Below are 488,848 nucleotides of genomic sequence, written 5' to 3'. Positions count from 1 at the left end.
ATCACTGCAGGTTCTGGTCATGTGGATTAGAGTTTCAGTAGATGAGGTTTGAAAGAGATCAGCTTTCTTGGAATCCTAAAGCAGTGGAATTAGGAACTTCAGCTTGCACTACGGGATCGCTGCTTCTGAGCATCAACTCAGCAGCTGAGGGGGGAGTGACTGCTTGCTGCCTTCAGTTGTCCTGCTCTCTTGTGGGGGAAAAAAAAACAAAAGGGCTTCAGTCTTACAGATGTCATTTGGTGTTTGTAAGTAGTTGTTTTAAGTGTTTTTCAAAGTGTGTCAGAATTTTGGTGTCCTTTAAAAAGTTATTGTATAATGCATAATGCTTTGTCACCAAAAAAGAAAAACCTCTTTTTTTTTTGCCAGTGAAACACTACATGTCCTACTTGAACTCCACTGGGGACGCTGGTTTGGGATTTTACTGAACCACTGAGCACATGGGATCTTTTAAGATCCTTTCCCTTAGAAGGGCAATGTGTGAGCTAAGGACTGTTTTTTTTTCTTACTCTCCAATGTAAATATATTAGCATTTTAAATCACTTCAACATTATTTGAGCATTCACTTTATATTTTTACACATAACATGCACACAGCCGTAGCACTTAGATTAAAAGAGACTTTCTGAGCACTCCCTCACTTGAAGGATGTTCGGGAGCCTCCTCTCTGTGTATGTATATATACATATATACAACTCTGAATCACTCACACTCACTCTAAAACTATGCAGGGCTAGGGAGCCTTTACAAGCTACCATATAAATGAATTACATGCACTTTTTAAGTAAATAGGTTTCTATTGGATGTCAGCAGCTCTGATTTTTCCCGAAACTGTAGTTTCTCTTACAATCTCTTCCTACTTTACCCTGTGGATATACACTCAGGAATAATCTGACATTTTAAAAAATCCTAACAGCAGATAGTCTCAAAGATGGGAACATGTCAGTTGATCTGTCTACACCGGCAAACCGCTGCCGCTCGCTCTGCTGCCTGGCTAGTTAGCTGCTGCCCATGCATCCGTTGATGTCGGCCACGCTGCACACCAAGCCCTGGGTCTCCCAGAGTCGGCACCAGGCTGCTACGAGGTTGGCCGCATATCATCGCCTCTAAGGCTCCTTTTTTTTTCTTTTTTTTTTTTAAAGATGAAAAACTTACGGACTCTGTTCTCATTTTTAGGAAGTTTCACCTTTTGTAATAAGATGACAGTGTCTTTTGAAACTAATCTCGGTCTGTCTCTCCTCAGAAACAAAAAATATTCATTCCATCACATTCCTTAAGGTGTATTTATGTACATGTGTTGACATGAATTCTTTTGATACAGTTTTAAATTTCTCTTTGAATTCAGACTGTGCTGTGCTGGTATTGCAATTAAGAGTGAATAGATATAGTTGGTGGGGAAGTCTTTCTGATCTCTGACCTGTTTTTTTTTTGTTGTTTTTTTTGTTTTGTTTTTTAAGACATAAGAGCTATTGATGCCCCACATGGCATATTTCTGAAAATTTACTAAGTATTCTTTCATGTCCCCAAAATATAAAAGAAGTGACCCACTGTCTGTAGTTTTGTTTAACTTATGAAGTTTGTCTTTAATAATTTGGCAGCATACCTGGCTGAACTGTGTATAGAGAGAAACGTGCTGTGGGACTGTGGACTGCTGTGACTTGCGGAAGGTGAACAGACGTGGGTTTTGTGTGAGGGTAGGGTTAATGGACTTTTAATGTGTCTCGTGAAGTGTGGTCAGTAGGGTAGGTTGAATAGCTATGTGCCTCTGGCTTTTGACCCCATCTCTTCAATCTTTTTTAATGCTTCGTAAGCATTAAAACCTTTCAGTGCTGTACTAAGATAAATGTGAAGTCTGAGTAAGATTGCTCTGAGAAATTAACGTGTATAGTATGAAACTTAGGCCGTACGACCTAGTGTTTTACTCAGTGTAGAAACTTCCTGAGAACCAAATCTCAACACACCAGATCTCCTCTTGAGGCCGTGGACAATCAGGCCGTTAGACAATCGCCACTTTTGGTGCCCGCCATGTTGAGGTTGGCGAATGCCGGTTAGATCCTGGAGCAGAAGCAGAGGATCCACGTTACTTCAAGATGCTGTTGGTCTTGTTCTTATATTTTTGTTTTAATTCTGTGATCTTGATTAATAATTTCAGTTCCAAGTCATAGGTATGACTCCTAAGGGGAAAGGATGGCAAGAAAGGCAAAACTTACTCCTGAAAAAATAATCATTTGAATTGTCCACGTACCATGCATAACCTTTCTCAGTGCCCCTGTAGCTTTTTCTAGGCAAATCCCTAGACCTAAGCTCTCCTGACATTTCGGTAACCAGGTAGATTTTAAGGATTTTAAATGACTTCTTTTTATTTGAGTTTTTTTTTGTTATTGTTGAACTCTCTGTGAAACTTAACCTAATTCTTGTTTATGCTTCCTTAAAAAAAAAAAAATCTGTTCTTCACTGGGTTTTCTTTGGATTTGTTCTTCAAACTTGAGTAGCAGTGGACAGTGCTTGTCCATTGATGGAGGGAAAACAGCCCATGCAACCTCCGCAGGGGCCACAGAGCTGACCCCTCCCTGTGTGTCGGTCTCTAGAAGTCTCAGTAACGACTTGGCAAAATATGTATTTTCATGTTTAAATCTTGCCTTTTAGGGAAAATAAGTTTCATGACACACTTGTAAGATACTTGTTTTGTCTTAGGACTGAACTCAAAGGGAAATGTTTGACTTTTTATTTTTAATTATTTGGTTGACCTTTAACTTACTGTTGAAAGTTACTATTAAAGCAGCAATGATGGGTGCTACTCCCCGTTCTGCAGTGGTTTACTTTGTCTACTAAGGAGTTTACTTTCAAACCTCATTACAGATAACCTTACTAAAAGAGTGACCGTCACACACTAAAGGGTATCGTGCTATTTTTCCATTAACACTATTGTATAAACAATGTTCTATGAAATGTTAAGTTGTCTCTTTGTCCTATTGATTGCAATAGCTATTATGTAATTGTATTGGCAAGTCTTTCGATTTTTTTTTTCCCCTCTAGAAAACCCTCAGACCATGAATCAATCTTCCATATTCTGAATATTATAATGCTGTGGCCATTTCTGTAGAAAGATGACTCGCAAGTGTGTATCTTGAAAATAACCTCTTGTGTTTGCGTGTTTACGTGGGTTCTGTCTTAAGAGCTGAGAGGAGCTCTGGAAGCTTCATGGTGTACCTGCACGTGACTGTGTGGGTGGGTCCCACGGGCAGGTGGGACGGAACCTTGCTCTTAGGTGGGGCGGCTGAGAGAGAGATTCCCGAACTCCACTTGCTGTTTATGCACCACGTCTGCACTTGAGAGAGGTGGTGTCTTCTATAACACTGCATTTCTTGTGGTTGTGCTGTTACTGGTATAAAGTCAAGTGCCTTCAATGCTAAAGGCTCAGAAATTTTTCTTAAAACTGATTTCATGTCCTATGCAAGTGTTTTCTACAACCTGCATAACCAGTACTTTGTAAAACTTGTTTACGCTTCGACTGTACATAGTGTTTTTTAAAGAAATACATAGTATTTTTATTTAGGTACCTCCGAACTTGAACTCGTCTGTGGGAAGCATTGTAAAACGATCGACCCATTTCTCTTTTGAGTACCATTACGGTTGTACAGAGGTTTTCACTGGTTCTATTTTTCTACTGTTACTGACAAGCATGTAACACTGACTTTATCCTACATATAGTTGGCGTTTCAAATAAATGGCTTGGATAGAACCCGCTGAGTTGGATACAGTCTGTTTTAGCAGGTAGCACACAGTCCTCAGTTACAGAAGTGATTTTGTCCCCACCACTAGGGTAGAAAGTGGGAGGTTTTCTAGACGGACTTCTTCTCTGTCTCTTGGCCTTCAGGTATTCAGAGACTTGTTAAGTATTAACGAATTTCTTGGAAATAACCACCTTCTCATTTGATTCAAGTTCAAAATTTCCTGTGATGTCATTGGGAGCATTCCTGAGAGATTTCATTTTACATTTTGAACAGAAGTAACTTGCACAGGGGCCTCCAGAGGAATTTCAGCATTCAAAACACATGAACCCAACACCTGGAATGAGTCAGCACCTGGAAAGGCTGTGGTGAGAGACACAGATATACCCGAAGATTCACAGGCCTCCAAGTGTCAGACACCTGGCTTAGATTCAAACTCCGAGCATTAATTAGTATTTTTCAGTTTGAAAGGGAAATGATGTCATGATCTAGAGCCTAGTTTTTTGGAGAAAAAAAAAAATGTAAAATAGCTTTCCAATTTGCATTTTGTTAAATCACTACTTAAAACTTTTATTCATCTCACTAATAAGTTCCATCCTAGCATTTCACCCTTTGTTCCTCACTATGGCAATTCTCACAATGTTTTATTACCATCTTAGGTTTAACTGTGGGGTATCAAGATAAAGCCTAAAGTTTCTGGAGGTGAGCTTCTTCAAATTCTAAAACAGGAAATCAAATAAGTCCGCTTTCACTTCTGTTCTTGTGATTCCCCTGGAAAAGTGAGTCCAGGCCAGCTTCCGTAGCCACTTTTAGCCTTAACCTCTGTTCAGTGCAGTAAGTGTTGAGTCCACTTTTCCCAGGGCACTGTGGAGCAGCGGACAGCAGACAGGATACCTAATCTCAGAAGCCTTCAAGTAGCTAGAGAGACAGCCAGAGAAGTACATAGTGACTGAGGGGAAAGCTGGCTTACCACAGGCCAGGAATGAAAGGGAGGAGAAACACTGGATTCAGTGAAAAGCACTTGACTATTTTTTTCCTGTAATCAATGATTTAGGTATTGATTATGATTTATTTAATCCTCTGTGAATCACATACTATTGTTAGTGCCTAGGAGAAGAGGGCAAGAGAGGATGAGATGGTTGAATAGTATCACCGACTCAATGGACATGAATTTGAGCAAACTCTAGGAGATAGTGAAGGACAGGGAAGCCTGGTGTGCTGCAGTCCATGGGGTCGCAGAGAGGCGGACACGACTTGGCGACTGAACAACACAAATGAGAAAATCAAAGCACAGAGATACTGAATGGTTTATCCAAGGTCACACAGCTAGTTAGTTGACAGAGCCTGAGTTCAAACCCCAGGCATTCTGGCTCCAGAGCCCAAGTTCTCAACCACGGTGGTGTACTGCACACCAGAAAGCATGGTGCCCAGGTAAAAGGGCCACAGTGTGCAGTGGGTGGAGATAGTGCGTGGCATTTGTGTCTTCAAACATTCACCCAGTGAGCATCTTCTACCTGCCAGGCTCTGCTAGGCCCTGAGGACAGTCCTAGTCCCAGCCATGAGAATGCTAGAGTCTCGAGGAAAAAAGACGCAGGATTACAGAGGTAAGGCTGGAGTTCTGACTGGTGCCAGGACTGGGAAGCCTTCCAGGTGGAATCAAAGTGCAGGTGAAGGAAGAGTCCTGGGGCGAGGAGGAGCCGGTTTCCAGCAGTTTCCAGGGCTGAGCACTGGGGAAGCTAGGGTTGGCAGAGAGATGGGTTGGCCCATCTTGCCAGCCCTTCCAGGACAGGCTGAGGATTTTGAAATTGATCCTCAAAGCAACAGGAAGTGCTGCAGAGTTTTCAACAGGGACATAAATATAAGCGGATTTACACAGCACATCACAGGACTGAGGAGCAGGTGTGGATCAGGAAACGAGGCAGGAGGCTGGTGCAACCTCCAGGGGAGAGCTTGGATAGCCAACAGAGCAGAGAGGAGTTTGGTTAGGGAGTAGTATCTCCAGGACTTGGGAGTTGCTTAGGCATGGGGAGAGAGTGGGAGGAGTCAGGTCGAGGGGGAAAACCATGAGCTTAATGTTGATCGTGTTCACTTGGTGATTCCATGTGAGCCGGGAACTCAGAAGCAAGGGCCAAGCTGGAGGTGCCAGTGGGAGTTGTCCACATACATGCACGCATGCACGTGTGCCAAGTCACTTCAGTCTCTGTGACCCTATAGACCGTAGTCACATATTGGGAGGCAGTGAAAGCCTCGGGAGTAGATGGGGTGATGTAGGGAGACGGCTTAAATGAGAAGAAGACCAAGAATGAACTTTGAAGAACTCCTACCTTTACAGGTCAGCAAGGAGTTGCTGACCAAGGGCTGCCTACCAGGTAGAGAAAAAAACCAGTGTGGTTCTCAGAAGGGCATGAGGGACTGTTCACAACGGGTGAAATATGATCTTCGGAATGAATGAAGTGAAAAGCCAAATACAAAACAGGGCATATGGACACCCCCAGTTGTGGAGAAGATGAGAAAAAGGAGCTACATGATAAATTTTATATTCATAGAAACGTCTGCAAAAACCTATGAGAACATTTGCAAGAGCTAGCCTCTGCAGAGATGCACTGTAATAAGTGGGGGGAACTTAATTGTCTACTTTCTGTACTGGTTGAATTTTTAAATTGCCTGCCTGTGTTTTTTCAAGTTAAAAGTTAAGAGATGAAGGATCAATTCCACCCCTCTCCCAAAGTTAACTCGGTGGCTGTTGCTCAGAGATGTTTGGAAAATCAGGCTCAAAAGATGATTGGGGTCAGCACCATGGAGAAGGTGAGTGAGCTTGGCAAGAACAGTTTGGTGGCAGGATAGAGAAGCCAGGTGGGGTGGGTGGGAGTCCACGTGGGATACGTGGAGATGGCCTTGGGGAGGAGCTGGGGCAGAGATGGGTGCAGAGAGGACAGAGGCTGTGGCAGTGGTGAGGTGTCAGGGGCCACAGCCAACCCACACGTGTCCGTCATGAGAGGCAGTCACACTCAGATGCAGCCCAACGAGGGTCTATCCCTCATGGAAGAGGAGGAGGCCAGCTCAGCATCGTGTGTGTCCTTAAAAGACTCTTAGTTCTGGGACTTTCCTGGTGGTCCAGTGGTTAGGATTCTGCAGTCTCACTGCCAAAGGCTGGGGTTCAAGCCCTGGTCAGGGAACTAATCCCACAAGCTGCATAGCCAAAAAAAAAAAAAAAAAAGCCCTCTTAGTTTCTAATCAAAGCTGCCTTCTCCAAGTATCAGCAATCATTCAGAAGTAGCAAAAGTTCATTTTCGAATCCCCTAGAGAATCCTGTGAAAGTCCCTGTCCTTAGTTACCAGAACCTGCCATCCCCCACGTAACAGGACCAAAGCAGATGAGTTGAGACCTTTGGTCATTTCTAGTACTGGTCTAGTACTGATGCTGAAGCTTAAGCTCCAATACTTTGGCTACCTGATTCGAACAGCCAGCTCATTGGAAAAGACGGTAATGCTGGGAAAGATTGAGGTCAAGAGAAGAGGGCGGCAGAGGATGAGATGGTTGGATAGCTTCACCAACTCACTGGACATGAACTTGGGCAAACTCCGGGAGATAGTGAGGGACAGGGAGTCCTAGCGTGCTGTAGTCAATGGGGTTGCAAAGCGTCAGACACGACTTAACGACTGAACAACAAGTATTGGTCATCTTTCCTAATACCAGGAACATGAGAATTCCCCAGAAGGCACCGTCCTGCTCCCTAGACCCTCCCAGACCCTTGTCTCCACGTTTGCTCACCTGTCCGGGTTTGAGGGATGCTCCCTGCAAAGAAAGGATGGCAGTGACTTTGTGGGTCTGCTCTCCATCCCCCACTAAGCCTGCATGAGATGTCCCAGCTCCAAATGCAGCTTACACTTGACAGGGAGAACAACACTGGCGTCAGGGGCCTCACCTCGGTCTTCGCCTCGATGACTCACTGATGTGTCCCTCATCTGCACAACTCTGGCCCCTTTTTATTTGGCCTCTAAAACCCCCGGAGCTCACCATGCTGAACAGCCCAGAGGCGGCCCTGAGGCTTTGTGTCGGCAGCAGGGTGAAGACATCCTCCTCTGAGGTCTGCCCCGGGGTGAGCCTCACGTCTTGCAGAGCCTCGGATTTGGGGGCATCACTTGTCTGTAACCTTGGGTGGACATCTGCAGCCACAAAGTGCGCTAATCCAAGCATGCTTGTGACCACCGCTGGCTGGTGGGAGAGTGAGGAAGCCAAGGCCAGAAATCCCGAGGGAGGAAGGGCTCATGTTCCAGAGAGGGGGTTGTCTGGTGGGGACCATCACCAGGGTGCCACCTCATCCACCTCAGCCTGTGAGGGTTTTTTTTGTTTGTTTGTTTGGGTTTTTTTGCTACTAATCCCTGTGGGATGTTCCCTGACCAGGGCTTGAACCCCATCCACCACTGCCCTGCAGGCCTGTGTCCTCATCCTTAAATGGGGCAACAGTAGTTCACTGAGCTCTGTGTGGGCTTCTCACATTTTGCCTCTTAATCCTTGAGTCACGCTGCATTGTCTTCCCGTTCTGGGGTGAAGAAGCTCCTCAATACCCCTGGCAGGCCTGCTCTGAGGGTCTGTGGGCAGCTCTTGCCTTTTGCACTCTCCTGCTGATATCCCTCACCTTAAACATCCTCCATTTCTGGAACCTTCCATCAGATGAACCAAATACCTCGCTACCCTCTGTGACTGAACTGCAACCATTTGTTCTTATTTCTCCACATCTGGACAGATCCACCCACCTTCTGGTCAGTCCAGGTGTGGGGCACCCTGAGAGGCCCAAGTGCCCTGACTTCCCCCCACTGCCCAGGGGTTTGCCAGTACTGTGCTCTTTGTAGCGCTGGGGTCAGCTGTCCCCCTGGACCTGCTGTTTCCCCTCTCCCGAGTCACTTGCCCAGACCCCTGGACTCCTCCCATGATCCACCCCTGGATTCCCACGGCCATCCCCTAACCTCGTCCCCTGCCCTTCCTCTGCAACGGCCTCCTCACTCCTGCCATCTCCTCCTCACCGGCCTTTTCCTCAGCTGAGGCCCAGCCCTCCTCCCACCAGCCCTGCGGGCCTCTCCTGGGAACACTTCCCACACCTAAGGGTCAGGGTGAGCGGTGTGTGGCCGCCCTCCTGTAGGGTACCCTGGTTTCCCTGCAGCTCCCCCATTTGCCTGTCCCACCCTCAGCCTTGTGACTGTCACCCCGCCCCTCCTGTCACACTGTGGGGCCTCAGCTCAGCCTCACTGTTGGCCTCTCCACGCAGGCCTGGCCATCAGCCTGGGGAGCAGCCGGGACTACCCCCAGCCGCCTGCTCCACCACGTCGCCCTTGTTCCCAAAAAGGCTCCACCTTTGAAACCCTAACTCACTTCCTGCTCTCAGGCCACTGCGTCCCAGATGCCCGCCCCCCCACCTCCCGCTTTCTCTGGACCTCTGACCTCTTTACTCCCCTCTCTCCTGAACAGCCCAGCCTCCCTAGGCATCGGCCTCCTCGACCTGCTCACCTTACCACCAATTTTCTGGCCATTCAACCCATAAATAATAGACATGTCCATCTCCTGGATCTGGAGCCAGCTCTGGGGGACAGCTGAAGACAGTCTTACAGCCACAGTCCTCACTGTCCCCATGCTCCCAGCCACTTTCCACCCTTGCCTCCTCTCACGGGGGCTGCCCTCCGGCTTGCTGCTCAACCTCAGGGGCAAAATAGGCTGCCCGCAGGTCCCTCATTCTCTCTCCTCTGTGACACTTCCAGTGAGCGGAGGCACCTCTTTCTCCCTCTAGGGTCACCATCCGTCCCTAGCCTCTTGCTTGGGCACGCTGCACTGGGGTTGTGTTTCTTGGAAGGCGTAGGAACCCCTCTCTGGAGTGGTTTAGACACTGGAGGACAATCCAGTCCTGTCGTGTAGTGAATTTACCAAAAGAAAACCCAGAAGAGTCAGGGTCCTTCCTACCCCAGGGCCAACCACAATATACCACGATTTAGGTAAAAGCTGTCAGCATCTTCCACCATTTCTGCCCCGAGATTCTTAACTGTTTCCAGTGCCCCCAAGTGAAGGAGGCTGGACTGTGGAGTGAAATGAGCCGGGAGTCGCCACTGATGAGATGCGGATCCCCATCTTCTCATCGCCTCAGTTTCCACATCTGTAATATGGGGACAGGCAATCCTACTCTGTGGGCCACTGTGGGTAGGAGAAGGAGATCACGTGCACAAGCGCATGCAGCCGGTGGCTGTGCCCCAACAGCGGGGCAGGCGGCCCCACGTTCCAGCCCTTTAACCATAAGTCAGAAGGACGGACCCTGACCTCGAAAAATTTACCGTTTAGTGGGGAGAACAGATACCAAGCAAATAAACCCACAAATATATCATTACTGACTGGGGTGCGTGCTGTTACAAATTAAACAACGATTTGAATATTAGCCACACTGCGGGGTCTCTCCATTTATAATAAAGAGGTCACGGAAGGGAGGGAAGGCCGGGCAGGAAAGAGAGAGCCCGGGGCCTCCGTCACGGCAGCTAGGTGACCTGCTGATGTACCAAGAACAGAACCCGGGGGATGAAATCCGTGGTTGACTCTGCAGCTTTGCGAAGAAACTGGTGGGGAAGGTGCGTCTGTCATTCTTATCAGGGTCTCTGTCCTCAGCTGCCACCCCTTTTTATTCACAGCTCCAGGCCTGCCAACTGGGGTGGGCTTTCCTGATGGGGTGGAGAGCCCCATCCCCCTGCAAGTGGGGTGCTGAGATCCCAACGTGGTCACCCCCGGCTGTGCGCCTCCGCTGGCCTCTTGCCCCTGGAATGGCCTGAGTGGCACCTGCAGCCCCGAGGATGTAAGGACAGCCGGCACACAGGCTCATCCCTCCAGACCCCAGCCGCCTTCCTTACTCCACAAGCGCTGCTCGGGGTGGAAGGAGACAAAGAGGCGGGTCAGTTGTTGTGACTGCTGATTTTCTGTGTCAACTTGACTGGGCTGTGGGGTGCCCAGATGTCTGGCTAAACATTATTCTGGTGCATCCAGGGGAGCATTTAGCATCTGTACCTGTAGACTGATGCCCCTGATGTGGATGCCCCTCCCAGAGTGGTGGCATCATTCAATCCATTGGAAGGCCTGAATAGAACAAAAATGTGGAGAGAGGATTTACTCTCTGCCTGTTTGAACTCAGACACTGGCCTCCTCCAGGACTGGGACACTTACATCATCAGCTCCCCAGGTTCTCAGACCTTCAGGCTTGGACTGGAACCACCCCCACTGGCTTTTCCTGGGTCTCCAGCTTACAGACGCAGCTTGCAGATCACAATCACATGAGTCAATTCCTTCTTTTATAGACCTAGGTAGACAGAGGTAGGTGTGAGTATCTCCTGTTGGTTCTGTTACTCTGGAAAACCTAATACAGTTGTGTTGGGGTGTGTGTTAGGCACTCAGTCCTGTCTCTCTGATGCCCCATGGACTGTAGCCCACCAGACTCCTCTGTCCACGGAATTCTCCAGGCCAGAATACAGGAATGGGCTGCCATTCCCCTCTCCAGGGGAACTTCCCAACCCAGGGATCGAACCCAGGTCTCTCGCGTTGCAGGTGGATTCTTTAGCAGCTGAATCACCAGGGGAAACTCAATAGTTGTAGAACATTTCACTTTGGCTCGTTACAGTTCAGCCGCATCCAGAAGCCTGAGGCAGAGAGGCAAGAGAGGGAAGCCAGAAGGTGGGGATGTGAGTGAGAAAAAGCAAGTAGCATGAGGCATCGGCCCCACACAGGAGGAAGGATGGCTGAAGAGAAACCCAGGTGGGAGTCTCCAGGTGGGGGGAGTTGAGACAAAGCTGAGCAGGGGCTGCAGACCACCAGGAACAACCTAGGAATCCCTGGGAGAAGACCAGAACAAAACATTGGATGGGAGGCTGATGGAAAATTCCAGAAGTGTCCAGACTTTTTCCACAGGAAAAGGCACCAGCCCTGGGAGAGTAAGGGACAGGTGCCATGTGTGGTAGGGAGTGCTCTGTCATGGGCAGTGCTCAGGAGAAGATGCTAGAGAACCGCAGAGGTGTTCTTTGCTGCAGCAGAGCCCATAAGCTGCACACTGCAAGCTTCAGACAGTGGCTGAAGTGCCTGAATCACACCAAAGGCCTGGATTCTGTCTCCTCTGCCCTCCAGGGTGTTGGCTTCCTCCTGAGTCTGGCCCCCGGTGCTCACAGGATTTATGCCGGCAGCCAAGAGAGAAGAAAGGCTGAGTGCCCTCATGTCACCTGGTGCTGCCCCAAGAGCTTGGAGGCCCGGAGGCCCGGGGGCTGAGACCAGTACGGGACTCTGTGAGGATCACCTGTGAGACGGGACCCTGTCCCGAGAGGTGAGGCTGGGTGGCTTCTCGGGTCCCTTCATCCAAAGGGTCCTGTGACCCTAAGTATGGATCACTCGCCTAGTGCCCAGTGGTCCAAGACACAAGTGAGGCACTAGTCTGGCTGTATCCTGGATGCCCGCTTAGGCCAAGGCTTGCGTCTGGTAGCTGCTTCAAGGTGGACGGACTGGGAGGTAGCCTCACTGGCTCCTGGGGACTCTGCTGGGTTGATTTCCATGTTCCCTGTGCTTCCCACGTTCGCAGCACACACTCGCCTTCTATGGGAGCTGAACTAGCTCCCTGCCAAGGTCCAGTTATCACTTGGATTGTTGCTCTTTCAATTTTCTTCTACTGCACTAGGGTCCTTTCAGGGAGCTGGGAGATGCGCTGTTTTCCTGGCATGGATGGTTCTATAACCCTGAGTGTTCACCGATGAGAGCAGTTCCAAGGCTATGGAGAGCACTTTATTCACCTGCGCCTATCACAGGTGATGACTGCAACTGTGAATCATTTCCAAGGAAGCAAGAGCTGTGGGAAGGCCACAGACGGGCCTCTTCACGGGCTTCTCGGTTTGTCCTCACATTTACTTTTGAAGTAATAGCTACCATGGAGGTGGACCGCACCTCTCCCCCGGCCTGTGGGCTCCTGGCTCTCTCCCCTGTATAGGGCAAGACCTGAGCACATTGCGATTCACCACAACGCTCACCCATCTCTTCTCTGTTCACCTAGGAAATTATGGACCCTCTCTCCTCGGAGGTGTTGTAAAGTGGGGTGTGTGTATGTGTGTTCCTCAGAGGTGTTGTAAAGCCAAGTTTGTGTGTGTGTGTTCCTCGGAGGTGTTGTAAAGTCAGGGGTGTGTGTGTGTTCCTCAGAGGTGTTGCAAAGCTGTGCATGTGTGCACACTCCTCAGGTGTTGTAAAGCTGGGTGTGTATATGTGTGTGCACCCGTGTGTGAAGGAGCTCTGCTGGCAAGACCTGAGATCTGGGGGGTGTGTGTGTGTCCTGGGATCAGGCCACATCGTACTGGGGAGACTGGAGCCAGCCCCTCCACTGAAGCAGGCCCCAGAGTGGATGGAGCTGCCGCAGTGGACTCACATGGTTCCTGCATCTGCAAATGGAGGCCGTATACATTTAAATGTGACGAGAAGCCATCTGAAAAGCCACTATTTTGAATTGATTTATTTAAATTTTTACAGAAACCTGATTAGAGTTAAGTATGTAATTGTAAGTCCAGTAACAACTCTACAAAAACGCACATACAATGCCAGAACTCCTTGAAAGTAATATCGTATTCTCATTTTGCATAAAACATGCATTAATATCAACTGCCACATGTTGGCCAAAATCAGTCTCTACAAGAAGAGACGGTCCAATACAGTCAATAAGAAAACTAGTTGTGAACAACAGGTTTAAAAAAAAAAAAAGAGGTTTTCTGGTTAACGTGAGAGGAACAGTACCTTTCCTAAAACAAGCCCTTCAGCACTCGGGGTTTGCTTGCGCTGCACAGGGATGCTGAGACTTGGTCCTGACCTGTCATAAGAAGGAAGGAACTTTCTGGTGGTTAAATCATATGCCTGAGATGATAGAGCCTTTCAGGCCATAATGGTATACAACTAGTATCACCTTGCAGAGAGGGGTTCAAAAATCCTCAGGCTTGGAACAGAGAGCTCCCAAGCTGAGGGTGGCGGCCCTCTCGGAGATGCCCGGAGCTCTGGCCCTGGCCACTTCAGCCTTCCACAAGGCCAGCTCAGAGCACACACGCCTCTCCTGTGGCCACGAGATCTTCCCGCTCCACACATCACTCTTCCTGGGGATCTGGAATTAGGAGGTCTGAGGCAGAAAAACATGAACTGTACTATTTCTTGAAGGCCTTTGCCTTCTGTAGGCCGAGTTCACCATACTGAGGGATCGGTGGGTACTTATGACTGCTGGACACACAAAAAATATTAATATACACTTGTGGCCCCAAAGCCTCAAATGCTTATAGTCACACACCTCAAAGTGTGTTGTCTACCATCAGGAAAGACCATGCTCCTCCAGAGGGAGAGAGCAGCTGAGGGCTCTTGTTTATTGAAAGGTGTTTTCCACACAGACTGAGGGGCTTTAAAGACACGTCAAACCAACTGAAAGGACATCCCCTCAAATACGGGCTTTTGTACAATACCCCGTGAGGTTCTTCAAAAGATCTCACACTTATTAGGGACTCAGCTGCGGACTGACATTAGGGACTATTCTTTACTTAAAGCTCATTATCTGCGCGGCCTGGGGCCTTGTCTGGGATCTCCTCCAGTCTGCCTCTCCCAAAACAGGGCACTCACTGGCCCAGCTCCTTACAAGCAGGCTAAGCCAGTATGTTTTTTCTTCAGCACAGATTTAAGGGGGAAATAATTTACTGGGCTTCTAGTAACATTTTCTTAACAGAACAATATCAAAATAGGTCTATTCTTAATATATGCTTATGAATATCCCTGATAATATAAAGAAACTCGGAGGACTTCGTAAACCACCAAGATTTCACAGGGTAGTACCCGGTCTATTTTCTAGGCAGCAGAGAGGGACTAGTCTTGATATAATGGCAGATTTTCTCCAGGAAGCCCTGTGAGCACTACAGTACTGAAATTCTAATATTCTAGTGTCAGTAGATTTGTGAATGACATTTCCACTTTAAATTTATTAGTAAAATTTGTAACAAAGGTAGGCTTCCTCAATCCTGCCATCAGCCAACCTCCTTGCCTGTGACACACATCTAGACCAAAAAGCTGCAGTCCTGGCTAACTCTGGAGGGTCAGCCTAGATGAAGCAAGCTCTGAGGTCCCTTCTAGGCCATGACCAAACTTCAGGAAACAGGGACAAGGGAGGGAAGCAGACCAGGCTTGAGGAAGCTTTGACCCAAGGCACCACGATCCGAGGGGTGAGGGGGCCTGTGGAGCTGACAGGAGGGCTTCTGCAACGCTCCTCAAAGCAGGTCCTGGAAGACAGAGGCTGTGGCAGAGTAGACACACTTGGGAGTTAAAAGAACAAATCATTAGGGGGATAAAAAAAGATAAGTTTACTTTTTCAAAACCAAATCAAACTTCTTGAAAGTTCTGAACAAATAACCCTGGCTAGACCGGGGTGGGGTAGGGGAGCTCAAGTCTGTGGAATGAGTTGCATTTAGCTGAGTCAGAAAGAAGAATGCTGGTTGTGAAATCAGCATAAACATTGTGGCTACTGTCGTTAAGGAGAGTGAAGGAAGCTCAAGGCTGGAGGAGGCGGCCTCTTTTATTCCTGGAACAGGAAGTGGGTCTTCCCCCGCCTGGATAGAAGGCGCCGCACTCCTCTCTAGCTGCAATAATACTGCATCCCGTCCACTCTTCTTCTCTTTTTTGACTGAAATTCTTCAAAGAACTGCTGGATGTCCTCTCTCTTAACCACCTGTGGATAGAAAGCAAAGATTAGGAAAGGCAGCCACATTACAGAAGAGCCGTCAGTCACAGTCAAGTCCAACAACATCGGTGATGAGGGTTATTCCAGTGCCTAGTTATCCTCTCTCTGCTGCACAGATGCCCTCATCCAGGCTCAGACTGGCTGGGTCAGGGTCTCATAGTAAGCACATAGCACACTGGTGCCGAGTGTGGGGTCCACCGCCACCTTTGGGTTCCTCATTGAAATGAGACAAAAGGGGGACTTCCATGTGGTCCGGTAGGTTAGGGATCTGTCTTGCAGCGCAGGGGATGTGGGTTCAATCCCTGGCCAAGGAACTAAGACTCCACATACTGTCCAGCACTAGGCCCGAACACCACAGCTAGAGAGCTTGTGCACAGCAAGGAAAGATCCTGCATAATGCAACTGAGACCCAATGCAGCCAAATACATAAATTTTTTTTTTTTAAACGGAGAGATGAAAGCAGTACCCATCTAACAGGACCATTTGAAGAGCAGATGAGATGTAATGCCTGTGAAAGCCCTGCCTGGCGCAGAGTAGGCTCTCTATGAATACTGTCAGCTGAAAAGAGAAGTGACAGAACCAGCATGAACACTGAGGCCCCAAGGTCTCCTTGAGGACACTGTGCTCCCTCGAGACACGGCTATCCTGGGAATGTCCCTCAGTTCTGCACAAGCACCCCAGCAAACAAAGATGGCTTTTTTGACACTTGTGCTCTCTCCTCTATACTGAAGAAAAAAAAAAAAGGAGGAATCCAAAATTAAAGACATTTGCTATATAAACAGAAAAATAATTGGCAAAAACTATGGAAGCAGTACTTTCAAGTCAATGGAATATCCATGTTATACAATAACAATGAGAAATTTATCTTGAATTTTATTGGAAAAAGGATTAGAACATCACACAAAAGTGTTTATGATTATCAGCAAAATAGAACATTAAAACTAAGGAAATAAGGGGGAATATGGATTAAAAAAGTAAACCGGGATGACCCAGAAGGAGTTCCTGCTTACTCCAAGAGGGAGTTTGTGCCACAATTGACAGGTTTGTTGCTGTGGGTCTTGCTTTTTATTACTTATTGACCAGGATCCTAGTTCCTCGACTGACCAGGGATGGACCAGGGATGGACCCGTGTCTGCTGCTTTCAGACTGCTGGACGCCAGGGAAGCCCTGATGAGATGTGTAATTACAAAGGCAGCACACTGTTACCAACAAGATTTTTAATTTTGTAACATTCTTATTATCATGAGGAAATAAAGGTGGAGTATGGAGAGGAAAAGAGAAAAAGCAAGCACTGGAATGCAGGGACCAAGGAGGAGAAAGAGAAGGAAAAGAGAATACAAATACTTGTGTGTAAAGTGAAAACTTCCTTCTCCTCTCCCCAGGAGTGAGAGTACAAACATCCCCAAGAGGCAAAGCCAACCTGAATAACTCACTGGGGTAAGATACTGACTAATCCTTGAAAGAAGTTCACATTTTGTCAGTATTCTACCAGACTGGTAGCTGACGCTGGCCTCACAGGCACTGAGAATAAGCTGGAGGTCAACCAGTGGGAATGAGAAGCCCTCACAGACTCAGGATGGAGACGGCCAACACACACTGAGGTTACCGCGGCTCAGAGTGCTGAGCTGCTGGGCTTGGCAATGTCCACTTATAAACGCTAACAGGTAGGATGCTAGGGAGTTCCGACGTGAAGCCTCTGTCCCTCGCTTGGATCACAGATATTAAACACTGAAAGGCAAGGCAAGGCAACCATTTCTCTGGCAAGGATACAGTAAGAGGAGACTTAAGAGCCCACAAACTATAGAGTGTGTCATTTTTAGTTTCCAGACCTCCTCAAATGGTCACAGCCAACAGAAACAGTAGAAATGCTAAAGAATATGTTTATTAAGTCACTAAGTTGTGTCCAACTCTTCTGCGACACCATGGACTGTGTACCGCCAGGCTCCTCTGTCCATGGGATTCTCCAGGCAAGAATACTGGAGTGGGTTGCCATTTCCTTCTCCAGAGGATCTTCCTGACCCAAGGATCGAACCTACATCTCCTATATTGGCAGGCCAGTTCTTTATTGCTGAGCCACTGGAGAAGCCCTAAAAATACTTGGGTCCAGTAATAAAATCATTTTATTGGTTTGTCTCAGAAAATGTGTAGTTTCTAAGTTTCTTTTTTAAGTCAGACACAAACATTAAATAAAGGGCAGGCCATTATTTGACAACATCTAGACCTTATTATGAAAAAGAAAAAGAAAAAAAAGCAAACAAACAAAAAACAGACCATATTATGGACAAACGCAACCAAAGCAGACAAGCTTTATGACAACTTAAGGTGTTTGTAAAGATCTAGTTAGTAATATTGAAAACAAACAATAAAGAATTTTTCTGTCTTTCAAATCATCACATAGGATTTAAAAATTACCTCAGACTCATTAAGAATGGCTCCAGTGATAACAAAGATCCATATGTTGAAGACACGTGTGAATACTCTGGATAAAGTTGTTTCAAATGTGAAAAACAAAAGACACCACACCTACTTTTTTCTTGTGTGTAATTTTAAGTGTGTGTGAAACAAAATCAATAATGAGCACAGCAACCACACACTACACAGAAGGAGAAGCACAAGTGCACGCTCCGACACTGCTGACTGACACAGCTGGGAGACCTGGAACGGCCACTAACAGTGCAGAGCTTAAAACAGTTACACCCGTGGACGCTTGCAGTGCCGGCGAGAGAAGGCGGAGGCCACATTAAGCAGAGGACAGCCTCTGCAACAGAAATGAGAATAACTGACAGTTAAGAGCTGCTGGGAAACAAAAGGACATAAACAGTGACAACGAGGAACATTCTCTAAAAATGAGCAAACCATTTCAGAAGGCTCTTTACCCTCAGACTCCACAATTCATTCTGCCACAAGACAGCAGTGCCAGCTATCCAGGCAGCTACAAGTCCTTCCCACAGTGATGAGAAAGCGCTCGGCCTGCAAAGACTTCTCCCAAGAAAGCAAGTCTCAGGGCGTGTCCTAAGTGTCTGTCAGATCCAGGTCTGACTTCGTTAGTCTGTCTGGCGGTAGCAGAGCAGAACATTTACTGTCCAGAAGGACAGCTGGAGGCCATGAAGAGAAAAGTTAAGTTTTATTTTATATCTCCCTTTCGAAGATAGAAAAGTATTTTAGAAAAAAATTCCATCATAAACACATATGAGTAGTAAAGAGCTAGGAAGTATTTGAAAATTCATCTGGAGAACTATTTTACAAGATTAGACACTGTAGGGACTCCCCTACTGGTCCAGTGGTTAGGAATTCACCTTCCAGTGCAGGGTATGTGGGTTTGATCCCTGGTCAAGGAACTAGATCCACATGCCCAGGTGGGCATCTAAGCCCACGTGCTGAAACTAGACAAAAGTACAACTCAGACTGACAGAACCAAATCAATAAATAAATGAATTTTAAAAAAAAAGATTACACATTATAGAGTTAGTGTCACTCTTAAAAGTTGTTAGACTGTCCTAACCAGCAAGACAAATATTTTAGCCCCCAATTATCAAGTTGTTTTATTCTAAACTATAGAACCCCAAATCACAGAAAAGAGGTCTGGCTTAAATTTTTTTCCTGACTGGTCATTTTTGCTTCCTCCTCCAAGAAATCCTGCTGGATGATCAGGACTGGGAGAATCAGTATGGCCAATCCAATGGCCCCTCCTAAGCTACCACTGCTCTCTCAAGATCCTGGGTGACTATTCCATCCCTCATCTGGAGGCTTGGGCAGGACTCCTAATGCGGCTAGTCTGGTGGTGTTTCGCTACTATTCATCTCCCTTCCCTCTACCTGTACTACACTCTCAGTCACCTTTTTCATCAGAGAAAATGAAATATGGAAAATAGTATGAAGGCCCCTCAAAAAAAGAAACAGAACCACCATGTGATCCAGTTAATTACTTCTAGGTATATATCCAGGACAGTAAAGAATCTGCCTGCAATGCGGAAGACCTGGGTTTAACACCTGGGTTGGGAAGATGCCCTGGAGGAGGGCATGGCAACCCTCTCCAGTATTCTTGCCTGGAGAATCCCCAGGGACAAAGGAGCCTGGCCAGCTACAGTCCATGGGGTCTCAAAGAGTTGGACACGACTGAGCAACTCAGCACAGCACAGCACACAGGTATATATACAAAGAAAACAAAAACACTAATTCAAAAAGATACATGTACCCCAATGTTCAGAGCAGCATTACTTATAATAACCAAGATATGGAAGCAACTTAAGTGTCCATCAAGAGATGAATGGCTAAAAAAGATATTGTATGTATATACACACAAACACACACACCAAGGGAATATAGCTAATATTTTATAATGATTTTAAAAGGAGCAACCCTAACCTATAAAAATATTGAATTATTATGCTGTACACTTGAAAGTAACATAAAACTGTAAATCAACTGCACTTCAAAAAAAAAGAAACTTTATTCAAAACATACAGGGCTATGATTAAAATTCGTTAACTCTACTTACTGTGCCTTCATCAGCAAATCTCTTGAGATAGTCTTTAAGTTCAGTCTTCAAGTCATTGTATTCTAAATCAAAACAACAAAGCAAAGGACACAGACTTCAGACAATCCATTTGCATTTAGGAACAAAAGATTCCCTGACCATTAATATTTGAGTATTTTAATAGTTTATCTATTTTTTTTCAAGTGAAATCTGCATAGAAATTTGTTCTCAATTTCTCCCCAATTCCCTCACTTTGACATCTGGGAACCCTTTTTCATTAAATAAACCCGCGAGGAACAGATACTCCCACTCCCAAAAAGACTGTTGTTTAGTCGCTACGGCTTATCCAACCCTTTGCAACCCCATGAACTACAGCATGGCAGGCTTCCCTGTCCTTCACTATCTTCTGAAGCTTGATCAAACTCATGTCCATTGAGTCAGTGATGCCATCCAACCATCTCATCCTCTGTTGCCCCCTCTCCTCTTGCCCTCTTTTCCAATGAGTTGGCTCTTTGCATCAGCTGGCCAAAGTACTGGAGCTTCAGCTTCAGCATCAGTCCTCCCAATGAATATTCAGGGTTGATATCCTTTAGGATTGACTAGTTGATCTCCTCACAGTCCAAGGGATTCTCAAGTCTTCTCCAGCACCATGATTCGAAAGCATCAATTCTTTGGCACTCAGCCTGCTTTATGGTCTAACTCTCACATTCATACATGACTACTGGAAAAACCATAGCTTTGACTATATGGGCCTTTGTCAGCAAAGTAAAGTCTCCACTTTGAAATATGCTGTCTAGATTTGTCATAGCTTTTCTGCCAAGGAGCAAGCGTCTTTTAATTCTGTGGCCACAGACACTGTCTGCAGTGATTCTGGAGCCCAAGAAAATAAAATCTGTTGCTACAGCTGAGAATTTTTTAAAAGGTTTCCCATCTGTAATTCTAGTGCTAAAGTATCTTGGACTTGTCAAACATTAAGTTTTAAAATTCATCTCACTTAACAATTTGTATTATATACATGGAAACTTGAGGGTTATATCCCTCAAGTTATATACTCTATCCCCAAAAAGCTTTTAGTCTAATAAAGGCAAAAGGAAATTAATCAAATAGTTACATGCGCAAGACAGAAATAACCACTGTCAGAAAAGGGGTACAAAAGTGGTGGCATCCGAGTAAAAACCGTCTAGGACAGAAATCACAAAAATAAGTTGGGCATGCTGGGGGAAAAAATGTAAAAGCCTGCAATTAAGGGTTTGGGAATATTTTCCCTTCTAGTGGGTTTCCTGTGAACCACTGAAGCATCTCAACAACTGTCAAAAAGATGGCATGTAATGTTCAATGAAAATTGTTTCAATGAATGGAAAAAGAAATTGATTTCTTCTTATTCTATACTTACACATCTACCCTTAATCAAAACAGCATGTTATGGTTTCTCAAGCATGCAATTATTCTAGCATTTAACCCTGACTCAATGGAAATGGTAGCTAAATACTCAGCAATGTTACAATCAAGCAAGTATAAGTGAGGCTTACTATACAATTCCAAATTTAAACCATTTTTAGTTGTTCTCCTTCTATATAATTTTTTAATGGTGAAGGAAACTTCATGAACTTTATGAATTTTCACAAACAATATTTACCACAAATAAGTTCCACTTGCTGGACTCTGTTCATGCTATTAAGGGTGTCCATTAGAGGGTCTCTCCTGTCAGTTGCCTGGTCAACCTTGCCTTTGTTTTCATAAGCCAGAACTGTGTCATACTCATCTGTCAGGAACAGGACATCTAGATCGCCATACATTTTCTTTAAAAAATAAAACCAGTTTCCCCATTAGAACTGTATGTCATTCTCAGAAAGTCGATCTCATGAGAATCACCAAAAATTTGTTCAAGTTTTCTAATATCCAGAAAAACCCCAGCCTTTCAGCAGAGCTGCTTGAAGGATTTATTCTTTCTGCCCAAATTTCTCTTAGAAATCTCCCAACTTCCAGTGGATACTGCACGATCTAAGAGATTTTTATTTAAAAATCAACTTACTGTAACTTTCAAGAAATTTGTGTTTCCAAGTAATTCTATGATATAGAAAAGCTATTTTCCACTGAAATGAAGATAAGTAAATAAGAAGTACTGCATCATTCTTAACTGCTTCCATAAACATTCAGACTGCAAACACTAATTCATAAATTTGCTTAACATTAAAAAAAAAACTTACGTTCCCTATACTCTAATATCAATTTCATAAATAAACTTTCCAGGTGTTCTTATTTTAGGCATCTGTCCACAAAACACTTAATGTTGAACATGATCTGGTACTTACCATACAGTCTTTGCAGGTACACAACTTGCTACGCCAGTTCAGGGGCCAATAGGTGGCAGTGTCTTTCTTTATAAACTGCTTAACTTTAAGCTCCTGAAGTTTGCAGCCAGACTGTGATTCTGTGTTGAGACGCTGATTCTGAAATGCTTTCTGAAATTAAGTTTTGAAGTGTGTATTTTAAACTATCATCGTTTTCAAAGTTTAGATTTTGTAAAAGGATTTCTTTTAGGCAAAAGGTACAACTGAAATCCAAAGCTACATAGCTTACAGAATTAATTTTGCTTAAGTTTTATTTTACAGCTCAGATTTCATTTTGTTACCTGGAGATCAGATTCAGAACTAGAGCTGGTACATGGTTCGTTTGTCTGCTCTGCTTTAACTTCCTTCACAATAGCCTTTCCATGTTCTGGAACATCCTCTTCAAGGGCATTGTCTTGATGAGCTCCATTTTCAGTTTTGATAACTTCTTGATCACCTACTCCATCAACATTCAGCACCAACCCATCATCTTCAGTAGTTACTTTGGTTACTGTAGGTTCAATGAAAACACACATACACACACATATCCACACCAGTGAGACAATGAAATCACTTAGTTTGATTAAAAAATACTTCAGAATCTGGAAAAGGAGAGAGTTAACCTTAATCTCTGGAATAATGAGAAAGGAAATAACACTTTTTTATGCCTGCCTATTCTAAAGTGTCAAATAACAGAAAATTTAAAAATATCCATCACTGGTGGGAAGGGTGGGTTCAAGAGGGAAGGGATATATGCGGCTCAATGGTGGAGAATCTGTCTGCCAATGCACGAGATGCAGGAGATGCAGATTCAATTCCTGGGTCAGGAAGATCCCCTGGAGGAGGAACTGGCAACCCACTTCAATATTCTTGCCTGGAAAAGCCCATGAACAAAGCCTGGCAGGCTATAGTCTGTGGGGTCACATGACTGAGCAACTGAGTACGCATGCATGTGCAACAGACACTGTAGAGCCTCTCAGAGCTGATTCACTTCACTGTGCAGCAGAAATTAACAGAACATTGTCAAGTAATTACACTTTAGTAAAAAACAAAATGTGAACCAAGAACAGAAAAAAAAAAACCATCTGGAAAAAAGAGCTAAAAAAAAATATATCCATCACTACCTTAAATATTTTATATGTAAATGAGAAAGGAAAATACTATAGATGTTAAAGACCCAGGGACACCAAAGAAGCAAGAGGCAATAGGAAGAGATTTAGCTGCAAACACAGGAGAAGGGTAGTTTTGCAAAAACAACAGCTTTTCTTTAGGCGAGGAGGAAATTAGAAAGGACGCTTGCAGAGACAGAAATGACAGAGAGCAGAGAAATGACAAGGGAACTCACACTGGAGGATGGCTTTTCAGTTTATTAGGAAATGAGGCCATCTGCTGACAGGGAAGGAAATGAAGAAGGGGCAGAGGGGAAGGGTTAAGAAAATCCAGTGAATGAGAAAAAGATTCAGGTCCAGCCGAAAGTGAGACGTAATTGAAAAGGATATGAACAGGTTGATTTGTGCTGATGTATGGTAGAAACCAACACGGTAATTATAAAGTAATTATCCTTCAATTAAAGATAAATAAATTTTTTTAAAAACACACATACAAAGCATATGAACAGAAAGAGGACACACCAAGTACAAGAACTTGGAGACAAAACAAAAACACAGGATGCTGCTCGAGGTTTGTATGGTGAAGTGTTCGCTAAAGGTGAGAAGGGCAAGAAATTATGAGGCCAGAACAGATACAATGAATTACTACCATTTAAAAAATAAACACATATAACATTAAGAGTAAAATAAAGTATTTCAGTACTTTGGCCACCTCATGTGAAGAGTTGACTCACTGGAAAAGACTCTGATGCTGGCAGGGATTGGGGGCAGGAGAAGGGGATGACCGAGGATGAGATAGCTGGATGGCATCACTGACTCGATGGACCTGAGTCTGGGTGAACTCCGGGAGTTGGTGATGGACAGGGAGGCCTGGCGTGCTGCAATTCATGGGGTCGCAAAGAGTCGGACACAACTGAGCAACTGAACTGAACTGAAAATATTTCATACTTAAGAACATTCATTACTAATTAGTGGTTTGGGGTCAATTTCTTAAGTATAGTAAAAGCATTAGATGACAAACTGTCACCACCTCCTCCTCAACCAATAGCATGTTTTATATTTAAGAACAACTTGTTTGGGTTCTGTTATCTTCCAAAATCCCCTTAAAAACTTCTTTCTCCATTTTCTCCAATTCTGGTCTCATCCATAATCTGCATCATGCCATTTAAGTACAAATTGGTTCTTGGCAGTCTCCCAATCTATCTATAAGCACCTTGTGGAGAAGGAACAGATCTTGTACTTTTTTCTACACCATAGAGTCTCTTAAAAATGGAACTCTGTCCAATGTTATGTGGCAGCCTGGATGGGAGGAGAGTTTGGGGAAGAATGGACACATGTATATGTATGGCTGAGTCCCTTTGCTGTTTACCTGAAACTACCACAGCATTGTTTGTTAGCCATTCCCCTCATAAAATAAAGGAAAAGTACACAGTGAAAAACATCGTAGCTAAAACTTAGATACTGAACAAATTGTACTGATTTGTATTGTGGCCCAGGTTGGAGGCATGCCAACTCCACAGAGACTCTTACCTGCCAGCTGTGCAGCATAAGCCCACAAGAAAGAACAGCGCTTCATACAAGCCTGGCACACCATCTCTTGGAAATCCCCACTCTCAGGAGGAATGGCGCCAAGATGCTGTGAACACAGAAAACCAAGTTATTTTCCTTATGATCACCAAGTTGTCCAAAAAGTTCATTATTTTATAAAATATTGCAACAGTACATTGATCATATCTGTAGTATTTTTTATAAGAGCAGTGATAATGTGAAATATAATTTAATTCCAAAAGACAAGATCTTTTTGGGACTTCCCTGGTGACCCAGTGGCTAAGACTCTGTGTTTCCAATGCCAAGGGCTTCAGTTCAGTCCCTGGTTAGGAAACTAGATTCCATATGCCACAACTAAGATCAGACTCAGCCAAATAAATAAATATTAAAAAAAAAAAGACAAGATCTTTTCTTTTTTGTAAAGACAACGGGTTTAAAAGGTCAAAGCTCTCCTTACCCTTCCATGGAACCAATCTTCACAGACTATACACTGGATCATCTCATCTGGAATCTAACATAGAAAAGCAATTTGTTTGTTAATGGTTACAGTGAATTCATGGGGTTCTCAAGACAAGAACACAGCCATTCCCTTCTCCAGGGAAGCCTGGTGTACTGAAGTCCATGGGGTTGCAAAGAGTCAGACATGACTTAGCAACTGAACTGACTGACAATGAACTCTGGAATTTCAAAGTAAATCTGGCACACATTAGAATCAGATATTAAATAATTCTCTACCAATTCTGTAAGGCCACTGCTGCTGCTGCTAAGTCACTTCAGTCGTGTCCAACTCTGTGCGACCCCACAGACGGCAGCCCACCAGGCTCCACCATCCCTGGGATTCTCCAGGCAAGAACACTGGAGTGGGTCACTAACCACATGCAAAAAATCAAGGAGACAGGGAGAAACAGCAATTCAAAGGGTCAAAGAAGTTCTTTCCCCATGAACTGGGGCTATAAAAGGATTACACTGAGATAAGCACTTTGTGAGTAATTATCAACACTTTCATATCAGTTACTTACTATCTGATTCCCACAAAACTTTATGAATAAGTAATATATTTTCATTTCACACATAAACCCAGGCCCAGGGAGGTAATGTGAATTGTAGCAAGTTGCACAGTGAATTACAGAATTTTGTCTTTGTCAAAAGAAAAGGAAACTAGAAATTGAAGCACACATTCACTCACTTATATGTGCACAGAAAAAGGTCTAAAAATATATACACCAAAAGTGTTAACAGTGGTTACGTCTGGGAGGTAAGAAGGTACAGGAATGAGGAAGAACAACAATTCTTTTAAAATTTTGCATACACCTCTAATTGAAGTTTTTAAGCGAATCCAGTTTGTGCACCCTATTTTCTTTCCTTGCAGGAATGCGAGAAGTTGAAGGTCATTTTCTGGAAAGTATTCAGAGAAAAGGACCAAACAGGCAGGAAAAGAGAGGGGAGAAGGAAAAAAGTTCTGGCCTTGATAAAGTCCTGTCCAGAATTTCTCATGATGTAAGAAAGAGAAAAATAGTTGGGCTCTGTACTACTTGTAGCTTCAGGTCAGAGTCATAAGAAGGGATAAATCTAGAATACTTTCACAATCCCCAAATCCCTGCTGAACAGCTAAAGAGCCAAATATGACAAGAGGCTGGGAAGTGAAGGCTGGAGATGACACAGTCCTGGTGCTGACCTCCAAATCTCTTACCTCATCTTCAGGATCAGGGTAAGGTCTCTTGCAAATGCAGTACAATCCAAAAAAGTTGTCATTGTACTTATTGCCAGAATTTATTTTTGCTTTGTCCTGAAAGATATTAATTTCAATATAAAACATGGCCTAACTTTATAATTTCATGCATCATGGAATTTATGCATTCAATAAATTTGTGCACTAAATATCTGTACCCCCTCCCTCCCCTGGAAGCTAGTCTTCAAAGTACAAAGGAAAAAATTTATTACTTTATAAGTAATACTTTCTCCAGGATACAAGGGAAAAATAAAATTTATTTTCTATACCTTCTTTGTACCAATTGGGGGAGAATGAATCATAAATATTAACTATCAACCTATGGAAGCTGACACTCGTCTAGAATTTCAAAATATTTCTTAATGCCCAGCTATGATAGTCAAAGCCCCCAAATTACTAGGAGGTGAAAAGTAGGCAAAGAAGTTGTCTAAAAATAATCTTTGAAGGAGGGAAAGAGCATGACAACTTAAGCAATTAGGACTGAATACTGTAAAGTGACCTCCCTGGTGGCTCAGACGGTAAAGCATCTGCTTACAATGCAGGAGACCCAGGTTCGATCCCTGTGTGGGTAAGATCCTCTGGAGAAGGAAATGGCATCCCACTCCAGTATTCTTGCCTGGAAAATCCCATGGACGGAGGAGCCTACAGTCCATGGGGTCTGTACAGGCTACAGTCCATGGGGTCACAAAGAGTCGGATATGACTGAGCGACTTCACACACTGTAAAGTCCCTTATTTTCTGTTTCATTTTTGGTATTTCACTTAAGTTATTGTAGAAGATAGTCTTTATTATCCAAAAAGCAGTGAAAAACTTTTGCAAAAGCCCATGCTCATTATTGCCCAGTTTTATTTATTGTTTTAAAAGTCATACCCTTTTCTTTAAAAAGCCTTAGAGCATGAGCACAATCAACACAACTGAACCTGAATCACTTTAGAACACTACCCCCAAAACCTTTCATATTAATTACAATCTATAGGTAGGCTCTGAACAGGTTGCTTAGCTTTCCAACAAATAAAAAACTGGGCTACAGTCTAACATTGATTTGCCCATTGGCAAAGAAGAAGCATAGAACTTCCTTTTTGAAAATTCTTGGTTTTATCCCCTAGGACAAATACAAATCTTAGCTACTTTTCATGCATTTATCGTTTACTGTGGTTACTTACAGGAAACAATTTGCATTCCAAATTTTTAAACTTGCTGTTTCCACAATCACAACGAAAATTTCTGAAAGAAAGGAGGAAGAGCCAATTTTAATTTTTCTTCTAAATGTAAGGACTACTCTTTACATTCATATCATAGCCTCTTCCCTTTCAATTAGCTTCTAGGATCTAAAAATTGGACTTGGTTGTTGTTCATGTATCCAATCCGCAATTTTCCCAAGCATATTACAATAAAAGATTTAATAATTCTATAAATTAACATGTGTGTGCTGTGTGCCCAGTCATGTCTGACTCTTTGCGATCCCACGGACCGTAGCCCACCAGGCTCCCCTGTCCATGGAATTCTCCGGGTAAGAATACTGGAGTGGATTGCCATTTCCTTCTCCAAGAAATTAACATGCATAAAGACAAATATCTGTATCTCACACACACACAGTGGAAGGATAGCAGGAGTAGTCTGAGTTTGCCTCATAATTATATTTTAAAAGTTCCCCTGGAAGAACTGTTCTTTCCGATTACATTATCTAAAACAACTGCATTAAATTTTACCAGGGCACAACTACTCTGAATGCAAAAACATGATTAAGAAAAAAAGTGCAACTGGAAAAGAATCTAAACATTTGAAAAGCATCCAGCATCAATCTCTGACCAGTTTACCTTTTCGTGTACAGCTCAAATAGTTTATGACTTCCATGACATTCGTAACTGCAAGCCAGGCAAATTCCTGCCGGTTCTTCTCCCTCTGGAGTGCAGGTACTGCAGGCATACAGTGCTTGTCTCTTTACTGAACCCTAAAGACAGCCCCAAAATGGAAAAAGACCGGAATCTGATGAAACACTGGCAGAGCGACCTAATGCCCACACTATGATCTGAGAAATAACTGAAATCAGATGATCTGTGGTCAAGATCTTCCTGTAAAAGCCACTGAGACTAATAAAAAAGCATATACAATAGAATACCAAAACACTGTTGCAGGTTTCATACACGTTTCATATAACTTTTTCTCAAAGTGACAGAAGTTAACATTTTTAGTCAGCTGTGAATAAACCGGTCTGCTTAACTATTTTAACACATGAAAATACAGGAGAATGTGTGTAAGCTTATGTAAGGAATAATCATACTTTAATTTTGGAAAATGCTTGTGATTCCACCAAAGAGAAAACCAGTGCATTAAAAATGAATCCCTTTGATTTTAAGATGTATGCTGACATATTTAGAGTTGAAGTGTCATGGTCTGAAATTTATTTTCAACTGGTTCAGGAAACAAAAACAAAGTATATTACAGTGAAGAAGTAAAAGATAAAACAAATGTGGTAAAATATTAAAAAGTGAATATATGTGAAGGTACACAGGTGTTCATAATATTATTTTTTCATTTTAACTGTAGACTTTAAACATTTCAAAATAAAAAGTTGAGAGAAAAGCAAATCCTGATAATGGCTGCCATCTTCTGAGAAGAAGGGAGTCCCAGGAAAGCTTCTGTGATGCTGGTAATGTTCTATTTCTTGATCTGTGTGGTATGTACCTGCAGGTGTTTTCAGTTTTGCTTTCCCAAGACTTATACATGGTTTCTTCACTTTTCCACATATTTTACAACAATACAAAAAAATTTTTTAAGGAAGTCTGTTTTAAAAATCTAACTACCTTTCAAAAATAACTTACAGGCTTTTTTAAAAAAGGCAAACAGAGAAAAAGTTGTTCCAGTGGCGACCAAAGGTTTTAAAATATCAGCCAACATTAAATACCTCTGAAGCCAGGTGTATTAAAAAAAAAAAAAATCTAACCACTTTGCAGTGTAAACTCAACTGGTCATTGATGACAACTGGTATTGTGATCTCAAGCCACACCACGTAAAGACCCCATGTCTCTCTCCCCATCCTGCAATGTTCCACTCCACCTGCCTGGAAGATAACCTTCTTCCTATCAAGTACCATCTCTCATCAGTTTTCTTCTACCCACCTTTCTCCATTTTTGAACCTAGAAACATAGAATGAGTCACCAAACACTACGTCACAGCCCCTCCAGTCCTTGTTCCCACCATCTTCCGAATGCCATCTCTCCTCCCCTCCTTTCCTTTGCCAGTGCCACCAGCTGTTCGGGTTCCGGTCTATCCCCCTGGGGGGCCAACGGCAGAGAGACGTGGTACTTGCTTCCTCTCGCCAAAAAAAAACAGCTAGCACTTGTCAAACTAAACTGCAGAGGAACCAGCTGTCCAGGAGTCCAGCCTACGCGGAGAGATTTTCAAACCCAGAGCTCTCTCCTTTCATTCTTTGACTCTTCCGTTTAGTACCCAGCAAATACTCTGAGGATGGGAAAAGTATGGACAAAGATACTCAGGATGTGAAAGGTCACGGGGTTGGTTTGGTGAAAAGCGGCCGGGGCACAGAGAAGAGACGAGGAAGGAAGGAAAGAGCAGCTGCTCCGGGGCCAAAACCGGAGAAACGTCGGGGGCCTGACAGAGGAAAATCGAGAAAGGAGGGGCGTCCTGCTGGCCACAGGTTAGAAGGGGCTCAGAAGACTAAGTGTAAAAGGGCACCTGGGCCTGGGATGGGGAAGCCTACGACCATCAGCTGCGCTGGACCACCACAGGGTGCCGGCCGCGGCCGGCGGGAAGAGAGAGGGTAAGGCGGGTGGGGAAAGGGAGGTTCAGCGGAGGCGAGGGCCGAGCCGCGCGCCCACCTGCGAGTAGGAGCACTTCTCCGAGTCACTGCCGCCCAGGACGGCGCAAGCCTCATTCTCCAGCTCCTCGTCCTCCTCAAGTACATCGACCAACGATACCACGGGCTCCAACTCCGACTGTCGCCCAGCTGGCTCCTCAGCTCCGGCCATCCTCAACTGTCACCCGGACCGCAGATCGGCCCCGGCGGAGGCGGGAAAAGCGTCCGCGAGGGGCGGGGCCGGAGGAGGCGGGGCCTCGGTGCCAGACACCAATCCCAAAGACAGGGAGCGAAGGAAGGGGGAGGAGCGACTTCCGACAAACGGAAGTCAAGCCTCTCCCTTCTCCGCGCCTGCGCCCGCGACGGGCTGGTTTCCGTTTCCGGTGGCAACTCACTGTGGCGCGCTCCTGAAGCGTAGCGGTCGCTATGGAGCTGTTGGGCGAGTACATCGGACTGGAAGGGCAGCGACAGCAGCTGCGGGTGCCTTGTGAGGCGCCGGGCGTCACCGACCCATTCCAGAGCTTGTTGTCCGGTGTGGCTCAGATGAGGGAGCTGGTGACTGAGCTCTTCGGCTCTCAGGTACAGCCGGAAGCACAGGACCGGGGGACGGCGGCTCCCGACGAGGCCTTGGACGGTGAGCTTTGAGACGGTTCAGGGAGCGACAGGAGGGCGGGCAGGGGCGCCCGGAGAAATTTGGGCTGTACCTGGACTCATTTAGCAGGACTCCTTTTCACGATTCTCTTTTCATTTATGTCACACAAAAAACGTACTGAACGCCTGCGGCCCTGTGCCAGTCACTGGGCTGAACTCTGGAGAAAGAATGACGTGAATGCGACTCAGTTCCTGTTCTTATGGAACTCTGTGGGAGGTTAGACAGACAAACATTCTTATTAAAGAGTAGAAGGAATGACCCTAGGCTTCTCTGTAACTATTGCAAACCTAAAGAACCCAAGAAGGCTTCAGAAAGAGCATGACTTCTAAGCTGGACTTAGAAGGATGGAAAGGAATTTTCCCAGGCGTGAACTTACAAATATGTTTGGAAGACCGCCATCTATTACAGAATAGGAACAGGTTCTGAAGATTGGAATAGATTTCAGATAAACAAGGCTTCACTGTCAGGGACTCCTTTCATTTCCCAGTGTGGTAGGTGCAGTTTGAAAGCAGAAATGGAAATTTTAACTGTATTCTTAAGTCTTGTCTTGAATACCCTGAGCTGAAGAACCTAAGAACTAAATATTGAACTCAGGGCTTACTTCCCCTATTGTTGTTGAGGTTCAGTCGCTCAGTTGTGTCCAACTCTGCAACTCCATGGACTGTAGCACACCAGGCTCCTCTGTCCTTCTCTGTCTCCCAGAGCTTGCTCAAATTCAGGTACATTTAAACTGCAGTGCCATCCAGCCATCTCATCCTTTGTCTCCCCCTTCTCCATCTGCCCTCAATCTTTCCTAGCATCAGTCTTTTCCAGTGAGTCAGCTCTTTGCCTCAGGTGGCCAAATTATTGGAGCTTCAGCTTCAGCATCAGTCCATCCAATGAATATTCAGGGTTGATTTTCTTTTGGATTAACAGATTTCATCTCCTTGCCTTCCAAGGGACCCTCAAGAGTCTTCTCCAGTACCACAGTTCAAAAGCATCAGTTCTTCAGCACTCAGCCTTCTTTATGGACCAACTCTCACATCTGTACATGACTACTGAAAAAACCATAGCTTTGACTATACAGACCTTTGTCGTCAGAGTGATGTCTGTGCTTTTAATACACTGTCTAGGTTTGTCATAGCTTTCCTTCCAAGGATCAAGTGTCTTAATTTCGTGGCTGCAGTCACTGTCTGCCGTGATTTTGGAGCCCAAGAAAATAAAATCTGTCACTGCTTCCACTTTTTCCCCATCTATCTGTCATGAAGTGATGGGACTGGGTGCCATCTTCTTTGTCTTTGAATGTTGAGTTTTAAGCCAGCTTCTTCACTCTCCTCTTTCAGCTTCATCAAGAGGTTCTTTAGTTGCTCTTCACTTTCTGCCATTAAGGTGGTATTATCTGTGTATCTGATGTTATTGATACTTCTCCTGGCACTCTTGATTCCAGCTTGTGCTTCATCCAGCTTGGAATAAGCAGAGTGACAATATACAGCTTTGATGTACTCCTTTCCCAATTTTGAACAAGTTTGTTGTTTCCTGTCTAGTTCTAACTGTTGTTTCTTGACCGCATACGGTTTGGGGATTGGAATAAAAACTGACCTTTTCCAGTCCTCTGGCCACTGCTGAGTTTTCCAAATTTGCTGACATATCAAACAGCATCATCTTTTAAGATTCTAAATAGCTCAGCTGGAGTTCTATCACCTACATTAGGTTTGTTCATAGTCCTAAGGTCCACTTGACTTCAGACTCCAGGATATCCAGCTCTAGGTGAGTGACCACACTATTGTGGTTATCCGTGTCATTAAGACTTCTTGTATAGTTCTTCTGTGTAGTCTTGCCACCTCTTAATTTCTTCTGCTTCTGTTAGGTCCTTACCATTTCTGTCCTTTTATCATGCCTGTCTTTGCATGAAATGTTCCCTTGGTGTCTCCAATTTTCTTGAAGAGATCTGTCTTTCCCATTCTATTATTTTCTGTTTCTTTGCATTGTTCATTAAGAAGGCCTTCTTATCTCTCCTTAATATTCTTTGGAACTCTGCATTCAAAAGGGTATATCTTTCTCTTTCTCCCTTGCTTTTCACCTCTCTTCTTTCCTCAGCTCTTTGTAAAGCCTCCTTGGACAACCACTTTACCTTCTTGCGTTTCTTTTACTTTGGAATGGTTTTGGTCACTGCCTACTGCACAGTGTTACAAACCTCCATCCATAGTTCTTCAGGCACTCTGTCTGCAAATCTAATTCCTTGAATCTATTTGTCACCTCCACTGTATAATCATAAGTGATTTTATTTAGGTCATACTTGAATGGCCTAGTGATTTTCCCCTACTTTCTTCCATTTAAACATGAATTTTATAATAAGGAGTTCATGATATGAGCCACAGTCAGCTCCAGATCATGACTATGTGGAGCTTCTCCATCTTAAGTTGCAAAGAACATAATCAGTCTGATTTCAGTATTGAGCAGATAGTGATGTCCATGTGTAGAGGCGTCTCTTCGGTCATTGGAAAAAGGTGTTTGCTACGACCAGCGTGTTCTCTTGACAATACTCTTAACCTTTGCCCTGCTTCATTTTGTACTCCAAGGCCAAACTTACCTGTTTCTCCAGGTATCTCTTGACTTCCTGCTTTTGCATTCCAGTCCCCTATGATGAAAAGGACATCATTTTTGGTATTAGTTCTAGAAGTTGTAGGTCTTCATACAACCAGTCAACTTTAGCTTCTTCAGCATCAGTGGTTGAGACATCGACTTGGGTTACTGTGATGTTGACTGGTTTGCCTTGGAAACGAACCGAGATCATTCTTTCGTTTTTGAGATTGCACCCAAGTACTGCATTTCAGACTCTTTTGTTGACTATGAGGGCTACTTCATTTCTTTCCAAAGGATTCTTAACCACTGTAGTAGATATAATGGTTGTCTGAATTAAATTCGCCCATTCCTGTCCATCTTAGTTCACTGATTCCTAAGATGTTCATGTTCACTCTTGTCATTTCCTACTTGACTGTGTCCAGTTTACCTTCCAGACATTCTTGGTTTCTATGCAATATTGTTCTTTACAACATCAGACTTTACTTTCACCACCAGACACATCCATGACTGAGCATCATTCCTGCTTTACCCCAGCTGCTTCATTTTTCTGGGGCTATTAGTAATTGCCCTCTGCTCTTCCCCAGTAGCATATTGGACACCTTCCAACCTGGGGGCTCATCTTCTAGCGTCATCTTTTTGCCTTTTCATATTGTCCATGGGGTTCTCTAGACAAGAATACTGGAGTGGATTGGCATTTCCTTCTCCAGTGGACCATGTTTTATCAGAATTCTTCACTATGACGCATCCATCTTGGGTGGCACTGCGCAACATGGCTTGCAGCTTCATTGAATAACGCAAGCCCCTTCACCATGACAAGGCTGTGATCATGAAGGTGTAACTCCTTTGTAGAGGAGCTTAAACTGTACTGTACTTTCCTTTTCTTTCCATCTTGTTTACATCTTGATAGTGCCAGATAATATGATAGAACCAACTCAGAATATTATGTGAATTTCAGACAGTAGATTGTTTTCCATCAGCATGAAGTCCTGGTTCTTGGCTCCAAAAGATCCTCTCTAAACCGTTGAAAATACTGTCATTGGAATAAGGACAGGTACAGATGGAGCCATTTAAAAAATGGCTTGCTGGAAAAATAACTTCTACTTTTTCTGCTAATAATGGGTCATTAATAGCTTCATATATGAGGACATGCTTTTGTATGTTTAATCAAGTCCCCAAGGAGTTTCAGTTTGAATTTCCTTTGTTGAAAATGATAGAGGGACTTCCCTGGCGCTCCACTGGTTAAGACTATATGCTTGCACTGCGGGAAGCACAGGTTTGATCCCTGATTGGGGAACTAACATCCCTCGTGCCCTGTGGTGTAGCCCAGAAAAAAAAAAAATGATGGCGATTAAAATGATGAATTTCATCTTATATGAATCATGTCTCAATTAACAAGTACAAAATTTTTTAAATGTAAATATTACAAAAGTGATAGAATGCAATACTAAAATGACAAATGGTGATCATTTTTTCTGTATAGGAATACTGAGTCATGGTGTTATAAACCTGGTACTAACAGTGTTGTGGGTCAGTTATACTTCAGTTGAAAAAAAAAATCATCATAATGACCAAAAAAGACAATCCAATTGCCAGGCGTGCAGAAAACTTGACCGAATAAGATATACAAATGGCCAGTAAGCACATGAAAAGATGCTGAACATCACTGGCTTTTAGAGAAAGGCAAATCAAAGCCACAATGACATAGCGTGTCATACCCACCAGGAAGGCTATAATTGTAAAGAACAGTAACGTGTTTTGACTAGGATGTGAAGAAATTGGAGCCCTCATACTTTGCTGGTGGAAACGTAAAATGGGGTGCCTTCTTTGGAAAACACTTCAGTAGTTCCTCAGAAAAGTTAAATGTAAAATTATCATTCGACCCAACAGTTCTAGTCCTAAAGTTCTACTCCAGGTTCTCCCAAGACAGCTGGAAACATGTTCCCATAAAAACAAATGCACATGTGTTCATAGCCACATTATTGATAATAGCTAAAAAGTAGAAATAACACAAATATCCATCATCTTATGAGTGGATATGCAAAATGTGTATCCATACGGTAGAATATTCCTCAGCAACAAAAAGGAATGAAGTACTGATAAATGCTATACAATGTAAATGAACTTTGAAAGCATAAGTGAAAGAAGGCAGACACAAAAGGCCATATATTTTGATTCATTTATATGAAATGTCCAGAACAGACAAAACTGAGGGGTAAGAAAATAGACTTTTGTTGTTGTTCAGTCGCTCAGTCATGTCCAACTCTTTGCGACTCCTTGGACCAAAGCACACCAGGCCTCCCTGTCCATCACCAACTCCTGGAGTTTTATCAAACTCATGTCCATTGAGTCAGTGATGCCATCCAACCATCTCATCCTCTGTTGTCCCCTTCTCCTCCTCCACTCAATCTTTCCCAGCATCAGGGTCTTTTCCAGTGAGTCAGCTCTTCACATCAGGTGGCCAGAGTATTGGAGCCTAGCATCAGTCCTTCCAGTGAATATTCAGGGTTGATTTCCTTTAGGATTGACTGGTTTCATATCCTTGCAAGCCAAGGGACTCTCAAGAGTCTTCTCCAACACCACAGTTGAAAAGCATCAATTCTTTGACATTCAGCCTTCTTTATAACTCTTATATCCATACATGACTACTGAAAAAACCATCGCTTTGACTGTATAGACTTTTGTTGTCAAAGTGATGTCTCTGCTTTTTAATATGCTGTCTAGGTTTGTCATAGCTTTCCTTCCAAGGAACAAGCATCTTTTAATTTCATGGCTGAAGTCACCATCTGTAGTGATTTTGGAGCCCAAGAAATTAAAGTCTCACTTTCCATTGTTTCCTCATCTATTTGTCATGGAGTGATGGGACTGGATGCCATGATCTTCATTTTTTGAATGTTGAGTTTTAAGCCAGCTTTTTCACTCTCCTATTTCACTTTCATCAAGAGGCTCTTTAGTTCCTCTTCTCTTTCTGCTATAAGGGTGGTGTCATCTGCATATCTGAGGTCATTGATACTTCTCCTGGCAGTCTTGATTCCAGCTTGTGCTTCATCCAGCCCAGCATTTCTCATGATACACTCTGCATATAAGTTAAATGAGGAAAGTAGATTAGTGGTTGCCATGGGCTAAGGGGAATGGGAAGTGAAAGTGAAAGTCGCTCAGTTGTGTCTGACTCTTTGGGACCACATGGACTATACAGTCCATGGGATTCTCCAAGCCAGAATACTGGAGTGGGTACCCTTTCCCTTCTCCAGGGGATCTTCCCAACCCAGGGATCAAACCCAGGTCTCCCGCAATGCAGGTGGATTCTTTACCAACAGAGCCACAAGGAAATCCCAGGAATACTGGAGTGGGTAGCCTAACCCTTCTTCAGCAGATCTTCCCGACCCAGGAAGGGGAAGTGACTGCTAATTGGTATGAGATTTCTTTCTTGGAAGATGAAATGTATTCTAGAGTTAGTGGTGATGGTTTTATAACCTAGTGACTATCTAAATCAATAATCTGTACACTTTGAAAATGAATTTTATGGTGTATGAATTATATCTCCCACGAAAAATGATAGATGGGAAAGGTTTTAAGCATCATAATTCCTGCAGTCTTTTTAACTGTACATATTGCTGATTTGATATGTGCATTGTTTTATTAATCCCTGAAGTGAAATGGTCTCATTATCAACCATTTTAGCTATCTATATTTCTTTCAACGACTGAACATACTGTCATACAACAAATATTTGTTTTAAAAGGTGATGATGAAGATGATTCAGAAGATGAAAATAACACTGATAACAGAACTAATTCAGATGGACCATCTGCAAAACGGCAAAAACCAGCTTAACTAGCTTTTATGAAATTTAAAAGACTGCTACCGTATTTTATTTTACCACACACTGACATTTAAGGAACTTGTGCTCTAATTTGGAAAGCGTTTGTATTTTGCCCTGGGACAGTTTTGTCAAAGAGGAAACTTTTCTGTGTTCATCAAAGAAAGACATAAATGCATAGAAATGAATCCCTTTTCTTGGGTGAGAAGTCAGTTTCAGATCATGGAAATAGACATTTAATAATGTGTGATATCCAGTAAGTTGGCAACTGAATTCTTACTTTATACTTTTTAAATACCCATTGGATTAAATTGTGTGGTGTCCACATGTTTTAGCTTCTGCTTCTGTTATGGAAATACATGTCAAGGTTTATGGACAATAACATTTCAAGGAACTGACATGAGCGAGTGATGAAAATGAGGTGTTAAATTTAAAAATGGCAGGTGCTTCCTTGGTGGTCAAGTGGCTAAGACTCTGCATTCCCAATGCAGGGGGCCTAGGTTCCTTCCCTGGTCAGGGAACTAGATCCTGCACGCTGCAGCTAGAGTTTGCATGCCACAACTAAAGACCCAGCATGACGAAATGAAGACTGAAGATTCTGCACATGCCACAACTAAGACCTGGTGCGGCCAAATAAATTTATTAGTTAATTTAAATTTAAGAATGGCAATTCCATGTAAGTAGAAGGAAAATGGGAATAGTGAGAAATATTGAAGGGAAGGAGAGCCCTTGAGAGAGACCCAAGAAAATCTTGAATCCACACCTGAACTCAATATACAGACTTCTGGAGATGATACCACTCAACAGATAGATGTTTAACTTGTACCTTAAGAGAGTCAAATTGGGGTGTGCTTTTATGCTGGTGATACGCTGTTTATGTTAACACAGGTATAAGTCTTTAGGTAAGCAACCTGTGTTGACTGTAACTTAAGATATTTCATGTCATTCTGTAGTCAGACTTTGATTTTGCTTAACAAGGAACTATCAGATCCTTTAAATACATATATGTATATATTCCTAAAATGTGTGTGTGTATGTATTCCTTTTCTGCTTGTCAGAGGGACTAAGATATTTTTCATTTACTACACATATAAATATTTCCTGATTTATTTTGATGGCTAAACTACAGGGAATCAAATCAAGTAACAGGTAGATATTGAAACACAAATAGTCACAGAATTTTAGAGTTGGAAGTAATCATATAGATTATATGATTTACTCAGAGATGAACTGAATCTTAGATATTTTCCTTGAGTTACAGAACTTACTGGCAGAGCTGGGTTATACACACAGCCTTTAAAAGATTACCATAGTACTTTCACAATTACATATTCTGAAATCTGTAGCTTACAAAGTACATGGTGTAAAGGAAATTGAATTTACACACCTTTTTATATGTTTATAGTATTGTTTTAGTTGGAATATCAGGCTTCTACCAAGTACTCTTATGTAATAAAAACAATACCAACTAGAAAAAGTTATAAATGGTCAGAAATTACCTTGTTTGTTTAGTTTGTGATATGTCTCTGCTATTGGAACTTTAGGTCAGTTACTGATTTACAATAATCTTTTATCTTTATACATTCCTTAGAAAAACTTGGGACTTCCCTGGTGATCCAGTGGTTAAGACTCCAAGCTCCCAATGCACGGGGCCTGGTTTCAATCCCTGGTCAGGGAACTAGATCGCACACGCTGCAACTAAATATCCCGAGTGCTGCAACTAAGACCCGGCACAGCCAAACTAAAAAAAAAAACCTTAACCTGTGAAATTACAATAGTTCATAGTTTTAAAGTAATACCTGAACTTTGCTTCTGAACATTTTATCTCCTTTGTTTAGTAAATATGTTTATAAAGAAGAAATACCAAGATATTCATGCTTGTGGTCTGGTGTTTAGAGGTCTGGGTTATAAGTCTGATGGATCTTTTTCTGATTCTAATACTGTCTTCATAAGTGAGCCACATGTATGACAAAAAAGGTTTTGAAGGTGTGAGGGACTAGTTTGAAGAACCAGTATAAGAGAAATGCCTTGCTGATTTTCTAATCTGCTGCCTTTAAAAGGTAATAACAATAGCCACAGACATACAGGACACAGTTAATGTCTGAAACAGCTTAAGTAAAAGTAAACAACTTTACTTTCATAAAAGAAAGTCAACCCCACCATCCTACCTAAAAATAAGCTTGATGCTAGACTGAGATAATCTTTTAAAATATGAAACATGGAGTTCTAAATGTGAAATACATGGGCATAGACAAATAGATGTGTGTTCTAAAAGTCAGTGCTTTTGTGTCACATTAAGAAATACTTCAGTAAAGTTCTGTGACCAAGGACAAGAACTTTTACTCTTTTATAATAGGTTGCTGTTGCTTGGCTACAATATTAGTTAGGAAGTTTTGTTTGGTTTTTTTTTTTTTTTTTCCAATTTTATTTATTTATTTATTTTTATTTTTATTTTTTTTTAATTTTAAAATCTTTAATTCTTACATGTGTTCCCAAACATGAACCCCCCTCCCACCTCCCTCCCCATAGTTAGGAAGTTTGAACAAACATTTCCTCCAGCAGAACTTTCTTGGCTTCTGGGATGTTAGGCCTCATACTATGTGTTTCTGTGGAGCCTAGCCCCCTGTATTGACTCCCTCATGTTATAAAGTGTACTTTATTAGAATTATTTCTTCAAGCTGCTCAATTTTTTTAAAACTTTTATTGAGAAGACTTGTATTTTTAAGAAAATAGAATTGATGTTTTCTTCCAAATGGGATAATCGGTTGGAGACATCTGCGGCTCTCAGTTTATTTTGTAGTACTTTTATCTAGATCCTATTTAGCCTATTAAAGTTACACCTATTCCTCTATAATTAATTCATTTTACAAACATAGTGTATCATTTTTTATGATGCAGTAACATACTGCAGTAAGTGATATAACGTATAAGATATGATAACATACTGCAGTAAGGCACATACACAAAACATCCTGAAAACATAGGCTTTTAAACTCACTTTCAACCACTATGTTGTGATAAAATGATTACAAGAAATTCCAGTTTGAACTTACCCTGGTGGGCAACGGAGCACCACCAAGTTAAACCTGTACTAGAGTTTGCAATTATGTAACTATGGTAGTTACAAATAAATTAACATGTTTGGGGAAATTATGATCATTTTGTGATTTCATCTTGCATACTTAAGTATATAGTAAGATAAGCATGTAAAATTATTATAGAAATTGGAGGATATTTGTAAAATAACAAATGAGAAACAAGTTGGTTAGTTTTTGTGATAGAGTTGGGTTCTTTTCTCACTACTTTGAACATAATTTCAAGTAGATTCAAGATTTTTAGTGTATAAAATAATATTTAAAAAAAAAACAAACTCACAAAAGTACTAAAAGAAAATGGACTGAGTTTTTTTTTTAATAGTATCAGAATGAGTAAGGATACCTAAGCAAGACTTTAAGAAATCCAAACACTGTGATAGAAAAGATTAATAAATATATTTATATGGTAATAAACATTTCTGAACAGTCTGTAAATGAGGTTAAAAGACAAAGGTAGGGCAAAGTATTTAGTGTTTTCAACAGAAATGACCCAAGAACTAATATGCCTTTTATAGCTCTCACATGTACCAGTCAGAAAGACATAGAAATTTCACTTCAAATAAATGAAAATTAAAACCACAACGCAGTATCATTTTTTTACTTTTCAGACCGAAAGGTCAAAAGTTTTGATGCAATATTGAGCTGAAAATGGTGTGAAATCTATAAGATGCTGGTGGTGAGAGTGTTAATTGGTATAAGCTCCTTATAAGTCAAGTTGACTGTCAAAATGTAATGATGCATGCTCTTGGGCCCTATCAGCAATTTCACTGATAGAATTTATCCTATGGGTAATAGCATACATATACACAGGTATATTTACAAGATTATTGATTGCAGCATTATTCTTGGTAACAGGATTGGTGGTGGTGGTTTAGTCAATAAGTCATGTCCATCTCTCGCAATGTCATGGACTGTAACCCGCCAGGCTCCTCTGTCCATGGGATTTTCCCAGACAAGAACACTGGAGTGGGTTGCCATTTTCTTCTCCAGAACAGCAGATTATTAACAATCTAAATGTTTATCAGCAGAAGACCCTAGTTAAACTAGAGGCATTTCAGTACAATAATTCTGTGCAGCCATTAAAAAAAGACCATGTGTTGTTAAGGATCCGTCTCCAGGATATGATGCTAAATGAAAACTAGCAAGATACCAGACAGTGTGTAGAATGCTTCTAGTGGAGAGTACTGGCTAGATATACATACAGTATCTCTGAAAGGAGAGTCAGACTGCATCTGGGAAGAGAGAGTTGGGGTTGCGAGTGAGAGGGAGATTTTTCATTGTATCCTCTTGTTCTCTTTGCATTTTTTTTAAAGAATGTGCTGGGCTTCCTGGATGGCTCAGTGCTAAAGAATGTGCCTGCCAACGCAGGAGACATGAGTTCGATCCCTGGTCCGGGAGGATCCCCCATACCTCGGAGCAGTTAATCCCATGTGCCACGAGTATCGAACCTGTGCTCTAGAGCCCGAGAACCGCAACTACTGAAGCCCATGCACCCTAGAGCCCCTGCTTTGCAAAAGAGAAGCCACTGCAGTGAGAAGCCTGAGCACCGCAACCAAAGAGGAGCCCCTGCTTGTGGCAACCAGAGAAAAGCCGGTGCAGCAGTGAAGACCCAGTGCAGCCAAATATTTTAAAGAAAGAAAGAAAGCATGTGCTACATATTTTTCTACAAAAGCAGGGAAAAAATCACGCTTTTAAAAAAATCCAGTTTTTTTATTTTTATTTTTTGGCTGTGCTGGATCTTCACTGCCGCATGGGGTTTCTTTAGTTGCAGTGATGGGGGAGGGAGTACTGTCTAGTGGTGGCACACAGGCTTCTCATTGTGGTGGTTTCTCTTGTTGCAGAGCGTGGCCTCTAGGCTAGGTGGGGTTCAGCAGTTGTGGCTCCCAGTCTTTGTTGCTTCACAGCATGTGGGCTCTTCCCAGATCAGGAATCAAACCTGTGCTTCCTGCATCAGCAGACAGATTCTTTACCACTGAGCCACCAGGGAAGCCCTCCATGTTTGTTTTTTTTTAATTGGAGGCTAATTACTTTACAACATTGTAGTGATTTTTGCCATACATTGACATGAATCAGCCATGGGTGTACATATGTCCCCCATCCTGAACCCCCCTCCCACTTCCCTACCCATTCCATCCCTCAGGGTCATCCCAATACACCGGCCCTGAGTGCCCTGTCTCAGGCATCGAACCTAGACTGGAGATCTGTTTCACGTATGGTAATATACATGTTTCAATGCTATTCTCTCAAATCATCCCACCCTCGCCTTCTCCCACAGAGTCCAAAAGTCTGTTCTTTACATCTGTGTCTCTTGCTGTCTCGCATATAGGGTCATTGTTACCATCTTTCTAAATTCCATATATATGTGTTAATATACTGTATTGGTATTTTTCTTTCTGACTTACTTCACTCTGTATAATAAACTCCAGTTTCATTAGAACTGATTCAAATGCATTCTTTTTAATAGCTGAGTAATATTCCATTGTGTTTATGTATCACAGCTTACTTATTCATTCATCTGCCGATGGACATCTAGGTTGCTTCCATGTAAACAGTGCTGTGATGAACATTGGGGTACACGTGTCTCTCAATTCTGGTTTCCTTGGTGTGTATGCTAGACAGTGGGATTGCTGGGTCGTATGACCCCGTGCTTTTAAAATAAGGGCAGTTCAGCCATGTTAACAGTTAAAACATTGTCGTGTAAATAATTCAGGCCAGAAATTAAGCAATCCAGGCTTAAGAATGTCCACATTTCCCATCTGACTACTGTTATGTCAGAAGGGGAGTAGAATGCAGTTTCTAAAGAGGTTAGCAGAGCTGGGCTAAATATGAGATAGGGTAACTTTAATAAAAGAGGAGGTATTTCTAAAACTGATGGGCCTAGCTGTAACCCCCTATTGTTCAGTCGTGTCTGACTCTTTGCAACCCCGTGGACTGTAGCACGCCAGGCCTCCCTGTCCCTCACCATCTCCTGGAGTTTGCCAGAGTTCATGTCCATTGCATTGGTGCATTCATACAGTCCATTACAACTATATAAAAAGCTGTAGCCCTCTAGCGAGTGCATTATTCTCAAAGTATAAAAAGAATTTCCCAGTGTTAGTGTAACTATTCCAGTTCTCCGGTGACCTTTGGGATCAGAATTGCTCTATTTAAAGACATGGCCCAGGAAACAGTGAATGCTAGACAGTAAGCCTCTATTTATATCTTTTAAAAAGTAGCAGCTCACATTGGAGCAGCACAAGGCTATTAGGTACAGTTTTAAATAGAAATTTACTCATGCCAAAATTCTGCTGGGAATAGAAGTAACTTCTAGAGGCACCATTACTAGTTTAAGTGAGTGCTTTAATTTAGGGCCAAGATACTGCCCCCTGATACCAGAGTTTAAATTTTGGCCTTGAGAAGAAATTATCCCCATGTGCTGAAACCTGAAAGAGCTTAATAACCAAACTTACGTAGAACATGTGACACATTATGCTATGCACTTTGTTTTTGTTTGGAAAGTGGTAGTCCCTCAGTAGTGTCCAACTCTTTGCGACACCATAGACTGTAGCCTGCCAGGCTCCTCTGTCCATGGAATTCTCCAAGCAAGAATACTGGCATGGGAAGCCATTCCTTTCTCCAGGGGATCTTCCCGAGCCAGGGATCGAACCCGGGTCTCCTGCATTGCAGGCAGGTTCTTCACCATCTGAGCCACCAGGGAAACCCATGCACTCAATAAGCTTAATCTTTTTTCTCTTTGGAGAGTGAAGTAGATTGTTTTGTAGCCTAGTGAGAGAGTTGTCAAGTGGCAGTAAATATCATCCATGTAGTAAGTAGTTACTAAGCACCTACTATGTGCCAAGCACTGTTCTGGGCATAGGCTACCTGACATTAACAGACAAATGCCTGCCCTTATGGAATTTAGATTCTGACAAAATGTGTAACATGTCATATGATGGGAAGTGCTCTGGAGAAAAGTGGGGGAGGCGGATGGTTGATTTTAATCAGAGTGGTCAGAGGCAGCCACACTAAGATGACAGTTGAACAGAGGTCTAAAGAACATGATGGAGCTGGTCAGAGCTGAGCATTCAAGCAGAAAGTACACTGAGCCCAGAGGCCTTGAAACATGTTTTTCTGGCTTGTTCTAGAATCAACAAGAAGACCAGTATGGGTGGCATGGAGCAAGGGATGGAGGGGGTAGTAGAAGATGAAGTCAGGGGCCACTTAGAACTTTGTGTGCCACCTTAAGGACTTTGACTTTTATTCTGAGAAGGGAAACTATAGAAGGATTTTTGAGAAGAGTAACATTTTTAAATGATCCCTTACCACGTGTTTAATAGTAGACTTCTAGGGGACTTGAGCAGACTTTGGTGGTTGGAGAGATCAGCAGCTTATCTTTAAATAGGTTAAATTGCAGGTGCCTGGTAAGATACCTTAGTAGGTATCAGGTAAGTGGTTAGCTATTCAAGACTGGAGCTCAGGAAAGAAATTTGGGTTTTAAAGCCACGAGCCTGGATAAGATGACAAGGGAGCAGAAAAGAACGTGGGCACGCCATCTCTTAGAAATTGAGTAGATGCCCTCAAAAGGAACCAGCAAAAGGCATAGGAAAAGCTGGTGAGGCAGAAGACTAATAGGCAAGTATCTAGAATTGGGCTATTTAGCCACATGTGGCTGCTGAGCTAAAATGTAAAATTCAGTCCCTCAGTCACACTAGCCGCATCTCAAGGGCTCATTTCATGTGGCTTCTGGCTGTTGACAGGGACAGGACAGATAGAGGACGTTTCCATGATCACTAAAATTCTATTGAGCAGTACTGTTCCAGAAGCCAACAGAAGAAAATACTTCAAGGACAAGGGGGTGTGTCCTAAAGTAATTTGAGGGGGAGTTCCCTGGTGGTCCAGTGGTTAGGATTCCATGCTTTCAGTGCCAAGGGTGTGGGTTCAGTCTCTGGTTAGGGAACCAAGATTCCCCCAGGGAGTGGCAAGGCCAAAAAAGGAATGTGAAGACAGACTTGATCGCTGGGTTTAGTTACATGTGAATGACGGGCACGCTGTTGACAAGAGAGCGACTTTGATAGAGACAGAAGCCTGACGGAAGTACATTCAGGATAGACTGGACAATAGGAGTCAGAAAATACAGACATCTCGTTCCCCACCGTGAGCTTGGGCTGGCAGCTGTCTGCAGTCTACCTGGCGTGGTCCTGTCTACACTGACATCCCTGCCACTGAGGGTCCTGACATGCCTGGCCTGCTGCTCCCAGTGCTTCGTGCCCAGATCCATTCTGAACCACTACAGGAGCAGCTCAGGACCGGGGATATTGCCACTGGGCTCACCTCCTGCTTCCTGTGTCCTCCTGCCTGGCGCTGGGCCTCACCACACCTGTTTAACATGGTGAACAAACATACAGGTTTGATTATTTTCTGGGTGCTGTCACTTCAGAGCACTTTATCTGATGATTCCACTTCCCCAAAGAAAAGCTTTTTAATTATGAAAGCTTTGTTTGAAGTAGAATCAAATTCTGAGGGAATCACATTTTTCCCTTTAAAACTAGTGTTTTGTTTTGTTTTGTTCTTAATGACTGTATTTCTTTATTTTTGGCTGTGCAGGGTCTTCAGTTGCTGCATGGGCTTTTCTCTAGTTGCGGCAAATGGGCTACTCTCTAGTTGCAGTATGTGGGAGAGTTTACTAGAATTTGAGGTCTTAAGAAAGTCTCCCTCAATAAAATAAGGAATTACTACTTTACAAGACAATAGCAAACTCACAAACCTTTCATTACATCATTTGTAAGACAAAAAGTGATGGAAATAATGTTCTTAAACGATTTCCAAACTCGCACTGCCTCAGGACAAATCAAATATAGCAAGAAACTGTGCAAAGACTTTTCTTAAATTATGTCCTTTTTTCGATAAGCAGCATAGTAGAATGATATAGCTGGAGATCTGACGCCAGATATCCTGGGTTCAAATCCTGGCTCTTCCACTAGTGGTATGACCAACAGCAAGTTATTCATTCTGTGTGCCTCAGGCATCCTCATTTTCCTCTTCTGTAAAGTGGTATTAGTACCAACACATACTTGCATCATAGAACTCTCATGCAGCATGAATCGTATATCTCCGGAATCTGCCTGCAGCCATGCATACTTTCAGTAAGTACTCAAAAGATGCAAGTGATTTGGTTACCTGTCCCTTGCAAAAACATGTATTTCAAACTGTTACTTAATTTGAAGACTCAGTGTATCAGTGTCTTGTAGCAAAAAAACATTTCAGTAACTAGACCTTTGGAAGTAGTAAAGGAGAGAAATGAGACTACTGGAGAAGAATCTGATTGTGCCTCTCCTGAGTTACAAGGACACCTGCTTTATCTTTCAAGTAAAAGCTTCCTATGGAATGCCCAGCCTTCCATTCTGGTCAAACTTTACATAAAGCTGCTTGAAGACTTTGATTTTCAGTAGCTCATACAAATTGAGAAAAACCTTTCTTCAGTTCTTTTCCATTTATTAGCATGGTTAGGCAGACAGTACCCAGTGCTGAAACATGTCATCTGTGAGAAGCCCTACAGCTCAGGGATTAGGAATAAAGGCATCAGATGCCGGGTTAGGCTCTGGCTTTGCTTCTTGGCTATGTGACCTTCAGCAAGTTACAGAACTTCAGCTCACTGTCCTTATCTGTAAAATCTGGCTAATAATAACATCTCATAGGGCTGTTGGAGGACTACATGAGTTGACTCACATTAAAGCTCTTAAAATAGAGCCCAAGAGAAGCACCAAAAAATGTTATGATTCTTATTAAAAATCAGTGTAAAACATTTCTCTGGTATCGATGACATAACTATAAAAATATATCTTGATCTCACCCAGAAAAAAAAGAAAAAAAAAATTCCTAAAATCTAGTTTTCCATTTTTCAGTTATTTGTATTGTTGCCAGACATGAGGTAGTGAGTACAGACGCAAAAGAGGCAGTACAGGGGTCACATCTTCATGCAGTTAACCTATCGCCTGAAGACTACTCTTTAGGCAGAAAAGAAAATCAGAGGGATGGTGACTTGAGAGCATCGCTTAGCACACATCTGACAGGGATTGGAATGTTTTCATTGAACACCTTGTTTCCATTTTCTATGTGTTAGATTGCTCAGCTTTCAAACATTTAGTCTTTTCCCAAGTAGTTTTTTTTTTAATTGCATTAATAATTCTAGCTAATAGCGCCCGCAGCATTACCAAGAGGAAGACATTTTGCTTCTCAAGACACCCATCGCCTCAATAATTTCATACCAATTTCTCACAAGCTGATAGCAAACGAGCATAGTGCCTTAGCTACAATGGGATGAACTGGTGTTTTAGTTTCAAGAATTTTAAAGCAAGCCAAATAATTGTATAAAATTTAAATTTTATGACCATGTTTGGACCTTTTTACATTAAGCACAATGGAAATGTTCATTTTTCCCCAAAGGAAAATTTTCTGAATTATCACTATGTTGCACAGTAAAATAAAAATATGAGTCCAGGTACTTATTCAAGTTTCTAAGGAATGCAAATAACAGATAAAATTTTACTTCCAAAATCTGAAGTCATCCACATGATTTTGTAGTACTGATTCTCAGTCTTTACCTAAAAAGTCATTATTCAGATAGTTAGCCCCCTAGCCACATTCTTTAAAAAGCTTCTGCCCCACCACAACTTCCTGAGATCTGTGAAGAAACTGCAGTCTTGTGATCAGGTTCCATATCATACTGGCAGTTTTGTACTTGTAAGGAAAAAATGATGTCAGATTTTATGTGTCAATCAGTTGTAGTCTGCTGATCTGATTAGAAGCCTTGACAAATGCTTGGTGGCGATTGCATATAACTGCCAAGCATATGGGGATAATACAGTAGCCCACCGTTTTGGGGTCAGCTCTTGTACAAGAGTAAAGGAATAAAAACATCTGTAAGTAAGGTATGAGAAAAACAATTGTCCAGAACCAAAAAGGCAGGGAGAGCAACCGAGTTTTCAAGGAGTGTGTCCACGTGGTTCCTTCAAGGGGCTCCTCTGGGTGCTGTTGAATGTGTTCCAAGGCCAGCCTGTTGTAAGTCTCATTGATTTCAAAAACGTAGTAAAATGCTGCTGCACTTGCTAATAGATAGAGTCCCACTCCGATCCATCCCATCCGCTGACGGAAATTCATCATTCTCCATGCTCTGTGCCTGCCAGTTAGAAACAAGTTAGGGTCTAGTAACGCTGTCATGGTAAGTATTCCAAATGTACTTAACTTTTTTTCCCCCAATGAGCTCTAAAATACCCCATTTGAGGTTTTAAATAACTAAATTTACATCTATTAAGAAATGTAAACAACTTACAGGTCGTTTTATGTAGTAGATATGATAAAGTTTAATTATATATTGAGCAGGCTTTTTTTTGAAGCCCACATATAAATCACTATATCTGACTTAAACAGGTCCAGTACACCGCCCCTTAAACTATAATTAAATTAATTTCCTACGGAACATTTCACTGTTAACAGTTCAAATACTTCCTGATTTAACAGTATTGCTGCAGACATGAACGCTTGGTTCTTCAAGTTAAACCTATGTCGGAGCCCCCAAGTTAAGACAGTAACTCTTAAACACTTACAGTGGTCCCGAAAATCTTCCTGTTCCCACGGCAAGCGTTAAAGAGTCACTCAGTTCTGAATAATCGGGTGGCTTTGGCATTTCAGAGAAAAAGCCACCATAAAAGAAATCCCCCGGGGTCACCGGCTGGGAGAATGGTGAGCACGGCCAGCCTGGAGCAAAGACTAAGTGTGATTAAGCACAGCGTGACTGCAGCCGGTCACGCGGCGGGCTGGCCCCCGTTGCTGCTGCCCGAGCCCCAGCCTGTGGCTGTGGCGGTCGGCCCAGCCTGGAGGCTTCCCCCGACACCTGGGCCTTCCCTGCAGCCGGCCCCGCCCCCTGTCGCGCAGCAGGGACCGCCGGCCGCGACGCGACCAGGGCTGCGCAGGCGGCGCCAGACCCGGGCCTCTCCGCCTTGCAGCGCCGAGAGCCCAGTGCCGGGCAGCGGCCACCGGGCGAGGCTGCAGAGCTGGGCAGGTCCCGGGTCTCACCTCCTGTCCGGGTTGGCCGGCCTGCCCGCCGTCCCGGATGCTGCCACACTCGGGGCTTCCGGCTCGGGCCGGAAGCGCGCATGCCCCGCCCCCGAAAGACCCGGCCCTCCCCGTGACGTCAGGCCGCGGCACCGCCCTCTCCAGCGCTCTCCAATCGGCTCCAGCTGCCTGGCTGGCTAAAGTTGCGGAGGGGCGGGCAGTGGCAAAGACCCCCTTCTGGTGGGCGGCCGTCCGAGCCTGGCCGCTTCAGCCCTCCTCAAAGCTTCGCCCTGGTGCTTCTCTCGTGGCTCTGGTCCCCCAGCTGTTCCGCCCTGCGGAAAGCCCCGCAGCGTCGGGCGGTCAGCTGTTCCCCCGGCGCGCCTCTGGTATCCCCCTTGGGTGTGCATCGAGTGGAGAAGAGGCCGCCCCTCGCGTTCCTCGGGCCTGGCGGTCCGGGAAGCGTCGCGAGCAGGCCCTGGTGCCTCGGCTGCCGGCGATGGACTCACACAGACAGCTAGATCCGAGGCCCCGAGAGGCTCCGGTGACTGCTTGCCGCAGTGGGGCTGGCCGCAGGCGCGGGTGCGCGGGCCTTCTCCGGGCTCGAGTCTCGGGTCATTCATTGACATTTCAAACTGACCTGACTGCCTCGTCCTCGCAGCCCGTCGGAAACTCGGACATTAACCGGACTTAACTCTAGTACCGCGGAGGAATACTGTGAATTGCGGTGGTGTCAATGGTGTGGGAAAAATTGGAATTTAAATCTTGTTTGGGGCACCCTGACGCTGAGGCTCTTAGGAGACTGGTGTAAGGGGATGGATGTGAACTCGTGGAAAGCGCCGTTGGTTGCCGGCATCGCCCAGACCTGTGATGTGGCAGAAATCTGCGAGCTGGTGTAGCCCCCTTAGGGGAGTACCGACTCCTCGGGAGGATGTCCCGGAGGGACGAGATCAGAAATGTAGCCTTAATAGGACTTACTGAGGAGACAAGTCATGCTCTGGTCCCTAAGGAGATACCCGGAGGTAGAGGTGCCTGTAGAGTGCTCATTAAGTCCCCTGACCCAGATAGTGAATTTTTAAGCAAAGCAAATGAACTCTTAGAGGGGGAGGGCGTGACATTGGGTAGGTTTACCAGAGCTCTTGCGTATGGAAACGACCGTTTGATCTAGACTAGGATGTGATTCTAGGACTACGGGCCCCTTTGTTGGCACAGGCAGTCCATAAGGCTCTTCAGCCTGCTCTGCAACACCTGAAATAGAAAAAACAAAGTTTTCTCAGGTAGTGATCCTCCAGAGCCAGAAGAAGTGTTTGAATCCTGGCTGCTTCATACTACTCAAATGATGAGGATATGAAAGATGTAAGATGTCGAAAAAACAAGGCGATTGCTAGAGAGCTTCAGAGACCCAGCATCCGGTATCATTTGACTCTTGCAGATAAACAATCCTTTTATCACAACTCCTAAATGCCTGCAGGCTCTGGGAGTTGCAGGTCAAATACCTGACCGCTTACCAGAAGGAGGGAGAAAATTGCTTAGGTACTAAGGCTGGAGCGTTTACTACAGAAACTGGTAGAGAGAGGAGACTTGGAGTGAGCCCGGAGCAGGTCCTTGCTGAAGCAGTCCACAGAACACCAGCGCAGGCAGGCTTCTTAGAGTTACTGACCCTAATAAAGGATGAAGAGGCAGCTGAAGAGGAGGAGGAGGGTGCCCTCCTCCAGGCAGGACTTGAGGGATATTTCACCTGAATCTTGGGAAATCAGGAAGGGCTATCTGCAGCGAGCAGAACCTGGAGGCAGAACAGTGTATGCTCAGTGATAGACATTAACCTATCTTGTGCTGCCAAGTTACTCATGTTTGTGCAGTTCTTAGTACAATCCTTTGTCATTTCTGTGCCCATGTAATGTCTCCTAAATGTCTCTCTAGTCATTGACTAGAAGGATGTAGTTCAGCACTGGTATTTATCTATTTATATTCACCCATGAATTTGTTTTTTAATCACTCACAGTGTACAGAAGTTTCATCACTATGCACATGTGATACTCTGAGAGGACGTCCGGGCATGGCTCAGGTGCACACGCTGATCAGACCTCGTTCAGATGCCGGCTTGTGTGATAACGGGGGGATCTAAGGCTTTTCCTCGAGGCTTTCCCACGAGGATGTCCCACAGGGCTGTCCCACGTGCCACCGTGGTGTGAGTCGATCCTCGGCGAGAAAGTCTTGGCAGTGCAGGGAAAAAAGGTTCCTCTGGAATGGACTGAGACATCTGGGGGACTCGGATGGTGGCACGACCCTGGAGTTCCTCTCGCCTTTCCTGTTGAGCACGCCTCCTCTTGAGATGCGACCAGAACACCGGGAATTCTTTCCCGACGAAGCAGGGAAAGTATCCCTCATCTCGAGCTTTGAGGCGGAAACGGGGCTCCTCTGGATGTGCCCGGGACCGTCGTGCTTCCTCTCGAGTGGAGACGGGTATGTCGGGGAACTTCTTGAGTTGCCGCTAGGGTGTGAAGGACCCTTTCGAAGTTCCAGAGGTTAGGTGTGATTAGCCTCGAGACGCCTCAGCGGAAACGGGCCTCATCTCGCCTAGAGGGGAGAACCTCCTGGATTTTCTCGAGTTGCGTCAGGTGCTCTCGAGTTACGACGGGGACCTCAGGAAACCGCTCCGGTGGCCTCAGGAAAGGCCAATCCCCTTGCGAGCACGTGACGATGCATCATAGGTAGTTTCTAGGTGTGCGTCTGTCTGTCAGTCGCTCAGTCACGTCCGACTGTTTGCAACCCCATGGACTGTAGCCCACCAGGCTCCTCTGTCCATGGAATTCTCCAGACAAGAACATTCCCTTCTTTCCGATCTAGGGATCAAACCCGGGTTTCCAGTGTTGCAGGCAGATTCTTTACCATCTGAGCCACCAAGGACGTCCAGTTAGGTATGTCTGGCCCTATATTAATCATGAAGATCATGAGCGGTGGTTTTTATTTTCTGTGCGAATAGGAATTTTATTGATTCTATGCCATCAAAACAAGAGGGAGAATTCAACGCTGTGGTTGGTAAGTTCGCAGCTGCCATCTGTAACCCCAGATTTCTCATGTGTGTCATCAAAACATCTAGTTGTGAATGTCATATTAATAGGTTGCATTCAATTATAGTTGAATTCAATTATAGATATGAATTTAGAAAATGAAGAAATGTGAATAAAATGACCTTTTAACCTATTTTGTTTATACCAAGTTTCCAAGAGCAGTTTCACTTGAACAGTGTTTCAAAAGCATGAATCTGAAAGCCACTCAATTTGCACAGTCCTTTGGACACTTAGTCCCTTGGACACTTTCCTCCTGGTGCCCAGGGGTAGGGAGTAGTTTTCGAACTGAGAATGCTAGTGGAACCTTCTCCTGAGGCACAATGGAATTCAATGAGACTGCACAAATGAGTGCAAGTAGCAGGTCAAGGTATCAATGTGTTGAATCTGGAGGGTGAAGGGAAAGACAGGATCATTGCATACCTCTGGGTGGCAGACTAGACTAAATGGTCCATGTACTTCTTCACTTAATCCTTGTAAAAATCCTGCAAAATGGGGAAACAACTAGTTTCAGAATTCTGTCATCTGCCTTACTGCAAGACCTGCGTTGTTCCCACTGCCAAGAAAGAGAAGCAGTCCTAAGGGTGTCTGGACCCAGCCTCACAAGGGAAGTTGGGCAGATTGTTAACAACATTTAATAATTAGTATGTGCAGATGACACCACCTTTATGGCAGAAAATGAAGAGGAACTAAAAAGCCTCTTGAAAGTGAAAGAGGAGAGCGAAAAAGTTGGCTTAAAGCTCAACATTCAGAAAACGAAGATCATGGCATCCGGTCCCATCACTTCATGGGAAATAGATGGGGAAACAGTGGAAACAGTGTCAGAGTTTATTTTGGGGGGCTCCAAAATCACTGCAGATGGTGATTGCAGCCATGAAATTAAAAGACGCTTATTCCTTGGAAGAAAATTATGACCAACCTAGATAGCATATTCAAAAGCAGAGATATTACTTTGCCAACTAAGGTCCATCTAGTCAAGGCTATGGTTTTTCCTGTGGTCATGTATGGATGTGAGAGTTGGACTGTGAAGAAGGCTGAGTGCCGAAGAATTGATGCTTTTGAACTGTGGTGTTGGAGAAGACTCTTGAGAGTCCCTTGGACTGCAAGGAGATCCAACCAGTCCATTCTGAAGGAGATCAACCCTGGGATTTCTTTGGAAGGAATGATGCTGAAGCTGAAACTCCAGTACTTTGGCCACCTCATGCGAAGAGTTGACTCATTGGAAAAAACTCTGATGCTGGGAGGGATTGGGGGTAGGAGGAGAAGGGAACGACCCAGGATGAGATGGCTGGATGGCATCACTGACTCAATGAACGTGAGTCTCAGTGAACTCCGGGAGTTGGTGATGGACAGGGAGGCCTGGCGTGCTGCGATTCATGGAGTCGAAAGAGTCGGACACGACTGAGTGACTGAACTGAACTGAACTGATGGACTACATCTTTTTTTAAAACAAACTGAACAAACATATTTATTTGGCTGTGACTGGTCTTAGTTCAGCATGCAGGCAGCATGCAAAATCTCTAGTTGTGGCACTCAGGATCTTGTTTTTAGTTGTGGCATATGGGATCTAGTTCCCTGACTAGGCATTGAACCCAGGCCCTCAGCAGCAAGAGCACAGAGTCCAAACCATTGACCACCAGGAAAGTCCCTAGACAACATCTTTCTTAAACACTACTGCCAACTGGATGCTGTAATGAGGAGTAAGAACCTGGAAAACCAGTGGGCAGCGGGGAGGGTGGACATGGGTTAGTGATTTGGTCTCAAAATAAGGAAGAATGAAAGCATGAAAGTTGAAAATTGCTGAAAGATCATACTGAAAGTCTTTAATAAAAATACCCCCAAAGAACCAGTTTTGGGATATATACTTTTGGGTTTAGATGCAAAGTCATGTTTCTGTTATGAATAAATATCATGTGTTCATTCTTCATAAATTCACGTGTTCCCCCTACAGAAGGTTAAATACATATCAAACCATCTTGTTGTACTTCCTTAAATGTATGTAATTTTAACTTGTCAAATACAAGTGTGTTTGTCACTTAGTTATGTCCAACTGTTGTGACCCCATGGACTGTAGCCAACCAGACTCCTTCGTCCATGGAATTCTCCAGTCAAAAACACTGAAGAGGGTAGCCATTCCCTTCTTCAAAATATCTTCCCAGTCCAGGGATCAACCCGATTCTTTACTATCCAAGCCACCAAGGAAGCCCAAAAGTGAGGAAAAAGAAGCTAAACAGGAGATGACACATAGACTCTGGATAAAATCAGAGACGTAACTCCGATCTTGTTTATATGCATATAGTCGTTTGTTCACCACCTTAGGAAGCGGTATTAGCTGTGTTTTGCTGACAGACATTGTGAATGTGTGCACACATAGGTGTTAATAAATGTTGCACCCCTCCTGTATGTGAGGCATTGAGATGGAGGGGAGTGATTGTATAATCAAATTGAGGTTATAAGCCCAGCCGTGGAGATCTACCCAGTCAATAATAATAACTGACTTTGAACACTTGTGTGGACTAAGCACTGAACACCACTGAATGCATTTGGTCCTCCAACAATACTGAAAGCAAAGCTTTTTGTTTTCCCAATTTACAGATGAAGGAGAGGCAAAGAGAAGTCAAGTAACTTGCCCAGGGTTTCCTAACTAATAAGTGGCAGTGTCAGGATTTATACTATTTCAAGTCCTTGATCTTAATCAACTGTGTGCTGCTTTGTTAAGTTTTGTGAAAAACATTTCATCACTTCCTCTCTTTTCTGGATGAGAGGATTGAGACTCAAAGATTCAGTGACCAGAGGATGGGGGAGGTACAAAGTCTGACTCCAGAGAGCTTTCCTTAAGGTGTTCTGACATAAACATTGCTGCTGCTGCTGCTGCTGCTGCTGCTGCTGCTAAGTCACTTCAGTCGTGTCCGACTCTGTGCGACCCCATAGATGGCAGCCCACCAGGCTCCCCCGTCCCTGGGATTCTCCAGGCAAGAACACTGGAGTGGGTTGCCATTTCCATCTCCAAGGTGTGAAAGTGAAGTCGCTCAGTTGTGTCCGACTCTTAGCGACCCCATGGACTGCAGCCCACCAGGACTACCTTGCTCGGTCAATGTTAGTATCAGGGATCAGTCACGTTGATGGCACGTGTCTCTGATATGATGTAACGACAAGGGCGCTTCACGTCCTCAGAACCCATAATCCAGTCTAGTCTGAGCAAAACACCAGGTTAATTCACACTGAGGGATGTTCTACAAAAGACCTGACCAACACTCCTCAGAACTATCAAGATCGGGAAAAACAAGAAAAGACTGGGAAACTGTCAAAGACCAGAGGAGAGTAAGGAGGCCTGGCAACTAAAGGTAGTGTGGTATACTCGACAGGCGTTTGGAACAGACAGAGGATCTCAGTGGAAGAGTGAAATCTGAATATGCTCTAGAGTGTAGTGACTAGTAACATATCAAGGTTGGTTTTTGGAGGTGACAAATTACCAGGGTAATGAAAGCTGTTAAAAGGAGAAACTACGTGCGTATACACAGAGTCTCTGAACTGAGAAGGACAAATATTCTGATATTGCTTATATGCAGAATCTTAAAAAGATACAAGTGAACTTATTTACAAAACAGAAGCAGACTCCAGACTTAGAGAACGAATATTATGGTTACCAGAGGGGAAGGGTGGCGGGGAGGGATAGTTCGGGAGTTTGGCTTTGACATAAACACACTGCTATATATAAAATGAATAGCCAACAAGGACCTACTGAATAGCACAAGAGGAAAAAAATATCTATATCTAAAAGACATCAGCAGCTGTTCGGCTGCTCTAGAAATCAAAGAAACGTAAATAAAAATAATGAATGTCTAATCAAGAAACAAAAATTCTCTTTACTATCTTTGTAACTTTTCTGAAAGTATCAAACTATTTTGAAATAAGTTGTTTGTTGAAATATATACATAGGTACTTACATATATACTCAAATAAATAACAGATGACCTGGGAATTAAGTCGCTAGGGAGGGAGTGACTAGAGTGCGGGTCCTACCCCAAAATGGTTATTCATCTACAAACCACCAGGTGGCGGTAAGGACTTAGGTTAGGCCTTGGCCAGACCAAAGGAGGGAATGGGATTATTTCTTACCTAAGTGGCATCATGCCTGCCTCCTTCAAAGGCTGGAAGATTTCTCAAGGCTTTATGTGGAAAAATATGTAAATGCTCAATCTGGAACTGTGACTTCCTCTCTAGGTCCATGACCCTTCTAGAAATATTTTTTTTTAAATTGAAGTATAATACTGGGGCTTCCCTGGTGGCTCAGCAGCAAAGAATCTGCCTGCAATGCAGGAGAGGCGAGTTCTATTCCTGGATTGGGAAGATCCCCTGGAGAAGGAAATGGCAACCCACTCCAGTGTTCTTGCCTGGAGAATTCCATGGTCAGAGGAGCCTAATGGGCATGCAGTTGCAGAAAGAGATGGACAGGACTTAGCAACCAAGCAACAACAGCATAGTTGATTTACAATGTTAATTTCTGCTGTACAGCACAATGATCCAGTGATCTATATATATATATATACATTCTTTTTGTATATTCTTTTCCATATGGTTATCACAGAATTCTTTTCCCTTTGGCCACATCATTTGGCTTGTGGAATCACTCTTTGGAAGAAAAGCTATAATCAACTTAGCATATTAAAAAGCAGAGACATTACTTTGCTGACAAAGGTCCGTCCAATCAAATCTATGTTTCTTCCAGTAGTCATGTATGGATGTGAGAGTTGTACTATGAGGAAAGCTGAGCGTCGAAGAATTGCTGCTTTTGAACTGTGGTGTTGGAGAAGACTCTTGAGAGTCCCTTGGACTGCAAGAAGATCCAACCACTTAGTCCTAAAGGAAATCAGTCCTGAATATTCATTGGAAGGACTGATGTTGAAGCTGAAACTCCAATCCTTTGGCCACCTGATGCAAAGAACAGACTCCTTGGAAAAGACCCTGATGCTGGGAAAGACTGGAGGCAGGAGGAAAAGGGGATAACAGAGGATTAGATGGTTGGATGGCAATACTGACTTGATGGACATGAGTTTGAGCAAGCTTCAGGAGGTAGTGAAGCACACAGGGAAGCCTGGTGTGCTACAGTCCACGGGGTCACAAAGAGTCAGACACGACTGAGTGGCTGAACTGACCAGGAACTGAACCTGGCCAGGGCCACCTTGGTGAAAGGGCCAAGTCTCCTGACCACTGGACCGCCAGGGAATTCTCTGTCACAGCTCACTGAATACAGTTCCCTGTGCCATACAGTAAGACCTTGTTGTTTATAGAATCTCCTACGTAGGCAAAGAGGCCCGGCCATGACAAATGGAACAATCCATATGCACAAGTGAAAAACATCTTCAGTGGGACTTCCTGGTGGGGCAGTGGCTATGACTCTCAACTCCCAATGCAGGGAGCCCAGGTCAGGGAACTAGATCCCACAAGCTACAACTAAAGATACAGCATGCTACAAGGAAAATAAAAAATCCTGCATGCTGCAACTAAGACCTGGCACAAGCCAAATAAATAAATATTAAAAAAAGAAAAACATTCTTAATGATTCCTCTTCATTCCCAGTCAGAGCATTTCACAGATTGGAAAGTAGCTGGTTTCAGAGATCAATTTCTGAAAGTCTCTTAGAGAATGACACTTAGACCAGCAGTACTAATGTTTAGCTGTGATAGGCTCCCCACACACTTCCCTGCCTCTGCTACCTGCAAGCCGCACCCTGCTCTCAGAGGTCTTGGTTGTCTAATGTTCATGGTATGTGTTAGTTGCTCAGTTGTGTCTGGCTCTTTGCAACCCCATGGACTGTGGCCTGCCAGCCTCCTCTGTCCATGGGAATTCTCCAGGCAAGAAGACTGGATTGGGTCACTTGCCCTCCTCCAGGATACCTTCCTGACTCAGGGATCGAACCCATGTCTCCTGCGTTACAGGCAGATTCTTTACCTCTGAGCCACTGGGGAAGCCTAGTATGTTAAATAATTCAGTGTAAAATAGGGTAGTCAGGCTCTTAGTCACCGCCCAGAGAGGTGGTTTGGGAGTTGGAACGCTGGGGTCTAAAGTAGAATATTGCCAGTGAGGCAAGGGCAGCTCAGAGAAGGTGACTGGTTTGCTCAAGAACACACACTAGTTGGTGTGAGAGCCCAAACTTGAGCCCAAATCTGTGCCTATTTCTCGTTTGTTCTATGGCCTGCAGTAAAAGCACTTAATTCCTCCTGAACTTCAGTTTACTTTCCTACAGAAGCTGTGATCCCTTGGTTTAGTTGCTAAATGGTATCTGACTCTTGCAACCCCATGGACCAAAGCCCACCGGGGTCCTCTATCCATGGGCTTTCCCTGACAAGAATACTGGAGTGGGTTGCCATTTCCTTCTCCAGTTATATGATCCCTTATAACTCTAAAACTGTGTGACTCAAAAGACATTCTAATTATCTTTCTTTGAATATCCTTAATGTAAAAGTGACTCTAAATTCTTAATTTAGACTTGAAATGCCTAATATTTGTCACTTACCATGTGTTCTCAAATATTATCAGGGTATCTTGATGAGTGTGCTAACTCACTAACTAGATTCTATGTTTTCCCTGATATCAAGGTGCATTGTAGTCTCATATAGGCCCAACATGGTGTTTTGTACTTTGAAGGTTATAATTAATTTCTTAATTAATCATAGTGCTCTGATGTAATAATACATAATGATAAATTGTAATATATATAATGATATATATAATGCTGTATAATAATTAATATGATGGCATATATAATATCATTTGTTAAACTCTTCCTATGTACCAGTCACAGGGATTCCCTGGGGGCTCAGTAATAAAGAATCCGATGGCCAATGCAGGAGATGCTGGTTCAATCCCTGGGTCAGGAAGATCTCCTGGAAAAGGAAATGGCAACCCACTCCAGAATTCTTGCCTGGGAAATCCCATGGACAGAGGAGCCTGGCGGGCTACATTGCATGGGGTCGCAGAGTCAGACGTGACTTAGCGACTAACAGCAAGAGTAACATCAGTGTGTCAGGCTTTGTGCTAAATGCTTGACATTTGTTACCTCATTTAATTCTGACCACAACCCTTATTGGTATATTTCTATGCTTAATTTCAAAGAAGGAAGCAGACCTTTGGATAGGAAAAATGACTCGCCTGGAGGCAGACAACTGGAAGCTACCAAGATCTGTCTGTTCTAGAGCCAGGATCTTAACCCCTGTGCCAGAGGGCCTCAGAGCATCTTGGCTCTGAATGGAACTAGCACTACTTCAAGAGTGGAGATGAGAACATGAATATAATTACTGGTAAAGCAGGTTCTGACCATATACCCTGAGGCCCTATCCATCACCACTCCCTGCTCCCTCCCTCTAAAATAAATGGTAATGACGCAACCCAGCTTAGGCTGCAGCAGAGACAATAGTTAGCTACCAGCCAGCAGCCATTAGCCCTTCCTCCTCTGCACCTAAATCCAAATTCGTTCTCCTACTTTACAGAACTGTGAGCTTCAGGGGAAACCTAGCTTTTCCCTAGCCCCTGCAGGCAGCGGAGGTGGTAACCCTTGACTTAGTTGAAGATGATTCAGTCCTCTTTACCAAACTGCTCTTTTTAGGCATGGGCAAGTAATGCAATTCTATCCAGTGAAATTTGAGCTGCAGTTTTTAAATCTTCATTTATGTCAGTGTGACTCTGGCCCCTGAGTACTTCAATTCAGATTCCAGCTTCACCATTTTCTAACTCGATGGGTTTGGGCAAGTTTACTAACGCTTTCCTGGACTTCAGGTTCTTCGACTGAAAATGGGAATAATTATGGCACTCACTGAGTCAGTGTCAAGACTCATAATGTTCCGTGCAGGGAACTGTACCTGATGCATAGTAAGGGCTCAGCAAGCAGCTATTGTATTTGTTCTCCTTTGTTGCACAACTAATTGCCCCCAGATTTAGAGGCTGAAAACAGTTGATCAGTGGATGAAGAATCTGGGAGCGACTGGGAGGCTCTGGCTGCCTGACAGAGGTGTTGGTCAGGGCTGTGGCCGTAGCCTGGGAAATCTTCCAGGCTCACCCCTGCGGGCCTCATCACATAGCTGCCTGTGACACAGCAGCTGACGTCCACCATTTCCACAGAAGCAGGCGATTCAAAAGAGACAGCACCCAAGACGGAAGCCACAGTCTTTTTTTTTATCTCCAAAGTGGCACCCTATCACTTCTGTCAAATTCTACTCGTTAGAAGCAAGGTCGTAACTCTAGCCTATTTTCAAGGAGACGAGATGGCACGAAGGTGTGACTTCTAAGAGGTGGGACTACTGGGGGCCATTGCGGAGGCGATGACAGCTCCTGGTTGGTTTCTGTGCTTGTTTTACAGAGTCTACACTTTTGTTACTTCTCCTTTGTACTTTCCCTTTAAATGATACAATTCCTCTATTAGATCCAGGTTTCAAAAAAAAAAAAGATCCTCCATGACAGTGCTTGTCTCCAATTTAACTCTTTCATGTATCAGAGTAATAAACAAATTTGTTCTTTGTCCCTTCTAAAGGCTGCCATGGGTCCTTTTAGGTTTTACAACCAGCGTATGTTCAGCATTTTAGAGCTACAAGCATAATTGCCTCCTCAGTCTCTTTCTACTCCAAGCAGTAAATACCCAGCTGCTTCCCTGTCTCTGATTTCCTTCTGTTCTCACCTTCTTCCCTTTAGGGAGAGGCAATATCCTCCAGGGCCCCTAACACTCCCATCCTCCTGGGAGTAGAGAGGAGACTTTGTCCCGCCAGCTCTGGCTTCCCAGAAACTATTCTTTCAGTATGCAGCGAAAGCACTTTTCTTTTTTGTCACAAGCAACAGGTGGGATCTTGGTTCCCCAACCAGGGATGTAACCCACACCCCTTTGCAACGGAAGCTCAGAGTCTTAACCACTGGACCACCAGGAAAGTCCAAAAAAAGCTTTTAAAATGTGCATTCTTTTGTGGTTAGGGATAAATTGGTAGATTGGGATTGACTTATACACACTACCATATATAAAATAGATAACTAATAACAACCTACTGTATAGCACAGGGAACTCTACTCAGTACTGTGTGATGATGATTATGGGATAAGAATCTAAAAAGGAGTGGAGGACTTTCCTGGCTGCCCAGTGGTTAAGACTCCACGCTTCCGTTGGAGGAGGCACAGGTTGATCCCTGGTCAGGGAACTAAGATCAAGTAACATGCCCAGGGTTGTGGCCAAAAAAAAAAAGAGAGAGAGAGAGAGAGAGAGAGAGAGAAGTAATACTATTTTATAAAAAATAAAATAAGAAAGAGTGGATCTGTGCATATGTATCACTGATTCACTTTTTTGGACACCTGAAACTAACACAACATTGTAAATCAACTTTGCTCCAATAAAAGCTAATTTAAAAAACAGTAAAATGTGCATTCCTTTAATCTAATGTATTCTGTTTATAGAAATGTATCCTAAGATACTAAGAATGGCCACAAAGAATGGTTTTCCATTGCAGTAATTTTTTTTTTACTGCAGTAGGTCTTAGTTGCAGCATGTGGGATCTAGTTCCCTGACCAGGGATCAAACCAGGGCCCCCTGCATTGGGAGCTCGGAGTCCTTAGCCCCTGGACCACCAGGGAAGCCCCCATTGCAATAATTTTTAATCATTGTGAAAAAAATTGGAAACCAAATGCATCAATAAAAAGTGATGTGCATGTGTGTGAGCTCAGACGCTTCAGTCGTTGTCTGATTCCTTGCAACCCCATGGACTGTAGCCTGCCAGGCTCCTCTGTCCACGGGGATTCTCCAGGCAAGAATACCGGAGTGGGTTGCCATGCCCTCCTCCAGGGGATCTTCCAGACCCAGGGATCGAACCCATGTCTCTTATGTCTCCTGCATTGCCAGGTGGGTTCTTTACTATTTGCACCAAGTTGAGTACATTAAGCCATGTGCCAAGGGCTGTAGAATCTGCAGTGATTAAAACACAATTATACTGGGTGAAGCCATATGCAGTTGTTTTTGTAGTTCAAAACTGGTTAAATTTTGGTAATTCATATGGTTTAGCCAAATAGAAGAATATTTTTTGATATACAAATAGATTTACAGCCTACTGAGTGAAATTAAGTTGAGTACCACAGTATTTATGGAACGATCTCATTTTTGTGTTGACAAACACACACAAATATATTTGTAAAGAAAAAATCCGGTAAAGCACACATCAAAATGTTAACAGTAGTTGTCTTTGGGTGGCAGAATTAATTATCCTTGTTCCAAAAATGAAGTTTCTGCTTTTTTCCAATCAATACTTCCTACTGGTGTAATGTTTACAGATTTGTAAATGAGTAAACTAGAACCTCAAAAAAGCATAAGATGCTAAACTCCAAGAGGCCAACCCTACATTCTTATTTTTCATAGTAATGGGTAATGCATTAAGCACAGCAGAAGCTAAACCGCTTTTCCGCAAGGAGCGGATGTGCCAGGCCCAGTCGGCAGGAGCGAGTGTTCCCGTGCAGGGATGGCCGAGCCTCGGATGCTCCAAAGACAGGCTTCTTCTCTAAGTGACTGCTCCCGGTTTGGGAAAGCAGAGAGACAGAAGAAGTGTGCATGTCCCCCAGGACTTCTGTACCGCGTTTGCTCTCTCTTCTTCCAGCCATAGCCCGGGTTTTGCTTGGGGATTCTCTCCGCCATAGCTTAGCCATAGCCTAGGGGTGGATACGTGACCCAGACTTGAACTAACCAGCGAGTCACATTCGTGCAAGGTGAGCACGTGACCCGAGAGAAGCAGCGCAAAGATGAACTCCAGCTCCTCCGCGCCCTCTGCCGGCCTTTCTGTTGAATTTTTCTTTATTTTAAAAATTTAAATTTTAAATTGACATATAGTTGGTGGCGAGTCTTCCCTGGTAGCTCAGTTGGTAAAGAATTCGCCTCCAATGCAGGAGATCCCAGTTTGATTCCTGGGTTGGGCAGATCCCCTGGAGGAAGGCATGGCATGCCTGGAAAATCGCCATGGACAGAGGAACCTGGTGGACTACAGTCCATGGGGGCGCAAAGACGCGACTGAGCAACTAAGCACAGCACACAGCCGTCGGCTCAGTGGCCAAGAACTCGCTTGCCAATGCAAGTTCAAACCCTGGGTTGGGAAGGTCCCCTGGAGAAGGGAATGAATGGCTACCCATTCCATCATTCTTGCCTAGGAAATCCAATGGACAGAGGAGCCTGGCGGGCTGCAGTCCATGCCGTTACAGAAGAATCGGACACTGAGCAAGTAAAACAACAGACAGTCAATTTACAATGCTGTGCCTGTTGAATCTTAAATTCAGTTGTATTGCATTACTTTCTTCTCACTCACCCGTATTTTGTGATTTTTCCACTTTTATTCATTTTCTGTTCTTATTCCATGGCTGTATTACTTTTACTACCATGATCTATTCCTGCCTAATTAATCACGTCAAAACTTAGTGGCTTGAAACAATAAAGATCACGTATTATCTTTCTCGCTTTCCTTGGGTTAGGAACTCAGACAGGGCTGAGCAGTTATGGCTTGTCTCTTTTACATGATGTCTGGGGCCTCGGCAGAAAGACCCTGAGGCTGGGGACCTAGAATCATCTGAAGTCTCATCACGCCCTTGTCTGGCCAATGACACTGAGGTCAGCTCAGGGACCCACGGGCAGGTGGTGGCTGGTATCTGCCAGAACACAGCATTTTGTCTGCCAGGCCTTTCCAGGTGCGCTTCCTCGAAATGGGAATCAGAACCCCAGACAAGACCACATACGACCCTTGGTTGTTATGCCTCTGAAGTCTCTCTCTATATTTTTTAAAACTATTAAAAAAATATTTATTTTAATTGGAAGGTGATTACAATATTGTGCTGGTTTTTGCGATATATCAACATGAAGCCTCTGAATTTTCTTAATTAAAGTACCCCCTCCGTTTTCTCCATGCCATGGCCTTGTTGAATCTCGAATGTTAGAAAAACGCATAAGAAACGCTTTTATATTCCCTAGACTATTTCAGCATGGCTTGTAGAGAGTCTAACAGGTGGCACTAGTCTTTGCTAGAAAGGCTGCAGATGTGACCTGAAGTCTAGTGGAGTCGCCTTAGGTCATCCTCAGATGTCAGACTGCAGCCTTTGACGTTTCATCCCCACAGCAACCCCTGTACTCTGAAATACAGACTTTTGATAGAGACATGTTTTCCTCCCAGACTTTTGAGTAACCCTATCCATGCAAAGTTATCTTTGGATCAAATGAGATCCAGGAGAAGGCAGGAACCCAAAATACTGAATTCTTTGCAGGGGCCATGGTGCCCAGGGGACGCCGTGTGACACTCCCTTAAGCTGACATGTAAAGTGCTTCTAAAGCAAAAAGGCTGCAGAATTCTCTGCTTGAATTATTGTTTCAGAATATTACTGAGGTAAGTATGATAAAAGGGGATTCACCTTTGGTGGGGAGCCTTGTACCTCCTTCCTATATGAGGCTTTGCCCACTGCATTCCCTGAAAGCTCAGTTAGTAAAGAATCCTCCTGCAATGCAGGAGACCCTGGTTTGATTCCTGGGTCAGGAAGATCCACTGGAGAAAGAATAGGCTACCCACTCCAGTATTCTTGGGCTTCCCTTGTGGCTCAGTTGGTAAAGAATCTGCCTGCAATGCAGGAGACCTGAGTTTGATCCCTGGGTTGGGAAGATCGCTAGGTTGGGGTCCCTGGGTTGGGAAGATCCCCTGGAGAAGGGAAAGGCTACCCACTCCAGTATTCTGGCCTGGAGAATTCCATGGACTGTATAGTCCATGGGGTCTCAAACAGTTGGACACGACTGAGCGACTTTCACTTCACTTAGTTTCCTAGGACAGCTGGAACAGTGTCCTAAAACAACAGAAACAGATTCTCTCACAGTCTGGAGGCGAAAAGTCAAAAGCAAGGAGTCTGTACTGCCAGCTCTCTGAAGGCTGCAGAGAAGGATCAGTTGCACGCCATGCGCTCTCTTTTTTTAAAAAAATAATTGCATTTATTTTTATTTTTGGTTGTGCTGGGTCTTCGGTGCTGTGCGGGCTTTCTCTGGTTTCGCAAAGTGAAGGCTGCTCTCTAGCCATGGTGCGTGCGCTTCTCTTGCTGTGGAGCACGGGCTCCAGGGTGCGCGGGCTTCAGTAGTTGCCGTTCTCAGGCCTAGAGCACTGGCTCAGTAGGTGTGGCTTAGTTGGGCTTAGTTGCTCCACAGCTTGTGGGATCTTCCCAGACCAGGAATCAAACCCGTGTCTCCTGTGGATTCTTTACCACTGAGCCACCAGGGAAGCCCCATGCCTCTCTTTAGCTTCTGGTGGTGTCCAGCAATCTTCAGCGGTCCTTGCTTGTAGACACATCACCCAGTCTCTGCCTCTGTCATCACACGGCCTTCTCTCCATATATTTCTCAGTTTTCTTTTCTTAGAAGAACGCCAGTCATTGGATTAGGGCCCACCCTAATCCAGTATGACCTTATTCTAACCAATTACATCTTCTTCTTGTTGTTCAGTCACTAAGTCATGCCCAACTCTTTGCAACCCCATGGACTGCAGCACGCCAGGCTTCCCTGTCCTTCAGTATCTCCCTGAATTTGCTCAAACTCATGTCCATTGAGCTGATGATGCCTTCCAACCATCTCATGCTCTGTCGCCCCCTTTTCCTTTATATCTGCAAAATCACTGTTTCAAGTAAGATCACATTCTGTGGTTCCAGGTGAACAAGAATCCTTGGAAGACCCTATTCAGTTCAGAGCCCTGACCCTGAGTCTGATTAGAATGCAAAAGAAATGGAACCCACCCACTTTTAGAGAGTCTCAGAACACCTGATATGCACTTGTCCAGTCTTCCTGTCAGGCACACATGTGCCTGGGCAGGGCTTTGCCGGTGGACATCCCCACAGAGGATTTTGTATCTGGAGCTGGAGTTCTTTTGTAAAGAATCACAGGAACAGAAATTCTTCTAGCTGGTCATGTGTATTTGTCAGCTTCTATAGGTAACAAATATTGGGCTTCCCAGGTGGCTCAGTGGTAAAGCATCCACCTGCCAATGCAGGAGATGCAGATTTGATCCCTGGGTCAGGAAGATCCCCTGGAGGAGGAAATGGCAGCCCACTCCAGTATTCTTGCCTGGGAAATTCCATGGACAGAGGAGCCTGGTGGGCTAGAGTCCATGGGATCAAAAAGAGTTGAACATGACTGAGCGGGTGAGCAAGCACAAAGGCACGGGTAACAAGTACCTGTGCTTAGTCCCTCAGTCGTGTCTGACCTTTTGTGACCCCGTGGACTGTAGCCCACCACCTCCTCTGTCCATGGGGAGCCTCTAGGCAAGAATACTGGAGTGGGTTGCCATGCCCTCCTCCATGGGTAGGGGATCTTCCCAACCCAGGGATCGAACCCAGGTCTCCTGCATTGCAGGCAGATTCTTTACTGTCTGAGCCACCAGGAAAGCCTCAACAAGTACCACCCCCACCCAATTAATCTCAGTGGTTTCCAACAACCCCAAACATGGGTTTCTCATTCATGGTTCTGTGGCTGGACTGTTGGTAGACTGTGCCTTGGCTGGTTTCTCCCAGGAGCCCACGGGCTGGGCTCCAAGATGCTTGCTGGGATCAGGAGTACTCCATGTTTTTCCAGAGCTTGGGCTGGAGGAACAGCAGCTCCCTGGAGTAAGCTCTTCTCTACAAGAAGGCAGGAGCTCAAGAGCAGGGCAGACACACTGCTCAGAAGGGCACACAGTCAACTTTCCCAAATTCCATGCGTCAGTGCAGGTCGCACAACCAAGCCCCAAGTCAGCAGGGCAGGCAGGCATAGGGTGGAAGAGGGGTGAAGGAATTCTTCCTGGAAAAGAACAGAATTGGACTTCCCTGGCGGTACAGTGGATGAGAATCCACCTGCCAATGCAGGGGACAGGGGTTCAATTCCTGGTCTGGGAAGATTCCACGTGCTGCAGAGTGATTAAGCCTGTGTACCACAACTGAGGAGAGCTTCTCTGCTGGCTCAAACAGTAAAGAGTCTGCCTGCAATGCAGGAGACCAGGTTTCATCCCTGAGTAGGGAGGACACCCTGGAGAAGAGAATGGCAACCCACTCCAGTATTTTTGCCTGGAAAATCCCATGGACAGAGGAGCCTGGCGGGCTACAGTCCATGGGGTCGCAAAGAGTCAGACACGACTGAGCGACTCACACTTTGCTTTCACCACAACTACTGAGGCTGTGTGCTGCAGCTACGTAGCCTGCATGCTGAGCTTCTAAAATTCATGTGCCTGAAGCCTGTGGTCCATAACAATGAGAAGCCTGCGCACTGCCACCAAAGAGTAGCCCCCAGCTCTCTGCAACTAGAGACAGTCTGCATGAAGCAGTGAAGACCCAGCACAACCAAGAAAAGAAAATAACAGAATCTACCACACCAGGGCAACAACATAAGATGCTAGATGGCAGCAGTGTCCTTTCTGGTCTGGTTCTGGGCTGTGATCCTGCCAGTATTTCTGGACCAACTTCTAATTTTGGTTCTCAAGCCAGTTCTGTGAGCCTCTGGTCGGTTCCTCTTCACTTTCAATCAGTGGCGTCTGTGGCTTGTGGCTCAGGGTACTGGATGAAAATCCAGTTAACTCCTCCCTGGCCTTAAACATGGCTTGGTGGTCACCAGCCTAGTGTTCCTCAGTCCCAAGCCCACTCATCTGCCCACTCTGGGGATGGAACTCTGAAAACCAAATTGCAGACCTTGCCAGCTGATTTTCTGCTGGGTCCAGCCCATCTAGAGAAAGGTTGGCAGGGAGGAAGAGAGGAGGGATATCTTTCCTACTGCTTGAAGCCCTTGTCCGAGTTGTCTTGGAACTGCGGTTTGTCCCAGCCTCCAGATTTCTCCAACATCTCCGAGCCTGCTCCCTTGTGTCCTGTGCTGTGTTCCAGAAGTGGTGGGGCAGTGCCCCCTCCTGGGGGGTGTTTTCTGATGCAGTTTATTGGTGCTTAGATCATCGCTAATCATTGCTCCACGTTGCAAGCCTCCACTCAAGTTTGTCATGTCCCAACTAAGTACAGCCCTGGACCTTCTTCCAAGCCCTGCCTCTGGGTGGCCAGGCATGCCCTTGGGGCCTCCAGCGTCCTGGAGCATTTCAAGGAGGCATCAGCAGTGCGTAGTCATCAGGGACAGAACGCAGTCCTGTGGCATTGCTGGGCGTTGTCCCTGCCGGGACCCTGATCAGTCCTGCGTGCAGACCACAGAGGCGTCTGTATCCAGAATCTCCCAGGAGAAGCTGGTGAGGTTCCAGCAAGGCCCCCGGGGATTCAACAGGGCTTCACACGCATCCCTTCCCACTTAATCCCTTCGCACAAAAGCCCTAGTCTCTCTCCCTTTCCTGATAGAGCCTTGATGGGCCAATAAAACTGGACAGTAAATCATTATCCACTGAAAAACTAGTTTCCCTTGCCCTGGGGGCTGGAAGGACTCATTCTTCATCTACTACTGGAAAGGGAAGGGAAATATTCAGAAATATTTGCCCCGAGGGAATGTGCTTGGGGTAGGGGTGGGGGGAGACTCCCTTCCTAGACTGTGTTGAATCCTTCCAAAGCAGGGAAGAAAAACAAAACTGTTAAATTTTCCTATTTAGAAAGTTCATATGCTGCCCCAGCTTTTAAACGAAAATAAACTTAAAAATACAAACAAAAAATCATGAACTTCAAATTAACATTAAATCAACATGATGGATGATGCTTTACCAACACTAGATTACTGTGAGTCACTGGTGTGTGGTTTACTGGGAGAAAGCTGTTTTTTCAACTTGACTTTTTTTTTGGATAATGGGCCATTATTTGAGTCACTGACATTTTCACTGTCGATTTTTTTTTTTTTTGCTTTGAATAATAAACTCCTTTTTAACCACCTATCTATTATTTTAATGAGTCAATCAATTTAATTGTGCACTCTGCCAAATATAATCAGAAAATATTTTTTAAAGTATTTAACGAAATTCTTTTATTGTGTTTACTACATTTAACTGCTAATGCATATTGTTGCAAGTTGGGTGGGAAGAAGATGAGAGCTGCAAAGTCCATCATCTTGTAAGACCGCACAATTCTCTTGCCATCTTTCTCTCTTTGAACTCTGGTGAAGCATTTGTCTTCAATGATATAGCACACTGATTCATCTGCCATGAACATGACCTTAATCCAAATGGAAAAGCAGGTTTAATATGGTGAAGCAGCAGTTGGTTCTGGTGTGGCCATCTAGGTGATCCAAAAGTGAAAACAGAACATTCAAAACTTTTGGTAGAACTCATAAACCCCCAGGAATATGCCTGTGGACCCCAAGCTGAGAAGCACCACCCAGAATTCCACAGGGGAAAGAAAAGAGGGATTGCTCAGTGGCTATGTGCATGAGCCTGGGAGATTCTCTCTGCTGACCAGCAGAAACAGGTTGGGAAGCGCCCAGTAGGTGGAAGGATGTGGGGGTGAGTTTCCAGCCACACGTGCAGACGCCTCTATACATCTGAGGAGGAGGCAGCCTCCTCCAGAAAGCCTGCTGCAATCCTGGCCAGAGTAACATTCCTTGTGGAAGTAAGCAACGTAAGATACATGATTGCCTTTCCACTGTCCTTCCTCGAAACTCAAGCTGTAAATTTCCCCAAGAAGGCTGAAATGAGTATGGTCTGAAAAAAAAAGAAGGAAAATGAACAGTAAATAATAAAGACTGCTTTGACTCTCCATGACCAATACTTTCCAGAATGACAGGCAAACACATATGTCAGATTTTCTGGTTCAGCTCCGGTCCGTTCTTCCTTCTATGAAGTGTCCTCCCAGGAATTCCCCGACGGTCCAGCGGTTATGACTCTGTGCATTCACTGCCAAGTTCCTCTGGTTGAGGAGCTAAGATCCCATAAGTCGTGCAGCCAAAAAAAAAAAGTTGAAAAATACTTCTCCTTGATTAGAAAAGTCAGATTCATCATAAAAAATCTGGAAAACACAATAAAGTGGATAGGAATCAAACATTTCCACAGCTCAGAGATAATCATCACCAACTTAAAAAAGTTCTTTTTACTTGAAGTACAGTTGATTTACAATATTAGTTTCTGGTGTACAGTCAAGTGATTCAGTTATGCACATGTATATCTTCTTTTTTTGGATTCTTTTCCATTACAGTTTATTACAAGATATTGAATATATTTCCCTGTACTATACAGTAGATCCTGTTCATCTATTTTACATATAGTAGTTTGTATCTGCTAATCCCAAACTCCTAATTCATCCCTCCCCTGCCCTTTTCCCCTTTGGTAACTATAAGTTTGTTTTCTATGTCTGTGAGTCTGTTTCTATTTATCAAATAAGTTCAGTTGTATAATTTTTAGAATTCACATACAAGAGTGATGTCATATGATATTTGTCTTTCTCTGTGTGACTTGCCTCAGGTCCATTCATGGTGCGGTAAATGGTATTATTTCTTTTTTTTTAATGGCTGAGTAATAGTCCATTATAGGGCTTCCCAGGTGGCTCAGTGGTAAAGAATCCACCTGCCAAAGCAGGAGACACAGATCCGATCCCTGATTGGGAAGATCCCCTGGAGAAGGGAATGGCTACCCACTCCAGTATTCTTGTCTGGAGAATCTCATGGACAGAAGAGCCTGGCGGGCTATAGTTCATGGGGTCGCAAAGAATCGGACACAACTGAGCATGCTTGCAGGCATGTATATATATATATATATAATATATATCTCACATTTTCTTTTCATCTGTTCAGTTGTCAGTGGACATGTAGGTTGCTACCATTTCCATGTCTTGGCTATTGTAAATAGTACTGCAATGAACACCAGGGTGCATGTATCTTTTAAAATTAAAGTTTTCTCCAGATATGGGCCCAGGAGTGGGATTGCTGGGTAATTTGGTAACTCGAATTTTAGTTTTCTGAGGAATCTCAATACTGTTTTCCACAGTGAAGGTGAAGTTGCTCAGACGTGTCCGACTCCTTGTGACCCCGTGGACTGTAACCAACTAGGCTTCTCCGTCCATGGGATTCTCCAGGCAAGAATATTGGAGTGGATTGCCACTTCCTTCTCCAGGGGATCTTCCCAACTCAGGGATCGAACCTGGGTCTCCCGCATTGGAGGCAGAAGCTTTAACCTCTGAGCCACCAGGGTGGGGCGTTTTCCACAGTGGCTGTACCCAATTACCTTCCCACCAACGTTATAAGAGGGTTCCCTTTTCTCCACACCCTCTCCAGCCTTTATTACTTATAGACTTTTTGATGATGGTCATTCTGACTGTTTGGAGGTGATACTACATTGCAGTTTTGATTTGCATTTCTCTAATAATTAGTGAATGTTGAGCATCTTTTCATGTGCCTGTTGGATGCCTTCTTCAGAGAAATGTCTACTTAAGTCTTCTGCCCATTTTTCCATTGGGTTGTTTGCTTTGTTGTTACTGAGCTGTTTGTATATTTTGGAAAATAGGCCTTTGTCAGTCGCATCATTTGCAAATATTTTTTTCCCGTGTATAAGTTGTCTTTTCATTTTATTTATTGTTTCCTTTGTTGTGCAAAAGCTTATATGTTGAGTTAGATTCCACTTGTTTATTTATTTCTTATTGACTTGGGAGACTGACCTAAGAGAACATTGCTATGACTTACCTCAGAAAGTATTTTGCCTATGTTTTCTTCTAGGAGTTTCCTGGTCTTATCTTTAAGTCTTTAAGCCATTTTGAATTTTTGTGTGTGTGTATGGTGTGAGGGAGTGTTCTAACTTTACTGATTTATGTGTGGGATGTCCAGCTTTCCCAATACTGCTTGCTAAAGTCACTGTCTCTCCTACATTGTATATCCTTGCCTCCTTTGTTGACGATTAATTGACCATATGTGTGTGGATACACTAACTTTCCAAAGTATGTTCCTCCACTCCTTTGTGGTATGAATTTCCTTTCCTAGAATATAGTTATAAATCACACCATGAGTACCATTCGATAGAACGTCCTCCTACCCCCACCAAGCACTATTATGACATAAGCGTTTCTCCCATGATTCACTAGGAAAGCACTCACATTTGAAAATAGATTTTGGAGATTCTATCTTTGTCAGTTCATTACGTAAATGCCAAAAAATGTTTTCATTGAGAAATAATCATAATCGCACAAGAAGTTGAAAAACAGCACAGAGCGTCCCATGTACTCTTCATTAACTTCCTCTAAAGTTGATATCTTATGTAACTACCAGAGGATATCAGGAAATATATTGACATTGGTACAAATCTACAGAACGTATTCAGATTTAACCAGTTTTTTTCATGTGCATGTTATTACTTCAATTTTATTTGACAGAGAAAACCAAGACTCAGACTGGTTTAATATCTTCCCGAGCTGCCCTGCTCCTGAAGCTGGCCTATAAACCTAGGTCTGTCCGATTGGAAGTCTGCATATTTCTCACTTATTCTGAGGAGTAGAGGGAGCATCATGAGACAGATAATTTTTAGCAGCTGAGGCACTGAAAACTTAAACAGCATCTCAGAATTGGTCTTAGTAACAAGGAGATCCAGGCTTGGTTCTGCCACTAACTGTAAGATATTGGCTTCAGGGTTCTGGTCGTGAGCTGTTGTAAGATAGATACGATGCCCACAGAAGGACAAGTGTATCTCACACACACACAAGCACACTCACACACACACAGTTATTTTAATCCCTAAACATCGTAGCCCTCCTAAAAATGTTCTGGATGGAAAATTTTTTTTTTGTTTGTTTAATCTAATTTCCATTATTTAATGGATGGTAAAAAAAAAGAATGCTGCAAACATTAATAATTTTATAAATGATTTCATCTTTCTTTTTTTAAATTTTATTTTATTATTTTTTTTATTTTTTATTTTTATTTTTTTTTAGTTTTTTATTTTTTTAATTTTAAAATCTTTAATTCTTACATGCGTTCCCAAACATGAACCCCCCTCCCACCTCCCTCCCCATAACATCTCTGTGGGTCATCCCCATGCACCAGCCCCAAGCATGCTGTATCCTGCGTCAGATATAGACTGGCGATTCAATTCTTACATGATAGTATACATGTTAGAAGGCCATTCTCCCAAATCATCCCACCCTCTCCCTCTCCCTCTGAGTCCAAAAGTCCGTTATACACATCTGTGTCTTTTTTCCTGTCTTGCATACAGGGTCGTCATTGCCATCTTTCTAAATTCCATATATATGTGTTAGTATACTGTATTGGTGTTTTTCTTTCTGGCTTACTTCACTCTGTATAATCGGCTCCAGTTTCATCCATCTCATGGATGGAAAAATTTTAATAGAAACTCCTGAGTCTGGAGTTAAGAGGTTTAAGTAAATTGATTATAGTACGGTTACATTTGATGTGAATTCGGATTGTGGAAATCTGAAATAATGGAAGAATATGAATAAAGCCTGATTCTATGTCCCATAGTAGAAATACAGAATCTCACCCAATTAAAATATTAGTATTAGCCAAGAATCCCTTCATTTCAAAATGGATGGGACTGGAGATTGTACACCATTCATGACTTGGCCACAGGGTGGCGCCACTTCAACGGGTAAGCAAACGCATGGTCTGGGTTACCAGCGTAGAGACCACCGCGGTGTGTGCGGGTGTAGTGTATTGGGACTTTGGGTTCAAGTGGTCTTAAAAGGGCTGAAGCTGAACAATACATTGATGTTGTAATCACTTTTGTGGAAAGGTTAGCTGAGATAGATTGCTATGAAGAAGGCCAGTCACTGTGTGTGTGCGTGCGTGCTAAATCGCTTCAGTCGTGTCCGACTCTCTGCGTCCCCACGGACTCTAGCCGGCCAGGCTCCTCTGTCGATGGGATTCTCCAGGCAAGGATACTGGAGTGGGTAGCCGTTCCCTTCTCCGAGGGATCTTCCCGACCCAGAAACTGAACCCGCGTCTCTGTCTCCTGAATTGGCAGGCAGGTACCGCTAGTGCCACCTGGGAAGCCCCAGTTTATGGGCCAGCGTTCTGCTCAATAATAGAAACGGTGCGGAGAGCAAAGGTCCAATGAGAGCACAAGGCTACAATGGTCGTAAAATTTGTTTTCTGAGAACCATGCCCCCAACTTTAGAATGACTTATGTGGGGAAATAATTCTTCGAGTGCTGAGTGTTAAGTGATGTGAGTCTTTAGCAACCCATCATTCTTAGGAAATGTGATAGATCAGATTCTAATACCTAAGTGTGGATCAGCTCAGCTAGAAGGGAAGTTCTGACCTAGGAGTCTGTCCCAGAAAACCTAATTCCCTTCAAGATACAAGAGAAGAAGCAAGGAATTCCAGTGGTTGGGACTCTATGCTTCTACTGCAGGGGCCATGGGTTTGATTCCTGGTCAGGGAACTAAGATCTTGAAAGCCACATAACCAGAAGAAAAACAAAAAGCCTAAAGACCACACGAGGAGAAACAGGTTTTCACTCCATTTTGCGGTTATCCCCCTTCCCTCTGCCTGGTTCTGATTCCCACCCACCCATTCACCTCCATGACCGATCTTCTGTCAGTGTCCTTTCCCTTACCTCAATAATGAGGAAACAGGCTCAGAGAGGTTAAGTAATTTCCTGAAGATCTCACAGCTGGCAATCAGTAGAGTTGGAATTGAACCTAAGTAAGCTGAGCACCAAGAATTGATGCTTTTGAACTGTGGTGTTGGAGAAGACTCTTGAGAGTCCCTTGGACTGCTAGGAGATCCAACCAGTCCATTCTAAAGATCAGTCCTGGGTGTTCTTTGGAAGGAGTGATGCTAAAGCTGAAACCCCAGTATTTTGGCCACCTCATGCGAAGAGTTGACTCATTGGAAAAGACTCTGATGCTGGGAGGGATTGGGGGCAGGAGGAGAAGGGGACAATAGAGGATGAGATGGCTGGATGGCATCACTGACTCGACGGACGTGAGTCTGAATGAACTCTAGGAGCTGGTGATAGACAGGGAGGCCTGGCGTGCTGCGATTCATGGGGTTGCAAAGAGTCGGACATGACTGAGTGACTGAACTGAACTGAACAGGTGATGCCACAGCCTTTGTTCCTGTACCACATGGTGCCTCTACGCTGTGTTTGTGCGGTTACCTCCACCAGCAAAAATTCAGCAGGAATAAACAGGTTGTCTGTCTGTGATGGAGGTGGAGGGAAAGTATTTCTCAGTGAGATATCATTGCTCTTTCGTAATCTACTTCAATGTGCCAAGCGTCCTTGGACGGAATGATTTTGACGACAGTTTAGGCGGAAGCGGTCACTCCTCTTCTCCAGACGTAATGCCACCATCTGTAGTTATCATAGCAATGGTATGTCTGTCAGCAAACCTCTCAGTCACTTGTGAGATTTTATTTTAGTTAAGTCAGCAGCCTTTTAGTTTCCTGGAGTCAAGGAGAGGTTGATGTAGGCGGGGCAGAAGGGGTAGAAGATTGTGACACAGCAGCAAGGGCTGAAACTGCAAATGCTTCCCCACTCTTTGGGAAATTGTAATGTTATTTTTTTCCATCCATTCACCAAACACAGATGAGGAAAGAGAAAGCATGCGACCCTGGATAATTTACTCATTGCCTGATCACGGGCCAACACGTGCCTTATAAAAACATCATCATTCTGAAACTGGGGTGGCTGTGTTCCTGATTGAACTGAAAGTAGAAATGCAATTGATTCTCCTAAGTATGATCATAGGGGGATGTACATAACACATTTTTCTTCTCAAAATGCTTTTACATCTGTTATCTTAATTTATCTCTGCACAACATCCTTGCCTTGAACACACTTATTATAGCACTTATCACCCTGTAGTTAATGTTTAGTGTTTATGTCCATCTATCTTGCTGGTTTATGACCTTCTTCAGGGCAGAGACCCTGCCGGATTTATGCATCTAAATAGCTCGAGCACTTGGCAAAGTATTAGTTAGGGCTTGTGCGTGCTCAGTCGCATCCGACTCTTTGTGACCCCATACACTGTAGCACGCCAGGCTCCTTTGTCCATGGAATTTTCCAGGCAAGAATACTGGAGTGAGTTGCCATTTCCTACTCCAGTGAATCTTCCCAACCCAGAGATCGAGAACCTGCATCTCCTGCATTGGCAGGCGCATTCTTTACCACTGAGCCATCTGGGAAGCCCTAGTTAGGGCTTGTTTCATTGCAAAAGATAGAAACACACTGGATGCAATTTAAGTTAAAGGGGGGCTTTGTTTCAAGACGCCCCAGGGTAGGTGGACAAACACTGCTTGGCCTAACAGGAATCAGGCTCTTTGGCTATTCCTCATCTCTTGCCTCAGTGACACCTCCTCTTTGAAGAAGTACCTTTCACTCCTTCCTGGTTCCTTGGCTGAGAAGCTGGCTGCCAGCATCTCCAGAGTGGTGGTGTAACTTGTCCAGTCCTGAACCAAGAGCCTTACCACCCTGTCCCAATCTCACCCGTCTCCAGAAGTCAAGACTCTCTGCCAAGGTCCAGCCTTGGCGACATATTCACTTCTAGCCCAATCAACCGCAGCCAGAGGGGTGTGGTCCAATCTAGGAAGGAGATGGTTGGCATGGTAAGGTGCCTGGTAGTGGCAGGAAGGAACAAGGCACAGTTTCCTGAAAAAAAAAAAGAAACAGTCGGGGGCCTCATCTCGGTATACACTCGATGCTCTATAAATGCTTACCGATCCGCCTGGCTCTAAACGTGGCGGAACGCTGGGCTTCTAGTTCCTCAAGCCTGCGGAGCTCTTTCTGGATGCCGGGCTTCCGGATGGCTCTTTCTCACCGCCATCCTGGTGGCCTGGCTAACTCCAGCTCCTGCTCTGGATCTAGATTCGGGTTCGCCGCTTCTTCATTAGATGGTCTTTCCTGACCCCGCCCAGAGTATCCTGCTCTATTTCTTTAGAACACTCAACACCTTGCAGTGACTTGTTTAATTCCTGCCCTCCCCCCAACCCCCAAGATTGTAAGTCCCAGTGTTCCCAGAGGTCCCAATAGCTCCTGGCCCAATGGACAACCCCGCAACTTGGAAGTGGGGGCAGCAGGGGCATTCATGCCCTGTTGTTAAGCAAACCTCTGACCCATGGGAGGTGGGAGAAGTGAATACATTCTTGCCCTTTTACCTTCCATGGACCATCCTGAGATGAAATGTGTGTAGCTTTTGAGAGGATGGCCCTGGAAGATTAAGTACCCTCACGTTGACAGTGTATCCTCCTTACCCACCTCTCCTGTGAAGGGACAAGGATTTCCACTCTCTGGAATTTCACTCCCTTTTGAACTAGTAGCCAAAGCCTTCCCCTCAGGCTCTGCTTTCTGGGGAACTCAGACTACGTGGCTAGCTCTAGCTGCCATACATGCAAAAATTAAGTGTAGTGGCCTTTGGTTAGCACAGTGCTTAAATAAAGTTTCAGAAATCCCATCGGTTCCATCCCTAGGCCCTGCTTTTCTCCATTTTAGTTGTTGTTTTTTTCCTTTTGGCCACGCAGCACGGATCTTAGTTCCCCTACAAAGGGATGGATCCTGTGCCCCCAGCAGCGGGAGCTCAGTGTCCTACTGGACTGCCAGGGAACTCCTTAGTTTTCTGTTTATTCAAGATTTCTCTGAATGGAGGCAAGGTTGCCACCTGCAGCTCCTGCTTGTTCTCATGCGTCAGAGTGCTTCTCTTACCTCCTGGCTTCAGGCTGAGACCAGAGTTGACCGTCATGGTCTGGGATGGGCCCAGGTAGGGTCACGAGTTTTCCTCTGACCCAATCACTATGGTGGGTAAGGACCAAGATCCTTCTCTGGGTATCCTCTCCTTTTAAGTTTCCGGAGCAGTGATAACGTGGCAGAAGGGGCAAGATAAGTTCTGTAAAATACCTTATGGGCTGTGGCAGTGGAGAACGAAGCACCACAGATGCGGATGGCAAGGAGTCTATGACCCACTCCCTCTCCCTCATCCGGTACACACCCAGGGGAGGAGGAGAAGAGACCTGGGTGATCAGGTCCCCAAGCAGTCAGGATGGGAGGCCAGAGCTGGGGTGGACAGGTTCACTTCTACAGCGGGCTCTCCCCAGGGCAGCCTCTGCTGTCGGGGCCCTTGAATATAGCTCAGGCCCCTGCCTCCAGCCATAAGGTCCAAGCTGGCACTGGTGGTCTGTATTCTCTACAGCAGCATCAGGGCCTGTCTGCCCTAAAACTCTCAGATTGGAGGCTTCCCAGGGACCCAGACATGCCTCCACGAAGGGCTGAGTTCACGCAGGGTTGTGGACCCCAGGTAGAAGCAGTCTGGAGGCTCCTCATTTACTACAAGCTTTCAGCCAGGTAAACCCTCCCCTTCCCCTTGGGGAGACACCATCCTGGAGAAGTCTCCTTCTAGAGGTCAGCCAGGACTTTCCAGACACCAGGCCAGAGGCTCCTTCTGGGCTGTCTGCTCAGTCATGGGGTCATCACCCTCCATCATGAGAGCCTTCTGGGCCTCAGTGCCGCATCTCTATTCACTCTTATTCCCACTGTGAATACAGTAGACACTGGGGCCCTGTGGAGTTGGTTCTCAGCCCCTGGTGCCTGCTGAGAAGTGTCAACACTCATAGAGCGCTTACCACCCCAGGAACCATCTAATAACTTCATGATTATGGATTCATTTCACCCTTATGGGAAGACCCTGAGAACAAAGTATGTTGACCGTGACTGGAAACCAATTTGAAAAAAGAGATCAGCAAAAGACATTTTGGTGACCTTTAGGCCAATATGAACTGAGGATTAGATGATGTAAAGAATTATTGTTACTTTTGTGAGATATGATAATAATGTTGTGATTCCTGTAGGAGAAAAAAAGTCATTTTTTGGCATAACAAATCACTTAGAGGTAAAATTTGATGATGTCTATGCTTTACTTTAAAAATTCAATTAGATGACAATTAAGTGAAACAAATATGACAAAATATTAAAGACTGTTAAATCTGGGATAGTGATTCAGTTCAGTTCAGTTCAGTTCAGCCACTCAGTCGTGTCCGACTCTTGGCGACCCCATGAATCGCAGCATGCCAGGCCTCCCTGTCCATCACCATCTCCCGGAGTTCACTCAGACTCACACCCATCGAGTCCGTGATGCCATCCAGCCATCTCATCCTCTGTCGTCCCCTTCTCCTCCTGCCCCCAATCCCTCCCAGCATCAGAGTCTTTTCCAATGAGTCAACTCTTGGCATGAGGTGGCCAACGTACTAGAGTTTCAGCTTTAGCATCATTCCTTCCAAAGAAATCCCAGGGCTGATCTCCTTCAGAATGGACTGGTTGGATCTCCTTGCAGTCCAAGGGACTCTCAAGAGTCTTCTCCAACACCACAGTTCAAAAGCATCAATTCTTCGGCGCTCAGCCTTCTTCACAGTCCAACTCTCGCATGCATACATGAGCACAGGAAAAACCAGAGCCTATAGTGGTATATGGGTGTTTACTATACTTATCTCCACTTCTCTGTACATTTGAACATTTTATAATAAAAACACATGGGGGTACTTCCCTAATGGCCCAGTGGTTAAGAATCTGCCTTCCAATGCAGGGGATGTGGGTTGGATCCCTGGTCAGGGAACTAAGATCCCACATGCCGAAGGCGGGGCACGTGAATCAGCAAACCAGAGTTAAAGATCCTGTTTGCTGCAACTAAAACCTGACGTAGACAAATAAATAAGTATTAAAACATTTTTTAAAATAGGAGGTAATTAGTAATCTCATTTTACAGATGAGAAAGCTGAGGCATGGAGGGGTCAGTAGAGAGTGGCTGATCTGGAATTAAGCCCCACCTCACACACCCTGTTTCTCAACACAATGATGCATGCTCATGTTTGATAAATATTTGTTACAACAGTGGTCTTTAGGGTTTGGGCTGTTCCACCTCAGATGTGTTCCTGGAATGCGTGTTCTACCTTGGGTCCCAGGTCACACATCCAGAGCTTTCCAAGTGGCCTCTGGACTGACTAGGCTCCTACCGAACTCCTAGTCTCCTAACCGTTTTCCACAGGGCAGCCAGAGGGACTTTTCTGGACTGTAGCCTGCTAGGCTCCTTTGTCCACGGAATTTTCCAGGCGAGAACACTGGAGTGGGTAGCTATGCCCTTCTCCACGGGGTCTTCCCGACCTAGGGATTGAACCTAGGTCTCCTGCATTGCCGGTAGATTACTGTCTGAGCCACCAGGGAAGTCCCCCAATTTTTTGTTTTTTATTATAAAATGTTCAAAGGTACAGAAAAGTAGAGATAAGAGTACAATGAGCACCTATATATCCATACTTCTCTGGATATACAATATCTATATATCCATACTTCCATGGATATGCATACTTCTCTGGATATAGAATAATGCACACAATTTAAAATTCAAATAATGGCAAGAAAAAAATTTACAGAAAATGCAGTAAAAAATGATTCCCCCTGGGAATTCCTTCATAGTTTAGTGGTTAGGACTCGGCACTTTTACTACAGGGAATCCAGGTTCAGTCCCTGGTGGGGGAATTAATATCCCACGAGCCACACGGCACGGCCAAAAAAAAAAAGGTGATTCTCCCTGCCATTCAGCCACTGGGTTCCTGCATGGAGGCCAGCACTCTACCTAGTATCCTTTCAGAGCCGGTCGAAGTGTACAATCGAAGCAAATAGGAGCAGTGGAGGAAAGGCAAGGCCTTCCTCTGCTCCACCCCCTACCCTACCTTCCTCTAACCAGGGGAGCTCTGTTTTCTCTTCTTTATAGCTTGGCCTGTTCTATAAGATTTTATTTGAAGAAGGGGTTCCTAGTGCTAAAATAAGGTTGGAAGTCACTGGCTAAACTGACACAGCAGCCCTTCCCCTGCCTGGTCCTCCTTTACAGCCAGTGGGCCCCCTTCCCACCAACTCACGTTCAGCCGCACCGAGGGACTCTCCCCCATTCATGCCCTGTGCTTTCGTCTCTACCGCTTTGCACATGGCATTGCCGGAATGACTTTGTCTCTGCTTGGTGAGTTCATCCTTTAAGATCCAGCTCAAATATCACCTCCTGCATTAGTCGTCTGTCACCTCAGTCATGCTCGACTCTGTGCAACCCCATGGACTGTAGCCCTCCAGGCTCCTCTGTTCATGAGATTCTCCAGGCAAGAGTAGTGCAGTGGGTTGCCATGCCCTCCTCCAGGGCACCTTCCTGACCCAGGGATGGAACACGCCTCTCTTATGTCTCCTGCATTGGCAGGTGGAGTCTTTACCAACTGAGCCACCGGGGAAGTCCGGTCATCTATCACATTGTAACGAATCACTCTAAAACTCTGTAGCTTAAAACAATAAGTATTTATTATCTCCCCTCCATTTGTGAGGGTCAGATCTGAGAGTTGGGTGATTCTGGCTCAGGGTCTCCCATGAGGTGGTAGTCAAGCTGTTGACAGGGCTCTGGTCTCCGCTGAGGGCCTGACTGCCTGCCACACTTGCCTGGCTGTCGGCAGACAGCCATGGGTCCTGGGTCCTTTCCTTAGGGCTGCTCACAGCCTGCCAGCTGGCTTCCTCTCGAGCGAGCGATCCAAGAGAGCAAGAGAGAGGGGACCCAGCATGGAAGCCACGATCTTCCATAACCCGTGCTCAGAAGTTTCCTATCATCACCTCCACTTTATTCTATCGGTCTCACAGACCAACCCCAAGGCCGTGTGGGAGGGAGCTACAGGGGGTGTGGATATCAGGAACGAGGCTCACTGGGGCCTTCTCGGAGGCCGCCTCAGCTTTCCCATGTGGTCCTCGGGCGATTGGCACTTTGAATAGCCTTCTGTGAAGCTTGTGTTGTGGATGGTGGCGCTAGTGGTAAAGAACCCGTCTGCTAATCCAGAACATGTGAGGGACGCGGGTTTGATCCCTGGCTCTAGAAGATCCCCTAGAGGAGGCCATGGCAACCCGCTCCACTATTTTTTGCCTGGAGAATCCTGTGGACAGAGAAGCCTGGAGGGCTCCAGTCCATGGGGTCACAAAGAGTTGGACACGACTGAGGTGACTTAACACGCACACAGCAGTCTCACTCCCAGATGGCAAACTCTTGGGGGACAGTTACTAAACCATATTTATCTTCCCCTTCCTTTTTAGGCCCACATATTCTCTAACATAGAGTACACATTCAAAAAATGTCAACTTAATCCTGAAGGCATGCATAGATGAATAAATGAATGACTTAGTAACTCTCTGGACGGTTAATTCAAAAGGCTAGAGGAGACGGCATGAACATGTGATTAATTTCCCCCATTTTCTGCCACAAGATACCTAAGATGTTGGTTGCTTAGAGCTTGCTTTCTTTTCTCTGGTTACTTCTCCTTCCCCAACACCTTATGGTTACAGCATCAGAGGGCTTGCTCAACATCTTGCTGTAACAATGGTTCGCCTCTCATAACAGCTGATTGGATCAGGGCCAAGCACCTGACCCAAGATAGGCCAATGGGCTCCAAGGAACTTGAAATGGGACTAAGAGAGGCCAAGCTTCAGTCTGGCTGCTTCCTTGCCAAAAGGGTTCTGGAAATCTGGAAACTGTTGGCAGTAGCAGTTCTTTGATCCGTGGACTGGGGAGCAGAGAAAGCCAGTCTGCCCCAATAGGAGAGTGAGAAGGAAGAGAGAGGGGAAGGGTAGCCGAGTTTGCAAGAGCCCACAGTTCCTGCTTCCTGTCCAATCTGAACCTGGCTGCAGCTCCAGCTTGATCCCCATGAGACACACGTATATATTTTAAAAATTTGTATACACTTTCAAAGGTTACTTTCTATTTGCAGGTATTACAAGATATTGACTGTAGTTCCCGTGTTACAAATACATCCTTAAGCCTATCTTACACCCAATACTCTCCCATCCCTAGATTGCTCTCCTCCACTTGTATTCTTATAATAAATGGGGCTCAAGCAATGCTGTGCTAGAGCTGGTTCACACTGGCTCCTGAAAGCTAATTGTACATCTTTCTCCATGGGAGCCCCTGGGGAGCTTGACATAGACCATAGCCACAATAGTCACACCATAGAAATCAGAAGATGCTACAAATAGTATCCCGCAGTAATAAAAACTGGTTATTAAATATTAACAAGCACATCACTGGGTTTAAGATAATTCCAGGGGGCTTCTGTAAGGTATAGCCCAAACAGTCTTTCTGACTAAAGCCTCTGCTGGACAAGCTCCTACTCAGACTCTGTGGCCCAATGCATCTCCCGTGCGAAGCCTCTTCTGGTGTTTGTGGCAAGCTGGTTCTCCGTGTATTCCCAGAGCCTAGGAGACACTGTGAGACTATCCAGAACTCTGAGGGCTACGTGACACAGGCCAGGCATGAGACAGACACCCCACCTAGGCAATAATCGCCTATTGCCCTTGGAGTGAAGTCCAGGCTCCCCAGCAAGGCCGACTGTTCCTCTAAGCCGTGGCCCTTGCCCTCCACGCATTTCATTCCTGCCCACTCCATCCCCACCCCTTCACCGCGCCCTGGCCTCCTCAGCTTTCTCAACCTCTAGCATAGAGTCTCTTGGAGAAGGAAATGGCAATCCACTCCAGTGTTCTTGCCTGGAGAATCCCAGGGACAGGGGAACCTGGTGGGCTGTCTTCTCTGGGGTCGCACAGAGTCGGACACGACTGAACAGAGTCGGACACGACTGAAGCGACTCAGCAGCAGCAGCAGCAGCAGCAGCAGCGTAGAGTCTCTACCCCATGAGCTGTCAGCCAGTTGGAGAATACGATAAAGATCACAGACCTTCGCTTTGAAGGAAGCACGCATACAGACACAAAGATTTGCCTATAATTTCAGGGCTTCATGGACCAAACAGCCTCTTTCCCTTTTAGAAAAATTCTATGTGGTTGGTTATTTATTTTTGGCTGTGTTGGGTCTTCGTTGCTGCACAGATTTTTTTCTGCTTTTGGACAGCAAGGGCCACTCTCTAGCTGTGGTGTTCAGGCTTTTCTTGTTGCAGAGCACAGACTCTAAGGTGCAAAGCTTCAGTAGTTGCAGCCCTTAAACTCTAGAGCGCAGGCTCAGTAGTTGCGGCGCATGGGCTTACGTGCTCTGTGCAATGTGGGGTCATCCCAGATCCAAGGATCGAACCCATGTCTCCTGCACTGGCAGGCAGTTTCTTTACCACTGAGCCCCTAGGAAAGCCCCTTTCCTCTGAAGCCTTTCCTGACTCCTACACCCCATGTGCTCCACTTTATCCCAAACATAGCTCTATGTCAGCACCTTCAGCGCTCTTAAACTAACATTTATGTTTAAAAAAAATATTTACTTCTTTGCCTGTGCTGTGTCTTATCTGTGGCACACAGGATCTTTATCTTTATTGCAGTATGAGAACTCTTACTTGTGGCTTGTGGGATCTAGTTCCCTGGGCAGGGATCGAACCCCGGCCCCCCGCATCAGGAGTCCTGAGTCTTAACCACTGGGCAAACCACCAGGGAGGTCCCACTTATATTTAACTTGGAGTCTTGTGCTTCACTGGCTGCTCCTCGGGGAAGCATCTGTCCCCGTTTTATTTAGAGTACATGAGTGACCGGGGGATGCCTGAGGTGTGCCCTGACACCGAGTTCTAATCACGAGATCAGGGTGTCGCTACGGACACAGCCCCCTGCCTAAGCACAATCGTGTGTCTTTTGAGGCTGGCATCAACACTGTTAAAGGGAGAAGATGCCAACCAGAGTCAGGCCAAGGCACCCGTGGAGGGTGGAATCCAGGTGTCTCTATGGCTGGTGTATTCCCAGCAACCAGGGCTCTGGGGGCGTGCCTTGGGCAAAGGAAGGGCGCCTCAAGTGTGGTCCCACGGGGAGAGCCTGAACTCTGGGTCTCAGAGATCTGCGTTCAGTTTCTAGCTCTGTCACTCATGGCTTTTTGCCATGAGCAGGTCACTTTGTCTCTCTGAGCCTGTTTTCTCACCTGTAAAACCCTATTTGACTGAGTCACTGCTGAGATGAAAAGAGATGGTCTGTAGGTTGTGCCTGGGACACAGGAGTTGGTCAATAAAAGTTAGTGTCCTCCTTTCCTGTATTTCTGTCACGTTGGTCATATGTAATAGAAATCAACTCTTAACTAAAGCCAAATGAGGAATTTATTTGTAATTGTGGCAGAGACTGCTTCAGTTCAGTTCAGTTCAGTTCAGTTCAGTCACTCAGTCGTGTCCGACTCTTGGCGACCCCATGAATCGCAGCATGCCAGGCCTCCCTGTCCATCACCATCTCCCGGAGTTCACTCAGACTCACACCCATCGAGTCAGTGATGCCATCCAGCCATCTCATCCTCTGTCGTCCCCTTCTCCTCCTGCCCCCAATCCCTCCCAGCATCAGAGTCTTTTCCAATGAGTCAACTCTTGGCATGAGGTGGCCAAAGTACTGGAGTTTCAGCTTTAGCATCATTCCTTCCAAAGAAATCCCAGGGCTGATCTCCTTCAGAATGGACTGGTTGGATCTCCTTGCAGTCCAGGAGACTGCTTACTGCCCCCCCGATTTCTATTATCCCTTTCTCACATGGTAAAGTAATTTTTAGCTAGGAACATAGTTGCTTGGCTGAATACTGCATTTTATCCCCCAACCTCCCTTGCAGATTGGCGTGACCCGGTGACAGTACTCTCTAGAGAATGCGATGTGACCAGAAGTGATTTGTACAATTTCTAGGTCATGTCCTTAAAGGGGAGACACATGCTCACCTCTTTCCTCATTTCTTCTGTCCTTCAGGGATGTGCTGGCAGGAGGCGGAGCAGCCGTACTGACCTACGAGGTGGCAGCTGAGTGCTGAGGATGCAGAGAAAAAAGACAGAAAGAGCCTGGGTTGCTAATGAGTTATTGGAGGGAGGCAATGCACCAGCTCAGACTTTTAAGGGCAAGAGAATTAAACTGTTATTTGTTCAGCCATCGTCAATCTTTGGATTTTGTTATAGCAGCCAAACCTATACTCTATCTAATACTCCGTGCTTTAGACTGTATACCCCTAAAATTTGTATGTTAAATGCTAACTCCAGTATGGTAGCATTTGGTGGCGGGGGGGCTTTGGGAGGTGATTGGCATGAGGACAGAGCTTTCATGAATGGGCTTAGCGTCCTTATAAAACAGCCCTCAGAGAGCTCCCTGGCCCCTTCCATCACGTGAGAACACAGTGAGAAGACAGAAAGTAGGTTCTTGCTAGAGACAGAATTGGCCAGAAACTTGATCTTGGACTTCCCAACCTCCAAAACTGTGAGACAGAAACGTCTGTTGTTTGCAGGACACTCACGCTATGGTAATTTTGTCTTAGCAGCCAAATAGACTAAGATACTCAGTATACCATAAGGAACTCATGGTATCCAAAAAAGAACCAAACAAATGTTTACCTGGTTTTGACTTTGACTATTGTCAGTTTGACGGTTGTCTTTGTGACAGTTGTCTTTGCGACTACTCAGTTGACTCTTGTGTTACTTTGATACATACACATTGTTTTGTTTGTTTTTAGTATATCCTAACATTTGGCACAAGATAGTCCAGGCTCTTCTTGTAATTTCCATGCCTTAGCCTTGGACTTCTTCATTTGAACAATGAGTTTCAGTGGTTTAGTGCAGAATGGTGATTAGAAACCATGACCTGGGTGTTCTGTATGCTTATTGATACCAAGCTGACACTGCTTCTTGGCTTTCTGGCAGACCAAACTAGGCAATATACATGTATATGTGTGTGTGTAGGCATGTATAGGTTAATACACACATCTAATGCCAACTCTTCCATCTATACATCCTTTTAAAAACCATGAATTTATACCAGCATTTCTAAATCCAATTCAACACTCAGCATTTAGTCTTTCCTTCTTTTATTTTCTTTTTAAATATGGAATGCTTCCTGAACTGTCATATCATCCTTGCACAGGGGCCATGCTAATTTTCCCTCTATTGTCGCAATTTTAGTGTATGTGCTGCTGAAGTGAGCACGCCCTCTTTTCCAATAGGACATTACTCTCGCCTCTGGTGGTGAGCAGCTGGATCCCATTATCTTCACTCTGTTTCCGTGTTTGCTTGCTCCCCTGTTCGTACCAATTCCTTGACCACTAGAACTCCCCGGCCCTGCTATGTTCTCAGCTTGGCCGAGGGAAATGGGGATACACCAGATGCACATCTTAAAATATTATCCATCCCTTTGCTTTCCTCCCCCCACCCCCCTCCCCATCAAATAGCCTCCTTGTAACAATTTGGGCTCCGTTTAGCTTGCTTATAGGTACTTATTTCCCAGGTGGCACTAGTGGTAAAGAACCCACCTGCCAACGCAGGAGACATAAGATACTCGGATTCGATCCCTGGAGGAAGATCCCCTGGAGGAGGAAATGGGAACCCACTCCAGCATTCTTGCCTGGGGAATCCCATGGACAGGGAGTCTGGCAAGCTATAGTCCATGGGGTCACAAAGAGTCTGACACGGCTGAAACAATTTAGCTCACACACACACACACACACACACGCACACACATAGGTACAGAAGAAAGTAATCTCTAGGCCACAGGGAAGCTTGAGATTGGATTTGCCTTCTGCATGAAGAAAGAAGGTGCTCATCAAAAGGATTGGACTGCAGGACGCCTTTGAAGGAGGACACTGGAAGCACAAAGCCTGGAAGCTTCTCTAGCCTGAGCCCTACTGGGCAGACGGGCGCTCAGGTAGCTGCTCTTCAAGAGCATCCAGCTATCCTCAAGTACCATCACCACCACGCAAACAGCATCCCTGCCAGTATCATGCTGGCAGCTTTGTGTGTGTTATTTCTTTTCAGTCCTCACAGTAATATTAGGGGGAGGCACCATAATGGTCCGTATTTTACAGATGAGGATAAGTCTTGGAAAAGCGAGGGAACCTGCCCAAGGTCACGTGACAAGCATCAGGGTCATTACTTGAGCCCTTGAAGTCCAGCTCCGCCAGCACCACTGTCCTGCCCTGAGCCCTTGACCTCGCACTTCAGTCTTCTCTTGGCCTCCACCTGTCGTTCTGACGCTGCCCATGCTCTGGCTAGTTCTAGCTTTGTCCAGGAAATTGAGTCCTGGGTGCACCAAAGCTGTCAGTGCCAAGCTTTAAAAAAAAAATACCACTGTGTGATATTTAACAAGTGCTTCCCCAAATATGTAACATACATGTGTGTGTGTGCTAAGTTGCTTTCATTGTGTCTGATTCTTTGTGACCCCATGGACTGTAGCCTGCCAGGCCCCTCTGTCCATGGGGTTCTCCAGGCAAGAATACAGGAGTGGGTTGCCATGCCCACCTCCAAGGATCTTCCTGCATCAGTAGGTGGTTCTTTACCACTAGCACTACCTGGGAAGCCCGATGTAACCTGCCTGTGTAAGTCATAAAGCAGTAATAAAAGAATCCCCATGCCCCAAACCTACTGCCAACTTAAACATACACTAACAAATGCTTTTTAATTAGGCTTAATCTTTTATATTTTTAGAGAGCCTTTGTGTTTTCAAAATGCAAAAGCTTTTTAAATTTAATCTCCTCACTGCAAAGCTGCATATCCCCTGTGGATTAGCTGGCTCCCTCCCTCTGTCATCTTTTCTCTGAGGGGTGAGTCCTTGGCTGCTGTGTGTTTTTCAATCACATTTCAGACAACAAGTCCTATGGGTCTTGTCCAACTTTACTTTCAGATACATCACAAATCTGGCCACCTCTAGCCTCCTTCCCTAATCCAAGCCATGGGCAAGGCTGGATCCTGGCAGTAGCCTCTTAGCTACTGTCCATCAGGTAACCACAGTGAGCTTTAAAAAAAAAAAAAACGGAATCAGATTATGTCTCTTTCCTGCTTGGTCCTGGCCCCTGGGACATGTTTGCCTGCCGACTCAATCCTGAGTCCTTGCACTGACCTAGAGATAGGGTCAGAGCCACGGTCTTTACCAAGGCTCACAAGGCTTACTTCCACGGGTTCCCCTTCACCCCCCACCCCCAACTCTGATATCTGCACACATGACACCCTGTCCCTTCTGCCTGGAATGCTTTTCCCCAGGTATGATCACAGCTCCTTCCTTCCTCCTATAGGGCCGCTGCTCACTGGCATCTTTGCTTCCTTTGATCACTTCTTTTTTTGGCCGAACGGCATGTGGGATCTTAGTTCCCCGACCAGGGATTGAACCTGCACCCCCTGCACTGGAAGGGCAGAGTCTTAACCACTGGACCGCCAGGAAGCCCCGCCTTTCATCACATTTTATAAGCATAAGATAAATTCACAGAAAATAAAACCTACCTAAGCACATACTTAAAAAAAATTAATAGGATGTACTATAACATAAAGGGGAAATAAAAGAAAATGAATGTTTAATCATTTAATATGTATTTTAACAAGTAGATCTTCTGGCAGCTCTCTGCACTTATACCTAGAGTTCTTATAAATGTGACAACCACAAAGATGCAGTGTGTTGACTCAAATTCCACAGAGATGTGATTTCTTAAAACAGCGAACAATTCTTGGTGGAGTCCCAAGCAAGACAAAATGTAACCTTCTCTCTGTGTATTAGATACATAGTTCTTGAATTCCTGAAGATGCAGTGAGTGATAAATCTGTGTACAAAATACTTTCTGCTTATTTATAAAACCATTTTAGGTTCTAGGCTCATATAATTATAAGCAGAGTTTTCAGCTACATAGATGTCTGCTGGGACATTCCAGGGTTGCACAAAGGAAGCTGGTTTTCAATCTCTCATTCTTACATTTGTCGTGTGCACTGCAGGATGTCTGGCATGCCTGTTTGTTCTTCAGTTGCTAAGTCGTGTCTGACCCTGTGAACCCACTGACTGCAGCACTCCAGGCTTCCCTGTCTGTCACTAACTCCCAGAGTTTGGTCAGATTCATATCCATTGAGTCAGCGATGCCATCCAACCATCTCATCCTCTGTCCACCCCCGGCTCCTGTCCTCAATCTTTCCCTGCATCATGGTCTTTTCCAAGGAGTCCGTTCTTCACATCAGGTGGCCAAAGTATTGGAGCTTCAGCTTCAGCATCAGTCCTTCCAATGAATATTCAGGGTTGATTTCCTTTAGAACTCAATGGTTTGATCTCCTTGCTATTGAAGGGATTCTCAAGCGTCTTCTCCAACATCACAGCTTGAAAGTATCAATTCTTTGGCACTCAGCCTTCTTTATGGTCCAGCTCTCACATCTGTACATGACCACTGGAAAAACCATAGCTTTGACTCTATAGAACTTTGTGGGCAAACTGATGTCTCTGCTTTCTAATACACTGTCTAGGTCTGTCATGCCTTTCCTTCCAAGGATCAAGTGTCTTAATTTTATGGCTGCAGTCGTCACCATGATTTTGGAGTCCAAGCAAAGAAAATATGTCGTTGCTTCCACTTTTCCTCCATTTGCCATGAAGTGATGGGGCTGGATGTTATGACCTTAGTTTTTTTTAATATTAATTATATGTATTTATTTCAATTTTTGGATGTTCTGGGTCTTTGTTGCCAGGAGGGCTTCTCTCTAGTTGTGGCGAGTGGGGCGGCTACTTTCTAGCTGCGGTGCATGGGCTTCTCACTGCGGCGGCTTCTCCTGTCACAGAGCATGGGCTCTGTAGAGTGTGCGGCTGCAGTAGCTGTGGATTTCAGCTCTAGAGCACAGGCTCAGTAGTTGTGGTTCACGGGCTTTGTTGCTCTGAGACCTGTGGGATCTTCCTGGGTCAGGGATTGAACCTGTGTCTCCTGCATTGGCTGGTGAATTCTTTACTGCTGAGCCACCAGGGAAGCCCGATCTGTTTTTTTTTTTTAATGTTGAGTTTCAAGCCAACTTTTTCCACTCTCCTAGTTCACCCTCATCAAGAGGCTCTTCAGTTCCTCTTCACTTTCTGCCATTAGAGTGGTATCATCTGCATATCTGAGGTTGTTGATATTTCTCCCGGCAATCTTGATTCCAGCTTGTGCTTCATCCAGCCGGCATTTCACATGATGTACTCTGCATGTAAATTAAGTAAGCAGGGTGACAATATACAGCCTTGACATACTCTTTTCCCAATCTGAACCAGTCCATTGTTCCATGTCCGGTTCTAACTGTTGCTTCCTGACCTGCATGCAGGTTTCTCAGGAGACAGGTAAGGTGGTCTGATAGTCCCATCTCTTTAAGGATTTTCCACAGTTTGTTATGATCCACATAGTCAAATGTTTTAGTGTAGTCAATGAGGCAGAAGTACATGTTTTCTGGAACTCCCTTGCTCTCTGCATGATCCAGTGAATGTTGGTGCGCCTGCACTGGCCAGCTAAACACCTGGTGTGCAAGCTGCCCGCTCCCCGGTTACTGTGACTGGCAGAAAAAGCCCGGAAAATTGTCAAAATGTCCACTAGGTGGCGCTATAATCCAGGGTGAGACCCATAGGTGGGCCCCCGCCCCCCGCCCCACCATTTTGATTTTTCCTTTCCTCAAGCACCACCCCGTTATCTTGAACAGTGGTCTCTGTTTTTCGTCTGTGTCTGAGAGTAGGATAGGAGCTGCGGGAGGGCAGGGCTTGTGTTTTTCGACGCTGCATCCCCAATGCCCAGAGCAGCGGCTGGCACGTGGAGGACACTCAGAGAGGGAGTGGGTACATGAGCGCTGCCCCAGAGCACTCTAATTTCCATCCCCGGAATTCGACATTAAAGTGGGTGCAGAATCGGCTCAGGAGAGAGGCTGGGCAAGCTGTCACACATCCACCAAGCGCAAGGCCTGGGTTTTGAAAAGCAGGCGCTCTCTGTCCACACGCAGAACTGCCAGGCTGTGCTGGTCACTCGCTGAGCTGCGTCCGACTCTTTGCGACCTCATGGACTGCAGCGCCAGGCTCCGCTGTCCTTCACCATCTCCCGGAGCTTGCTCAGCTTCACGTCCATTGAATCAGTGATGGTATCTAACCATCTCATCTTCTGCTGCCCGCTTCTCCTCTTGCCCTCCTCCGGCTGTGTACCCCTCCTGATAGACTCTGGGCAGGGCTGCGTGTGTGACAGCAGAAAGGAGTCTCGCTTAGGAGCCAGAGATCCAGGTTCAAGGTGTTGTTTGGCCACCCACTTGCTGTGTGACATTGAGCAGGCCACTTGGCCTCAGCCGCTTTATCTATCAAAGGAAGTGGTGGAACCAGTCAAAAAAGCTAATTTGATGCCAGACCAGGTAAACAGACATATTATTGTCTGTCTCAAGGCAAGAGATTTCGACTCTGCCTTGAGGCAGCCAGGAGGACCCAGGTGGGCCTGGGAGAGCCTGGAGCAAATTCTAAGAACATCCAGCCAGGGTGTGATGACCATCCACTCCTCTCCGAAGGGCAGTCAGAGCACAGAGTCCTGTTGGGTGTCCCAGGGGTGCCTGGTACTCCTCACCAAGGGTCGGGAACTGGAGGGGAGGCTGATGTCCACACTGCAGTAGTCAGGAGAGAGGGACTCCTCATGGTGACCTCTGTCTTAGGTTAAAGATGAAAACTTCTACAGAGGGAGTCAGAGGGAGTCTTAGGCTGGGTACTAAAGACAGAAGGGCTTTCTGGAAGTTGGGGTGTGGATGTAGCATGAAAGACTCTTTGTGACCCCATGGACTATATAGGAGTCGTGGACTAGACAGAATTCTCCAGGCCAGAATACTGGAGTGGGTAGCCTTTCCCTTCTCCAGGGGATCTTCCCAACCCAGGAATTGAACCAGGGTCTCCTGCATTGCAGGCAGATTGTTTACCAACTGAACTCTCAGGGAAGCCCAGATGGAACTTGGGCACTGTGAATGAGCAGAAGTCAGCAGGAGAGGGGTCCACAGAGCTTCTGGCAGATTTTTTGAGTATTTTCATACCAACATGTTGAAGAGACGGTCCCTGACTTGTCTTTAAGCTTGGACACCCCCCTCCCGTGGCCCCTGACTGTCTGCTCTTAAGGCAAAACTGCTCCTGTCTCTTCTTTTCTCTTGCCACCGGGCCTTGAAAATCCACGAGAGGCTTTCCTCAAGGACAGCGTGGAAGAAGCTGCTCTGATCTAGCCCATCAGCCCTTCTGGGGCCAGGCCTGCCTGGATATTTCTGGCTCTCCCAAAAGAAAACAAGCTCTTGCCCAATAATGTAAGCAGGCAAAAATCTTTACCCAACAAAACAAACAAACCCAGTTCCTCTAGGCCATGCCCAGCCTTCCTAATATGGCATCCGGGATAGGACCCTTGGCATCTGATCAACATGGATAGTCCCACTCCCAGGAGAGAAAAAAAGGAACTAACCCCAGGTGCCAGATAAAAGCCACATTCACACTGGGTTGGCTTCCAAGGTTGGATGGGCTCTTCACGGGTAGGGTTCAACATACCTGGATGAGATACAGGAGGCTGAGTTAAATTTGAATCTCAACTACAGATACTGTTTTAAAAGTATGGACTGCCCTGGTGGTACAGATCATGAGGATTCACCTGCCAGTGCAGGGGACACAGGTTTGATCCGTGGTCTGGGAAGATCCCACATGCTGCAGAACTGTTTAGCCCGTGTACCGCGCCTACTGGGCCCAGCTACTAAAGCCTGCAAGCCTAGAGCCTGTGTTCCGCAACAAGAGAAGCCATCACAATGAGCAGCCATCACGCCACCATGAAGAGTAGCCCCGTCCGCCCCGCCTAGAGAAAGCCCACACGCAGCAATGAAGACCCAGCGCCACCGAGAGTAAAATAATAATAATAAATAAAGGATAAGTACATCTCACAGGCCATTTGGGACATACTTATACCAAACACTTATCCATTGTTTATCAGAGATTCAAATTTAATTGGCTTCCAGTATTTTTATTTGCCGGATCCGGCAACATTTTGGGGCTGCATGTAAATACAGTGAAGAAGAAAACTGGGGTCTGACTGGTGTCTTAAAAAACAAACAAAACACCAAAAACATTTTGTATTGGGATATAGCCAATTAACAATGTTGTGATCGTTTCAGGTAAACAGCAAAGGGACTCAGCCACACATACACACGCTCAGTCGTGTGTGACTCTTTGGTACCCCATGGGCTACACAGTCCATGGAATTCTCCAGGCCAGAACACCGGAGCCTTTCCCTTCTCCAGGGAATCTTCCCAACCCAGGGATCAAATCCAGGTCTCCCACATTGCAGGCAGATTCTTTAGCAGCTGAGCCACAAGGGAAGCCCATACATGTATCCATTCTCCCCCAAACTCTCTCCTATCCAGGCTGGCACACAACATTGAGCAGAGTTCATACAATAGGTTTTTGTTGGTTATCCATTTAAAATGTAGCAGTGTGTCCATGATCTTCCCAAAGTCCTTAACTATCTCTTCCTGCCAGCAGCCATGAGTTTGTAAGTCTGAGCCTCTTTCTGTTCTGTAAGTCAGTTCATTTGTAATGGAAGCAGCCCCTGTCAAAGGAGGACTTCGTGCAGGTGACTCTGAGAGTTAGTACCTGATGTCATGTACATATGAACACTCAGCCTCTTTGCACTAAAAATAGCTTTCACCATTTTAAAACCTACCCTGGAAGTTTGAAGTCAGTTTCAGCCTTTGGGAAATATGTTTGACTTTTGTTACAGAAGGAGTTTGAACCCGTCATTGCCCTCTGAGGAGTCATTTCCAAGGACGAAATCATAAGTAGGCTGTAGGGACCCAGCACTATCTATAATAATTGTAACATGTTCATAGCAGTGCTGTACATAAGAGAATTGCCGAATCCTCCCAGAAAGATTGAAAACCAGAGAATAACTCAGGTTCAATACCCGGGGGCCAGTTATGTGAGTTTCTATGTGCCTAATTCTAGACAATTAGGCAGTCATCAAAACCAATGCTTATTAAAGCTGTTACAACACAGAGGGTGCTTAAAATTTGATGATGAGAGGGGCCAAAACAGAACACGAAATTAAAATAAAAGCTTGTTACTTGTCGAGAGAAAAGACACTGGAAGGAGATAAGGCTAATTTATTAGGATTGTTTTATAGGATTTATAGGATTGCTAATTTGTTAGTGATTGTCAGGTAATTTTTTCTTCCATAGTTTCTTTTTCCTAAAGGCCCTTTAAAGAGTGTATTCATTTTATCTCATTAAAAAAGACCCTGATGCTGGGGAAGGCAGGAGGAGAAGGGGATGACAGAGGATGAGATTGTTGAATGGCATCACCGACCCAGTGGACCTGAATTTGAGCAATGTCCGGGAGATGGTGAAGGACAGGGAAGCCTGGCGTGCTGCAGTCCACAGGGTCACTAAGAGTCGGATAAGACTGAGCGGCTGAACAGCAACAACAGTTCATTTTATCATTAAAACAAAACAAAACTGAAAAGTCCTCCAGGATCCTCCCTGTCTTCCCAGATAGACAGGAAGAATCCAGAATCTACCCAAGGTTATCTCACAAAGGTCTACGCTGTGATTCTCTCGTCTTTCCTCCCTACCTTCCAGTGAATCAGGAGTACTTAAGAAATGCCTCTCGGGCACAGCCTTGCAAACAGAGTAGTTGGAATATTGAGCTGAGAACACCTAAAGTCTGCCCTTGAGGGGCTTAACAGCCACACTGTTATGCAGCACCTGCTAATTAACCCCTAGATTTGCCTCCTCCAGAATGCCTGCCAGGATACCCTCTTCCTATACTCTCTCAGGGCTCTACGTCCTCACCTGATTTCCCAGGTGAAGATCATGAGCTTCTTAAGGTCAAATGCTGTGTCTCTTTCTGCTGACTCCCTACTGCTGCTGCTGCTGCCGCTGCTAAGTCGCTTCAGTCGTGTCCCACTCTGTGTGACCCCATAAGACGGCAGCCCACCAGGCTCCCCTGTAATTGGCCTCAAGATAGGTGTGAGTAGGGCTTCCCAGGTGGCGCTAGTGGTAAAGAACCTGCCTGAGATGTGAGTTCGATCCCTGGGCCAGGAAGATCCCCTGGAGGAGGGCATGGCAATCCACTCCAGTATTTTTGCCTGGAGAATCCCTTGGACACAGGAGCCTGGTTGGCTATGGTCCACAGAGTCGCAAAGAGCTGGACACAACTGAAGCAACTTAGCAGCAGCGTATGTGTGCTAAATGAATGTTTCCTGTATCCTACAAATGCATGGAGATGACTTGGAGCGTACTTCACCTTCTTTGGTTTGTCATTTTAATTTTCTTAGCTGCTTGCCTCTTCCAGGCCTGGTCTAGCCTCCAGTTGCTACCTATCCAAATATGAGAAAGGTTAAGACTTCCTTTTGTTGTAAATGTGTTTATGGCCTCACACATCTGAACACTCAGTGCCTTTTCATTCATTTGCTTGAATGGATCCACCAGAAACCTCAATTAGTTTATTGTTATATGACTCTATAAAAGCAACTTTATACATGCTCAAATTTACCAATTTTGGGGATAAAAACAGTGCTTGTTTAAGTATAAAAAAGAAAAGTGGAGAATTTATAAACTGTGTAACTGTTTAGAGCAGGGGTCAGCAAACCTTTTCTGGAAAAGGCCAGATGTAAACATTTTTGGCTTTGCTGGCCATGCGGTCTCTGTCACAATCACTCAGCTCCATTGTTGCAAGAAGGCAGGCACGGACAAGACAGAGAAGAGTGGGTGTGCCGAGAAACCTTGGTGTGTGCTCGCCGAGATCTGAATTCCGCGTCATTTTCACATGTCATGAGTTCTTCTTTGGATTTCTCCCTCCCCTGCCCCCTACCAAACATTTAAAAATGAAAGAACCATTCTCAGCTCATGGGCTGTACGAAGACCAGTGGCGGGTTTACTGCATGGGCCTTGAGTTCAGCTCCAGCCTCATCAGTCACTTACGCTTATCTTTTTTTTTTTTTCCTCTTCTTAAGTTATTTATTTTTAATTGAAGGATAATTACAATATTGTATTGGTTTCTGCCATACATCAACATGGATCAGTCATAGGTATACATATGTTTCCTCCCTCTCACCTTCCACCCTGACCTTTAAAAAATATATATTTTATTTGGTTGCATCTGGTCTTCACTGTGGCATGCAAACTCTTAGTTGAGGCATGTGGGATATAGTTCCCTGATCAGGAATTGAACCTGGGCCCCCTGTACTGGGAGCTCAGAGTCTTAACCAGTGGACCACCAGGGAAGTCCCTACACTGACCTCAGGGCAATCTCTTAAACTTTCCACTGCTCACCTTCCTTGGGTGTAAAATGGGAGAAAATAAATGTGAACCTAGCCTAGGGCTGTGATGAGGATGGACTGTGATTCCGCCTGCGCACTGTAGGAGCCTATAAGCACGGGCTTGGTAGCTATTGTTCTTTTAAACTGTGAAGAATACCTGATTTAAACTGTTAACTGTACCTGATTATAAAGAATGATGATAATACTGTGATTCATGTCCTTCCCATATTTTGATATAGTGCTAAGTCCCCACATGCATCCAAATATTTGGAAGAATACCCTTTCTCTGTCTCTCTCTCTTTCTCTCCCTGCCTCTCAGGAAGACTCTTATTTCTGGCGTTTCTTTATGTTGGTCTTAGAGGCAGATGATTTTAAAAGTATATTCTTCATTTCAGGACTTCCCTGGTGGTCCAGTGGTTAAGAATCCGCCTTGCAATGCAGAGGATGTAGGTTCGATCCCTTGTCAGAGAACTAAGATCCCGTGTGCCGTGGGGCAGCTAAGCCCATGAGCCCCAGAACCACAACTCGAGAACCCGTGCACCACAAAAGATCCTGCGTGATGAAACGAAGATCCTATGTGCAGCAACTAAGATCGATGCACCCAAGCACATACATCAATTAATACTTAAAAAATAAAAGTATACTCTCCGTGTCATCGCATAGTATCACCCACGTTAGGTGCCACTCTTTTTTCTTTTGGTCTCACTCTCTCTCCATGTTCCTCTCTCCCTCATCAAGAATTCTGATCCATTGGTCTGGGGTGGGGAACAGACAGAGGTATTTGTTTTTAAAAGCTCCTCAGTGATTCTAAGTGCAGTCAGGGACCCACTGGTCTGCATTTTATTACAGTTTCTAACGTCTTGCTCCTCTCAGTGGCCTGGGGGCCAGCATCAGGGGCTAGACCTGCAGGGTCTCAGGCACCACCCTGGGCCCCCTGAACCAGAACACGCACTTGAACAAGATTCCAGGGGATTGTCAGCTCAGTTATTAATAAGTTAAGAAGCACACAGCTCTTGTGTCGTGCGTGCATGCCTCCCTTTAAGTAACGGATGTATACTTAGAAGTGGTGTCTAAGGCTCGATGCTGTAGACGGATTTGTGTTCTAGATCCGAGGTGGGGCTGGGAAAACGTCAACTGCTGAGGCACATGGGTTTTGTGCTTGTTTATTTTTTTCCTTTTTAAATCTTGGTTTCTCGTAAAGCGAAGTCCGTTTGTCGTCCTCTGTCTGGCAGAGTGCAGGGGGCGGGACTGTGCCAGGAAAAGCAATTTAGGACCCAAGAGGCCACCAGGGGCCTCTTTCCCCATGACCCCAGAGGGTGGACGTCACCGGGGCTCATGGGGCTGTCAGGGGTGGGCTGTGGGTGGCATTTCTTAATATAGTTAGTCAATAGCTGTGTTTTCTAAGTGCCACAGAGGACTAAAAGAATGTCACTTAAATGTCTGGCATGGAGGTTACTGATGACTTTGAGAGGGACATTTCCCAGGCCTTAGAAGGAGACCAGATGTCACAGAAGGGGCCATCATGGAGACAGATCCCTGTGTTCAGGCCTGGTCACTGCTTTTTCACCACTTTGGCTCTGGGCATGAGTATAATCGTGTGAGCAGAGAGCTGGCATCACCCAAGGAGACTTTGACCTTGCAGTCCTTGGAACTTGGCCTTTCTCCGGTCAAAGGAAGAGCTGAACGCTGCTGGCTTTCTTCTCTTTCCTCGGTTTATTGGCCTGTACGAAGGGCACGTTGCTGCAGCCAGCCGTGTTGCAAAACTCGATAGTATAGCCTTGTTTTTCTGGGCATTTCCTTCCTTCTTCCCACCTGAGGTCTTGAGAAGAGGCTTCCTGTCCTAGACCTCCCTGCCTCTTCCCAGGGAAACAGGGAATGGGGGGAGAGCACAGCGGAGGCGGCAGGTCGCACTCTGCCCTTACCCTGTGACCTTCGGCTAAGCATTTCGCCCATCCGAGTCCTCATTCAATATGAAAATGGGGAGAACACATCCCTTTTTGTAGGTGGCTATAGAAGTCTGTGAAGCAATGTATTGAAGAGTTTCTTTGGGGACTTCCCTGGTGGCTAAGAATCTGCCTTGCAATGCAGGGGATGAGGGTTTGACCCCTGGTTAGGGAACTAAGATCCTACATGCCGCGGAGCAACTAATGAGCTAGCAAGCCACAACTTGCCGGGCTCTGCAATGCAAGATCCCACATGCCGCAAGAAACTAAGACTTGTTGCAGCCAAATAAATATATAATTTTTTTTTGAAAGTTCTTTGAAAACCAGGCTCACGGTTTCAGTAGCTGTGCGTAGTCCAAATGATCATCTCTTGGATTGAATCATCTCTTTCCAACAAGACCTGCGATGTCAGCTTAAATCTCTTCCATGCCACTTTTCTTTTTCTGGGAATGACGGCTGACTTTAGAGTCTGATCAGTTCTGCAGTCTTCAAGGAAATCAACTCAGGCAAGATTACTTACTGGTGTTAAAACTATTAGGAAGTCCATCAGCAAGGGAATGGACAGCACAACTGTGGCATATTCATCTGCTGAAATAAGACAATCATGGGGAAAAACCCTGATACCCATAACAATGTGCGTGCATCTCACAGACAATGCTGAGCGAAAGAGCTCATACTATAAGGTGCTGATAATACGAAGTACGTCAAGATTGCCGGGAGAAGTATCAATAACCTCGGACAGAAGATATGCAGATGAAAAAAAAAAAGATATGCAGACGACACCACCCTTAGGGCAGAAAGTGAATAAGAACTAAAGAGCCTCTTGATGAAAGTGAAAGAGGAGAGTGAAAAAGGTGGCTTAAAGCTCAACATTCAGAAAACGAAGATCATGGCATCTGGTCCCATCGCTTCATGGCAAATAGATGGGGAAACAGTGGAAACAGTGGCTGACTTTATTTTTCTGGGCTCCAAAATCACTGCAGATGGTGATTGCAGCCGTGAAATTAAAAGACACTTACTCCTTGGAAGGAAAGTTTATGATCAACCTAGACGGCATATTAAAAAGCAGAGATATTACTTTGCAACAAAGGTCCATCTAGTCAATGCTATGGTTTTTCCAGTGGTCATGTATGGATGTGAGAGTTGGATAAAGAAAGCTGAGTGCAGAAGAATTGATGCTTTTGAACTGTGGTATTGGAGAAGACTCTTGAGAGTCCCTTGGACAGCAAGGAGATCCAACCAGTCCATTCTAAAGGAGATCAGTCCTGGGTGTTCATTGGAAGGACTGATGCTGAAGGTGAAACTCCAATCCTTTGGCCACCTTGTGCGAAGAGCTGACTCATTGGAAAAGACCCTGATGCTGGGAAAGATTGAGGGCAGGAGGAGAAGGGGACGACAGAGGATGAGATGTTTGGATGGCATCACCGACTCAATGGACATGGGTTTCGGTGGACTCCGGGAGTTGGTGAGGGACATGGAGGCCTGGCGTGCTGTGGTTCATGGGGTCGCAAAGAGTCGGACATGACCGAGTGACTGAACTGATACGAAGTACAGAAGGGACAAAACTTACCTGTGTGAAGAAAGTCAGAAGGGTTTTCCTTTGCTTGGGGGCTATTATCTGAGAGGGGCATGAATGGGAGCCTGCTGGGGAACTAGGAACGTCCTCAGTCTTCATTTGAGTTGTGATTATGTGAGTGGAAACATACATCAATGTCTTAGCACAGCAGGAACGTCATGCATTTTCTGATAAACATAACACTCTCTATTATGTAATTTAGTTGAAAGCTTTTAACGAGTCTTATCAAGACTTTAGATCTAACTTCTGGTTTCTGAGAAGTGTAGGGACAGATGGACGAGCTAAATGGTCCCTCGAGGAAGCAACTGGACAATTCCAGAAGGCTGGCCCTTCTGCAGGACAATCAGTGCAGTATCTTTCTCGAGGGTAGTTAGTTGAGGTCAGAAGAGCTCAAAAAACATCACGACCAATGGCCTTGGTCTGGATCCTGGTTTGGACAAACCAGTTGTAAAGGAAACTTTCAGAGGCGCATGCTGTGTGCTGGGTTTAGTTGTTCAGTCGTGTCCGACTCTTTGCGATCTCATGGATTGTAGCCCGTCAGTTTCCTCTGTCCATGGGGATTCTCCAGGCAAGAATAGTGGAGTGGGTTGCCATGACCTCCTCCAGGGGGTCTTCCCAACCCAGGGATTGAACCCAGGTCTCCTGGCTTGCAAGTGGATTCTTTACCGTCTGAGCCACCTAGGAAGCCTGCTTTACAGTATACAATTAATTAAAATATCAATATCTGTTGAAATTTTTTCTAAAAGAAAAATCTGTTAATTTTTTGATAGAGATTACAGTTTACCTTCTATGGAAATTGTAACAATTCAGCTCATATGCATAGAGGCACATCAGAGGCTCAGTCATGTCCAACTCTTTGTGACCTCATGAACATGCCAGGCCTCCCTGTCCATCACCAACTCCCGGAGTCCACCCAAACCCATGTCCACTGAGTCGGTGATGCCATCCAACCATCTCATCCTCTGTCGTCCCCTTCTCTTCCTGCCCTCAATCTTTCCCAGCATCAGGGTCTTTTCCAATGAGTCAGCTCTTCACCTCAGGTGGCCAAAGGATTGGAGTTTCAGCTTCAGCATCAGTCCTTCCAATGAACACCCAGGACTGATCTCCTTTAGAATGGACTGGTTGGATCTCCTTGCAGTCCAAGAGACACTCAAGAGTCTTCTCCAACACCACAGTTCAAAAACATCAATTCTTTGGTGCTCAGCTTTCTTTATAGTCCAACTCTCACATCCATACATGACTACTGGAAAAACCATAGCCTTATGGCACCCCACTCCAGCACTCTTGCCTGGAAAATCCCATGGACGGAGGAGCCTGGTAGGCTGTAGTCCATGGGGTCGCTAAGAGTCAAACACGACTGAGCTACTTCACTTTCACTTTTCACTTTCATGCATTGGAGAAGGAAATGGCAACCCACTCCAGTGCTCTTGCCTGGAGAATCCCAGGGATGGGGGAGCCTGGTGGGCTGCCGTCTGTGGGGTCGCACAGAGTCGGACACGACTGAAGTGACTTAGTAGTGACTAGATGGACCTTTGTTGGCAAAGTAATGTCTCTGCTTCTTAATATGCTGTCTAGATATGGATCAAGTTTTTGATGTCCTTAAGGAATTTTTTTTCCTGGTTTTGTTTTTCATGTTTTAAAGTATGATAATGCTAATTTGGTTCTATTGGAAAATGTTATTTTCAAAAGATTTTTGTTTTGTTCAGTCACTTAGTCATGTGACTCTTTACCACCCCATGGGACTGTAGCACACCAGGCTTCCCTGTCCTTCACTATGTCTTGGAGTTTGCTCCAACTCATGTTCATTGAGTCATTGATGCCATCCAAGCATCTTATCCTATGTAATCCCCTTCTCCTCCTGCTCTCAATCTTTCCCAGGATCAGATCTTTTCCAATGAGCAGGATGTTCACATCAGGTGGCCAAAGTATTGGGGCTTCAGCTTCAGTCCTTCCAATGAATATTCAGGGTTGATTTCCTTTAGGATGGACTGGTTTGATTTCCTTGCTGTCCAAGGGACTCTTAAGAATCTTCTCCAGCACCATAGTTCTAAAGATGTTTACTGGCAAAAAATTAGGATTCATTTTCAGGTTGGTGAAGGCAAGTCAACCTATAGGACCGCCTTGGAAATTTCCCTTTCTGTAAATAAACCTTTCAACAAGGAAATGGACGTTTACTGGACTTCTGTTTACGCCAGCACTTTATGCATTTTCTCATTTCATAATAGCCATGTGTTTTTCCTTTTTATAATTAGGTTTAGTGGAAAAGTAATATAAATTATTAAAAAAGCAACATAAATTTGATGAAAAATATTTTAATCACTTAACAAATAGGCAATGAAACATGATTCCCCTCCCTGCAGGAAACTCTTCTTCCCAGTTCCTCTTCCAAAAGGCAGCAACTATTATTGGTTTCTTGTGTATCTTTTCAGAAACGAAGCTTTCTTTGTTCACACAAATATCTCTCTGAATTGTGGTTCCTATATCAGTGATATATTATACTTGGGTTCTTTGACTCAATATACCTGAGACTCTTACATATTTGCTCTTATGAAGGCCACTGATGGTCTCCCTGTGGTCAGATCCAACGCCACCTGTCAGTCCCTCCCTTACCCCACGACTTCCAGGGCTGGTACTCTCCTGGGTTTCCTCCTACCTCCTCACCTCTTTTGCTGGCTCCTTCACGCCTCCCTGACCTCCGAACATCATACTACTGGCCGCATCCTTGAACTTTTCTCTGCCTACACTCACACCCTGGATGATCTCATCCGGGCTTGATATCACCCCTATACTGACAACTCCCGATTTTATATCTCTAGCCCGAGTCATGCCCTGAACCCCAGGTTTCTTATCAGATTGCCTGCTTGAATCACCATCAGATGTTTGACCAATGACTCAAATGGAAACTGTCCAAAATGGAACTCCTGACCTAAGCCCCTACCTCGTCACCTCCTGCCATCTTCCCCATTTCAACTCCATTTTTTTTCCAGTTGTTCAGACCCCAAACCTCAGACATCCATGAGCTCTTTCTTGCTCTCAAATCTCATATCCCACCTAATAGAAAATCCCATTGACTCTTCCTTCAAACAATATCTGACCAATTCTCACCATCTTCACTGCTACCTGGGTCTGAGCCACCATCAGTCATTACCTAGATTATTGCAATAGAACCCTAACTGGTCCTTCTGTCCTCTAGCCTTGCCCCCCTGCCCAGTCTCTCCTCCATACAGCAGCAGAATAGTCCTGGTTAAGCAAATGAGATCCTGTATTCCTCCGAGGAATCCTGTCTCTCTTACAGTGAAAGGCGACGTCTTTGCAGTAGTCCAGGAGCCCCATGTGATCTCTTGGTGGACTTGCCACCTGTTCCTCCTCGCTGCTGCTTCTGCTCCAGCCTGCCTCGCCTCCTGACTGCCCCTTGTCAACACCTTGTCTTAGACTATTTGCCGTTCCTCTGCTTGCGAGCTCTTACCTCAGATATTTGCATGGATTTACTTGCTCACCTTTGTCACATTTTTGCTAAATGTGACCTTCCAGTGGGATTTACTGACTAATGGATTAAGATGGTGATCTGCCATTTCCCATCTTTCTTGCATGCTTTATTATTAATTTTTTGTAGCATGCATCACTTACTAACATAGTAGGTCATTTATAAGAATATAAGCTCCACAAGGACAGGCGGGAGTCGGGGGGAGGCATCCATCTGCCTCCCACTCTTGCCCTGTTTTCATCATTGCAGTATCCCTAATGCCTAGAATAGTTCCCCACACATAGTAGATGCTTAATGAATATTTACTGATTGAATGATGGAACAGATATCATTCTATTTGATTGCTTAAATGGCCACAAGAGTCCACTATATGGATGATGTAATGACAGCACAGTGGTGGCTAATACTCACAAGGCATGTCTGATAAGGTCCTTTATGAATTCAGACTCATTTATACTTCTCACCAACCTTGTGAGCTAGGTTTGATAATCACTTCCACTTGATAGATGATGAAACTGAGGTTTAGACAGTTTTATCGTCTCTTCCCCCAGTCCCACATGATGGGATAATACGTGATGATGCCATTCTGGCTGTCTTGAATAGCACATTTAATTTCTGTGCCAGACTGTTGCAGAATGGGTTTACTTAACCAGTTTCCTACAAATGGACACCATCTTTTGGTTCTCAGAGAGGCAAGCAAAGCTCAGAGAGGTTAAGAAGCTTGCACAAGGTCATACAGCTAGAATTTAAGTCCATCAGTTGAATCCTGGGTTGGAACTCTCAATCACTACACTGTCTCACCTCCCAAAGTCACCCTCTCCCTGAGGAAAAGGATTGGGGTTAGGAGGGCAGTCCTACAGCATATTCAATAGCAAAGATATCACTTTGTCGACAAAAGTCTGTATAGTCAAAGTTATGTTTTTTCTAGGAGTCATGTACGGTTGTGAGAGATGGACCATTAAGAAGGCTGGGCGCTAGAGAGTTGATGCTTTCGAACTGTGGTTCGAAGACTCTTGAGAGTCCCTTGGACAGCAAGGAGATTCAACCAGTTAATTCTAAAGGAAATCGACCCTGAATATTCATTGGAAGGACTGAAGCTGAAACTCCAATACTTTGGCCACCTGATGTGAAGAGCTGACTCACTGGAAGAGACCCTGATGCTGGGAAAGATTGAGGGCAAGAGGAGAAGGGGGCAACAGAGGATGAGATGGTTGGATGGCATCACTGACTCAGTGGACATCAGTTGGAGCAAACTCAGGGAGATAGTGAAGGACAGGGGAGCCTGGCGTGCTGCCATCCATGCGGTCTCAAAGAGTCGGATGTAATGGAACGACTGAACAGCAACAAGGGCGGTGGCCAGCTTCTGCCTCTTGGCAGTCTTCTCCCCAAGGCAGTCTCCTGCAGTTCCTCTCCCAGCTCTGAAGTCCTCTCCCTGATGGCCCTAGGCCATGAACACACATTTAATCTCTCTTATTGGCTTGTCTGCCTCCCAAAGGGAAAGTAGATGATTCTAGGCCTCCATTCTGGAGTGGGACACCTCAGAGAGGTCAGGGACCCTCTGGAGGGCCTTACCTGACGTTCATCTAGTCACTTTTATTGAGCACATCTGCGTAGGGCACTGCTGGAGGCACTTTGGCTTCCTTTAGAATCCAGAAAGCACCAGCCAGTATTACCTACTGCTGTGTTACGGGAACAATGGTGAGCAGAGAAAAACACAGTCCCTGCCCTCAAGGGGCTCACATTAGTCAAGCACTCCACTCAAAGGGCTGAAAAGGCGATGGCACCCCACTCCAGTACTCTTGCCTGGAAAATCCCATGGACGGAGGAGCCTGGTAGGCTGCAATCCATGGGGTCACTCGGAGTCGGACACAACTGAACACCTTCACTTTCACTTTTCACTTTCATGCATTGGAGAAGGAAATGGCAACCCACTCCACTGTTTTGCCTGGAGAATCCCAGGGACGGGGGAGCCTGGTGGGCAGCCGTCTATGGGGTCGCACAGAGTCGGACATGACTGAAGCGACTTAGCAGCAGCAGCAGCAGCAGCAGCCACTCAAAGGGGCAGCTGGATGGCTGAGATGCTAGGAAGGGACACCTGCGCTGAAAGCTGCTGGGTGAGTTAATAAGCAAAGAGAGGGAAGAACACTGCAGAAAAAATGACTGCATGTCTAAAGGCTCCAGGGACTGCAGGGACCACAAGAGGCCAGGGTGGGAGGGGAAGGGTGAGAGGAAGGCGGTGGGAGATGAGGGTGGGAGGTCTTGACCATCTCAAGGAGTTGTGATTTTATCCCAAGCACAGTGGGAAGTCAGCTGGATGGGTTAGGGGGAGGGCAGTTAGGAGCCTGATTGGACTGATCAAATCTGACTTGCAGTCTGAAGTCTCTCCTGGCTGAGGTGCAGTGAACAGACTGGCCGAACTGAGGGGACAGACACGTGGGCAAGGGTTTGGGGGAAGGGTTGACGGGCTCCATGGCACTGAAAGAAAGGAGCAAGGAGTGAATCTGAGGAATATTTGGTCTGAGGTCTTGCCCCTCCCTTGGGTCAGCCATACTCAAAGTCTGGTTGATTGAGCAGAGGTGGGGACAGCAGAAAGGCCCGCTGCCTTGGTCAAGGTGGGACAGCTCTGAAGGATGGTTCCAACCCTGGAGCTCCCTGGGGGATGACCAAGATCTTAAAACAGAGGTATAAATGCATAATTTCCCATTCTCGTGGAGAGGAGGTTTGAGGCCAGGATCTGCCCAGGGTTCCAGAGACGTGTGTGTCGGTGGGTCCCTGCTCTTACCAACGCATGGGAGGATCTTGATTTTCCCTGGGCAGGGGTCCTGGCCCTCAAAACACATTCCTCTCCTCTCACATCCCTCTCATCTCAAGAATGGTGGTGGGCCATGGGCGTGAGGGAACTCTTGACCTTGGAATGCTGGTTCAGGATTTTCCACTTATCTGCTCTGTGACCTTGGCCAAATCCCTTTCCTTCTCTGGGTCCATTGCTTCATTGATAAGACAGGAAGTTGGAGTAATCAGTGACTCAGACTTTGAGGGTTTGTTGAAAGCTACGGTCATGATGCATGTGATTTCTGGCAGCTTCAGGGGTTCCTGAAGTCCTGGGGTGGGGCAAGGAGGGGACTTAATTGGACCTCAAGTTAAGAATCCTTACATATACACACTACTATATATAACACAATCAAAAAGGACCTACTGTATAACACAGAGAATTCTCCTCAATATTCTGTAATAACCTATATAGGGAAAGAATCTGAAAAAAGAAAAAAAGATATATTAATAGTATAACCGAATCACTTTGCTGTACACCTGAAACTAACACAAAACTGTAAATCAATTATACGCTAATATAAAATAAAAATTAAATTAAAAAAAGAATCCTTGCATGAAGCAGCCGAAGAGTCACAGATCAAAGGGTCAAGGTGTGGTACAGACCCACATACACAAACATTGCTCAGTCACAAGGAAGAATCCTACCATTTGTGACAACACAGGTGAAGAGTTGACTCTGGCTTAGAGGGTAAAGCATCTTCCTGCAATGCAGGAGACTCGGGTTAGACCCCTGAGTCGGGAAGATCCCCTGGCGAAGGAAATGGCAACCCACTCCAGTATTCTTGCCTGGAAAATCCCATGGACGGAGGAGCCTGGTAGGCTACAGTCCATGGGGCCGCAAAGGGTCGGACACAACTGAGAGACTTCACTTTAACTTTAAAGGTTATTATGTAAGTGAAATAAGTCAGAGAAAGGCAAATACCATATGATTTTACTTATATGCTGAATCTAAAACACAAATGAACAAAACTAGAAACAGACTCAGAGATAGAACAAACTGTGGTTGTGGGGCGGGGGTGAGGGGCAGGAATGGGCAAAATAGGTGAGGGAGATTAAGAGGGACAAACTTCTAGCTATAAAATAAATAAGTAACAGGGCTGTAATGAACAGCACAGGGAATACAGTCAATAATACAGCTGATAATATTGTAATCACTTTGTGTGGTGACAGATGGTAACTGGAGTTATTGTGGTGATCATTTCATAATGCATGGAGTCATTATGTTGTACACCTGAAGCTAATATAATACCGCAAGTCAATTATACTTCAATTAAAAAAAAACAAGAGTTCTTGATGAGACAGTAACAAGCTCCATTTCTGATGACCTGCTGGGAGGACCAGTCTAATACCCTGTCCTGATCCTCCCCACAATCTTTTAAGGCAAGCATTACATTTTCAACCCGGAGATCAGAGGCAAAACTTAAGTGACTTGTCCAAGCTGGGAGGAACTGAACTAGGACCCCCCCCGAGCCAGGTCTTTCTGAAGCCAGAGACTGTTCTTCCCAATATAGTGAGCAGCATTGTCCCTTCTGTCCCCACTCTGCGCAGACCCTCTCATAACACCACACACTCTAGGCCTCAGAGCCGCTACTCTTCTGAGGTGCTTTGAGGAGGCAGGGCTTACCTCCTAAGGTAACAGGGAGGACCTGAGGCCCAGAGAGGCTAAGTGGCCTGCAAGGTCACCCAGCCAGGGTGTTAGGGGAGGGGAGATGGGTGAAGGGTGGAGCTAGCTGAGAGTGGAGACAGAAGACCTCTGTGCTTCCTCCTGGAATCTGGTGTGGACAAGCTTCACCTAGTTGCAGCTGGGAAGGCCTGCAGGAAGAGGGATGGGGAAGCTGTAATTAGGGGAAGAAGGTAGGCCCTTAGGGCTGGGCCTTAGAGAATAGGCTCCAGTCTGGTCACCCCTAACAACTTGGTTCTTCCAGTTCTCCCTTCAAGCCACCCCCAATTCTCAGGCCTGTCAACCTCATCCTTATTTTCCAAGGTCAGCTTAAATGTCTTCCCTGAAAATTGGAGACCCTTTCCACCCCACCCCACCGCATTCATTTTTCCTGCGGTGGCCTGGGGAGTGATGCCCACTTTGCCCAAACTCTTTGAAGGTAGGATGCTCCCCTTGGGCCCTACAGGGGAACCAAGGGTGCTAGCTCCCCTGATGCTTGAGCTGCTGTTTCTCCCCTCCTTGCCTCTCCATTGGAGGGAACCCAGAGTGTGTCTAGTGGTTAACCTCCTTAAGCCTGAGAAGGCCCCTGGGTGTTTATGTCCCCAACCCCAGGGGCCCCCATCCTGGGCCTGGGTCTGTCTCCTCCGGGGAAGAGAGATGATCTCATCGAGTGTCTGCATCTGCCGCGCCAACCCCCGCCCGCCCCCCGCTTTGCTCGCGCCCTCTGCTGCAGTTGGGGCTGAATACTGCTCAGGGTACTGAGATGCTTTTGATGAATGAAATTCAAGTGGCTCGATCACTCCGAAAGGACAGGCAGAGAGTGCCCACACCGCGACTCCTCTCGTCCCTTTAAAAAGTAAAAGCACTTGGCAAGGATCGCCCGAAATCCAGCCCTGCTCCCTCCGTCCCCCAATCTTCACCGCTGAGCCTTTCACACAAACACGCACCAAAGAACCAGACCCGGGGGGAAAGGCGCGGCGCCTTTAAGAGGCGGCGGGCAGTGCTGCCCCCTGGCGGCCGACGCGCTCGCGCTTCCTCCGCCCCGGCGGGGTCCAGCGGGCCGGCTGGCCGGGTCAGCGCGGCGGTGGCGACGGCGGCGTGCCGAGCGCCGGGGCGAGGACCGGGACAAGGAGGAAGTGGCGGCGGCGGCGGCGGGTGAGGACGGCGAGGGGCGCGGGCGGCCGCGTGCGCCCTGCCGGGGTCCGAGCGCGTCGGGAAGGGCACGCGCTCGGCTCGGATCGGCCGAACGCGCCGCCGGGGGCTCGGACGCGAGGGCCTCCCGCGATCGTGAGCCCGAGGGAGGGCCGGGAGGAGGGACTTGGGGGCGGCGCGCAGCCCGAGCGCTGGGGCCGATCGTCGGTGGCCGCCGCTGGAGGGCGTGCGGCTCGGCTCCGAGCGCCGCGAGGGCGGTGCCGGCGAGGGAGGGCCTGCCTCCTCTCCTCCCCGGCCCGGCCCGGCGCTCGCGAACTTGCGCGCCCGGAGCCCAGCAGGCGGCGGGGGCGTGGGCGGCGGCGGCGCGGGCGGCCCCCGGCACGGTGGCAGCCAGTGGAATGCCGCGCTGAGCGCCGCTCCCTCCGCCCGGGCGCCCGCCCCGCCCCGGCCCGCCCCTCCCGGCAGGACTGCGCGCCCGGAGCCCCGTTCCGCGTCCCCGCCGCCGGGAGGAGGTGCCCGCACGCTCGCGGCGCGCGCCGGGCCGCCAGACTCGGCCTGTGGGCGATTTCCTCCGGACCCGAGCTCCCCGCCCGAAGAGGAAGATGCAGACCTTTCTGAAAGGGAAGAGAGTTGGCTACTGGCTGAGCGAGAAGAAAATAAAGAAGCTGAATTTCCAGGCCTTCGCCGAGCTGTGCAGGTAAGGAGGGACGGGGCTCCGGCCCCCCCACCCCCCGGGGACCCCCGGCCTGAGCCCCAGGTTCAGCCTCGGGGGGCGGGGGGCTGTTTCCGGAGGTTAGAGCGAAACGGGAAGAAACGGTGCGTGGGGACCCTGAGTCCGAGTAGCCAGGTGGCTGTGGTGGCCGCTGGCTGTGTTCGAGGGAAGCGGTGGGCAGTACGAGCGGTGTGGCACGGACCAGGGCTCTCAGGTGCACAGGGACCCCGGGTGGGGGAGACCCCTGGCTCCCCCGGGCGTGATGGGAGCGCTGCTGAAGGTGGCAGAGGGACCAGGGAAATGGGGGGAATCCGCGCTGTCTGCCTGTGGCTGGAGGTTACTTTTGGACTGGAGTGGCCCTCTTCTTTCGTCCCCCTTCTCTTCGTGGAGGAGGGCACCCATGTTTGTGTGTTTGCGGACCACCTACTAGGTGCCCCGCCGGCGCAGCTCTCTTTGCAAGAATCTGTCATTGCATGTCACTGGATTAAGCCTCTTTGAAGCGAGTAGCAATACTTGGCGTGTAGGTGATTTGCTGTCTCATTAGAGCCTCGCACCAGCCTTGAGAATTGGTTGGGTTGGTGATTCTGGGCCACGTGTCTGAGAGGGGGGAATCCATCCGCAGAGAGGTCGGGTACCTGACCCGGGGTCCCACAGCCAGGGAGTGGCTGGTGCAGAACGTAAACGCTTGTGTAGAATGGCCTTCTTCCCTCGAGGTCCCCACCCCCCACCCCATGCAGTTCCTTAGTGGTGGAGACTCCAGGTGTTTTAATAAGATGGGATCACATTCTTAGTCCATTACAGATGCATCCAGTCTTGGGTCGGCTTTGCCTCACCTTGTTCTCCTATGGTGGCTTTGCCTCTGAGAAGCCCCTAGTTAAATCGGGTTCTCAGTGAAAGCCTAAGAGAATCTGGCTTCCCAAGCCTTTTGCAAACTCCAGGTGGAAAACCTTTTGTTATGCCGTGTCTCCACTTGGCAGATTTGATTCTCAAAAATGGGCCCCCCTTGCATTTTTGTCCCTTTTGGGTCACCAAACATAATGATGAATTGAACAATTGAGTTTCCTTATCTCCTGGCATACGGAGCAAGTGGCTGGTCTGAGCTGGCCTGTGCAGGCTGGCACAGCACCTCTGTGCCCCTCTCATGCCTGTCCCCAGGGCCTGCTGCTCTTTGGCCTGTTCCAGCCCTGCAGGTGCTCTGCTCCCCGCAGCCAGAGGGGCACACCTTGTCTAAAACAGCTCCTGGTTGCGCATCCCTCGGTCTGGGTATGGAGTTGGCTGCCTTCTCTCCTGCTGGCTTCCCTGGGAGAAAGCACGCTTTTCATTTTCAGGAGGGCATGCCAAATGACCGGGGAATTCACAAGGAAACGGGGAGGAACTTGCAGCCAGAGCCTTGGAAGTGTGAGGACTTTTGCAGCATTAGAAAGGGGCGCTTGAACACACACATGTGGACGATGTGCCCTAGACACTGAAGACATGTGCAGAAACCCCTTTGACGTGTTCTTGAAACATGGTTTGGTGGTAGGTGCCAGAGCTCCCCCTGCAGTCATCTGAGACTTGGGAAATCCCCACTGATACCTTGCACCCTTTTTCCTGAGGTCTTTCTCTATTTGTGTCGACCTGTGCCTGCAGCTGAAGCACGAGGCTTGTCATCTGGTTGGTATGTTTTGCTTGGTAATTAGGAGACTCTCGCAACACAGTTCCAACCGAGACTGAGACTCGTGGCTGGGTCCTCAGGCTGGACTTGCAGACTGCCTTTCCCTCCCCAGAGACCCTCCTGCCCTTAAACACTGGGGGGTTCAGGGCAAGCTGTGATGTCAGCCGTTCTGGGGAAGCTCCAGCCTGGAGTGTTCATTTCTCTGAAAGAGTGATTGCGTTGAAAGTCTAGTTGCCTTCTTCTGGCCAAAATATTGACTTCAAAGAGAGGAAGGGAAATATCTGGGTCATTCGAGAACCTCAGGAAACCCACTTTGTGTTTTCATCAGGGGAGCTTTAGCTATTTTGTCGCTTAAGCTTAGGAAGGAATGGAAAACACCGAAAAGAATTTTTCTGTTTCTTCTCTCCTTTATTATGGATACTTTCAGGGTGGCGCCCCCTGGTGGCCGTGTTTCTGTACTGGGTGCAAAGTACTCCCACCTAGAGTGGCCAGAGTCCTTTGCCCGCTGGTGGGTGTGATGTGAATGCTGGTGCAGTTTCAGTGGCCGAGAGGGGCTGTGGATGGACGTTGTCACGTGGGGTTCCCATTTGGATGGGTGATGAATCAACCTCGAGTTCCATAGTGAAAAAGTCCAGAGATGTTTGAAAATGGCTTGAGGCCCTGCTGCGAATGTTTGGGGCATTATCAGCGCTGGAGAGGATGACTTGAACGCAGCAGGATGAGCTGTTTAGCCAAATGTCAGGCCTTGTAAAAAAAAAAAAAGAAAATCTTAGGACCGGAAGGGAGATCTTGTCTGCCCAGCCCCTTTGTTTCACAGGCACTAGATGGGCAGGCTCCATACTTCTGTTCCTTTTGTTCAGCTGCTAGAATGGGTGGACCCCCTCATCATCGTCACGGGGGTGCTGCCGTTTTGTCTCGGAGATTCTTCCTTGCGGTCCTGAGCTGTGGCCTCAGCAAGCATCCTATCTGCTCTCCAAGGAGCATCGCCCCCTGCAGGTGTTTGTGGACCGTGGACCGTTGGAGCAGGTTCCACCAGGACACCTTAGCAGGAGGGAGGGCCGCCCCTTCACAGCCTGGTCCTGCCTTGTTGGTTAATAAGTTCTTTGCCCACATTAGGCCAGGGCTCTGGGAGCCTCCAGGAGGAGGGAGCTGAGAGTTTCCTGTTAACAGCAACTTGGCCTCTAGGGTAGCCCATACCTTCAGGGCCTACATTCCTTTATTTTAATTTCTTTTAATTTTAAAAATTCTATACTTTTTGACTGCGCAGCAAGACATGTGGGATGTCAGTTGCCAGACTGGGGATCGAACCTGCGCCCCCTGCAGTGGAAGCACTGTGTCTTAAGGAACGTCCCTCTGGCTCCTTGACAGATGGGCCTTGACTTGGCTTGTTTCTTGCGGGATTGTTCGTTCCCGACATTTGCCTGTGAGTCTCCCCCTCTCCACAGGGATGGCTCTGCTTGTGTCCCCTCGGCCTCCCGCCTGCCGGCCCCTTCCCCTCACCCTGGAGCAGCCTCAAGGCTTCCTCACACGCAGAAGCGACTTTAGAGGGGAAGCCAAGAAGTAAAGCTGTTAGTTGAAAATGTCGGGTGATTTTTTTTTTTTTAATGCTCTCAGTTCTCCACGGTGGCCCATGCGGACGTGCTGGCTGACCTGGTTCGCTGTGTCCACGTTTTCTGTGTCAGCCCTCCAGCGCCTCGTCTCACCGTTCCTCTTTCCTGCAGCTGAACTTGTGGTACAGGCTGTGGTGGAAAGACGCACGACGTCACGAAGCATTTTGGTGTAAAATGTGTCCTCTGTCCATCTTTACCGTCACGTCAGCTGACCTGAACGCTTTCCTTCCTGGAACCTCATCTCACATCATCCTCCCAGCAGCCCAGGGTGGCAGAATGGGGAAACTGAGGCTCAGGCCATATGAAGGACTTGGATTCAAAGTGAAGGGCTTCCCTGAGCCCAGACCTCAGGCCTTTACACCTGAGGATGTGGCTGCCTTGTTTATTAATAAGTTCTTTGCCCAGGTTAGGCCGGGGGTTCTGGGAGGCTGCAGGAGGAGGGAGCTGGGAGTTTGTTGTTGACAAGAACCTGGCCTCTCGGGTGGCCCATACCCTCAGGGCCTATATACCTTTATTTTTAATTTTTTTAATGTTTAAAATTTTTTGATTTCTGGCCATGCCACGAAGCATGTGGGATGTTAGTTCCCTAACCAGGGATCAAACCTACGCCCCCTGTGGTGGAAGCGCTGTGTCTTATCCATTAGACTGCCAGGGAAGTCCCCATTCCTTTCTTTAAATGAAGGACTCTAGGTTCGTTCTTTTTGCTGGGAGGATTTAGTGTGGTTCTGTACTGGGATTCTTTGGGGAGATTCATAGTGGGGAGGAAGGAGAATCGTTTCCAGGGTTAAGTGATGCTGGTCTGTGAGTGGGTTTTTTTTTTTCTCCCGTTTCTCTTAATTATTGGATCTGGCACCACTTTGAGGGCATGGGGGTGGGAGGAGGTACTGACTTAAGTATCCTTTGCAGCTGCACACTGGGACTGTCCATACTTAGCCTTTCAAATAAACACGTTCCACCAGCCTGCTGCGGGGGTGAACTGGGCTTCCTGTGGGAGAAGGTGGACCGCCAGGACCGCTGCTGTCTGTTGGTGAGCCTGCCCGGGTGCCAGGCCTGCCTCGACGGCGGGCCACCAATGTGACCTGGGCTCGTGCCTCGGTGTCCTCATTTGTAAAGTGAGGCAGATGACAGTATTCGCTTAGGGTTTCTGGGGGACCCAGACTGTGCCTGGAACTCTGTGGGTGGTGGTTGCTGCTGTTACTTTTTAGTTGGTCCTTGGGGAGTGGGTGAGTGAGTGGGCGTCTGCCCGCAAATGTCTGTCTATTCCTGGATCTTGGGCATTTGCAGATTGAGTGTTCCTGGGTGGGGCAGTTTTAGAGCAACCCTGAAGTCTGGGAGGGAGGCTGACTGCTCATCCTGCCTGGGTGTGGGTCTGGGGCAAAGCTGGGGGTGCGGGGTGGGGGAGCCTACCCTACCTGCTGCCCTGCCAGCATCTCCCTACACTCCCAGCCCTTGGGGATCTTACAGCCCCTTGGAAGACGGGGCTTCTGTGTTCACCTGTTTTATGGATGTGGAGCCTGAAGAAATTATGTTAACGCAAGATGATACTTTTGTTTTTTCAAGTTTGGAGATTCAAGAGGAGTTTGTACTGGGTTTCCTGAAAATGCCAAGAGTCTCCATGCCAATCATGCTACTGTTATTATTAGCTCACATTTATTGTTTTATCTTTTTGAATATTTAATACATGCCTATGTTACAACCTAGAGGACTCAAAATACATAGTGAAAAGGACTCAAAATACACAATGAAAAGTCAGTCCATTTCCTTGTTCTTGAGTTCCAGTCACTCAGGGACACGCGCTGTTGGCAGTCTCTCTCTCTCGAGGTGTTTTTTTTTTTTTAACTTAAAAAAAAATTGAATGATTCTTGAAATTCTGTGGTACTTTACAGTTTTCCAGAGTTTCACACATGTGATTTTGTATGTGTGTGACAGTCGCTAGGTCATGTCTGACTCTTGCGACCCCATGGACTGTAGCCAGCCAGGCTCCTCTGTCCATGGGGTTCTCCAGGCAAGAATACCGGAGTGGGTTGCCGTGCCCTCCTCCAGGGGATCTTCCCGACCCAGGGCTAGAACCTGGGTCTTCCGCATTACAGGCAGATTCTTTACCGTCTGAGCCATCAGGGAAGCCCCACATGATTTTGTATAATAATATAATAACCTTTTTAAAAAATCCCCTATTCCTATGTTGCCCTCCCCCCCTCAACCCCAAGGGTTTTGTGCAAAACACAGGGCCTGCATGTATGGATCTCGCCCACACGTACTGTTCTGTTCTTGGCTCCTTTCATGAATCGCTGTGTCTTAGAGAAACTGCCCGTCACTGCTTCTCTGGGGACACTTCTGTATCACTTACCTCCTTTCTTTAGGGCTGTGGGTTCCAGGTGTTAAAACAATGGACCCTATTTCTTGCCCTGTGTTTGGCGTCTGCTGGTGTAGATGGTAGGCAGGGCGTGCTCCACCCCCTGGTCTGGGTGCTCATTGTCAGATAAGTGAGGGGGTACAGGCGTTTGACTCTTTCGGGGTAGGTTTGAAACCACTCACCAGGACAGGGTGCTGCTCACCAGTGAGAGCTAGTGGAAGGGCCTGTCACCCACTCCCTCCCCGGCACAGTGCGTGGACATTTTTGATCTCAGCCACACACATGGGTGAGAAATGATACTGTTGGTTTGCGTTTCTCTTATGACGGGAGGACTGAGTTCCCGTCAGCGGGGGTGGCCGTGCTTGCTCGTGCAGAGCTCTGCTCACTTGTGCATCAGGCTGGGGCCTCCCTCCCAACTCCTGGGCCCTCCTGCCTCCACTCCACGGGTTATTTCTCCTGGAGGTTTCGCAGGCTTGGGGCATTCAGCAAAGGCCCATGTAGTGAAGTGGCGCATGAGAGTTGGCTGTTAAAGAGGGTTTGTTCCTCGTTGTGTTTTGAGTTCAGTTGGTAAGCTGGCTTTTTGTGGGAATATTCTGGTACCTTTTTTAGAAAGCCAGATTCATTTAGAAAGCACGTGGTCATCCAGGAGCTGAGCACCTACTCCTTGCCTGGCAGAGCCACCGTGTGGGTCTCAAACACCATCCCTCTGGGTGCGGGAATCCGGTCCACGCAGCTGTTCCTGCTCTGCTGGCCGGCCTGGGTGTGTGCGGCCTTGCTGGGAGGGGAGCCCAGGCAGGGCGGGGCGGCTGGTCCCAGGTCCCACTGTAGGATATGGCGGGCGGGGGCCGGGGGTCGTCTCACTCCTAGTCCAGAGCCCTCTCCCCACCGCCTGCTTTCAAACAACGCTTCCTCCAGAGCTGTGAATGAGGCCATTCCCACTGGGCTGTTTGAATTTCCCCTGCTGCTTTGTCTTGCCGGCTCCCAGCGGCCCTGAGAAGGCAGCTGCCCCTGAGGCCCAGGGCCTCTCCCTCCAGCCGGGCCCACCCATCGGGGTGGCGGGGCGGAGGATCGTGACAGCCCCTGGGGGTGCCTTGCACCTCCACCGCCCATCCTGAGGGCTCTGGGGTGGATCTGACGCTGGCTGTGGGGATTTGAGAACCACTCCCGTGAAGGACCCTCCCACCCCACAACTCCTGCCCCTTCCCTCCCAGGCCCATGAGTGTGGGGTGCCCACCCTGTTAACCAGGCTTGGAGGTCCCCGCTGGCAGAACCCGCGGGGTCCACTCTGCACAGCCACCAGCTGTCCCGGGGGAGCAGCGGGACACACAGGCCAAAGTCCTCCCAAGGACAGCTTCTGAGAGATGCTTGGTTTTCTTCTCCCTTCACTTAGGATCTCCAACCCTTAGTGCCTCCTGACCGGCCTCATTATTTCTCTCCGCTCCTTGTCCCTCTCCTCCTTTGGCAGGTGGATTCCATAAAGGTCGAGACTTGGGCAGTTCTGTTCCCTGGTGAAGCCCCCCAATGCTTGCTTGTACCAGTGCGCACAGTAGGGGCTCAGAGAGGGCGTCTGTTAGTGGATGAGGGAACCAACCGGCGGGTTTTGAACCCTTTTCCAGGCCGCTGTGACTCAGCCAGAGTTGCTTGTGACTCTGGAGTGCCCTGGGCCAGGAAGGAAACCCCAGGGTGAAGGTGGTGGGTCCCAGGTCAGGTCATCAGCTTTATTCCTTCATTTTTTTTCCCCTTTAATTTATCTTTTAATTGGAGAGTAATTGCTTTACAGAATTTTGTTTTCTGTCAAACCTCAAATGAATCAGTCATAGGTATACATACATCTCCTCCCTTTTGAACCTCCCTCCCATCTCCCGCCCCATCCCACCCCTCTAGGTTGATACAGAACTCCTGTTTGAGTTTCCTGAGCCATACAGCAAATTCCCGTTGGCTATCTATTTTACATATGGTACTCCTTCATTAAAAAAAAAATAGTTTTATTTATTTACTTGGCTGTGCTGGGTCTTCTTTGCGGCATGGGCTTTCCTCTAGTTGTAGCGAGTGGGTCTCCCCTCTATTTACGGGGTGCAGGAGGCCTCTTATTGCGTGGCGTTTCCTGTTGTGGAGCGTGGGCTCTAGGCCGCGAGGGCTTCCATACTTGCTGCCCGCAGGCTCAGGAGTTCAGGCTTTAGAGCACAGGCTCAACAGTTGTGGTGCACGTGCACGGGCTTAGCTGTTTTGCGGCGTGTGAGATCTTCCTGGATCAGGGACCAAATCCGTCTCGCATTGGCAGGTGGATTCTTTACCACTGAGCCACCAGGCACACCTTATTCCCTCATTCTTTCATTCACTCAGCAAGTCCTGAGCCTCCACCCTGGCCCGCCCTGTGCTAGCGCTGGTCCCTGCCCTCCTGTGCCTAGAGGCTTGGTAAGGAGATGAAGGGAAACCAGCACAGACACATTTGAAGTGCTGCAGGGTGGAGCTAGAGCCAGGAAGCCTGCAGATGGGGGAGCCACGGCAGGAGCCGCTGCAGCCACTTCAGCCCTGTGTGGCCAGAGAAGGCCTCTCTGAGGAGGTGACGTTTAGTAAGAGCGAGTGCCCATTCCTCTGGGAGGTAAAGAGCTACAGGGCGGGTGGGGTCTGCTGCCTGGAGGTCACTTGCCTGGCCTGCCTCTGCTGTGGCCCTGGGTGCCCTGAGGACCAAGGGCAGCCATCTAGGTAAGGGCAGGTCTGTCGTGGTCAGAGGAGGCAGCAGTGTTTCCTCCAGTGGCCTTGTTCCCTGACAGTGTCAAAAGGGACCAGGTGGGTGGCCCTAGGACCTTCCTCCACCTGAGGCTGTGCTCTGGGGGCTGGACAGGAGGACAGATGCTCCCCTCTGGCCTGGTTCAGTCCAGCCTTTGTGTTTGGGAATGAGCTCTCCTGGGCCTTGAGGGTGGGCTAGGGTGAGGGATCATGGGGAAGGAACCCTTGGGGGTAGGCCCTAGGCCAGCCGAGCTTTCCTGAGGATCAGCTTAGGCCTTGGGTCCCCAGGGAGCAGGGGAAAGGATGCTTGTTCTCTTTTACACTCGTTTACCTTCCTCTAGGGGTTTCCCTGATGGCTCAGGGGGTAAAGAATCTCCCTGCAGTGCAGGAGACGTAAGAGACATGGGTTCGATCCCAGAGTCAGGAAGATCCCCTGGAGGAGGGCATGGCAACTCACTCCAGTATTCCTGCCTGGAGAATTCCATGGACAGAGGAGCCCAGGGGGCTACAGTCCATAGGGTCACATGGAGTCGGACGCAGAACTGAGGGACTGATCACAGCACCTTCCTCCAGGCCAGTGTTTGCTGACCTTGCCCAACAGAAGAAGCACTTGGGGCACCAGTGAAGAGCATATCCTTGAGTCCACCCGTCCCCTGCTTAAGAGCCTCCAGGGAAAGGGCCTCTTAACAAGTGCCCTGACGATTCTTCTGGGAAACAGACACTGTCACTTCCCGAAGGGTGTTACTAGGCCTCACCCCAGAGCCATCAGGCATGTTTGGCGCTGAGTTAAACAGGCCAGAGCAGCCTCTTTACTGTGGGGCTTCTCTGGGAAAGGGGCCTCCAAGAGGGCGTCTGGGATGTAAAGGTTCTTGGGCTGGTTTGTCCTTAGAACCGCTGTGTGGGACTCATGTTCCCTGGAGCCCACCTGGGTAGCTCTGGTGTGGCACCTGCCATTCACTGCCTTGTCTGATCCTCATCACGTGGGAGGAGGAACGGGGTGGTGGCACCAGGCTGCCTGCCAGCGACCCTACCTGCTGATTGCTACCTTGTGGGCAGTGTTCTCTCCCCCCGATGCTGGGAAAGATTGAGGGCAGGAGGAGAAGGGGACCACAGGGGATGAGATGGTTGGATGGCATCATCGACTCAATGGACATGAGTTTGAGCAAGCTCTGGGAGTTGGTGATGGACAGGGAAGCCTGGCGAGCTGCAGTGCATGGGATCACAAAGAGTTGGACGCGACTGAGCAACTGAACAACAACAGCTCTCCCCTTTTAAAAATGTCTTGCCTCCGGCGCCTGTTTTGCACTGAAATTCCTTAGAGGTGGATCCTGGGGCTGGGGAGGAGCTGCTATGGTCTTTGCTCAGGAGACATTCCTGGGGACTGGCTCCGCCAGGTGCGTGCAGATTATCAAGCAGGGGGCCGGGAGCAGAGGCGGGTTGGGGGGTGGCGCAGCCCCTGGTCTGCAGAGCCCCTTGCTCTACAGTGTTGTCTGCAAACCCACTGGCTCCTCATCAGCCTTCTGCCTGCTCGGGTCTTGGAGCCTGAGACATGAAACCAGAACTGGGGGCTCATCCAGGATGCCCCGATGCTGCAGAAGGGCTGTGTTCAATGCCTCCTGCTCCCTCCAGTGACTCACACCCAATTTCCGAGCAGAGGTGAAGCCTGCCACAGGCCGGGCACTGTTGAAGATGGGGAATCTCCTCTCCAAGACGGGTAGTGTGTCTCCATACGCTGGATGAGAACACGGGGGCATAGGGAAAGGCGAGATGACTTGCCCGATCACCCGGCTGTGAGTGGCAGGGCTGGGACTCAGCCTCGGGGCCCACTGACTCCTGAAACCATGCTGTTTCCACCCTGCCAGTTGGCATTCATCTCATCCGGGTATCACTGGCTTGAAACCCAGTTTCAGAAGAAAATCGAGGCGTTCTTTTCTGAGCATCCTCTGAGTGTAGTGCTTGGGCCCTAGGCGTGGTGGGTGGTGAGATGACTGTACAGTCAGAGCAACAAGACTTGCCCAGTTGGCTGTGGATGACTGGCGAGTCATTCCACCTCCCTGAGCCTCTGTGCTTCCCTCTGTAAAGGGGGGCATTAGTACACCGACCTCCAGGGCTACTGAGCATGGCGTGCTTCATACGTGCTGGGACGCGCCCTCCCCACTGGCACCCAACCAGGCCAGGGTCTGGGGCCTCTGACACATGTCTGGCCAGAGCCCCCAGCCCAGGGCAGACAAGGTAGCCCCCTGCCCCCTCCTCCCTCCTTTTCTGATGTGGGGGTCCTCCAGCACCCGTGACCAGAACACAGCCTCTCAGCTGTCTGCTTCCTGGGAGGGGCTGGGAGTGGTAGGTGGGTGCTGAGTGGAGGCCACTATGGGAGTTTTGCTTTCATTTCTACCTCAAACCCTTATCTATCCAACAGTCGAGGGCCGGGGTGTGGAAAACCCTCGGGCCCCTCCCTGGGGCACCCGTCCCAGTGTAGGTTGCTGGGTGTCCCCTTCCCAGAGGGTGAGTCTGGGTTGCCCTGGGTGTCTTCTCTTTGCAGAGCACCCCATTCATTCCTTTGTGCAGTCACACGGTATGTATTTATTGAGTGCCTGCTGAATGCTGGACACTCTTGGGCGCTAGGATCCATGCAGCAGTGAGCTCCCCAGGGCAGCCTGGGGCTGCGGAAGGCTCTTCCTTGCTGTGCGCCGGGCTGGGTCTGAGGGAGGGAAGTGTGGGAAGGAGGGGCGTGCAGGTTGTGTGGGGCTCTCTTCCGTTCTCCCAGAGGGGATCGGGGACCCTTGGCGAGAATGGGGGCATGTTGGCACGTGTCGGGGTATTTGTGAGTCCCCAGAGGCTGTTGCATTGGCTCTCATCCTCCCGGGGCCCTGGGCATCTTTCTGAGGACCATTCAGTGCTGTGGGCCTCTTGGGTTCTCTCTGGATGGAGTTTCCTCTTTGCACCCCAGCCCGGGTTATGAAGGCCCAGAAAGATGCAGAGTGAGCCCTGAGTTTTAGACCCAGTAGATGGGGCAGCTTGGATTTGAACCTTGCCTTGCTGACACTGAAGCATATTTTCTTTAAGATTTTATCCTGAAAGTCCTAGCACTCAAGCCCATTTCAAGGGCTCCTTGAACAGAAAAAGAATGCTGGCCATTTCATCAGAGATCTTTTCCTGCCTCCGCGTAGGCAGGTCTGGGCAGGGACACCAGGACCCTATCAGGAAAGAGTTCTGCTTCTTTCGAAATCAGCCCGCAAGCCCCCCACCCTCACCTTGACCTGCACGCAGGCATGTTGCGGCCTGTGCTCACGAGATTGTGGGTGCTCAGACCTTTGCTGCCTGACCCTCTGGGCATCAGAGCCCCTGCTGGTGAGAAATGTACTTATTTTTCTTATTTCTTTGGAGGTGCTGCTGTGGCTGCCCTGGTGGGGAGGGGACAGTGGGCTCCTTTGCGTGAGGCTGTGGACATCATGGCATTGTTTCCAGTGTTATGAGAATAGCTAAACTCTCGGAATAACAGTAGCTCCCCATCCTGGAGCTCCAGTCACCAGCCTAATCCTGTGCTTTAAGGCTGTCATTCCACGTGTGGAAACAATCTCAGAGAGTAACTGACCTTCCCAGCATTTTATAGCTGGTCCCTCCTAGGGGTGTGAGTTGAACAGTACTTCCTGTGAATCCAGAGCCCAGACTCTTGACCATTAGAGTTTATTTTCTTTGTAAGTACAGGCAGAGGATGAGACAACGGCTTTCCTTTTGTCTGAGTTCTTTTCTAATGACCTGTCCTTAGCACCCCTCAGTTTTTAACTTTTCTCCTTTTCATTTTCAGTTTCATTTGGATGCATGGCTTGCTGGGAATCAGGAAATTTAGGTGTTGGCTCGGGTGATGTTCACTCAGGCTGGGCCTCAACTGAAACACCTTTCAGCAGCACTGTCATCTGTCTGTGGATGTTGAGTTTGGGTCTCCCAGTATGTGATGTGCTCTGTCCAGACAGTGTCTCTCAGATTCCCAGGATCCCCCCATTCCTGCCTCTCAAACTCCTTCCTTGAAATGCTCTGAGCTCATGTGGATGAGGCCCCATGGCCTTGTTATTCTCATCTCTCAGATTTGCTCAAACTCATGTCCATTGAGTCAATGATGCCATCCAACCAGCTCATCCTCTGTCACCCCCTTCTCCTCCTGCCCTCAATCTTTCCCAGCATCAGAGTCTTTTCCAATGAGTTGGCTCTTTGCATCAGGTGGCCAAAGTATTGGAGCTTCAGCTTCAGCATCAACCCTTCCAATGAGTATTCAGGATTGATTTTCTTTAGGATTGACTGGTTTGATCTCCTTGCTGTCCAAGGGACTCTGCAGAGTCTTCTCCAACATCACAATTTGAAAGCATCAGTTCTTAGGTGCTCAGCCTTCTTTATGGCCCACCTCTCACATCCATTGCTTATGATGTTGACTCTGGCTTGGAGGGTAAAGCATCTGCCTGCAATGCAGGAGACCCGGGTTCAACCCCTGGGTCAGGAAGATCCCCTGGAGAAGGAAATGGTAACCTACTCCAGTATTCTTGCCTGGAAAATCCCATGGATGGAGGAGCCTGGTAGGCTACAGTCCATGGGGCCGCAAAGTGTCGGACACGACTGAGCGACTTCACTTCTCACATCCGTACATGACTACTGGAAAAACCATAGCTTTGACTAGACGGACCTTTGTCAGCAAATTGACTTATACTTCTGTTTAAGTTGCCATGTGTGTCCCTTTCTGGGGTCGCCTTGGGGAACCTTGGTGCTCTTTTTTCACTGAAACTCAAGGGTTTCAGAAGCACCTTGGAAAGATCCCCAAAGCCCTGGAAGGCTCTTGGGAACATTCTTGTTGGAGCCAATCCTTGGCTTCAGAAGTGGGAAATGCTTGTGAAGGAGCTTCAAGAACTTGGAGGCAGAGGTCCTGTCTCTGTGACTTTGGGCCAAGCCACTTAACCTCTCGGAGCCTTTCATTTCTATACCCGAAATGGGAATTTTAGTACCAGCTTGCAGCAGAATAACAGATTGGGTGAGCTGAGGCAGCTTGAGTCCTTTTTAGCAGAGCCTGGCCCCTGGTGGGCAAATGGTAAATACTGTTATTCGTGTTAGAGTCAGCCATTGAAAGTTGATGGACCTTATGTTTGAGCCTATATGTGAGCAGCCCTCATATCTGGGAAGAAGATGGGCAAGCCGAGTTCCAGAAGCCTCTTAGGTGGGGCCGTGCTAGATTGCTTATGATGTCCCAGGGACAGTGTGTGTCTTGGTTAGTGATGGGATGTGAATGCTGACACAAACTTTTACTGCCTGGGTGGCCCCTCCCTGGTTTCATAAAGGAAATCAACCCTGACTATTCATTGGAAGAACTGATGCTGAAGCTGAAGCACCAACACTTTGGCCACCTGATGCGAAGAGCTGACTCGTTGGAAAAGACCCTGATGCTGGGAAAGATTGAGGGCAGGAGGAGAAGGGGGTGACAGAGGATGAGCTGGTTGGATGGCATCATTGACTCAAGGGACATGAGTTTGAGCAAACTCTGGAAGATAGTGGAGGACAGGTTAGCCTGGTGCGCTGCAGTCCATGGGGTCGAAAAGAGTCGGACATGGCTTAGTGATTTAACAAACAACAGTTGGGCCTTGATTTCCTCCTTGATAGGAGTCAGCCTGATGCCTGTGCATAGGAGGGGCTCAGCACACAAGCTTCTCCTTTCTTGTTTGGGCCAGAGACCATCCCTGACAGAAGCAGGGAGGGCTGCTTTTCGCTCCCTGAGCTGTAGTCAGGCCATCTGTGTCGCCCGGTGATGGAGAGAAACCCCTCCCTTGCTGCTGAGGTGCAGTGGTTCACCATCGTAGAGCAGCAGTCTCCCCGCCCCTCGGAGCCAGAAGGGGCCCTTGCAGGTGAGGATTTGCAGCTCAGAGCGCCAGGCCATGCAGGTTCGAGCACACAGGGGGTCAGCCCAGCGTGCTGGGCCCTTCACGAACTGGCTTCCTTTGGCCCCCAGGGAAGTGCAGATCGAATGCGAGGCCAGAGTGTGTTCTGTTCTGTTCTGGGTCTTGGTTGGCAGATCTCTCCTTGACCAGGATGAATTCTTTTGTCCACAGGTCCAGGTAGTTGGTGTCCCCCTGCTGCCATCCCGGGGGTCTTTCCTCCAACCTTACCAGGAATGCCAAAGGGGCGAGCTCTTTGAGATGCTCCACTGGGAAGGGTAGGGGGGTGGCCAGGTGAGACACAGATGGTTCTGAGGGGAGGGGGAAGGATGGGGACTCCCCGGGGGTGAGCCTGGAGGACTGGCCAGGTGCCTGCACGTCTGTCTGCTTTGGTGGAGGACACCACAGGGCACTCTTCTTTCTCCATCAGCCGACGGACGTGGAGAGTTATTGGGGTGAATTAATGATCTGAGCAGAAAAGCAGCTCTCTGACTGATTCCTACGAGTCGCAGCAGTGTCTGGGTTTCAGTAAAAACCTCAGGGCCGACCAGGTTCAGTCATAAAGCGGCTCCTGTAAGTGTTAGCACCGTGCAGAGGCGGCCTCAGGTCCAGGTGGATCCAGGGGCTCTCATGGCGTCCGCAGGACCTGGTCTCTCTCCTCCCCAGTCTCCCTCGTGTGGCTTCGTTCTGAGGCCCAAGTGATGCAAGATGAGCCCTCACAGCTGACCTTTATTCTGAGTGCCGAGGTCCTCTGTGGTATCACCTTTGATCTACATTACACCCCTTGGGGGTGTGGGCTTGGAGTGCCCCTGTTGCCTAATAGAAGGAGTGGAGGCCCCGAGGGGTTAAGGAAGTAGCTCAGGGTCACAGCTAGTGGCTGGTGGGGCTGGGGTGCGAACCTGGGCTGGGGGCTTCGGGGCCTCCCCTCCACCTCAGAAGGGTCAGCCTGGGCCACACCCTCATCCCACAACCAGTTGTGGGGGCCGGGGAGTGCCCGGTTCCTGACCCCATGGTCGGCGTGTGGGCAGGGTGGACCCCACATAGGAAGCTGGGTACTTCCTTGAAGACAGCAGGCTGGCCACTGGGCAACCAGTGGAGGTGGAGGTGCTCCCTGGTTCTGGGCTCCAGGGCGGCTGGTGGGAGGGTAGGGGCTTTCTGCCTGCCCGAGAGTTTGCACTCAGACTCCAGGGTCAGGGCGCTGTTCCCAAGAGCGGGGTGACGAGTATCCCTGCAAGTGGGCCCCTGGCTTCCGCTTTCCCTTCAAATAAACCTGAGCCTGATTTATCTCCACGGTCGGTTGGACCCAGGCAGATTCTGAGGGCCCTGGGCCCAGGGTCACACTGGGTCGTCCTGGAGGAAGGGCTTATGTAACCCTTCCTTGAGGGATGGAGTTCAGGGTGTGGGGCAGAGCTGCCTGGAGTCCAGGGCGAGGGCTGGTGTCTTCCCTGTTCCAACCGTCCCCATTGGGAGGAACTGTGGGGTTTTGACACCGAGTATTTGGGGTGAAACAGTCTTGTGTTATGTAAACATGTTGTTACCCTCTTGCCGTTTGGCCCTGTCCCACACTCACCGGGGAGCATTGAGCTGTCTTTCACCCGGGGAGCCTGCAGGACTTCGCCCCTGTGATTTAGTGGGTGGGTGGGGGGTCAGTCCTCCTGCTGAGGGGCGCCTCAGTGCAGGACAGGGCCCCCTGCCGGGCCCATCACGTCCCAGCAGGCCTGGCGGGAGGAGTTCCACCGGGAAGGAGAGGGGTTGACTGGTGACTGGTTGGTGGTCCCACACCCAGGCCCTTCAGTCCCGAGGGCCCCCAGTGAAGGGGCTGGGCCAGAGACTGGGAGAAGGCTCAGGTTCTGGGGGAGGGGGTCTGGTGAGGGTCTGGTTTTGGTTCCACATGGTTCCTTTCTGGAAGGACCAGCAGCCACCCTGCTCAGAGCCCTTGTCCTGCCCCCAGGCCCTCTTCTTGGCTGTTGCGAATTCTTGTGGGCCGGTGGTTCTTTCTCGGGGCGTAGCCTTTGATGGCGGGTAGATAGTGGTGATGCGGGTGGGAACACAGGGGAAAGAGGGCTGTCCCGGGCCCTCCCCTTTGCCCTGGCCACTGTGGGCTGCAGGCCTGGCCTGACTTTTGTCAGCAGGGCTTTCCGAGACTGTGCAAGGAGGGAGCAGGGTCAGGAAGCTCAGATCTCATTCATTTTCACTGTGAGCTGTTTGGCCTTCACCAGAGTCCCCTTCTGCGGGCCCCCAGCTCAGAGGCCCTGGCGAGCGAATTTGTGACCCGAAGCGTCTGGTTTAGCTGGCGGGACTACCAGCCCGAGCTGACAGCTCGGCAGGTTTGTTACATGAGGCAGCGAGGAGGGGTCATTTCAGTTTATCAGCTGATAAAAACAGCACTTGAAAACAAGCTAAGCTCAAGAAGGTCGGTCGTCTGCATGAAATTCCGCAGTCTCTCTTGGGCAGGTTCGCATCTGATTTGTGAATACCACTAAAACACTCTTATTACGAAGGAATAACGAACCTGATCAAAATTTAAACCACAGCAGGGAGCGTGCTGTGGAAAGCCAGTCTCCCTTAGGTCTTACCCCAGGCCCTTGAGGCAGCCATGTTGCCTTGTTCTTGCCTGTCCTCTGAGACGTGTGTTATGTCTATACAAGCCTATGTTTATGCATGCACACACACACGCACAGCCCTCTTTTTTGTTTCTGAAACAGAGATGATCCATTATCCATGCTTTCCTACGCTTAATGTGACTGGAGGGGGGGAGGGGAGGAGAGCGATGGTAGAGCTGAAGGATCGTCAGCAGTAGGAGACGGAGGGCAAGCCGCAGCTTCACTCACACCTGACGCTGATGGCACACGCTTGCATCTTAGAAGATCTGCAACTTGAAAGTTCATATGTAGGGGACTTACTGTACCCTCACGTTGGGGGTTAGGGCTTTGACATGAATTTTGTCGGGAACACAAGCACTGAGCCAGTAGCACCCCTCCTGGCAGGGGTTGTACAGGGGCACATCCACCTGAGGCTGGGGTCCTGCCCCGTCTGCATATATGTGGCCCCTAGTGCAGATGCTACTGGGGAAGGGTGCTGACAGGTGTGCTGGGCCAAGCCCACCAGCTGGCTTCTGAGCCCAGTCCCAGTGCCCCGGGCATGACTGACCTGGGCAGGTGACGGACCTCCCTTTCCTCACCTGTAAAATGGGTGAGCATCTAATTGGGCAGTTTAGGGGATCAGAGGCAGTGACAGCTGACTTGATGGAGGTGGTCTTTGACACATAATGGGGGGTCTTATTATAAATAATCTCTTCTCCAAATAATTTTTTTTTCTGCTGGTAGATAAATAGCTGGAAATCATCTTTGACTTCAAAATTGGTCAAAGAAAGGGATATCTGGTGTGGTTCCTTAAACTGGGAAGGACCTCTCTTGGATGATAAACTCCCGGCCCAGCACTCTTGCTGGGGGCACGTTGAGAGCAGGTGAGGGTCCTGTCGACGGTCTGGCTGAGTCTGGGTTTCCTCCTGTGTCTTTCTGCGGAGCCCTCCCATGTGCTTCTGGGAAGGGGCCCCCACCAGCCAGCCCCTCACTCATGCTGAGCCCCAGCTGAAGGAAACGAAAGCATGTCATCTTTTTTCTTGGGATTTTTGGTCCTCTGTAAAGACCGTGTAACATCATGAAAGCAAAATTGGAAGAGACAGATCATTCCTCTACTCCTAACCTAACCACCTCTAGTTCCTTTTTGTATCTAAAGTTGCAGAGTTTAGAACACTGTATGGGTAGCATTTTGCTTTTTGCTTTCCGCAGGCAGCCTTATAGCTAAACAAATTCCATGTTGCTACAGTCTTTAGAGGGATCTTTAACAAAATTTTGTGAACTTTTATTATGACCATTTCCAACATGTGTAAAAGAATAATAAAATGACCCCCCCATACCAAGTATTAACCATAAGTTATGACTTCTCGTTTTATTTATTATTATTTAGGAGAAAAATCTCAGACATATTTCTTATGTAAATAATTCAGTATGATCTTTAAAAGCTAAGGACTTACATAATCCATATGATAATATATTTATAGTTTTGTTTTCCTTTTCGTACATCAAATATCTTAAAAGATGATAAAAGTGTCAGCTCACCACCATCCACTCTACCCCACCCGTGCTGGAAAAAAAGACAGGGACTTAAAACATAATCCCGGTGATGCCATCACACCTGAAAGTAAAGTACGATAGAGGATGATCCTTTTTCATTGCTTCGTGATAGCTCTGTTGGGCGTCTATGCTGTGATATATTGAGCTGTAATCTTATGATTGACTATTTAGATTATTTCCAGTTTTCTTGCTGATGTAGATAATGCTGCGATGGATATCATTGTGAATATAATTGCCTTCCTACTTCGTATGTGTAGTTAAGATTTTTATCAATTCCATTATGTGTAAGAGTCTTATCAGTTATCATTGAATAACAGACCGTCCCCAGAGTAACCCTTGTGTGTCTGCGGTCAGCAGCCGGTCAGTCAGGGTCTCTGCTCCTGGAGCTTGACCACTGGTCAGCCAGGGCGGTGGGGGTGACCTGGCCACGTGTGTCTGATCCCCTAGCAGGCTGCCTGGGTGCGCTCTGGTGGGCAGGGGTCGAGGACAGTGGGCGCTTCTGAGGCCCCAGAGGCATGGTCTCTCCACCATGGTCTGTTGACCAAAACAAGGCTCAAGGCTCAAGGCCCACCCAGGTTCAAGGGGTGAGAAAGTGAACTTCACCTCTTTTTTTTTTTTTTGAGGCTGTCGCATAAACCTGTTTCTGTGAAATGGTTGCTTCTTAACTTTCGTTGGAGGTTGTGCAGACCTTTGAGGTCCTGATGGAAGGTGTAGAGCCTATTCTGAAGAAACCACTCTGCACTATGCGCTAATATACATCCACCAAAATTCAGAGAAGGCCACAGGTGCTCCGAAGCAGAGGTCCTATGGATCCCAGGTGAGAGCTCCTTGTTCCACACCTGTGGCCTAGGTTTTCAGGAGAGATGGCATGTGAGCATCCTTTAGAACATGGTTTCTACAAGCTAATCCTCCAGGGGAGCAATTCCGAGGTCACATGAATTTGGGGAGCAGTGAATTCCTGGAGATTTAAAATACACAAGAGTGTATGAAAAATCCTAAGATGTCTTGCCAGAAAGAAACCTTTTGTCTTTGTTTGACTTAACACTTTGCACTCGACATCAGAGAAGACATTTTAGGAGACACAACGTGGTCCAGTATCCACTCTGTGACTTATTAGCTGTGTGACCTTTGACAGAGAGCTTCATGGTGTGTGTGACCCTTGGTTTTCCAATCTGTGAAATGGGGACAGAGATGTGAATGCCACTCCATTGGCCTGGTCAGCGCAGCAGAATCCTTGCAAAGGATGTAGATACCGGGAGGGGTCATGGACTGGGAACCTTTGTGCAGATGAGGGTATGATCTGGCCTTAGTGTCAACCAGGAAGGCTGTGGACCCTTGTTTAGGATCCAGGAGGTCCAAGCTGTGCTGTGCTAGGCGAGGTGAGGGGTGGCAGCTAGCTTGGGGGCCCTCAGGGTGCTCAGTCTGGAGTAGACTCTCTGAGAAATGAAAGTCTATCCTTCATTCATCCTTTACAAGTGCCCACTTTATGCCCAGCTCAAGCCAGGCATTCTGAGGCCTGGTCCTCTGGGAACACAACGTCCGTATAAGGAGGGGAGGCTGGTGTGACTTGCTGACCTGGGGAGCCCTGCAGGCAGGACTGCAGGGTGTGGGTGGGGGGCGTCTGGGCCCCTTTCGGAGACCTGGCCTCCCACCTGATGAGCTTCTTGTCTCAGCTGGAAGAAAACAAGGTTTGAACCTTGGTCAAAACAAGGTTCTTGAACGTTCCACCTGGGAGCGCCCTTGGGATGTCCCAAGGGGAAACTGGAGTGAATCAGGCTGAGGCTCTTGCTACCCCACCCCGCCCGTGCACTACTGGGGTCGGTCACTTCCGGAGTGCTTCCAGGCCACTTGTCTATTGTCGGCCTGCTTCTGTGTATCTTCACCAGGACAGCTCCCGTGGTCCCCCCGCCCCGCCCCCAAGTCAAGAGTGTGTTCGCAAACATGCTGGGCCTCGTGGGAGACCACAAGTGTGCGAATCTGTCTGTGGCCAGGGTGGACAGGACCCTGTTCTTTGAGCTCTGGTGTATGGGGGGAGGTCTGTGTGGGTAACAGACATATCAACCAGTGAGTTAAAGGGGTCAGTCCGGGGGTGAACAGGAAACGAAGTGAGAGCAGTGATGTGAAGGGGTGCAGGGACTGTCCCCAGAGAGGTCAGAGAGGGCCTTTCTAAAAGAGAGACTTCTCCTATGACGTGACTGATCAGAGACGAGTTATAATAGCTGCAGAGAGGCCGGAGCATCACAGGCCGGGGGAGAATCAAGTACAAAGGCCCTGGGATGCCTCAGGGCAATGGGGAGGAGGGCTGGCCAGAGCTAAGTTTGTGACGGGTGAGGGAGGGAACGATAGGGAGGGAACGATAGGGAGGGAACGATAGGGAGGGAACGATAGGGAGGGAGGCGGGGGCCACATTCTTCAGGGCTGCCCAGGCCATGCATGGGGTGCAGTTTGACTTTTGTTTATGTGAGAGGGAAGGCACCCATCAAATCACCCCTTTAAAAGCTTCGGCAAGTGTTCCGAGCTCTAGGCCAAGGTGTTGAGGCTGTGCACGTCAACTTGAGGATGTTAAATGTCAGCTGCAAAGCATCGCTTGCAGCGGCCCTGGGGCTGTGCTCCGTCCTCAAGTGGGTGATGGCCTGCGTGTGTGACTGTGTCCTGCAGCAGGCTGTCCTTCTGGCTGGTTGGTCACAGGGACCCGTCTGTGTGGTTGGGGGCAGCCTGGGCTCCTCTCCCTCCAACTGAATAACAAAATATCCAGAGTTGGCTTTGGGAAGGAGGGACCTCGATTTCAAGCTGCTTCTCGCCCTGTCCAGCTCTGTGATTTGGGGCAAGTTGTTGAGCTTCTCCGAGCCTCAGTTGTTGGATAAACAGAGCACTTTTTAAGCTTCAAGACTGGTGTATCAGTTGAAGTAATGGGTATAAAGCCCCGTCGTTCATTGCCGGGCACATTTATTTATTTATAAATATCAGCAATACCCCATCACAGGTCCTTAACAAATGGGAGGTAGATGGTGTTATTATTGTGGGGGTAGGGTTAACAGGTGGTGCTGTGGGTCTGGGTCAGAGCCCATACTCAGAGCTGGGAGCACCGGAGCTCAGTTGGGTGGGGGAGATGGGAGCGTTGAAGGGTTAGACTAGTCACGTTCAAGTTTGGAACGGTGGTGGTGGGGGGAGGGGGGCAGCTTTCTCCATCTTGGAAGACCCGGAAGGCTTGACCCTGCAGATGACCTTTGAGGGTCGGGGCAAGCTCAGTGGACAGATGAGTGAGCTGGCACGTGGGAAGGTGTGATGCTGTAAGATCAAGGGTTCTCACACAGGGGCTCTGGATGTGTTGGGCTGGGGACAGAGAGGGCTGCAGGGAGCCCCTGGAAGCCGGGCTGAGCATCTGGAGAGCGCTGAGATGGGGTACAGGGGAGGGAGCACCCTGATTCTCCTCTCTCTGAGTGGCAGGTATGTATGGCAGTATAGGTGTACAGGTTGGAACCTGGCGGTGCCCCCTTACACGAGGAGCCTGGCTGCCCCTCTGGGAGGTCACTGCACATCTCTGAGCTTCACTCGGGGTTGGTAAGAGCCCCCCACTTGCAGGGCCAGCAGGGGGATGAGAGGTTCATGGATGGTACTTAGCACACGGCAGGCTCTTGATGATGAAACATGGCTTTTAAATGGAGTCCTTGAAGCTGAGCCTGTCTGACAGCCTCTTGTTGGTTTAGGGGAGGGGTGGTGCGCGGGGTGGAGGGACATCCCTCTCAGCCTCCTGAGCTGTGGGCACGGAGCTGATACAGCTCTGCTACTTGTTTCCTTTCTTCCTTGTTCTCAAGCGGCTACAGGGCAGCTCCCTTCCTCTGTCTGCCTCAGTCCCTTGCCTAGCAGCCCCCCACCCCCTACCCCCACCCCACCAGCCAGTGGAGAGAGAAGGGACCCCCCCCCCCCCCCCCCAGGCCCTCAGACCTGAAACAAGGAGGCCCTCGCTGAGGTTAAGTGGCCTCTGCTCTAATGTGAGAGCTGGGTGACCCCCAGAGCCACCCCTGGAGGGATGGAGGAAGGTCGTGGATGCTGGAGGGGGCGTCCTAGGAACCCAGTGCAGTCCAGTCCGTCTGGACCTTGGAATTTGGGGTGGGCTTGAGTTCAGACCAAGTGGCTCAGGACCCGGTGAGCCCCGCTGTGGTGGTTTGGGCTTGTCCTGAGGACTGTGAGAGCCCTAGTAGGCGTGTGAGCTGGGCAGGTGGAGGCCAGCTCGCCTGGAGGACATGCAGGGAAGTATCTTTTTTTTTTTTTTATCTTCAGAGAATATAAATGTACTGAAACAGCCAGTATAGTCACAATTCAAATCAAGAGGCAAGCGAAAAGGTCTGGTCCTAGCCGTGCCCTTTCAGCCCTATCTTTTCTCTTGGAATTGTTACTAGTTTTTGTTTCCAGGATATTTCAGCAAATGCAAGCAAACACGTTGCATACCTATATCCATATTTACATTTGTGTACTTGAACTGCAAGGAGATCAAACCAGTCAATCCTAAAGGAAATCAACCCTGAGTATTCATCGGAAGGACTGATGCTGAAGCTGAAGCTCCAATATGTTGGCCACCTGATGTGAAGAGCCGACTATGAAAAGACCCGGGGAGAGATTGAGGGCCAAAGGAGAAGAGGGTGGCAGAGGATGAGATGGTTGGATGGCATTACCGACTCAGTGGACATGAGCTTGAGCAAACTCTGGGAGATAGTGAAGGACAGGAAAGCCTGGTGTGCTGTAGTCCATGGGGTTGCAAAGAGTTGGACGCGACTTAGCAACTGAAATTTGCTATACATATTTATTTATTTGAAAGTCTTGTTGTTTTGACCCAACCCATGTCTAGGCAGATCCAGATCCTTGTTCTCAGATTTCTGTAGCTCGGGGTTCCTCGGCCTTGGCATGGTTGACATTTCGGGCTGGATCCTTCTGCTAGGGGCTTCCCTTCTGATCCCCTTCTGTTAGGGGCTGTCCAGTGCTTCATGGGAGGTAGCGGTGTTCTTGGCCTCCACCCACTGGGTGCCACCCCCTCCCCCCTTGTGACAACCAAGGATGTTTCCAGGCGTGAGCACATGTCCCCAGGGGCAAAATCGCTTCCAGTGAGAAGCACTGTTCGGCTGGCTTTGTGGCCCCCCAGCCACCAGGTGTGGGTCTGGCCTGCCCTGGTGGCCCCTCTGGGGGCTCCCTGTCCTCACACACACACAGTCGAGGCCCACGTGGCAGTGTGCTTGTGGGCACTTCACGTGGCTGGTTCTCTGGCCTAGGGGCCATGGCTCTCCTGTTCCCTTGATGGAGACCCTGAACCTGTCCTTTTATGCTTCTGAAGACCTCGATTTTCTCATCTTTGAAATGGGGCTGACACAGCCTTTCCCTTCCTTGGGTGCCGGTGCAGACTGGGGAGGCCAGAGTGTGATGCCCCTGCCCCCCTGCGCCAGGCTCATCCTGGGTGAGACCTCCATGTGACCTCAAGTCCCTCTCAGTTCCGGGCCTAGGTTCTCATGTATAAAATGGGAGGACCATCAGAGGCAGAGGGCCCAGGGCTAGAAGGCACTGCCTGAGGGGAGAGGGGAATAGTGGGGGTCAGCTTCGGTTGGAGCCTGCAGTGTTTTAAAACCCTGAGTCCCCGAGAGGGTCATGGGCTGAGGATGGGGAGGGCCGGGCTGCAGGCTGAGGCCACAGTGCACACAGGCCTGGCAACTATTGCAGGAGGGGCACACCGAGAAGCTCGGAGTGGCCCCTTCTCCACCATAGCCTCCCAAGCCCAGCTAAGCCCCCAGGGGGCAAGAGTGTGGAGTTCGGACCCAGGCCAGCTGGGTTTGCATCCCTGCTCCTCTCCCACTAGCCGAATGGCTCGTGGGGCATTTCTGAGGTCAGGTTCCACGTCTGTAGAGCCAGCAGTGCTGTTCTGAGGCTTCATGGGAGGTGGATACCTGTTGACTGGCTGCCTGGTCATCATTCAGTCCCCAGCACGCTATGGGTTACACTCCATCATCATGCCCGATTTACAGGTGGGGAAACTGAGGCACAGAGTACAGCTCCTGGCTGTAGGAGGCGTGCAAAGACTGAAGCCGTCCAGGTTATTATGAACTGGCTCTTCCTGGGATTTGAGTCTGAACATCAAAGACGAAAGACAGAGAAAGATGAAAGGAAAGATGTGTCTCTGGCTTTCTTGGGAAAGGCCCTGAGCCAGCTGCGGAGGGGAGCCAGGCTGGTTCTGGGCTGGGTTTCCTGGGCTGGTGCTTCCCCTGGGCAGCTGCAGGCCCTTCTCGGGGAGCTGCCTGGCCCTGGTGCCCTGGTTGGCTTCGTTATTTTTTGCCTGCAGGGGCCTGCATGATCTGTGCCGGCGATAAAACATTCCTCGGTTGATGCTGTAATCACACTGTAAGGGACACTTGAAATTGCGTTCGCATTTGGGAAGCTAATTTTAAAGAGCGTTTTTCCTTCATAATTATATGCAATCAGCCAGCCAGTGTTGATGGGGGTTCTCTTTTTCCCTCAGCCAAGAGACCATCTGCATTTCTCTTCCTGCCCCTCCTTCTATCATGCAACCGCCTGCCTCCCTGGGAGGGGGACCCCCAGCCCTTGGCTGCCTGGAGACCCAAGTGAAACCTTTCTTTGGTGACTGATGGAAGAGAAGTGGAGGGTGCTGTGGGCTCTGGGTTGGGTAGCTGGATGGGTGGGAGTGTTTGCTTCCAAGATTGAGGCCCAGGTTGTTGGAGAAGGTGAGAGAATATGATGCTTTGGTTTGGGTGTTGTAGGAGCTAGAATTCTTGTGGGTGCAAATGACAGGAAAACCCAGTTGCGACTAGCTTAAGCAAAGTGAAAATTTCTTGGACCAGGGGAACAAATGGCACAGAAACAGGCCCTCCGGGCCCCAGACGTGCCTCCTGCCCTTCTCGCTCCTCAGTGATGATCGCCTCCATGATGTCTGCTGAGTTCTTTAGCTGCTCTAAATTCCTTCCTACCTCAGGGCCTTTGCATATGCTATTCCTGCTGCCTCACAGGCTTCCTACCCACCACGTCTGGCTGCTCCTCGGCGTTTTGACCTCCGCATAGTCCCCCCTTCTCTGTCAGTCCCTCGAGCCTTCCTTTCAGAACGCGTCACACCTTGTTGTACTTTATTCTGTGGTTTGCTTGTTCAGCCGCTCCTCTGTGCTGGTGCGCCTTGAAGACAGGAGCCATTTCTGTTGTCCTCACTGTGATGTGTCCATCATGCTAGGGGCTCAAGAAACAGGCATGAAATAAACGAACGAGTAAAAGGCCGCCTTGGATGGAAAGAGGGTTCTTGAGAAAGCAAGCCATCAGGAGGAATTTAGTTTAAGAAAAATATTGGCCAAGAAAAGGCTTCGTCTCCCTACCTCCTGCAGCTTAGACCCATTCTTCTCCATCCTGAGTTCTTACCCTGCAAATTAAGGTCATCCCTGGAGAATTGTCCAGCAGGTTAACATCCTGAGTCAGGGAAGTGGGCCGCCCGCCCCAGCTCAAGCCACCCTGCCAGGGTTGGCACAAGGTGGGTTGTTAGCATGGACTTTAGTTTCAGGGGCACCCAGGTCAGGAGAAGACACTGTTTCCTGGCCCTTGCAGTCGGGGTTTGACTCCTCAGCACCTCTGCTGCCTTCCTCGTGGGCTGCCCTCGGAGAGGGGCCGTGCGAGGCAAGAGGCTTCGGCTGCTGTGGATGGTGGGCAAGGGGTGGGGTGTTCACACGAGGAGGCTGACAGCGAGGGCAGGTTGAGGGGAGGGCACGGAGCCAGCTGTGCTAGGAGCAGATGGGGTGGGTGAGGAGTGGGCACCTGCTGCAGAGGTCTTGAATGCTGGGGGGCAGGGATGAGTCACAGCCTAGATGTAGAGGGTCACAGGCCAGACCCCTGGGGGTGGGCAGGGTCGGTGGGTCCGCGGCGGCCCTCAGGACCGAGGCCTGTGTCTGGGGTGGGGAGGCTGCCCTTTGCTGACCCAGAAGCCTTCTTCCCCTACGGCCGGATGGGCTTCCTCTTTTCAGAGTTTCTCACTTCTGCCCGGGGCCCAGCTCCCCTTAGCCTCAGATTGGCCACTGCCGTGACATTCTGCGTGGGGCTGACTGAGGGATTTCTTGGGCTGTTTGGGGCCTGTTGCTATGGTTGCCAGCTGCAGGGCCTGGCTGGGTGGGAGACCGGGCAGGAAGGAGGTGTGATGCATGCCTGCCGTCTGGGAGGAGGCTCTGGGGCTTCAGCTTTTGGTGCTGGGGTCCGCTAAGGCCCCAGGCTCATCTTCTCCTCCCTGGGAGGCCCAGAGGACCAATTGCTTCTTTTCACTGGGGGTTAGAAATGCTTAAAGATGGGGAAGACCTCCTGAGATGTTAGCCCGTCCCCTCCCGCATGTACCCGTCTCCCTTCCGTGGCTCTGGCATCCAGCCTCGGCTTGAATCCCTCCCACCCCTGGGCAGTCACCACCTACCTACCTGTCTGGACAGCTTTCCTTGGGAGGCTGGCTGCCCCTTCAGCAGCTGAGCCTAAACTGGCTCCCTCCTGCTCGGGAAGTGTGGCTTTGAGCTGACCTTGTGGTCAGAAGGAGGCGTCAGCCCCTTGGAGAGGGGAATGCAGGCCTCCCCTTGCTCCTGGGGCCTCGGGAGACCCAGGCATGTCCAGTCCCCAGTGCGCAGAGGTCTCGGGATGCCTGCAGCTACCCAGGAAGCCCCTTCTGGGCTGTTGACCCACGGGCCTCTCAGGGGAGATGGCACCCCCTCCTCCAGCCTCTTGGGGGTCAGGGGTCTGAGGAGGGAGTATAGCCCAGACTTGGGGCAGTGGCTGGGTGGTGGTGGGGGGCACAGGTGAGAGGCAGGTCCGTCCAGAACAATTCCTCCCCCTGGAAATCCCAGAAGCTTCACCCCCGACAGACCTGGCTGGACTCCACCCTCACAGGTCACTGGACGGGTATGGTCTTTGCTGACAGACCAGGCTTGAGACTGTGGTTCCGCTGTGGCTGATTTCCTATGGGTCTTTGGATGAGTTCCTTTTCTTTTTAACACATAATGTATTTTTTTTTTCATCTCTATAGTTGACAAATAAAATTGTAATATATTTTTTAAAAAGGTGATATGACCTGAAAAAAAACAAAACAAAACCCAGAGTAGAAATTGTGATGTATCTGAAGTCTCTGGTGTGGTGACTCGGCGTGTGTGCACGCTGGAAGGATGGACCGGGTCTGCCCCTCACATGTTTAATTGCTCCTCCTCTTCCTTTGCTGGGTGAGAGCAGCTAAGTTCAGCTATATGAGGTTTCAGTCATATAGCGGTTGTCAACTGCCGTCACCGCATTATTCATTAGATCCTCAGACCGTTTTCTTTGAACTGACACTTTGTCTCCACCAACCTCGCCCATTTGCCTCATCCTGCCAGCCCCTGGCAACCATTATTCTATTCTCTGTTTCTTTGAGTTTGATTCCCGCCTCCCCACCCCCCCGCCCCCCTCCCCCCCGGCAAGATTCCACTTAAAAGTGATACTCTGCACTATTTGTCTCTCTGTCTGACTTTTTTCACTTAGCATGATGTTTTGGGTGAGTTTCTTGACCTCTTTCAATGTCCGCACTTGCAGAAACAGGACGGTCACAGCCCCTCGTGCAGCTTTGAAAGTTCTGCTCAGTGGCCGTCATTGGGCATCTCTTAGGCCCCTCCTGGCCCCCACCTCTTCCCCTGCCTCTCCCCCCACTCTCCCCCTTTTCCCCTGAGTGGGGAGTGAGGGGCTCAGGAATTACTCGTGTTGCCAGTCCTTTGTTTGGGTTGTATCCAACCCCTTGGAGCCTTCCCTGAAATTTGAGGGTCTCAGAGGCCCCAGATGAAGCCCCTACCTGTTTCTAGAGTTGGGTGCTCAGGGCATCTGAAGGGGCCAAGGGGCAGGGCCTGGTACCCCCGGGGCCTGTAAATGGGTGCTGGGGAGGCCCCTGCTGGCCCCAGTGTGCCTAGGTGCTAGGCTCTGGTCCCAGCTTCTGTCTGCCGAGTCTTTTCTTGGCAGCTTGAAGCTGTGGCCTTCAGTGGAGCCAGGTGGCCTCGGCGTTGGGGGTAGGAAAGCCTCGGTGATTTGAGCACCTCTCTTAGGCCTAGAGGTGGACCCCAGGGTCAGGAATGTCATCCCTTCCCCCAGTTTATACAGCTAAGACTTCCAGGCCTGGGGCTTGAGGTCTCTAACACCCAGGGCCTGGGCCTTCTTCCCATCAAGAACCCTGTATCGATGTTTGGTTATACCCAGTGCCCCTTTAGAGTCCCATGGGCAGTGTAGGGGCTTAGCTCCAGTTTCCCTTGTGACTGTCGAGGCCCCCAGTGAACCTCTGGACAAATGTCAATTTGCCACAGCCCACACATGGACACTTTGAGGGGGTGTCTGGGATGCAGGGGATGGCAGAGCTGCAAGAGCTTTGATGTTGGGATAATGTCTGGACAGAATAATGTCTGGCTACCCTCAGGTGTCCTCAGAACCTGTGAATATGGTCCCTTATGTTGCAGAGGGACTTTGAGATGGGAGAGAATCCTGGATTACCTGGGAGGGCCCGGTGTAATCTCATGGGTCCTTATAAGAGGAGGGTCAGAGGGAGATGTGACAGTGGAAGCAGAGATTGGAATGATGTGGCCACAAGCCAAGGAATGCAGACAGCCTCTAGAACTGGAAACCGCAAAGGCGTGATTTCTCCCCAAGCTTCAGGAAGGAACATGGCTCAGCTGCTGACCCATTTTAGACGCCTGATCTCCAGAGCTGCAAGAGAACACACTTGGGTTGTTCTCAGCTCTACTTTGTTGTAATTTGTTACAGCAGTAATGGGAAATGAGTGCAGTGTTCCAATGCACTGCCTTTTCCGGAATCTCCTGCTGGGAGGGACTGGGTCAAGGTCAGAGCCAGGCTTTGGCTCCTACCCTTAGTCACAGACCCATGGATAAGGTTGGTATTTGACTCCCAGGGCCTGCTTTCCCACTCCCCATCCTGCAAGTAGATAGGGGTTGGGAAAATATTTGATTCAGGTGCTGTGGTTTAAGTTTTCAGTGATTGGGGGTGGGGCCAACCTCACCGTTGCTTTGATGTGATAGCAGCCTTGGTGCTTGAGGCAGAGGGGCCCAGGGAACCCCAGTGTCCAGAGGCCCTGGGGTTGCCCTAGCTGGTGCTGGTTCTTTGCAGCCGCCCTCCTGGCTGCGCCTGGAGCTCAGCCCAAGCGGCAGTCTTCAGAAACCTTCCCCTGTCACTGCCATCTCCCAGAGGCTTGCTCTGTTCAAGGGCCCTGTGGCTCCCAGCATCTCTAGGCAGGGCTTGTGGCTTGCGGGGAGGGGGGGCCCCTCTGTTCCCAGGCCAGCCCAGAGCTGGGTGGAGAAGGTCAGCAAATGTTTAATGACAGGGAACTCTGCACCCCTGTGCTTGGAGGCTCAGGACAGCACAGGGCACAGATACCTCCCCGTCCTCCCCCCTACCCCCAACCCTCCCCCCACCTCCAGCCAGAGAAGGTGGCTCAAAGAACCCTTCTCTTGGTCTTGGATTCCAGCCCTCAGGCCTGGAGGGAGCTTTCAGTGGTAAGGGAATGCTAGCAGCAGGATCTGGGTAGATGGAGATACTTAATCTGCTGTGGAATGCAGCTTTTAAAAGAGTGTCGGCATCCCAGAAGCAGGTCTGGCTCAAGCTTGTGCAGTTATTTTGAGCGTGTGTGGTACCTTGAGGAGAGTTGCTGAAAACAATCCAGACCTTGGGCAGGCTTCTCCCTCCCAAAGTGAGTCCAAAGGACAGAAATATGACGCAGGGATTCTTGCCTCCCTTCCTGCTGGAGCTTACCTTGATCACTGGGCTGATGTTAAAATGACTTTGCATTCTTGGAAATAAGAAACTGCTCAGCGGAGAACCGACTGAGTCATTATTAGCCCCACGGCAAGTGACTGCCGGCCCAGAGCTGGGGGTGGCGGAAGGCGCTGGAACCAACCCTTCCTGATGCCCCTGTGGGTCTCCTGTTCCTGGTAACACCCTCCTGCCTGCAATTTAGGGCCCCTCCCTGATTATGAGAAGGAAAAATTATAGCACCTGCGTGCAAGGGGGTAGTCAAAGATCTGAAAAGAATTTCAAGTAGAGGATTTTTACACTGAAAAGTGAAGGTGTGTCAAGCGCCATTAAGGGAATTTCAACATTTGTTTTCAGATGAAAAGTCAGGGCTGTTTCCAATCTGAAGCAAAGACCGTTTGGAGGCAGCGGGGCACATTCTTGGGTTGTCTCCGCCCCTGCCTCAATTTCCCGACCCTGCAAATTGAGGAGTGGGCGTTTAGAGCGTCTTGGCTCCATACTGTCATGTGTCTCTGTAGCTAAGCCCTTTGGGCCCGGGTGGTTCTGCTTTCTTCCTGGAGGTGCGGGAAAGTGAGTTACTAACCCTGCCTCTCGCCCATCTCCTGGGTTCACGAGGAAAAGCCACTTCTGGGGATCCCGTGGGCTTGTTCTAGGTCTGAAGGAGCAATGTGACTCATGCCTCTGTGAGGACCCTCTGGCCCGCCTGCCTCCTCCAGGTGGGGCACCTCATATTGGGGAAGGGCTTCAGTTACCCTAGTAGGTGACTGTCCAGTCTTGAGAACGGTTTTACACTCCCCCTTACCACTCCCCGCCCCCCACCCCCACTGCCCCCCAAGTAAAAAGACGTATGCTAGCTTTCAGTTCATCTGATTCTTTCTTGGAGCTATCCAAACAATTCCAGTGTTTGTCCTGGCTGTAAAATTCTCTTCGTATGTTGCCTTTGTATTGGGCCATTTCAGTTTCTGGCACTGCTAAGAGAAGGGAAATCCAAATCATGAAACCATCGGTGAGTGAACCAGGTGAGTGAACCAGGCTGCAGCCGCGGAAGCAGACAGGCAGGGGTGCTCAGGGATGGAGTGGAGCCTGGTACCCTCATTCGGGAAGTACTTGCCAGTGCCTGCTGGGCATGTCGGGGAGGGGTCAGTGGTGGGCAGGAGCGGGTGGAATAAAGCACAGACTCAGATTTCAGGGGCTCATGGCCCCAGACTGAGCACAGAGTGGCCTTAAGTGTCCATGGCCTTGTGGCCAAAAGGCCATCATTTCTGCCCAGGGAAGGGGCCAGGAACAGCCTCTCAGCATGTATGATGTTTGAGCTTCCCCTGATGGACGAGCAGGAGTTTGCCTAAGGATGGGAGTTTCACAGCGGGACCAGCTTGTGTAGACTCAGAGTTAGGTCAGGCCTGGGTGTTTTTACAGCACAGGGTCTCTCTTGGGAGAGTTTGATGAAAGGAGGGGCTTGCGCTACTCTCCCAACCCTTGTGTATGGGACCTCCAAATACCTGTGCTAGGGATCTGGGGTGCAGATAGAGGACACAAGCCCTATTTCCTCAAGGAGCGTTTGTCTGTCGGGATAGGCCTGGTTAGGCTGCAGTAACAAGCCTCTGGAGAGGTTGGCGACAGCAGGTTTATTTATAACTCATTCAGAGTCCACTCTGGGCCCCGGTGACTCTCCAGGGCTGGGGGCCTCCCTGGGGTGTGGCCTCCTTGGGGGCGCTCAGCGCTGGTCCTCTGCATCTCGGCATCTCTCATATTCTCAGCACCATGGCCAGATGGTTCTTCGTTTCAGGGGCTGTTCTGTACATTGTAGGGCCTCTGCCTTCTACATGCCAGGCGTACTTGCCCCAGGTGTGACAATCAAAAATGCCTTCAGGTGTTGCTAAATGTCCCCTGGAGGGCAAAATTGCCCTGGTTGAGAACTACTCCTAAGCTGAAAGTCTTCTTAATAAAAAGTCTTTAAAAAAGTTTTTTTTTTTTTTTCCCCCTGGTTCCCAGACTCTCTTCACAGCCACCCAGCCAGGTTTCTCTCCAAGAGTGCATCTGGGATGGCTTTGGGGGCCATCTGTGCCTCCATGCTCCCAGTTTCTGAGCAATAGAAGGATAGGCTGGAGAGCCAACCACCAGCCGTCAAATGGTTCTATTTGGGAGTGACATGGGTCACTTCGGTGCACATTTCCTTGGCCAAAGCAAGCCATGTAGCTGTGCCTAGCCTGGTGAGTGTGTGTGTGTGTCCAAGGGAGTGAGTGCCCAGGAGAACTGTCATACTGGTGGACACCATTAATATCCACCTTACTAGCTGTTAGCCTAGTAGGGGTCAGCGGCCCAGAGCCAGGCAGCCTCCATGTCAGTGCACCGTGCTGGGGCGTGGGGGCTCCGAGGAGGGTGGGAGCCCAGGAGGGACCCTCAGGAGCTGACCTGGGCCGTGGGTTAGGTGGTGATGCTGGCGTGGCATTTGGGGCCGTGGGACCAGAGTGTGCCTCCATGCACAGGTGAGAGAGGAGGCCCGGCCGCCCATTGGGGGAGCCCCGAGTCCTCAGGAGACATTTCGAGGACCCTGCCTCCTGCTGGCCAGGGAGAGATGGGGGTGTGGGGGGTTTGCCTGCCGGCCTCGTAGTGCTAAAGGGCGTGTTATTCGGGGATCCTGAAATCTGGTAATTACCGAGCTGGCTGGGGTGCGAGTGATGCCTGGCTTTGCACTTACATAATTACACACTTCCCATCTCCAAGTGGTTTTTAGCTCTTTCTCCATGCCCACTGGGGGTGGTGGGGGAAGCCCCTGTTTCCGGGTTAATCCCCTCTGCTGTGAGATCGCTGCCGGGCGGCCTGGCCAGCCTCCCTCCGCAGCGGGGTTCTCCAGCCTCCGCCATGCCTTGGGGGGAGGCCGGTGGCTGTGGCCGTGCCCGTTGTGAGAAAGTGTTTCTTGATGAACCTGAGGGCCCCCCTGTTTGGCAAACTTCGCTCTTCTCCTGCCGCTGCTCTGTTCTCTCGGAGCTTCTGCAATTCTCCTAGCTATCACAGGACTTTTCTTTCCTTGTTGGGCAGAGGACACCTCTGATGGGGTGTCATCCCCTCTCCCTTGCTGATTTTTCTCCCTTGCTTGTGCTTCTCTTGCCTGCAGCCCTGGGTCTTATACCTGCCCTGGAAAGGTCTGGAAGGATTTGAAATTCCCCAAGGGTATGCTCTCCTTGGATGTCTGGGAACGGAGGTCCCTTTTGCAAAGCAGATTCTCCCTTCATTGGATAGCCAGCTTTTGGGAAAGCAAGTTTATGAGTGGTGAGGTAGGCCTCTGTCCAAAACTTATGAATCTAGTATTTACCAAGGAAATGACAGTTTTAGAGCTGGGATTTTCTTGAGGTACAGGTTTTAGGTAAAATTCTTTTATTATTTTTTATTGTTACTTTTTCCTATAATTTTAGAAGTATTCATAGTATCTATGCTCCTTGTCGAAAACTTAGAAACTACCAGAAAATAAAAAGAAGCACACATTACTTTACCGCTGTGTGTGTGCACGCTAAGTCACTTCAGTCGTGTCTGACTTTTTGCGACCCTATGGACAGTAGTCCACCAGACTTCTCTGTCTGTGGGATTCTCCAAACAAGAATACTGGAGTGGGTTGCCATCCCCTCCTCCAGGGGATCTTTCCCACCCAGGGATCACACCCGTGTTTCTTACATTTCCTGCTTTGGCAGGCTGGTTCTTTATAGCTAGCACCACCTTAACGTTGCAGTTCCCTCCATATCTGTTTCTCAGATATCCAAGTAGTTAAGTGGGCTTAGATGTCCAGTTAACTGGATGCTCTGATGCCTGACAGGCCCTGGAGAGGGTGACATGGCAGCTCCCCTTTGAGCAGCACTGGGAAGCTTTTCTAGATAAATCCTGAGCTCCTCTATTCCGCTTCATCAACTGGTTGATTGACCTGTGTCTACATCAGGCATCTTTATGCCAGACCTTGGAATGCTGGCAACTGTTTTGTTTTTTCATTGAAAACGTGCAGTTCTCTAGTTTGGGGGCAAGCCTTAGAGGCGCATGGCACAAAACTCAAGCAGCATGAGGCTGCACAGTGAGAAGGAGGTCTCCTTCCCCTCACCTCTCAGACACCTTTGTCCTTGCTCTTGACCAGAGGCCGGGCCACAGCTGTTTTCTGGTTGTTCTTTCAGATTCGTTCTGCATGGACGCAAGCATGCCAAGATGTTGTTCTGAACCCAAGTAACCGTGTGCGGCCCACAGGGTTTGCATCTTGCTTTCTGATAGCAGTATCTTGGAGAGAATGCAGGCCTTCTGGGGCCCGGAGCACTTCCTCGTTCTTTTAAACTGCTGCGTGGTACTCCTTTGACCGCTTGCTATTTGATAGCGGCCCCTCTTGGGGGGTTTAGCTGCTGCGAGCTTTTGCTCTCTCGGGCAGTGTGGCAGTTAACATTTGCAGCCCCAAATGCTTTGCTTGTCCAAGAGTGTCTGTGGGGCGAGGCCATGGGGTTTTCAGGAGAAGCAGTTTCCTCAGTTGGCGGCAGCCTTGCTTTGTCTTCCCTTCTCTCACTCCTGTCTCCCTCCCTCCTGCCCCGCCTCCTCCCGCTTCTCCTTTGGTGTCACAATTTAATTTCTGAATTTTCTGGTTAGGACCAGATATCAGGAGCCTGCTGCTTGGGAAACGGGGCTATTGATACCTTTGTGCTGCAGAAATTCCAGGTGCAGAAGTCTGAACCCCGGCAGGCTTAGACCTTGTTCTCCCAAGTGTGAGGCGTGCTACCACCGTAGGGACGTGGTTTTCCGCACGCCTCCTTAGGCCCCCCTGTTACACTGAGGCCCTGGGGCATGGAGACGAGACTTGCCCCCCTTGGTGCCTCTGAACCAGCTGTGCCGTGACCACGCGGTGTGGGGAGACCGGCTGCTCTCCGGAGGGTGCTGGGTCTCAGCTTGCTGGTCAGAGTAATGGGCGATCACTGTGGAAGGCGCTGAGAGTGCTCAGTGGGCCTTCCCTCCTCACACCGTGAGCGTGTCTGGTGTACGTGTAGCTGGGTGCATGTGGAAAGGGGAGCCGAGCCCCCTCTTTCTGCCAGAAGCGCCGTTTATCCTGTTTCTGACACTTTAAGCTGCAGAGAAACTGCGCCGGCTCCTGGGAGCTCGGCCCCGCTTGAGGCTTTCAGTCTGTCCTCAAGACCACTTTTTTTGTTGTGGTTTGTTTCTTTTAATTTATGTGTTCCATCCGTTTTCAAAATTGGAGTCCTGTTTGTTTCTTAGGACGGGGGAGGAGGGTGGGAACCGTCTGGGCTGTGTGATGTGGACAGATTGGAAGTGACCGTAGCAGCTGGCTTCCTAAGGACGTGAGAGCCGCATGCCGGGGTAATCTGGATGTGGAGAGAGTCCCCTCAGAGGGAGAAGCCAGGCCGGGCCGGCGCCTGAAGAGACCCCATCCACCTGGCGCAGGTTATGTGCACAGGAGCCCGTCTCCTTCAGGCTGTCCGTCTGTCTGTCTGGAGTCTCGTCACCTGAGGCTTCTTTCTCCCTCAGCTGTTGGAGGTTTCCATCCAGGCTGGGGGCAGGGGCTGAGCTAGGCGAGGAGACTCAGAGCCTAACCTGGCCAGTCACAGTCACGTGGCAAGTGACGGTGGCAAGTTACTGTTCCCGGTGCTTCCGGGGGGCCAGGACTGTCGGGGATAGAGGCGGGGATGCTGGGACTCAGAAAGGAACGGTGCAGGTTGCAAGCCGATGCCTGGAGGCGGCGCAGGTTCCGCGTGACACCATCCATCCCCCTCCCGCGGTGTCCAGCCCGACCCCTTGTGAAATCAGAGAGACAGATGGACTTCGGCTGCAGTTCCTTCCAGGACTGCAGAGCAGCTGGCAGTGGGGACCCTGAAAGCATCAGCCGCTGTGGTTTTCAGCTGGGGTTGCTCGGGGCCCCGGGCTGTGGGAGGTGCTGTGGGTGGAGGGGTGGGCGGCACGCGTGTCCCGCCGTGTGACTCGGTCACGCCTCTGCTGCATCTTACCATCTCACGTGGGGGCCTCCTCGTGCACTGCTGCTTGGTGCCTGGTGCTTGGAAGATGCTGGGCAATGCTTGTGGGAGCCGTTAAATGACAGATTCCAGGATTGGCAGGTGTCCCCTCCGCTGTGCTGTGTGAGGTGATGGGTCTGCTCACCGTGGCCCAGAGGTTTCCCCAGGGCTTTGTGCCTCCCTCAGGCAGTGAGCCCCCTGGCGACCCGAGCCATGGCTGTTTCATTTGTGTTGTCCCCTGCAGGCCAGGCTGGGCACAGGAACCGACCTCATGTGCTAAAGTTCAGGGGGCGTCTGGATGCCGGGCAGGTGCAGTTAGTGAACTTGACCCCAACCCTGCTCCAAGGAGGCAATGTGGGCAAGGGAACCGCAGATCCTGACCTTACCTGGTCACAGCCTCCTCTGAGCATCAGGGGGGTGTGCGGTGGCGGGGGTGGGCCCAGCCTCTCTTCTCAGGAAAGTGCACACAGGCCTGGCTGTTGTGGTGTCTGAGGTCCATGTGGGCTCCTCCCCCTCCAGGTGACAACCCATTGCTGCTCCATAACCACAGACAGGGAGGGAAGGGTGCCCCAAGTTCACCCTGCACGCATGGGCGGGGAGAGGGGATTGCGAGTCAGGGAAGGCTTCCCGGGATGGTATCTGTCGGAACTGAGCCCGAAGGGCTGGGATGGAGAGTGAGGCCTGAGGCTTAGAGATGCCAGCCGATCCTGTGTGCCCCGAACTGCTTGCAGTAAGGAATGTGGGTGGGCGAGTGAGCAGGGAGCCTTTGTGTGCTTCTGTGGGGATCCGGACCCCAACCCTGGCTCTGTGGGCTGGGGTGAGTCAGGGCACGCAGTCCTGGATTGTGAGGGAGACGTCAGGGGCAGGGGGACAAGGTCCAGGCCTGGGAGGATACTGGTGAGGGCCGTGGTGGTTGAACCAGGGTCAGAGGGTGGGCGGGGTGTCAGGGGGCTGAGATGGCCAGCGGTAGATTAGCAGCCGGGCAGGACTGGAGGGCCTGGGGGCCTGGTCCTTGTGGGAGGGTGGGTGGGATGGAGTGGGATGGGCTGAGGCAGACCTGGGGGTGCCCAGGTGGGAGTGGGGTTGGGTGGTTGGCTTAAGCCCATCGGTGGGCGGAGGGTCTTCTTCTGGTGGTTCAGGCTGGAGCTGTGCCCATGAGGCCCAGGCTCCGGGATTGGAGTGGGGGACGGCTGGCTGTGGGCCAGATGGGCAGACGCCAGCCAGCCTCCTCTGGGCACCCAGCCCTCTCTCTCAGCCAGAAGGTGGCTCCGAGGACTGGCTGGGGGTTCATAAGCGTCCCCCTTGAGAGCGAGGTCATCCTGGGAGGTGTGGCCGCCGCCCTGCCTCCAGCTGGCTGTGGTGGAGGTGCTGGAAGGGTACTTACTCCCTGCCGGAGTAACCTGTGTTTTCTTTGATTTTCTCCACAGGAAGCGAGGCATAGAAGTCGTGCAGGTGAGTACAGACCGTGCCCTCGCCGCTGTGCAGGTGGAAGGGCCTGTAGCACTTGCCTTTCCCACTCTCGGAGGAGTCTGGGCGCTTGGCCTCTCTCCACCTGCTCTTGTTTTAACTTCTCTTTCTGTGGAATCAACGTGATTGCTGCCCAGGGTGGACAGGAGTTGGGGCTGGCTGTCTGGAGGGGTTGAGGAATTGCTGTGCTTTGTTGGTGGGGGAGCAGTGGGACCGTAGGTCGGGGTGGGCAGCGTGAGGGGGCATAGCCCCACGTCCTGGTCCTGGGTGCTGTTGTGGCCCGTCTGTGCCATCCTCAGGGGAACTCCAGCCCCTGGGTGTCTGCCTCAGCTGCTAGCCCTCTGGGGATGAGCCTTCTCCTACCTGGACCATTCTTGTATCATGACCCAAGAGGTGTCATCTCCATAGACCTTTCTTCTCCCCTCCCCAGGGTGCGTCCCCTCCCCCTTGTCAGTCCTCCTCTGCTCTCAGTGGCCGCATCTGATCTTCGAGATGTTCCCCTGGCCCCTGGGGCATGGACTGAGCCAGCAGGGGCTCCTGACCCCCCGTGTCGCCTCACTCTGGGTTGGACTTGGGTCATGAGCTCACTGGGGCGTCCCTGATGGCTCTGCGGTGAAGAACCTGCCTGCAATGCAGGATTTGCAGGACATGCTGGTTCGATTCTTGGGTCAGGAAGATCTTCTGGAGGAGGAAATGGCAACCCACTGCAGTATTCTTGCCTGGAGAACCCCATGGACAGAGGAGCCTGGCGGGCTACAATCCCTGGCATTGCAAAGAGTTGGACATGACTGAGCACACACACGTACACACACGTGAGATGAGCTCATTAGCTGGAGAAGGAACGATGGTTGGAGAGAGAAGCTCTCCTGGGGTGTGGAGCTTGCCCGGTGGGCCCCAAATGGATGACAAGCTCGGACAGCAGCAGTGATGCCAGGAGGCTGGGTCTGTCTGAGAGTGGGGAGGGGTAGGGACATGCCAGGGGTGCCCGCTGGCCAGCTCCGTTTGTCCTGACAGTTATGACTCGTGGTGGAATGAGAAGGGGGCCATTTCTCTCTGAGGGGACATGAAGATGCCCTCAGACCCTTCATGAGGGGCAGGCTGTGATGTTTGCACCAGAGGTTCTGCCTGGCACCTAACAGGTACTTGGTGAGTCCTGAGGGTATCCTGGTTGGGCTTCCTGTCCCTGCCCAGGGTGAGTCTGCCTGTGTGTGCAGCTTGGCTGGCGGCCCTTCTTCCACCTGGGGCTGCAGAGAGGGGAACCCAGACTAGGGCTTCATCAGGGCTGATGGGAGCCTGCACACCCACTAGAATATCTGAGGAAGGCTTTTATACAGGCTGCTGAGAAGTTCTCAGAATCCACCTTGTTAACTTCAGCCCGCATCCCCCTCCCCACACCTGGCAGGTTCAGGGGGTGGTGCCCACAAGCCGCTCTGCCCCTGGGACCCACAGGGTGTGGGTGGTGGGTGGGGTGGGGCTGGGCACCTCTGTCTGGCCGCTGTGGTGGCCGGCTGCTGAATTCTTCCTCCTGGCCTCCCTCTTCATAGCTTGTGGGTTGAACTTGTCACCCCAAGGCTGAGGTTTGTTTTGGAAGAGGAGGTAGTTTCTGAAAGCTTCTCAGCAGCTGTGTGTTTTTCATCCTGCCTCATCTTGGCTCTGCTGTTCCATGGTCTGCGCCGAACGCTTCTGTGGACCTCAGTTTCTCCACCTATCGAAAGGGAGAGGTCCAAAGGATACTCAAAAGTAATGCTTTCAGTGCCATTTTTGATTGATTAGTAGTGTCTGCTGGAGGATTTTAAAGCCTGTGAATGGCTGAGGACAGGGGTGGATTGGTAATGCCTGCCTGGGGTCCAGCAGTGGGCAGAGCAGGTGCAGCTATATTCATGTCCTTCTGGAGCCTGGTGTCTCCTGCTCCAGGACACTTTGGCTTAATTTCTTCTCTTAGTCCTCTTTGATGGTTTCCTTGGAAGCCCCCGATCCTTTGTAGATGCTGCGTACTCACCACCAAAGCCTAGACCCGTAGTTGAAGCTATAGCTGGAGGTCACCGTGAAGGGCCAGGTACTTCCTGGAGGTTAGCTACAGCCTCCATCAGGGTCCACGCGGAAATTTCTCTCGGGAGCCGTTTTTAGAGGCAGTGAATTCATGTGCTCATGAACAGTCGCTGCTTAAAAGGTGAAAAAGTAGGCTCTGTCCCCAGTCCCTGATCCCTGTTCATACCAGATCCCAGACTATAACCCAGTGCAATGCCACCTCTCCCATGGGAAGGGACAGGAGGGGGCCAGGCGGAGGGAGCCCCTGGAGCTTCAGGATGTGAGGGCCAACCCAGGGGTCAGTGTGTTTGCTTTGCATGGCTTCCCGGGAAGACCAAGACCTTTAATCCACTTAGTCTCTGGGTGGAACGGGAAACTAGAGCCATTGTTTTAGAATGTACCAGGCAGAAGAAGAGTTGTGAAATCTTTCTTGATGGGTCTGCTGTTCATTTGGGCAATGACTTGGGGGGAGGAAGTGGCAGCTGGGGACCAGCATGAAGGCAGGCTGGACGCTTTCCACGCCAGCATCTAAAAATAAAACCCACCACGACGCCTCTCTGTTCACCTCCTCCTGGCATCCCTGCATGTTTGGAGAACTTGAAATTTCAGGATACAGAGTAAAAACTCTTTGAAGAAATTGGAAACCAAGCCACTTGGTTTTTTTTTTTTTTTTTTTCAAAATCAGCCAAGCCTCTGTGCAGCAGACCCCAGGCTGGTGAGCCCCTGGATGCTGGCAATGGGCGTTTGCCAGTCACTGGGTGGCAGTGATTGAAGAGGAAGGAGCAGAGTGAGCATGCCACAGCTGCCACTCAGTATTTCCTGCGTCAAGTGCTCTGAAGGGCATGGTTCCACTTTGTGCAGCCACCCAGTGAGGTGAATGGTGTTTTCATGTCCATTTTAGAGATTAGGAAACTGAGGCTCAGAATTTTCCCCTCAAGGAACTGGATTGGTTAAGTTTGTGGAGTTGAATTTGAGTGCGGTTGATTTGTCTGTAAAGCCCATGGTTTTTCTGGATTTTCTGCAGGTCTCTCCTGCATGTTTATAGATTGCTCTGCTTACTACATGCTTTCATACCTGTTGTTACCTGGGCTTTGGCTCCTGTTAATATTTTTTTAAAAAAAGGATGTTGGGACCTAGGTTCAGGAACCAAGACTGTAAAATGAGACCTGCAGTGTGTCCTGGTCACAAGAGTTGTTCTTCCTGCTGTTGAACAGCAGTAGTAACACTATGAGTGCTAACATTTATTGGGCACCACTGTCTACCAGGAAGTGATGCCATTTGCTAGAAGGAAGCATTTGTGTGTGACCTCTCCAAGGCAGGGGTGGGAACACACTGATGATAGTTAGCTTTGCAGACCCTCGGCCTTCTCATCTGTTTGTTCCCACAGCTGATCTCATGGCTTTTGGTTCTTCCACATTCCAGCCAACACTTTGTATCCTCTGTCTTTTCAATTTTAGACATTTTAGTACTTGCACTTCGGTATGACCTTGTGATTTCCATTTTCATCTCCCTCAAAATTAATGACACTCAATACTTCTTCATGTCCTTCTTGTCCATCCGTGTATATCTTCTGTGAAGTGTCTATTCAAATCTTTTGCCCACTTAAAAGTTGGGTTTTTTTAAAAAATGAAATTTTAGGAACTTTCTATGTTCTAGGTACAAGTCCTTAGATGCAGAAAAAACGTTTGACCAAGTCCGGCGTCTATTCAGCATAAAATCCTAAGCAGTCTAGTGGAAGGAAACTTCCCTAGTCTGATAAAGGGCATTGTGCAAAAATTCTACAGCTCATACCATATGTAATGGTGAAAAAATAAACTTTTTTCCCTGGGTCAGGAATGGTGAAAAAACATCCCCCCCCCCGCTGCCCCCCCGGGTTGGGAAGATCCCCTGGAGAAGGAAATGGCATTCTTGCCTGGAGAATGCCATGGACAGAGGAGCCTGGCAGGGTATAGTCCATGGGATCACAGAGTCGGACACGACTGAGCGGCTGATACTTTCACTCCTTATATCCAATATTATATTGCAGGTCCTAACTAGTGCAGCAAGGACAAGAAGAGAAACAAATGGCATCCAGATTGAAAAAAAAAAAATTGAGTTTTGATAATAAATTACTGTAATTCTTGCCATATAATTCTGAAGGAATTCAGAGAATTTGCTATGGTAAATCTCTTTCCATCTATTTATTTGACTGGGTGGTTTCAGCACTATAAAATTTGAGAAATGGAGATAGAATTGATAATAAACTCTGCTTTATTCTGGCAGTAGGTAATAGTCATCTGTGGGTTTGTGAAATAATTTAAAAGCATTACCATTCATCTCTTCTAAGATTTATTTCTAATAAAGTTTAATTTTTATGATTATTACCTATATAGATTTATATTTCTGCTGGATTGATCAATTATGTGCTAATAGTAGTTGTACTAATAATTCAGTCCAGAAGAAAAATTTTGACACTTAGAGCTTTATGGTTACATGAAATTTAAAAATTGACATTTATATACATTTTTCTTTTTTGTCTCATAGTATGTTAGACTAATCAGTGAAAAAGGCCTTCAAACATGAAATACACTGAAAGTAGAAATGTCTCAGGGATGTGGTTGGAAATTGGAGTTTGAGGAGGCAGAAGGAGCCTTGCTATCTTTCCAAGTGTTTAAGAAGCGTCCAATTCTGTAATTTTAAGATGGATGACGGTGGATCTTGAATTGCTATGGTATTTAGAATTCCACTGGGTCCATTTGAAAGAGACACAGTAACAGTTTTATTTTGAAATGTTAATATTTACAATATGTTGGAAATTACATCCTCTACAAGTATTTAAACTTATGATGAGAAATTTAGATGTCAGCTTGAAAATGTACAAATAGATACAGAGTTTTAAACATTTATTTTGGGGGGTTTGGATTGAAGGCCCATGCTTTAGAGTGTTACCCCATTTGCTTCCCAGAACCAGGCCCTGAGGTGGACACAGCCCCAGAGAGCGGGGTCAGCAGCCCGACTCTCAGGCCATCAGCAGCCCTGCCCCACTTGGACCCTGGGGTCCGGGCCTCCGCTGAGACTCAGAAAGGCCTTGGCAGTGGGCTCGTCTGCAGGGTAACTGGCCTCCCCTGACTGGGTCTGTTAGGCCAAGAGATGCTTGATAATAATGATCGCCTGCCGTTACCTGCTCAGGAAGCCTGAGAAGCCCCAGGTGAGCCCGAGTCCAGCAGGGCTGGGAGGACTGGGAGTCCCGCCCTGTGATCAGTGCTGGGACTCGGCTAGAGCACAGTGGGGAGAGTGGGTCAAGAGCCCGGCCACCCCGTGTCCTCAGGGGGTGCCTGTCGTGATGGTGATGGTTGCAGATCCCTATTTGTCTCAGTTTCCCCCTCTGTACTGTTGTAATGAGGGTGCTGGATACACAGACCCCATTGACTTCTCCATTTCAGGTGTTGACAGGTGGCCTCACTGAGCCAATGAACGTGAAGTGAAGTGAAAGTCGCTCAGTCGTGTCCGACTCTTTGCGACCCCTTGGACTATACAGTCCATGGAATTCTCCAGGCCAGAACACTGGAGTGGGTAGCCTTTCCCTTCTCCAGGGGATCTTCCCAGCCCAGGGATTGAACCCAGGTCTCCTGCATTGCCGGTGAATTCTTTACCAGCTGAGACACAGGGGAAGCCCCAGTGAGCGTGAGGGTCCCTCATAGCCGGCAAATGCTGGATGGGAAGACTGCCCCTCTCCCCCACCCCTTGCAATAGGATTCAGCAAACCTTTCCCTGCTGGGTCCTAGGCTGTAGGTGCTGGGGACTCGCATGGGCCCAGGCCACATCCCTTCAGCTCTCTGAAGCCTATTGTTGGCATTCAGACCCAAAGAGGGTAGGGATCGTGGGCACGGATTGTGGGCACAGGCATGGAGGAGGGTCCTTACCCCACTTTTGTAAATCAGGAAGGCTTCCTGGAGGAAGGCAGGGTGAGCCTGGCTAGTGGTGATGAACCTCGTCCACCTGACAGAGCCTGGCTGAGAGGTAGGGTTAAGCTCACAGCCCCTTCTGCTCCCAAAACTTCTAGGTGTTGAGTGACCTAGGGCTGAGCGCAGCACGTTTTCACGGCCTTTCCACTCACTGAGCCTTTGTCGGGAGAAAACATGCCGCGACACTTGAGTCATCTGTGGCCTGGGGCTAAAACGTCAGCCTTGCAAGACGCCCTTCCAGGGAACATTTTTCACTCTGACCTGATCCACGGGGAAGGCTTGGGAGGGAAGCTGGTGAGTTTTCCGTCCCTGGACTCCATCTCCCTTTTCAAGGGCAACCTTGAATTTAGTGGAAGAAGTTCCGGTGGGAATATCGTGCCTATGTGGTCCCACCCGCCTTCAGCCTCAGCATCCTCAGGAAAATGTATTTTGCATCCCACCGTCTGCCCCACCAGGTTCCGAGCGCTGTCTTTCACCAGTTATTTTCAAAGTGCAGGGGGGAGCAGGAGATGGGTGTTAGCAGGAGAGGGGTTGGAGTCTTATTTTAAAATGCAAATGAGCAAGCTGTAAGTGTGAGAAGTACAGTTGCTGATTGTAGATTCATGGTCCTCCTTCCAAATTCCTTGAGAATTCAGACATTACGAAACCCCCCGTCTCTGGAGCAGCCGTTCTTTCTCAAGCAGGTTGAGGAAGTAAATATGTTTTCCCAGCTTGCAGGAGTGAAGGGCGGGCGGCAGGTTCTTCCTGGAGGTTTCTCCAGAGTTGTTGCTGCCTGAGATGTTGGAGCTCTTTGTGTGTTCCTTTCCCTTTTTCTGCACAAACCATTCAGGGCAGGAGGTTGGGCGGCAGAAGAAGCAGCAGAAAGGAAAGACTAAGAGAGATCGATGCCAAGATCAGGCCATGTGCCCAGGGCACATGGAGGACTGGGCGCTGGGCATCTGAAGTTGAAGGGGTACCGTGACAGTGGCCCCAAGCTCACGGGCAAGCCTGGAGGGTGGGAGGACTTGTCTGTGCCTTCGTGGGGGCCTGCGAGGACACGGGGCGGGGGGCTGTGGGCATGGAAAGAGGGGAGTGGGCAGGGGCTGGGGGAGGCCTTATAGGGAAGTTGATGCTTCTGGATACAGGATAAACCAGGCGCAGGTGTGGGTGGGGAGGTGAGGTATTTGAATGTCATTCTGGGCAGGGAGCACAACCTGTACAAGGAGCCTGGGGCTGAGAGAGGGGCTCGTTTGTCTGGCGGTGGAGTGGTTTGGAAGCACTGAGGCCTTGGCCACAAAGGAGTTGGCAAGCAGTTAAGTCAGAGAGGGGTGGTAGGGCCAGAGGAAGGCCAGGTGAGCTGTTCGTGGGCCGCTGGGTCAGGGAGCATCAGAGGGCTTCTCCATGGGAGAGGTGATGGGGGAGGGTCCCGCTGGGAGGACATATGGTGGAGGGGGGCAGTTAGACATGGCCAGACTGGAGCAGAAGAGCTGGGTCTTCTGGTCAGAGGCTGGGGCCAGGCCTTATCGGGGGTGCTGGGGTCCAGCCAGAACGGACGCAGTAGTGGATGGCAGGGGAGACAGATGGCAGGGTGTGGGGCCTGGGTAGGTGTGTGCGGGGGTGCCGGAGAGTGAGGGGTCAGTCCTTAGACTGGGGGGCGGGGGTGTGGGCGGTACAGGAGGCGGAGCCATGGGGAGGGGTTGCTGGTTCAGACAGTTGTGCTCAATGCAGGCGGCTCAGGTCAGCAGCGCCTCTCCCACGGAGAGCTGGGAGGGGTCACATGGCTGGGAGAGTGGTGAGCTTGCCTCCAAGGATTAGAGTTGTGGAATTCTCCATTCAGCTTAAAAAAAAAAAGTATGTTATTTAGTTAATAGTTTCACATGATTTATGATTCACATGATGCAAAAATTGTTTTAAAAAGCATGGAGTTAAAAGTGTCCAGTGATTAATCCCTAGCTGGGTTCCCTTCGCCACCCACACTCTCTCCAGGGTGGCCCAGCTGGCTGACCTTGGCACCTCCTGGTTTTATTTCCTGGTGATTGGGGCCCAGGTAGGGTTGGACACCTGTGAACATCCTTGCTTCCAGCTGCTCCCTCTCCTGGACCCTCTGGAGCCCCTGTAAGGGGCGTGGGGAATATCGGTTGCCTTGGTGTTTCTTGGAGTCCTGACATCCCGGGAGAGCCCAGGGCACCCAGCTGGCCAGCTCCTCATGGGCAGGGACTTCCTGAAGGCCACCTGAGTGTGACCTCGACCTCTGACAGCAGACCCCAGCACCTCTGGGGAGAGTGGCCATAGGGCTGGGAAGTTGGTTCTGCATAGCCATGTTTTCACATGGCTGTTTGGGTCCATTGTTGGGATATATGTGGTGCTGGAGAGGACTCTTGAGAGTCCCTTGGGCAGCAAGGAGATCAAACCAGTCAGTCCTAAAGGAAATCAACCCTGAATATTCATTGGAAGGACTGATGCTGAAGCTGAAGCTCCAGTACTCTGACCACCTGATGCGAAGAGCCAACTCATTGGAAAAGACCCTGATGCTGGGAAAGATTGAAGGTGGGAGAAGGGGATGACAGAGGATGAGACGGTTGGATGGCATCACTGACTCAATGGACATGAGTTTGAGTAAACTTCGGGAGTTGGTGAGGGACAGGGAGGCCTGGCTTGCTACAGTCCATGGGGTTGCAAAGAGTTGTACATGACCTAGCAACTGAACAGACTGCAATTGTTCTTGGCTGAACACAGCCTTCCGTGGAGCCAAGAGGTCTGGGTCTGAGTTGCCATAAATCTGTTTTCTGACTGTGTGTGATCTCAATTTCCTCATCTTTGGAATGGGATGACCCTTAGCACACAGGACCTAAGATGCCTAATAGAAGCTCAAGGATTATGGGCTTATTTTCCCTCATCCTTGAGGGAATGGTGTGGTCTATGTGTGTGTGTGGTAGGGATATGGCTACAGGTGAAGCTGTGCTCTTAGAAAAATATGTTGTCTTGTGCTAAAGGATGGGATTTTTGTCCCCTCGCCTAAGTTAACACTTTTGGGTTTTTAAGTTTTGTGGATTTTTAACTTAATTCCTTTTTAAAAGATAGATTTTGTTGTTAAAAATTTGAGACACAGATATTTGTATCATTTTCAAAACACTGAAAATTATTTTTATTCTCATTTTACTTAACATACATTTAATGAATGAAGTTAGACACATTTATCTGTAAGCATAATTATCAAAAGTGTTTTTTTAAAATATATAATCATGATACATGGGCCTGGGGAAGCATGTGTTGGGGTCTGAGCATGTCAGATGTTTTTAGTAGCCATGAAACAGAGACCACATTTTGGAGGGCCGCGTGGGAAAATGTTCACAAGTCGATGTAAGTGCTGTCAACGTCTGCTGAATGGTTTCAGTTCTGCCAGTTTTATTTTTATTCTTGAGCTTTTCAGTCTTGCTGTTACAAATAGAAACCATCTCCAGCATCAGAGCAGTCCTGTGTGGCTTCAGAGGGCTGTGAACCTCAGTTCTGGGGTGTTCTTTCCTGGCCTTTGACTCGTTGAGTCAACTTGCGTAAGTCCTTTAAATAGAAAGCACTCCAGTCAGGGAAGCTGGGCTTTGGGGGAGCCAGCCCCTCCACACTGCTCCACAAGTCGGGGTCCTGTTGGCTGGCTTTCTGATTTCTCTGGCCACTTTGGGGATGTAACAAGCACATAAAAGCAAAGAGATGCAAGGAGCAACATGGGGAAATAGGAAGGGGTTAAAAGGGTTAGAGAGAGCCAGAAGCTAAGATTCCGCTTTGAAAGTAGCCACCTGTATCTAGGTTGTTCTGGAGTGAAGTTGTCTATAGAGTGTTACTCAAAAGGGTGATCCACCAGCCATCGGCCATCGCCCGGGATTGGGTTAGAATGCTAGCCTGGAGCTGCTGAACCCGAAGCAGCACCCCTCATTGAGCGGAATGCACATTATAGTTGCAGAAGCTCCAGTGCAAACAAGTGGCGCCCGTTTGAGTTGGGGAGGAGGCGCCTGCTGGGGCTGAGACTCTGTGAGATGGTGAGTTGACGTGAAGGTCCCGGGCGCACAACTGGCTCTGGGAGGAGTGGAGACGGGCGTTGTCTTCTGCTCAGTTTCACAGACCACAGAGCATCCTTGCATCTCAGAAGCTGGCATCTCCCTCTCCAGCCCCCTCCCCAATCTCATGCTTCTGTTTATGGGGTTAGACCCGTCCCCTGCTCCCCAGCAGACCTCCTTCCCCCAAGCTGGAGCTGCCTGTGGACCTGTCTTCCTGGGCCAGACCCTGCCGTCTCTGAGAAGGGCAGCACCAGGCCCTATGTGTGCTCTGGGTTTGCTGCACTGAGCTGAGAACTTGCTATTAGGGAAGCTCACGTGAGCTAGCAGAGTAGGGAGGGGAGTATAGGGCATCTCTGTGGACCTGTCGCTCAGCTTGGTGTCCATGACCTCCTGGCCAGTGTCACTTCCTGAAGACCTTGTTCCCACTGGATGGTCTGAAGCCAGGCTCATCATTCTGTCAACTCATCCGTGAATGTGTCTCTGCAAAGTAAGGACCCAGCCCTTATTCCTAACCTCTGGGCGGGCCATTCAGGGGTGGGTTGGGGTGCTGCCAGGTGATGGGTCTGGTCCCTGTACTGTGGCAGTTCCCTGGCCTCTGGGAGGCAAGTGGGGGCAGCGCTATCTTCCTCTGACCTCTGGGCCGAGGTTGACTGTTAGAAATCTGAGACGTGGGTTTTCCCTGGTGGTCCAGTGGTTAAGATTTTGCCTTCTAATGCAGGGGGTGCGGGTTCAGTCCCTGGTTGGGGAGCTTAGATTCCACATGCCTCGTGGCCCCCCAGAAAACAAAACAAAACAGAAGCAGTATTTTAACACGTTCAATAAAGACTTTAAAAATGGTCCACATTAAAAAAAAAATCTTAAAGTCTGGGATGTGTATGAATTGATTGGGTCCCAGGAATTGTTCAAATTGGTGCCTCCCTAGGAGTGTTCATTATAAGGGAGTGAGAAAGTGAAAAGAAAGTGAAAGTCGCTCAGTCGTGTCCAGCTGTTTGCAACCTTATGGGGACTATAGCCTGCCAGACTCCTCTGTCTGTGGAGTTTCCCAGGCAAGAATACTGGAGTGGATTGCCATTTCCTTCTCCAGAGCATTTTCCCAAACCAGGGATTGAACCCATGTCTCCTGCATTGCAGGCGGATTCTTTACTGTCTGAGCCACCAGGGTGGGGGAGTTGTTCAAAGCAATGTGGACATAGCGTCACTGTGTTCCGGGAAGTTCTCTCAGCGCTTACGTTAACTAATTTAATCCCTACAACAATCCAGAGAAGGACTGTTATTAGCACTATTATTAGCTTTACTTGATGGATAAACTTTATTTTTTTTGGTTTGTGTTCTGATTTTGGCTGTGCCATGTAGCTTGCAGGATCTTAGTTGCATGACCAGGGATTGAACCTTGGCCATGGCAGTGAAAGCGCAGAATCCTAACCACCGGACCACCAGCAAATTCCCAACGGATCAACTTTTATTCTCTATACTTTACAGCTGAGGAAACCGAGTCCAGGAGAGCTCGCCCTGGCCTCGCAGCTGGCATGAGGCAGAGCTGAGCCCAGCTTACTGGCGCCCTGGTCCCTCTCTTAACCTCCACACCCCGCTGCTGGTTGTGGATCTTTTCTGAAACCACTGCTTCCTTGCAGCTCCTTTGCCCTGGTGTCTTGCTCTCTTCTGCTCTGATGCCCACATGCTCTTTCTCAGACAAGTCACATCTCGTCACAGTGTGGCTGCAGTGCCCAGGCTACAGGGGAAGACCCTTCCTTGGAGGGGTCCATGGAGCCCTTGGCAGTTGGTTCCTACTCCAGGATTCCAAACTGGGCCACAACCCTCAGGTCCATCCCGGCGCACCCTGTGCAGACCCTTAGCCTGCTCCTCTGTGTACCCTGTCCCGGCAGCCTGCCTTACCCCTCCTCCTGTTCAGTCTCTTGTAGACAGTCTTTCATCTGTGTGACCAAGCTCACAGCTACTAGGTCCTCAAAGCCTTCATGGACCACCCTACCAGGCCTAGAGAGTCTCTCCCTCATCTCTGCCCACCTCTGCCCTGTGGTCCCAACCTCGTAGGCACAGAAGCTCCCATTTCATGGCGTAATTACATATCTGGCAGCTTTTCCTTTTCTCCAGAGGCTCCTTAATGCCGTGGACCATGTCTTCTGGGGGCTGTGCCAGCCTGGCACGCAGTCTGGCTTGCAGACACTACGTATCAAGGAATCTTTGGAAGCCAGTGGAAAATAATTCAGTAACATAGAAATATGTGAGATAGAAAAATTCCCTATCATCTTATTCTCCAGAAACAAGCACTGCTAACTATTCCATTTTTTTTTCCTCCCTCCATATGCCTATACTAACTTGTTCAGTCTTCAAGTCGTGTCTGACTCTCTGCGACCCCGTGGACAGCAGCGTAGCAGGCCTCCCCGTCCCCTATTATCTCCTGGAGTTTGCCCCCCACCTCCTTTTTTTCTCTTTTTGTTCTCTAACGCCTAATTAAAAATCTTCTAATGCATTTGAAATTGGGATGTGAACATTTAATGTGCCTTTGAGTGGAGGAAGTAGTGTAATAACATATTTGTACACTGTGGAGTTCTCTTCACCTGGGCTTGATAGTGTATGAAGGCTGAGGCCAGGTGAGAGGGCTTGGTTTTTTTTTTTTTTTCTCTTTTTCCAGTAAGGCTGCTGTATCACGTGGCACCACTTTGAAAGGTCAGAAAGTATACGTAAGCCAGAGAATTCGCCCTTACACTCATGAAGCGCTAGTTTTTACTGGTTTGCCATTTTAACAATCCCCAGAAAGACAAAGCTGGGCTTCTCTCATTGCTTCCGTAGCCTGGGGGTGTTCCTGCCGATTAGTGCTCTGTCTGCATCACACAGCTTAGTAAGACCGGATTAAGTCAAGGCTGAGGAATGGAGGAGGATCCATGTTGACAGTCAAGTCCACTGCTGTGAGGGTACACCGGCGCGGTTCTGAGGTTCCTGGTAGTGAGAGCAGGCAAGGAAATGAGATTGGCTGCCACGGAGGAGGGGGACTCTGAGTCCCTGGGAGGGGAGTAGAAAGCCGTGCAGAGGACTGACCCTTCCTTCCTAAAATGTTGAAGAACCTTCTCAAATAGGAAATTTTTCTCTTGCCCTGGACAGAAAGGGGAATTAAAGAGAAGCAGAAGTTTGGTGTCCTAAGTACATCCTCCATGAGTCCCTGGTGCAGGGTCATTGTCCTTTTTGGGGGGGCTCTCCTGGACCCCACTTCCCCACTCCCTCTGCCTGGCCAGTGCCCATTCTCCAGCACCCTGTCCATCTGCAGCTTCATTCTGGACCCATCAGGATTGGCATTCAGCTGCCAGTAGCAGGTTGAAAATAACAGTGGCTTAAAATATATTTATTTCAATCTTTTTGGCACCAGGGACCGGTTTCGTGGAAGACAATTTTTCCACAGACTGGGGGGAGGGGGGGGCGGATGGTTTGGGGGTGATTCAAGCACATTCTATTTATTGTGCACTCTTTTACTAATCTGATGCTGCCACTGATCTGTCAGGAAGTACTGGTCCATGGCCCAGAGGTTGGGGACCCCGGGCTAAAATGGAATATTGGATACAATCCTATGGAAAAATCCTAACAAACTCTTTTGGCCAACTCAGTACCATGTTTATTTCTCTCTGTGTCAAAGAAGCTGGATGTAGGGACCTAGGGCTGGTGTGGGGGCTCCATAACATTGCCCGGATCCCGTTTCCCTTTGTGCCACACCGTCCTCTGCTCTGACTTTTAGGCTCCAGATCACCTCCTTGCTGAAAACGGCTGCTGGGGCTTCTGCCATTTCGTTTACATTCCAGGCTGTGGGAAAGTGGTCAGGGAGTAGGGCACGCCGCCTCGTACCTGAGTCTGTTTTCCCTCGGTGACCTCCCCAGAAGTCCTACGTTACACTGCTGCCTGTATCGCCTGGGTCAGGAGTGTTCTAACAGGCACTCGATCCTGGCGGCCTTTTTGCTGGGCACGCTGTCACCTCGCATGAACTCGGAGAAGAGAGTGGGCCTGGATGTTGGGCTGCAGCTAGTTCTGCCAGCTTGCTCAGGCTCTGGAATTAGTTACCCTCAAACTGGACAAGTTACCCTCAAAGAGACATTGACCAAAAGGCAATACAGTAAGTCCCCTACATACGAATGAGTTCCATTCCAAGAGAGTCCAATACAGTTAACCTAGGTACCCAACTAACAGAATCGGCTATATAGTACCGTACTGGAACAGGCTGATAATTCTTTTTGCACAAATAATACATAGAAAAAACAAAAGTAAAGAAAACACTGTTAATCTTACAGTACACTAGTACAGTACAACAGCTGGCATACAGGGGCTGGCATCGAGTGAGCAGGCAAGAAGAGGTACTGGCAGGAGGAGGGAGAGGAGGTGGGAGACGGTGGAGGTGAAGCGTCGTCAACAATAGGAGCTGAGGGCCAGCTGCGGTTTCACTCACGTCTGACATTGATGGAACGCACACTTGTATCTCTGAAAGTTCGCAACTTGAAGGTTCATACGTAGGGGGCTTACTGTAGTACTGGAACCAGCCTCAGGGAGTTGTTGTAAGACTGAGCTAGTGCCACCAGCGAACAGCGCAGAGCCTGGTACGCAGCCGTCCTCGGAAGCAGCTGTTCGTTATTATTTACTAGAACTGTCATCCTCGTTGTCCTTGGGGCCCATGGAAATTAATACGAGTCTGAATGTTGTGAAGGTGAGCGATTGGATTGGTAGATGAGCCAGAATAGAAGGATCTCTCTTGTTTGATTTGTTATCACAAGTAAAGAAAGAGACAGAAGCCAGAAATATCTACAGTGTAAGTTCCATTTGTCTGGTTTGCTTAGAACAGGGCTGATGGGGATGTTTTTCCTGCTGGGGTCCTGTGGGGTCTCTGCTCGGGGTGCTGTCCTGGACACGGCAGCCCAAGGTGTCTTCTTGGTGCTGGGATGGGGTGTCCTCTGAGGTTGGAGCTGAGTTTGCCCTGGCTGGGAGCAGGCTGACTTACTTCCTCTCTCTAGATCTCCTTGCATTCAGCCATCGTCGGGTGAAGGCATCACCTCTGACTCCAACCCCACCAGCTTCCCCAATCCTGCGTGCTAGCTTCCCACTGGCTAGGGGAAGCCCCAGGAGGCACGCACACTGCTGAGATTTCATGGCTGTCCCAAAGGTTGTCAACCCATAGCTACAGCTTGGCTCCCTTTCAGCCACCCCAACCTCGAGAAGGCCCCTGGGAACCCCGTGGTCCCTGCGCCTCTCTCCCAAGGTCTCTGATGGTCCTGTATGAGTGACAGGCAGGGGCCGCCCTTCCAGGGACCCAGTGGGTCTGGCTTTCCCGTCCCCTTCCCCGCAGGCCGGTTTTCCAGACCGACGAGCTGCCTGAGTCTTGCTCTCTTTGAACGTTCTCAAGTGCCCTCAGAGCATACCCTATAAGGAGATTCCAGCTCACGCTGTGGCCCGGGAACTTGGCGTGGAGCGGGGCTCACTCACCACTTCCATGGAAGCCCCTTGGGAGGCGCTCAGCGGTCCAGTGGGAGTGGGAGGGTGGTGGCGTGGCCTTCATCAGGTGTCCCGGGGGGATCATTTAGGGCCACCAGCCTGGGCACTTGGGCAGCAATCAACCAGGGAGATTGCTCCGGAGCTCTGAGATGCTCATAGAATGATTCCCACAGTGCCCCGATGTCTCTGCGCTGGGCCTCTGTGAACCAGCCCGGGCTGCCGCAGCGATAGTCTGGGCCTTGCCTGCGTTCCCACTTGCCTGGCAAGAGCACCGAGGTTTAAGCGGGCGGCGGGTCTTTACCCTATGCTGCCCAGAGGGTGGGCCGCAGAGCTGGGACTGGATTCTAGGGAGCGCAGTGGCAAAGCCAGCACCTGCTCTGTTCCCCCTTGCCTCCCCCTGGACTGAGAACTCAGTGACGGGCCCCACCCCCTGCTCCGACCAGCTCCTCCCCTCTGTAGCTGTGCAGCCCTAGGCAAGTGGCAAAACCTCTCTGAGGCTCAGCTGCCAGATGATGAATGTGATGAGACCAGAGTAGGTAGGAAGGCCTTGCTGCAGGAGAGCCGTGAGCACCCTGAGGCCAGGTCGGGCGCTGGTAAGGACCTTCCCACAGCTCACCGGTTTTCTTGCTCCTGAGATTACTTGAGGGGTCTTTTGAAGCCCATCCCTTTGTCCGATGGGGCAGAAATTGGCCTGGACTCGGAGTCTCTCTCATCCCCGGGGGGTGGGTCTGCTGGGTCCCTGAGTGGGTAGGGTGTGGATTTCCTGGCATGGAAGTGGCCCTTGGCTCACTGCGTGCTCCCTGCCCCGGGCAGTATTTTTGCTGCAGGCCCTGCCAAGTGGAAATACGTTATTTACAGTGTTTTGACAGGAGCTCCAGAAGGCTGGATGAGAAAGGATGCCTCTGGGACTGAGCTAATGGCCTGGGAGTGTGGCCTGAGGGGAAGGGAGCCTGGCACAAGAGGAGGGGGAGATGCGTGATGGGGGTGAGGGCACCCATTCCTTGAACTTGATAAATGTGAGGTCCAGCCCTCCTCTAAGCCCAGGGCTTAATAAGATTATGTTTGAGTGAATATCCCAGGCTGCCTGTTCCCGGCCCCCACTGCAGTAAGGACAGGGGTGTCCCCAGGCCACCTCTGGGGCTCTGCTTTCTTCCTTTGCTGTCTGAGGTCTCAGTGCTATCATTTGTCTGATGAGGACGAGGACCCCTGATAGGGAGAAGATGAAACACGCCGAGGTGTGATGAGGCCATGCCGGTCTGTCCACAGCCCCGTCTAGGAACCTTCTATAACTAAGCCGTTCTGGACCTGTTTGCTGCCTCAAAGAACACGAGTCTGCCGTGGGACCTGGGCCACCTGCCAGGGCAGCACCTCCATCCCACGTGAGTCTCTGATCCTCCAGAAGTGGCTTGAAAATGTCTTTCAAAACGGTCCGGGGCAAAAAAAAAGAAGAATGGTCCAGAAGAGCCTCCTTTGTGGCTGGTAGAAGCAAAATGTATTTACCCGTGGCCCAGAGATAACCGGCAATCACCTTCCTGAACATCCTTTGAGTTTTTTTTTTCTCCCCGTGTAGAAATGGAATGTGTTTATACACTTTAAATAAAATTGTTTTCTGTTGACGTTTCCCCTTTTGTTAAACGTTCTGCTTAGGCTTGCTTTCTTGATGGCTGCATAATATTCTGTCTGTCAGCGAAGTTTCTGAGTTCTCCTGGTGGATGCTGGCCATGGTTCTTGTTTGTCACTATTGTAAATAGTGCTGTGGTGAACATCTGGTTCTGATATTGTTGGGGCAAGTCGGTGATTATTTCTTTGGGCTATATGAAAAATAAATCTTATTTGTTGTTTTTTTTACAGCTTATGAAAAGTAGTGTGTATGCCTGGGGGAGGAAAAAAAAGCCAAACATCCTCGGGAATTGCAGAAAGGGACTGTGTTTGGAGTGTGTCCTTCTGGATTTTTGGTTGCACTTAGGTTCTGCTTCTCTCTCATGCATCTCCTCTCTCCCCTCCTTTCATTTCTCACCCATCCATGCCTGGAGCAACCCCCCACCCCTGCCCTCCACAGCTGGAGGTTGGGGTGGGGCTGCAGCCCTGCTCACAGGCAGTTTGCCCTGTGCATGTTCCTGATCTGGGGAAACACACAGAGAGCGGGGACCAGTGCAGAGGCATTGGCCTCTGGGTGGGTGCCCTCCAGCACCGCCGGCTGCAGGCGGCTTCCCTGGGCCTGTCCGTCTACACCAGGGTCCTCCTGCCGCCTCCGCTGCCCCTCTTGTTCGCAGGCGCTCTGCTCCTCTTTGCGTGTGCTTGCAGTTCTCTATCCAAGGGGAGGTTCAGACCACTTCTGAGAGCAGAGCTCCTGTCTCCCTAACCTCACCCCGCTCAGAGGCGGCGAGGATCCTGGTCAAGGGCACAGCCTTATCCTCACATGTGCTGGTGGCCCCTTTAGCCGCAAGGCTGTGTGTGAGATATTTGGCCTCTGACTCCAGACTTCTCATGTGGAATGGGGTTTTCATGGCGCCTACCTCGGAGGTTGAGAAGATTCATTGAGCTGGAATCAGAGCATCTGCTGCACAGCCCGGCACTGAGTCTGTGTTTAGAAATCTGTGGCTGATGGCCGTGTGTCAGGATTCACCCCTGTCCTTTGGCGGCCAGCGTGTTTTTGGGGAACTGAGGACTGGAAAGTTAGTTCCTGAACAAGAATATCAAACACCCACATGCATGTCAGGTTCACTTCAGGGTGGGCGAGTTGAGTGCAGCCCTGAGGCAAACCCTGCAGTGCTTCCCTGGTGGAAGGGGTCCAGCCTGGACTTTTCCGGTGTGGATATGGGTCAGTGTCCTAGGGAATCCTGGCTATGTGACTTTGAACCAGTTCCTTCTCATCGCTGAGCCTGGATCCCTGTCCTTCTTGGGCATTTACACTTTTATCTTGGTAGTTCTGTGACGTGGGATCGATTTACCCTTCTCCCCGTTTTGCAGATGAGGAAACTGGAGGCTCAGTTATGTCACTTGCTTAAGGACATATCTAAGGTCACAGAGCTCGCAAGTATCACCCACTGGGGTCTCTGAACCCAGATCGACCTGAACTTCATGGGCCTGGATTGCTGTAACCACACTCCCCACCCTCCCCAGTGCCCACTGGACCTCCCTGGTTTCCCTTTAAAAACCTGTTGTGCCTTTCCTGAATTTTCCGAGGGTGCTATGAACCCAGCCCCAGTGTCTTGCAAGGGTTTTTGCAGCAAAGCAGTCCCCCTGCTCCTGAGCTTGGTCCACCGTGCCCCATGCTGCTGCTCGCCGATTCTAGCCTGTCACCCCTTCCTGCTGAGAAGGCCCGCGCCTGCCCACCCTGCGTGGTGGTTCTGAGCTCATCTCTCCCACCCACGTTTGTTCCTGTTGTTCTAATCCTATAATGTTCGGTGACTTGGAGAGTCTGACCAGGTGGCACCCACGGGCATCCTCGCCTCGTGTGATGCCTGAAGTCAGGGTGGCTGGCACCAGAGGCCCCAGGCCTGGGCAGCGGGGACCCTGGGCCCATTCCCCCCAGGAGGCTGGGCTGGCTTAAGTTCCTCCTCTACTGAATGGGCTGCTGGCCCTGATGGGATCTCACTCTCCCTTCTGTGAATCTCTGACTCTTCAGAAAGCAGGGGGTGGAAAACCTTGCAGTCATCCTCTCCATTTCTGTCTCCTCACTTCTCAGCCTTTCATCTCGAAGTCAGCCTGCCGAGGTTGCCGCGCCTGCCTTGCAGAGGCGGAGAGTTGAGCCCTCCTGGGTGGTGCACGAGTGTGTGAATGAGAATGTGTTGATCTGTTTGAAGCAGGCGCCTTTGATGCTCTTTAAATAGGGCAGCTTTCTCAAGAATTCAGCCAGCTCCCCACATCAGGCCTCACTTGGGTGCAGCTGCTGTTGTGTGTAGCAAATGCACTTGCGGCTGCTTCTGTGTGTGCAGTGCTCTGGAGTCAGCTGCCCCAGGTTCCCAGCCTCTCTGACTGTGGCCAGCTGGGTGACCTTTGGGCAAGTCACTGTGCTTCAGGCTCTGTGCCGACAGCAAGGCTCATCATCGTGATGGTGTCGGTCAGACTCACCCCTTTGGGAGGATCAGGTGCTATATAAACTGTAAAGCACCCTGTGAGGTGAGCGGACGTGCGGATGCACTTTTTCCAACAGCATCCAGCTTCGGAGGCTCAGGAAGCACTCCTGGCAAAGCCCGATTTTCAGCCTCGTGGCATCATGCTCAAAAAATGCTCGCACATGGTTTATTCAACTTTAAGAGGGGGCACATTCTGAAATGGGTTGTTTATTGTCCAACTTGAATTTTTAATTTCTCATAAACTCCCCACAAATTGCTGTAGTATGTCTATATTTATTGAATCTGTCAGAGTTGTTTATGGCTCTGAGGCCAGGGCTCCCGTGTTTGTGGGCCGTTGCCCTGACGACACCAGGGTCTGAAGCTCCGGAGGGGAGGCCCTGCCCCCAAGGTGGCGTGGAAGGTTCTGGAAGGGTGGGCGGTGTGAAGTGGAGCCATGGCTGCTGCACTTGGGTCAGGCGAGGTAGTCAAGACTGCGGGTTCCATGCCAACTTTACCTGCCCACCGCTGGCCACCCCTTCCCCTAGGGGTGTGCTTCTCCAGCCTCTTAGCTGTGCCCCCTGGTCCTTGCTGCTCTGAGTGGGTCTGGGGACGGGCAGCGCCTACCCTGGCGGGGCACCTGAGGGGAACAAATGCACACGCTCCCCAGACCTGCCGGGTTGCCGTCTACAGGGCAGCAAGGCAGCAGGGGCCCCCTCACCTGTGCCCACCACAGTGTCATTGCATGACCTCCTTGGGGCACCCCCGGGGTTCCAGTCCTTAGGACAGAGCCCAGAGGCCTTAGCTTGGCAGTTCTTTGCCTCTACCACCACCCTAGCCTGAGATCTTTCCAACTCTATCTCCCCCACTCCCCTGTGCCCTGCTGCATCTCTCCCCCCGTACCCACCCCAACACCCCTGTCCCTGGCTCTGCACACGCCCATCTCCACTTGCCATGCCTACCCAGCCTTCTCTCTCTGGGGAATTACAGGCATCTTGGAACTGACAGCTCCTGAGACATCGCCTCCTTGAAGCCCACTCTGCTTTCCCCAGACTGGGTCAGGTCCAGCTTCTCCGGACCCATTGTGATCCAAAGGGCAGAGCTGCCCCAGCCCCAAGGGCTGCTTGACCTGCTTGCTCGGCTCTCTCCCCTCATTCTGGGTGCTCTGACTGCGCCTTCTCCCGGGGGCTGGGCCTGCAGCCAGCACTCAGGAATGCCCTGCAGTCAGCCGCCTTCACACGGCCGAGATGTGAGGCTGGACTTCTCCCAGGAGCCTGGATGCTCTGTCCTGAGGAAGGGCCATGGCATATCTTGAGTTTCTGAGGGCTCTTGGCCTTCAGTTGAGGCCTGATTGACATCTGGGGCTGAGGACTGGGTGAGAACAGAAGGGTACCTGCAGGAGGAAAGACAGAGGGACAGCTGACAGATGTCCCGATGCCCACGTGCAGATGGGAACTCAGGGGATGGCCTGTGTGCGTTCATTTGAGGATCTGCTTTCATTGAGTATCACTCAGCAGTGAACAGTCCCTGCCCTCTTGGAGCATCCACGTCCAGAAGGCTAAGAGACTGGAAACAGATAAAACGTATGAAGTGGGTGAGATGGCGCAGAGCGACAGGGAGAGAGAGAAAGCAGGGTAAGGGGCTGGGGATTGGTGTAGGATTTTGGAGCATGGCTTGCTTAAAGCTAAGCATGTGCCTGCCCTTTGACTCCCCCAGTTCCAGCCCAGATATCTCCCCAAGAGGAAGGACCACTGTGCCCATCAAAGGACAGGCATAGGCTGTTCAAAGCAGCAGCAGTCATAGCAGCCTCAAAGTGGAAGCAGCCTCAGTGTCTATGCAGTGGAGAGTGGGCATCACGGTCACGTGGTGGAATCCTGTGCAGTGATGACAAGGAACCAAAGGCCACCATGTGCAGAACACAGGGTCCCATGGATGTGCAGCTCGGACCCGGTAGAGCACTGCTGGTAAATTCCTGAACCGGCAACACTCCTGGGGGTGGGAGGGGAGGTGTGGTAGGCAGACTAGTGACCTCTGGGGACAGGGACCGGTTGGGGACCTAATGGGGCTGCTGGGATCTTGCAAATGTTCTCTTCTCAGCCTTGACCTTGGTCATCCTTCTGTGAATATTCCCCAGGCTGCTCACTGTGATAATGCTTTTTTCCTTATCATATATTATCCTTCAGTAAAAGGCTTATAAAAGCTTATAAAACATAAAAGGCAAAAAACAAATGATGGGAGACAGAGGCTGTGCTATTTTCTGTAACATGCACCCTTGGGTTCTCTCTAGAATGTTGGTGAAGGAGCAGGGACATGGGTGTCCCTGTGGGGGTTCCCTTGGGAGAAGGGGCTCCTCTCACCACAGTCATTGTCTCCCAAAGTCCACAGTTCACACTGGGGTCCTCTCTTGATGTGGCGCATTTGGTGGGTTTTGACAAAGGTATAGTGACATACAGGGTTCCCAGGTGGCTCAGTGGGAAAGAATCCTCCGGCCAGTGCAGGATATACAGGAGACTTGGGTTTGATCCCTGGGTTGGGAAGATCCCCTGGAGTAGGAAATGGCAACCCCACTCCAGTATTTTTGCCTGGGAGATACCATGGACAGAGGAGCCTGGCGGGCTACGGGCCATGGGGTCACAGCAAGAGCTGGACACGAGTGAAGCGACTAAACAGCAATATCAACACAGTGGCGTGTATCCACCCTTACGGTGTTGCCAGAGTATCAGATGCTATATGCTGTCACGTCGCTTCACTGCCCTAAGAACGTCCTCTCTAGAACGTTGGTGAAGGAGCAGGGACGTGGGCATCCCGCCGGGATTCCCTTGGGAGAAGGGGCTCCTCTCACCACAGGTATTTATTTTAAAGTATTTAAGGAAAAAAAAATTCACACGGATACTGATGAGGCAGCGTTAATTAAATCAAGATCTCGGGCTGGGTCCTGTATGTTTATGGTTCAGTTGCTCCGTTGTGTCCGACTCTTCGCAGGCCCGTGAACTGCAGCACGCCAGGCTTCCCTGTCCTTCAGTGTCTCCTGGAGGTGATTCGGAAAGGCAGCCAGGTTGAGGCTTGAGGCTGGCTGTGATTCTCAAACTTGAATGTTGCCAGAATCCCCAAGAGGGTGTCTTCCACATACAGCCGGCCACAGTCCAGAGTCTCTGAACCAGCAGGTCTGAGGGGCTGAGAATTTGCGTCTCTGATAAGCTTCCTGGTGATGCTGATGCTGCTGGTCTGAGGATCCCCATCTGGGAACCGCTGGTTTTAAGCAGTGGTGGCAAAGGATGTGATGAGGCCTCAGAAGCTCCGAGTCCTTTGGGGGCATCTGTGCCCAAGGCCCTTTCCTAGACTGTGTGTCTGCTGCCAGAGTGGGAGACTCTGGGCATTTGCTCTGTGCCTGAGCTCACTTGCTCCTGCCATCAGCCCCATGGAGATCCTGGGTTTGGGAGGAACGTGGTGATGCAGGCAGGCATTATGTTGAGTGCGGGGTGGGCCAGGGGAAGGGGTGGGTTGCTCGGTTACTTCCAGCTCTCTGGACTACTCTCAGGCAAGCCCTGGGGGTTTCTTTTTGTACTTCCACCAGGATAGATGGGACCCCCACCCAGAGTAAGGATACCCCAGATCAAGCCTCCCTGGGTGGGGGTGTCAGCCAGCATCTGACACCAAGGCATAGACTTTGTACAGAGTCCAGGATCCCAGGATCCTGGTGGGAGAAGCAAGCTGCCATAAATCTGCTTGGCATCTGTAATAAAAGACCTTCAGGAGAAACTCAGTCTGCTCTGCTTGGCCTTCTAGAAGCCCAGCAATAAAATCAATGTAAATATAACTAACATTTGGGAGTGGTTTATAAAGCACTTGAAAAATATCCCTCATGTAAACCCCAAGTCAGTCTTACAAGCCGTGGAGGTGATTAATTACGCTGTCAGATGTGGAGACTTCAGACTCACAGAGCTGCTACCTGGCAGAGCTGGGGCCTGAACCCGTGGTGCTTTCTGCTCTCTCAGCCCTCCCCCACCTCCACATGAACCTCCAGGCAAAGAGGAAGGCTCCTGCCCAGCAAGCTCCAGTGACCGAAAGGGTAAACTGAAGATACTAGTGGTCTCAGGAGAGGAGTGCACTAGAATTTCTCGTAACAGGCTTATTCCTGACAGTCCTCACTCAAAAGGTATAGAAACCACCACCCCACATGTGCGACAATGGCAGAGACTGGCAGGTTACTCAGCTCTCAGATGGAAAGCTCTCAGATGGAAATTTTCCATTTCCCACGCTGAGGAATTCTGAGGCCCAGGGTGGTTTCCAAGCTCGTTGGATTAGGGCTGGCAAGCAGGGATACAGCCCAGCAGTTTGAGTAGAACCCTCGAGAACCTTGAAGGAGCACCTACTTTTTTGAGGGCGGTGTTTCTGACCCCCATACTCAACAGGCTCCCTGTAGTCCTAGATGCAACTCTTTTATCTGTTTTTTATTTGAGGGGGCTTTTCTTTCAAGCAAGACATCGCAGGTCAGGGAAGGTTTGAAAACCACGGGTACAGGGAGCAGGGTGGGGGAGTTTGGAGGTTAGGGTGCAGCAGAGCCAGGGCGCTGGAACCGGCAGCCCTCTCCCCCAGGCCTCAGGCTTTCAGATACTGTGTGTGCAGAGTGCTGTTGAGTGGTGAGGTGGAGCGGCACAGCCAGGACAGTGAGGCCTGGGGCATGGAGTCTGGCCATTGTTGGCTTGATCCATCCATCCAGCATTCATTCATCTGTGTCCTGGGCCAGCGGGCACTGTGCCGGGCACTGGGATGTAGTTGACAGTCCTCGGGGAGCTTCCTTTCAGTGGGAAGACAGAACCTGGCTTTGGGAGACCCTGAATCTCTTTCAGCACCTCTCGGCACCATTGTCCAAGAGCCGAGCGTTTTAATCTTCTGTGCAGGTACTTTCGCAGGTCTTGTGTCTGCTGACAGGTCACCATCACTTAACTTCATCCAAGACCATGGTGACACCACCTACTGGACGCTGCTGGTCATGGTGGCTCTGCAGCAGGGTCTGCTGTGGAGTCTATCCCCACCTAACCCCATCTTCCAAAAATTACACTTGCCAAACCTCTCCAGGACTTTGATTTGCCATCTTTCTGAATGGGAGAGGGAATAAAAGGTGGAAGTGTTATCCATACGAGGAGGGGCACGGGAGCCAAGTAGGACCTCGCACTATGAATGGAGTGAAAGCTTTCAGAGACCAGCTGCAGGAGATGCCCCCCGGAGACCCCGACTCCTGGTGTCAGCCTTTGGTTCTCCTGTGGTGGACCTGGCTGCAGGGGCCACTTGGGAATCTTGGAGAACTGTCTGGAATGAGTGGTGCTCATGAGCGCAGGGCTCCGTGTGCAGGACAGGGACCTGGTGGATTACAGGGCAAGCTGCCATGGAAGGACGTGCCACCCCACTGCACAGACATGGCCCAGATAGAGGGGGCCATACCCTGTGTGCCCGAGGCTTTTGGAAGACAAGGAGTTTACAAACGCCAGTTCAGTTTTGATTTTACACGCTGGCAGCAAAGATGGGAAACCTAGCATAACCACTGGGCTTTCTTTAAAATGTGCTTTGTGGGGGCCCCCAGTGCAGCCCAGCCCTCCTCGTATAAACTTGCATAAACTTGCAGATCAGCCAGAGCAGTTTGCTTCTATTTAAGGCAGTGAGAGGCTCTCCTCCAGTTCGGCTGTCTCCCTGGCTTCTGCTTTGCCCCAGGAAGGCTGGTCCTCACATGCTCCTTTGCACCCGGGGGAAGCTGAGTGGGGGTGCACTTGTCTGCCCCCACCCCGAGCAGGCCTAGAATGCCTGGGGAGTATCTCTGTTTGGAGGCACATTTGTTGTATCTCGACTCCCCACCGTCCCTTCCAAACTTGCTTCCTCTCCTGTTTGCTTGGATTGTCACGGAGGCGCTGCCTCCCGTCGCCCACCCAGGCAGCCAGCCCAGGTCCCTCTGTCCCTCCATGTCCTACAGCTTGGCAGTTTTAGGCCCTGTTGATTTCTCCCTTTGCGTGTTTTCTCACCCATCCCCACCTCCATCCTTCACTCGTGGGTCCCCTGTCGCCCCTCAGCCAGCACCGCCGCCCCTCTGACGGGCGTCCATGCCACTTGGCCAAGCCCTTACCTGTGGAGTCATCACTCATCAAGCCCTGCCTGTGTCACACCCCTGGTCTCCTCGTCTTCGGGTGAAAGTCTAGCCCTCAAGAACCGCTTATCACGCTCTTCCCAGTGTTGCCTCTGCCACTCCCCAAGTCACACGCAGCAAACCCTTAACAGCCCCATCTCTGTGCCTGCACACACCTGTTGTGGCCTACCTCGGCACACCTGTTTACATCCTTCAGATGCAAGTCAGGTGTGACTTCTGTGCACCACTCCCCCCCAACACTAGGAGACCATTTACTTCTGGGGATGGCTGCTGGCCTGGCCCAGAATCCCTGGTCTCTCTCTGGACCTTTAGCCGTCTAAGGTTGACCAACACCACCCCCCGCCCCGCCACCACCATACCCCTGAGGTCCTCAAGGGGACTCATCTTAGTACTTAGTGAAGAATGGCATGTGTGGGCATGGGGAGAGGCTTGATGAATGATTCTATTTGCTGATTTTTACCCTAAGGTCACTTAGAAGCCACAGAAGTGGTTTCTTAGGACTTGTGAGGGGCCTGTGGACTCCATTTTTCTTTAGCATCTGGCAAGTTGCCTTCTTGGCACATCTTCACTCTGGCTTCCACGCAGGTGGTGTTGATGATTAACCTAGGTCTGTCATGACAACATAGTTCCCTTTGCCCAAGACTTGCATCCCAAGCTTCTCTTGCAGCTAGAGGCACCCACGTCTTGCAGTTTTGACCAGTAAGATGTAAGGGGGGAAGTATTTTCTGTCTTACAAAATGGCAGCTACTTGACCTTTGTTTCCCTTCTCCTGCCTCCCAGATTTTCTCTGGGAACAGGATACCTAGAGCTGTGGCAGCAATTTTGTGACCATGAGGTAAAAGGCATGAGGACAGATATGTATGTCATAAGAAGCATGGCGGAATAAAAACCTGAAAGGAGCTTGGGTTCTTGCTGACATCAAACTGTTGAAACCCTCTAGAGACCCACCTTCCTCTAAATTTTCTATCTTTAGGATTCAGGCCATTTTAGTCAACATTTCTTAAAATCAAACGTACCTTCACTGTTTATTCTGAACTTGGCTGAACTGTATTTTGTTACCTAAGATCAAGTGCACCTTTGGGATAAGGAATGGCCATTGTTGAAATGTGCCAAGGAGAAGGATACCAGTGCTGTTAGTGTTGAAAATTTGGATGCCTTGGGGGTTGACTGTTGGGACTTGTGTACATTTGGACACATGTTAAAAAAAAAAACAAAGTGTCCTCTGTGTATGATAAAACTTAAAGGCTCTTTAGGTTGTTAAGCAACAGATTTTCTACTTGAAAAGAGACTTAAGAAAATGTGAATGAATATTGGGTTGGCCAAAAAATTTGAGTTTTCTCTTTACGTCTTACAAAAAAACCTGAACAAACTTTTTGACCAACCCAGAGTTTATTAGCATTGGATGTCTCAAAAGATCCAGGTGTGAGGGGGGTTAGGCCATCAAGGACTCAAATTTACGTCATCAGAAGCGTTTCTTCACTTTTCAGGCTCTTTGTGTAGGTTCTTTCAAGGCAGGCTTTGCCAAGACGTGTGAAAAAGATTGCCAGCAACTCCATCCCATAAGCTCAACAACCTCATAGGAAGCAAGTATGACTTTCCTTTTGCCCTGAGTTCTGGCGAAGCTCCCAGGCCTGGCTGCTGTTTGCTGGTTCTGATTAGTTGGAGTTGAGTTACGTACCTATTATGTTCCTTACCTGGGGCTACCATAACAGATTAAAACAGAAATGTATTCTCAGTTCTGGAGACAAGGAGTTGGGAATCCCAACTGTCGGCAGGGCCATCCCTCTGGCCCCTCCTTGCCTCTTGTAGTGGCCCTAGGAGATCCCTGGCTGATGGCAGGATCCCTCCAATCTCTCCCTCCATCTCCATGTGCCCTTCCTGCCCCCGTGGGCCTGCGCCTTCATACGGCATATTTCCTCCTCGTAGAAGAATGCCGTCATGTCGGATTGGGGCCCACCCTAATGACCTCATCTCAACCTGATGATGTCTGTAAAGACCCTGTAACAAATGAGGCCGCATTCACAATATGGGGATTAGGACTCAGCCTGTTTTTTTAGGGGGCACAGTTCAACCTGTCACACATGTTCTTGAATCAGACACTTGCGTCTGGATGAAGTGATGCTGTAAATTGGCCAGGCCTGAGTCCCGCGCCCATCCTGACAGTGAGTTGGGGTCAATCCGCCGGAATTAGGTGGCGTCAAAGTGGGAGAGAGAGGTTCTCCTGGGACTACGTGGAGGGTGGCTCACCAGCCGCCTGCCTCTTCTGAGGACCCAGACTTTTTCCTGGGTATTTTCTTGCCCATTTCAGTACCTGTCTCTGCCCTTCCGTTTTCTGGCCTCAGGGAGGGGGTGGTTAGTTCAGTTGTGGGGAGGTTGGAGAGAGGAGGCAGAGGTGCCGTGCAGAGGCCACAGTGATCTCTCTACTCACCGTTCACCCTGGACTGAGGCTCACAGTGGACATCTCACGGCATCGGGTGGCTGGACACTGGGTGCTCTACACTGCTTGCCTGTCCACGCTTTGAGCTTTTTCCCTGACAGGAGTTACTGACGTGGGGACCTGCCAGCAGTCGGACTTTGATGGCAATGAACCATCCGTTTGCTGCTGTCGTTTGCTTGAGGGTTTGTCAGCTCCCTTGAGAGGCCAAGTCATGGGGCAGAAGGTGGTTGGGATGTTCCGCCCACAGAGAAATGGAAAAGTACCGAACCTCTGACTCTGCCCCTTGCTTTCCAGGTGACCACTCACTTAGAGCTCCTTTGTTTTGTGCTCTTTCCCCCGCTCCCCCCCAGCCTGTCAGGCTTGTCCCTCCCAACCTGGCCCTTCCCCAAAGGTCCCAGAGCTGCAGAGCACCCAGGAGCCTCTGGGCACTAAATCGCGTCCAGCCGTTTCACCACTTCCTGTACGCTGGGCTTATCTCTTTTATGACAGGGACATGGTTCATGGTTTCCTTTTATCGAGGGCACCCAGTGGAGGACACGTGGGGGAGGAAATGTTAGCCAGGAGGACCCAGCGCGGGTCCTGGTGCCCCCGCCCTGGGGCCCTGGGTTAGCATGATTCCTCCTCTACCAAATAGGAAAGGAATGAGCCGTGGTTTTGCTCGAAGATTGTGGCTTTCCTGTGAGCGACTTCCTGTGAGCAAGCCTGTGCGTGACTGGGACCCTGAGCAGAGCTCACAGAGAGGCGTTAGGTTGAGCTTATGGTCAGCCTGGGAGATGAGATCAAGACGACCTGAGAGTTAGGACCGTGAGTTGTGTTCAGACCACACACAGGCAGAAAAGAGCCTGGTGGGGAGTGAGGGTCAGAGAGGCTGTGTGTGCAGGCTGGGACTTGGGGCTGGGTTCAAGGACCAGGAGGGGGTCCCATCCAGCCAGAGTCGGGAGCTGCTGTGGGAGGCAGTGAGGGGGAAGTGTGGACAGGAAGCTGAAGGCAGTGTGGCTCTTTGTTTAGGGACCCTAGGGAGCTGTGGAAGGTTTTTGAATGGGCGAGGGGACCCTGGCAGTTCAGGCCCAAGGTGGACCGGGTTACCCCCAGCCTAGAGACTGGACTCAGAGTTTAGTTCCACAACAGTAAACAGTCTGAATTAGAGAGTTTAATGAACTGTAGTGAAAATATAATTTAATTTTAATTACGGGCTCTTGTTAATCAGTTCCCGGATTCGCCTGTAACCAGGGTCCCTAATTAGCCCTTAAGTGCTGTCATATGTTTCGAGAAGAGGCCCTGTCTCCCTTCCTCTGACCTTTCCCCACCTCATGGTGACTGGTTGAAGAGCCTTGGCCAGCAGGCAGCACAGCTTCTTCAAGCCTTGAGGTCTCTAGCAGTGCTCTTTGGGGTCATTAGAGGAGTTGAATTCAGAGGCTGCACTGAAATCTGCCCCCGCCCCCCCACCCCCAACACACATACCCTGTTTCTTGGCTGGCCCAGGCCCGTAAGGAGCTGTGGGAGGTGGATGCTGGCTGCAAGGACAGAGGAGCCTGAGGGTTTGCCCAGAGATGTGCCAGGCCTCTCCTACTTCTGAAAGGCGAGGCTTAGAGATTTGATCTGATCTTGAAACGCCTTGCGTGCCGAGGCGAGGACCCAGTGCCTGGTGAATCATCGTCATCAGACCTGGGACTTCAGCTGCACTGTCATCTGGGGCTGAAAGGCCAGGTGGCCAGAGCTGTGAACTCAGGGTTCTTTATAGGACAACTTGCAGGGATGGGAGCCTTAACTGTGCCTTCCCCCACCTGCTGGCCTCCATAGCTGGACCAGTTCCAGCCCCAGAGCTCTAGAGCCTGCCCTGGCCATGGTCCTCAGGGCTGGACCCAGCTGGCACAGTGTGAATCTTCTTTCTTCCTCTTTTTTTAAAAAATACTTATTTAATTCTTGGCCATGCTGGGTCTTTGCTGCTGTGCAGGGTTTCTCGAGTTGTGGCAGTCGGGGGCTCCTCTCTGGTTGCCGTGTGCGGGCGTCTCGTTGCCGAGCACGGGCTCTAGGGTGCCCAGGTATCAGTGGTTGCAGCGTGCAGACTTTAGAGCGCAGACTCCATAATTGTGGCGCATGGGCTTAGTGTCCCATGGCTCGTGGGATCGTCCCGAACCAGGGATTAAACCTGTGTCCCCAGCATTGCAAGGTGGATTCTTAGCCACTGAGCCACCAGGGAAGCCCAACCTGCCCCCCCCCACCCCCCCGCCCCCGCTTCCTTCTCAACCAGCCTGTGTGCCTGAGGCAGTCCTTCCAAATGGTGTGAGACCACACCCCTCTTCTCACTCCACAGTGCTGCCTCCCCCAACCCCTGCTTTTCTTCTTCCAGAATCTGCGACACACCCACCATGGAGTGGGGGGATGGGCGGCATCGATTCGATGTCACATGTGTTGAACCCCAGGCCCTGGGTGGCAGCTTTCAGTCCTTTACCTGGAGGCCCCGTGGATCACCCACACCCCGGAGTTTCCACCTGCTGCCGGCTTTATGCTGCAGCTCGGCAGGTGGAAGGGGGAAGGTGGTTAATTAGCCCTGGCCCAGGCTTCAGGCTCAGTGTCATCGGGAGTAATTAACTGCCGGGCCTTTGTCCTCTCTGTGGCCTCTCTGCCTCCGCGTCTCTACAGAGTGGGGTGGGCTGGTGAACTTGGCCTGCAAGCAATACACTTTGCCCACACAGGAATTTTTGCGTTCTTCTCTTAGAATTTGTTGCCAGGATCTAAACCACTTGCCCAACAGACCCCACCGCTCCCTGTTGCCCCACGTGGCCACCTGGTTGGCTGTTTACGTGTCCTCTGTGGGGCATTTCGTCTGTGCTCCTCCATTTGGCCCCAGGCCTGTCTCCACGGAAACTGCCCTGTGGCCTCTGGCTCTGACTTTCTTGGGCGATGGGGCCAAAGAGGGGAGAGGCAGCAGGCTGATCATCCACAAGACGGATTCCAGAATGATGGAAGCAGAGGGCCCTGGGGGAGGGGAGAAGGTTCTCCATGGGCTCAGCACTCTGGGTGGGGATGGTGTCTGCGCGCCGGGCTCTTAGTCACCGACTGTCTCAGGGGCAGAGTTGAGACCACAGGGCTGTAGGCAGGTGTACGTGGGCTCTCGGGGGTAGGGGGCTGTGCAGGGGATGCCCTGGGCCACTCCCTGCAGGATCCTAGGCCGGTGCCAGGCCTGCCCCGCCAGGTCAAGAAGAGATTGTGGTTTGCACGTGGCCCCCTGAGTCTTGATACGCTCCAGGAAGAGGCACCTGATTATAGCACCCCTGGCCTTAGGGCTTAAAGATCTTGGACATCCAGTCTGGTTTTAATCAGGGTACAGATAAGAAGTGGCCTCTCCCAGCCTGGGGTGCATGTTCCCCGCTGGTGTGTCTTGTACTTTGCTCTTCCAAGTGGGTAGGACTGGATGGGTGGGGCTGCTGGCTAGGACCCAGGATGGCTTTTCCCCTGCTTGACAGGGCTGTGGGCAATTGCCTGGTGGTAGCAGCCCCAAAAGGAAGAATGGTCAGTGGGTTGAGCCATGCATGTGTTCAGTGTTTCCTACAGTGACCCCAGGGAGCACATGGGCTTTTGTGACCTCTACCCTGACTTGTGTTGTGCTTTCCCGCTGACCCTCCTTCCTTCCGAAGTCCACCTGGGCTGGGGACTTACCTGGTGGTCCAGTGGCTGAGACTGTGCTTCCAACGCAGGGGACCTAGGTTCAATCCCTGGTCAGGAAACTAGATCCCACATGCCGCAACTAAGATTCCACATGCTGTAGCTAAGACCTCAGGCTGTCAGTTCAGTCGCTGAGTATGTCCAATTCTTTGCGACCCCATGGACTAGAGCACACCAGGCCTCCCTGTCCATCACCAACTCCCGGAGTTTATTCAAACTCATGTCCATTGAGTCGATGATGCCATCCAACCATCTCATCCTCTGTTGTCCTGCCTTCAATCTTTCCCAGCACCAGGGCATTTTCCAAGGAGGTAGTTCTTTGCACCCGGTGGCCAAAGTATTGGAGTTTCAGCTTCAGCATCAGTCCTTCCAATGAATATTCAGGACTGATTTCCTTTAGGATGGACTGGTTGGATCTCCATCATTTAGGATGGACTGGAGATCTCCTTCTCCAACACCACAGTTCAAAAGCGTCAATTCTTGGGTGCTCAGCTTTCTTTATAGTCCAACTCTCACATCCATACAAGGTGCAGTCAAATAAATGAATGTTAAGATAAATAAAATTAAGTCAGTTTAACCCCCAAAGTTCAAATCATTTCCTGGACCTATGGGAAATGCGCTGGGCATTTCTTGGGCAGCCTGCCTTGGAGGGGAGGTGCTTCCCAGCATGGTTGGAGCAGGGGACACCAGTATCTGCTCTCACCCCATCCAGAGAGTGTTCAGCTCGGGGTCTGGGGAGCTGGGTGGAGAGGTGGTGGGTCTGCAGAGCAGGGCCCCCTCCAGAGAAGTTGCTGAGGGCAGAGGAGGAGGTCCTGGAAGAGAAGTGAAAATGCCCCCTTTCCTTTTACCCCCAGCTTTGTGGATGGCAGTGGGGCAGCCCGTCCAGTGATATTGAGGCCACACACCAGCCTGGGCACTGCCGACCTTTTGTTCAGTAGTGCCCCCCGCCCCACCCCCGCAGGAGCTGCACGCGAGAAGATGCCGTAGCCCGCTGATGGGGTTGGACACAGATCAGTGGTAGCCCAGGGAACTTACTATAGAGCTTGGGGAACATCTTCTGGGGCTCAGTTCAGAGAAGAGTTGAGCAAGAAATAGGTCACAGGTACCAGGCATCATAGTTGCCAAACTTCTTATTTTCTGGCAGGACCAAGAAATGAGGCTTTCCACTAATTCCATTTCTTAGGTAGTTGCTTGGAGCTTTGTCTTCCCTTTGTCTTCCAAAAAGTGGTTTTGCAGGTTTAACCATCTATTCCACCCCTCTTTTCCTTTTAGAAAGAGAGTATATGGGATGCCGTTTAATCCTTTTTCTTATGTTTGTTGTTGTGTTGTTGTTTAATCACTAAGTTCTGTCTGACTCTTTGCTACCCTATGGACTGTAGACTGCCGGGCTCCTCTGTTCATGGAATTTTCCATGGAGTGGGTGGCTGTTTCCTTCTCCAGGGAATCTTCCCGATCCAGGGATCATTATTGTACAATTAGAAACAACCAGATGTTCAGTGATAGGGAGTTGGTGAAGTAAATGATGCTTTTATTGGTCTTTAAATGACAGTGACTTAGAAGAACAGGTAATGCCATCGGAAAGCGTTCATTACAGCATGCTTTATTAAAAAGTAGGATCCGAACCTGCTTATGTAGTATGATCCCAGTTTTGGGAAAATAGATCTAAGAATTGGAGGGATGTATACCAAAATAGAATCAGTTACCTCTGAAATCAAGGACAAATTTTCTGATGTGAATAAGTAACTTGGAACTTAAACATCTCTTACAACGAGCAGATATTAATTTGATCAGGAAGTTGCGTTACTTTACAGCCACACCTGGTAACTTTCTAGCCTGTCTGCTTTTTTTCTGTCTTCATGGTGGAACACTCTAGAATCTGAGCTTTTGGCAGGCAGAGGCTCCGCATCCCATTTGAGCTTCATGGGGTGCCAAGTGGCATTACTGTCTTGAACTTTCAGACCACACCCTTCTGAAAGATGTCCGTGTATTGTGTGTGTGTGTGGCCTCGGCACCTGTAGTTGCTGTTCTTGAGTCCCAGACCTGGCTCCCTTGCATGAAGGGACCGAGCCCACAGGTGGCTGCAAAGTTCAGGGTCGTGTGTGTGTGTGTGTGTGTGTGTGTGTGTGTGTGTGTCTGTCTCTCTCTCTCTCTCTCTCTCTCTCTCCCCCCATTCTGGGGCTAGACAGAAGCCTGAGGTGGGCTTTCACCTGCAGCTGCCATTTCGTTCCAACATTGAGACCCAGCCTTTATATTTCTTGAAATATCTTAAAGAATCCTTACTAAATTTTGAATTTTTAAGAGTCAGTATGAGTTTGACCCCCAGCCGTGTTTGAAATAAAGGCAGGCGCCCCCTCCCCGCCCACGCAGGCAGCGGGGGTCTGACCTCTGGGGTAAAGAAGAGCTCTGCATTTGTTTCCCTGTCATTCTTGCCCCGCTGACTGTGCAGGGGACACAGAGGTGCCATTGTCTTGGGACCAGGGGCTTGGCATGGAGGTGTGCTGAGGTTGGGGAAGGCTTTACGGCCCCCAGGGATTGGGACTGACTCAGCGGGACTCTGTCCCAGAGTAGGGAGCTACCCGGGAGCCAGGACCAGACCTCAGGGCCAGCCTTGTCCAAGAACAGCCCTGACAAGTGGGGTCACTGCCCGAGAAAAGGAGCGTGGTTGGGTGGAGGAGGGTGGGGAGAGCGTCGAGTCATCACTAGCCCAAGGGTTTTCCCACTCCCCAGCCATCCCCACTGTGGTCTGGGCCTCACCCCTGGCAGGTACAGCCTTGTTTTCCCTTTGTGGTCGCCTTGCTCCAGTAGCTGCCCATCTCTCCCAGCTCCCCTGGCTCTACTCCGGGGAGATTTTTCTTAGCATGTCCCTGTTCTGAGAGCTGTCCTCCCCCTGCCCCTTGGTGCTGAGATGAGTGGGAGAGAAGGCAGCTCATGTTTTTGGTCGTGATCCCGGACCAGAGAGAATAGGGTCAGTGTTCTCAGGCGTTGGGTCTGAACATGGGGGTGTTGGTGAGGGAGGGGGTAGTACAGAGCTGGACAGGGAGTCCTCCACCACACAGTTGGGGCTGAACCTGAGGGGTCACACCGCTCCCTCTCCAGGTGGTGGGGGCTCAGCAACCTGTGGGGGAGGAGGGGGCCAGTGGTGAACAGAACAAGTTTGGAGGGTCAGATGGGCCTTGGGATGCCCCCCCCACCCCGCCCCCACCCCGCCGAGCATCGTCTCCAAGGAAATCGTGTTTATTAATTGTTGGCAATGTCAGAAGAGCATGTAATCAGCTGCTTAAAGAAGAACCTGAGCTCCATTTCTGTTCTCTCTGTGCCTTTGAGTTTATTTTAAACCTCAGTGAGCCCTTTGCAGGTTTTCTCACTGTGGCCTTGACCACGCGCCCTTTGACCCAGCAGTCCTCTGCACCCCACCTGCGTCCTGGGGTGGGGCTCCCAGCGGGATGGAGACAGTGTCTGTCTTGTGACCCGTCGGCTCCCTGCGGCCCGCCAGGTTGCTGATGGTGAGCTCTTTGGGGAGGGGGCAGATCTCACTGATTTCGTGATTGAGGCTTGGGGAAGGGGTGGCCTCGGTGAACACCCCCTGCCACCCATCTCCATTCTCTCTTAGGAGGCTTCTAGGGACCCAGAGAACCATGAACTGGTCATCAGATGCTCAGGTCAAGGCTGGGAAGGGACAGACACCTGGCACCAAAGGCCTGTTCCCCCCAGATTTTGTCTGGGACACCCAGGCCCACGGTTCAACGCCATGGGCCCCAGACTCGTAGGGACCCCTGGCTGGGCCACGCTCTGGATCCTGGCGTTCAGGTCCCAGATTGACCTGGGTGAAGTCTGGCTCTGCTGTCTTCTAGTACCAAGGAGGGCGAGACGAGTGTGGTGGGGTGCTGGGGGCGCCAGTTACCACTCAACCAGCGATTATCGCTGTCCTGGGTGGCCTCGGTGGTGCCTACTAGACTACTGCTTCCCACTTCTGGTGGCAAGGTCAGGTGTGCCGGTTTCTGCTTCATCCCCTTTTCTGACGGCCCTGCTCTGCAAACCCTGTGTCCAAGGCAGCACCGCCTCAGCCAGCTGCTGACCTCCCATTCCTCCTGGACTCAAGATGCAGGCTTTCCGTAGCCCTGTGCTCTGAGCTGCTGGTTTGGGACTCCTTGGTACACGTGTGCAGGTGTACACCCCCAGGTCTGCCTTCACGGCTCAGCTCACCAGCCACCTCCTCTGAGTGGACTTCCTGAGTGCCCCCTTGAATGACTGCATCTTCCTTGGCGTCCCTGCCACACTCTTGGTCAGTCTGGAAGAGCTGCTGTTCTCGTCCTCCTCACGGCCCCCTGGCGACCACGTCTGCCCCCGAGCGCCCTCCCCGCTGCCCTGGCGTGGGCTCCAAGGCACACACGCCAAGTGCCCGGTTCCTGTGTGTTGATTGAATGATGGTGAAGTGGCCTGAGCAGGTCCCAGGAATCAGTGAGCGGATGAGACGGGGTGATGCTCAGAGGCGAGCAGGGCATTGTCCTGGGAGACCTAAGGCCCAGGGGAGACGGGCGTGTGCTCTCCCCAGACTGCCCTGTAGGCCGCGGGCCCTCAGAGAACCAGCCCCTCAGCACTGCCTGGGCTGGGGTGGGGAGGGAAAGGCCAGCAGAGGAGCTGCCAGGCCTGAGGGGTGAGGGCTTTGCAGGAGGGCGGGGATGTCCAGGCAGAAGGGTGAGGGCCCCGCGGTGAGGGCCCACCTTGCCTGTGTCGGAGCTGTTCAGCCACCTCTGCTGCAGGTGTGACTTGTCCTCTATCCTGGGTAAGCCCACTCCTAACGGCTGTCGCCTCACTTTCTGACTTGACCTTGCTGAGCGGGTCAGCGTGCATCCATTCAAGCAGCACGGACATTTGCCAAGTCCCCCCACCTCACTCAGGTGACCGGGACACACCCGCTTTCTGAGGGGGAAGCGGAGTAGACAGATCCTCCCCACCCAGGACAGTCAGCGCTGTGGCAGAGCCCACCTTTCCAGAGTCCATTCCTGGTGGAAGGTTCTGGAAATGCACACAAATAAATGAGCGGGGTCACAGCCAGGCAGACGGACCAGAGTCACCTTCTGAGGACGCTTGTCGGCTCCCCATGGAAGGAGTTTTCTGGGTCAGGATCGAGGAACTCAGGAGTCTCCTTGCCTTCTAGGACATCCCGCTGCTTCGCCTGTGGGTATTCCAGAGTCTTCCCCCTCCTGCAGTGAGGGAGGGGTGGTTGCCATAGGAACCACTGGATCTCCCTCCTGCATCAGCCAGCCTCTGGGGCAGGATGCTGAGGGAAGGCACTGTGACCAGGTGTTGGATCAGAGGCTTGGGGGGATCCATGGGAAGAATATTAGATAATTTTGGGGGACTCACAACCTTGTTTGGGGGGCTGAGACCCTGACGTCAGAGCCCACTCTTTTCTCCCCACTTCTGGCTTTGGAGAAAGTCTGGGGCCGGCACCCCCTACCCCCTTGCTTGCCGGGATCTGTCCTTTGTGCACATTCCCACCCCATCCTCAATCCCTGGCCACTAGGTCATGGCATAGTCCTGCTTCCTCCCTCCCTGCTCCATCACGGTCCTCGTTCCACACCATTGTCTTTACCCCCATGCTGCCCAGGAGCCCTCCTGTGACACACACACACACACACACACACACACACACACACACACACACACACACACACACACACACCCCTGGTCTTACCCTGTTCTACACACACACACACTCTCTCTCTCCTTCACATTAAAAACCCTCCTTGGCTCGTGAGTCCTTTGAACTGCAAGGAGATCAAACCAGTCAATCCTAAAGAAAATCAGCCCTGACTGCTCATTGGAAGGGCTGATGCTAAAGCTGAAGCTTCAGTACTTTGGCCACCTGATGAGAAAAGCCGACTCATTGGAAAAGACCCTGATATTGGGAAAGATTGAAGGCAGGAGGAGAAGGGGATGACAGAGGATGAGATGTTTGGATGACATCACTGACTCAATGGACATGAGTTTGAGCAAACTCTGGGAGATAGTGAAGGACAGGGAAGCCTGGTGTGCTGCAGTCCATGGGGTCGCCGAGTCAGATATGACTTAGCAACTGAACAACTGGCTCCTGAGGCCCCTGGGGATCTGTGTGACCTCTTTCCAGCTTCTCCTCTGTCCCCAGGCTGTCTGACCTTGGCCCCTCACACACACTGGCCCAGTGTCCCCTGCTCAGGATGGCTTCTGATGTGGCCTCTGCCCTGACAAAGCTCACTCTCTTTCGGGTTACACCTCCCCACCCCCACCTCTCCTGATCTGATCCCTTGCACAGCCCTGCACTCCTGCGCTGTCTACCCCTGTGGTCACTGGGTCCTAATTCCTGGTCCATTTTCTCTCTGCTCTCAGCTTTGGACCTTGTGCCAGGACCCAGAAGGGACCAGGCCCAGAGGAGATGCTGGAGGATGTTTGATGGGCACAGTGGCCCCTGTGTGCTTGTGTGCATGCTCATTCATATCAGACTCTTTGTGACCCCGTGGACTGTAGCCTGCCAGACTCCTCTCTCCATGGGTTTCCCAGGGAAGAATAGTGGAAGAAGAGTGGGTTACCACTTCCTCCTCCAGGGGATCTTCCCAACTTAGGGATCAAACCCGTGTCTCCTGCGTTGGCAGGTGGGTTCTTTACCTCTGTGACACCTGGGAAGCCCAGGCTTCTCTGTGGAAGATTTATAAAGGCTCCTGCTAAGATGAGAAAAAGGAACTGTGCTTTAGGTTTGGCAACCCCGTGAGTAGATACGAGGCTGTTCCTTCCAGTTCCCCTGAGGTGCAGCTGTGCTAACACAGTCTGAGCTCGATGTCACCTCCTCTGGGACCTTCCTGAACCTGGTTGCTACACCCCCAAGTTTCGTGTGGGGGACCCTCGGGTTCCCCCCTCGCATCTAGAACCGCAGGAATCCTGGAGTCCACTTAGTCATCAACCTCTGAGCAGAAGTTGTGATAGTACGTTTGCATTTGCTGATTTAATCTGTAAACCCCGGGGGAAAAACCCACTGGGGATTTCATTCCTCCACCCCACCTCAGAGAGCAGCACCTTTCCATGCTGGCGGGTGTTCCCGTCTCCCCGCTTTCGCTCTGAGTCCCTGGGTGTCTCTGTGTCAAGGCCTCCCGAGCGCCTCTGAGTGGCTGGTACCACAGTGAGATGGAACCACCAGGCCCTTTGTGGAAGGCCTGGGTCCAGACCCTCCCCTGCACAGGAGGGCTGGCTTCGCAGGCTGCGTGAACCGCCCTGTCACCCACCGCTGTCACTCGTTGACCGAAGCTTAAAAACAGTGCTCAGAGCCATGGAGTAACTGCATTGCAGTCTCCCCATCAAGGTCACCACGTGCCCCTCGGGACACTGCTCATCACAGGTGCATCAAGCTGCCCCGCACGCGTGGCCCTTGGGGACTTTGTTCCATTGCACAGAGGGGCTGGGTGGACGTGTTGGTTAGGATGTCCCGTGGTGGTTTGATCAAGTTTCTACATTTCTGTGACCTGCCGTTATTCTCAGAGCTCTCCAAGCCAGTTCAGGAAGGGTTCCAGCGGCAGCATCTCCCTTTGTCCCTCGCCAGAGCACATGAGTGTTTTATGTATACATGTATGTATGTATGTAGTTGCGCCTGGTCTTCGTTGCCACATGTGGGGTCTAGTTCCCTGATCAGGGATCGAACCCTGGGCTCCTGCCTTGGGAGCGCAGTGTCTTAGCCACCAGACTAGCAGGGAAGTCACCACATAAGCATTTAAAAATACCTGAGCCCTGCACCAAAGACTCCAGTTTGACTTGACACAACCCAGCTCCTTTTCAAGCAATTTGGAATACTGAACTTTTCTTTTAAATGGGATGTGTTTAATTTTTTTTAAAAACTCCTTCATTAACATTATATCAAATACTAGTTTAGAAACTGCCTCAAGGAATAGGAATGCTCTCTGGGCTGGAAATAAATGACTGTAGAAAGGGAACTGCTTCAGGGCTTGAAAAATAATCTTTTCAGGCTTTGGGCCATACCTCAATACAAAGTAAAAAGTTAAAAAAAAAAAAAAAACCTTAAAAAAATAAAGACAGGGCCCCTAGGTTACACACAAGGAGAGTGATGGCCTGTGTCACCTGGCCAGTCAGCGCCAGGCTCCTGAGCTGCCCTCTTCAGAGCATCCTGGTTTTGGAAGTTCTTTCTTAAGCCAGCTATTCGGTGAGGCCACAGAAATGACAACTGGGCATATTAAGTGCTTACAACACGTATGAGGCGGGGCACTGACGCCTCATACGTGTTAACGTCCAGAGTGGTATCTTCAGAGAGATCTGAGACCTGACTCCCTGCCCAGCACCCTCCAGGGGCTTCCCCTCCCCCAGGGGACATCTTCCCAATTCCTTCCCGCCCTTGGAGGCTCTGCACAACCTGCCCCACGTCCTTGTCACCCTTCCCCGGGACCCGCTGAACGCAGCCTGTGCTGGGGGCCCCACCTGGCTTTCCCCGTTCCTTCTCCTTGATCGGGTCCCAGCTCAGATGGTGCATCCTCAGGCCTCTCATGAGTTCCCTTGGCTGCCGAAATGAATTCAGGACTGTGCGGCTTATATGATAAACGTATTGTCGCCCAGCTCTGGAGGCTGGAAGTCGAGACCAGAGTGTCAGCGGGGTTGGTTCCTTCCGACACTGTGAGCAAGGGTCTGCCCCAGGCCCCTCTCCTCGCTTCCGTGTGGCTGGTGATCTTCAGCGTCCTAAGCTGGTAGGCGCAGCACCCTGATCTCCGCCTTTATCTTCATGTGACAATCTCCCTCGTGTGTCAGCACCCAGATTTCTCCTTTTTAAAATGATGCCAGTCATGTGGGGTTAGGGGCCCACCTTACTCCTGTATGATGTCCACTTAACGAATTACATCTGCAATGACCCCATCCCCAAATAAGGTCACATTCTACGGTACTGAGGGTTAGGACTTCCATGTGACCTATTTGTGAAAGTGAAAGTCGCTCAGTCATGTCCGATCTTTGCGACCCCCTGGACTATACAGTCCATGAAATTCTCCAGGTCAGAATACTGGAGTGGGAAGCCTTTCCCTTCTCCAGGGGATCTTCCAAACCCAGGGACTGAACCCAGGTCTCCTGCATTGCAGGCAGATTCTTTACCAGCTGAGCCACAAGGGGAGCCCTGTAACCTATTTGGGGGGACAAAATTCAACTCATAATGGGCTTTCTCTGCTGAGTGCCCCCCGCCTCCGCATCATGCTCTCTACACTGATTTTATTCATGTTGCGATGCTTTATTTGTTTATTGTCTGTCTTCCCCCATGAGAATATGAGGTCTTGAGACAGGGACCTTGGCCATCTTGTCCACTGTTGTCTCTTCAGCGCTTGAGCAAGGCCAGGCACAGAGCATCCACTCACAGGAACTGCTGAGTGAGTGGATGAGTGCCCGGCTGGATGCAGGGGTGGGTGGGTGAGAGGAGGAGTGGAGTGAGTGACTGAAAACAGCCTACAAAGCAGGTACTCTCGTCATCCCCACTCCCCACCCCCGCATGCTGAGATATCGAGAAAACAAGCCCAGAATAAAGAACAGTCTTTTGTGTTGGGTTCGTGAAGCAGTGGTGGTTTCTCTTCTATTTAAATCTTAAAAGAGCAGAAGAACAGATTGGTGTTAACACCTTCTAGATGTGTTGAGGGTTTGTCAGATGAGACACACTTCAGCCCATTTGCTTTTGCACTTCCTGCAGTCCTGTCCTGCTCCCTGCAGACGCTCACCCTTGTGGCCTGTGGGGTGCCGTGCTCTCACACCTCCTTCACCTCACTGGCCACGCTTTGGGTATCGACTTCAAGTTTACCATCTAGAAGGGAAGCTGGGGTCCAGGTCAGTTCACGCTTGATCTAAAATTCTCAGTAGGAAGTGCAGGGAGGAAGCTGAGAGCCAACGTGTGTATAGGGTGGGTGGGGAAGGGTCTGGAAGAGGGGTGGTGGCATTCGAATTCAGCTGGCTGGAAGTTCAGGTGGAGTGGCTCGCTTCGTCTCAGCCCAGGCTTTAGCTTTGGGAAGGTCAAGGGAAGTAAACGGGAGCCTCTGTGGGGGGACTGTTGTCTCTGTGCCTCTTTTCCTCATTTACCTCTTGGATTGTTGACGGTCAGTGTCTGGTGACTAGCTTCCCCGTGGTGCTAGCGTTAACCCACCTGCCAGTACAGGAGACACAAGAGACACAGCTTCGATCCTTGGGAAGATCCCCGGGAGAAGGGCATGGCTACCCACTCCAGTATTCTTGCCTGGAGAATCCCATGGACAGAGGAGCCTGGTGGGCTAGAGTCCAGGGGGTTACAAAGAGTTGGACACGACTGAAGGGTCCTAGCAGGCACATGTCTGATGACTCCAATACTATATTCTCCTTGGCTGTAGACAGACACCCTGAGGCAGGGGCCCTCTGGATGCTCACGGGCTGCTGGTGGGGGAGGGGCGTGCAGGACTCAAGCCTGGGAAACCATTGCGGGTGGCTGAGGGGCGGTTCCTCCTCTGCGCTCTTGTGTTGTGGGTGGAGACTGGCCTCTCGAGACCCCCCTGCTAGCCTGGCTGAGAAAGAGGCTGGGCCTCCCCTCTGGAGGGTGCATGTTCTAGCACTATGAACTGCATCACCCTGCTTGTCCCCTGGGCTTGTGATCTTGTCGGCTCTGTGGCCCCAAGGCACCCTTGACTTTTTCACCCTCCCTGGCAGGGTGTGTGCAGCGTGTTCCTGAGGCCACTTGGGACTTTTCAGCGGGGACTTTGATCGGGGCTTACAGTGGGCCATGTGGAACACTGCCTCCCTGAATCCAATGTAGGCATAATACACTTGGGGCCCTTGGGGGTCCCAGCCCCTGCCATGGGGGACAGATGCTAAAAACAGAACGAAGGTGGTGGCTGTGGGGAAAGGAGCACATAAGTTTGGGGTCAGAAATCCCTTGGGCCTGCCCCCCACTGGCGGTGCCCTTGGGCAGCTCACCTTGCCCCCCACTGTCTCCATTTTCTCCCTGCAGATTGGGGATGACATTGACTTGGAGGGGTGGATGTGTAAGTGCTCAAAAAGCCTCGTGTGAATGGGTGGGTAGGTGGACGGGTGGATGGTCTGACTCTTTAGCCTCCGGGAAGAATTTCTGCACAGGCTAGCTGGGCTCTGGAACAGAACGCAGTTCCCGACCTCAGTGAGGGTGCACTGGCCGAGAACTCTCTTTCTGCAACTAACCAGGTGGGTAAGCGTCCTGCCTGGGACCCAGGAAAGAGCAACCTGAGCCTGAAGGGCAGTTACCTTTTGGTGTCAGAGGAAGAGGGTCCAGCCAGACCTGAGACCGATGGGGGTCTGTAGGCTCCGAGAGCGGAGAAGACTCTAGGAAGGGAGGGCTGACACTGCTCTTTGGGACCATGACTGCCCGAGGGCCACTGGTGGGCCTGGCATGGTGCCAAGGCTGTACTAATACCCTCGTCAAGTCCTGGAGGCAGTGACTTTTTTGGCTCTCTGAACCAAAGTTGACTTGCAAATTCCCAGAACTTTGGAGCTGCACACAAGGGACTTTCATCTTCGGGCTGTTGACTCGAGTGCACCCCTCATCTTCTGGGGGAGAAAGGTTATCCACGCTCTGCCTTAACCAGATGATGGTTTATTATGTTCATTATTGGAAACCAACTACTGAGAATTGGGGGCATTGGGTCAGGGAGTTCTGGGGCAGAGGCCGCGGGGGCGACCCGTACCGTGCTTGGCCCAGCCTGCGGTTTTTGGGGATCAGCCCCATGTGATGTTTAGCTCCTGACCCCTCTGAGGGCCACTTGGCACTCCTTCGGGAGGGAGAGTCACTCTTGCCAGGGAAGGACTGCTTGCCCGTCGAGTTTTGGATCCAGTCCCACCAAGAAGTGCAAGACCGGGGCAGCATCCTCCAAGGCCAGGCGCCTTTTTGCAGCCTGTCCCCAAGGCACCAGCTCAGACTTGACTTTCAGGAGAGCGCTGCTCCTGCCTGCTGGGGCCTTTCAGTGTTGGAGATGGCAGTTCTGTTCCATCTTCAGACCTTGGAGAGTCCAGAGAATAAATTGGATTTTCTGCCCACTTGCTTTTCATTGGGGCCATTGAGTCAGGACCTTAGTTGAGACGAAAAACTTTTCATCTAGTGACTTCCAGCTGAAAACATGCCATCGACATGGTGTGAACTGAGGGAGAAAAGGAACAGAAGGAAAGCCCCAGGTGCCCGGGACACCCTTTGGCTTAGCGGGCAGTTGACTTTGGCAGGAGAGAGTGCAGGTTCCCATGCAGCTGTGACGGGATGACCCTGGACAGGCTACTTAACCTGTCTTGTGACCTGGTGTCCTCATGTGCACCTGCTGTGGTCACTGCTTGTTAGCTGGTACGTGAACCAAAGTCAGAACTCTGTGTTACTTACTGTCATTAACAGGGATGGTCCATTTTAATGTGGCAGCAGATGTGCTGAGAGGCCTAATAGGAGCCAGGACAAGTGACCTAGCTCTGCGAAATGCAGATTCTGGTGTGTCTGGTTAACAGTGCCTGTGTGCTGCATGCTAAGTTGCTTCCGTCGTGTCTGACTCTCTGCGACCCCACGGACTGCAGCCTGCCAGGCTCCTCTGTCCATGGGATTCTCCAGGCAAGAATACTGGAGTGGGTTGCCATGCCCTCCTCCAGGAGATCTTCTCGACCCAGGGATCGAACCCAGGTCTTCCACATTGCAGGCAGAGTTTTTACCAGTTGAGCCACCAGGGGAGCAAGCGCCTTGTTAACAGAACTCAGGGGAGATTTCACTGGGCAGTAATAATGTAAAGAGTAAGAATAGAGAAACAATAGCTGAGCTTTTTGAGTGCACAGTTGTAGGAAAAACACACCTCCTGGGATTCACCTTTACTCTCACACTTCTGCACACTCGCCATGTCTGATGGCAGTTGGCTGGGGGCTTTTCCCATACCACATAAACCCGCAACACCAGGCTGGGAGTCCTACAGTTTAACACAGTTCTGACACTTGACCACCTGGAGATGAACATCAGCTCTACAGGTTAAGGACTCCCCATCCCTGCCCCATCAGATGCCAGTTGCAAGTTTAGATTCATATCCGTGCACATGAGCCATCAGCAGTAAATCACAGGTTCCCACAATCCCCTCCTCTAGTTTGATTAATTTGATGCATTGGCTTCTGGAACTTGGGAAAACAGTTTACTTAGTATTTACCAGCTTATTATAAAGGACTATGGGAAAGGGTACAGTTAAACATCCAGGTAGAACAGGTGTATCGGGCAAGAGATGTGGGGAAGGGCTTCTGCACCCTCTGGGCGACCCACTCTCCCAGCTCCTCCTCGTGCTCACCAGCCAGGACGCTCCCTGAACCTGTCCTCATGGGATTTCCTATGAAGGCTTCATCACAAAGGCATGATCTGTCACTAACTCATTTTCCAGCACCCTCCCCACTCAAGGATAGGGAGTGGGGCTGCAAGTTCCAAGCTTCTAATCATGCCTTGATCTTGCTGGTGACCCACCCCAATCCAGCTCACCAAGCATTGTCTCGTTCAAATAAAAGACATCTCCGTCACCCAGGAAGATCCCATTTGAGGACAAGCCCGTGTGGTCACCCTACTTCGGACCCTGCATTTTCAGGCTAGCAGCCATGGTCTGGCATGAGTGCACGGCTCCAGCACCCCCCGCTCTGTGTCAGGCTCTGTCCTGACTAATTATACACATTAACTCAATTCTCACAGCAGCCTGAGGTGGGGACCGGTGAGAGAGACACAGAGGCTAAATAACATGCCAGGCCTCACAGCTTCACAGCCACTCCTAGAGGACCCGGCCACCGAGCATGGTTGTGGAATAGTAACCACACCTGCCTGATGTCCTCACTGGCTTCACTTGCAGCCTTTGCAGTAGAGAGGGCCATTGCAGCCTGTCTGGCTGTTCAGAAAAGCGTAGGTTTTTCTCAGCAGCCCAGGTCTCTGCTAGCATACCTTGCGTATTGCAGCCAGAGAGGATGAGTGGCCCCCAACGTGGGGTGGGGGATGGGAGCCAGTTTTTCTGAGTCCCCAGCCTTCCCAATGCACATGCTTCTTTCACATCTAGCTGGTTGTTGATCACTTCAGGGAAGCACGTGTGGGAGTTTGGAAGCAAAGGGATAGCTGGAAGTATAGCCCAGAGAACCCCCCAGAAAGCTGGAACCCTCTGCCTCTCATCTCATCTTGGCATCCCCCCACCCCCGCCCTCCCCCCATCCATGATCTCTCCTGTGGGGACTGCCTTCGCGTAGGCTCACAGACAACCCCAAACTCTTAGTGGCTTAATGCACTCAAGATTTGCTCATTGTTTATACCACAGCCGAATCCCGGTCCCCTAGGCATTGGAATCTTCTACAGGCTCCTCCGCTTCCAGCCCACAGATGAAGCATGAGAAGGGGAGGCGGTGATGGGCCACCCCCTGCAAGGGGCTAGTCAGCGGTCAGTGCTGTGGGAGAAGCTCTTTCTGCAGAGGCGGTAGCTTAGGGCACCTGAGGCATTTGGAACTGATAGATAAAGGAGAGGGTTTAATGCAGATGGCGCATCCTACATCTTTGCAGCTGCCCCTCCCCTTGGATTAAACCTTCCTTCCCCTGCCCATCTCTGGAGGTCCCATTCTTCCCTCTCCCTTCTGTGGCTTGGTCTGGACACCTCCTCCTCCGGGAGGCCATTTCAACCCCCTTTGCAGGAAAGAGTCACCCTGCTCCGTGGCAGGTCCCTTCTGGGTCTGCGTTGCTCACTCTGTTCTTCGAAGTTGCCAGTGCGCTTAGCAGACATCTGCTGAGCTCTTAGGCTTCCTCGGTGGCACACTGGTAAAGAATCCACCTGCCAGCACAGGAGACCCGGGTTCAATCCCTGGGTCAGGAAGGTCCTCTGGAGGAGGAAATGGCAACCCACTCCATTATTCTTGCCTGGGAAATCCCATGGACAGAGGAGCCTGGCAGGCTACAGTCCATGCCGTCTCAAAGACTTGGACGTAACTTTAGTGACTGAACGACAGCAACAGCCTAGTTCTTGCCTGGGGCCTGGTTCCAGGTCCTGGGGAGGCCAGGCTGCAGCCCTGGTCGTTGGGGAATCTCAGGATCTTGTGGAAGAGACAGAAGGTTAAAGAAACGACTTCATGCCTGGAAGTTACGGTGCTATCTTGGAGGGATGTGCATAGCATTTCAGGGGCACCAGTGAGATGAAGCAGCCACTGATGCTTCCTGTTTGGGACAAGAGGAGTTCAGAAGTCTGGAAAAGGATCAAACTTCTATCCTGGGACTTGGGAGACTAGTAAGAGCTCATGTGTGGACAAGAGGCTACAGGCTGTGTGGGTGGGCACTCCAGGCAGAGGACTCACTGTGGCAGGGGAGCACGGACCCGTGCAGGTCTGGGGCAGCTGGGACTGTGTCCACGGTGAACAGTCCCCCTGAGGCCCTGCGATGAGAGGGCAGGGGGCGTGTGTGCCTGGTGCACAGGAGGGGCCCGGAAGATACTTGTCAAGTTAGTGAGGGATCAAGCTGAAGCGGGAAGTTGTCTAGAGGGCTTAGGTGCCACATCTATAAACGGAATGTTCTAACTCACAGAACAATCCTGGAAGGCGTAGTCCTGACATCCTCATTTTATGAAAGGGGAAACCGAGGCACAAGGCAGCTGAGCCAGGAGGGGCCTCCAGGTGCCCACTGTCGCGTCCTGTCCTCCTTAGCCAGCTGGTGGGCGGGAGGCAAACGCCCAGCTCCCCTTGGATCACGACGGGGTTGCTTGTTCCCAAGGTCGGAGGTGGCTGTGGGCCTCTGGGGTCTGCGGGCCTCTGTCGCATCTCCTCCTGGACCTCCCTCCACCCTCGTCTGCCTTATTGCCTTCATCACCGAGGAAACAGTGGGCCCTTGTTTTCTCCGAATCCCGAGCACTCAGGGCGGCGTGACTTGGAAACGTGGCTCCTGCAGCCACCGCAGGGGGGCCCTTCATCCGGACACCCTGTGACTGGCTGAGGGGGCCCAGTCGGACCCTCTCTGAGGAGGAGGACAGGTCCCCTGGGAGAGTTTCCTTTTCTGTGAGCAGACTGTGGTCAGAAAAACCGAAAGACACACTTGAAGTGAGTTCACTTCCGCCCTGGCCCCCAGTCCCGCCCCATCTGGGAAAGGAAGCTTCTGAGGTGCCTCCCCCCACCCCCCGACCCCGCTGGTCTCAGGATCCCATTCTCTGCAGCACCCACCCCCCCACCCAAGGGCCCCTCTTCTGGGACCCCCTCCCTCTGTGAGGGGTCCCCTCCTTTGTGGCACCCCCAGCCCGCTCTGAGGGTCCCCTCCTCTGCAGGGTCCTAGATTCTCTCCCACGTGTGCCCGGGGCCTGCTGACCAACAGCAGTTTTGGCTCCCCTGGGATCTGAGGGTGCAGCCCTGGAAGATCTTCTCCCCTTTCCCAGCCAGTGGGGAGGGACCGCTGGCTCCTTGGGGTAGACCCCCTCAGGGCTTCCGCGGCTCCTCTGGTCCTGAGGAAGGCTGGTACAGGAGGGCCTTTTGGAGCCACGGACAGCTCTGCTCAGGCCCCAGTGAGGATGGGGAGCGGGGACTGGCCAGGCCTGATGTGTGTCCAGAGCCGCGGCTCTCGTGAAAGGGTTTCACTGGCACAAAAACGCTTGGAAAATACACAAAGGACAGTGGCCAGCTTCCAAAACTCAACTGTTTACCTTCAGCAGAGTGGCCGGGAGCGCAGGGAGCTTGTTTTGCAAACAGCCCACAGTTGTCAGGTCTACAGACCTTGGGTGATGCAGGGCGAGCACGAGCCCGGGGCCTCTCCTGCCCACCTCCTTCCCCAGAGGCACGCGGACCCCAGAGTCCTTCAGGGGCTGGCTTCTGTCCCTTCTTGCTGCACAGGAAACATTCTCTCTGGGATGGGGTTTCTGAGGCCTGGGGCGCCCTGCCCAGCCTGCCACGTGACCCAGGCTCTTCCGCCCGTAGCCGTCTCGGTCTGAAAATGTTGGCCTCTTGCTTTGGTGCCTGTCACAGTGGAGCCGCTGGTTACAGGGCAGATGGGCACTTCTGAGAATGAGCTGTTCCTTGCCCGTGTTCCTACTTGCCACTGGCTGCTCTGCCTTCCTTCCAATCCTGTGTTTTGTCTTTTTCTTTTGTCTTCTTGGGAAGTGGCATTGGATGGAAATTAATAATGAATGTATGGAGAGAACCGGAAAGATCCTTTGCATTTCCTGTTTTTATAGAAGGGGAAACTGAGGCCCTGGGATGCTGCTAGGCTTTGGCACAGGCCCCAGGACATGGGCAGCTTGGCTGCAAGCTAAGCTCATCTGTGTTGCTTTTTGTCCAGGTCCCAGTGGATCATTTCCCAACCATGAGGCCTTACCGAGCCATTTTTTCTCCTCGGCTCTTGGGGTCCTGGTCTGTGAAGGTGTAGCTGTCACGTCTAGTTCCTGGCCCTCCTGTGAGGACAAGTACCGCATCCCTTCCCCTTCTAGGAGTCTTGGGCAGCTGCTCAGCTGGTCTGATTTTTGCTATTCTGTTTTGTACACAGGCTAGAACATCGAGGGATCAGTGTTCTTCAGTATTTTCCTTTTGTGAAGTCCATGAAATGTTTTTTTTTTTTTAAATAGGGAAAATCCCTTAACATCTTTCCTGGCAGACAATAAAAAAGAGGAGTTAAGGCTATCAGCAGGAAAGGCCTGGTGCATTCTGAAGATTTAATGGAAAAAGAGTTTAAATCAGGAGCATGACATGGCATGGGAGGGGTCAAAGGAGCTGGCAGGAGGTGGTGAGGTGCCCCCAAAGTGGTGGGGTGTCACCACCCCAGGCCCAAGGGGATGAGGGGAGGGAAGAGCCTAGAGACAGTGGTGGTCTTGGGAGAGGGGCAGCCTTGCTCAACGGAGATGTTGGGGCCGTGAGGATGGTGGGGACAAGCACCCAGACTCCTGTCCCATCCTCTCTCCCATCTACTGCTGGTGCCTCTAAAGGGCCAGACGTGGCCAGCTGCCAGAGGGCAAGGCACCCAGGCGGTCGTGGCTCTGGGGCACAGTGCGGGCACAGGCCTCGGGCTGGGGGCTGGGTGGCCGGCCCAGCTTCAGTTCTGGCTCTGCTTTCTCCCTGTGAAATCCTTGGCAGGTTCCAGAAGTCTGTGTTTTCCACTGTCATGTGTGGAATTGCCTCTCACTGTGTGGCTGGAAAATAAAAAGAAACAAATGGACATATGTTTTTAGCACCGAGCCTCCCTAGAGCTGTCATCACGATCTCCTCCCTAATGACTTTGAAACAAACAGCCTGGAATCCTGGAGGGAGCCCCACTGGGGGAGTGGGACGGAGGGCAGGGGTGGGGCTGGTGGCCTTCCCTGGCCTCCGCTGAGGCCACTCGAGGGGTCAGCCAGGTCATCGGCTGGCGCTGCCGCCTCTAAGAGCACAGGCCCTGCAGGTGGTGGCGGCCGCGTGCCAGGCGGTAGACATCTGGCGGCCAGGAAGCGTGGTGTCAGAAGGCCCTGGCTGTTGGTAGGTGCTCCCGTCTTGGGGGTCTGGGATGCCGGCTGTCAGCCAGCAGCTCTGGCTCCCCCGGGACCCAATCTTCCAAACCCCATGCTCTTGAAAAAATAAACACGTTCCCCCAGTGGAGCAGGGCAAGCCGGGGACTCGGGGACTCCAGGTGGCCCTGCATCCCTTGCTTTGTCGTCAAAGGCCAGCCCTGATCTCAGTGTGAAGTGCCAGCGGCCAGCCTCACTGAGTGGCGGCTCTTAGATTCACACAGATCACAGCTTTGCCGAGACCGTGGATAGTTTCATGGGGAGAGTGTCTGCTTGGATCATTGAACTTGATCTTGCCGGACCCTGGTGTCCCCACCTGAGAGGCCCTGGGTGGTGGGGCAGCTGCAGGGTGGCCAGTAAGCGCTCTCACAGTGACTCTCGCTTGACCCGTAGGTCCTTAGTCACCCCGACTCCACCTGTGTGTCTTTTGTGTCCTGGGCAGCCTGGCACTTGGGGCCAGAAGCACAAACACGGGGCCTGCCCTGGAGGAGTTCCAGGGCCTCAGCGGGTCCTGTCCCGTCCTGTCCCGCGAGTGCTGGCCCTCCTCACGCTCCATGCCCTGGGGACGTGCAGAGGGGATGGGGTGGACGAGGCAGCGGGCTCACGGGCTCAAGTTGTTCTTTCTCTCTCTGTGTCTCCCTCTCGCAGCTGAACCTGAGCCGGCCGATCGAGGAGCAGGGCCCCCTGGACGTCATCATCCACAAGCTGACTGATGTCATCCTTGAAGCCGATCAGAATGACAGCCAGGCCCTGGAGCTGGTGCACAGGTTCCAGGTGCGTTGGGGAGGGGGTCAGGGTGGTGGTGGGGGGCTGGGAACAGCTCTGTGCCTGTCCGAAGCCGTGGAGCTGTCCTGCTGGGTTACCCGTAGACACGGCTCTGCCGCTGCCAAGACGTGGGCCTGTGGTCGGGCCCTTCCCTCCCGGGGTCTCTGTTTTTGGAGGTGAGATGGGCCTGCTTGTAGCTGCCCCCATCTGCCGTCTACCCTTAGAGATATGATTTACTGATCAGGGTGCTGCCCAGTCCAATCAGGCCCTTGCCTCCTCCATGCACACCTGGCCACAGCTGCAGGTGCTGTGTTGGCATAGAGGTGGGAACCCTCTTGCCACCCTTGAAGAAAAGGTCTCTCCCAGGGTGTTTGAGCTGCAACGGCCACCCTTGGGCCCATGAGTCCTGCCCCAGTGGAGAACCCCCTCTGCGTGCTCATGGCTTTGAACCTGTAGGCACGTCTCTGAGCTCTGACCAAGTCTCCCTGGCTCTTCGCTCCTCCCTTCCCCCTGTTCCCCATTGTCCTGGGCCCTGACCCCACAGTGACCTGCTCGCCGCCTTGAGCGCCACTGCCATCGCCCCCACTGACTTGCCCTGTGTTTTCTCTGTTGTGGACAAGAGCATGATTCATTCCTCAGGAAAGCGGCTTGGGGTCATGAAAAACAAGGTCATGTTATCAGTGAAAAATGCACTTGAGATCCAGGGCCTTCCCAGTGGGAAGGATGCTCAAACCAGCACTTTTCAGAGCGTGATGACTGGAGGGGTGACATCCTGTCCTTCCTTATCAGGACAAAGGGGAATCTCACCACCACACAGCAGCCCTCCTGCTGACAGCATTTTCTTTTGCCCTTGTGTCCCGGGTTGGTGACCTCAGCCACCCTCGCTCCCACCTGGACCGACTGTGTCAGGCTCCCGGGAGCCCCAGGGGCCCGTGTGTGGCCCCACTGGTGTCCCCTCCCTTCCCGCACGCACCTGCAGAGGCGTGCTGTAAAGTGGCGCCCTGCACTGACTTCCGGCCAGCAGCCTGACATGATCCACTCCCCCCGCCTCTCCCAAAGGGCTGGGAGCCGTGGAGGAAGGTGTCTGGGCTCCTCCGAAGCCTCAGTTTTTGTATTTGCACGGTGGTGTCAGTACTGTGTTGGGAGGAGTGAACAACACCATGCCCATGAAAGTGCTTTGCACAGTGCTCGGGGCCCAGTGAGTGCTTGGTTGGAAGGTCAAGGCCAGTGTGAGCATATGACCTTGAGCCTTCATCTCCTCTTCTGTGAAGTGGGGTTGCTGCTAGTTCCTGCTTCTTAGGATGCTATGAGAAGGTTGCTGTGAGCGGAGAGTGTCTGAGTACATAGACGGGTCTGATGTTTGCTGAGTTCTTCCGGCAGCTCCACCACTGTCATTACTTTCTTAGATAAAGGACCGCAGCCCCCAGCCCAGCCCATTGCCCTGGGGGGTTATAGAACGACCAACCCTGGGGGACCTCCCATCCCCTGCTCCCCACAAGCAGACACACAGCCCACAGCCCAGGGCAGGTGGTGGCGAACAGTAAAGGGGAACTGGGTGCCCTGAGTTCCCGTTCTGGTGCGAAGAAGGTGAGCGAGCACGTTGTGGGGGACATGGGGACATGCCGCTTCAAGGGTTTCAGCCAACAGCTGCGTGTCCCGGGGGGGTCTCAGCTGGTCTCGGGAGTCTCTCTCACCCAGGGCACACAGAAGAGCTGCCCTCAGATGCCTGGGGTGACCTCAGGATAACCTTCCAGCCTGGGTATCTCTGGGATAAGTTTTCACTGCCATCTGTGCTTGAGCATGAAGCGGATATCTGATAAGGCCGGGACATTTCCTCTTTTGTGAAGAGAACAATCCTTTGGGGAGAAGGATGACAGGCCATGCTTCGTCCAGGCCCGGAGAGGAGAGGAGATGGGCAGGGGCTGAGTGGAGAGGAGGGCTGAGGGGTGCCAGGTGAGGCCACTCAGCATCATGGGGCCCAGTGCTGTCGGCACTGCCCTGGTCATCCCACCCTGCACGAGATATGAGGTTTAAGTTCAGAGCCAGGCTGTAGACTGACAAACTTGACCTTGACCTTGCCGTTGTTTTCAGACACCTGTTTTAATGCTTATTCTCGAGACATGATGAGGAGGCATGGGGGGAGGGGCCCAGGGCCAGTAGAGGCAAAGGAATGTTCAGACTTCAGCAGCCGGCAAGCAGGGCACTGGGGCTGGGGTTTGCAACCCTGGCCTTTCTGCATTTTGTCATAAGAAAACAGAGAAAGGTGATATGGCTCAGAAGGGGCGCAGCTCTAAGGGCCTCCTCCAAAGGCACAGCTCAGGTCCCTGGGGAAGTGGCCTGGGGCTGCATAGGTCAAGATAGATATGTTTCTGAGATGTTTTTGGACAACTCTAGAGCATTCTGCTTGTGGGATGCTCCTGCTAAGCCTCCAGGGCCCAGGGATTGAAAGGAATTCTCAGAGCTGAGAGGTTATGCTTTTTTTTTTTGGCTGCCCTTGAGGACAGGTTGGGGACTGGGGGTCTGGGGTTTATACAGATCACAGAAGCTGGTTGCCATAGAAACCAGCTCCCAAGCTGCCGCCTGCCTCCTCACCATCCCCCTCCTTTAAAAAAAAATACTGGCCTCAAGAGGGCTTGGCTTGGAGAATCATGGGGATGATTCAGTTGTTTTTCTGTGCCAAGGTTCTTCTGGAGCCAGCAGCCTGGTGCCGCTGAGGCCCTGCCCCGAGATTCAGTTATCAGTGAACCGACCTGGGCAGAGGGCCCTCGGGGGCCGCGTCCACATGGATGAGTGGGGTTAGGGTGGTGTGAAGGTCCTGGTCCCAGCGCTCAGGGGTCTCCTGGCATCCAGAGCGGCTGCCTCAGGGGAGCAGCGAGAACCGACTCACCGCGGCATCCAGGGCCGGCTGTCAGCTGTCGCCTGGGGCATGGTTCTGCTGCCCTCCTGGAATGGATGAAGCATTATGGCGAGCGATCATCTTCCTCAGGGCAGGTGACTCCGGCCAGGTAGAGCTACCTGGGGTTTTCCCTGAACGAGCTTGCGGGGAAGAGGTTTGAGTTTGAACTGTCACCTTTTCTACTCATCTCCACTAGCTGGGAGGACGTTAAGTCCTTCTAATGGCCCCCAGACCGCCAGCGTGGACTCAAGGACCGCTTTCTCCGCAGCGGCACGCTACTACTTGCTGAGCCCATCCACCCTCCAACCCTGCCCTCCCGCCTGGAGGAGAGGTCTGGGCAAGCCAGGAGCTGCCTTTGTAGCCCCCCGAGTGATGAGCTAGGAGACACCCCGACCTGGTCCCCGAAAGCCCTAGCTAGAAGCTATCTCACTGCAGTGATGATAATAAAGACTGCAGGCTCTGTCGTGGCCCGTGGGGGCTGCAGTCTGGCCACGGCCTCCCTCCCCCCTCCCCAGCTTCATCTTGTCCCACCCGTCCCTTCCTTGCTCAAGCTCTGAGCTCTTTTCCACCTCAGTGCCTCTGCACAGGCTGTTCCCTGGGGTGGAATTCGTCCCCACCCCCAGGATCAGGTGCCCTTTCCTGGAGTAAGTCTCTCCGATTAGCCGACTGCAGGCACATTCCCTGAGGCCCTCAGAACTTTGCACTTTCCCGTCCGTCTATTTGGAGGTTTGTAATTCTTTATGGGTTGTTCTGGCCAGTTTCTCCATTTGGGGATCTGCTTCAAGCTCCCCTGGTCTCCCCTTTGCTGCACTCAGCCACGTGTCTGTGAAATTGAAGAGCATCGTGGGTGTGGGCTGCACAGGGCACCCTGGCGGGTCCCTGGAGGGAGAAAGCGGCTCCAGGGGGGCAGCTGGGAGCAGGCCCGAGGAGGGAGGGGGCTTGGGCCGGCTCACCAGGCTCTGTTGGCTGCATGTGGGCATGCCCTTGGACCTGGGGACCTGCACGGTGGCAGAGAAGAGTGGAGAAGAGTGCGTTTCACACCAGGCTGCAGGGCTTAGACTATCCTGCAGACTGGGGGTGGGAGTGATAAGATCAGATTTAAGTGGAAAGAGAAGCCCTGCTTGGGAGGGGAAATTGCTAGTGCAGGATGAGCTCGGGGCAGTAGGGACCCTGCAGTCGTTGGAACCTGGCAGTTTTCTGAGATGGAGAGGGCATGCCATCCGAGGCTTAGCAGTGACACCTCCTCACCCTGGGGCCCCGCCGTCCTCGGCATGCCTTGCTCAGCCATGACTGGCCAGTCTCTGAGCAGCCTAGGCCAGCGCAGCCCGCATGCTCCCAGTCCTGGACAGCCACCAGCTTCTGTCTCTGTCTCAGTTTTCACCCGTCCAGCCCCCTCCCTCCTCATGCCCGCTCCCAGCTGACCCCCAGGGCCTCTTTCTCCCTCCAGGGGTCCCTGCACTCACCCACACCTGCGATGCTCTCTTTCCCTGTTCTGGACTTTGATATTCATGGAATCATATAAGACACCATCTTTGGGAGCTTCCTGGTGGCCCAGTGGTTAGGACTATGCATTTTTCACTGCCTAGAACACCTCAGAGAGGCTCGTCTTGGCTGTTAGTCTCTACCGCAAAGTGACAGGTGCCCGGGACTCTTGACAGTTCAGTGGACACTTGGATCCTCCAGGCCCGTGAGTGCCTGCTGGGATCAGAGGAGTAAGAGCCGCCTGTAGGCCCAGGAGCCGAACACGGCGAGCAACAATACCCAGAGGCCTTTTGAAAAAATAAGAAAGGCGCTGAAACATGTTAACAGGCATGATGCCCTCAAGACGGGTGCCAGGTGTGAGCGTGTGGAAACGTTCACCATCCTTATTGTTAGCACCTGGTGTGTGAGAGCAGGTGTAAGGCCGTCTGCCCAGGTGGAGCCTTTAGAGACCCCTGAGTCACATAGGCTTATTATTATTGCTATTACTATTCCTTTTAAAAATTTTATATTATTTATTTCTTTTAAAGGTATTTTTTAAATGCATCTTTTAAGTTGTTTTTTTTGTTTTTTTATGTGGCCCCTTCTTAAAGTCTGTATTGAATTTGTTACAATACTGCTTCTGTTTTACATTTTGGTGCTTTGGCCGAGAGGCATGTGGTATCTTAGCTCCCCAACCAGGGATCAAACCCGAAACCCCTGCACTGGAAGGCGAAGTCTTAACCACTGGACTGCCAGGGACATCCCTGTTATCATTATTATTATTCCACGGCAGTAGTACTGCTCTAGCAGCCTTATCTGTGACTGTTGGTCCCAGCCAACTTGAGAGCTCTTAACTGTAATTGGAGTCAATGAGACCGTGATTTTGAAAGTGTCCCCAAATGGAAGCTGAGCTCTGTGACAGCAGAGCGAAAGAGTGGACTGATTGTAGCCTTCGAGGCAGGGCCGGGTGGGCTTCAGGGGGACTCCGGGTACTGTGCTAGGCTCCACTCTTCACCAGCTGACCCACCGGGGCCTCGGTTGCCCCCTGGCCGCACCGGGAAGATGCCAGAACGGCAGCAGAATACGTGACCTGAGAACAGGGGTGCAAGCCGAAAGGCCGTTGCTGTGAACAGTGGCGATCACCTCTAAGACCCCAGCTCCGTTCTCCTCTGGCCCCTGTGGCTCTGAAATGATTCACAGCTGTGTTGACTCCAAGCCTGTCACCCTCAGACGTGCACCGAGCCGCCACCAGCACGGGGTTGTGTACTGTGTGTGGTGGGCACCCACTGGAAGTAGCAGAAGCAGCAGATTTTACTGTTGGCGGCCTTCTAGTCTGATGAAGAAGATAGCATCTGAACCGATCAAAGGTTAAGTGAGTTTCTGTCCATTTTGGGGGCAGGACCTGGTAACCTGTGGACCTTCAGGAGGGGGCTCAGCATAGGAACCCTGAGCACCAGTGAAGGGTTTAGGCGGTCACCATAGAAGCCACGGAAGAGGCCACAGTTTCTTGAGCACATCCCAAGGGGCCCTCTCGGCTATGGGCATTGCACATCTTATATCTTGTTTGGTACTTACATCAATCCATGGAAAAATGGAATTACTTCCCCATTTTTCATGTGACAAAGCTGAGGCCCAAGAAAGTTATTAAATCACTTGCTTGCAGTCACTGAGGAAGAAGGTAGCTTATGTTCTTTTCAGAGATGCCTCAGAGGGGCCTTGGCTGCCCACTGACAGACCCCTGGGGGGCTGAGGGCCAGTGATGCCCGGTCACTGTCTGGCTGTGCCAGACTCTGACCCTGCTGGTGCCACCCGATGATGAAATAAATGTTGGCTGGATGGAGGCCAGGGAGGCAGAGCTGGGTGGATCTGGTAGCCCTGACCCCAGGACAGGATTCCTGGGGTGGCTGTGAGGTCAGCCTCCCCGTGACATCTATCCCAGGTCAAGAGGCCCCTCTTCCCGTGGCGGAGGTGGCCACACAATCTGGCCATTGTGCACCCAGGCCAGGCTGCGGCTGTGAATCGCTCTTTCTGCCCCGGGGAGCGTGGTGCCCTTTGGGGCCGTTAACTGTCTGCAGGGCCTTTCTCTGTGGAGAGGGAGGCCGGCCCTCTAGGAAGACGCTCAACTTTATGACCCTGTTACCTGCCCAGAGCAGAGCTGGACTTTGTACGGCAGGGGAAGGGACGCCGCCCCAGGGCCTGAGCTCACTCCGGGAGCTGGCCTCCTTCCCTCTGTGTGTGTAGACAGTTTTTCACAGCACAGGGTTGGCGGTGTGCTGGCTTTTAGAAGGTTTGCTAATAGTACATTTTCCCCAAATGGTAAGGAAAACTTGTGTACAAGTTTTGTGATGTGTACAAGCGTGTACACGCTTTGTATTTGTGTACACGTGATGTGATGTACACATCATTTCAGGGTTCCTTAGCTTGGTCCTGTGGATGTGTTGGGCTCCTGAGTTTTGGGTTTTGGAAATCGAGAACTCCAACCAAGAGGCTTGTAGTCTGGTGGGTTCGTCATTTCAGGACCATCTAGGGCAGGAAGGTCTCTTCCTTGCTCCTCCTGGCCTGTTTGGGGCCATGACCTACTGACTTGCTTCTGTGCAACCCGTGTGGTCTGTGTGCCCACGATTAAGGCCTGTGTGGATTTCTTTCAACTTCGTGTAATAAATCACAAAGCCTCTCACCAGGCAAGAGTAAAGCTGCTGTGGTGGCCACATGCTGGGGCTGCTGACCTCTGTCCTCTGGGGATGGACAGAGTGGGGCAGGAGGACCTTCCCATGCTGGCTCGGGTCCAGGTCCCTGCCTCAGGCCTTGCACACCCGCTGGCTTCCAGTCCCTGTCCTGGCCTGTATCTCTGTCTCTCCATTGATCCGTGAGAGCATTTGTCAAATAACCATAATGTCATTTATTCCACAAGCCTCAATTAAGCACTTACTGTGTGCCAAGAATCTTAAAAGACATCACAGATACAAAAAATAAGACAGATCAGGTGGACACAACCCCTATCTGCACAGGTTTGTATTTGGTGTGTGTGTGGGGGGAGCTTCCCAGGTGCCACTAGTGGTAAAGAACCCCCCTGCCAATGCAGGAGACATAAGAGACGTGGGCTTGATCCCTGGATTAGAAGATTCCCTGAAGAAGGGCATGGCATTCCAGTGTTCTTGCTTGGAGAATCCCATGGACAGAGGAGCTTGGTGGGCTATAGTCTATGACTGAAGCGACTTAGCTCACACGCACACATGTGTGTGTGTGTTTATTGCTATAGGTGAGGCAAGGGTTCATACTAACAAAACATAAGTAAGTGGAGGAAAAGTAATATAGTCTCCAGTCATGATTAAGTTCCGTGCTGTGTGTGTTCAGTTGCTCAGTCGTGTCTGGCTCTTTGTGACCCTGTGGACCGTAGTCTGCCGGGCTCCTCTGTCCATGGGATTCTCCAGGCAAGAGTACTGGAGTGGGTTGCCATGCCCTCCTCCAGCGAACCTTCCTGACCCAGGGATCGAACCTGTGTCTCTTGCATCTCCTGCGTTGGCAGGTGGATTCTTTACCACTGTGCCACCTGGGGAAGCCCGTGGCAAGTTCTCGGAAGAAGAAAAATCAAGGCCTGTCATAACCTGGAGATTCTTACCGCCTCTCTGAGGAGGTGACACTTGAGCCGGGGCCTAGAAGCCTGGTAAGCAGGGAGAGGTTGTGGAGCAGGCCTAGGGGCTGTGTCGCAGGACGGCACGGAGGCCTGTGGGCCTGGAATAGGCTGGTGCAGCCCAGCACAGCGGCGGGCGAGAGTGTGCAGCCCGGGCCTGCGATGGCCACTGCTCAGGAGAGGGCGGAGATGTGCAGCCGGAAGTGAGACAGTGGTCTGCAGCACCCGGGGGCACTGCCAGAGTCACGGCTGGCAGCCACAGCCGTCTCTTTTCTCCTGCATCCAGGGGCTGGGAAGGCAGCTGAGTGCAGGGGTGAGGGGCCTCCCTGGCCTGAGTGGCCCCGGGTCCCAGAGTTCAACGGCACCCTGCAAACTCTGCTGTGATTCCAGGCAACCCCTGTCTCCCCACTGACAGTGGCACGGGCATCCCGAGTCCTGGCTGTAACCTGGCACACCCAGCAGAGCAGGCCAGGGACCCTGCAGGCCTCGGCGAGCCAAGAGTCCGACTCTGGCTGGAGGCTGCAGCCTTGGGTGGGGCGGGCAGAGCCGGCCTGTGGCCTGGTTCCTGGGACGCAGCCCGAGGGCAGGGTCTGCTCCAGCGGCTCACCTGAACAGGTGGGTGGAGAAGGCGTTCAGGGTTAGGACAGGTGCTTCGGGAGTAAGGGGGCCGCTGCTAAGCTGGGGTGACACTGAACTCCTGGGACCAGGCGGCCCCTCTGTGGTGCTCACTGTGCTCAGCTGTGATGCCGCTGGGACCCCCTCCAGTCCCACCAGTGGCCGCTGAGTGGAAATGCCAGCCTGTCCTGGTTGAGAGTCAGCCCCTGAAGAGGTGCCTTCTCCCGGCCGCACCCAGCCCTGCACATCCCCCACTGGTCCCAAAGCTGGTGTGTGGCTGCAGTCTGTGCTTGCTCGAGGGCCTGAGCAGTGCCCTGGCACTGTGACAGGGCATGTGGCGTTGGTCAGGTGCACAGCCCACCTCGCCAGCCTCCCGCAGACGGGAGGTAGAGGACGCCTACAGAAAGGTCCAGGGGCAGAAAGAGGGGTATTGTTCTAGTCCGGAGCTTGGGAAGGAGGGGAGAGGGTGTTTGTTGTCTCAGATGGTAAAGTGTTCCGTTTCCTTCCCGCCCTCTCTTCCTCAGCGTTCAGGGGTTATCCGTTGGTGGGATCACTTTTCTTCGTGGACTTACCATCAGTTCTATGAACAGCAGTGTCCCCACCATAGGGAACATGGTTTTCTCTCTGATGGCTAAGCGAGGCGCGTGACGCTGCCAACCGTCTGGGAAGATGACCCGGGGGGTGGATGGTTGTGGATGGCATCCAGCTTTGGGATGGGATGAGGGCCTGTGATTTGGAGGCCACTGGTGGGCACTTGGCACACCCAATATGTTCAGGCCCATCTCGCCCCATCTAGCAGTCTTCCTCTAACCCCCCACCTGCCTCCCCTCTCCCCGTCTAGAAGGGATTTCCCTCAGCTCTGTCCGTGGCACGGGTCATGTACAGTTCAGCCCGGACTCCTCCAGTGTCTTGCCCTTTCTGAAACCCTTGTTCTGGGGCTCATTCCCCAGCAGGGACAGGTGGGGGTTATGGCTGGCGTTCTGTTGCCAGGAAGCCTCCTGAACACTCCAGTGTTTCTCCCACCTTCTCCCCTTGGGATGGTGAGTGCTACCAGTCTGTCCATGCACAGTGGCTCTGGTGGGTTCCTTAGGTGTGACTTTCCATGTGTCCTCTCTGTCTGGCTCTCCACCATCTGATGTAGCTAGCATGTGCAGCAAATTTAAGGAGTTTTTTCCTCCCCCTGCTACCCAGCCATCCAGTCCCCGTCTGGGGGCTGTGGGGCAGCAACCCAGAGCCTTTTTGGGGAGTTCTGTGTTCAGGAGCAAAGGTGATCATCCCACCCCCTCACAAAGCCACTGTTCTGTGTGGTCTGTTTTGGAAATGATTCTATAGCAGTCCTTCCTTCAGGCTGCCGTATTCTTTTTAACGGCTGCATAGTATTCCACCGAATAGCCTTAAATCCTTTTCTTAACCCATCCTCTACTGCTGGACACTTAGAACATTTCCCATCATGTTTTGGAAATGCTGCAGAGAGTAAATATCCTCGAACATACATCTTTGCGTGCCCATGTGGGGAATTATATGGGGAAAATACCTAGAAATAGAAATGCTGAGTTTATGTCTTAATTTTGGCCATTGCCCAATGCCTCTCCATAGAAGTTGTGCCAGCAGCACTCCCACCAAGCAAGTCCTGGCCCCTGTTCCACCCCTTTGGGAGGTGTTTCTAATCAGTTTCATTTGGCACCAAGTCAGAGAGAATCCAAGCGTGCCGGGACCTAGTACTCACCTCCTCATCCTGTTGTTTTTTTCCTGCTGGGCACTCAGGGTCCTGGGAAGGGCAGTGTGTGAGCCAGGCTCACTCAGCCTGCCTGGGCCTTGAACCTGCTCACCTTGCTCCTGTCTAGCGCTTGTGTACACCCGGCCTTTCTCCTCCGTACTCCCTGTGTGGGAAGGGCCTGGCCACCTGGCCTGAGCTCCCAGGTTTAAATAACAGGTCTGAAGAGCAAAATAGGCCGAGGGGTAAATTGCACCGCATTTTCCTTTCAGTACCTCTGCCAGATCAGACACGATATTGTGCCAAAGGTCAGGCAGCATCTCGGTTCTTCCTGCCCAGCGAAGCCTGGCGCACGTGCCCCCAAGGCCAGTGCTTCGCCTGACATGCTGCCCAGGACGCGTCCCTTCCAAGCTTAGCCGCTTAGCCTTGCACACCGCTGGACAGGTCACCGCCAAGCTCAGGGCTGGCTCGTCACTCCTGGGCCCAGAACCTGTTGCTTTAGGATCAAGTCCAAACCCCGTGGCTGGTCCATCTCCAGCTCTCTCCCTGCTGTCTTCACGTAACCTCCCCTTTGAGAGCTTTGTCCACCCAACCACGTGGGTGGCCTCACCCCATGCCTCTGTTTTTGCTGTCTCCTCTGCTTGGAATGTCTTTTCGTGTGTCCCATGCCTGTGACCCACGGTGTCACCAGCTTCCAGAAACCCTCTTTCCTCCCCTCTTCCCCTCTCCCCGATAGCTGGATTACTCCCCCTACCCACACCCCCACATGGGAACACTGCCCTACTTTATTATCACCAGTCACCCCACATCTCTGTCCACTTATGAGCCCCCAGTGAGAGGGGGTGGGGTGTGGCTGCTCTGTGGCTGAAGACACCACACACACATACCACACCCCCCCCACACACACACCCGACACACCACACACACACACCACACACACACACACCACACACACACCTCCCCCCCCCACACACACCCCACACAGCCCCCACACACACACAGCCCACACACACCACACCACACCCACACACACACACACCCCCCCCCCACACACACACCCCCGACACACCACACACACACACCTCCCCCCCTGCCCAACACACAGGCTGTCACTCTCCCTGGTCTTGTGCTCTCTGGGAGGCCTCAGGCTGGGCGCTCAGACACTCGAGAGCTCTCTGGAATACAAACGAGGTTTCACTAAGACCGAGGTGCCTGCTGGTGGGAAGCCCCGCTCTCCCCGGAAGCCATTCGGGAAGAGTTAGAGAAGCAGCAGTGGGTGCAGGGTGTCGTCTAGATGCCCGGCTAGCTTGAGGGGGGAATGGAGGGGCATCTGGTGATGGCAGAGAAAAGTCTCGGGGTGCGTGTGGGCTCAGCTAAGCTAGCGGGTGGGCATCTGTCCCCCACCTGGAGCCGTCGTCTGTCTGTCGCTCGTGTGCCGTCCCTCTGGCTTTCTTCCCTCTGCTCTGTCCCACCGCCCCGGCAAGGTTGTCCTATACAGTCACCGTGCTGTGCATGGCTCAAGGGCAGCAGGCCCGGGGCCCCTGTGTACCAGTCTGGCTCCATTCAGTACCTGAAGAGCTGTCTTCTTTGTTTATCACATCGTGGAACCAACGAATCCTAGAACTTAAGAGTCAGAACGGATGTTTTAAATGTTATTCTGACTCTTTGGTTTCTAGATGAGAAAACTCAGGTCCAAATAGCTTATGACCTTCAGAAGCATATGTAAAATTAATGGTGATTCTAGGACCTGAACCCAAATTTCTAGACTCTGCCTGTACCTTGACTTTCACAGTGTCTCAGAGTCCTGGTGCTGAGATCAGGACTGTCCCAGTGCTGTGGCTGGCCTGATGGGAGTGCTCTGCCAGTGATTGGAAGGGACAAACCTTGGCCGGCTGTCAGGGACAGTCACACAGGTTGTGCACTGCACGCACAGTAGATTGAAAATGACACTGCGTGACTGGACTTGGTAGTCCATTGTATATTCTCGTATACATATATTCTGGTATATTCTGGATGCTGCCACAACCTTCTCTTGGCTCCTGGGAGCCCACTCTCAAGGCTTAGCTGCAGGAGTCAGACCCAGCCTTGTTCCAGATCCCACTGCCTCTTTAGACCCTCAGCATATGATTGTTGAGCAACTTCGCATGCTAGGGTTTAGCTAGGGCCATGGCTGCCTGGCACGTTGTGTGACATCACAGCACTGGGGCCTAGTGTGGATTCTTCAGGAGTTATGTTTCATACGTGGTTTTCTGTAAGCTCTAATGAACAGGAAGGTATTCGGAGTGGTGTCAGAAGGCTTTGCCTGGGGGGACCTCAGGTCCTGGCCTCGGTTGATGACAGGTGTCAGTGGTTTGCCCAGAGGATTGGTTGGTGGTTCTCCCAGAAAGCTCTGCTCAGCCCGGCTCATGATCTCATCGTCACCTGGAGCCGCCCTCCCAGTGACAGGTCTCACTCTCTGCAGAAGCGCGTGTGTGCCTCTGAAGGGGGTGTTGCTGCTGACACCGCTGTAGTCTTAGACCTTCCTCTGGGGGCCCATTCCCTCAGCCCTGCAGTGCCCATAGCCACCTGCCTGTGCACCCAGAGTGAGTCCTTCCCTCGGTGCCACGCAGCTCCTCCTCACAGAGGCTGCGGTGGACTCTGGCGTCCGACTGTGTCATTTGCCTGCTCTCCGAGGAAGGGTCTGTCTTCAGTTGTGTCAGTTTGTCTGGACCCAGGGTTGGGGACAGATGCAGACTGCCCGGGTCCCTGGGGGCCATTAGAAGCAGGGCGAGCCGGGGTGTATTCCCGGGGTGGTAGGAGGAGCAGGTGAGCCCACAGCCTTTCCTCTTTTTTTTAGCGTTTCCCTGAGCTGACCCCACGTGCAGGTGCCCGGCCTCACGGCGGAACCACCAGGCTAAAGGCCTCAGCTTGGCTTGGGAGAACATGAGAAAGGCTTATTACTTTTTTCCTTTTAACATAAATTTTAAAAGAAAGTTTTCAGATCTGAGAAAATGTGATTTTTTTTTTGCAAGTCACAGAATTAGTTCCTGGCACCAAGAGTCGAAGACCCTGGGGCCCTCGATTCCCAGTAGTTTTCTTTCCACTAAACCATCATGACTTGATGCTTAAGGAAAGGTTCTGCCTCACCTCCTGGTTATCTGTGGGCCCATGTTAAGAGTGCCCAGTCTTTTCTGTTTTATGTAAATAAATAAATAATGGAAAATTCTAAAAAAAAATCTAAAAAAATTAATGAACCTGAGTGACTCGGGCTTGCAGCTAGAACTGAGATGCTTCTTTTTGTTTACCCAGGTTTACCACACCTTGTTTCACTGACTGGGAGAGCTCTAGAGCCAAAGAGCATTCATTCAGATCCTAGCTTGGCTACTTCGTAGCTGGGAGAGCCTGGGCAAAGTACTGAGGGTCTCTGAGCCTCAGTTTCTCTGTCTGTCCAGTGGGGCTGCTCATAGGACCTACTGCATAGGGTTGTTGTGACAAATAAAAGGTCAGTTCCTGCAAGGTGTAGTACATTGCCCTGCACTTGCTGAGTGTTTAGGAAAAGTTAGCTGCTATCACGATTACTGTTGTAACTGTCAATAATAGTAACACATCCTAGCATCCTGCCAGGACCCCCATCATGATATCAAGACCAGAGGAACCAGAAGCTTCCTGGCTTTCACCCACCACTTGGTGTGGAAGGAGCCCGCTAAACGGCCAGGCTTTGTGGCATCAGCTCAACCATCTGGGCTCGGGTCATGCTCTCAGGAAGAGCCAGAAGGAGTGAGATTATGCTGAGTAAGCCCAAGGTCACCTCTGTTCCTGTAAAAACCCCCACAAGTAATTTTTAACAGCCACAAGGAAGTAATTTCAGTTCTTCCTCAGTGTTCGTTTGGTGGCTGTTAACCGAAACGCAGACCTTGACTCCTGGGATCCTGGGAGTCTGCCTAGAGAGTGTGTTCTGTGCGTGGCATGTTGAGTCTCTCTGATGCCGATGCTCATCTGCTTCTGGAACCACGTGATGACCCGGATTCTGAAATCCCCCTGGGGTCAGCACAGAACGTTATTGTCCCTCCCAAGGGGTCACCGCCACTATCGGTTGATAGCTGCCAGGGCCATGGTGGGGCTGTGCATGGTGGAATTGGGTCCCATTTTCCCTTTTTGATCCACTTTACGTGGGAAGTGGAGTCCTAGACAGGGTGAGCACCAGGCAGGCCACAGTGCAGAGCAGGAACTGCAGCCAGAGCCTTGCTGTTGAGTCCAATGCTTGCTTCCCAGCTCACCCACGCCCCCTTAGGAACTGAAGTATATCACACATAGAGAAAAGTGTACATGTTGTGAGCACTTTGATGACTTTTTGCCCCAGAGATAGGCCGTGTACCTAGCATCCCATCAAGCAGAAGAGCAGTGCCACTCCCCTGAGTCTGGTCCAGCCCAGCCCTGCCTGGCTCTGCCCTCTCTGTCCTCAGCCTTGGGCAGTGAGCTCCCTTCCTACTCACGGTGCAGAGCTCCTGTCCTCCCACGTGACATCCTCTTCCCAGGGTGGGGGACAGGGCCGCTGGAGGGAAGGAGGCTGATTACCAAACCAAGAGATGGACTTTCTCCAGCCAACTGGGTGCTGTCAAATCCCTTGTTTCAGGAATGGCTTCCAACCTGGTTCCACCTCCCACCCCCACCCCTGAGCCGGCCACTTTTCCTGGCCAGCAGGAATTTTTCTGAAATTCTCCTAAAAAGCTCCTCTGTCTCTCCCTCCAGGCTGCAGGTTAACGTGCAGAGTGCTTGGTGAGGGAGCGGGCACTTAACTCACCCAGCCCTGCATGTGCTCCCCTGTTAGCATCCACGTGCTGTCCTCTGTCCAGCCTCCGTGGAGGTTGAGAGCACCCCGAGGACAGGGCCTCTGGCTCCTCCCGCTGTGGGGCTTGCCTCAGTGTCTGCTGGATGTGACTGCCCAGGAAATCATCTTTCAAACAGCCAGCCACCTGGAGACCCAGTAGGAGACTGCTCGTTCGTGGGAGGTCTGGGCAACTCCCACCCTCTCCATGCTCCTCCCCCTCGCTGGCCCCAGGCTTTGGTCTGTCTGCTGTTCTAGAACTGCCCAACTCAGCTGTGCACAGATGAGGACCGAGGCTTACGGAAGCCCAGCCTCGCAAGTGGGGAAGGCAGGATTGTACCGAGTCTGGCAGCTTCAGCTCTCTTAACACGTGTAACCTCTTCCCAGCAGTGACCTTTGCTTGACAGAGAAGGAAGCTGAGGCCCAGAGAAGAGCCGGGATGCCCAACTTGCTGTGCGGTGGCCCTTCCTGCATCCCAGCTCCCCCAACCCTCAGAGGTGTAGATTTCCATCTGTCCATCATGTTTTGTGGGTTTTTTTGCCTGTACTTTTCGTATCATATCTTGGAAACCATTGTCTGATCCAAAGTCTCAGAGATTTATACAGATGTATTCTTCAAAGAGATTTATAGTTTTAGCTCTTACCTCATACGATTTTTTATGTAAAGAAATGATACTTGTGAACCACTTTATCCAGTGGCCTGCATGTAGCCAGTCCTGGGCAAAGAGGAGCTGCTAGCATTTCGAATTATGATCAATTATTTTATTGATTATCATCTTTACCCTGTCATCTCTCATTGTGTTTCCCATCTGGGTGGCTGCCTCCCACTCCTTCCTGAAAGTTCGTGTTGCTGTTTGAACTCATTTCTGGCACAGTTAGGGGGATGGGGAGTTGGAGGATTTCATTACTTCCCCCACTCCCCACCATGTCCCCCCAAACTTTTTTTTTCCTTTTTTTCAAGTTGATTTATTTATTTATTTATTTATTTTTCAAATTGATTTATTTTTAATTGGAGGATAATTGCTTTACAGTATTGTGGTGGTTTCTGCCATACCTGAACATGAATCAGCGATGTGTACACATGTCCCCTCCCCCTTGAGCCTCCCTCCCACCTCCCTACCCACCCCTAAACATTTTGTTTTGGAAAATTTAAAAATGCTTGAGAGGCTGTGGCAGTGTCCTCCCCCGTCCATCACTGGCTTCATCGGTGGGCCAGCAGCTTGTGGGCACTCCGCTCTCACCTGTGTCTCACCTACTTCCCTCCCCTACCCCCTGCACCTGGTCATTGTGAAGCAAATCCCAGACATCGTGTTTAATCTGTAAATTGTTTTAGTACACATCTCTAAAATATGAGTCACCACTTTCTCTTTTTTTCATTGAACTAGAGTTTATTTTCAATGTGTTGATTTCTGCTCTACAGCACAATGTAGAGCATATGTGTATGATGTTCAGTTCAGTTCATTTCAGTCGCTCAGTCATGTCCGACTCTTTGCGACCCCATGAATCACAGCACGCCAGGCCTCCCTGTCCATCACCAACTCCCGGAGCTCACTCAGACTCACGTCCATCCAGTCGGTGATGCCATCCAGCCATCTCATCCTCGGTCGTCCCCTTCTCCTCCTGCCCCCAATCCCTCCCAGCATCAGAGTCTTTTCCAGTGAGTCAACTCTTCGCATGAGGTGGCCAAAGTACTGGAGTTTCAGCTCTAGCATCATTCCTTCCAAAGAAATCCCAGGGCTGATCTCCTTCAGAATGGACTTGTTTGGATCTTCTTGCAGTCCAAGGGACTCTCAAGAGTCTTCTCCAACACCACAGTTCAAAAGCATCAATTCTTCGGTGCTCAGCCTTCTTCACAGTCCAACTCTCAGATCCATACAAGATGTTATACATATATATATATATATATATTCTTTTTAAATATTTTTTTCCATTATGGCTCATCACAGGATATTGAATATAGTTCCCTGTGCCCCTGCTGCTAAGTCGCTTCAGTTGTGTCTGATTATTTGCATCCCCATGGACTCTAACCCGCCAGGCTCCTCTGTCCATGGGATTCTCCAGGCAGGAATACTGGAGTGAGTTGCCATTCCCTTCTGCAGGGGACCTTCCTGATTCAGGGAAGCCCCAGTTCCCTGTGCTGCCACTCTCTAAAGAGACCTGGGGCGTTTGGGAGAAGTGGCCCAGAGCCCTGTTACCTCCTGCCCATCCTGGGGGCGGGTACTGGGCGCCTCGCCTGCTGCCCTGTGAGGAGCAGGCAGCTGGGCTCCGTCAGGACCCGAGCTGCCCGTGGAGGGTGGCTGCCGTGGGTGGGGGATCGTGTCGTGTCCCGAGTGTCCATGGGGCCAGCCTGGGCAGCCCAGTTGCTCACCCCCAAGTGCAGAGCTGACCTGGCCCCTCAGTCTGCAGGACGGGGCAGGGCACAGCAGTCTCAGAGGCCTCCAGTCAGGTTGGGCTCTAAGAGTCCCTGTGCCTCAGAGTCATGAGCATCCTTTTTGTTTATATCTACCAACTCTTTTTTTTTTGTTTTTTTTGAATTTTTATTTATTTTGGTTGCACCATGTAGCTTGCAGGGTCTCAGTTCCCCCACCAGGGACTGAACCTTGGCCACGGCAGTGAAAGCACCGTGTCCTAACGATTAGACCCCGGGGAACTCCCCGTATCCCTTTCATATCTGTCATCTCCTTGTTGTCCACGCAGTTTCCTGAGAGAGGTTTTATTCAGAATGTACATTTACCCACAGAAACGGAACATCAGAGATGTAATTCCAGGTTCTTCTTCACGGACATAGAGTGGCAGAGGCGGGATTTGAACTCAGGACTCCCACCTGCATTTTGTCTTCAGAGAAGAGCAAATCCTCGTGTTGCACTTCTGCTCCTTTCCAGGCTGTATATGCGGAGGAAACAGGATCTCCTGTGTTCATCTCAGTCCTCTCATTCGGCTCAGATTCTCTGTGGGGAAAGCTCGACCCCAGCCTGCCTCCTCCCCAGCCCAGCAGAGGGCCAGGTGCCCCTCTCAGCTTCACAGCCCCTTGGGCCTTGGGGGGCTTCTGGCTGGTCTGCACCCCTTTGTCAGTATTATCTAAACCTCCTCCTGGCCCTGCTGACCCCAGGCTGTGTATTTCTGCATTTCTTTTGCCTTGGCTTCTCAAAGCCAGGCTCCCCCTAGTTAATTTCCAGAATCCCTTTCTAGGTGTTCGAGACAGGCCTTCTAACAGAAATGTGTTTACCATTTGCCATGGAGATGGTGTGGGCCTTTATTCCTCCAAGTGGTGATAAAATGATACTGAGCGCTCACCCTTCCAGCAGTTTGTTTGGTAATTCTAAGAGACTTGTGAAAAATGCATGAGGCCCGTGATACAATAGATAAGCTGAAAGCCTTGGAAGAAAATCCGCTTGTGGATAGTGGAGTGATTGGAAAAAACTCCTTCTTTGTCCTGAAAGAGATCGTGTTCAGAAATAATTCTTCTGTTAATCCTGACGCTTTCATCCCGGGTCCAAAGCTTGCTGGCGCCTGCTTGTCAGATCTTTCCCACTTCGGTTTCTTCTAGCGTCTTTGGCTTCGGTTCGCGTCTTAATGAGCCCGAGTTCTCTCTATAGAGGCCACTGCCCTAAATGAACAAAAGTGGGACCAGAACAAGCCTTGTGTTATCTGGCAACTGTGCGGACGAGTCTTCTCGGTACTGCAGTGGGGACATTTGAGGGGAGAGGGGTCGTGGTTTACTGGACCTTGGTGGTTGGGGGAGAAGTGGGCCAGCCTGGCAGGAGCAACGTCTCCGATGCTGCCTCCCCTTTGAAGGAAGGCAGAGAGCCTGTGTGTCCCTGCTGTTACCTGTAGTGTCTCTACCATGTGACTGCCCGTCTTGTTGCAGAACAGCCTCACGTGTGGCCTTGAAGCATGCCGCATAAACACTGCTCCTAGGCTTCTCCAGCTTAGACTCGCAAGTCACAGATGAGGAAATCGAGACGAGAGATGCCAAGTGGCTCGTCCAGGGTGACAGTAGGAGATGACGGAAACCGGGGGCCGGGGTTTCTCAGTCCCTTGCTCTTCCCCCTGTGCCAGGCTGCTCCCTGCAGGTTCGGGGATGGGGAGGTGGGCAGTGGTGGTGGGGGCATCACGAACTTTTAGTTCATAACTCAGAACATGAATACGTCAGCCAGATTGAGTAGGGGAAACCCTCGAAGGCTGTCATTTGTCCATTGTTGTTTGCAGGACAGGATGCTGCTGTGGGTGATGCGAAGTTTGTTGAGTGGATAACCTTTTCTTTTTCTTTAATCCTTAGTGTAGAGTTTAATCTGCTTTAATCGAATCATAAAGTTTGTGTGTATGCCTGTTAAGTCGCTTCAGTCATGTCTGACTCTTTGTGACCCTAGGGAACGTAGCCCTCCAGGCTCCTCTGTCCATGGGATTCTCCAGACAAGAACACTGGAGTGGGTTGCCATGCCCTCCTCTAGGGGATCTTCCCGGCCCAGGGATTGAACCAGTGTCTCTATGTCTCCTTGCGTCGGCAGGCAGGTTCTCTACTGCTAGCGCCTCCTGGGAAGCCCTGATCATAAAGTTCACCATAATCTAATTCCAAGTAATCTCTCAAAGTTTACTTACGTTATTCTCTTAGATTTACCCATCAAACTGTATTTTTAAAAAAAATATTTCAGCATTTCATTTTTATTTTCATAATTAAATTGTACTGGAGTCTATGTAGTTGCTTTACTTGAGTGGATGAACTTAAGGACACTGGTCTGATTGCTATCATGTATGTCAGTCTTGGTGTCTCCCGAATGACAGGCTCTGGTGTCAGTGTAGGCCTAGTTCTGAGGGACACACTCTGGGGAAGGAACCGTGCCGACAGGGAGAGTTGTCTCTGGGGATCTGGCAGCAGAGAGGTACCGGCGCACGGGTGAGGCCACGGCCGTAGGAGAGAGAATGGCCCCTTAGCCTGAGGACAGCCCTGGATAGACCTTCCTGAAGGACACCTCTGAGCTCGTCCCCCTGTTCCCTCTGGGTCCAGACGTGGGCTCTGCCTTTCCAGTGCTGGCCCATCTGTGTGAGCCAGGCAGCGGGCCAGGCTCTCAGAAAGAAGAGGCATGAAGGCAGCTTCTCTTCTGCACTTGGGTCTACAGACGCGTGCTGGAGAGGACCTTCCCAGGGCAAGAACGTATAGGCCCTGTGGACCTCACAGGTGTGAGGATGGAAAGGCGGCCTCCTCAGATGTGCGTACTGGCCACCCCTCGGGAGCAGAGACATTAAAAAAAAAAAAATTCAAAGACACCAATGAGCCCATCACCAGATACTCTGGCACACCAGGCGGGAGCAGATTGCAGAGAGGGAGATATGAATCTCTGGCTTTTGTGTTAAGAGCTCTTAAAAATGATTCCTAGGAACCAAAATAGGTTCACTGGGAAAAAATAAAGAATAATCCCAATGCGCACTCTTTGCTGATAAGGTTTGCTAGAAAAGAAGCATTATGGCTTTTCCCCTGGCCCCTGCTGACCTCACAGAGGGAGCTTGTGGAGTTGGAGGGGAGGGTGAATTAAGCTGGTGTGTTTATTCCCTGGGGATCCCACAACAAAGTACCACAGACCGAGCGGCCTAAAACAACAGAAGGTTATTCTCTCAGGGAAGGAGGCTGGAAGTCTGAAGTCAAGGTGTCTGTGGGGTTGGTTCCTTCTGAAGGGCCTGAGAGGGAGGGTCGTGGTGGCTGTGGCCATCCTTGCCTCGCTGCTGACCTCACTCGTGGTCTCCATCTTCACACAGCCCCCTCCCTCTGTGTCTTTGTGTCCCCATTTTCCTTGACTTGAAGATACCAGTCGATGGATGAGGGTCCCTCTGAATCCAACATGACCTCACGTTAACTCGATTCCCTTGTGGCTCAGCTGGTAAAGAAGCCGCCTGCAATGCAGGAGACCTGGGTTCGATGCCTGGTTTGGGAAGATCCCCTGGAGAAGGGAAAGGCTACCCACTCCAGTATTCTGGTCTGGGAATTCCATGGACTGTATAGTCCATGGGGTCTCAGAGTCGGACGTGACTGAGCGACTTTCACTTTCATTAACTTGATTCCATCTCTGAAGACATTCTCTCCAGACATGGTCACGTTCACAGGGAGCAGGGGTTAGGACTTGAACAGATCTGGGGGTGGGCGTGCACAGTTCAACCCACAGTAACAACAGCTGGTGAATGGCCTTCCTTACACCCAGCCTCCTCTCTGAGCCCATCTCCTGTTATGCCAGTGTCCCCCACTTTTGTCTTTAGCATCATAGTTTTAGGGCCAGAGGGATGGTCTCTTCTACTTTGTCTGCCTGACAAGCTGCTCTCCCCCACTGACTTGGGGCTCCTCGAGTCATAGAGGTGCCCCATGGCAGGGCCATGATCCCTGTGTTTTTTTTTTTTTCCTGGAAACACCTTCCTGTGTCTTTTGTTGAATTCCTGTTACAGATAATGGTTTCTTGTTCCTCGTGTGCCTCAATGTTATTTCCCTGAGAAGACTGTAAAGACTGATAAAGACTGTAGAGACTAATCTTATCACAGTTCTGCTTGCCTGTCAATGGTCTACTGTGAAGCTAGTGGGTATTAATAAGCACTTGTTGAAGTGGGCGCCCGAGGGTGAGGTGGCTGGCCCATGTCACGTGTCTCATCACCTTCTCACAGACCTACAGAATCCTGGCATCCTACTCCCCCTGGCCCTGCCTCAGAAGCCTTATCAGGGCAGGGTCCTGGCTACTCTCAATGAGCATAACCCACCCTGGGAGCAGGTCTGGTTTCCCAGCTGATCAGAACCCAGTGGTTCTCCTTTTCTCAGCTCTGGTTTCTCAGTTTGGGCTCTGTTTTGAGCTTGGCTCCATCGGGCCTGTCTCCTTCAGATCTTAGATGATTGCTCCCAGCTGCCCAGTCTCCCAGCTTCCTCTTGTCCTCCAGGAGGGAGTGTGTCCCAGCATTCCCAACAAGAGCGCTGACCCTACCTCTGATTGGACGGACTCTCGTCACATGTCCTCTCCTGAGACAGCAGCCGCAGGAGGTAGAAAGCGCTGATTGGTCTAATCAAAGTCATGTGATCCCAGTGGGGCTAAGTGGATGGAGCCTGTGTCCTGAGACCAGGTGATGCCTCAGCCAGAAGTTAGGCCTGGTGGGAGGACGGAGAACAGAGGGATAGATGCGGGAGGGCACATGGGACGAAATCTTGCTTATCACCCGTTTCAGCATCAGTCTCCCTTCTCTAACCAGAAAAAGTGTGTTTTCCTTCTAGGAATACATTGATGCCCACCCGGAGACCATTGTCCTGGACCCTCTTCCTGCTATCAGGACCCTGCTTGACCGGTCCAAATCCTATGAGCTCATCCGGAAGATCGAGGCCTACATGAAAGGTACGTACTCGAGTGGCTTGGCCCTGATGGCAGTCGGCCCAGCTCGTGGACATAAGGTGGTCCTTGCATGGGTGAGAGATGGGGTCTGGTTGTTTTAAGCACTTTGACAGAGGAAGCAGTTGTACATTCTGGGGAGGGCCTTTCCTTCTGCCTCCTTCCTCTGACTGGCAGAGTTAGGTAGTGAAAGCCCCAGGGTGCTTTTTGGGAGAGTAGCTCCAGCCACTTCAAGACAGATTTGTTTTGTTGTCTTAAACCCATGTGTGTGATGAAATGTCCAGATAACACAGTGGTTAGAGAGCAGAAGCGTGTGAACAGCTCAGCGGCAGACAGGCAAGGGGAGTTATGTAACCGGGCAAGAGAGACAAATTAGAGGCCTTTAATCAAACGCGTGGAGATATGTCATGTGGCGGCTGGACCTCTCGGGGGTACGTGTTGTTCTCGCAGGCTAGAACCTCCCTCTTAGCTGCGAGAGTGTCTCCTGCCAGCTGCCGGCTCCTGCCCCAGAGGACTCACGCTCCCCGCGTCCCCGGGCAGGGCAGCGCCAGAAATGTCAGACTGCTTTCCCAAGGTGTCTGTTTATGTGAGAAAGGCGTTTCAGAAAGATTCACACTCAGTAAGCTCTTAATTCTCCGCCTGGTCCGCACAGTCCCTGCATAGAGTTCTTAAAAGAAAAAAAATTCTTTTTTTTAAGTGCTTTTCCTGGACCCTGGGGCTGGGTGAGGATTCATCTCTGAGGAGGGAGAGGCAGCCCCCCTTCCTGCTATCTAGGTCCCATGTGTGTGGCCTCAAGGGGCTGCCTTGAACCCTGACCAGGGTGGTGACTTGCCCCCAGGTGTGTGTTGTTCATGTGATGCTGGGTGCCTTGGCTCACAGGACCAGCATGGCAGATAGGAGCAGCGTTTTTTGGGTATGTCCTGAGTGCCCAGCACTGGGCTTAGCCTTCCTCTTACCTTCTCCCTGCTGGTGCTCATCAGGGTGGGCTGGGTCATCCTCCCTGGGTGGCAGAGGAGGTCCTGAGAGGTTCGCTGATGTACCAGCATCACACAGCCTGGAAACCTCCCAGTCAGAATCTAGCCAGGCCTCTCCCCCTCAGGCTTCCCGGCTCCTAACACCTAAGTTTGACTTCCGTGTCTGTAGTCAGAGGGCCCTGGATCTACTAAGCCCCTGGCATGGGTGCAATCGTGGACCCTGGCCAGGGGAATCAATGCCCGCTTGGTTCTCTGCTCTGTGCAGGAGCTAGGTGCTGGACCTGGGCATCCTGGAAGAGGTCTTAAGGCCCCTTGCTCTGGGTGGCTGGCCTTTGCCAGGAAGCACAGGGAATGGGCATGAGCTTGGGCAAACGCCGGGAGATGGTGAGGGACAGGGTGACCTGGCGTTGCTGCAGTCCGTGGGGTCGTGAAGAGTCGGACATGGCTGGGCAACTGAACAACAACACAGAGCGTGGACGTGACTTCCTAGAAGGCCCCAAAGCAGTCAGGCTTCTTCAGCATGCTAGCATCCTTCCATCCTTGGGTCTGGAGTGATCAGTGACCGTGTCAATTTCTGTTCTCGTTGCTTTCTTTCCCTGGGTCCAACCAGTACTACTAGAGGAGAAGGAAGATCCATAGTGATGTCTTGGCCAAACAATGCTAGAAAGGAAATCTGCCTCTTCCTAGGAAGAGTGTACATTGGATGCCAACTATTTGTGAAGGGACAGGAGATGACCGTAAAAGATGAGAAGGCCCAGTTAATGGGCAGAGTTGCAGGTCAGCAGAGGCAACACATCCGTTAGAAGAGTGATGCTTTCTGATGGGATTAGGGAGGGTACCGCTGAGAGGGCTTTTTTAGAGCAAAATGCTCAGACTTTGAGGAGGGGACAGACTAAGGTTGGTTACAAATCTTGCTGCCTTGTGGTCTTGGCCAGGTCACTTGCCCTGACCTTGCCTGTTTTCTGTAAGATGGATAAAAAGTATTTTATCCACAGGGCCCAAGGTCGGAGTACCTGGGATGATGTCTGAAGTGCTCTTAGCTTGGGCCTTAGCCCATGGGGTCACCCAGCAGTAGGGTCCACTCTTCCTGCTCCTGTTACACTGGAAAGGGCTGAGCTGACTGGATTGGCTCTTAAGAGTCTGTCTCTGTTTTTATGAGCAGAGAAACAGGGCTGGGGGTCAAAGTGAGCCTGGATCTAGTGTGTGAGCACGTGAATTTGGGGGTGAGACTGCAGGGCGCACAGGAAGCAGGTCTAACTCTCGGGAGGGCGAGTATTGAGGGGGTGACAGCCTGGGCCTCCCAGACAGGGCAGAGGTGTGAGCAAAGCAGGGAAGGAGCTGAAGTGGGTACTTGTGTCAACTTGTGGACCACTGGTCAGGGGTTGGGGGACTTGGAACACCTCGGGCAGTGGGGGACCCCATTCATGAGCAGCCTTTGAAGGTATGTGAGCTGGTGAGTGAGATGAGGATGCATGTTAGACAGGCAGTGCAGACACGGCCTAGGGATGGATCTTGATGACCATCACCTGTATCCTGTTGTGGAGGGTGACCCCCACAGGTGTGGGGGGCGGGTGACTGGCTTCCAGTGGGGACACAGGACAGACCCCACTCAGCTCAAACACAAGAGAGGTCAGCGCAGGGGTGTCCCGCTAGAGGGCCCAGCAAGAACTTGTTGACCCAAGTCTCAAGACCAGCTTGGTCCTGGGCCAGCAGGAATTGTGTGGGTGGGCCGTGACAGCTGCACCCGAGGTTTTCCTTATCGTGCGCGCCAAGCCGGGCTGGTGTTCTTCCAGGAGGGTAGGCAGCGGCTGGGGCTTCCTGGAGCCTTTTCCTGCCCACCCGGGGCGGTTCACTGCTGGCTCCCACGTCCCGTCCTCCAAGGCGAGGCTGCGTCTGTGAGATGCAGAGCACCTTCTCTGGGAAGTGCATCCCCGGCCGCCCCCACCCTGCTCCAACTATTCCTGGAGGCCCTGCAGTAAAGGGCTGTAATTACCTTCTAAGTTCCTCAATTGCAGCTGTCCAAGTGACACCGCTTTTGTGTTGGGAGAAGGGGCTTGGCAGAGGCTCCGGGGAGTTGTCACCACCCCCCTGTGCCAAGGTGGCTCTCCCTGTCCTCAGAGAGCCTGGATGGCGGCACAGAAGACAGGGCGGTATGAAGGAGGCACTGCAGGGAGGGACCAAGGCCCCCTGCTCTGCAGTGGGGGTGGCCTAGTGGGCTGACACACGTGGGCAGGGTCCCCCGGGGAAAGCGGACAGAGCCCTGGACTGAGGCGGCCATCCCTCTCCATGCAGAGCATCAGCTGTGGGGAGCTCCCAGCCTCACCTGTCTGAGGACCTCGGCATGGTTCACACCATCTCAGTTCCATGCTCCCAGAGTTCATTTCTAATTCAGAGCTTGCCGGGGGAGGCCGGCTCCTTCCTGCCTCTGACCTGTCCGTCCCAAACCCACAGACAGTTGCTGCCACAGTAGCGACCTGGGGGAGGGTGGATTAAATGAGAGGGGCTTCGTTTCTCTCTCATGTAAAAGCCCAAGTTTCCCCAGCTCCTTTGTTCTTCTGGTGTGGCCCCTCCTGGTCCAGGGTGGTGCTGAAACTCTACCAGCCACACCCACAATCTAGACATTAGGATAGAGAGGGACTAAGAAAGAGGAAGCAAAGGGAAACAGCTCTGGGTATCTTTGAAGGGAAAGTTCCGGAAGCTATGGTGATGCTCTGTTTATATCTCAGTGGCCAGAACTGAGTTACCTGCTGAGGTGCAAAGGAACTGGGAACTGTGGTCTTTATTCTGGGCAACCATGTGCCCAGCTAACATACAGCATGAGGTCAGTAGGCTTACAGAGGGACCCACCCCAGGGTTCTTGGGCCACAGGTTTCCCACATGGATGATGCCTTCTGGGTGTGGCTGCACCCACACCCTTTACCAGAGGCACAGATGGCCTTGAATTTGGATCCAGTTCAAGCCAAGGACAGGAGCTTCCTGGAGGTTGAACATTGCCTGCTGCAGGCCTGAGGGGAGGTGGGGAGGCTGAGTCACCAGCCAGGACTGCTAGACTCGCATCTGCAGGCGTTGTCTCTCACGGGCACCTGCTTTGCTGCCCAGGGCTGGGGTTTTGAGGCAGAAGTCCAGAGCCCAAGGCCTGGCCCTACCGCCCCAGGCCACACAATCCCAGGCGAGGCTCTCGCCTCCTAAACTGGCTGGAGCGATGGCTGAGAAAGCTGGGCTGTGACTGATGAGGTGGGTGTGTGTCCTTGGCCCCGGGGGCAGCAGGCGGTGGAGGGTCTCAGACCACCTAGTGGAGGGCGCAGAGGCCCTTCCGAGACAGCTGTGGGTACAAGGCAGCTCCCCCGGCAGCTCCCGCATACGCATACTCTGGGGGGTGACAGATAGCCATCGGATGCTGGGCCTCCCTGGGGAAGGGGGGTGCCCTCTGCAGATCGAGCGTCTCTGCCTGTGGGTTTTGTGGGAATTTAATCAGGACTCATCTTGGAGGCCATTTAGGGGCTAGGTTAAATTGGAATAATCTAGACACCAAGCAAAGAGAAAATAACTTGCTGAAGAGCCTAGAAAAATGATCCCTGCAGAGCAGCTGCCTTGGGTGGGTGTGTGTGGTCAAGCCAGGGGGCTCTCACTCAGGGTTGGAGGCTGGCTGTCCGCCCTTGGGGAGCTGCGCAGGGCTGTTGATGGGAGAGGAGACAGCTAGAGAGGCCTTGGAGTCGAGGCCCAGGCCCCGGGTCTGCCTGCAACCCCTGTGCTGTGTGGCTTGCAGGTCCCTATTCCTCTGGGGCCACTTTGTCAGCGCTCAGGTAGCTGACCCTGACAGCGCTGGGTGCATGCCAGGCACTGTATTAGCTAATTTAATCCTCACGATGACCCCCGTGAGAAGGACACTACGGTTACCCCCCAGAGCGGTGAGGTTACTGGTGTCCCTTGAGTCTAATTGGCTAAGGCCACAGAGCTGCTGCGTGCAGAGCTGGAATCTGAACCCACGGCCTTGGGGTATCGTCTTGACCAGTGGTTCCTGAATCTGGCTCCTGGCCCCTCCGTGGACTGCCTCTCTTCACCTTTATTTGGGTTGAGGACTCTCTGGCCCCGCTCCCGGGCGCCCCCTGGTGTCCAGGCAATGGCATCGTCCAGACAGGGTCCCTGCTTCGGTCATGGAGTCTCTGCCTCCTACAGTTTATTGAGGAAACAAAAGTCCTGTCCTTTTTGAGGTTAGTAACACATGGTAGTGGAAAAGAACAGGGTTTGGCACTGACAAGCCTGGGCTCAAATCTCAGCCCTCTCCGTGTGGCCTGGGCAGTCACTGGGCCTCTCTGAGTCGTCAGCTCATCTGTGATGCGGGGGTTGCCTTCCCTTCAAGTCGTGGGGGTGGTGGTGGCAGCAGGGGGCATGGGGATGGCCTGGTCCTCCCTGCCCGCTGCAGGGGCTGCGGCCCAGAGCTGGCGCACCCCCAGCTCCTCTCCTTGGTCCCACAGGGCGCCCGGGGCTTGGGTGGGAGGCACGTGACAGAGCTGGTGGTTAGTAGGAGGGCCTGGAGTCTTGGAGGACGAAGAGGAGAGCGGTGTAGCCCCTGAGGACCATTGCTTCCGAGTCAGGATCAGCCCTGCTTTTGTGCAGGAGGCTGGAGTTTTGGATGAACCCGCCAGGAAAATGCTTCACACAACACCTCGCGGGTGGGCTTGTGAGGAGCTGACCCCTGAGACAGCTACCTGCCCTGCCCTCCAAGTGTTGGCCTGCCCACCCGGCAGGACCGGGGTCTGGTGCCAGGGAACCTCCAGCTCAGTCCAGGGCTCTTTCTGGGGGAGCCACACCTCCAGTGTTTAGCCCTTTCCACCTCGTGGGTTATGAGTCCCCCTCCTTGTTTTTGTTGTGCTTCTGAGAAGAGGCCTGCCCCACGCAGCACACCCCAGGAATTGCTGGACTGGAAGGCCGCTCTCCCCCAGGCCTGCACAGTAACTAGCCCTGAGTCCCCTTTGTCAGCAGGCAGGGCCCTGATTGTCGGTGACTCTCACACCTGTTGATCCCCCTCCTTTCTTCTCAGAGGCCGCCCATCTTAAATATGGAATCCATCCTTCCAGGCCCTTCTCATACATGTGCAAATACATGTGTGCTTTGAAAAGAAAAAAAAGAAACAGCATCCTATGTGTTCTCATATAACTTGCTTTTTCTCCACTGAATATATGTCTTGGCTTCTTTCCATGTCAGCCCACAAAGATGAAGAGAAGTAGGTCTGATCTGCCCTTTTTGATGGCAACATCATATTTCTGCATGTGAATGGGAAAAAAAAATCATAGTTTATTCAATTATATTTGGATTTTTTCTTCTAACCGACTGAGCTGCAGTCAACACAGATCTCTACAGAGTTCTGTAAAATTAATCCCTAGAAGTGGAATTTCCCAAAGTCTACTGTAAACATCTCTCACCTTGTGGATATTGCTGGATTGTTCTTCAAAACGTTTGAACAAATTTTTTGCCCCATTGTACACGGCTGCTGGAGAAATGAGAACTGTCTGACTTTCATTTACATTTTTTCTGTTATTGACAAGATTGCACATTGCTTCATGGGTCTGTTCGCCCTTTGCGTTTCTTCCAGATATGAATCTTTTCATGTTAAATTGCCCATTTTTCTCTTGGGTTGGTGGTCTTTTTCTTATTCATTGGTTAGAGCCACTTTTGGGATTAAGGATATTGTCTCATTTTTTAATATTTTTTTTATGTGGACCATATATAAAGTCTTTATTGAATTTGTCACAATGTTGCTTCTGTGTTATGTTATGGTTTTTTGGCCAGGAGGTATGTGAGATCTTAACTCCCCAACCAAGGATTGAACCTGCACCTCCTGCATTGGAAGGCGAAGCCTTAACTAGTGGACCACTGGGGAAGTCCCATGTGTCATTGTTTTAAAATATGGACTGTTTCGTTGCTGGCAGCTTCATCTTTGCACTGGGCCAAGCTAACATTTTCTGTTCTGCTTTTAGAATGTGTATGGCCAGAGAGAGCACTTCAAATATTTTTTAAAACGGTTTGAAGTGAAAAAGGCTGCTGCATTTTGGGAGTCAGAACTGAGTGGGGCAGCAAGCCTTTGGGTCCGGAAGGGGCCATAAATCAGTGCAAACAGCTGCCACAGAGTTAATCCGCGTTTCCAGCAGCCGTTTCCATAAGCTGGAACGGGACTCAGGAATGTCCCTGTCTCCGCCAGCCCGTGTCTGGCTTCCTCGATCCTGGCCTCAAGCATACTCGGGGCAAGTAGCACTGTGTCCCCTCAAGATGAAACAGGTCATTAGCTGAGTCAGACGGGAGGGAGACTGCTTGTCCAGCTGACCAGGACCATATCAGACAGGGTCTGTCAGACCTGTGGCCTTTGTTCCCGTCTATCTGCCCAGAAGCCACCCCCTCCAATAATTTCAAGCTGGTTCCCCACAGCAAGCCTGTAGCTGGCGAGCCAAGGATCAGGCTGCTAGCAGGGAGGTGGCAGCCACAGCTGGGCCTAAGGGAGGCCCTTCAGAAGCCTCCAGGGAGCAGGGTAGGGACTGTAGCCACTAATGAAATGCCCCCACCCACTACCTAGTGTCTCCAAATAGCACCATGAAGGTCCCTCTTTGCAAACTCTTAGTGACCAAGCCTATGCGTTTCCTATTGCTGCATGACAGGTCACTACAAGCTGAGTGACTTTCAGTAGCTTCACCCCGGCCTGCCCCCAGCCTGCACTTGCTATCTCACAGTTTGGTAGGTGAGAATTCTACCTGGCATGGTTGGTCTCTGGTCTCAGGAAGTCACAGATGGGAATCAAGGTGTCAGCAGGGCTGAGTTCTCATCCAAACACCCTGAGGAAGAACCTGTGCCCGGGCTTGTGCTTCTTGGCTGTGAGCACCCAGTTCCTTGCGGCTGCAGGACTGAGGTGCAGTGTCCCTGCCGGCTGTCATCAGGGGGCACTCTCTGAGAGAATACAGGCTCCCATGATCCTTCTCATGGTCCCCTCCACCTTCAGGTGGCCTTGGTATGTCCAGCCATCCTGGTGCCTCAGGCAGCCCCAGGCGGGGCCCCCGCACAGCAGTCCTGCTGGGCCCCCTCTCATCCCCTCACCCCCTGTCCTGTGTAAGTGGCAGGGAGACAGTGTGAGCCTGTCTACACCTGGGACGTGCCGCTTCTCTCTGCCTCCCCTCAGAGGGCTCTGGGTAGGGGCACCGTCGGAGCTGGTTCTGGGCCCTGAGGCCCCGGGGTCACTGCCTGGTCTGCGTGACCAGGGACCCAAGTGGACAGAGCCCAGGCCCTTCCTCACACGCACTGTCCTCATGTGACCTTCCAAGGTGTCAGGCCCTTCTTCCCCTCAGACATGCCAGGTGAACTGGACAGTGAGCAGTGCCCAGTCGTGCCTGGGGAAGGCTCTCCCCAGGCTGCCTCGGGACCCAGCTCCCTTGCAGGGCTGGCCGTGAGCCTTGCTCACCCTCCAGCTCTGTCTGAGCCCCTCGGGGCCTGAGCAGTGGACAGGGCCTCTCTCCTCCCTTTTACCAGAGGGGGTACCGCAAGCGGCACCTGAGATAGCCCTCGCTCCAGAGGGACCCTCGACCCCATTGTGGGTTCAGAAGGGATGCCCAGGCTGGACCTCAGTGCCCAAGGAGGAGCAGACCCAACGCAGACTCACAGCAGTCAAGCCTTACGTGGCTCTTCTCCCTGCACGGCCACTCACGGTGACTCAGCTGGTCCTCACATCTTCACCAGCAGCCTGGGGAGTAGGTACCAGTGTTATTCACCACCCCATTCTTGGAGATACGGAAACAGAGGCACAAACAGGCGGCTAGCCCAGGGAGAGATTAGACCTAGGATCGGGACCCAGGCACCCTGCCCCCCACTGTGTATATCCATGACCTGCGAGGGGCTCTGTGGATGAGGGTGGGCCTCTCCTGGGATCCAGCCCAAAGCCCTGGCAGATTTCCATGTGGTTCTCATGAGTCAGGCTCCCCAGTCCCCGCATCCCCAGGGCACGCGGCTGGAACTTTACTGTCTTAAAACGTATTATTTCAGTCTCATCTCACCTGGGGCTATGGATGGGTCTGAAGAGGCGTGATGATGTCACCATCGTCCAGGTATTTCCAGCCTTTTGAAGCCTGACACAAATCCCCACACAGATCCAGGCCCCTGCGCCTCCAGGGGCCCTCGGGCTACAGGCAGAGCTGAGTCACCTTTGGTAAAGGGAATGCAGAGTGAATTGGAGTAGGTGCTAGGGGTCGTGCTGGGTCAGAGCAGGGAATAGTTCCTGAGTGTCGCTGGAGGGAATCAGCAGAGATTGGTTTAGTCGGGGGTGGGAGGGGGGTCATGGGGGTCATCCCAGGAAGCACGCCTCCTGAAGAGAGCAAGGTGAGGATGGAGCCCCGCCTGGGGAGGCATGTAGGGTGCAGTGACTGGACACTGGAGCCCTTCCTGACCAGGCCAGTGGCCGGGACATTATAAGTGGACAGCGGGAGCAGGAGAATCAAGGTCAGGACAGGCCAGTGCCCTCCTGATGCCCAGGCCTGGCTTCACATCAGAGATCTCACTTCTGTCTCCTCTCATCTGTGGGCCTGTCATCCCTGCCCTTCCTGACCGCCTCCTCCTGGCCCGGGCCTGTGGTGCTTTCACACCTCCCGCCTGACTGTCCTGAATTACTGGGCGGCTGCCATCGCCACAGGCCCAAAAGACCATCAGTTGTTTTCAGAGCTGCTGTCAGGCTGAAACTTGGTTCTCCCAGAATGTACAGAGAGCGTCTTTCCCCATCTAGGGTTCAAGAGCACGGGGCTCCTGCCCTCTAACAGCATAACGGCAGGGGGAAGGTGACTTTGGACAGTCTGGCACTGGATGAGTCATGAAGACTGGAATCCGCAGGTTGGCAGGCCAGGCCCAACCCACAAGTCCGGTGGCCACAGTCACCAGGGCTGTGCCAGGCTGACAGCGCCACATGGCGGCCAGTTGAGGAGTTGCAGGCCACTGCCGCCTTTCTTACCCTGTGCTGGTCAGTTGTGCCCCTCCGTGCTCCCCTTCTCCTTTCGTTTCCAGGCTCAGCTCACTTTTATTCCATCTTCAGTTCATCTCACGCATGTGCACTTGTCAGAGAGTTTTTTCTGAGGGCTGCCTTCTCTGAGCAGCACTGGGCTAGAGGTCAGGCCAGGTCCCAACCCCAAGCAATATACCATCTGGTTGCAGAGTCAGAACCCAAACATGTGGGCATTTAGTAGGGTACCAGAGATGAGCAACTGAGCAAGGTAGCGATGCAGGAGAGAGATCATGGTGGAACAGGCGGGACTGTGGGTAGAAGATGCTGGGGCGTCTATTGGGAGGTATCATTGTGATGAGACAGCTTGTTCTCAAGGGGTTGGGCAATGCTGGCTGGGTAGGTTGTTGCCAACTGGTGAGGGAGAGACGAGTCCCAGGGGTTGTGCCAGGGGATGACAGGGAGACCACTCTGCTTGGCTCGGGGTTTGGCTGGGAGTGAACTTGGTTCTGCCTTCTGAGAGGAGGCGGGAAGTGTAATTGCCAGGGCCACTTCAACAGAGCACTACGGACTGGGTGGCTTAAATTAGAGAAGTTAATTTTCTCACAGTTCTGGAGGCTGGAGTCCAAGACCAAGGTGCTGGCAGGGCTGGTTTCCTCCGAGGCCTCTCTCCTTGACTCATAGTCTTCTGTCTGCGTCCTGTCTCCTCTTCTCAAGGACACTAGTCACCTGTGTGACCTCATCTTCACTTAATCCACGTCTTGGAAGGTACTGTCTGCAAATAAGAGGCACGTCCTGAGATCCTGTGAGTCAGGCCTTCAGCATGTGAATTTAGGGGGACACAGTGCTGCCCATGGGCTTCCCAGGTGACTCAGTGGGAAAGAATCCGCGTGCAACACAGGAAATGCGAGTTTGATCCCTGGGTCAGGAAGATCCCCTGGGGGAGGGCATGGCAACCCACTCCAGTATTCTTGCCTGGAGAATCCCATGGACAGAGGAGCCTGGGGGCTACAGTCCCTGGGGTCGCAAGGAGTCAGGCAGACTGAAGTGACTGGGCACGCACACATGCAGTGCAGCCTGTAATACAGGTTTCCGAGACCTGGAAAGGCTTCAAACCTTGACTCACATCTGACTTGGTTGATTATTGAGCCAAGGGCTGCCCCAGTATATAGGTGGGAACTTTAAGAAGACAATCCAGGATCCAGCCGCTGTGCGCAGCGCAGGCTCGGTGGCGGGCTCGGTTGGTGAGGTGAGCAGAACACCGGGACTCTGGCGGTGTGTGGTTAGAGCAGCTGCAGTGGGGAGATGGTTCAGGGGTGAGAGTGCCAAGAAGGCGGTCCCTTGGTTAACAAACCCCAGCAGCTAGGAAGAAACCCCGGCGCTGGGCCACTGATTTTTTTCTGTCTGTCCCAGGGGATCATCCAACCTTGATCCTGGGATGGGTTGTGTTGGGTGATACAGCTGAGGCCGATACTGCTACCCAGACCCTTGGGGTGGGACTGCTCCTCCCAGAGGAAATTGTATTAAGGAACTATTTCATCATTAAAATATCTGTTGTTGTTTAGTTACTAAGTCATGTCCAACTCTTGCAACCCCATGAACTGTAGCCCACCAGGCTCCTCTGTCCATGAGATTTCCTAGGCGAGAATACTGGAGTGGGTTGCCATTGTCTTCTCCAGGGCTTCTTCCCAACCCAGGGATCAAACCCACATCTTCTGCATTGAAAGCATATTCTTTACCACTGAGTCACCAGTAGATACTATTGCTCTTGTCCTCTTTTCAGTGAGGAAGCTGAGGCAGAAGTAGAGTTACTTGGCTGGGGTCACGTGGCTGATATGAGTTAGAGCCAAGATTCAAACCCCAGGCACACAGGGGCCTGGTGAGCCCACTGAGGGGGTGGGGGGAAGGTGATGCTTAGAGGAGGGAGGTGGCCTGACCCAAGGCTTGGAGGACAAGCCAGAGCTTCTGATGCCGAGAGGGGCTAGCTTGCAGGGCTGAGGGCCCCGTGTGTGCAGAGGTTTCAGGGCCTGTGAAATCAGTGTGTTAGGTTTCGTTAGTTGCCCCTCGGATGTGGAATCTTCCAAGACCAGGGATCGAACCGGTGTCCCCTGCATTGGCAGGCGGATTCTCAACAGCTGGACCGCCAGGGAAGTGCAGGAGTTGGCTTCTTTAGTGGGTACAGACTCCACAGTGCTTTTTCCTCTTCCTTGCAACTCCAGCAAGTAGACAGGAGTGATTAATCATGACCGTCAGTCTACTACTGATCAGGAACCCAAAACCCGAAAGGTTGGGTCTTGCCCAGGCTCAGGGGAGAGCTGCTGGAACTTGCATGCAGGTCTCTGGGTTTTTGCTCCCTGGGTAATGCATGGGCCTTGCCCGGGGCTCCCCCCGACCAGCCTGGTTCTCTGTGCCTCGCTCCCTCTGCCACGGGGCCTGCAGGCCCCAGAGTGACGTGTGTGGGGGGTGGGACCACTCACTATGTCACCGGTCACCCTCCCTCATGAAAGTTCTGCCCAAGTTTCTGAAAGCGGGGCTCTGCAGGGCTGGATAAGCATGGTGAAGACCCCTCATAGCTGGTTCCCCAGGAAACTCACCCATGGTCCCTCTGGGGAGCAGCATGGCTCTGTGGCAAGAGCCACAGAAATGCTGATTCCAGGGGGCCCCGGACCCCCAGCTCCTGGGCACATGGCTGCTGAAAATGATTTATCACAAGCCCCAAGCCTTATCATGTGTGAGAGATGTTTAGCCCTGTCTACGGTGGAGGAAAATTGGCACAAACATAAATGTCTGACCTGAGGGGAAACGTCGGCAGTTGGGTTACCAGGAAATGCAGAATCATGGGAAAATAGTGGCAGCAGCGTTCAGTGGAAAACAATTTAAAAGGAAAGTCCAGTCACGGTTACAGCAAAGCCGATAAACAAGGTGCTTCTGCAGGGGAAAGTCCTCCGGAGAAGCCGGTGGCCAGACTGAGCGGGGTCAGCTCTGAGGGCTGTTGTGTTTTCAGATGGAACAAACTGGGGGTGGGCAGGGGCGGGGCGGGCCTCGGGGGGAGCGGGGTGTGGGGGTCCGGCAGTGGCCAAAGGGCCGGATGCCGGCAGGCTGGCCCAGAATGTGGGTCGGCGGTGCCCAGGCACGCCGACCACGGACTCTGCATCTGATCAGATGTGGCCAAGATACCTGAGGAGCCGGCCTTGTGCACAGGGCGCCGTCGAGGGTCAGTCCGTTCACTCAACAAGCCCCTGTTGAGTGCCTACTGTGTGCTTGCGGTGTTCTAGGTGCTGGGCCCACAGGGGTGAAAAAATGCACCGGTCCCTGCCCTCATGGAACCAGCGTTCTAGAGAGGGAGACAGAGCCCTCGAATGTAGTGACTGCTCCCGACACGTGCCAGGCAGGTCCTCCCTGCTGCCCAGGACCACGCAGCCAGCTCCGGGCCCCACGGGCTCTTTCCCTGGCCTGTCTTCAGCTCCTCTCGCCTCAGCACAGCCCTCACTCGTGGGCGTCGTTCTCTGGGGTCCCACCCTTCATGGAAACGTCAGAGGATTCCAGCCTTTGTGTGTCCTCGGGGACTGTCCCTGCCCCTAGGTTTTGTTTCTCTCGAGTATCATCTGGAAGAAATGGACTGAGGCAGAGTCCTGTCACAGCTGTGCCCGGGCCCTGCCAGAGCCCCGCCAAGGCTTCCTTCACAGCCTGGTGTCGGCACCATGCTGGATGCAGCCAGGAAGCCATGGAGTGGGAGACCCGGCACTGTCATCCCCAGAAACTGGACGTGGGCCGCAAGCCACCATTTAGAACCTGCCTGCTCTCCCGTGGGCCGCCCAGCTGGCCTCGCTCAGTGTAGTAAGAGAAATCACCACTGCTGTTATGCGCCAGGCCTCCCAACAACCCTCTGAGGGGGGCCTTGTTCCCATTTTACAGATGAGAAGAGCGAGGCCCAGCATCGTTCAGTCATTCGCCAAAAGTTGCAGCTAGTTTACCCCAGGCTCAAAGCCAGGCTGCAGAGCTGCACCTTCAAAGTGCCGTCTCCGCCTCCCCCGGCGGTCCCCTTGTGACGCCTGTTCGCCACTGCCTTCGCTCCTCTTGCTGGCTCTGTAGCGTCTGCCCCCAGTGGCCTTGGAGAGTGGCCACTCTCCCTGGCAGTGGGCAAGGCCAGGGTGTGCCTCGGACACCTGGGCCCTCACCCTGGGCCTGCCCATAACTTGTGCGTGACCTGAACTCTTCTCTTCCCCTTTCTGGACGTGATGGGACTTGCCATCTCCCAGGACCTCTGACTTCACACTCTGATGAGGGTGGCGGACAGGGAAGAGGGGGGTGTTTCAGGTTCCCAGGGGCTGCTGCTTCAGCTGTTAACCGAATACAACCCACCACCTAACTAAAAAAGGCTTCCTTTCCAACTCCCATCCAGAAATACGATGACAGATAAACAAGTAGCCTTTTTCGGGGAACCAGAAATAGCCTCCTGGGCTCCCAGTGCTGACTGATAGGAAGAGTCTTTATGCTATTTGGGGGAGAAGAGCTGCTGGCATTGTTGGGATTTTCCTGGGGAGTCGGGAGACAGCTGCAGGGACTGCTGCTGTCACCGACCCTCACATGGGACAGGGCCAACGTGTCCCGTGCCACCAAGACGCTGGCTCAACTGCTGCAGGGTTTGGCCCCTTCCTCAGCCCTCCCACTCAGGTGAACTCTGAGTCCACAGGCTACACGGATGTCAACATCCTCCTCTCCAAGGCTGGGTCAGTGTGTGCACCCGGGGAACACCGTGTCCTCAAGCAGGGCCTTTGCAGCGGCCGTTCTGTCTGCCGGGTGTACGCGTGCCCCAGATGCCCAGCCTGCCTGCTCGTCATCCCGTGTCTGGGCTCCGCAAGGCACTTCCTGGGCACACCCCACCTCCACAGGCAGCCCCTCGCGATCCCCAGGTCACCCGCCAGCCCCGTCGGGCTGTCCGTCCTACTCCTCCGTCTGGCTGTGGCCTGGTCCCTGCACCTGGAGCGTGGGCTCCACGAAGCAGCACGCCTCGTGTTCCTGGAGCTGGATCTTGGGCTCCTAGGATGAGACACATTTTTGTTGTTGTCGTTGGTGGCTGGTGGTTGAGAACCAAAATAGGAACAGTCGTAGTTCCTAATTGACTGCGATCGCACAGGTGTCGCGGATGGTTTTAGCTATAAGCCACCAGAAATTGGGTCAAGCTACAGTCATCATGGTCTACAGTCCGTGAGTCAAGTTGGGACAAGCCCTGGGCGTGGAGCAGCTGGCAGCCCAGCAAGGGACACGGGTCCCTTCCAGCCTCTGCCCTGTGGGGCTCAGGACTGCCTTCCCTGAAGCCTGACCCATCGGAGGGTGACCAAGCTTGAACTGTGGGCCTTTCAGGCAGCGTGACCTGGATGGTCTCCAGTCCTGGGCCCACCCTGGAGAGGGCGCGGGGTCAGCAGCTGGTCACGCCTGCTGCTCCGGGTGTGGTCAGCCAGCTTCAAGTTAGGATAAGGGAAGAAGAATGCGGCGCTGTGCATGGCCCCCCTTTCTTGAGGCACTCAGTCCTTTGTCATCTCTGCTGGGCCCTGCTGCCACCTCTGACACCAGAGCCTGAGATTCCGGAAAGGTGCGGGTGTCTGGTCTAATGCTCACTGCAGCCTGTTCATTAGGAATGTCTCGTCTCTGTATTTCATCTGGACCCCAAACATCTCTGGGGGAACGCTGCCCTCGTCCTCCTCTGATTCACCCGGGACTCAGCGGGGTCGGTGATGGGGGACGGGACTCTGCAGGTTTGCTGGAAAACTGAAGGAGACGCTATACCTAAAGCATTTTTTTAGCCCAGTTTCTTGAACAGGTCAAGTGTTTGCACCTGATGGATCTCAGCTGGTGCCGCTGGGGTGTTTTCCTTTTTTTTTTTCAATTGGTATAATTACATACCATAAAATCCACCTTTTTCAAGTGCAGATACAGTTCAGTAATTTTGAATATATTCAGAAAGTTGTGCAACCATCACAACTATCTAATCCCAGAACATTTTCATCACTCCAAAAAGAAATGGACCCGCCTGCAGTCACTCCCCATTCCACCTGCCCCCCAGGCCTTGGCAGCCGCCCGTCTCCTTTCCGTCTCAACGGAGCTGCCTGTTCGGGACATTTCAGATAAATGAAGTCATGTATTCTGTGGCTTTTCTAACTGGCTTCCTTCAACTCAGCATGATGTTTTCAGGGTTCATCTATGTTGTAGCATGCGTGAGAACTTCATTCCTTTTTATGCCTGAATAATATTCCATTGTGTGGCTATATCGCCTTGTGTTTACCAGCTCATCAGTTGATGGACACCTGGGTTGCTGCCACTTTCTGGCTGTTATGAATAACACTGCTGTGAATATTCCCAGACAGGCTTTTGTGTGGACATGTGTTTCCGTCCTCTTGGAAACAGCTAGGTGTGGACTGCTGGTACTATGTTTAACTGTGTGAAGAACTGCCAGAGTGTTTCTCAGAGCAGCTGGGCCATCTCACGTCCCCACCAGCAAGTGTCAGGACACCTGTTACTGTCTGTCTTATTTGGTTGTAGCCAGCCTCGCACGTGTGGTTTTAATCTTCATTTCTCTGATGCCTCATGGTGTTGAGCATTCCTCCTTGTATTTGCTGGCCTTTTGTGTGTCTTTATTTTGAGAACTGTCCATTTTGGGCCCTTGGCCCATTTTTAACTTGGGTTACTGGTCTTCTTTATTGTTTGGTTGTTAACAGTTTTTCATGTATTTTGGATACTAGACTCTTGGCAGATACATGATTTGCAAATATTTTCCTCCGTTCTTTGAGTTGTTTTCTTGATAGTGTCCTTCAAAGCACAGAAGTTTTAAATTTTGACAATGTCAAATATGTCTATTTTTTACTTTGGTTGCTTGTGCTTCTGGTGTCTAAGAAACCATGTCTAATCCAAGGTCATAAAGACCTGCACCTGTGTGTTCTTCCAAGTGTTTTATAGTTTTAGCTGAAATGCTTTTGCTGCATCTATAGATAGGATTGTGTGAGTTTTGTCCTTTTATTCTGTTAATAGGAGCAGGCACTTTTCTGCTAGGGAGGCCGTGGTCAGTAGCCTGAACTTGGGATCCAGCTGCCCAGGGATGAGCCCCCCAACCACACCCCTTACTCACTGTGTGACCCTGGACAGGGAACTTCACCTCTCTGTGCCTCATTTCCCATATCTTTAAAATGGGGGTGACAGCACCTCCTTATGGGGCTCTCATGAAGGTAAATGATTGTTTTGCAGACTACGTGGAACAGTTTTGGCATGTTAACAAGTGGGGTTTCTTGACTGTTGGCCGTTAGCCGTGACATTAGGTGGAAAGCTTTGATGACCTGGGGCGGGGAGGCCATTGAAGGCGAATCTATAATAAAAGCCTAGACAGCGTACTAAAAAGCAGAGACATCACTTCCAGTGGTCATGTATGGATATGAGAGTTGGACCATAAAGGAGGCTGAGCGCCGAAGAATTGATGCTTTTGAACTGTGGTGCTGGAGAAGACCCTTGAGAGTCCCTTGGACGGTAAGGAGATCCAACCAGTCCATCCTAAAGGAAGTCAGCCCCGACTGTTCATTGGAAGGACTGATGCTGAAGCTTCAATTCTTTGGCCACCTGATGCAATGAGCCAATTCATTGGAAAAGATCCTGATGCTGGGAAAGATTGAGGGTAAGAGGAGAAGAGGGCGAGAGAGGATGAGATGGTTAGATGGCCTCCCTGACTCAAGGGACATGAGTTTGAACAAGCTCCGGGAGATGGTGATGGACAGGAAAACCTGGCGTGCTGTAGTCCATGGGGTTGCAAAGAGTTATACATGACTTAGTGACTAAACAACAAATGATAAAAGATTCACCTGCTCCAAAAAATCTGGAAGCTCTTAACAGGACGCCGTCTGTTTGCCTCCAGGGATCTCTGAGCCTTCCCGTGGGAGGGCTGGGGCCAGGATGGGTCCCCTGCCAGACCAGGTGGGTGCTGCCGCAAGCCTGCCTGCTGCCACACCCTTTAGTTTGTTTGGCCTGGAGTCTCACACCCCGTTAGGGCCTGGCTAGAGGATATACAGCAGGGAGCCTTTGCACAGATCACCGCCTCCCTCCGTGCCTGCCAGCCCCTCACCAGTGTTTCCACCCCGGCTCTGACTCTGGGCAGGGGGTGGAGAAACAGGGCCCCATTTAGATAATGGCTTAGAGCTAAGAGCCAGGACACCGCACCCACTCCCTTGATGCTCTGATTTTCCTGGCTTCTCTCTTCCTGACCTGCCATGTGAGCCCAGCTCCTTGTCCTACCCTGGATGTGACTGTCCAGTGACCTCGGGCAAGGACTGCCTCTGTTTCAGCCTGTGTGAGGAATATGAGTGCTCCAAGCAGAGGGCCTGCCTCGCTGTCCACCAGGCCTCCTCCCTTCCCTGGGTCCCCGAGAAACGCTGCCCACCCCAGAATCTGCCATCACTCTGTGCCTGTTTGGACTTTGGACTTTGCTGGTGGGGGACGAGGAGGGAAATGAAAGCACGTTTAATATACCCTGTGTAATTCTTGGCACTTGCTTTTTATGAGATATGTGAAGCTGGATCGTACCTTGGTTTTAATGTTTTAATGTACTGACCTGCTAGCCAGCCAAGTAGCTAGAAGCTGTTGGAGACAAGCTGCTTTGTTGTTTGGCTTCCAAGTTTGTGGGTGTGTGTGTGGGGGTCACCCCCCATCTCACTAATGCTCAGCCTTTCCCGGCCCCTGTGCCCAGAAATACAGGGTGGTCTTAACCTCCTGAGGAGCCGGTGCCCTGACTGGGGACGGAGGTAGACAGAGTAGTAATAACAAGCCAGTGGTGCGATTTAGCAATCCGCAGAGAGATTCAGAATGCATTTTGTTTCCCCATGGATGGTTTTTTCTGCCTTCACTTGGTGCCCCTGGCTCCAGGATCGTCCTGACAGAGCACACCCATCTTCCAGAGGTTATCAGAAAACTGAACACTCCAGGAACCCACCGGGTGGGTGTGCAGAGAAGGCGGGCAGCCCCCTGAGACTGAGGACTTAGGAAAGCAGAGGCAGGGGATCTGGGTGGGGGCTGGGCGGAGCTGGAGTCTGGCAGCCGAGGAGGTCGGGAGTGTGTGCTTGTCCGTGGCCCATCCATGTGACGGCGGTGGCAGAAGCCCCTCTGTTAGGCACGAGAGGCTCTAGGAGAGGGGTCCCTGTGTGACAGCAAGCCCCTCTTTAATCCCTACCCAGCCTCAGCATCTCCTCCGCCCCCGGCCCTCCCATCCCCATAGGATTATTTGCAGACTTCAGACGTGATGTATGCAAAGCCTTCAGCAGTGCGGGCTTTAGGCTAAGAGCTGAAGGGCTGGCGTCATCCTCCGATGATCATTAAGCCAGTACTGTGTATGGAGGGGCGTCTTCACTGCCCCCGGAAAGTGTTCATAGTTGATGGAGTGCAAATTCGAGTCACAAAACAGCATCCTGTTGTCAAGCGCTGTGTGTGTGCGTGCTCACAAGCCCAAGTGCGGACTGAGGAGGTGGAGTTGAGTCAGTCTGGTTTTCACTTTTCTTTGATCTTCAGGCTTTGCTGTTATCACGTGTCGGTCCCATCCTTACCGGAATGCTGTTGACAGTAGTTAATGACTGTGCCCTCGTTTCTGGGGCACGTGTGCGCGTGTGTGTCTGCACACCCACGGGTGACTTCCGGGTGTGGGCTGCTGGATGGGGCGGGCAGGGGTGCTGAGGGGCCCCACGGAGCAGACAGTGCTGACACAGGCTTCTTCTCTGTCCCCAGATGACAGGATCTGCTCGCCGCCCTTCATGGAGCTCACGAGCCTGTGCGGGGATGACACCATGCGACTCCTGGAGGAGAACGGCCTGGCCTTCCCGTTCAGTGAGCACCTGAACTCCTGGGGGTGGAGGGAGGCCTCGACCGCCTGGGGAGGGCACGGCCCCGGTGCCTGGGTGGTAAGGGCCTGGCCTGATGGTGACCATCTAGCACCCCTGAGGGCAGATGCTGGCCCTGGTGGAGTCAGCCTGTCTCCTCAGCTCCCCACGAGCCCCCTCCCTACCCCAGGGGCCGCAGGAGGTTTTGAGAGTTTCTCTCCGTATCTGCCAGGCTGGGCTTTGTAGGGGAGTAACCTTGCTAACTCCTGTTTTTCTCTCCCCCACCAACAGTTTGCAAAACCAGAGTGGCTCATGGCACCAACTCTCACGAGGTGAGTGGAGGAGTTGACGACTTGATAGCCCCGTCCCCCTCCAGCCCCCTGGCTCCCCTGCCCCTGCCTCCCCGCTCCACCCGGCTCCTTTCAGCTCACAGTGTCTCTCTGGGAGCCTGACAGCCCTGCTGCTGGATCCCACCGCACCAGCTGGTGGCTCGGTACCCTGTCTCCACCTGCACCTTGGGCCTCTCCTGCCCCAAGTCTGGGATGGGCGTCCCTGCCCTCTTTGAGCCCATGCGAGCCACACCACCATCTGACCTTCCTCTGGCCCGTCAGTGTCGGTCACTTCCTGCTCTGGACCGGGCACAGGCCTGCCCGCCCCCCAACCCCAAAAAAGATCCCGTCACTGCCCCTAAGTCTGCAGGTCCTGCTGAATCGGGGAAGGGGGTGGGAGGAGGAAGGGGCTCTCGACCTGCTGTGCATGTGATCCCCCCACCCTCACGTTCATTCTTGTACTCACCCAGTGGCCATTCACCTTGGGTGCTGAGGGAAAGATGCCTGAGATGAGAGTCCTGCCCCAGTGGGGAAGACAGGGTCCCAGAGGCAGAGAGTGCCAGCGGGTATGGTGTGGGAGGCCGGGCAGAGGAGGCCTTCTCGGGGCAAGTGGAGCCGGTGGCCAAGCAGGGGCTCGGCTGAGTCTGTCACCGTCTTGGGGAATCACGTCTGGGACGTTGCCTCCAGGGGCACAGCCCAGCCTGGGGACCCCTTTGTGAGGCACGTGGGCGGTAGAGGTTTGACCCTCCTGGAAGACCCTGTGGGAGAGCCTGTCCTGGGCAGCCCCACCATCAGAAATGCTCCCCCATGACCTTATGACGAAACGTGGACAAACCCAGCAGCGGCGTGTAGATTTAGGTCGTGTCTTTGTCCCTGGCGTGTATCTGTGGGGAAACGTCTCTAAACAGAATGTGTGTCCGAGTGGTGTGGTATATGCTGTGACGAAGCCGAGGGGTCCCTTTGCTTGTGGGCAGGAAGGTGGGGGCAGGAAATCCCTGCCTGCGGCCGAGGTCGGCCGTCTCCTGAGGTCTGGAGCCCTCGTGGAGCCTCCCCGTCTGGGCCTGCCTGGGCTCCGTGCCTGGGACTTGCTCCTGGGCCAGACCCGGGGGTGGGGGGACAGGAAGGCTTCAGAGCAGCCAGACCATGGCCCTGGAACCCACAGTCCCCTCCCCAGCACCGGACCCCCAGCCTTCTGCCTGACCCATCACACCACTGGACAATCCCTCTGTTGGTCAGTGCCTTGGGGTGGTTCAGGACAGAAGGGCAACTGCAGTCATTAGTGTGAGTAGACCATTCAAATGCAGAGCAGGTCAGCCTGCTGGGAGGGAACTGCTTCTGCTGTTGACACAACAGCTTTAGAGTCACTCCCACCTGGGACCGGGTCTGGCTGTGTGCACTGCCAGCTATGTGACTTTGGGCAGATGACCCAGCCTCTCTGAGTTTCTGTCCTGCACTTGTAACTGGGGATGTGATGGCTGATGTGAAGGGTAAGGGAGTTACCAGTACTGCTGTGCTGCCCTGGGCTCTGCACCAGGCAATATTTGATGCGTTATAGTTAGCAGCAGCAGCGGCGGCGGCTTCCCAGGTAGCTCAGTAGTAAAGAATCTACCTGCCATGCAGGAGACAGGAGCTCGATCCCTGCTTAGGGAAGATCTCCTGGAGGAGGAAATGGCAGCCCACTCCAGTATTCTTGCCTGAAAAATCCCATGGGCAGAGGAGCCTGGCAGGCTACAGTCCAAAAGAGTCACACGTGACTGAAGTGACTAAAGAGGTGTAGCCAGTTGCCCTGCAGCCTGCTAGGTCTTTGCAGAAGGGGCAGGGGTCTGCTTCCTTCAGGAGAGTCTTGACTCCATGGGGTCAGCTTGACTTAAGGTGTTTCAACCCTCAGTTCAGCTCTCCGGGTCTGGCTCGTAGATGTACACATGTGCCATGGCCCCTTCTCCCCTTTCCCCATCCCTGGGGCTCCCCGGCCCACTGTGTGCTCTTTCTGGGAGGAGGGGGTTCCTCTGCTGGGTGGGCGTCAAGAACAGAGCTCCAAGATTGGGGTCTGGAGTGCTGCAGGCTCCTGGGAGGCTGGCAGCATCCGAGCACTGCCCCCTCTGGTGGGGCGCCCTCCGTGGCATGAGCCCAGAGGGGGCCAGGCTCCATCCCACCTCAGGGGTGCCTGGGGATGTTGAGTGCAGTGAGGACGGAGGACACCTCTGTGCACATGGTTAGCTTTACACTGGAAAGGGGGCTTTCCAATTGGGGTCCTCACCCGGACCCCAGCCTGCTGAGCCCTGCTTCTGATTGCTCAGTCCCTAGCTCAGTCAACCAAAATCAGGACTTTTTGTTTTTAGTTTATGTTCATGATTTGATTTCTTGTTTTGGTGTAAGCGCTTGAGTTTGTTCCACAGTGAAATACCACTCCTCCTTAAAAAAATATATTGAGCCCAAAGCTCAGAGGACCCCCAAAGCTACCCCGTGGTGGCTCCTAATGCTATTTTACAGGGGATACAAATGGAGCTTAAACGGCTTGCACAGCAAGTGCCAGGCACAGGACTTGAGCTCACATCTGGCTCTCCACTCTCATCGGCAGGCTAGGGAGCTATTCACTGTGGTGCGCACGTGCGCGCGCATACACACACACACTTGTTTCACTATGGTATATACACACACATTTGTTTCCCCATGTGGCCTGGATCTCTACCCCTGCCCCACCCAGCTGGGCACCAGGCATGTTGGGGTGGTGCTCTGTGACGGTTTGTTGAGAGGCGACAGCTAGTGTGGGCAGCCAGCTGTTCAGGCCTGTTATCCCCTCCCTGGGCAGTAGCCCTGGGCAGCTGGTGGCTCCTTGCTGTGGCCCCAAGGCCTGGATGAAACATTCATCATGGCCCCAGCACTGGCTGCTGGCTTTGGTGGGCCCTGGGCAGACCCAGCCTCAGCCCAACACAGGGAGGTTTTGTCCAGTCGCCCCTCCCCTCCCCCACCCACCTTGACCTCTGTCCCCTGCCAGATCCTCCTGTTGGAGGCCTTTGTTCCGAGAGGAGTCAGGACCCAGGAGTGGAATGTTCCCATTCCTTAAGCGCTCGTGTGTAACATGTGTGGGGCTGGGGGCTGCTGGACTCCATCCCTTTCTGGGCTCTGTCACTTGCCAGCAGCCTCTAAGTGCCTCAGGGCCTCAGTTTCCTCATCTGTAAAAGGGGCATGATGTCCGTGCCCACCTCGGGGCAGGATGTGAGGATGACACCAGGTGACTCAGGTAAAGTGATCATACCAGGGCCAGGCATGTCATGAGTTCTCAAGAGGCAGCTGTCGTCACTGTACAGGCTTTGAACCCAAGGCCTCCCAACCCCTGATCCCTTGTCCTCCGCTTCTTGCCCGCACCCCCTCAGTGGCCCACCTCCCACCGCCAAAGTCTTTGTAGAGGGATCTCTACAAAGAGGTCCTAAGGGGTGAGTAGTACACAGCCCAGGGGGGCCCGTTCCATGGATACAGTGTGAGTAGTGGGATTGTGCAGTGCACAGCCAGCTCAACTGTACATGGCAGGCCTGACAGTGCAGGATTTACAAACCCCCCACAGCAGGAGTGGATGGATGCCCAGGTGTTCTGCTCGAGGCCCACCCCACTCACTCTGGGTTGAGACTCTTCCTGGGGAGGCCTCGTGCCACCGGGCTGGGATGGCCCTTGGTGGTGATGCTTTGGACAGTGATAAGGCCGAGGAGGCGGTAGACTCTGACCAAGCCCTTGGCCCCCTGTCTCCCCAGATGGCCATCGTGTTCAACCAGGAGGGCCTGAGCGCCATCCAGCCGCCCTGCGTGGTCCAGAATTTCATCAACCACAATGCTGTCCTGTACAAGGTATTTGTGGTTGGTGAGTCCTACACCGTGGTCCAGAGGCCCTCACTGAAGAACTTCTCCGCGGGCACGTCAGGTAAGTGGGCCTCACACTGTCCGGGATGCCTATGCTCAGGGGCGCGGCTGGGACACGGCACCGGCCTCTTGTCCTTCGGCACTGACCCTGGTCGCCCTGGGTTATTTCTGGAGGGAAGAGAGGTGATCTGAAGGTTGGCAGAGTTGTGTCCAGTAGGTGAAGAGGTCTTGGAGCATGAGTGGGAAACCCGTGTCCCAACCAGGTCCGTCGAAGGGGCTCCGTGCACCTCAGCTACCATAAGCTCGGGGAAGAACTTGAGGGCTTTCTGTACCCAGGCCGCTTCCCGGGGCCCCTCATGATAAGGAGGCTCACCAAGAACACGCTGGACTGGGTGACGGGCTCTTCAGGGCAGCCGGGAAGGGAGGGGGCCCGGTGTTTTGAGGGCCAGAGCACTGGCTGCTTTACCGTGTCTCCTTTTTCCAGCTGGGAAACACTGAGTCACCTGCTGCCTCTGCAGCCTCTGAGGTGGACGCGAGCTCTGTTAGGAGTTATGCTGGGGGCATGGGACTTGCCAGCTGTGGGCCCCGGGTGGGTCAGGAGTGGACACGGGTGGGGACCATATTGGTGAGCATATTCTGGACCAGTGAATGATGGCCCCAACTGTCCCTCAGCTGTCACACAGTGGTGGCATTTGCAGGGAGCTGCCCCATCTGAGGGTGTCCTCTCAGGAGGCCAAGGGGCTCCAGGCCCTCAGCTTTTCTTCAGCTGCTCACCAGCTCCAGGTGATCCTTGGCTATCGCAAAAACTGACACGTAAGGATTTGGTGGTATTGGGGCCACTCAAAAGACTGCTCTAGTGGTTCTGGAGGCTTCCTCAAGGCCAGTTCCAGGAACCTTTGGAACAGGGGCAGCGTCTCTGGAATAAGCCTGGTGATCTCCTGGACGGAGGACATGGGTCACCCCTGGTTTGCCCTCAGTCACTGTGCGCTTCTCTCTGCATGGAAAACCCGCCGTCAGCAGACGCGGTCCTGGGCAGCTGAGCAGACAGACGTGTCCGTCTAAAATCCCTCTGCCCGGGACTGCCTGTCACCGTCCGCTCCTCGTGGCTGCAAGCCACTCCTCTTGGACCAAGTCCAGCTGTTCCCATCCTCTCTCAGCCATTCTTCCCGTTAACACAACCCAGAGAGCAGACACTTTGGAAACGTGTGTCTCTCTCCCCTGACCTTCTGAGTGCAGGCAGCTCTCCCTGCTGGGCGGGGCTTTTAGGGTGTCCACATACCAGTCCCTGCTTCCACCCACTGGGGTGATGGAATGATTAGGGGTGGGGGACCAATGTCGGGAAGGGTCTTTCTGTATGTGACTGTATATTAGCAAGAAACATTGTTAGCAGTTGTGGGCAGGATAAGGCCATTTTTTAATCCTCTTTATATTATTTCCTGGTTTTTGAGAATATGTTTAAATCTACAGAAAATGTATTAAGGGAAGAATAAGTTTACCTTATGCAATTGTTTCCCTTTTTTCTTATTTTACCCTAAATCACTCCATCTCTTAAAGAAACATACCACCTGGTTTCCTTCTTTTCCACGCAACAGTTGTCCCCCACTTTCCCCTGGTTGCTAAGGGCTGGCTAGTTTCCGTCTGGGAACCGCCAGTGGCAGGGCGTGAGCTCTGAGTGCTGTCTCAGAACGAGCGCTCCACATCTGTGTCTTCTCGTGGCCATTCTGGGCTGCCAGTTTACCGTAATACGCAGGCTGTGTGCTCAGTCATGTGCGACTCTTTGCGACCCTAGGGACTGTAGCCAGGCTTCTCCGTCCACGAGATTTCCCAGGCAAGAATACTGTAATGGGTTGCCAGGGGATCTTCCCGACCCAGGGATCGAACCTGCATCTCCTGTGACTTCTGCATTGCAGGCTGGTTCTTTACCGCCGAGCCCCTGGGAAAGCCCAAATGCGTTGACCGGAACCGAGCAGATCAGTGGAGAAACACAGGGCTAGCGGAGGAGTGTTTACTATGCTCAGGGAAGCTGAGTGGCTTTCTGTGTGTCCATCCCTCCATCCCCAAAGCTGATTCCGTGGCCACCATCTTCAGGGCATCAGGCCATCCAGCTGGTCTGGGTTTTGTCCTTTTCACACATGTGTCCTCTTAACAGATGAAAAGCACAGTGTACCAGTGGCCCTTTAAGCTGGACCAGCTGAGCAGGGGGCTTTGGGCCTCTGGCTGTTTCCAGCCCTCTCCCATCTCTCTGGTCCCTGCTGTCCTGCATGGCAGGCCCTCCAGGCTCCCCGTCCGCGCAGGGAGGTGGGGGCTTCTCGAGTGGGGTTCTTTTGACCTGCGGTCATTATGAGGATACCACCTCTCCCTCCACAGCTGTGTTCTTTTGGTTTTCAGGTGTCCTTTCGGTTTGCATCTGTTAGCACCTCTGAAGTCAGGTCAGACAGCCAACGTCTCGCAGTTGCCTTGGCTGGAACCGAAGTGATGTTTTTACCGAGAGAGTTGAGGCTGGCCTATGCCAACCCCTGGCCATGTTTCTCTGTGCCGCCTCCCCCCGCCCCCGTCCCCCTCCCCCCAGTACAGTGGGAGAGATATTTCCGTTTCTTTTCCCCTTCAGACACAGCGCCTTTGTTGTCTCCGCTTCCTGGGCCTTTTTTCCCTTAGGGGTATGTACATAAAGGAAGGATACCGATGACCACATAGGGCAGGGGTCACCAGGCTTTTTTGCTGGAAAAGTCCAGAAGAAGTATTTCTAGCTCTGTCATCAGTCATGTTGCCTAAGAGCCCCTGTAGACAACATGTAAGTGAATGGGCGGGGCTGCGTTCCAATAAACCTCTATTTACAGTCGCAGATGGCGGGGCCAGATCTGGTGATCTTTCATCATCGAGAGCCCTGCAGGTGGAGCAGAGGCTGTATTTCCTTGAACCTGCCTCGTGCCCAGCCCTGTGCAGGAGTGAGGATCCAGCAGGGGACTGGGTAGTCAGCCAGGTGTCCCGCTTAGATTCTAGTGGGAGAAACTGCCCAGGGAGGAAGTCGTGAAAGGATGAACTGTGCACAGATGAGGGGCCCCGGAGGAAGCGGGGGGTCCTGGGACACCACTGGATGAGGGGACCACTCGAGTAGGGCAGCCGGGGCTGGAGGTCTGGGAGGAGGTGTGGACCACTGTCTGTGGCGCCGTGACATGCTGCCCGCCCCCCTCCCCCAAGGAGACATGTGAAGATGAAGCTAAGAAGGTGTGGCCGCAGTTCACAGCTGCATTAGAGTCGCAGGGATATTTGGGGGCTAGACATGTGCCCTACTCTTCCTCTTTTGAACCTGTTTTCCTCATCTGTAAATTGGGCACAAAGACACCCATATTCCACTTATTGTCTCCCCTCTCCTGTGGACATTCGTGGTGGTTCTTCACTGGGCTCTATGTGTCGCGGGACTAGCCCAGGAACAGAGAAGGGACGAGCTCCCCACGTCCAGGGTACTCCTGTGATCAAGGTGCAAGGGCCCAGCCAGGTTTATCAGCAGGGGATCTTGAAGCTGCCCAAGAAGCTGGTGCCATGGGATGCTCCAATCCTGCCTGACCTGTCTCGGCTTCCACAATCTTCCTGGATCACCAAATGGCTGGAAGCTGCTCCCTCTCCACCTGGGCCTGCTCAAGCTGCACGTGGGGAGGGTTCTGAGCGAAGGGCAGCTCCCATCACCCTGCTGAACAGTCCTCTGGCTGGAGCCCCCAGTTCAGAGTTAGCCAGGAGGAGAAACAAGTCCCCTTTGAAATGGTCCACTTTGGATCTTGCCCCAAGAAGCTGCCGGGTGACATGGTCTGTCCAGTTCAATGGGCACTGGGTACACCCCTCTGAGCACCCAGTTCTTTCCCTTTCTTGCATAGCTAAGCATCCACGTTGTTCTCTGTGGCTTCCAAGCCTCCCTGAACTGGCTGTGTCCACTTGCTCTGGGTGGCCCTTCTCTCCCCAGGCCTACTCTGCCACTCTGGCCATTGCCCTTGGGTCCCACCTGGTGGGTGGGAGGCGCCCTGAGCTCAGCAGGGCCAGGCTGGGCTACAGGCTGAGAAGGTGGGCAGTGCCTGCAGAGTCTGGAAGGCCCATCCCAGCTGCTTAAGCCCTGCTCTGACCTCTGGCCCATGGGGCTTGCTACCCCCGAAGGCTCAATCTTCTTGTTTGTCGGCGCTCAAGAGTAGAGGTCAGTGTGGCTGCTTGGCGCAAGTCCTGCAGGGTGTTTATTTTCCCCAGGCTCCTCCCCAGGACCGTCTCTCGTGCCCCCCGTCTGGACTGGCTCTGGTCGGAGCGGTAGGAGGACTGTCGGGCACGCCGGGGCGGCAAGGGGCCTGCGTGCCCCGCTAGCGGGAAAGATGCCAGGTACATCTCAGCGCCTGCCTGCTTGGCCTCCGCCCAAATCACTTCCTCATGCATGATTGTTGCGGCGCTGTAACCCTGGAGCTGGCGGTGGGGGCGTTGGCAGCCAGAGCAGGTGCCCCCACAGTTCAGCCCCCGGCACACAGCGGTGCCCAGCGGGGCCGTTCCTGTCCTGGGTCTCAGGGCTGAGCAGTGTGTCCTAGGGGAACGGGAGCCACAACGCCTCACCCAGAAGGACCAAAGCAGAGGCTGCCGGGGCCACGTGGGGGCTTGTGGTCCGTGTCCTTCTCGGGGTGAGGTGGGGTGGGGTCCTAGTGTGATGATGGTCTTTACCAGGGCTCTCAGCCCTGAGGCTCCTGGTTTTGTGATCCGTGCATTTGCACACTTCCACGTGCTAGAGAGCATGTTTCTGACCAACTGGTGTGCCTCTACTCTGCAGGGCATGAATGAACAACCCTACTACTCATCACTCTAATAGTCCTGGGATTGAGATGATTACTCTGCCTCTCCATGGGGCTGAGGGGGCCCCGGGGGCAGTGGGAGCTGGGAGAGATGTGCAGGAAGATGTGGCGGGTACTTCAGGTGGCTGTGCCTGTTTCCAAAGCCAGGCAGAAATTATTCTCTATGCTTTCTTGGATGGATCCTACCAAAGCCCAAGTTCTGATTTCCTATTTTTTTCCCCTAAATAACTGGGAAACGGCAGAACCCTTTGTGTTTTAAACATTCACGTGCCCTGTGGCAGCCTAAACGTGCCTGAAAAGACATTCCATGGGCAGAACCAGGAGGGGTTGGGGATGCTGGATTAAGTGGCATCAGTCGACCTCTTTTCTCTGGGCCTTTGATGTTCGCCTATGCAGCATTTCCCCTTTCTCACTCAGCCCCCCTTTCTGGTGCCACGTCCATAAGATGCGCTGGACACACTCTGGGGAAGGGGCCTAGGTATTGGGGAAAACCAGGTATGATACTGTAAGATGAGAGTGGAGGGGAGGTGGGCTCATCAAGCCATTCGTTGTTATATGGAAAGAAAAATTGAAACAGGAGCCCTGACTCGGCGCGTGTCGCTCCATGGTGTCCTGTCTCTTCAGGGTGGGAGGGGGCCCAGGTGGCTGCTGCTGGACCCTGAGCCCTAAGGCACCACGGCCTGTGGCTGGGGTGGTGCTGCCCCCTGGTGTCAGATGCTGGAATTGCTGTCTCTGCCTCAAGCTTCTAACTCTGGCTGCTTCCCGTCTTTGCGTTTCAGACCGCGAGTCCATCTTCTTCAACAGCCACAACGTGTCGAAGCCAGAGTCCTCATCGGTCCTGACCGCGGTATGTCCCTCCCGCTGAGCCTGGGGGTGGGGTGACGTTGGCTCTCCAGCGGGGCAGGGTGGCAGGACCTTCCCCGCCAGGCCGGGGACCCCGGGGGGCTCCAGAGACCCCCTCTTCCTTGCTTGCTTTGCACCTCCGTAGCAGCAGCCGTCACAGCCGTGCCCGCTCACCCCTCACTCAGGCGGACGGTTGTCTAACTTCTCCCATGTGAGGAAGCCCCCCAGTTGTGAGGAATTTGAAGACCTGCTTTCTAAGCTGCTTTGTCCTGATTTACTAAAAAAAAAGGAGGCAAGAGACAGCAGCGCGTCAGTTTCCCTTTTTTCTTTCCTTGTCCGTATGAGTCCAGTAAGCGCTTGCTGAGCTCCTGCTGTGTACTGCTGCAGCTGCCGGGGTGGCTCACGGTGGGGAGTGGGCTCGGGGCTGCCGTTCTGTCAATGGTGCTGGGCATCAGGCTCCATCCTCTGGCCCGAAACAGCCTTTCAGGGGTGGACAGATGTCCCTGCTTTCCTGAGGGGAGAGCTACGCTCAACCAGGTTAGATAACTTGTCTAAACCCACAGGGCTCCTCATGCAAGGACAGAGATGAGAGCTGACCCCAGATTAGTCTGATTTCAAAGCTGGGTCTTGCAGGAATTCAGGGTTTCTTACCTCCCTGGCACTTGAGAAATCAACACTGTGCCATGCCCTGCTGTTCTTCCGTGTCCCCAGAGCCGGTGGCCTCTGCCGCCACTGCCTCTGAACCGAGCCCTCCGCCTGGTCTCCAGCTCCCGTATGCCACAGCCCTCCGGCCATTCTGGAAGGGTTCACCCGTGTCTCCTCCGCAGCGGACCCCTGCCTCTGGGCCTCATTCCCCTCCGTTCCATGCTAGGGCCTGTGCTTGCCCACGACCCGCTGTCCCCCCGACCCAGGCCACCGGTCCCATTTCTTGTTTGAACCTGGTTCCTTTGAGGAGCCGGCCGTGTACCGAGGGTTAACAGAGCACAGGCACGGCAGGGACCTGGAGTGAGCACCACCCTCCCTCGGGATGTTGATAGACGTAACCCGGGGACAAGCTGTGGTCAGGGACGCTTAGAGAACAACCAGATTCTAAAGAGAACCCCTCGGCGCCTGGCATGCACATTCTAAGACTGAGATAGGTGTTCTGTGCGAAAGAATGTCCTGGTCTCATGAAAGCTCAGAAACCTCAGGGTGGCCTCCCTGCAAGGCTCCCAGACCTTATTCAGCCAGTGACTCTTGGAGGGGGTCAGCATTCCACAGCCTTACGGAGAAGCTGTCCCTGCCGCCCCCCCCACCCCCGCCCCAGCACAGTGTGGCCCTCGTCACCACTGGGCTGTTAACAGAGGCCAGAGGGTCACCGTGAGGGCTGGAAGCAAAGTTGTCTTCCTGGTTTATCACCCGCCTGTGACTGAGCCCGTGTCTCCATCTGCTACGTGGGAAAGGTCAGCCTGGAGACATCGCAAGGCCTTCTCTCCACCTTCCAGCCCTGGTGTCATCTCTCCCTTCCCATCAGCTCGTGACTGCTGTGCAGGGGTCCTCCAGGGCTGGTAACACATAAACGAGGAAAGGGAAACGCAGTTGGCCATCCCCTTTCCATTCGGGATGATGGGCCCTCCTGCACAGACAGGTGCATTCCCAGGTATGGGTGTCCAGATGAGCCTTTAGCATCCTCCCGCCCTGTGGGGTCCCTCCAGTCCCCTTTGTGGCCTCATGCAGGTCCAGGGAGCCCTGCCTCCCTCCCTGGCCGGACGCCCCCAAGGGTGGACGCCGCTCCCACCCGCCTGGCAGGCCCCCACACCAGTATGGGCTACTAGTTGAGAGCAATACTGAATGAGACGGCCTGGAGTCAGAAGCTCCACAGCCTTCCAGCTGTGGCGAGTCAAGTCGTCTTTCTGAGCCTCATTTTCCCCAACTTGCCCCTAGAATGGTCCTGGGACTCAGGGAGTCCCTGGATGAAAGCACCCCACACCATGTCAGGCTCAGTCAGTGTCGCTGACGGGGGTACCCAGGGGTTCACCTCAGCACCTCCGTCACCTCCTCGTTGCAGACAGGCAGAAGGCTGCAAAAGGATGTCTGAGGTCCCTTCGCTGAGCTGAGAACGCGCTTTTATAAACAGCCGGTCACGTGGCTTTTGTGACGGAGCAGCGGCCGCGGGTCCCCTTGCTGCCGGGCCTGCGCCGCAGGCCTGACTCGGGAGCTTTGTGGATCCTCACCACAGTCCCTCGGCGGCAGTGTTTTTAGTATTCCGTTTACCAAGGCAAGAAAGCAGGACCCGGCAGGGCCCATTACAGCTCAGAGCAGGCGGCGGAGACTGGGCGGTGCCAGGCATCCCCAGGACCAGTGGCTGAGCTGCTGAGCCCGCACCGCTGAGCACGAGTGGGAGGCAGGCACGGGGCGACCTCAGCAGGTGCCAAGCGGGCAAGTGCCTGTCACAGTCAGGCTGATGCTGCCCCCTAGAACGTGGCTCCCCAGGGTGGGATGCCGAGGCAGCAGGGCCATGGGCAGGGGAACCTGCAGAGCTGGGACAGATGGCTCTCACGGTAGAGCATCATGGTGCCCAGGGGTGGGCTCCCTGCTCTGTGCATGTCTGGAAGCTCCCCATCGGCCACTTGGCTTCCTGTGCCAGGGGTGAGGGCCACGTGTCCTGTGGGTGCTGCCCAGACTCTGTCCCAGACTGGCTGACCCAGCCTCACTTCTTTTTTTTAAATCCAGGTGAAAGTCATATAATATACAATTGTTTGTGGGTTTTTAAAAAAATATTTATTTACTTGGCTGCACCAGATCTTCACTGCAGCATGTGGGATCTAGTTCCCTGACAAGGGATCGAACCTGGGCCCCCTGAAATTGGGAGCATGGAGTCTTAACCACTGGACTGCCAGGAAGGTTCTCTCTGGTTAGTTATTTTAGCGTGGACAGTTCAACGGTAGTAAGCACATTCACAACGTTGTACAACCACCACCTCTGTCTAGTTCCAGAGACCATTTTCCTTTCAGGCATTTTCATCACCCGAAAGAGAATCCCGTACCCACTGAGCATCCCTCCTCATCCCCCCCTCCTCCCGGCCCCTGACAACCACTAATCTGCTTTTCGTCTCTATGGATTTACCTCTTCTGGACTTTTCCTTTTAAGGGAATCATACAGAAGGTGACCTATTGCATCTGGCTTTTTTCACCTGGCCTAATATTTTCAAGGTTCCTCCACATTGTAGCAAAGGGTGGCAGAACAGTCTGGGTAACCCATTCTGTTTATCCAGTCATCTGTTGATGGACATTCGGGTTGTTGCTGCCTTTTGCCTGTTGTGAATAATGCAGCTGTGAACACTGGCGTACAAGTTACACACCTAGGGTGGAACTGCTGGGCCATGTGATAATTCTCCATTTAAATTTTTGACCCAGCTTCTATTTTTTTATTTCTGGTGGATCAGCCCCTGTGCTTCCCCTTTGGCCCCATCCCAGCAGCCTTAGGACGCTGGTATCTACTGAGTACCACGTATGAGCCCTATTCTGGCTGACCTAGGGCTGACACGCTGCCATCTGTGCCTTAAATGCAGGTGAGGCAGCTCCTGCAGCCAGACCTGTGCTGTCCCCACCGCTTAGACGACCTTGTGACTCCTCCCAGCTGTCTGGGGTGGAGGCCTCGATGGCCCTGATTGGCAGATGGGCAGACTGAGGTGCAGAGAGGCCAAGCACTTCTCTCTAAGACCACAGAGCTAGGAAGTCACAGTCCGGATTCAAATCCAGAGCCATCTGCCTCAGTCCTTCCCAGGGTGATGTGCTGCTTCCTTCCAGGGGCCAAGCTTGAGCCCATGAAGACTTGCCTGTCCCAGGCCAGCTGTGATTAGAGCAGAATGTGAGCAGTGTCACGGTGGGGTCCCGGGGCCAGCCCCCCAGCTCTGCATCGCCAAAGGCTGAGCTCAGACCCAGGAGCTGGGCAGGAGTGGCCGAGTAGACTCTGGAGAAGCTTGCTGAGCATGGGGAGTTAGGGTGGAAACACCAAGGTTAGCAACTTGTCTGGAAGGGGAGAACGAGTCCCACCCAGGAGCCCTGTGTCCAAACCTCTCCCCACCCAGTACCAGCTAGTAAATGAAGGCTGGTCCATGGAACCCACCGCCTCACAGCCTTGAGGTTCTGCCAACAATGGGCCAGTGCAGTGATGCTAACAAAAGCTCCCCCCACTGCCCACATCCTCCCCGACTTTTCCAGCCACTCCCAGCTCTCTTCCACGGATGGTTGCCTCGCACCTTTGCTTCCACTGCGCTCTCACCTGGGTCCATTGGCCCAGCCACTGCAGTCTTCCCTTCTTCAAGGTGCAGCTCTTAGGTGTCCTGAACCACAGAGTCTTCCTGGGGTCATAGCAGACTCTCCCTCTCCTTCCTTCCTGCTAAGAACCTTGTCTTTTACAGGCTCAATACCTGTGTGCTAAGTCACTTCAGTTGTGTCTGACTCTCTGCAACCCCATGGACCGTAGCCCACCAGGCTCCTCTGTCCCTGGGGATTCTCCAGGCAAGAATACTGGAGTTGGTTGCCATGCCCTCCTCCAGGGGATCTTCCCAACCTAGGGATCGAACACGTGTCTCTCATGTCTCCTACACTGGCAGGCGGGTTCTTTACCACTAGTGCCACCTGGGAAGCCCATGGCTTTTACAGGCTAAATCCCTGGGTCCAAATGCAGCCCTAAGCTGTGTGGCCGTGAATCAGCCCTGACCCTGAGCGTCAGCTCCTCTCTGTAAAATGCTGGTAATGATGCCCGTCTCCCCGGTGGGCATGAGGACTAGGGGTCGCAGATGCCATACCTGCCCCAGTGCCTGCCCAGCCAGTGGCAGGACTTGGAAATGGCCATCCTTGGGCTGATTCTAGTGGGTCTGTCCTGCCTCTTGCCTGGAAATAAGACCCAGCCTCGTGGCACTGCAGTGGGGGTCTCTATGGGCTAGTGTCGCGTCTCCCTGCCCGAGGTCTGACTCCTGTCTGTGTGTGTGGTGTATGTGTTGTCAGCTGGACAAGATCGAGGGCGTGTTCGAGCGGCCGAGCGACGAGGTCATCCGGGAGCTGTCGCGGGCCCTGCGGCAGGCGCTGGGCGTGTCTCTCTTCGGGATCGACATCATCATCAACAACCAGACGGGGCAGCATGCCGTCATCGACATCAACGCCTTCCCTGGTGAGCGGCGGGGCCGGGGGCTGCCCTCACTCGCCTGGAGACTGGTGGGTGGGTGGCGGGACAGGATAGCCAGCCTGACCGACCCCATCCCTCACTGTCTGGGGCCTGGGGTCAGAGCAGCGCCCGCTAAGCCTTCACCCACCTGCCAGTGGATTTACAGCGCTCACAGTGGGCCCGCTCCTCAACGCGTGTCCTTTACCTCGCTTCTCCCGACCCGAAGAGTCAGACACGACTGAGCGACTGAACTCTCCTAACCCTTGGCCATCAGCGGTAGCCTTTCTTGGCCAAATCTCAGCTGACCTCTTGGGCCCTTGTAGATTTACTTAAAGAGCTGGGAGGATTCTGGAGGGACTACAAAGCCCAGTTTCCACGAAGGAAGGGAGGGAGAAATTGTCCCAGGTCACACTGCAGGGTGGTGGCAAGGCCTTGCTCCTTCCCCGCCCTGAGCCACCGTGTAGGGGACACACTCAGATCCGGCCGGCTGGGGGGCATGCTGCATGCTGTCTGCTGCAGCCTTGAGGCGGGAAGCACATGCCAGGCCGTCTGGGCCTGCTGGCATGACCAGGCTCTGCCCAGCACCCCTCAGATCCCCACTCAGCGATGGCTCCATAGGAGTCATCATAGAGACCCCTCAGCGGGACCGTTAGCCACAGTGGTGACTGTGGGGCGGGGGGCGGTCCTGGGCTGGGTTCCTTCACAGAGACATGTGCTGAGGCTGGGCGACCCCCTATCCTCACAGCAGGTCAGAGACAGAGTGACACTTGGCAGCCCCAGCCTGGAGCAGCCTGGGCAGTTACTTCTCAGCGGTCGTCCCTGTCTCGAGGCCTCGGCTCTCACCTCTGTCAAGTGCCCGCCCTGGAGGTAGGGCAGCAGCCCTGCTCAGTGGACTGTTAAGAAGGCAGGAAGCCATTCCTGAGTGTGAGAGCCTGGCTTGCCGGAGGGGACTGCTCCCCTGGGGTTTGCAGGGGCCGGGATCCCCCATGTGTGGGGAGCGCTCACGGGCCACCAGACTGGGTGCTTGACATGTGTCCCCTGCATGGAGGGCATGCAGGCCGGGCCCAGCCAGCACCGCAGTTCACAGCCAGGGAAGCCCGGGCTCAGGGCAGGCCCCTGGCTCCCTCAGCCACGCGGTTTATCCGAGGCCCCCTGCATGTCCCAGCTGCTGCAGACACTGGGTGGCGTGCACACGGTGGCTGGGGTCCTGCCTTCAGAGGACAGGGGCTCCTCTGGGAAGCAAGCGTGGGGGCAGGGCTGGCAGGGAGGGAGGGAGCCACGCAAGGGCCTGCAGAGGGGCCCTGTGGCCCAAGGTTTCCTGTGCAGCAGAGAGGTCAGAGGTCAGAGGGGAGCCCAGCACATGGCCATTCACTCCGAGCAAGATGGAGCGGCCATCTGAGGGCTGTGTTTGTGAATAGAAGTTGGGATCCTGTGGGACAGTGGCCTGTTTTTCTGTAGTCACCCTAGGTGCAGCCTGGATGGAGAGGCAGGTTTTTGATGAATGCAGGTGAGAATGAGAGAGCACAAGGGAACTGCGGCTACGTCAGGGGAACAATTATAACAAATTGGAGGATCTAAACCAGGGAGGAGATGGAGGGGATGAAGGCAAAAAGGTCGCCGGGTTAACGGACTCGGGGGGCAGGGTGGGGCAGCACCGGGCTGTTGGGATGGAGGTTCTAGAAGGAGGGACAGAGAAGAACTCACAAACCACTGAGCTGTGGGTCTGTGCCAAGTCCTGAGTCTGCCCACCCCGCCAGGGCCTGTGCGACTCGGGCCAGGCCTCCCGGGTGTTCAGAGGAGGGACAGTGACAGTGAACCGGCATGGACAGGAAGCCATGAGCAAGCACCCCCCCTCCCCCCCCGCACAGCAGGCCAGGCCTGAGTGACAAGGCTGAGCCCCCCAGAGACTATGGAAGGGCGCCTGGCCCACGTGGAGGAAGACTCCGGGGAGGGCGTGCAGCCCAGGGCCCCAGGGGAGGCGGTGTCCAGGAGACAGCTGCCTGGGGCCCGGCTCTCTCCCTGCTCGATTTATGAGCCTGGGTCTGGGGTGCCCACTGGTCCTGGTTGGTTCACCCTGTGCCTCAGACTGTGGGTGTCCTACAGTGCCCCTGCCAGCCAGCCTGCAGGTTGGACAGTCACGTCCGCCTTTGGTGCCCAGCCTGCCTGGGGACCTTTGTCCCCAGCACCTCATCCCATCCTCACAGCCACACAACGTGCAGAGGACTGAGGATCTCCATTTACTGACGTGCATGGAGCCAGGAGGTTGGGTGACACGTCCAAGGTCATGTCCCAGTAGCAGGGCTGGATCTGGGGGCCTGACCTGAGGCTTCGTGCTTTTCTGCTTGAGTTGTGGGTTCAAATCCTGGCTCTGCCCCCTGACGAGACGAGCCTCCTACCCGGGCAGCCTCAGTGTTCGCTCGTGCACAGTGGGAAGAACACTCCCCTCCTCTCAGGGGAGATGATGTGTGCACAGCACTCAGCCCCACAGAGCTCTTCATGCCTCAGCCCACCCTCCCCAGGCTGCATGGGGCCATGGGCCAGGCCTCGTCTGGGGACGGCAGAGCCGTTGCTGAGGGAACAGCTGATGTTCCCTGGCGGCCCATCAGCGGGTCTCAGCACTCCTCCCTGATTGCATCCCGACCCTGGAAACCCAGCAGCACGTCTGCTGATGGCCCCCAAGGGGCTACAGGCTGCCCTGCGGTTCACCCCCACCCCAGGGCCGAGGATGCCCCCAGCGCTAGGGTGGGGGCCCCCGCATCACGCGTGTTCAAGGCACAGCTGGCACCAAAGGGCCTGCAGATCCAGTGCTGAGTGTTTCTATTGCTTGTGTTCAGTCGCTTAGTCGTGTCCAACTCTTTGCGACCCCACGGATTGTAGCACACCAGGCTTCCCTGTCCATCACTAACTCCTGGAGCTTGCTCAAACTCACATCCATCAAGCTAGTGATGCCATCCAACCACCTCATCCTCTGTCACCCCCTTCTCCTCCTGCGTTCAATCTTTCCCAGCATCAGGGTCTTTTCCAGTGAGTTGGCTCTTCGCATCAGGTGGCAAAGTACTGGAGCTTCAGCTTCACCATCAGTCCCTCCAATGAATATCCCCATCTGTAGAATGGGGCCAACCCTCGGGCCCCGCTCCCTGGAACATACCCTTCCCAGGATGCCACGAGGAAGGATTGTGAAGCACGTGGCCAGGGGCAGCACTTAGCCTGGATGGACCCCAGCCGTGGATGCTGTCACCCCATTCGCCCTCCAGTGGACACGTATCCACCTGCTGATGGCTCTTGGGTGTTTGGGGCTGGTCACTTAACTCTGTGCCTCCACTTCCTCATCTGTAAAATGGGGACAGAGGGTTGTGATGATTAAGTGAGAACACATCGAGCAGGGCAAGTATGGTGCATGCCAGCTATCTTGCCCACTCTTGTTTTTACTCTGGGCACCTCCACTTGTCCCTCTCAGCCTCGGGCTCCCTCAAAACCACAGCATTGTTTGCTGAACACACAAGAGCGTGGGCAATGAGGCAGCCCCATCCGACCGGCCCCTGGGCAGCCATTGCTGTACGCGATAGTGCATGTCTGAACCCCCCGCTGCTTGTACCAACAGCCGTGAAGCCCATCCCGGAGGCCGTGCGAGGGAGGGGTCAGTGCCTCTCAGCATCGGGCCTGGTGTCAGTGACGGGGTCACGTCCAGAGGGTGGTCCCTGCGGCCCCTCCCGATGCAGGCACACCGTCCCATTTGGGGACATACTTCCTGTCCCGATCATTGTTCTTGCAGCTGTGTGCCTGGTTCGCATCCCTGCAAATTGATTCGAGCAGGCGTGGTGTGGGGCACCCACCCCTCGTTGAATTTCTTCTGAAGCTGTTTTCAAAAGTCGGCAAAATCCTCGCCCTAGATCTGAAACGTGCTTGGTGGGAGGCTCCGAGGACTGTTTGCTGACAATCACAATCTGTAATTGGGATGGGAAATGCAGGCCCCTGGCAGTTTCTGTTCAGGAGACCCAGGCCCGCTTGTGAGGGAAGCGGCGTCCGTTCGATGGCCTTGTCCGGGCTGCCCAGTCTCTGTCCCTCGGCTTTGCGGGTCAGGACGCGGCACTGGGGGCCTCCTTGCAGGTGCTTGGGGGAGGGGAGGTGGAACGGACTCAGTTCCAGGAGCAGCTGCTGTTGATCAGGTCTCACTCATGTTCCAGCCCCTTCTGGCCCTGCCCACAGGAGCCCCCAAACCCGAATCCTCAGTTTACACACGAGGAAGCTGGGGCCAGGCCACGTGGAGACGAGAGGCGTTTATGATTCGGACCTGGAGGAGTGGGCCTTCGGTCCTGCCCCTGCAGCCACCCCACATCCCCACTCAAGGGCATCAAACCACATGTGCTCCGTCACTCAGTCGTGTCTGACTCTTTTGCAACCCCGTGGACTGTAGCCCACCAGGCTCCTCTGTCCATGGGATTTCCCAGGCAACAGTACCGGAATGGGTTGCCATTTCCTTCTCTAGGGGATCTTCCCAACCCAGGGGTCGAACTCACATGTCTTCTTTTCCTGCTTTGGCAGTCGGATTCTTGACCATGTGCGGCGTCTGGGAAGCCCACCAGACCACGTAGGGAGGGTAATCAAAGGAGAGCCTGAAGCTGTGCCGAGAGGGAGAGGGTGCAGGGCGCTTTCTCATCAGCCTCCTCTCTAGATGCTCATACCCCGGGGGTGCAGCCGGAATTCAAGGGTTGGCCCTTGGGGCCACACACACTTGGGGTCTGGGCTGTGTGTGCTCCACCAGCTCCCCCCAACCCCACCCCGGGTCCCAGGAGCCCCTGAGCGCACCTCCCACCCCCACCCACCTGGCTAAGCCTGCCGTCTGTCTCTCCCATCCGCAGGCTACGAGGGTGTGAGCGAGTTCTTCACCGACCTCCTGAACCACATCGCCAGCGTGCTGCAGGGCCAGAGCGCGGGCGCGGCGGGCACGGGGGACGTGGCCCCGCTAAGGCACAGCAGGCTCCTGGCGGAGCAGGCGGGCGGCCTGGCGGCCGAGCGGACGTGCAGCGCCAGCCCCGGCTGCTGCAGCAGCATGATGGGCCAGGAGCCGCCCTGGACGCCCGAGGCCGACGTGGGTGGTGTGGGCGCCGGCAGCACCGCCAAGCTGCCGCACCAGAGACTCGGCTGTACCGCCGGCGTGTCGCCCAGCTTCCAGCAGCACTGCGTGGCCTCGCTGGCCACTAAGGCCTCCTCCCAGTAGCCTCGGAGCCCGGGACCCAGAGAGACGGCGCAGGCCGCAGAGTGCGGCCACTGGGCGAGCAGCTCCTGATGACGGTGACGCTACTACTAAGGATTCCCAATGATCTGATTCTTCTTCTTCTACTTCTTTTTTTCTTAATTTTTAACCTGATTTTCTGATGTCATGATCTAAATGAGGGGTGGGGGTGGGGATGGAAAGGAACCCCAAGTGGTCCAGCCTCGCGGCAAAGGGACGATCCCTCCTGGTTCCTGCTGTGCAGATGTCTTCACCGAGTTTACACACGCTGTGTTTTCAACACTAGGTCTGAATGTGAGGTGGGGCGTGCGTGTGTGTGGTTGTGTGTGTGTATGTGTGTGTGAGTGCCTGGGTACGCCCACATCTGTCTTTCTCAATGGCTGCTGTGGGCCGGGCCTCGGGGACCCTGGAGCAGGCCGTCCCGGGTCAGGTCATTGGTGGCTGAGCAGAGAGAGTAAACGGTTCCCTGTCTCTTCCCTCCCAGCCCAGCCCGTTTCTCTTACCGATGGCCTCAAGCTCCATCAGGCGTGCAGCCACCCCTCCCAAATGCGTGACCCCGAGGAAGCCAGAGGCCTCAGTTTCCCTTTCCTTAGGGAAGTCCATGCAGCAGGTCTGTGATCCACCTGCTGCCGCTCGTGAGAGGCAGGGAGGAGGATGCTTCTCCGGGAAGGCTACAGCCCCGGGCTGGCTGCCTCTTTCCACGTCCCGCTCCCCGGAGTCCACTGGGCCTGTCAACACATGTCCTGTGCCGCCATGCAAAGGGTCTGCCCTTCCCTGACCAGGGGCTGCCGCTCCCCGGACCTGGGAGGAGGCTGCCCAGCCGAGAGCCTCTGGGCTGATCCTGCCTGTGCCAAGGATTTGTGCTGTGACTTTGGGCAAATCATTCCGAGAGTCGCTGGGCACTCACGACCGAGAAGTCAAGGGCAGGCTCGGCGCCGTACCCCTGCAACGCAGCCTGTCCCTCTGTGAAGCCCACCCAGATGAGCCTCCCCTTGGCATCCAGGCGATCGGGGGGCCCTCTTCCCAGGCCAGACGAGGCTGCCGGTTGCTCCACGCCTGCGCAGAAGGCCTGATCCACACCCCTCCCGTGTTCACTGCCCACCCCAAGCACTGAGCCAGCCAGGTGCGAGCAGGCTGCAGCCCCAGGGGTGAGAAAACGTTACCTGCTTCTCCCGTCTGAGTCTCCCAGCCCCTGATGGCAGCAGACCAACTGACCACCGGCTAATCAGTCCAGTCCCTCAGTCCAGGCGGCCCAAGGGGACCAGTGAGGGGCCTGGTCAGCCCTCTGTCAGTGGGACCACTGGTGGAAAACAGCAGACCCCTGAAGCATGAGCGTGTGTCTTCAGATATCAGGCACTCAGAGGAAGGGGAACAGGCCTCTGGGCCATCCTGCGAGGCCCAGAGAGGGTGCCACGAAAAAAGCTGCTGAGCCTGGGGTTCGGAGGCACTTTCAGGCCTGGTCAGTGGGGATGTGGGGGTTGCCTGCCTCTAGGAGAGGAAGGGCTGGGGTGAGGGGTGCTGCCCTCAGAACTGGCCGGCTTATCCTAGAAACCAAGAGCCCGCCGATAACCGTGTTTACACGACTTGAGTGTTGAACCCCGATTATAATGTCTGTGCGTCGCCTTTCCTCGTCTGGCCCCCGAGCTCCAGGGGAAGCAGGAAAGCGTGGCCGGCCTCTTGCACTGCTTTGTCTCCAAAATAAACTACTGAAATCAAACTGCATTTCACACGTGTTTACAAAACGTTGCTGAACGTTTCTGTCCTCCTGCCGTCTTTTAATAAAACAACTTTACCTTTTGGAATAAAATTCCAGTCCCGATCGCCTTAGGTCAGGTCAGGAGTGCAGGGTGACCCCGTGTGCCTGGTGGGGCCCCTGGTCATGTCATGTCCAGAACTGATGCCTCCCCCACAGGGTCTCACATGTTAGTGTCCAGGGCCCAGATACTGAGGAACTTTTCCAGTGACGTGGCGCTTTCCACCAGCCTCGATGCGGGTGGCCAGCAGGGTGACTACCGCCTTTCCCAGGAGTGGAAACCAAGGATGGGGGTCGGCTTCATAAAGGCCCAGGAGCCGCACAGCAGTGGAGAAGAGACCGGTCCACTCGAGAGCGTGTGCGGGCCTCTCCCCAGCTGGCGAACCCCGTCCAACAAAGAGTAGCTGACTCTGCAGGGGTGAAGGGATCTGCATCAGGGAGCAGAGACTAGGAGAGGGGCTGTGGGCCGCTGACTCTGCAGGGGTGAAGGGATCTGCATCAGGGAGCAGAGACTAGGAGAGGGGCTGTGGGCCGCTGACTCTGCAGGGGTGAAGGGATCTGCATCAGGGAGCAGAGACTAGGAGAGGGGCTGTGGGCCGCTGACTCTGCAGGGGTGAAGGGATCTGCATCAGGGAGCAGAGACTAGGAGAGGGGCTGTGGGCCGCAGTGAGGCCTCACCAAGCGACCCCCCACTCAGTGTCACCGGATGCACACTGACTGGGTCCCAGGACACACGCCATGAAGCTGGCCTCCCCCAAGCCTCAGTGTCCCTGGCCTTGGGGCTTCCTGTCAGGGGAAGACAACCCCCCCCCCCCCCCCCCCCGAGAATGCTCTCTGCCTTTGCAGCCTCTCCTTCGTCACGGCTTGTGCTGCCACCTCTGATCAGTCTCAGAACCTTCAAGGGCCGTGGGGAGGGACTGCTCTGGTGAGCGCACACACCTGCTGGTAAACCAGGGGTGGTGGGACTCTCCTTCCCCAGCTTCTGTTTGCTAGTTGATGGGCTTGTTGGGGCCTTGGCCCTGTGGCATCTCTCTGGGTGTGGTCCATAGCCGGGGTTGCTGAAGGCCCTCTTGACTCAAAGGGCTCCGGGAGCAAGTGCAGGACCACGTTTTGCCTGAGGCCTCGGGTAGGTTCAGAGGGTCGCTTGCAAGGTCTCTACCCTGGGCAGCCTGGAGCAGTGGCCACAGGCCGAGTTCTACTAGCAGGTTATAGTGTAATGTGGTTTGACGCGCTCAAGCCCCAACCGAATGTGGGTGCTGGATGTCTGTCCGTCTTCCCCAAGAGAGCCTGGGGGCAGGAGTTGCCATTGGCATGAAGGTGTCTGAGTTTGCGGAAGGAGGCGGGGTAGCGGGGGTGAATAGGGTTGGGCGAGAGGTCCCGCAGCATCACTTGCAGGAGGCGGACACAGCTGGAGTTCCCGAGGAGTTTGTTCTTCAGTCGCTCAGTCGTGTCCAACTCTGCAATCCCATGGACTGCAGCACGCCAGGCCTCCCTGTTCTTCACCATCTCCCGGAGCTTGCTCAAACTCTCATGTCCATCAAATCAGTGATGCCATCCAACCATCTCATCCTCTGTCGTCCCTTTCTCCTGCTTTCAATCTTTCCCAGCACCAGGGTCTTTTCCAAGGAGTTAGTTCTTTGCATCAGGTGGCCAAAGTATTGGAGCTTTAGCTTCAGCATCAGTCCTTCCAATGAATATTCAGGACTGATCTCCTTTAGGATTGACTGGTTTTATCTTGCAGTCCAAGGGACTCTCAAGAGTCTTCTCCAACACCACAGTTCAAAAGCATCAGTCCTTCGGTGCTCAGCCTTCTTTATGTTCCAACTCTCACATCCATATGTAACTACTGGAAAAACCATAGCTTTGACTATACAGACCTCTGTTGGCAAAGTAATGTCTGCTTTTTAATATGCTGTCTAGGTTTGTCTCCCAAGGAGTTATGTGGGGGCATTGTTTAAGTTAATCTCATCAGTGAGGGAGAAAACAACCTTGAGAAAGGATTCTTTTCTATCCAGAGGACTGCCAAATATGGTTTATGGCAGATTGAAGGATCCTGGCAGGAAGCTGTAGTTTTCAAGCCAGCTGGGAAGAGCAGCTGTTGTCTGCCAGGTGGCCCCTCTGAGACCAAGGGAGACTGTATGTTTTGTCCTTATTTGGGGGCCTGGGCCTTGGCTCAGGGAATCGCATTATCCACAGAGAACCCACTGAATGGCTCCTCTGGTGTCCCTGGGGTTTGCATCTGCCCTCTCTTCTCCTGCTAGAAACTGACCCTTTACCCAGTGGGGCCCCCGATAGCTCCTCTCCCTTCCTGGGCCACAGCTCAAGGGCCCCCATGCTCCAGAGACCCTGAGCAGAGTGTCTTAAAGGAACACACCCCCTGCACGTGGCTTACCACGAGACAGAGGAGTGCATCCAGCCTTGAAGGTTCTGGGCTTCTGCCTCCTGAGGGAGCTTGGCCACGCCCTGGGGGAGCCTGGCCACGCCCTGGGGGAGCCTGGCCACGCCCTCGGGGAGCCTGGCCACGCCTTGTGCTGTAGGCAGTCCTACCCAGGCCAGAGCCTGAGTCTAAGATGCTGCAACAGAGGCCTCCAGACAGGTGGTTCTCCCGTCAGTCATACCTTCTGCAACACAGGCTCGGTGCCCCGCCTCGGAATGGCCCTCCCCCGACACGCAGTTCACTGGAGAGCTGCCTGTTGGCATGGAAGCACCAGGCCCTCTTCCTTCCGGTTCCCACCACCAGGTCCCATCCAGGCCACCTGGGGCCTTTTCCGGAAATGGTCGCATTTTCGCTCTACATCCAGTTGTCCACCATCTGGTGACTTGGAAGGCACTGTCTCCTTCCCACAGCCGAACCCACCTGGGCTTCCGGTGTGGATCCCAGTTCTCTGCAGCAGGCTTTCTTTGGGAAAGCTTCTCCCAAGACACTGGCAGCTCGTTTCAGTGGTAACACCTGTGCTTTCTGACAAACGCTACTTGTTTCGACCCCGTTCATGAGTCATGCTTGTCAGAACCCCAAGCTGGCTTGTACTTCATTTGTGTACATATGTATGTATATAACGTTTATATGAATCTATACATACTGTCTATAAAATCATCACTTCTGTAAAAACCAAGAACCACTGGCTCTTTTGATTCGGCTGCATGTTTGCCCCATGTGATGACGGCACAGGTGGGAAGGGGTATTTCAGGGACAAGGTGTCCCCTGTTCTATTTGTACTGTTCCTGGAGGTGGATGTTGTGACCATTGACTAGTGGAATACATTTAGTGTCGTGTTTGTTATTTCGATAACTGTCAGAGTTGTGGGGGGGGTTATAAACCTGTCTCATTGAAATGTGAATAAACACCTCATGGTACCAGCTCGTTGGAGAGTCCCTCTGTGCTTCACGGACGGGTGTCAACAGCAGTGGGCCCGCTCACCAGGTTAGGAGAGGCCCAGACTTGCCAAGACCCCCTCAAATGACTTGTGTCATCACTGCAGTGGTTTTCTGGTCCAGGCTCTCTAGACCCCTCGAATCCTTGCCATGATCTGGTGAGAAGCTAAAAAGTATTATCCCCATTTTGTAGATGAGGAAACTGAGGCTGCAAGAGCACCAGAAATGCTCATCCAAGCTCTCTAGCTAGGGGGAGATTCCAACTGCAGTCTGATGTCAAAACCCACGTTCTGCAGGCAGTGGATTTCTTGAAGTCAGGGCTTATCCAGGTCATTTCTGTGTGCCCAGGCCTGCCAGGCTCAAGGCAGCGGCTCACAAGTGTTTGATGAATGACTGAACGATTGGCCCTGATATTCAGCTAGTCCACTCCGGTCCAGCAGAATAGCCTGTCTGTTCTGATTCATAATTCTACAGCCCCGTGTTTACATGTTTGGGGCATCACTCTTGCTGAGACTTTGATGACTCAACTCATCCTCTGAGCCTCAGTTTCCTTGTTCTCCAAGCTGAGACCAAGACTACAGTGCTATAGTGAACTGTTAAGTTCAAGAACTTCAAATGCCCCAGAGCCCCGTGCACGTTCAGGTCAGAGGAGATGACAGATTTGTGCCGAGAGGGGGCCTGCAGCTCAGAGGCCTGAGTCAGGAAGTCCAGAGCTGGCTGGGCCTGTGGCCTTGCTGGCGGGTACTAACCTGGGACTGTCAGGATCTACCCAGCACAGAGCAGAGGCTGTTTCCCAAACCAGCCCCGTCCCTGCCTGGCCTGGCTCACGTGTGGCTGGGGAGATGGGGGAAGTGTTATTTAATCCCATATGCACTTTGGGGCAGGTGTCAGCACCCTTACTTCACAGATGAGGAAACTGATGTCCCAAGCAGCAGTGTCTCTTGCTCCCCAATCACCGGGCTGGAAAGTGGCCCAGAGTCACCCCAGGGGGACTGAACCTCCCCTTGTCCTTCTGCCTGAATCCATCCATCCCACCCTACTTGGAGTCAAGATGGGGCAAGTTCAGAGAAACAGGAAAGAGCCCAGAGCAGATTTATTTCCCTTAGATAAATGTCATACACAATATAGTCAGGAGTCCTCAGCTTTCACCTAAAGGTCAGTACTTATTGCAGTTAGGCCCAGTGGTTCTAGGAAACTTTGAGAAGGCTGCCTGTGTTCAGAGACAGGATAATCGTTGAAAGGCAAGGGGTCTGCCCTGCAGCGGGGTGCACTGGGGCAGGGGTCAGGAGCAGGAGGAAAAGAGCGTGGGGGCAATGGGGTGGGCTGGGCTTGGGCAGGCTGGGGGCAGCCTCCCTCCCGGAAGCAGCGCCCAGGGCCGTCTGGCCAGGACCTGCAGGGGGGACAACAGAGCCGGGACCACGGGGTTTCTTGGGGCCCTGGCTAGTGGGGCCAGTCGTCGCCTCAGCCCCGCCGCAGCTCCTCCAGCTGGTTGGACACCTTCTCCAGCTCCGCCTCGATGGCCGACAAGCTCTCCAGCTCCTGGTCCTAGGAGAGAACCCCCAGAGTCACCCGGGCGCTGGAGTGTGGAGCGCACAGTCAGCGTGGTGGCTCCTGGCCCAGTTGTGTGACCTTGGATGGGTGGCTTTGCCTCTCTGAGCCTCATCTATTTCATGGGGACAGTGAAGCCACCCTGCTGCACCGTTCTGAGAAGCTGGCATGCAGGAGTGTGTGCCCTGACCCCATACTTTCCCTGGTGGACTCTTATTCAGGCCCACCTCCTCCTCAATGGCTCTGGGTAGGCATGTGGGAAACCAAGCCTCTGGTGCCTTTCAGAGCTGCTTCAAGTCCCCCAACCCCAGGCTAAGGCTGTGACAGTGGCTTCCAGGGTGAGGCCATGCCTGGGTGTCCTGTCTGCTGCAGGCCTCCCTACCTGAGGGGCAGGGTAGGGATGTGAGCACTGCCTGGACGGGGCCTCCATCCTCTGTCCCCGTCACTGGGTCCCCAAGCTCTGGCTACCAGGGTGGTCCACGGCAGCCGGGGACTCTCTGGGACTGACGCCCACAGGAGCATGCCCTCAGAGTCACAGCAGGAGTCAGCCAGACCCCAGCTTTGACCGAGAGGGGTGGTTTTCCAGGAGTCCCTGCCTGAGGCCCAGTGAGAAGAGACAGATAATGGTTGCCAATGAAATGGGGACCCTAGTGGCTCCCATCTTGGAGTAACCCACCAGGCAGGAGTTCTATGATTCTGGGGTCATTTTTTCTAAGACCTTTGGGCTGAGTTGGAGGGCCCTGCCCTGTCCAGTCCTCAGGACTCGGGTCCCTATTTCTCCTGCCTGTGGTCCAAGGGCCCCTCTGCCCGTGGAGAAGGGAAGCCAGTCAGTCCCTCAGGGCCCCTGGCTCTCCCCAGCTTCTGTGGGTGGGGAAGGCAGTGATGAAAGGTGCCAGCCTTGGGGAGGGCTGGGAGGCAAGCAGCTGCTTCCCGAAGCCCTGTCCCCTCAGCCCCTGGGGACACAGGCAGATGAACTCTCAGCGCCAGCTGCCAAGGAGTCATCTTCTCCCTCTCAGACAGCTGAGACCCAGTCCCAGGCCCAGAGAATGGGTTGGGGACCTGAGGAAAGGGCCGTATTGTCTTCTGGGTAGGCAGAGAAGAGCACTGGGGCCAGGGCTTTGGATACGTCCCAGCCCCCATAAGGCCCTGATGCTCCTCTGAGAACTAAAGCCTGAACCATGGACCACCCCCGCAAGGCATCCCCCAGCTCCAAGGTGGTGTTGCCAGCCTGCCCCAAAGTCCCATCCCATACCCTCCCATGGTAACATGTCTCCACACCCCTCTGAGTTTCCCAAGTAGCCTGGGCATGGCTAGGGTTTCAAAGCTCACGTGCGTTCTGATCATGATAATGAGGTGGGCAGAGAGGACTTCTTACCCCCATTTCACAAATGAGGGAACCGATGAGGCTCAGAGAAGGGGAGCGACCTGCCCAAGGTCACCCAGCTAGGAGGAGGTAGACCCCGGGTCTTCTGGCACACGCCCACGCCTCCCCCACCCGCCACCACCAGACCCTCCCCACTTTGCCACTGGGGTGGGAGGGAGGGACTGAACCTGGGAAGAGAGTGTGGTTGGACTGCCTGGAGGTCAGGAGGACACAGCTGGGCCAATGGTAGGGCCTCCCCAGACACCACCTGTCCCTTAATGCCCCCTCCTGTTCTGCCCTCCCAGCTTGCAAGGCCAGGGGTGCCCCGAGCCTGGATTCCCCCAGGCAGCAAGTGGCCCTCCCAGGTCAGCCCCCGCCAGGTCCTTTCGTTTCCAGACTCTCTCTATTCAAAACTCCAAGCAACATCCATCCATTCTTGTCCTGCTTCCAAACCTGCAGAGGCTCCCTACGCCTTTCGGACAAAGGTCCCTCCCAGGGCCTCTGGGATCTGCTTTACTCGCCAGCCCTTCAGCTTCTGTGTGCTAATCTGAATGTTTTTGTCTCCTGTCTGCCTGTCTGCCAGCTTTCCTGGGTGCCCCCTCCCCGACACGCCCTTTCTCCTTGGCCTTCCCAGTCTCCTGAGCGCCCCCTGTCCAGGCGCCTCTCCAGTCCCGACTCCAAGGGGACAGTGACTCCTCGGTGATGTAGGGCAGCACGTCTGGGTGCAGCTGCCCCACAGCTGGGCCCAGGGCTGGCTCCCACCCCATACCAACCTCTGGCCTGCGGTTGGCACTGCCCTCCTCCTCCTTCTTCTCCTCTGGGTAGCCGCGCACCTGGAGGGGCAGGCCGGCCTCCACGCTGTCCTCCCGGGAGTTTGGCCTCCAGCCTCGCCGCAGCTGCAGCCCGGGGCCCCTGAAGCCGTAGCCCCGGGCCTGGAAGGAGAGCCTCATGGAGCGGTCGGGGTCCTCCTCTTCCTCCTCCCCCTCCAGCCGCTTCTCGGCCGTCAGCTCCTTGGCCAGCTGGTCCATCTTGCTCCATCGCTTGGCGTCCTCCCACTCCTTGGAGAGCTGCTCCTCCTGCTCAGGCTCCCCGCTCTTCCCACCACGGAAGAGGACTTGGGCCCCTGCCATCTCCTCCTCCTCCTGCCGGGAGTGTGCCCACTCCCCCTTCCCCTCACGGGACTTGGCCTCCTCAGCCCCCATCTTCCTGGCTCCATCCACAGCCAGAGCCTCGGGCCAACCTGGAGCAGCTGGTAGACAAGAGCAGGAGAATAAGGGAGTGGCCGCCACCTTTCTGGGTCCCTGCCACTCCCTTAGGTCTCTCTGTGGCCACTGTTGCGACCATAGACCCTGTACACCAGATCCAGCTCAGCCTCTCACAACAGACACCCCTTGGAGGGAAAGGCCACCTCGACACCATGCTTTACAAGACCCTCTAAAGCTCCAAGTCATCTCTTCCTTTAGCCCTCTCATCCCAGAAGACCCAACCCAGGGACGGCCCAGCTGGGGAGGAAGGAAAGACCCTGATCAGGCCCTCAAGAGGAGCCAGGACCTTTTCCTAAGCCCTGGTTGAAGCTAGCAGTGTCCCCAGACCAGCCTGTTCCCTCCCATCATGCTGCCCCTCGGTTCCCAAATCCCACCCACTCACCCTGCAAAGCCCCTCTCCCCTCCTGGGGGTGGAAAGGGGCTATGTGGACTAGTGGGAGGTGCAGGGTTTGGGAACCAGACAAACCTGGGGATGCAATCTCTGCGTGTACTACAAATCAGCTGTGTGGCCATGGGCAGTTTACTTAACCTCTCTGAGCCTTGGTTTCCCATCTGGCAGATGGGAATAATACCTAGCTTTCAGGGTTGTTGAGAAGGCAGAATGAGCACCCATCCCCCTCTCCCCAACGCATCCGCTGAAGTCTCAGACATCATCCACAGCCTCACCCCTCTGTGTCTCCTTGTTGCCGAGGCTTGGGGGTGCTTTAAATGCTGCGGTGGTGGGGCTTTCTTCCTCTGGGACGGCCTTCTCTCCAGCCTCGGCCTCCTCCCCCTTCTCCTCCTCCTCTTCTCTCTCTGTCTGCCTCCCTTGCTTTGCACTCAGGCCCTTCTCCCTGCCGGCTGGACCTTGGGAGGGGCCCTCGCTGTCCTCCTTGGCCTGTGGGCCTGGGTGTTTTGGGCTGGGGAGGCTGGCTAGGGGGTGGGCGTTGGAGGGGGCCTCCTCCTCCTCCTCCTCAGGGGCCTGCTTGTCCTCCTCAACCTTGAACCCCGGCCCAAGCTCTGGGGAGGCCTGAGGCCTGTCTCCGTCCGAGTCTTCATCACTCTTCTCCACCTCTTTAGAATCGTCTCTTTTTTCTGCAGCATCCTTGGAGGACACCTCTTCCATCCCCTCTACAGAAACAACAGAGCAAAGTCAGGCCCCGAGGACCAGGCTGCACATCGGATCTCCCCGGGGCCCAATTTCAGATCTTAGTCACTGTATCCCTAGGCTTCCAGCAACCCCAACCCAAGACACACACGAGAGAATTAGGGTTGCCCTCTCCACGTATGGGTTTGACCTCAGCACAACGGGACTGTGTTTCTCTCTTTGTAATTCTACTTCTCGAAGAAGGATGTGATGACCCCTTGAAAATGACCCAATAAGATAGAGCCCTGAATTTAAAATTAAGACAGCAGTTGAATTGCGGTCTGATCTTGGGCAAGTTAACCTCTCTGTGTAATGGGCACCATTACTGTGACTTCCTTCTCCCTGCAAGCATTCTATCTTGAGCGTCCTGTGAAAGTATTCTATTCCTCAGTATTTGTCAGCTTTCATTAAAAGGTATTTACTTGTACCTGCTTTTAAGACAGCTTTTCATCTAGTAAAAATCCCTCCCATTGCTAGAAATGATTACTGTCAAACAAGTCACTACCAAGTACATTCCACCATTTGACTCCAGGACTCCAGGTGGAAGTCCTTCCATGCCCACTTTACAGAAACTCAAACCAATCCTTAGAAAGGTAGGGTGACTTGTCTGTGCTCACAGATGGCAGAGCTGAGCCTTGAACCCAAACCTCTGAATGCCAAGTACAGGGTACCCTTTGCACTGACATGTGGCTGTCTCCCCAGTGAACGCTACACTATTCCCCCTCCTACAGACCATGGCAGACAACCAGAGTCAGCCAGACACTCGTTTCCATGGAACCAAAATGTGTGAGTCCCTGCCGAGCCTCAAGCAGCCACTAGGGTGAGAGCCCTGGCCCATGTGAGGGCACATTGGCAGGTTTCCCCTCTCAGCCCCAACGGATGACCGCTGAGGTCCCTGCTTCTAAAAACTGGCCCTGTTCACTCACCTTCCACGTGCAGAGAGCAGGGCTGCAAGGATAAGTGTGTGACTGTTTCTAGGCAGAAAGGTGAGTTTAACAGAGCATCACTCTGACCTAAGCCATGATCTCTGTGACCCCTAAAAGCTCTCTGTTCTCAAGAAGGATGATCCAGGACTTTCCTGGTGGTCCAGTGGTTAAGAAACTGCCTACCAGTGCAGGGAACAGGGGTTCAATCCCTGGTCCAAGAAGATCCCACATGCTGTGATGCAACTAAGTCCACGCGCTAAAACTACTGCACACGGCAACCTGAGAGGGGCCGCCACTGACCCCACCTGGAGAAAGCCCGCACGCAGCAACAAAGACCCGACGCGGGCAAAAAAAAAAAATGATCCAGATTCAGCTAGTATTTCCAACCTACTCCTCTGGGATCTTGCTGCCCCTAGGCTATGCCAGGGCACCACTAAATTCCCTGGAGGACAGGCACTGGGGGCAGGGGTCCTGCCTCAGTGGCCACTGGGAAGAGTTGAAGCTGCCCACCTGCCAGGCCTCCTGCCCGAGAGTGCCAGCACCTGGGGTGGGCAGATGGGACCCATCAAGGGCTGCAGAGTGAGACGTTCCATCTCCAGTTATGCCTTGGAAAGGTATTTCAACCTCCCTGGGTCTCAGTTTCCCCATTCGGAAAGAGAAGGAAATAACAGCTTCCTTATGGGACCCAAAGGAGGGGCTTCTGACTGCTCGGGAGCCTCAGTCTATTGTAACTTCTGTTCTCTTCATTCTCCCACCCCTGGTCTCTGGCCAGACGGGTCGGCACTGACCTTTCGGCTCGGCCTGGTCGTTCGGCTTCTCCAGCCCCTCTGAGAGTTCATCCTCATAACTGCTGCGCTGCTTCTGCTGCTGCGTCCGCTCCCTGGCTCCTGGATAAGAAGACGAGAACAGCGTCCCATTTGGTCTGAGCCCCGCACGGCTGGCTGTGAGAATGGAGGCCTCTGTTTCCTCATTCGTAAAACTGGGCATGTCCTGTTCTGGGCCTGCCCAGTGAGAGAATGAGGGGGCAGGAGCTGGTGGGGGTGGTGGGGAAGGCTGGCTGCCCTCTCCCAGCTAGGGCCCATCACAGGACCCCACCACCTCTCCACTTCTCACCTGCGAGGTAAGAACACGCCCTGCCTGCTGCCTCACGGAGTAGTGAAGACTCAGAGTCGAGGGCTCCAGGAGCAGGAGCAGGGAGTGGGGGACCCTTAGGACCTGGCTGGTAGCTAGGTCAGTGGTCCCCAACCTTTTCGGCACCAAGGATTGATTTCATGGAAGACAATGTTCCCATAGATCGGGTCGACGGGAGGATGGTTTGGGGATGATTCAAGCTCAGTAGGGTTCGAGCTTTAAAGAGAATCAAATGTCGCCACTGATCTGACAGGAGGCGGAGCTCGGACGGTAACATGAGCGATGGGGAGCAGCTGTAAATACAGGTGAAGCTTCACTCACTCACCCGCTGCTCACTTCCTGCTGTGCAGCCCAGAGATTAGGGACCTCTGGGCTAAGGGACCCTGTAGCAGGAGGTAACAGTGACTGCTTGCCCCCTAGTGGCGGCTCTTGATTCAGGCAACACCTGTCCTCATGGACCCCCATAAGCCCAGGCAGAACACCTGTCTGCATCAACCCAGGCTGCGCTGCCTCCTCTGACTGTCTCCACCCACCTCTGGTTCTTGACGGTGGCCCCGGCCAGGCCAACTCTGCAGCCAGTGCTGGTTTCCCTATGATGGGAATTTCTGCAGTGGCCAGAGGTGCCTGACATGGTGGCTGTGGACCAGGGATTATGCCCAGATCTGGCCCCTGGCCGAGCAAGCTTCACACCTCCTGGTTAATCCTTTGCCCTGTGACCTTGGGTGACCTGGGCAATCCAAGACTTGGGTGCTCATCTATAAAACAGGGTAGCTGCATCATAAATGCTAGGACAGAGGTGTGCAGAAGGCATTATGAGAATGCAGAAGAGGGAGTGGGTGGATAGGTAGATGGGTGGATGGATGGACAGACATGTAGGCTCTATCTCATCCTCTTTTAACAGAGAACAATAATGTACCTGTATACTGGACACCGTTTATACTGAATACACACACGTGTGTGTATATGTGTAAACAGATGTTTTGGGACACATCTTCCTATCATAGTCTTCATTGATATTACATTTAATTATTTAAATATAATGTCATTCAATAATTAATTTAAAAATTACCATATTGTATCCTAGCAACCACGTGCAGTGGACGTCTCTTCCAGGACAAGTGAGGCAGAGCAACAACGGTGTGCTAACTTGGGGAGGGCCTCAGGGAGCCTTCCAGCTGTGATTATTTTCACTCACCTCTTCCCCCAAATCGCTCTCCATTCATACATGCGGCCCAGTCTGCCCCAGAGGCCTCAGAGTAGGGGCCTTCCCTGAGCCTGTGCAGCCTTGTGCCCCAGCCCACCCCACCCAAGCCAAGCCCTGAAGATGACCCTTTACTTCCTTTGCAGGGAGATACGAGACTCCTGCTCGAGGGCCCATTCTCAGAGAGAGGCACAAGGGTGCCCATGCCCCCACCCCCACGTAAACAGCCAAGTAAACCCCCAAGTAAACAGGAGGTGCAGGGTCAGGACCCATTTCTTCCAATTTTCCAGGAGGCCTTCTGTGCCTCACAGGAACCCAGGAAGGAGCCTGAGGCTGGGCAGAGTAGCTAACTCCATGGGATGACATCAGCCTAACCCTCCACTCCCAGTATCCTATCTGGGCTCTGCTTGAATATCCTCAGTGACAAGGAGCTCACTACCTCACAAAAATCACTCCATTCCCAAGAGCATCAGTGGATTTTTGTTAACCTCTTGGAGAAAGACACACCTCATTCTGAAAGCACACTGAAAGTCTTGGCTGTGTTTTGGGGCAAGCAAGATCCTGCTTCTCCCATCTCCCCTTTGAGTGGAAGCTCACAAGGGGAAAGGGGCCCCTCCTCTCTCCTGGAGACCAATTTCTTTCCCATTAAACAGAATAGAAGTCCTCTCTGTAACCTAGTCTTGAAAGTGCCCTCTCTAACATGGCTGAACTCCAGAGACTACAGGTTTTTAGAAGAGCTGCATCTGGTCTTGGGATGTCCTTAACTTATTGTGTGATCTTGGTCAGGTTACTCAACCTCTCTGGGCCTTGATCTCTTTAAGTGCATGAATGATAGACTGGGCCAAGTGGCACAGAGGACCCAACCTTACCACCCTATAACGAAAAGGTGGTAAGTGAGGATCAGAAACAAGACCTTGCTCAACCTTCCATCATGATTTTTCTGACTCTCGGTTACTGGAATTCACCCAGATTCATGTGCAGTGGTTGGAAAATACCTTGGAGAGCGAGGTCTTGGAGCTCTTTCAGCAAATTCTGATGTCGCAGGATTGAGAGGATCCGTTCATCTGCAATGAAGGGGAGTCGTTACGGGCGGTTTCCAGAAGACAGCCGAGAAAGAGATTGCCATCAATATTTTCAGCTGAGCACAAGGAACTTATTCTGGAAACTCAAAACCCTGGTGGTAGCAGCAAGATTGGGTCTGGAGATAACACTTCTGAAATGACTTCCTTTCCAAGTTTGCTATTGTATCAGGAAGGTCAGCCACTGTCCCTGCACCTAGACTTCTGCCAAAAGATGGCATCTCCTGCAGTGATACAGGAGTGTCTCTAAACACAGCCTGTTTCCCCATCTCCATGCCTTTGCTTGAGCTGTCCACTTCACCCTCTTTTTCATTTTTCTACCTATTGGTTTCCCACTTCTCTCTTAAATCCCAACCCTAATGCTAATGTTGGATCCAGCCAACACTGACTGCCTCCTTGCAAAAGCTTTTCCCTTCTCATGCTCATCCACCCCCAGTATTCCTTTATTCATCACACAGGGCACCTACCAGGTGCCAGTGGTTGTCCTCAACACTGGGGATTTAGCACACAAAATCTTCACCCACAGGGAGCTCACATTCTGGGGGCTTGCTGTTCCCAGCCCTGGTTTCATTCTGCCCAGAATTCTAGTTAACTGTGTTCATATCACTCCCCTCTGCTAGACTGTAAGCTCCAGGCACACAGGGCTGTTAGCGCTTCATCTCTCAGTACCACTCAGAGCTCAGCACAGACCTGGCTGAGGTGGGCACTTGGTCAGTGACTACTGAATTGTTGATTTCCATCAAAAGCCACACACCCATGTCCTTGCCTCCCAGCCCAGCAGGCAGCAGCCCCTCAACCCGAGCCTGGCCCATACCTCCTCGGAGTGTCTCAAAACACTCCTTGCTGACCGGCATGGGGCTGGGCTTGGAGAGTGTGTCAGAGATGACCTCGACGATACACTTCATCACCTGGGAACAGAATGGGGCCAGTTGGGGCTGGTTTGGGTGTGGGGCTCAGCCCCTGGAAGTTCCAAGGCAAATTTCTAAGGAGGACATGAGCATGCTCACTCTTGTTTTCAGGACTCCATGGATGCCTAGCTCAGGGGCACAGCTGTGCTTCCTAAGCTGGACAATAATAGCAGTAATACTAAAAATCCACATACAGTGCTTACCAGGTGCCAGGCACGTCAACCACTTGGCCAGCAGGAGCCCCTCTAAGGTGGGGTGGGTACCCCGCACCCTCTCACCCCAAGTGTTTCTCTACAGATGGGGAAGCTGCTCCTGGGCATTAGAGGTGTAGTCCCACAAAAGTACTTTAGTCTTGCAGATGCCCCAAAGGTCAGCTATTGCCAGGAAGCCTTTCTGGACCACCCAGAGGAGACCACCCACCAACCTTTCCTGGCTCTTTCCTACTGGAAACAAGACTTGGAAAACTGTCTCTAAATATCTATGGGGTTGTCCCAGGCAGGGAGTGACAGCCTCACAGCCTGGCTCCATATTCACTGGCTGAATTCCCTGGCTGAATGTGGGCATACATCTACTACATTCGGGTGCCCATCCCAAGCCAACAGCAGCCATTTCTCTGAAAATCGTGTCCAGGGCCCAGCAAGGTGCTGTGGATAATCAGACATCTGATAAATGGATGATATCTGAAGATGGTGCCAACTGTAGGGTGACATCCTAGCTGTGTGATCTTGGGCAAGTGACTCAACCTCTCTGAGCCTCAATTTCCTCCTCTATAAAATGTGAGTGAGAAGATCTGACTCCCCTCCCAGGGTGATGGGGCACAGATGGGAAAATACTCTGTAACGCATGGAGTGCCACACACAGTCAGGGATGGATTCGAAATTTCCAGCCTGCTTCAGCTGCCTAGAGCTGGGCAGAGGAGCAGGAAGTGTCAGACAAGCATCAGGCAACACAGTGAGGAGTGAGGGGGTGGAAGGCTATGTCTATGGGATGCCAAGGCAACCCGTTCAAGGATCCAGGATAGCGAACTGGCAGACAGGCTCTACGGTAGTCATGGCATCCTAGATAGAACATGCGGGTCTTCACCAGCTGCTCTGGTGTCTCTGACCCAGGCTGCTGAAAACAATATGATGGCCAAAGTGTCTCCCATAAGGAGCCTGGCAAGGAACGGCTTAGAGCCTGCCCCCTTCCTGCAACCACAAACCTTGCACTGGGAATATCAGATAACCACAAGTCCATGAGGACAGATTCTGGGAGAGATGAATTGGGTACGGGTCCCAAGAATGATGGGGAGGTCAGGAAAGGAAGCTCTAGGCTAGGAATAAAAATGCTTATTTACTGAGGACCAACTATGTGTCAGCAATTCGCAGGAGTCCTATTCCTTACCAGGGCTTCCCTGGTGGCTCAGCTGGTAAAGAACCTGCCTGCAGTGCAGGAGACCTGGGTTCGATCCCTGGGTTCGGAAGATCCCCTGGAGAAGGGAAAGGCTACCCACTCCAGTATTCTGGCCTGGAGAATTCCATGGACTGTATAGTCCATGGGGTCGCAAAGAGTCAGACACAACTGAGTGACTTTTCTTCTTTTCATTCCTTACAACTTCCCTCAAAGGAAATGTCATTATAGCAAGAAAAGGGAAAGCTCAGATAATTCAAGGGATTTGTCTCAAGATGACACAGCTACAATGAGTGGCAGTGGATTTTTCAAATTAAGGCCTGTCTGTAACTAGTGAATAGGAAATTTTAAATGAGCACATTGAGGTTGAAATCTCTCTGGTGCTTTGGGTTTCAACTATAGCCTCTCTAAAGAAAATAGTTCCTGAAAAGGCAGGGAGTAGAATTTCTCTAATTCACAAGTGAAGATATCTGTGAACATCAGAAGCTGGAAAAACAGCCCCAACTCAGACTTGAATCAATTTTGGGTATATGCCCAACACAGTGTCTCTTGCTAGCTACAGAAGCCCCCATCAATGTCTTCCAAGTCCTTTCCTGGGTGACCTCCACCAGAAGCCCCAGCTGGCCTGGGTGCAGGAGCCATGATCAAGAATGTTTTCGTTGTGGACCTTTGAGAGAGCCAAGGCTTTAGCAACTGTGGGATGGGGTAGGTGTATTGCTGGCAGAGCCTTGGGGAAGAGCAAAGGGGGAGGCCAGAGCCAGGCAGATGAAGACTGTTCTCGCAGGGCAGTGGACAACCACAACCTCAGAGCAGTCACCCCCACCAGCCTGTGGTGGGCCTACAAGATTTGGAGTGTTCAAGACAGTGGGCCTGGCCCCTGGGCCCAGTGGGTAGGACACAGGTCCCACCAGGTTGCACACCCAACTCACAGGAGGCCAGGGACGGCCCCGCAGCAGGCAAGAGGGGAAATCTAGCAGACTTTGATATCTTCTTTTGCAAGCTGTCCCCAGGCTCAGCAGCTGCAGTGCTGGCTCCTGGATTGATGCCAGACTCCTGCAGCTCCCCAAGAACTGGCTGTGAGGGCTCCACTGGGGTCTTCTGCCCCCCCCATTCCGGGGCATCCCCATCCCCCTTCTTACCTCAGTGTCCCCTTTATTCATGGGGCTGTTCACAGGCAGGGCAATGACTAGGAAGAAAAAGAGAGCGGGGGTCACGCTTCTGCTCTGAAGGGAGAACCCAGTCGTTCCAGACTGGGTTCATCAGGGGCCTGTTCACCCCAACGCTCCTCCCTAAGACCACCCCTACTCAAATGAGATGCGGAGCTGATTTTATTTCCCTTCCCAACTGCTACCCTCATGGGGGTGGCTCCCACAGGCTGCACTGAGAGCCTTAACCCTTCCCTTTGTGAAAGCTATGCTCTGGAGGGGCTGTGGGGGCAGAAGCCAAGAGCTATGAAAACAGGCTAGTGGCTGGGTGGGACTGAAGTAGGATAAGGGAGAGGCAGAGAGACCCCAGAGGTGATGGAAAAGAGGGTGAGGTGAGCGGAAGAGATGGAGGAGGAGGACTGGGAGGGGTAGAAGTCAAGGGCAGACAGACGGTGGGGAGCAGGAGGAAGAAGGGAGAGAAAGGGGAGCCAACAGCGGTCCTCCCGTCTCCCCAGATGACCTTGGCCAACCACAGCGCAGAGCCGGCGCTGGCCCCAAAGCAGCCCAGACTTGGGGTGGGGGCGATAGGGAGCCCTGTCCCGCGGGGTCGAGAGTCGGAGTCAGAGTCAGGTCTGCGGGTTCTGCGCCGAGGCCACTCTGCGGGGTCAGGTGGGAGGCGGGGCGCTGTCCGTGGCGCTGAAAACTCGCCGCGCCGGAGGGAAGGCATGAAGGGGCACGCGGCGCGGCGCGGTGCCTGGACCTCAGGGCCGTCAGGGGCGTCCAGGACCCTCTCCCCCAAGGGCCCGCGCTCGCTCACCTTGCCCCGCGCAGAGCAGAAGCGCCAGGACCGCGGCGGAGCGCATGGCGAAGCCGGGGCGCCGAGCAGCTGGCGGTCTGGGGCCGGCCACGGCGCGCGCTCGGGCGAGGGGCGGCTGGACTGCTCGCTCCGGGCGGGCTGCGGCGACACCGGCGCGGGGATGGGGTTTGGTGGTGCAAGGCCTCCGTGTGCGTCTGTCTGTCGATCCGCCCTCCGCACTGGGCTCGGGCACTGCAGCACTGGGGCATGCTCGCGCCCCGCTTATATACCCTGACCCCGGAAATGACGTCATCGGATCCGCCCCTACCCCTTTCCCCATCTCTCCGGGGGTCTGGCAGCAGCTCGCCCCGCCCCCCCCAACCTCCACCCCCAGCCCCTCACCCCTGTCCCCGTTGCGGGTGGCCCCCATTGCACACAGTTCTTGGGTGAGCCAGCCAGGCAGACATGTGACTTCAGGAGGTGGCACAGGAGATTCAGCTGATGGTCCAACTCTCGACGGCTCCACCGACCTGCTGTGTGTCCGTGGGCAAGTCACTTCCAGTCTCTGGACCTCCTGTTCCTCCAAAGTGCGCTGAGGTCCCCGCCAATTCTAACACGTCACTCCTTGCTTCTGAGGGCCTTTGGAGGGGGGCTCCCTTCCTCCATCTCACTGGCTGGAGGCGTGCTCACCATTCTGGGCTCCCTCAAAAATCTAGGAGGTCCCCTAGAGGTCCCTGACCCCTTGTCTGAATTAGATCTCTCTCTGGCAACCCAGTTTGTACTTTCACAGTTTCTAGTTGTATATGTATTTATTTATTTGAATAATGTTTAGTCTTCATTGCTTTCAAAGTCCTGAGCAGGACCCTTGACACAGAGTAAATCCACTTAATTGGTAACTGTTGAAGGCACTGATTAAAAGTTCATCCCAGGAACAAGTGAAGCCTGGACTCTGGCGGCTGGCGGACAGCACTCATGGGGGGTGCAAGGGCGGAGAAGGGAACAGTTCTTGACACCAAAACAAAATAGGAGCCCTTGTAACTTCTACTCAGGAGACCCAGTGCAACCTCCTAGGGTCACCTTCTTGTGGCTGGTTACCCATTTGTGTGTTTGAGAACAGCTCTTATCTTCTCTTGTGTGTATGTCTGTGTGCCTGCTCAGTTGTGCCCGACTTTTTGTAACCCCATGGACTGTAGCCCACCAGGTTCCTCTTCCATGGGATTCTTCAGGCAAGAATACTGGAGTGGGTTGCCATGCCCTCCTCCAGGGGATCTTCCCGACCTAGGGATTGAACCCGAGTCTCCTGTGTCTCCTGCATTGCAGGCAGATGCTTTACCACTGAGCCACCGCGGAAGCTGCTACCTTTTCTTGAGTGTTCTCAAAACCCGGATGCTTTGTGTGTAAGGCTAGTTTCCTGGTTTAGTTCTCTCTGCCCTGGGGCCCTTATGTTCTGGTCACAAATATTGCTCTCAACCTGAGGGCCACACTGAGAGCCCTTTGCACCTGTCCCCCCCCCCCCCACCCCCCGCCAATATAGAGAAGCTGGTATCTGGCCTTCAGTGTGACATCATTTAAGAGCCCCTTCTTCTTCCTGTAACCCTCCCCTTCCATCTGTTGCTGCTACTTCCCACCACCTGCCCCACGCCTATGCCCACTCCCACCCCAAAGGAGAACCTGGCAGAAACCAGAAGAAACTGAAATGGTCCTGTTCATGCATTTAGTCATCCATTTAACTACTACTTGTTAGTCACCTACTACACGCTTAGAGCCTGGTGAGCTACTGTCCCTGGGGTTGCAAAGACTCTGTGCACACACACATAGAATAGCACACACGTGCTTAGAACACCTTAGAGCAGACTGAGCGACTTCACTTTCACTTTTCACTTTCATGCATTGGAGAAGGAAATGGCAACCCATTCCAGTGTTCTTGCCTGGAGAATCCCATGGACGGAGGAGCCTGGGGGGCTGCAGTCCATGGGGTCGCGCAGAGTCGGACACGACTGAATCGACTTAGCAGCAGCAGCAGCAGCTGTTGTAGTTATGCAAAGTGTGTCAGGTGGGAACAAATGCTATGGACAAAAATGAAGCAGGGAAGTGGGGACTGTGAGCTGAGGGAGGAGTTAGCTTATATTTTAAATAAGGTGGATCTAAGGAGGCCTCACCAAAGAAGTGACATTTCAGCAAAGCCCTGAAGTTGGTGGGGGAAGGGTTTCGTGTTCCAGGGGCAGAGGGCTCCAGGTAGAAGGACCGCAAGTCCAAATGCCCAGAGGGAGGAATCGGAGGGAGACAGAGGGCAAACGGCCTGGAAACCAGAGCTGAACAGTAATGTGGATTCTGTCTCAAAAACTTGGAAATGCACACAAATACAGAACATCACCGGTGCTCCCACAACCCAGGCAGTATTGATCATTTTAAAGTATATGTTCTCTACACTAAATAAGTAAGTGTTAGTCACTCAGTTGTGTCCACCTCTTTGCGATCCCGTGGACTGTAGCCTGCAAGGCTCCTCTGTCTATGGCATTCTCCAGGCAAGAATACTGGAGTGGGTTGCCATTCCCTTCTCAGGGTTCTATACACTACTGTGTATAAAATAGATAACTACTGTGTATAAAATAGATAATAAGAACCTACTGTGTAGCACAGGGACTTCTACTCAGTGCTCTGTGGTGACCTAAATGGGAGGGAAACCTAAAAAAAGAGGGGATATGTGCGTATGTACGACTGAGTCAATTTGTTGTGCAACAGAAACTAATGCAACATTGTAAAGCAACTATACTCCAATACAAATAAATTTTAACAAACTTTTGATCTATGACTGCTGGTGGGAATGTAAATTGGGGCAGCCACTATGGAGAGTTCTTCAAAAAACTAAAACATAGAGTTGCCATATGATCCAGCAACCCGACTCCTAGGCATATACCCAGGCAAAATTATATAATTTGAAAAGATACATACCTCCCAGTGTTCATAGCAGCACTATTTAAAATAGCCGAGACATGGAAATAAATGTCCACTGACAGACGAATGGATAAAGAAGATGTGATATGTTTACATAATGGAAAGTTACTCAGCCATTGAAAATAATAATGCCAAAAATAAACAAAGTGTATGTTCTATAGTCTCTGTTTAGGCTGCTCCATTGGTGAAGGGCAATTCCCAGTGGAAAACGTCGGCTGAACACTCTGAAAGCCTAAGGACCTCAGGCCCTTCAGATATAGGTCATCCTGAACGTGGTGCAGAGGTTTGCGGCATGCAACCTTGTGCAGGAACCTCTGTAGCAGCTGCAATTCTTTTGTATCATTTTATGTAATAGAGCTTCTTGGTCAAAGAAAATGGACATTTTAGGATACTTGATGTGCATTGCCCAAAAGCCATGAAGAAAGTTGAACCACTCTCCAAAAAGTGGGTTTTTCTCTTGGGAAGTTTCAGAGCCCCTGCCACCTTCCTCGGAGCACTAGTTCTCCCAGAGCCTATTTGCCTCCCTGAAGCTGAGCATAACCAACCTGCAAAAATGTCCCAACTAGGCTTTACAAGTGACGATGCCAGTAATTAGCATTTGCACCATTCTTTATAAGCTCTTCAAAACGTTCCATCATTGAGCCCTTACAGTACCCCTAAGCCTAAATTAGAGCAGGACTTTTTTATTCTTCTTTGCAGACATGGAAACTGACCCAGGATATTAGCATGAGCTTCCAGGGTGCTATACGGCCAGTGAATGATAAAGTTGGACCTAGAGCTTGTTTTGCTCAAATGTCCATGTTTGCCCGCACCACCACCATCTCTCATGATTCCTCACATGCTGTTACCACTCCCTGGAATGCCTCCCATTACCATCCCACTCCCTCCCCTATAGCCTGGCAAATGCTTCCATCCTTTTTAGGACCTGAAGTAATTGCTCCCTCCTCTCTGCCTCCACAACACTTGTGTGAGCATTTATCACAGAAGGCTGGCATTTTTTTTGTCTCTCGATCCTTCTATCTAATCACACATTGAACTCCTTGGGGTTTGGTCTGCATACTGCTCATCTTGTGATTTCAGTTTCCGGCACAGTGCTGGGCACATGGTCAACACAATGGGTAATTGAAAGAAGACAAAAACTCACATCCGTTGACCCCATATTTGTCTTCCAGCTGGTCGGTTAAGTGAGGAGAAGCGACTGGAAGGAAAAACCCTAAAATACTATGAAATAAGATGGGGTCTTATTTATCCCTCCCACAACAGCCCCGAAGTGAACAGTTAGGATTTGCGGGGTGGCTCTGTTATCCTCAACATACATTTTGATATCAAGACAGCTGTTCCAGTTGCCATTATTTCTCTGCCATCTCAAAGCAGGCAAAGGGTAGATGGAGGCCAAGCAGCTTCTTTGTAAGGTTCTGATGCAGACCCTGCCTGTATCACTTCTCACAATCCTTTGGCTAGGACTTGGGCACATGGACACACCTAGTTTTCAGGGAGACTTGCCAGCCACAGGTTCTGATTACTAAAGGAAGCTGGGATACTGGAGGACAATTTGCATTCTCTACCAACCAACCCATGGGGGTGATGCCAACAACTCACCACTGCTGAAAATTTAGAACCAGGCACTGTTCTAAGAGTTTTACACAGCAGCCCTACAGATGGAGTTTTAACAACAGAATGGAGCCCAGGGATGGGGGAGCCTGGTGGGAGGCCATCTATGGGGTCGCACAGAGTCGGACACAACTAAAGTGACTTAGCAGCAGCAGCAGGAGGAGCCCAAATACCCTAAGGCATTCCTCATGAATTAGTGTCTCTTGCATACATCTAGAATGATATGAATTATGTACTTCCATTGGGAGGATTGAGAAAATAATCACTCAAATAACTTCGGGGCTGTGGTTCTTAGGAGGAACCCTGTATGGTGCTGGTGATGGGTCCCCTTTAAGGAGCCAGGCACTGGGTTTGATGCTCATCTTTGTTTGGGTTTCCCCAAAAGCAGACCCTAAGACCACAGTCTGAGAATGCATTATTTGGAAATGATTTCATCAATAAGGGAGAAGGAAAGTGAGACAAGGAAAAGAAAAAAAAACAAAGACAATGAAATCGGTATTGATAAGCAAGTTACCGCTGAGTGCAGTAGAGACTCAGTCTAGCTGGGACTTCTTGAGAAACTGTGTAGGGCATACCCCAGGATTTTTCCACTGGGGCGAGGATGCTGGGATATAACCTGTTGATTCCTTTCCCTCACTGAGGGCCTCTCCTGGAGATGCTGACTTCCTATCTGCTCTAAGAAAGGCCCAAGCAAACCACCACTGCCAAAGAATACCTTCAGGCAGAGAAACACTGGAAGCTGTTGGCATATATGGGAACTTACTACAGGTAGCCTCCAAAGTGGCTCAGAGGTGGGACACTGACATCTGTTATAGGGTTTTATGCATGTCGTTTCATTTCATGTTTACAATAAACCTGTGGCTAAGATATCAACATCTCTGGTTCTCATACGCAGAAGCTGAAGCTCAGAGAGATAGAGGAACTCTTCCAAGGTCACACAGCTAGGAAATGGTAGAGTGTGGGGACCAGCCATCTGTCTTGTGCCACCCACCCTCCCTTTGCCATGCCTTATGCCCTTCGGCAGCCTTATATTTAACTGGTCTTCAGCAACCCCCACCCCAAACTACTTCCTCCAGGCTTTCTAAGGCTTCTCAGGTTTGAGAGAGGCGATTGATGTTTTTCCAGTGGATGAAGCGTGGAGAAAGGCTCTTTTTTATTGCTCCAAGTCTATACATGCGATCTCCATAAAAAGCAGGTCATGGCTTTATATCTAAATCTTCGAACAAGTTCTCTAGCCAGCAATCTGATTTCTAATCAGATCACTGCTCCTGAGCGCCTCTTGTCTTGATTTTCTGGAACTGCTTCTGGTTAAAGCAAATATCTCTCATCGGATGCCCATGGTCAAGTCTTCGTCTTTTCCCCTAGACAAATCTTCTCTCTGTGAATCACTCCTGCTGAAATGCAAAGACCTGGGACAGAAAGCCAAGACATGGTTAACTCTCCATCAGTTATGCAGTAAGAGGGAATCAGAGAGGAGGGGGATCTGCTCTGAAGGTGGGCTTAGCAGCCCATCTTAGGCTCTTGTTGGAGCACCAGGGAACCAGTATTTCTCAATCTACCCACTGCTCATGGCTTCCCATGACAGTTTCCCAGATTTGCTGCCAAATTTTGATCCACGCACAGAATGTGTTATGATTATAGCTAAGTATATATACTGCCTTGGTTTTGTATGTTAGATGAAGCAGTGAGCTGAGTGGGTGGCGGGAGCTGTAATATAGCTCACTGATAGCAAGAGGCAGGGGGCAAAGCAAAGTCAGGAACTCTTTACCTTGTGAGCATATGGCGAGCACTGTGGATTAGACTGTTCAATTTCCATTCCAACCCTCTCAGCTAGGGGTTGGGGGGTAGAGGTAGGAAAACTAAAAACTACATTTCCCAGATCCCCTTGCAGCTAAGGACCTGGATGTGACCTGTTCAGTTGTTAAGTCACGTCTGACTGGTTGCAACCCCATGGAGCACGCCAGGCTCCTCTGCACTATCTCCTGGAGTTTGCTCAAACTCATATCCATTGAGTCGGTAATGCTATCTAACCATCTTTTCCTCTGCCATTCCCTTCTCCTTTTGCCTTCAATCTTTCCCAGCATCAGGGTCTTCTCCAATGAGTCAGTCCTTCACAGCAGGTGGCCAAAGTACTAGAGCTTCAGCTTCAGCATCAGTCCTTCCAATGAATATTCAGGGTTGATTTCCTTTAGGATTGCCTAGTTTGATCTCTTTGCTGGCCAAGAGACTCTCAAAAGTCTTCTCCAGCACACAATTTGAAAGCATCAGTTCTTTGGCATTCAGCCTTCTTTATGGTCTGACTCTCACATTCATACGTGACCATAGCTTTGACTATATGGACTTTTGTTGGCAAAGTGATGTCTCTGCTTTTAATACACTGTCTAGGTTTGTCATAGCTTTTCTTCCAATCATCAGGCATCTTTTAATTTCATGACTGTAGTCACTACAGTGATTTTGGAGTCCAAGAAAATAAACTCTGTCACCACTTACATTTTTCCCCCTGCTATTTGCAGTGAAGTGATGGGATTGGATGTCATGATCTTAGTTTCTTGAACGTTGAGTTTTAAGCCAACTTTTTCACTCTCCTCCTTCATCCTCATCAAGCGGCTCTTTAGTTCCTCTTTGCTTTCTGCTGTTAGAATGGTATCATCTGCCTATCTGAGGCTGTTGGTATTTCTCCCAGCAATCTTGATTCTGGCTTGGGATTCATCTAGCCCAGAATTTTGCATGATGTACTCTGCATATAAGCTAAATAACCAGGGTGACAGTATGCAGCCTTGTTGTACTCTTTTTCCAATTTGGAACCAGTCAGTTCTTCCATGTCTGGTTCTAACTGTTGCTTCTTGACCTGCGTGTAGACTTGTCAGGAGACAGGTAAAGTGGTCTGGTACTCCCATCTCTTTAGGAATTTTCCACAGTTTGTTGTGATCCACACAGTCAAAGGTTTTAGTGTAGTCAATGAATCAGAAACAGATGCTTTTCTGGAACTCCCTTGCTTTCTCCATGATCCGTGAATGATGGCAGTTTGATTTCTGGTTCCTCTGCCTTTTATAAACCCATCTTGTACATCTGGAAATTCTCGGTTCAAGTACTGCTGAAGCCTAGCTTGAAGGATTTTGAGGATTACCTTGTGCATGTGAAATGAACGTGATTGTACGATAGTTTGAGCATTCTTTGGCATTGCTCTTCTTTGGGATTGGAATGAAAACTGACCTTTTCCAGTCCTGTGGCCACTGCTGAGTTTTCTAAATTTGCTGGCATATTGACTGTAGCACTTTCACAGCATCATCTCTTAGGATTTTAAATAACTCAGCTGGAATTCTATCACCTCAGCTAGCTTTATTTGTAGTAATGCTTCCTAAAGTCCACTTGACTTCACACTCCAGGATGTTTGGCTCTAGGTAAGTGACCACCATGGTTATCTGGGTCATTAAGACCTTTTTTATATAGTTCTTCTGTGTATTCTTGCCACCTCTTCCTAATCTCTTCTGCTTCTGTTAGGTCCTTACTGTTTCTGTCCTTTACTGTGCCCATCCTTGCATGAAATGTTCCCTTGATTGCTCCAATTTTCTTGAAGAGATCTCTAGTGTTTCTCATTCTATGTAAAATAGATAAATAGCAAGGAACTACTGTATAGCACTAGGAGTTATAGTCAATATCTTTTAATAGCTTATAATGGAAAATAATCTAAAAATAAACAGATATAGATTGATGAATGGTTGAATCACTTTGCTATACACCTGAAGTAACCCAGCATTGTAAATCAACTATGCTTCAATTTTTTTAAATAGTTAAAAAACAATAAAATGTAAATAAGCACATTATACACTAGGTTAGAAAGTAGTGATGCTGGGGAAAATGAAGAAGCAGAGCAGAGTAAGGGGCTTAGGAAAAGCTGGGTGGGAGGGTAGGCCCCATCGAGATGGTCAGGGTAGGCCCCACTGAGATGGTAACTTGATTGAGGACTTCAAGGGAGAGAGCCTTGTGGATATCTGGGAGAACATTCTAGGCAGAATGAATAGCCAGTGCAAAGGCCCTGGGGCAGGAGTACACCTGGTAGGTTTGAGGCAGATCAAAGAGGCCAAGGCGGCTGGAAGGAAGTGAGTGAGGCAGAGAGTAGTCGAGGATGAGAAAGAGTGTTGAGCCAGATCATGCAGGGCCTAGGGAACCTTGGTGAGGATTTTGACTTTTACTTTGGGGAAAGTGGGAGTCCCTGGGAGAAGATGCGCAGCAGAAGGCGGGAGTCGCCCAGAGGCTACCAGGCATTGTGCAGATGTGCCTGCCAAACCTCGCAGGCTCCTGGCAGCCCTAACCCTCCGCTTCATCCCAAGGTGCCTACAGAGATGCTTCTGAACCAGGCATCAGGGAAAGAAGAGAAAGCTGTTGCCACTATCTGCCCCAGGTGCTACGAAATGTCCCCTTTGTTAAACACCAGATCCCAGGGAGTGACCGACTGCTCCTCTGGCTGGGACTCGGGACACGTGCACCTGGGAGTCCCTGCCAGGGGGTCCTTAGGAGCAGCTTCCTGACTGCACCCCAGGGAAAGTGGCAGCTGCTCATCTTATGGGGGGTGCAGGGCATTGGGCAGAGTCAACATACCCTGGGCCCTGCTTACAAAATCATATTTTCCAAGCACACAGCTCCTCCAAGCCCCTTATCGGGCCTCCAGGTAGCAAAGCTCCGTTGCTGGGCAATGGTGTTTTATCTGTGAGGTCTGCACAGGGGCCGGTACAAGGTGATTTCATTAGATCCTCTCCCATCTGTCTCTGCAAACATCTCCAGCGGCCTCTAATTAAGGTTTTGCTTTTCTTCTGTGGCAGATGTTAGTTTTGATCTAATAAAGTGGTTTACAGGCCTCATAGGTGAACGAGGGGTTAGGTGGGCTCCAGCCCAAGAGGGTGGTGGGCAAGGCAAGGGCAGGGCGCCATGGGGGCCAAGCCCTGGGGGCTCAAGGCACACAGAGGAAGTTGAAAAGAAGGACCTTGCCTGGGCCAAACTGAGACCCTAGAGGGCTTCCCCGTAACCCACGTCCTTTCTGCAACCATGCTGCTACAGGGAGCCCCTGTGGCACCTGACTCCAAGCAGGATGTTTTTTTAGGGTGATGCCTCGAGATCGGAGATGCCCAACTTCTCAATTCTATAGGCCCCCACAAGGTTGACCTCTAGGGCTTCTCAGGAAAGAGTCTTCAGGTGATTTGGGGGTGATCCTGGTCCCTAGAGCTCCTGACCAACTTCCAGAAGTTGCTTAGGATGGTCGAAAGGACTATACTTCAGAGTCCTGCCTGGGTTTGAATCCTGGCTCTGCCTGTTTCTCCTGTGTCACGTTGCGAAAGTCACTTAACTTTGCTGAGCTCTTGTTCCTATTCTACAAAATGGCCAAAATAATTTTTGGCATGATTTTTCTGAAACAAACTGAGAGAATTCAGCCACCAACATCTATCAGTGCTACCTGGGTCTGGAGTGTCTTGGGATTGCTGAAAACAAGAGGGAAAGCCCCAGCACAGTTTCTGGGGGCCCCAGGTGGCTGTCATAGCTCTTGGCCTCGGGCTTTATCCTCTGGGGGGGCACTTGGTTCGTGTGGTTCCATTTTGTAGTTGATTGAGTATATGAGCCACGTCCTTCAAGCTTCGGCATCAGCAGGGCTGGGCAGCTCAATGTCTGGAGTGCCTCCATCTTCTCATCTGTAAAATGGGTGTGCTGATGATTGTTCCTACCTCCTGGGGCTCTTGCGAGGCTCACAGAGTTGCTGTATGCTGGGTGTTTTGACACAGGGTCTGCCCGCAAGAAGTGCCAAGTCACTCAGACTGTCATTGTTGTAATTTTGGGAAGTCTTCCATCAGGTGACTGAGTTTCTCAATCTCCCCACAGCTGCATCTAAAGCTCTACAAAGTGGGGGCCCAGAAAAGGAGTGTTGGAAGTGGGGGCACTGGAGACATGAGTGGTGCTGATTCTGCCCTCCAGAGACAGGCAGATGGTGAGCAGATGCCCCAGCATCAGGCCCTGCCGCTCCCCAGGCAGCCCAGCTGGGGACAGGGGGCTCCGGCAGAGGGGCTCCTGGGAGCACCGGCCTGGATAGATGCCCAGGGAGTACCTAGCTGGCTGGGGCCTGCAGGCCACTCGAGCCACTTCTTTGCTGCCCAGTGCTTTTCCAGATTCAAGCAGCAGAGGCTGTTCACTCCCCCAGGCCCTCAGGCTCAGAGACCACAAGCCGACAACACTTCTCCAGTCCTTCTCCAACGAGATTCCACTTCCGTGCTTTTCCCCCTGCGCTCAAAGCTCTGCTCCCCGACCTTCACTCCCTGAGAGGAGGCGCCAAAGACTCTGCTCTGGCAGCCAAGCATACTCTACAGTATGGGGGACGCATGGAAGTGGGGTGATGCGACACCCCCAGGGGAGGGACGATGTATCACTCAAGGAAGAGAGGAACTAAGAATATGACGCTATGCTGAAGTTTCACCTTCCAGAAAAGGAAGGACTTCGCACCCTCAGAAATGTCCCCTCGTATTTCTTTGGCTTCTCTTTTATTATTCTGCTCCCACCCCCTTCTGCCGCACTGCCCTAATACTGCCCTGACGCCTCTCCACCTCCCCTGTGTCACATGCTCCCCTGCGCTGTTGCCAAGAATGCCTTCTGCTCTTGCTTGTTTTTCCCAGACTTTCAGACTCAGATCACCTCCTCTCAACACCTTCCACTCCAGGAAGATCTTTTAGCCCTTACTGTAGGCACCACTATTTTGACCATTATCAGCTACCACATTAGCCAGAGAATTAACTTCATAGGCAAATATATCTCTGCTCAACTGGATTTCAAACCTATGGAAGAGAAAGACATTACTTCAAATCACCCTCAACATTACAGTCATAGGAACATGACCTCTGTGTGTGTGTGTGTGTGTGTGTGTTTATGGAGATGAAAAATAGTTTAACTCGAATACTAGGATGATGGTGGAATTTCTCACAAGGTGGAATATTGGTTGGGGAGAGATGTCTGGGTGGCCTGGGAGCTTTAAGAACCCCATAGATGTCTGGAGTGCCTCCGTCTTCTCATCTCTAAAATGGGTGTGTTGATGATCATTCCTACCTCCTGGGGCTCTTGCGAGTATGCCACCCTGTGAATATGCTTGTCCCGACTCTTCATGTAGAGGCAATTGAATTCAAATGATGCTCTACAAACTCTTTGATTTGTGCTACTGCTGTGGATGAAAGGTGGAGTTTTCTTGAAGTGAAGTTGCTCAGTCATGTCTGACTCTGCAACCCCATGGACTGTAGCCTACCAGGCTCCTCAGTCCACAGAATTTTCCAGGGAAGAGCACTGGAGTGGGTTGCCATTTCTTTCTCCCCAGAGATTGAACCCGGGTCTCCTGTACTGCAGGCAGACGCTTTACCGTCTGAGCTACCAGGAAAGCCCAGAAGTTTTCTTAGAGGAATACATGTAACAAGGGCAGCTTCCTGGCCGCTGTCTATGGTCCTGAAGAGTCAACTCCCTCCAGGGAACCCAGGACACTGGTTAAGGATTTTTGTTTGACACGCCGCAGGGGGTCATACTTTTTAAAGTTTTTTCCCCCAAGCTTGTTCCAACTTGAAATTTTTAGACAACCATGGAATAATTAGAATTTCTGTTTTCTTTCTTAATTGATGTAGTTGGTTTATCTCATGGAGTCTTATTTCTGAATAGTCAGACATTTTCCAGCTCCGAGAAGCTGGATGGTAGGGGATTCACGTGCACACTCCGTCAAGTCCCTGGCAATGATATTTTTGTGGTTAAGGGCCCTCCTTACTTCATGGGACTAGTGCACTCCCACATCTTGCCTCATTTTAAGAGACATTGTCCAAGCGCTTCCTCATAATGACTGGGTGAGGAAGGCCCATCCCCCTGTCTGGGCCTCCATTTTTCCCTCTATAAATGGTTGAAATGATGGAGAGAGGGCTTTGGACTTGATTTTCTGAGCAATCGCTTTCTTTGCTGAAATGGTGGCTCCTGAGTCACTGGCTATGTCTCCCATTCCTCCCAAGCTCTTTAAAATAACCAAGAAAATCTAGGACATTTCCCACATGAAACTCAAGACAGTTTTTTTGTGGGTGGCCTCACTTCCGATTGCTAAGAATAATGGGAGGGTTCAGTCTGTGATAGCTACTGTATCATATTTTTAAAATTTATTTATTTTTAATTAGAGGATAATTGCTTTACAATATTGTGTTGGTTTCTGCCATATGTCAGCACGAATCAGTCATAGATATACATGTGTCCCCTCCTTCTTGAAGCTCCCTCCCACCCCATCCCACCCCTCTAGGTTGTCACAGAGCTCCAGATTGAGGTCCCTGAGTCATATAGCAAATTCCGCCCAGCTAACCAATTTGACATAGGGTGATGAACATGTTTCCATGCTACTCTCTCAATTCATCCCAGCCTTTCCTTCCCTCTCTGTGTCCGCAAGTATGTTTCCTATGGCCCCTTGCATCTTAGAAGGACATTTGAAACCTCCCATTCTTCCACTCTTATTTCCAGGTGACGTTAACAACATCTCAGCTTTCTTTCAAGTGGAATGCCCTTGGTGAGAAGCATTTGGGCTGAAATGTAAACAATGAATTTTGTTCCACACCTGCCAACTCTTCTGGAGAAGATCTGTACCTGGACAGGTTTCAGGGGCAAAAGCCTACTAACTTGGCCTTGAACCAGGAAGCCTCCCTGCTTGGAGAGCATCAGAGGCCTTCAGCTGCTCTCATACCCATGACGAGGGTACTCTGAAGAAGCCACAAGCCCACCACAAACCCAGACTTCTTGGCTCCAGGCCAGGTGGTTCAAGCTACTCCACCACCTCAACCTGGAATCCCAGCAAGAGATATTATTCCTGAGGCATTGAATGCCAATAAATAATAAATGCCCAACTGGACACAGGGCAATGATACTGAGAGGCCAGAGAACTTTATCAAAGATGAGAGCTTGGTCTCAGATGCATTTTTCCGGAATCCCAAGGTACTTGGGAGGTCACCTAACGTCCCCCACAGCCTCTTCACTAGCAGAAGGGAAGGATGAAAGGTGCAAACAGAGAACTCCCGGGGGCTCCACGCCATGCCTCACCTCCCAACTAAGAAAGAGAACTTGGCCTTGGGCAGGGGGCCTGGGAACCCGGGTGTTTCTCTGGGAACATCTTACTGCAGTAAGATGCCACCACATGCCTTCTGGAACACCTAAAATTAAAAAGACTGATTGCGCCAAGTGTTTGTGAAGATGCGGAAGAACTTGAACTCATACACTGCTTTTGGGAATGTAAAATGGTACGACGGCTTTGGAAAACAATTTGTCATTTCTTGAAAAATTAAACAAACATCTACCATATGACTAGCCATTCCACTCCTAGGTATTTACCCAAGAGGAACGAAAGCATCCAACACTCATACATGAATATTCATAGCAGCTCTATTTGTAATCACCCCAAACTGGAAACAACTCAAGTATCTATCAACAGATAAATGAAGAAAAGTGTCGTAGCTGATCCATTAATGGGGTATGACTTAGCAATAAAAAGAAATGAACTGTTGAAATACACAATATGGATGAATCTCAAAATAGAAGCCAGACCCAAAAAAGTACATAGTGTATAATTCCACTTCTATAAAATTCTAGGACATGCAAATGAATCTCTAGTGATAAGAGGCAGATGAGTGGTGGGTTGCCTGGGATGTGGAGGTGGGGAGGGGAAGGAGGGGTCACAAAGGGCTGAGAGGAGATGCGGGGAGGAAATGGATGTGTTCATTATCTTGCTGCAGTGATGGCTTCCTGGGGGTACACACATGTCAAAACTTACCAAATCGTACAGTTTAAATATGCATGTCAATAAAGCTGTTTTAAAGGAAGAAGCTGCCACAAGAATCCGGAACACACTGAGAATACATGGAATACACGAGGTCTTCCAGTTCCAAGGTGGCTTGATTATTGTGTAGGAAAGAGTTATTGTCCCATCTGACCCATGAAAAACCTAGAGCCCAGAGAGGTTAAATGCTGTGCTTGAAGTCACACAGCGAAGCCCGGGGCAGAACCCATGGCACGATGCACACTTCCTCCTCTGGATCCAGCGCTTCTTTGGCAGGGCTCTGGCCATGCTCCCAGGAGTCACCCAGGGCCTGTCAGCACGTCCTGACCCGAGGGACAGGGTGTCCCTGCCACCTGAAGATGTCATCTCCCCTCCCTGACAGTGGTCCCTTGGCTTGTACTCGCAGCCTGGAGACTGGCTTAATTGGCAGAGAGGCCATGGTTACAGCACCTCCCTGGGGAAGTAATAAAGAGTGAGAGGGAGATAAGGGCCAAATGCAATTACCTAATGCTGCTGTTATCTGTGCTGAGAAGACACAGGCCAAGCCAGTGATTCCCACCCCTGTCCCAGTGTCCTGGAGAGGCTGACAGGAACACCACCCCAGGAGAGCACCCCAGGGCAAGAGGTCATAGTTGGGGGGTGGAAGGAGCAGGGGATGAGTCAGGGTGGGGTGGGGAGGGGGTACCAGGCGGGGCCGAGCACACACCTGGCTTCTGTCCGTGTGTTCTCCTCCAGGCCCAGGGGGACCCACACTGCATTTGGAGGCAGAACCAAAGAGGGATCCTGGTTGAGCTGAGCGAGCACCGGCTTTGAGCACGAATGGGCCTGGATGTGAAGCCCGGTGCCAGCAGGGCCTCCGTGACCCCACCTGTGAAATGGGGGTCACGATAACGATAGCAACCTCCTCGGTAAGGGGGGGTCACCCTGCTCCCCCTTCCCTTGCTGTCCTTCTGGTGTGTTCTCTCCACACATTGTGCAAACTAAGACTGGACCGGCTGAGACAGGAGGACTCCCTGCCCCCCCAGACCAGGTGGGAGAGGGAGCAGTTGTGGAGAGCTGGGCAGGGGGAGCCTGCCACACTGGCTGGGTGCTGCTGTGCCCCAGGACTGGGGGGACTGAGTGCTTCACAGGCTTGTCCCAACCCCAGCCCCATCAAGTACTCGCTGTCACACCACCTCATCAACAAGGGAAGGGCACTGGGGCCTAGTGACGTGAAGTCACTGCCAGGGTCACAGACCGTAGAGAGAGGCAGAGACAGGCCCTGAACCCAGGCTGTCCGCCTCCTGAGTTCATGGCCTTGCGGATGAAGCTCCCCCTGGGGTTCCGGGTTTTTCCTTTGCTGAGTCCTGTGCCCGTTGGCTGGGCAGCTTGCTTCAGCCAGGCTTCAGCCTTGGGTTCTCTCTGCTACTCCAGCCATCCTTATGATCCTCACAGGTGCACCACACTCTGCAAAGAATTCTGCCATCACACACACCATAAGTGGTTCCAAATCCCTTGAGAAAGCAGATTTGCTTTCTCCTTCATGGGATCTATAATCAAGTGTCATCACCCCCACCCCTGGTGGAGATGGTCACAGGAGTATGAGAACACTAGTTCTGCTTTGCCAAAAATCAACTTGCTAAGAATCATTTGCCAAATAGCCTATTGGGCAAATTGACCAATTCACTCAAAGCTTGCTTCTTTTAACCACTTATACTACTGACATAATTTGTATTGAATAAAACAATTTTAAAGGGGAGAAAAAAAAAGATATGATTCCCTTCCCAAGGGGACCAATGGCTTTGCACAGCATCCCTGAGAAGCAAGTATCTTCAAGCCTAGTTTATAGATGGTGAAACTGAGTCCCAGAGAAATTAAATAACTTGCTTAAGTTTTACAAAGCTGGGGCATGGCTGAGACAATATTTCCTCCTAGATTTGATGGACTCTAAAGTCCAAGCTCTTCACCACTTTGGAATTGAACTGAAACACAGCCTACCCCAGTTGCAGTAACTGGAATCATTCTAACATCTAATCTAATACAATTCAAGGGGTAGTAATTAATCCCTACCTTTCCCAGCCCCTTCCAGGGCCAGGCTCTGAAATCCTTTGTTCAAGGTTTAGTCCTGTCATTTTCTGAGTTAATCAGGCAACATTCATTCATTCACTTAACACAAATTCATAAGCAGTACTGTGTTCCAGCAACCATGCCAGCACTTAGATTTGGAGTGCCCATGAGTTGTGGTCCTTGCCGTGGAAGAGTTTACTGTTTGGCAAGGAGAGATGAGCAAGGCGGGTAAGGAATGTGCCCCCTTTTGTGGGTTGCAAAGTGCAGAAGCCACACGTGTACCTTGGTGTATTCAGTACAGAGCAAAACCCTCTATTCTGAGCCTCACTATTCAGCAGTTTCCATGGATACCGGATCATAATAAGTAATCAGACCAAATCAGTGTCTATTTCGATCTTTGATGTCATTTGCTGCTAACATTTTATCCACTTGCATTTATTTCAATCATTCATCCAACACAAACCAAATACCTATAAGGCTCTGGACTTGAATGAATGTGTTATTGATCATCATCATAACAACCATCAAAAAACAACTAACATCCATTGAGAATTTATTACATGCCAAACGCTGTTTTATGCACGTCACATGTATTCGTTCATTCATCCCACAACAGCCTTTGGAGGAAGGTACTGTTATTATTCTCTGTACAGGATGAGGAAAAGGAGACAGAGAAAGGATGAGGATTTTGTGTGCTAGGGGTCGTATTGGACAGCTGTGAGTCATCACTGGATCTCTGGCTCATCCAAATATGACCTGATCTGAGAGTTAAGACCCTTCCCCAGGGAAGGTCACCTCCTTCTTTCCCTGGTCCCCGACTCCAGCATCAATCTTTCACAACTTTATGCCTTTTGTATAAGGCTCCACAAACACATTGCCTTGGCTCAGTGGTAAAGAATCTGCCTGCAATGCAGGAGACTTGGGTTCAATCCCTGGGTCGGGAAGATCCCCTGGAGAAGGAATTAGAAACCCACTCCAGTATTCTTGCCTGGAAAACCCCATGGACAGAGGAGCCTGGTGGACTACAATCCATAGGACTGCACAGAATTGGACACGACTGTAGTGATTAAGCAACAGCAACCACAAAAACAAGCATGGGTCCATAGACCTGAGGCCTGCTGCCTGGCTCCAAAGCACAGGATTAAGTGCTCAGGATTGAGGTATGTGGCTCTGGCCTCCCCCCCCCCCCCCCAGCAGCTCCGGGACAGGTGGAGGTCTCTGAGAAACATTCAGGGTGGACCTGTGGCTCCCTTCTCCGCCAACCTTGTCCCACCACACAGCACACCCCTTCGCTCCTACACAGTTGTATGGAAGGTAGGCGCTGAGCTGGGTGAGAGGGTCGTAGGATGTGAGCAGGATGGCATGCCAGGAAAGCCCACTTCTCGAAATCCAGATATGGTGGAAGTGAGAAGACAGAGCTGCCGGGCCTGCGCTGCTGAAATGGGCCTGGGCTCTTTCCATTTCCTCTAGTTTCTCTGGAGCCCTGGGCACAAAGATGTCTTCCCTCCCCCTACCCATCAAATCCAAAGGTCAACTCCCCTTGGAACCTCCCCTGAATCTCCCTCCCTACTGACCTCAGACCTCATCAACTATAAGATCATGGACTCCCATGGGCCCCAAAGACCACCTTGATGGGAAAACCAAGACCAGCCCAAGAATAAGACCTCTTTTGCCCTCCATGGCCCTGACCTTCACTCCGTGGGTCTTTCTGAGACCCCTCGAGTCTTCTGCACTTTTCCAGGAACACGGCCTGGTTGTGTGATCACCATGCCTGCCTAACCTTATCCTGGGGTTGTGTCACCAGTGCAGGGGTCTTCCTGAGATGTCCCCACCTGGAGAGCTGCCTTTGAGCTTGTTCCAGAACCACGGGATCAGAAGAACTTTGGATTCAGAGGAACTTAGGGATGCCTGCTCTGAAGGACAAGACCTGGAACTTGCCTCTGATCTCAAGCACCTCCTCTGTAGAGTGGAAACTGAGCCTAGCTCTGGCAAGGATCAATGGCAACTCCCACTGTTGCTCTCAACTGTGTGCTTCACACACAATCTTCTGATCTGTCCATCTGTCTCGGCGAGTGTGTGGTTAATGGTGGTCTCAAGACTTGAACCTGGAGCATCTGCTCCCAAGGCTGGAGCTCTACTGCCTGGACCACATGGACTGTCCCCATAGAAGGCTCTCAAAGAAGCTGGAGGCTTCAAACACAGGGGCGGTGTCTGCTGACTCCCAGACATGCTAACCACGGGAAGTGCCCTAATAGACCTGTTTCTGGGCCCTTGTGTGTCCTACTCACATCTTCCTGACTCCTGGACAGGCTGTGTCCAAGCCAGCCTGAAACACAGGGCACCTGTGGCTGCCCGCCGTCTTGTCCCTGTGCCCGAGCCAGTTGGCACCACAGTGCTGCTGTTTCTCCTGGTTGTTTTCATGTGGAGGAGTTACCTCCTTCCAAATTGGGAAAGGAGGTTAGAAGAAAATATCTCAGCAGCTGGCCCGAGCTGTGCTCTCCCCCATTGTTTGGACAATGCAAGGCTGTTTGTGTTGGGTTTCCATATGGCTTCATGATAGGCATGGTTTTTCCATCAGCATCTATAGTGGCTGCTATTGGTGCCCTGAACCTTGTCACTGCAGCCCCGATCGGACCTCAGCAGCAGTGCTGTCCCCAGTGAATTGGGGGTTCACTACCCCAGAAACAGCCCTCCCTCTGCAGGGGGGAATAGTGGTCAGTGGGACAAAGCCCCAGCCTCCTCCAACTCAGGACAGTTCCGAGGTGCCCTTTACGCAGGTCCTCAGAGAGTCGCTGGTGGGATGGAGCCCACGCCGATGACTAGCTATCGCACGGACATGTGTTGGAGTCCTTCCTGCCTTGTCTCTTTCTCACTCCCTCACTGTAGCCTCCCAGGCTCACTTATCAAGTAAATTTCCTCTCCCCAAATCCTGTCTCAGGCTCTGCTTTAGGGAGAAGCCAGACTGAGACCAAAATGTGAGCCAGGCTGGCAGAGAGCATGACTAGGAGGAGGGTGAAGACCTGGCTTAGGAGCCAGGAGACCTGAGTTCCAACCTTGTAGCTCTGTTTCACCAGCACTTTGCGCAATAAAAATCAGTGGATTGAACACATAGATGTATGAATGAGTGAGTGAAGGAATGATGGTAGATATTATTCTGCATATTTTTTGTTGATCTGGAAACAGTGGTTGGCAGGTTTAGGGCTCACCAACCATTTCTGGATGTACGCTATCATCCTCCTATGATCCCAGTCTCCTTTCTTGAATTGTGTGACCATGTGACTTTCTTTGGCCAATGAAATGTGAGCAGAGGTGACATTAAGTTTTACTTCTGAATGAAAGCAGTTCAGGGCCAGTCTCCCTATTTTCTTCCCAGCCCCCACCAACCCTGCAGTCGAGTGTTGAGAAGGAAGTGCCCGAAGATTAAAGCAACTTAATTGCTGAGTCGCTTCACAGGGGACAGTGACCCCAGAGTTGCCGAGACTGGCAGTGGATTTTTGTGTATTAGAGAGAAATAAACTTTCGATGTTTTGAGCAGAGATTTGGGGGATGCTTGTTATTGCAGCATAACCTGGCTCATCCTGACAGACACAAACCAAACCCAGAGTGAATTGGTCTGGGAGCCTGAAACCCAGGCATTTATTCTCATCCAGGTAACTCTTGTCCTTGATAGAGTGCTCAACTCACTTCCCTATGTTTAGAAGCAGGGCAGTGTGGCCAGAAGGGAAACCATTCCCATCCTATTCTTTGGGGCCAATCTCAAGTGAGCTCCTTAAAGTTTCTGCCCCTAGTCCACCATCTGGCCTCGAGTTACCCATTTCTCCAAAGAAGAGTTTGGACGAGCTCAGTGGTTCTGAAACTGCACTCTTTTGAGGCCCTGGCTGCACAGAAGTGTCGTGGGTCAGGGCTGGTGGACAGTGGCCATGCTTTGAACAAAGCAGCTCCTCTGGTTTCCGTTTTGCATTTGTGCGCTTTCACATTAGAGAGAATCCACTGAGAGCAGTTTGATAAAGGCAGGCTGGAGGATCTGTGACTTCAAGATGAGGGCATTTGACCTGCAGATACCTGAATTCAACTATTCCACCCAATTCTGTCCGAATATGAAATTCCGGGGCCCGCACCCCTGACTCCCAGTCACCCTCAGATCCTCAGTGAGAACAGTATAATAAGGACACTTCCTGTGGACATGACCTGTGTGTCCAGGGTGTGTGAGCCACCAGACACCTGCGTGGCTCCTGCTATGTCAGCCAAACACAGAGCCTTCCCTTCACCTGTTAGCTTTACCCCCTCTCTGTGGGTGAGGCGCATGGAACTGGGGTGGTCTGGAGATCTGGTCTCTAATCCCAGCTCCATCACCCTCTCACTGTGCAGCTCAGCTTCCTTTTCTGTAAAAGAATAATAACAAAGAGTCAGCACCATGCTAAGCAGGTGATGGGCCATGGTCAAGAGGAGTGGAAAAGAGAAGGTTGAGGGCTTTTGCCTGCAGGAGAAGTCAGAGATGGGGTGAGAACAGGCTTCAGAGCTCCATGAGACTTGAACAGGAAGGTGGGTCAGACATTATTTTTCATCATAGCAATTATCAGCACCAAACAATGTTTTCTATGCGTTTATCTAGACTGTCAGCGCCGTGAGGACAGGTAGGGACCTCGTGTGTTTTGTTCGCTGTCATGTCAAGAACAGAGGTGGTACACAGTAGGTGCTCACTAAATATTTATTGAATGATTAAATTTGGCCCGTGTGGCTTCCAAGGGAGTCCACTGATTTCTCTCTGCCTCTCCCGCTGCCGCTAACTCTGTGTTCCTTCTTCCCCCCTCGAGTCAGCCACTTCCTCTCAGCTGGAGTCCAAGCCCGACTTCCTGTTGCTTGGACTGGCTTAGATGAATCTAATCAGGGCTGATGAGAAGTGCAGGGTTAATTAGCTGGGGAGGCTAAAGGTGGCTGGTTGTTGAGCTGAGCAGAGAAACAGAAGGAAATTATCCCCAGAAAGGGAAGAGTACACCCCACCCCGTGTCACACTCTTCACTCAACACCAGGAGCTGTAAGCTGTTGGCCTTGACAATGTTTATGCTGCACCAACTGGAGGTGGCGGGGAGGGCAGGATCAACTGGACTTCACGTGGCAAATACAAGATAAATTCAAAGTATGATGTGGAGACTAGGCTCTGGATCGGGGAAGCTGTCCTGTTTTGCCCTAGAGGTAAGTGGGATTGAACTGATTCCACAGCTGGGAAGAGGAAACTTCAAATTCAGGGCCATCTTGGGTTGTATTACTAGAATTCTATCATCAAACACAGGGGAAGTGATATTCCTCAGTGGGCCAGGCTGATTAAACTCTCACTTTGCTACCCTCCTGAGAAACCCAGGACACTTCAGCTAGGTCTACACAGACTTAGTGTGTGTGTCAGAGCTGAAAGCTTTTGGAGTTCAACAGACGTGGAGTTTGGATTCTGTCTCCATAAAGTCAAAAACTTTCTGAGCTTCACTTTCTAAATGTAAATAATGTGCGTGATAATACTCACTTCCTATCGCAAAGATTAAGGGAGGTAATGTAAATAGTCTAGCCCAGTGCCTGGCACAGACAGGTGCCCCACAAGTATCAGCTCCGTTCCTCACCCCTCCGTTCTGGGCCAGACTTACTCTCTGCCCATAGCCTACTTGCACTTCTCTCCCTGTCTGTTGCCTAAAGTGGGTAACACCATCTTTTTCCATCATCAGGGCTTCCCCTGGCTGCCAGCCCTACTCTGTCCCTGCCCAGGCCGTCCTACAGCTGCTGAGTAGTGGGGCTAACATCCCGTTTCTGACTCAGGACACTGTGTTCATAACCACTCTAAAAACCAGCCTGTGGTAGATTCAGCAACAGCACCTAGAAGGGAATGATGAACTCTGGGGCATCCAGGAGGACTTCTTGGAGGAGGGGACTCCAGAGCAGAGATCTGAAGAATAAGGGGGAGTGCCATTGACAGATGAGAGTGGGGAATTAAATTTCAGGTGGAGGGACTTCCTTGGTGGTCCAGCGGCTAAGACTCCAAGTTTTCAATTCAGTGGGGCTGGGTTCGATCCCTGGTCAGGGAACTAGATCCCACATGCTGCCACCAAGAGTTTGAATGCCACAACTAAAGATCCCACATGCCGCAACTAAGACCCGATGCAGCCAAATAGATTAAAAATATTTTAAAAATAAATAGAGGCTTTCCTAGTGGCTCAATGGTAAAGAATCCGCCTGCCAATGCAGGAGTGTGCTAAGCTGCTTCAGTCATGTCTGACTCTATGTGATCCAATGGACTGCAGCCCGCCAGGCTCCTCTGTCCATGGGATTCTCCAAGCAAGAATACTGGAGTGGGCTGCCATTCTCTTCTCTGGGGGATCTTCCTGACCCAGGGACCGAACCCACATCTTCTGTGTCTCCTGCATTGGCAGGCGGGTTCTTTACCACTAGCATTACCTGGGAAGCCCTGCCGACGCAGGAGACACGGGTTCAATCCCTGACCTGGGAGGATCCCACATGCCGCGGAGCCGCTAAGCCCATGCATGCCACAACTATTTAAGCCTGTGCTCTCGAGCCCAGAAGTCACAGCTCCTGAAGGCCGAGCACCCTAGAGCCCGTGCTCTACAACAAGAAAAGCCGCCACAATGAGAAGCTCACGTATCACAACTAGACAGTAGCCCCCGCTCGGTGCAACTGGAGAAAAGCCCATAAAGCAAGGAAGACCCAGCACAGCCAAAAATAAATACGTAGATGTCAGGTGGAGTGCATAGCTCTGGCCAAGTGATGAGGCAGAAGTAGGAAGTGGCAGAGTGCTGTGTGGCAGGGAGAGGGGAGAGGCAGGGAGGTACGACTGGCAGCGGGAGACGAGCTGGGAGATGGTTATGGTAATCCGGGATGGAAGAAGTGATGGCTTGGAGCAGGATGGAGGCAGTGGGGCAGAGTGTGGACAGATTGGACGGGGCGGGGATGGAGGGAGAAGGAGGAGGTGGGGAAGAAGTGACGATTCAGACTCAGATGGCCGGGTGGATGGTGCTGCCTTTTGCTGCAATCCAGAAGGCTTGGGGTAAATGAGGGAAGTGTTGGTCATGGCAAGGATAAGGGCCAGTGACCCTGGGGTGGGTGGAGATGTCCAGAGATGCTGGACACAGGAGGTACTGATGCTAAGGGGGAGAGGTGGAGTGAGCCCGGGAGATGGACAGTGGAAGCTTGAGAACATGGAGATTTAAGGAACAGGTGGGAACAGCCCACAGGTATGTTGGAGAAGACCTCCATTCTCCTGACCTTGGAGAGGGGCCTCTGACACCAACGTGCCATCGTTTTCTGAGTCCAGAGGATGCTGACTGGAGATTCTGGTTCCCTGACCATCGGCCCACTCTCCACTCACGCCCTGGCACTTGCGGGAGCCTGGACGTGTGTAAACCCAAATCCCACCATGCCTACGGCTAACTACTCCATTCTTCCAAGTCACGCCATCTGATGATAAGTCCTCACTTACATTTTCTATTTGCATAAACTCATTAGTTAATTTTCTATATTAAAAAATGTATTTATGTATGTGACTGTGTTGGGTCTTAGTAGCAGCACGTGGAATCTTGTGGGATCTAGTTCCCTGGCCAGCGATCAAACCCAGGACCCCTGCACTAGGAACACAGAGTCTTACCCATTGAACTGCCAGGGAAGTCCCAAGTTTCTGTCTTTTGTAACAGAAAGAATTCTCTCTAATACATCTACCAAGGTTAGTGTCTCTTGGGTGCCATTCCTGAATTCTGATGTAAAAACTTTGTTTTAAAGATTTTTCCAGGATGACCCACCCAGACACTTACAGTCCCTGGACTACAGCAGTTTCCCTAAGGAATTCTGTGTTTTTGTTGTTCAGTCGGGAAGTCATGTCCAACTCTCTGCAACCCTATGGACCGTGGCACTCCAGGCTCCTTTGTCTTCCACCATCTCCTGGAGTTTGCTGAAGTTCGTGTCCATTGAGTTGGTGACACTCTCTAACAATCTCATCCTCTGTTGCCAGCATCTCCTTTTGCCTTCTATCTTTCCCAGCATCAGGGTCTTTTCCAATGAGTCAGCTCTTTGCATCAGGTGACCAAAGTATTGGAGATTCAGCTTCAGTATTAGTCCTTCCAAAGAATATTCAGGGTTGATTTTCTTTAGGATTGACTGATTTGTTAGTATTAGTCTTTTATTACTGTGTGACTAATTAGCTCAACATGTAGTGGCTTCAAACAACAATAAACATTTATTGTCTCACAGTGTCTAAGGGTTAGGAATCCCAGAATAGCTCTGGCCCAGGGTCTCTCTTGAGGTTGCAGACAAGATGGCAACCAGGTCAGAAGACTTATCCGAAGACTTGACAGGCGCTTCCAAGGTGGCTCCTTCACACAGATGGAACATTGATGCTGGCTGTTGGGAGGAGGAGCTTCCCAGGTGGCACTAGTGGTAAAGGACCCATCTGCCAATCCAGGAAGCGCAAGAGGTGAAGGTTCAGTCCCTGGGTAGGGGAGATCCCCTGGAGGAGGGCACAGCAACCCACTCCAGTATTCTTGCCTGGAGAATCCCCATGGACAGAGGAGCTCGTTGGGCTACAGTCCATAGAGTTGCAAAGGGTCGGACATGACTGAAGTGACTTACCACACATGCGCACGTGTTGGTGGGAGGCCTCAGTTCCTCACTCCCTAGGTCTCTCACAGAGCTGCTTGAATGTCCTCCTGACATGCAGCTGGCTTCTAATTTTGACCTGGCCTCAGAAGCCATTCACTGGACCTTTTGCAATGTCCTATGGTTCGTACAGGTTGGCTTATTCAGCCTAGGGAGATCTGCACATGCAGGTGAGAATTACTGGGGACTCTTTTGAGGGGTATGTACTTCCCTGATAGCTCAGTTGGTAAAGAATCTGCCTGCAATGCAGGAGACCCGGGTTCAATCCCTGGGTCAGGAAGTACCCTGGAGGAGGAAATGGCAACCCACTCCAGTACTCTTGCCCAGAGAAGTCCACGGACAGAGGAGCCCGGCAGGCTACAGACCATGGGATCGCTAAGAGTTGGACACGACTATGTGACTAACTTTTTATTGAGGGGTACAGAACCAGGCCACCTGGTGGCTGTGACAAGGGCAACTTTCTAGCACCTCTGCTGTTCTGGAGAGAAAGACCGGCCCCACCTTACCCTGCGAGAGTGAATCTCATCCAGTAGGAAGTTGCATCATCTCTCCCACCCCTGCAGGTGGCTGCTCCACCCCCTCCCCTAGAACCACAGCCAGGAGGACCCTGATAATAGCTTCAGGTTCAAGGTTAACACCATGGCAATGGGAGGGAAAGGTGGGGAAGAGACCGTGGCTGGAGCTGGGGACTCCGGGCAGTGTGGGTGGTGGATGGTGGTTTAGTCATTAAGTCATATCCAACTTTTGCGACTCCACGGACTGTAGTGCACCAGGCTCCTCTGTCCGTGGGATTTTCCAGGCAAGAATGCTGGAGAGGGTAGTCTTTTCCTTCTCCAGAAGATCTTCCCAACTCAGAGATCAAACCCATATCTCTGGAGTCTCCTGCATTAACAGGTGGATTCTTTACCATTGAGCCACCGAGGACTCTCTGGGCAGTGTGAGAGGGGGCTTATTACCTAGAAACAGAGACTGAGAGGGGTGGGGGTGGAGGCTACCATTTGCTCTGGCCTCCTCTCTGAGGCCTCCCTCTCACAGGTTGCCTGGCAACCATTGTTCATTTAATCCCCACCGACTGTGAAAATCAAAATCAATTTCCTTCATGACCTGAGTCAGAGAGGCCATATTAACCCCCAAGTTTGAACAGTCCCGTTTTATTGCTCAAAGCTTTATGAGCAAGGATGTACACAGAGCTTTATTTATACGGGAAAAGTGTCACGGGGGGTGACCCTAAATATCTGTCAGCGGGGATGAGATTCAGTCAAGGCGCTTTCCCAACACAGAGTAGTCTTCCCTTGAGAAACAACGCTGCTGGAGATCTAGGTGTGCTGACTAGTTTCACAATGTAACTGAAAAATAACAAGCAGTTCACAGGACAGACTGTATGCTGTGCTGCTGTTATTGTTTCACACACACGAAAAAAGGTGTGTGTGGGCGTCCACATGGGCCTATCAGTGAAAACATTCTGGAAGGATGCGTAGCAAGATGGTAACTGTGACTTTCCGGGGAATAGGACTGTAAAGAATTTAAATTTCTTTTCTATCTTTCTGGATTATTTGATTTAGAAAGTAAAACAAGCACTTTTTGACTTTTTCAAACTGTAAATAAAAAGTGAATCTCATTTCTTTTTGAACGTGGAGAATTCCCACTCTGGGGCTCAGGAACCTTCAAAGGCCCAAGGGGGTTGAGATGCCTTGGTTAGCAAGGGCAGGGCCTGGTCAGGGCAGGCCAGCAGGAGAGGGAAGGAGATGGACGCACCCCACCAGGGTGATGAGACCCTTCCTTGTAATGAGTTCCCCTCTCTGGTCTCCTGGTGGTCCAGGCTGAAGCTGGATGCTGGAGGATGGGAGAGGTCTCTGCAGGGATGGAGGCTAAGCCCAATGCTTTCTGGATTCCAGGAAGAGAGGAAGGTTGAACTGACTCAATGAGAAGGAGCGAAAGGGTGTGGACCCCAGGCTGAGACCAGCAGGACTAGGTCTCGGGGCAGCAGAGGACCCACCTCCTTTGACCACTTGTCCACCTCATCCTCTCTCCAGGCTGGCATCCCCTCAGGTCCTTCTTAGCTTTGCGGTCGACACCCTTCTGGATGGTCTCATTCACACCTGTGCCTTCAACCCCCTCCTGGCCATGTCATCTTCTCCACACCTGAGCCCACCCTCCAGGCTGCCCCCTCTCCTGAAAGCTATGCTTTATCATGTCACTCCCTTGCTCAAGGTCTTTCATGGACTTCCTTGTGTCTGCCAAGAAGGGATGCAGGCCCTTCAAATCTGGCTCCAATCCAAGCCCTCCCCACTTCTATGCCTGGGGTTCCTCTCTGTGTCTACAAAGCTACCTTTCCTTTATCTACATGACAAACTCCTATTTTTTCTTTAAGACTCAGCCCAAAGGTCAACAACCTCCACTGTGAAGCCTTCTAAACACACCAGGGATTCCAAACATTTTGCTTCTGTTATCCTCTGTAACTTACTCTCCTTTGTCATATGTTGCTTTCTCCCTCCATCAGAATACTAGCTCCATCAGGGTAGAGGTTGGGGATTTTTGCTCCCCGCTGCTTCCTTGGTGCCTAGAACATGTCACAGCACATGGTGGTTTCCTTATAAGTGGGTATGAATGAATAAATAATTTTATAAATCCTTACCATTGGTGTTGTTCAATTGCTAAGTCATGTTTGACTCTTTGCAACCCCATGAACTGCAGCACATCAGGCTTCCCTGTCCTTCACTATCTCTGGAGTTTGCTCAAACTTAAGTCCATTGAGTCAGTGATGCCATCCAACCATCTCATTCTCTGTTGTCCCCTTCTCCTCTTGTCTTCTATCTTGCCATGCACTTCTCCTTATTTTTTGAATGCGGAAGCAGAAGCACAGGGAGGTTAATTAATAATCTTGGCCACTTGACCTCAGTATACATTCTAAATACCAGGTATGCCTATTCTGAGCCTCAGTGTTTCCGTCTGTCAAATGGGGAAGATAATAATACAGCTGCCCTGAAGTTGCTACGGGTTGTTTGGGGCTCATATGAAATGATGTTTGTGAGTGAGTGTTCTTTCAAACTGTGTTGACTATTATCATTTTTCTCTTAAGAATTAATGTCACAAGGGAAAGAACTGAAATGAAGACCTCAGGGATCGACTAGTCTAACCCATTATTTTCCAGGGAGAGTTCAGGACTCCTGGTCACTTTTAGGCAGATGTTGAATGACTCCAGACAAAAAAATTAGGGACTGACCTCTCAGATTGGTACCTCCCTGGGAGGGCCAGTTTGCAGGCATCCATCCACCTTTCAGTTCTTTCCTCCTTCCACCCATCCTTTTATTCTTCTTCCTTCCATCCATCCTTCCAGCCAACCATCATGTATCCTTCGATCCATCTACCCATCCATCCTTTCCCTCTCCACCTGTTCATCCTTTCTTCTTACCATCTGTCAAATCCATTAACCTTCCCACTCATCTATTTATCCTCCATCCCTTCATTTATCCATCTATCCACCCAAAGTGAAAAAAGTGAAACTGTTACTTGTTCAGTCATGTCTGGCTCTTTGCAATCCCAGGGACTATAGCCCACTAGGCTCCTCTGTCCATAGAATTCTCCAGACAAGCATACTGGGGTAGCTAGCCATTCCCTTCTCCAGGGGATCTTCCCAACCCAAGGATAGAATCTGAGTCTCCTGCATTGAAGGTGGATTCTTTTGCCATCTGAACCACCAGGGAAGCCGTGAACCCAGTCATCTCCTCAACTATGCATTCTTTCTTACTGTCATCGTTTGACACAGATCACTTCCTGAGGCTCTGCTGTTGAGCTAACACTGGATGGAGATCAACAGACCCTCTACCTTTGGAGCTGCTGAGAGCCTTGAGAAAGAAGTGTAATATGCGAGTGCGGGAAGGCACCCAGCAAGGCTCTTGGTGCACGTACGTGCTTAGAACTTGGAGCTCTCCCTATGATTAAGTCACTTGCTGGAGGTCCCACACTAGTAAGTGGGGGCACTGGCTCCAGAGCTCAACTCTGAGTATTCTTCTTACCCTACCTTGCTGCCTCTTTCCTGAAAGACTTCCCTGAACCCTGTCAGCTCTGGGGAGAACATGCTAACTGGGGGGCCAGGACTTCACACAATGAGATCATCCTCGTGGTGGTCTATGACACCAGAGACCTCTGTCCAGGGGACCAGGTAGGGCCAGGCAAACAGCCTGGGTGCCAGCAGGCAGGAGGCTGCAGGGAGAGGAACAGTTAATTCATTAGTCATGCAGGCAAGCGGAGCATTGCACATTAAGCCCCTTCATCTCAGAGCAATTGCATCCATCAAGGCAAGAGAAAGCAATTTGGTTAAGTGGTGAATTTAATCACACTGCAGCCATTCAGAAACCACTTAACGCCTTTGATGGCAATCGTGCCCTCCTTACCTGGAAAGCACACTTCTTTAAACACATGGCTTTTGTACTCTCAGCTCCTGGTTTGTCAGATTATAAAAACAGAATGTCGGAGCTGAAAGGCAGCTCCAGGAATGTCTTTCTGGTTCTGCCCTTCCAGTTTGAAAGGATGAGAGAGCAGAAACATGATGAACCCTGTGTTTCTCATCTATTCCTCCCAACAGTCGTCAGGGCCCAGGTACACCTTCCTCTCACAGATGCTGAAACTGTCGCCCAGAGAGGTGAACCTCCCTGCCTGAGTTCAAATTCAAGAATGCTTTATTCCTAAGCCTTCACTTCCTGTTCACTGGAGTCATTTCTGTAAAACTGCATCTTCATGTATTATTTTTGCAATCGCAACTTTTTCCATTATACTACTCAAGCTCCTGAGCCTCTTGCATTTTATCTCCTAATCACTCTTTGTAATCTTCTCCCCTCTCCTCCCCCCAGCCACCAAGTTCAGGCCCACATAACTTTGTGCCAAAAGCATTGCCACCCCCACTCGCCCCTATGATCTCCGTCCCCAGTCTTGATATCCTCCACACTTGCGCTGCATGCTCAGCTCTCAGGTTCACAGCATAGCACACCACCCTCATCCTGCCTCTTCCTGGCTCAGAACTTTTCCTCAGCTCCCCGTACCTACAAGATAAGCTCTAAGGATACTGGTACAGGACGCTGCCCTGTCTTCCCTCCCACCATTTCTCAAACAAATCTCATTTTCAAGCCTCAGATTTAGCAAGCCTCTTCCTACCTCAGGGCCTTTGCACATGCTAGTCCCTTCCCCCTCCCCCAGTTCAGCCTTTCTCATCCCCTCCCTCTCTGTTTTCTTTCCCTAACTGACTATGAGGCAGGAGATAGATGGGTTCCAGGTTACAAATTGGCCTCCTGTTTGCATTTCATGGGGCATGAAGCAGTGGCTTCAGGCTGGATACTTAATAACTGTAACATTTCCTGAGAGAAGAGATAGGTAGGCTCCAGTTAAGGCATTTGCAATCAGCCTTCTGCTTGCCTTTCGAAATGGAAGTAACAACAGAAACAGGGTATGTAGCCAGTGTTTGTCTCTTGTAAACACCTTAAGGTAATAGTCATGGTAATTAGTCAAGGTAACAGTTATGGCAAGGACAAAGAGAGGCAAAACCCTGTTTGAGTAAAAGATCAAGAGATCTCTGCTCCCTCTTCTTTTGGAACAAGGGAGACACTACACAGAAAGGCTCCTTGTGGGTCAAAAGTCAAGGAATAATGCCAGGCCATAATGTTGCTGGCCAAAATCTTGGCATTTTCTGCTCACCAAAGCAGAATAGAAAAATAAGGAAACAGAGTTTGGAGGAAATAGAAAGGTGGCTTTAATCCTCAGCTCACGGAGGGGAGAGGATTGTGCCTCAAGAACTGTTTCCCACTTCCATGAGAGGTCTAGGGGCTTATATAAGATGAGAGCTTGCAGTCAGGGCTCAGTGAGAAGGAAGAAAGGGTCTTGCATTCTTTCTTCTGCTTGCATTGTTTCAAAAACAGTCAAAGGCTGGCATCAGATAGTCCAGTAGTTGAGTCTGGCAGTTTGGTAGCCCTGGGGTCTTCTTTCTGTAAAGCAAAAAGAGAAAAACTACAAGGGTTGGTTTGCAAAGAGAGTGCATTAAAGGTGAACACCAGATACAGGCTGTAATTAACATTGAGTCAAACCACAATAGGTGCAAAATGTCACTTGTGCAGAGTTAGGGGGCAGAAAGGCAAACGTAGTTACAAACTACAGATTAGCAACAGTTACAATAAAAGCTGGGAATGATCAGGCCTGCTCACTGTTCTCTTTGCTTTCTTTGTTCTCAGGAAAGGGAAAGAAAAAAAAATTCATTCCTCTTTTTTCCTTTTCACTGTAACACTAATGAGTCTTGCTCCTCCCAGAAGCCTTCACTTCAAGATCCATCTTAGCTGAGGGCCCCAAGGTAGGTCAGGTGTGGGAAAAGAAATCAGCCTACCTTTAGGCCTAAAAGAAAATTGGCCTAAAATAAGCAAAGACCTGGAAGAACTGGCACATAAATGACTTAACCACCCCTTTACTGAGCTCCTCCTCACTAGGGGGGACACCCACAGCCTTTCTCTCCAGGTGTGAGTCTCTGCCTTGCTTCTATCTTACCTAAGAAACCATTTCTCTGTGTGCCCTCCCACTTGTTGCTACACTGTGTCTCTAATAATAAACTTTGTACCTGTATTTGCAATTTCTGCCTCCATGATAAATGCTTTCTTCACTGGGGGCAAAGATCCCTGGAAAAAATCGCTTCTAGCCTCTAGCCCTTGCTGGTCTGGTGGCTAGGATTCCTGGTTCTCATCCAGGATACCCAGGTTCAATTCCTGGGCAGGGAATTAAGATCTCAATTCATGCCACCACTCACTGCTGTCTCGCCGGGATCAGCTGCTTCTCACATCTTATGTCTTGGCTTCAGAATCATCTGCTCACAGGGGCTGTCATAGTTCAGGTTCACAGAGAGCAAGCCCTGAGATGGGACGGCATGGGTGAGCGATTAACCAAGCAATGCTGGAGTGGGGAAAGGAGACTGAATGGAGCTGGGGATACAGGCTGGGCAAAGGGGAGACGCTGAGCAAGTGCGTGATGTCAGGCCTGACCCCTCGGGGGCCCCTGCAGAGTAAATTACAGCTTGGAGTTTCCCTTGACTCCAGGCAAGGGGTCTGGCTTTCTACTCCTACAGTCTCAGGTTGAGTCCCCTGGGGAGGGACATAAACCCCAGGCCCTTTCCATTCCAATAACCCAAGGGCACTTCCTTAAAAAAAGCTTGTGGAAGCCTTGAGAAGCAGTGTCCATGCACAGGGATGGGCCACAGACCAGCAGATGGGATCTGAGGGTATCTGGGCACAGTGTTTGCCCAAGAAGTTGTCCTCAACTCCTATCCAGAATCAGGCCTTCCCCTATTCATAGTCTCAGCCCCTTTGCTTCTTTCTTTCTTCTTTCCTTCCGTCCTTTCTCTCTCTCTTTCTTTCATTTCTTCTTTTTAATAATCATTTGCATTTCTTTCTTTCTTCTTTTTTTTGGCCTTACTACATGGGTTACAGAATCTTAGTCCCTCTAAGGGATGGAACCCAGACCCCCTGCAGTGGAAACACAGAGTCCTAACCACTGCACCACCAGGGAACTGCCTTCACTTGCCTTTTCTTGTCTCATTTCTTTGCCTGTTTGCGGTCTCTCACCCCTTGAAGACTGTGAGGGCCTTGAGGGCAGAGATTCTGTTTATTTTGCTCATAATTCCATCTCCAGCACTCAGCATGTGCATGCGTGCATGTGTGAAGTCACTTCAGTCATGTCCAACTCTTTGCAACCCCATGGACTGTAGCCCACCAGGTTCATCTGTCCATGGGATTCTCCAGGCAAGAATACTGGTGTGGGTTGCCATGCCCTCCTCCAGGGATCTTCCTGACCCAGGGATTGAACCCGCATCTCTTACATCTCCTGCACTGGCAGGTGGGTTCTTTGCCATTAGTGCCAACTGGGAAGCCTCGTTAGTGTTAAAAGGTGGTAATAGAATGAGTGAATGAACGAACGAACACAGGCAATCAGTGATAAAGCTTGTACCCCAATTCAGGACTCCACTCGAGAAAAAGGAAACCTGAGTGGACTCGTGGAGAGGAAAGAAACTGGCAAAGTTATTATTTAAAAAAAAAAAAAAAACTCAAAATGGATTAAAGATCTAAATGTAAGACCAGAAACTATAAAACTCCTAGATGAGAACATAGGCAAAACACTCTCCGACATAAATCACAGCAGGATCCTCTATGATCCACCTCCCAGAATTCTGGAAATAAAAGCAAAAATAAACAATGGGATCTAGTTAAAATTAAAAGCTTCTGCACAACAAAGGAAACTATAAGCAAGGTGAAAAGACAGCCTTCTGAACGGGAGAAAATAATAGCAAATGAAGCAACTGACAAACAACTAATCTCAAAAATATACAAGCAACTTATGCAGCTCAATTCCAGAAAAAATAAACGACCCAATCAAAAAATGGGCCTAAGAACTAAATAGACATTTCTCCAAAGAAGACATACGGATGGCTAACAAACACATGAAAAGATGCTCAACATCACTCATTATCAAATGAGTGCAATTTAAGACCACAATGAGGTACCATTTCACACCAGTCAGAATGGCTGCGATCCAAAATCTGTAAGCAATAAATGCTGGAGAGGGTGCGGAGAAAAGGGAACCCTCTTACACTGTTGGTGGGAATGCAAACTAGTACAGCCACTATGGAGAACAGTGTGGAGAGTCCTTTAAAAACTGGAACTAGAAATAGAACTGCCATACTACCCAGGAATCCCACTGCTGGGCATACACACCAAGGAAAGCAGAATTGAAAGAGACACATGTACCCCAATGTTCATTGCAGCACTGTTTATAATAGCCAGGACATGGAAACAACCTAGATGTCCATCAGCAGATGAATGGATAAGAAAGCTGTGGTACATATACACAATGGAGTATTACTCAGCCATTAAAAAGAATACATTTGAATCAGTTCTAATGAGATGGATGAAACTGGAGCCGATTATGCAGAGTGAAGTAAGCCAGAAAGAAAAACACCAATACAGTATACCAACACATATATATGGAATTTAGAAAGATGGTAATGATAACCCTGTATACGAGACAGCAAAAGAAACACAGATGTATAGAACAGACTTTTGGACTCTGAGGGAGAGGGTGGGATGATTTGGGAGAATGGCACTGAAACATGTATACTAGCATGTAAGAAACGAATCGCCAGTCTATGTTCGATACAGGATACAGGATGCTTGGGGCTGGTGCATGGGGATGATCCAGAGAGATGATATGGGGTGGGAGGTGGGAGGGGGGTTCAGGATTGGGAACTCATGTACACTTGTGGCGGATTCATGTCAATGTATGGCAAAATCAATACAGTATTGTAAAGTAAAATTAAGTAAAAATTAAAATAAAATTAAATAAATAAATAAAAATGCTTTCACTGCAGATGTTCTTATGGATGAATTCTTCCAAACTGTCAAAGAACAAAATCCCAAGGAATATGTACACTTGCTGGAAACATTGAAGAATAGAGAGTTTATTTTACAAGGCCATCTTCCCGACCCAGGGATTGAACCCAGGTCTCCAGCATTGCAGGCAGACACTTTAACCTCTGAGCCACCAGGGAAGTCCTAACATAACCCTAGATGATATCTGAAGTAGACAAAGCAAAATCTATAGACTGGTCAAGAATCTAGAGAAATATATTCACTTTTCCTCCTCCCTTTATAGTAGATTTTTTTAGCTGATCATATTGATGTCTGGGGGGTTTCCCTGGTGCTCAGTGGTAAAGAATCCACCTGCCATGCAGGAAAGCGAGTTTGATCCCTCAGTAGGGAAGATCCCCTGGAGGAGGAAATGGCAACCCACTCCAGTATTCTTGCCTGGGAAATCCCCTGGACAGGGAGTCTGGTGGACTACAGTCCATGGGGTCACAAAATAGTCTGACACAACTTAGCAACTAAACAACAAAAACAACATCAATGTCTGGAATAAATGTCGACATCTCTCAGTAGTTACGATTCAATTATACATTAAAAGAATATTATGAGATAACCAAGTAGGATTTATCTCAAAAATTGAAATCTATAAAGTATATCAGTATTAAATACATACAAGAAAAAGTATACTGTACAATATTTTAGTAGATACCTCAAGTGCATTCAATAAAAATTAGTCTTTATTTTAGAAACTAAAAATTCAAAGTATAAGGAGATTGTCTTAACACAATAAGGAATAAGCAGTTTAATTTACATGCTTGTATCATATTTTATGATGATTGACTAAAGTAATTCTCATTAAAATCAAGATTAAAATGAGGTGGTCTCTATCCCTCTATCAAGTATTATGCTTGCGAATTAACAAAGACCTGAAAAATAATGTCTTATACAAGAAAAGAATTTTTTTTGTCAGGCGAAAGAAGCCTGGAGGTAGGAAATCCAGGGCAACTCCCCTGGGATTAGGGAACAAAATTTCTGCTATATTTTCCGGCATCTTGGTGCTTGCCTTCCAGCCTTAGGTCTGCACGAGCCTCTTATTGCTGCTTTAACAAAATGCCGCAAACTCAGAGGCTTAAATCAACACAAATTTATGACCTTGTCGTTCTGGAGGTCGGAAGTCCTAGCAGGTCTCACTGGGCACAAATCAGTGTGTCAGCAGGGCTACATTCCCTCTGAAGCCTTTATGTGAGAACCCATTTCCTCGCCTCTTCCAGCTTCTAGAGGCATTTGGATCATAGCTGCATCATTCCAACGTGTCATCTTCACACTGCTCTTTCTTGTTCTGACTCTCCTGCCTTCTTTTTTCCTTCATAAGGACCCTGGTGATTATGATTAAATCCATCTTGATAAGCCAGAATAATCTTCCCATCTCAAGATCTTTAACTTAGTCATACCAGCAAAACTCTTTCTGCCATGTAACTAACAAATTCACAAGTTCTAAGGATTAGGACATGGACATCTTTAAAGGTCATTAGTCTGTCTGCCAAGTGGCCCAAGATGGCAGCCAGAGTGCCAGCCATCACATCCACATTTCCAGTCAAGAGCAGATAGAAGGGAGCAGAAGACAGGGACTGTGAAGGAGTTACACACAACACGTATGCTGGCATCTCATTGATCGGAATTTAGACACACAGTCCCATGTAGCTGCAAGGAATGTTGAGAAGCAATGTATTCAGCTAAACGTTAGGGTTCTATAATCAAATTTGAAGGAGAGAATGGAGGTTGGGGTAAGTGATTCAACAGGGTCTACTGCAGTCACCATTATTATCTGACAGTGTTTTGGAGGTTCTGACCAATCCAAAAAACATAAACAGTAATAAGAGGTATAATTCCCAGAAAGGAATAGACACAGTAGCATTATCTGAAGAACATACAATTTAATTATTTAGAAAACCCAAGTTCAGTGAATCTCTGTGGGAATGGGAACTCCTTAGAAGGTTATTGCAGAATCTGTGGAGAATAAATGTCATTTAAGAATACTGAATGAGGGAAATTATTTTTAAAATGTGAGTAGTGAATGAATTGAATGAAACACCAGTAAAGTTCTGTGTCTTTAAATTTTGGCATAATTATTTTAAAGTTAACATGGGAAAATAAATGTAAAAATATGGTTTAATAAGTTGAAAACAAAAATGAGTCTTACCTAGTAAGAAAATGTAAAAGGACAAGACTTAAGACAATGTTGTTCTAGTACAGGAGACCAAGAAGATCAGTGGCCTGTGCAGACATTACTGTAGTAACTCTAATGGGTGGTCTGTAACCATAAGGGACCCAAGGGAGACATTTGAACAGGGTAAAGAAGAAGGGAGTGCGGATTTAGGGCTTTAAAGGGCCATTAAGCTTGGAGTCCTCTTGACCTGGGTTGAAATCCTATCACACTCTAGCTGAGGAAACTGGGATGTTATGCAATTTATCACAGACTTGATTTCCTCATCTGTATAAATCATCTAAACATACCTTATTGTTGGAAGATGACAAAAGCACTTTAAATGTTGAAAAGAAAAAAATGGTTCGTGACAAACGCCAAGTATCTTGAAGTCAGAGTCTGAGTCTGTGAGGTTAAAAGGAGTCTGAGTTCTTGTTATCAGCAGGAAGTGGATTTTCCTGAAATGCAGTCCTTACCCTTTAAACTGCAGTTTAGTTCATTTACATTTATTGAGACTAATGATGGTTTAGATTTATATGTAATCCTTTATTTCCAATGTTCTATTTACCTGACTATTTCATCTTTTTTCTTTCCTTTGTGTCTTTCATTGGATTGATCAAATTTTCTTTTTCTGCTTTGTTCTTCTACCAGTACAAAGTTATGCATCCTATTTCCCTTCCCCAGTGGTTACTCTTAAGGTTTTAACCCACTTGATTTAAATAAAGTCTAAGGTTAGCCAGAATTTATCTTTTATTCCAAATAATAAAAAGACCTTCAAGAGTTTTCCCTCCAATTCTGCCCTATGCGTTGTCTTAAGTGTCTTCATTGATCAATATTTCTATTTTTTAGCTTCCTCAAATGAGTCATTTTTGTGATTGTTGTTTCCTACAGTGAATATTTGTTTAAATGTATCCAGGTTTCTCAACTGATTTGATCAAGATTCCTTCTTATAGCTTTCTCAATCTCTGTATCTCTCATTCTTAAATTAATGCTTGTTTTTCCCCCATCACTTCAAACTATTGTTAAAATAGCATTTCATTATCTTCTAGATTCCGTTGCTATGGTTAACAGTCTGTTGTTCCTTTGTAAGCAATTTGTCTTTTCTCTTTGAGCTTCTAAGCTCTTTTCTTCTGCTTTAGGATGCTGAAGTTTCTCTGCAGTGTTTCTAGTTGTAGGATCATTTATTTTAACCCTGCTCAAGACTCGCGGTGCTTCCTCAACTTAAGGATTTAGAGCTTTCCTCTGTGATGGAAAATTCTCAGCCACTATTTCTTCCATTGGAAGGAAGAAGGGAGGATGACCTCTCCTCCATTGTCATCTTTTTCTAATGGAGAAGATATTCCTGTTGTATAAAGATGAGCATCCTTCCTGCCCCCCAACCACCTTCCCCAGCTACCCGCCTCAAGCAGGGTGAGGTCTCTCCAAGCCCAGCCCCGGTTGATCGGTCAGCAGTACCTGAGAAGCCGGAATCCTGCGGACAGGCTGCTCTGGGTTTACCGGAGACTCCAGAAGCTGGAGTTAAGACCCTTTCTTCCAAGCTGCCTCAAACCTCGCCTGTGGGGTGGTCTCAGAAGGTCCCAGCCCAACAGAGACTGGGGGAAAGCTTCCTCTGGAGGCGTGACAAGGGCCTCCTGAGCCCCGTACCTCCTACGCTAATGAAAACATCAGAACCCACTAGCCGTGACCCCGAGTGAAGCATCGGTCCTGCCACATAGACCGGTTCCTCTCGCTTTATTCGAGTCTGGGCTGGGCTCTCAGGCCTGCTTGCTGTCACTTCTGTTACCCCGACTCATGCCCTCCTCCCCACCCGCAGGAGCCCATGAAGACCCCCGCCCAGGTGCTCCGAGCCTGCCTGGAGACCCCCAGGTTCCTTCAGACACTCGGGGTGGGGCCTCGACGGAGAAGCCCTCCCTCTGCTGCTGAAAGGGCTGGAGTGGGGGGTGCAGGGGGAAGGGGGGACTCAGTGTGGCCTGTGGGGCCACGAGGAGAGCAGGCCCTGAGATAATCCTGCCTTCAGCAGAATGTCAGCGCCACCTCCCAGGGGCCCGTTGGGTCTGCATCACCTCAGGAGGAAGAGGTCGCTCTAAGGGGGAAATACAGCTTCAACCCACAATAAAACTACACCCCCAGCCATGAACGCTCACAGGTTGCGAGCAGGAACAGACTAGCGTTTCCCAGACCCTCAGACCTGAGAGGGAAAACAGGTTCTGAGCCCGTTTCTGTCTTTATAAATTGTAAAGCTGCAGAGCACTTTCTATACATCGGACTCTGTGCTCAGAGCGTTACCTTATTTAATCTTGTGATGCGGGGATCTGCTTATCTGCCTTACAGTACTCCTGGGGCTTCCCTGGCAGCTCAGAGGGTGAAGAATCTGCCTGCAGTGCAGAAGAACTGGGTTCAATCCCTCGGTCGGGAAGATGCCCTGGAGGAGGGCATGGCAACCCACTCCAGTATTCTTGCCTGGAGAATCCCATGGACAGAGGAGCCTAGTGGGCTACATGCCAGGGGCTTGCAAGAGTTTTACAGGACTGACTGATACACAGTCCTCATGAGGAAAGCTCAGAGAGGTCAGGCCACTTGCCCAAGTTCACACAGGGGCTAAGTGGCAGTCAGGATGTAGGACCGTTGGAGGATGAAAAGGAGGTCTTCCACGAGATGACAGAGCAGGACTTGAACTTATCTCGCCTCCTATCCGTGTTCTGTGGGTATTAAGGCTCTGCTTCACGCAACTCAGCCTCGCGCGATCCCCCTGCACAGCAGGGTTTGTTAAATACCAGCTCCCTCTAGTGCACTGAGAAATGACTGAGTCGATTATTAAAGGGGGATGGGGGGAGTGATACACTGGGAGGTTGGGATTAATTTATACATACTGTTGTATATAAAATAGGGGCTAGATAGCTAATGAGAACTTAATGTACAGGGACCTCTACTCAATACTCTGTAATGGCCTATATGGGAAAAGAATATAAAACGATGTATACGTGTGTATAACTGATTCACTTTGCTGTGCAGCAGACTCTAGCACATTGTAAATAAACTGTACTCCAATAAAAATTAAGTTTTTAAAAGAGGAGAGAGAAAAACAGAATAGGAAGAAGGTGGGAGGTGAGAAGGAAGGGGAAAAGGAAAAAGAGGAAAAGAAACTGAAAGGGGAGAAAGCTTTGGAACCTTCTGGAACTGTTTCTAGGAGCTGTGACTTGTGCACAAGAAGACCCGCTGGTGCCCTCTTCGGGTTAGTTAAGGAAGGAGCAATACTCAGAGTCTTGGGAATAAATGTTCCAGTAAACGTTACCAGGAGGCAGCTGGCTCTAACCACCACCGGGACATCTGCAAAGAGGCAGGCTTCCCAGCCGCCGCTCCTGGGCACCGTGCTCAGGGTGTGGCAGCAGCTGCACGGGGGGCTGGGATCACCTCGCACCAGGTCAATCAGCTGTCTTCAGGTCTCAGCCTGGAGGAGCCGGGGTCAAGCTCATCGCTCCCCATCAGAGATGCACCCGGGAGGCCTTCTCACCCAAATAATTCCAGAAAGTCCACACTAGGGAGGAGCAGTGAGGCCAGAGGGGGACCTGTCCCACCCCAAATGGCTTACCCCGAGTGGGGTCTTCACCCCACCGTCCCAACATCTTTAGTCATTTCTAATGCTTTCCAAACCCCCTTTAAGAGAAATTCACATTGACCAAGAGAGGCACCTGAGAGACAGCCTTTCTTTGGAGTGTTAAAAAAAAAAAAACAACCCTCTAACTATCAATTTTCTGGACATATAAGGGAGAGAGGGATGTTCAATGACACTATGAAATGTAATCAGAAAAATCCAAAATGCAAAATCTCAGAGACCTAGTTTCTTGCACAAACAAATGTAAGGGGGGAAGTGAGGATGGGATAACAGAGAGACTTCTAAGAGATGGGTCAACAAAATAGAGACATGAATGTGTAAGCTTCTTTTGGGTCCTGATTTGAACAAACCAACTGTAGAAAAATAACATTTATCACTGACTTGATATATTCCAGGCATTAAGAAGTCATTGTTATTTTTTTAAGTATGATATGATATTAGGATGATGTTGAAAACAAAAGGGCCTTATCTTCTGCAGACAAAAACTGAACTGTTCACAGAGAAAATTATATGCTGTCTTGAATTCAATTGTGTACTAATCCAGGAGGGGACTGTGGGTGAGACCAGAGATGATGACAATTGCCTGGAGATTCATTATCCTATTTCCTTAAAATTTTATGTGTTTAAAATTTCCCTTATTAAAAAAATCATTACATGAAAGAAAGGGGACAATGTGGTTCGGAAGAGTCAGATCATGAATACTGAAGTTTCTTTTTCTTATTGTTTATTTTTTATGACTCCTCAAAAGAGAGATAACTGGTTTAATAAAATCTGTATATAAAGTAGGGCTTCCCAGGTGGCTAGTGATAAAGAACCCACCTGCCGATGCAGGAAACATAAGAAACTAGGATTCGATCCCTGGGTTGGGAAGATCCCCTGGGGGAGGGCATGGCAACTCACTTCAGTATTCTTGCCTGGAGAATCCCACGGACAGAGGAGCCTGGAGGGCTACAGTCCATGGGGTCACAAAGAGTCTAAGACAACTGAAGCAACTTAGCACAGCACACATACCACACACATACTAAGTAACATTTGTAAGTGCTGAGGTACCCTGGAGCGGTGCTGGCAGTGACAGTGGTGCCCTGGCTGATGTCTCAGAGTCCATGAACCTTGGCATTCACGCTCTTCCCAGAAGAGGAAAGGGCTCAGCTGGGTTAAGGGCTTGTCCATCTTGGGCAGGGGCAGCCCCGTGCTGGTCAGGGTCCAGTCTCTGCTGCGCGCCCCGGGGGGCTTTCCACTGCGCACAGTTCTTCCTCCCAGGACAAAGAGCAGCCTGGGTTTCCAGGACCCATTGATCAATAGCAACCCTGGGGGCAGATGAGGCTTAGCAGGTGGCCTCTCGGAAACAGAGCCCAGCCTGGCGGAGGGTCAGATCCCACAGGAAATGTCCAACCCAAACAGGAATCACATTCGTCCTCCCGAGTTTAGAAGGATGGATGGAGTGTCCTTGCTCCGATCAGACAACTGCACTATTTCAAAACCCTGGCCAAAGGCTAACCCAGGGATAGGGCGCTGGGAGGAGCTGGAGGTGGTAGGTCTACCCTTTCTCCAGGCCAGGGGCTGCTTGTGAAAGATCATGTCTGATTCCTAAAGCATTCATTTAAATCCATGAGAGAGAGAGAGAGAGGACACCCCTAGGCATAGCGACACCACCACTCAGTGCATGAAAGGAAAAGGACAAACGAACAACTCACACCAGAAGGGTGCAGCATCACCAGAAATCAAATTCGTGAAAATGACAGCAGGGGCCTAGCTGGACCTGTCATGTTGGCAAAGGTATTCAAAATATATAATGTGTGTTTCCCTGGTGGTCCAGTGGTTAGGAATCTGCCTGCCAGTGTGGGGGACAAGGGCTGGATCCCTGGTCTGGGAAGATCCACTGTGCCTTGGGGCAACTAAGCCCGCGAGCCACAGCACTAAGCTGGCACTCTAGACCCTGTGCTCCACAACAAGAGAAGCCACCTCCATGAGAAGCCCTTGCACCACAACAGAAAGTAGCCCCCGCTTAGAGCAACCAAAAATTATATAAATAAAAGAATAAGTTGCCTGATTTTTTTTTAAACGTATGGTGCTCCAGATAACAGGTGACCAGAGACGTGACGAGTAAACCGAATGTATAATCAATCCTGCATTTGGATCGATCCTGGATGGGAGGGATATTATTAGAATAATTGGTAGATTTTGAATATGGATTATGGATTAGAAATGGCTCAGATGGTAAAGAATCTGCCTGCAATGTGGGAGACCTGGGTTCTGTCTTTGGGTTGGGGAGATCCCCTGGAGGAGGGCATGGCAAGCCACTGCAGTGTTCTTGCCTGGAGAATCCTTATGGACAGAGGAGCTTGGCAGGGTACGGTCCATGGGGTCACAAAGGGCCAAACACGACTGAGTGAAAAAGCACAGCACTGCATTGTATCAAGGGTAAATTACTGATTTTTATCATTGTCCAGTAGGAGGTTTCTCCATGTAAGAGGTTTTTAGGAAACACACAGTGAAATATATGGGGGTAAATGGTCATGATACTCTCAAATTGTTCAGAAAAAAAGGAGAAGATGAACAAATGCGGTAAATCTGGGTAAGGGGGAATTTCTTTGCACCATTCTTTCAATCTGTCTGTAAATTTAAAATTACATCAAAAAGTGAAAAAAAAAAAAAAAAGAGAGAGAGAGACGACTCAGAGTACTTGACGGTGCTCAGTGCTGCAGGAGGGCATTTGTCCAACCAAAGGAGGGGAAGGCAGTTCTGTGTTCTGGAGGAGACTCAGGTAATAAATAATGACGTGACTTTTGCCCCAGCTGGTCCTCTTCTATGTAGTTAGCCTAAAGAAAGAACCGTGGCTGCACACAAAGGTGCGGTGATCAGGTTTTCACTGAAGCACGAAATGTTCAACAATAGATTGGTGAAATTAATGATGGTAACATTCGCAGAATGGAACACTGTATAGCCATTTAGATGATTCTGTGAAACTATATTTAGTCACATGGGAAAGTGTTCATAATTTTCGTAATACATTAACTGGGGGGAAAAAGGTCCCAAGACATCCTGTTCTTGATGATCATTATGCTAAAAACTAGTCAAAGCCAAACCAAACTGAGTGTGCGTGTGCATGTGTGTGTGTGCATGTGTGTGTGTGTGTGTGTGTGGTGTGTGTGGTGTGTGTGGTGTGTGTCTTCATTTAAATCTCCTTGAGGTCAGGAACCAAAGTCTATTTTATTTTTTAAAATTTCTTTTTCCAGCTCATTTTCGGCTGCCTGGGTCTTTCTAGTCGGGGCAAGCAGGGGCTACTCTGTAGTCCTCGTGTTGCAGGGAGGAAACCAATTCTGACTCCGTGTTGGAAACTGTTTCTCTGACTTGCTTTTATTATTATAAGCAGACCCAGTGGCTTGCCTGGGGGACCCTGCCCCTCTGCTTGACTGTAAGCTAAAGTGCCTTTGTTCAGCTCATGGAGAGAGGTTTGTCCCTGCCCACCTGTGAATAGGAGAGATTCACACACCCCTTCTGAAAGCTGGACATTCCCTTGGAGATGTTTCACCAGACTGAAGACCCTTTCACTTTATTCCCCACCACATCTCCCTGTCTATTCTGCCTTTTGACTTTAGTTCCTCATTGCCTCTTTCTCTCTGCTCTATAAAAGAACCTGGCATCCAGACCCCAATAAGATGGTTATTTTGAGGCGCTAGCCTGCCATCTTCTCAGTCTGCCGGCTTCCCGATTAAAGTCTCTTCCTTGGCTTGGCCCCTTGTCTCTCGGATTCATTGGCCTGTAGAAGAGTGAGCTCGCACTTGGTAACAGTGATGTGAGGGCTTCTGTTCTCCGTGGCTTCCCTCATTGGGGAGCACGGGCTGTAGGCTCGAGGGCTTCAGTAGTTGCAGCTTGCAGGCTTAGTTGCCCCCAAGGCAAGTGGGATCCTCCCAGACCAGGGATTGAACCCCAGATCCCCTGGATTGGCAGGTACATTCTTAACCACTAGACCACCAGGGAAGTCCCCCAATTTTATTTGTTATATTGTGTTCCCAGAGCCTAGGACTCTACCTGACAACCAGAACGTGGTAATAAGAGTTTATTTAATGAGTGAGTAAAGAGCCAAATGACATAAAGGAACATAAAAAGTGTCCTTCACAATGTACAGAGCAGAATTTCTGGGTGGTGTGACTCGAGTTAATTTTCTTCTCTCCCGTGTGTCTGTATAGTCTAAATGTTCCACCCAGAACATTGATTCATTTTCTTGTAAATTATTTACAACAATAAATGCAATTACTTAAACAATGGTAAATTATTTAAAAACAATAAACACAGAGCAGGAAAAAAAAAAAAGCAGCCTTAATCTCAGGGCTGTTGGATACAGGATCTTTCTGGAAGAAGGTTCAAGGTGACCTTAAACCTCTGGAAATCACTCCAGCCAATCCTCAGAGTGCATCAGTGCTCCCATGTCCAGTCTCACAGAATCAGGAGTGAGTTGTGCCCTGAAGCAGAGTGTTAGCCTTCTCTGTGGCCCCTGCCTTCTCCCCTGTGGAGCAGGGGAAGGACGTATGTAGCATTCGGCACAGGGCTGGACCCCTCCAAGCACCCCACAGACTGTGGGAGATTTGGCAGGGGCAAGAGCAAAAGATGGTTATTGTCCTGTTTGCAGATGAGGTGTTGGAGGTCTGGAGGCTGGAATTGGAACCTCAGTGAGGGGAGTGGTGGGTTCATGGTCTCTGTCCCTCCACCCCTGGGCCCGATATCCGGGAACACGCCCCCCACCCCGCCAGCTCAGATCAGACACTGTCTGAGCGCTGACCTCCCCAGGGCGGGTGACGCTCGCAAATGTCCCCCATCCCTTGAGTGTCCCTGGAGATAGCAGTGTCCCACCAGGATGACAAATGTCTGCTCTCAAGGCCAGGCTGAGACTAGTTGCCTCTCTGACCCAAGGAGTGATTCATTGCTGACCCTGCTCTCCCAGCACGAGCCTGTCCAGACCCACTGGGAAGACACACAGCCTGCGAGACGGCTGTTGACAAAATCCAGGCTAAAGCAAAGTGAGGATTTTTTTTTTAATGAATAGTTTTTTTTTAAGCAATTTTCAGTTTATAGAAAAATTGAGCAGAAAGTACAGAGAGTTCCTGTTAAGCCCCTGACTCCGGACCCCACAGGCTCCCCTACATACCCCTTGACTTCGTGTGACACGTGAGTTAAAATCAGTGAGTTACTACTCCTAAAGTTCAGAGTTTGCAGCGTTCATGATTTTTTTTAGTTGTGGTAAAATACACAAAACATAGAATTTACTGTTCCTTTTTTAAAAAGTATTTAGTTTGGCCGCACTGCGCAGCATGTGGGATCGCAGTTTCCTGACCAGGAATCGAACATGTGCCCACTGCAGCCTCAGAGGCCTAACCGCTGGACCACCAAGGAAGTCCTGACCCTTCTAACCATTTTCAAGTGTGCAGTTCCATGCCATAAAGGACTTTCACATTCTTGTGCAACCATCCCTACTGTCCATCTCCCCAGCTGAAACTCTTGCACCTGTTCAGCAGCACCTCCCCGCAGAGCTGACTCGTGTTGCGCATTCTGGGGTTTTGGACAAATGTATAATGACATGGAGCCACCATCACAGGGTTATACAGAATCGTTTCCCTGCCCGAAACATATCCTGTGCCCCTCATCTAGTCCTTCTCCCCCACCTTCCTAACCCCTGGCAGCTGCTCTTTTTTTTTTTACTGTCGCCATCATTTTTTGCCCTTTCCAGAAAGTCGTGTAGTTGGAATCATACAAGCAAAAAAGTTGTGACCTTTTCAGACTGGCTCCTTTCACTCAGCATCTGACTTTCAGACTCCTCCTTGTCATCTGAGGGGCTCATGAGGCGTTTCTCATTAGTGATGAATAACATTCCATCGTCTGAGGGTACTGCAGTTTGTTTATCCACAAATGGGGAGTTAGTCATGATAAAAACTTGTATACCAACTTTTGAAAACTGAGGGAAGCCAAGAGAAAAGGAAGAAAAACATTCCCCTGTTACCCCTTATAGGGGTTATGCTGTGCGCCTTCTGCTGTCATTTTCCATGTTTGTGTGTGTGTGTGTGTGTGTGTGTGTGTGAGAGAGAGAGAGAGAGACTGTGGGCGTGCAAGCGTGCTCAGTCACCCAGTCGTGTCCGACTCTGCCGCCTCATGGGCTGTAGCCCGCCAGGCTCCTCCGTCCATGGGCTTCTCCAGGCAAGAATACTGAAGAATACTGGGTTGCTATTTCCTCCTCCAAGGGATCTTCCTGATCCAGGGATCAAACTCTTGCATTGGCAGGCAGATTCTTTCCCACTGCACCACCATCATTTTTGGTTTGACATAGCATGGTACATAACATTTTGATTCCTCTTCTTTTAATTAGTTGTGACTTTCCTTTGTTCATGTTCACAAATTCTCGGTCAGCATTTTTTCTTGTGCATTGTTTTAAAAGTCTGCAGTATTTTTCCATGGATTGGGAATGTCACCATTTCTTAACTATGCCTTCATTTCTCACATTTTCAATTTTATGCTAGTATAAATATAGCCTTCCTTGAACTGTTGACCCTTTAATAATTGTATAGGTCCTCCTCCCACTTGCTAAGAAATGGAGCAGCTAAGTTAGAGAGGGATGTGTGTGTTCAGTTGCTCAGTCGTGTCCGACTTTTTGCGACCCCATGGACTATAGATCTCCGGGCTTCTCTGTCCATGGGATTCTCCAGGGAAGAATGCTGGAGTGGGTTGCCATTCCCTTCTCCAGGGGATCTTCCTGACTCAGGGATTGAACCTGCATCTCTTTTTTCTTCTGCATTGGCGGCAGATACCTTCCCACTAGCACCACCTGGGAAGCCTTAATTTAGAGAGAGTGAATGTTTTAAAGATATCCCAGACACTTCTCTCTTTCTTTTTTAGTGCATTAAAACGTTTTTTCAAAACTAAGTTTTTATTGAAGTATAGTTGATTTACAATGTTGTGTTAGTTTCAAGTGTATGTTAATACAATTTTATTGTGGTAAAATACATGTAAATTTTACCATCTTAACTGTTTTTAATACAGTTCAGTAGTATTAAGTATATTTACATTGTTACGAAATAGATCTCCAGAACTTTTTCATCCTGCAAATCTAATCTGTATCCATTGAACATCAACTCACCATTCCTCTCTCATCTCCCTCCTCCCCCAGCCCTTGGCAACCACCATTCTACTTTCTGTATTTAAGAATTTGATGATTTAAGATACCATATGTAAGCAAAATCATACAGTATTTATCTCTTGTGACTGGCTTGTTTCATTTAAATATACATTCAAGCTGTGGCACGTGTCAGAGTTTCTGTTTTAAGGCTGAATAATATTGCTTGTATTTTTATACCACATTTTGCTTATCCACTCATGCGCTGATGGACATCTGGGTTGCTTCCATTTCTTAGCTATTGTGAATAATACTGCTGGGAACATACAGCAATGAACACACAAACAATATCTGAGTCCCTGCTTTCAATTCTTTTGAATATATGCCTGAAGTGGGGTTGTTGGATCATACAGTCATCTATTTTAGTAGCAATAGGACCATTTTAAATCCTACCAACAGCACACAAAAGGTTCTGATTTCTCTACATCCTTGCCAGTGCTTGGTGTTTTCCTGGGTTGTCTTGTGTTTTGTGGGGTTTTTTGTTTTGTTTTGTTTTTGAGATTTCTTTTTAAGAGCTGGAATCTGGTCAGTCCTCCCAAATTTCGTGTCTTTCTTTTGAACTCTTGCTTCAAGAGATACTTGTCTATCCAGCACATTTTACTAAGAACTCGCTATTTTCCCTTCTCTATCCTTTGGTGCTTTCATGTCTGCAGGCGCAGTCTGCAAATCACTGCGGGTAGTGACCGCAACCATGAAATTAAAAGACACTTGCTCCTTGGAAAAAAGCTGTGACAAACCTAGACAGTATATTAAGAAGCAGAGATGTCACTTTGCTGACAAAGGTCTGTATAGTCAAAGCTATGGTTTCTTCAGTAGTCACGTATGGATGTGAGAGTTGAAGCATAAAGAAGGCTGAGCATCGAAGAATTGATGCTTTCAAACTGTGGTGCTGGAGAAGACTCTTGAGAGTCTCTTGGATAACAAACCTGTCAATCCTAAAGGAAATCAACCCTGAATATTCATTGGAAGGACTGATGCTGATCAAAGCACAAAGACCCAGTGCTTTGGCTACCTGATGTGAAAAGCTGACTCATTAGAAATGACCCTGATGCTGGGAAAGATTGAAGGCAGGAGGAGAAGGTAGCAACAGAGGATGAGATGGTTGGATGACATCTTTGATTCAGTGGACATGAGTTTGAGCAAACTCTGGGAGGTAGTGAAGGACATGGAAGCCTTGTGTGCTGCAGTCCGTGGGGTCACAGAGAGTTGGATACAACTTAGCAATTGAACAATAACCAATCCTTTGATACAGCATGCCCAGTAGAAGTCCATACAGCTTAAAAAAAAAAAGCAGTTAAAAAAATGTAATAGACTATATTTTAGAGCTGCTGCTGCTGCTGCTGAGTTGCTTCAGTTGTGTCCGACTCTGTGCAACCCCATAGACGGCAGCCCACCAGGCTCCCCCATCCCTGGGATTCTCTAGGCAAGAATATTGGAGTGGGTTGCCATTTCTTTCTCCAGTGCATGAAAGTGAAAAGTGAAAGTGAAGTTGCTCAGTCATGTCCGACTCTTCGCGACCCCATGGACTGCAGCCTACTAGGCTCCTCCGTCCATGGGATTTTCCAAGCAAGAGTACTGGAGTGGGGTGCCATTGAGCAGTTCTAGGTTTACAGCAAAACTGCGCCAAAGGGACAGATATTTCCTGTAGTCTACAGTCTCCTCCACCATCAATACCCACACAGAGCGGTATGTTTATTACAGTTGATGAACTTACACCGATACATCATCATCAACCAGAGTCTACAGTACGTTCCATGGTTTGGACATTCCATGGTTTGGACGTGTTTCTAGTGACACCTATCTACCATTATAGTGTCACACAGAGCAGTTTCACTGCCCCAAAGAAAAGTTTTAGTGTTAAAATAAAAGCAAGAATCAAAACAATATATTTATATGCTAACATTTTTTCATATGGGAAGAGAGTATTTGGATTCGCTTATACATGCAAAGCACCACATTGGAAAAGAAATCCCAGGATCAGAATCCTAGGATCAGTAGAGACCAGTGTCACCCTTGGTGTGGATGGGTGGAGACTGGGCAGATAGGGGCTGGGGGAAGAAGGTTTCTGCAGTTGGTCTTTTCACACATTTTAATGTTGTGTGACTGTATTACCTATTCAGAATGTAAATAAATGCAATGTAAATTTTAAACAGTATATAATTTTTTCCACTTTATTGTAACTCAAAGTTCAAAGTTCATATGCATCCCAATCCAGCTGCTACTGTTGACACCCTGAGCTGAAAGCTGCCAGCTGAAGGCAGAGCTGCTCAGGGTTTGAACTGTCTGTGTGGCCTCCATGCACAGACAGCAACTTGGCCACAGCCTCTCCCAGGACTCCTGCCCCTGTCCGGCCCGTTTCCGGCCTGCTATGCCCAGGCGAGGCCCATGCCTCCATCTGCCACCTCAGACAGACAAGCTGCTCACCCTCTTCCTGCCAACTGAACATTCTCTAATTATATGATAAATACTAATTGCCCATGACTAGGATCTTCCACAGTCATAGACATTAACCAAAGTCACGCCTAACGAGCCTCACCGTTAATTATCTGTGCTCACTGCTCCAGGATTTAATTAAGCCTTGGCAGAAAATAGCAGTCCACATAGACTGAGCGAGGAAGCAGAGCTTGTGAAGATGCCCTCTTTTCATCAGGTGGCCTGGCGAAACTGCTCCAAGCCTTCCTATCTCCAAGCCCTGGGGTTTTCCCAGTGAACAGGAGACACTGGAGGATACCCATGGCCTGCTGTATGCCAGGCAGAATCAGATCCAGTCGCCTACACCATCTCATCTAATCTTTGCACTCACTGCGGGGGCTGGGTCTCCATTTTACAGATGAGAAGACAGAGGCTCAGAGAGTCCTAGTGACTCGCTGAGCAAGTGGCAGAGCCAGGTGTGCCTGAGTTGCAGGCCCAGAATTCCCACGACTTGTTCTGGAGGAATGGTCTTAATGATATTATTTTTTACTCTAACCTTGAACTTGTGCTTTTTATTTCTCCAACACATTTCCAAGTACCGTTTTGTCTTAGTCTTATATTAGTTTATTAAGAGAACAGAAGGCTAACCTATCTGAAGCTCAGAAAGATCACGATGGGCACAAAGCCACACACCCAGGCCTCATACTCCCAGGGTCACGGCCAGGAAGATAATGGGGTGGGGGGGTATTAAATGACTGGCCCCCGCATACGACTGCCAGGTTCTCATCCCGGCACATCTTTCTGAGGTTCATTAAACTTCTTGAATCTAAGGCTTGATTTCTGTGGTAGTTAGAATAAGTGCCTCTTGAGAAACCTGTATGCAGGTCAGGAAGTGACAGAACTGGACATGGAACAACATACTGGTTCCAAATAGGAAAAGGAGTACGTCAAGGCTGTATATTGTCGCCCTGCTTATTTAACTTATATGCAGAGTACATCATGAGAAACGCTGGGCTGGCAGAAGCACGAGCTGGAATCAAGATCGCCCGGAGAAATATCAATAACCTCAGATATGCAGATGACACCACCCTTATGGCAGAAAGTGAAGAGGAGCTAAAAAGCCTCTTGATGAAAGTGAAAGAGGAGAGTGAAAAAGTTGGCTTAAAGCTCAACATTCAGAAAACTACGATATGGCATCTGGTCCCATCACTTCATGGGAAATAAATGGGGAAACAGTGGAAACCATGGCTGACTATTTTTCTGGGCTCCAAAATCACTGCAGATAGTGATTGCAGCCATAAAATTAAAGGACGCTTACTCCTTGGAAGGAAAGTTATGACCAACCTAGAGAGCATATTAAAAAGCAGAGACATTACTTTGTTAACAAAGGTCCATCTAGTCAAGGCTATGGTTTTTCCAGTGGTCATGTATGGATGTGAGAGTTGTACTATAAAGAAAGCTGAGTGCCGAGGAATTGATGCTTTTGAACTGTGGTGTTGGAGAAGACTCTTGAGAGTCCCTTGGACTACAAGGAGATCCAACCAGTCCATCCTAAAGGAGATCAGTCCTGGGTGTTCATTGGAAGCACTGATGTTGAAGCTGAAATTCCAATACTTTGGCCACCTGATGCCAAGAGCTGACTCATTTGAAAAGACCCTGATGCTGGGAAAGATTGAGGGCAGGAGGAGAAGGGGATGACAGAGGATGAGATGGTTGGATGGCATCACCAACTCAATGGACATGGGTTTGGGTGGACTCCAGGAGTAGGTGACGGACAGGGAGGCCTGGCGTGCTGTGGTTCATGGGGTCACAAAGAGTCGGACACGACTGAGCGACTGAACTGAACTGAACTGAATGCTAGCTTCCCTGGTGGCTCAGTCAGTCAAGAATCTGCTTGTGATGCAGGAGACCTGGGCTTGACCCCTGGGTGGGGAAGATCCCCCAGAGAAGGAAATGGCAACGCATGCCAGTATTCTTGCCTGGAGAATCTCACGGAGAGATGAGCCTGGTGAGCTACAGTCCATGGGGTTGCAAAGAGTCAGACACAATTTAGCAACTAAACCACCACCAGAACAAGCAATGCTAGCTGCTGTAACAGACAACTTCCAAATCTCAGTGGCCCAATAGGAAAAGAATTCATTTATCATTCACTCAAAGCAAGTGGGTGGTCATCAGGTGGCCTTAGCAGGGGCCCAGGGATCTGGGGTCCTTCCATCCACACGGAAGTTGTTAACCGCTGTTGGACCCTTGAGAGGTCTATGCATAGAATTCAGGGGACCCGTGGACTTAAATGGGGAAAGTTACATCATTATTTATTTTTGAATTAAATTTAGCCTTTTCCTTTAACTATGAAAATAGACAACCAACCACAAATTTATACCTGTGAATTTGTTTCCAACAAAAGTCACAGATATTTTGATATTGTATTAATTGCTGCAGATATCTTGAATTATTGTTCATACTCCTTCACTACTTTGAAACAGTGGTGGGTTGTTTTGGGCTTTTTGCTGTACAGTAAGTCCTTGTTGGTTATCCATTTAAAATACAGCAATGTATACATGTCCGTTCCAAACTCCCTAATTATCCTTTCCCCCCATCCCTCCCCCCCAGAAACTGTAAGTTCATTCTCCAAGTGTGCAAGTCTGTTTCTATTTTGTAAGCAAGTTCATTTACATAATTTCTTTTTAGATTTCACATATAAGGGATGTTATGTGATATTTCTCCTACTCTGTCTGACTTATTTCACTCGGTATGACACTCTCTAAGTCCATCCATGTTGCTGCAAATGGCATGATTTCATTCTTATTAATAGCTGAGTAATATTCCATTGTAAATACGTACCACATCTTTATCCATTCCCCTGTTGATGGACATTTAGGTTGCTTCCATGTCTTGGCTATTGTAAACAGTGCTCCAATGAACGTTAGAATGCGTGTGTCCTTCAGATCATAGTTCTCTCTGGATATATGCCCAGGAGTGGGATTGCAGGGGCATATGATAGCTCTAGTTCTAGCTTTTTAAAGAATCTCCATACTGCTCTCCATAGTGGCTGTACCAGTTTACATTCCCACCAACGGTGTAGGAGGGTTCCCTTCTCTCCATGCCCTCTCCAGCATTTATTGTTTGTGGATATTTTTTTGATGATAGCTATTCTGGCTGGTGTGAGGTGATATCTCATTGTAGTTTTGATTTGGATTTCTGTAACAGTTAGCAATGTTGAACATCTTTTCATGTGCCTATTGGCCATATGTACATCTTCTTTGGAGAAATGTTTATTTGGGTCTTCTGCTCATTTCTTGAGTGGGTTGTCTGTTTTGATGCTGGTAAGTGTCATGAGCTGTTTGTAAATTTTAGAGACTAATCCACTGTCAGTCACATCATTTGCAAATGTTTTTTCCCAATCTGTGGGCTGTCTTTTCATTTTGTTTATTGTTTACTTTGATGTGCAAAAGCTTTTGAGTTTAAGTAGGGCCCATTTGTTTATTTTTGTTTTTATTTCCATTGTTCTGGGAGGTTGACCAAAAAAAGATACTGCTGTGATTTATGCCAGAGGGTGTTCTGCCTATGTTTTCATCTAGGAGTTTTATAGTATCCGGTCTCACATTTAGGTCTTTAATCCACATTTTAAAGGAATGTTGGGCTGCACTGCATAGCATGCAGGATATTAGCTCCCTGACCCAGAATCAAAGCCATGCCCCTTGCTGTGGAATCACAGAGTCTTAACCGCTAGACCACTACAGAAGTTCTGAAACAATGGTGGCATTAAAGGTACACTATGTTGCATGTGATCAAAGCCTTTCTGTCTATAGAGGCTTGGTTGGAAGCAGCTGGCCTATTGCTGGATGACTTCTTGTCCAGTCACTCAGTCGTGTCCAACTCTTTGGGACCCCATGGACTGCAGCACGTCAGGCTTCCCTGTCCTTCACCATCTCCCAGAGCTTGCTCAAACTCATATCCATTGAGTTGATGATGCCACCCAACCATCCTGTCCTCTGTCACCCCCTTCTCCTCCTGCCTTCAATCTTTCCCAGGATCAGGGTCTTTTCGAATGAGTCAGCTCTTCCTATTAAAATGGCCTGATTTTATACAACACATTCAAATAATAAACATGAAAAAATATCCTACCGGATTATATTCAGCCTAACCAGTAATCAATGAATAGAAAACCAATGAGATACCATGCTCTCCATCAGATTTAAAGAACTGCTCTCTCTTTTTTAGATATACATTTTTTTTATGAGGACCATTTTTAAAGTCTCTATTGAATTTGGTAAGATGTTTTATGTTTTGTTTTTTGACTGAGAGGCACATGGGACCTTCACTCCCCAACCAGGGGCCGAACCTGCACCCCCTGCTTTGGAAGGGCAAGCCCTAACCACTGGACCGTCAGGGAAGTCCCCCGCTTTCCTAGTCTAACACTTGCTGCAGGTGAGAGTGCACTAAGAATCTGATCCACTGCTGGCGGGCAGCAAGCTGGCCACTGTCTCTCTGGAGGGCACTTGGGCAATTTGCAAAGCGAATCTGAAAAGTGCCACTCCCTCTAACCCAATGACTCCCCTCTGGGGTATGTCCTCAGTCACTCATTCTTAGTTCAAAAAATGTATTTGTGTCCAAGTTGTTTCATCACAGTGTTATTTTAAATAGTGAAAGATTTTTTCTCTTCAAAGTGTCCAGTATTAATGGAATAGTTAAATGGTAATATAATCATTGCTGGAAATATTATGCGGTTGTTGTTGCTCAGTCACTAAGTTGTGTCTGAATCTTTGCAACCCCATGGACTGCAGTAACCCAGGCTTCCCTGTCCTTCACCATTTCCCAGAGCTTGCTCAAACTCATGTCCATTGAGTTGGTGATGCCATCCAACCATCTCATCCTCTGTCATCCCCTTCTCCATCTGTCTTCCATCTTTTCCAGCATCAGAGTCTTTTCTACAGCGAGTCAGCTCTTCACATCAGGTGGCCAAAGCATTGGAGCTTCAGCTTCAGCATCAGTTCTTCTAGTGAATATTCAGTTGACTTCCTTTAGAATTGACTAGTTTAATCTTTTTGCAGTCTGAGGGACTTTCAAGAGTCTTCTCCAGCATCGCAATTCGAAAGCATTGAATTGGTGCTCAGCCTTCTTTATGGTCCAACTCTCACATCCATACATGACTATTGGAAACACCATAGCTTTGACTATATGGACCTTTGTCAGTAAAGTGATGTCTCTGTTTTTTAATGTGCTGTCTAGGTTTGTCATAGCTGTTCTTCCAAGGAGCAAACATCTTTTAATTTCATGGCTGCAGTCACTGTCCGCAGTGACTTTGGAGCCCAGGAAAATAAAGTTTGTCACTCTTTTCATTTTTTTCCCTATTTGCCATAAAGTGATGGGACCAGATGCCATGATCTTAGCTTTCTGAATGTTGAGGTTTAAGCCAGCCTTTTTACCTTCATCAAGAGGCTGTTTAGTTCCTCTTTGCTTCCTGCCATTAGGGTCAGCAACTTGAAAAATTGTCTCAGAGGTCCTAATGTTGAGATCTTGGTTTCTATCATTCTCCTCAAAAAGGAACGCTTTTTGCAGAAATGACTGATTCCAGGTCAAGGGCAGGGAATGTTCTGTGTTAGACTGGAACATCTTGGCATGCTGCAAAGCAAAGATGTGCTCCAAGATGAAGGGGACAGGTGGAAAGGACACGGGAATTGGCTTGGAGGGGCTCCCACTGGCCAAACCTGGGGTAGTTTAAATATCAACAAGAATGACAATATTGGATTTTAATACCTTTTTAGAAAAAGGAATTCATAAGTATACAATAATAGTATTTTAAAAAGTGTGGGAAAGAAAAAGATCAGCACACAATGGTATGAAAAATGGTGATATATTAATAAAAATTGACATTTTGTAACCACTAATATAATAATTCAGGTAAGGATTGCACATTCTTTTTTGCTTTGTTTTTTCTTTTTGCCGGTGCATTCTATAACTACTGAGAGTTTCTTGGGGAATAAGATCTTTGCATGGTCTAACGTATCACTCCACCAAATACCTATTAACAGCAACAAAAAAGGCAAAATATGCTTTTATGATGGAGAGACCTGCCAGGAAACATTTTAACTAAGTGATCAAACTTAGCATCACTGACATTTGGTGCCTCCTGAACTGATATATTGACCTGACATCATCTGCTTAAGAATTCCTCCCTGAAATGCTAAACCTGAATCCAACTGGGAAGACACATACATCTATGTTGTAGGTCCTTCGACAAGAAAACCATGCCACTCTCTTCAAGATATCAATGCAAGAAGGACCAAAGGAGAGGACAGGACAGGGGGCTGTTCCAGATTAAAGGGATTGGGGGCTGGGGTAATTCTGTGCAAGGTTAGATTGGATCTTGGATTCTGAATCAGGAAAAAATTTTAAACAGCTTACAAAGAACATGTTTCAGACTATTATAAACATGTCAATATGGACTGGATATTAAATAATATCCTTGCACAGTGCTAAATTTATTGGCTGTGTTAATGGCGGTGGTGGTGTAGTCACTAAGTCATGTCTGACTCTTTGGGACCCCATGGACTGCAGCATGCCAGGCTCCTCTGTCCTTCACTATCTCCCAGAGTTTGCTCAAATTCATGTCCATTGTGTTGGTGATGCCATCAAATCATTTCATCCTCTGCTGCCCAATTCTCCTTTTGCCTTCAGTCTTTCCCAGCATCATGGTCTTTTCCAGGGCGTCAGCTCTTGGCATCAAGTGGGTGAACATTTAGATTTTCCTTTTACCAGTTTGAACTGGTACCTGTTGCTTGCAACCAAGGAGTCCTAGCCCTATGCTCTGGAAATGCATAGATGAGGTGTATTTCTTTCCTATCACTGTGTAACAAATTACCACAATTCTAGCACCTTCAGACAATATGCATTTATTATCCCCAAATGTCTGTGGGTCAGGACATTAGCTGGGCTCTGTTCTGGGTCTTACAGGCTATAATCAGGATGTTGGCCAGGCTAATTGGGAGGCTTGACTGGGGAAGAATCTGCTTCCAAGTCTGTGCAAGCTGGGAGCAGGATTCATTTCCTTGCAGTTGTATTATCTAGGACCTGGCTTTTTGCTGGCTGTTAGCTGGGAGGCTGCCATCAGGTCTTAAAGGTTATGTGTGTTACACACTCTCTGTTAACACATGGGCTTCCTCAGTACAGACACCTCATCAAGACAACAAGGAGAATCCAGTCTGCTAAAATGGAATCTCATATAATGTAATGTAATCATGAGGCTGACACACCCAACCATCTTTGCCTTATCATGTAATCAAATCAAGGGATGGACATCCTGTTACATTTGCCATATTCTATTTGTTAGAAGCAGGTCATGGATCCCATCTGTACTCACGAGGAGGGAATTACACAAAGGCATGGACACCAGGAGACAGGAAATCATTGGTCAACTTACGGTCTGTCTGCCAGAAGAGGAATGAGAAGAATCCATTCTAAAACTGCCACACTGAGACTTCCCTGGCGGTCTGGTGGTTGAGACTCTGTGCTGCCCTCACAGGGGGCTTGGGTTCGATCCCTCGCGGACAAACTTAAGATTCTGCATGCCGCGTGCTGTGGCCAAAATAAAATAAAATAAATAAATACAAGTGCCACACCTACCCTTACCCACCCCTAAATCTTCATTTACTGAGTATTTACAATTGAGCAGTAGAAACCATTCCCTCCTAATTTAAGAGGAGTTATCCTTGGGAAGTGGCTGGATGGCAAAGTGCTAAAAGTGTACTAGAGCTTTTTGCTCTGCATATGGTATTGCTCTGAGCTTCCCTGGTGGCTCAGATGGTAAAGAATCTGCCTGCAATGCAGGAGACCTGGGTTCAGTCCCTGGGTCTGGAAGATGCCCTGGAGAAGGGAATGGCCACCCATTCCAGTATTCTTGCCTGGAAAATCTCACAGACAGAATTGTTTAGTGGGCTATAGTCCATGGGGTTGCAAAGAGTTGGACATGACTGAGCAACACACACACACACACACACACACACACACACACACACACACACGGTATTGCTTATAACTTTTATAATGAGCATGTAATAAATATTTTAGAAATATGATTAAAATTGAAAATTGTATATAGGGTGTGAATTCCACTGTAAGCTGTTTTTCCTCCACTTCTGGATCACTCCATGCATACACACATACACAACAACAACAACAAAAAGACTGGAAGGAAACAGGCCCAAATGTGAAGACTTCCTTGTTTACCCTCCTCTTTACACCTTTCTGTATTTTTCACAACAGGAATATTACTCTAATCATCAGATTTATAAAAAAGCAAGTGATTGGAAATGTTTTTTAGGTCCAGTATTCTGACTAAAAATAAAGCAAGCCCGCTAGTTTACCTTCTACAGAAGGGTAATTTCCTGCTGGGGCAGCTGATGGAGCGTCTGCTTCTAGATCTCAACGGAAGAAATCAGATGGCAGCGGGGACACACACCTGCTTCCGCTCATGCACATAAAGAACAATTAACTCTCATCAGAACATCTGGCTTTGGCCCAGGACTAAGCGTTATTTGAAAAACATACGGCAGGTTTTCTCCAGTGACTAAAAGCTACTGGAAGGTTCTAGCCATGATGAGAAATAGGAGCCTGGGTGCCAGACAGATCTGGTGAGTTGACATGTTCAGTAATCAAATAGCCCAAGTTCACGGTGATATGAAAACAAACACAAGACAAGTTTGATCTCATTTTTGTAGCTAATTGCAGGACCGTGATGGGTCTCCTAATCTGTTTGCTTGTCTGTGAATTTAAAATTAATTATGAAGAGCTTCCAATGGACCAAAGACCACACCTGAAGTCAAAACATATAAACAACACACAGACTCCCAAATTTAGGTTTACCAAACTTGCTGTAGCTAAGGAGAAGGTGTCCTCGGGAGTGTCCCAGAAGGGGAGATGAAAGGGGCTTCTTCCATGGTTTGTATTCAATGATTCAAAGGTATGTTAAAGATCAGGGGCCTCCTCTGGGTTTGTATGTGTGTGTGTGTGTGCACACTTAGTTGTGCCCTTCTGTTTGCAATCCCGTGGGCTGTGGCCTGCCAGGTTCCTCTGTCCATGAAGTTTTCCAGGCCAGAACACTGGAGTGGGTCACCCTTTGCTGAATGCTGTCAAGAAGCAGGGGCAACTGGGTGACTGAGTACTTAAGTGATTGTCATCTAAAAGGAGATTTAATGGGGCTTGAGTTGTTACTGGCTGAAACAGCAGCAATTTCTCAGAAAGGAGGAATGCGTGTCAGAGAGTGTGTTGGGGTGTTTGGGAATTTGGGGGCTGACCAGAGTGACTTTGCCAGTGTCTTGTTCTGAGCATTGTTCATGTTTGGCTGGGAACATGGCTGACTGGATGTCAGTAGGGCTGTCTTCCATTTTCTCAGTCCCATCCATCTTTAAAATAAACAGCATCAGATTAAAAAAAAACAACAACCAACGTTTGTATACACTTTCAACTTAGAAAATGCTTTTTTACCTGGGGGAAATTCTTTGTGCTTCTCTTCAGCTTCTCCATTCTTAAAGACGAGGATACTGAGGATCATAAACCTTTAGTGCCTTGCCCAGGACAGCTGATTTAAGCAAACCAGAAAGTAGGAGTGTCCAGCCTTAGGTTTATACTTCTTTGCCACCCATCACTGTTCCTCATTAGTCCTGGTTGTTTGTTCATTCCAGAATGATGGAGTGATGGAAAGTGAAGAGACAGTTCAAGTCAACATCAGTATCATGCTTAGGGAACTACTGTGCTTTTGGGGTTCATAACCAGAGAAGGACACTGCTATAACAAATTACTAGAAACTTAGTGCCTAAAGGCAACACAAATTACTCTCTTATAGTCTTGGAGGTCAGAAGTTTGAAGTGGGTCTCATTGGGTCTAAATCAAGGTCTTGGCAGGGCTTTCTTCCTTAGTAGAGACTCAAGGGAAGAATCTGTTTCCTCACCTTTTCGCTTCTAGAGACTGCCTGCATTCCTTCCTCCATCTTCAAAGCCAGCAATTCAGTCCTTCTGACTTCTGCTTCTGACATGGCATCTCTGACTCTGTTGCTTTCTTCTTCCATCTTTTAAGGATCGTTATGTTTATACTCAGGCACAGCTGGTTAATTTAAGATAATCTCTTTTGTTATAATCCTTAGTCACATCTGCAATGTCCCTTTTGCCATAACATATTTATACGTTTTGGGAATTAAGACATGGACGTACTTTACAGGGGGCCATTAATCTGCCTACTGGAGACACTCAGCCTGGTATTTTCCTGCTGGGGAGGGGAAGGGAGGAACTCTGACTTAATAGAGAAAGAGGCATCTAAACTGACAGCAGGAAAGGCCAGGAACCAAGAAGGGAAGTGTCCTAAGCCTAGAGGAGGTCTGGAGGTGAAGAAAAAGCAGGATACATCAGTACGTCCATTAGTCATCTATTGGTGAGTTATGATGAGGTTAACAACCAATCTCCAAAATCTCAGGGGCTCACAAAAGCCAAGTTGTACCTTTTGTTCAAGCTCTATGTCCACTGTGGACACGTGCCATGTTTTGGCTCTGCTCCATGTCCTCTTCATTCTAGGATCTAGACCAAAGAAGTAGCCCCTGTCTAGAATATGTTGGGCTCATTGTGGAGGAAAAAGTTGGGGGGTAAAACTACAAGCTGATACTTAAAGCTTGGGAATGGCTCACGTCCCTTCCACTCACATTTCACCAACCAAATCAAATCAGGTTATGTGGCCGAGGCTGACATTAGCGGGACAGGAAATTAAATCTTTCCATAGGAAGAGGCAGTGAATAATCAGAACAGCAATTGACTAGGACAGTGTGAGACTGGAGGGTCAGAAAAAAAAAAAGACTGGAGGGTCAGAGAAGATGTGGGGGGTGGCTTGCAGTTCGTGAGGTAGGGAAGGCAGATCATGCATGACTTCAAAATACAGTTTCCTTAGATAGAATGTAGGCTTCACGAGGGCAGGACCTAGGTTGCTTTATCTTTCTAGTCCAGAATGTCCCAACCTTTTTTTTTCATTATTACTCCACACCCCAATAAAATCTTAATGTCACAGATATACTGTTACATACTACATGTATGTTGTTCAGTCGCTAAGTTGTGTCTGACTCTTTGTGACCCCGTGGACTGCAGCACGCCAAGTTTCCCTGTCCTTCACTATCTCCTGGAGTTTGCTCGAACTAATGTGCATTGAGTCAGAGATGCCATCCAACCATCTCATCCTTTGTTGCCCCCTGGAGAAGGGAATAGCAAACCACTCCAGTACTCCTGCCTTGAGAACCCTATGAACAGCAGAAAAGGCAAAAACATATGACACTAGAAGATGAGCCCCCAGGTCAGTTCAGTTCAGTTCCGTTCAGTTGCTCAGTTGTGTCCGACTCTTTGCGACCCCATGAGTCACAGCACGCCAGGCCTCCCTGTCCATCACCATCTCCCGGAGTTCACTCAGACTCACGTCCATCGAGTCAGTGATTTCATCCAGCCATCTCATCCTCTGTCGTCCCCTTCTCCTCCTGCCCCCAATCCCTCCCAGCATCAGAGTCTTTTCCAATGAATCAACTCTTCGCATGAGGTGGCCAAAGTATTGGAGTTTCAGCTTTAGCATCATTCCTTCCAAAGAAATCCCAGGGCTGATCTCCTTCAGAATGGACTGGTTGGATCTCCTTGCAGTCCAAGGGACTCTCAAGAGTCTTCTTCAACACCACAGTTCAAAAGCATCCATTCTTTGGTGCTCAGCCTTCTTCACAGTCCAACTCTCACATCCATACATGAGCACTGGAAAAACGATAGCCTTGACTAGACGGACCTTTGTTGGCAAAGTAATGTCTCTGCTTTTCAACATGCCATCTAGGTTGGTCATAACTTTTCTTCCAAGGAGTAAGCGTCTTTTAATTTCATGGCTGCAGTCACCATCTGCAGTGGGTGTCCAATATTCCCAACGCTACTAGGGAAGAGCAGAGAAATAGCTGCAGAAAGAATGAAGAGGCTGGGTCAAAGCGGAAATGACACTCCGTTGTGGATGTGTCCTGGGGTGAAAGTAAAGTCCAATGCTGTAAAGAACAATATTGCATGGGAACCTGGAATATTAGGTCCATGAATCAAGATAAATTGGATGTGGTCAAGCAGGATATGGCAAGAGTGAACATCAACATTTTAGGAATCAGTGAACTAAGATTAAAAAAAAAACTGCATGTATATCTGAGCTTTGTATATAAAAACAATATTTTTCCCCACCTAAGAATCAATTTTCACCCCCTTGGAGGTGATATCAATCCATGTTGAGTATGCATAGTCTAGCCCCAATTACATTTAATGTTTTAATTAACTAATTATTATGATTATTTTGGCTGTGTGGTGTCTTCATTGCTTTAGTTGCAGCAAGCGGGGCCTACTCTCTAGCAGGGGTGGATGGGCTTCTCTTGTGCAGCACAGGCTCTAGGTGCTTGGCCTTCAGCAGTTGTGGTGCATGGGCTTAGTTGCTCAAAGCAAGTGAGATCCTCCCGAACCAGCGATCGAACCTGTGCCCCCTGCATTGGCAGGTGGATTCTCACCCCCTGTACCACCAGGGAAGTCCAGGTTTTAATTAAATCTTGATTTCAGTTGACTTAAGCTACATTTGTGAATTAAAGCAAATTGCGAGTAGTTGATAGGTCTATGTGCATCAGTCTTATCACTCTGTGTGAACTCAGTTTAACTAGCGCCACCAAGCAAGAAGTTCATCAGCTAAAGGGGAGAGGTCCGATGGAGTAGAGAGGAAACTTGACATTAGGAAAGAACCTAAAGGTATCTACATGTTGCTTCGCAGAACTTTCAAAAATTGAATCTAAATATCTTCTTACTGTCAGAAGTCTTCTTCCCTATAAGCAGCCTTGCCTGTTTTCTGGGCGGGGGAGAGTCATTAAGCATGACTGAATTTCCCCTGATGATTAAAGGTCTTGACTATGAACATCTAGGATTAGCAGTATCCACCGGTCACCTTTTGCTTTTGTATTTTAAACTCATATGGCTTTTCTTTGTGAAAACCCTGACAAGCTGCCCAGTCTAAATCCTCACTTCTAGCAACATACCTGGCTGGTTAGTTTCTGTTCTTGGCTCCAGTTTTGGAAACTAGAGATGTGGCATGAACAGGGCAGATGCTAGTGAAGGCCCATGGAGCTCTAAAGGAGTCATATGTTAGTTTAGTATTTTGCCTAAATGTCAGTGAAGTTCAGTGAGCAACTGAAGGCCAACTCTATGTCAGGTGCTGCTCTAGGCATTAAGGATATAATAGTGGATAAAAAAGATAATATCTTTGGGACTTCCTGGTGGTCCAGTGGTTAGGCTCTGTGCTTTCACCACCAAACACACAGGTTCAGTCTGTGGTTGGAGAGCTAAGATCCCACAAGATGAGTGGTGCGGTCAAAACAATAACATCTTTGTCCTCACAGGATCAGAAATGTCATTTTATGAGTTCTGATAGCATCAGAGTGGTAATACTGGACAGTGAGCTGTGCTAAGGCTGGTTGATCAAAGGATGGGAGACATTTGCCTTCAGACATGAAGGGCTCTGCTCTTGGATTTCACTTTTCTCTTTGTCCTTGAACTAAGATGAGGCATCAGTTATGAATGTGGAGACCAAGGAGTTATGTTGGAGGGTACCAATTCTTTGACTTGGTATTCTCTGTAACTGCTCAGGAAAATCACCCCTTCCTGTTCGGCCTGTCCTCGCCTCAGCAAATTTAGCATTTGCATATGGAGCAACTGTGATCTGCAGATTTCTTTTTTTAACATATTTATTTACTTATTGGGCTGCACTGGGTCTTAGTTGTGGCAGGTGGGATCAATGGTTGTGGCATGTGAACTCTTAGTTGTGGCATGTAGGATCTGGCTCTCTGACCTGGGATGGAACCCAACCCCCTGCATTGGCAGCATGGCGTCCTTGCCTCTGGGCCACTAGGGAAGTCCCTGTAAATCTGCAGATTTCTAAAACATAAGATTTTTAAAGCTTTTCCCTGTTTAAATAAGGTGGTACTTCAGGGACAGAGGGGCTACTGAGGAGAAACGAAATGGGATTTAAAGTCCTTACGTTGGTCTACAGGTCTCTATCCCACACCGACCCCCAACCCTCACATCCCTCACTGTGTTCAGCCACTCCGGCCTCCTGACCCTTCTGTTCCTTGCTTGCACCAAGCACGTTCCTCTTAGAGGGGTTTTGCACTTAAACCGCTCCACTTTGCATGGCCTGTAACCTTCTTCAAGCCCTGCACCAGTGTCATTCCTGTAGGCAGGACTTCCCTCCACCTTTCCCATCTCCCTCTATACCTTTGTCTCATTTTATTTTTAATCACAGCATTTTACTCTGAGTGACAAGTTATGCATACGTTTGTGGTCTTCCCACCCCTCACTCAAAGGTAAGCTCCGTGAGGGCAGGACTTTTGTTCACCACTCTATTCCCAGTTCCTAGAAGGGGCCAGCACAAGGGGCACGTAATCTGACCTATCTTGTAATGGCTTAAAATTATTTTACCACCACTCTTTTTCTTTGAGACATCTTCTACAAATGAGGTTTCTGTATGTAATACCCTTGACAAACAAGTGTTCGTACAAAAAAGAACTTTTCATTTACTTTGAGGTGTTTGTGTTGGAGTCTATGTCTGAAGACAGAACCCATGTTAGAACTGTGGAAGTTCAGAACCATTCAATCCACAGTCTTCTCACTCAGGAAAGAGTTCCTAGGAATATGAGCCCCATAGTGTTCAGAATAACCACTAAGACACTACTCTGTCATTTCTTTCTTCTGACCAATCACAAACTGAAGTGCTTCAGGCCATCACTTCTTTTGGCTTTACCCATTCTGTCCGTCTACTTCCATCCAGACCCAGATGCCCATATGGGCCTTTTCCAATACAGCTGACCTCCTGCAGTAGAGAGCTGGAGCCCAGCGAGGCATACTCACGTAGGTTGGATTTTCTCCTCCAGGGTGAGTTGTATGTTGTTGTTGTTCAGTTGCTAGGTCATTCTGACTCTTTGCAACCCTTTGTGACCCCATGGACTGTAGCATACCAGACATCCCTGTCCTTCATTGTCTCCCAGAGCTTGCTCAAACGCATTCCATTAAGTTGGTGATGACATCCAACCATCTCATCCTCTGCTGCCCCCTTCTCCTTTTGCCTTCAGTCTTTCCCAGAATCAGGGTCTTCAGTGAGCCAGCTCTTTGCATCAGGTGGCCAAAGTACTGGAGCTTCTGCTTCAGCATCAGTCCTTCCAATGGATATTCAGGGTTGATTTCCTTTAGGATGGACTGGTTTGGTCCCTTGCAGTCCAAGGGACTCTCAAGAGCCTTTTTCAGCACCACAATTTGAAAGCATCAATTCTTCAATGCTCAGCTTTTTTTATGGTCTAACTTTTACATTTCCACTGGAAAAATCATAGCTTTGACTATACGTAAGTCTTTCTAAATGAAGGCTAGACTGTCCAGCCCTAGACTTTATTCCCTTATTGGGACTATAAAACTAACCAGGGTAGACCTAGTCCCACACTTTAACGAAACCCATACTTTTCCTTTGGAGTTTTGTTCTGCAGCAAGAGAAATGGTAGGTTTTAGCAAGCACAAAGTCTAGAGAAAGGGAAATTTCCTTATAATAAGAAAATAATCTTATTTTCCAACTGACAGCCATAAATACAAAGCCGTACATTGAGAAGGCAAAAAATTTCAGCTCTCACACAATCCTTTTAAGTAGGTCAAGAAGGTTTTGTGTTATCTGAGGATAAGTGAATGGAAGACTTTTAAAAATCCCCTAGTGTGTTAGTGGTCAAGAATACTGAAACTGAAACTCAATTAAAGATTTAAGCAACTGCAGAAAAATAATCTCGGAAACACTTTGTCAAACTATTTCCAAAGCCAAGAATGTGTAAAAACTCAACGAAAGATTTAGAGCTGCCCCAACAAAAGCCAGGAGGACACGCGGAGACGGGAAGTCTGGCCATGCGAGATGATGAGGCATGTGCCGTTTTCCACTTCAAGTATGTAACCTGGTTTTAATCTTTTTCCAGAAATGTTTCCAAATTAGAAGAGGAAAAAAAAAAACACTTTAAAAGATATTAATAAGTCTACACTGTACTCTGACATCAGACTTGACTTTCTAGCTCAGACTGATAGGCTATGACATCTGAATAAGAACCAGGACATACAGATTTAATAACAAATCTCTACCCCACCCTCCAAAATCTCATATCCACTTTTAGATGACATGGAACTCTTTTTTATTCATGGTTGGGAAAAAAAGCCCGAACACACCTAACATGACCTTTAAAACTTCATTCCGATAAAAAATAAGAAAACATCCACAGCTAGTATACCAAAACCTTTGAAGAATTTATAGGACAATTAAAGTCATAGTATCAATATCATTAAGAATAAAACTGGTCAGGTGTTTGGTTAGGCACTGGCAGGCTACTGCAAAGGCAGTAACATTCCTGATAGGAAGCCCTATACCCGTGCCCAGCCCAGGATCTCCATACACTACTTATGTACAAAGAGAGGCCACCGGTACCTAGCGTGGACAAAATGAGAGTTCAGACATATACACAGGAAGGAAAGCCAAAACAGACATCATACAGGACTTCAGGCAAAGAGAATGTCCCTTTTTAAAGAAAAATTTCATACCGTCTCTGCACTGGAGTATTTTAAAAATGCAATGATGTTAAACCAAATTTGATGGATGTCCCAAGCTAAACCAAGATATAGAATGGAGAAAAGGAAAAGGGGTGGAGGAAGACAATGGATGAGGGGCGGGACTAGGGGGAAGGGATAGCTAGGAAGTTGGGGATCGACATGTACGTACCACTATATTTAAAATGGATAACCAGTAAGGTCCTACTGCAGAGCACAGGGAGTGCTTTGTGCTATGTGGCAGCCTGGATGGGAGGGGAGCTTGGGGGAGAGTGGACCCATGTATATGTCTGGATGTCCCTTTGCTGCCCCCTGAAACTGTCACCACACTGTTGATTGGCCAAAAAAAAAAAAAAGTTTAAAAAGAAACTATTTGCTTTTTAAAAAGAAAAATAAAAGGAAGACAGCACGTGGGGTGGGGATAAGGAGGAAAGAGTGTATAAACCACTAATGCAATTCCAAGTGACACTGGCTCTGATTTCTGGCTCTACTCATGAATGCCCATCTAGAAAGGCCTTGTTTAATGGGGATGAAATACTATTATTTTGAAAAAGAAAAATGCACAGTCAATTTTATTCACATATTTATAAAAAGATTTATACCAATCAGGTCTTTAACATGTAAAAAGTAAATCTACATTTGCAAAGTTAAATATATGAAAATACAAGGCAGACTGAATTATCAAAAAGAAAACATTTTATTTATATCACTAAATACAATTAGTTTCCCTGATTATAATCCATAATGAGTGTCACCTAAAATACAGGAAGCCTGTACAGAGGCATCCAACCCCAGCATCTCTGTGTGTACATATATACACCGTGCCGCTGACCTCAGAAAAAGTAGAGCTGAGCTTGCTAAGTTATTTTTGTTTCAGAAACTCTTACCATTTGAAGGAAATCAGAGGAAAATTTGGGTAGCAGAGTACTTATATAATAACTTAAAAAGTTCAATACTTGTAGTGATAAAATAATGTTGCACACCCCTCTCAGGAATTTTAGGCAAGTGACCCTTCCGCAGACCCCCCAGTCTGGAGAAAGGTTGATCACTGAATCAAGCAGGCTCAGTTCATTTGCCACGTGGTTGGTCATGGTGCATTTCTGGCGTGTAAGTCAACAGAACAATCATGACCCAGAGGTGAAGCAAAGCCTAAAGAAAGAAAAAACCACCTACGGATTAGCCAGTAAATCAACCCTCCCCAAAGGCCCACCGTGCAATGCACGGAGTGCAGAAGCGTGTCTTGTGTGTCGCAGTATTCCTGCCCTTACTGTGTCTGCAACCCTGCAGGCACTCAGAACATGCTTACTGGAGAAACAAGAAAGAAACAAACGCACATTCAAGTGAGCAATAGTGCAATGAAGGGTGATAGACAGCTACGATACCGACAGCATTCTCAGCTGAGGAGCAAAGTCGTGAACACACTTATAACACGCACATGTACACACAACTAACCGATCAGGAGATTAAAATACAGGGCAGATGGCCTGATTAAAAGTGCTAGATATACATGACGTTGGTTAGAAAGGGTCTCTGTTATAACAGAGTTATGGCTGCTATTTTGAGAGGGAGTTTAGCCACGATCTGTGAAGAGGAGATGGGAATAAAGTGTCAGGTTTCAGAGGCTGACTCAGGGTCCAGCATAGGACCTGCTGATCAGTTTTCACTAACTCCCCCACAGTGGTGCTGACGTGAGGAGGTGCCATGACGAAGCGCCTCGCACACCAGATGGGCAACATCGCATCTCATGCTCCAGAGGGCACCTGTGATCCTCGTGATCTCCCCACCCAGATGTGGGCATCTTCTGAGTCCTTTCTGATGTTACTCAGTTTTTTTTCCTTTTGCTCTACTACCCGTGCCTCTCATATTAAGAACTTTTTATTTGAAGGAGTAACTCTTCCCTCTAGTGGACACAAGGGAATTTCTAGCTGTGCTTTGATTTCTTCTCAAGAAAACTGTCCATCTTAATTCAGTTCAACTACTTTTAGACAACCCCACTCCGAACAATTAGTAGGCTCACAGAAGATAAGACATAGCAACCCAAACTATGGTAAGCATCTTATTAGAGATAAGAAATCTAAAAGAATATATACTAACTTTGAGATCCCTTTAGGAAATAAAGCAGAACTTACGGAAATAAGCTTTACTTCAAGACAAAAATGAAGTCAATTGTTTTGCATTGTATTTTTATCATTCGAGGGGCTTAGAAATAAAGGTTAACTATTAAACTGCACTACAGTTTTATTATAGGAAAAGCCTTTGAGCAATTTATTTTTTAGACATAATGAATTATTGACTTTACTTGCATACTTTAAGAAAAAAAGTTGTCAGAGATGAATTCTATACGCTTTCAAAACTGATTGCTAAATATTTAGTTAAAAAGATGAGCAGCTGAAAAAAACAAGTTAAAAATCAAATGCAGCACTGTTTCCTCAAACAAGCTTACTTACCATATATATAATCACAAAAACTCGTGCGATGGGATATCTTCGGAGAAAAATTCCCAGACGGATGCTGAGCAAGGGGTGGGGGTGGAGAGAGAGGAGAGAGTTACACTCAAAACATGTTTCTGTGATAATGTCTCGTGTTTTCTGTTTTTAAAACTTTACTCATTTAAACCGTGTGGGCACCATAAGAGAAAGATTAATTTTGTTTATAGTAGACTGGTAAATGATTACTTGTAACAAGCATATAAAATATCATAGTAGTGAACAAATACTTTTTTCGTTATTTGGCAATTGCTAAACTTTTACCACAAGCTGCTTCTCTTAGTTCTTTTTCGATATTAATATTCTAGATCTATTTATTTTTCATAAAACATTTTAAAATTATTTTTAAATTAATTATTTATCTGACTGTGCTGGGTCTTTGCTGCCTTGCGTGGGCATTTTCTAGTTGTGGCGAGTGGGGGCTACCCTTTGTTGCATTGCGAGGGCTTCTCACTGCAGCGGCTTCTCTTGCTGCGGAGCACAAGGCTGTAAGCACATGGGCTTCAGCAGTTGCACCAAGCGGGCGCAGTACTTGTGGCGCAGGCTTAGCTGCTCTGCCGTATGTGGGATCTTTCTGGTCGAGCCCTTGTCCTCTGCGTTGGCAGATGGACTGCTATGCGCTGTGCCGCCAGGGAAGTGCTAGATCTATTTTGTTTATCACTTCTCTTCAGCTACAGCTGCAGAAAGCAAACTTAGTCCCTTTAGCAATCATTTTTCTTTTAGGAAACAAAGGCAAGTGTGAATACATTAACAGGAAAAAGAGTCTAGTTGGAATTAACCTCTATATAGCTAATCTGGGAGCTTTTGTATGGACAAGGCAATGGCACCCCACTCCAGTGTTCTTGCTTGGAGAACCCCAGGGACGGGGGAGCCTGATGGGCTGCCGTCTATGGGGTTGCACAGAGTCGGACACGACTGAAGCGACTTAGCAGCAGCAGTATACTTGTAAAACGTTCAAAATTACAGAAACCCAGGTAAACACTTCAAGTAAGAGTGGGAAGCATTATGACATTCAGCCCTTACTGCTCATGTCTTTTTGCAACATTTTTTCCCTAAGACAAATACATGTACAAATACACCTTTCTTCTAAGACCTTCTGCTTCTTTCATTATCCTTAGCACAATGCCTTGCATATATATTCTCTAAACATTAATATGTATGTTGAATTACTCAATAGTTGAAATAGATGCACTCAATAATTTGGAGATAGTAACTATGGCATCCAAAGCCCATAGCTTCAGGAATTCAAATCAGTAAATCATCCTCCTTATTTTTAACACCATAGCTCCATTCTGACACAAAAAGGTAAGAAAAGATTGCTCTATTGTGCAACAATTCATTTAAACTATATTAATTACAAAAACTAAAAGGCCAGAGAGTTTAGCAGGTTATTTAGACATGAACTTTCTCAAGGTGATACACATACACTGGCAAAACATTTTCTTTATAAGGTGGATGACTCCTAGTATAAAAAGGTTTTTTTATGAATATATATAACACACATATATATAAATTATGCTATTTATATAGTATATATTAAAATCAGTACTATTCATTTGTAATATATAGCATCTTTTACTCATCATATGATAAAGGAGATAAAATGTTTAAATGGATGTATTCACAGGACAGAGGCTTTCTCAATGAAACTTAATGAATTTTTAAATAGAGTTCACTATAGAAAGGAGAGAAATGGCCAGGGTTAACCACTTCCAATAAAATACAGGCACTGGCAGACCTGTTAAAGAAATTTCATGACACTGAAATATCATGAAAGGAGTAAGGTAATTATCACTTTAATCATCAGCTTGGGAATTCCCCGGTAGCTCAGTGGTTAGGACTCCATGCTTCCACCGCAGGAGGTGTGGGTTCCCTGAAATGGGAACTAATCCCATAAGCCAAGTGGTGTGGAAGTAAATTAAGTAAGTAGGTAAATAAATGAATAACTATATAAGCTCTGCTGGACAGGACTCACTATGAAGCCACTGGAAAATGTTATAAAAATACGGTCCGTTGCTCATTGATACTGGCACGGCTTACCTAAATTGGTCAATTGAACTAGCAGCTTTGCGGACTTTCCCATACATTCCTGCCAGATTAGTTTCTGTGTCATTAAACAGAACAGGAACGTTTCGCAGACGTGTGCCTGTTTAAATAAGAAAATAATTAATGTACAGACACCAAATCAATTTTCTAACAAAATTATAGTTGAATTATATCGGGTTTCCCTGGTGATTCAGATGGCCAAGAATCTGCCTGCAATGCAGGAGACCCAGGTTCTGTCTCTGGTCGGGAAGATCCGCTGGAGGAGGAAGAACCCACTCCAGTATTCTTGCCTGGGAAATCCCATGGACAGAGGAGCCTGGTGGGCTACAGTCCATGGGGTCACAAAGAGTCAGATATGATCAAGCAACTAATACTTTCCCTTTCATACGTTATATTACATGTAGAAGAAGTTCTTAAGGCCAACTTTTAAGCGATATAACCAAAGATGAAAACATTTTTTAAAAAGTTAAAATATTTGAACTTCCATATCCACAAAAGTCAAATTTTAAAAACTAAGAAAATTATTTTCCTATGAAATGATCAAAAATTAGCATTTACCAAGTACTGGCAAGAGGTAGCACTAATGGGCACTTTCTTCCTGGGCCAGCAAAAATGAGGCTGCGCACTCTTTCTACAAAGCTGGTAACTCCCAAATCTGTATCTCCAGCCCGGGCTACTCCCAACTCCAGACTCCTCCAAGTACACGTTCCATCTCCATGTGGATGTCTGGTGGACACCTCTACCTAGCACGCCCCAAACTATCATCCTGACTTCTTGCCCTTGCTGTCAACCTTCTCTTCCTGCAGTTTTCCCCGCCTAAGCACATACTCCATCTTTCCAAACACTTTGACTCCTTCCTCTCAAACTCCACATCTCATCTGCCAGCAGTTCTATCTGCTTCCCTTCAAATAAATCCTGAACTCATGCCTACCATCCCCACTCTGATCTGAGTCACCAACATCTCTCACATGGGTTAACACCACGGCCCCTCCCTGGTCTCCCTGCCTCAGTGCTTTGTTCTCTGCAGTCTATTCTTGGCACAGCAGCCGGAGACATCTTGTTAAAATAGACAGGCCAGCTCAGCCAACCCTCTCCAGACCCTTCTATGGCTTCCTATTTCATTCAGAGGGGAAGTCCTGACACAGCCCTCAACAGCCTCCTCCCGAGGTCTGCCCCGCTCGCTCAGCCTACTCCCGCTGCCCTGCCCCCTGCTCTGGGCCAGTTATGCTGCTGCCTTAGGGCCTTTGCACCTGCTCTTCTTTCTGCCTGGAATATTTTTTTTTGCATCTCTTCATAGTCTACCACCTTACTTCCTTTGAGACTTCAATAAAATGCCACCTTTTCAATGAGGTCTTCCTTTACCGCCCTATTTGAGTTACTACCCCATCCTTACACCTGGCACCTTGTCCATCTTTCCGGTTTAACTTTTGTCTTAGCATGCATCACCATCTCACATAACTTGTTTACTGTATGTCGCCTCCCCTGCAGTCCCCCATGACACCAGAATGTAAGATCTACAGGACAGAGATTTGGGCCTCTTTTGCTGACGACTGTATTTCTGCCACAGCCCCTGATACTGAGTAGGCACTCGGACTGAAGTTTATACTAAAATCTTCAACATTCTTCTTGAATATGTATTTTGAGAATCTATACACTTCTCTACTTAAATTATAGAGCATGGATATACTCATGTGACTGACTATATATTAACTTTAATATTTACAGTTATGGTTTTTTAAAGCAACTTTTACTTTAAGGGTCCAGACAGCCCCTCTCAGGTGAATTCTTTGTCCTTGACAGCCTGTGAAGTGTCCTTGGACCTTCTTCTCCAGGTTCCAAACGAGTGAGTGATATTAATCAGCCTGCTGTCCAGTTCCCTAACGATCATATCAAACAGCATATAGACCAAGAGTCACATCAAGAGAAAAGCAGGTGCTCTGCTGGATAAAACTTATTTTTAAACAAAAATGTCTTTCTGTAACTTTTCAGATCATGTTTGAATTGGCAAGGTTGGAAATTAAAGCAATGAAATATTCCTTGGAGATTCCCCACCCCATGCCCCCCTGTTTTTTACCTTCTCCACTGTCAACTCCAGCCATGTTAATAGAAGACCCGTTACTACTGCTTCCGGCAGCAGAGTTGATCTGCTGCTCGAGGCGCTCCAGCTGGAAGACCAGAGAGTTCTTCTCTGTGCTGAGACTCTCCAGCATGGTCTGCTTCTGGATGAGAGTCTCAGTCAGCTGATGGAGTCGGTTTTCTAACTCAGACTGGCTGCTGTTGCTTAGGGTTTTATTGGTAAGCTGAAAGGCAAGGTGTTCATAAGATTACTGTAGCAAACGAGAGGCACAGAATGCAGAGACCACATTACTGCTTTCCCGCAGGGAATCCATGGCACTCAGCGGTTCCTCAAAACTCTACATTCTTTCACCATCTAAAGAAGTGATTTTCTAACTGTTATTCAGGGGGTCAGGAAATCAATTTGGCAGGTCACAGTCACCACTTACAAAAACAACAATAGAACAGAGTAGTACATAGAGGGCACGGCACATAGGGTATTATTTTGTGAAACTTCTGTTTTGGTTTTATATGTATAAGTGCATGTGAGTGGGAAGCACATGTTATTTTTTATGTTTTGCATTTTCAGCTAAAAAAAAAAGTAACTTTAATGAAAGACCTATTAGTAAGAAGATTTATCATTGGATTTTTCTTAGGAAACCACAATTATAACACTGGCAATTAGCAAAACCACCGATGAGGTTAGAAGATATGAAACTGTAAAGTAATTAATCACTCCTCGGGTGACTGATTACACTATACTTGTATAAGAAGCAAGCTGAAGAACAGAGCAAATGCAGAGTCAAATGGTATTAGATGAAAATTCTGTATCAGGTTGTAAAATAACATATCATGACTCCAAAAATAGGACTCAGGTGAAAATGTGTGTGGGGAGGGGGGAGTCTTAATGTATCCTTAAAAAAAAATATGTTTTACAATGATACCTTTTCCCGAGTTGTGAATACTGTTTCATACCTGATTCCTGAGTTTCTGAATTTCATCTTCTCGATCTTTAATCCTGGTTTGCAATGTGTTCTTTGTTCGATACAGATCTTCTTCTATGTAGCGGAATTCCTACACAGTGAGGCATAAATGAACAAAAGCTAAACCAGTGCTCCCCATGGCATCTCCAGTACCTGGAACAGTGCCCGACACAAAGTAAGCACTCCAGCAATATGTGCTGCCTATATGCTGAACAGACTTCAAGAGATTCGATGAAAAGTTAACCCTTCAGCATGATGTAGCCATCTGTGTGTGATGGACTATCTAAGCACAGGTTTTTATTAGTCATATGTTTCCTTTTTCTTGGGTAGATTATGTAGAGACAGAGCTGCTTGATCATATAAGTGAATGCCTAACTTATCGGAAGAAAACCTGCCAAACTATTTTCTGAATGGTTTTCAAAATACCTGTACCATTTTGCATTCCCACAGGACAATGAGAGAGTTCCAGTTCTCCCACATCCTTTCCAACATTAGGTACTGCTCTCTGTAAGGGTGGCTATTATGGGGGCGTGTAGTACAATCTCACTGTGATTTCAATCTGCATTTCCCTGATGATTTTGAGCAGCTTTTCAGGGGCTTATTATTATTAGGCAGTATTCTGCAACTGTTTTGTTCCATCACTGATGAAACAACGAGAGAGGGGAAAAAAGAAATACCTCCAAATTCACTAACAACTGCACTAAACTAGTTTGTACAATGGACACAATCAGTAAGAGTCAGGTCAGAATTAAAGAGTAAAGCGATGATAGGGAAGAAAGAGCAAATCATTAACTAGGCACCTTCAGAAGCATTACTTAACTGCAGACAAAGCAAAGCAAAGGGAGCTGAATGAAGAAGCACACGGGGTATGGACTCAGCCTGCTCACTGCAGTTTTCTCAGGTTGAGAAAACTGAGGTAAGTGAGAAGAAAAAATGAGGAAGGTTTTTAGGTAGGGGAATCGCAATTTACAAGAAGGTTTGCTGGTTTCTTTTAAGCTCTAGGCTAGCACAAAATTTAAGGTTGAAAGTACTAAAATTACTTTAAGGACTATTTGATCCCAAGCTTAAGTACTTCCCATCCAGAACATCTGATTACTAAATAAACAGCCTAGAGCTACATTCAGTTCCACTTTCCTCTACTTAACTCCCTCATCTTAGAAAAGGGCACTAGGGGTGGAGTGGTAAAACCATCGGTCACAGTAAAATGAAAGTGATCTCACTAACCATCAAGAACATCAAATTCTTGCCTTTTAATATAGACTTAAGTAAATTAAAATGCAATTTCTGGAAGGACCGCTAATCTTATAACTAAATTATCTAAGACAGGCTATGATGTATCCTACAGATTGTTACTCAGTGAATTTTTCTCTTACTACTCAGGAAACAATCACTTTCATAATAAAAACATACACATCTTTAAGAATAGAACCAGTTTCAGAAATGATAAATCCTAATGAAAAAATTCTTAAAAAGAATATAAATAGGCAAAGCTGGAAATGTTTAAGTGATGCACTGAGAAATATACAAACAGCTTTCTCTTTTGTAAAATGAAAAGCATAGTAATTTCATTGTGAAGATTAAATAAGATAATGTATACTAAGTACCTATAATAATAATGTTACTCAGTAAATTATAAATATTAAATATAGATTCTTATTGTGAAAATGTGGCTATAAACATGTTTAGCTCTGCTAATACTGAAACTATCATGTAAGTACATTAAAGTAATATAATTTGGCTTGGAGAGCAGACAACTGCTAATTGAATAATGAAATATAATTTTAAGCATGATTTGTAAAAACAGCTTGTGACAAGCATTTTTTTCTCAAACAGAAAGAGGAGTCTATAATGGCACTAATGTCTTATCTCCATTTCTAGTAAATAAAATTTACTATTGCTTCTAGAAAGTAAAAATGTGATAAAATAGGAAAATCAACTGCTGTCATTAAGTGTTCTAACATACATACTCTGACAAGAAGATACAATAAAATATAGACAGAGCAGTAGAAAGAATTTTGGACTCTGGGACAGGAATCCTGGATTCTGTTCTCTAATTAGCTGAATGATATTAGGCAAATCTCAAAGTCATTCTATGTCTCTAAGTTTCATCTGTTAAAACAAGCAAACAATGAGGAGGGTGGGTTAGTAATAAGGTCGGAGGGACCTCTGAGCTCAAGCTCTAAGAATTTCAGTAAGCTGCTTTACTAGAAATCACCTCATATGACTGCTGGTGAACAGTCTTCCTTGGGAATCCTCAATCAAGAATCCGTACCTGCTTCTGTCGGTCCAATTCTGCCTCTAGTTCTTGTTTAGCTGCTCTCTGCCCAGCTATTTGGTCTTGCAGATCCTGTAATTGTTCTCTTGCTGATTCTGCTTCACTCACCTGCTGAGCCTCCATATCCTAAAAAGATGAACCTTACATGTGAAAGCAATAATGAACTGTTTGGCTCAATATTTACTGAGTGGTCATTATGTGCCGTAAGCGGGGCTCAGCAGGCCCTGGAGGGATAAAGCTGAATGAGACAGACACAGCCTAGAAGGAGCACATAAACTGACCCTTCATTATGTAACACGGCAAACGGTGGGAGAAATGAACAGGACGCTGCGGCAGAAACCATTCGGTTTAATGCGCATGAGCAGACTGCGGCTCACTGGGAGATTTCCCTCTGTTCAAAAGCTAACAAGTTCAAGAGAAATAGAAATATAACATCAAGAAGGACTTCACTGCCTTAGTCCCCTAACACTGTAGATTATAATTAGTTTTTGTATATGTGTGGGTATCAGAAATCAACTCACAGTAAAAATATAACTTTTTCCCTCATATCATGAGATTAGCATATTACTTTCTTCTTTTTCTTTTAGCTCTATTACTATTCTCTGTTTTCACATCTTCCCATATTTCTCTTTCTAACTTCTTCCTTTGGTGTCACTATTCTCACGTCTTCAAATTACAAAACCACCTTCTAGACTGTCTGCAAAATCCACCAGCGGCAAAGAAGCCTGCTTTAGGTCTCTGTCTTTTCCCCCTATGGGGTAAGCCTAAGTCCACTCATATAGCACTACATGAGACAAACACTGGCTTCTCAATTTTGCTTTTTATCTTTTGGTTACACTGTGAATATATGCTCATCTCCACAAACTCTGCACTTCACATATCATTTGGAAATAACTGATAGATTAATGATACTCCCAGATAGTCAAGGTAAAATACTCTTTCACACAACTGTGTGGACGTAGCGGGAAACAGCAATAAGTTAAATTATTTTCCCTTACCATTTTCGGGGTTAGTAGGAAGTAGCCTAATTTTTGTTATCAATTTGACTAAATCAGACGAATTCTCAAGAGGTGGGCAGTGTGGTTAAGGGTACAGAGTCTGGCATGAGACAGACCAGGGTTCTAATCCTGGCTCTGCCACCTTACGAGTCACAGCAAGCTACTTTCCTTCTCCACAGCTAGATTTCTTCAGACTGTAGAATGAGAATCCATCATCTCCTTCAAGGGGTTAAAAGAAGGAAGAAAGGAAAGGATATACGTCGAGTGCTCAGTGCGGTGCTTGGCACTATAAGTGCTCAGCAAATGACAGCTACTACAATTACCAGCCATTCTTCCATTTTGCCAGACCCAATACTGTGGTCCTTATTATCAGTTTCATAAACTTCTTGAGAAAGGGTAGAGATGTGTCAATGTCATCAGTGATGCTGGGGTAGGGACGAGATATTGAAACAAATCATATTTTCCACCTCACCAAAAAGACATGGAGTATATGAAAAATATACATGAAAATATCCAAAAGTTTAGTGTTTATTCAATTTCAAATTCATGGGACTGAAGTCTTTGGGATTCAAAATTATTTATAGAAAAAAATCCTGCAGTTTAAAAGATAATAAGAAAAAAACTCAGAAATAACAGCAGTGACTATTTACTGAGCCTGTTATGTGTCAGGAACAACGTGAGGCCCTTTACACATAGGTTCCCCATAGAACCTTGTTCTCATCTGCAATTTACAGAGGAGAAAACTACGGCTCAGTGAGAGGGGGCAGTGCTGCAATGTAACAGATCTATTAGGTGCCAAAGCCTGGATACAGGATCTGCACCTAGATCGGACAGCCAAGCTTATACCCTAGGCAAGCCAGCCCATTCTTATCACTTCCACACTTTTCACTGTTATTCATGTACATCCTAAAAAATCAATAATTTCCTAAGTTGATGAGAAGGCTCATTATCCCATACTTTTTCTTTCTCATCCTCAGAGACCCCTCCTATGTCAAAGACCCTTGTTTAAGATAAATAAGTGGCCCAATTTTACCTTTAGATTAAATATATTAATTACGCATAAACAGTAAATTATAAGAAAACTATGGAAGATCATCCCTAAGCCCATCCTAATATTAGAAAGCACCCTTGTTTTAGAAGTGAACCCAAATCTACTTTAACTACTAGGATGTTAGAGCCATAAAATAAACATTCTGTCTGGTTCCCTGCATACCTCTAAGCCTAGAAGATGCATGGCACACGGCAAATACTCAGTATTTGTTGAATGAATGAGTCAGGTGACCCATGTTTCTTATCCCTGTAACTGTAAGTCGACCAATGGACAAGAAGCCTGCTGCTTTAGATTCACTTCTAGCAGGTAACTAATATCCCCACAGTTTCACACACTACTAATACCCTTCCCCCCAGATACAGAAGCTGTCACCTCTCAAACTACTAACACCTGGGGGTAAACAGCTGTCTGTGAAGCTGCACTGTGATGATTCTTACCTGTAACTCGGATCTCAGCTGATGTATCTGACCCATCAGTTTCTGTATTTCCTCCCTCTGTGTCTCCTTCTCGTGCCGAAGTTCCTCTAGCTCCACGCTGTTAGCAGTACTGCTATCTAGGCCTTCAAAACCAGATCCTTCCTTTAAGCTGTTAATCAGTTTTTCTTTAGACTGTCATAAAAAAAAAAAAAGAATAAATAAGCAAAGCAGAGATTAGCTTCTACACTGAATATCATCTACCACACACCAATTAAACCACGATGGGAATATTTCAATTATATTCTCCATCAGAAAAAGTCCACAGAATGTTAAATCCATAGGGATAAAAATGAAACAGAGCCTTGCTGTGTAGTGTTCTTGGACTGTAGTCCCCAGGACCATGTCACTGTTGAAAACTTATTAACAAAAGTACTCTCAAACTTTCTCCTCATTCTTTCTTATGCTTTTTTCCCTCCCATTATATTCCATTCAACAAATATTCATGGAGCATCTACAGTGGGTTTCGCACTATGCTAAGTGTTCTGTGTGATAAAATAATGTCTCTCACTCCAGATAGTACCCTTTGCCTTAACAATAAAAGAGAAGTGGCAAATATCCAACAGAAGGCAGTAAGCACAAGCTGCGAGAAGGCTGGATGGAGGGAGATTACTTGCGGAGTTCTGAGCAGGACAAACCACTTCTGGGGTAGAGAAGAGTTTACTCAAAAGACAGCTCTTCTACTGGTCCTGGAAAAAGGCCAAGATTTTAAAAGGTGTACAGAAAACAGAGGACAAAGCATAAAAACCCCAAAGCATGAGAGCCTGAAAGTATTCTGAGATGTGGTCAGATAGCATGTTAGGACCAATTTTGGGGGGCCTTCAGATCACAGGCTAAAATGTTCGAATTTTATTTGGCAGTCTAAAACCAACTGCCAGGAAGTGGATAAGGAAGTGCTATGACCGGAGATGCGTTTGAGGAGGGGACATCTGGGAGTGGTTTAAGGCAGCAGTTCACAAACTATGGTTGATGGGCCAGGTCTGGCCTGTGACCTTTTTTTGTACAGCCCACTAAGCTAAGGATGGTTTTTACATTTTCAAAGGATTATAAAAAAGTAAAGACAAAGAACATGTGACAGAAACCAGATTCAGCCCTCAAAATCTACAATATGTACTATTTCACCCTTTACAGAACAAGTTTGTTGATCCCTAGTATAAGGATGAGTTGGAAGAAGAAATTTGAGGTGGGAAGACTAGTTGAAAAAGTGCTGTAATCTAAGGCCAGTAACAGCAAGGACCATTGGTTCCTTCACCTTAAATATGAACTCTCTTCCATCAAAAATAGTTTCTCCTTTTTATGTGGTAGAATTACAGGCGATGTCTGCAAGCTTTCCTGCATTTTTCAAATTTTTTATAACAAACAGGATTAGATCTGTATCTCCATACCTCCACGTGGCTAATAAGCAGACCTCTTTACGGAGCTTCAGACCTGCATTTCTGATGGCCTTCTTGATACTGTCATCTCAATGCCACATCAGCTTTGCAAACTCACCGTAATTTATCATACTCTTCAACCCTAACCTGCTGTTTTTCCTGTTTTCCCTTTGGCAGTACAGGGGAACACTCAAACCAGAAACCTGGAATCATCCTAGATACCATCTGAGATGTCAACTCTCCCATCACCTCTTCACGGCTGCCACAGTTCTTACACCCAAATCTGATCGTGCTGCTCAAATTCTCTAACACCTCTCACCCCCTACCGTCACCTACAGGATAAAATCAAAACTTCTCTGCTTGGTAGGCAAGGGTTTCCACAATCTGACATCGGCGGTCTTTGAGTCTTCCCTCCTGTCTCTTGATCTCTAATGCTTGTTGCTCTAGCAACAGAGAACTAGGTGTAGCCCCTTAAACATACTGTGTTCCCTTGGGCCCCCTTTACTCTGGCATAGGCTGTTCTATCTGAAATCTCTGCTCGATCACGAGTCCTCCTACTCGTCCTTCAAGTTTCTCTTCATACAGATCTCCAGTGATCTCTGACATCTCCAGGCAGTTGTTAAGGGCTTCTTGCTTCAAGCTCCCACAGTGCTGCATCAATAATTTCATTATTCAATTGCCTCAGTGTCGTCCCACTAAATCAAATGCTCCCTTAAGAAAGGGGACACATCTTTTGAGCTCAGTATCCTCAGCACCTATCATAGTGCAAGTGAACAGTTAAGTGCTCAATTAAGAACCCTTCAAATAAATTAACAAATTACATTTATGAAAAGCAGAGATATTACTTTGCCAACAAAGGTCCATCTAGTCAAGGCTATGGTTTTTCCAGTGGTCATGTATGGATGTGAGAGTTGCACTGTGAAGAAAGCTGAGCGCCAAAGAATTGATGCTTTTGAACTGTGGTGTTGGAGGAGACTCTTGAGAGTCCCTTGGACTGCAAGGAGATCCAGCCAGTCCATCCTAAAGGAGATCAGTCCTGGGCGTTCATTGGAAGGACTGATGCTGAAGCTGAAGCTCCGATACTTTGGCCACCTCATGGGAAGAGTTGACTCATTGGAAAAGACTCTGATGCTGGGAAGGATTGGGGGCAGGAGGAGAAAGGGACGACAGAGGATGAGATGGCTGGATGGCATCACCAACTCGATGGACATGAGTTTTGAGTGAACTCCAGGAGTTGGTGATGGACAGGGAGGCCTGGCGTGCTGCGATTCATGGGGTCGCAAAGAGTCGGACACAACTGAGCGACTGAACTGAACACAGATAATTATATAGAAGAGTTTGAAGGAGACAGATATGATATTTCATAGAGGTAGAAAAAAAAAGCTGTTCCTAGCCAATAGCAAGCAGGGGCTAAAGTCAAAATGACACTATGGTTTCAAGCTTCACTTTCTAGGAAGACAGCAATATTATTTACCAAAACAGGAGAACGAGGGGAAAGCTGATTTGGGGTTTGCGATACCATATCCCAAGTAGAGAAGCACAGCAGGCATTTAGAAACCAGGTAGGAAGTTAGAGTTGGAGCCATGCTGAAGTCACATCAAGTGATAGAAGCAAGAGTATACGACAAAGCAACATAAGGAAGAATAACAGCAAAGTAAGAAAGAATAGCCAAAGAGGACAGAAGAAGAGCACCCAAGAGAAACAGCAGTAAAGAGAAGACAGAGCTGAGGCCGTACAAGTAAAATTACAAGGCGACTTTCGAGACGATAGGAGGGTTCACAGGGTCAACACATTCTACCAAAATCAAAGTGGATGGAAACTAATAGGAGGACAGAAAATATTTAGGTCATTAAAGACTTTGAGAAGACAATTTCAGAAATGTAGTGGGGACAGAAATTACATGAAAGAGTTAAAGTTAATAGTTCTAAAATGGAGGAGAGAGAACACTAATCCTGTCACTCAGTCGTGTCCAACTCTTTGTGACCCCATGGGCTATACAAATACAGTCCATGGAATTCTCCAGGCCAGAATATTGGAATGGGTAGCTGTTCCCTTCTCCAGGGGATCTTCCCAACCCAGGGACTGAATCCAGGTCTCCCATATTGCAGACAGATTCTATACCAGCTGAGCCACCACGGAAGCCCAAGAATACTGGAGCGGGTAGCCTATCCCTTCTCCAGTGGATCATCCCAACCCAGGAATTGAACCAGGGTCTCCTGCAATGTAGGCGGATTCTTTACCAGTTGAGCCAATAGGGAAGCCCTAATTCTGACAAGTTTGGCATTAAAAGGAAGGAGGACAGAGAAATGGACCAAAGTGATCAAAAGGGCCAAAAGCGATGTTTCTTCCACCATAGGTAGTAACTAGGGTTTCAAGATCTGGTCTTTGTTCTCCCACTAAGTAACCACATGATCTTGACCAAGCTGAGCCAGAAGAAGGCAGCAGAGACAAAGACACAGAGGAAGACACAGGACAGACTTGATGGAGAATGGGCTTAAATGAGGCGGAAGGAATCAATGAACAGGCAGAAAAATTACCCAAGGGGGGTAAAAAATGAAAGGACATGTCTTCCCTCTGATATTAAAGGCAAAGGAAAGAGAAGTTGAAAACTACAGTCTTGAATTAATTAAAGGGAAGGTGGAAAGGTGGGAGAGGAGATCTGAGAGTGGGAGGGGGCCTGGGCCAATTGCTCTGAAAAATTCAACAGAATCAACAAGGGAGAATCGAATAACTGTTAAAGACAAACACTGATGTTATCATGGTGACTAAGGTGACAGGTTGAAGACCTGAACTAGGTAGTGGAAGGATGAATATTTTTCTTAAAAGGACAAAAGTGGTGGGAGCAGGAAACATTTCCTCTTTTTTATAATATTTCTAAGAAGAACAAGACACCTGAAGTAAGCCAACGCAGCCAAAAGGAACAAAGCACCCCACAGATCTACAAAGTGCTTCAGGGAGCCTCTCCGTCAACTGGCCTGCCTGAACATTCACACACGTGCGTCTCAGGCTCACCTGGAGTATTCGAGTAGCTTTTTGCTTGTAGTCAGCTAATTCTTGCTTAGAGGAGTCCAAGTTGGACTTCAGCACTTTGACTTGCTGCTGTAGCTCATCCACTCTCTTCTTCTCATCTGAGTGTTTTCTTTCTGCCAGCGTAACTGCTTCTGCCAAATTCTGACGTTCCACTTCCATTTTATTAAGGCGTGCAGCAAACTCATTCTGTGGCAAATTTTTATATCATACTTATTATCATTTTGCTTTGAGAGAGTTTACAACCATCCATTTAGATATCTTATGGGATTTATTAGCTCAGCCCATGAAATAGGGAGGTTAAAAAAATAAAGTTCTTCATTTGTTAGGAAGTGAAGCACTGGAACTCTAAGCTGTGGTTCCCAAACATGGCAACGCATCAAAATCAGTGAGGAAGTCTGTTAAAAACACAACCAAAAAAAAGAAACAGCCAACCAAGGCCTTCCCTGGGCTCAACTGAATTGAAATTTCCAAGACTGGGCTTAGAAATCCTTTTTTTAATTGGTTACCCAGGTGAATCTGATCACTTGAATACCAGGTCTGATCTGATACTAACTGATCAATGAATAAAGGTCTACAGAAAACTAAAAAGCCTATTAGAAAACAAATGGAAGACACAGGTACACAGCTATATCTTCTCTAATATCATGGCTAACATTTTTCCTTTATTTCAAACTGTCTACTAAACTAGTCAACGTAATTTTTTTTTAGCCTAAGAAACTTCAAAAGCACACTCTAAAGAACAAAAGGTCTGTCCCTTACTAGCCTAAATTTAGTTCTGAGAATTATTTATATTTTATCCTTATTTTCAAAAGCTGTGTGTGTGTGTGTGTTAGTTGCTCAGTCATGTCCAGCTCTTTGTAACCCCATGAACTATAGCCTGCCAGGTTCCTCTGTCCATGGGATTCTCCAGGCAAAAATACTGGAGTGGGTTGCCATCTCCTTCTCCAGGGGATCTTCCCAACACAGGGGTCAAACCTTGGTCTTCTGCATTGCAGGCAAATTCTTTACTGTCTGACTCAGAGCTGAAAAATCACTAAACTAGATGCAAAAATTCACTTAAGAGTATAATTCTAAATAAACATGATGTACACTTTTCTCTTACAATAACACAATCAGATTAACTTGGAATCAGAAAAAGCTTAAATAAAAAGAATAAATGAGATGCCTCAAATTAGCTTTTAATCAAATACTGGTAATGCTTGTTGCACAATCAAATTAAATGAAAAGATGTATGCATCTAATGAACACTAAGTGTTTTAAATTTTCAACATATAAAAGTAAATACATTTAGCAAGGATCAAGATAAATATTCAAATACTTAGTTTTTGTCACAGAAACAAAATTTTCTGAAATACACTGTAGAATTTTATTATAGTACATGTGCTATGAATGGTATAAAGTGATTCCTCCTCATTCAAATAATAAAATAGCCATGGGACTTCCCTGGTGGTCCATCGGCTAAGACTCTCCACTCCCAATACAGGGGGCCCAGGTTCGATCCTCAGTCATGGAACTAGATCCCACATGCCACATCTAAAGATCTCACATGTCACAACTCAGACCCAGTGCAGCCAAATAAATAAGTAAATAAAAATATTAAAAAAGAAAACAGAGCCCCGCTGTCCCCATTCTAACCTGCATCTGTTTGTAGCTCTCCTGTTCTCTCTTCAGGGTGGCATCCGCTTCATGCAGTCTCTCCTGAAGAGTTTGCAAAGCTTGATTCTGCAGGCTACTACCCTCACTGTGATCCTGTATTATTCTAAAGGAAAATACATCACTTGAAATAACTTATTTCCACAGTATACAAGCGAAAAGGCAGAATAATTTTTAGAGCATCAGCAAATTAGCACACACAAAAAGATGGTTTTGACTAAAACATTCTTTGAGAAGTCTTTTTCTCTTTTAATGGACTTTAATCTATATTTTTGGGCATCCAAATACAAGCACATGCCACATGTTATTGTATGTCAAAAGATTAATGACACTGCTCCTCAAATATTTTAAAATTCAGAATTTGCTAACAGTGCATCTCAAGATTCAAACACCATTTTTAATCACACACATTCCAGCATTAACCAAAAGCTACATTTTCCCCTCTTGCAAATTTCCAAAGTGAAAATTTCACAAGATGGTATGGTATGACTACCATGTTTATCATTATGTCCACTGATAAATATTCCAGCTCATTTTTTCATTATTAATAGAATTAGCTACCGTGATTTTTCACTCTGTAAGGCTTCCAGTGCTTCTGTGCGAGTATTCAGCAGCTGGTCAGCTTCCTGGAGTCTCACTTTCAATACAGCCAGCTGGGAATCCTTTGCAGCCACCGCTTCAGTCAGGTCATCGACTTGGGCTCGAAGTTCTCGAGTTATTCGATCAGTCTTTGAATGGTCAACATTCCACTTCTCGACTCTTGCTCTTGCTCTGTTTAATTCTATTTTAAAAACAAACAAACAAAGAAACGAAAAGAAAGAAGGAAATGTCTCCATATAAGTAAACATGTCTTTCTCAGACACAAAGATTTTTCCTTTAAATCCCTTTAATACCTATTGCCAAAATTAGGAGCTTACAAATATATTTGAATTTTTTGCTCCAAGAGGGATCTCCATTTTTCAAGGCCAATACTCATATCTTATCTTATAGTTAGTTGGTTGGAAAGGGACATGAAGTTCGCTGCTGTTTTACAAATGTGTTTTTCGTAAAGCATTTGGAAGCCAAACAGTAGACAGTAGAGAGCTCACAAGACTAAAACAGTCAGTGGGTTTTTGGAGTTCTGCTATAGATATGAAAGAATGCAAATCCAAATCAAGGGTGGACAATGTATATCCCAATAGGATCAAAAGAAACAAAAAATCTGAAGATAGACACTGGGAAGGAATCTGTTTCTTTCCAGTACTGTGGCCAAAAAAAAAAGTGCTTTGAATCTAGAAAAATGGTGGTGCAGAAAGAGCAATGCAATATAGATCTCCATACCCTAGGCACCATCTGTAATTGTAAGCCTGGCAGCAAAAAATCACTTTGTTTTAAATACAGAAGCAAACTGTACAGGGTCTCTGGGAAATATTTCTACGCCTAAATTAGTCTGGGAAAGAGTGAAGCTTCTGAAGTCAGTTGAACAAGTCTTAATACATCTTCCTATTCACAGTTTCTAAAGGATGACCAAATAAACCAGTGTTCTGATTCAGGTGAATAACATGCAGCATTTCCAAATCTGAGCTCTCTATTTCCATGAAAATACTATTCTACAAGTCTCATCCAGGATATTTCTAACAGTTTAAATGCAATCAAGTTTTTAGTATATTTTTTGAAATGCTACATTCCTAACCCTGGATAATTTAGAGAAGTCTCTACCTTCTTGAGTTTCCTTGGACCTTTGAAGTAATGAGGCCATTTCTTGATTTAAATTCTGAACTTCATTCCTCAACAACTGGTTCTCCAGGCGAAGGTTAGACAGTTCATGCGATTTGCCATCATCATTAGGCACTGGGTTGGGATCAGTACAGGCAGCATTTGATAATACATTTTCCTTTGAAGAACCTTCGTGGGCCTCATGGCCAGAATCTGAACCATGAGAGGCTGCTGTAAGAAAGCAAATACATCTTTGTAACATTGGAACACTCCTTACATATGCATTCATAGCTTACTGTGGTAGAACATCTTCTGGTTCAAGTTAACTGCTACACTAAAACATCATAAAAAAATCAACTTAAATTCTTAAGAGACTTCCCTGTGATGAAATTTCATTCTCACACATAGAGTCTCTAGATTTCTAAGGACCCTCAATGGATACAATGAATGAATAGTGATAAAGAACTGATAGAAGAATATAGTTCTGGGAAAGGGAAAAGCAGAGATAATTTATGTACTGGGGTTTAGGTAAAAACGGTTTTGGTCTCCTTTTTGTCTATGAATCATTTTTGAAAACAAGGATGAAGTTTCAACACTGAAAAATAATGGAGAGGAATACAAGCAGAGCTGTGGGTTTCAAGGCAGTGAGTAATAACAGGTCAGGACAATCTGTTACACACCAAACTGGAATCTACATTGCCTTACCTAAAGATATACTCCTTAATTCAGATACTCATTGTTTTGGATTTATCTTGTTTCTAATTTGTTACTAAATATGCTGCAAATACACTTTTCACTTGCTCCCCTAAAATTAAGTATGTGCTAAAAAAATGAACCGTATCTAAATGAAAAATTTTCTCAACATCTTTAGTGATCAGGGACATGCAAATTAAAACCACAACAAGAACCAATACACACCTGCTAGAAGGCTAAAATTAAGACAACACAAAATGCTGGTAAAGATACGGACCAACTGGAACTCAGACTGACTGTTGATGGCAGTATAAGCGACAGGCTGGGGAAAACGGGAAGTTTCCCCAGCTTCTTATTAAATTAAACATGTGCCTACCACCTGACCCAGTAACTCCACTCCTGAGTATTTATTGAAGAGAAATAAAAACATTTTCCCACAAAGAGAAGGACAAAAGTGTTCACAGCCACCTTTATTCACAAAAACCAAAAACTGGAAACTACTGCAATGTCCAAAAAAGAGTGGATGAACTGTGGTGTATCCATACTACAGTAAAATGCCACACAATTAAAAAAAATTTAATATATTCAATAACATGAGTGACTCTCACTAACACGTTCAATAAAAGAAGTCAGGTAAGAAAGTATTCACACTGTATGCTCTCACTTTTTGCTGGCAAACATACAAAGTTTCAGAACAGGCAAAAAGTAATCTAAGGTGAAAGAAATGGTAACAGTGGGTGCTTGAGGGACGGGTGGGGAGATTAACTAGAAAAGCACATGAGGCACTCTCTGTAGCAAAGGAAATGTTCTTTATCACAGTAAAGGTGTGAGTTCCATAGGTATAGCTATTTGTATTAATACAATTAAGATTTGCACATCCCAGTATATGTAAAAATGATGAGACAGAGGAAACTTGAATACTGACTAGGTATTAGAGGATACTAAGGAATTATTGGGGCTTCCTGGTAGCTAAGATGATAAAGAATCCACCTGTAATGCAGGAGACCCGGGTTCTATCCCTGGGTCAGGAAGATCCCCTAGAGAAGAGAACGGCAACCCACTCCAGTATTCTTGCCTGGAGTATTTCATGGACAGAGGAGCCTGGTGGGCTACAGTTCATGGGGTTACAAAGAGTCACACATGACTGAACAACTAACACATATACAAGGAATTATTACATTTTTACGGTGATAATGGTGTGAATGTTTTTAAAATTTGTATTTTTAGAGTTAATAAAATATTTATAGAAGAAATGATATGAGATCTGTGATTTACTTCAAAATAATTCTGTGGAGGGTAGAAGTAAAGAAAGACATTGAAAATGAGAGGGTATAAATTAAACCAGAATGACTACAAGCTATTGATTATCATCATGGGATAAACTGTTGTATGGGGGTGGAGGGGAATGATCAATCTCTACTTTGATATACTTGAAATCTCCAAAATAAAGATATTTTTAATGAATAAAAAATGAGAGAGTTTTAAAAGTTACTTTCAATTTTATAAGATTTTAAAAAGATATAACGTATATATCCAAGCCTATAAGATATATCTAAAGCAATATTTAGAAGGACATTTATAGCCTTAAATATTTATATTAAAAATGAAAAAAAGGAATTAATGAGTTATGCACCTATCATAAGAATTAAACAGCAAAATAAACCTAAAGAAAGCAGAAATTAATAATAAAGACCAGAAATTAACAAAACAGAAAAGAAACATACTAGAGAGGCTTGACATGATCAAAAACAATTTTCTGAGAGAAACACTATAAACTACATTGTCAATACATTTTTAAATCTACATGATGTTGAAACACATCAAACTGTACACTTTAAAAATGTGTAATTTATTGTATATCAGTTATACTTCGTTAGCACTGTTTAAAAAAAATAAGCATTTAGCACAGTGCCAGATATTGGTATTCCTCAGGTAGTATTTGTGATCAAGCTTTGATTTCTGCAAGGTTACTATAAATGATTAGTGTCTGTATTAAAATTTCAGCTGTGACCACATTATTTTCCTAAAATTCAATAAATATAATCCTCCCCAAAGTATATGAAATAGACGAATTCTTAGGAAAAAAATGTAACTTACCAAAAACATTTAAAAAGAAATGGAAAATCACTTGAATCAATAATTAAATCTTTCACTAAGAACAGCCCAGACCCTAATGGTTTCACTAGTGAGTTTCAGCACACATTTACTGAAAGGTAAGTTTGGTTTTAGGTTTAAATAAAATAAACCAACTGATCTGTATACCATATCAGTATTAAGGGGAAAGACTGTGATATTGCAATACTTACAGGAAAAACTGCTAAAATTCAACATAAAAACTCAAACTAGAAATACAGAAAGACATCCTTGACCTGATAAAACGTACCTAAGAAAAACCTAACACAGACTGAAACAGTGAAAGCATTCTTTTTAAGACAAGGAACAAGACACACACAGTTGGTTTTCAAGTACTCACCAATGTAATAAGGCAAGAAAAAGATTTTTTAAAAAGATAAAATGGTTAAGCAGAAAAGTCATTATTCACAGATGATATTATCATGTTGCTGAAAATTTAAATGAATGTACAGAAAAATATGAAGCCGAAGAGGTGTCTAGGTTGCTGCGTATGTGTGCATGCATGTGAGCATATTTACATAAACCGATATGTAGCAATCAACAGAAAGTAAAAAATTTTAAAGCATACTATTTATAAGCGTTTTAAAAAATATAAACTACTTAGGAATAAAACTAACAAAAGTATGCAAGACCTTTATGGAAGAAACAAAACCGTAATCAAAGACATCTAAAAAATAATTATACCATGTTAACAACTTAGAAGATTCTACATTGTAAAAATGCTGATTCTCACCAAACTATCTATGTAGAAGCAATGGACTCTCAATAAAAAGACCACAGAATTTTTGTGGAACTTGGCAAGTTCTAAGCTGCATATGGAAGTACAAAAGCCCCAAGAATAGCCTATATCAAGAACTTCTATTCACTGAGACATAGAAAGAGGAAAAACATATGATAAAACTGGAGGAGAAGAAGAAAGAATTGTCATATACCTTCATATATAAAGAGTATCTATGAAGCAATAAAAAAAGACAATGCTTCCACAATATTCTGACCGTATCTCAACTGCTGCATTTACTACACTACACGTAGATTATCGGTGTACAAGTATATCTCATCTAATAAACTATAACCCATTCAATTCTGTACACTGGCTCATTAGGGTCTCAATAAGCATTTGTAAAATTAATCAAAAATAGTTGAGAAGAAATTTAGGACTGCTTGTACTTCAATCTGCCAACAAAGGTCTGTCTAGTCAAGGCTATGGTTTTTTCAGTGGTCATGTATGGATGTGAGAGTTGGACTGTGAAGAAAGCTGAGTGCTGAAGAATTGCTGCTTTTGAACTGTGGTGTTGAAGAAGACTCTTGAGAGTCCCTTGGACTGCAAGGAGATCCAGCCAGTCCATCCTAAAGGAGATCAGTCCTGGGTGTTCATTGGAAGGACTGATGCTGAAGCTGAAGCTCCAATACTTTGGCCACCTCATGCGAAGAGTTGACTCATTGGAAAAGACCCTGATGCTGGGAGGGACTGGGGGCAGGAGAAGGGGACAACAGAGGATAAGATGGCTGGATGGCATCACCGACTCAATGGACATGAGTTTGAGTAAACTCCAGGAGCTGGTGATGGACAGGGAGGCCTGGCGTGCTGCGATTTCATGGGGTTGCAAAGAATTGGACATGACTGAGCAACTGAACTGGAACTGTACTTAAATCAACTGCCAGTGCATGTGTCTGTCTTGAAAGCCCAAAACCCATCTCTTTACCACTTTTTTGTCTTGAAATACAAGAAACACTTTGTTCACTAAGAGCCAAGACTATGTGGTAGTGGTTTAGCTGCTAAGTTGTATCCAACTCTTGAGACCCCACCACTGCAGACTGCCAGACTCCTCTGTCCATAGGATTCTCCAGACAAGAATACTGGAGTGGGTTGCCATTTCCTTCTCCAGGGGATCTTCCCGACCCAGGAATCAAACCCAGATTTCCTGCATTGCAGACAGATTCTTTACCAACTGAGCTACAAGGGAAGCCCAAGACTGTGTAAGAGGCTTTAACATTTAAGAACACAAGAAGCTACCATGAATTATCAGCTCTATAAAGAATCCCAGCAAGAACTTATCATGTTCATTGTTGTTTTAAAATGTCTCCTAGGTATACAAATTAGCCAAATCATCATGTAAATATCATTTTTGCAGGTGAGAAGGTGTACATTTTGAGGTAATTTCATAGCAAACGGAACAACTGAAAACCAGAATTCTAAGTTTTTAGTTCACTACTAGGTCAATGCCTTCAACTCTCCAACTTGGATCAAAGTTCAGTTTCTTATGCTTTACTTTCAGGGAAGGCAGGGGGAAAAACACACCAAAAAACTCACAATCCAAAATGTAAGTGAAGTACAGCCTCCTGTCATTTTTATAATACAAATGACAAAGAGAAATGAATTGGAGACATTTCCAAATCCAAAATTATACGTTTTCTTCCAGATTTCAAAATGTTCTCGGTAAAGTTACCCACAGACAACATTCGAAAGTCCCTACTATAACTGTATATTGACTAATGGTGTTCCATGCTCTCTCCCTTATTCATGCCACACATTTCAGAGAGCCTGCCCTTCTACCAACAGGGAGGTAACAAGTGCCTCCCGTCATCCTCCCAGATGATGACAAATGCCACCAGAACATTTTAGGCTATAACACATCCAGTTTGGTTAATTCTAAAACAAACAGAGGCCTAATTAACTACCGTGGCTTTGGCTCCCAGAAGGATTTTCTTCAACGGCTTTGACGGTGGTTACATTGGTGTTCACAGAACTGACGCTGGATGTCTGAGAACTCTGCAAGACAGGGGTTTTGGCCCTTTCTTTTTTGATTTCCACTTTCCCGGTAGGCTCCTTCTGGGAACTATTAAGAAAATCAAACAGCAGCTCATCATCAGGTTCTGACTTTTTTCTTCGAACAAATTGGGATGAAGGCCTAGGAGCAGATGCATTTTCAACAGGATGGGAGGTCTCCCCCAGAGTCCTAGATCCTACTTTTACATTTGCAGTCCCAGCTAAGATGGTGGCTTTTTGATTTCGAATGTTATCAGCTGCTGAGGAAATGTAAGTAGTTTTAGATCCCGTCTGGTAAGTCAAGTCCGTATTTTGCTGGTGAAGTTCAGAATAGTCAGTATTTTTGCTATAAATAATGTTGCTGGTGTTCTCTTTTCTACTGAGAGCTGTTGCAGCCCCTTGATCAACTCTGTTTAAAAGATCTTCTGCCTTTCCAGCTAGATCAGCAAACCAGGACATGATGGGAGCAGAATAATCCTGTTGGTGAACCTGTAAAAAGGACGTAAAAGGATCAGTGTGGCAGAACACAGAGGCTAAGACCAGCCTCTGGAGTCAAGACAGTCCCGGGTTGGAAAGCCTAACCGGTTTCTTACTACGTAACTTCAAGCAAACTATTTAACCGAAACACTTCACCTAGAAAATGAGGAAAATAAGTGTACTTATACTATTGGATGGTTTTCAGATGAAACAATACACTAAAAAACATTTTGAAAATGCTGAGCACATAGTAGGAGCTCATTTTAGTAGTTGTTGCTACTACAACTACCACTACTACCACCATTCCTATTTCAACTATGTGTAAATCTTGATGTAAAAAAGCCACTGAATGTCAAATAATATGGCAAAATCCCAGGATAACCAAATAAAAATAATTTTCTGAAGTTTGTTGTAAAGCGCTGATTAACACAAAAGCTACTTCAGTGTTAAACTGCAACACTATCATGGATAATTTAGGTGTGCATATACACATTTAAAACACACCTCCAATAGTTTGGATTCTCTGTACCTACCATATGCACATTAGGCTAAGTTCCAAATAAAACAAGATGATAGCAGAGCCATCCATTTTGATACATATACTTGGGTACTTATCCAGTGCCGCAATGAATCAAAATAATGAAATAACTAGCTTCCATGACATAGGACAGTAGTATATATAAAAAAACAACCATCTCTTGAATGTGCACACTGTTTCTTTGGCCTGTGGTGCTGGCATTCTTTCACAATTAACTCTTTCGTTCTTGGTCTTCACCCAAATGTCATGTGTTTCAAAACCAGCTCTTTCTTTCCATCTAAATTAGGTTCTATCATTGTCTGTACACACACCATTCTCTTCCCTGACAGCCCTTCATGTTTTATATGTATTTTCCCCCCTCTTGGGGAAGGAGAGGAAGAGAGTGGGTAGATAAAGGTCCTTCGTGTTTTATATGTATTTTCCCCCTCTCTTGGGGAAGGAGAGGAAGAGAGTGGGTAGATAAAGGTCATGTCTTTTGCTCACCAGTGAATTCTCAGCATACTGTAGGCACCATAAATACTGCTGAATGGAATTAATTTTTGTTAGATGCCCTGCAAACATTATCTTTAGCACACATAATTTTCACAACCACATTCTGTGTTAAGTAGCAGTACCCCCCTTTTTTTCCATAAAAAAAGGTGGGGGGAAGGTTGAGAAAGATCCCAGAGTTTAGACAGCAGCTCAAACAGGCAAATCTAAGTCAGCCAAACCCACTTTTAACCCCTGCCTTCTCAATCTAGCCTACCAGTATCTGAATAACCTCAAGAAGAAACTCACCCCTAAACCTGTTCCTTACAAAATGGGATGATTACATGACCATGTATTTCACAGAGTTTATGTAAATCAAATGAAAATGGAAGTGACATGCTCCCAAACATATAAAACTCCCTACAAAGTATTTATTATTCCCAAGTAAACACTGGTGGTAATTAGGGGGCAAATTATCTCTCCTGATAAGGCGATCAAAACATACTTAATAATTTCTTCCATCTTGCCTCCCACCTTAAAGTTTTAAAGGACTTTCAAACAAAAGCCTGTGCCTTAGGACTGAGTACCCAATTAAAGGTTAAGACGGGCCCTGGGCCTTTCCCCCATGGACAAAAGAAAAACTCTAGCCGACTTCCGAGGTAGAATTCTGAGGTCATTCTGCCCAGTAAATAAACGGCACACACCGAGGTGAAGAAACAGGGCGAGAGGGCGTGGGATGGGGACAGGTCGGCCGACGGCGGGGGCAGGGCCTGCTCGCCGGCCAGGTGTGTCAACGCGGAGGAACGGAGGCTGGGGGTCAGCTGGTCGGTCCCCTTGAGTCTGTTGTCGGGATCTTAGGTAGGCGAGTCCAGACCCCCAACTTTGCTTCCCACCCACTTCGTTGAGCCTCCGGAGGGGGAAGACGGGCCAAACTAGGCTGAGGTCGCGGAGGCAGGAAAGGGGAGGGCACCAAGCCACGTCCGTGGAGATCCAGGGGGGCTCCCTGCCCTCTTCTTGCGCCCCTAGCAGGGCGGCGAGACCAGGATCTCTGCCAAGGGGCTGCCGCCCCCGCCTCTAAGGCCGTTAACGCCCCAAAGGGACCCATCGGGCCGTAGGGCCCCCGCGGCCGCCTCACCTGAGGGCTCTGCAGCGGCTGCACCGCAGCCAGATCACCCTCCCGGGCCGCCCTTCCTCAGCAGCAGGCCGGGAGAGGGCTCAGGTTGAGTAGACCCGGTCCCGGACCTGCCACGGCCCAGCTACTCTTCCGGGAGACGTGGAAGAGCAGTGAGGACCCCAAAACAGAGTGCCTTCCGAGGTGCCTGAGCGGCCAGGAACCTAGAGCAGCCACCTGGAGGCGACTCAGGCGGCAGCGCCGCCAGCTGCGGGGTCCTCGCGCCTGGCCACGCCCTTTCTCCGCCTGTGGCAAGAACGGAAAGGGGCAGGGCTTGCGTGCGTGTGACGTTGCTCGCCTCCCTGGGACCACGGCCCGCACGCGGCCGACACAACATTGGAGACGCGGGGGTGGTCCCTTTTGCGGGCCTCTTAGATGGCGGGGGCGGTCCTCCGCCTTGAAGGAATTAACAGGACCGAGACGCTGATGTCCCTGCTGTCGTTTACTTTTACCGGCCTTCCTCCTCCTGCCTACATTTACGAAAGACAGTGTTGAGCAGGAGGTGGGAGAAAGGAAAATAAGTTTCAGAGCTTTACCAGAGCTGTAAAGACAAGACAATGAGAAGTGACTGGAGGTGGGAGAAGTGCTTTAAATGATGTGGTCAGGGACAGTTTTACTCTGAGGAGGAAACATTTGAGCTGAGACCCAAAAGATAGAAATGGCCAGTAAAGGACTTTTCATACATGTGTATTGTAGTTATCTTATGCAAGCTGTTCACTGAATATTTTAATTAAGTCTAAAATTTTAGTAATTCAACAAATACTCAGCACTTACTTTGTATATAAAGAAAGGAAAAGTGAAATCGCTCAGTCGTACCCGACTCTTTGCCAACCCGTGGACTGTAGCCTATTGGGCTCCTCCGTCCATGGGATTTTCCAGGCAAGAATACTGGAGTGGGTTGCCATTTCCTTGTCTACGGGATATTCTCGACCCAGGGATCGAACCTTGGTCTCCTGCATTGTTGGCAGACGCTTTACCGTCTGAACCACCAGGCAAGTCACGTTGTATATAGGATTTGGCTAATTTGGCCCTAATTGCAAGTCTATAACATAGTCCAAAGGACCCTAGAGGTTAAATAACTTGTCTAAGATCATGTGCCCCGTATTAAGGAGCCCACATTACTACAAAGCCTGTGCCCTTAGACTCAATGTTAATATTATTGTCTCCGAATTAAATATTGGGAGTAATTATAGCTCCTTCTTTTCTTCTTGTCAGGATTAGTCCAGTCCAGTAAACAGAAAATTTTCAGCATCAGGAAATAATAATAATAGCTTGTAATAGTAATTGTGCCCTTATTAAGCTTGTTGTTCATTCACTAAGTTGTGTCTGACTCTTTGCAACCCCATGGACTGCAGCATCCCTGGCTCCTCGGTCCCTCTCTGTCTCCTGGAGTTTGCTGAAATTCATATCTATTGAGTTGGTGATGCTGTCTACCCATCTCATCCTCTGCCACTGCCTTCTCCATTTGTCTTCAGTCTTTCCAGCATCAGGGTCTTTTCCAGTGAGTTCACACTTTGCATCGAGTGGCCACAGTAGTGGAGCTTCAGCATCAGTCTTTCCAATGAATATTCAGGGTTCATTTTCTTTAGGGCTGACTGGTTTGATCTCCTTGCAGTCCAAGGGACTCTCAAGACTCTTCTCCAGCACCACAGTTAGAAAGCATCAGTTTTCAGTGCTCAGTCTTCTTCATGGTCCAACTCTTACATCTGTACATGAAGACTGACAAAACCATAGTTTGACTGTATGGTTGTCAGCAAAGTACTTGGGTTCAATCCCTGAGTTGTCAAGATCCCCTGGAGAAGGAAACGGCAACCCATTCCAGTATATTTATCTGGGAAATCCCATGGAAAGAGGAGCCTGGCAGGCTACAGTTCATGGGATCTCGAAGAGTTGGACGCAACTTAGCAACTAAACAAAAACGTATTTTTGCCTACTCCAGTATTCTTGCTGGGAAAGCCCCATGGACACAGTAATCTAACAGGCTACACACAGTCCATAGGGTTGCAAAGAGCTGGATGTGACTGAGTGACTGAGTATGCACTTGTTAAGTTATTGTGCCCTTATAACACAGTATACTCTGTTAAGCATCAGACATGCTTCACCTCATTTAATTTACACAACTGCCATAAGAAAGGAGTTCTTATTATTCTGTGGTAGGTGACTTCAGCCATGAAATGAAAACAAGCTTGCTCCTTGGAAATAAAGCTATGACAAACTTAGACAGCATATTAAAAAGCAAAGACATTACTTTACTGACAAAGGTCCATCTAGTCAAAGCTACCTGATGCAAAGAGCCAGCTCATTGGAGAAGACCCTGATGCTGGAAAGATGGAAGGAATGAGGAGAAGGGGATGACAGAGGATGAGATGGTTAAATGGCATCACCGACTCGATGGACATGAGTTTGAGCAAGCTCCAGGAGTTGGTGATCGACAAGGAAACCTGGAGTGCTGCAGTCCATGGGGTTGCAAAGAGTGGAACATGACTGAGCGACTGAACTGAACTCAGGTGGCATTGTTGTTCCTAGCTTTTAAGTGAGTGTTAAGGATGTAAAAAATTAAGAAACAAAAGCCTGTTAAGAATGTAAAAAGAGAAACAGAAACCTGAATTAAATAGAGTTGGGAGACCAGAGGGGGAGCTCTCCCAAGCCATGACCTAGCACAGCCCAACGACAAATAGAAAGGTCCCTTTTCTGTCCTGACAACAGCTCAGTGAATGAAAAGGTGTTTGTTTACTATAGCCCTCCAACTTTTCTTTCCTTTTCTATAAAAGTATCCTCCTTCCCTTGGGGACTTGCAAGTGGCTCACCATGGTTGTAGACCGCACATTGTAATTCTCTATGGATCCCAAATAAACCCGTCTTTGCTGGAGAAATACCTGGTAGCGTAGTTTCAGGTCAACAAGGATTATACATCATCACCTGTTGCTATGTGGCTGCAATGCATCCGGTAGGAAGAATGTCCTTTCCAGCCTTAGGAATGTCAGGCTTGATCGTGTGACTTTCTTTGGCCAATAGAATGTGACTAGAAGTATCTTTCACCACATCCAAGTAGTTGTGTAAGGAGCCATTATGTATTTCTACTAGCACTCTTGATCTTTTTCTTCTCTCATGGGTATGCCCTGTCCCAGATGGAGCTGCTCCCTCAGCCTGGGTTCTGGAAGGAAAGACATGTGAAGCCCAATGAGTCACATGAGCAAAAAAAGAAAACTTTGCTTTTAAAGATTTGAAATGGACTGGAGTATCGAAGTGAACCTGAGCCCGCACAGACTTAGAAAACTCCAGTGAACTTAAGGATGGCGGGCACTGGTTTGGTGGCCGGGGAGGTTGTGGTGGATGCGCTGCCGTATTTTGATCAGGGTTATGAAGCGCCTGGTGTTCGCGCAGCGGCTGCGGCTGGTGGAGGAGGAAACTCGCAGATACCGACCTACGAAGAACTATCTAAGCTACCTGACGGCCCCGGATTATTCTGCTTTTAAGACAGATTCAGACATAATGAGAAATGAATTTGAAAGATTGGCTGCTTGACAACCAATTGAATTGCTCAGTATGAAACGATACGAACTTCCAGCCCCTTCCTCTGGTCAGAAAAATGACATCACTGCATGGCAAGAGTGTGTAAACAATTCTATGGTGCAGTTAGAGCATCAGGCAGTTCGAATTGAGAATCTGGAACTAATGTCCCAGCATGGATGCAATGCCTGGAAAGTGTATAATGAAAATCTAGTTCATATGATTGAGCACGCACAGAAAGAGTTTCAGAAGTTAAGGAAACATATTCAAGACTTAAACTGGCAACGAAAGAACATGCAACTCACAGCTGAATCTAAATTAAGAGAAATGGAGTCAACCTGGGTATCCCTGGTCAGTAAGAATTATGAGATTGAAAGGACTGTTGTACAATTAGAAAATGAGCTCTTTCAAATGAAGCAGCAACACGGAGAGGCAAACAAAGAAAACATACGGCAAGACTTCTGAAATAGACTTGGCTCAGTGGGTAGAGAGGAAGGTACGCTGGGCTTTCACAGAAGATCAGGCATCTTAACTATGAGGAACATCAGCATCTTTTGGAAACCATCAGTGGTTATATGTTTAGAAACCATAAAATGTGGTAGTTGTATTCTATTTGTACATTTTAGCAAAATAAAAAACTTAAACATGAAAAAAAAAATAAAGATTTGAAATGGTTTCTTATACAGCCTTACCTAATGAAATCTGATGAATACACACCCCATTTAACAGATGGTGACTCTAAGATTCAGAGCGGTTTAGTAATTTTCCTGAAGTCAGGCAGGGAGTTGGTAGTACATCTGGGATTCAAACCTGTATCAGTGTGACTTCAGAAACAATATTGTTAATCATTGAAGGGATAAGGATGATTCAAATGAAATTCAAGTCAGATCGCCTATATAAAAAAATTGGCAGCGGGCAGGCTACCCCACTGTTTCAAGAATTCCCACCCATACTTCTTAAGAGTCAGCATATACAGACCTACCAACCAGAAGTCACTGGGACTGGGCTACATTAGCTAGAGAAACAGCACAACCAACAGAAAGAGGTTACGACTTTGCCTTGTACAAGACACATGCAAAAAACACTAACCACAGAAGAAAAGACTGCAATTTGGACTTCGTTAAAATTAATAATTTCTTTCCATCCAAAAAAAGCAAAAGCAACAACAACAAAAAACAAGAAAACATTAACAGAATGAAAGGCAAGTCAAAGATTGGTAGAACATGTTTATAATACATGTATCTGACAAAGCATTTCTATTCAGAATATATAAAGCTCTCTGAGAAATTAATAAGAAAGACCAATCAACCCAACCAAAATGGACCAATATCTTAAATAAGTACTTCACAAGAGAAAATATCCAATTGGTCAAAGCACAGGAAAAAGTGGTCAACACTATTTATGAGTCATCAGAGAAATGCAAAATTAAAATCAGAAAGAAATACTGTTTTTTTTTAGCTGAGCATAGACTTTACAGACATATGTTTTAAATAACTAAGTTTCAAACACAGAGGTACATAAAAAAAATAGCTGATAAACTTTTCTTATATTTTTTCACCAAAATGGAATCCTCATAATCATCGAAAATATCCACCATCTTTCCACTAGATTTAAAAATAATACATTTGACATCAAAATATTATGAAAGATGTATAATGTCTTAACAACAAAAGGTTTAGCACTATCTCTTTAAAACTCCAAAATCTGTCCGTGTGTTTGAATTTGATCAATAAGGTTTTTGGAGATATAAATTAAATAAACATTTATTTAATCACTGATTCATTCATGCAGGTGTTTCATTCCCTAGATTCTTTATATTCCTTTTTCCCTGGATGGGAACAGAAGTAAATGACACTAGAGCCATGCAATAAAGAAATACTTTCACACACCCACCATAAGTGCTAAAAAGATGGAAATTACCAAGTACTGGTGAGTTAATGGAATTTCATCACCTCCACTAGCTTTGTTCGTAGAGATGCTTTCCAAGGCCCACTTGACTTCACATTCCAGGATGTCTGGCTCGAGATGAGTGATCACACCATCATGATTATCTGGGTCGTGAAGATCTTTTTGTACAGTTCTTCGGTGTATTCTTGCCACCTCTTCTTAATATCTTCTGCTCTGTTAGGTCCAGACCATTTCTGTCCTTTATCAAGCCCATCTGTGCATGAAATGTTCCCTTGGTATCTCTAATTTTCTTGAAGAGATCTCTAGTCTTTCCTATTCTGTTGTTCTCCTCTATTTCTTTGCATTGATCACTACAGAAGGCTTTCTTATCTCTTCTTGCTATTCTCTGGAACTCTCCATTTAATGCTTATATCTTTCCTTTCCTCCTTTGCTTTTCGCCTCTCTTCTTTTCACAGCCATTTGTAAGGCCTCCCCAGACAGCCATTTTGCCTTTTTGCATTTCTTTTCCATGGGGATGGTCTTCATCCCTGTCTCCTGTACAATGTCACAAACCTCATTCCATAGTTCATCAGGCACTCTATCTATCAGATCTAGGCCCTTAAATCTATTTCTCACTTCCACTGTATAATCATAAGGGATTTGATTTAGGTCATACCTGAATGGTCTAGTGGTTTTCCCTACTGTCTTCAATTTGAGTCTGAATTTGGCAATAAGGAGTTCATTATTTGAGCCACAGTCAGCCCCTGGTCTTGTTTTGTTGACTGTATAGAGCTTCTCCATCTTTGGCTGCAAAGAATATAGTCAATCTGATTTCGCTGTTGACCATCTGGTGATGTCCATGTGTAGAGTCTTCTCTTGTGTTGTTGGAAGAGGGTGTTTGCTATGACCAGTGCATTTTCTTGGCAAAACTCTGTTAGTCTTTGCCCTGCTTCATTCCACATTCCAAGGCCAAATTTGCCTGTTACTCTAGGTGTTTCTTGACTTCCTACTTTTGCATTCCAGTCCCCTATAATGAAAAGGACATCTTTTTTGGGTATTAGTTCTAAAAGGTCTTGTAGGTCTGCATAGAACCGTTCAACTTCAGCTTCTTCAGTGTTACTGGTTGGGGCATAGATTTGGATTACCATGATGTTGAATGGTTTGCCCTGGTAATGAACAGAGATCATTCTGTCGTTTTTGAGATTGCATCCAAGTATTGCATTTTGGACTCTTTTGTTGACCACGATGGCTACTGCATTTCTTCTGACGGATTCCTGCCTGCAGTAGTAGATATAATGGTCCTCTGAGTTAAATTCACCCATTCCAGTCCATTTTAGTTTGCTGATTCTTAGAATGTCGATGTTCACTCTTGCCATCTCTTGTTTGACCACTTCCAATTTGCCTTGATCCATGGCCCTGACATTCCAGGTTCCTATGCAATATTGCTCTTTACAGCCTCGGACCTTGCTTCTATCACCAGTCACATCCACAGCTGGGTATTGTTTTTGCTTTGGTTTCATCCCTTCATTCTTTCTGGAGTTATTTCTCCACTGATCTCCAGTAGCATATTGGGCACCTACTGACCTGGGGAGTTCGTCTTTCAGTATCCTATCATTTTGCCTTTTCATACTGTTCATGGGGTTCTCAAGGCAAGAATACTGAAGTGGTTTGCCATTCCCTTCTCCAGTGGACCACATTCTGTCAGACCTTTCCACCATGACTCAGCCGTCTTGGGTTGCCCCGCAGCCATGGCTTGGTTTCATTGAGTTAGACAAGGCTGTGGTCCTAGTGTGATTAGATTGACTAGTTTTCTGTGAGTATGGTTTCAGTGTGTCTGCCCTCTGTTGCCCTCTTGCAACACCTACCATCTTTCTTGGGTTTCTCTTACCTTGGGCATGGGATATTGCCAGGAGCCAGCTTGAGGAACTCCGCCCATGGCAAAGGTCATGAGGAAGGAGGCTTGGCATACGCAAAGGCATGATCAAGCCTCAGGAAACCCCCTGTTTCCGAGCATCTAACCCCCAAACCAGAGTCTGTTTTATGCTCTCACCTACACCTCTGACTTTACGGGGGGCTCTCCCCCATAACCGTTTCTCTTGGAGAAAGAGTTAACTTGCAGCTCCAAGGCAATAAAAATTCTTGGGCGTGACAAGAGTGTTTCAGCTTAGGGACTCCTCTGAAGGTTATCTAGCCCGCCTGTATAGGTTCGTCAGGCCACATGTGATTGTTTACAGCCTCCCAACCAGAGAGGCATGAGGTGTTTTAGACTTACTAAAGGCAAATTCTTTTGGGGAGTTGGAAATTATTAGTATAGTGGGTTGGTTAGGAATTATATTGGTGAAGGGTTTTTCATTTGTTGTGCCAATAATTGCTGCTAATTCCCTACCCTGGGTGTGACAAGGGTGTTTCAGGTCAAACCTCTCTGCTGACAGACTAGCTTGTGTGACAGGATTATCCATACTCCTGCCACTACATGATTGTTTACTACCTCTCAACCATAAACAGCACAGAGTTTTGGAGTATTTTGAGAGTCTTAATTAGCATAGGGCTTTTTCTTCTTGTTGAGTCAATGATTGCCGCCAGGCCTCCATATCCTTAGGCACCTGGGAATATATTAATCAATGTATTTGGAATATAGAAAAGGAAATATAGTAGTTTTTAAGGTTAGCAATACTAGACCTTTTGAGTTAATGAATTTCTCTTTTGTAATAGATCACTGTACTTTGTTACAAATCACTGAGTCCTTGCTATGTTAAAATGTAACTTTATCACTATCTTAAGACTAAATAGATCTTAAGGGGAACATTGGTGAAAGGATTTTCATTTGTTGGGCTGATGTTTGCTGCTAAATTTCCATATTCCCTGCCCTTATAATGAATATAACTAGCATATAGGAGAAATAAGCATTAACCTTTAAGATTAATCACGTTAACCTTGGGTTAAATAAATTCCTTTCTTGATTGTAACTCACTACACCCTCACCCTATAGGAATGTAACTTTATTTGGAGGGTGGTGCCTGGTTTAAGAAAAAACACCCTTGGAAAAAATAAGTTTTTGGTTATCAGAAAGAAAGAATCATAAAATCCCTAAGACATTTTTATGTGAAGAACATAAAGGTCAGGACTGCTGACCCCCGCGTGACTCTGTATCCATCCCTATATGTAACAAAAGGTATATAAGCAAACCCCAAAATAAAGAAATTGGATCAGTTTCCAGAAAGACTGATTCCCCCATGTCGCTTCTTTCTTGCTCCCATTTCTCTGGCTGAATTCCCATCTAGATTCAGCCTCCTTTTCTCCACTAATTCTCCTATTACACTATCCATTTCTAATCTCTCTCTATATCTGTAATTAAATATGTATTTTTCCAAGGACACTGACGCCGCCTCCACCTTCGAATTCCCTGGATCCACCGGGGCTGGACCCCGGCAGGATATCTCTTCTCAGCTGCTCCAGCAAAGCACAGCCACTGCTCCTTACCTTGGATGAGGGGTATCTCCTTACTGCTGCCCTTCCTGACCTTCAGGAAGGGATAGCTCCTCTAGGCCCTCCTAACCCCCAAAGCCACCACTCCTCGGATTGCTCCTCTCAGCCACTACCCCTGTCCTCAGGCACAAGGTGGCTTCTCCCAGCTGCCCCTGACCTCGGACTGTTCAGTCAGCAAAAACAAGACCAGGAGATGACTGATCATGAACTCCTTATTGCCAATTTCAGACTTATATTGAAGAAAGTAGGGAAAACCACTAGACCATTCAGGTATGACCTAAATCAAATCCCTTACAATTATATCTTAATATAATAAGAAGTGGAAGTGACAAATAGATTCAAGGGATAAGATCTGATAAAGTGCCTGAAGAACTATGGACAGAGGTTCATGACATTGTACAGGAATCAAGACCATCCCCAAGAAAAAGAAATTCAAAAGCAAAATGGCTGTCTGAGGAGGCCTTACAAATAGCTGTGAAAAGAAGAGAAGCAAAAAACAAAGGAGAAAAGAAAAGATATACCTATTTGAATGCAGAGTTCCAAAGACTAGCAAGGAGAGATAAGAAAGCCTTCCTCAGTGATCAATGCAAAGAAATAGTGGAAAACAATAGAATGGGAAAGACTGGAGATCTCTTCAAGAAAATTAGAGATACAAAGGGAACATTTCATCAAAGATGGGCTCAATAAAGGACAGAAATGGTATGGACCTAACAGAAGCAGAAGATATTAAGAAGAGGTGGCAAGAATACACAGAAGAACTATACAAAAAAGTGTTGAGAGCCGCGTTAGGCATTATTGACAAAATGGAGGGACGACCCCAACCCCCTCTCCTCATCTCGCAGGCATGGCCCTGGGATGAAGGAGTTAGGCCTTGTGATTCTGACTTGTTCTTTCCTTTCTTCAGTTGAGTTGGCTGGAAAGAATGTTAAGGTGCTTGAGAGAAGAATGAGAAAGCACAAAGCCTTCTACAGTTGTGCCCAGAAAATAATCTATAAAATAACCATTGACATTTGTTCAAGGATCTTTACAAAAAATGTCCCAGGATGAGCATGTAGGCCACAGCTTGAGGCCATGGGAAGGATTGTTATCTGAGACCTGTTTGTGAGGGAAATATTTATGGCAAAAGAAGATTGCTGAGTTTAGCTCATTAGTTCAGTCGCTCAGTCGTGTCCAACTCTTTGCAACTCCATGAATTACAGCACACCAGGCTTCCCTGTCCATCACCAACTCCCGGAGTTCACACAGACTCACGTCCATTGAGTCAGTGATGCCATCCAGCCATCTCATCCTCTGTCATCCCCTTCTCCTCCTGCCCCCAATCCCTCCCAGCATCACAGTCTTTTCCAATGAGTCAACTCTTCGCATGAGTGGCCAAAGTAGTCTTCAGTATTCTTGCCTTGAGAACCCCATGAACAGTATGAAAAGGCTGAGTTTAGGGTTTAGGAATAATTAAGAATAGCTAAAGCAAAAACAATCCCAGCTGTGGATGTGACTGGTGATAGAAGCAAGGTCCGAGGCTGTAAAGAGCAATATTGCATAGGAACCTGGAATGTCAGGGCCATGGATCAAGGCAAATTGGAAGTGGTCAAACAAGAGATGGCAAGAGTGAACATCGACATTCTAAGAATCAGCAAACTAAAATGGACTGGAATGGGTGAATTTAACTCAGAGGACCATTATATCTACTACTGCAGGCAGGAATCCGTCAGAAGAAATGCAATAGCCATCACGGTCAACAAAAGAGTCCAAAATGCAATACTTGGATGCAATCTCAAAAACGACAGAATGATCTCTGTTCATTACCAGGGCAAACCATTCAACATCATGGTAATCCAAATCTATGCCCCAACCAGTAACACTGAAGAAGCTGAAGTTGAACGGTTCTATGCAGACCTACAAGACCTTTTAGAACTAATACCCAAAAAAGATGTCCTTTTCATTATAGGGGACTGGAATGCAAAAGTAGGAAGTCAAGAAACACCTAGAGTAACAGGCAAATTTGGCCTTGGAATGTGGAATGAAGCAGGGCAAAGACTAACAGAGTTTTGCCAAGAAAATGCACTGGTCATAGCAAACACCCTCTTCCAACAACACAAGAGAAGACTCTACACATGGACATCACCAGATGGTCAACAGCGAAATCAGATTGACTATATTCTTTGCAGCCAAAGATGGAGAAGCTCTATACAGTCAACAAAACAAGACCAGGGGCTGACTGTGGCTCAAATAATGAACTCCTTATTGCCAAATTCAGACTCAAATTGAAGACAGTAGGGAAAACCACTAGACCATTCAGGTATGACCTAAATCAAATCCCTTATGATTATACAGTGGAAGTGAGAAATAGATTTAAGGGCCTAGATCTGATAGATAGAGTGCCTGATGAACTATGGAATGAGGTTTGTGACATTGTACAGGAGACAGGGATGAAGACCATCCCCATGGAAAAGAAATGCAAAAAGGCAAAATGGCTGTCTGGGGAGGCCTTACAAATGGCTGTGAAAAGAAGAGAGGCGAAAAGCAAAGGAGGAAAGGAAAGATATAAGCATTAAATGGAGAGTTCCAGAGAATAGCAAGAAGAGATAAGAAAGCCTTCTGTAGTGATCAATGCAAAGAAATAGAGGAGAACAACAGAATAGGAAAGACTAGAGATCTCTTCAAGAAAATTAGAGATACCAAGGGAACATTTCATGCACAGATGGGCTTGATAAAGGACAGAAATGGTCTGGACCTAACAGAAGCAGAAGATATTAAGAGGTGGCAAGAATATACAGAAGAACTGTACAAAAAGATCTTCATGACCCAGATAATCATGATGGTGTGATCACTCATTTAGAGCCAGACATCCTGGAATGTGAAGTCAAGTGGGCCTTGGAAAGCATCACTACAAACAAAGCTAGTGGAGGTGATGGAATTCCAGTTGAGCTCTTTCAAATCCTGAAAGATGATGCTGTGAAAGTGCTGCACTCAATATGCCAGCAAATTTGGAAAACTCAGCAGTGGCCACAGGACTGGAAAAGGTCAGTTTTCATTCCAATTGCAAAGAAAGGCAATGCAAAAGAATGCTCAAACTACTGCACTATTACACTCATCTCACATGCTAGTAAAGTAATGCTCAAAATTCTCCAAGCCAGGCTTCAGCAATACATGAACCATGAACTTCCTGATGTTCAAGCTGGTTTTAGAAAAGGCAGAGGAACCAGAGATCAAATTGCCAACATCCGCTGGATCATGGAAAAAGCAAGAGAGTTCCAGAAAAACATCTATTTCTGCTTCATTGACTGTGCCAAAGACTTTGACTGTGTGGATCACAATAAACTGTGGAAGATTCTGAGAGAGATGGGTCCAGACCACCTAACCTGCCTCTTGAGAAATCTGTATGCAGGTCAGGAAGCAACAGTTAGAACTGGACATGGAACAACAGACTGGTTCCAAATAGGAAAAGGAGTACGTCAAGGCTGTATATTGTCACCCTGTTTATTTAACTTCTATGCAGAGTACATCATGAGAAACGCTGGGCTGGAAGAAACACAAGCTGAAATCAAGATTGCTGGGAGAAATATCAATAACCTCAGATATGCAGATGACACCACCCTTATGGCAGAAAGTGAAGAGGAACTAAAGAGCCTCTTGATGAAAGTGAAAGAGGAGAGTGAAAAAGTTGGCTTAAACCTCAACATTCAGAAAACGAAGATCATGGCATCCAGTCCCATCACTCCATGGGAAATAGATGGGAAAACAGTGGAAACAGTGTCAGACTTTATTTTGGGGGGCTCCAAAATCACTGTAGATGGTGACTGCAGCCATGAAATTAAAAGACGCTTACTCCTTGGAAGAAAAGTTATGACCAACCTAGATAGCATATTGAAAAGCGGAGACATTACTTTGCCGACTAAGGTCTGTCTAGTCAAGGTTATGGTTTTTCCTGTGGTCATGTATGGATGTGAGAGTTGGACTGTGAAGAAGGCTGAGTGCCGAAGAATTGATGCTTTTTAACTGTGGTGTTGGAGAAGACTCTTGAGAGTCCCTTGGACTGCAAGGAGATCCAACCAGTCCATTCTGAAGGAAATCAGCCCTGGGATTTCTTTGGAAGGAATGATGCTAAAGCTGAAGCTCCAGTACTTCGGCCACCTCATGTGAAGAGTTGATTCATTGGATAAGACTCTGATGCTGGGAGGGATTGGGGACAGGAGGAGAAGGGGACGACAGAGGATGAGATGGCTGGATGGCATCACTGACTCGATGGACGTCAGTCTGAGTGAACTCTGGGAGATGGTGATGGACAGGGAGGCCTGGCGTGCTGTGATTCATGGGGTCGCAAAGAGTCGGACAGGACTGAGTGACTGAGCTGAACTGAAGAATAGCTAGAAGCCTTTTTAGGAGATAGTGATCTTAAGATGCTAGAGGCAAACATGCTAGGATTTAGAAAGATAAGAAATAAACTGAGGAATGTAGCATGAGTTACAATGTAATCACAAGTTAAGTACAGTAAATCTGGGTGGGGGAAACTAAAAATGTGAAACCTCTGACCTAATGCTTTTGTCAAAGTATAAAAGAGAACCTGAAGCTTGAAATAAACATGTAGTTCTGTACTATGTCAGAGACTACATCATCATCTGCTGACACAGCTCACCCCTTCAGGCTGATTCCTTGGCTGCCTGAGCTGGACACTGGCAAAAAAGATCTTCAGGACCCAGATAATCACGATGGTGTGATCACTCACCTGGAGCCAGACATTCTGGAATGTGAAGTCAAGTGGGCCTTAGGAAGCATCACTACGAACAAAGCTAGTGGAGGTGATGGAATTCCAGTTGAGCTGTTTCAAATCCTGAAAGATGATGCTGTGAAATATCAATAACCTCAGATATGCAGAAGACACCACCCTTATGGCAGAAAATGAAGAATTAAACAGCCTCTTGATGAAAGTGAAAGAGGAGAGTGAAAAAATTGACTTAAAACTCAACATTCAGAAAACTAAGATCATGGCATCTGGTCCCATCACTTCAGAGCAAATAGATGAGGAAATGGTGGAAACAGTGACAGATTTTATTTATTTGGGCTCCAAAATCACTGCAGATGGTGACTGTAGCCATGAAATTAAAAGACACTTGCTCCTTGGAAGAAAAGTTATGACCAACCTAGACAGCATATTAAAAAGCAGAGACATATCCAACAGAGGTCTATCTAGTCAAAGCTATGGTTTTCCACTAGCCATGTATGGATGTGAGAGTTGGACTATAAAGAAAGCTGAGCACTGAAGAATTGATGCTTTTGAACTGTGGTGTAGGAGAAAAGTCTTTTTTTTAAAATTTATTTTAATTGGAGGCTAATTACTTTACAATGTTGTATTGGTTTTGCCATACATCAACATGAATCTGCCATGGGTGTACACGTGTTCCCCATCCTGAACCCCCCTCCCACCTCCCTCCCCATACCATCCCTCTGGGTCATCCCAGTGCACCAGCCCTGAGCATCCTGTATCATGCATCGAACCTGGACTGGTGATTCATTTCACATATGATATTATACATATTTCAATGCCATTCTCCCAAATCATCCCACCCTTGCCCTCTCCCACAGAATCCAAAAGACTTCTATACATCTGTCTCTTTTGCTGTCTTACATACAGGGCTATCATTACCATCTTTCTAAATTCCATATATATGTATTAGTATACTGTATTGGTGTTTTTCTTTCTGGCTTACTTCACTTTGTGTAACAGGCTCTAGTTTCATCCATCTCATTAGAACTGATTCAAATGTATTCTTTTTAATGGCTGAGTAATACTCCGTTGTGTATATGTACCACAGCTTTCTTATCCATTTGTTTGCTGATGGACATCTAGGTTGCTTCCATGTCCTGGCTATTATATAAACAGTGCTGTGATGAATACTGGGATACACGTGTCTCTTTCAATTCTGGTTTCCTCGGTGTGTATGCCCAGCAGTGGGATTGCTGGGTCATATGGCAGTTCTATTTCCAGTTTTTTAAGGAATCTCCACACTGTTCTCCATAGTGGCTGTACTAGTTTGCGTTCCCACCAACAGTGTAAGAGGGTTCCCTTTTCTCCACACCCTGTCCAGCATTTATTGCTTGTAGACTTTTGGATCACAGCCATTCTGACTGGCGTGAAATGGTACCTCATTGTGGTTTTGATTGCATTTCTCTGATAATGAGTGATGTTGAACATCTTCTCATGTGTTTGTTAGCCACCTGTATGTCTTCTTTGGGGAAATGTCTATTTAGTTCTTTGGCCCATTTTTTGATTGGGTCATTTATTTTTCTGGAATTGAGCTGCAGGAATTGTTTGTATATTTTTGAGATTAATTCTTTGTCAGTTGCTTCATTTGCTATTACTTTCTCCCATTCTGAAAGCTGTCTTTTCACCTTGCTTATAGTTTCCTGTATTGTGCAGAAGCTTTTGATTTTAATTAGGTCCCATTTGTTTATTTTTGCTTTTATTTCCAATATTCTGGGAGGTGGGTCATAGATGGTCCTGCTGTGATTTATGTCAGAGAGTGTTTTGCCTCTAGGAGTTTTATAGTTTCTGGTCTTACTTGTGTATGGTGTTAGAAAGTGTTTTAGTTTCATTCTTTTACAAGTGGTTGACCAGTTTTCCCAGCACCACTTGTTAAAGAGATGTCTTTTCTCCATTGTATATTCTTGCCTCCTTTGTCAAAGATAAGGTGTCCATAGGTGCTTGTATTTATCTCTGGGCTTCCTATTTTGTTCCATTTATCTATATTTCTTCTTTGTGCCAGTACTATACTGGCTTGATGACTGTGGCTTTGTAGTAGAGCTTGAAGTCAGGCAGGTTGATTCCTCCAGTTCCATTCTTCTTTCTCAAGATTGCTTTGGCTATTCGAGGGTTTTTGTATTTCCATACAAATTGTGAAATTATTTGTTCTAGCTCTGTTAAAAATACCACTGGTAGCTTGATAGGGATTGTGCTGAATCTATAGATTGTTATGGGTAGTATACTCATTTTCACTATATTGATTCTTCTGATCCTTGAACACGGTAAATTTCTCCATCTATTAGTGTCCTCTTTGATTTCTTTCACCAGTGTTTTATAGTTTTCTATATATAGGTCTTTTGTTTCTTTAGGTAGATATATTCCTAAGTATTTAATTCTTTTCGTTGCAACGGTGAATGGAATTGTATCCTTAATTTTTCTATTTTCTCACTATTAGTGTATAGGAATGCAAGGGATTTCTGCGTGTTGATTTTATATCCTGCAACTTTACTGTATTCATTATTAGCTCTAGTAATTTTCTGGTGGAGTCTTTAGGGTTTTCTACGTAGAAGCTAAAGCTGAGACTCCAATACTATGGCCACCTGATACAAAGAACTGATTCATTTGAAAAGACCCTAATGCTGGGAAAGATTGAAGGTGGGACGAGAAGGGGTTGACAAAGGATGAGATACTTGGATGGCATCACCAACTTAATGGACATGAGTTTGCATAAACTCCGGGAGTTGATGATGGACAGGGATGCCTGGCATGCTGCACTCCATGGGGTGGCGAAGAGTCAGACACGACTGAGTGACTGAACTGAACTGAACTGAACTGAAGGATATAGAAAGAGCTCCAGGATTTTAACAACACATAATGTTTTTTTTAAAAAAAAAACAGAAGTTCTGGGAGGGGGGTTCATGTTTGGGAACACATGTAAGAATTAAAGATTTTAAAATTTAAAAAAAAAAGTAAAAAAAAAACAGAAGTTCAAAAAAAAATGGTGTTTGTATGCTATCATTTGTGTAGAAATATCTTTTATGAGTAAAATCTGTTTCTTTGCCTCCTTGGAAAACTTGGCTGAGCAACACACGGGAGAAGGTGGTTTTTTCTTCAGTGAATCCTCTTTGGTATGCACACTTTAAATGCTGTACCATAAGAATGTATTTTTTTAAATATTAAAACAATTCTTAACTTTGAACATCCTTGGAGGCCTAATGCACTCCCCAGGTCTTCATAGCCCTGCCTCTCAGTACCACCTGACACCCTTCGTTTATGTGTCCTGCCCAGCCCTGCAGGCTTTCTCCAGGGATTTTGTGACCCTCATTAGAAGATTCCTATATTCCTTCAACTCCAGGTTTTTATGATTCTACTCCTTGTTAAGCAGCTCTGAAGGATGAAATTGTGAACCTCTCTGTGCATTTCTATCTTCCAGCAGCAGGAGGCACTTAATACTTAAAAATATGTATGTGCATATTATATTTGGATTAACAGGTAAAATGAGAATTGGTGGACTGTTTTGTTTATAGAGCACAGAATGTAATATTTCCATGAATCAGCCCTAGATGACACCCAGGAATTTCATATTCCTGTACCTGTTTGGGAGTTTCTCCAGCTTGACCGGCCATTCCTGGTGATTTCCATGTCATCTGGAATGCTAAGATGCTCCTGGAGATGAGTCCCTCTGCCATGGCACTCCTGATGAGACCTCCTAGGCCCCCATTTACCCCACATTCTCAGCATGTCATGAGCATTTTCTGCCCAGAGGCCTCCCACCCCCATTTGACCCCATGTGGGCAGCATGGCTGGTTGGAGAAGAGGCTTTGAATTTTCCTGGAAATAACACATGCCTGAGAGTCAACAAACAGCACTCTGTGCCTTGCTTTGGTGTCATAACAACTCCCTTTCTCTCTCAGGGCCTCAATTTCCTCATCTGTAAAATGGGTGGTTAGTGGCTTTGAAGGTGTATGTGAGTGATTTTTATACCATGGTGTTCTTTCTTTAAAGGAAATCTTATGTCTATGCTTCATACATAAAGTGCATACAAGTGAAGCACTCCTGATTAAAGACTGTAGATGAAGAGGGTGAAGATGGGGAAGAGGATATGCAGATCCCCTTCCAGTGTTTCCCCATGCCCCACCAAGAAGCTCCTGATGTAGCTCCTAGGGAGTTCAAAATGTCTCTGCACCTGTACTGGGTGTTTTTTGTTTGGGTTTTTTGTTTTTTGTTTTTTGGCCATGCCGTAAGGCTTGTGGGATCTTATTTCCCTGACCAGGATTGAACCCAATTTGGCAGTGAGAGTGTCAAGTCTCAACCACTGGACCACTAAGGGGTTCCCTGTGAGAGGGTAACAGGTAGGAAGGCCAAGGGTCTCCAAATGGAGGAAATAGCCTGCAAGTGCCAGACATTTTTATCTCTCTTAAGCGGCAAGAGGAAACAAACTAGCGATATTTTTTCCTTCTCTATACAAATTTAAAAGGAGGTTTCCCTTAAAATTCTGTGTTGCCATAATGACACCTGGTTTCACCTGAAGTTAACCAATGCCTTTTGCTTATGGAAATGTTTATCTTAAGCTATGCTAGTGTACCAAGCATTTATCCCAAACTCTGTCTTCAAGTCGGTTCTGCCTTTTGGCTCAGAACCTACTTGATAAACCAATATGTTATACTCCGATATTGTTCCTCTAATCTATGTAAATGAAACTATTTTTATGGTGATTTGCCCTTCTTCAAGATTCAAGTTAATCATTTTATGGCCCAAGATAAACCATTTGGTGCCAAGATTATCCCAAAATACATCTTATTGGTGAGGGGCCTGGTGCCATTCTGAGTTTTGAGACATTCCTTTCTTTCTCTAACAGACTGCTTGTGACTATATAACATCCAGCTGAAGACTAGCAGGGGGATACTCTTTCTGCCCCCTTCTGATGCCTATGTCAGAAGCTTTCTCTATCTCCTTTAAACTTAAATAAAACTGTATTACACAAAACCTCTGAGCGATCAAGCCTCGTCTTTGGCCCCGGATTGAATTCTTCTCCTCCGGGGGCCAAAAATCCCGGCATCATAATTCAACAACAACCTTTCATCTTGGGGGCTCATCCGGGATCCTCCAGGACAAGGTAAGGATGCTTGGAGCTCTAGTTCTTTGCTTCTTAGTGAACACTTTTTCTGCTGTGTTTTTTACTAACTCTACAGTGTGCTCGTGTGAATAAATGACATGCCCTGCATGAAGCAAGTGAGGAGCCTTGCTCTGCGGTTCCATGGTGATCTCATATGGCTTATGGCAGAAACCTGTCGGGGGTTTATACCGACCTGCCAATGCCAAGAGGCACCCAATGTCTCCTTTGGGAACCGACCAGAAATGGGCAAAGCGTGTGGACTGAACTCTCCTTTCTTGGTCAAACTTTTCGGTCTCTTTGACCATTTCATAACTCCTTAAAAATTAGAAGTACTAACCTAATCGATCAGATCTTAGACTTTCAAGGGACTTGTGATCTATACTGTTACTGTGTACTGTCTTAGGTCCCAAACTTAGATTGGTAGTCAAGAAAGCACCTAACCTCACTAGAAATCAAAAGTTCAAAAACTAAATAGAGCTCTAGCCCCAAAAACATCTCTGAAGTTAAAGATTACTCAGATTGGGACTGCAATGGGTTTTTTTTCCTTTGGTAACGCTGGCTCTTAGTGGACCAGAGGAGGCTCTCATACTGGTGTGGTGATACTGAAGAGCCTAAGCTATTCCATCTTGTAAAAGAACTCCATTTTGTAAAGGTTCCAGATAAACAGACTTAGACTTTGGATATTACCCAAACTTGCCCCACTGCCCATGAGCCAATCGGCCCTTAGGTTAAACCTCCTGACTTTACGTTCAGGAACTTGTGATTTACCTTGAAAGTAAAAACCAATCAGTTGTCCTTCAGCCTGAACACCCCCTTTTTACCCTTTTACCTGAATACTCCCTATAAAAGCAGTGTAACCCAAAACTTGGGGCTCCTCTCCTTAGCCGCTGTGTCGGTAACGGTGGGAGCCCCAGCTCGAGCTTGGTAATAAAAACTCTCTTGCTTTTGCATTGGATACCGGCTCCCTGGTGGTCATTGGGAGATTTCGCGACTTGGGCATAACATTTGGGGGCTCGTCCGGGATCTCCCACCAGCTCCATGGGAAGACCGGTCAGGAGTCATCTGCAGCCGGTAGGCTTTTTTCTGTCTTTCTTTTCGTTTCTGACAGGGCCTATTTTCTGAGACCGGTATATGACTCAGGCGGATGCGCCGAGGGGTCACCGGTGGGGGTCATTGGGAGACGTCCCTGACCCTCTCAGAGGGGACAGAGTGCCCCTGTTCTCTGTAGACAATAGCGGGTCGCTCCCGCTGAACCACCGCAGGTTGTCGTCTTTCGGTTTTGCCTCCGGACTCCCGGAGGTGTATTTCTCCTGTCTCTCTCTCTGTCTGTGTGGCTGTTCGTATTGTCTGTGTTAATTTACCAACATGTGACTGATCCAGGGATGATGGGGCAACACCATTCTAGCCCCACACCTATATCCTTGGTTACTGATAATTTTAAAAAGGTCAAGATGCGCACTCATGACCTCAGTGTAGAAATTAAAAAAAAACAAAACTTGAAACTAGATCTTGCACTGTGTCTGTCTAAATATGTCTTGGTATGTCTCTGTCTCTGGGTAATATTTTTGAGGTTAATTTGTATATGGGCTCTATTTATTTGGCTTTAAAAAAAAGGTAAGCGCTTACAAATCAAGTAATTCTAAATTAAACAATAAATTCCAGGTTCATGTGAACTGGGAAATATTCAATGTTAAATACTTGATATTAATGTTTGTTTCCTGAATGTTGAGCTTTAAGCCAACTTTTTCACTCTCCTCTTTCACTTGCATCAAGAGGCTTTTTAGCTCCTCTTCACTTTCTGCCATAAGGGTGGTGTCATCTGCATATCTGAGGTTATTGATATTTCTCCCAGCAATCTTGATTCCAGCTTGTGTTTCTTCCAGTCCAGCGTTTCTCATGATATACTCTGCATAGAAGTTATATAAGCAGGGTGACAATATACAGCCTTGACGTACTCCTTTTCCTATTTGGAACCAGTCTGTTGTTCCATGTCCAGTTCTAACTGTTGCTTCCTGACCTGCATACAGATTTCTCAAGAGGCAGGTCAGGTGGTCTGGTATTCCCATCTCTTTCAGAATTTTCTACAGTTGATTGTGATCCACACAGTCAAAAGCTTTGGCATAGTCAATGAAGCAGAAATAGATGTTTTTCTGGAACTCTCTTGCTTTTTCCATGATCCAGCGGATGTTGGCAATTTGATCTCTGGTTCCTCTGCTTTTTCTAAAACCAGCTTGAACATCAGGAAGTTCACGGTTCACATATTGCTGAAGCCTGGCTTGGAGAATTTTGAGCATTACTTTACTAGCATGTGAGATGAGTGCAATTGTGTGGTAGTTTGAGCATTCTTTGGCATTGCCTTTCTTTGGGATTGGAATGAAAACTGACCTTTTCCAGTCCTGTGGCCACTGCTGAGTTTTCCAAATTTGCTGGCAAATTGAGTGCAGCACTTTCACAGCATCATCTTTCAGGATTTGAAACAGCTCAACTGGAATTTCATCACCTCCACTAGCTTTGTTTGTAGTGATGCTTTCTAAGGCCCACTTGACTTCACATTCCAGGATGTCTGGCTCTAGATGAATGATCACACCATCATGATTATCTGGGTCGTGAAGATCTTTTTTGTACAGTTCTTCCGTGTATTCTTGCCACCTCTTCTTAATATCTTCTGCTTCTGTTAGGGCCATACCATTTCTGTCCTTTATCGAGCCCATCTTTCCATGAAATGTTCCCTTGGTATCTCTAATTTTCTTGAAGAGATCTCTAGTCTTTCCTATTCTGTTGTTCTCCTCTATTTCTTTGCATTGATTGCTGAAGAAAGCTTTCTTATCTCTTCTTGCTATTCTTTGGAACTCTGCATTCAGATGCTTATATCTTTCCTTTTCTCCTTTGCTTTTTGCCTCTCTTCTTTTCACAGCCATTTGTAAGGCCTCCCCAGACAGCCATTTTGCTTTTTTGCATTTCTTTTCCATGAGGATGGTCTTCATCCCTGTCTCCTGTACAGTGTCACGAACCTCATTCCACAGTTCATCAGGCACTCTATCTATCAGATCTAGGCCCTTAAATCTATTTCTCACTTCCACTGTATAATCATAAGGGATTTGATTTAGGTCATACCTGAATGGTCTAGCGGTTTTCCCTACTGTCTTCAATTTGAGTCTGAATTTGGTAATAAGGAGTTCATGATCTGAGCCACAGTCAGCCCCTGGTCTTGTTTTTGTTGACTGTATAGAGCTTCTCCATCTTTGGCTGCAAAGAATATAGTCAATCTGATTTCGCTGTTGACCATCTGGTGATGTCCATGTGTAGAGTCTTCTCTTGTGTTGTTGGAAGAGGGTGTTTGCTATGACCAGTGCATTTTCTTGGCAAAACTCTATTAGTCTTTGCCCTGCTTCATTCCACATTCCAAGGCCAAATTTGCCTGTTACTCCAGGTGTTTCTTGACTTCCTACTTTTGCATTCCAGTCCCCTATAATGAAAAGGACATCTTTTTTGGGTATTAGTTCTAAAAGGTCTTGTAGGTCTTCATAGAACCATTCAACTTCAGCTTCTTCAGCGTTACTGGTTAGAGGAACAATATTGGAGTATAACATACTGGTTTATCAAGTAGGTTCTGAGCCAAAAGGCAGAACCGACTTGAAGACAGAGTTTGCGGTAAATGCATAGTACACTAGCATAGCTTAAGATAAACATTTCCATAAGAGAAAGGCATTGGTTAACTTCAGGTGAAACCAGGTGTCATTATGGCAACACAGAATTTTAAGAGAAACCTCCTTTAAAATTTGTATAGAGAAGGAAAAAATATTGCTAGTTTGTTTCCTCTTGCCGCTTAAGAGAGATAAAAATGTCTGACACTTGCAGGCTATTTCCTCCATTTGGAGACCTGTGGAGGAGCTGGAAGGCTTTAAGCAAATACTGAGAATGTATTTGTTCCACTCATGATGAAGGTTGGAAGCTGGGACGAGCATAACTAAGGGTTATGAGCGTTCACCGAGTGCCCAAGGCTGGGAACGGATGACAAAGCGTCATACGCCCGGGCTTGAGGAATTCCAAGGCTTCCTTCTGATCACCTGTTTCTGAGAGCAAGGACTGTTGTTTCATGATAAGACTCCCTATAGAGTTTCGCCAAAGCTATGTTATGGCTTGGGCGGTGGGAACTGTATTTTATGCTTGAATGCTTTGATGTTTTATCGAGAAAGGCTACGTGCAAGTCTGCTTTATGCTTTGCTCCCTGAAACCAAAATCTACGAAAGCTGGATAATAAAACTTGTCAGTCCACTAGAGGCTGTCCCTGAATGTCCTTTTCAGAGCACGGTTCTCTGAGCCCTACAGAGACCCCTGGCCTTCCTGCCTGTTACTCTCTCACCTGGGTGTTCTTTAAGAGCCTCACTTTGAGGTTCTGGAGTTCTGTGGAAGACTAGTTCTGCTTGGGTGCAGGGAAGGGACCTACATCTTATCTTCTTTGTGCCATGAACCCTTTTGCAGAATTGTGTGGCTATCTTTTTTTTTTTTAATAATTTTTTCTATTTTAAAATTTTTATTATTTATAATTGAGGACAGGAGGAGAAGAGGGCAACAGAGGATAAGATGGTTGGATAGCCTCACAGACTCAGTGGACATGAGTTTGAGGAAACTCCAGGAGATGGGAAGGACAGGGAAGCCTGGTGTGCTGCAGTCCATGGGGTCGCAGAGTCGTACACAACTTAGCAACTGGGCAACAAAAATGGCTGTGCTGAGTCTTTGTTGCTGCACACAAGAAGGCCTTGTCTAGTGGTGAGTGGGAAATACTCTCTAGTTGCAGTGTGCAGGCTTCTCCTTGTGGTGGCGTCTCTTGTCGCGGAGCACAGAATCTGGAGTGGGTGAGATTCAGTAGTTGTGGCACATGGATTTAGATGCCCTGAGGCATGTGGAATCTTCCCAGACCAGAGATCGAACCCATATCCCCTGCATTGGCAGGAGGATTTTCAACCACTAGACCACCAGGGAAGTCTTCGTTGTTTTATTTTTAACAAGTTCATCATTTAAGAAGTCTGAATTCATTTTCATCACATGATATTATAGACAGTCATCTGCTGAAACAATTCTTTTTAACAGATCAGTTTTTTAAGTCATAGATATTGTAAGTTCTGTATAAAGTAGTGGATAGTAAGTTGGTTCCTTTGTTTTGATTTATAAGCCTCAACTTCACTATAGAATAAAGAAAGTAAAGCAAAGAAAGCATAATTGGTCACTTGTTTAGAACAGCATTATTTCCGTAATTTGAAGCTTTCTAAATGGACAGGTTCAGACCTGGTGTAACAGGATTACTTAATGAATAGGCTATAGTGAAATTGTAAAAAAGGTTATTAACTTTAATCATTAATAGCTTAAGGAGCACTATGTTACTAATTGCTATGCAAATTCAAAAACCTGTTTTTGAATCCTCAGGAAGTAGCATGTGTACACAATTAAGCCACCTTATTTATACTCAGAGGAGTGTCAATAAGTAGACACTCAATGTTCAACAAAAGCTTTGGCTTTAGGGAAGACAGAAACATTTAAAATAATGACTTTAATTGTCATTTTAAGTATATGATAGGGCTTCCCTGGTAGCTCAGTGGTAAAGAATCTGCCTGCAGGATTTGCATGCAGGACACGCGAGTTTGATTCCTGGGTTGGGAAGATTCCCTGGAGAAGGAAATGGCAACCCACTTCAGTATTCTTGCCTGGAAAATCCCATGGACAGAGAAACCTGTCCATGGGGTCACAAAAGAGCTGGACATGACTTACCAACTAATCAACAACAACAAGGGAAAGTGTGCTTTAATTAAATACATATCATGCCAGTGATGCTGGCAAGGTTGAAAGTTACTCCCAACTTGGACAGCTATAAAAATGTGTGTACATGATAACACAGTAAGATAAAAAGCAATCCTTTTGAAACAAAGTTTCAAGAATATTTTGTTCATAGCGGTTTGTATCAACCGTATGCATTTTATGATGATAACTTGTACAGACTGAGCACCCCAGGGCTCTCTTTATATCCTAAAGAAAACGAACATTCACATTATTCATGGGTTGTAGTGAATTTAAAACAGATCTGTTGTACACTTACCTCCTAGATGGGATAAACTGTCCCAAGATTTTCAGCTTTAAAACCATCATTATAGTTGTTTGCAAAAGGAACAGAGAATTAAAAAACAAAGCAAAACTGTAAAAAAACAAAACATTTTTTTCCTGGGTGTGGAGAGTTTTCTATTTGCTGTTATAACAAGCAAATATCATTCATTAAGTCACAAATGGAAGGAGCAGGCTCACCAACACTATTTGAGAAAGCTGAACAATCCACATAATTTAAAAAATGAAGGTCATATACTCTATATCACAAGTCCCAATTAAGCACTGTCAAAATGACACCTATATCTTTGCTTGCTTTGTGATCACACCCCTTGGAGATATTAATGGATCTCCTGGCATTCAGCTTCTTTTTCTCTGCAAGTTTTGAAATCTGAAAAAGACTTTGTCCACACTTAGCGTGGTATCTCCATTGTCAAACTCTCCACAATAATTGGGTGCAGACAACAGAGTGATCAAATGCTTCTTGGCAAAAAATTCATACCCATCTTCTACCACGTTATAGGCTCTACATATAAGATCCAAATCATACTTACGGAGAAATTTGACAACCACTTCTGCACCAAGTGTGAAGGACACTCCTCTGTCATTTTTATCCTAAGACAACTTTACCCAGGTCACATCGCAAAAGGTCACAAAGAAGGCCTTGATCTGGTCCATCAGAGGGTCACATAGTTTTCCAAATCTGCTCCACAGATTGAGGATCTGCTGACAAACCTCCAGGGCAGCAGAGTATTTTCTTGACCACGAAGGCTGCTACTGGTAAACAGTTAAAGCAGTCTGTGAACCATGTTTTCCATAGTGTAACATTTTATCTTTTACATTCATCACAAAATCCATACATTCTATTGATACTGGCACATTTGTGGTTTCTTCTGAGAAGAAAAAAAGTCTCTGGATAATCAATTTTTTTTCTTTAGCCAATAAAAGGCAGATAGTCTCCAAAGTCTGTGTCCCCCACTATAGTTTGCTTTCTAGTGGGAAACCACCATACTCCAAAAGTTGAGACAAATCCAAGTATTGCCTGTGGGTATCATCACTATTTTGAGCAATGCTTCAAGTTCTAGTAGGATGGGCTGACTGAGAAAGATTTGGCGGAACTTTAAGCACGGTTCTCTTTTTTTTGATCTCCTTGTAGCCAGACATCCTTGTGTGGCTTAGACCGTCTCATTTGCAGCAGTCATTGGTTGAGGCTGTTGATGTTGAGTTTATCTGTATCTGCCATCACCTACTCACAGTTGAACCTCCTGCAGGCCTGGGCTCACACCTGGGGATTTATACCTCCTTTCCCAAGGCCAGGAGCACAGAGGTGGCCGTGCTGGTGGTGGTGGAGGTGATGACAGAAGACATAGTGGGTACCCTCCTGTGGCTGCATTCCCTGCATCCTCTTTCTCTCCCCATTGGAATCCTGAGGCAGAACTGTGTTTTCTGATGCATGAAATAACATGCGCAGGATGATAAAAGAAACTAGATTGGAAACAATTGAAATACAGTTATCAAACTATTTTTAGATTATGTGATTCAATAATCTATGTATACTTTAAAAATCAACACATCAAATAACAGTGTGTAAAATGAAACCCAGCCTCCCTACTCTGGCCCACAAGGTGTTGCTGAAAATCTCGGCTCTGTATGCACCCATGCCAAATAGAAATATGGAGACAGAGGTTTGGAGGAAAGAGAAGGCGTATCTTTATTTCTTTGCCAGGCAAAGAGGCAACACAGCAGGCTAGTGGTTCCAGAACTGTGCCTGCCCTGGAGGAGTTAGGGAGAAAATTTATAGTCAGGGCTTGCAGTCTGGAGAAGGAAATAAGGCTCAAGGCAGTGACAGGCTTGCGTTCTTTCTTTTGCAAAATTTCAAAACAGCCACAGCTGGCATCAGGCATAACTGGGGTTGGTCCTCTCTGCGGTGATCTGTTCCTGAAGTTCCTTCTGAAATGAAGAATGTTTCAAGGTAGTGTTTCAAGGTAGTGTTACAAAGAAGGGTGTGGGGGAAAAGAATGCCAAGTGCAGGATAGAATTCACATAAACTCAGAGAGTGATTAGCTTGGTGAAGGACGAGTCTAGCTACATGTGTTTGTCAGCAGTAACAGCTAAAGAGTAACCAAGGTGGCTTAACTCTTTCGGTCCTGTTTAAGCTGTTTCTCCAGCCTGTTCATTGTTCTCTTATTTCCCTTATTTATGAGAAAAGTCTCATTTCTATTTCTGCTGCAGCAAAGGCCTTGCAGGATCTGGCCCAAGCTGCCCTCGCCAGCTCCATCTGGAACTGCTCTTCCTTAGACTCACAGCGTCCGGCCATCCCACCCTCAAGAACACTGGCCTTGACGTTCCCACTGCCTGGAGATTTCCTCTCCACATGTCCCCTGTTCTCCCACTACCCACAGTTCCCATTTCATATTGCCGGTTCCTTCCCATCCTTCAGGTCTTGGTATAAAATTCTCCCCTCTGGCAGCTTCCCGGGCCATTCGGAGTCAGCTAGCTGCTGTTCTTCTCCACATGCTACCTCATTCTTTCCATTTGTAATATTTATGCTAATTTCATTTAGTATAATTTGTACAATTACAATTATGCAAGTTTATAATAATTTGTATAGTGTGTATATATGTCCAGTTGTTTATTTACTTAGTGTCCATCTCACCTCCATGAAGGCATAGACCGCATCTTTCTCTGTGTACCTAATATCTGGGACAGGGCTTTCTACTTGGTAGATGCTTCTCTCTGCTCTGTGTGTGCATGCTCAGTCGTGGCCGACTCTTTGCGACCCCATGGACTGTAGCCCACCAGGCTCCTCTGTCCATGGGATTTCCTAGGCAAGAATACCGGAGTGGGCTGCCGTTTCCTTCTCCAGGGAATCCCCCTGACCCATGGATCGAACCTGTGTCTCTTGTGTCTCAAGCAGGAAGAGCATTGGCAGGCAGATTCTCTACCACTGTGCCACCCAGAAAGTCCTTGGTAGGTGCTTCCATACTTGTTAAATGAATGACTGCAGCGGTCCCACCCTGTGGATTAGAGGAGCTGCTTCCATGAGATAGGCAGGTATCTCAGAAAGAACCTATTGTATATATAAGCATCCAGTATAATACCTGGCACACAACAGGGGCTTAATAAATGGTAAGCAGGATTTTTATGTCCTTCTGAGTTTTCCCCTGCATGACCTTCTACTTATTCTTCTCCATCCACCGTCCACATCTGAAGTCCTAGTTCCATCCAGAATGAAGATGTGGGCCTTGCCGTGGTCTTCCTGTACCCCTCCATGCCAGCCTGCCTAAACCACAAGGCCTATCTACCTCCTTCCTCCCCAAACTCATCTCAAGTAGCTACCCTACTTGGTTTTCCAGGACCCCAGGGACATGGAGGTGGCACCTCTGCTGCAATGCTGGAGGCATTCCTGACATGCAAGCATAGAAAACCTAGTGGAGTTCCCCAGGTCTGAGAGGAGGGGTCTTCACCACTCTGCGGGGGAGACATCACCTTTGCAATTGAGTGTTAATTTGGTGGAGGGACCAAGGGGCAGGATCAGTGCAGCCCCCTCGCCTCAGGAGCCAGGAGGCTGAGAAGGAGGTGACGGTCTCAGGATGGAGGGATAGTGAGTGGGGCTCCCTGGTCACAGAGGGCAGAGGAAGAGAGAAGGATGCCTCATGATGGTGCCCAGGAAGGGGGCACGGCCGGTCCTTGATATCATTCCCTTGTAAACTGACTGTTAATCATGATTTGGGGATTTGCCATCTGAATGCAAGTGGGGTAGCCAAATAAATGTGTGCTTGTTTCAACTCATGTCCCTCTCAACTGGCTTATTCTCCCATAATTAGGGAACGCAGCAGCCTAGCAGGGACTTAGTGCCCAGATTCACTCACCCAATGTTATTTCCCCAGTAGATACCCTCTGCTCTATCCAGACAGGTGTCCCCACCATTCTGAAGACAAGCCTTGTGAACTTCCCAGCTTCTGGCCTTCTTTCACTTTGCCCACTGTCTTTCATTCACCACCCAATTCCATCTTTGTTGAGTTGTCTAGTCTACGCCAGGCACAGCGAGGCAGTAAGGAGACATGACATCTGCTCTCAAGGAGCTCGAAGTCTGTGTGGATAGATAAGGTGATGGCAGTTATGAACAGGGAGACCTGAGGAATGAATAGATTGGTGAGTTAATGAGTAAGTCTGGGTGTGTAAACACACCTCAATCTACTCAGTCCTGTGGCCCCCACTGCATTGTGTTGTTAGGAGAAATACTGACTGAAACCGCCCGCCCTGGCCAGGCATGATAGTAACCACTTGCATGACTTATCTTACAACAGGAGGTCCTGGGTAAGGAATGCAGATCTAACAACCAGAAGAATTTGGGAAGGGTCCCAAGGGAGAGACACAGACAGCAGTTGATATGTCCTACCAACCTCCCAGAATCCTCCTCACTGGAATCCATCTTGGCTGAGAGATGCTCACGCCACCAGGAAGGACCTTGAGTCAGAATGATTGGCCAGAGACAACCTGGAAAATGAATCCCATCACCATAAAACCCAAGACTGCAAGCCACATGGCGAGCAGTTCTCCTGGCTTCCCTTACCCTGCTGGTTTCCACCCCAGGTGCCACTTCCCAGCAAAGTTGCTTGTCAGCACATGGGTCTCCATGGGCAATTCATTCCTGAGTGTTAGACTAGAGTCCACTCTTGGGCCCTGGGAAAGATCTCCCTTCCTGCAACAGTTTGACCATCCATGGACAATTCATTCCTGAGTGTTAGACTAGAGTCCACTCTTGGGCCCTAGGAAAGGTCTCCCTTCCTGCAACAGTGTGACCAGTCTTATGTCCATCTTATTAATGGGTAGGAGCACACACAGGTCTGGGACTGAATTCACAAGATCGTGCCACTCTCTTATAAGAATACATGTGGGATTTCTAAGGCAGAGACTTAGAAGTGGAATTCTTAAAAGTTTCTCCTTTCTATGAACAATAAGAAATTTTTCTCTTGGTCAGTACAAACTCCTTTTCTTTCTTGAAACTAGCTTTTGGAAAATTCATTCACTGACTGATTCAACAAATATTTATTGAGCATTAAAGGAGACCAACCCTGAATTTCACTGGAAGGTCTGATGCTAAAGCTGAAGCTTCAGTATTTTGGTCATCTGATGCACACAGATGACTCATTGGAAAAGTCTCTGGTGCTGGGAAAGATCGAGGGCAGAAGGAGAAGAGGGCGTCAGAGGATGAGATGGCTGGATGGCATCACTGATGCAACGAATGTGAACTTGGGCAAACTCCGGGAGATGGTGTGGGACAGGGAGGCCTAGCATGCTGCAGTCCATAGGGTCGCAAAGAGTCAGACACGACTGAAGTGACTAACATTCTCACATGCGCCTAGTACAAATCTATTTGCTGGGGATAGGAACCAAAGGGACCAAGGTTACATTCTAATGAGAGAAGACAGAAAAGTCAAATTCTGGCATCTGAGACAGTGGTAAGTTCTATGGAGGAATATAGACCAGGGAAGGAGGGGGTGGTGTTTGGAACGGAAGTTGCAATTTTGAATAGGGTGGTCAGGGAAGGCTGAATGAGGTGACAGCTCTGTAAAGACCTGAAGGAGATAAAGAAATGAGCCCAGAGGACATGGGATGGGAAGAAGAAGAGTGTTGCAGCCAGAAGGGAGAGTGAGTGTCGAGACATGGGTCAGGGGCAAAGGGAGCCAGGACTGCAGGGGCATAAGGGGCAGAGAGGCTGGAGGTGAGGGTGGAGAGGCAGGCAGGGCTCAGATAACACAGGTCCTTCTAGGCCATGTGAGAATTCTGCATTTTATCTTAAAAGCGTTAGGAAGCCCTTAGAGAATCTTGAGCAGAGAAATGCTTTAATTTGTTTAGCAATTCAGTGTGCATTTTATGTGTCCACATGACTGGGTCAGGGCACGCCTAGATACCTGGCTCAACTGTCTGAGTGTGTCTGGGAGGGTGTTTCCAGATGCAGTTAGCATTTGAAAAGCTAACTGCCTTTCCTGGGTCTCAACTTGAAGACAACCGATCATGGCACTTCAAGCCTTCATAACTGCATGAATTAATTTCATATCTTTATTATACATACATACATACTGTTTCTCTGGAGAACCCTGACCAATACAACCAGGGTCCCTCTGGATGACGTGTTGAGAATGGATTGACTTGGACCAAGGACAAGAGCAGGACAACAGTTTCTGGGTAACTGTAACAACCCTGGTGAGAATGGAGAGCGCCCACCCTAGAATGATAGCTGTGTGGGGGTGACGAGAAGTGGTCAGATTCTAAAGCTGTTCTGAAGAGAATCAGTAGGACTTTGCTGACAGATCATGTAGGGAATAAAAGAGAAGGGACTTCTCTTTCTGGGGGTCCAGTGGTTAACAATCCACAGGCTAATGCAGGGGACACAGGTTCGACCCCTGGTCTGGGAAGATCCCACCGGCCACGGAGCTACTAAGCCCACGTGCCTAGAGCCAGTGGTCAGCAACGAGGGAAGCCACTGCAGTGAGAAGCCCATGCACCAAACAAAGAGTAGCCCCTGCTCGCTGCAACTAGAGAAAGCCCAGGCACAGCGTCAAAGACCCAGCACAGCCTAAACAAATAAACAGTATACATTTTTTAAGGAAAGAAAGAGAAGTGTCAGGGATGAAGGCTGTAAGGTTTTCTGCTAGAGGACTTCGAAGGAGGACTTGACATGAATCAGGAAGAGCAGGCTTGGTGGGGAAGGTCACAGGCTCAGTCTTGATCTGGGCAAGTATGACAGGCCAAGTGCAGAAGTGTCAAGTAGACAATAGGATGTGAGAGTCTGGAGTTCTGCGGAGAGTCCTGGCTGGAGAGACAAGCTTGGGGTCATCAGCGTCTGGATGGGACTTAAAACCACAATGAGTCAGTCAGGGACTAAGTAGGGACAGAGACAAGGAGAGGTATAGGACTGGGCCCTGGACCTCCAATGTTCAGAGATCAGGGTAAGGAAAACCAGGATGTGTGGGGATCCTAGAAGCCTCATGAAGAAAATGTTTAAAGGAAGAGGAAGTGATCAGCTGCATCAAATTGTGGGGAAAGGGCATGATGGCATATATACAAAATATGCAGAGCAGGTAAATAGATAAAGACAAAGAGCAGATGGGTGGGGAGTGGGGAGTGAGCATTGATTTGGATAGAGGGCTTTCTTTTGGGGTGGTGAAAATGTCTTGAAACTCGACAGAGATGTGTTTGCACAACATTGTGTGTATTAAATGCCATGAACTTTACTTTAAAATTATTAGTTTTATGTTATGTGAATTTCACGTCAAAAAATTTTCTGTGAGCAATCAAGCATGATAAGCATAATAAGATAGGTGAAGGTGAAGTCGCTCAGTCGTGTCCGACTCTTTGCGACCCCGTGGACTGTAACCTACTAGGCTTCTCTGTCCATGGGATTCTCCAGGCAAGAATACTGGAGTGGATTGCCATTTCCTTCTCCAATGATAAGATAAGAAATCAAGAATGATGGGTCTTGAAAATGACTACTAGATTTAGAAGTGTGGAGGTCTCTGGTGATCTGGACAGAAGTTGTTTTGGGCAGGGGGGGCGCATAGAGCAAAAACTTTAAGGAGGCCCCGTGAGGGCTGCCACAGGCTGCAGTTCTCCCAGGAGCTTTTTACTTCTCCTCCCAGAGCATGTTTTCTTTCTGTCAGTTTTAGTCACTAACCTCAAGGCTCATTTGCCTCTGGAATCTGGTTTTGACCTTGCCATTAGCAGATTTCTTACACTTCTCAAAATTTTCTTTCTAACTCCTTTTTGTATTTAAAATGATGGTTTTGTCCAACCTCACAAATTTTGTCAACTTGGCGGGTGTCTAATGATGCCTCCCTGTGGTTTTTATTATATGAACATATATTGTATGTGTACATCTTGATACTGTCAATTACAAGTTGGCACTTGCCATGGGAACTCGCTGTCTGCTTCCGTAAGGATTAAATCATGTGCTGCTGCAGCTGCTGACTTTCAACACCCCCTGAAAGGAGTTCAGGCCAGAAATAAGGCACTCTGCGCTCAGGGAGAAAAACTAGGGGGACAGATCTTCAGATAGATATTTTCAGGGGACGATTTTATGAGTCCAATTCTTGTATTTCTTCATATCTAGAAAAACGCTGAAGTCCTTCATGGTGATCTCCACTCCTTGTGACTAGCAGGAACTTACACAAGAAAGCCCTGTGGGAAGTTCCTAGACATAAAAGCCCCTCTGTGTCCCCTCTTTCTTGTTTGTATAAAAAGGGCATAGTCTTCTAGGCCTTTGTTGAGTTCCAAAGAGCAGACTTAAGCAGTTACTAATTAGGGAAGTGAAGGGATGCAGAGACAAAGGGAAAACAATCAAGAAACGATAGTTCAGCAATAGCAATGAGACAGTGTTAGTTCCTCCTCAAGGGATACACGCATAAAACAATCTGACATGTCTTTGAGCTGTTCTGCAGAAATGAAGAGCCCACCCCACCACACCCCACCTCCTCTTCCCCTGTTCAGCATCCTAATGGTGGCCACATGCTAACCACAGCATGCTGACCCCAGACTGGTTTGAACCAGGAGGTGGATGATTAAGATATCTTGCAACACCACCCTCACCACCACCAATCAGAAAAACATCACACACCCTGCAGCCCTCACCCCAAAAGTTGCCTTTAAAACCCCTTCCCTGGAAGCCACGGAGGAGTGAGTCTTTGAGCATGAGCTTGGCCCTGGGCCCTGCAATAAATGCTGACTTTCCTTCACTATAACCTGGTGTCAGTCAGTCCATCGGCCATGCTGCATAGTGGGCGAGCAGATCCAAGTTAGGTTTGGTAATAACCGTATGCAGTTCTCCATCTGGCTTTTCCTGAGTTGCACCCTTTCACAGTAAACTAGTGATCCAGTAAGTAACATGTCTCTCTGTGGGCCATTCTGTTAGGGGAAACACTGCCTGAAGTTGCCCACCCTGGCCAGGCACCATAGTAACCATTTGCATGATTTTGAGACAGGAGGTCCTGGTAAGGAACACAGAATCAATAAGCCACCACCAATCAGAAGAACTTGGGAAAGTTCAAAAAAAGACACAAGGCTTCCCTGGTGGCTCAGACGGTAGAGTCTGCCCACAGTGCAGGAGACCCGACCCAGGTTTGATCTCTGGGTCAGGAAGATCCCCTGGAGAAGGAAAGAGCAACCCACTCTAGTACTCTTGCCTGGAAAATCCCATGGATGGAGGAGCCTGGCAGGCTACAGTCCATGGGGTCTCAAAGAGTCAGACAGGACTGAGTGAATTTACTTTCAGTTTCTTTCTTTCAAAAGAAGACACCAGTCCATATGTCCTACCAACATCCCAGAATTCTTCTTGCTGGAATCCATCTTGGCTGCGCAATGCGTACCCAACCAGGAAGGACCCTGAGTCAGAGTGATTGGCCAGAGACAACACAGAAAAATAATCCCATCACCATAAAACCCGAGACTGTGAGCCACATGGCAGAGCAGTTCTCCTGGGCTCCCTTACCCTGCTGCTCTCCGCCCAGGCACCCTTTCCCAATAAAATCTCTTCATCAGCATGTGTGTCTCCTCGAACAATTCATTTCTCAGTGTTAGACAAGAGCCCTCTTTTGGGCCCTGGAAGGGCTTCCCCTTCCTGCTAGAATTCTAACAAATTTATCAAGAAGGGCATTTTGAAAACCTCTGATTGATTGTCAGTTTGCTAAGAAGTCCAGTTAACAACCTGGCCTTGCAACTAGCATCTGAAATCCACGGAAGGGTGTTGGAAGCTCCAATCTTTAGCTGGTTGGTCAGAAGAAGCAAAGACAGATAAGAACTTGGACTTGTGACTGGTCTCTGAAATCGGGGGCTGACGGGGGTGAAGGGCAGTCTTGTAGGACTGAACTCTTGACCTGCGGAGTCCGATGCTGTCTTCAGGTAGACAGGGCCAGAACTGAGTTGAATTCCAGGACACCCAGTGAATGTCTGAGAACCGACTGTTACACAAGGAACACCCGCTCCCATGTTGGTGTAGAAAAAGGAACAAAGACTGTCACCCATCCTCCAGTTATGCAAAGAGTTAATTCACAGCCCACTGCAGGAGGTCGCTGACTGTTCACCCTGAGGGGAATCAGAATGGAAAAGCAGGTAAGGCATCCAAGGCTTTGGATAAACAGGATGAGGTTCCAGATTCTTAAAAACAGTCCCCTGTGTAGTCAAGACACATAGCTCAGGAAAAATTTCAGTGACCCCAGATTCTTGCATCTTCTCATACATAGAACAGCACTAAAATCATTAACTTGAGATTCCTGTTCTTTTGTGATGAGCAGTAATCCTTCACCAAGATGTTTGCTTGACTTCGTGTTTTTCCTAGACAAAAAAATTCATATATACACTGGCCCCTACCTTTTCAGAGCAGATCCTCAGAGATATCAAGAGGGTGTTTCTCAGGCTACCATCCTCAGTGAAACCCTGAATAAAACCCAGCTCACAGCTCTTAGGTTGTGTGTGTATGTGTTTTCCATAGGCACTGGAAATTGGGTCTCAGAACAACAAAGAAAGGTCTATCCCCTGTCACCTACAAATTGGCACTGGCCGTCTACCCTTACAAGGATTAAAATTATGAGCCTCTGCAGCTGCTGATTTTCAGGACGTCCCGAAATGAGTTCAGGGTAAGAGCAAAAATGAGGCATTCTGTCTTATAGAAATGGAGAAGGCGATGGCACCCCACTCCAGTACTCTTGCCTGGAAAATCCCATGGATGGAGGAGCCTGGTGGGCTGCAGTCCATGGGGTCGCGAAGAGTCAGACACAACTGAGCAACTTCCCTTTCACTTTTCACTTTCATGCATTGGAGAAGGAAAGGGCAACCCACTCCAGTGTTCTTGCCTGGAGAATCCCAGGGACGGGAGAGCCTGGTGGGCTGCCGTCTATGGGGTCGCACAGAGTCGGACACGACTGAAGTGACTTAGCAGCAGTCTTACAGAAAAAACTAGCAGAACAGGTCTTCAGATAGATATTTTCAGATATTTCAATTTTATTAATATGAACCAAGTTTTCTCAAAATTGTCTCAAAATTGTCTCAAATATGGGGCAATTTTATTAATATGAGCCTGATTCTTGTACCTCCTCATATCTAAAAAAGCACTGAAATCCTTCATGGTGATGTCTGCTCCTTGTGACTAGCAATAACCTCCTGCAAAAAATATGTGCTTGATTGCATGTACTTCCCCTTCACCCAAATCACATGTATACTGACCTTCCCCTATTTCTCTTTGGAGAAGTTTCTCAGAGCTATCTGAAATGCTGTCTCACAGGCTATAGTCATCCTTTTGCCCCAAATAAAACTTAATTCATAACTTGCACACTGTGGTTTCTTTTTTTTTAGTTGGCACCCTTAAATTTGCATTGCTATACCACTCAAAATTCTCCAAGTCAGGCTTCAGCAATACGTGAACCATGAACTTCCAGATATTCAAGCTGGTTTTAGAAAAGGCAGAGGAACCAGAGATCAAATGACCAACACCCACTGGATTATTGAAAAAGCAAGAGAGTTCCAGAAAAACATCTATTTCTGCTTTGTTGACTATGCCAAAGCCTTTGACTGTGTGGATCACAATAAACTGTGGAAAATTCTGAAAGAGATGGGAATAACAGACCACCTGACCTGCCTCTTGAGAAACCTATATGCAGGTCGGGAAGCAACAGTTAGAACTGGACATGGAACAACAGACTGGTTCCAAATAGGAAAAGGAGTATGTCAAGGCTGTATATTGTCACCCTGCTTATTTAACTTGTATGCAGAGTACCTCATGAGAAATGCTGGGCTGGAGGAAGCACAAGCTGGAATCAGCATTGATGGGAGAAATATCAATAACCTCAGATATGCAGATGACACCACCCTTATGGCAGAAAGTGAAGAGGAACTAAAAAGTTTCTTGATGCAAGTGAAAGAGAAGAGTGAAAAAGTTGGCTTAAAGCTCAACATTCAGAAAACGAAGATCATGGCATCTGGTCCCATCACTTCACGAGAAATAGATGGGGAAACAGTGGAAACAGTGTCAGACTTTATTTTGGGGGGCTCCAAAAGGCTTCCCTGGTGGCTCAGAGGTTAAAGCGTCTGCTTGGAATGCAGGAGACCAGGGATCGATCCCTGGGTCGGGATGATCCCCTGGAGAAGGAAATGGCGACCCACTCCAGCACTCTTGCCTGGAGAATCCCATGGAGGGAGGAGTCTGGTAGGCTACAGTCCATGGGGTCCCAAAGAGTTGGACACGACTGAGCGACTTCACTTCACTTAAAATCACTGCAGATGGTGATTGTAGCCATGAAATTAAAAGACGCTTACTCCTTGGAAGGAAAGTTATGACCAACCTAGATAGTATATTGAAAAGCCGAGATATTACTTTGCCAACAAAGGTCCGTCTAATCAAAGCTATGGTTTTTCCTGTGGTCATGTATGGATGTGAAAGTTGGACTGTGAAGAAAGCTGAGAGCCGAAGAATTGATGCTTTTGAACTGTGGTGTTGGAGAAGACTCTTGAGCGTCCCTTGGACTGCAAGGAGATCCAACCAGTCCATTCTGAAGGAGATCAGTCCTGGGTGTTCTTTGGAAGGGCTGATGTTGAGGCTGAAACTCCAATACTTTGGCCACCTGATACGAAGAGTTGACTCATTGGAAAAGACCCTGATGCTGGTAGGGATTGGGGGCAGGAGGAGAAGGGGATGACAGAGGATGAGATGGCTGGATGACATCACCGATTTGATGGACCTGAGTTTTGAGTGAACTCCGGGAGTTGGTGATCGACAGGGAGACCTGGCGTGCTGCAGTTTATGGGGTAGCAAAGAGTCGGACACGATTGAGCGAATGAACTGAACTGAATCATCTAGTTTAATTTTGTCTGTTTATGAACTTTATATCCACGGAGTCTTTGTGAATGTTTTCTCCTGTATCTGGCTCATTTTGTCAACGTAATGCATAATATTTAGCCACATTGTTGCATGAGGAAATTTCATTATTTTATGGTATTCCATTATACCTATCTATTATCTATCTATGTAGAGAGAAAGAGGGGGAGTCTGATCATTCTTCTAAGGAATTTTGTTGTCAAGGAAAAGAAAAATGGGCAGCTTCTAGAGGGGATGGTGGGGTCAAGAGATGATTTTTCTTTCCCTGTTTTTCTTTTTTTAAAGATTGGAGAAAAAAACAGATCTTTCTCTTTTCTAAGAAAACTCCAAAGGAGGAAGAAAAAATGATAATCCAAAAGAGAGAGGGAAGTTGAAGCCATGCCCTTGAGTTGCTGAGAGGGGATGGTACACATAGGGCATGGGGGGTGGGGGGTGGGGGAGGATGGATGCCTTAGCTAGGAACATGAAGAATCTGCCCACCTGTCAACTGAAAGAAAAGTGCAGTGTGAGGTCTGCGAGTCAAGTTTTATTCAGGTTTTACTAAGGACTGTAGCCTGGGAGACAGTCTCTCAGATAGCTCTGAGTAACTGCTCCAAAGAGTCAGGGAGGGAACTTCCCTGGTGGTTCAGTGGCTAAGACTCTTCAATCTCAATGCAGGAGGCTCAGGTTTGATCCCTGGTCAGGAAACTAGATCTCAGACGCTGCAACAAAAGAGTTTGCATGCTGCAACTAAAGATTCCCCATGCTGCAACAAAGATCAAAGATCCCAGGAGCCACAGCTAAGACCCAGTACAGCCAAATAAACAAGGAATGTTTAACAGAAGCGAGGCAAAGCTAGTTTTTATGTGATTTTTGTTGTGAGGGGATACACTCAGTCAGCATACATCTTGGCAAAATGTTATCGCTAGTCAAAAAGAACAGGTACCTCAAGTTAATGGTTATGTGCTTTTCTATGTACAAAAGGTGTAAGAGGCAGGGTTCATAAGAATTCTCCCTGACATGCATCTGACTGTCTAAGGACCTGTTTGTCCAAAACTCAGAGCAGTCTGTTGTCATCCTCGTTTCCTGTATCTGCAGCACAGAGTGCTTCATCCTGTTGTTGCCATCATCCCTTTGTCTGAAGCACAAGTGCCCTGTTAGCAGCTGCTGCGGGTTAATCTCGGTGAATTTAAATGGAGGGTGAGACGCTGTTTGCTCTTGCTTTGCACGTCCTAACAGGAAGCAAAGCAGACTGTGCCATCACAGATGTAGGTAGCAGTGTAAGGCTCAGAGAACTGCACTCTGAAAAGGACACTCAGGGACAGCCTCTAGTGGACTGACAAAGTTTTATTATCCAATTGTGTAGTTTTATAATTTTCAGGGAATAGAGCATAAGACAGACTTGCATGTAGCCATTTCAGATAAACATCAAAGCATTTAAGCATAAAATACAGTTCCCACTACCCATAGCTTTGGTGAAACTCTAAAGGGAGTCTTATCATGAAACAACAGTCCTTGCTCTCAGAAACAGGTGGTCAGAAGGAAGCCTTCGAATGCCTCAAAGCAGGACGTATCAGTTCAGTTCAGTCGCTCAGTCATGTCTGACTCTTTGCGACCCCATGAATCGCAGCACGCCAGGCCTCCCTGCCCATCACCAACTCCCGGAGTTCACTCAGACTCACGTCCATCGAGTCTGTGATGCCATCCAGCCATCTCATCCTCGATCGTCCCCTTCTCCTCCTGCCCCCAATCCCTCCCAGCATCAGAGTCTTTTCCAATGAGTCAACTCTTCGCATGAGATGGCCAAAGTACTGGAGCTTCAGCTTTAGCATCATTCCTTCCAAAGAAATCCCAGGGTTGATCTCCTTCAGAATGGACTGGTTGGATCTCCTTGCAGTCCAAGGGACCCTCAAGAGTCTTCTCCAACACCACAGTTCAAACGCATCAATTCTTTGGCACTCAGCCTTCTTCACAGTCCAACTCTCACATCCATACATGACCACTGGAAAAACCATAGCCTTGCCTAGACGGACCTTAGTCAGCAAAGTAATGTCTCTGCTTTTGAATATGCTATCTAGGTTGGTCATAACTTTTCTTCCAAGGAGTAAGCGTCTTTTAATTTCATGGCTGCAGTCACCATCTGCAGTGATTTTGGAGCCCCCAAAAATAAAGTCTGACACTGTTTCCACTGTTTCCCCATCTATTTCCCATGAAGTGATGGGACCGGATGCCATGATCTTCATTTTCTGCATGTTGAGCTTTAAGCCAACTTTTTCACTCTCCTCTTTCATTTGCATCAAGAGGCTTTTTAGCTCCTCTTCACTTTCTGCCATAAGGGTGGTGTCATCTGCATATCTGAGGTTATTGATATTTCTCCCAGCAATCTTGATTCCAGCTTGTGTTTCTTCCAGTCCAGCATTTCTCATGATGTACTCTGCATAGAAGTTATATAAGCAGGGTGACAATATACAGCCTTGACGTACTCCTTTTCCTATTTGGAACCAGTCTGTTGTTCCATGTCCAGTTCTAACTGTTGTTTCCTGACCTGCATACAGATTTCTCAAGAGGCAGGTCAGGTGGTCTGGTATTCCCATCTCTTTCAGAATTTTCCACAGTTTATTGTGATCCACACAGTCAAAGGCTTTGGCATAGTCAATGAAGCAGAAATAGATGTTTTTCTGGAACTCTCTTGCTTTTTCCATGATCCAGCGGATGTTGGCAATTTGATCTCTGGTTCCTCTGCCTTTTCTAAAACCAGCTTGAACATCAGGGAGTTCACGGTTCACATATTGCTGAAGCCTGGCTTGGAGAATTTTGAGCATTACTTTACTAGCATGTGAGATGAGTGCAATTGTTCGGTAGTTTGAGCAATCTTTTGCATTGCCTTTCTTTGGGATTGGAATGAAAACTGACCGTTTCCAGTCCTGTGGCCACTGCTGAGTTTTCCAAACTTGCTGGCATATTGAGTGCAGCACTTCCACAGTATAACCCTTCGTTATCCATTCCCAGCCTCAGGCACTCGGTGAACGCTCATAACCCTTTGTTATGCTCGTTCCAGCTTCCAACCTTCATTAAGAGTGGCGCAAATACATTTTCAGTATTTGCTCAAAGCCTTCCAGCTCCTCCACGTAGCAGGGTGGATGTGCTGGGGGTGCTTGCAGAGGTTCTTTTCACGTGGATTCACTTTTCTCAGAAAAATAGGAAATGAGATTACCAACTGAAGATGATTGCGGAGAAGGTCACGGGTTTTAGGAATGAGACTGTGAAAGCACCATTTGGCAGACCGGAAACTTAACTAAGAGAGTTTGAGTGATTTCTGGACAATCTCCAGGGCCCACTTACAGTTGGATGTCATGAATTTATAGCAGCCTGGTTCCAGAATGCCCTGCAGTGACATTCTGCCTCATAAGCCCTGGGCCAAGCAGGGTAAACAATGGATTAACCATGTTCAGCTAAGCAAACGTGAGGAAGTGAAAGAGCCTATGAAAGTGGTCATGGAATTCAAACTGGGTTAATGGCTGTGAGGGCACAAGGTAAGTAGCAGACAGGGAAACATGGTGAGGAGTGAAATGGATTGTAGAGTCTGGTGGGTTACAAGGATGGTGAGGGCTGAGGTCCTGGAGAGAATGAAGCAGAAGGTAGGAAGAAGTGGTGGAGAAGGGGATGCTTGACATTGAGGTTGTGGAGGATTGGGAGTTCCCGGTTGCTATGAATTGTGTCCCCCCCACCCCAATTCATGTATTGAAGCCCTTATCCACAATGTGATTATATTTGGAGATAGGGCCTGTAAGGAGTTAATTTGGGTTAAATGAGGTCATACAGGTGGGCCCTGATGATGAAGGATTAGTATCCTTATAAGAAAAACTAGAGAGCCTTCTTTCTTCCTCCCTACCCTCACGTCACCACCCAGTGAGGATACGGTGAGCTGGTTGCAAGCCAGAAGGAACACTTTCACCAGAAAACAAATCAGCTGGTACCTTGATCTCGAACTTCTAGCCTTCAGAACTATGAGAAAATTAATTTTTATTGCTTAAACTACTCTGCGTACGGTATTTTGTTATAGCAGCTTGAGCAGACTGATAACGCTGGTAATGACACAATCTACTTTAGGATATGACATAGAAATATGGGTTCAGGATGTTGGAAGGACTAGCAATGGGTATACTGGAATTATTGAGAATCATGACAGGCATCGTGCAGGAGAAACTGACAATGAGTCAGGAGCAAGGAGTTTGGTTCTGATGTCAGTAAAGACCGTAATGGGGAGAGATGGTGGTTGTTGACTCAGTGATGAATGTTGTTACGGGACATAAGGCAGAACATGAAGGCTCTAAAGCCGAGTTGTAGAGTAGAAATCTCATCCAAACCCTGGTTGAAATCCCAGCTCTGTCTCTTATTCCCTGGGTCTCCTGCCTTCCCAGGCTTGCTGAAGGGGTGAGTGAGTCAGTGCCGGGAAAGAATTCTGAGCATGCTGGAGGGATCATAATCTTGGCTGAGAAGCCACAGAACAGGCATTGAGTGGACAAGAAGCATCTTGTTCACCTTGTGAAGGGTCCGGTTTCATCCCTGGGTGGTTTGTGAAATCCCATGAAAATGCACTTGGTGAAGGGAGCTCTTCAGGGAAAAATGTACTAGATCCACAGGCTGAAAGCAACCTCCACCAATAGCAGAGCCTCTGCTGATTTAAATGGCACCCACTCCAGTACTCTTGCCTAGAAAACCCCATGGACGGAGGAGCCTGGTGCAGGCTACTGGCCAGGGGGTCGCAAAAAGTCGGACGCAACTGAGCCACTTCACTATCACTCCATAGAGGAGAGTAAAGCACAAAGCTCACTCCCACCTCAGGGCCACTGCATTTGTTCTCTCTGCCTGGAGATGTTCACAGAATCTGCTGACTTCATTCAGCCTCCCTATCCTGACGGTCCAATCATTCACCACTCGCTTATTCTGCTATTTCTGTCAACACTAGAAGGCAAGCCCCATGGCAGCAAGAAATCTGCTTTTTTATTCATTTCCAAACTCAAAAGCACCTAGAGCAATGCTCAGTAAATTAAGAAAAAAAAAAAAAAAAAGAATGAATCATCTTAATCCTAAACAAAGTTATCTGGGTGGGGTCCTGAAGTCAAATTACCTCGCAAAAACAATGCCCAGAGGAAAATACAAAAGGAGACATATACAAGAATATTCATTGCAAATTATTTATGATAGGAAAAGACTGTAAACCACCCAAAGGGCCATCAGATGGATAGCTGAGAAAGTTGTGCTCCATTCTCATAGTGAAAGACAATGTTCTCTGCTAAGATTCTCCATCATGAAGTTACTTGTTTTTCCTTTAGAAGAAATAATTCTTTTGTGGGGAGGTACTTCAAGACTATGTAAATATCCTATGTAAATTTCTCAACCTATGTTCATCTGCTAGATTTAACATTCACTGATGTATCTTACCTAAAATTTATTATTGCTATTGCTGCTGTTTTGTCGCCATGCTGTGTCCAACTCTATTGCAACCCCATGGATCCTCTGCCAGGCTCCTCTGTCCATGGGATCTCCCAGGCAAGCATATGAGTTGCCAATGCTGCTGCTAAGTCGCTTCAGTCGTGTCCGACTCTGTGCGACCCCATAGACAGCAGCCCACCAGGCTCCCCCGTCCCTGGGATTCTCCAGGCAAGAACACTGGAGTGGGTTGCCATTTCCTTCTCCATTGCATGAAAGTGGAAAGGGAAAGTGAAGTCGCTCAGTCTTTTCCAACTCTTAGCAACCCCATGGACTGCAGCCTACCAGGCTCCTAAGTCCGTGGGATTTTCCAGGCAAGAGTACTGGAGTGGGGTGCCATTGCCTTCTCCAAGAATACGGGAGTGAGTAGCAGTTTCCTTCTCCAGAGGATCTTCCCAACCGTGTCTCCTGCTTGGCAGGCAGATTATTTACCACTGAACCACCTGGGAAGCCCCAATTATTGCTATGATGATTGCCAAATAATGATTTTCTGATTATTCCCTTATTCCTTCTACACTTAATAGTTAGCATTCTACTGCAAGTAAGTGCTCTCTTTTCACTTCATTCTTTTATTGATATCAATGTAGATGCATAGATTCCTATTTTATTCAATGTAATATAATCTGCTACTCTTATTAACTGTATTGATGTTCAAATTGGCCAAGAATCTGACTTTTTCGTCCTTTGCAATGTCTCTATAAAAGCATCTCTTTTCTTTCTGGAGCCACAAAATGTTTCAGGCTCATTTTATACTCTCTGCACCCTTCTAAAATCAGTAATTTTTCATTTTGCTAGAAAAAAAATAGGATTTAGAAACCAAGATCTGGGGATTAGGTGTGTTCATTGTTACTTATTTACTTCTACATCTTTGTATTTTGAGAACCACCAGTTGACACCAATACCTCCAATTCCAATCCATCAGCATAACGTTCATTCTAAACTTCCCATTTTCATATTTCTAATTCTCCCCTCTGACAATGAGAAACCTGCCTTCCATTATCTATTATTCTCAGTATACTTGTGTATTTCCTCAATCCCACTTTACATAAGTAATCTTCCAACTCTGCTTTGTCACTGCCGAGTTCTGCCACTTTCTTTGCCAAAGACTCTACTGCCAGGGCACTGACCTGCTGGGCCCATAATCTTTTAAAATATGTTTATTCATTCATTTGGCTGCGTGAAGTCTTGGTTGCAGCATGAGGGATCTTTGTTGCATCATGTGGTCCTTCGTTGCAATGCATGGATTTTCTACTTGTGCTGCGTGGGCTCTGGAGCACGCAGGCTCAGTAGTTGTGGTGAGTGGCTTAGGTGCCCCGACGCATGTGGGATCTCAGTTATCCAACCATGGATCCAACCTACATCCCCTGCATTGCAAGACAGATTTTTAACCACTGGGCTACCAGGGGAAGTCCTGGGCCTATAGTCTTGTATGAACCCTGATCACTGTTAGGGCACCTCCAAACTTGGCTCCCTTCCTCACTTGGACCTATTCAGTCACTTCGCAGCTGGGTTATTAAGTAAGGAAGCAAAGAAGGTAGGCAGGAAGTCCATATGAATATTTCACATAAATATAAAACAAAATTGTTCAAAAATAAATCCCCATATCAAAGGAAAACAAATACATCTATATATTGAGTTGTGGCATAAGTACTCAAACAGAAACTATTTCAAGTCACTTTAATGCAAAGTAATTGGACAGCACATTCCCACAGACACTAAGAACAAAAAGAGCTACAAGAGGGGATTCTTTGGCGGTCCAGTGGTTAGAACTCCACATTCTCATTACCCCCGCCCAAGTTCATTCCCTGGTTGGGGAACTAAGATTACACAAGCCATATGGAACAGTCAGAAAAAAAGAAAAGAGCTACAAGAAAACTAAATGGGTTTCAATAATAACCCAGAAATTCTACTCCTCAGTGTATAAATAAGAGTAATGAAAATGTGTGTCCACAAACAAACTTGTACATGAGTGTTCATCACAGCATTACCTATAAGAGACAACTGGAAACAATCAAAATGTCCATCAACCGTTGAAGGGATTTTAAAATGCGGCATATCCATGCAATTGAATATTATTCAGCCATAATAATGAATGCAGTACGAATACATGCTACATGGGAAGGAACCTTGAAAATATGCTAAATGCTTAAAGAATCCAGTCAAAAAGAACACATATTGCATGATTCCATTATATGATGTATATAGGCAATTTTACAGAGACAGTAAGCAGATTCAGTTCAGTTCAATTCAGTTCAGTTACTCAGTCGTGTCAGACTCTTTGTGACCCCATAGATTGCAGCACACCAGGCCTCCCTGTCCATTACCAACTCCTGGAGTTTACTCAAACTGATGTCCATTGAGTTGGTGATGGCATCCAACCATCTCATCCTCTGTCGTCCGCTTCTCCTCCTGCCTTCAATCTTTACCAGCATCAGGGTCTTTTCAAATGAGTCAACTCTTCGCATCAGGTGGCTAAAGTATTGGAGTTTCAGCTTCAACATCAGTCCTTCCAATGAATATTCAGCACTGATTTCCTTTAGAATGGACGGGTTGGATCTCCTTGTAATCCAAGGGACTCTCAAGAGTCTTTCCCAACACCGCAGTTCAAAAGCATCAATTCTTCGGTGCTCAGCTTTCTTTATAGTCCAGCTCTCACATACATACATGACTACTGGAAAAAATATAGCCTTGACTAGATGGACCTTTGTCAGCAAAATAATGTCTCTGCTTTTTAATATGCTGTCTAGGTTGGTCATAACTTTCCTTCCAAGGAGCAAGCGTCTTTTAATTTCATGGCTGCAGTCACCATCTGCAGTGATTCTGGAGCTCCCCAAAATAAAGTCTGACACTGTTTCCACTGTTTTCCCACCTATTTGCCATGAGGTGATGGGACCAGATGCCATAATCTTCATTTTCTGAATGTTGAGTTTTAAGCCAACTCACTCTCCTCTTTCACTTTCATCAAGAGGCTCTTTAGTTCTTCACTTTCTGCCATAAGGGTGGTGTCATCTGCATATATGAGGTTATTGATATTTCTCCCGGCAGTCTTGATTCCAGCTTGTGTTTCTTCCAGTCCAGCGTTTCTCATGATGTACTCTGCATGTAAGTTAAATAAGCAGGGTGACAATATACAGCCTTGACGTACTCCTTTTCCTATTTGGAACCAGTCTGTTGTTCCATGTCCAGTTCTAACTGTTGTTTCCTGACCTGCATACAGATTTCTCAAGAGGCAGGTCAGGTGGTCTGGTATTCCCATCTCTTTCAGAATTTTCCACAGTTTATTGTGATCCACACAGTCAAAGGCTTTGGCATAGTCAATAAAGCAGAAATAGATGTTTTTCTGAAACTCTTTTGCTTTTTTCACGATCCAGTGGATGTTGGCAATTTGATCTCTTGTTCCTCTGCCTTTTCTAAAACCAGCTTGAACATCAGGGAGTTCACGGTTCACGTATTGCTGAAGCCTGGCTTGGAGAATTTTGAGCATTACTTTACTAGCATGTGAGATGAGTGATTGTGCAGTAGTTTGAACATTCTTTGGCATTGCCTTTCTTTGATTGGAATGAAAACTGACCTTTTCCAGTCCTGTGGCCACAGTTGAGATTTCCAAATTTGCTGGCATATTGAGTGCAGCACTTTCACAGCATCATCTTTTAGGATTTGAAATAACTCAACTGGAATTCCATCACCTCCACTAGGTTTGTTCATGGTGATGCTTCCTAAGACCCACTTGACTTCACATTTCAGGATGTCTGGCTCTAGGTGAGTGATCACACCATTGTGATTATCTGGGTCATGAAGATCTTTTTTGTATAGTTCTTCCGTGTATTCTTTTTTTTGTGTGTGTGTAATAAAGTTTTTATTAAAGTATAAAGGAGATAGAGAAAGTTTCTGACATAGGCATCAGAAGGGGGTAGAAAGAGTACCCCTTCTGTGTATTCTTGTCACCTCTTCTTAATATCTTCTGCTTCTGCTAGGGCCAGATTGGTGTATAACTGCTATGCAGTGTGTTAAGTTTGTGCTCTACAACAAAGTGAATCAGTTATATACATGCACATATCCCTTCTCTCCTTACCTTACGTACCTCCTGAGAAACCTATGTGTGGGTCCAGAAGTAACAGTTAGAACCGAACAACAGACTGGTTCAAAGTTGCAAAAGGAGTGCGTCAAGGGTGTATATTGTCACCCTGTTTATTTAAATTATATGCAGAGTACATCATGCAAAACGCCAGGCTGAATGAAACACAAGCTGGAATCAAGATTGTCGAAATATCAATAACCTCAGATATGCAGATGACACCACTCTTATGGCAGAAAGCAAAGAGGAACTAAAGAGCCTCTTGATGGAAGGTGAAGGAGGGGAATGAAAAAGCTGGCTTAAAACTCAACATTCAAAAAACGAAGATCATGGCATCGGGTCCCATCATTTCATGGCAAATAGTTGGGGAAACAATGGAAACAGTGAGACACTTTATTTTCTTGGGCTCCAAGATCACTGCAGATGGTGACTGCAGCCCTGAAATTAAAAGACACTTGCTCTTTGGAAGTGAAGCTATGACAAATCTAGACAGTGTATTCAAAAGCAAAGACGTTACTCTGCCAATGAAGGTCAAAGCCATGGTTTTTGCAGTAGTTGTGTATGGATGTAAGAGTTGGACCATAAAGAAGGCTTAGCTCTGAAGAATTGATGCTTTTGAACTGTGCTGTTGGAGAAGACTCTTGAGAGTCCCTTGGACTGCAAGGAGATCCAACCAGTCAATCCTAAAGGAAATCAACCCTGAATGTTCATTGGAAAGACCGATGCTAAAGCTGAAACTGCAATGCTTTGGCCACCTGATGTGAAGCGCTGACTCATTAGAAAAGTCCCTGATGCTGGAAATGATTGCAGGAGGAGAAGGGGACCACAGAGGAAGAGATGGCTGGATGGCATCATCGACTCTATGGATATGAGTTTAAGCAAGCTCCAGGAGATGGTAAAGGACTTGGAAGCCTGCATGCCACAGTCCATAGGGTTGCAAAGAGTTGGACATGACTGAGCGACTGGATAACAACAATCCCCTCCCTCCTGAGCCTTCCTCCCACCCCACCCCCACTGCATCCATCAAGGTCACACAGAGCACTAAGCTGAGTTACTGCAATATGATACATATATACAATGGAATATTACTTGGCCATCAAAATGAATGAATTTGAGTCATTTGCAAAAAGACATTTATCTTTTTAGAGCAGTTTTTGGGTTATAACAACATTAAGAGGAAGGCAGAGGTTTCCCGTATACCCTCTGTCCCCACACATGCATAACTTCCCCCGCTATCAGTATCAGTCACCAGAAGAGTAAATTTTTATCAAGGATGAACCTACACTGACACATCATAATCACTGAAAATCTGCAGTTCACCATAGGATTCACTTTTGTTGTTGTATATTCTATGGATTTGAACAAAAGTATAATGACATAAAACCATCATACAATATCATACAGAGTATTTTTCTGCCTTAAAAAATCCTCCATGCTCTGCATTTTCACCTCCCCCAACCCCACCCTGGCAACCATTGATCTTTTGATTGTCTCCATACCTTTGTTTTTTTCCAGAATGACTTCTGATAGCTCAGTCAGTAAAGAACTTGCCTGCAGTGCAGGAGACCCAGGTTCGATCCCTGGGTTGGGAAGATACTCTGGAGAAGGAAATGGCAAACTACTCCAGTATTGTTGCCTGGAAAATCCCACGGACAGAGGAGCCTAACAGGCTACAGTCCATGGGATTGCAAGAGTTGGACATGACTTAGCGACTAAACCACAGAATGTCTTATAGTTAAAATCGTACAGTATGTAGACATTCCAGTTTGGTTGCTTTCACTTATTATGCATTTGTTTTCTCTTTTAATCATACTTTTTATGGATGTATACATGCCTATCAAGAGTACAAAAGTTTTCAGGAATAATAAACATTAAGTTATAATAGTAGTTACTTCTGGGCTGAGGAAGCAGGGACAGAGGTACCTTCAGATACAAGTTTTTTTAAGAATCAGAACAAATATGACATGATGTTATCATTTGTTAAGGCTGGAATGTGGATATATGGGCACGTGTTATTGTACAGTCTTGTCTTACATTTGAAATATTTCAAAAAAACACAGTGAATTAGGTTTTCAAAAAGCCAGGATACTCACTGCTATTTAATATTGTACTAAAATTCCTAGTCAGTGTAACTAAATAAGACTCAAATATATGCCAGAGTGGTTGAAATAGTGAGATCTTTGAGTGGACTTGGGTAAAGAATTTTTTTTTTGGTAACAAAAGAGCATTTGTTCAGAAGCAGGACTAGTATGAAGATACCAGAGGTCTTTCTCTGAATGGATAAAGGAAGGGCTTCTCTGGTAGCTCAGTGGTAAAGAATCCGCCTGCCAAGCAGATAATGTGGGTTCGATCCCTGGGTCAGGAAGATCCTCTGAGGAAGGAAACAGTAATTCACTCCAGTATTCTTGCCTGGGAAATCCCACAGATAGACAGGCTATAGTCCATGGGGTCTCAAAGAATTAGGCACGACTTAGCAACTAAACAAGAAGAAGCCCTGCGAGTTTATGAACATAAAGCATCCCTAAGCAGATGAGTGTTGAATCTACTCACAACTCTGCAAAACTTTTCATCGATTCAGGGTCTGTTCACTCATTTGTGAAAGCATGAACTTGCCTGGCAGTCTTTTGTTGAGTACAAAGCTTTGTTAGCCATTTACTGCTTCTTGTTTTAATTTCCTCACTCAGCAATCTCACTTTTAACCAAGTGCTTTGTTATAGAGAAAGAAGAAAAAGAGGAACTCTGGTTAACTAGGTTTACTTTTGAAATCACGTTAATTACTATCTGTGTGCTTTGCTGAATGTCACAAGCAGGTCTCACTTTTTATGCAATTCATCCTTAGTTTGGGGAAATCATGAGTTCTGGGATATAGGCCAAAGATAATAGTGACTTTTGCCCATGTCTTTTCATGCTCATTGGGACTATATAAAGAAAGTGTAAGGAGAGAAAATATTGATAGCGTTTCTTTTATTTACTGAACACTGAAATTGGAGCAGAATTTTTATTTGGGAAAGAAAGTATAAGAAAATGAGACACTATGATACCAGGAACTTGATTTAACAAGTGGTTTTCAGGGCGGGCTGGAGATCAGCCCAGATTCAGACCCAAATATTATACTCTTTGATGTATAACATCTGGAGAGACGTCTGGGCTAGAAACCAGAAGAGCTCTGTTCAAGACTGCTTTGCAGCTAACCTGCTGTATGATCTTAGCTGCCATGTTTACTTCAGTATCTCAGTCTCTTCACTGGCAAAATCAGAGCCCTGGGCTTTATCACCTCCAGAGCTATTCTACATCCAAAAGTCAGAAAGGGATTTCACTCATTCTAGAAAGAATTTCACCAGAAGTAGAAACCATAGTGTTCTTCTGGTCAACTCTCATGCATTCATTTGGTATTCAGCCAACATTTGCAAACTGTTTACAATGTTTTGAGGGACTGGATAAAAACACATAACAGCTAGTTGTCCGTGGACCAAGCAGGGATTTCTGAGCAAGATGTGGTGGAGGGAACCAGCTCTGCCAAGAACATGTTGGCAGAACGTCATTGTCTTCTTCAGTTAGGAGGCTGGACAAAGCTGTCTCAAAAATAATTTTCCAGGGAGGGAACTTTCTTGAAACTACTATCTTCGCTCTAGGGGAAACCTGATCTTAAGAACTTTGAGGTTTTGGTGCAGGGGAGACAGTTTTTTGAAAGGTTTAAGCAAATTTTTGGTTCCATTTCTGGGACAGGCTATAGCTGGTCCTTTGTTCTGGGGAAACAATGTAAATAATGATAATAGTAAATAATTCTGTATATACCATATACTAGGTACTGGACTAAGCCCCAGTCATTTAATCCTCATAACAGACTGTAAGAAAGGTGCTACTACTAACCTGACTATAGATGGGGAAACTGGGGAACAGGAAAGTTAAGAAAACTCACTCAAGATCACATACAGCGGTGATTCCCTGGTGGCTCGGTGGTAAAGAAGCCACCCGCCAATATAGGAGGCACAGGTTTGATCCCTGATCTGTGAAGATCCCACATGCTGCAGAGGAGCTAAGCCTGTGCACACAGCTATTGAGCCGGTGCTCTAGAGCCTGGGAACCGCAGCTCCTGAGCCCACGTGCGGCGACTTCTGAAGCCCGCTTGCCCTAGAGCCCGTGCTCCACAACAAGAGAAGCCACCGCAATGAGAAACCCGCGACAGCTGGAGAGTAGCCCCTGCTCTCCTCAACTAGGGAAAAAGCCTGTGAAGCAACAAGACTCCGCACAGCCAAAAATCAATCAATCAATTAATTAAATTTTATTATGTTTTAAAAAGATCATATCAAGTAAGTAGTCGAGTTGGAATCTGAACCCATACGTCTGGCAAATCGCGCTCTTAATTCCAACCACCAATATCTCCCTGCTGCTGCTGCTGCTGTTAAGTCACTTCTGTTGAGTCCGACTGTGTGACCCCATAGACAGCAGCCCACCAGGCTCCCCCGTCCCTGGGATTCTCCAGGCAAGAACGCTGGAGTGGGTTGCCATTTCCTTCTCCAATGTATGGAAGTGAAAAGTGAAAGGGAAGTCGCTCAGTCATGTCTGACTCTTAGTGACCCCATGGACTGCAGCCCACCGGGCTCCTCCGTCCATGGGATTTTCCAGGCAAGAGTACTGGAGTGGGATGCCATTGCCTTCTCTGAATATCTCCCTAAATTGGTCTGTTAGTGATGCAAAACTAGAGCTGTGCTTTGCTTAGTCATTTAATTGTGTCCGACTCTTTGCAACCCCATGGACTGTAGCCCTACAGGCTCCTCTGCCCATGGGGATTCTCCAGGCAAGAACACTGGAGTGGGTAGCCAAGCCCTCCTCCAGGGCAGCTTCCCAACCCAGAGATTGAACCCAGGTCTCCCGCATTGCAGGCGGATTCTTTACCGTCTGAGCCATCAGGAAAGCCCAAAACTAGAGCTAGGATTAGCTTATGACTTACTGTATTAGTTTCCTGTGGCTACTGTAACAAATTGCCACTAACTTTGTAGCTTAAAACAACACAAATATATTCTTTTCTAGTCCTGGTGGTCAGAAGTCCAAAACAGGTCTCACTTATCTAAAATCAAGGTGTTGCCAGGGTTACATTCCTTCTGGAGGCTCTAGGGGTGATCTGTTTCCTTGATTTTTCAGAGGTTGCCTGCCTTTTTTGGGTTATGAACTCTTCCATCTTCAAAGTTAGCAACAGCCAGATGAGTCTTTCGTATGGTACATCACTCTGACACTGTCTCTTTTACCTCCCTCTTTCCTTTATAATGACCCTTGTGATTATACTGGGCCCACTTTGATAATCCAAGGTAATTTCCCCATCTCAAGATCCTTCATCACCTCTGTAAAATCTATTCTGCCATGTAAGGAAACATGTTCACTGGCTCCAGGGATCAGGACATAGACATCTTTGGAGGGCCACTATTCTGCCTATTAAAGCTGAAACTCCAATACTTTGGCCACCTGACATGAAGAACTGACTCATTTGAAAAGACCCTGATGCTGGTAAAGATTGAAGGTGGGAGGAGAAGGGGACGACAGAGGATGAGATGGTTGGATGGCATCACCAACTCAATGGACATCAGTTTGAGTAAACTCTGGGAGTTGGTGATGGACAGGGAGGCCTGGTGAGCTGCAGTCCATGGGGTCACAAAGAGTCAGATACGACTGAGCGACTGAACTGACTGATTCTGCTTATTGGAGCTTCCCAGGTGGTGCTAGCGGTCAAGAACCCACCTGCCAATGCAGGAGGTGTAAGAGACATGGGTTCAGTCCCTGGGTTGGGAAAATCCTCTGGAGGAGGGCATGGAAACCCACTCCAGTATCCTTGCCTGGAGAATCCCACGGACAGAGAGGTTGTCAGGCTACAGTCCATAGGGTCATAAAGAATTGGACACGACTGAGCGACTTAGCACACACGCATGCACTCTGCTTATCACATCTAGTAATTCCACTTGTAGGTTTGTTTATACCCAAGAGAACTGCAAACATACGTTCACACAAAAACTCATATACGAATGGTCATAGCAGAATTATTTATAATAATCAACAGGTAGAAACAACCCAATGTCCAAAACTGATAAATGGGCAAACAAAATGTGCATATATCCTTACAACATGTATCGTATTATATTATAAAGGAATATTATATTATTGAGCCACAGGAAAAAAAAATGGACTACTGGGATATACTACATGATGGACTGTTAAAATATTATGTTGAATGAAAGAAGCCAGAAATATCCATAAAAGGTAAATCTAGAGACAGAAAGTACATTTGTGGTTGCTAGGCCCTGGTCCTGTGAACAGAGAATGACTACAAATAGGCATAAGGGGTCTTTGGGGGATGATGGAAATGTTGGATTGTGGGGTTGGTTGCACACCTCTTTACATTTACTGTAAGTTACTGAGATGTCCATTTAGAATGAATGAATGGTATGACATGTAGATATCTCAATAAAGCTGTTTTTTAGAACAAGAAAGACATAACGAGTACACAGTGCACATGTTGAGGTAAAGCTGTCAGTCCCCTTTCTTAACAAAGACTCTTTTATCCTGAGATTATTTCCTTCTCACTATTTTTTTTTTAATTAATATATCCTTTCTTTCTGGAAGTGATGTGATAGAAAATGGCAGTAATAGTAGTTGGGTTTTTTATTGTCCTTCCTTGGTAAGCAATAAGTAAACATCTTGTGTCATTTCTGGAAAGTCTGTGGGAAATGTAATGATCTGTGAAATCCAAGAGTTTGGAAATTGTATACCAGCTAATCAGTATAGCTGCAAGCAGTCTTAGGGATCCCTGAGTTCAGCCCTCTCATTTTCATGATGAAAAAGTGCTAGAGGCCTATGGCACTGGAACTATCATTTAAGATTGCCTAGCTAGAGTCCCTTGGACTGCAAGGAGATCCAACCAGTCCATCCTAAAGGAGATCAGTCCTGGGTGTTCATTGGAAAGACTGATGCTGAAGCTGAAACTCCAGTACTTTGGCCACCTGATGCCAAGAGCTGACTCATTTGAAAAGACCCTGATGCTGGGAAAGATTGAAGGCTGGAGGAGAAGCAGACAACAGAGGATGAGACGGTTGGATGGCATCACCGACTCAATGGACTTGAGTTTGGGTAGACTCCAGGAGTTGGTGATGGACAGGGAGGCCTGGCATGCTGCGGTTCACGGGGTTGCAAAGAGTTGGACACGACTGAGCGGCTGAACTGGACTGAGCTGAACTGAGCCAGTCTCTGGGTAGTTCATTTTGTTTCTACTCTCACTATCTCCTCCAAGGCACCTTCTGATTCTAGCAAGTGAAGAATTTATCTATCTGCCCATCAGTGCAAACCAACGTATGACATTCTTGGAAGATCAAAATGTTAAGAGGTTTCAACCAAGACATAGTTCTAGGCGAAATGCCTGGCTCCACTGAGCTCAATTAGTCTGGATCAGTGACGTGACCCAGACCAGCCAACGCTGGCACATGACAGTCAAAGTCAGTGAAGTGCATCTGCCAAACGACTAAGAAGGGCTGATCGGCCAAAGGAGATGTCGACCACTTGTGCTGGTAAATAAGGGGACTTCCCCAAGACTCAGCTGAGTGAACCTGTGACTTGCAACCCCTGGGGCTGGACCTCAGCACCACAATCTCAGTTTTACTCTTGCTGCTGAAAATATACTGCAAAGGCATTTGTGAAAATGTCCAGACCCTCAAAGATCAAGTGCTCGGGGAGTGCAAAGATGAATCAGGCATTGTCTTTCTTTATTTATGTCTAGTCTTAAGTCCAGAAAGGAGTGATGGTACCTTTTAAAGATGCATTAAATCAGAGAATGTAAATTAAAAGAGAAAGTGGTACAGAAGAAACTGAAGAATAGAACAAGATGAATGGAGAAAGATGTGGTGTGTGTGTGTGTGTGTGTGTGTGTGTGTGTGTGTGTATGCACACACATCTTTGCAGCTGAAGATGGAGAAGCTCTATACAGTTGGCAAAAACAGGACCAGGAGCTGACTGTGGCTCAGATTATGAACTACTTATTGCAAAATTCAGGCTTAAATAGGCCATTCAGGTACGCTATATGCTGTGCGTAGTCACTCAGTTGTGTCTGACTCTCTGCGACTACATGGAGTGTAGTCCACCAGGCTCCTCTGTCCATGGGGTTCTCCAGGTAAGAACACTGGAGTGGGTTGCCATGCCCTCCTCCAGGGGATCTTCCCAACCCAGGGATCGAACCCAGGTCTCCAGCATTGCAGGTGGATTCTTTACCATCTGAGCCACCAGGGAAGCCCAGGTATGACCAAAATCAAATCCCTTAGAACCATACAGTGGAAGTGAGCAAACGGATTCAAGGGATTTGATCTGATAGACAGAGTGCCTGAAGAACTATGGATGTATATTCGTAACATTTTACAGGAGGCAGTGATCAAAATCATCCCCAAGAAAAAGAAACACAAAAAGGCAAAATGATTGCCTGAGGAGACCTTACAAACAGCTGAGAAAAGAAGAGAAGTGAAAGACAAAGGAGAAAAGAAAAGATATACTAATCTGAATGGAGAGTTTCAAAGAATAGCAAGGAGAGATAAGAAAGCCTTAAGTGAACAATGCAAAGAAATAGTGGAAAACAATAGAATAGGAAAGACTAGAGATCTCTTCAAGAAAATTAGAGATACCAAGGGAACATTTTATGCAAAGGTGGGCACAATAAAGGACAGAAACTGTATGGACCTAACAGAAGCAGAAGATATTAAGAAGAGGTGGCAAGAATACACAGAACAACTGTACAAAAAAGATCTTAATGACCCAGATAATCACGATGGTGTGATCACTCACCTAGAGCTAGACATCCTGGAATGTGAAGTCAAGTGGGCTTAGGAAGCATCACTACGAACAAAGCTAGTAGAGGTGATGGAATTCCAGCTGAGCTACTTTCAAATCCTAAAAGATGATGCTGTTAAAATGCTGCATTCAATATGCCAGCAAATTTTGAAAACTCAGCAGTGGCCACAGGATTGGAAAAGGTCAGTTTTCATTCCAGTCCCAAAGAAGGGCATTCCCAAATAATATTCAAACTACCACACAATTGCACTTATTTCACATGCTAGCAAAGTAATGCTCAAAATTCTCCAAGTGAGGCTTCAACAGTACATGAACTGAGAACTTTCAGATGTTCAATTTGGATTTAGAAAAGGCAGAGGACCCAGAGATAAAATTACCAAAATCTGCTGAATCATAGAAAAAGCAAGAGAATTCCAGAAAAAGCATCTACTTCTACTTCATTGACTACTCTAAAGCTTTTGACTGTGTGGATCACAACAAACTGTGGAGAATTCTTAAAGAGATGGGAATACCAGACCACTTTACCTCCCTCCTGAGAAACCTGTATGCAGGTCAAGAAGCAATAGTTAGAACCAGATATGAAACAATGGACTGGTTCAAAATTGGGAAAGTAGTACGTCAAGGCTGTATATTGTCACCCTGCTTATTTAGCTTATATGCAGAGTACATCATGCAAAACGCTGGGTTGGATGAAGTACAAGCTGGAATCAAGAGGCTGGGAGAAACATCAATAACCTCAGATATGCAAATGACACCACCCATATGGCAGAAAGCGAAGAGGAATTAAAGAGCCTCTTGATGAAGGTGAAAGAGGAGAATGAAAAAGCTGGCTTAATACTCAACATTGAAAAAACCAAGATCAAGGCATTGGTTCCATCACTTCATGGCAAATAGATGGGGAAACAATGAAAACAGTGACAGACTTTATTTTCTTGGGCTCCAAAATCACTGCAGATGGTGATTGCAGCCATGAAATTAAAAGACACTTGCTCCTTCGAAGAAAAGCTATGACCAACCTAGACAACATATTAAAAAGCAGAGACATTACTTTGTTGACAAGGTCTGTCTAGTCAAAGCTATGATTTTTCCACTAGTCATGTATGGATGTGAGAGTTGGACTATAAAGAAAGCTGAGCACCAAAGATTTGATGCTTTTGAACTGTGGTTTTGGAGGAGACTCTTGAGAGTCCCTTGGACTGCAAGGAGATCCAACCAGCCATTCCTAAAGGATATCAATCCTGAATATTCATTGAAAGGACTGATGTTGAAGCTGAAGCACCAATACTCTGGCCACCTGATGCAAAAAGCTGACTCACTGGAAAAGACCCTGACACTGGGAAAGATTGAAGGCAGGAGGATAAGGGGGCAACAGAGGATGAGATGGCTACATGGCATCATCAACTCGATGGACAGGAGTTTGAGCAACCTCTGGGAGATGGTGCGTGACAGGAAGCCTGGTGTGCTGCAGTCCCTGGGGTCACAAAGAGCTGGACACGACTAAGCAACCAAACAACAACAACACACACACACACATATATACAACACATATAATTAATAACAAAAACATATATATACATATGGAATACTACTCAACCTTAAAAAAGAATGAAATTTTGTCATTTGCAATAACATAGATGGACTCAGGGGTATTCTGCAAAGTGAAGTAAGTCAGAGAAAGACAAATTCTGTATAATATCACTTTCATGTGGAATCTAAAAAATACAACAAGCTAGTGAATATAGCAAAAAAGAATGAGACTCGCAGATACGGAGAACAAACTAGTGTTTGCCAGTGGAAAGACGGAAAGTGAGAGGGGCAGTATAAGCAAAGAGGACTAAAAGGTACAAACTATTTTGCATAAAATAAGCTATAAGGATTTACTGTACAGCACAAGGAATCAAGCCAATATTTTATAGTAACTGTAAATGGAGTATAACCTTCAAAAATTGTGACTCACTATACTGTACACCTATAACTTATATAATATTGTATGTTCTTGCCTGGAAACCCCAGGGACAGAGGAGCCTGCTGGACTCCAGTTCATGGGGTCGCATAGAGTTGGACATGACTGAGTGACTAACACACATTTTATAGTGTACACCTGTCACTCATATAATATTATCCAGCAACTATACTTCAATTTTAAAACAGTTTAAAAAGAGGGAGGGGGACACTAAAGTTATGTAAAAATGGCAGTCATGTTCTGACCTGAAACCCAACATTTTGTTACAAGTGACTATAAAAATATTCGATTAAAATTTTTATACCTCTTAGGTCTAGAACATGAATTTTTAAAAACTTAATTGTGATATATATCACATATTATAAAATTTGCTCTTTTAAACTGTAGAATTCAGGGTTTTTTTGGTTTGTTTCGGTTTTGGTTGTGGTTGTGCAGTACGGCTAGGAGGATCCTAGCTCCCCAACCAGGGATCGAATCCTTGCCCTCAGCAATGAAGGAGGAGAGTCCTAACCACTGTACTGCCAGGGAATTCCCAAAATTAGATATCTGGTTTTTTTTAAATTTATTTATTTGACTGCACAGGGTCTTAGCTGTGGCATGCGGGACCTTTTGTCATTCAAACTCTTAGTTGCTGCATGTGGGATCTAGTTCCCTGACCAGGGATTGAACCCTGACCTCTTGCACTGGGAGCTTGGCATTTTATCCACTGGACCACTTGGGAAGTCCCTCTTTTTTTTTTTGGCCATGCCTCAGGGCTTGTGGGTCTTATTACTCAACCGGGATTGACTCCATGACCCCTGCAATGGAAGGGTGGAATCCTAACCACTGGACCACTAGGGAATTCCCTCAGTGGCTTTTAATATATTCACAGTTGTGCACCTATCACCAATATCTAATTTAAGAAAATTTTTGTCACTCCAAAGAGAAAACTCTGTACCTGTTAGCAGTCACTCCCCATTCTATTCCAATCCCTGGCTGGGAGAAAATATTTGCAAAAGACATATCTGATAAAGAGGATAATAGTCTTTATCAGACATCTATATAACTCTTTATTAGTATATATATATATATATCTATATAGATATAGATATAACTCTTAAAGCTTATCAATAGAAAAGTAACAACCCAGTTTTAAAATGGGCAAAAGACCTGAACAGACACCTCACCAAAGAGGATATAAAGATGACATGTAAATATATGAATAGATGTTCAACATCATATATCAGTAAGGAATTGCAAATTAAAACAACAATGAGATATCACTACTCACCTATTGGGATGGCCAACATCCCAAACACTGAAGATACCAAAAGTTGGTGAGAATGTAGAATAAGGACTCTTGTTCATCACTGGGGAGAATGCAAAATGGTACAGGCATAGCTACTTTGCAAGACAATTTGGCAGTTTTTCACCGAACTAAACATACCTGTTCCATGGGGTGCTGAAATTGCACTCCTTCATATTTATCCACGTGAGGGGAAACTTATGTCCACACAAAGTCTGCACATGGATGTCTACAGTAGCTTTACTTACAATTGCCAAAATTTGGAAACAACTAAAATGTCCTCCAGTAGATGAACAGATAAATAAACTGTGGTACATTCAGACAATGGAATATTATCCAGTGCTAAAATGAAATGAACTCTCAAGCCATGAAAATATATGGGAAAAAATGCATATTACTAAGAAACATTGGTTTCTTTCACTACGTAGTGAAAGAAGGCTACACAATATAGGAATCCAACTAAAGGACATTCAAGAAAAGTCAAAACCATGGAGACTATAAAAAAGATCAGTGGTCGCCAAGGGTTGAGGGGAGGGAGAGATGAACAGGCAGAGCACAGAGAATTTTTAGGGCAGTGAAACCGTCGTGTATGGTTTCAGTATGATACTGTAATGGTAGATTGATATCACCATGCATATGTCAAAATCCATAGACAGCACAACACCAAGAGTAAACCCTGATGTAAATTACGGACTTTGGGTGATAATGATGTGTCCGTATAGGTTCATTGGTTGTCATAAAGCACTACTCTGGTGCAAGATGTTGATTGTGGGGTATACGGAATTTTCTGTATTTCTCAATTTTTCTGTGAACCTAAAACTACTCTAAAAAGTAAAGTTTACCAAAAATAACCAAAATAGGGGCTTCCCTGGTGGCTCAGTGGCAAAGAATCCACCTGCCAATGCAGGAGACATGGGTTCGATCCCTAATCAGGGAAGATCCCACATGCCACGGAGCAACTAAGCCCACGCGCCGCAACTACTGAGCCTGTGCTCTAGGGCTGGTGCGCCAGAACTGCTGAGCCTGTGTGCCTGAGCCTGTGCTCCCAAAAAGGAAGCCACAGTGACGAGAAGGTCGTGTAACGCAACTAGAGAGTAACCTCACTTGCCGCAAGTAGAGAAAAATCCCATGCAGCCAGGAAGACCCAGCACAGCCAAATACAAGTAAGTAGATAAATATATAATAATTTTTTAAGATACAACAAAATTTAAAAAATAACCTAAATAAATAAGTCAACAGAATGGCACACCGAGAGACTATCGTATACACCTGACTTAAGTATTATGCATAAGTTGTGACGGTTCCAAGCGTAGGGCTCTTGTTGCCCTGCCCAGGATCCCCTCACTCAGCCAATGGACTACCACGTGTTGGTTGCTAAGAACTCACTCTGCGTCTTTCTTAGGTTGGTTCCCACTCTGCCTTTGGTGAAGGGAAGCTGTCCCCCATCAGGAGATGCCCAGGAGTTTATACTCCTCTTCATGACCGACAACTGGCCAATGTGGGTATATAACAGCTCAGCCCTCTCGCCTCTGGGTAGGACAACCTTTCTGGTACCAGGTGTGCTTCAGAGAGCCCCATGGAATGAGGCTGAAGATCACCTCTTCGTGAAGCCACATCTCTGCAGAGTTCCTTCCTCTGCCCTGTCCCTTTCCCCTACTCCCCTCAGGTTCCTCCTGAGAACACGTCTTCAACAACGCACTTGCACAAGGATCGCCTCTCAGGCTTTGCTCTGGGGAACTGACCTATGACAGTTCCTATGGACTGTCCCTGTCTTCGAAGTATATCCTGATTTGTTTTGCAAAATGTTATATGGAAAGTCATCTTAAAAGGGTCAGGTGATTCACTGTCCACAGCATTGCTTTGATACAAAGGACCTTTACATATTTTTTCCTGCATTGGTGGTCTGAGACACATGGCATTGCTCTTGAATCTGACTCCACAAAAACCAAGACTTTTCCTCCCATGCCCATGTTTTTACATTAAAAGAGTGATTTTAGAGAAAGAAAAAAAAAGTGGAAGTAAAAAAAAAAAGGACTATGGTGGTGACATACAATGTGGCCAGAAATGAATCTGAAAAACTGTGGGTTTCCCTTGGGTGGGTCACAGATTTCACAATAACCCTTGTGTTTACTAGCACACATACACACACATGTTCATTTATATAGTTCAGTATTTCCCCTTAAAGAACCCACTGTATTAAAATCTGTCAGGGGACTTCCCTGGTGGTCCAGTGGCTAAGAATCCCCCTGCCAATGCAGGAAATGTGAGTTCAGTCCCTGCTGGGTGAACTAAGATCCCACTTGTCAGCATTTAAGCCTGCACATGGCAACTACTGAGCCCATGGGCACAGCTAAGACCTAAGGCAGCCAAAAAAAAAAAAAAAAAGAACAGAATTCCTACCTTGTTGCTGTGGTGCAGTCGCTCAGTCACGTCCGACTCTTTACAACCCCATGGACTGCAGCATGCCAGGCTTCCCTGTCCTTCACTATCTCCCAGAGTTTGCTCAAACTCATGTCCATCAAGTTGGTGTTGCCATCTAATCATCTCATCCTCTGTTGCCCCCTTCTCCTCCTGCCTTCAATCTTTCCCAGCATCAGGGTCTTTTTCAGTGAGTTGGCTCTCCCCATCAGGTGGCCAAAGTATTGGAGCTTCAGCATCAGTCCTTCCAATGAATATTCAGGGTTGATTTCCTTTAGGATTGACTGGCTTGATCTCCTTGCAGCTCAGGGGACTCTCAAGAGTCTTCTCCAATACCACAGTTCAAAAGTATCAGTTCTTCGGAGCTCAGCCTTCTTTGCAGTCCAACTCTCACGTCCCTACATTACTACTGGAAAAACCATAGCTTTGACTATAAAAACCTCTGTTCGCAAAGTGACGTCTCTGCTTTTTAATATGCTGTCTAGGTTTGTCATAGCTCTTCTTCCAAGAAGCAAACGTCTTTTAATTTCATGGCTGCAGTCACTGTCCACAGAGATTTTGGAACCCAAGAAAATAAAGTCTGTCACCATTTCCATTTTTTCCCCATCTATTTGTCATGAAGTGATGGGACTGGATGCCGTGATCTTAGTTTTCTGAATGTTGAGTTTTAAGCCAGCCTTTTCATTCTCCTCTTTCACCTTCATCAAGAGGCATTCCTACCTTGGTCCTTCTGAAAAGCATACACCACCAGGTAATGAAGATAACCTTGATACATCCTTGGAGGAGAAAAGCCCCAGATTAGCTTGATTCTTAACCCCTGCTCTCCAGGCTAAACTCCTTTATAGACTTTGGGCCATTTATTTAATTTTTCTGAGCCTTCACTTTTTCATTTGTAAAATGGAAATAGTTACAGCCTCTACTCCATAGATTTTATTAGTTAATTAATCCTTTAAAGGGCACTAAATGATAAACTCTGTTAACAGGTCCTGTTGTTGCTGTTAGTTGCTAAATCATGTCTGACTCTTTTGCAACCCCATGGACATAGCCCACCAGGCTCCTCTGTCCATGGGATTTCTCAGGCAAGAATACTGGAGTGGCTTGCATTTCCTTCTCCAGGGGATCTTCCCCACCAAGGGATCGAGCCCACATCTCTACTTCCTCCAACTGGATCTTTGTCAGGAGAAAGGGCAGGGGATGGCTTAAAGTTGACAGTTAGAGGCTTCTCAGATTCTTCTGGTTTAGGTCACTTTCCTTCAGACTTGGGGTGGGGGGAACTGATTAGTTTTTCAGGCTGTCTTCTTGGCAGAAATGGCTGGATATCCCCAAATATCCATTTTCTCTTACTTCCTGCAATAGAACTTTTGAATTTTAGCCAGGCTCATGGCTGCCCAACTAAAGACTGCATTTCCAAGCCTCCCTTAAAGCCACGTATGACCATGTGCCTTAGTTCTGGCCAATGTACATGTACGTTTTCCAGCCAGGTGCCTGGAATCTGACATGGTGTGGAGCCACTTGGGACCACATAAAGTCAACAACCTAGGAATGAAAACGCTCAAGACAGAAGGAAATTGGGTCCCTAACACCGGGCAATCTATCAGTGCTGGGCTTCCAACACTTGTGCTTCACAAGACAAACCCATCTTTTTTGTGTCACTGTCACTTTGGTCTTTGGCATAGGAGCTGACTGCATTCTAATTAACACATTTTTTATTCCCTCCTCTCTTTCTCAAACAGTGTCTGGAGAAAGGGTAGACTTATGTAGCCTCGTGGCCATCAGCAGTGAACTCCATTTGGTTCTCCACTTAGAGTCTCACAGGCTGAAATCAAGATGTCGGTCGGTATGAATGCCTACCTGGAGGCTCTGGGGAAGAATCCACTTCCGAGGCTATTCAGTTCGTTGACGGAATTACATTCCTTGTGGCTGTAGGAACGGTGTCCTCATTCCTTTGCTGGCTGTCAGCTGGAGACCACTCTCAGCTCCTCAGCCTCCCTGGATGCTGGTGGCCCTTCTACCTTCAAGCCAACAACTTTCTCTAGCACTCAGTTCAGTTCAGTTCAGTTCAGTTCAGTAGCTCAGTCGTGTCCGACTCTTTGCGACCCCATGAATCGCAGTGCGCCAGGCCTCCCTGTCCATCACCAACTCCCAGAGTTCACTCAGACTCACGTCCATCGAGTCGGTGATGCCATCCAGCCATCTCATCCTCGGTCGTCCCTTTCTCCTCCTGCCCCCAATCCCTCCCAGCATCAGAGTCTTTTCCAAAGAGTCAACTCTTCTCATGAGGTGGCCAAAGTATTGGAGTTTCAGCTTCAGCATCAGTCCTTCCAATGAACACCCAGGACTGATCTCCTTTAGGATGGACTGCTTGGATCTCCTTGCAGTCCAAGGGACGCTCAAGGATGCTTTTGAACACCACAGTTCAAAAGCATCAATTCTTTGGCTCTCAGCTTTCTTCATAGTCCCACTCTCACATCCATACATGACCACAGGAAAAACCATAGCTTTGACTAGATGGACCTTTGTTGGCAAAGTAATATCTCGGCTTTTCAATATGCTATCTAGGTTGGTCATAACTTTCCTTCCAAGGAGTAAGCGTCTTTTAATTTCATGGCTTCAATCACCATCTGCAGTGATTTTGGAGCCCAGAAAAATAAAGTCAGCCACTGTTTCCACTGTTTCCCCATCTATTTCTCATGAAGTGATGGGACCAGATGCCATGACCTTAGTTTTCTGAATGTTGAGCTTTAAGCCAACTTTTTCACTCTCCTCTTTCACTTTCATCAAGAGGCTTTTTAGTTCCTCATCTGCATATCTGAGGTTATTGATATTTCTCCTGGCAATCTTGATTCCAGCTTGTGTTTCCTCCAGCCCAGCGTTTCTCATGATGTACTCTGCATAGAAGTTAAATAAGCAGGGTGACAATATACAGCCTTGATGGACTCCTTTTCCTATTTGGAACCAGGTTTCACACATACTTAAGGAGGAGCAGATTAGATTTGATTGAGGGTCATTCTTAGACTACTGCCTTCCATACAGGTAAATAAATGCTTATTGTTTGAGTGGAAATCCTTAAAAAAAAAACAAAAACCAGGAAGACACAGGGGCTCCCCTGAGTACAGGAGCACAGCAAAGAGCACTTACCTGCATCATGTCATTAATTTAACTGATAAATTTATTTAATGAGTATCTATTACATGACAGCTTATGCTTTTAGACACTGTGGATATAGAAATAAATAAGATAGACTGGGTCTTGCTCTCAAGCAGCTTGTGTATTTATTTTAAAATATTTATTTCTTTCGTTGTGCCAGGTCTTAGCTGTGGCACTTGGGGTCTAGTTTCTTAACCAGGGATTGAACCCAGACCCCCTGAATTGGGAGCATGGAAGCCTAGCCGCTGGACCACTAGGGAAGTCCCTCAAGCAGTTTAAATTTTACTGGAGTCACAGGAAATTAACTAACAAATATATAAAGTGAGATTGTGAAGCAAAGTAAAAGGCTAGGGAATAATGGAGGTTTGTGTGACTATTATAGGTCTGCGGGCCCAGGATGGCATCTCTGAGGAGGTGCTGCCATTGGAGCAGAAGCTAGCTATGTGTCTGGAAGGGGAAGGGCATTCCTGGAAGAGGGAGCTGCATACACAAAGGTAAGAAAGCCATTAGGCTGGAGAGGAGTAACTTATGCGGCAGGAAGTGAGGTCATGGGGACAGGTAGGAGTAAGGCCGTATGAGCCAGTGGAATTTTGTTCTGGAAGGATGGGAAATAGAGAGTAGTGAGGGTTGCATGCAATGTGAAGGTAATTACTGCCACTGAACTGCACATATGAAAATGGTTAAAATAAGCACATTTTATGTTATATATGTTTTACTACAATAAAAAAATGAAAAAAAAAAAAAAAAAGAATAAGCAGTACTTGGTCAGAGTGAAAACAAGAGAGTCAGGAGCCAGAAGGAACAGCATAATTGACTGCTTAGGGGGGGCACTTCCCTGATGGTCCAGTGGCTAAGACTCAGAGCTTCCAATGCAGGGGGCGCAGGTTTGATTCCCTTGTCAGGGAACTAGACCTCTACATGCTATGCAGCACAGTCATAAAAACAAACAAACAAACAAACAAACAGATAAAATTATGTTGTTCCAAAAAAAAAAAAAAAAAAAACAACGCTTAGGGGAAGAGAGGGTATGGACCATTCAAAAAAAAAAAAGACCATCTGAAGAAGGCCTAAGGGTGTCTTCTAGGGTGTTGGCCAAGCTCAGGTTTTCATCCAGGGGCTGGTTACCTGGATGTATTTGCTCTGTGAAAATGTACGGAGCTGTACATTTATAATTTGTGCATTTTTCTCTATGCATATTATACTTTCATTGAAATATTTAAGCTTAAAACAAGTCCAGTTTGTTTGTGGTGGAAGGAATTGAATGTAGGGACCCTCGGAGCTCAGGACTTATCATGCACTCAGTGAATAGCTGACACTTGGCTGGAATCTGAACTAAGTTTTTTCCTTAGGTGGCACTAGTGATAAAGAACCTGTCTGCCAATGCAGGAGACATAAGAGATGAAGGTTGAATCCCTGGGTCAGGAAGATCCCCCGGAGGAGGGCATGGCAACCCATTCCAGTATTCCTGCTTGGAGAATCCCATGGACAGTGGAGCCTGGCGGGCTACAGTTCATAGCATCACAAAGAGTCAGACACGACGGAAGAGACCGGGCACACGGCACCTGTTATTTCACTTGATCTTTACAAACAGCTCTATGAAGCACAAAGAAGTGAAGCCCTTGTCCAGGATCACATAGTCAGGAAGCGGTGGAGAGGGGCTTGAAACCCAGGGGGTCTGGATTCACCATCTAGGCCTTTAACCATCACATCAAATGGAATGAGTGAATGATATATGCAGCTTGCTCTCTCTCTAAACTAGAGGTTCTCAACATGGGGGAAACTTTGGGCAAAGTCTGGAGACATTTTTGGCTGCCACAACTTGAGAGAGGGGTGCTGCTAGCATTGGGTAGGTAGTGACCATCGATGCTGCTAAACATCTTAAAATGTGCAGGACAACTCCACCTTCCCACCAACAAAAAATAACTGGGCCTCAAATATGTTAATGCTGAGAAGCATTGAGAAACTTGCTCTAGACCTAACTAATTACTTTCACACTCTCCCCAGCTCTTGTTGTTTTATAATCATAATCTCTTACTTAATCTCCCACCATTAGATAAGAAAAGACTTTGAACCTGCCATGGTTCCTCAGGGTTATTATCTGTGGTGACAGTTATCCACCGCGTCCATATCCGGCTGAGCCTCATTAATCTCTGCTTATGTGGGCGGAGGAGCCTGGTAGGCTGCCGTCCATGGGATCGCTAAGAGTCGGACACGACTGAGCAACTTCACTTTAACTTTTCACTTTCATGCATTGGAAAAGGAAATGGCAACCCACTCCAGTGTTCTTGCCTGGAGAATCCCAGGGACGGGGGAGCCTGGTGGGCTGCTGTCTATGGGGTCACACAGAGTCGGACATGACTGAAGTGACTTAGCAGCAGCAGCAGCAGCATGTGGTATGGTGGCCAGAATCCCCAGATGGTGACTTTTCCCGTGAGAATTCGGCCAGGGGCATTTGATGGGGAGATCCCCATGCCCGTGTGTCCACAGGGGGCCTGCCATCTTCCTGCCGCCTGTGTGCTGTTTCGGCGCTGACCTCTGCTCCTGGTGCTTGCCATTGGCAGAGCACACCCCCTACCTGGGTGACATTCTGTGAGGGGGTACAGGAGCCCAGACAGTGCTGAAACTCAGATCCCCATCTTCTTTTCCTCATTGGGGGTCTTAATTCATAGCTCAGCAGCTACAGTCACCTTATTAACACAGTGAATAGCTAATATTAATAGGGCATTTACTTGGTGCTAAGTACTGGATTAATTTAATTCTCAGAGAGATCTTATGAAGTAGGTACTGTTTTTTATTTCTTTCTTTCTTTCTTTTTAAAATTCTTTTATTTATTTATTTGGCTGCACCAGGTCTTAGTTGCCTCACGTGGGATTCAGTTTCCTGACCAGGGATGGAGCCTGGGCCGTCTGCATTGGGAGACTGGTAGTGTGAAATCTCAGCCCCTGGACCACCAGGGAAGTCTGGCTGCTTTCCCCCTACCCCTCACCCTCCCCGTTTGACAGTTGAAGAAACCCAGGCACTGAGAAGCTAAGTGACTTGCCTAGGTCACACAGCTTATAAATGGTAAGACTGGAATTTGGATCCAGATAACTTGATGAGAGAGCACACCACGTCCAAGTTCCCATGCCAAACCTCTTGCGTCTCAGCCTCCTCCCCATAGCTGGCCTAGGTTAGCCACCTTACAGCATCTTCTGAGGCTCATCTGACCAACACCAGGGACCCCTCAATTTTCAGTCACCTTCTCTTGTTTCAACTCTGAGCTCTGAGCCCACACTGCTGCTGAGGAAGACTCGGGGGGACTACCCTGGGCCCTTTGTTTGCCTAAACATGCCTGGCACCAAGCCACCACATTCATTCCATTCCAAGTGTGAAAGCCTAACCAGCCAGAGGTTGCCATTTATTCTGGGTGAACAGAGGGAGTGGTTAAGGATGCTCTGCCTCTCTTACTAGACGGTAAGTTCTCAAGTGTAAGGAACCGATTCCTATTTCTCTCTATGCTCATTTACATCTGAGAAATGGAATATTTCCTGACACAACACATCGGTAAATATGGATGTCACGTCACCAGCAATCCCGCCACTACAGATGGTGAGCTGGTGAGCCCTGAGGGAACCCAGGAAGGGAAAATACCTGCCATCCAGCAGACATCAGACAGGAGCCACTCCCTATGGTGAGCCCCGAGGAAGCTCAGGATGTGAAAACAGTATACTGTGCTGAGTGAGGTGCAACATCAAAGAACTGATTTCAGTGAGTCCAGACGCTTGCATCTTCCCATACCTAAAAAGGTGCTAAATTGCTTAACTTGGGTTATCTGGTTTTCTTTAACAATAACCTTTTTATGTTCAGACAACTTGTCCTTTATTGCAAAACTTCTATATAGCCTGGCTCCTCCTTGGAGCACTTCTCTCAGGGTTACTTGAGGTGCTATCTCCGGGACTCGAAGTCTTAAAAATTCCCACTGAATAAAGCATAATCCTCAACTGTAAGGCTCGGAGAACTGCGCTCTGAAAGGACATTCAGGGACAGCCTCTAGTGGACTGACAACTTTTATTATCCAGCTTCACAGATCTATGGTCTCAGGGAGCAGAGCATAAAGCAGACGTGCACGTAGCCTTTCTCGATAAAACATCAAAGCATTCAAGCATAAAATACCGTTCCCACCGCCCAAGACATAACAGACCTTTGGCGAAACTCTAAAGGGAGTCTTATCATGAAACAACAGTCCTTGCTCCCAGAAACAGGTGGTCAGAAGGAAGCCTCCGAATGCCTCAAGGCCAGGCGTATGACCCTTCGTCATCTGTTCCCAGCCTTGGGCACTCGATGAACGCTCATAACCCTTTGTTATGCTCGTTCCAGCTTCCATCCTTCATCATGAGTGGAGCAAATACATTTTCAGTATTTGCTTAAAGCCTTCCAGCTCCTCCACACTCAACTTTTGGGTTGTGAACCTTTCTAAAGCCCATACACCTGGCACATAACATTTATGCTCCCCATTGAGGAAGACTGTGAAAGCACAGTGGTCATGAGAACTGACTTTAGGCTTGGACAGACCTGAACTTGACGCCCTGGTCACTTCCAAGCCGTGATCTTGGGCCAAGTACTTGACTCAGGGTGGGTAAGCTTTTCTGTAAATGGTCACACAGTATACACATTCCTTTGTGGGCCGCACGGTCTCTCCTACAATAGCTCATCTCTGCCTTGTTCTCCCAGTCACACCTAAACCAATGGGTGTGGATGTGTTCCTCTAGACTTTTATTCACAAAATTGGCAGTAGGCCTAGGGTAGTACACAGACCCATGATTTGCAGTTAAAAAAGAAAATTATGAAAGGACATCAGGGAGTTCCTTGGTGGTCCGGTGATTAGGACTCTGCTTTCACTGCTGAGGGCCTGAGTTAAACTGTGGTGGTGTTAGGGGAATCACACTGATTGAAACCACCCACCCTGGCCAGGCACCGTAGTAACCATTTGCATGAGTTGTTTTATGACAGGAGGTCCTGGTAAGGAACTTGGAACTAATAAGCCTCCACCAACCGGAAGAGTTTGGGAAAGGTCAAAAGGAGACACCACATGTCTACCTCCCAGAATCCTTCTCTCTGGCATCTATCTTGGCTGAACAAGGTGTGCACCACCAGGAAGGACTCTGAGTCAGAATGATTGGCTAAAGACAACCCAGAAACTAATCCCATCACCATAAAACCGGAGACTGCAAGCCATGTGACAAAGCTGTTCTCCTGGGTTCCCTTACCCTACTGCTCCCCACCCGGGTGCCCTTTCCCAATAAAATCTCTTGCTTTGTCAGCAGATGTGTTTCCTTGGACAATTCATTTCCAAGTGTTAGACAAGAGCCCAATTTCGGGCCCTGGTAGGGGTCCCCTTTCCTGCAACAGTGGGGGAACTAATTTGACACAAGCCAACACAGCCAAAACAAAAAAGATGAAACGAGACAACCCATGAATCTAAGTCCTATATATCTTGTGCTCGATGTCCTCGGGCAGGACGGGACTTATTCCCTCATAATAACTCCATTCAACTCAACTTTCTGAGCTCCACGGCATAGTACTTGTATGTATAGTATTTTACTTTTCTCTCCCTGTGAGATAATACCAAATGTTTGAGAAGTAGCATACGGATAAAAAGCACCGGATTCTGGAACTAGACTGCCTGGCTCCGAATTCTGGCTCTGCCACTTCAGAGGTATGTGGTCTTCCGAAAATTAACCTCCCTGACATAACTTTCCTTAGTTGCCCTGTGTGTAAAGCTGGGATGACATTAACAAGTGCCTTCCTCTCCTAGGGTTGTTACCTGGATGAAACGGATCTGCACATCCTATCACCTGGGGCTCCTTAAAGACTCCAAAACCCAGGCCACAGGCAGACCAACCAAAGAACTCAAAATCTTTAGGGAGAGGCAGAGGCATCAGTACCTAGAAGCTACTACCCTACGTGGTTCTAATTTGTGTACAAGTTTAGAAGCAGAGTGTTAAACGGCTTAGCGCGCTGGGGATCGATCCTTCCGGCGAATCACTGCGCCCCTGGTTCCACACACGTCAGAACCACCCTCCCACCCTCACCCCATCCTGCCCTAATTCACTGGATACCGTTCTCCCTGCGTTCCTTTGCCCTCTGGGATCAGAAGGCCCTGCGGAGGCTCGCTGGGACTCGTAGTTCCTGCGACTCTCCGGTCTCGTTCTCGCCTCCCATTGGCTTTCGAAGACGCTCCTCCCCGAAGCTCGGCCAATCGCCGCGGCGCAGCCAACCCTCAAAGCAAGGAGCTAGGACCCAGCTCAGCAATCTGTGCCGGGAGGACGCGGGCGGCTGACTTCTCTGAGGCTGCGCACCGCGAGGAGTTCCCACGGTCCCTCAGCAGGTAATCAATATCCCTGGCAGGGTACTGGGGCCCGGCCCAACGCCCCGGACCAGAGTCGCCCGTTTGCCGCAGATCTTGGCTTCATGGCTGGGATTTTCAGTTTCCCCGGCCTTTTTTTTTTTTTTTTTTTGAGTAAATCCATTTCTCATCGGGCGAAAGGGAGTTTTCGGCAAACGATGACTTCCGATGACCTCTCTCAGCCTTGCATCCCGTGGGGTTGGTGAGTTGGGGCTCCTTTTGTTGCGCGAGCTCGCTGGAAGCCCAGGCTCCTCCGAGAGCAGAGAGAAACAGGCGCGAGCTGACAGCACATTTGCTAAGGTCCTATAGCCAGGGAATGCCAGGAGGGGTCTCTTGTGTCCTGTCTTAACAATCTAGAAACAATTCAGGTTGTTGAGGTTTGTAATGCTGAGGTTGCATCTGTTTCCAGTTAGTTCTTGGTAGCCTAAGGGGGAAGGGGTGATGTTAACCACAACAGCAAATATACCCAAAGGTATAAAAACATCCCTTCTGAGAAATCATAAAAGCGCCACTTCTCATAGGTTTGAGCTGGTGGGAGTTAACAGGATGATTCACGTGAACCATGGAAGTGAAAATTAGCAGGATTTGGTCCCCTACTTCTATTAGAGTTGAGGTTTTACCCACGTGGTATTCAGGGCCAAGAATCTAGGGGCTGGGAGAAGGAAATTTTGTGAAAATAAATGTCCATGGTTTGAGACTTGCCCTGTGGTATGTAGTGAGTGGCATGGCCCAGCTCTCTTTGCTCCAGGCAGTAATGTCTTTACTGCATTAGTTCGCAAACATTGGTTGAGCCTTACTAAGTTTTTAAAGCAGGGATTATTTCATAAAGGGGAGAGGCAGTTTATTGTGAACCATTCCAGTGTTTCGGGGCAGCATGTAACCCTGCTTGTGGGAAGGGGTAAGACTTTGCAGAGAAGGGAATAATTGAATGGAGTTTGAGGGATGGGCAGGAGCTCGTGAGATGAAAGAGAAGAGCATTTCGCCTGGAAAATAGCATGATGAAGGCAGGAAAAGAGCACTGATTTTGGACCCGGAGTCCTGAGCCTGGTTGGAGCAAGGGATTTCTTGTGGATAGTGGAAAACAAGAGAGGCGCATCTTGCAAGCCTCCTGTGCTGCAGTTAGAGACTTGGATTTTGCCCTGAAAGCCCTAGAAACCGAATTTAGTAGATGTGTATCTTTGTTGTTGCGATTGTTTAGTCGTGAAGTTGTGTTGGACTCTTTTGTGACCCCATGGCCTGTAGCCAGGCTCCTCTGTCCATGGGATTTCCCAAGGGAGAATACTGGAGTGGGTTACCATTTCCTTCTCCAGGGGATCTTTCCAACCCAGGGATAGAACCCGAGTCTCCTGCATTGCTGGACAGGTTTCTTGCCAATGAGCCACGAGGGAAGCCCAGTGTGTACCTTAGATACTCCCTAATGTGGAAAAGTGTTGGAAAGAGGCCACACCAGGGAGCTCATTGCAGTAATTGCCAGGAGAATTGCTGAGGATTTTAAAGACAGTTGCATTTGAATGAGAGGAGAGAGGAGTAAAAGGTTGTGAACTCTTAAGTAAGTGAACACCATACCTAGTATTAAAAATATATTGAGGTGAATGCTGTCTCTTGAGTTTTCCACCTATGACTGACTATCTTTTTTAAGGAAATGACAAGCCTTTTTTTTCTTTCCTTAAACCGCAGACATTGCTTTAGGTCAAAATTTGAGTCCCATTTTATGAAGGAGAAATCATCACAAATGTTAAGGATGTTGAAATCTGGATGATTAGACATATGACTCAATTTATCTTGTAATCCAGGAGATACAAATTAAACCCATAATTAGATCACTTTATATCTATCGGATTAGAAATTAGAAAGCTTGTTACTCTCAAGAGTATCAATTGTTTGAAAGATATCAGATATTTGGAAGTATATTTTAGGACAGTACAGCTGCTAGCAAAATAGGTACATCTTAAGACTCAGTGGTTCTACTCCTAAAGTACCAGAGAGACATTTGTATACAAGGCGATGAGTGTAAGAATGCTTTTGCAACATTTTAATAGTTAAAAAAAAAGAAGTAGCAACCTACATGTTTGTTAGTAGGAGAATGTTTATAAAGTGGATATATGTATTTTAAAGTATAATAAATTGCTTGGAGTGAAGTAATTTACAATAGTGGTTACCTTGTGGTATTCGGAGAATGGGACAGGACAATGGAGGGACTGTTTTATCTGTAATGTTTTATTTGTTTATGGGGAAAGAGGTTTAACAGATTTACAAAATATTAACAGTTGATCTGTATGACGGTAACAGGTATTTTATATTATGTTTGTACATTTCTGTAGTTTAACGTGTATCCTTCAATTTCTTAAAATATAAGTTGTAGCAAAATTAAACTTAAGAATTTACATCTAGTTATAAAAGTCATGCTCATTCATTTGGGGAAAGACTACAAACTATTATTAATCCTAGATTTCAAAAAATAGTAATTTGGGAGAAACTTAAAGAAATTCAAATGCCAAATTAGCAGTGAAAATAAAAGTGTAGAAAAACCATTAATCAAAAATCAAATTCTTCTAGACATTAGTAAATTTAAAAAATCTTTCTTGACTATGTGTATTTTGAAATATGTTATAGCTGCTTGTACATCTTGAAATGTTAAAAGATAATGTTTTAAAAGTGAAGGGGGCGACAGAGAATGAGCTGGTTGGAAGGCTTCCTTAACTTAATGGACAAGAGTTAGAGCAAACTCTGGGACGTAGTGAAGGACAGGGAAGCCTGGCAAGCTGCAGTCCATGGGGTTGCAGAGTTGGACATGACTTAGTGACTGAACAACATCACTCTCTATGTATTACTGTCAGCTGAAAGGAGATTCCAAGTACAAAGTACATTTGTAGAATAGAAATACTGAAACGTGCAATGGGAAAGCTGGCTTCTTTCTTTCAAAGGGGGAGTCACTTGCACCTCCACTTAATAGAATTCATTTGTATGTTTTTAGACAATAATTATTTTCATTTCTAGTATCTACAGTTTACAGAGTTGTGGGGAAAAAAAGTTCCATAGAATCATTGCAGGTAGATTCTTTACCAACTGAGCCACCAGGGAAGTCCTCCATAGAATCACAATTCGGTAACTTTGAAGGACATGCTCTAATCCAGAATGTGCTTTGCTACTGAATCATAAATGTTCCCTATGAAAAAACATTGATTCTCTCACTTGAACAAAATCCATTTTTTTGAGATTTGAGATAAGACTACTTGGGTTTTCTTTTCTTTCTTTCTTTTTTTCCCCCATTTTACTCTTGAAACAGAAAATCAAAGGATATGGGAACTGAATGGGCCATTAATAATTTAGTTCTACCATCCCATTTGACAGATGAACAATTAAGGTGAGGCAGGGTCCCCCGGACTTAGGAACTGTAGTAACTTAGTAACTGTCCTGTATTAAAGAGAAATTTCACCTGACATATGTTAAAAAGACAAGATGGGGACTTCCTTGGTGGTCTGGTAGTTAGGTCTTTGTCTTTCCAGTGCATGGGGCCCGGGTTTGATCCCTGGCTGGAGAACTAAAATCCCACGTGCCATGTAATGTAACCATTTTTTTTTTTTTTTTAATGACAAGATGGATTTTATTCTAGCTATTGTATTAGAGGAGAAAGACTTCCATATAGAACTGAGCTCAACTCCAAATACATCAAGGACAACTGAGATTTATTGCCAGTAGGCAGAGTGGGAGGGACAATGGCTGAAAAATTGCTAAGAGAAGCTTGATTAGATGCCAAAGATGGGAGATTCTTGCAGGATTCTTGCTAAACCTGGGCTCAGTGGGCCAAAGTCTTGTCGGGAGGAGGGCTCAGAGGTACTTGACTTCAGTTCGGTGAAAGAGGGCTCCTTGTCTCCTGTCCTTGTCTCTTTTGCATGTTATCAGCCAGGGACCACTTGCATGATGATTTTGTTGTAAGACCCCAACGAACAGAGGGCAAGATCTAAAACCTGTAGGTTTGGAAGTCTCTTCACAGATGTCATTGTCTGCCCAGCTGCTTTGGTTGGCTTTAATGGTTCGCTATTGCTAACCCAGAGCAAGTAGCAAGTACAGGGCTCATGTGGGAGGCCACGGGGGTGGTTAAGGTCTGGGCTTTGATGTCAGACCTAGATTTGAATTTGATCCTGCTATTTAGATGGTCCTCTAACTGTAGCCTTGTTACTTCTATTGCTGGTGACAGTTGATCTGGTATGTGCACTCGGGTCTGTCCCAAACCTCCCCTATTGGATCAGATCCCACTTGATGGTGCTGTCTGAAGTGGAGTCCTTCAGTTGAATCAGTGACTTCATGTAGCCCTGTAACATGAGAGGGTCGCTGGACCAGTGGGAGCAGCGAGGACCTGGCATTGGAGGCTGGTAAAATTCATTTGTAAAGGCTTGTCCATTGACTTTGACTTTGTGTGGTTCAAGTTCTCCTTTGATGGGCTCTTCTTCTAAGACCTTTTTATAACCGATTACCCACAAGTGTCTTAAAATAGTGGGGTGATGAAGAGCAGGCATGTTGGGTATCCTGCTGCTGGAGGAAACTTGGAGGCCCCGGAGTGTAGGGTGTAGCCCTCCCACCTGTGGTTACAGGGCCTCTGAGATATTCACAAAAACAGTGCTCTTTTGGTGTGACAAGCAAGGTGGTGTAGTAGAAGAAGCAATCTTTGGAAGCAGATCTGTGTGTCACGCAGCAGTGCCATTTTCTACCAAGTTTCTCTACCTTTGCTAGTCTGTCTCAGCTGAAGGGGGTAATGAGACTGCTCACAGGCTGTTGTGAGGATGGGAAAGTGCCTCGCACACTCCATGGTTCATAGATACCCACGCATATCCCGCCCTCCCTTCCTGTGTGGCATAGCAACAACAGAATACTCTTGGGGACTTTCCTCTGTCCTCTGGTTAGAGCAACAGCTGTCTTGGATCATTTTCTCCCTGCAAATGGTTAGCAGACTAAACATATACCCCTGAGCATCCTCTCAGAGGCCTTCCCGCTCTTGGCACTTTTAAGAACTACCTTTTTCTTTTAAAGTTGTCACTATATCCCGTTATAAGAATGTATTGTATTTGAGTTAGGGCTTCCCTGGTGGCTCAGATGGTAAAGAGTCTGCCTGCAATGCAGGAGACCCAGGTTCGACTCCTGGATTGGGACGATCCCCTGGAGAAGGGAATGGCAACCCACTCCAGTATTCTTGCCTGAAAAATCCCATGGATGGAGGAGCCTGGTGGGCTACAGTCCGTGGGGTTGCAAAGGGTTGGATATGACTGAGCTGCTAACACACACATACACACACATATAATTGATTTGATGAATAGTACCCTGTAGATGGAAAAGCCCCTGATTGGAAAAGATTGAAGGCAAAAGAAGAGGGTGGCAGAGGATGAGATGGTTAGATCGGATTATCAACTCAGTTCAGTTCAGTTGCTCTGTCGTGTCCGACTCTTTGCGACCCCATGAATTGCAGCACGCCACGCCTCCCTGTCCATCACCAACTCCTGGAGTTCACTCAAACTCACGTCCATCGAGTTGGTGATGCCATCCAACCATCTCATCCTCTGTCATCCCCTTCTCCTCTTGCCCCCAATCCCTACCAGCATCAGTCTTTTCCAATGAGCCAACTCTTCACAAGAGGTGGCCAAAGTATTGGAGTTTCAGCTTTAGCATCAGTCCTTCCAAAGAACACCCAGGACTGATCTCCTTTAGAATGGACTGGTTGGATCTCCTTGCAGTCCAAGGGACTTTTGAGAGTCTTCTCCAACACCACAGTTCAAAAGCATCAATTCTTCGGCGCTCAGCTTTCTTCACAGTCCAACTCTCACATGACTACTGGAAAAACCATATCAACTCAGTAGACATGAATTTGCGCAAACCCCGGGAGGTAGTGGAGGACAGAGGAGCCTGGTGTGCTACAGTCCATGGGGTTGCAAAGAGATGGACACAACTTAGCAACTGGACAACAACAACAGACAACCCCCGTAAATGACCATTTATGTTGCCTCTGGGGTTTTTCTGCTGCAAATGGGTGATCTCCCTCACCTTCTTAAAATCTTCCCTTTTTGAAAAGCGATACCTGGCACTCCCACCGGGACTTCCTCTTCTGCCTTTATTTCCTCCCCCGCACTCATCACCACTGTACAACCTGTCTCTTCCTGCTAGAATGTCAGCTCTGCGAAGGGTTTCGCCAGTTTGGCTCCCTGTTCAGCCCCTGTGAGTGCCTGGTGGGTGTTCAGGCCCTGTGTGTTGGACGGGTGAGTAGACAGGAAGAAGCAGAAGACGGCGCCTGTGTGACTGGGGCCCTGGAGCGCCACGGGCAAGAAATAGCGGTCTTCCTGGGCCAGTTTGGCAGGGATCATTTACTTTTTTTTTTTTTTTGACTGCGCTGGGTCTTCATTGCAGTGCTTGTCTAGTTGGCAGCCTGTGGACCAAGTTACCCTGCAGCCTATGGGATCCTCGTTCTCCAACCAGGGATCACACCTGCGACCCTTGCATTGGAAGGCAGATTCTTAACCACTGAGCAATCAGGGCAGTCCCAGGGGTCCTTGTTTACTTTTTATTCCTGAACTTTTCTCTCTGCTGAAACGAGAATCATAGATATGCTGCAAGATGATTTGTGACTTTGTTTTCTGCGCTCGACTTCGTCAAGAATAGTGCTGACCAGGAAATTGCCATCTGAAACCTGCTGTTTTGAGACATGTTCATTGCTAAGGGTGATGGAAGGATTGTTTTACTTCATATCTTTCCTTCGCCCCTGGCCCCATACATTTCCCAACATATTAGTGTATGTGTTTTTTAAGTGGCATATCCCAATCGGTGTCACATGGTGAGGCTTGTAACTTGGCATTGTATTCAAGGAACCACAACTCTGTGTTAATAATTTAAAAAAAGATAGACAAGAACATCGCTAAATGTTAACTCTGAAAATGTCCCTTGTGTATGAATAAGGTACTTTCCCTCACTGAGGAGTAACTTGCTAGTGTTTAGTAGAAGAATGAAAGGTAAACTGGAATTTGTAAAAATAACCTGGTGGTGTTTTTTGTTTGCTGATTTAGGCAGTTGAGCTGGTGGTGTCTATTCTGTTGCTCAGGCAGGCCAACCATTCGACTCTAGTATATTTTATTTAAATATGAAAGGGGGAATTCCCTGGCAGTCTAATGACTAAAACTCTGAGCCTCCACTTCTGGGGGGCACAGGTTTGGCCCCTGGTCAGGGGAACTAAGATCCCACATGCCATGAGGCACAACAAAAAAAAAAGAAAAGAAAAGAGAAAGAAAAGAAGAAGTCAGGCACTAGTGCCTCCAGACAGATCAGCCGCTTCAGGATTGAGTCACATGATAGACACTCAGAAAGAATGGTATGCAAACCAGGGAGCCTGTTTTATGATTGTTGATGAAAGATAATAAAAACCCCAGACTGTACCTGTCCTGTGGGCTGATAACACATTCTGGCTCCTGAGGGCGGGCCACAGAGACTGCCTGTTTCAGTTTCATTGGAATGTAGCCGTGTTCACTGGTTTCTGTATCGTCTTTGGCTGCTTTGTGATACCATCGGAGAGCGGAAGAGTTGCAATGGGGATGACGTGACCTGCAGAACTGAAAATACCTACACTCCAGCCCTTTACAGAGGCTTTGCTGACCCTTGCCCCAAGAGAAGGCTTCCTGGGAGGCTTGCTGGCAGCCAGGACACTGCTGGTTGCATGGCCTCCAGTATCACTGGCTCACCTCCCCCTCCAGTGTGGGGGCCCCTGCAGAGCTCTGGGGGTGGGAGCTTGACTGTCTCTTGCCTGACCTCACTGCTGCTGATTCATACCTTTGTATTACTTCCCCTTTTCTTATCCCTCGGTGAGCCCTGGGCAGGTCAAGTGGACATGAGAAAACATCCTGTCCATACGCACTGACATATTAATAGACCAGCGGGTTCCGGGGCTGGGTGGCCTGGGAAGTCCACTGCCTTCATCTGTGACTCACCTTGACCATTTGAAGACAATCTTGAAACAAATCTGGGGCATGTTATTGCAGTTACCCATGCATCCATGACTTTGTAGTGGAGCTAAAGAAACCTGGATTGAGCACTAACTCAGATTCTTTTTTGTTGTTGTTTGGCCGTGCTGTGTGGCGTGCAGGATCCTAGTCCCCTGACCGGAGACAGAACCCCTGCTGCCTGCATTGGCAGCTCCGAGTCTCAACCACTGGACTGCCAGGGAAGTCCTCCCACCTCAGATTCTTAATTCTTACATGTGAAGCATTGAGTTCCTGGGAGAAGTCTTGGGGGCTAGAGTAGTACGGTTTCTTGACTAGGAAGCTGGGCTTCTGGGCAGAGCTGACTAGAGTGTAGTCCTGGGCATCACCCAGAGCTTGTCAGAAACGCAGAGTGTCAGGCCCTGCCCATGCCTACAGAGTCAGACTCTGCCTTCTAACAAGCCCCCCAGGCAATCTGGGCATATAAGTCAAGTTGGAGAAGTGCTGGTCCAAAGTGCCTTTACTTTTTAAAACTTTGGTAAAACCCAGGGCTTCCTGTTTTTTCACTTGGGAGGAAATCCCATCATTTTGAGGTTTAGCACAGTCTTAGGCACAGGCAACCTAGATAGCATATTCAAAAGCAGAGACATTACTTTGCCGACTAAGGTCTGCCTAGTCAAGGCTATGGTTTTTCCAGTAGTCGTGTATGGATGTGAGAGTTGGACTGTGAAGAAGGCTGAGCACTGAAGAATTGATGCTTTTGAACTGTGGTGTTGAAAACTCTTGAGAGTCCCTTGGACTGCAAGGAGATCCAACCAGTCCATTCTGAAGGAGATCAACCCTGGGATTTCTTTGTAGGGAATGATGCTAAAGCTGAAACTCCAGTACTTTGGCCACCTCATGCGAAGAGTTGACTCATTGGAAAAGACTCTGATGCTGGGAGGGATTGGGGGCAGGAGGAGAAGGGGACGGCCGAGGATGAGATGGCTGGATGGCATCACCGACTTGATGGACGTGAGTTTGAGTGAACTCCGGGAGTTGGTGATGGACAGGGAGGCCTGGTGTGCTGTGATTCATGGGGTCGCAAAGAGTCAGACACGACTGAGCGACTGAACTGAACTGAACTAGGCACAGATGCTGAGGATGCTTTCCTAGACTTCAAGGTGTTTCATGACTTAGCTGGCTCTGCAGTCCTTGAGGACAGAAGCTTCGTCCTGTCCCTACTGCGTTCCCAGCCCCCAGCGCTTTTTCTGGCAGGGTCAGAGTTCAGGAGACTCTGACTGAGGAGGTGAATGAATGAGTGAATACATTAACGAGTGAGTAAATGAGCACTGTTTTGTCAAAAAGCATCAGAGGCAGAGGTTAGCCTCGTAGACTGTTCTGTTCTGAGTCCCTACATCTCAATGACTGTTTTTCCTCTTATCTCAGAATGACAGGCCTGGCTTCTGCCATAGGAAGGCTTTTTTAAAAATAACATAGTCAGGACACAGGGCATTAAAATAGCATACTTGTCTGAGTAATGCAGGGTGGCCAGGACTCAGCCTTAGTTCTGCCTTTTGTGGTTTAAAACTCTCTTTAAAGTTTTGGCCGTGAAGTGTAAAATTGGGCATGTAGTTCATTAAGAATGAAGTCTTGAGATGCAGAACTATGTAGCAGAAAGGGTGGACCAGGAATTCAGAAGGCACGGGTTCTGGTCTGTGGCCAGTGAATATTGGGTAAGTCACTTCTCTCTTGCTTCAACCTCCCCATCCAGTAAAACAAGGATTAAAATGTTTGCCCAGCCTCTTCTACAGAATAATGAAAATGGGTTGTAAGCATTAGACAAAGACATTCATTTGGGCTGCCAGTGTTAGACTATAGCTTACCCCGATAGCTCACACACATTGCCCCTCAGTATTTACATCAAGTGTATGTTGAATTTTTACAAGCTTTATTGTATATGTAATATATATTATTTGTAGTAAAGAGAGACAAAAAGAAAGAAGGTCCTTCTTAATTCTACCTATCTACCACCCAAGAATAACTACTGTTAGGTTTTGTCTGCCTTCCACATTTTGCTAAGCACACATTATATTTCTGTTCTTTTCTTAAAACAGTTCATAGTGTGTGGTAGATATTTTTCCGACACAGTGAAGTTTGTTAGTGAGTTTTGTTTTCCGTATTCCAAGTTGTGACAAAAACTTTAAAAAGTTGCCTCAAGAGCTTCCTCAATATTCTTTGGTTTATTCTCCTAAGTTCAGCCCGTAGTGAAGGTGCGGCGCTGTGGGCAACCCCCTGCTCCACTCCAGGGAAACGGCAGCAGCGCTGAGAATAAAATTCTGCTTGTCATCAGTTTTATCCTCAGCGAGTTCTGTGTGATGACGAAATGATCGTATCTTTTTGGCCCATTTTCTGTGATCTTGTCTTTGGGTCCAGCAGTGTTCTTCTGGTTTGGTCATTCCTTTTTCACTTGACTCTGCCTTTTTCTTCCTAGATTTCTGCAGGGGAACCCCAAGGGGGCAGGATGATCTGGGAAGTCACTGTGTTGCTCAGCTTGGTCCTGGGAATTGCTGCTATTCCCCTGGAGGACCCTGAGGATGGAGGCAAGCACTGGGTGGTGATTGTCGCAGGATCACAGGGCTGGGATAATTACAGGCACCAGGTAAGAAAATGACTCACCTTTTCCTGTATGACACTGGCAGTCTGTTAACAATCCTGGACATTGTTATTAGAAGAGACTTTTTATTTATTGTTTTTTGGTTTGGTTTTGCTTTGGGATGGAGTTGAAGCTATCAAGATTTTATTTATTTTAAACTTTTAATTTTGTATCGCTATTTAACAGTATTGTGATAATTTCAGGTGAACAGCAAAGGGACTCAGCCGTACGTGTATATGTATCCATTGTCCCCTAAACCCCCCTCCCATCCAGGCTGCCGTGTGACATTGAGCAGAGTTCCCTGTGCTATACAGTAGGTCTTTGTTGGGTATCCATTTTAAATGTAGCTGTGTGTACATGTCCATCCCAAACTCTCTAACTATCCCTTCCCCCCAGCAACCAAAAGTAGAACAGATGCTCCTCTTAGGTTGGCAAAAATACATGTGTTGATGAGGATGTGGAGAATGGAACACACACCCCACCATCCCCATTGCTGAGTGGATTATAACGTGGTACAGTCATTTTGGAAACCATTTTGGCTGTTCCTCAAAATGGCCCGTTTGTGGTCACTTCAGTCTAATGCAGGGATTCTCAACCTTGGCACTGTTGACGCTTGGGTCCACCCAGGTAATTCTTAACTGTTGGGGGCTGTCCTACCATGTAAGATGTTTAGCAGCATCCCTACCTCTGCCCTCTAGGTACCAGGAGCATCACCCAGCCACTGTAACAACAAAAATTGTCTCCAGACTTTGCCATATGTCCTTAGTTGAGACCTACTGGTCTAGTGCCTTCATTTTAGTAAATAGGGAAACTGAGACTTGAAGACCAGAGGTGACTTGCGTGAGGCCGAATTGGTGCAGACAGGACTCTGGAAGCAGCGTCACGAGTCTGCTTGCCCTCCACACCCCCGCCCTGCTGCTCTGCCTTCACCCCTCCCCCTCGTCTTTCCTGGCACTCTCAGCAAACCAGCCTGGCAGAAATTAGAGAGGAAAGAATCTACATTTGTAAATATGTTAAAAGTGCAACCTCCAGGTGCGAATGTAAAATGGTGTAGCTGCTTTGAAAAACAGTCTGACAGTTCCTCAAAAGGTTAAGCACAGTTACCGTGTGACCCAGCAATTCCGCTCTTAGGTATATATTCAGAAAAAAAAAAAAAAAGAATATGTACGTCCCCCCAAAAAAACTTGTACTCAAATGATTATAGCAGTTTTATTCAGGCTAGCCTAAAAGTGGGAACAATCCAAGTGTCCAATAAATGGATAAACAAAAAGTATAGTCTGTCCACACAAGGTGTTATTATTTGGCCATAAAGAGAACAAGGGACGGATGCATGGCTTCAACAGGGCTGAACCTTAAAAACATTATCCTAAGTGAGAGAAGCCAGTCACAAAGGACCGCAGCATTCCGTTTATAGATGGAAGTCTAGCGCAGGAAACTCTGTGAAAACAGAACGTAGATTAGTAGTTGACAAGGTGTACACAGAAGAGGGGACAGAGAATGACTGTTACTGGGTGTGGAGTCTCTTTTAGGGATGATGAAAAGGCTCTGGAGTTAGAGAATGGTGATGGTTGCGTGACTTGGTGAACATACTAGAAACCACTGAATTGTACATTTAAAAGGTTGACGTGTGATATGTGAATTATATACCTTAATAACGTTGTTATTTAAAAAGTCATTGAATCTTTCAATTCTCAGAGACGAGATGCACAGGCAATCACAAGTGAACTCATTTGACCCCCACTGTGGGGTTCTGTGCAGTTGGTCCAGTTCTTTTTCCCTATTTATGTTTACTTTCTGTCTCAACTGGTCACCTTTGAAGTGCCTAGTCACCAAGTGTGGCCAGAAGCTGCCAGATTAGACCTAGCATCTGTGCTTGTGACGGCTTAACAGGGCTGCCTCATGTGTGTTTCCTTCCCAGGATATCAGTTTCATAATCTGTTAAATAGGGGCTGGTTTAGGTGAACTCCCTGCTGCTGCTGCTGCTGCTAAGTCGCTTCAGTCGAGTCCGACTCTGTGCAACCGCTGCACCACCCCCACCCCACCCCCGCCCCACCCTCTGCCAGGCTCCACCATTTCTGGGATTCTCCAGGCAAGAACAGTGGAGTGGGTTGCCATTTCCTTCTCCAATGCGTGAAAGTGAAAGGTGAAAGTGAAGTCACTCAGTTGTGTCTGACTCTTAGCGACCCCATGGACTGCAGCCTACCAGGCTCCTCTGTCCATGGGATTTTCCAGGCAACCAGCTCTATAATTTGATGATTATTGAATGACTTAGTTCTTGAATGCTTTTTATCTGCTAGCTGAATAGGAAATTTGGCTTGATTAAAAAGTTATTTTCATTGGCAGTATGATACCTTTTTAATACTTAACCCAGACCTGACCCCGGCTTCCCTGGTGGCTCAGATGGTAAAGAATCCGCCTGTAATATGGGAGACCCAGGTTCGATCTCTGGGTTGGGAAGATCCCCTGGAGGAGGGCATGGCAACCCACTCCAATATTCTTGCCTAGAGAATCCCATGGACAGAGGAGCCTGGCGGGCTATAGTCCATGGGGTCACAAAGAGTCGGACACGACTGAGTGACTAAACACAGCACATGCACAGACCTGACCCAGTTAGAGAGGAGTAATCCGAGTATTAACTACCCAGCTCAGTTTTCTCCTCTGCCTCTCAACACGAGTCAGAAAGATGGGGTATTAAATACGGGTCACTGATAGCAGACTGGCTGCTTCATCAGACACCCTGGTTTTTATACAACTAACTTTAAAAAGCATGTATTGGTTAAACATTATTCAGTATAGGTGATTACCCTTTGCTCCCAGGAAATTTTTTTGAAGTGTTGCTAGTTTCCCTGGGTAAACTACTTCATATCAAAATGGAATGAAGCAAGAAAAGCAAAAAGAAGTGGGCACAGACTGAAATTTCTGTCCCTAAAGAAGGGTGGATGCTGGTGCTAAAGCTGGACACGGGAAGCGTGGCTGCTGAATCATGGTTGGCCTCAGTTCATATCCCTGCCGGCCAAGTTCACTCCTCGGCCAACTGCCGACACTTGCTGTCTTGACTTTGGAAACTGAGCGTTAGAAGAGCGTTTGAGGTATAGCCAGTTAACACCCCAGTACAAAATAGAAAATTCAAAGTGTGGGGGGAAACAAAAGAGCGTTTGAAAGAGCTTTTCCCATAGAACCTACATAGACTTTTTCTTTTCTGCATAGACTTTTAGACTTACATTTTTATTGAGGTTTATGTTTTCCTTGCGTGAACATAGCACTCATTATCACAAATTTGTTTAGAGAAGATTAGTATACTGGGCACACTTAGATCATTGCAGAGCACTCTTCTGTGCTTTATGATGGTTATTTAACCTGTGTTGGTTACACTGAATTGGCTTTCTCCGTTTTCCATTTGGGGCTGGGATGAATGGATGACTGGTGGGTCTGGGCTGATGCTAGTGGGATATGTTACATCTTGAGTATGGGCTTGGAAGGTCCTGGAGGACAAGTTCCTGCAGTGGTGGAGGCAGGAGCCAGACTCCGATGCATGGATGACAGAGGAAGAGGTCCCTTGGTGCAAACCACACAAGGTATGCTGTACTGGCTATTCTTCCGACAGGCTTGTGAGGGGGAGAAAGAAGAACATAGGTCACCAGGGGAGGAATGGGACTAGAGGAAGGTTTCTTCCAGTATAGAGATCTGAGTGCACTGAGAAGGAAAATGAAGTGGATTGAAGGTGAAGTTCACCGTTGCACAAGCCATTAGGAGGATGTTGGGATATGGGGGGGGGGGGGGGTGTTGGGAGGAGAGGAGATGTGAGCCAGGAGTCACTGGGAGAAAGGGGCTTGAGGGGAGTTTTGAGGTCACTGCTGGGCAGTGGGGCTCTGAAGGAGAAGGTCTGGAGTGTTGGCAACAGAAGAGGTGAGGAGCTGGGAGAATGCTGACACCCCCTCCCCTCTGCTGGTCTCGAGCTGGGGGCTGTGGTGGAGAGGAAGGGAGTGCCACCTTTTCCTGGGAAGGCTTCAGAAGCCTCCTTAAGAGTATCCATGGGGCCAAAAGGAGGCAGAGAGGGAGAGGGAAAAGTCCAGAACTTGTACATGTTGAAGTTGGGAGGCAAAGGTAGGATAATGGAGGGTCTGGCGGCAGTCATACTTCTGAATAACCACCTTTCACTTTATACATTGAAGGGTGTGTGTTATTACCACTTTTTAGAAACAGCTTTATTGAAGAGGTATGTTTCCATGCCGTACAATTCACCTATCTCATAGTACAGTGATTTTTAGTAAGTTCAGACAGTTGTGCAAGTGTTACCACAGTTCAGTTTTAGGACATGCCCATCATTCTAGAAAGTTCCCCTGTGCCTGTACTCATCCCAGCCTCCTGTCCCCAAGGATTTGCCTTTTGTCTTTATTGTCTTGCCCTTTCCAGAAACTTCATAGATGGAATCATAGAAGGTGGACACTTTGGTGTCTGGCTTCTTTCACTGGCGTTATGTTTTTATAGTTAATCCATCTTGTTACAAAGTATCACTCTTATATTTTAAGAAAAGAAACAGATGGAGAGCAGAGCTGAGCAGGACTGAACTGGGGGAATGCAGTTAGCCCAGGAGGGCTGTCCTTGTACAAGCCAGATGCTGGGCAGGGCGGTCGGGACTGTGGGTTGTGGACTTGCATAGACCCCCAGGTGTAATTCCTGTTCTTCCCGCATCTGCTGTATTAGTTTGAACAAATGATGTAATCTCACTCCAAACCTCTTGATTCTCCTCTGGAAAATCTGAGGTGGTGGTGGGCTCTGTGAGTGAAAGTCACTCAGCCCGTGGAATTCTCCAGGCCAGAGTACTGGAGTGAGTAGTCGTTCCCTTCTCCAGGGGATCTTCCCAACCCAGGGATCGAACTCAGGTCTCCTGCAGTGCAGGCAGATTCTTTACCAGCTGAGCTAGCTGGGAAACCCAAGAACACTGGAATAGGTAGCCTGTCCCTTTTCCAGTGGATCTTCCTGACCTAGGAATTGAACCAGGGTCTGCTACATTGCAGGTGGATTCTTTACCAGCTGAGCTAGCAGCCCCCTCGCCCCCACCCAATGCCAACTCAGGGCTTAGCAGTGCTCAGAGCATGTGCCAGGAAGGGGTACTATACATATTCCTCTCAATGAGCAGCCCATGAGAACTCTTCCCAGCCCCTAGCTGGCTTGAAGGTGGACCCCTTGGCAGTGATGCCAAGTATTTCAAGAACATGCCAAGTATTTCAAGAACAAGTATTTCGCCTTTGCCCCAGGCTGGTTGCTCTTAGTCAGCTTACAGTTGGCCTGAGGTAGGGCGGCACGATCAGTGACTGGACAGTGACCTCCACCAGGAAATCACGGGATGTATCAGCAATCCCATCTGAACTCCTTACTCCTGAGAGTTGAGTCAGCAGTCTCTGTTCAGTGTGGCCCAGAGGGCTCTGCCCTTTATGTCAAGTCTTGCTCAATACCTTCCTGTCACATGGCATTTCTCCTATGGCATTTCTGTTTTTAAGGGGAAAAAATGCACAGAGATAAGATATGCTCCAGAAAAGTCACTCAAGTAATCTTTAGCACTGTCTCCAAGTCACTTGACTTGGCTTAACCTTACTTTTATTTCTTTTGGGTGTTAGTGAGTGCTTGACTCCAACCAAAAGCCCTTTTGAATTGAGAAGGTTGGGAAGAAACCAAGTAATTCCAAGGACCCAAGAGAGGATCTCTGCTTGGCTTTGAGATCGCTGTGGTGGCGGAAGCCCTGAGCCCTTCCTGAGCCTGTCCCCATCTGTGAAATGGGCATAAAAGAGTCTGCCTGTCAGGGCAGTGGTGAGGAGCCCAGGAATATAGGGGAGCACTAACAGGATAGGCTGAATCTATTTTCTAAAATATATGGTCTTATTGAAGTGTATTTTACAGATTGTATATAATTCACCCATTTTAAGTGTTCAGTGATGTTTTGGTGCATTTAGCAAGCTGTGCAAGCATCACCATAAATCAGTGTTAGCACACTTCCATCTCCCCAGTAAGATCCCTTGAGCCAATTTCAAGTCCCTAGCTGGAGGCAACTCCTAGTACACTAGTATACTTTGTAATTCTGTAAGTTTGCCTTTTCTGAACAGATCACATAAATGGGGCCGTGCAATGTGAACTTTTGTGTCTGGCTTCTCTTAAGGCCATGTTTTTAAACTTTATCTGTATAGCGCATGTCAGCACTTCATTCCTTTTATTGCCAAATAGCGTTCCATTGTATGCTTACATCGCATTTTGTCTGTTCACCACTCAGTGGATATTTGGGTTGTTTCTTTTTCTTTCTTTTTTTTTTTTTTTTTTGCCTATTTGAAGCATTCTGCTAAGCACATTTGAGTACAGATATTGGTGTGGGTTAATGTTTTTGCTTCTCCTGGCAGATACCTAAGAGTAGAATTCCCAGGTCCTAGGGTAAATTTATACTTAACTTTTAAAGAAACTTAAACTATTTTCCAAAAGGGCTGTATCATTTTACATTCACGCAAGCAGTGGATGAAGCTTCCTGGTTTATCCTCACCAACACTAGTTATTGTCTGTCTGCTGTGACGTGGTAGCTCCTTGTGGTTTGAGTTTGCATTTCCCTAATAAGTAATGATTGTGAACATCTTTTTATGTGCTTTTCAGTATATCTAGTTAGGTGAAATGTTTATATAAATCTTTGATCTGTTTTTGATTGAACCAGTTGTTTTATTGAGGTACAAGAGTTCTCTGCATATTCTACATACAAATCCTCTCTCAGATATGTGTTTTGCAAACGTTTTGTTCTCACTCTTGTTGCTTGTCTTTTCACTTTCTTACTGATGTCTTTTGAAGCACTAAGATTTTGAATGTTGTTGATGTCCAGTTTACCTTTTTTTTTTCTTTTATAGACCACACATTTGGTGTCATATCTATGACATCTGTGCAATTACAATTGAAGATTTCAAAGATTTTCTCCTGTGTTATCTTATAAAATGTTGTTGTAGCACTTGCATTTAAGTATGATTCATTTTGAGTTAATTTTCATATATGGTATGAGGAGAGAGTCTAAGATCATCTTTTTGCATGTAGATATCCAAAATTTCCCAGCACCATTTGTTGATAAGATTCTCCTTTCCCAGGGTAGTTCTGAAAACAGGAAGTGAAAGTTCTCCAGCTTTCTTCTTCTTTTTCAGTATATATATCTATTGCAGTTATGTACAAATTTTAGCATTATCTTGTCAATTTCTGAGGAAATCCCTGCTGATCAGTTTTTTAAAAAAATTTTTTGAGGGGGAGAGGAGAGGTATTTTAACTTTTTTAAAAATCTTTTGTCTGTACCGCAGGGCATGCGGGACCTTAGTTCCCCAACCAGGGATCAAACCCATGCCCCCTGCAGTGCAGACACTGGAAGTGTGGAATCTTATCCACTGGTGGTGTCAGTTGTCAGCTGTGCCCGACTCTGCGACCCCATGAACTGCAGCCCACCAGGCTCCCCTGTCCATGGGATTTTCCAGGCAAGGATACTGGAGTGGGTTGCCATTTCCTTCTTCAGGGGATCTTCCCGACCCAGGGATTGAACCCAGGTCTCCTTCACTGCAGGTAGCCTCTTTACCGACTGAGTTAGTTTTTTAAAAAGTTTAAGTGTGGTATGTCTTTTGATCCATGAGCATGAGATATCTCTCTGTATTTAGATCTTTAATTTTCCTCAGCAGTTTTATAATTTTCAGTTTACAAGTCTTGCACTTCTTTTGTTAAGTTTATTCCTAAGTTGTTTTGTCTTTTCGTGAACCTGCTTTTTGGTGTCTAGCAGGAGAGATAGATAATAGGCCAGGTTGCACTGAGATGAGTGGGTGGGTGTGCCTGCTCACTCCAGTTTCATTGAGAAGGTTAAATCTGACATAATATTGGTTTGATTTTTTTTTCTTATGAAATAGAAAACAAATATCTATATAATGTGCCTTCAATGTAAAGAATAATAATAAAATGAATACCTATGTAGTTTGTACTGAAAGGTTGTTGCTGAACCACGAATGACGCCGGGATTCTTGGCCTCCAGAGGAGAATTCAATCTGGGGCCAAAGACAGGCTAAATCGCTCAGAGCTTTTGTGAAATAAAGTTTTATTAAAGTATAAAAGAGATGAGAAAGCTTCTGACAGAGACATCAGAAGGGGGCAGAAAGAGTGTCCCCTGACTAGTGTTAGCAATGGAGTAAAATACCTTTTAATTAGTTATTACAATGAATCAAAAGAATGTCTGGAGGTTGTAAAGATCTTACTAGACCCACTCCCATAATTTACATTTTAAGATAACAGGATTCAGTTCAGTTCATTCGCTCAGTCCAACTCTTGCACCCCATGAATCACAGCACACCAGGCCTGCCCATGCATCACCAACTCCTGGAGTTTACTCAAACTCATGTCCATCGAGTTGGTGATGCCATCCAGCCATCTCATCCTCAGATATGCAGATGACACCACCCTTATGGCAGAAAGTGAAGAGGAACTAAAAAGCCTCTTGATGAAAGTGAAAGAGGAGAGCGAAAAAGTTGGCTTAAAGCTCAACATGCAGAAAACGAAGATCATGGCATCCGGTCCCATCACTTCATGGGAAATAGATGGGGAAACAGTGGAAACAGTGTCAGACTTTATTTTTTGGAGGGCTCCAAAATCACTGCAGATGGTGACTACAGCCATGGAATTAAAAGACACTTACTCCTTGGAAGAAAAGTTATGACCAACCTAGATAGTATATTCAAGAGCAGAGATATTACTTTGCCGACTAAGGTCCGTCTAGTCAAGGCTATGGTTTTTCCTGTGGTCATGTATGAATGTGAGAGTTGGACTGTGAAGAAGGCTGAGCGCCGAAGAATTGATGCTTTTGAACTGTGGTGTTAGAGAAGACTCTTGAGCGTCCCTTGGACTGCAAAGAGATCCAACCAGTCCATTCTGAAGGAGATCTACCCTGGGATTTCTTTGGAAGGAATGATGCTAAAGCTGAAGCTCCAGTACTTTGGCCACCTCATGCAAAGAGTTGACTCATTGGAAAAGACTCTGATGCTGGGAGGGATTGAGGGCAGGAGGAGAAAGGGACGACCGAGGATGAGATGGCTGGATGGCATCACCGACTCGATGGACGTGAGTCTGAGTGAACTCTGGGAGATGGTGATGGACAGGGAGGCCTGGCGTGCTGCATTTCATGGGGTTGCAAAAGGTCGGACACGACTGAGCAACTGAACTGAAGTACTGGAGTTTCAGCTTTAGCATCAGTCCTTCCAAAGAACACCCAGGCTGATCTCCTTTTGAATAGGTTAGTTGGATCTCTTTGCAGGCCATGGGACTCTCAAGAGTCTTCTCCAACACCACAGTTCAAAAGCATCAATTCTTTGGCGCTCAGCTTTCTTCATAGTCCAACTCTCACATCCACACATGACTACTGGAAGAACCATAGCCTTGACTAGATGGACCTTTGCTGGCAAAGTAATGTCTCTGCTTTTTAACATGCTGTCTAGATTGGTCATAACTTTCCTTCGAAGGAGCAAGTGTCTTTTAATTTCATGGCTGCAATCACCATCTGCAGTGATTTTGAAGCCCAGAAAAATAAAGTCAGCCACTGTTTCCACTGTTTCCCCATCTATTTCCCCTGAAGTGATGGGACCAGATACCATGATCTTCGTTTTCTGAATGTTGAGCTTTAAGCCAACTTTTTTGCCCTCCTCTTTCACTTTCATCAAGAGGCTTTTTAGCTCCTCTTCACTTTCAGCCATAAGGGTGGTGTCATCTGCGTATCTGAGGTTATTGATATTTCTCCCAGCAATCTTGATTCCAGCTTGTGCTTCCTCCAGCCCAGCATTTCTCATGATGTACTCTGCATAGAAGTTAAATAAGCACGGTGACAATATACAGCCTTGATGTACTCCTTTTCCTATTTGGAACCAGTCTGTTGTTCCATGTCCAGTTCTAACTGTTGCTTCCTGACCTGCATATAGATTTCTCAAGAGGCAGGTTAGGTGGTCTGGTATTCCCATCTCTTTCAGAATTTTCCACAGTTTATTGTGATCCACATAGTCAAAGGCTTGGCATAGTCAATAAAGCAGAAATAGATGTTTTTCTGGAATTCTCTTGCTTTTTCCACGATCCAGCGGATGTTGTCAATTTGATCTCTGGTTCCTCTGCCTTTTCTAAAACCAGCTTGAACATCTGGAATTTCACGGTTCACGTATTGCTGAAGCCTGGCTTGGAGAATTTTGAGCATTACTTTACTAGCATGTGAGATGAGTGCAATTGTGTGGTAGTTTGAGCATTCTTTGGCATTGCCTTTCTTCAGAATTGAAGTGAAAACTGACCTTTTTCAGTCCTGTGGCCACTGCCGAGTTTTCCAAATTTGCTGACATATTTAGTACAGCACTTTCACAGCATTAGCTTTCAGGATTTGAAATAGCTTAACTAGAATTCCATCACCTCTACTAGCTTTGTTCATAGTGATGCTTTCTAAGGCCCACTTGACTTCACATTCCAGGATGTCTGGCTCTAGGTGAGTGATCACACCATTGTGATTATCTGGGTCATTAAGATCTTTTTTGTACAGTTCTGTGTATTCTTGCCACCTCTTTTTAATATCTTCTGCTTCTGTTAGGTCCATACCGTTTCTGTCCTCTATCGAGCCCATCTTTCCATGAAATGTTCCCTTGGTGTCTCTAATTTTCTTGAAGAGATCTCTAGTCTTTCCCATTCCTCTGTTTCTTTTCCTCTATTTCTTTGCCTTGATCGCTGAGGAAGGCTTTCTTATCTCTCCTTGCTATTCTTTGGAACTCTGCATTCAGATGCTTATATCTTTCCTTTTCTCCTTTGCTTTTCATTTCTTTTCACAGCTATTTGTAAGGCCTCCCCAGACAGCCATTTTGCTTTTTTGCATTTCTTTTCCATGGGAATGGTCTTGATCCCTGTCTCCTGTACAGCGTCACGAACCTCCGTCCATAGTTCATCAGGCACTGTATCTATCAGATCTAGTCCCTTAAATCTGTTTCTCACTTCCATTGTATAATCATAAGAGATTTGATTTAGGTCATACCTGAATGGTCAAAGAATGCTCAAAGAATGCTCAAACTACCGCACAATTGCACTCATCTCACATGCTAGTAAAGTAATGCTCAAAATTCTCCAGGCCAGGCTTCAGCAATACGTGAACCATGAACTCCCTGATGTTCAAGCTGGTTTTAGAAAAGGCAGAGGAACTAGAGATCAAATTGACAACATCCGCTGGATCATGGAAAAAGCAAGAGAGTTCCAGAAAAACATCTATTTCTGCTTTATTGACTATGCCAAAGCCTTTGGCTGTGTGGATCACAATAAACTGTGGAAAATTCTGAAAGAGATGGGAATACCAGACCACCTAACCTGCCTCTTGAGAAATCTGTATGCAGGTCAGGAAGCAACAGTTGGAACTGGACATGGAACAACAGACCGGTTCCACATAGGAAAAGGAGTACTTCAAGGCTGTATATTGTCACCCTGCTTATTTAACTTCTATGCAGAGTACATCATGAGAAACGCTGGACTGGAAGAAATACAAGCTGGAATCAAGATTGCCGGGAGAAGTATCAATAACCTCAGATATGCAGATGACACCACCCTTATGGCTGAAAGTGAAGAGGAGCTAAAAAGCCTCTTGATGAAAGTGAAAGAGGAGAGTGAAAAAGTTGGCTTAAAGCTCAACATTCAGAAAACGAAGATCATGGTATCTGGTCCCATCACTTCAGGGGAAATAGATGGGGAAACAGTGGAAACAGTGTCAGACTTTATTTTTTTGGGCTCCAAAATCACTGCAGATGGTGATTGCAGCCATGAAATTAAAAGACGCTTACTCCTTGGAAGAAAAGTTATGACCAACCTAGATAGTATATTCAAAAGTAGAGACATTACTTTACCGACTAAGGTCTGTCTAGTCAAGGCTATGGTTTTTCCTGTGGTCACATATGGATGTGAGAGTTGGACTGTGAAGAAGGCTGAGCGCCGAAGAATTGATGCTTTTGAACTGTGGTGTTGGAGAAGACTCTTGAGCGTCCCTTGGACTGCAAGGAGATCCAACCAGTCCATTCTGAAGGAGATCAACCCTGGGATTTCTTTGGAAGGAATGATGCTAAAGCTGAAGCTCCAGTACTTTGGACACCTTGTGCGATGAATTGACTCATTGGAAAAGACTGTGGTGCTGAGAGAGATTGGGAGCAGGCAGAGAAGGGGACGACCGAGGATGAGATGGCTGGATGGCATCACGGACTCGATGGACGTGAGTCTAAGTGAACTCTGGGAGATGGTGATGGACAGGGAGGCCTGGCGTGCTGCGATTCATGGGGCTGCAAAGAGTCGGACACGACTGAGCGACTGAACTGAACAGAACTGAATGGTCTAGTGGTTTTCCCTACTTCAATTTACATCTGAATCCTGATAACAGGATTAGCCAGAAGGTTTTTAGGAAGGAAAAATTGTCCTCAAGCAGGATGCATTGTTGTTATATAATCCTTAGCACAGAGTTTAAACTAGGTTGTTTGTTGTGTGTAAAAAAACCATTTTATGTGACTAAGACTAAGGAATGTAGAGGGAAAAAAAAACGTTTGTCCTCTTCTCCTTGAGAATTCCAGACCCCTCTCTCCTTGGGGACCCCCGGACTTCTTATCAACCTGCCTAGGAATTGACTCTCTCAGTACCTGACTGAAGAAAAAGAAAATTACTAGTATGTTGTTCCCTGTCTGGTCCAATCTTGACCCTCCCAGAGGGCAAGTTCCTTAGATTTGTTTTGCTTCACTTTTGAGTTTTCTATCTGTGTATTTAACTAAACAACATAATGTTTACTTTAGCCTGTTTTGACCTTTATATGAATGTAATCATAGTGAATATTTTTTTTTCTATCATTTGTTCTTTTTCTTGTTATGTTCCTGAGATTCATGTATCTTGAAGCATAGGTTGTATTTCATTCATTTTTAGGTATTCCATTTGTGTGATCTTTATGGTACTCCCATTATATGAACATCGGACAGTTTATTTTTCTGTATTTTCTGAAAGCAAGATCAGGTTCTGGAGTCAGAATGCCTGGGATCTTTCACTCTGAGCCATGTGACTTGGACAGGTCACCTCCCCTCCCTCAGCTTTGATGACCTCACTGTGAAATTGGAATCACTATCACAGGGGGGTGTGATGAGAATTAAATGAGATGGTACATAGAAAGTCTGAGCATAGTACCTGGCAGGTAGAACAAAGTCCATAAATGTATGAGTTTTCATATTCTGTTATTCATCTAATATTCATCTAATTCATATTCATATTCATCTAATAGCTCTTGAATGCCAGGTCTTGGACTCACCCACACAACATTTAGCAACTGTATTTTGAGCACCTATTTTTGCTATAAAGTTTTTGACATGTACAGGCAGAATGCTGGATTTGGTGGTGTGTGAGCTTTATTTCAGTTGCTCTGCTAAGAGCTGTTTAGAATGTGATTTGTGGACATCCAGTTTCTGAAGCCCTCTTCTTTAGAGAGGCAAGTAACTGGGCATGGCATTTCTTTTATACTCTGCCCTAGGAAAGACATAATTAAATAAAAGCAGAACGTTAGGTAACATTTTCCCCTTTTGTCCTCAAATGATTTACATGTCATGGAGTGTAGTCGGTATCATCTGAAAAAGGAAGCAAAAATTGTCTTGGCCTTTTTATGGACAAGGAATCTCATTAGCAAAGTTTTTCTTTGACCTTTACTATGGTCACCCTTGTTATTTTTTTTAAACTAAAGAACACATTCCTCATTTTAGTTCCTGAGCTGAATTTTTGAGTTTTTCACTCAGTTCTCTGAACAGCAACTGTGGTGGTTAAGGTTACTGGAACCAGCAGAATCCTGTGTGACACAGAACTAACCACTAAGCTTTTAATCTGTTGGTCCATCATTCTGTCATTCTGTTCTTCAGCCCTAAATCAGTGCTTTCAGGAGACTTTTCTAGGGTGTGGAAAATGAAAATAACTTATTCAGGACTTTCAAAAGCCCTTGTTTCCTGTAGATGTGGTGGTGGTGGGTGGTGGTGGTAGTTGTGTGTGTGTGTGTGTGTGAGAGAGTAGTCCACATTTTACACTAACTGCCTGATGAGAGTTTCATGGTGAAGGGTGGATTTTTAAAAATTGCACTGAAAAAGATGAATGAATGTGTTTTAAACTGATTTAAAGACCTGACCAATAGGGAGTGGGACACAGCACGTCTTCCATGAGAAAGAACACATTGCTCATGAAAACGCCCAAATTGGCTTCTTCTGGGCAAAATCTAACACTTGACAAAACCCCTTCTCCCAGGCAGATGCATGCCACGCCTACCAGATCGTTCACCGAAACGGGATCCCTGATGAGCAGGTCATCGTGATGATGTATGACGACATCGCCAACTCCCACCAGTGAGTATGGAGGGCTTTGAACTTGATGGTGAGGAACTTTTAGAGCGTTTTAAAAAATACACATGGATTCTCAGGAATTCTTGGTTGGGCAGCCTAACATTAGAATGTAAGCTGAGTCCCAGCTGAAATTCCACCCACCAACTTCATGTAGAGCTTTGACCATAACTTGGTAGAACCCAGCAATGACAGGGACATAGCAAATGGTAGTGAAGGTGCTGAGGCTTGGGCTTTGCAAGGCTTTAACGCATGGGCTCCCTCTCGGCTTAGAGAACTAACTCATTGCTAGGTTCTGCGGTACTTGTTCCTGAGCTCTGTGCCGGGGCGCCTTGGAGGCCTGTACACAAGAGGCTCCTTTGTAGCTTAGATCCTCCCACCCTTCTTTCTATACCTATTTCCTTTTTTAAAAAATTGCTGAATTTAATTTTCCAGACTGTTCTCTCATGCCTGCTTATCTGATTTCTTGAGATCAGAAACAGCAGGTATGGGGGCTTCCCTGGTGGTGCCTTGGTTAACACTCCGAGCTTCTGTGCAGGGGGCTCAGTCCCTGGTCAGAGAGCTAGATCCCACATGCCAAGTGGCTCACCCTTTCCTCCCCCCGCCAAAAAAAAAGAGCAGCAGCAGGTACAGGTCTGACTCTAACCTGTTCGAGTCTCACAGCTCCTCAGTTCCTAACTGTGGCCTTTCCGATGATCACATGATTGTTCTCAACCCATTCTGAGCTTTAATGCCTAAGCTCTTGCATCAAAGCCTTGTTTTCTGTTCTCTCTCTGAAAGTAGGTTTTCTCTGAGAGATCTCTTGATGAGATCTCCCCTCCAAGATGCAAGCTGGTGTCCAGCAGGAGGCCAGGCACACAGGGGCCTGGCCTCCTGTCCTCAGTTTACAGAGCTCAGCCCTTCACTGCTCCGGCCAGGACTTGTGGGATCCCAAGACCCTCGGGCTACTAAAACCACATGTTGGGGACCTGGGTGGGTGATGAGAAGTGTCTGTGACAGTCATGACTGTTTAGTCTTTTTATGTATAACCGGAACATATTTATGAAGATGCAGATTTCAGAGATATATAGAATTGTGTGCTTCACTGCATCCTTTGATTTTCAGGAATCCCACCCCGGGAATTGTGATCAACAGGCCCAACGGCTCAGACGTGTACCACGGGGTGCCGAAGGACTACACGGGCGAGGTGAGGCAGAGCTCGGGGTCAGAGCCGGCAGGGTCTACTTTGTTTCAGTGATGATTTCCCCCTCTTTCTTGTTCTTCTGGAATCAGAACCTCATTAGACGGATTTCTGGCCAACGTTTTGTGTTTATATTGAGATTTGTGCCTGAGGCATAATTTCTGTGAATTTTGAAAGAAAGCAGAGAGAAAAGAAAAAAAGTGTTAGTGGTAGTCTACCAATCTTTTATTTCTAGTTTTATTATACTTTAAATCTCAATAGTTTTCTTTCTATAATACCTGATTTTCTTAAGATACTGCCATTAATCTGATTATAAATTATTTGTGTCCTTTTTTGAAAATCAGCTTTCTCAAATGTCAGCCCTGGTGCAAAGTAGTATCTCTGGATTTTGCTGAGATGGTTTCCCACCATTATTATAATAGTATATCACTTCCAAAGAATTGTATCCTTCCCAATTGATTGAGGGTATATATTGGGTTGGCCAAAAAGTTTGTTCGGTTTAAATAAAAATAAAAGACATTTTTCATTTTCACAATGAACTTTATTAAACAATATATTCCTTAACCAAACAACTTTTTGGCCAACTCAGTACATTGGTACATTTTTAAAAACACTATAATTTCATTAGCCTCCTGGATTTCATACCCTCTTTTTCTTAATTTCAGTGGAATCTTTTAGGAACTAATATTCCTTGTGAGAGAGAAACATTTCTGTGAAATTTGGCAGTTCTTCCAGTTTTATTTTTCTCTTTTAAATTCAAGAACAATTAAATCAGATGCATCATTCATATGAGATAGCTGATCCCATTTTTATGAAATTGTTTCCATAGACTTATTTAAGGAAATGTCCAAAATTTACATGGTGGAATTTCTGGTGATTTATATTCTTTCCTCTGTGCTTTTCTGTAATTTTTTTTTAATAATCAGATATCATTTTACAAAGTTGCCTTTAAGGGGTGTTTTTGGGATTCAGCCTTTGAGAAGGCAAGCCAGTTACAAAGGTCGGCACTGAAGTTTCCGTCTCCATCTTTGTTGTCTCTCTGAGGCCACATGTTCTTCCGCTGCTGTTTGTCCCTCCCTCCCAGCATCTTTGGGTTTTTCCTCCTGGACTTGATAATGGTCAAGAAGGAATGGCAGGCTTACTGAACGGCATCAGCCAAAGACAAGACAATGCTTGAGACAAGGTCATGCACGTGTGCCAGGAACACTGACCTTGCTTTGGGTCTTTCTTGGTGGCAGAGTATTTGCCCTTCATCCTTAAGCCTTGGAGGTGTGTGGTCATGGCCTGGGCCCTCTGCTACAGACTCAGCACCCGCACTGATTTGAAGTGTCTGCTGCATCTGATTTCGACTCCCAATTTTTCGTAGAATGTCACCCCGGAGAATTTCCTTGCTGTGTTGAGAGGTGATGCAGAAGCAGTGAAGGGCATAGGATCTGGAAAGGTCTTAAAGAGGTAACGTCTGTTTATGGCTGACCCTGTTTTCTGAACGACCTGGTACTCCAGAATCGAGAATTCATACAGGCCTTGTTCTTGCTTCCGGCCTGTTTACTGGTGAGAGATTGCAGCGTGGGGACCTTTGTCCTGACAGCCTGCACAGAACCTGTGGCTTCTTTCGGCAGCCATTTCTGTAACAAATTAACCCTATGATCCAGGGTCCCTTGTTACTCTTAATGAAGTGTTCCCCATCGCTTAAACCTGCTACTAGTCTGTCGAAACACCCTGAGACCAGTGTGAAGCTCTGCGGCCAGTCAGGTTGAAGGACCCCCACCCAGCCTCCCCCCGACCTTGTGCTCTGATGGCAGGTCAGCCCAGTGGGAGGAGGACATTGATAAACCTCCATGTTGGAGAAAAGTCACCCCGGTGCTTGCCCTGCTCTCCGTGGGTGAGGGATGTCTCGTGCGGCATCTCTTTATGAAGCGTTTTGACGTAATGTCAGGGAGCTCAGGAGCATGGCCTCAGAGTCTCAGATATTAGGCAGCTAGTGCTGCTCCCCTCGTATCTGAGGGGAGACCTGGACATGGGTAGCTCGTGTGAGTTAGAGCAGAGAGGGATGTCTGAGCGGGATGAATCAGGTTGCTTCCCAGTGAGTTCTTACATCTCTGCCATCTTGGAACAGGGCCCTCAAGTGAGGGAGCACCAGTGGGCGTCCCAGGCTGTGTGCAGGCTGAGGGCCCTGGAGGGCAGTCGGAATTGCAGGACCACGTTTGGCGGCAGGTCCTGGCTTCCTTACTCATTTTGGGGATATCTAGTAGGAGAGTGTGGCTGCCTGGGGTGAGGCCCAGTGGCTACAGGCCCCCACTCTCCCGATCACCCTGGGCTGTCTGCTGAGTCCTGGCCTTCCAGGCTCTGGGATATGCCTCTTGGTTCAGAGTAGTATTCAGTGGGATCAAAGGGAACAAGCCAGACAGCGGTCTCTTGTGCTCCTCCTCCTACCTGGTTGAGAGACTGTAATCCTCAGGCTTCTCCTTAAGTTTTTTGATTGGGGTGACTTTTCAGAGACACGGAGGCAGAAATAGGAAATGGCCCACTTCGACTCTCATGCTTGTCTGTGTGTCTCTTGGCAGTGGCCCCAAGGACCACGTGTTCGTTTACTTCACGGATCATGGAGCCACTGGGATACTGGTGTTTCCTGACGAAGAAGTGAGTTTCTTAGTGTTTTAGAAACAAGCCATGGGGTACTCCCAGAGGTTCTGCCTCTGCACTCTCACTGCCAAGGGCCCGGGTTCAATCCCTGGTCAGGAAAATAAGATCCTACAAGCTGAGAAGGGTAGCCACAAAAAAAAAAAAAAAAAAGGCAAGCAGGGAGAATGGGAAACAAAACCTCCGTGTTGGCAGTACACCTGTGATGTGTGTCTCTAATGTTCTACGGGGTGGTTTGTGTGCAGCTGGTGAGTGCGGGGTTGCATTTAGCAGCTTGAAATCTATCCAGAGGCATCTCTTCTGGCAAGTTTTCCCTGTGTGTCTGCTGACATCACAGTATCAGTCACTGTCCCTGAACTTGGGTGCCTGCACGAGACGCAGTCGTAGAACACAGCCCCTGTGTGCTCTGGACAAAGTGATAAGGAAGTACCTCTGCATGTAAACAGAGCCCTTGACGCCACTCAGGGATGATGCTGTGCACCATGGTTATCTCTAAGGATTTCTAAATAAGAATTTATAAGGTATCACTAGGGCTTGATTAGTGGGTTATCTAGCACATGGTTTCTCTTGATGTGTTTGGTCTGAGTGTCCGTATTCTTACCTTTCAGCTTCATGTAGAGGACCTGAATGAGACCATCCGTTACATGTACGAACACAAGAGGTACCAAAAGGTAATGTCAGTGCTTGGGGCGGCCTTGGGGAAGGGATGTGAGGGAGGCAGTGGAAGCAGAGCCCGTGGTGCTGTGATGGGCTTTCTAACTCTGGATTGGCTGTGTTTTTTGCGGGGGGGCGGCGGGGGGAGGTGTCCTTTGTGTCAGTCTTGACCTCTGGTCTCCCAGGAATAACCTTTTTGTAATTCTTAAAGCTTCAGCTGTTAGGTCAGAATCACTGGCAATCTTGTTAAAATACAGTGTGGGGACTTTGCTAGTGGTCCAGTGGTTGAGAATCTGCCTGCCACTGCCGGGACATGGGTTGGATCCCTGGTCCAGGACAATCCCATGTGCCTGGGAGCAACTAAGTGTGTGTGCCACAACTGCCGCCCTGCGCTCTAGAGCCCAGGCGTTACAACAAGAGAAGCTACTGCAATGAGAAGCCCTTCCACTTTAACTAGAGAAAGCCCGCACACAGCAACAAAGACCCAGTGCAGTCAAAACTATAAGTAAGTTAAAATAACGAAAAACACAGTATGGACCCCACCCCCAGCATTTGGCTCAGTGCTTCTGGGGGGGGAAGGCTGGCTGAGGGTCTGCTTTTCCAACAATGCTCCTAGCCCAGGGACCACACTTTGGAGATTGCTCTTTCTAGGATTGTCACCAGTCTGGGGCAGTTGGAGAGGAAAATACCACCTTATTCTCCCTTTGGCCTTCTCTAGCCCCTTTTGCACCCTGTATGGAATCTGCATAGCTCTGGCATGTTTGTGTGAGTAACATGTTTTGCTCCTGAAAATTGTACACTGCATTGAATGGAAAATCAGTTTTCCTTAGCATCATGTATGGCTCCATTTTTCCTTCATTATTTCAATGGATAGATCATCTTATTTTATAGCCACACACAAGGATCTTCCCTGTAGCTCAGATGACAAAGAATCTGCCTGCAGTGCAGGATGCCTGGGTTCGGTCCCTGGGTCGGGAAGATCCTCTGGAGAAGGGAATGGCAATCCACCCCAGTATTCTTGCTTAGAGAAGTCTATGGACAGAGGAGCCTGGTGGGCTATAGTCTGTGGGGTTGCAGAGAGTCAGACAGGACTGTGCACCACTGCTGCTGCTACTAGCCGTGCCAAATTTAAGTCCTTCTGGTTTGCATGACAGCAGCATCCATAGCCTCTGGCAGCAGCTTCTTACAGCACAGTTCAGTTCAGTTCAGTCGCTCAGTCGTGTCCGACTCTTGGCGACCCCATGAATTGCAGCACGCCAGGCCTCCTTGTCCATCACCTACTCCCGGAGTTCACTCAGACTCACACCCATCGAGTCAGTGATGCCATCCAGCCATCTCATCCTCGGCCGTCCCCTTCTCCTCCTGCCCCCAATCCCTCCCAGCATCAGAGTCTTTTCCAATAAGTCAACTCTTCGCATGAGGTGGCCAAAGTACTGGAGTTTCAGCTTTAGCATCATTCCTTCCAAAGAAATCCCAGGGCTGATCTCCTTCAGAATGGACTGGTTGGATCTCCTTGCCGTCCAAGGGACGCTCAAGAGTCTTCTCCAACACCACAGTTCAAACGCATCAATTCTTCGGCACTCAGCCTTCTTCACAGTCCAACTCTCACATCCATACATGACCACAGGAAAAACCATAGCCTCGACTAGACGGACCTTAGTCGGCAAAGTAATATCTCTGCTTTTGAATATGCTATCTAGGTTGGTAATAACTTTTCCTCCAAGGAGTAAGCGTGTTAATTTCATGGCTGCAGTCACCATCTGCAGTATTTCCGGGAGAAATATCAATAACCTCAGATATGCAGATGACACCACGCTTATGGCAGAAAGTGAAGAGGAACTAAAGAGCCTCTTGATGAAAGTGAAAGAGGAAAGTGAAAAAGTTGGCTTAAAGATCAACATTCAGAAAACGAAGATCATGGCATCACTTCATGGGAAATAGATGGGGAAACAGTGGAAACAGTGTCCGACTTACAGCACAGGTGTCTCCCCAAAGTGAAAGTCTCTTGAGAAATGGGTCAAGAGAGTGGGCAGAGCCAAAGTGGCCTTGGTGAGAGGTCTGTGCCTGGTCAGGGGGCGTTCACTTGTCCCATTTGCCTCCTAGATGGTGTTCTACATTGAAGCCTGTGAGTCTGGGTCCATGATGAACCACCTGCCACCCGACATCAATGGTAGGTGGTGGGCACAGTGACCTCTGAGCTGGGCTGGGTGAGCACCGTGCTCTGCAGTGAAAATGGACATTTGCTGATTCTGCCTATGGGAAGAACCAAGTGTCTTACAGAAGCAGGGGCCTAGGGCAGCCTTGTGCCTAGAAGTAGGGCGATACCTGTGGGCAGCTCTGGGCTTCTACTCCTGGAGGATTAGTGGTCAGGGGGTGATGTGATATAGCTCTGTGATGCTCTGCCAGGGTCTAGTAGGGCTGCCTAAGTCCACAATTATAGTCTCTGGACTGGCCTCTGTCCTTTGCAATGTGTTGTTTGCTGGCTATCTAATCTTGGACAGATGACTTATCCTCTTTTACTCTCAGTTATCCCCATCTGTAAAATGGGGATAAAGACAGTGTCTGTTGGGAGAGTTACACTTTTTTTTTTTGGAGAGTTACATTTTAAGTGATGACATTTATCCAGCATAGCTCTGAGTCCATGGTAGCTAGATAGTAAGTGGTAGCTCATAGATTCAGTCAACCTAAATGTTTCTCTAATATTAGTAAATGTTCTTTTTCTCTGGAAATGAAATGAGGTCCATATCCTTCAAGATTCAGCTCTTCTGATCTTTTAGCACTTTTCCAAAGCAGCTTGATGTCCCATTAAGCAGGCCTGGTTGCTCATTGTAGCAAGTGTCTATCATTTGGCTTCTCTTTCTTCCACCTTTCATTTTAGACGAGTTACTGTAACTGAGTGAACAGGGATGGATGTAGGGGGGTCTCCCTGTTCTCCTTGAGTTGATCACAGGGGACGTGCTTTGATTGCACCAGGAAAGGAGGAGGAACTCAAGCTTCCAGGGGAATCCTCAGACAGCTGAGGATAAAACATGACTGACAGATGTCTTTAATTCCTTGCAGTTTATGCAACTACGGCTGCCAACCCCACGGAGTTTTCCTTCGCCTGTTACTACGATGACGAGCGGGACACGTTCCTGGGGGACTGGTACAGCGTCAACTGGATGGAAGATTCAGACGTGGTGAGCCGTCAGGGGGCCAGCTGCTCAGTGGAGGCTTAGCTGTCAGCTGCGAGGGTCAGAGGGCTTGAAACGTTTTCATTTTTGCAGGAGGATTTGACCAAAGAGACCCTCCACAAGCAGTACCAGGTGGTGAAGTCCCACACCAACACCAGCCACGTCATGCAGTATGGGAACAAGGTGAGTAGGGGCTTCACAGGCCTGACGACACCCCAGTCTTAGGCTGACTCGGCAAAGAGAACCGGCATCCAGGAGGGTGAGGAATGGCTGAGGCAGGACTGGCTCTGTCTCTCAGGGCCAACTGTTCTGGAGAGTCTGCCCAGGCTTTGGAATCAGACTCAGGTTCAAACTCACAAAGTTCTGTGGCTTTGGGCCACCTACCTGTTCCTCTGGGTCTCCGTCTCCTCTTTGGTCTGAGCCCTAGCGCGCAAGGTGATTGGGAGCCAAAAGTTGGCGGCACATCCCCAGCACTAAACACAGACCTAGTGCCTGGTGAGAGGTTAGCGAATACGCTCGTCCTGCGAGCGTTGTGGCTCTGCCCCCTGGAACCCTGGATGTGTCCAGCCTTCCTGCACTTGCAGGATGTTATCTTGACCCGTAGGCTCTAAATTAGAGACGTTTATCCCCTCCAGCTATGAAAGGACCTAGGTGGTCAAATAGGTAAGTCCATTAGGGCTGTCCTGACAGAGGTCACATTAGGTGGCTGCTGAAGGCTTGGGCCTCAAGTACCGCTTGTGGGGCCAGCCCTTGGGATGTGCAGAGGAGGGGCTGGGGGTGGGGGGTGCTCCCAGTAGTCTGTATGGCCAGTTGCCCTACTCCAGTGGCCTGCCACCATCTGAGAGTTCACCCCGGAATTCCTTCCACATAAGCATTGACCTTCTAGAAGAACTGGTGAGCCAGTCAGTCCAGCTATTACCTTTAGCACTTCTTGGGCAGCGTGTGGATGGGAGGGTCCTGGAGCCAGTCACAGGCCATGAGACATGCACTCAGGAGGCTGTGGGCCTGGTCAGGCTTTTGAGAGGCGGGTAGTGGAGGGGAGGAGTGGAGAGAAGCCAGGGAGGGGTGACTCGGGGGAGGCAGGGTCAAAGATGGCACCACCCTGGCTTCTTTGGGGGATTGGAGGGAGGGGAAGTTACCAGCAGCAGCTCTTCTGCCCTGGGCTTTCTGCTCTCTGTTGTTTCCTTAGCATTGGCCATGTCTGCTCTTGGTTGAGGAGGTATGAAGGATTTTGATTTTTTGGGTGTGCCACTTGGTATGCAGGATCTTGGTTCCCTGACCCGGGATTGAACCCATTCCCCCCACATTGGGAGTGTGAAGTCTTAACCATTAGGCCACCATGGAGGTCCCCTGAAGGATCTTTTCTAAGCATTATATTTCTATATATGTATGCCTGTGTTGGGTGGCGCTAGTGGTAAAGAACTCGCCTGCCATTGCAGCAGACAAAAGAGACATAGGTTCGATCCCTGAGTTGGGACGATCCCCTGGAGGAGGGCATGGCAACCCACTCCAGTATCCTTGCCTGGAGAATCCCACTGACAGAGGAGCCTGGCAGGCTATAGTCCAGGGGCTTGCAAAGAGTCAGATACAACTGAAGCATCTTAGCACGCACACATGTATTTTATTTTTTGTTTTAGAACTGTTTCTAAATTAGTGTTTTGGTAATTAGTGATTAGTGTTGCTTGGTTTAGGAACATGATCACTTGCAGCATTTCTTTTCCTCTTAATTGGGATCCAGTCTGCAGTGACCTCTGTGGGCAGACAGAGCCAGGCAGTCGGGCCCACTGGTTAGACCCTGATGCCAAGTCTGCCCCCCACTCTGTGGCTTTAGCTCTCCCATCTCAGTGGACTCAGACCTCAGCTCTAACCCGCCAGGTGCTATGCATTGTCCTTCCTTCCTTCTGTCACTAGGGGCAGGCAGGTGAGCATAGGGGTGGTGGTGACACCACCCAGCGTCACCTGTGGCTGAAATGACTCTGGTCCAAGCTGGGCGGAACTGGGGCAGTTCTGCTGCAAAGGGTGCCAGGCATCTTCGAAGTTCAACATCGGTGGATTTCAGGTGCTCAAATGCATCACCTCGCCCACTGCTGAGGACTGAACTCGTGCTTTCAGGCTGTGACTGTGACCCTCCCATGGTCCCAAAACCATGTTGGGCTAACTGTGGACTCCAGGACCTGGGGTACGTTTGGCATCTCTGCTCCTCCCACTCAAACCAACTCTCTCTCCCTCCCCAGTCCATCTCTGCCATGAAGCTGATGCAGTTTCAGGGTCTGAAACACAAAGCTAGCTCTCCCATCTCGCTGCCCCCCGTCAGTCGCCTTGATCTCACTCCAAGCCCCGAGGTGCCTCTCTCCATCATGAAAAGGAAGCTGATGAGCACCAACGATGTGCAGGAGGCCAGGCGTCTTGTCCAGAAGATTGACAGGCTTCTGGAGGTGAGTGGTGGTGAAGCTGCAGGCCCCAGCCTCACCACGGAATGTGCGTGAGCCCCGTCTCTGCCTCCTGACCATGGTTCCATGTTGGTGGGAACCAGGTGATGGAGCTCTGGGGTCACCCTCCTCCTACTACCCGGGAATATATGGGAAACAAAACCTTCCTTTACTCACTGTGAAATGGACAGAAATGAGCAGGAGAATGGGCAGCTTTATTCTTCCTTGATAAACTGGCCCTGACCTCTTTGAAGCAGGAAGCAAAAGGAGGGGACCTGTCTCCTGCCAAGAAGCCAAGGCATATGGATGTTTCTTTATTTACCCCTAGTTGCTTGGGAGACATTTTTACTTTGCTGCTTGGTGAGTTAGTGGCTAATCATTAAAAAAAAAAAAAGTCTAGTCCACAAAAAATTTCTGCTGACTTAGGAAATCATAGTCACTGCCCCAAATTCTTCCTAAAATGCTTGAGCAATCTTTATGATAACTAGGTTTGTTTTCAGTAGCTCGTCAGTTTGTCTGGAACTGGTTGAATTTCTTTTCAAATTCGAGCTGTGTGAGTAGAACCACCAGGCGTGTACTCTCGAGACACCTGGCAGAGATTGGCTGTCCTTCCAACAAAGCCAGCTGTGCTGACTCTGCCCACCTTGCCCATTACCCCACTTTCCCCTCCCCTACCCCACCCCCACCCCACAATCAGCACAGCCCAGAGACTGATGTGCTGGGACACGGCCTGAATTTTCTAAGAATGAAAAAGAAAAAAAAAATCTATGTAAACTGTCTTAAATGCATATATCTCATGATTCTGACAGCTACCTCAGGATGGTTTCTTCTGTTGTTATCACAGTGTAATACAACAGTTCTCATATTTTTTCCTCTTAGACCTGTATACACTCTTAAAAGTGTTGATCCCAAAGAGCTTTTGTTTATGTGGGTTATATCAGTATTTACTGCTTTAGAAATGAATACTGAGATTTGTAAAATATTAACTCATTTAGAAATAATAATAAACCCATTTTGTGTTAATATACTTTCTATAAAAAAAGAATTATTTTCTAAGATCAAAAGAATGTGAGTTAGAAGAGTGGCATCACAACATGTTTTTGCAAATCTGTTTTGTGTCCAGCATAATAGAGATAGCTTGGTCCCCATTCCTGTGTCTGCATTCACTCTGTTGGGCTCTGTAGTTCTGGCTGAAATATATAAAGAAAGTGTAGCCTCACACAGATACATAGCTGAGAGAGGAAGGACATATGGAGCCCCCAAGAAATCTGGGGGACACCCGTGGTCTTAGACAAGTGGAAAACTGCTGGTCTAAAACACAGAGGGCAGGGTATGTTCGGGCATGAGTGGAACAAACCCCGGCTGGGGAATGGGAGGGTCAGGGGACTCAATTGTATGTTTTGGTTGATGTGGAAGCAGCCGCCCCTTTGTAATGCTGGTTTTCATTATCCGGGAAGAAAATGATCATTCTGTCTAAGCATTTGCTGGTTTCTAGAACAGACAGAGGTGCCTGTGAACACACAGCACCATTTATTGGACCACAGTCTATTTTGGGACACAATTTCTATGCAGCGCCCCCCCCACCACCCTCGCCACCTCAGTCTGGGCCGTACCTGCCCTTCAGGTATTTAGATTTAAACGCTCCTGCCATGCTAGAAGATCCCTAAGAGGCAAGGTATTTCTGGAGGTTTCTAGCCGTAAAGAAGCCTTGCGTGCACAATTTTTGCTGCAGAAAGCATCTGTTGGCACCTCTGAACATAGTGGAGTGGGGGCAGTGTGAAAGAAGCATCTAACCAGTCCAGGGTTCTAAGAGAGACTGTGTTAAGTAAAAAAACAAAAATGTCACGTCACAGGCCATGAACATCATTGAGAAGTCAGTGCGGGAAATCGTCACCTTGGTCTCGGGCTCCGTTACCAAGGTGGACAGGCTCCTGTCCCAGAGAGCCCCGCTCACAAAGCACGCATGCTACCAGAAGGCCGTGTCGCACTTCCGCTCACACTGCTTCAACTGGCACAACCCCACGGTAAGCCCAGACCCCGGGGCCGCCGGCCTCTGCTCCCAGGTTTCGGTGGCCAGCTAGCCTGGCCTTCCTCTGCACCTTCATACTAACCCGAGTTAGTATGGTCCACGGGTATCACACCAGGTGCATTGCCTTGTAGAAGGTTCCGTCTTGTGGAAGGAAACAGCAGCAGACCCTTTCTGTGGCCTTTGGTGGGATATGAGAGGGGCAAGGTCGTCCAAATTCACTGATTGCCCCCCAGTCTTGGTCGCAGACACTCTTAACTGTCCCAGTGGCTGGGAGAATTTACCAGTTATAGACTATTCATCTCGTGTTTCTGTTGGCCTTTGAAAGGGGACTTCCTTGTCTTCATGCTGTGCTTTCCTTGCCAAACTCCACCCTTACCCCTGCCCTTCACACCAGCCACACAGATTTTCTCCCTTTTGGGTTTGTTCTGACCTCTTCCCAGGATTTGTTGCTGAAGTCAGGCCCTAGTGCTTGGAGAAGAAAGTACCTGGTTTCTGCAGATTGTAGAATGTCAGGGTTGGAAGGTACCTAAAAACCCTTCCGCTTTGCCCAGCACTTAGGTGATAACCCCTTCAAGGAAGGGGTTATTCGCAAATGGTGACCCACAGGCCCGTTCCTGCCCACAGACTGTTGAGTTTTTTTCCTCCACAGCCTGTTTTTTATAAATAAAGTTTTATTGAAATGCAGCCATAGCTGTGTGTTTTATAAATAAAGTTTTAAACTAAAGCACAGCCACAGCTGTACTCAGTCACTCAGAATCTCTGACTGCTTTCATGGTGTGGCTGAGTTGAGTAGTTCAGACAGCCCACAAAGCCTCAGGTATTTACTATGCAGCCCATGACAGAAAAGTTTGCCAAATCCTGCTTTAGACTTGTGCTCTTTGATATAGTAGTCTATAGCCTCACTGTGGGTGGCGAAACAAAATGTAAAACTCGGTGCCTTAGCCGCAGTACCCACATTCCAAGTGTTCAGGAGCCACATGTGGTTAGTGGCTACTGAATTGAGAATGTTACAGAATATTTTCATCATTGCAGAAAGTTCTGTCTGGGCTGTGATATGCAGACCATGATTACCCTCAGATACTTCTGACCCTTTGCGACCCCATGGACTATAGTCCGCCAGGTTCCTCTGTCCTTGGGATTCTCCAGGCAAGAATACCGGAGTGGGTTGCCATTCCCTTCTCCAGGGGATCTTCCCCCACCCGGGGGATTGAACCAGCATCTCCCGAGTTACCTGCATTGGCAGGCAGATTTTTTTTTTCCAGATTGAGCCACCTGGCAATATTATACTCAGCAGATGGTTCTCCATTATTAAGAGAATCTCAGTTTTATTTTTCGTTTATTTAACAAAGCAGTCTCTTTATTTAATAACTGAAGTTTTCCATTTTTTAAAAATACTTTATCATCGGATGTTACTTTTTTGCCCTTTGGAATCACAGAAAGCAAATCTCCTCTTTCTTCCTCTTGTGAGGTCGCAGGTTCCCTTGAAGTGCTTTCCAAGTTATTTCAGTCTTGGTTGCCATCTGGTTTGGCATTCACTTACAATACGTCTCCCTCGTCAGTTGTTCTAGACCCAAAGCCAGGCTGCCGGAGGAGGTTTGAGCTGACAGAGGGGAGCAGGGCCAGGAGTTTCTCATCCAGGAGTCCTTACCTGGACTTGAAGGAGCTATAGGATTGCTGTAGAGTGCTGCAAATCTGTGTGTGTGCATTTTTCCTGGGAAATGGTCTATAAATCACACCTGATTATCCAAAGTTGGGGAGGGGGGATCCCTGATTCAGTAAAGGTCAAGAACCCCTGGCCTAATTTTTTTTTTTTTGGCTTTGCACCAGATGGCTCATGGGATCTTAGCTCCCCCGCCAGCGATCAAACCCTGGGCCCTCATCAGTGAAAGCACAGAATCCTAACCCCTGGACATCTAGGGAAGTCCCAAGAACCACTGGTCTAGATGCTGCACGTATTCCCAAGTTAGGAGTTGATCGTGTTATAAAGTGATGATGTCTGATCGTGTCTTTTTGGTTTGTTTTCCTCTAGTATGAGTATGCTTTGAGACGTTTGTACGTGCTGGTCAACCTTTGTGAAAACCCTTATCCAATTGACAGGTAAGCCAGCACCTGGCATTTAAAGGGTCAGTGGGGGTGGGAAGGTGAGGAGGTGGGGTCCTTCTGAAAGTAGAAGGGTGTATGCAGCTCTGCTGTCCCCTTCTCCATGTGGGTAGTTTGCTTCTGCCTCTCACTGTGGAGGAATTCAAGACAGATGCATCCCCAGGGGTGCTGGATTGGGTGGGTCTGTCATACACGACTTCCTGTTCCCTGGTGGGTTCTCTCTGTTTTCATTTTTTCTGAGTTGAACAACTTCCGGCTCACCACCTCCTTCTTCCGGTTTCTTACAGAATAAAATTGTCCATGAACAAGGTGTGCCATGGCTACTACTGAAACACTGCCTCCTTGAAGCTTTACTGAATGTGATCACCGTCCCTTAGAATGTGTGCTAATCAGACTGGACAGCTGGAGCCTGAGGGAGGCTCCGCTCCCCCAGCCCAGCGGCTGCGTCCTCCCAGGAATGCCGTCGGGCCACCGGAGCCACGCTCCAGGCCTCTCCCAGGATGGCTTGCTCACCTTTACCTACTTCCCCCAGCACCTACAGGTCCTGTCTGATCCTCTGAAAAGCCCAGAGATTTGGGAAGCTCTGTGTTGAGAAGGGTGTATTTGCTTTTTAAGAGGGTGTTTTGCCCATGACGTTTAAGGAGTGAGAAGTTCACTGGGACGTCTGTAGCCAGTGAAAGAGTCTTTGTTCTGTCGAATCTGATGTCAGAACCTCTTAAGTCTTCAAATGATTTTCTGGAAGAGGGACATAAATTTCTCCAAATGGAAAACTATTTTTAGAAAATAGCATAATTTTGGATTGTTTTATATTTTATTTGGCAGTAATGGACAGGTCTAAAAAATAAAGATTTATCACTGAACCTGAGTATTAATTTCAGGTCCCTGACGTTTTCATTTATGTTCCTGGCCCCTCCTCGTGGAGCCCTCCCCCTGTCTGTCTGTCTCCTATCCCCTTCCCCATCCCACTGGTTGGCTTTTCCTGCCAGCTCCCCTCTCCCCCAGCTTCCTGTACTTTTCAGCCTCCTGTGCCTTTGTTCCTTGCTGTGCCTTGTGCCCTGGAGTGCCTGCCCCTCCATCTGGCCCATCCTCAAGGTGTATCTGAAAGTGCCCTGTCTTCCTCAACTTCCTACTCCTCTGTCTGTTGGCGTTTGCACTTCCCTTGGGTCTTTTCCAGCATGTGTTGGGGTCTGCCATATACACTGCACACGGGGTCTGGGAGGTTATCTTTGAGGGCAGAGGCTGCCTGTGTTACCCTTGTTTCTCTTGGCCTGGTGTCCCACAAGGGGTGACACCCACCCTAGCTTTGTGAAAGACATTTAAAAGGAGCACTAACTCTCCCCGGGCAGTAGAATATTATGCAGCAACAAAAAAGGATGAAGCTCTGATACAGCTCCAGCACTTAGCCCAGGAAAAGCAGCCAGTTACCTAAGACCCCTGTATTACATGATTCCGTTTGTATTTAAGGTCCAAAATAAACAAGTCTATTGAAACAGAAAATAGATGCATGATGCTGGGAACTGGGGAGGGGAAATGTGGAAACAGTCAGTGCTAATGGGGGTGTGGATTATTTGGGGGGTGATTAAAAATGTTTGGAAGCTGATCGTGATAGTAGTTGGTTATGCAACTCTGAATGTACTAAAACCCAGTGACTTGTACACAACAAATGGAATGATATGGTTTGCTAATTATGTTTCAGTAGCATTTTTAAAACTAAGCCATATAGCTAGATGGGCTGTTTTAAATAGAAAGAAAACAAAGAAAAAAGGAACACTAAACCAGGACACTTGTGACCACCTGTGTGTACATGATGTCTTCTTTAGCAGTGGCAGATGCCTTTAAAGTTTGGAGGTAGAGACTGAAGGCAGAGATATTGTCAAACAGGGTTAATTCCAGGGTGATGCTTCTGTTTCTAATGGGCCCGTTTTTAATCAGGTTATCCTTTCTCTGAGAGGCTGTCTTAATATAGTCAATCGCATGACCAGGATAAAGAACTTTTACTGTCCTACAAATCTAGGGGAGCTTGAGGGTTTTAATAAGTAGAAGAAGCATATGGTGTTTAAATGTTTATCACTAAAGCTCAAGAACGGGCAACCCTGAGGGCTGACTGATGTTCAAAAAGCAGAATTTTTAAAAGGAGTCTCTTAAAACACCTCAAGATTCAGGTAGGAAAAACTCCGTTCTTCTCTTTTCTAGAACCGTTACCTACGCTTATAACCCTGCTTCCCTCTCTTTCTTTGTCCTCCCTGTAGAACAAAAATATATTTAACTACTTAACAAGTGCAGAAACTTGAATGTTCACGGCGCAGGAGGTTAAAAGAGGCTTGTTCATTTTCTCAAATAAATGACAGTTTCCTAAGTCACACCGCCTTGACTTTTTTTTCCTCCTCCTGTGGTTCTTAGGTCCCCAGCAGAAGCAACTCTCCATCCCTCAGGTTAAGCCATTTTCTATTAGATTTCTGAGAAGGTGTCCTTTCCTTGTGTGTCACAACCAGGACCAGCATTTTGTTTCCCTGGTTACATCCAAAACATGTTCTATCATAAGAGGTATAGAAACTTTCAAA

At 48.2% G+C, this 488,848-nt stretch overlaps 7 protein-coding genes, 1 non-coding gene and 2 pseudogenes across 11 annotated transcripts; 4 read left to right on the top strand and 6 right to left on the bottom strand.

The window, feature by feature from the left end:
• Nucleotides 1–13,226: 13,226 nt before the first annotated feature.
• On the bottom strand, nt 13,227–30,680 carry UBR7 (ubiquitin protein ligase E3 component n-recognin 7). Its single transcript, XM_052659571.1, has 11 exons — nt 30,508–30,680; nt 28,486–28,619; nt 27,832–27,892; nt 26,630–26,725; nt 25,397–25,450; nt 24,922–25,027; nt 22,585–22,793; nt 22,265–22,414; nt 21,589–21,751; nt 19,974–20,035; nt 13,227–15,464 (listed from the first exon to the last, which is right to left on the bottom strand). The coding sequence occupies exons 1-11, from the start codon at nt 30,655–30,657 to the stop codon at nt 15,372–15,374; spliced, it is 1,278 nt and encodes a 425-aa protein (XP_052515531.1). The 5' UTR covers nt 30,658–30,680; the 3' UTR covers nt 13,227–15,371.
• A 222-nt stretch (nt 30,681–30,902) lies between these two features.
• Nucleotides 30,903–86,365, top strand: GON7 (GON7 subunit of KEOPS complex). The gene is made up of 2 exons (XM_052659605.1): nt 30,903–31,119; nt 86,239–86,365. The coding sequence occupies exons 1-2, from the start codon at nt 30,912–30,914 to the stop codon at nt 86,271–86,273; spliced, it is 243 nt and encodes an 80-aa protein (XP_052515565.1). The 5' UTR covers nt 30,903–30,911; the 3' UTR covers nt 86,274–86,365.
• Nucleotides 47,962–49,369, bottom strand: LYSET (lysosomal enzyme trafficking factor). The gene is made up of 2 exons (XM_052659604.1): nt 49,194–49,369; nt 47,962–48,766 (listed from the first exon to the last, which is right to left on the bottom strand). Exons 1-2 carry the CDS (start codon nt 49,271–49,273, stop codon nt 48,355–48,357), a joined length of 492 nt encoding a protein of 163 aa, XP_052515564.1. The 5' UTR covers nt 49,274–49,369; the 3' UTR covers nt 47,962–48,354.
• A 986-nt stretch (nt 86,366–87,351) lies between the features above and the next one.
• LOC128067170 (U6 spliceosomal RNA) lies at nt 87,352–87,458 on the bottom strand. The gene has a single exon (XR_008201371.1). It is a non-coding gene; the product is annotated as a U6 spliceosomal RNA (small nuclear RNA).
• A 23,231-nt stretch (nt 87,459–110,689) lies between these two features.
• ITPK1 (inositol-tetrakisphosphate 1-kinase) lies at nt 110,690–263,717 on the top strand. 2 transcript variants are annotated; one of them, XM_052659501.1, is made up of 10 exons: nt 110,690–110,875; nt 148,472–148,496; nt 199,406–199,531; nt 221,880–221,997; nt 241,684–241,782; nt 242,067–242,107; nt 245,851–246,016; nt 251,549–251,616; nt 256,604–256,766; nt 261,620–263,717. In XM_052659501.1, exons 1-10 carry the CDS (start codon nt 110,781–110,783, stop codon nt 261,976–261,978), a joined length of 1,260 nt encoding a protein of 419 aa, XP_052515461.1. In that variant the 5' UTR covers nt 110,690–110,780; the 3' UTR covers nt 261,979–263,717. The 2 variants fall into 2 exon arrangements, with proteins under 2 accessions (XP_052515461.1, XP_052515462.1); XM_052659502.1 differs by lacking the exons at nt 110,690–110,875; nt 148,472–148,496; nt 199,406–199,531 and adding an exon at nt 202,286–202,527.
• Nucleotides 263,718–268,315: 4,598 nt separating this feature from the next.
• On the bottom strand, nt 268,316–281,127 carry CHGA (chromogranin A). 2 transcript variants are annotated; one of them, XM_052659885.1, is made up of 8 exons: nt 281,017–281,127; nt 280,194–280,240; nt 277,572–277,665; nt 276,674–276,742; nt 274,135–274,233; nt 271,961–272,404; nt 270,803–271,278; nt 268,316–268,663 (listed from the first exon to the last, which is right to left on the bottom strand). In XM_052659885.1, exons 1-8 carry the CDS (start codon nt 281,060–281,062, stop codon nt 268,580–268,582), a joined length of 1,359 nt encoding a protein of 452 aa, XP_052515845.1. In that variant the 5' UTR covers nt 281,063–281,127; the 3' UTR covers nt 268,316–268,579. The 2 variants fall into 2 exon arrangements, with proteins under 2 accessions (XP_052515845.1, XP_052515846.1); XM_052659886.1 differs by having other exon boundaries at nt 270,863–271,278.
• A 67,088-nt stretch (nt 281,128–348,215) lies between these two features.
• On the bottom strand, nt 348,216–375,941 carry GOLGA5 (golgin A5). 2 transcript variants are annotated; one of them, XM_052659753.1, is made up of 13 exons: nt 375,810–375,941; nt 373,104–373,680; nt 367,602–367,829; nt 366,465–366,684; nt 365,886–366,009; nt 364,233–364,436; nt 359,812–359,982; nt 357,323–357,451; nt 355,043–355,141; nt 354,087–354,312; nt 352,007–352,112; nt 349,928–349,991; nt 348,216–348,629 (listed from the first exon to the last, which is right to left on the bottom strand). In XM_052659753.1, the coding sequence occupies exons 2-13, from the start codon at nt 373,648–373,650 to the stop codon at nt 348,549–348,551; spliced, it is 2,199 nt and encodes a 732-aa protein (XP_052515713.1). In that variant the 5' UTR covers nt 373,651–373,680; nt 375,810–375,941; the 3' UTR covers nt 348,216–348,548. The 2 variants fall into 2 exon arrangements, with proteins under 2 accessions (XP_052515713.1, XP_052515714.1); XM_052659754.1 differs by having other exon boundaries at nt 367,602–367,826.
• A 3,197-nt stretch (nt 375,942–379,138) lies between these two features.
• Nucleotides 379,139–379,820, top strand: LOC128066941 (pre-mRNA-splicing factor SPF27-like; annotated as a pseudogene).
• A 21,215-nt stretch (nt 379,821–401,035) lies between these two features.
• LOC128066503 (serine/threonine-protein phosphatase PP1-gamma catalytic subunit B-like) lies at nt 401,036–401,918 on the bottom strand (annotated as a pseudogene).
• Nucleotides 401,919–447,000: 45,082 nt separating this feature from the next.
• On the top strand, nt 447,001–488,583 carry LGMN (legumain). The gene is made up of 14 exons (XM_052659682.1): nt 447,001–447,087; nt 457,531–457,698; nt 471,991–472,088; nt 473,187–473,268; nt 474,629–474,714; nt 475,827–475,902; nt 476,511–476,573; nt 478,660–478,726; nt 479,617–479,735; nt 479,823–479,912; nt 481,964–482,164; nt 484,012–484,182; nt 486,217–486,284; nt 486,575–488,583. Exons 2-14 carry the CDS (start codon nt 457,561–457,563, stop codon nt 486,615–486,617), a joined length of 1,302 nt encoding a protein of 433 aa, XP_052515642.1. The 5' UTR covers nt 447,001–447,087; nt 457,531–457,560; the 3' UTR covers nt 486,618–488,583.
• Nucleotides 488,584–488,848: the final 265 nt, after the last annotated feature.

The sequence above is a fragment of the Budorcas taxicolor genome, chromosome 21 (assembly GCF_023091745.1).
Source record: "Budorcas taxicolor isolate Tak-1 chromosome 21, Takin1.1, whole genome shotgun sequence".
Classification (NCBI taxonomy): domain Eukaryota; kingdom Metazoa; phylum Chordata; class Mammalia; order Artiodactyla; family Bovidae; genus Budorcas; species Budorcas taxicolor.
The sequence above is the reverse complement of the archived record's forward strand: the minus strand, read 5'-3'. Positions and strand labels throughout refer to the sequence as shown.

Coding starts and splice junctions, on each gene's coding strand:
- LYSET (XM_052659604.1), bottom strand. CDS start 49,273: ATGCCAAAGCCACCCGATTATTCAGAACTGAGTGACTCTTTAACGCTT. Junction 48,767..49,193: donor GGAAGATTTTCGGGACCACT/GTAAGTGTTTAA, acceptor TCTAACTGGCAG/GCACAGAGCATGGAGAATGA.
- GON7 (XM_052659605.1), top strand. CDS start 30,912: ATGGAGCTGTTGGGCGAGTACATCGGACTGGAAGGGCAGCGACAGCAG. Junction 31,120..86,238: donor TCCCGACGAGGCCTTGGACG/GTGAGCTTTGAG, acceptor TCTGTCCTTCAG/GGATGTGCTGGCAGGAGGCG.
- UBR7 (XM_052659571.1), bottom strand. CDS start 30,657: ATGGCCGGAGCTGAGGAGCCAGCTGGGCGACAGTCGGAGTTGGAGCCC. Junction 25,451..26,629: donor ACCCTGATCCTGAAGATGAG/GTAAGAGATTTG, acceptor TTTCTATGTTAG/ATTCCAGATGAGATGATCCA. Junction 20,036..21,588: donor GCAAGTGGAACTTATTTGTG/GTAAATATTGTT, acceptor GTTTTGATTTAG/AATACAATGACTTGAAGACT.
- CHGA (XM_052659885.1), bottom strand. CDS start 281,062: ATGCGCTCCGCCGCGGTCCTGGCGCTTCTGCTCTGCGCGGGGCAAG. Junction 280,241..281,016: donor TCTGCTCTGCGCGGGGCAAG/GTGAGCGAGCGC, acceptor TTTTCTTCCTAG/TCATTGCCCTGCCTGTGAAC. Junction 271,279..271,960: donor CAACAAGGAGACACAGAGGG/GTGAGGCTGTGG, acceptor CTTGTCTACCAG/CTGCTCCAGGTTGGCCCGAG.
- ITPK1 (XM_052659501.1), top strand. CDS start 110,781: ATGCAGACCTTTCTGAAAGGGAAGAGAGTTGGCTACTGGCTGAGCGAG. Junction 110,876..148,471: donor GCCTTCGCCGAGCTGTGCAG/GTAAGGAGGGAC, acceptor TTTTCTCCACAG/GAAGCGAGGCATAGAAGTCG. Junction 148,497..199,405: donor GAGGCATAGAAGTCGTGCAG/GTGAGTACAGAC, acceptor TCCCTCTCGCAG/CTGAACCTGAGCCGGCCGAT.
- LGMN (XM_052659682.1), top strand. CDS start 457,561: ATGATCTGGGAAGTCACTGTGTTGCTCAGCTTGGTCCTGGGAATTGCT. Junction 475,903..476,510: donor TGGTGTTTCCTGACGAAGAA/GTGAGTTTCTTA, acceptor CTTACCTTTCAG/CTTCATGTAGAGGACCTGAA. Junction 482,165..484,011: donor AGATTGACAGGCTTCTGGAG/GTGAGTGGTGGT, acceptor GTCACGTCACAG/GCCATGAACATCATTGAGAA.
- GOLGA5 (XM_052659753.1), bottom strand. CDS start 373,650: ATGTCCTGGTTTGCTGATCTAGCTGGAAAGGCAGAAGATCTTTTAAAC. Junction 355,142..357,322: donor AATTGGACCGACAGAAGCAG/GTACGGATTCTT, acceptor CTCACTGTGTAG/GAATTCCGCTACATAGAAGA. Junction 349,992..352,006: donor AGTTCAATTGACCAATTTAG/GTAAGCCGTGCC, acceptor CCCCTTGCTCAG/CATCCGTCTGGGAATTTTTC.